At 41.0% G+C, this 502,253-nt stretch overlaps 5 protein-coding genes and 1 long non-coding RNA gene across 34 annotated transcripts; 5 read left to right on the forward strand and 1 right to left on the reverse strand.

Annotated features, from left to right (window-relative positions):
- Window positions 1–6,346: 6,346 nt before the first annotated feature.
- Window positions 6,347–29,595, forward strand: MEIKIN (meiotic kinetochore factor). Of its 6 annotated transcripts, none has more exons than XM_065554993.1 (15): window positions 6,347–6,383; window positions 6,741–6,925; window positions 9,660–9,747; window positions 10,039–10,117; window positions 11,851–11,911; window positions 14,100–14,228; window positions 15,451–15,570; window positions 15,827–15,866; window positions 16,451–16,515; window positions 18,698–18,792; window positions 19,952–20,134; window positions 22,701–22,784; window positions 24,293–24,421; window positions 24,801–24,957; window positions 29,161–29,595. In XM_065554993.1, exons 2-15 carry the CDS (start codon window positions 6,769–6,771, stop codon window positions 29,205–29,207), a joined length of 1,434 nt encoding a protein of 477 aa, XP_065411065.1. In that variant the 5' UTR covers window positions 6,347–6,383; window positions 6,741–6,768; the 3' UTR covers window positions 29,208–29,595. The 6 variants fall into 6 exon arrangements, with proteins under 6 accessions (XP_065411065.1, XP_065411069.1, XP_065411070.1 ...); XM_065554994.1 differs by having other exon boundaries at window positions 6,367–6,389; XM_065554995.1 differs by having other exon boundaries at window positions 6,372–6,548.
- Window positions 29,596–36,314: 6,719 nt separating this feature from the next.
- On the forward strand, window positions 36,315–133,231 carry FNIP1 (folliculin interacting protein 1). Of its 9 annotated transcripts, none has more exons than XM_005297887.4 (18): window positions 36,317–36,550; window positions 80,605–80,731; window positions 91,785–91,928; window positions 101,531–101,631; window positions 101,930–102,004; window positions 102,561–102,652; window positions 105,051–105,134; window positions 106,358–106,429; window positions 107,315–107,450; window positions 108,325–108,526; window positions 109,325–109,410; window positions 116,947–117,093; window positions 120,899–121,068; window positions 123,895–125,326; window positions 125,738–125,906; window positions 127,910–128,107; window positions 128,619–128,734; window positions 129,806–133,231. In XM_005297887.4, the coding sequence occupies exons 1-18, from the start codon at window positions 36,462–36,464 to the stop codon at window positions 129,882–129,884; spliced, it is 3,519 nt and encodes a 1,172-aa protein (XP_005297944.1). In that variant the 5' UTR covers window positions 36,317–36,461; the 3' UTR covers window positions 129,885–133,231. The 9 variants fall into 9 exon arrangements, 6 of the variants coding, with proteins under 6 accessions (XP_005297944.1, XP_042705952.1, XP_005297946.1 ...); XM_005297888.5 differs by lacking the exon at window positions 36,317–36,550 and adding an exon at window positions 66,608–67,300; XM_065555932.1 differs by lacking the exon at window positions 36,317–36,550 and adding an exon at window positions 92,815–92,837.
- On the forward strand, window positions 73,510–80,133 carry LOC135973267 (uncharacterized). The gene is made up of 2 exons (XR_010590083.1): window positions 73,510–74,029; window positions 78,887–80,133. It is a non-coding gene; the product is annotated as an uncharacterized LOC135973267 (long non-coding RNA).
- Window positions 76,346–78,624, reverse strand: LOC135973266 (uncharacterized). Its single transcript, XM_065555935.1, has 2 exons — window positions 77,910–78,624; window positions 76,346–76,915 (listed from the first exon to the last, which is right to left on the reverse strand). The coding sequence occupies exons 1-2, from the start codon at window positions 78,484–78,486 to the stop codon at window positions 76,440–76,442; spliced, it is 1,053 nt and encodes a 350-aa protein (XP_065412007.1). The 5' UTR covers window positions 78,487–78,624; the 3' UTR covers window positions 76,346–76,439.
- Window positions 133,232–153,675: 20,444 nt separating the features above from the next.
- RAPGEF6 (Rap guanine nucleotide exchange factor 6) lies at window positions 153,676–392,509 on the forward strand. 16 transcript variants are annotated; one of them, XM_005297885.5, is made up of 32 exons: window positions 153,776–154,122; window positions 154,775–155,415; window positions 206,802–206,872; window positions 207,287–207,343; window positions 211,657–211,740; window positions 240,482–240,551; window positions 254,860–255,003; window positions 311,150–311,281; window positions 324,737–324,917; window positions 325,770–325,906; window positions 326,613–326,771; window positions 327,848–328,000; window positions 328,569–328,733; window positions 331,685–331,792; window positions 332,159–332,362; window positions 333,322–333,430; window positions 335,590–335,833; window positions 343,296–343,453; window positions 344,803–344,817; window positions 346,465–346,705; window positions 348,511–348,894; window positions 354,317–354,528; window positions 355,384–355,507; window positions 357,356–357,379; window positions 361,183–361,403; window positions 367,207–367,398; window positions 370,525–370,659; window positions 372,407–372,520; window positions 378,180–378,408; window positions 382,104–382,615; window positions 385,876–386,187; window positions 388,197–392,509. In XM_005297885.5, exons 2-32 carry the CDS (start codon window positions 155,347–155,349, stop codon window positions 388,220–388,222), a joined length of 4,986 nt encoding a protein of 1,661 aa, XP_005297942.1. In that variant the 5' UTR covers window positions 153,776–154,122; window positions 154,775–155,346; the 3' UTR covers window positions 388,223–392,509. The 16 variants fall into 16 exon arrangements, with proteins under 16 accessions (XP_065411999.1, XP_023955947.1, XP_023955945.1 ...); XM_042850016.2 differs by having other exon boundaries at window positions 153,871–154,122; window positions 155,052–155,415; XM_065555927.1 differs by having other exon boundaries at window positions 153,676–155,415.
- Window positions 216,987–219,270, forward strand: LOC135973265 (uncharacterized). The gene is made up of 2 exons (XM_065555934.1): window positions 216,987–217,706; window positions 218,701–219,270. The coding sequence occupies exons 1-2, from the start codon at window positions 217,130–217,132 to the stop codon at window positions 219,174–219,176; spliced, it is 1,053 nt and encodes a 350-aa protein (XP_065412006.1). The 5' UTR covers window positions 216,987–217,129; the 3' UTR covers window positions 219,177–219,270.
- Window positions 392,510–502,253: the final 109,744 nt, after the last annotated feature.

Here is a 502,253-nt window from a genome sequence, read left to right on the forward strand (position 1 = left end):
AGGGTGAGATCAGAATAGGGCCCTTGTGGTGTGCCAACTGTCCGGTCCCCCAAAGATGGCATCACCTTGAGCAGACTAGTATGTTGAGGTAGTTCTACAATTCATTTTCCTTCATAATATGATGTGCTCTTCCCCTTTATATAGTCGAAAAAGAGTTTCCTTGGGCCTGATCCTATGTCCACTGAAAAGATTGCCTCCTGTGCTCATATGAGAAAACCAGATTCAAACATACCTTCAAGCCCAATCCCCTTGAGAGAATGATGCATATATATATATGATGTTCTTCACTCAGTATATTGCATAGCCAACATACCTCCCCTGCCCCAGAAACCATCAAAGAAACAAAGAAGATACACGATAGAACTCGCACAGCATTGAGTCCTAACCTTACAGGACTGGCAATATGTGTAATTAAGTAATGTGGTACTGAAAGGCAAATGTTCAGGGTAAAATATTCGATTCTATAGTGTACATTATAGAGAAGAAGTGGTAATTCCTTTGCTGCTAAAGTATGCTTTTACAGTACATTATGCAATTGCTACTATCTCAGCAATAGTAAGGTCCAGTGTCATTACTGCCTTGGGTATGATTTTGCTGCATATAACAAAGTAAGTTGTCTTTAATAATTCTTCTAGAATGAAACAAATTGCGTTAATTTCTTTTCCATGTGTGAAAAGCACAATCTTGTGATCTATATGTAAATAAACTACTATAAGATGAATGTAAACTCAGAAAGAATATACTATTTTTGCATGACAACAGACCACTTAAAGATGTGTTGATGTCTCACAGAAAACTTTAAAAAACATTTTGAGGAGCAATTCTATCTAAATCCTGCATTTCTCTTGTTCTCTTGTTCTGTTATTATAAGGGAACAGATATATGAAAACAGGATCTTTGTTGCTTTTTGGAGTTCTCCTGTTCCTCTTTTCCTAGGGTTCCATTCCTGCAAGAAGCAGAGTATCTACTGTCAGTTGCTAAGCCGTCTTTGCTCCTGTTTGGAAATTGAGGGCACTCAGCATTCATTTTGGAGAAGGTACTAAAGAACTAAAGCACTATCAGGCCCATGCGGCTTAATTAAAAAATTATTACTGGTGTAAATGGGCACAACTCCACTGACTCCAGTGAAATTATGCATTACACCAGCAGTAATTTGGGCCAAGGGAATGTCTGTGAATCTCAATTAGTTGCTATAATTATGATGTCACACAGATCATTGTATCTTAAAATGAGGAATTAACAAGAGGAGATTAATTTTTAAGGAATAAGATCCCAGATGAAATTCTGGCCCCACTGAAACCAACAGGAGTTTTAACACCGACTTCAGTGAAGCCAGGATTTCATTCCTGTCTTTAAGCAAAAGCCTTTAACATTCAACAGTGAGGGGAGAACACCAGAAAATTGTACCTAAGTGGAACTGTTCCTAAATAGAATGTTTTCCATGAGACATCAGAGCCTCTTTAACCCCTTCACTTTAGTATACTATTTTGTTACGCATTTAAAAAACGTAACTGCAACAAACACACAAATAAATCAGACATTTTCCTAAGTGTTGCTTATTCGATTTTCAACTGAAGTGAAGGGATTAAAATCTGTGACTTATAAATATGTGTAAAAAGGCATCTTAACTGTAATGAAAGATTTTTCAGTTTTGGTATATTAGCATGTATATCAAAAATATAAAAGGCATCTATGTAAACTTTTGTAAAGAACTAAACTGTCACATTTCTCAAAATTGCTCATAAAACATTCTTGTGCATTGACTTACAATAAAATCTTTTATAAAATCTTATTCCAACACTCTGTCCACATGATCAGAAACTAGTCATTCAGAATGTGTGCCTATACTAAACATACAGAAAACAAAACAGTGAACAAAGGAATATTGGCACCTGAGATAAATGTTCGCAATCTTCAATGAACTTGTTGTTTCAAATTTCTCTGAAGATGGCCATACAGTATCCTTTCTGTAATGGTTTCAGCTCACTGTTGTTTTAAAACAAACAATAATAAAATAACCAAATGTGTAAGCTTGTTTAATAGAATTAACTATTGGGAATGCATAGTATTTTTTCAGAACTTGTGCTTAAAACAATAAAGTTTAAAATTATTCAGTCTCATTCCAATTTTTGTGTGCATGTACACTCTCTTAATATTACAGTGTCAAAGAATTCAAAAAAATTGTTGCAAAAGTTAGTAAAATTAAATTTACCTAGCTAAATATAATCAGGGTGCTCTGTTACATTACTTTTCTGATCAAAATGTAATAATCTAACATAAAAACTTGGATTCAAGTAGCACTCAACTGGCTCATAAGAATTCCAAGCAGTGAAATTATAAGGCTAAGCCTATATGCATATGAATTTATGACCCAAGAACAGTGAAGTGGAACAGAGATGCTGTCCAGACTGTTCTCTCACCCTGCTGGACAAGGCAGGATTCCTCAGTGCAGGCTAAGGGGATGTACGTGCTTTGTCGTTCCTCTGGGCAACAGCACACTGCGGGCCTGGCTAGCACTTGCATGCATTGCTGGTCCTTGAGAACAGGGCAGGGTATAGCAGTAAGGCTGAATTGAAATGTGATACAAAAATCTATTTAAGAACCCCAAACATTACAGAGACGTGTTAATTTAAATTAAATATGTTTTTAAGCAAATTACAGTATTTGAAAATTAGTGTCTTTCATCTGTGTGACCCAAGAATTTTGTGCTTGCTGTGCTACAGCAGCTGACATCACATACACCTCAAACTCTACTTTGTTATTAGTGATCCAGAAGAGATGCAGAAACCGAGGGCCTACATTCAGGCCATGGCAAACAAAGAGCCTTTCAATTCACCTTTAAAATAATTCTGTGCATGCAGTCATACAGTGCAGGATGTGCAGCTATGGTCTCTTACAGTAAATACACTCTTGGGTGGCCTAATTAAAAGCAATACTCTGTATAGTTAGCCACCACCTCAGCAGCTCTGGTGCAACTGATCTAGATAAGGGTGTTAATTTCTCCAAATTGCCTGACAGATACTGACAGATTGGAGGAAGTTCAGAGGAGAGCAACAAAAATGATGAAGGGAGCAGAAGGAACAACTTAAGATAGAAGCTTGCCCTGACTAGGTCTATCTCAGGAGAAGAGGCCTTGGAGCCTCTTAAACAAGTGTATGTGTGGCTGTGGGGAGATGAGGGCTCTCAAGCAGACTTGAGGTGACACCCCATCAGCTGTACTTCACATAGGGCCCCAAACAGATGAAGCCAGTCCAGTGAAGCCTAGGTCCAGCCCTGCTGGATGTCAATGATCCTGTTGTAGAGAAAAAAACAAGCTAGTTCAATTTTTCCTGAGTCAGAACAATAGTGCCTTGTTTTCAATGAACAAATCAAGAACATACAGGTCTCTATGAAAAAAACAAATTTGCCAGAATGTGTCATCCAATCCATATGTTCTCTCTCATCTTAAATTACACATCTGAATCAACTACAGATTCCTCAGTGTTACGTTTTACACTCACAGAAAACCAACATGTACTTTCAGTCTATATTACATTTATTTTAATTAAGGAACATAGCCAAGAAGTTTGGCATTAATTATGCTACCATCCTTTCATTCTTTACTGATTACATCCCCTATTAACCTTTCCAAGATTTTGCTCAGGATTGATGTCAGGATAATCAGCCTATATGTATCTGAGTCATCCTGTTTGCCCTCTTTTAGATACAGGCACAACATTTGGCAAGACATTTAAACATAGGCACAATGTGGCACTGGATTTCAGAAGACAACTAGGGTACTCTTTATCTACCCCATTGCACCAGGTTTACAACAAACCAGTAGAGTTTACACGAGTTTTACACTTCTATGTATGGGGAAGTGTGGCCCAGCAGATAAAGCACTGGACTGGCTTCTATTCCTGGCTCTGCTACTGGCCTGCTGGGTGACCTTGGGCAAGTCACTTCATCTTTCTGTGCCTCAGTTTCCTAATCTGTAAAATAGGGATAATTATACTGACCTCCTCTGTAAAGTGCTTTGAGATTGCTAATGAAAACAGCTTTCTAAGACCTAGGTATTATTATTATAACTTCATTAGTTAAAACTCAAGTAACAATTGAGCCCCTAACAATCAAACTGCTCATATTCAGTGATGCAGTATGCAGAAAACAGAAACATACCATCACCCCGTCGTTAGAGCTATTAAACACACCTCAGCATCTATCATTACATTAAAAAGTAAATATACTGAACATCAAAATACAATGGCAGTAAAAAGTCCTATCAGATTCTGTTGTCATTCACAAACAGTGCAAAACTCTAACATGAATGGATGTCTAATGATTGTTGCTCCACATGGTGAATTGGATACAAAGGCCTCCTCTCTGGGTTGGGCCATTTAGGAAGGGGCAGAGTGGGGAATTAGGGCTAGCAGGCCCTCTCTCAAGCCACTGTTGCTGCACATATATAATTCCATTTTTATTACTATTGTCCAATTAAACTCAAAAAAGGAGAATTCGAGACAACGATGACCACAAAAGAGAGCATCCTGAGTGACCAGAAAGCACCGTTTCAGAGAAGAATTGTTGATGTTCTTGGGGACAAGAAAAAACAATTATGATCTTTTGGGGGCATAACAGACCCTTGGGTCACACAGCATAGCCTTTTTTTTTCTCAGACTATCGTTGGACAAAGGAGGGAATGGGGGCAGGTTGGCGGGGAGAAGTCTGAACTGAGTGGGACAGGGAATAGTCTTTCACTGCAGATATGAATCCAATCTGTGATTTGGAATTACAGTCTGTACCCCGAGAAGGGATTGGGTGACTTTGAAGATATCATAATACATAAATTCAGTTTATTGGCACAGCTCAATTGCCAAATATGCAACTGCACTAAAGTGCTCAAAAGACACTGAACACAGAGTTAACAGTGCCACCTTCTGCCCAAAACCAAAACAACAAAAACAATACCACGTTGCCAAAGTATTGTAGGTTTTTTACCATGAAAGCTTATGCCCAAATAAATCTGTTAGTCTTTAAGGTGCTACCGGACTCTTGTTGTTTTTGTGGCTTCAGACTAACACGGCTACCCCTCTGATACTTAAAGTATTGTAGAGTACCTCCAGCTAAATATTACGATCCATTATTTGGCTACAGTGGTTTTCATAGCCCAGTCACACTACAACAGGTACTTAATTAATGCAGTAACAGAATTACTCACCGCTACTGAAAATCAATAGGAGGCAGGTGGGTTGATGGTGGAAGTGGGGCTGTTGGGAAGAGTGAGGGGCTGGCTGGGTCTAGGTGAGAGGGGTTGTTAGGAGGCTGGATTTGGGAGAGGGTTCTTAGGGGGCTGCGTGGGAGTAGGATTTAAGGGGAGTTCTTAGTGGGTCGGGTGAGGGCTGGATCTAGGTGAGGTGAGTTGTTAGAGCATTAAGTTAGGGCTCTCGGAGGAGGTGGGTTGTTAGGGGGCTGGATCTAGGCGAGGTGGGTTGTTAGGGCATTGGGTGGGGGCTCTTGGAGGAGGTGGGTTGTTAGGGGGCTGGATCTAGGAGAGGTGGGTTGTTAGGGCATTGGGTGGGGGGCTCTCACAGGAGATGGATTGTTAGGGGGCTGGATCTAGGAGAGGTGGGTTGTTAGGGCATTGGGTGGGGGGCTCTCGGAGGAGGTGGTTGTTAGTGGGCTGGATCTAGGAGAGGTGGGTTGTTAGGGCATTGGGTGGGGGGCTCTCGGAGGAGGTGGGTTGTTAGGGGGCTGGATCTAAGAGAGGTGGGTTGTTAGGGCATTGGGTGGGGGGCTCTCGGAGGAGGTGGGTTATTAGGGGGCTGGATCTAGGCGAGGTGGGTTGTTAGGGCATTGGGTGGGGGCTCTCGGAGGAGGTGGGTTGTTAGGGGGCTGGATCTAGGAGAGGTGGGTTGTTAGGGCATTGGGTGGGGGGCTCTCAGAGGAGATGGATTGTTAGGGGGCTGGATCTAGGAGAGGTGGGTTGTTAGGGCATTGGGTGGGGGGCTCTCGGAGGAGGTGGGTTGTTAGGGGGCTGGATCTAGGAGAGGTGTGTTGTTGGAGGTGGGGGTCTGGATTTAAGGGTATGTTAGGGGTAGGAGGGTGGCTCTAGGAGAGGTGGGCTGGATCGAGGACAGACAGGTTGCTGGGGCGGGACCTAGAAGGAGATTGCTAGAGCGCTCGGCTTGGCAGCGGGGGTGCGCGAGTCCGCAAGTGGGCGGAGCACGGCCCGCCGGCAGGGGGTGGGACGTGGCGGGAGGCGGATTGGTAGCTGGGTGAGGGGGCGGGCATTGTGGGCGGGACTGAGGGGGGTCGCGTTGGCCTATTGGGCAGCGACCGTTGCTTATAAAGGAGCTTCCCGGCTCCACTTTCTTCAACTACCGCCAGAGGGCGGTTAGCCCTGTGTATGGGTGGGGCGGGGGAGCGCTCTCCAGCGGGAGGGTGATTGCTGGGGTGGGGGTGTGCGTGTGCCCCGGCTCCTGCCCCTGGGAAGGGAAGCCTGAGTGGAATCTGGGTGGGCGGGGGGCTGTCCCCCCTGTGGGGAGTCGGGGGATGCCCCTGTCCCTGAAGTAGGTTAGGGGGGTGGCCTGGGGGGGAGGGAAGAAGAGGGGGTGTCTCTGGGGTGGGTAAGGGGATGGCTTGGGAGGAGGAGGGGGGTTCCCTTTCCCCTGGGGCAGGTTTTGGGGATGACATAAAGCTCCTCCTGATTGTTCTGATTCTCTCTCTCTTTCCTCCCCCCCCCCCCCCCCACTCGCTTGCAGGCACTGCTAGGTGGAGAAAGAAAAAAAGATGGAGTGGTTCAAACTGCGCACCTATGCCCGACAGAGACAGAAGAACGTGCACTGCTCCTCCCCCGTACCAGGGGTGGCTGTATCCGTTCCCCAAGGCAGCAGAAAAGGCAGTACCCTCCAGCCCTGCCGACGCCTCTTCCAGTCCCATGCCCAAAGTAGTAACTGTTACTCCGTCTCGTCCCCTCCTCTGAGTTTCCTTTAACATTCATGGACACACACGTTAGAGGTTTAACTACCACTAAAATGTGTGATGGGCAAAAATATAGTTTGAGGTTGGGTGGGCTTATCAAGATTCTGAGGGATAACGCTATTAAGAGATGTTTATATGCCAGATCCTGGTATTGGGGAAGGGAGGGGGTTGTCTGTGTCCTCACTAGAGCCACAGTGAGGCCCCTTTGTGGTGTTCTTACAATGTAACTTGTGCAGGAGGTATTACTTGCTACCTTTCACCCTTCCCACATTAATTAGGGGACCGTGCCCCTCTCTAGACCCAATTTGATTTTATGTGCATTTTGGAGTTTTTTGTTTAAATATAAACAATTTACTTCCAGAATAAAGGATGGCTAAACCAAGACAGTGAATTCTCTGAGTCCTGGAACCTTAACATCCCCCTTTATCCTATAATGGATTTCTTGTTCTTCAGGGTGCATTCCATGAGATAACATTAAGTGCCTATAGCCAATTTTCCCTCCTGCTTGACAGGTGGGATATCAAGGCATATTTCTCATCTCTCCATTCTGGGTCTTGGTTCTACATTGGGTCCAACAGTTTGGGGCTCTGATAGTTTGAGAGGTGCAAGGAGTGACCTAGATATCGGCTGTGTACATTCCCTGGCCACCACTGCTCTGTTTGTCATGTAACTTTCATGTTATGACTCTACTGCTAATAAGAAAAGGGAAAATGTAGGCCTGAGTCCTGTCAAAATATAGATGCACATTGAAGTACTGTGCTCACCAAAAAAAAAAAAAAAAAATCAGTAAGTTATATGTTGAATAAAAATGTCTCATCTTCATCTTCCCCTAAGACAGTCCAAATGTTGTTAAACTGCTATTGTAAATTTGTTGTAAATTTAAATTGGGATTTAAAAAGGAAAACCCGCTTGCTGGTCATGTGCTGCTGATGTATGTAACATCAAGAGTCAGTAGGCTGTAGAGAGGAAAGGGTGTCTTTGTGAGTCTGAGTATTCCAAGCAGCAAGAGGCAGTGCATTCAAGTGTGTGTTTGTGGGAAATTTATCTGACAGGTAAGAAAGCATAGTTAATAAAACTTTGCAGATGGGGAAACTGGGGATTCAGTGACTTGGTCACAAAGTGGAGGTGGACCTGGGAATAGAACTCAGCAGTCTTGATTTGCTCTCTACTTTAATCAATAGCTCTTCTCGACTGATTAAAATAGTTGTTTGTTATTCATAGATGTTTCCCATGGAGGGACATAATTTGTTTTCCTATGCCACCCAAGATGTGACCCTTCTTGAAACACATGACAAAACCCTTAATCACCGAGGAGAGGCACTTCAAAAACTGAATTTGTACTAATCCTCAGAAGAGAGTCTCTTTTGAGAATTGGCAGGTCCGGGAGTTACAGCTGGAAGGGTCTAGGGACTTTAAAAATCTGTGTATATAAACATTGACAACAGAGAGAACTTAAACTGGTCTTTGTGTGAGTTGCTTAGATGGGGTGAGATCATGATTTATCAAGATCAGCTGTTTCATTTCCCACAAAAGAACTATCAAGTTTCATTCATTTGAAAAGGAGACACTCTCTTTAAAAGGCAGCTTTTAAAATAACCCTGTGATTGGTTCCTGCCTTGACCCTGTTCTGCTGGTTCCCACTCTTATTTGCAGGAGCTGTTTCCATTGGCTGAGCCACCTTGTACACTGGAGTAGGTGCTGATAGCAGTCATGGAGAAGACGTATAGAGTTAATATGCTTATAAACTGTAAACATCTACAAAAATCCAGAGGAAAGGGGCTTGGTAGGGGATGATTCTTGGCTCTTAATCCTGTCCAATCCCAAAATCCAGTGAGTCCCAGCCAGGGGCTGCTGCAGAGTGCTATGTAGTGGTTGGTCTCCGTTCTCCTTCCCCCTTGTGAATAGGAAGAAATGGGCATGGAGGTGAAGCTTTAGACCCCTCTTTAAAATGATTAATTCATTAAGGAATATCCTTACATGTGTCTGAAAATAACATCTTACCTTGATAATTCTGAAATTATCATGTCTAATTTTTCAGGATTTATGTTGTGTTAGCTTTCTGTAATATTGTCATTCCCTCCCCCCCCCCAAAAATCCCCATATCCCCAAAATCCATAATGTAAAGCTAACTTGGTGATAAAATTGACTTATGTCAAATTGTACTGCAATGTTTGGGATGCAAGCAATGAAGAGTGGTGTTGATTTTTCTAAGTTTTCAGGATCAGGGTTGTACATAACATTATCATTAGTAACCAATCTGTGTTAAAAGACTTCTGACTTATAAATTCAGAGTTTGTAATGGGTTAGTTATTAAAATCTAGTTGGGCTCAAAACTTTTGCAAACCCCACAGAAAATGTCATTCCCAAAAATTCTTACTCTGTTTTCCTGTGAAAAGGTCACACACAGTGAGACTTATCATACTCTGAACAGCCTGCTGTATTTCTTTAAGCCAGATGGTGTGATTTGTCTCATTACATTAGTATGTGAGCAAACAAATCACCTGGGAAGAAATAGCAAGGTAGGATCCTCGTTCAGACTTTTACCCCAATATTGCAAACATATTAAAGATTGATGACTGTCTCTAAATAAGATTTTTAACTTGTCATTTGTCTTCTATGACCCTGCCCATTATAGATTAATTTGATAGTTTTGCTAATGGTAGTCTTAGTTCTAAATTTAAATATTCACTTTTCTGTAGGTGCAAAGGGAAATCCCAATGTGAAAGCCTTACCAAAAATCAACGAAAAATCTGAAGTGACCAAAACAAACAGTTCATCTGATCAGAGGTCTGCGGTAACACACATTCAAAATATACCACTATCCGTTACAATACTTCAGAACTGCTTGTGCTAAATTCATAACTGTCTGATAAATGTTGGAGATATGCTGACCAAATTCTGATAGCAGTTATCTATTGAACTATTTGACCACCATCTAAAAGGCTGGTTTTTTTTAAGGACTTCCCTAGAATGAGCTCTAATTTAACTTTTAACTTTAAAAATTGTAGAATAAGCTAAATTTTAGTGTGTAATGCAAGTGCAAGCTTAGTTTTGCTGTGTTTTTTTTCCCAAACTTAGTGATCAATTAAATGATGAGAAAATTACAGGTATGGAAGAAAATGAAGATATCGGGGAAAAAAGCACTATGCTGTTGAGGGTATGAACCTTTTCCACTCCACCACCCTTTACTAAATCTTAATTTTTATTGGCTGGTGCTATTTGGTGGAGGGTAAGTTGTGGGGGGGCAGAGGGAGGGGAGTACTTGTCTGCTGTGGGCTTACACAAGCATTACTCACAGAAAAGTCATTGTAAGTCACATGCATTTGTTTAGGGCTGAACTTGGCTTTATGGCTTTTTTTGAACTGTGGGTTTAGGGTGACCAGACAGCAAGTGTAAAAAATTGGGACAGGGAGTGGGGGGTAATAGGAACCTATATTTAAAAAAAAAAAAATCGGGACATCTGGTCAACCTATGTGGGTTGCCAGAACAAAAACTGGTGTATAACTGGTAAACATGCAGAAATACTAACTAGCTGCTATCTGATCTCGGGCAAGTCATGTCATGATTCTGCCTCAGTTTCTCCATCTGCAAAACTGGGATAATACTTATCTCAAAGCACTTCACAAAGGTGTTAACAAATCAGAAGTACTACATAATAGCTAGATAATGCCATTCCAGCAAAAAAAAGCCACTTTTTCTACAAAATTCTTTTTAGCTCAAACACATCCTATAAACTAAGTCCCATCACTTCTGACTGTAAAACGATTATCCTCAAATGTTACTGTAAAATTTACATGTGGGTGTTCCTTATTTACTCTCCATCAATTACTTCAATACCTAGGCCCTGATCATGCAAACATTCAGCTTTATGGATGTGAGTAGTCCCCCTGAGTTCTATAAGACTACACCTCTACCCCGATATAACGCTGTCCTTGGGAGCCAAAAAATCTTACCGCGTTTTAGGTGAAACCGCGTTATATTGAACTTGCTTTGATCCGCCGGAGTGTGCAGCCCTGCCCCCCCTCCTCCCGGAGCACTGCTTTACCGCGTTATATCTGAATTCGTGTTATATCGGGTCGCGTTATATCGGGGTAGAGGTGTACTTACGTGCATAAAGTTACTTGTGTGTGTTTTACAGCATCAACATCATGTTTGTGCAAATCAGTTTTACTTGTAAGCAAAAGTCAACTAGAAGGTGTGTAAAAAGTAACAGAGTCCTGTGGCATCTTCTAGACTAACAGATGTATTGGAGCATAAGCTTTCGTGGGGTGAATACCCACTTTGTCAGACGCGAGTCCTGTGGCACCTTCTAGACTAACGTGTATTGGAGCATAAGCTTTCGTGGGTGAATACCCACTTCGTCAGACACATGCGTCTGACAAAGTGGGTATTCACCCCACGAAAGCTTATGCTCCAATACATCTGTTAGTCTAGAAAGTGCCACAGGACTCTTAGTCTGGATCTGTAAAAAGCAACAAACACGGCTACCCCTCTGATACTAGAAGGTGTGTGTTTTGTTTGTTCTCTTGCTTCATATATTTGCACTTCTTGCTTACGTAGAAATTTCCTTGATTGCAGAAGGCCTTCAATGGAAATTATATCCACGCAAAAAATTAGGATAAAACCAACTTTTACGAACAGTAGATTCAGAACAATAAGTCGGATAGCAATTTTCCTAATGATGCATGAAAAACAGTAGGATACAACTATATTGGCTATTTGGCACTGGCAGGTTTAATTGTCAGTAAACCTAAGTGACAAATGTATTACAAGAAAATCATTCTCAAAGCTTTTCTTTTGAATCCTTGATAACGTAAGAACAAATCTGATTACATCTCTTGATCTAGATTTGTGACTATTTTCATCTGTGTCTTCCCTTGTTAATTTTAGGAATCTCTGCATATCAGCTCTGAAAGTAAAGAAAGTTTGAGAAACAGTGAGACTACTTCAGGTGAGTACATTTTAGGCTATCAATATATAGAATACATACAACTTTAAAAATTGGAATTAAAGGACAGTTCTATAAATATTGCTATTACAGTACAACTTAGATTTCATTTGTGCATTATTCCTGTACTAGTTCAGACTGCCCTACATTCAGAAAGTAGGGATGCCGATGAATCAGTTAACTCACACGATTAATTAAAAAAAATTAATCGCAGCTTTAATTGCACTGTTAAACAATAGAATACCAATTGAAATTTAAATATTTTTGGCTGTTTTTCTAGAGTTTCAAATATATTGATTTCAGTTATAACACAGAATACAAGTGTTGTATTATATTTTATTACAAATATTTGCACTGTAAAAATGATAAAAGAAAGTATTTTTCAATTCACCTCATACAAGTATCATAATGCAATCTCTTTATCGTGAAAGTGCAACTTACAAATGTAGATTTTTGTTGTTGTTCTATAACTGCACTCAAAACAAAACTATGTAAAACTTCAGAGCCTACAAGTCCAGTCAGTCCTGCTTCTTATTCAACCAATTGCTAAGACCAACAAGTTTGTTTACATTTACAGGAGATAATGCTGCCCGCTTCTTGTTTACAACGTCACCTGAAAGTAAGAACAGGCACTGGACAAGTTTAGCACAAGTAGTTAACACATTTCTATCTGTTTGCTCTTGTATTTAGCTGTGAGGGGTTTGAGAACCTTTTCCAGACCTGACGAAGAGCTCTGTATGACCTTGAAAGATTGTCTTTCATCAACAGAAGGTGGCCCAATAAGATATTTTCCTCACCCACCTTGTCTCTTGAATATCCAGAGTCTGACATAGCTACAGCACTGCATATTACATTCAGAAAGTACATGCTGTTTGAATCCAGGTTGGGTTTCTACTTCTGTTGATTCCAACACGTGTTTAGTCAACTTTTGTTACAAAGTACTTCTGAGTGACTAATGTATTTTACCTTCATTTATGAACAGGACTCTCCTTACAAAATCTTCAACACTTCTCAGAAAAGCCCTCTTTCTCTGTATTCTTAACTTTCCAGGAGCATATAGGAATGTAGTCCTAATGGTTATGGTTTGGCATTTTAATGATAGTTATTACTTGGCCTCTTAAGATTGGCTGTAGTTATCTGAGGTTTAGGTGGAAGAGAGGTCTACCCTCATCTATTTTGTCTAATTTTTCCCTAATCTTTCCAGTTGCAATCTTCAGTTCAGTTATACCTCTGGTGTAGTCAAGTGTCCCAGACAACAGTACGATGAGAGACAAACCTAAAGTGATAGAATTCTAACCCTTGAACTTGAATAATGCCTTTCGGTGAGTCTCTAAGTGTACTGAGGAAGGCCAACTGAATATAACAGGATGTTCTAAGCAGGTAGCCATTATGCTGTACTCAGAGGCCATGCTAGCCCATTGGGGACCCTGCGCAGGAATATTTTTTATCCCCCCCCATACATAATAGGGGGCTTCCTTGAGCTGCCTGGGGCCCTAAAAGCAATTGCTTAGTCTGCTTATGCCTAGCGCCAGCTCTGGCTATACCCAAGGGAATGGAGTCTCTTGTGTAACTAGCTTACGTCTGGGAGTTAATTTATATAGAGGGGTTTTTAGGTGGATAATTGATAACATATTTAAGCTCTGTGCCAGTCTCCAAAATATGTCACTGGGAGGATTACCTAGCTACTCTAATAGATCGGTGTCCTTTGTCTAGAAGAACAGTTTTGAGTGATGGCCTGTTAATCAGGGCTATCCCAACTCTATTGAAAAGTACCATGGGATATTCAGATTCTACCTAGACTTCCATTAGACCCCTGCCAGAAGGGATCTACTATAGATTTAGTATCTCATTTAAAGAACAGTATATATGACTACACCGGGAGCACTGCTGCGGTGTGAGCTTGTATAAGAGTTCCCTTTAAGTTGACCCTAACCTACAGGCTCTTTCTCTGGATGAATGTTGCATGAAAAGAGTTTGAGACACCTACTTCCCTTAAAGAATAAAGATTGTTTCTAGGCTTACAACATAAGCCAGGTTTCAGTTTGCACTTTTTTGTGTTAAAATGTTGTTTTTTTTTTTAAAACTACCCATAATAATTGAAGATATTTAGCTCATTGCAGGATCAGAACTTATACCCTTACCTGATAGTCCATTGGCAATATTTCAACCATTTTTTCCTCTTAAATTACAGGAATGACTCTGCCTACAGGCGTCTCTACCTTTCTACTGCACTGTTTGGACATGGATTCCAGTACAGAGTCTACTGATAGCATGAACAGTTGCCCATCACCTGAAATATTCAGGGATGAAGACAGTTTAGGTAAAACTTAATTTTCAAATTGTATTTTCAGCCTGATGTAGAAAGATATGATGGGTGTAGAAAGACACATAGATATAATTAATTATACTATTGTATATGAATATTTTGCTCATTGGGTCAGAGCTCAGGATTGAGCCAGGCGGTGCTCATTGCAGGATCTACAGGGGCTTGATCCTCCAATCTAGGGGCTGACTGGCCGTATGCATAATTTGAAGTAGTTTTAAAGGCTGTCAGAAATGGTTCCTTGGGGGCTTTAGTACTAGCTGGAGATAGCTGAGCACAGCATGCTATGGCCACATCCCCATCCTCTCCCAAAATGTGTCTGGATAGGGTGGCCTGAGCAATGCACAGTAATTAGAATAGGGTCAGGATCTAGCCCAGTGACTTAATCAGATTTCTTTTAAAGTTCATAAAGCTTAATTAGGGACTAAAACAGGTAAAGTTAGCATTTTAAAAAAAATCAAAGGGAAAGATATTTTGAACTTGTATACAATAGAAAAACATATGCAACAAAACTTTACTTTTCTATGTATATGTACTCATTTAAAGATGTCCACTCTGACAGGTGACAGCATAGGATAGCAAAATAAAGACACTGAACATTTACACATGGAGCACAATGTAAATGCTGAAAGATCCCCCTAGTTCTGGTGCATCCCATTCCCTATATCATAGACACTGCGTGTTGCCTTGATGCGCAAAAAAATCTGTTAGACTATTAATCACACTTGGTATTCACTATCTAGTTAAAGACTCATTCTGCCTTCCCAAAGACCATAGCTTTAAATGGTCAAAAGTCTGATCTTTGTTTTGTGAGCACAAATCCATGTTGTTCAAGTGCTATTGGCCAGAATAAGCCTACAGATTATGCCTTTTGACAGTGTAGGCCTAATGTTTTAAATGCTTTGAGATCCTGGGTTAAAATTTGCATTTGCAGTGTACACTGACCTACTATATTGCATCAGAGAGATTTCAGCTGTTCTTATATAAAAAAAACCAAAAAGGAAATTATGGGTTTTTGCTTCTGCAAGGTATGTAGGGAAGCGATTGGCTGCAACAGCTGGCAGAGGACCTCACAATGCTCCCTATCTACTTGAGTGTATGCCATCCTAAATGAGGGACTTAGTTTACAAACATCACAGGTCTACATTATAGACTAAATTTGGTAACAGAATTAACTACAGAGTGAAAGGCAACTTCCAACTGTATCTTCTGTGTTCAGACAGAAATAATTCCAATCCTGAGGAGTTTCTCAAATATAAGAATTCTACTCTCCTGGACACCAGCAAAGCAGTGACCATAGATAAGATGCCACAGCTTTCAAATCTTTCAGAGATATTGGGTAACTGCTTTTTGTATTAAATTATTTCAAATGCTTATTTCACTTAATTTAAAACTAGATAGAGTTCACTCTAGAAAGATCCTGTAAGTCTCTTTGCTTTAGTTAATTCATTGGAAAGGCCCTTCTGCATTGTAGTGAATAGCACCTCAAGTTTAATGTTAATGTTTATAATACACTTTATATAAATATTAATATGCAGTAGGATATCCTCTACCTTTCATAGCTATTTTTAAATTTAAACTTTCTTGTCTTTTAGAGCCCATATCAGAGGGTCATCAAGACCAAAACATTGGGAGGTAATCTGTAAAGCAGAGAATTTGACTTAATTTTTAATAATAAACCTACAAAACACACATGTATCCTTATTTTGTCCCGTACATGCAAATTAATGTCCTGATGTGCAAATATTTGTGCCCCTGCTTGATTTCACTCTGAGCAGCCCCAATGGCTTAAGCGGGACTGATCAATTAAGATAAGTGGGTAAGTAAGTGTTTGCAGGGTTGAGACAAATGTCTACTAAAACAAGCTACCTTCTTGGATTTTAATTGACTCCACTACACACTACTTGTATTTTTCTATGGTCTTCTGGATATATTTCACTACATAGTATTTGATTTCAGTGACTTTTTTGCTTTCTGTGGTCTTTAAAACTATGAAGGGATTTTATAATTTAATCTACTTGATTTGATAAACTAAGTATTTGACTCATTTGATCAGCTGTTTTGTCTGAAAAATTACATTAGAAAAATGTAATTGAACTCCTAAGCTTTTTTGATGAAAATGAAGAGGAAAGTTTAGTTATCTGTATGATTAGTTTTCTGTAAATATTTTGCTGTCTACATTTTAAGATACTTATAACAGAATTTCAATTTGTTATCAGAGAGTCACCATCAAAATGCATTAAAGATTCTTCTGACTTGATGAGTGTTTCAACAGTTGTAGCAGGTAAAATATGGCCTAAAATAGTTGTACTACTTGCAAATTAGTTGTCTATTAGATTTTTCTTTTATTCCACTTTAAACTTATTTGGATTCTGCTACCAGTTACGCTGATTCCCAAAAAGCAACAGAGGGTTCTGTGGCAAAGGTGCCACAGGAACCTCTGTTGCTTTTTACAGATTCAGACTAACACGACTACCCCTCTGAAACTTGACTGATTCCCAAAGAATTCTGTCTTACTAGATCCTCTCTAACCTAGTGACAGCCTAGCCCTCTACCGTGCAGAAAACCAATAAGGAACGTTGCTATTCAAGACAGCAAGTCTTGTTAGCACAGTTAATTGGATAACTGCTTACTTTAATTTGCCACCTAATCTTCTCTGCCGGTGACTTCAGTGTGGTTTGAGAGATCTCAGCACGCAGGAAGGATTATTTTAGGGAATATAGAGACTCTGAATGAATGTACTGGAAGGAAAGGGCTCACAAGAGCTAATATTGGTGGGGAAAGGGGTTTGACTTATTGGTCTTATTGGCAGGGGGGTAGGTGAGAAGCAGTTCCTTGCTTTTATTTTTGATTGTATTTAACTTCTGGCAGAGACAAGTAACACTGAGGTTAAATGCTTTTAAAAAAAATCTAAAATAATTACACCTCTACCCCGATATAACGCTTACCTCGGGAGACAAAAAAATCTTACCGCATTATAGGTGAAACCGCGTTATATCGAACTTCCTTTGATCCACCGGAGTGCACAGTCCCGTTTCTCTCTTCTCCTCCCCCCACCCCGCCCCCGGAGCGCTGCTTTTCCGCATTGTATCCGAATTGTGTTATATAGGCTTGTGTTATATCGGGGTAGAGGTGTATATAGTTCTTAAATTTCAGAAAAGAAGCTATGAAGGGCTATTAACAGTAAAATTTTGTTTTTAATAGACCCAATAGACTTTAAGATTAGAAGGGACCATCATGATCACCTAGTCTGACAGTCTGCACATTGCAGACCACAGAATCTCACCCATCTGCCCCTGTAATAGACCCATAACCTCTGGTTGAGTTACTGACGTCCTCAATCCTGATTTAAAGACTTTGAATTATAGAAAATCCACCATTTACACTACTTTAAATTTGCAAGTGACCAGTGCCCCATGCTGCAGAGGAAGGTGACCCCACACCTGGGTCTCTGCCAATCTGACCCAGGAGAAAATTCTTCCTGACCCCAAATATGGCAGTCAGTTAGACCCTGAGCATGTGGGCAAGATGCCCAGCCAGACACCTGGGAAATAATTCTCTGTAGTAACTCAGAGCCCTTCCCATCTGGTGTCCCATCACTGGCCATTGACAATTATTTGCTGCTAGCAAATCTCTTGCTATCTATAAGCAAAACCATAGAAACTTCCATTATCTTTCATATGAAACTTACAGCCCAGGTCTCCCTATTAGAGCCAGGCTTGTGCCTGACCCATTATCTCTCTCAAAGCCTGAGCTTTGCTATGAGCAGGAGGGGGAAGGGAACCTGTTTGTTAAAACCCCTTCCGTAAAGAGAACTCTATTTCATCCAGAACACCCAGGCAACTGTTATGGGAAACCAAACCCCCTCTGAATACCAGTTAATCACATACAGTGTCCAATGAAAAAGGCAATTTCTTACCTTTCCCCTATGGATAAAAAATTTAAAAAAGTTTAATTTAGCCAGGTACAGGACTCCTAAGTCTTTTATATTTTGAGAGTCCTGTTTTTTTATTTTGTTTGTGGTATTTGAAGGTGAAGGCTCCTATTAATATAATGAGTGGCTCCTGATAGCTCAAATTCTGAATGAATTCCAACTAATTTTGCAGTTTTGACCATGGTCCAAAAAACTGCTTAATTTGGGCTGAAAATAGCAGCACAGGCAGACCCCATCAGAGGCTGCTTCCTGACTTATACAGTGTTTGCTCCCTGCTCTGTGGTTTGTGTGCAGAGCTGGACAGCAGCAGAGGGAGCAGTAGGGAGACAGGCGAGGAGGAAAAGCATTCTAAACTTCTCCCACCAAGCACTGAACCAGGAATAGAGCAAAATCAGGGAGCAAGAGAAGCAAACTCTGCATATGGATTTTGTGGCATGATCTCTGATTCTCTCTTTCAAGGGATAATTTACAATGTAGGGATGGAGAGCATCTATGCTCCTTTTCTCCAATAAAAACATTGTTTTCATCATAGGAAAACAAGTGTGTAGATTTGTGTCTTCTATGGAAAAAACTCCGGATATAAAAATCAGTACATTCTCTTCATTACCTGCAAGACCAAAGAGACAGGTGAGGGTTTTAATGATTAATGTACCTTGTTGTAATTTGAGCACCCAGATATCACTAGGAGAACTAAAAAAGGTGTAATATCTTGACAGAGGCCATGTTTCCTAAATGTTTTTGAAGGCAATTATTTTAGCAGGTCTTTGGAAATGGTAAGTGTAAAGAACCTGGGAGATAGTTGTATCTTTTAGGTGTTCTAGCTTGCTGACTGTTACATGGGTGCAAAGAGTTAATTCAATCCTGGGTGATTTTTGCACAACTGCAAGAATTCAAAGACAATGACTTTAGACAACCCTGATTACTAGTGCTTAACTGACAATACAGGTGTAAAAACCTTTTGTTGTTCGTTGTCCCTATCCAAAGGAGGCATCTCTATCTTGGGACAGAGTGAGGGCTTTTCAGGCAAGAAACCGTAAAGAAAGTGGACACTGTTAAAAGCCTCAGCCCTGAAGCTGAGAGGCAGAGACAGTCTGCAGAGAGACTGTAAACTGGCTTCCAGAAGAAGGGGGAGCAGGTAGGGATAAGTAGGCCTACCCAAATTTGAGGGAAATTTTAAGCTTAGATAAGGCAATAAGGCATGTAGATATCTTGTTTTAACCCCTTTCACTGTGATTGCTATGTTCCTATGGATAAATAATGCTTGGCTTTGAAGAAACTGTTCCATGTCACTGCATGTACCTACTACTCACAGCTCCCAAAGGGAAGTCTATAGCAGAGTCCAAGCCCAGTTGGACCTGCTGAGGAAACATGGTTGGTAAACGGGAGTTGTAAGCAGATGACTCAACCTAAAGATCATGGGATTCCACTCTGAGAGTAGTGTAGGCACTGGGCCTGTCACTTAAAAAGGATGCCCATGGAGGGGTCACTCTGGAACCGTGGCAGTAAGTAATACTAGATTTGTGTGCATTATGAGGCAGGGAGTGTGCATGTGCAGTATCTAGTGCAACAGAACCCGGAGCCCTGATTGGATGGCTAGGTGCTACTGTGTATGTTGATCAGTTTAACTGTGCCTAATAACTTACTAGACCTAGGAGTGTGGTGTAAGGCAATGATCTGACTCTCAAGAATCGATGTATTATTGTGCTATCCTTTTGTCTGGCACTTCAGAGGCTGACAATGGGGGTTCATTTTATAATATGAAGTATAATTGTTCATCTCATTATAGCTTGATAACCAAACTGCTAATCCTAAAAACATGAAGTGCCGAAAAAAAGTAAAATTCAGCAGCCTGTTAAAGAGTGACACATCTTCATGCCATCAGCATGTATCTCCTGCAGAATGTATTTCAACTAAATCATATGAGTTGACAGCAGAAGTGCTGCCATCCAAACAACGAGACATTGAGATGGTAAGCATTTCTACTGTGCTGTTTACCCATGGAGGCTTAAAATGAGAAGAGCTCCCACAGATAAGTGAGAATTCCACTGGGCAACGATGGAAGCTGTGAAGATTGATACAAAGCTACAATCTCAAAATGACAAGTACTGTATTATCGGGCAAATGGAGTATATATTCACTTTGAAGCAGTGAAAGTTAGGCTTACGTTTACAGAGACAATAATAGTCTGTTTTCAGCCTTCCTTGTGCACCCAGAACTCTCACTGAAACATAAGTGTCCTGAGTGCACAAGGCATTCAGGATCAGGCTCTATATTGCTGAAAATGAATCTGGTTAGTGCAGGTTATACTCATTGGTCTTGTGTATACTAAGCTTCTGGTTGGTTAACGTCTCCATTCTTACATTACCAGTGGACTGAGTGCTAGTGTAGAACATCAAGTGGCATCTTCACCACCCGCTCTGAGTAGTGTTAGAGTATGTAGTAAAGATGCCAGCAGCTGGTCTATACTAGTGCTTTGATCATTGGTAGTGCAACAGTTAGGAATTCTAACAAAAAGCTTGGTCTAGACCAGTGGTGGGCAACCTTCGGCCTACGGGCCGCATGCGGCCCATCAGGATAATCCGCTGGCAGGCCGCGAGACCATTTCTTTACATTGACCATCCGCAGGCACAGCCGTCTGCAACTCCCAGTGGCCGCAGTTTGCTGTTCCCAGCCAATGGGAGCTGTGGGAAGACCTGTTGTATGGCCTTGAGGATTGTATGTCTGGTACAGCAGCAGAAATTAGGGTGGAATTCAATGGGAGCAGAGTTAGGCCAGTGCTGTGATGCTTTGGAACAAATCAGATCTGCTGCATGCAACATGTCTGTCTCAGACACTATAAGGCTAAGATTATGTCATGAAATCTGTGACTTCCAGCGACCTCTGTGACTTTGGGGGCCCCGCAACTAACCAGCCTCTGCAAGCAGCAGGGGACCCTCCTGCAACTGGCCAGCTGCCACCACTGCCAGCGACCCCTGAGCTGCCAAGCTACCGCTCCTGGCAGGGGTCACCACTGCTGGCAACCAGGGCCCCACCGCAGCTCCCTGTTACCAGCAGTGGCAGCAGACAGACCCCAGAGCTGCTCAGCGGCCATGGACTCCCTGCAGCTCCCAGACATTTTTTCATGGCTTTTGAAAAGAAATAGGCAAAAAAGTGCATAAAATCATTTAAGTGTAGGACTGGAAGGTACCTCAGTATGTCCTCTAATACAGTTCTCTGCACTCAAGGCAGGACTAAGTAATAATTAGACCATTCCTGACAGCTGTTTGTCTAACCTATTCTTAAACATCTCCAATGATGGAGATTCCATAACCTCTCCAGGCAATTTGTTCCAGTGCTTAACTATCCTGACTTTTACGAAGTTTTTCCTAAAGTCTAACCTAAACTTAAACTTAAACTTCCCTTGCTGCAGTTTAAGCCTATTGCTTCTTGTCCTGTCCTATCAGAGGTTATGGAGAACAATTTTTCACCCTCCTCCTTGTTACAATCTTTCACGTACTTAAAACTGTTATGTCCCCCTCCCCGAGTCTTCTCTTCTCCATGTTAAACAAACCCATTTTTTTCAAACTTTCCTCAGTTCCTACTTTCACTGTTAGATGTCTGATCACTACTAACCTTTTTGGTGAAAACTGAAACAAAAAAAGTTGTTAGCACTTCCACCATTTCTACATTTTTCTGTTATCTTTCCCCCTTTTCTTCATACTGAGTTTGATTCACAAAACAAAGTATGTGGAGGGGGGGAGGGAGACCCTAAAAATGACTTAACATCAGCCTCGGGCCTCCAAATGCTGGTTTTTGGATCACTTTGTATGTTGTACGCTTCCTCTTTCTTGTTCAGTATGTTTAGGCTTTTCCAACTATTAAATTCCAAAACAAACCAGAATCAGGCTTTCTGAATTATGCCTCACTCAAAACTGAAAGCCTGAATAATACATGTTCAGAGGACTTTTCACCCTCCGCAGTAAGTGGTTGCAGAATTCATATGAAGTGGAATTCATGTGGCTGCAGAAAATCAAAATAAGTCACAAGTCTGGATTTTTAAAAATGATTAGATTCTCTCAAGGGCAAATACATGAAACTAAATTAATTCTGAAAGTTGTGGGTGGATATGAAGTGGAGTGCTTTGGCGACAAAACTAGTTGGTGTCACTGACAACTAGTACCTTCTGTCTTGTTTCCTAATTCAGAATGATTTGGAGAATCCAGGGAAGAGAGAGAACTCTTATCAGACCACTAGCCAGGGAAGAAGTGTCTAATCTATCCATTGACCCGTGGGGTTGAGGAGTAAACTCTCGTCCCTTTATGCTGCAGTAAACTGATTCCATGCCTTCATTTAAAGAATACAAGAACAAAAGTAACATGAATGTAGGATGAACTGTAACTTGTCTTTACCTTTTAGATCAGTTTCTTAGAATTTTAATAGAATCCCAGAATGTGCCATTTTGTACAAAGGGAATAGAATAGGACCCCAAATTACTAATGAAGGAAATTGCCAAGAGTATTTTTGATGTTTACATGCTCTATTGTATTTCTAAACAGGAAATGAATTCTAAAGTGTTGATCACAGAAAAAAATAGACAATTGCTAACAAGCACAGCATACTTTCAGCCAGAAGAATTAGAGGTGAGATGAATATACAAAACACTACTGGGTACTATCTTTTTTTTTTTTTTTTTTTTTTTTTTTTTAAATATGGTAAAACAGTTGAAAGTGTTAAAGTTGATGGTTAATCTTTTTTTATAAATCAGGACTGTTTAGGAATAAAGCAGATGTACAATTTGTATGCCTCACTTATGCATGCAATTACCTGATTTGTGACACATTTTTAAGTTACAAACAATTGTGCAGCAAATCCAGTCAACTGTATGTTTCTTAGCATACCTACTTGTTAAAATTGAATGTTTGATTTTTAAAATTATTTTATATAGTTAAATGAACACCTTACAGCAGGAGTCGGCAACCTTTCAGAAGTGGTGTGCCGAGTCTTCATTTATTCACTCTAATTTAAGGTTTTGCATGCCAGTAATACATTTTAACGTTTTTAGAAGGTCTCTTTCTATAAGTCTATAATATATAACTAAACTATTGTTGCATGTAAAGTAAATAAGGTTTTTAAAATGTTTAAGAAGCGTTATTTAAAATTAAATTAAAATGCAGAGCCCCCCGGACCAGTGGCCAGGACCAGGGCAGTGTGAGTGCCACTGAAAATCAGCTCACATGCTGCCTTTGGTACATGTGCTATAGGATGCCTACCCCTGCCTTACAGCTTTATTTGCACCAATATATTATTTCAAAAATGTTTGTTGAAAACAAATGCCACCCATATTTAAATTGCATTTTTAAAACCTTTAATTCCTTAGATTAATGCATTAGTTTTTATCTTTGTGCAGGACACATGAGAAGAATTGAGACCTAAACTGCACAGTTTTAGAGAGATGCTCCTTCAATAGGAAGACTCCATAATATGGAACCAAATTATTCAGAAGGAAGATGTACTGGCTCTCTCCAGTATTGTGTTGCTATAATAATGCAGCAAGCTTTTTCTGCTGAACCTGCTTTAGAAACTCAAATGTATTAACCCTAACAAGCCGTGTGAGAGACGTATTAACGTTATTCCCATTTTACACACAAGGATACTAAATCAGAGCATAGAGATAGGTCTACACTGCAGCTGGGAGGGAGATTCCCAGCCCTGATACAGACTCATGCTAGCACAAGAGGATGTTGTGGCACTGGCTGAGGCTTGGGCTAGCCGCCTGCACTCAGACCCAAGGGATTGGGTGGGTTTGAGCTCAGGAGGCTAGCCAGAGCTTCTGCCAATGCCCCAACATCCACACTGTTTTTAGTGCACTACCATGAGCCCCTCTATTGCAAGTCTGTCTGCCTGCCAGGACTGGGAGACTCCTTTCCCAGCTGCAGTGTAGACATATCGCAAATGATTTGCCCAAGGCCACAATGACTCTTCGGTGATTTGGGAGTTTGAGATTCCTAATCCTATACTCTCAGCACAGGCCATCTCTCACTTAGGCGCTAGCCCATTTGAATTCAGTTTTGTTTATTACCTTACCAGTAAATCAGCCGAATTTTAAGTACATATTACTGATCTTGCTTATATTTTGGTTGAGGTGTAGTTTAACTTGTCACCAGTGCACAAGGCCTCTTTTGGTGAAGACTTATTCCTAAATTCAACGGGTCCATATGTAAACTCAGAAGAAATTGCTCCTGCATCTTTGAGTTCAGAAGAAAAAACTATTTATCAGGTTGTAATCTTGATGTGTATATATATTTTTAATTTTTAGCCCTGGCCTAATAGTTTCATGATAGAATGTGTTCGAGTATTACAATATTACACAGTTGAACTAGAACTTAATGATAGAAATATTTAAATGCTTGACTTTAAGTGTCTCGAATTTTTTGAGAACTGTTGCTATAGTATTTCATTAAATGTACAAGAGTAATCTTAGTTTAATATTCTGTAGTAATATCCCTTGATATCTGTAATCTCTAATGGCTCAATTCCTCCCTCTTTGTACAAACTCCTACTGATATCAAGAATTTCCCTTAAAGAAGGTATATGAGAAGATCACTTACATGTCAATAGCTGTTATATAATTGGAGTTGCTTCACTCTTCTTTTCAGTCTCTGCATAACAAAGAAACACAAAACAAGAAATCAGATACAAAAAACAAAGAAATCTGCTCGATTATTAAAACTTCACCAGGGCTTAGGGTCTCCATGGTTCACCGAACTCCAGTAAACAGAAACACATTGCATCCCCCTGAAGGAATACCTGAAGGTAACGGAATATAGAAAATTTTCATATGTAAATGATAAATACTTGCTTGAGTGTGGGAGGGGTTTTTTTTCTTTCTTTTTTTTAAAGAAAACTACACCTCCCCCCACATCTGAGAGATGGAAAAATTATAATAAAGTGGTGCAACAGTGAAGCATTGACATTCTCCATAAGATTCATTTGGGAAGCTCAATAAAATGACACAGCTTTCCTCTTCGAAACACCTTTCACACCTGTGTAGTGAAATCACTGTGCATTATAGGTGCACAAGGACAGGAGAGGGTTCAAGAAATCTCCCCATACTCTAACTGGACCCAACCCTCCATGCAAGAGCCACAGAAAGTTGCAGTTTCTGCATTTGTTTGTCCACAGAGATTACGTGTCCTCATGGATACTTTACACCCCAAAACGGACAGGAAGGAGGCATTAAAATTAGACTTACACAACTTATCAAGGTATTGGTCCTCTACCACAGCTTTGCTCTTCCAATGATAAGCCTCACTTACCCACCTTTCTGATGCTTCAAGTACCTCTGTACTTTGGGCCCATGCTGCCCTATGGTTGGGAATAAAACTCCATGTCAATATTTATGAAGCCGCCACCATATCTTTTCTAAATCCTTCCTTAAAACCCATGTTTGCCATGATGTTTACAAATCATACTCTGGCATTGGTTAGGCTAGTGGCCAGCTGTGGCTTTTAGTTTTCTGCTAAACTCTGCCCACTTTGTTGCATCTTCCTCCTCCATCCCATTTGTCATCTTGTATCTTGTCGAACACATAGACCATAAACTCTCTAGTGTAGGAACAGTTGTCTGTACTCTGTATGGTTCTTAGGCCCTGATCCAAGATTGGGGTTCCTAGGTGCTACCTTTAATTCAAATAGTAATATCTCTTACAGGCATATTGTTCTGAAGATTTAAATCTGGTACTTCAGCTGCTTAATTTAATAATCTATTCAACACCCTATCTCACAAAATATGTTTTGACACAAAAATACCATAAGCATGAACTTTAGAGAATTGTGAAGATATTTATGTCGCGCAATGAGTATTTGGAAGCACTCGGTTTTGTCTGGTCTATCTTCTAAGGTGTGATAAGATCATTGGGACCCCACACATGTTCCTTTTACCTTCTTTAGAAATTACAATGAAAGTTCTTTTTAAAAATATATTTGAGTTTAAGTAACTTAAGTCGTAGCTTATTTGTACCTAATTATTATATTTCAGTGTTTGCATTTTATCTTACAGCCAGAAGGAACCATTAGACTATCTAATCTGATTTCCTGTATATCACAAGAAGTTGTATTTCACTCAGTGTATTGAGCACTATAACTTGTTTGAATAAATCAGATCTTCCAGAAAGGCATCCAGTCTTGATTTTGAAGACTTTTAAGAGATGGAGCATTCACCACTTTCCTTGATAGTTTATTCCAACGGTTAATTGCCCTCCCTGTTAAAAATTTGTGCTTTATCTCTCATTCGAATTTGTCTGGCTTCAGCTTTCAGACACTGGTTCTTGTTTTGCCTTTTCCCTGCTAGATTAGTGCTCTTAAATAACTTATTTTCTCACCATGAAGGTACTTATACACTGTAATCAAGTCACCTCTCAGTATTTTTTCTGATAGGATGAATAATTTCCCCCTCTATGGCATTTTCTCCAGCCCGCAAACAATTTTTGTGGCTCCCTTCCCTATTTTTCAACATCCTGTTTAAAACATGAACACCAGAACTGGATGTAGTATTCTAGTATTGGTCTCACTAATACTGTAAACTTTTCATTTGCAGATTTCTTGGCATGCCCCTGGATGGCATGTCTCTACTTAGTAGTTAAGTTTAAACTCATTCTTCTAGTTTTAAGAATGTTATTTCTTTCAAGCACTTTTTCAGAAAAACTAATTACAGCTAGTTGGCCATTTGGACTATGGCATTATTTAGCTTCAACCCAGAGACGAGACACTAGCACAAAATGGCTCATGGAAGTTTTTAAATGCAAAAGATTATATTGTTTATATTTTACCACGTTACAAGAATACATAGATCATCTCTAGAACATAGGCTAAGTGCTTTTAAAAATGTGTCAAAATTATCAATAGCTACTCCTCTGTATAGATATAGGAGTATAGAGACAAGGGAGTGTTCTCTTTTCATCTTGTACACAATGGCATTAGGAAAATGCAGAACCTATTCCAAAATAACTGGTAGTAAGTAACTAAAATAAACATTGGTTCAGAAATAATGGGACACTTGTAAAACATAATGTGATCCAATTCTAAATCAAGATGTACAAGTATTTATAAAGCATTACGAACTGTTTAGTCATATGAGCAGTAGGGGAATTCTGAGCTTCTTTGCTGTTCTAGTTTTTTGAGCTTTTTCTCATAGTAGAAACATTAGCAAGATAGTAGGCTGGGTTTGCATGTAGCCTTTAGCTTGAAATCTGAAATCAAATTCTGATCAGGTCACAAGTAGACTCGTGAAATCTTTTAAAAAATATCCACCGTCCATTATAAACTGACAGACACTTCCTTGGGGGGAGGTGGTAGAAATTAGTAGTTCTTAGCTATCTTCCAGTGGGCTTGATCCTGCAATGGACTGAGCACTCTGGCCCTAGCCCAGCAAAGACATGCTTCCCGTCAAGCATAAGAATATTCCCACTGAAGTTAAGGCATTAAGCATATGCTTTAAATTAACCATATGTGACTAATTGCACTGATTTCAATGGAAATATGCTTGTTTAAAATTAAGCATGTGCCTAAATTTTCCTGGATTGGGGTCAGTGTGTTCAGTATCTTGTAGAATTGAGCCTCATATGTACATTTCCCATAATACCCTACTTTCCGTGAACAGATTATTACGTTTTTTCATATTGTAGCTCTGGCATGTTATAGCTCTGTTGAAATGTTTCAAATTATAAACACTACATTAGAAAACTCGTCTTTTTTTTTTTTTGCGACTCTGTATATAATACTTGGAGAACTGAATGTTTAAACCTAGGTTCTCAAAAGTACTGAGCACTTAACAGCTCCTATTAACTTAAAAGTTTTAGAGACTGATATTTAACTTTATGTAATTGTTACATTTAATGCATTAAGTGAAACTAATATTTACTAAAAACTTACACTATTGGTATTTAATCTGTCAAATTTCTAATAGCTGTACAAAAATGTTTAAATCCTATTTGTTTTTGTTCCTCTTTCTGCATACATTTTCCACTTCCCCTCTCTATATACTGTCTACTTCCACTTCATCTATTTCTGTGACCCTCCTTCACCCCCCTTTAAATTTCACTTGTGGAGGATCTGATCATAGTTCTGTAGAGTAGATGTCAATTCATTTGGGGTATTCTGTGTACAAATGGCTCCAGGTTCAGGCCTCTGGTAAGTATGTAAAAGGCAAACTTAAGGTATTAAACTCAAAATAATGTTAGCTTGCTGTAAGCATGTCTTTTCAAGCTTTTGTCTTGTTAAGCTATCAGAAACATGGATACGCCTAAAGAATTCCTAGAACCATATCCTGAAATTCATTTCCATGTAACTGTCATGCACATACGTTTCTGCATGTACTTGCAATCACTGAGAAATACTTATTGTATGTAGGCTGTAGCCACTTACTAATAAGAGCAGGATCAGGACAGTATTTTTGATCTGTAACTTTTAGGGAAAATATGTCTGCAGAACAAATAGCTGCACAAATTTTAAATACTGTTATCCTGAGGGTCACCAGATGGCGCAGTTGCACATAGTCTTACAAGGTCTCATTATTAGTGAGAGTACCGTTCTTTCTCTGAAGAAATACTTTTTGACATTTCTTTTTAGAGGAGTCGTGGCAAGAGGTAAGAGTTTGCTCTGTTCCTTAATCTTTCTAACTAATCAGCTCTTGAAACAGTAGCTTCCTGGGAAGCTGCTTTGGCTGAGATTTTTAAAAGGGGGATTGCCTGCATGCTGTTTGTGACCACCTCTGTCAAGGGCTGGGGTATATAATGCAAAATAAACAAGTTGTATTAAGGATATACCCAAACTTTGCATTGCCGATTTCTCCTCTAACAGGAAGCTGATCTGTAAGGTACCTGCTACCACTCAGCAGGGGGCTCACTATACATGCCAGTTATGCCACAGACTAACTAAAGAATTTGTTGGACTGATATATTTTAGAGAGGGATAATTTACACACACGATAACTTATTTTTACCCTTACATTATTTTTCAGATGTTATTACAAGTACCAAAAACTGGGTCTACAGTGACCAGGGATGAGCTCTTTGGTTTTCTTCAGGAGTCAAATGAAAGAATTAAAAGTCCCACTGTAAGGGGCAGAAGTATATGATCACGATATAGAAGAGGAGGCTCACAGAAGTGTAACTTGCATTGTATAATGTAGTCCATTATCTATAGATGTCAGTTGTTGAGGCATCATTTGAAATGGCCTGTTCATACATGCCTTGCAGGAAGTTCTTAATGATTTGTTTAAAAAAATTGTACAAATAAGTAATATTTTGACTCAGGCAGTGTTCTCTAGGATATATTCAATTAATTGAAAAAATATGCATGGAGGGCTGGGTGATTAAATTGTATTAAATAGAAACATTTGGATTGATATGCGAACTTGCTAATATTTATAAAGAAAATTATGAAAACTTTAAAACTGGTGCTGAAGTCCTGATTATTTTTTGTAGTTAAGAATAATGTTCATGAAAGTGAGAAACTTAGTGTTGATGTGATCCAAGTAGACAGCTTGCACATGTACCTCAGTCCTGTTCTACGGCATCTGATATGATCATTCTGAACAGACACTAGTTAGTTTATCGTGGTACTCTTGCCATATGGGAAAAGATCTTCTGAAGGTCTAGATGAAATACTGTATTAGAGCCTGACCTTGGAAACCCCTGCTCATGCAAGTAATCCCACTGAAGTCTCTCAATAGGACAAAGTAAAGGCTACTCACGTAAGAGTTTGCAGGTTGAAGCTTTAGAGCTGCAAGCAGTATGCATGTACAGAAAATTCAGCACACGAGTAATTGTATTGACTAGGCAGGGTAGTAATAATAATACCATACTCTGACTTTTGTGAAACTACTCACATGCTTACATTTTAATACATGCATACAGGGCCGGCTCCAGGGTTTTTGCTGCCCCAAGCGGGGCGGGGGGAAGCCTCGATCTCGATCTCTGCCGCTTCAGTCTTCGGCAATTCGGCGGCGGGTCCTTCGCTCCAAGAGGGAGCGAGGGACCCGCCGCCGAAAAGCCGGACGTGCCGCCCCTCTCCGTTGGCCACCCCAAGCACCTGCTTGCTGGGCTGGTGCCTGGAGCTGGCCCTGCATGCATAAAATGTACATGTTTGCAAGATGGGGGGCCTAGTTGTTTTACCTTTTGATCTAAGACATTTTCTAATTCTGCAATAAGTTTCCAGATACTATTGCTCAGTTTTGACAGTGAAGGAGGGAGTGGTATTTGTCTAAAACAAAAGCAAGGTGATTAATTCGGAAGGAGTCAAAGGTAAATAGGTACCCGCATTCCATTGACTTTCAATCTGATTTGAGTACCGGCTACCTTAGACTCCTTTAGAAATTCCTAGCCTACAGGAGCACATCCTAGGTTTCTTAAAGAACCACAGCCAAAGTTGCAACCACTTACAAACCTGGAAAGAATAACCTGAAAGAAAAGGGATGGAAGTGCTCAGCCTAAATCAGTGGGTCATAAGTCTTGGTCTTCCTATGGCCACTCTTCTATACCACAAAGCAGCTACACAACTTAGCATAATTCATTTTAATTTCCTTAGACAAATATTACAGCTACCTTTTTTGCTGTGCTAGCCAGCTGTCCTATATGGACTAATTCAGGGGTCAGCAACCTTTCAGAAGTGGTGTGCCAAGTCTTCATTTATTCACTCTAATTTAAGGTTTCACGTGCCAGTAATACATTTGAACGTTTTTAGAGGGTCTCTTTCTATAAGTCTATAATACATAACTAAACTATTGTTGTACATATAGTAAATAAGTTTTTTAAAATGTTTAAGAAGCTTCATTTAAAATTAAATTAAAATGCAGAGCCCCCGGACCAGTGGCCAGGACCTGGGCAGTGCGAGTGCCACTAAAAATCAGCTCGCGTGCCGCTACCCCTGGCCTAATTCTTTAACATTAGACTGATTCTTAATATCACTAGCTTCCCCTTATGAATCCATCAACCGAGGATGGGTTTTTAGCCTTATGTATTTAAACACAGGTGCGGTGCATTTAACCCATTGTGCATTCACTTCAGTCCTATTTAATGAGATGATTAGCTAGATTGCATTCTTTAGTACACACAATGAGTTTAAAAACCCTAATGTAAAGCATTCACATATTCAATAACTCATTGTTGTTGCAGTGAGTGCTGCTGTCGGTTTCTTTTATAATACTGTAAAAATTTGCTCTGGGATTAATTATCTTGACCATATTCCATCCTGAATCAATTTTTATGTTCCCAGCAGAACTTCCTTAAAGGTAGGTTTTATAAACAAAATAGAGGGTTTTTTCCCCACTAACACTCTAAAGGCCACCCAGTCTCCCTGATACTTTCTAAAACATAAACCCCAACAAGGTCACTGTTTTATGAGATTCCCCTCTGCTGCCTCCTGGAATGGTTCTCCACTGTTGACACAAACACAGTGACATACTTTGAATGACATGCTTGTGATTTCATCCAGGAATCTGCACCATGCAGCTTCTCAGTTTAAATTAAAACTTTATATTGCATACGATATAGTAAAGGCTTACATTTGTTCTTGACAAAAGTCCTTATTTTAAGTTACGAAATAGAGTATTTTGTGCCTTGGATGTAACTGGGCTCAGGGAGTGGGGTATGTAGAGCAGTTCTAAGCCATTAGGCTATGTGAATGACCCCCTTTTTGTCCCCCTCCTATGCACTTTGGGCATCCACCAACTTTTCAGCAGAGGCTGGCCCCATCAAGATTATTTGATGTGCACTGTATGTAGAGGAAAGAGAGGAGTCTAATAGTATTTCCTGATGGCTTCAGAAGAAGGCTCCTTATTTCCCATCTCCTTTGCACAGTCCTTGAGGTGAGCATGCACCTGATTTGCAGGTTAGATTATCAGTCCCATTGATTTAGTCCATAGGTTACTAAAGATGCTGAATGCTTCAAATACCATGGGTAAGAGGTTTTTAGAATACCATTTCCCCCATGCGCCTTTCTTTTATTATTAGAAAGGTTGACTTGGATGCCCACAGATTTTTCTGATCTTGATGACCACCACTGGCTGTCCCTTCAGATGTCTGTATGCATACAGATTCTGCTTTTTTAATAATTTAAACATTGTGTGACTTTCTAAACCTCTTAGTTTATATCCCTTGTCATTAATTTCTTGGAAATCAGAATTTCTTGAGATTCTCAAAGCCAAGCATAACTTTTTTTTTTTTTTTTTACTAATGTCCAACTTTAATCAGTAATGTTTAGGGCCTGATCCTACTCTCATTGAAGTCATTTCAGTTGCAACTCTTTGACTTCAAAGGATGTATAAGTAGGCCCCAAGTCTATATTATAAAGGTTATAGTATCACACTGAAAATCTTTGTCCATTATATGCAGTATTACAGAGTGTGTTCATATTTGGTAAACCAATTGGTGTGCATTTGGTAAATCACTGTAACAAGAAATTGTTCCTAATACCATTATTGCCAGATATCATAAGCTTTTGCTTTGGTCATTGTTACACTTAAATTTTAGAGCCCCTGGAAGGTTTGGGGTTTTTTCAAGCTGTATATCTGACTTACAAGTTTCTTTTGTTAAGATCTGCATCATCTTAAATTTAATTTTCATGCCATATGATCACCTCTATGCCTATCACATTAAAAGTGAAGCAAATAAGAGTGAGACACAATGTTGGGATGACTAAGTCTAGAAATAGCATAGCATAAAACTTGAGAGAATTACCGAGTGCCTGAATTCTTATGCATATGAGTAAAATTACTCACATGGGTAGATGTTTGTAGGATTGGGTGCTAACATCTTCTTGTCCCCCACACAGCTACGCTTTTTAAATCATTTTCATCTCTGACCCTGACAAATGCTACTAAATGTTTTATTTAGTATAATTAATTACCAGTCTAGCTCCTCTTTTGCCCCACGAAGGAAATTCTATTCATGTTGAGGCCACAACAGCATCCAGTCTTGTTCTGTTTTTTATACCAGTTAGGCATTTTCCCATGTTTTGAGTCTAGACAGAAAAATGACTGCATAAAATTTCACTGGAAATGGAAAATGGCTTCTCAGTATTAGTGGGGAAAGGTTACAGGTCACAGTCAGTCCCATGTATAATGCTTAAGGGCCCAATTGTGCAGGCAGCTCTCATAGGAGCAGTCCTTGTTCATTGAAGTCAAGGGGACTTCTCCATGAAAAATTTAGGCCAAAATATATCTTTGAAGGATTTTAACTGTCATTTCAGACGAATCATAGCCTATGTAAGAACTACACTAGAATGATTTTAATCACTGAAATATGTAACATAGATACATGTTTAGTAGAGAGATTTGACTTAGCAATTAGATTTTAAATAGAATTTGTAAGCAAGACAATTATTTTATTAAGTTTCAAAGTAATTTACAGATGGGTGCTTTTGATTTTAAGTGCTTCCAATTTAAGGGGAAAAATACTTGATGCCTCCTGTGTATATGTATGTGTAGATATGTGTGTGTGTGTGTGTGTGTGTATGTATTTGGTATAATAGGATTATACAGTCTTTGTGAGTCACTGATATGTGCAATAAACTTTAGAGCGCGTGCAAATGAATTTTTGTCATTTCATAGTCTCTGAAGGCTGGGTCTGTTGTAGACCCCAAATCTGTAAAGAGTCAGCTCCCATTGACTTCAATGGGCTTTGGATCAGATCCCAGGTAGAGGAGGGAATATCCATTTTAAAGGGACTCCATCAATTGAAAGTCTATTCAATCTCAAAAAATGAATTAAAAGTTGTCCCAGATACAACTGTGAAACCATTACAGAATTAAGGAATGGTATTTTCATATTAAATAATTCTCTCCCTTTTTTGCTGTGTGAAAAAATCATATAAACAGGGAAAACTAAGGCTCCTTTTCTTAGAAAGGCTTTGGGGCAGAGAACCTCTCTTTCCACATATAGCCCTCTTGAAGTTAATAGGGGCAAAGTTGTATGTGGGGCAAGGTGCAGTCTGCAAAGAGGTCCTCCTGCTGGACTTGGATATCTGACTATACACAAACAACAAAAAAGAAACCAAGGTTTCTCTCATTGCTTTTCATTGCAGTTACCTTAAGAGGTTATAAAAGTGCATATTGAAGGGTAATTAAGGCCCCTGTCTCAATAATAGAATATAATTTAAAAACTCATTCTTTAAGTGTTACTAAAAGAAATTGCTTAGATTAATTCAGATAAACACACTCTCAATAATCTTACATGTCGTTTTACTTCACTTGCTTTGGAGAATGAAATGAGGTTAGTGAGTTTCACTTTAATTAGGTTTTAACTTCATTTTCTAGTTTTGCCTTTGTACAATGCTGCAATGTTTTACATTGTAGACACTGATGAGGAATCCTAAGATGCACCCAAAAATTGTTGTCCTTTATTTAAATGGTTAAAAATTGTTGTTCTACATTATTTAAAGATGTTTTCATGAGGTATTTACTAATCGATTGTGCAGAAACCTCTAGCTCCTTTTGATTTTTGTAAAACCTAGTTTTTAGGCTAAACAGGGGTACTTGCTCTAACTGTATTTTCTTCCTGTTTACAGTGTTGTTATAGCTGTGTTGGTCCCACAATATTAGAGAGACAAGATGAATGAAATAATCTCTCTTCTGGGACCAACTTTTCAATTTCATCAACAAAAGTTGGTTCAATAAAAGTTACTACCTCATCCACCCAGTCTGTTTTTTTCCTGATACATTAATCTGTTGTTACCACTTTAATACTAGTTGGTAGTATTTTGTGATGTTTGTTTACAAGGTGAAGCTTCCTCTTCATGCAAATCTTTCACCTTCCTTCCCCTGGTATTGCATAGTCTAAACCGCCCACATGCGTCAATACCACTTTTGCTTTCATTCAGCTCCCTGCACTGTGGGAGGATCTCTTAAATCTCTAGGAGCAACTTGCTATGAACAAAAGGAAGAAAAGATAAAAAGCTGGATCAACCTGGAGCCTCCTGTTTTTTGTACCCAAGTCCACAATTCCCATTGCCTAAATAAAGAATAAGTCTAGTTACTGTTCTAAACCTGGCCAATTTCTGGCCCTAACCACTGTAATTCTACCACATAAGAGCATATATACCTTTTCTCTCTTTTACACACACACACACACACACACACACACACACACACACACACACACACACACACACACACACCCCCCCCCCCCCCCCCCCCATGTAGCAAGGTCTAGCAATGCTGGAAATATGTCAATTTGGCATCTGGATCCTGCCAGGTTCTGGCCCTCCATAAATTCTACTGCCTAAATAGAAATCCTAGTTAGCCACTCTTGGCTAACTGAGTACTCAGGAATTTAACTATCAAAATAGAGAACAAGTGGCACTTCTAGTAGTGGAAGAAGAAATTTTGCCCCCCCCCCCCCCCTCCCGTAAATCCTGGTAGAAGAAAGCTGCACAGACTCTGTTTCACCTGCATCCTGCTGGATTTGGTGTATTGATAGCTGCAGCCCCTCCTCCCCAGTTTTACCAATACACGCAGTCCAGATGCAGTTTCTCTGGGTCCACCAGAATAATCCAGATCCTACTGGAAAATGGGAATGTTTCCTAATGTGCTGATACGATTGGGTGGGCAATTCAGAGGCTAGAGCCCCGTGTTTTGCGTCGTTGGGGTATATGAGGCTCGATTGTTGCACCTGGAGCCTATTCTCTATGGAGGCAGGGGATTTATTTTTATTTTATTTTTTGGGGGGACAGCAAAAATTGGGATCCGGCTGCCGGTCCAAGACGTTTGAAGCACCGTTGCTCCGAGACGCACAGGGCCTAGGGGTCTTTGCTGGGAGAGGGATGTCTACACACTCGTTCTGGATTTATGTGGGTGAATCGGGGGGATCCTGGCTGGATCCAACAGGGGCTACGTGCAGGATGGAGGTTTTTGCAACGCTGTAGCAATGGGATCCGGGCGGCCCCGGCGTTATATTCGGTGCTCTAGGCGAGGTTAGATTTATTCTCCATTTAGCCAGTGGGAGCTGGGGCCAAACACTAGCGGGATCCATCCAGCTCCCCCCCTGCCCTACCAAACCCCAGCCGGGCTGCCGGAGCACGTGGTGCTGGGGCCTCAGCCACTCAGCTGTGCACGGCGCCGGAGAAACCCCTCCCGGGCCCGCCTCCCTGCGATCCTCCTCTTCTGGCAGCTCCAAGTGACTAATTTTTGTCATATGACTGTGACACCAAATGGAGTCGGGTTCGCGGAACTAGCTGCCTGCCGGAGGAGTTTGCTGCTCCAGCCCCAGCGCCTCTGCTGGGTGGAGGGAGAGAGAAGGAGGCTGGGGGAGCAGCGCGCCCCAAAATGCCACCCACCCTGTTTCAGAAACTCTTCAACAAGAAGTACGGGCTGATTTCCCCTGCCCGGGACTCCAGGGAGGAGTGCGTCTTCAGGTAAGGCGGGGGGAGCCCTTTCCTCTGTCTCGCCCCTGCTCACCAACTTGGCCCAGTTTGTTACCTTTTAGCCTGTCTGTAGCCCCCCACCAAGGAAGGGGCCAGAGAGGAGGGGGTCTGGGGGGTCTCATTCCCTTTCTGATTGTGCGCGCTCTGAGCACTCTCGTGTGCACCATTCGATACGCTGCTGACTTGGCTCCTGGGCCCCTTGCAACCCCCCTCCCCCGTTTGACACACATGTAGTTTGCATGTCTTCTTCCTCGTCCTCCCCACCCCCTTTCCCAGGAGAGCCCCGGGGGTGGAGAGGTTTCTTGGCCTGGGTTCCTCCGGCCACACAATAAGCTAGACGGAAACCCCTGATGTGCTTTTAGCAATGCACTAGGAGGACGCGTGCAACATTGTTTCTCCAGAGAGCTTTCCTCGTAAAGGTGCCCTCGGTGTGTTCTCCTCCTGCGGCGCCCCTTGGGGCTGCCAGCCCTCCGAGCCCGTCGCTCTGCAGTGAATCTCATTTTCATCGCCGTCCTCTTTGTAAAAAGTTGCAGAGCAGAAGTAGCCCCTTGGTTAGCACCCCCCAAGATGAGCTGCTTTCTCTGATCAGGTTGTGACTCTTCCTTTCGGCGTGGGTTGGGGTCTCCTCTCCCTTCCCTTTCCCTGGCCCCAAATCCCCCCCATCCTTTTTTTTTCGCCTTTGATGCGTCTAAAGCCCCTTTTAAAAAAACCACGCCATTCTTTTGGCTTTCTTGAAGTTGGGCGGCGGTTGCTATCTGGCAAGAGCGACCTTAAAAAAATAGTCAAAGGGAAGAGCAAATGCGAAATGTGTGGCTGCCAACAGAAGTGTAGGGTTACTCCTGAAATCTGTCATGATCTAACCACAACAAAACTGAATCCATCAAAGAGTGCCAAACACAACACTTCAAGAAAAAAACGCTTGCCCCCCAAGAATGTTCCTCCCTCTTCACCTCTTACAATGAAATGTTTCAGTTTGACCTGGCTGTATGTGTAATCCCCTCTGTATTTTTGAAAACCTAACGGTCTATGGGTTTTTGTTGTTGTCTGGAGAAAATAGATCCCTAGAGGTCCATGGACTCTTGTCTCGTATAAGGACTTGAGTTTGCAGTTCTTTATGACGACTCCAGTGAAAAGTTAAAAATCAGGGACCAGAACTACTCTTTCTGCAGTTTTCCCATATTATGACCTATACAAATTTAAAAAATAAGTTAAAAGGTTGACCTAGAAAAAGGTATTTTAGGTGTCTATAAAATAATAATAGTAATAGATACACAGAATATTATCTACCCAGTAGATTTCTGTAGTACTAATCAGCTTCCAGTCACAGTTGGAGTAACAAAAATCTGGTCTAGTTGCAAACTATTAATTTAAAACACAATCATGATTTTGTAACTAAAATGTAAATGATACTTTCTTTGCATTTATTGGCATGAATAACATAATTGGCTACTTGGAACCTCTCTTCATTTAATATTTTGAATATCTTTTTGAGTTTCATTGCGTGATGTAACACCAAATGTGTAGCCCTAAGGCTGCCCTCTGGAATGGTATATCTGTTGATCAACGTTTCTTTGGTTGTTGAGACTTTACCAATTACCACCCCAGATGCTTGCAGTGACAAACACACTCACTATTTTCTCAACATAGCCATTTTCACAGCATACTGATTAATCTTCCATGTTCTTAGGAAGTCAGTGAGAACTTTTGGAAATAACCTAGAATCCAATGTTGTAAATGTTGGAATATACCTTTAACAAAGTTTGTTTATAGCTGCTAAAACACCTTTATTTCATTTTCCTGTTGAGTGGTTCCTTTTTTTACCGACATATTGGATGGTCCAAAATTCCTTTTTAACAAATGTGCGTGTGTGTGTGTGTTTTCTAGATCACTTTAATATCTTGCACCTAGTTCTCATGACTGGGAGAGGGCTCAAGGGCTGTTCTAGCCAATTACTGTATATCTTACCTGTTTCTCATGCTGCTAAGACACTTCTTAATGATAAACTTCTACTGAGGATTTGGTGTATAACTCAACAGCTGCGTTCCACACACTTGGGGATAATCTGAGGATTGTTTGTTGTAAGGAAGAAAAAATTAGTATATCATCCTCCAACATCTTTTTTTCTCCTTTTAATACAGAATATTGTGTGCCAGAACTGGACATGTCTTTCAGATTACCATTTTTTCCCTGTAGTACAATTAAGATATTTTTACATGCTGAATCTATTAGTGGTCATATTCAGGTTTTTAAGTTTTATTTCTAAAATATAGTTAAATGGAGACACATACTATATGGAATGTTAATAAAAAGATGTCTTCCTAACCTTCTGTTAATATTATATTTTGCTAAACTGAATTTTCCAATGATAAAACTCTGAATAACAGGCCTATGTAAAGTACCATGCTAAAGCCAATAATCAGCATAATAGTTGTATTCTTATAAAGGAAAGTGAAAGTACATTCAACCCTTGGACTGTGCACAGAATTCCTTTAAACCCATAAAGGTAGGAAACAGGTATTTTACTTTAAATAAGGCCTTGCCTGTGTTCCAAATACTGCATGAGTGCAGAATCAGACTCATATTTCATGAAAGGAAACCAAACTTCTCATATGATCTGGGCCAGCCTACTAGTAGCTGGTAAGCACTTCAAACTCCAGTGCACCCTCCAAAATGTTTGTTGTGTGTTGATATGAAATTCAAAGGAGAGGGTGGATGGTCTTGTGGTTAAAACACTGGCTTCTCTTTATAAGACCTGAATATTATTATTATTTTGCCACAGACTTCCTTTATGCAAGGCGCTTAATTTCTCTCTGCCTCAGTTTCCCTATCTGTAAAATAGGGATAATTCTTAGCTAAGAAGGGCATGTGATGATGAACTTATCTGTGAAACTTTGAAAGAATGTGCTATAGAAGGACAAAGTATTTATTAAAATATTAGGGATGAGATTTTAAAGAATTGATGCTTAATTAGGCACATAGGGCATTATCTTGCATCACTGATCTCACTGGAAACAGGATCAGAGCCCTAAATCCTTACTGTGGTTCCTAAGAAAGAGGCCCAGTTATTTAAAGCACCCATCAGTTTCATTTTTGAAAAATTGGGTCACGTATTTAAAGGGGGAAAAAAAGTCTTGGTCTGTGTGTCTGGACTTATTGGCTTCTTTGAGGCAACAGTTATTGCTCTGGGGGCATTTAAAAACAAATCTGCAACCAACTGTTAAATAGAACATTTAAGAGCAATTGTCATGCAAGGGTATGGAACTGAGTAACTGACATGTGAGTGATATCAAGGTAACTTGGTGCAAGTTACTCATTCTTCCCGAACTATGAATACATTTTGCATTTGAGTCATGCTTGCAAAATTATGAAAATTTACCAGAAGAGGCACAAATTCTACTGAACTTACAATATTTTAATGAAAGCAATATTTTCCCCCCAAAATTTATTTACCATGGGTGTGTGGAGTCTTGCAAGGCAGAATCAAGTCAGACTATGGGAAATGCTTCAGGAATGAGTGTTAATTAAATTAGAAGTTCCAGAGTTTTGTGATTGATAATGTGGCACTCCCTAAATTAGTAGATTAGGGCCCAATCCTTCAAACATTCCCACATATGTTCAACTTTATTTACACAAGTAGTCTTATTGAAATCAGAGTAGTGATGTGGAATGCAGCTCATGTTGGTACGCTGATTACTTGTGTGAGTACTATTTGCAGTATTTGTACAATATGGTTTCAATCTGAGGACCCAGTTCTGCACGAAATGGAGGAGTAAAATCTTTAGCAGAAGCCATGAAGAAGATTCTGATGTCTTCCTCTTTAACTGTGATATAGCAAGATTTCTCCTTAGAGAAGTAGTTGCTTCGCCTGCTAGTTCATAACTACACTTAATTGAGTTGTGTTAAGAGCACTTAAGTTGTATGAAGTATGTACACTATCACATTTTGATCTAATATGTATTAAACACCCATATTTTACTCAAGCTTTATACCAAAGATTTTTTTGATAATTCAGGAAGTAATTTCATCTAGTGAGATACCTAAGTGCATTCTGTATTAACAGGAAAAAAAGCAGAACATTACTGCAGCCAGCTCAGGGAAGACCTCGCTGTGCAGCCACATGGTTTAAAAAGCAAGCAAAATGTTAGGTTACATATGGAATGGAGACTAAATGGAGAGTAAAGTAATGCCAATGCATAAATCAATGGTATTGCCCTCATCTGGAATACAAAGTGCAGATCAGATTGCCTCATCTCAAAAAGGATAAAGCAGAAATAGAGGGAGTCCAGGCATGGGTGCTGAGATTGATCCGAGGCATGGATAAGCTCTCATATGTAAAGATATTGAAAAGACTGGCATGTTTACCAAAGAGATGTGCTAGGGTTTTCAGAGTTAGGTGCCCAACTCCCATTGAACTTAAATGGGATTTCAGTGTCTAACTTCCGCAGGCTCCTTTGAAAACGCTAGCTGAGATGAATGAGAGGGGACCTGATAAATGTGTAAACAATGAATGGTACAGAGAAGGTAGATTGGGAACTTCTGTTCACCCTGTCTCATACTGTGGAAACTGGGGGATATTAAATGAAATCAAAAGGCAAATTCAAATCTTCTAAAAGGAATTATATTTTCACACAATGCAAAACTAGCGTGTGGAACTCACTGTGATCTCACTGAGGCCAGAAGCTGAGGAGGAGTCCAAAAAGGATTAGACATTTATGGATAGCAAGAATATCCAAGCTGTAATAGTAATTATACGTTAAAAGAAATACCCCTAGGAATTTTGGAAGGGGTATTAACCCTTAACATGCTGTAGGGCATAAGCTAACCTCTGCTATTGGGGAATAGGAGTAAACTTTCCCTACGGTACCTTACACCATAACTAACTACTGCAGGGTTTCTTGAACCTTATTCTGAAGCATCTGATACTGGTCACCGTTGATGACAGAATACTGGACTAGGTTGACCACTGGTCTGATCCAGTCTGGTAATTTGGCAATTCCTATATTTCTGTGTTCCTGTTATTAAAAACAAGTCCATCCAGATTTAAAATCGAGGGTGTTTGTTTGTTTATTTATTTATTTAAAATAGCCATTAGATTAACCCTATGCAATATGAATTCTCTAACCAACCTATGTATGAAAAATAAAGCAAAACAAAAAAAAGATAAAAAAAAATCTTATTAAATTAAGCAGAATCTGTTATTCATCTTGCTAAACTGTCACCTTCACAATACATCCTAGTTGTGCTGTTTATATTACTGAATGCTGGAGGCAGGGTCAGAAGGTGGGTAAATATGGAATTTTTTTTTTGGATTTCTAATAGTGCACTACAATGCTGCATTTAATTGTATGTTACCAGCTGCCTCATCATTCAGTTTATTTTTACTTTTTCTGCATGAAATATTCCTTTTATTACAAGACAAAAACTCAGGAGTTAATGGGATATTCATGGTTAACAGCAGGCTACATCTTTCTATATAGTTCAAGTATGTTGCTCACTTTGAGCCTTTTAAGGTATGGGTCCTCAACCTCATTATAGACTCACCCCACTAGCGTAAAGAAATATAGGCCTATAATGTTTAACTGTGGTTTGATGCACTCTTGTGTTCTGTGTATGACAGAGCTATTGAGCTTCCTTATGCTACACAGAACAGTTCTGTGCACTCGAGTTCTCTTGTGCATCTAGCTATCCCTTAGTTCCTTCAGGCCTGAGCTCAATAGAACCTCTCAGTATCTTGTTTTGATCTCAGGAGCTCTAAAGAATAATTTTCCAGTCCTTGGTGGTGTTCCATGAATGCCTGTCAGCTTTATTTTGCTCTTGTCAAAGCATCTGTTATAGGGGTACAAATATGTGGGAATTGTTCCAACTTAAAAATATACCATACAAATTCCTCCTCCTACTAACAGCAGGGAGTATCTCTGCAGACATTTCCCCACCTGAGGCTCTTTTTAGGTGTTTCTATATCTGAGGGAGAACACAATTTGCCAAATAGGGAGAGACGGGGAATAAATTACTTTTGTGTCCCCTGCTTGTTTATGGACCAGACCACTTGCAGCGATTCTGGAAACATACTTTTTCTTGGGGTCTTTCTGGAGCACAAACTGCTTGATTGATAATGATTTGTCAAGTTTCCAATATATATGAAAGATCTAAGGTTGGCTGTAGAGTAATATTTCCTGAAAGCAGATGAGGCAAGTATCCGCTATCAACCCTCCATCTTCTGTTGCAGTAGCTTTAAAATGTATCCTGAGATTTATTTTATTTTATTTATTTACTTTATACATAATATTGCAGTTGAAATTTATGAAGGGAATTGGAATAAACCTAGGAATGAGAATGGGTAGCATGATACAAAGATGCTCTAGAAGCCAGAGGAAGCAATTCATCTGCATAGCCATCCCTCTCCCATCATAACTTGGAAGTTAATGGAAATGAATAAGTCTGAAACAAATTTCTAGTCATGAGGGGTACCTCTCAGGACTGGACGCAGGTGACCTTTTTTTTTTTTTTAAAGGGAATGATGGAGTAAGGTTAATGAAGAGTGTGAAAGACCTTTTTTAATCTCCTCTTATAGCCAAATAGTTCCCCCAAAACCTTTCAATAGATTTTCACAGTATTTGTAATCAATAACAACACAAACGACGGGGTGTTGTTGTGGAAAGCCACTTTATGTTGTTTCCCCCTCCTTTTCTTAGAATAGAGATGGTGATAGGAAATATTCTTCTGCATGCCCTTCCTTAAGGGAAAGATTTATGAGGTGCCTAAGAAAGCTTAGAGCCTGTGGGAGTCAGACAGTTTGGAGGTTTTGTGTTATCAGGCTTTGGGCTTGAGCATCCAGAGTGATTTAACTCAATTGATATAGTTATTGCCAAAAATCCCTTTATGGTTACCATCTGCTGCAAACAAAAAGCCCCACTCCACCCAGTCAAAGGCCTTTTCTGCATCCATCAACAATAGGTGGCTTTGTGTCTGCCCAGCCTGGGCCCAGAGAATCAAACCTATTATTCCATTACTTTAGAAAGCCACTCCAGTTCTAGTGGATAATATGGTTAACAAAAGTCTTTAGTAAGAATTTAAAATAACTCCTCAGCTGAGCTATCAGCCAGTCAAATTGATGTGTCCTCTTTTGGAATTAAAGCTTGTGCAGCCAAGGATATTGTATCAGAAAACTTGTCCGCTTACAAAATTTTTCAAGTCCCTTCAATAAAGTCTTATTAAAGCCAATTCTAAAACTCATCTTGATCAGGAGCCTTATCTGATTTTAATTTGGCAATACCTCCAACAATGCGAGAGAAACTTTAGTTTATATACAGATTAGCCTTCCTGAGTTTAGAAGGCTTTAGCTCTGCCAAAAAGCAATTTATAACTTCTTGTCCCACCAGATTCTGATGAAGCTTTTTAAAAAAAAAATAAACTTAATAAAAAAAAAAAAGAAATGTATCTAGGATTTTTTATTAAACCTTGCTTTTTCTTCTCTTTTTCTCTCTGGCTTTTCCCCATCCTTCTTTGTTATAATACGAGTGGGAAAGTCTCTGACCTCTTGGCTTACTAATTAGCTTGAGTTTTGCAAGATTTATTATGTATTCAGCTCTCACTAGAAATCGTGCTGAAGTTGCCCTCCAGCTATGATCACTTTGGCTAGCTTTATGAAAGATATTTTTAATGTGCCCTAACTACATTTCTGTTTCTTGAACACTTATTTCAGATAGTCTTTCTTTATTTTGCTGAGGCATTTTCTATCATCTGATCCGTTATGTATCCTTTGGTTGTTTAAGTCAGGATTCATCCTTGAGCGCAGAAACAAACAGCATAATACGTTCAGATTAGCATCCCTGCAGGGTTTCAAAAGTGTTTACACTTTTTATTAAGATTGCCACCATCCAAGTCCTATTTTACACCTGGCCTGTGACAGTCAGTCTGGAATTCCCTGCGGGTCTAGGAGTCCTGCATTTCTCTCCAGGTGGGCAAAAATAAGGATCTTGGCTAAAGGCACAATGTCAATTTGAAAAATCACATTTCTGTCTGAAAATGTACCTACTATAGTGTCAAGCTAATAAGTAAGATTATGAAAACAGAAAGAGATGAGGGGAGAGGGGAAAGAGTCTCATCTACTTTTTTTCAGTTTGTTTATTTTATGTATTGATGGCACATTGTTTATAGTCAGTTTCACAGTGTCCCTGTAAGGTCTGTTAGGGCTAAATTTGGCCTGTGCTGCAAGCACCATGTATGGGGCAATGCATGATTGTGCTGCTCCAGAAAGCAGATTGTGATACAGCAAGTCACAGGGGAAGAAGATTTTCAAAGGCATAGAGGGTAGTTAGGCACTTAACTTCCATTGCAAGTCAGGAGGACTTAGGTGCCTAGCTGCCCTTTGTGCCTTTGAAAACTGCCCCATGCTCCAGGGAGAATGTTCCCTGCACCGGTCTGATACCCTGTGTATGCTCTACTCCCACTTCCCCTGCATGTATGGGAGAGGTTGTAGTGGTTCTGGGGCAGCTGTCCTCCACCCTCCAGTGATATACAAGTAGCACCTTACACTCTCCTTTGTGGGTGTGCAGGATGGTCACAATCTGGCCCTTTTCAAGGGAGAAACTGAGTAGGTGAAAAGATCCTTCTGCTCCCCTGCTGCTGATTAGAAAATGCCTTTAAACTTTAAAAAAAAAAGGAATTAAAAGATGTGAAATCAACCAACTTCAAAACGCTGAAGTCACCCTTTGTTCCCCTTAGTAATGTTACCTCCATCTTGGTCGGGCTCTTTCAGTGGCCAAGCACTTCTTTTGTGTTCTGTGAGATCAGGTGCTGTAGGCTGTTGTAAAGATCACGAGTTTGTTGTGATACGTGCATGTATCAGCCTCCTGTATTCTCTGCATTATCACTTCCTCATGCTGGGAGAGCATGAGTTTTATGAAGAAGGGTTGTGATCTAATCTCTGACCTGCTCCAGGCTGCCTCTGGGGCAGTGTCTCGCTGTGTTCCACTCCCAGTGTCTTGTCTCTTCGTTAGGATAATGTTACTTGAAACGAAGCTATAGCAAATGAATTATGTTAAGGGGTTTAGGATTGCCAACCCTCCAGAATTGTCCTGGAGTCTCCAGGAATTAAACATTAATCTCTAATTAAAGATTATGTCATGTGATGAAACCTCCAGGAATTGGTGACGTCCAACCAGAATTGGTGACCCTAGGTTAGACCTATGCGGTCTGATCTAACCAATGTACTAAAATGGCTTCCACAGTATCTGCTTAGATGGCCTAGGTTTTCTAATCCTCTTGTCAGCTGATCAGAGATTCTTCCTATGGTTGATTGCCATCTTTTCATGCATCACTCTGATTACGCTTGGCAGCCTTTTTGTTTTGTGTAGCACATTCTGTGAAGAAAGTGGTACATGGATTTCTGGCTGCCCTTTCCTCCATTGGGTTGTCATGGTGGCAAGTAAGCCAGATGTTGTGACGTGGGGAAGGCTGGGGTTCGGTGAGCTTGGGAGAGGAGGCATGGGGTGGGTACTGTTTCCATGGTGATAGAGAGAGAGATCCTCAGAGCCTGCAGATATGCTGTCAGTGTTACCTCATGTGAAAATTACCTCCATGTAATGGAATGCAAACACCTCTCCCCATAGTCAAGGGAGTGTGGGTTTGATGACTGAGGTAGGAAGAAGAACAGGAGTACTTGTGGCACCTTAGAGACTAACAAATTTATTAGAGCATAAGCTTTCGTGGACTACAGCCCACTTCTTTGGATGCATACTCTGAAACCTGAGGTAGGAAGGGCTCTTAGAGGAGTTTGAGGTGCTCTGCACAGCATCCTTCTGTTCCTCCTCCATGTCAGGTCTTAGGTGGAGGGGCTCGAGGGGCTGGGAGCATGAAGTATACAATAGCCCCTGAAATTCTCTCTCCGATTTGTTCTGTGATGTGTGCCAGGGGGAGGAAGATCCCTTCCCAACCCCAACCACCGTTGGAGTGATGAGTCAGGAACTACTTGCGTTGACACTTACGGGGTTTTCCATCCCCTCAATGCTTTTCTTTAGGGGATTTGGCTCTTGGTGTTTGGATAGCTCAGTGGTTTGAGCATTGGCTTGCTAAACCCAGGGTTGTGAGTTCAATCCTTGAGGGGGCCATTTAGGGAACTGGGGTAAAAATCTGTCTGGGGATTGGTCCTGCTTTGAGCAGGGGGTTGGACTAGCTGACCTCCTGAGGTCCCTTCCAACCCTGATATTCTATGATTCTATTCTGCTGAGCACACACTCAGAGCGCATACTGCCTTCAGTTTTTTTCTTTCTGTCACAGTGAATTGTTGGATAAACTGGCCCAAATGAGTTAGAGGCTGAAACTTGATTTTATTTTGCTGTAATTCTGTCTTAGTTCTAAAAATGACTACTTTATAGCATATTTTACAAGCGGAAAATAACATACATGGCAGTTTCGTGCTTGCAGGGTGCATTCTCTCCTGTTGCTACATCTGTAACAGAGTGTCTACAAAATCACGTGTTTGTGTAACTCCCAGAAAATCACGTTTGTGTCACTTCCAGTGCTCGGTTACACCAGGGTAAATCCACCATCCAGTTACGGTGGACTTACACTCGTGTAACTGAGAGCAGAATTTGGCCTTTAGTAAAGCTCAGAATGGTTGGGGTACGGTGGGAATGACCATTTTCTGGAACTGTTGCTGGAAGAAAAAGAAATTACATCAGCTAAATTCCGTCAATTAAAAACAGAAAATAATCCCAGTCATTTGTAAATCCCTTGCTAATGCATCAGTTACACCACTTTACGCTGAGTAGTAACATCACTTGTATTTAAGAAATATTCCTTTGAAAAACTCATTTGCACAATACAAATGTGAGACTAACTGCTTAAGGGATTCAACCATAAAGATTCCATTCAGAAGGGGCAGTCCCTCAGAAGGATTAATCATTTATTTCTAAAAATAAATGTAGACGTGGGTTCTGTTCTGTAGTCATTATGTAGCCTTTACTGTATCAGCTTCAAAGAGAATTTTTTTTAAATGATGCATTTTGCTTTTACTTCATGTTCAACTGAGACTTTTATGTGGGATAATTTGCACCTATGGAGTAGAATGATTACCTGGCAACCTCCTCCCCCTCTCCCCCCCACATTGCGAAACCAGTAGCTTGTGTAGATAATATATTCAGAATACAATGATGTACTTTTCAGAGGTTTAATAATAATTCCCATTGTAATCAAAAGCAAAATACATTCATTGTTGGAACGTGTGAATTACAACAGGAAGTAGTATTCAAAGTACCGCATAAGCCTGTAGTATGTGTATTATCTTATAATGTACACACATACAAGCTCAGAATAGTTCACATTTCAGGAAGTCAGTGCCTCCTTCCCTGGCTCTAGTTCTCTATAAACACATGAGTTAGTAGATGCACAAGTGCCACCAAAATGACTTTTCTTTCTCTTCACTGTATTGTGAACATGTAATAGCCTTTAATTTTTAGATGCCTGTGCTTGGTGACCTCTGGGTGCCCAAATAAAACCTAAACCCTAAAATCATAATTTAGGCTGTCACTCCAAGTGGCTTTTGTATATAGGTTGAAACCGTGTTGATAAACCAGACCACATATTTGCCTCAGATTAGAGGGCTCTCTGGATTGATGTCCCCATGCCACTTAGTAATGAACAGAACTGCTATAGAGAGAACCCATACACCCCAGATAGTTCCTGCACATGAATCAGCAACACCTTGTGATCAATGGCATTACCAGCTGATAGTGTTAGATACATCAATATAGAATGCTGTCTCCTATCCATTACCTCCAGAAGGAATCCTCATCAGAATTAACCATCTTGGAGCATGAACATCATACATTAGTGCCATCTCCATATGGCCTCCAATATACTTCTCCATGATGTTTCCATTATGTCTCCAGCACTAATTGTGGCCTGAAACCAGACTAGAACATGTAAGAGAAATAATCCTGTTCTGTCCAGTTGACCCTAGTATTCTTCAAAAACAATGAGGAGTCCTTGTGGCACCTTAGAGACTAACAAATTTATTTGAGCATAAGCTTTCGTGGGCTAAAACCCACTTCAGCAGATGCATGGAGTGAAAAATACAGCAAGCAGAATATATATTCCAGCACATTAAAAGATGGGAGTTGTCTTACCAAGTGGGGGGTCAGTGCTAACGAGCCAATTCGGTTAAGGTGGAAGTGGCCTATTCTCAATAGTTGACAAGAAGGGGTGAATACCAAGGGAGGGAAAATTACCTTTGTAGTGCTAACGAGGCCAATGCAATCGAGATGGCCCCTTTCCAACAGTTGACAAGAAGGTATGAGTATCAGCAGAGGGAAAATTACTTTTTGTAGTGACCCATCTACTCCCAGGCTTTATTCAGGCCTAATTTGATGGTGTCCAGTTTGCAAATTAATTCCAGTTCTGCAGTTTCTTGTTGAAGTCTGTTTTTGAAGTTTTTGTTGTTGAAGAATAGCCACTTTTAAATCTGTTATTGAGTGTCTAGGGAGATTGAAGTGTTCTCCTACTGGTTTTTGAATGTTACAATTCTTGATGTCTGATTTGTGTCCATTTATTCTTTTGCGTAAAGACTGTCCGGTTTGGCCAATGTACATGGCAGAGGGGCATTGCTGGCACATGATGGCATATATCACATTGGTAGATGTGCAGGTGAATGAGCCCCTGATGCTGTGGCTAATGTGATTAGGTCCTATGATGGTGTCCCTTGAATAGATATGTGGACAGAGTTGGCAACGGGGTTTGTTGCAAGGACAGGTTCCTGGGTTAGTGTTTTTGTTATGTAGTGTGTAGTTTCTGGTATTTGCTTCAGGTTGGGGGGCTGTCTGTAAGCAAGTCACCAGTCTCTCAATCACCCTTGAAAGGAAGCATACAAGATTTGTTCAAAACCATGTATATTTAATTCAGCATGTCTCTGAATGTCTTTCTACTCCTCCTGCCAAAGTGTCAATAAAATATAAACCTTTAATGGTGTTGCAAGCACCATTACCTTTCAGTGTGTACGTGTGCGCACGCGTGTGTAATACACAGTGGGTGAGGAACAGGAACCAAATCTCAGGGTTCTGCTGCCTGTCTGAGCTAATTTATAAAGAAACTGAGGAGGGTAAAACAAATCCAGATAAATACAGCCCCAGTTTAAGATCCTGACATTCCGCCCACTTAAGCCAGGGCTAAATTGGCCTGTTTTCGCTAAATCTCCTATGTCACTTTTCCCTTAAGAAATGAAGTGGATTGTTTGATGAAACACCTGATCCAGGGAGTGATCCAGCACAAAGCTTTAGTGGTAGCTGCTGCTGTTACTTTTGTTTGTTTTAACCTCGGCATTGCAACTCTTTTTTTTCTGGGTTTAGTGGGAATTCTTTCCTATAGCAAGGAACATCAGAATCTTAGTCTGTTGCTTTATCACTGTGCTTTCTAGCTAGCGCAAATGTGTGCACCATCTATCGTATACCTCTGTTTGTCCCTTCTGACACAGTCCATGGCTAGCTATTCCTGAAGTCTAAAATAGAGATGGGGGTCCATGCATTGAAAGTTTGAGGGTTGGGGGTTCAGGCCTACTTTTAAGCACAACATTTACTATGAGGGTGAAAGTCAGGCCCGGAAGAAAGCAAGTTTCCATGGCTAGCAAGTGAATGAACGTCTGGCATCACTTAATTTTTTTTGTCAATTATTTTATATCACTTCTCAGAAGACGTAATCTCAGAATGATGTGCATGCATTTGGATGTGCTGCTGAGGGGGTTGTTTGCTTCTTTCCAAGGTGAATAGCGCGATGCTTGATACCAGGTTAGATGTTAATGAAGTTCAGCGGCAGATAGGAAAATGCATTTGCTTGGGGGGGGGAGCTGGTGTGCAAATACAGAGTGAGGGTGCTTTGTCCTCTTTTTCAGAACGTTATATTGGTGAAATGACATTGTGTGAACATAAAAATATATGTGCCAGAGTTCTCCTGCTATTAGGTACATGCTGTTGTTTTGTTCTAAACCTATGTATCTATTAGGCAGAGTTAAATGAAATGTCTCCAATTTAGGCCAGTGATTTGGCTTACAGCGCGGACTGTTTCTATTTAAAGGTAGACTGATCTGATAGATGACTAAAATAGTCAGAAAAACGTTTTTCATTATTTAAACATATTTCAGTTGACTCGAGTTACTGGAAATTACTCTACTTTCTTAGTAGAAAAGGAAGTCCTCCTACCGACAATTTGGATGGTTACGAAGAAGCTGAAAAGACTAGAATAAACTCGGTTTCTTAACTACCCACATTTTTGAATCCAGATCACACACAAAGCACTGATCTTTAATAGGCAAGATCCACATTTTTGAAACACACATACGTAGAAAACCTAGTATTAAGAGGCAAAGATCAGAGTAGGCTGAAGCAGATTCTTCCGGGGTGATGGATAACATAATTAAGTGTTACAGTTTTTAAAAAAACTTCTTTTCTAGATGAGCCAAAATAACATTGGTTATAAAGTTAACTTGCTTTATATGTTAAGGTTTTCTCCTCCCACCTGAACAAAATTAAGTGAACAAAAGCACTACAGCATTATAAAATGAAGATAAATTAGATGGACTGGTTAATCTAAATGTGTTTATGTAAAATGTAAAGATCGGTGTATTGAACTATATCCTGATTAATGAAGTGCCATATGAAGTGAAGTGTGCGTGTGTGTGTGCGCGTGTGTGTGTGCGCGTGCCTGTGTGTGTGTGTTTTCTCAGATGAATAAGACTGATTCTTTCAAACTTCGGGGACAGAAGCTGGGATTTCTGTTTCTGAGAATTAATGTAAAATGCCATTCGCCATTAGCATAAGGAGATGTTTTTCCACCTTCCTTTAGCACGTTTCATTTTACGGCTGCCCTTCATTTTTGTTTTCCTTTAGTAGCCTGCAGAACAAGTCAGATAAATTGTGCTCATGAGAGGACACTAGTCGGCAACCAAATGGGAGAGGGAGCCATATAACCAAAGTAAAACTCGAGAAGTGTATTCGTTATTGAATGGACAGGTGACTAGCACAGAAAACAGGGAATGTAACTGCAGCACAGAAGAAAATTAGAAATAAAGGTAAACCTGAAGGGCTCAATCTAGCAAAGTGCTAAGCAGCCTCAACTCCAACTGAAGTCTATAAGAGTCTAAGCCCCTCAGTGCCATGAAAGCTGGGGCCCAGTATGGAGAACCCATCAGGGGGAAGGGGTGAGAGAGAGAGATCATAACAGAATGAAACAGGAAGAAAAAGAGACCAGCCAAGCAAGTCAAACGTCATTGCACCGTGACCCCCACCTGACAACTAAAATTACTATATGACCCCAAAAGGGGGGACTGACGGTTGAGCCCGCCCAAGGCCCACTGCCCCGGGTGGGGGAGGAGGGGTTAAAGCTGAAGCCCAAGGGCTTCAGCCCCAGGCAGGGGGCCTGTGACTTGAGCTCCAGCTGGAGTTTGAAGCAAGTCAAAGCCAGCCCCGGCCACCCCAGACCCACCGTTTGAGAACCACTGAGCTAGTGCAAGAAACAAGACCCTATTTCCGCAGATCCCCTCCTCCCTGAGTTTTAATTGGGTATATTTGCTTTAATTGGGTATGTTTGCTTTCTTAGACCTTGATGTATGTGGGCACATGCTTAAGTCCATCCCTAATCAGCAAAACACTAAGCACATACTTAGGCACATCACTGAATCAGGGGCATACACTGTTGTCTGCGTTGAGTTGTGTATTATTTTTGTTTCACCCTAGAAGTGAGCAATGTGCAATCTGTATGTATATACATACACAGGGCCTGCTCCTGTAAATGGATCCCTGTGGGGATAAAAGTCCACCTGTTTCCCTGATCAGGGCCATAGTTTGTAAGGGCTCCTTTGGAATAACAGGTGCTACATAAATATATGGTGCTACTAGGATATTTAAAATATCAACAAATAAGAGAGGAAAAGGGTACGGGGGAGAAAAGAGGCAAAGGTATTTTAAAATTATCTCATTTTTGTTCCTTTCCTGCATTTACTAACAGTGCACTGGCCAGCGACTGCTCCCTATGGGCATGTCGACACTGCAGTTGGGAGCGATTCCCCCAGCCAGGGTAGATCAGACTTGAGCTATGTCACCCGACCCCGTAGGCAGGAGAGCCCAAACTCCGTCTGGAGCTCCAGCATCCGCACAACTGTTTTTAGGAAGCTGCCTCAAGCCCTGCTAGCAGGAATCTGTCTGCCTGAGCTGGGAGGTTCGCTCCCAGCTACAATGTGGAGGTACCCCATGTGTCCTCACTTGTGCCCCTTTGTTCTTTATCAGCAGATGCATGTGCTGTCTCCACATTCAGCATGTCTGCAGGAAAACGGCAGTAGATTGGATTTGGAATCTGTTTGTTTGAAAGAAGTAACATTAAAAATGGCACGTAGTTAAAAACTAAAGTTGCTGTGAACGTTGGATGTAGGGTGGCCAGATATCCTGATTTTTAGGGGCTTTGTCTTATATACACCACTATATCTCTCCCCCCGCTGCCCCCAAAGTGTCCTGATTTTTCACATTTGCTATCTGGTCAGCCTAGTTGGATGTGAAGTGGTAACATTCTGCAACTTCTCTTTCAACCCTAAAAACAAACACACACACACTCACTCACTCACTCTCTCAGCCTTCAAGGGAACTACACTGAAATGTAGTGCAACAATAAAGGGGAGGTAGGAGAGACACACATGAAAGAATTAATTCACCTGAATGCTCCACGCGCCTCTTTCTTCTGTATTTCCCTTGAATTCTATCTGTTGTTCTCTCTGCTAGTGACATCAATTTTCCTCTGCTTTGGAAAAGAAATTCATGTTCTCTCTCTCTCTCTCTCTCTCTCTCTCTCTCTCTCTCTCTCTCTCTCTCTCTCTTTTAAAGAAACAAGTGAAGCCAGGTCACTTCCCCCCCTGTTCTTTTGTCCTTTTCCAAATTACCCCCTTTCTTGGAGTCCTGCTGTCTCAGCCTCTCCCTCTTTCATGTTCCTTCTGGCTGCCCCACCATCCTGTTTTTGCACCACAGGCTGCAGAGCAAAGCTGCTGGGATCTTTACTCGGATAATTTTAAGTGACATACACAATACCAAGGAGGGGAGCAGGGGACGGGGCAGAGCAAGCAATTATATTGCCAACAGCGCCTTTAGAAAAGCCAGCCTGAACCCAGCCTGGTGGTATGGACAGCTCAAGCCATCCAACTTGTGAGCCATTCTTTCTAATTGATACAGCAGAATAAATGGCTTCTTGTCATGCTGTTAATGGTTCACAACAGGATATCCGTGGCACCAGCTTTTGTAGGGTCCCCCCATCCTCCAAATGCTCACGTGAACTGATTTAATAGAGGAAAAAAGCTAGACAAAAAATGCTAGTGTTCCTTTTTGCGCTGTAGCGAGAGTAAAGCCAAATCTGCCCCTCCCCGAGGAATAGGGGGAACACTAGGTTTTTGTTCACGCTTTTTTTTTTTGAACGGTTTTACATGAACGAAACAAAATGTGCTTGCTGACACTGTGGGTATCCTGCAGTGGATCAGATCAGCGCTACACCAGAAACGGTTTGTTCTGCTACAGCATGATTGTGTCACCAAGAGGCAGACAGGAGTCACTCTAGCCATGCCAGACAAGCCGCTGCGTTGGCCTAGGTTGACTTACACAGCACTCTGAACTAGTTCATTAGTGTTGGCAACAAAACGGCTGGATTTTATCGTATATTTTTAGTCTATCTCTGTAGAATACAACCTATCCAACTGCACAGTGTAGCTTTTATCAGCTATTTCTGTTGACTGCATACATTGTGAAGGCAAAATTTGATTTGTTTTGTATGTGCCGCTGAACGCAGTGATAAAGATAGTGCTTTGCTCTAATGTGTACAGTTTGGGTGTATTTCATTACCTACACGCAGTAAAGGTGAGACAAGGTGGCTGCTCCTTCCTTAATTTTAAATTTCTCTGTTTTGAACTTTTGTACTAAGTTTGACCAAAGTGACATAGGCACTTAAGGCCAGATTTCCAAAGGTATTTAGGCACCTGGAGATTCACATAGGGGCCTCGTGGGATTTTCAAAGAAGCCTAAGATTAGGTGCCTCGTTCCCATTGAAAATCCCACTAGGTGCCCATCTGCATCTTTAAGCACCTATATACCTAAGTGTGGTACTTAGGAGCTGAAGTCCCATTTTCAAAAGTGACTTATACTCTTAGGAGCCTAAGTCTCATTGAAACAGTGGGACGTAGGCTCCTAAATCACTAAGGCATTTCTGAAAATTTTACCCATAATCTCCATACATTGAATGTTCATGGCTACAGTTTTAAAAAATGACTAATGATTCTGGACGTCCTACTTGAGACACCTTAAAAAAAGGTTGATTTTCAGAAATTGGGTGCTTGGCTTTTTCTGAAAATCCCATCCCCATTTAGATGGTTCAAGTTGGGCACCCAAAAGCACCTGTCACTTTTGAAAATCTTGGCTATAAATATCTGAATATCATTTTTTTTTTTTCAAGCACTGTGTATTATTATTTTCAACCTTGTACTCTCATTATTGTACTGCTGGGTGTAGCATAATTTATAAACCCAAGGAGAAAACCACCAATCTAATAATACTTCATTTTCCAGCCTATATACTCTCCTTTTGCAACAGCTTATAAACTCTCCTTTTCTCCGTGTTGCTGTTCACAGTTGGCTGAGTTCAATGAAAAGAGCATATGAGAGAGACAAAAGATGATACGTTCAATGCCACTCAAAAGTAGATTGGAGAAATAATGTGATTCTGTAAAACCTCATTCATAAAACCTTTCTGTGCATACCCCCTCCCCTTCCTCAGCATGTATTTGACATTCAAGTCAACTCTATATAAAGCAGACCTCAGAAGACCCAATCCAGATTCTGTCTGGGTTCAGTAATTCTGAAAACATCTTGTAATTTTTTCCATTGAGATGCTGGCCCAAAATGATGTATTGGAACAGAGATTTCAGCTGTACCTGCACTATAAAACAGATCCCTTTCCAGTCTGGGATCTAACTTCATTGACCATGATGGTAGAGATGGGTTTCAAATGCAGTCCACCTTCCCTTCTAACTGCAGTGTGAAGGGATCCAGGTTTCAGGGTCTAGATTTGGCCTGTCTTTACTTTGGTATTTGTTTATTTTTTCAATAGTCTGAATTTGACTAGGCAGTTCCATGCAGCGAAGCACTGATGATGTGACAATGCTCCTTCACCTCCTCCCTGGTAATGGTACAAGGCCTCATCCAGGAAGTGTCTGGGCATTCACCTGTACCCTCATGCTAGGCTGCTGTTTTTATCCTTGTGCTTTAGTTTTAAGCCTGTGAATAATTCTGATAACCTCTGGGTCATCCCACTGATATTAATAGCTAAGCACATGCATAAGCGCTGTGGTGGATTGGGGGACCAGAGCGCTCTGCATTTTATAGGATCAAGTTTGTGGTTCACTTTTTTTCTTAACTACCAGGCTATTCCATTTTTCTCAGAGGTTAAATACTTTTGCAAACCTCCGATGGAGGTTCAGTGTGTTCAGATGTCCATTCTTTATTTGTCCTGATCTCCTTGCAGTTACAGAATAGTAAAGTCAAGTTATGTAGTTTCTTTCAGGGTCTGCTCTATATAGGACTACCTGAAATAGTTTCAGTGAGCAGCATCACTCTTGTTATGGAGAACTGAGCAGTCTAGACTTTTTCTTCACAGTACCCACATGACTCTTGTAATATTCAAACAGACAGAAATGGACTCTCTTGTCTCTTTTGCAAGTTAATTATGAAGGGGCCCATCCAGCTTCTAGACCCAGTGGGAACTAAGAAACTGAGTGGGAATGTTCAGTACTTGAGTTTGAACTAAGTTGCAGAGAAATGCCCTCATAAGAATGGCCATACTGGGTCAGACCAAAGGTCCATCTAGCCCAGTATTCTGTCTTCTGATAGTGGCCAATGCCAGGTGCCCAAGAGGGAATGAACAGAACAGGTAATCATCAACTGATCCATCCCCTGTCACCCATTGCCAGCTTCTGGCAAACAGAGGCTAGGGACACCATCCCTGCCCATCCTGGTTAATAGCCATTGATGGACCTATCTTCCATGAACTTATCTAGTTCTTTTTTGAGCCCAGTTATAGTCTTGGCCTTTGCAACATCCTCTGGCAAGAGTTCCACAGGTTGACTGTGTGTTGTGTGAAAAAATACTTCCTTTTGTTTGTTTTAAACCTGCTGTCTATTAATTTCATTTGGTGACCCCTAGTTCTTGCATTATGAGAAGGAGTAAATAACACTTCCTTATTTTTTTTTCTCCACACCAGTCATGATTTTTATAAACCTTTTTAATATCATATCCCCCCCTTAGTCGTCTCTTTTCCAGCTGTTCCATATGCCTCCTTGAAGGCAAACTACAGTATAGTCCCACTTTATTCGTTGCTATCCTTAGGAGGCATCGGTATCCTTCAGTACATCTGTTAAAGGATGCACAACTGCCCACCCGCTTCAGAGGTAGGCTGTTGTTCTGAACTAAGGAGCTGGTCTGCACACCCTCCGGTCACAGAACTGAAACAAACAGGAGTTCTGTGCACACAGGGGCTTGCAGAATTGGGCCACAAATCAGCAAAAGCAACGAAAAGGAGACAGTACCGTTGGAAGACATCTGAAGCCACTTAAGTGAAATTGTCCAGGATTCTCAGTTGTCCACTGCCGTTGTCTATCTCTCCATCTCCATTAAGGCCAGGTTATAGAATGCTTCAACATTCTCCAAAGGTTTCTATTGCTGTTAGTAGCACAGTTGATGCTAGAACTGCAGTTACTCTAATTTTGTTTTTTCGCACCTGCTATCCTGACTCTGATCTCTGTGTCCCTGTCACTGAAGCATAGACTCAGCAAGACTGTCTTGATAGTTTTAGGGCAGCAATAGTACTTGTTAGACGACTGTGTAAAGGTTGAGGTACGAGAGGCTAGTTGTGTGAGACATGTTCATCTTGGTTTGTGTTAAGGGTGCTCTGATACACCATCTTGGATTGGTCATATCCCCGTTTGTCAGTGAGTGCTGACTTTATCACTATAATGAAAATCCAATATATAATTTAAATTAATCTCATGTTCAGAGCTATTCTTTTATGCTTTTGATTTTTAGTAGCATGTATCAGAACTACTTTTTTAATCAATCTGAACAATTTGGTTTTCATAAGGATCATTATATACTTTTTAATCAGATGACACAGCTGTCTGTTATATCAACTAAGGCATAAGGAAGATGTATTCCCAGAGACTGGTGGCTTAGTGCCCCTTTGCTGAAGTTAATTACAATTAGATAGTGATGACTGGGCTCAAAAGTTGTAAGTAAATTGAAATGTATCTTCTGCAACGCTGACAAGAAAAAGTTGACTACAGAAGATAGTTTAGAACTTGGGAAAACTTGCTTGGCCACAGACTTCCTGGGTGACCTTGGACAAGTTACTTAGTGTCTCTGTGCCTCAGTTTCCTATTTGTAATATGGGGAAAAAGCATCTCCCAGCCTCATGGGAGCGTGGTGAGGAGAACTATCTTACAGACTGGGAGGTGTTCAGGCACTATGGTTGTGGGGGCCACCTAAGTAGAAAAGAGAGAGAACAGTGCCCACAAACATTAACCTCTCATGTCTTCTCCATCCCAGTGTTGTATGTGTTCAATTCACACCTTCCTGTCTGTTTCCCAGAGCGTCTTATGATAGATGAATCTTTGTTTTATGTCCTGACCCTTCAAACAGCTGCTGCTGAATGTTGCTCCTATTGCCATGAATATTGTCCTTGACTACTTGTAGTTAAACACCGGTATTGACTGCTGTACTCCGTAATATGTTTGCAGGATCAAGCCCTCAAATTTTAAGTTGTTCAGGGACTTCAGTAATTAAACATCCACAGCTGGCCCAGGTCAGCTGACTCAGGCTTGCAGGGCTTGGGCTGTGGGGCCGTAAAATTGTGGTGTAGATGTTTGGGGTTGGGCTGGAGCACAAGTTCTGGGACCCTGCAAGAGAGGAGGGTCCCAGAGCCCAGGCTCGGGCCTGAGCCTGAATGTCTACCCTGTAGTGTTACAGCCCTGCAGCCCAAACCAGGTGACACAGGCCAACTGCGGGTGTTCATTTGCTGTGTAGACATACCCTGTTTGTCTTGTGCAAAGCCAAGAGCCTGGCTCTTAACAAATGACAAAGAATCACTGGAAGTGATGAGATGACAAGTGTTGGCCATAATTTATTTTCAATAGTGTTAGAAGTTCATTGGCTAATATGCAATATGAGTGTATAGGAACATCACCATAAATAGTTTATAAGTGTACTGTATTTCATTCTTTATATCTTAATTTGTTACACTTGTTTAGATAATCAACACCTGTGTTTAGCTTGCAGTTGTTCCTGTGTAACTGAGACTGAATTTTTGGTGCATTCCAAAGACCTTGATTTGGCAAAGTGTTTAAATGTGTGCCTTACTTTCAGCCCCAAATACCGTATTTCCATTGATTTCAGTAAGACTACTCACATGCTTAGAGTTAGGCACATGTTTAAATAGCTTGCTGAATTAGGGCCTAATATTTGTAAAGGAACCTTTATGATTAGAGGAAGGATAAGGCCACAAGTGTCTAAAAATGTTACTATTGAAATAAATTATCTAGTAAAGATTCAAGGTTGTATATAAAGATCCCATGCAGTATTTTTCCCATGGAAATAAGCTGTAGGTATCTAACACATCCAAATGAAATAAAATATAGTCTGTGGAAAAATCACTCGTTCACCTTACTTAATGTTAGTTTTATATGAATATTTTTATAAATGATCCAATAACATAATGAGTTAACATACACTGAGTAACAATGAAATGCTGTGTCAAATAACTGTGAAATCAGATTTTACATTGAAAGTGTTAAAGTATTTTAAGTGTCAATATGTCAGGTTTTAGTTCAAGTAAATACATGTAGATTAATTTCCTCAACTTTTCCTACTGTAAATATCCACACCGTTTGTAAATTGGTTTACATTATAATGAAAATTGATTTTTTTTTTAAAAAAGAATTCGTTGCTATAGGAGCTAGACCCAGTACAAAAAAGCTGTTTGGCAAAAGGAAACCTGAGAAATACTGCTGTGGCCAGGATCGTATCCTAGGAAAGTTGCTCATACGCTTAAAATAAAATAAATGCTTCATATCCTGAAACAACTCAGACCTGAATCACCAGAGGAAAGGGCCTGCTCTCAGAGAGTTCTACCTACATTCCTTGCAAGGTTCAGTCTAAAAAATTTAAGAATAAGAATATCTCAGCTGGTCTTAACTTCAGTGATGGGGATAAAATGAATAGGGGTCTCTGGAGCATCCAATTCCCAGGCCATTCAAATGTTTGCTTCTTAGCAAAAGGTTGAAGTGATTTGGAGATTGGCTTATATGTAAAGAAATGTCCATTTTGCCTGTCAGAACTGGATGTCCCCTCTGTACTTTGCTAATATAGAAACTGGCAGAACAGGCATGACCATTTCTTTGGTGTTAGGGCTTGCATCCTTATTTGCTTGCGTCTCATTCGTATCTCATGACTGAATGAATCAACACATAATTAAGTGGTCACATGAGGGATGGAGTAAAATGTTACTCATACCCTGATCATTGTGAATCTTTGGAGGATCACTGCTGACGTCTGTCTTCTTCCTTGTCCGAGAAATCCTGAATCACAACCAAATACTTTTTTTCTCCAGGATAATAGATTGAATAAACTGCAGGAGAATCTACACTCTAAGAATGATACATGGGGTGGGGTGACAGAGGGGAATGGACAGAGCTGTTGGAGTGGTTGAGTTTACACATGTGTTTTCAAGACATCGGAGGACTTTTAAAAGATATCGGTCCTTTTGCCCCCACAAACTCCCTTTGATTCCAGCTGTGGATGCAATTGGTGGCCAAGGTATGCAGGATGAGACATTCAGGCTGGTTTGGCATTTGTGGGTGAAAAATAACTAATAGCCTATTTTAACTTTGATTTTTTTTTTTAATTGCATCAAGTTACAGAGGCTCTGTCGCAATCGCTTTCCAAGTCCGGCTGGCACATACTTGTCTGGAGATTTATTGGGTTCTCAATTATCGCCTAGTCACAAGTGCGGCCACCTTAATCAATTATATGGACGTGGACTATGGCCAAAGAATGCTCAAATCCCCACACTACATGTTCAAGCCATATCGGTTTCACAAGCAAGGCAGTATTTTTCCCTTATAAGATTTGGGAAACAAACCCTGCAGTACGTTTTTAAAATATATAAACAGGTTGCTTCATTGATGCTGGCAACCTCTGTCATATACTGGGCTCCAGAGCAGCATGTGTGGATCTTCTGGGGTGGTCATTGGGAACTAGGGTTGTCAGGTGTCCAGTTTTCGGTTTTGTGCCATTAGATAGTTGGCAACCCTATTGGGAACTTCAGTCTGCATGAGACTGGCTTGCCCGCCCTCATCCCCTAGAGCTGGAGTCTTTTCTCACACAGTAGTTGCAGGATGCAGATGTCCACCAGGGGTCATCTGTGTATCCCCTGAGCTGGACAGCAGTCCTGTTGAACAGGAGTTTGTTGGTTATGGTCTGTTTGGGTTACAAAGCAGTGCCTGGCTGCTGGCTTTGGGGAAATCTGTTCTGCTGGCCAACAAGTTACAGACCAGAGTGGCCTGGCATGCAGTTTGCTAGAATCAGCACAGCAAATCAGTGATGTTCCAAATACTGTATCATAGCAGCTGCAGTATTGTAAACTCCATGCATTCAACAATCATGAGATTTTAAAAATACAACATTTATTTTTTGAGCCTTTGTCAAGCTTTTCTCTGCAACAATGAGGGCTGGGTACTTTTTTTCTTTTTAAATGAAAGCTGAGATTGTCCTGTGATCACCTGACTACCGGAGCTGGGGCTTTAAGAAAAACACCAAATATTGTGAGATTCACAATAAAATTATGAGAGTTGGCGGTACTGATTTGAGGTGGGTAGTTGTCAGGTAGAGCAATGGCAGAGAACGTCCCCTTGTGAGGAGGGAGTTCCTATCCATCTCTCTTTCCGTATTGCTGAGATGAGTTCTTGCATTCCAGGGTGGACTGGCTGAGCTGTAGCTGGAGACAAAGGGGAATGGAAAAAAATACAGTCAGCTTGGTTTGCTGCAAAGGGGGAATTCTTCAGGCAGACGTGACAGTTTCCCAGTCATTCTGTCATTTCCAGAGCCCTTGAGTTCTGGGAATAGACACATGCACCCTTACAGGAGAAAAGAGATGTTTTCATTTAATGCTCTTCTATCAATTGACCAGAAGGGAAGGAGGAAAACATGGTGCAACTGGTGACCTTTGTTTGGATCCCAATGATATCACCTTCATGTCTTGTGTAAAAAGCAGGGATCCCATATTGCGCCTGGTCTGCTGCCACCAGGCCAGCCCAGCAAGGTGTTTTGATATTAAGAGTGTGGATATATGCTGTATAGGTACTTTAGTGTTTATAGGTTATGGATAGTTCTATCCATAATCTTTTATAATTGGTCCTTTTGTTAGAAAGGTGCATGACCGTTTAATAAAATATTTACTTTTTTCTTGATATAGAAGCAGATGATAGGCAGGATCCTAAGCTGGTGTAAATCAACATCGCTCCGTGGAAGTAATAGCAGCGTTGCCAGCTCTCACAAGTTTTATCAAGAGTCTTACAATACTTTTTTCTTAAAGCTCTGGCTCCTGGAGGCGCATTTTTATATGAGTGCCAGATTTAATTGATTTAAAAAAACCCTTTTCTAGCCTTCTTGCAGAGAAAAGCGAGAACATGACTCCCAAAGGCTCAAAAACCAGAAGGGAAATAAAAAGAACCCAAAGTGTATTATTGTTTTTAAAATCTCATGATTCTGAAGGTAATTTTGTTATTTTGGGGGCCTGATTCATGATTATTGAATGCTGGATATTGACAATTCTGTGATGGAATTTGGCTGATTTATAGCCGATGAGAAGCTGGCCCACACACCTTCCGATTCAGTGGCAGCAGAGAGCTTGTATTCAGACTCTCTTCTATTGATAGTAAATGTTTTCATATCTTCACAGTGAGCCCTTTTTGAGTTCTTTGATGTATTGGACATATATATGACCTCCAAAATTTAAAATGCTAATTCACCATTTATTCATGTAAGAAATGGACTTAGCAAGTCATAAACTTAAGCTAGTAACCTTGTTTTTGTTCAAGTACCTTGAGTTGCATTGAGACTGCTTCGTGTCCTGCACTGTGAAACAGCCAAAATTAGGTTTTCATATTAATAATTCACGGTGTTGGGAACTTGCAGGAAAGGTTGATGCTAGTTTTAGTGGGGGAAATCCGACGTATTGTGTGCAAGGTAATTTTATGTAGAAGGTAAATGCAGATGCTTCACCACTGAATGTTAGGTTGTCTTTAAGACTGTGAAGAAGGGATGGAAGACAGAAGCAGAAGTTTTGAACATGGGTTTAAGGATCAAAGAAAACATTGCCAGAATTGCACAGAAAAAAATCAACACATTAAAAAAGCCTTCCTTTCCAGACAAGAGAATTTCATTTGCTTTTTAAATATATGACCTAAGTGAAGACCAGTTCATGTTCCCCACTCTATTACAATAACTATTTGTATCTATCGGGAGTGATTTGTATTGGGATTTTTTCCCAAAACTTTCCATTAAATACACACAACACTAAACTATTTACTCTTTATTTTTTCATAGCTACAGGGAGAGATTATTCAGCTCTCTGATTACCCGGGAGTGCACAATAAAATAACTGTTCGGCAGGGGAAAAAATGCCCTGTTGTCTTGCAGTACCAGTTGGTATTATGTAGGTTTGTTTGGTGTCTCATGTCTTATTTATAGGAGATGGCAGTTGGAAACTGGATACAAAACAAACACCAGTGTTCCAGTGTAGCTTAACTATGCATCAGATTCTTCCTCTGATCGTTTATTTTTACTTTAGGCATCTTTGCTTTCTTAATTTTTCATGTAGTTTTTAAAGGGGGACAGCCGTCCTGCTCAAGCTCAAACATTTACCATGTGAAAAGGAAGGTTAATCTCATGTGGCATTGCCCAAGGACTCTTTGTGTCAGATTTTTATTTAGGGTCAAGCCCCTTTACACTGTCAAAAAAGTAATTACTCCAACTTGAAGTCGTCTTGACTTGGTGTCAGCACCATGTGTAAAGGGTTTGCAGGATTCGGTCCTACGTTAAAACTTTGTTATTATATACACCTCTACCCCAATATAACACTGTCCTCGGGAGCCAAAAAATCTTACCGCGTTATAGGTGAAACCGCGTTATATCCAACTTGCTTTGATGCGCCGGAGTGTGCAGCCCCGCCCTCCCGGAGCACTGCTTTACTGTGTTATATCCGAATTTGTGTTATATCAGGTCGCGTTATATCGGGGTAGAGGTGTATATAAAAGCATTTCTCATTGGAAACCATAGGGTCTAGTTTTCTTTAAGGAAGATAAATCTGGGGGGCCTAAGCAGGTTGACAGGATCTATGATTCTATGATCTTCTTAAAAATTTCTCTAGATTGGTAGAAAATGCAGCTCTTTCAGTTATCTTGCTGAAGAAATATAGGTTGCTTTCCTTCTTCCTCATTCTTTAAATTTTCACACTTTAAGCTGCTGGGAAGGCCTGGATTCATATACATATTGATATTTAAGCCCCTAAAAAACCAGCCTGATTTTTCAGAGGTGCTGAGCATCTGTATCCACCGTTGAAGTCAATGAGAAAACATTGGCTTAAATGGGAAATGAAGCAACTTTCTCTGAACTACAATATTTTTAGAAGTCCTTTTTCATGGAGGCACCCGTCAGTAATAGAAGCTGCAACTCTATCACAAAATTAATTACATGCTAATAGCACAGGGAAGACGACACAACTGTATGTGGGAAATAACCAATAGTGTAATTAGATCTACTTTACTAACTCAGGGCCCGATCTTGTGCTCCTTATGGGACCAGAAACTCGCATGGTCCTAAGGTGAAGTGGGGCCCTGTTGCTACCCATATATCTCTGTGGAACAGGATGTGTCTCGGGGAGCCATACAGGAGGAGGTGGACTGTTTTTTTGTATGCATGCATCATGGTGGTCATGTTTCTAACTTATCCCATGGCCTTCCTGAAACGTACAGAGTATTGTCGGTAGAGGATGCGGCAGTTGTTGCTGTCTGTCTACAATTATGAGGTTTGACTTCACGTAGCACATCTTGAGTGATATCCATTCAGATTTTTTCCTGCTCACTTGTTAGTCTGTGGCTGTGTCCTCTTTCAAAGCTCATCTTTTTAATGTGCATCAAGTTACTGTGAGATAATATGGAAACTTCAGGCGTTACTCCTGTAAATAAATGTTTACATAATACATTGGGCTCAGCTCCTCACTGCTGCATCCCTAGGAAAAAGGTCACTTTTGACATCATTGACTTTTATAGAGAGCAGCGCATACAGAGCGCGTCACGTAGATGGTTTTCGAGCAATTTTATTCTAGCAAGAGCTAGTTACTGTATTATTGGCTGTGCCTCTTGGTAAGCAAGAAGATAACTCAGGGTCAAATGTTATCATTTATAATTCCCATGGAAAGGGAGTTGAGAGTATGAAAGGCAGAATCTGGGTTTAAGGCACCAATCCCGCCAACAATTTCTCACATGATTAGCTTTACTCATTTGAGTAGTTCTGCTGATTCCATTGGGATTACTCACTAGTTAAGTGTTAAGTCAAACATATGCCTAACCATTTGCAGGATCAGAGTTTTGGTCCTTAATTTTGTCACTGTAATGAGTACAAGAGATTGTAGTTCTGGATGTTATATTGAGTTTCTACTTCTAGTATATATTTCCTGCTCCCATTACAAGGGATCAAAAAGACACCACTCAGGTAGAGTTTTGAGGTGAAATCCTGGCTCCACTGAAGCCAGTGGAATTTTTGCAATTGACTTTAGTGGAGCCAGGAATTCACCCCTATGTCCTAACATTCTGCGTGTTCCACAGGGGTATCTGTTTGTACAGGAACTCTGTGTTCTTCAATGGAATTCACCCTGGAAGGTAGGAAATCCTCTGCAGGACAGGCTCCAGGAATGAAGTTTATGAAGCTATGTATTAGCTCATTCTGCTTCTCTGAAATGAAGGGATTAGCATTAGCAGTGAATTTTGCGATGGGGGAGATGCTGCAGAAAATCCTAATGTTGGAAAACTAATTCTGATAACTCCCTGGGTATCCTAGGTGCTAGCTAAACCCTTAAGTCTCCAGATAGAGAGTAAAATTTAAAGTGGGGCTCCTCCCAAATTTTTAAGGGTGGTCCCCACTGTGTGTTAATTTTCTACCTCTGCATATTTCCTTATTTCTACACACACACACACACACACACACACACACACACACACACACACACACACACAATTTTACACCTTTTGTTGCATGCTGAACCTTTCTGGATGTTTCACTGTCCACCCAATTCCAAAGATTTTGGCACAAATCCTGTAAACACTGAGCTTTTTGCTCTTGTGATGGTATTACCAAACAGCTTCCTTCTATGGCCAGGGGTTACCCCAAGAACAGTTATGAAACCTTGTTTACAGCTCTGAAGCTGGTCAGGATTTCTTAGCAGGTCTTATTACACATCTCCTGTTTCTAAACGGTATATTGCCATCCAATTGTCTTGACTGTTCCTGATTACTTGTAATCTTAATGAGCCTCTATAGAGCATACAGTGCCTTCTTTGTTCCTGTTGGAGATTGATGGTGGGGAAGGATGGAGGTTGCTGGAAAACATAAAATGTTTCTGTTTTCACTTAGCATGAAATATACTTAAGTTCTGCACTATAACTATGTATCAACAATCCAAACCTGTGCAATAAATGTGAGTAATTGTAGGCATCATTTTTGGATTTCCAGTATAAAGCAGGCACCCTACACTGTTTAAACCTTTAAAGGCCTTATTTTAATAGTGAATCGAAGGCAGAGCTGGGATGAATCTAAGGCAGAGCTGGGATTGGCTGGCAGGCTCATTGCAGATCCAGGTGGCATATACTGACAGCTCTGGGTCACATGATGGCTATTAGTGCTTGCTTTTCCACTCGCCTGGCTCAGCCTGTCAGCCAGGGTTGGACTGGAGCATCCTGCAGCTTCCAAGAATGTCAAGGGGGAGGTGTCTGAGAGCAAGCTGCTTTGTTTTTCTCCCCTCTTCTTCGATCAGTCTGAATTCCTGACAAATGTGGATCGTGGGGGCTTAGAACTGCAGCCACAGTTGCCAGGGGATTCTGGTCATGAGGCTCAACCTATATTGGATTCGCTAAAGAAGAAGGATAGATTTAAACTGGCATGTACAGCCTACGTTGACTGCCAAAGCAGCACTTAGCTATCAAATGAATTAGACTGATCTTCTCTCCTCCGCAGTAATACACTCGAGGAACTGGAAAAACAGACCATGTTTACTTTAGTAAAGATCCTGGACTGGGCAGCAGAATGGAAGGACAGGAGATTGGTTATGAAACTATAGGACAGTGTAGATGGATCCTTGTGCAAAAGCCCATATTTTGCTTCAGGGATCTGCTTTCTTTAAGGCTGGTTTTATGATCCGGTTGCCAGGATTAAGCTTTTTGCATTGCAGCATGGAGAGTCTTTTGTTTGAGTTAAATTCAGACCTCTCAATATGTCACCTGACAGTCTTGTGGTTTTGGATGAATATGGCTCATTGCTATTATTAACCTGGGTTGGCAGCTGGGCATAACAGGAGTTTATAGGGATTTTGAAAAGTGGAACTGCTTGGGGGACAAAGATGCTTCCCAGGTAGGATAAATACTCACATTATTGAAATTATTTTAACAATTTGGTTACTAAATATCTTAACGATAGATTTGCTGCCGTAACACTTTTTTTTGTAGAAATGTCATGCTTTCTAAAATACATATAGTTAATAATGCCTATAACTGTATATAGAGTGGCACTATTCTGCATTTTAAAAATACCTTAAATTAATGCCATCTGCTATAATTTTGCAAAGGCTAATGCTGATGTGCTAAAATAATGAAGTGTTGTGTTCAGTGCTAATGAATTTACTCTATAGGGACTATTCTTGCTTTTTGTGTGTTTTTTCTATATTACAGAGTGGTTTTCCAAAAGAACACATTAGGGAAAGTCTGTGTGTGTTTGTAAATCCCCTAGAAACTAAACAGGTGTTTTCTGGAATGGCATGCATTAAATATGCCCAAAAATCTGTTTTGAGGAATTGCTAGTGTTGACTTTAAATTTTTGATCGCTGGAAGTCAAGTTGTAAAGATGGTCAACGTATTTAATCCTTTTCACAAACCCTCTAGGGTATTTGTTTTCACAGACTCAAGATGATTTCAGGTTAACATGTTAATTATAATATGGTTAACCAGTCTATACTGTGTCTTTATATTCTGTGTACTTTTGCTCGGGGGCCCACAAAGAAGAACTAAGTCCGCATTTTAAAAAGGCATTTGGAGTGTATTGGCGTTTAGAGTGTGAATTAGGCATCCCAGTGAGAGCTGAATGGATAAACAGAGGCAAGTGACTAACAGGTGGGAGTTAAAAATGAAAACAAACTGAAGTTAGTGTAGGTTGCAGTTAGGGAATCAGACAGCAAGTTAGAATTTAGGAGCCAGTAAAGGTGGAAACCAGCTGAAGTTTAGGTCCCGATATACTGTACAGAGTGCAGAACGTCTGACTGCTTTCTGTGTGACCAGTGGTACAGTATGTGCACAGTGCAAGCAACTCAAGGATCCCAGAGACTGGCTATTACAGTTACTCAAAGTGAGGATTGCTAAACTGGTAGATCAATGAGACAGATTTATAGATGTGACACAAAGCTGGCATTTGCAGCCTGCAGCTGTGCCCTCCCTCCCTCCAGGGTTGGAGCACCAAGAAATGTAAAAGAGCAGACTCAGCTTTCATTTACAAGAAAAGTAAGTTTCTAGCCCTCTTCCTCCTTGCAAGCCTTGAAAATGTAACCTTTTCAAACCAATGAATGGCTAGGGTTAAAAGCTTGTCAGTGATCCTGCGTTAGAGATTATTAATGCGTCTGACGAAGTGGGTATTCACCCACGAAAGCTTATGCTCCAATACATCTGTTAGCCTTAAAGGTGTCACACGACTCTCTGTTGCTTTTTAGAGATTATTGGTTATTCCCTGACAACCATCCATAGCCACAGACCCTTGATTGCTGGAAGATTCCAGACTAAGTTCACAGCTGTAGGAGACTGTGTCGACCAGGGCATTAGGGTAAGCTCCCTCCCAATCAGCTGACACTGACTGTGACCTTTGTCAAATCTCAGAATGGTCTCTGCGGGATTGGGCCGTACATCCTAAAATCCACCAAAATGAACACACAACGCTGCAGTGGCCTGAGACCTTTTAAGGACAACTGTACCTTGCAAAACTTTTCTAAGTATTGATCCTGTAATTGCACTAGCAGTGGAATCTGTTTATCTCCTTTCTCCATCTGCAACCATAAGGCCATATTATGTCACAGAAATTTAAGTAGACCTCCCTGCTAAAAACACCATGCATGCAAAGCAGTGGTATGAACTGGATTCCTCATTCTTGGATAATTCTTTTCATTTGCATTTCTGGTGTCTCTAGCAAAAATGGCTACATTAAAACTGGAAACACTGTCAACATACCACCCATTACATACCTGATGGATTCCAAATTAGTTGTACTCTTTCAGGAAGAAGATCTATGCGTCCTGGATAGTTCAACATACATCTGTATAAGTATAGTAGCAGTCAAAACAGTGAGTGAGTTACTCAATTGTGGTGAGAAAATGCTAACGAACATGGTATGTCCTCACTGCAAGTCCTGCATTCCATTTTTTTTTCCGGTCACATCTTCTCAAAGGCATAGGAAAGGTAAAGATCCAGGAGCACACAGCAAAAATGTCTGGAGGATTGTGGAGTGGGAAGTGGTAAAGGGAAGGAAGTACTTAAGTTGACAAGGGATAAAACAAACTCAGAAGTAATAGAGATAATGTAATGAATGGTACATAGAAGGCCAATAAGGTGCTCCTGTTCACTTTCCCCCATAATAAAATAACTGAAGGGCTCTCAAAATCAATAGGCAGCACATGTACACCTAATCGAAAGAATATATATTTATGCAACTTGTAGATAAACTGTGTAACTCTTTGCTGCAGGATACTTTAAAGGCATACAGCTTAGAAAGATTTCAGAAATGGATTACACCTTTAGTCTTAGAATCTAAGCTCTTCAGGACAGGGACAAACTTTTTGTTATATGTTTGTTCAAGACTTAACATAATGGGGTCCCAGTCCTGGACTGGGGACTCTAATCACAACTGCCATACACATAATAATACTCCTCCTCTAAGAATAGCATCTGCAGGTAAATTAGTTAAAACCACAAGGGCTGTGAATCCCCATGCTTCAGAATGTAACTGATCACCAGCTGGGCCAAGAAAAAATATTTCCCCCCCAAGTACATAGCATTGTACTGCTAGCTGTGTTATGAAGCATCCGGCATTGGTCATCATCAGAGCGAGGGCACCAGTCGAGATGGACCAGAGTTCTATTCCAGTATGGCTGTTTCTATCAACATTCTAAAAAGGTGCTAACACGAAAAACATGCAGAACAGATAAGCTGCTGTAAACTATAAATATCATTTGCGTAGATGCTTTTAAAAATAGATCGAAGTGATTCATCACTGGGCAGTTTTCATACCTATGGGTAACATGATGTTGAGAACAATAATTTGACTGATAGTTTTAGCTTTCTGTTTGGAGAACTGGCCATATCTTTGTTTAAAGAGGTTTGGCTTTTTGGTAATTTAAGTTACGGGTTTCTGTTTGATTTGGTGTCTTGATTAGTTTACTCTGAATTCATTTGTACTTCCAAAAATGTTGTGTTAGTTATTAAAAAGTAACCTAGTAGTGCCCCAAGTCATTTAAACATGAAATCTTATTCAAGGTAAAATCTTTGCTAAGAGAGAAAAAACATCATTCAGGTAATTTCTTACTGTGGTGAAAAAGGTTCTGTTGATATTATAAAGAAGAACAAGGGGGCTTTGTGTGTTTCTAGTTACAAAAAAAAAAATTGAACTTTTAATGGACTGAGGGAGGATTTGTGTGTGTTGTCTCATCTATTAAATCCATAGTGCTGCAGTATAACATCATCTTAAGATCACCCTATCACCTCCAAGAGAAATATTTGTGGTAGCAACAAATGCTGTGTGTTAGAGGTGTGTGAGAAAATCCTTTATCAGAGGGAATTCAGAATGGTGACTAGTATACTGCTGAACAAATCTCAGCATTGGTGTTTTAAATAGTTTTGCAAACAAATTACATTCAATGGGATTCAAAGAGGGGAAAGGAAGAGCAAAGAGGATGTCTGACCGTTGAATTTCCATGAGTGGATGTTTTAGGAATATTACTTCTAACAAGATTTGCAAACATTTGTGACTTTTTGAAAATTACTTTATTAGTTTGGTGATTCAGCCAGGTAGTATTCTGAGACTTGCTTATGCCCCCACTTCTTACACCTTCAGTGCAGAAGCAGAAATGACCATGACATTTAAGGTGATGAAGTTAAAAATGATGCACCCAGTTGGTTGTGTTGTGTAGTATTACCCTTTGGAGAGAAGTCCATCTTTACAATCTAATTGCAGCAGGTTCGACTAATTTACTATGTGATATCTGGAAGTCTACCTGTAGAATCAAGTCATTCTTCACCATTTGGGGGCCAGGCTCCAGCACCTCATTGCTAAGGTCTAAAGAAAATGACTTAAATTTTTGAGTTGCGTTTTAAAGAATCTGTTTATTTATATAACCTTTTAAAGAGACTATTTTTCTCATATTTCCCATCTTTAAACAGCCATATTCTTTACATGATTTGCTGATTATGGATGGGATTTTCAAAAGCTCCTAAATTATTTAGGTGTGTGTGAAAATCTCACCCTATATGAATTATTATTTATTTGAGGCCTATGGAAACTACAATAATACAATCAGGACGGGTGCTCTGTGGTGCTAAATGAAATGGTCCACCCCATCTTCCTCTGTTGGTCCTTCAGTGAGGTCAGAATATGAAATCTGTGACATCACAGTCCTCTATCATGACTACAGACTGAGATTTCTTAAAATCAGCTCCACAGGAAGATCAAGTAGTAGCCGCTGGCTTATTCAGGAGAAGCGTCTCGTTAGCAAAACCAGTTGATTTTCACAGCAGTACTGGAAGGTTTTGACATGGCTTTCATTAACATGAGTAGAACATCTGAGTCTAAATCCCCTAGAATGCTGTGAAAAACCTCAACCAAATATCAATTACACTTCATAGTAAGGTACCATTTAAGAAAAGAATATATACATATAGCTATAGGAGTAGCTAAGGGAATGTATTTTCCATGAATCTTTCCTCTCACTCTCCTTCTCCCCAAAGAAAAAGTTTTCTCTGTGTATTACCATAATTTCCCCAAAGGTTGTTATGCCACACAAATGAAATTGCCAGCAATAGAGGGGCATTATACAAGGCAGTCCTTTTGCATCCTTTGAGTCTCAGGTTAAGAGCTAAATGGTTTTGACAGCCTTGCTTGGGCCCTCTATCTTACGTAGCCCCAATTATGGTAGTATCTGAGTGCCTCACCGTCTTTAATATATTGATCCTCTCAACACCCCTAATGAGGTAGAGAAGTACCATTATACCCATTTTACAAATGGGGAACAGAGGCAAAGAGCAACTAAGTGACTTGCCCAAGGTTACACAGGAAGTCTGTGGCACTGCAGGGACTTGAACCTCAAGTCTCAGACTAGTGCTCCAACCACTGAACCATCATCTTCCTGTGCAATGAAGAGAATCCCCCACACTTTGGGAATACAGATGGGCAGATCTGTAGCTGTGTAAGTTTTTCTTTTACACCAGTGACTGACTGTCCCAGAGTATTGCCCTGCAGTATTTATTTTGGGAGGGCGCACTGCATATAGCAGACAGTAGTTTGTATATTTTCTCCAGATGCTCTTTTTAGATGTCAGCCTAACAATACTTTACATCTGCTAAACAGGAGAGCAAAACTACTGTGTATCCTGTTTCCTGCTAAAATGTGTGTCTAAGCGTATGTCTACACTGCTATTAGGCACCCACTGCTGGCCTGTGCCGGCTGGTTCGGGTTTGCGGAGTTCAGGCTCTGATATCCTCCCACCTCACAGGGTCTTAGAGCCCGGGCTCCAGCCTTTGCCCGGACGTCCACACTGCAATTAAACAGCCCTGTGAGCCTGAGCCCTTTAAGCCCGAGTGAGCTGGCACAGGTCGCCCATGGGTGTCCAACTGCAGTATAGACATACCCTAACTGCTGAATGGACAGGTGTGAGTTTGAGGGGCCAGCCTCCCTCTATTTACTGTCTGTCCTATTGAACCGTCTGCTAGTACTCTTCAGTTTCTTCTGATACAGGGAACACTCCAGTACTGCCAGAGACTATTTTGCGAGGCTAAAGCTGTGTGTTAGAGCTATATTATGTAACACAGATAACACTTAACTGGGACTATCACGAATATGATTTACAGTACACGTTGAATACTTGTATCAAGAAAGTTAAAATGACATGTGCAGAAACGGAGAAGCAAACAGTTATCTTGTTATCTTGATCAAATATGTTGCAGAATGCAGCAAGGGTTTTATATTTAGCTTACTTTCCTCTTAGTGTGTAATCTGCTCTTGGAGCTTGTTATGAGCAGACTTTCCTGAACATCTGGAACGGTTCCTGCCCTTCTTTGCCAGGATAGTGAAGCGATTTCAAAGTCGAATGTCAGAAGTACTGACTAATAAAAGTCCTGCTCTTATTTAAGAGAGAAGCAAATTCGAATGCATTGAAGGAGTGGGGCAAGTGAAAATAATGTTTTTGCAAGCAATGGATTATTATTATTACCTGTTTATAATAGTGTCAATGGCATAGCTCATGAGAATGGTTTCTAAACTTTCCACCCACTTTACTTATGGGTAGGAGATGCCCCAGCCATATGTTCCTACTGGGGCTGTGAATGTGAGATTATCTACTGGCCTTGCCTCAGTAACTAGAGATTGGGTGTAGGGGTTTGGCTTGGGGCCAAACAACCCCAAATGTAGTGGTTTGGTGTCTGTCTCAGTTAAATAACTCTCTTCTGGTGCAATCCCAACCAATAGTTGTGTGTTTGTGTGTCACAGTAAGTGACACTTCTCCTCTCCCATGAAGCAGAGCATCACCAGATCTTGAATGGATTCTCACACTAGCTATCAGTCAGAACCTGTTTAGTGCTGCAGAACCTACAGAGTTAATGGACCAGAATCTGCTGCTACTGAAGTAATGGCAAAATTCCTATTGATTTCAGTAAGCTGCAGGATTGGGCCTGCTGGTAGGAGAAGGGCAGAGGACCAGCGTTGCTTGCAAGCACTGTACTCCGACTCTGTTGTGCCATTTTAATAGCTGTCCTAGCAAAGAGCAGTACTTTTTTTGTATAGATTTCAGTTATTTAGCGGTCTGGTCTCCTTTTGAGGTATGCAGCTTTCATTGAGGCCTTGTCTACACTACGAGAGTAGTTCGATTTTACTTGCATCGAATTTTTGTAATCGATATTGCAAAGTCGAACGTGTGTGTCCACACTAAGGACAGTAATTCGACTTTGTGCGTCCACACTAACGGTGATAGCGTCGACATTCGAAGCGGTGCACTGTGGTCAGCTATCCCACAGTTCCCGCAGTCCCCTCTGCCCATTGGAATTCTGGGTGTAGCCGGCAATGCCTTCTGGGTAACAAAATGAGTCGAGGGTGCTTTTGGGAAACTGTCGTCATCCGTCCATCACTCCCGCCCTCCCTCCCTGAAAGCGCCGGCGGGAAAACAGTTCGCGCGCTTTTCCAGTCATTGACAGCGCGGACGCCACTGTACTCCGAGCATGGAGCCCGCTGCGACCATCGCTGCAGTTGTGGCCGCTCTCAACGTCTCGCAGCTTATCATAAAGGTTTCCCTGAGGCAGATGCAGAAAAGTCAGGCAAGGAGGCTACGGCACCGCGGTGATGTCCTGAAGTCTGAGAGTAGCACAGACCTGTCAGAAAGCAGGCGACCCAGCGCCGAGGACATCACAGTGGCAATGGGTCATGTTGATGCCGTGGAACGGCGATTCTGGGCACGGGAAACAAGCACTGAGTGGTGGGACCGCATAGTACTGCAGGTCTGGGATGAATCCCAGTGGCTGCGAAACTTTCGCATGCGGAAGGGAACTTTCCTGGAACTTTGTGAGTTGCTGTCCCCTGCCCTGAAGCGCAGTGACACCCGGTTGCGAGCTGCACTGAGTGTACAGAAGCGAGTGGCCATAGCCCTGTGGAAGCTTGCAACGCCAGACAGCTACCGGTCAGTCGCGAACCAGTTTGGGGTGGGCAAATCTACCGTGGGGGTTGTTGTGATGCAAGTAGCGAAGGCAATCGTTGATGTACTGCTGCCAAAGGTAGTGACCCTGGGAAACGTGGAGGCGATCATAGATGGCTTCGCAGCGATGGGATTCCCAAACTGCGGTGGGGCCATAGATGGAACTCACATCCCTATCCTGGCACCGGACCACCAGGCCACCCAGTACATTAACCGAAAGGGATACTTTTCCATGGTGCTGCAAGCACTGGTGGACCACAGGGGACGTTTTACCAACATCTACGTGGGATGGCCGGGCAAGGTTCATGACGCTCGTGTTTTCAGGAACTCTGGTCTGTTTAGACGGCTGCAACAAGGTATTTACTTCCCGGACCACAAAATAACTGTTGGGGATGTGGAGATGCCTATAGTCATCCTCGGGGACCCAGCCTACCCGCTAATGCCCTGGCTCATGAAGCCCTATACTGGCGCCCTGGACACTGAAAAAGAACTCTTCAACTACCGGCTGAGCAAGTGCAGAATGGTGGTGGAGTGTGCTTTTGGCCGTCTCAAGGGGAGATGGAGAAGCTTACTGACTCGCTGTGATCTCAGCGAAACCAATATCCCCATTGTTATAGCAGCTTGCTGTGTGCTCCACAATCTCTGTGAGAGCAAGGGGGAGACCTTTATGGCGGGGTGGGAGGTTGAGGAAAATAGCCTGGCTGGTGATTACTCACAGCCAGACAGCCGGGCGATTAGAAGAGACCAGCGGGAAGCGCTGTGCATCCGGGAGGCTTTGAAAGCAAAGTTCCTGAGTGAGCAGGGTAACCTGTGATTTTATAGTTTGTGTACTGAGAAGCTAAACCTGCCCCCGTTTCTTTACCCAGGTAATGTTGACTATCCTATCCAGTTACATACCCCCTTCACCCCCCCTCCAACACACGTGTCGAAATAAAAATAGTTCTACTTTGTTAAAGCACACCGTTTTCTTTAATACTGTTTTAGCGGGAATTTTTTAAAACTGGGACGCAGACTGTGGTGCGGGGCGGGTCTAGTGTTGTGATGCGAATGCAGCTTCTAAACTCAAGGATTGACAGGCTCCGCTGCGGTGGGATGCTTGTTTCAACGGAGCCTGTCACCCCTCCTGATCGGGACTGTGTGTATGGGAGGTCTATTTGACTTTGTGGCAGGGGGAGGACGGTTACAGATCCCATGCTGTGTGGCTCTGTGATCCTGTCTAAGGACCGGCGCTTAAGATCTGTAACTGCCCTCCCCCGCCACAAAGTCACAGAGCAACCCACCCCCCCCAACATTACATCAAAACAACCTCCCAGACTAACCGGGGCAACTAGTCACTGCATCACTGCACTGTGTATGTGCCCTGCTGCTGTGCCTGCCCCCGACTATGTACCCTGCCAAAGGAGACTGTCCTGTCCAATTTCCAACCCCCTTTCCCCTCCTCCTCCAAAAGAACATGATTGAAACAGTAGTTAACAGAAACGAATTTTTTATTATCAACTACACATGGCATTGGGAGGTGAAACTTGGACGTGGGCTTGTGTCAGGCGGGAAGGAAAGAACTTTTCAAATTTTGGGAAATGAGAGCCTTCTGCTACTAGAGCTCTCTGCAGGGGTGGAGTGAGAGTTAGCAGGGACTCTGCCGCCTCTCCTTCTTTGCACTTTGGGTGAGGTGGGTATGGGACTTGGTGGCGGGGGAGGGCGGTTAGAGATGGACTGCAGCGGGGCTCTGTCCTCCTGCCTCCGTTCCTGCAGAACATCCACAAGGCGCCGGAGTGTGTCCGTTTGCTCCCTCAGTAGTCCAAGCAGCGTTAGAGTCGCCTGCTGGTCTTCCTGCCGCCACCTCTCCTCCCGATCCATGTTGGCTTGGTGCATTCGGGTCAAGTTCTCCCGCCACTGGGTCTGCTGTGCTGCCTGGGCTTGGGAAGAGGCCATAAGCTCAGAGAACATGTCCTCCCGTGTCCTCTTCTTCCTACGCCTAATCCGCGCTAGCCTCTGGGAGTGTGATTCCAGGCTAGGTTGTGAGACAGTCGCAGACGGGGCTGTGGAAATGGGAAAAAGGGAGTGAATTCCTCTGAAAGATAAATGTAGTTGTGAACAAAGAACATAGTCTTTCTCTGTGAACAAGACCATGCACAGCACCTTTCACATGCGCACTCAGCACAAGGTCGAATTCTCGGCCTTCGCATTCTGTGCCTGGGGTCTTGAACAGCACATTTGAGAAGCGAGGCAGCACAACGGAATTTCTGTTGCAGGCAGACATGGTAAGCCGTACACTTGTGGCAGTTTAAAACTTTTATATTACCACTGGCCTCATTTCACATTTAAATCAATGTCAGTCCCTGCTGCCAGCAATCCGGCAAGCGGGAACTCTGCCCCTGTCCCACCCCCTCGCGGCTGTCCCCGGGAACGATCCCTTTCGGCTGCCCCTCTCCCGCCTCCACCGCGTGGCTGCAAACCAGCGGTGACAGTTCTGTAAAGGAACGGGAAAGCAGTCCCAACACTAACATTCCCCTACCTAATTAAAAGCAGGTCACCATGGCCGACATCACCCTGATGAGGATCTCCGAGAGCGACAAAGAGAGAATGCTCCGGGAAAGCCTCCAAAGACCAGGGCCGTATGCCGCCCTGCTGTGCAGAGCAATGATCCCCGAGTACCTGATAATCTCGTGGCGCGGCAACGTGTCGTACTTCGGAGGACCCAATAAGGCCGCTCTCCCCAAGAACCTCATGCAACGGCTTTCAAGTTACCTCCAGGAGAGCTTCATCGAGATGTCCCAGGAGGATTACTGCTCTATCCCCGCACATATAGACCGCATTTTACTGTAGCTGCAGTAGCAGGGAATACACAGTAGAGCGGCTTGTGCAGGACAATCACTGAAAACCGGACATTGCTAGATTTCTTTTCAAAACTTGCACTGCCCCTTACTAAACCGTTAAGCGCCTAGGGCACACTAATCATGAACAACCCATTCTTTTAATTGTTAATATTCCTGTTTTGTTAAAAATAAATGTTTAGATGTTTACAACACTTACTGGCTGATCCTTCACCAGATTCTGTGTCCGGGGTAATGGCTGGGGACGCTTCGTAGGGGATCTCTGTAAGGGTGATGAAGAGATCCTGGCTGTCGGGGAAATCAGCGTTGTGAGAGCTGCCAACTGCCTCGCCCTCCTCATCTCCTTCCTCATCTTCCCCGTCCCCTAACATGTCTGAGGAACCGGCCGTGGACAGTATCCCATCCTCAGAGTCCACGGTCACTGGTGGGGTAGTGGTGGCGGCAGCACCGAGGATGGAATGCAGTGCCTCGTAGAAACGGGATGTCTGGGGATGGGATCCGGAGCGTCCGTTTGCCTCTTTGGTCTTCTGGTAGCCTTGTCTCAGCTCCTTGATTTTCACGCGGCACTGCGTTGCATCCCGGCTGTATCCTCTCTCTGCCATGTCTTTAGAGATCTTCTCGTAGATCTTTGCATTCCTTCTTTTGGATCGCAGCTCGGAAAGCACGGACTCATCGCCCCACACAGCGATGAGATCCAAGACTTCACGATCAGTCCATGCTGGGGCTCTCTTTCTATTCACAGACTGCATGGCCATCACTGCTGGAGAGCTCTGCATCGTTGCCAGTGCTGCTGTGCTCGCCACGATGTCCAGACAGGAAATGAGATTCAAACTGGCCAGACAGGAAAAGGAATTCAAATTCAAATTTTCCCGGGGCTTTTCCTGTGTGGCTGGTCAGAGCATCCGAGCTCGCACTGCTGTCCAGAGCGTCAACAGAGTGGTGCACTGTGGGATAGCTCCCGGAGCTATTAGCGTCGATTTCCATCCACACCTAGCCTAATTCGACATGGCCATGTCGAATTTAGCGCTACTCCCCTCGTCGGGGAGGAGTACAGAAGTCGAATTAAAGAGACCTCTATGTCGAACTAAATAGCATCGCAGTGTGGACGGGTGCAGGGTTAATTCGATTTAACGGCGCTAACTTCGACATAAACGCCTAGTGTAGACCAGGCCTGAGAGTAACTAGCTTGATGAGCGTACACCAAGACAAGACCAGGCTCTTACACTCAAACCTCTGGACATCAACTTATTTCAGTTGTAAATTGCTCAAGTTTTCTCTTGTATTGTTTCCCTCTTACTGTTTGTTGCATAGTATCCTGTCTGCAGCTTCTCTTTTTCTCCTCTGTTGCTAAATTGTGGGGCTAAGCTGTTAGGAAATGGACTTCCTCTCCCAAGAGGCCTAGAGAACTGTATTTATTGCTGCTGCTTAAATTTCCCCCAGGCTGACACTAATCTAGCAGTAACACTTATGAATTTCTTTTACAGATTCCTAATATTTTAGTTACTCTGTAATATAGGGTTGCCACCCATCCAGTTTTCACCTGGACAGTCTGGATTTTGGCTGGTGTGTCTTGGGTGACATTTGTGTCTGTGTTTTTTTAAATCTGTGAGGAAGAGGCGGAGCAGGAGCGGAGCTTTGGAGGGAAGAGGTGGAGCAGGGGTGGGGCTTGGGCGAAGAGGCAGAGAAGGGGGTGGGAGCTTGGGGGTCCAGTTACCAGGCCTCAGAAAGGTGGCAACCCTACCATAATAGTTTGGGTTTTTTTATTTGGATTGTGGAATTACAGTTCATGGCCTTTCGCTCTCGTTAGGCTGCCAAGCAAACTTTACTCCACATGCTAAAAATATAAATAACATTAAGTTTATGATGCAGCCGTAAAAGCAATACCATCTGTAGTAAGGTAAAAAGTACCCTGTGGACCTGACCCCTTGCAAGCTATCAATTTGCAGAGCTCGCACTAATTTAAGTCACGGGAGTCCTGAATGCAGAAGGCTTGTAGAGGCTCACCAGGCTACGGGAGGAATTGCTGGGGATAAATGTGTCTTCAGGGGACCCAGAAAGCACAATCTCAATAAAGGCCCTGTCTAGTAACACAAGTTCTTATAATGCCTATGATGGTGGCCCGAATTGTCTTTCTCTCTGCATCGGAATGCAGCAGTTATAATAATTGGAGATAGGCCCAAGCCAGATCCAGCTGTAGACTGTTCAGTATTTGGGGTGATTCTAATCTAGGGTTTTGGGTTTGGACCTATCTGTAATAACAACACCAGCGTAATCATGTTTTAACATAAACATAAACATTCTGTCATTTCACAGTGTTTTGGGCCCTTATAAAAGGGGAGGGTGGGTGGCTTCTCTGGGTATTTCTTTTCAGTTGTGCAGTTGATGGATACTCACTCAGTTTTGCCAACCCCAAGCATTAAAAATCATGAGATTGGAAAAAAATGTTGGTCCCTTTTTATTTGCCTTTAGGGTGCACTCACTTTACGTTTTCAAACTTTTCTCTGAAACCATGAGGGATAAAAAATTACTACCACTGTTTTTTTTAATGAAAGCCAAGGTTCTCATGCAATCTCTTGATTCCAGCAGCTGGGGCTTTAAGAAAAAACACTAAAAATCACCAGATTCACAGTAAAACTGAGAGAATTGGGAACCCCTTGATACTATGATGAATACTGATATCAGCTGAGTTAAACCAGTTTACACCAGTGTGTGATTTGGCCCTCTATGTACATAGGCATGATGCTTGTCATATGTTCAACGTATTTAATAAATTGCCATTGAATGTACTGGATTTTATTTTTTAACAAAATCAGGCATACAACAGTTGTTAAAGAAATGATATAATAACTCGTTGTGGTAATAGACACTTCTGTCCTTTTTGTTTTCCATTCAAGCTGGCCTTTGCCGGAGTTTGACCCAAGTCAGATCCGACTGATTGTGTATGAGGACTGTGAAAGAAGAGGGCGAACTGTCTTATTTGACTCCAGCTCTAAAAGAAAAACCGAGGACGTATCTGTGTCGGTGAGCATTGCTAATCATTTAATTGAACTTGATTACAGTATATTGTATATCTTTTAAAAGTAACACAAGATTAATACGTAAAATGCTTTGTATATATGTTCACATTTCAAACATAAAGATCCATGTTATGCTATTTTAAAATAAATATTGTGTTGCAAAGTATTTGAGCTTCAGTGATTCCCTGCAACAGTGGTCTTTTTATTCTTGGACTTTTTTAACCTTTTCTTTCAAAGAGATGTCTTGCTTTCTTTGGCCTGAGCAATGCTATGTATGGTGACGGAGAGGCAGTGGAAAATTTCTTCTTCTAACTATTGTACCAGCTCTTTAGTGGAAAGTCACTTGAAAACTTCATCTTTTTGGTTTTTCCTTTCATCAGCGGAATGAACTGCTGTTTATTGATCTGTGAATTTGCAATGTAATTGCTATAGCAGGATGAAGGAGGATGTTCCTGGGGGTAGGCACAGGAAAGCTGAGTTCTAGGCCAGCATTACCATAGACTATCTGTGTGAATTCTCTCTGAACCTCATTTTCTCTGTTTTGTAAAATGTAAAACGCCTGCAAAGCCATTAAGATCTTCAAATAGAAGTCATTATCTGAGTGCAAATTGGTGGTCATGGTTAGTTTTGCATTAGGATCTCACATACAGCTAAATTCTATGAGTGGGACAATACAATACATTACCACAAAACCCCTGTCTTCGCTTCAGGTTTGAAGATGGTCCCGCCTATTGAAACCCTGCTGCTTCTCATTCCAGTTCTGATTGCAGGCTTCCTCCAAATACCTCACTCTAACTCTGGGAAGTAATTTGTGTGGCTTTGGGCATGAACTTTCATAGCTGAATATATCAATTTTATATCCACAGATCAAGTCCTGGATTTCCTTGTTCTTCCTGGGAATTTAGATGTTAGGTACTTAACACAAGCTTAATTGCAGTAACAGTAGCAAGTGCCACTGCGAAACAGACCAATTTAAATGTCCAGAAGTACGTAACCAACAAAATATATATTGGATCTGCCTGTGCTATTGCTGTGCTAATTAAGCAAAGCTTTGTGGCAGTCTGTAATAGGGACCCCCTTGTCCTATTCCTGTTGATTTACTGGAGTCCTCAAAGCAGATCTAAAAAGTGTCTATACTTACACAGCCAATTTTCAATCATTATTGGTTTCATTACTAATACATAGTTCAGCATGACAGCTTGGTAGCGACAGAGTTCCATTAAAAATAGACTTGTTTCACTAGGGTGACAAGCATCTGAAATCACATCACCACAATCTCTACTTTTTATGCCATTTCTTAACAGGGAAGAAATAGGAGGTAAGGATGCAGGGGAAAAATTGTTCCCAGACTGCACATCTGGAATGCCCAGTGCTACCCACTTGTGACTTCATTTATTTTATTGTTGGTCACATTCTTAGTATTTGAAAGGGAATTTATGATGATGCATTTCTTGCCACTTTCCCCAACTTTCATTTCATTGAAGTGAGACTGATTCCGATACTGGCCATCTCATGCAATCTTCCTTCTTTCAGCAAATCTTTGCAAGAGTTATCACGTTTTGCAGGTAAAAATGTGCACAACAATCCTTAACTCAGCATTTGCTAGTGCAGTACAGACTTGTATAGTTACTAGTACATATTGGAAATTTTCAAGGAATTGTGTTGGTTTGATTTTTCTCTCCCATTTATTATGATTTTAAGAAGGACACTCCCTGCATATATAAAGTTAGATCTTGGCTCTAAGCACATTCCAAGGCACTCTTGCCCTTTTGCAGTAAGACATTTGTGTGGGATGGGCACTCTCCGCTGTGAAAGAGTACCTGTTAACTGCCTCTCCAAAGGCAATGTCCTCTGCTTTTTCCCTGGATTTCCTAATATGATTAATACCTCTGTGCATTTGCAAATACACTAAGGGGGAAGATTTGCAAAAGCACTCAGCACTGGCCCAACTGCTCCTATTCAAGTAAACCAGTTAAGCCGTTGTTGAGTGATTTTTTTTAAAAATCCCACCTTAAAGCAGCATGTTATCATAGAATGCCTCTTTTTAATATGTAGCTAGCGGTGTAAAAATTGTATATCCCTGATTTTCTGCTGTGTGTGAAAAGTGTAATGCAACTAAACACAACGATGATTTAGTAGTAGTGTGCTTGCAGCAGTCCAAGATATACTCAGCTGTCTTTTGTCTGTGCATAATCCCCTGCGTATATCAGAATTGCATCTGCATAGGGTCAGCTTAAACCCTATAAAGGGATGATATGGTTATGAAATGTAAAGCACACCTTGGCTTCTTTTCCAGAGAGGCGTGTATTCCAGGCAGGAAAATTTGGTCAGTTGGATGGATGCTTGGCTTTAAATTTTGGATAGATGAAGAATTTAAAAGCTGACCCTGATGGTCTTAAATTGTCCAGCAAACCAGCAGTATCCTCTTTTAGTGGGGTCTAATCTAACATTACTGGACATCCTAATAATATTTTTTGTGTGTGGGAAATGTTTATATATCAGAAAGAATGTCTGATGAAATCCTTAAATAATTCTCTTTTGCCTCTTTGCCCTCTGATAATCCAAAAAGCCAAATAAATGAGATTTTGGAATGCTCACAACAGAATTACAGTGAAGGCTAATGGGTGATAACCTTCTATCTGAGGTACCATATGATTGCTGCTATGCTAGATGACTTGAGGGGAAGAAATATATAAACGTTGTATGTTAAAATTTGCACTTGAATGAGGAATTAACTAATTGCAGACATTATGATTTTGCAATCTGAGGTCTGCATAACTGTCTGCTTTCACCGCACAATGCAAAAATCCATCGTTCTTCCTTGGCTTTACAGGATTGAGAAAATTAAGACTGTTGAAAGAAACAAATGGAATACAAAGAAAGGGACAAATAGACACTCTCCCTAAGGAGTGACTCTGTGTGTTTTATTACTTTGGGATCATAGTACAGTTGATGGCCCTGGTGAAAACTGCCTATTGTTCAGTTTGAAGGAGAGTTGTTACTTTTCCTGGGTCTTATTGGGTACGTCTTCACAACAACAACAACAACAAAAAGGCCTGTGGCCATGGGTCTCAGCGCCCAGATCAATTGGCTAGAACTGGTGGGGCTCACGCTACAGGGCTAAAAATAGCCGTGTAGACTTTCAGGCTCTGGCTGGAGCCTGGGCTCTGAAACCTGGGAAAGGTGTAGAGTCTTGGCGCCTGGGCTCCAGCCTGTGGAAAGATCCAATCCCAGTGACCCTGTTGATCTCGGTACCAACAGGCATTTGACAGCCATTAAGAGGGAGACTCCAGCTTGTCTGAGACAATCAAGTCTCTTGAATATTTAAGCTTCTACGGTACCAGATGGATTTGAACAGGCCCAATGTCTACCCTGTCATTTTTATTCCTGCAGCACAAACCCGAGTCTGTTGATCTGGGCTCTGAGACTTGCGGCTGCAGGGTTTTTTTGCTGTGTAGACATACCCTTAGAGGGTTAAACTTCTGTGGTAAGGCTGAGAAGGGGCCGCGTGGCAAGGACTGTGCAGGCCGCAGGAACTGAGAATGTTGGCCGAGCAGCGTGCCAGGCATTGTCACTTAGATGTGAGATCCACGTTAGACAGCTGTGATGCCTGGGCACTTGGCATGTAGGACAGGGCAAAGTGACTTCCTTTTGTGTATCCTGTGCCTTTTTTGGTACTAGGCACAACAGGTTCTTTCCCAACTTTGTCCCCACTGATTAGTCAGCCTTCTGTATCCAGGGGCCTTACACAATTCTTAGATACTGTGCTGGAATTAATTGATGACTATTCTCTTTCCCTACGAGCAGCAGAAAATTAGACAAGGCTTCTTCCACTTTGGTTTTGCCAGTATCTCAGGAGAAAGAGCCTGCACTTTTCAGCATTGTGACATCAGATCATGAGAAGATGAATCAGAACAGGAATCATTTGCATACAGAGTACATGAGGGCAGAGTGTGATGAAAAGGGCAGACATTACCAATGCCTTCACTAAATAGCCACACATAACACCTACATCATTCACATGTTATCAGTAGGACCCTACTAAATTCACGGCCATGAAAAACAGACCGTGAAATCGGATCTTGTGTGCTTTTACCCTATACCATACAGATAACAGATTTCATGGAGGAGACCAACATTTCTCAAATTGGGGGCCATGACCCAAAAGGAAGTTGCAGGGGGGTTGCAAGGTTATTTTAAGAGGGTGACAATACTGTGACCCCTACTTCTGCGCTGCCTTCAGAGCTGGGCGGCCAGAGAGCGATGGCTGTTGGTGAGGCTGCCAGCTCTGAAGGCAGCACCCTGCCAGCAGCAGCACAGAAGTAAGGGTGGCAATACCATGTTATGCCATCCTTATTTCTGTGCTGCTGCTAGCAGTGGCTCTGCCTTCAGAGCTGGGCTCCCGGCCAGCAGCCACCGCTCTCCAGTTTCCCAGCTCTGAAGGAAGTGCCACTACCAGCAGCAGCGCAGAAGTGAGGGTTGCAGTACCACAAACCCGCTACAATAACCTTGTGACCCTCCCCCCACAACTCCTTTTTGAGTCAGGATCCCTACAATTACACCACCGTGAAATTTCACATTTAAATAGCTGAAATCATGACATTTACAATTTTTTAAAAATCCTATGACCGTGAAATTGACCCAAGTGGCCCGTGAATTTTGTAGGGCCCTAGTTATCAGTCAGTCAGGTGTTGGAAACAGTCACAATACTCCTCCCTGGCAGCTTTGTAAATCTGATCTACTTGCCTTCATAGAGATTTCAGTGTTTGCACTTCATACAACTATGAGGCTTGTTCATAATGACACCTTCTTCATTTATTTTTAGGGGATAATGTCTGTCTATCACTTTAATGCCTCCTGGTAGCATCACATCTGAACCTGCTCCTTCTCCCCTAGCGTCCTTTCCCTTATTGCTGTTTCCTTTTATCTGCAAAACCCAAACCCAGAGATTAGTTAGAAATGTGCTTCCTCACTGGGTCCCAATGAAAATGTATGTGCACACGAGCAGGAAGAATGTTCCTTAGAAATCCTTGAAAAACTAATATCCGACCTGGTTTGAATTTGGATGCAAATATGCAATGGAAAGACAGATTTTTCACCCTTATTTTAAGGTATAGGCCCCAGAGGACAGAGTCAGTGCTGAGCTTTCAGCCTTCACTCTGTATTTTCTGATGTTTGAGCTGAGTGCTTGACTTCCCAACCTTGACACTGCATTTACATTGGCCATTTGCAGGGACCACACAGTTCTGTACTCAGCTGTTACTGTTCATTATTTATATAGAATCATGAATGTGTATGGTATGTAAAAACAACCAGCAATGCAAGGTGCCTGCCCCAAGAAGCTTACAGTCAAATTTGACAAGGACACCACAGAAGTGATGCCACAAAATGGAGGCGAGGGAGGAGGTCAAAGTAAACGCTAGGAGGGGAATCCTGCATGAGTGCTTTCCCCAGAGAACAGAGTGCATGTGTTTTGTTTGTGCCATTATGTCTTGTTAGTTACGTTTTTGCTTTGTGTTGTCCTTTGGTGGTTTATGGCTCAAAGATTAGTGGGTGAAGGGCATTCTCAAAAAGGGATTTGACTGAAAATGGTTGCTGACTGGCACAGGAGAAGTGGAAGAATTTTCTAAGCATAAGGGGAAACCTGCAAGGAGGTGTGTAGTGAAGAAGGTTAAAGAATGATAATAGAGGGAATGGGAGAAGGAGGAAGAGTCCGAAGGAATGAAGGCAGAGGCTGAGAAAAGGAGTTTGCAGTAGACAAGGCAAAAGGGAACCAAGTTGTTGAGCAGATGTGTTGGAGAGGAAAGTGTGGAGCTTGGAAATGCTGCAAAGGAACAAGATGTGACGACAGCTGGATTGGACTTGGGAAGGAGTAAACGAGAGTCTAGCATTAGGAGTTTGGATGATGGAGGACAATGGAGTTTGTCACAGTTTCAGGGTAACTACACCTGTATCCACCCCCCTTCCCCAACACACACACTCTGTGGTCCGCTCCAGGAAGGCCCAGTCAGGTACCAGACTTCCAGCCATGCCCCGTTTCTGGGTAGGGATACAAGCCACTCTCTTCTGACTGGTGCCATATACTGTGATATTCCCAGGAAGCTAGTCTACCTAAAGGCCAGTGTCTGTGCTTTGCTTTCTTTCCGAGGGCTTTGACCAGTGTATTGCCAGGAGTTACTCGTAATCACATTGTTCTTTCTAAGCAGCATACATTTATTCCTGGGGTAAAAGCATTACAGAAGAAACATTTAAAAACAATAAAGGTTCCTACACGCTTACTAATGTACCAGAAACAGCCCATCAATGTTATGGGGTCCTGGTAGACCAATGCCCTTCCAACCCCTCCCTCTAGGGTTGGGGTCCCCCTAGGATCAATGGTCCTGTCTGTTTGCTGAATCTAAAGAAAGATCCTAAGTCTGTTTATACTTAGCCTTTATATAGCCCACGTTTTCTCTTTGTCCCTTGGTCTCTGAGAAACCCAGTTGGAAGAAATATATGCAAACTACCACAGGGGTGGAACCTCTCTGGGGTTGTTTACAGTTTCAGTGATGTGCCTTAATCAGCCTGCCACTGTCTTTAGTTCCTGGAGGAGCTGTGGTAACCCTCCCACATAGAGCAGAACACATTCATACCTAAAGCATTCATACATTTAAATTCAGTGGTCCCCAAAGATACTACATGGAGTTGCATTATGTGTCAGAGAGTTACTCACAAGGCTGGGAAGAGCAAGAGGGTTTGGGGAGCCGCTGAGTTTCATTTTCACCGCGCTGCATAGGCCACTGTTTCTGGTGCAGTGACACTTAACCAAATGCTAGTGCAGTCCGTGACCTCCTCATTTGGAATCTTTGACTCCAACTGCCACACTGGTTAAAAAGCATAAAAAGGCACATAATTTTCAACAGGCCAGGGTTACCCACACATTTGATTATGCTTAAGCATAGGGTAAGTGTTGGGCATTACATTGCTTAAGGGATTAGTAACAGAATATGGAGCCATTTGCCTGGAGGTGACCTGTGAAATTGAGATGATGGTCTCAAACTGTTTCCTCGTGGACAAGTTTTCGGGGAGCAAGAGACTACTGTTACAGTTGGCATCTCTGCAGCACAGAGACTGAATCCTGCCGTCTCAGCCCTCAGTATTCCCTTCAGTCAGAACTGGAGGCATATTGATGGGCCAGCAGAGGGATGTTTTTCCCGGTCACTGCTCCTGTTTGTCTTGTAGATACTTGCAGGAGTTAGACGACACTGGGAACAAAGCTGACAACTTTCAGGAGTGCTACCTTCACTTTAAAAAACACCTGGCAGTTGAAAAAATGTGCAACAATCTAATATTCTAGGCGGATGCACTCATATTTTTATAGCCGCTGTTCAGGACATCAGCAGCAATTCAGGCTGATGTTCATAAACTGTGAGAGTTAATTTCTCTAGATTCATTTTTCATCAGCGTGATGGTCCCTTTGTTTCTGAGGATTCAAGTAGCTTGGCTGTTGGATGGACAGTTCTCAAGCGATGGCAGCTTAGTGTTCTTTTTGGATAGTTGGTTTCTTATATTGTCCCCATCGCAGTGAAATCTGAGCACCTACTATGGCAGACAAAAGAATAAAACGCATGATGAATGTTCTCTCTCTCTCTCTCTCTCTCTCTCTCTCTCATGCGCACCCCCCCCCCATCACACTGTGTGGCTTTGGTCCAATACCCTAGGTCCCCCTCAAATGGGATTTTTCTACCCTACTCTCATTTTTGGTGCTTCCAGCACCTGCCTCAGGAAACTCGTCCTTCCTGCAGTTGCTGAGAGTCTGACTTTTGGAGTCCTACAGCCTTCCAGAGCCTTCTCCCTGTTTTCTTTCACAGACTTTCTCTCTGTTTTATTTCAGGCCTCTCTACTCAGTCAGGATGCAGCTTGCTCCAGGGCCAGCCTGAGTTTGGTTACGCTCCCCTCTCCCAGCAGCTCTGTTACTTCTGAGGTGTTGGAAATGCTAGCTCTTCTGTGTAGTCCAGTCTGAGCTCCGTTAATGGAGACCTCACTTCTACGGCAATTCTCCTTTGGGGCATGGTGAGGCATTTTATCCACGTGGGGATCAATAGCTCCGAAACCAGAGTGCCTTACCTATACAGGCAGGAGAAGAAACCTTCCCCCACACTCATTTACCCTGACTTTCCCATGAGTGTTTGCAAAGGGTTCATCCCATTGATTCTGGCTTCCCATAACTTCAAAGATTCAATTATTTTCATTTTAATCTTGTTCTGTTTAATTCGTGGTGGAAGAAGCAAAAGCTTGTGCCCTGTCCATACGATGAAGAGTTTATGGAGCCAGGGACAGTCCCTGCTAAACCCCTTGATGGTTTTACAATGATCAGGCATTGCGGAGGCAGGTTGGGGAAGACGATTTAGGAAAGAGCCTGCTGCAGATGTACGTGGTAGAAGTCCAGAAGCAAGGCCACTGGGGTGAGAGCTGCTTCATAGTGGGTCTTTAGTGCATATCTATCTGCAGCTGAGTCTTGTCAGCAATTTGTGCATAAGAACTCTGGCCGGGGGATGCAAAGTCCCCCTTTTCCAGCTCCCCTTTCTGGCAACTTTGTGCATGGCAGAGATTTGCTAGCAGTATTTTATCTAGAGACTTGATTTGCTGCACTATGTACATTTGGGAAGAAAGAGAATAGGTTTGAAACTTTTGTTTGTGCAGCTTATTGAATTCTGTAGTTACCTCTTTATTTTGGGAAATCTGACTTGAAAATGCTTGGAATATTATACTGGAACACAAGTGGGCCTATTCCCTTGTTGCATAATATCTAGCAATTTGTAGCATCTAATATTTCATTGACATTCAAATTCCGTAACTACAGAGAGGAGGCGCATTACCGATACTTGATCTCATAGTCCAATGGGTTACACTTAAGCACATGCTGGATTCTAAAATTGCATGTTCCAAAATTTGTCAGTGTTCTGCGTTTTACAGATGATTTGCTACTTGTAAGCTGCTGACAGATGGTATCTAAAAGATCTTGAACATTTGACCTCTTTTACTTCACAGGTTCCTTAGTTCATTTTGCGTTCCACTGCAAAGATCAAATGTCTGTTCTCCTCTAGTATTTAAATTAGGAAACTATAATTTCAAGACGGATCTCATCAGCGGATCTGGGAAAAGCTACTATGCTGAAAATAGTCAAGTGCTAGTGAAGAGAAATGATTAGGTTTTGCAAAATGTTCACTTTTTAAACTGTCATTTAATGCACAGAAGTTTTTCCCTTTACATAAATGCATTTAATATATTTCTAGCCTGAAGTAAGCCAAGTTATTATCACATCTTCTTATGGGAACTTGCAACATCTGATGGAAAATGTAAAGCTGAAATGCGGTTTGCCTGCACAGGCTGCTGTAACCCTGTGGATTCAATGTGGTTTTTTATCACATGATGCCTAGCCTAGCCCAGGACATTGTTATTTGTCAGAGATAAAATGCAATTCTAGTTCACGAGTTCCTACTAAAGTCAGATGATTATCGTTCACATGTTCCAGGCATTGTGTACTAGGCGTAAGCCAAAAATATGAGCCACTAGCAAATCTACACACTGCATGACTTCAGCGTGCTTCCCATAAGGATTAGTGTTATAAGGGGAGGGGTTCCTCTGAGAGGGAACTTGTGCCGGTGGCTAAAGCACAAGCCTAGGGGTCAGGAGAATGGGTTTCCATTCCCATCTCTGCCACAGACTCACTAGTTTGTCTATATGTTTTTCCTTAACCTTTCCCACTGGAGTAGCTTCACGCGTGGTAGCAACAGTGCAAACACTAGTGTGGGCAACTTGATGGAAAAACGTTAGTGAGCGCATGAGCCCTGTCTACACTTGGGGCCAGATTATAGCAAGCCGGTGGCCTACATACACCATGACACATGGAGCCCCACACTCCACTTGCACTGGCCTCTACCCCGCCCAGGGAGGGAGGGGCAGAGACATGTGCTCCTTTCTCCCTCTGCTTCACCTCACCTCCCCCAGGAGCAGCAGGGGACCATCTTCTCCCTGCACAGGGCCAATGGTGGGAGTAGGAGTGGCAGGGACCTAGCAGGGCCGCCCAGAGGATTCAGGGGGCCTAGGGCAAAGTGGGGGAGCTGTGACGCTTGTACTCACCCTGCGGCGGTCCAGGTCTTCGGCAGCATTTTGGCGGTGCGGGGCCCTTCAGTCGCTCCGCGTCTTCGGAAGCACTGAAGGACCCGCCGCTGCTTAAATGCCACCGAAGTCCCGGACCGCCACCGGGCCAGGGCCCCTGCGGGGCCCGGGGCCTCAGGCAAATTGCCCCACTTGCCCCCCCCCCCCGCCCCCGGGCAGCCCTGGGACCTAGTACTTATCCTGGCAGCTGGCATGTATCTGCTTGGATGAATGGGCTGGGCCTCCCTGCACTTTTTTCCTTCTGCCAGCTGACACATGCACAGAGCCCCCTGTTGAGATGGTGTTGGCAGGACGCCCATCCCATTGAGATGCCTGGGGCAATTCACACCTCTCAGAGCTATTGTTTCTGGCCCTGTGCAGACTCTGCTTACACTTGGGTTGCATTTTCAGGCTTTTCTTCACAACTGTTAGGGCTCAAAAGCCGAATTTTTTAAATTGTCATCTGCATCTATGAAGTGCTATGCCAACCACAAGACTATATAAACACTTACTAGTATGTACGTAAGGTGGGGAGAAGGCAGTTGGAATATATTGTTCCTCTCCCTGTATTCACCCCTTTCTCTGCCACCCAATCTCCTGCTCCTGTGCCCAGTAATTATTCTCTGTAAAACTTCAAAGCAGCTTCACTGCCTGCAGTTTCTTAAGAAAATGAACAAGGAGTGTTGTATTAGCTCCCAGTTCAGTTTTCTAAGTAGAGCAGCCCAGCCTCCTTCCCTGTAGCAAGTCTGGAGAAGAAATAAATCCTCATTCTGCTTAGTATTTGCCTTGGCATATAACCTTTTTGCCACTAAATATGCTTCCTAAACGGGGAATACAAGACCAGATCGTTCCAGTGCCATTAAACAATGGTTGTAGGGATGTGAAATCTAATAACAGGCATGTGGTCTGTGTTTCAGAAACTCTGTAGTGATGCTCAGGTGAGAGTCTTTGGGAAATGTTGCCAACTGAAGCCTGGAGGAGACAGTTCCTCTTCATTGGACAGTTCCATCAATTCATCCTCCTCGTCTTCCGATACGAAAGAACAATGCCCAAAATACCAGGTGAGAATTCTTTTATATTATTTCAATCTTGTCAAATTTTGCAACAGATGTATCGAATGTTTTAAAATGCTTAAAATTAGAGACTGCCTGAGGCAGGAGTTTTTCTTCAAGGTTTAGACTAAGGTCGTAGTTCGATCGTGAATCGAGACTATGGTTTTGGGTTCCGGGGCACTAAAACATAGTAAACTGTTCTCTCAAGAGCGCTGCCTTGAATGGCAGAAGTATCTCCAGAGTATGAGAGGTCTGCCCTTTTGGGCCATATCTGAACAGGACCTGGACAATAAGCCCCATCTGTGAAATGAGACTTGGGACTGGACCCATAATGGTAGGCTGGGACATTTTGTTCCTTTGAGTATTTGGACCTGTATGGGCCCTTCTCTAGTGACAGACCCTAGGCTTCATGATATTTTTAAATATTCTGAATTACAAATATATTTAAAGTCAAATGTTCTATGTCAGGGGAAACTTTAAAAAAAAAGGTAATGTGGCAACAGACAGCTGTAAATCTGTAGATGAAGGCTATGTAATAGTGCTATATAACTTGAGTTAAATTTTACAAAAGTGTGGAGGTTTTGGTTACAAGAGTAGCCCGAGTCATCTGACACGGATATATTTCTGTCATCTCAGCTTCCATGGATCACAAGCATTTTATACTAAGCCATCCTAAAATAGAACTGAGCCGTTATACTCTTTGTAATGAATTTATTGCATGTTTGAGGGAACTTCCCCCTTACACAACTGATTTTGAGGTACAGTACTACTGATGTCTCAGCCCACCAGTGATATAGATGAACAAACTTTCTGCATTGATTTTATCCATCATCACATTAGCTGTTGCTATATTTGACCAGAAATGTATTCCCTTTGTCTTTTCTTTCCCATACAGCTCTTCTCCATAGCTTCAATAAGGTGACTGAAGTCCTATTTGCCCTTTCGCCCTTCTTGGAAGGGTATTTTGTGTGGTTTTGAGAAGAAAAGCTGTTCCATTCCTCTGGCACAACATAACCCCCACAGTGTCCTATGTAACCAAGAGACCATTATGCTCCCCAATGTCTAGACCAGGGGTCAGCAACCTTTCAGAAGTGGTGTGCCGAGTCTTCATTTATTCACTCTAATTTAAGGTTTCGCGTGCCAGTCATACATTTTAACATTTTTAGAAGGTCTCTTTCTATAAGTCTATAATTTGTATGTAAAGTAAATAAGGTTTTTAAAATGTCTAAGAAGCTTCATTTAAAATTAAATTAAAATGCAGAGCCCCCCCGACCGGTGGCCAGGACCCGGGCAGTGTGAGTGCCACTGAAAATCAGCTTGTGTGTCGCCTTTGGCACGCATGCAGAGGCTGCCTACCCCTGGTCTAGACCTACAGCTACTTATTTCTCTTCTCAATTGGGCAGGCTCTGTACAAACACTGATTAGCATTGGAGAATAAAGGTGTGATATATATGTGTATATATAATGTAGTATGTGCAACCTTTGCAGTTGCAAAGTGGAAGTCCCAATAACATAATGCTAATAGCACGTTTTATAATAGTTTTATTTAAATATATGTGACTATGATGTAGGTGATTTAGAAGATGAAATATGGTGCTTTGTCCCAGGCTGCTGTGTGGTATTCTGATTGTGTCCCATCTAAAGCACTCACAAATGTCACTAGAATACATTCAGATGCTTCTAAATAAGGTCTGATATTGCTAATACTTGTAGATGACTTCCCACAGTAGAATGTACTGTACCTGGTAGTGTTTGCAGGATCTTGCCCTAGTATTTTTTTTTTCTCATCCAGGCTGAAGGTTTGTTTGATCATGAGACCCGGGTTTTACAACTGTGTTGCAATTCTGTTTATATGTGTAGAAGGTTATTTTGTGCAATATGTGCAGTAAGTAGAAATTTAAAATGCTACAAATTTACCAGTCAGAAATGTGATTTCCAAATCATGCAAATATTACTGACTCTAATATGCTAGTGTGTAATAACAAACACTTGCAATTTATTTATGATCTGTTTTTATGTGAGCTCAGAAATTTGAGCAAGGGAATTGGTTTGTTTCCAAGTCGTCATTCCCTAGAGTCGTGCCCTTTTGCCATACGCTCTTCAGTTATTACTCATACGAGTTTTTAATTTTTAACCCCTTTTCTTGGCTGATCGCACTTCACTTTGGTCTTTGATGACCTCTATTTTCTAGAACTTGGAGGCCCAGGTGGTTGAACAGCAGCAAGGTTCTCACAATAAATGTAGGCATCTGTGGTAATGCAAGGTAGAGTCATCCTCATTAGGCACATATGAAGGCCAAACCAAAGCAGGGCATCTAATCAGGATCTTTGTCTTTGGCACTGCCTCTTCCCGATCTTGCAGGGGAAAGACAAACCCCCCTGTAATTACGTTTGAAATGAGTAGATTTTCACTTTTCATGATTTTTGATAATGAATTTGTGTCTGGGTATTTCCTCCTCTCCCTTCCCCTCCCCCTTCCCCCCCCTCCAGTTTGTATTGACTTAAATTTTCGCACTGGCAGAAAATTAAAAACAAACCATCCTCAAATGCTTTATATTCAAAACATAAGCACTCCTGCAATTTATATCCATAGATAAAAATCATCATAATTGTGCCTAATAGTTTGTAATGATCATTATTCAGTGTTCCATGTACAAAAGTACTTTTCTAGAGCCACGCTCACTTTTTTTAGGCTCTTGGGTGATATTTACTGATTAAAATCTAATCTTTCCTAGACTACCTGCAATGCACCTGGCCAATTAGGCAATATGATATCATGGGAGATGAGGATGGGAATTTAGCCATGATCCTGGTAGTGATCAGTTTTTGCTGTGACACATGAAGATTAATAGTCCTTGTAATTATATCCCCATTTTGATAGTGGTAGTTGCTATTTTTATTCATGCCCCATCTTTTTTGGGCTCCTGGAGTGATAGCGAGTTGCAGAAGTTAGGTATTCTGTTAAAATATTATGACCTTAGTAATGGATCCTTTTTGCAAACCGCTTTGAAGATTCAAAGAGCTAAGTAGCGGAAAGTGTTATGTTTTAAATGAGTTGTCTTTGAGTTTCATAGTATCTCCTTGTTCTTATTTTGATGGGTAGGGTAAGTAGAAGAATTCAGTGGCCTTCTTTACATATTCATTATTTCTGGTGAGGATCTGGAGGCCTGGATTCTATTTCTGATTCTGCCATTCGCTCACTCTGTGACATTGGGAAAGTCGTTTAGATTTAGGCCAAACTTGGTTGTTACCTAAACCCATATTTAGTCACCTAAATAATTAGTCTAACTTTTCCCAGAAGGTGCGCAAACCCAGCTCCCATAGATTTCTATAGGAGCTGTGCATGCTTAGTACCCTGTGAATATCAGCGCACTTAAGTATCTAATTTTAGGTACCCATATTTGCAAATGTTGTTCTAAATTCTTTGCTCTGCCATCTGGAGTTAACAAAGTCAAAGGATGTGGCTTGTTGTTGTTTTGCCTAGTGCCCAAGTGCAGCAGCTCTGAAGTGTCTGAGCTTCGGGAGTCCTTGGGGCATTTAATTTAGTCAGGGTCAGGCACAGCAAGCGGGGAGCCAGAGAAACTGCCGTCAAAAAAGAACATGAGTACAAAAAGTGACCCTGCTTACTTATGAATATGATTGGAAAGACAGCACATAGATGAGCAGAAAGAGTGACATGAGTTTCTGTCTGCTGCAAGAACATCTTCAGTTGATTGGCCTGGGTAACTTTTTAATTTTAGTCTGAAGATTTTTGCTTGTTGTGTGCAATACTTTATCTAGCATATGATGTTACGTGTCATTCCTCCTTTGTGCTCAATCAGTATCGCTTATGGCAAACTCTCACCAGTCAAGTAACAGGAAATGCATGATTACTCATGACGTCATATGCTCTTTCCTTGTACTGAAGGAGGCAATCAGCACAATAACAATAGACAGAAGTGTGTCAAATGCAAAATATTATGCACAGGTGATTGAGTCAGCCCTTAACTTGTCAAGAAGCCATTGGTCCAGCCTGTCCAAAATCCATGATCTCCATAGAACTATCAGCAGTAAACATATAGCTCTTCAACTCTGATGATCACGTAAAAGAAAAGTTTAGGCTCTAAGGCCCTCATTCAGGAAAACACTGAAGCTCATTCTTAACTCCAGGCATTTGTTTAAGTCTCGTTGACTTCTGTAGGGATGCTTTTTGGTTTGGGACCCATGACCTGATGTCTGTGTCTTTATACACATGGTATTACGCCCGCAGAGATGGATTATGGTCAGGATTCTGTTTGGATCAATGGATTAAAAAGAATGTGTTTTGAAAACCGCAATTAATTATTATTTTCAGATACTCACAATTAATTGGACTTTTAAACACCCAGATACTTCTTATTTTGGAATATTTACCAATATTTTAACTTATAGAAAAACCCTTTCAGTTCCCCTTTTAGAATTCCTACTTCATTTTAAAATCTTATTTCCTCAATATGTGCCATTCAGGGGGCACCATATTTGTCCTCTGAACTGCCCTCTGCTGGAATCTAGAAAAAAACAATTGCTCAAACTCCTAAACATTACATATACAGTAGAACCTCAGAGTTAACGAACACCTCGGGAATGGAGGTTGTTCATAACTCTGAAATGTTCGTAACTCTGAACTTCCGGTTCCAAATGAGGTGTGTGGTTGACTGGTCAGTTTGTAACTCTGGTTTTTATAACTCGGAGGTTCTACTGTATATTGTGAACCTGATCCAAAGACTCTTGAAGTCAATGGAAAGACCTCATATGAACTTCAGTGAACCCTGGATCAGGCCCTAAGGAAGCAATCGAACAAACTCTGTGAGTCTTCGCTTTTGTACTTGGATTATTTGGGAAACAAGAATTAACATCCCCTGATTTGTCTAATATGCAAAGAAGGTAAGTGAGCATCCCTACTCATACCACACTGCAAGAACTTCTTTGCATGTTCAGTCTTAATCTTTGGCTAAAAAAGATTTTCCAAACCCACATGTCTTTCAATAAGCACTTGTATACTGTGTTGCTATTGCACTTTCTCCATATGATAGTCCATGGTTTCTTTATTATATTCTATAATTCAGTCTAAGTTTTTCCCCATGCATTGACAGACATTATATCTGGTATTACTATGGTGTCGGCCTGTCTGATATTAGTGAAGTGTTGAGATTTGTATGTGATGTGAAATTATATTTACTAAAAGTAATTTGAGGAAATAATTTCTGTAAAAGACACACACACATACTAATTTAGAACAGTACACAACCCCCTCCTCTCATCTTCCTTCCTGATGGGGCTGATGAACACTCTACTGTTTAGATTAATGTTACTGAATGCCATTGCCTGCTGCTTAATCATGAAAGTGTACATTATCCTTTATAGCGACACATTCAGCTGGTGCCAAGTGATTTAAATCTTTCTTAACCAGGTGGTAAATATGTGTGAAATTCTGAACTGTGGTATTTTAAGGCAGAAGTTGCCAAATAAAGATTAAAAGGAGATGGAATGCAGCAAATCAGAGCTAGTCAAATTATTTGTTACAAATTTAGCCCTATTTTCATAAGTGCTCTTACTGTTGTAAATAATAAAAATAATGTATATTGCAGTAGAGTCAAATAGTCCCAATTAAGCCTCATTGTGCCTGGCACTGTACATGATTATTGTTATTCTTTATTATTCGTGTATAAGATCTTTGGGACCAGGAAGATGATGAAGGGAAGTCTAGTACTATGTGTCTGTACAGTGCACAGTACAATAGGACTCCATTCTTGGTTGGCTCTTTGGTATAACATAATAAACAGGATTAATAATAACTAACTGAACAGTTTGTGTTGCAGTAAGGTTTTACCTGAGTGGGACGCAAATTTAGCTGAAGAATCCAACTTTTTTATCCGAGCGTGGGACTGGCACTGTTGCTAAGAGTGGCAGAGTTAACCTTACTGCAACAGAAGCCGCTCCGTTAAGCCATTATTTGAGGACGGTAGGTGCACATAGAGCTCAAAACCCCAGTATGACAGATCTCGGTGAAGGCCAAAAGGAAGCTGAAAACTGGAGACACTGAATCCTGACAACCAAATCTGTAACAAGAGTAGGCACATTCAATGTATTTACTATGTGTAGTACGGAAATGTTGGCACAAGTGACCCGAGAAATGAAAAAATACCACCTGAACATACTTGGTGTCAGTGAGATGAGGTAGGCGGGGAGTGGCAAGGTGGTGCTACAATCTTACACTGAGGAGGAGGAACCCATGAAAGAGGTGTAGGAATTATGCTGGATAATATCACAGCGAAAACCCTGCTGGCTTGGGACCCAGTGAATGACGGAATAATAACAGCCAGACTGCAAACAAAACATGTGTACAATAATCCAAGACTTTGTCTACACTAGAATTTATGTCAGTATAATTTATGTCGTTCAGGGGTGTGAATAAGCCACCTCCCTGAGTGATATAAGTTACACTGACCTAAGTGTTGTGTAGACAGCACTACTTTCAGCAGGAGAGCTATTGCCGCTCGTTGGGGGTGGATTAATTAAGTCAACGGAAGAGCTCTCTCCCATCACCATCGAGCATCTGCACTGCAGTGCTACAGCTGTAAGCTCTGTAGTGTAAATGTAGCCCAAGTATATGACCAACAAATGCATTAGGCAACAGTGAAAAGAATACATTCTACAAGCAGGTGCAGCAAGTATTGGATGACATCCCTAATCAAGACATCAATTTGATGATAGGTGACTTCAGTGCACAAACTGGCAACAACTCGATTGGCTGGGAAGGTGTCCTGGGCACAGCAGCAGAAGGCATCCAAACTTATAATGATGAATGGCTCTTGAAACTCTGTGGCTCAAACACCGTAAAGAGAGGCCATGTGTGTATATCTAAGAGGTGAACGTCGTCTTTGAGGGATGTCAGAGTCAGCAGAGGAGCAGATGTTGGCTCGGATCATTATCTCTGAGAGGCTACATTACAACTTACACTCAAAAAGACCACAAAGATGGACAAAAAGAATGTTACAGTAATAGAGAAGTTCCAGGACAAAGAAATGCAGATCAGGTTGCATTTAGCAACTGTTCCAGTATTTTACAGAACCAGACTGATGGAAGTCTGGAAGACAGATGGTCAACCTGGAAGAAGATGGTAGTCGAGACAGCAGAGGAAGTAGTGGGCCTCCAAAGAGGGCAAAAGTAAGGTGGAAAGATTATTACATCTGGAACATGGGCAGCAACGGACAAACAGAAAACCCTGAAGGCAAAAAAGGAATAGTGCAAGACACAGGCAGAACTCTTAGAGGCAGATGCAAGATGCAGAGTTAAGGACAAAGAAATAAAGAAGAAATTCAGGCAAGATAGAAATGTCTGGTTCAGAAGAAGGCTGCAGAGGCAGAAGCAGCACCACAAGAGAGGAGATTTCAAGCAGCTCTATAGACTAGTGAAAGACCTCTCAGAAAGACTAGGGGCTGGTACACACTAACCCCCCCGTATCGAACTAAGATACGTGAATAACGTAGCTGAAGTCAAAGTACCTTAGTTAGAGCTACAAAGTACTTACCGCGGGTCCACACGCGGCAGGCAGGCTCCCCCGTCGACTCCGCGTACTCTTCTCACGGAGCAGGAGTACTGGTGTCGACGGCAAGCACTTCCGGGATCGATTTATCGCGTCTAGACAAGACGCGATAAATCGATCCCAGAAGAGCGATTGCTTACCACCGAACCCGGAGGTAAGTATAGACATACTGTAGGTCATCACAGGTGATGCCCATCAATGACTGTCATGGACAGATGTTGAAAATGTATGAAGAACAAGCCTGGAAAGAATATTTCCATTCCAGATTAAACTGTCTAGAGCCAACAATCATGCGCAGATTTGAGTGAAATGCCAGTGCTAAATTAGAAATAGAAGAGGGACCAATAACACCCAATGAAATTAAAGAAGCCATCAAAGGCCTCAAACAAGGGAAACGCCTGATGCTCACAGAATTCAAGCAGATGTACTGAAGTCAGGAGGGAAAATTCTGCCTGAGCAGCTAATAAAACTCTGACGAAATATGGGTGAAAGAACAAGTGCTACAAGACTGGAAAGATGGTATTATTGTGGCATTATGAAAAAGGGTGATCTTATTCAGTGCATGTTATCACCTGGGAAAAAGTACCACAACTAGTGAGTGACAGTAATCAGTGGAGGAACTGAGAGCTTACAACCTAAATATAAGACAAGAGACAACAGGTGGATACAACAGATGTGGGAGGAACACAAGATAACAGTGACACAATTATTGTTAGTGTAATAAGCAGCAGACACGGCATACCCACTGCCTAGCCTTTGTCAAATATCTGGTAAATGGCAGAGCGAGATTTAAGGAGAGCCTTTGAAGCAGGACAAAATAGTGTCTGTTTGGATTTTTACAGGGAGCTCCTCCCAATGCATAAGGGGTGGCCTGGGCAAAAGCACTAAGGTGTTTGGGGGACGATTGGCTTGATGGATGATGAAGGCTGGCTGGCATCATTGGCAAGGCAAGGGTGGAGGGTTGAAGGCTTGATTGTACATAAAAGATTATGGATAGGGTGGAGCTAATCCATGAATGGCCTTAAAAGTGAAGACCTAGTTTTTGTTTGCAGTGGAAAAGGGAGAACCAGGGGAGGGGGAATAGTTTGTGACCACATTTCAGCTGACTGTGAACTGTTTTTGTTCAGCAATTTACTATTCGTTATTCAGTGGTCACTTTAAGTCACCTGATATTTTTTTTCTGTTTCTTGTCTGGATAATTGAAACTTTTTAAAGAGGAAAATGATGAATTACAAATAACTTACTGCTAGTAAAAAGATTCAGATGGAAAATGATTGTTATGAAAGTTTGTGAGACTTTTGGTATTTGTGAACTGTTTCACAAATACCAGAGTGACTTTCTGAATACTCATGAACAACAACTCATAAGATTGTACAAATAACTGTGAATCAAACTCATCAATAATTTATTTGAGCATAATTACAAATCCCTTTTTGCCTCACTAGGTCACCTCTAGAAATGCTTTCTGTACTATTATGTGTAATATTGCCCAGATTACTTAGGCCTTCTAATTTTCTTTATAATTACCTATGTTGCAAACAGGAGAAATCTTAATTGGGAAGATAGGTTGCATAGCAGTCTGTTGGAATTGTACATTTTTATAAACAAGTTGCATTTCATACAAACCTGCCTGTGGCTGTAGAATTCTGCCCCTTAATCTAGGCCTTGAAATTGGGGACTGATCCCTTATCAATTCCTGAGAATATATCATACTCCACTCCACCCTTTGTGACTCAGCTGTGTCTTCAGTAACAACTGCCAGCAGCCAGTACTGAAATGCACTGCACCTCCCATAGAGATAGGTTTGTTGTGTTAATTGTACTGATTGGTTCAGTCCACAAACCCACCTTAAGATTGCTTCTTGGAGTAGAACTTATCTCAGCCAATCATAGGCTTTTAAATGGCCTACACCATGATGTGTTGCAACTGTACCTGATATTTGCATCCATCAGAGCAAAGCATTTTTTAAATATTTTTCCTTGTTTCTGTGTTGCCTTAATTGAAATGCTCAAGTGTATAACAAAATAATTAACTGATTTGTTCTGCAGGGTTCTCGATGCTCCTCTGATGCCAATATGCTCGGGGAGATGATGTTTGGCTCTGTGGCCATGAGCTACAAGGGTTCTACATTGAAAATTCACCAGATCCGGTGAGACTCATTCTGGGTTTTTTTTGTTTGTTCGTTTGTTTTTAACTGATGTCCTTTTCACAAGATTCTGTATTGGGGTAAAATTGTTATTCAACTGAATGTTCCCAATGCAGAGCAGAGGCAGTTTCTAGGTACAAATAATATTTATCCCGATAATGTTTTAGACATATAATAATGCTAGGCTAATTGTTGTGCTATACATTTAAGCCTTTAAAATCTGAAGGGATGTGAATGGAGGAAAAAAAGGAAGTCTTGGGACAATAGTTCTGTACTGATCTCTTCCTTTTTTGTCTCATAGCTCCCCTCCTCAGCTCATGCTTAGCAAGGTTTTTACAGCTCGAACTGGAAGTAGCATCTATGGAAGTCTAAACACGTGAGTACATTAGAAATAGATTCATTAGTCTGAGTAGCTGAACCTAAGCATTACTTGGAAGAGAATTCTGATCATGTCAGGAGCCTCAAAATTCTTTTTTCTACATCACAAGGAACTTTGTATTGTTTCCTGTGGCTTGCCTCTCCACTGTTTGCTTGTGGTCATCTCCACCTCACCTTGCCTTAAGCAAAGGGATGGACTGTTCCTTCAGAGCAGGTGCTGGCACTTTGGCAGTTGGAGACTGATCCTGCAAGGGGCTGAGCACTTTTGATTCCTACTGAAATCAATGAGAGTTGAAGGCACTCAATAATACCTGTTGGGAGTGAGGTGTTACGGAGTGGGTCTTTCTTTGAGCTACTTGCTGCTCAGTTTGCATGTGCTAACCGTACAACTGGCCTGGCTTTGTGAACACTATCAGGTGGTAGGGGTTTTTCCACAACTTTAATGAAAGCCTGCACTAGTTGTTAGTCTGTTCCATTCCAACTATAAATTAAATCAGACAGCACTGTACCAAAATGTGAATTACTGATTTTGTTGGGTTTTTGGTTTTTTTTAGGTTGCAGGACAGTCTTGAGTTCATTAATCAGGACAGTAATACATTAAAGCCAGACCATAGTACAATTATGAATGGACTCCTTGAAAACATAGGTAATTAAAAGCTTATTTTCTTTCTTGGTATCTTTGTTAATTGAATAATCACTAGATTTTCAGACTGTTATGAAAAATTCCATATATGAACATTTATTATGCAGCTAATAAAACCCACTGAAACAGTAGCAGGGGATTTTATAGAAAGAAACCTTGGCATGGATTTGGGGAGTGTAGACCATACAGCTTAGGTCTTGGTAATGGGACACAGCTTTTTTTCCATTTTGGTTAGAGTTTAAATACAGCCTATATCAGGAAACCCAATATAGCCCTGCTTAGTAAGCAGAACTTTCCCTTAATTAGTTAGTTTAATTTTCAAGCCAAGGTTCTGTTGTAGTTAGAATAAAATTGGCTGGAAAAAGTTAATTTTAAAACTTTAAGTGATCAGCTTCCAAGATTATCAGTGGACATGCATACTCTTCTGCTCTAGCATTCAGACCTCTGAGGCTAAGTGAATGTCGTGTTAGCACAAAATGGGGTTTTGGCTACCAAATAATGGCATCAGTTCTTGGGAACAAGGGTCCATCCATGTCCTCATGAATCTCAATGGGACGACATTTGTGCTTAAATTTAAACATGTGCTTAAGTGCCTTGCTAGATCAGAAATGAAGTAATTCTTTTAAAAACAATTTTTATAGCTGAAACTGCAGAAATGAACCTGCTTTAAAAAGCTTCAGAAACATCAACAGATGTTTTTTACTCCTTGTTGTGGCACATGTTTCTTTAAAACTTGCATTATCATTTGCAAGCTAATTGAGGTATAATAATGATAATAGGCTTGTGCTACTTTTCTTGCCAGTAATTCATTTAGAAGGGAAGCCTTGTAAAGGCGTTTGAGACTTGTCCATTAAATGCATCCACGTTTACAAACTGTGGAAAGTCAAAGTTGTACGTCCTCCTCATTACTCAGTATTTCCTTTGGGCTTTATGTGAGATTTTTAAAATTGCCTAAGTGAGTTAGGAGCCAAAGTAAAGACATTCCTAACTCAGGCACGTTTGAAAATCTCACCTTTCCTCTGCAATTTGTAAGACAGTGGCTTTTGTCTGGCAAAGTTGTTAATATGCCAACCTCCACCTTCCTGGTCCCCACAAAAAAAATCCACAGGGAAAATTAAAACTTGGGCATTGTCACTGTTGTGATTCAGTGATTTAGGTGTAACAAAGCATAACAATGATGGCCTTCTACAGCAGCAAAAAAGAAGGAAAATAGCTCTCCTAGTGTGCTACTGTAGGAGGTGTCAGTACATCAGTTGGGAGTCACGGAGGTACGGGGCTAACAAATGACAGAGCATTTCAGAAGAAGAAACAAAAATACAGAGACCGCAGTGAAACTGCACGAACTTTCAATCCTTTCATCAGTGTTTGTTTACAGTTCCCACTTCAAGGCAGAGGGAACAATGGGCAAGACAGGGCCAAGAAGTTAATCTATAACTGGAGCATTTGTAATAACTAAATTAAATAAAAAAAATGCTGCTAACGCACTAACTCTTGCCAGCTCGTGATATAAAAAAGTTTCTGTGTGTTTTGGTTGGGGACTGTTTACACACTGGTCTTTTCATACATGCCTGCTTTTTTTTTTTTTTTTTTTTTTTTTTTTTTAAACTAGTCTCTAAGTCATTTAAAGAGATGGGAAGGGAGCTGTAGTTAAAGTGCAGCCTTCTGAATTTTTTAATCAGTTTACATAGAAAACCTTGGGTGCACAATAGCTTCCCAAATTCAGCTTTTTGGTGCAGCTGGCAATTAACTAATTAAAAATGTCAGTGTTATGTTTTTATGTACATAAAACAAGCATAAGGTATTTCCCTGATGTAACTTACCTGTCAATAATGAATTTTTCTATGGTTTTAAAGTTGTTAATGTTTATTTTCTGTCCACCATTCTTATGCCTAACGTCATGTATTGACTCTTAATTTTCATGAGCAGTGATTCTGACCTGTAATTTTTCTTGCCACTCTATTACACTTAATTTATTCATGCTTTTTTTTTTTCATCTTCTTCGAAGGTGGAGTACCGTAGCCACCTTGTCAATGGAGATATTAAAACAAATGTTTTACATCAGGCTAAATTTAGAATATGTGAATCGAGCTATAGTTTTGAGATCGTAGGTGTTCTTAACTTCCTGCATAAATTAATTATTTGCATTTTAAAAGTCTCTTTTCTGGGAGATAATGTAAAATTGGATCCTGTTTTTAAAAAAAATGAATATTGGAAATACAGTGTTTTAACCATAGGTACTTCAGCTTGGATTGTAACTTTTGCTGAGCGTAAGAGCTGTATTCTTCTGTATCTGTTGGTCTGCATTTATGTTGGCTTATATCTTTTTTTTCCTCCCCTACAGACTCTGCTCTGCTTTACTAACCTCATTCTTTCATATGTATTTTACGTTCTTGCCATGTAGGTCTTTCACAGCTTTGCAGCCCTAGGCGAGCGTTCTCTGAACAAGGTCCGCTCCGCCTGATCCGGAGCGCCTCTTTCTTTGCAGGTTTGCAGTGTGCTGTGTGCATAGTCTAGTTTATGTAACAGAGATGTGTGGATTTGTAGTGTAGCCATGGAAATAAGATATGTTTTAAAAATACAGTTGTGAAATTGGAGGGCATGGGGAAAATGCAGAGTGAGCAGAGATGCCTGCTTTTTATCATTTGTGGGAATTTTATCCTAGAAAGCAGTAGATGCTTTAAAAGTTCTTAATGAGTTTTGTTTTATAGACACTTGGCCATTTGCATGGTGCATATCTATTTTTGGAGGCAATGTTTCACACTAGTTGCTTTCCAAACTAATTTGGAACTTGTTTTAACCAAATTTATAAGAATATGTAGTCACTTTTGGTTCATATAAAATGAACAATTCTTGTTTTCAGTGGTTGGGTCTTACTTCCATGGCTGAAGTAGCTTTTGTTTCACAGATCTGTAAAATAAATCACATTTAAGGTTATGATTGAGACACTTTTGATCTTCTGTACACATAAGGACTGGCTGTGAATACAGATGCTGCTCAAGGCTTAGTTGAACAAGCAATTCACTATATAAAGTTTTAATAGTAATCCTTTTCCTTCCTGACTACGTTGTAAAATATTTTGGAAGAAACATTAATTACATGGTCCAAACTTGTATGTAAAGCTTTTATTCAACGTTACTGGTTTATACGCATCTAAAATCGAAGTTACTCTTTTTGTCTTTTACAGAGGGCTTTAGCTGCTTGGCTAATACCCTTAGAACATAAGAACGGCCGTACTGGGTCAGACCAAAGGTCCATCTAGCCCAGTATCCTGTCTACCGACAGTGGCCAATGCCAGGTGCCCCAGAGGGAGTGGACCTAACAGGCAATGATCAAGTGATCTCTCTCCTGCCATCCATCTCCATCCTCTGACAAACAGAGGCTAGGGACACCATTCCTTACCCTTTTGGTACATTAGAATTTTACTCCAAAATCTTTTTGTAGGAGAGAGAATGAATGTAAGTCTGGTTCTTTTTGTGCTTAAAATAAAGAGGCAGACTTCAGAAAAATATGTAAGAGCTTTTCAAATAAATGTTTTGGCTTGTTCAGCTTAGCAGCATTTCTTGGTGATGGGCTTGCACAGTGTGTTGAAAAATATCTAAATTAATGCAATGAGGTGAGCATGATTTAGTTTTGTTAATTAAATGGAACACTAAAAACAGGGACAGAAAATGTATATTCTCTTGCTAATTAATATGCCTTATTTTACAGTTCACAGCAACCCTATGGACATGCCTGGGAGGGAGCAGAATGAGGATAGAGACAGCGGCATAGCAAGATCTGGTAAAACCCAGCACACTAGAGAGCACTAATGAATGATTGCTATTAGATATCCATCTATCCTGTTACCTAAGCCACCTTCTCTGTTGCTTGGTGATGTCCCTAAAACCAGAATCCCAGAAATCTGACTTTCCCTACTATAATGATCTGTTTTGAAATGTATGTATTCATTTATTTATATTTATGCAAATGCTAGAGAAGGGCACCTATCCATATACTTTAGGCACCCTTGATATACTTAAAAATACCTCACAGAAATACTCTGAGCACAGTAGTACAATTGAATATATAACCACTCCCAATGAGCCAGGCAATTTAAAGACTCAAATCAAACTCATAATGTGTTCAAAAATATTGTGCCCCATTATTATTGAGGGCAATAATAATCTCCAGCTTTTAGAATGGGTAATTTCCCCCCAGTAAACTCAAGACGCTGGGCTTGTTACTACTGGAGACTTGCATCTAATAGGCCATCCTTCCCGTCTGTTTCCACCTCTGCCTTTGGAGAGCAGTTAAGGGATTGAAACTCCCAAGTTTCTTGCCTTTTGAAGGAGAATTTTCTCTCTCACCCTTGTGGGGTTGGAGACACAGTGCGAGGTATCTGCATATGTACAGTGCCTGTGGTGTTTATTACCTCGACACTGGAGGGTTTAAAGTCTGTTCCAGCTCTGATGTGCTAGAACACTTTGCTGGTTTTACTGTCAACTGGACATTTTTAAAATAAGAAATGTATATAGCTAGGAAGGACGAGTCAGATGTTTGAGTTATGTCCGATGCATTTAGTGGTGTCCCTCTTAACTGCTACCATAATTTCCCAAATATTCTTTTCTTTTGTGTGCCTTAGCTCTGTAGAAAGTGTTTTTCACTTGGTTTTTCTAATTTTTACAGCATCTCTTAGCAGCCTGCTCATCACTCCATTTCCCTCCCCGGGCTCTTCACTTACCAGAAGCTGTGCCAGCAGTTACCAAAGACGCTGGCGTCGCAGTCAGACCACAAGCTTGGAGAATGGGGTCTTCCCTAGATGGTGAGCTGGAGATGATAAAGCTGGTTTTACCTCAGACTCTTGCAAATTCCTGTAGTCTGAGGCCTGGTCTACACTGGTGTGTGTGTGTGTGTGTGTGTGTGTGGGATCGATCTAAGGTACGCAACTTCAGCTACGAGAATAGCGTAGCTGAAGTCAACGTATCTTAGATCGACTTAGAATTACTTACTTTGCGTCCTCGCAGCGCGGGATCGACGGCCGCGGCTCCCCCGTCAACTTGCTTCCGCCTCTCGCCGAGCTGGAGTTCAGCAGTCGACAGGAGAGCGATCAGAGATCGATTTATCGCGTCTACACTACATGCGATAAATCGATTCCCGATAGATCGATCGCTACCTGCCGATCTGGCGGGTAGTGCAGATGTACCCTGATTCTGTTCTGGCATACACCAGTGTAACACCAGTACTTGCTGTGGCGTATTTATATTGGTGTATGTGAAATTAGAATTGGATCTCTGGTGCTTTTTATGGTTTATTTCTTCATAGTGTTTATTGTTTTTTCACATAATAGAAACCGCCAACAAATTGCAGGTAAAAATATGGGTTGACGTTCTGAAGAGAAGGAGCCCTGAGAACCTAATAAAAAAGCCAACCATTGGCAAAGATAAGTGTGGAGTTCGGATCTGGTATTTCAATTCACAAACTTCAGATCTGGACTTTGAGATTTAAGGCCCATCTTTCAATAATGTGTCATGCTTTTATAGAGTGACAACACCGATGTTACCAAGGAAGATGATTTAACAGCAAATGCAAACAAAAGGAGTTAGCTTAAGTTAAATGTTCTGATATTTAATTACATAGAACTCAAGCTGCCATTTAAAGCAATGAATTCCTCAAGCTTTTTCTTTTTCCCTTTCAAGGTCCATAGAGGAAAGTTTTAATTTGTCAGATGACAGCTCTGGTCCCAGCCCGGGAATTGTTAGGAAAAAGAAGATCGCAATTGGTGTGATATTTTCACTCTCCAAGGATGAAGATGAAAATAATAAATTTCATGAGTTCTTTTTCTCACATTTCCCTCTTTTCGAGAGTCACATGAACAAACTGAAGAGTGCAATAGAACAGGTAAACACAGTCTCTTGGGATTCTTAAACTTTCTCTATTCGTTTTTTCTTTTTTTTTTTTTTCTTGCATCTTACTAATGTATCTGTAATACAGTGGGCCAAATTCCTCTCTGCTAATGGAGTTATACCAGAGATTTATGCTCAGTGGACCAGACCTTTGACCCTGCTTCCTACTGACAGCATAGGGAGTGTGTTGTGGTGGGGACAAAGCATGCTGCATTATGCCGCAAGGATCACTGGAAGCTAGAACAGTCCTTAGGCTGCTCTAACTTGCACTGGAGTTTCAGCTGCCAGCCAGCTCTGATATCAACCAAGGTTGAAAGGTGGCTTAGGACCTCCTTTGCCTCTTTCCCTCAGCTACACAAGAGTCCACTTTAGTGGATTGCATTGCAGGTTCAGGATCCTTCAATGGGCTTGTGTGGGCTCTAAATAACTCTAGTATTTTTGGTTTTTGCTGATTCCTAATCTTGTCAGTTTTTCTAAGAATGAGTGAATAGTTTTACATATAAATTCGTCTCAAACCCCATTTCTAGGAAATGCTTTAGCAGTGAATGTATGAAAACTTTGAACCCTTTTCTAGCTTTAATGACTGAAAGTGCGGAAGAGAGAGACTATATACATATAACTCTCCCTACATATGAAAGTTGGCAATGTACCATCATTTATCATGTTTAAAAAAATGTTATTTGCCTGACTGGTTGCATAAAAGATAAAGCCAAACACATGACTTTGTTTTCCATTTTCTTTACTTCTGTTGCCATGTCTGGTGTTCGTTATCTGTTTAATGATTGTTTTCAAGGCTATGAAAATGAGCCGTAGATCAGCTGATGCCAGTCAGCGGAGCTTGGCATATAACAGAATTGTAGACGCCCTAAATGAATTCAGGTGAGTATTTAGTCTTGTTTCTTTTAATGTGCTTGAGTTCTTCCAGATCCTTTGTAGTGCAGTGTTTCTCAACTCTTTCAGATTGGCAACCTCTTATTCAAAGTAAAAAAATGATTGCTGACCCATTTACATTTACTGTAAAAGTCAGGGTGGAAACTGTATTAATGCTACCATTGCAAAGCCTGTATAATTTACCTGGGTGTGTGTTTTGAGAGGATGTCAGAGAGTACTTGACCACGAAAGGGCAGGGCTGTGTGGGGAGCAGGTGAGCGAGATTTTCTTTGCTTTTTACATTGTAATAAAGTTTTCAATGTCTCACATCCCCTCTGATTGCCTTTCATGGTCTACCCTGCAGGTCACGACCCACTGGTTGAGAAATTGTTCTAGTTCATCTTTTCCTAATCTGTGACTAGAACGTAACCTTTCCCCCTCTCAAATCTCTGAGGGGAACCATAGTTATTGCTCTACAGGAATGTCCGACAGGTAGTTGGAGGGGAGGAGCATCTTTCAAAAAATGTTTAAGCCTTTCTTCTGACACCTGCACATTGGAGAGGGGCAGTATCAAAACCTAGCATCTATTCTCATCTGTTGAGAAATAACACAGATGAGTACATCACTGGCATTTTCCTTCAGTAATTCAGGTAGCGTGGGGGATGGAGGGCGGAAGAAAAATGAAATCAGTCTGTTTCTAGTGATTTGTCATCACTTAGGTAGGAGTGGCAGGATGCCCCTAAAAAGAGAGACTAGAACTACATTTAACAAGCCCTGTCGAAGGCTTATATTGTAAAAAAGTAGTTAACCTTTTGCTTTCCACTCACAGGGTGCTTTTCTTAGCAGTGAAAGATCCTGCGGGACCATTCAGCTGAAAAAAATTACTTTTCAGTTTAGTTTCAGTCAGCAGAATTATCGTAGTGTTACAGAATAGCCATGGATTATGTGATATTTAAGGGCAAACGTAGCACAGTTATATTTTCCAAACATCTCTCATCTCATAATGAGCCAAATCCTCAATTCTGCTTTATGCTGTCGGCTGTCTGTCCAGGATGGAGGGACAGGCCTGTAATGCACAGCACTGTGAGCCTTTTCAGCACCCCCTGGGCTGCATATGCTATCCTGGGGGCTATTTCTAGGAGCAGCCTGGCATCGGGAGCCTTGGCAGGCTCAAAGGTGGCTTAAAGCGCCCTTAGGCTCTTTTCCTTAGGATGCAAGTTCTGTGCTGTGCTTCTGCAAGGCACAGTACAGAAGAAACTCACCCATGGGTTCTTCCCCTCTAAATAAATTCTGTTTGGTTGTGCTCCAGCTGAAGTGCAGATGACGTGCATAGTTTGAATAGAGAAGTTGAAGGTTCTCGTCTGCATACTTGTAGGGTGAAAGTGCACGTGGAAAAGTAAAATAAAACACCCCACTTTATAGGGCAAGATTGACAGGCTCGTTTTCTGAGGCTCTAAAGCAGGGGTCGGCAACGTTTGGGACGCGGCTCGCCAGGATAAGCACCCTGGCGGGCCGGGCCAGTTTATTTACCTGCTGATGCGGCAGGTTCGGCAGATCGCGGCCCCCACCGCGGTTCGCCGTCCCGGGCCAATGGGGGCGGCGAGAAGCCGCGGCCACCACATCCCTCGCCTGCGCCGCTTCCTGCCGCCCCCATTGGGCCGGGATGGCGAACCGCCGTGAGTGGGGGCCGCGATCGGCCGAACCTGCTGCGTCAGCAGGTAAATAAAACTGGCCCGGCCCGCCAAGGTGCTTACCCTGGCGAGCCGCGTGCCAAACGTTGCCGACCCCTACTCTAAAATATTGTCAAACGTGATTATTCCCGACACTTTGATTAAATAACCCTCAATGGATGCGCTACAAGTTTTATGCAGCGTTTCCATGATGCTTTAAATATTGTTCCTTTGCAGCATAACTGGGTGAATAAATCCAGTATGGATTTCCTGGGGCTGCAGCCTTATATTTTAACTAAGTGTGTTAATAGGTATGTACGCTACAAATGCCCCTTTGCAGCTTTTGGCAGCCTTCTAGAACCTTCTTTCTCTGCGCTGTACAGGATAGTAGTGCTGTATTGTAACTTGCGAACTATAAAAAGTGTTGTTATGGAACAGAAAAATACTTGCTTTTGGTTTGTTTTGTTTTTTATCAATAAAGTGTTTGTAACAAAAGAGATGCATCTTAATGTCAACATCTGGATTATTGAGTTCAAAAATCCATTTGGGGGTAAATGGACTATCTTCTGGATAGGCACTTTGATTTCTGCATTATTCGGCAATTTCTTTTGTGTGTGTGTTTGTCGGGGTTGTGTGTGAAATGTTAACCCCACCATTAGCCCCATAGTGATGGCATTGCTAGTATATCCCCTTGCTAACAACGAGAATACGACATCCTTGGCTCGATCTTCAGCTGGTATAAATCAGCATAGCTTCACTGAAGTCAGTGGCACAAGGTTAATTTATATCTGCTCCCTGCTTTACCACCAAGGACTAATTGATGTACTTCTCTGAGGTAAAGTGAACATGAGGATGGTCCACCCGTGGCCCTCTCCTTGCCAACCACAAAAATCTGTTCTGGGCAGCTGGTAGGAAGGGGAATCCTGAGGGGATCATTCTTCTCACTATGTACACAGGCAGCATCCATTGTTATATTCTGGGACCTGCCTTGTTTTTTCTGAATTCCCCTTCCCCACTTCCCCCTGCCCTCCAGCCTTTCTGCATGAGCTTAATTCTGCAGTAAGTAGCATAATGCTGCATCTCGCAGCCTGTCTTTCCTCGTTTCCCACGGGACATCTAGTCAATCACTAGATTTCCTTGCAACATCCTTGGCCACGCAAATGGGGATTCCCAAGAGACATTTTGAACCGAGGCCTTGCCTTGTGACTTTCCGAGATACAGAGATTTACCATGAAGTTAGTCTGGTTCTGGGTTTCTTTGTTTTTTAAAGTAATGGTCAGTTTTTTATATGTTGTATGTTAAAGATGCAGACCAAGCTAGACTTTAAATCTAATGGGCACCAACTGCCTCTGGCCCCGTGTGGCTCTGACAACAGCCCATGAATCACTAGGACGTATTACTTTCCCGGGCTATACACTTCTGCACTGGCTGCTGGGGATGGTAGGAGTGCAAGAGCTGCTACCGTCCAAAGACTCACCTATGCAGGGAAGATCCTCTTGTGGCTGGAAAAGATGGCTTTAGGTCAGCTTTGTGCTGGAATGGCAGTGTCAAGCTGCTCTAACGCAGGAGAGGATCTGGCCCTCTAGATTTTCTACATTTACCTGCCTGCACATGTTCTTACTTATGATTTGTTCTATCATAGCACCTGGGGTCCTGTCTACAACTAGGGCTCCTACCTATTGTGCTTGGTGCTGTACAAATACAGAACAAAAAGACAGTCCTTGCCCCAGAGACCTTACAATCTAAGTAAAGAAGAAATTGTGCCCTGGTTTGCTCCTCTTATCTCATACTCGGAGAGGGGAAGCTTTTTCCATGAATGGCCCAGACTGAAATGTTTTTCCTGCTGCAAATTGTTGATAGTAATAAATGTGTTGCAAGTTCAGCATCAAACTCTAGATCTACCTTGCATTGTTATTCAGTTTAAAATATTTTTAAATTGTTTAATCTACTAATGGATTTAGCTGTTAACACTGGACTCAGAGGTTGAAGGCTGTCTTCAGATCTCAGATACGCAGAAACGTGCTTTGTAAAATAAGCTACTGTGCTTGCATACACGTTCAGATGCTCTCAAAACCCTAAGGGCCAAGACAACAGAGTGCATTAATAGCGTTGATTATGCATTTGAATAATATCCATGTGGCATCTTCGGGTGTGGTAAATATGCAGATAGATGAGGAAACATTAAAAACATAATAAGGGAAACACCTCTTCTAACATGCTTGCACCAGACTTAGGCCTATTTCATACCAGTGATATTTAAGCAGATTACATTACTGTAATCAGTGGAGAGTACTGCTTAAAAATTGATGGTGCAGTATGGCCCCTTACATTATGCATAACTCAGCAAGGTGCATGAGTCTTGCATATTGCATGGGCTCTCCCAGAGCAGCAGAAGGTATGGTGACAAAAAAGAACACACATGCTCCTAATCCAAAATCCTGCATTCTGAGTGTAATATTTTCATGTCTAAAGAAAATGCCAATTTTATAGAGGAAAATAAAATGGAGTGGGGAAGGGAAAATGTAAGTGTTAGTGAATTTTGCAAGCCAGCAAAATTATTTTAACATAAAAGAAAAATACTTTGAGCATCTTTTAAGATGTTCTCATCATAAAATAGTATTTTAGTAACACTTTGCCTTCAAGAACCTCAAAGAGCTTTACATACAGCAATGAAGTAAACCTCTCTGAGGTATTATTACCCCCCCCCATATCACAGACTGAGAATCTGAGGCATGGAGAGAAGTCCTTTGGGGGCATGGACCATCTTTTTGATCTGACTTTGTGCAGTGCCTCTCCCAGTGGGCGCCTATATTGCTATAAGACTGAAATAATTTTCCCAGGGTGTCACAGTGAGTGTAGAGTAGGGAAAAGATTCATAGTCTTGTGCACTAACCAGTAGTCACACTGCTGCTGCATTCTTAATAAGCATTATGGTTATTTGTCTTCTGGTAGCAGCCAGTGTGTGCTAGGTGATCTCTTTACCGACAGGCACACGCAGCACAACTCTCCGAAGGCTTTGTGTGTGTGTTTGTGTATGTTTTCAAAGCTGAGAAATCTATTATGACAGATGATATTTTCTTTAGTGTTTCCTGTGCTGCCAGGGACATGCCTGCTCGCCCACCACACCATGCGTGTCTGCGAGTTCTAGGCTAAAGTTCAGACTCCCCTACGCGTTTCTATATGTGAACCATTTTTAACGTACTGGAACCTTCACAAGAAAAGAGTCTCTTACGAAGTGAACTTTCCCTGACTTGTCACTTTAAGGTGCTGATGTGCGTACAGAATTGGGGAAGTTCGGGTCTGAATAGCGAAGGGGAGGGGGCTGGTCTGATAAATGCGGTGTTTGCTGCAGATCGCGGCTGATGATCGATGAAAGCAGGAATATTTGTTCGTTTTGTTTGGAAAAATATTTCCGAGAAGTTAAAGGAGGGATTTCCCCCCGGTCTGCAGAGCTGCAAAGCAGTTAATCCTTGCCCTTGGTTTCTGTGCCATTACTTACATGTCTGGTATTGAAGGTTCCCTTTACTGCAGTCACATGCCTGCTGGCAGGTGGCCAGTGGAATCTGATCTGTCTCTGAGGAAACACTATCAGTTGCAGATGCAGCCTCGGTTACCAGAATAGTAAATAACAAGTCACAAGACTCAAGCTCTCCTTTCAACAAAAACAAATATTTTAATATCTTGGTTTTAGTGTAGAAATAATTTCTTTTTCCTTTGAAAACAGCTGAACAGCTGCATAGGGCTTGATTTGGTGTTAGTCTGCACGAACGGAAGCACAGAGGGGTTATTACATGTTGAGCTCTTCGGTTTACTTCTAGCTTTTTAAGGTCAGCTCTGTCTCACAATGTAGAGTCTGACGACACCAGTTTTAAGTTCTGTCATATGCATTCTGATACTCAGAATCTCTCCCACTCGACTAGCCAGAGGTAAAGACCACTGAAGAGAAGGGGCAGTGAATCAGGGCTGGTGGGAGGCTTTCTTCTGATAATTCCGTTTCTAGCCATAACTCGTATGTGTGGCAATTTACCCTGAAGGCATCAACTCCCCAATGCACTGAAGCAGCAGCACTGTGTCTGAGACCTTCAAGGTCTGATGCCTCAGCACAAACACACTCCACTCCCTACCACCCCAGGCCATGCAGACAGCCGTGGCCACAGCACACTGTCCTGCCACTGTTCATTGCTTCCCAGAGCCCACACGGAGCCATGAGAAGCCTCAGGGCACTAACTTAACTCTGAGGGCCACGTAGGCTGCCCGAGAATACGGTGAGCACAAAGGTGGCTTTAAAGCCACAGGTGTTTCTCCCCTCTACCTCCCATCCCACTTCTCTCCTGCCACAAGTGCAGGAACGGAGTAACTGAGACTCGAGCTCTTACTGTAGAGATTTTGCCGAGGAAGAGAGGGACAGTTCTGAATGTTACTAACACCCGGGTGGAATTTGTTTTTAAAAATGAAAATCAATAGAGCAAATCATTTTTAAAAAGAGAGGAAAAAGCCCCCTCTCCCCTTTTCTCAGACTGCTTTGCCAAACTCTGTACAATAAGTTTTGACAGGCCCTTTGTGTTCAGTCTGGGCAGAGATTTTCCATCTGCTAGAGGTTCCTAGCATTGTGTTTTTTTTTTTTCTTTTTTTTTTTTCTTTTCTTTTCGTGGAGCCCAATTGCCTGGGAGCAATTTCTGCCTTTGAATTCTGCTGTCATACTAGAATATTTCCATGGGTTTGCATCGCAGCTGCTCTCATCCAGAGCTGCTTCACTTCTGAGAGATCTTCAACTAAATCTTCATTGGTTCAGCTTTTTTGGCAGCTGCTTCTTGAGTGCATCCATCTTCCTGGCATGCATAACCGTCAGTTTGCTGGGCTAGAAGTGTCCGTTCTGAGCAGAGGATAAGTTTGGGGCCAATAAACTGAGCTTTTGGAGAACACCATTATAAGCAAGAGATTTGAGCAGGCATGATTTACCAGGAACTGAGACACGCATGTCTTGTTAGATGAAAGATACTTGTTACTCTATTCTTCCTTTTTTTTTTTTTTTTTTTTTTTTTAAAGTAGTAGTTTAGTTGGGGAAAATCCAGTTGAAGTGGTCAGGCATTTCCTTTGACTTCTTCAAAGTTGCTGACAGCGTTGGAATGTTGCTGGTTTAATAATTTTGTTTAATGGTGCTGTACTTAAAACAAAACTCATTAGGATGGGGATGAAAGCTGGGTAGTGATCTGAGAGGTTTTAATCTGGTGCTTTAGCAAACAGCCAAAGTTCTAATAATATATTTACTGTCCTCTGTAAGACTAAAAAGGCATGGACTGGTGCAGTAACCCTTCAGTCCAGTAGGTACCTGCAGTAAATTTACATGTAAAGAATTAACTGGTATGTCTCTCTGCAAATCCATACACTTATGGATTTGGTGGAGATATTTGTCGATTCTAAACGAAGCAGCAAATGAAAATACTTCATAAATTATGCACACACAAAAACTGCCATATTCATCAAATAAGTCAGACTTGGGAAGGATTTATGTGGCTTGAATGCCATATATAAAAAGCAGGAAATTTATTAAAACAAACCAAAAAAGGAATGCTGAACCAATTATTTGTCTGGAATCCTTCATTTCCTTTGCATTCTAAATAGGGAACCTGTTGCATCTTGACAATGAGCAAATTTATGTTTGAGATCAGTTCAGTTTGAGAAGGAGTTTCTAGCGTTTTAACTCGCCAAGGCGGAAAGGTGAATTTGGTGTATTTAGTGAAAGGTTCTTTGTTTCCGTGGAGTTTGGCTAATAGTTGATGATACAAATTTTACGTTTGACATAAATAGCCACTGGAACTAAATATTGTCATAAATTCTTTACCCATATGACCTTCCCTTCTTAAATTTATTTTAGAACAACTATTTGCAATCTCTATACCATGCCACGTATTGGCGAACCTGTTTGGCTTACCATGATGTCGGGGATCCCAGAAAAGAACCAGCTGTGCCATCGCTTCATGAAGGAGTTCACTTTCTTAATGGAAAATGCCTCCAAAAATCAGTAAGTTATTTAGTTTAGTTGTTTTGCTTTTAGCGCTGTCGGTGTTTAACATAAACAAAGGCTGATGAAATAGCTAGTGGGAGCTAAAGGTACGTCTAAGCTGCAAAAGAAGACTTGCAAGGTTTGTGCTATGGGGCTAAAAATAGCAGTATAGATGCTAGGGCTCCAACCCGAGCCTGAATGTCTACACTGCTATTTTTAGCCCAGGAGTCCCTCAAGCCCGAGTCAGTTGACCTGGGCTCTGAGACTCGCAGTTGCAGGGTTTTGTTTTTACGTTGTCGATGTACCTGAAAGTCCACAGACATTCTAGTTTGCAAGACAAGAGGAAGAAACAAAAAGTCTCTTCTTAAAGACGCCTTTCCCACAATCTCATCAAATCCCAACTCAAGAATAAGCCTTCAAAAGATGGCTATAGAAAACCAGGGATGGGCGCATGTGTGTAGGAGGGGAGGAGGGAAAACATCCTCTATGAATGCATTAATCTACCTTTCAAAACCAGTGACTAGGAAATTCAGTAAGAGCCACGTGGGTGGCAGAATCTGATCACAAATTGTTAGCCTGGCTTCCACAAAAAGCCAGGGCCTCATGAAGAATGAATGAGGACTTGTGCTACATTAGATCCCACCCTGGGGCCCGAAGGAGTAAAGCGTTAAGCAGGTGCTAAGAATTCAGAATAAAAAAGTACTTGGTTAACTCAACTGTGGAATCTTACAGATTCACTCTTTCGTCTTCTCTTCATCCTCTTCCTCCAAGGCATAAATATGGGAGATTAAAAAGTGTTTGGCTTGGCTGAAATCCTAAACCAAGCACAAATATGTGAAGTCTGAGTGAGAATAGAACTGCAAAGCAGCTCTTAACTCAAAGAAATGGACAGGAGAAGATCCAGCAGCTGGTCAGTGTTGCTCGGGCATCCTCAAAGGAAAATGTGACTCTGCTGTTCCTCAGAGTCTTTTACTTTTGCCTCCGAGTGGTAATTTTGCAATCCTTATCCCCCTGACAGGAAGGTCACAATTATCATGCAGCATGGTCCACCTCCTGTAAGGAAGGGATCTCTTGCAGCAGTATGAGTGCCAGCAGACGTCAGTGGAATGTGAAAAGCCCTGATGATTTGTAGAGGGAATTTAAAATGTTTTCCCCAAAATAAGTTCCAACAGGGATGGAAGCATTTGGCCAAGATTAAACTCTTCAGCCCACAGTCATTCTGAACTGTACACACTAAGATATATTTTCTAGTGTGGTTTTGTTTGGTTTTTGTTTTAAATGGGGCAGGATGGTGTTGTCCTTTAAATGCTCCAGTGAGGGTATTAGCAGCATTGAAGTCTGTGGGCCTGATTCTCCACTCTGTCACCCCAGTTTTACACTGATGTAACTCCATTATTTTCAATAGAAATGCTTCTAATACACATTGGTGTGGAAGGAGAATCAAACCCAACACCTGTAGGTTTCTAGTTTAGTTCCAAATCTCCATTTATTTATTCCACCTTACTCTGTCCAGCCAGCAATCAAGAGGGAGAGGACTAAAGCCTTTAGGTTTTTAAGATCTTCAAAACTGTATTTAAGTAGACTTTGTTCTACTCAGGCCCAGAGGGATCTGGGGCTGTTTTTGATTTTTTTTTTTTTTTTTTTTTTTTGGCATGGGCACCTGAAATTGTAGTCAGGCCAACCATCACCTCCTGTTGGTTTGAAGAGGAATCTTGGGATGTCAGGTCCTTGGTCACCTCTCTGCAAATATCTGTAGGAGAAGTGGAGTTATTAACCCTTTCTTCAGCTCACTGGCCTCCTGCAGCTCCTTTGGTTAGCATTGCTGGGGGGAAGAATGTGTGGAAAAATGTCCACACAAAAATGCTACTAAAACTCAGAAGCCCTATGAGGTGCTGCTTCTCCTTTAAGATTTGCCAATAGTTGACTGCCTTACAGGTGACTGCAGGAAAATGATGACCTTTTGTAGGTCAGAACCTCCCTGGATCCGTCATATTTGTCTTTCCCCACATACACTTTCTCTCTCCCCAACTAATGGGACTTTTTAAATGTTAAATGTCCACTCAGTGTACAGTTCTCAACATAAGAAATTACTTTCAGTTCAGTTCAGCAGTGGGAATCTGTGCAGAATACTGCCTGCAGAAAATAATTCAAACAAAAGTAGTTTACCTTTTCATAATGCTTTAATAGATCAAGGGGTTCAGCTCCATTGAACTCAGTTTAACCCTACTGAGCCACCAGGAATATGGGATACGGATAGAGTCTGTAACCCACTAACACTTTAAATTTCCCATCCGATAGGATTAGCTATAGATGCATCAGTGTTGTTTATTTGGAGTGCCATAAGCATGCAAAGTACTTCAAACACTTGCAAGATACAAGGTCTCTCTCTGTCCTGAATGACTCAGTTTACCTTTAATATCTCTGCAAAACAAAGGCCTCTGGAAAACGCAATTTGGTTGAAATACAAATGGACAACAAAACCAAAGAAAAGAAGGGAAGCACGTAATTTTGTCTCCCCATATTTAGACAGAACAAGGTGTCACCTTGATGACTTTTAAAATACTTTAATGTAGTGTTTAGGCATAAATGAAAATTTAAAATTTGGTTATCGTATGAAGTATCTTGCTTTGTAGGTTTTTCTGTCATGCCTTGATAGAGTGAAAGTAGCATATGACTGATGTTAAATTCAAATCTGCTGTAGTAAAAGTCCTATTTCAGATGAAGAATTGTTTGAACTCATGTTTCAAAAGGATTATCTAAAGTCTTCCCAGTGATGGTTATCCAGTTTATATTTGAATGTGAAGTTGGTATCCGTTCAGTGTCAATAACCATGTGATATCATTACATTAAATCTAGTAGTTCTGTTTTTCAAAAAGCTTTTTCACCCAACTTTTTAACTTGGCAATTGAAAACTGTTTTGCCTGTTAGAGATGCACCTTTCCTGGCTGATAGTCACAGAGATATGTGTTGATGCCACAGAACTTGGAGCGTTTTTTTAAAGCAAGTGACTGTATCAGTTTGAAATTGCATAACTGTTATGCACAAAGCACAATGACTCTCTGTTTTCAGAGTCTGATAGTAACTATAAAGGATCCTTCTTTCTGGAGATGTTCTTTTTCATAGATTCACAGATTTTAAGACCAAAAAGGATCATTTCTTTAGATCATATTCTCATCTGACTTCCTGTATAACACAGGCCATAGAATTTCATCCAATTTATTCCTGTAATAAAGCCCAATAACTTGTGTTTTGAGAAGATTTTTTTTCTTCTAAGAACTACTGGACAGTGAAAGATTTACTAAAGTGGAATGTCAAAGTAATTAAAACCTACCCTTTACCTTTAGATGCAAATTCTATAATATGTTTAGTGTTTTCTAATAATAAACTGGACTTACAATTAGTTCTATTGGCAGTATGGCACTCTGTGTACTATTAGGAAATATATTCACCAGATCTTTTGGTTTCACAAGAGATTTTTAGCACAATCTATGGCTACAATAAACAGCTTGCTATGCATGGAATCATTGGTGAATAGAATTCTCATAATATTGCTAAACTGAGGAATTAAGATGCCCATAATATGGAAATGTTTTACAGTTTTAATTTTATATCCCTTCCAAGAAATGCCTCTCACCTTGGGGCAGTACATTTTCTTTTCCAGCCTGATGCATAAAGAAATCCAAGCAGGCCAAGTGGTCTTTACGGTCTCTGTGTTCTTATTAGGAAGCTAGCATTCCTGCGTTTTGTAGATTCTAGAATTGCTGTTGCTTTAATGCTATGAATGCTTGACTGGAAAAAGTGACACTGAGTGTTTCATTTTCAGATTTTTACCAGCCCTTCTGACTGCAATTCTGACTAACCACCTGGCCTGGGTCCCGACAGTCATGCCAAATGGACAGCCACCTATAAAAATCTTCCTGGAAAAGCATTCCTCCCAGAGTGTGGACATGTTGGCCAAGACTCATCCATACAACCCACTGTGGGCACAACTAGGTATGTCTTAAACCTCACCAAACTATCCGTTAGAGCACCACATAAATGTGGATGAATGCAGTGACTTCTGCTAACCAATCCCATTGATCATTTACAAGTTAAAAACCTGTGTCCTCAGACCAAGATACAGTTCTATAGATCAAGCTTACAGAGACACACTGCATTTACTATGTAATTACTTTAAGCACAACCATTAATAAAGCCGCAGCAGAAAAGTACAAAGTCTCTTTTAAGTTATGCAGGCAGGTCTTAAAGTGCCTTGATGGTGATGAGGGATTTTGGTCCCCTTGTGGATCTCTTTAGGGAAACTGCATTTTCTAGCTGCTGGGATGCTATCCTTGACAAGTCAAGTTGGGGGGGATGGCAGGAAACAGGAAAATTACCTACTTAAAAACTTAATAAAAAGATTAATTTTAATAAGAAACAGCTGTGTTGTCAATTAAAGAGACCATGAATGGTAAGGCGCAGTGAATGATTAATGCACAAACCCCACAGGTAATGCTCTGGCAAAGGCCCCGTTCCAAAGCCCATTCAAACCAATGGAAAGCCTTCAATGGATCAGACCCTGTGTGTGGTTATTCATGTCACCATCTCATGGCTGGCCAACAGAGAGGAAGATTTAAGACTCCTACAGTTCGGTCCTATTGCCCCCTCCGGCAGAAGGTCCCATGGAAGTGGGTTGGTCGGGGAAAGGAAGACTTGGGTTCCCCTCATAGAATTTCTCCCACTTTGGTATAGGCAGGGGTGGCCTGCAAGAGGATCATGTATCAGAACTCAAGGAATCTGCTGGAAGCCAGAGCCGTTATTCGGGAGGTGCTGTGCCTTTGCAATGCCCTCTGGCTCCCTGTAAGTCGTCTCCACCTCCTAGCACCTCTAAAACAGCCAAGCCCCCACTCGCCTGCACAACAAAACAACCAGAACAGCTCTGATAGCCCAGTAGAACTCCTCCTCCATTCAAAATATTGCAGAGAGCTGGGTGGGAGGGAAGAGCTGCTGCTGGGTAGTGTTTCTCACAGTCACCTTGTGCACCGATTGATGGCACAGGTTTATTTTTCCCTCAGCTCGCTCTCCTGTAGGTGGGAGTGGGGTTTCCTCCAGCCTCCTGGGGATGTGGCTCTTTACGGTAGTATCAGGAGCAATCTCATCCCCTCCGGCAGGTGCTGCTGACCCAGCTTCTGTATCTGTCTCCACCCACTGCCTTGGGTGTACTGCCTGAGCAGGGGTGGGGCTACCGGTGAAAAGAAAGAGAGGATCAGTCTGGGGCCCCTTTTGCCTCCAGAATGACCATCCCTGGCCATTTACTCTCCTTGATCCTCACTTTCATAACAGGCAACAACCGTGAGCAGAGCTGCACTGTAAACACGCTTGAATGAATTTAGTGCTCATTAAAGGTGCTTGATAGAGAGCCCTGGAGAGCAAAGTCCTCTGTAGCCACAGAACAGGTACAGCACAGGCTGTGGCAGCACAAGTTTTCTGCTACTGCCCTGCCAGTGACCCCAAACCCTGATCTGGAGGAGTCTCCTGTAGAAGTAAAAGTTTAGCTCCGTTTCCGTGATCGTTGAATTCTCGGCTTCTCTGCTGAGCTTGCCCGTTGGCTTTTGTGTTGTAAACCCCTGCTCAGTAAGAACTGAAGTGAGAGCGTGAGACCCATCTAATCATCATCCACAGATCACTGAAGTGATAGCAGAGGATAAATTTCAGTGGCTGTGAATCTGGGCCAGACTTGAACTGGTGACATAGAGGTGAAAGCTTCCCTTGCCTATGGACTGTAATGGTGAGACTGACGTAGTAACCCCTTTCCGGTGCATAGTTTCACGGTTGCTGTTAAGGCTGTTGCCCGTGGAAGGGTCCCTCTAAAAATAATTACCCCTTGAAAAGAAAACACACGTCCTTCCCCCGGAACTCAATAGGGCAGCTTATATGTTCCTCTGATCAGTGCATCATCTTCTGTATGAGTCAAACAGCACTATTGCAATTTTCTGTATTCAACACAGACACACCTGGCAGAATTGGTAATTCTTTGTAATTTTGGCAACTAATATCAATTTTTATTTTAAGCACGTTTTTAACCATTTTAATTTTCATAGTTGTGGGAGATTAAGGGGGGTAATATTGGGGTTTGGATTAGGGCAGCACTGACAGTGCGGTGGCAGAGGGTTCCCAGAACTGATCTCTGGGCTGCAGAGGACTCCCTGTGCAACAGAGGTCAAAAAGTGCAAGGAAGGCGGTCCTAGTCCAGGGGAGCAGAGATCCTTGACCAGGGCCCCAAGGAGGAGCTCCTGGTCGCGCTATGGCTGAACGGCTCCTGCCTAGGGGTGGCCTCTGTGCTCCTCAAAGTGAAAGTGTGGGGCCATGACAACAGGGCCAGTGACACTAGATCCTTGTGGATACTAGGTGTGGGGGAGGTTGTGCTTGCCAGTTCTTAGTGATTTTTTCTGTCAATTTCTGCCATATGAAATCCATGTCTACCAACAACTAACAATTTAAAGTCAATCCTGTCAAGCCTAAATACAGAGACGCCCAAGCTGATTGAGGGAACATTGACACTAGAAACTTTTGCTAGTGTAAAAATATTGGTTAGGAGTGTGTGTTTTGTTGGGGAACATTTCTATACCAGCTAAAGCACTAGTGTAGACACAATTGTACCAGCAAAAACACTTTTTTGCCAGTATAAGCTGTGTCTGCACTAGGGAGGTTCCCTGGTCTAGCTCTACCCACAAATCTCATCTACTGTTGAGCTGGCTTAGAAAACTAGCATCTGTATAATAACAGCATGATTATTTTAAAGCTGCAAAATATTTATGCTTGCTTTGTTTTCTGTTGTAGGAGACTTGTATGGGGCTATTGGATCACCTGTGAGATTAGCAAAAACAGTGGTGATTGGTAAAAGACAAGATCTAGTCCAGAGATTGCTTTATTTCCTCACTTACTTCATAAGATGCTCTGAACTACAAGAGACGCATCTTCTAGAAAATGGGGAAGATGAAGCCATAGTAATGCCGGGAACAGTTATTACTACTACGCTGGAAAAAGGAGAGGTAGAGGAATCTGAATATGTGCTCATAACCATCCACAGGAACAGAAGCAATTTGCTAGCTAGAGAATCTGAAGAAATGAGAACTCCTAACTGTAGCTGTAAATATTGCAAGTGTCCACTTCTTCTTGGGCAAAATACAGAGGGTGTTTCACATCAAGAGAGAGAATATGCCCAAAATGCCTCTAAGGTAGAGCTGGAGACTTCTTCAGATGAGAGCAGGACAACTTCTGCTGCTGACTGCCAAGAAAATGCAGATGACATTAAGCAGTGCAAGGATAAATTGACCTCTTGTCTGGACACCAAATTGGAGACCGTAATTTGCACAGGGTCAGCGTCAGTGGAAAAATGTGCAATGGCAGAGTCGGGATTAGAGCCAACAGCAGGAACGTGGAGGACTGAGGAGTCATTGGAGTCTGGTAACCAGGTCATCAGAGTAACAAGATCAACAGGTATAGCAGTGGAAAAGAAGCCTCCGGATAAGCTCTTGTCTGATGCATTTCCTTGTAGTACTGCCGAGGCTCAGACAAAGGTGACTTTCCTGATTGGAGATTCCATGTCTCCTGATTCAGATATTGAACTCCGAAGTCAAGCAGTCGTGGAACAAATTGCTAGGCGTCACAACCAAGCAGCAATGGAGGAAGGAGTGAGTGCTGCTCAGAACTGTGAAGCAAAACAAACTGTTGAGGACCAAAATAGAGACTGTGGGACAGCTGAACCGTTCCCTCGAGTTGCCAGCGAGCATCGGAATCCGAATCCTTACAATGCAGAGAGCATGAGTCTGTTTGATGAGTATTTTACGGATGATGGTTCGATTGAAACCAGGACTATTGATGATATTCCAGTGCAAGCAACTATAGAGGTTCTAGATCACGGCAGTAGTTTAGAACTTTCTAAAAAATTCGGTACAACGAACAGCAAACTACCCAGTGAATTTTGTAAGTTTATGGAATCTGTTCGCCAGGAGACATGCAAAAACTGTTTTGCTGAGCAGGACCAAAGAGACAAAATCTCTATTTGTGTCCCCCATGGGGATAAAGAGAATTCAGAGAAAAAAGTTGCCCCAGCATCTGATTGGGACATTCCAAGAAATGAGAGCTCAGATAGTGCTCTCGGTGACAGTGAAAGTGAAGATACAGGTCATGATCTAACCAGACAAAACAGTAACTACTACGTAGGAGAGCACGAAGATTGGACAGAAGAAGATGAGATCCCTTTTCCTGGGTAAGTATTTTCAACAATAACAGACACCATGGCAAATATAATCTCTTCTCCTCATTCCTCCACACACATGACTTGAGGTAGTGTAGCCTATTTTTGCATCAGTGGTTGGAAAGATTCTCTTGGGCTTGGTGGTTGTAAAATGAATTTAAAGAGAGTGGTGATCTGGATATTAACAGTATTAATTATGCATTGCAACCCTGGCTCGTATCTTGTTCCACTACAGTATTTTATGCACAGGGCTGACTACTTTAAACTGTCTTTGAACTGAAGTTGCTTTTTAAAATGTGGTTGAACAGCTGATCACATTTAGAGGAGCGATGATTGGAACTAAAATGTCACACTTGCTCAAGCTGAAATGAGTAGAAATCAGTGCTAGTTATAGTACATGTCCATGATATACCTTTCTTGCAGGTCAAAATTAGTTGAAGTGAACTCTATCCAGCCCAGTATTGCCAATTTTGGAAGGTCCTTGCTAGGTGGCTACTGTTCATCTTACGTACCTGACTTTGTTTTGCAAGGAGTAGGAAATGATGAAAAACTGAGACACTGTTTGGTGTCGGATTTGTCGCATGCGGTGCAGGTAATTAAACTATATCCAATGAAATGTATCTTTCACAATAAAGAGAGGCAAATATTTCTGAACTGGCAAACCTGCTGGAACTGGAAATATTTATTGTCACAGCTCCATTCTAGTTTCCATAGTCCCATTTCACTGGTTTGTTCTCAGTGCTCTCATCTATCAATTAGTACTCCTGAGTAACATGGTTATATTTATCTGCTCCAGATTTGCACTGTAAGGCCCTGTTGAAGCCAGTGAAGAAGGATCATGCCCTAGGAGAAAAGAGACATCCATGTTAAATCTTAGAGAAATCATGAAGTCTCTCTTCTTTTAGGGGCAGCAACCCAGTTGATAGATAGTGATTATGAGGTATGGAGTCCAAACTGCCATACAGTCTTCCCTATTCATGTCTCCCCAACAAACTGCTGGTGTCCCGAATGTCTGCAGAGCAGAACTTACAGTGGTGAAATTAACATTCAGTCCTCAGAAACACTGGGATCTCCCAATACTGTTATTTCTTTTTCATAGAAGCTAATGACCCAACAGTGCTGGTTTTGTGGGGAAAAGAGAGACAAACACCCCACCCCCACCCCGAGTCACATGGGGAGCAGAACTCTCTGCACTCTGATTTCCCTTTCTCTTCCTACTATATCCTATAGAATGGGGACTCTGTGGAACTGTTTCTTCTCCCAACAGAGTCCTAGCTGCATAATCCAGGATCTGTACTGGGGAAGAGGCTGGAAACTGGGCAGGTTGGAGGGAGGAGTGTATGGGGTGGAAGTGCATCATTTCCTACATTTGTCATTGAAGGGCATGATCTTGCTTCCCTATAAGCCAATAGCTTAATTCAGTGGGAGCAGGATCAGTCCCTAGCAAAGATAAAAGAACACTTTTTCTGTGAGCAGTAAACAGGCCCTCTGGCACGATCCCTTCTGTCACAAAGCCCCAGTAATAGCACCATTTTACGTGCAGCAGGTTTGGCTACCCGTATCTGTGGCCATTTCCATAGTTTTCTTCCCCTTCCCTGCACATAGCCCTATCAGGTGCATATCAGCCACTGAGTTGCCCTGCACACCTGGATGGATTTCACCCATTTATAAATAAAGTCCAGTTGAACTTTGAGACACCAGTTCAGTATCTCAGAATGACTACTGGAATGAAGCAAATGCTTCATTCTTACATCCCACAAAATAAAGAGAGATTTTTTTCCCCCTAACAAACTTCAACTGAATCGATAACATCAAGCACTGGCAGGATATATAAAATATTAGACAAGATTTTACACACTGGCTTTCAAATAAAATCATACTGTACCATAGCACCACATAGGGTGGTGCTCTGGGTAAAGGGATGTTTTCTCAAGCAGTTAAGTCAAAAATCTAATGGGAAAAGGGCCAACAGAGTTCTAAACATTTCTTTAAAAAAAATCCATTGCAGAGAAATATTTTGTAAAGGCGCTGTTTGAAAGCACTAGAAGAGTGAGTGTGGATGTCGTTGTTTGCTCCCTCTGCTGGTTCTGCAGCAACAGTTTACAAACCTTATTGCCAGAGTTGTTGCTGACATTAAGGAAAACTTGACTAGTAACAGGAGTGAAACTGACCAGACTATTTAAAGTGTCCAAACTGAGTGAAATACAAAAAATAAATAACAGCATAAATGGTGATTTTTTTAAAATATGATTTTAACCTACGTCCATTTAACTTCAGCTCCATTCAAACAGGACACATCAATATTTATTGAATGTCCAAGGGGAAAATTTGTAGGCACTGAAACATATTCATTCTTGGAAGAAGATATTCAATATAATAGAGGATAATAAAAAGAAAACTGCTTTGGAAAATGTAGGATTTTATCCTTTTAAAACTGTGGTAGCTTTTCTGTTATAAAGATCAATTTTTAAGGGATTGCAATGTATGTAAAAATGCCGTCACTATTCAGGAAGAAATTATTTTTGGAAAAATTGAGTGGTCTTTTGTTACTCTCAGACTTAAACTATTGTTTTTCTGTCTTTTTTTTTTTTTAAGCATCCTGTTTTGGATGAACCAATTGCAGAAGCTGTTTGCATTATCGCAGACACGGATAAATGGACAGTGCAAGTGGCCAGTAGCCAAAGGCGAATGATTGATAATAAACTAGGAAAAGAGGTGTTAGTCTCTAGCCTTGTCTCCAACCTGCTTCATTCCACTCTTCAGCTTTACAAGCATAATTTATCTCCAAATTTTGTAAGTATGGGTGAGATCTAAAAGGCTGAATATGTTTTGAGAATATCATTTAAATTAGTGTGTTAACGAAGATGCTGTAAGTTGATATTTCTCATACTTCCACATAGCCACAGTTGATCATATTGTGCATTATCTAACTTCCAGTTGTGCCCATTTGGGATATTCAGTTAAACTTTGTTCTATAATGAAGATAGCTGTCTTCGGTCCTGATTTGATATGCAACCAAAATTTCCACTGAAATAGGTGAGAGTCTTGCTAGAGTAGGACAGTAAGATCCATCCTTTACGTAAAAAATACTTTTCAGAACAGAAATCTAAACAAAAGTTTGCATCATTCTAGCTGTGTCTCTTCCCCTGCTATTGACAGGTGCTTTCAAATAATTATTTACCTTGACATGGCCCACTATGGAAAATAGAATTATGGGGACTGTGCTGTTCCCCTTTGGAATTTGGCTGGTATGGGGGCTGCAAGGTGTTTTGTTTCTAATGTGATTGTTTTCATGTGCTCCTAGTGTGTTATGCACCTGGAAGATCGGCTGCAAGAGCTGTATTTCAAAAGCAAGATGCTGTCTGAATACCTCAAGGGCCAGATGCGAGTTCATGTCAAGGAGCTGGGCGTGGTACTGGGGTATGATCACAACATCGTTCAATACAGTTTCCACATGTTTCCCCCACCATAAATCCTCTCCACACCTACTAGTAGGGTTGTCACAGCCACAGGGTCTGCGTTAGTGGATCCCTGTGCAGGATCAGGACCGTTAGTTTGACATGAATTTCTCATTCTGGGTCTGTCTCCATATCTTCTAAGATCCCTCTCCATTTCCCCTGCTCTGGACTCACCACTCCAGAGTTCATCAGAACCATTCTTTAAGTGGCCAGTCCCTGTTGAATAACACAAGGCACTTGATACCTTCAGGGTGACATTCCCCACATGGCAGAAGGCACAGACAACACTCTCTGTATCATGTACGCCACATAGCACCCCTCCGTGGGAATGGGGCACAAGCAGAGAGGCCATTTAACGGATCCTAGGAAGGCGGTCTCCTCACCAGCTCTAAATACTCCCTTATGCAGATGGGTATTGGTTGAAGGCTGGGGTGTGTGGGTGTGTGTGTGTGCGCGCGTGTGTGTGTGTGTGGGGGGGGGCACAGGCTGAAGTAGTATCTGCAAAGGGACGAGCTGCAGCACAGTGCCATGGCTTGCTGTGAGTGGGGAATGAATGAATTCCACTCCCTCCTTTGCTCCTAACTTGTGCTGAGTTCCCCACATAAAGCTCCTTTACTCAGGCCGTGTGCGCGCAGTGGGTAGGATGAATTCCCCGCAGTGTATTCCCTTGCCAGCACGGTTAGCTCAGTGACCAAGAGAACAGGCAGGAATGGAACCCAAGTCTCCTGCATGACGACAAAGATCTGTCAGTGAGTCACCAGGCAGATCAGGAATTAATTTTGATGTCCGTTTAAAAACGAACTGATTGTTCCTGTTTTTAATAACAAATGGTGATGTTGCCTTGAGTTCAGAAATGCAAATGTTTTAATTTTACATTAAGAATGACTTGCAGTTTAAAGCTTTATAAATAAAATATAGAGCTTCTCGCCTTGAATAGTCCAACTGCAAATACCTTAGCTTGGCATGGATAATCTAGCAGTTAATGCACATGTACATTTTGGGTTAGATTTAGTGTTTCTCTTCTTCCTTTTAGGATTGAATCCAGCGACCTCCCTTTACTGGCAGCCGTAGCCAGCACTCACTCTCCATATGTTGCCCAGATACTACTTTAAAATGCTGAAGGGCATAGAGATTAACTTTTTTTTTTTCCTGGAAATGAAATGGAAGACAAGGAGACAGACATGAAACACACTTGTCCTGGTTCCTTTTCGCTGGAGGCAACTGAACTGAACAGCTTTGCTGAGCTGTCTGGGTCTCCGTCACTGACTGCATATTATACAAACAATTGGAGAGTTCTTTTTTTCCCCTCTCCCATTTGGCCATTCATAAAAAAGAATGTAAACTCTAATAGTAATTGAAAAGCCCGAGTTTGAGGTTACTGAAGAAAACTCAAGATTTTAGAAAAAGCTGAAGAACTGCAAATGGTTTGGGCAATTTCTGCAAGGAGGCTAATTCTGTACGATGAAAAACAGGGAATGCAAGGAAGAACTGCTTTGTAATAATGTGCAGTGCTTTTGCTGATTGTAAACTTTAACAGGAGAAGAAAGCAGCTGTCTTGAGAGTGGCTGATACCTATTAGGACTGTGTTAAGATCTTTAACTCTCAAACTGCAGTGATTTGTAACAACTTCTACTTTTTCACTAAACAGTCAAATTGTGGATATTTCTCAAAGGAAAAATGATTTTTGTAAGCAGCTTACTAATGACACTCAGCTAAAAATGTATTTGTACTCTTTTTTTCAAGGGGGTAGGGGGAGCCAACAAACAAACTGGCAAACGAGACTCCATTTCTCCTTTCTTGGCTTGGTGTTGTAACAGGTATTCAAAGGCTATAATGTTTAAATGTTGCTTTATGGTGATACTTTTGTTTCATGACTTACAAAAAATAGAAGAAATGCAATTTTGAAACAAAACGAAACAAACAAATGCTAAAGAGAGAATGTTGATTGAAATTTCCCTGTGGTATCCCAAAAATGTCATGACTATTACCTCTAATATTTTTACAGTCTATAATATTCTGGCAACAGATTGTTTTTACAGCAGTCAGTGAGTGAAATAATGAGCTAGAAATAATCGTACCAAAGCACCGGGGGAGGAAAAAATAGACTATTAACCTTAATTGCTCAGGTAACTAATTGCTATATTTTTTTAAAAAAAGTTCTACAAACGTGGATGGGTGATTATGCCATTGCATAGAAATATCAAAATTATTTTTAGACAAAATATCCCAATGATGCAAGTTGTTGTAATCCCTTTTCTACCAATTTGAGTAGCTACCAGCAGAAAATGCTGTTTATTCCATTCTCAGCATTTCTCCTTTATTCACTCATCATTGTTTTGCCGTCATATACACAGTAGTTGTAAAAATAGCTGATGTGGAACCGATCTGCTGTAAGTAATGTAAATGTACAGTAGGTGGGTGATTATGTTTCAAAAGGCTCTACTACCTCAGTTTAACTGGATACTGCGTTATATGCTTCTCTTTGCTTTCTTGTCCTAGCAGCCAATTCATGTAGCTAATTACAGTTATTGTTTTCATTGATCATTTTCAGTATACTGGAGTTCACAGACTATCCATAATAAAAGTGAAAGGTACTGTCCCTCGTTCACTAAACTATATTTACCATTCTATAATATCTCACTCTTTCTATAAGCTTCTTTTCAATCATGTAACATGCTCTCTGTTGTGGTTTGCAGATATTGTTTTAAAAACAAAACAATTTCCTCCCCCCCCCCCCCCCACCCCATTCAAACTTGAAAACAATGGGTGAAATCCCAGCCCGGCTGACATCAATATCAAAACTCTGCTGATTTCAACAGGGCAAAGATTTCACCCAGTGTGTTTTGGTGGTATTATAAAAAATCATAACTTTAATCTTAGGACTCCATTCCTACAAGGATCCGTATGGACAGACTTGCACCTGCACCATTTTCCTTGTAGGATTGGGATCTAACTTGGTAAGTAAGCCAAACTTTAATATGGGCAGTGTGTCCCGAAACTCTTCTGCATACAAAATCTAATGCTGACTGCTGCAGGGAAGACTTTCATATTTAATATGTAGTCTTAATTAATTAATTAGTCACTTTGCTTATTGTTTAAATGTCCTCTTTTAAGCCCACGATTATGTTACATCTGGTTTTTGGAACGAACACAACAAATGTTTAAGGGCCTGATTCTACAGACACACATCAGTAATGTAGGATTGCGTTCTAAAATACGAATTTTAAACTATTTTTGCTAGAATACAGTATGTAGCCAATAATTACAATTCTGAACATTGTACATATTTTGCAGTTAATATAACCTGATCACAGTAGTGCTACAAGACTCAGTACTACAATGTATTGAGCACTCTGGCCCTGATCCAGCAAAGCACTTAAGCATGTGCTTAACTTAAAGCATGTGCTAGTCCCATTAAGCACAAGTAATCTCACTGGAGTCAATGGTACTAGCACATGCTTAAAATTAAGCACGTGATTAAATGCTTTGATGGATCAGCACCACGCTTAGCACCTTGTAGGATTGAGCCCCTAATGAATTATTACAAGAAAATACTGTGTTCTCTTCTGTTTACTCATCACTAAGAAAACTCTGGACATTATTTTGAAATTGGGGTTGACTCTAAGAAACACATGGCCTCTGCCAACATGAAATTAATTACTTGAGAGAGAAAAAATTGTCATTAAGATGAATCATTTTCAGCTTTCTTCTGCCCAACACAACTCCCTTAGACCGTTTTAATGCAATCATTTGTTCAGTCAGTCCTAGACAAAGTGGCCACTCTGCCACCACTGTGGTTATCAGGTCACCGATGCTAGAGACAAATATCTGAGCTTTAGGTCTAAAATGTATGGACACTTTTCCTAACCATATTGCCATTGTGGTAAATATGCAAATTCAACTTTAGCATGATGGGCAGTGTTCCTGTAACTTATCTTTTATGGTACATGAGAAATGTGGTACATGCTCTTTTTTGGTGAATAATTTTAAAAAAGGGATCTTTAACAACACTATAGTGTTGACTTTTTAAAATGTATCACACCCTTTTTTGTGTATAGAAAACTAATCTGTTTGATTTTTTTTCTTCAATATTCCCAACCTCTATTAACATGTCTTAATTTTTAGGCTGAAAACATTAAGTATACTAAACATATATACTAGCACATTTATTTTGTTGCAATTGGCAAACACTGGTCTGCTAAAAATAATTAATAATAATAATAACAGGATTTTACACCTTGCATACATTTTCCTTGTTCGTTATGACAGATTTTTATGACAATTTTTTTGCTTTCTCTAAATTATTTAGATGGTGGTATGTGTAAAACGCTGGGTAAAATGTACATATTTGTTATCTCTATTGTTTTTTGTATATATTTCCCAAGATGTGGACTTGTATTATAATAACCATTCCCAATTTTAGGGGAAAATTGTGCAATAAATACAGTATGTCAGTTTACTTGCTGGTGGGACTCTTTTGTTTGTCTTTTTTTACTTGTGGGGGGTGAAAATACAAACCATGATGACCACATGTTTGAAACTTGGGTGCCTAATATCAGACACCTGAAATCCCTACTTGGGCACCTAATTAAATGTTATGATTATCAGAGGACGGAGATCACTTAATTCCATGCCTGATTAGGATTTAGGTGTCTAATGTTATGTATGGAAGTCTGAAAATGTTGGCCTCAATATCAGTCCAAAGAGTTGTATTAAGATTATCCCAGAAGAAAGCCAATTATTCTTGTTGCAGTGTTCTTGGAGCCATGTTGGTCCCAGGATATCAGAGAGACAAGCTGGGTCAGGTAATATCTTTTATAGGACCAACTTCTCTATTCAGTTTCCAGAGACTTTCAACCCCCTTGATTAAGGGGTTCCACTTTTCTCAGATGTACAGGAGATACATTTACTGAGTCCGAGCTCTTGTACATCTGAGAAAAGTGGAACCCCACAGCCAAGGAGGTTGAAAGTTTCTGGAAACTGAATAGAGAAGATGATCCAATAAAAGATATTCCCTCACCCACCTTGTCTTTTGGATTATTCTTAGCAATCTTATTTAAAAAAAAATAAGAGAAATGAAAGACAAGTGCATAGACATGAGGTTTTCAAACATTGGTCCACACTTCATTTCCAAATTATCTGCAGAGCTGCTTCTTTCACAAGGGTGATGCATGAGTGGTTGAATCAAGAGATGGTTCTGCCATCACAGAAAGTGTCAACTGTGCATGCACAGTGTCCTTCGATTCCTAGAGCTCACTTCTATGCCTGTGCCTCTTTGGGTTGTTGTGCAGAAGCAAGATCTGTTAAGTTTTTCCTTTTTCAGGTTTTGCCTGGGTGTAAATTCAACCATGATCGAATGTGCTGCAAAAACAAAAACTTAAGGGTAGTAAACACACACTAGGACAGCACAGAACTAACCAGGAGAGATTGTACCAGTGAGGGTGCCGGGGGCATTCAGTACTAATCAATGCAAAGTCCTACATCCTCCAAGAGGAAATAAACCAGCACAGATAAAAAACGGGGAGAGGGCTGTAGCCACAGAGCCACATTTTAAAGTGAATTTGCTTCTCCCTCTGGTCTCAACATTCTCCTCATATCTCTTTCATGTAACTAAGTCTATTGCTCATGCTAGCTATGGATTTGAGATTGGAAAGGGAGGTTGTTCAAGAGAGGATTTCCCTTTAGCAGACCCCAGTCAGAATGGAATTTAAGAACAGCTAACATACACAGTGGAAACACTGTTAAGCAAACCAGTCTATTTTAGAGCAAAAATCATTAGAATAATTTTTGCTAGGATTTTGAATTGTACATGCCACAGCCTATACTGTAAGATGGTATCTATTAGTGTGGGGGGGTTGTACATCTCTGGGAGGAATGAAAACAGCAACAAAACACTCCAGTGTTTTTCAAGCATCACAATAACATTATGAAAGCTTTCATGACCGCAAGAAAATAAACTGATTAACTGTTCATACTCCATTCTGAAATTCCATTTCTCCATTTCCTTCTCCTGAGCAGCATAGCAAGTATCAGATGACTTAGTGTTTCATTTTGGTTAGGGCAATGTAAAAGCAATTGAGCAAAGAATCAATGGGCTTTTAATAATCACAAGTCTTGAGTTTACTGCTTGGCACACAGCTTGTACAGTGTGAGCTAGTCTTGATTCAAGATGCAGGGGCCAATCTCTGGCACAATTGTTAATGGGAGTTGTGATGGGTTCAGTCACAGAGATCCCCTTGGGACTGCCACCTGATGTGCCGAAATTACCTTTGAGCCCATTTTCCCTGCCAGCTTGGGACTCCAGAACCCTGCCTTGTTGAGCCAGACACACTAGCCTGCTGCAATACAGACCCAGAGTCTGGGCCACGCTCCCCAAAGGTACAGACTTCAGCTAAAAACAGCTCAGCAGGTTATTTGTCTCCAGCACCCAGACACTCAGCTCCCAATGGGATCCAAACCCCAAATAAATCTGTTTTATTCTGTATAAAGTTTATACAGGGTAAATTCATAAATTGTTCACCCTCTATATCACTGATAGAAAGGTATGCACAGCAGTTTGCTCCCACGGGTATTAATCACTTACTCTGAGTTTATTAATAAACAAAAGTGATTTTATTAAGAATAAAACGTAGGATTTAAGTGGTTTCAAGTAACAGAACAAAGTAAGTCACCAAGCAAAATAAAGCAAAAACACGCAAGTCTAAGTCTAATACATTAAGAAACTTATTAGAGGTAATATCTCAACCTCAGAGATGTTCCAATAAGCTTCTTTCACAGACTATACTCCTTCCTAGTCTGGGCCCAATCCTTTCCCTGGTACAGTCCTTGTTAGTTCCAGTGGACATCTCAGGTGGTAAGCAGGGGTTTTCTCATGACTGGCAGCCTCTTTTGTCCTGCTCCACCCCTTTTTTATAGCTTGGCACAAGGTGGGAATCTTTTGTCTGTGCTTGTCCCCACCCCTGCCTTCTAAATGGAAAAGTACCAGCTTTAAGATGGATTTCATTATCAGGTGACATGGTCACATGTCACTGTAAGACCCCTAGTCTCTATTCCCCATGGACTGGCCCACACCTAGAGGAAAGTTTGCAGGTAAATAAACTATTTACAACCAATTGTCCCAGTCAATGGGAGCCATCAAGATTCTAAACCATTATTAATGACCCACATTTTGCATAATTACAATAGGACCTCAGAGTTATACTTCATATTTCTAGCTTCAGCTACAAGAATGATACATGTGTACAAATAGGAGGAATATATTCAGTAGGTTATAACTTTTGTTATGATACCGTACAAGAGACCTTTTGCATAAAGCATATTCCAGTTGCATCATATTCACATTCATACATATTTCCATAAAACATATGGCGTGCAGCATCACAGGTGTTTTCCTGAATAAGGACTGCAGTATTAGGTCTGAAGTCAGAGAGCATAACGAGGTGCTCAGATTTTAGCTAGAGCAGTATAAGTGGTGGTAGAGCTCTACTACAGTGTATTGGTGCATATGCTTGTGTATTATTGCCTTATATTCTATGGATTGTCAGACCTGCTCAAATGTTTCAGGTCCCTGAACTTGTTTGGCCAGTAAAACTGCTCCTCTAGATAAATGACTAGAAAGAAGCCTGTGTTACCACAGCAGATAATCATGAGTTTTTCTCCTGCTACTGCATGTATGAGGTTAGCCAACTGGCCTGGAGTCTGTGTGGCGCTTTGGCAAGAGATTGTTATGCTAGGAGTAAATTCAGTAAATTCAGTAATGTTCTTAGTGCAGAATTTAGAAAGCACTTATGTTAACAATACCTAACATTTATTTCATTCTTAGTTCTGCATTTATACGATCTTTGGTTGCAACACTTGCTGTCCAGTATTTTTAAATCTATTTTTACTTCCTTTTTAATAAATTCCTACATTTTCCTGAACCCAGGAGAGTCATTAGTTAACCCCTTTTCCTAGTCAGTGGCAGGGCAGCAGTGGAAGTGCAACAACTATGGATCCATACAGTCTTTTCACCCCTGAAAGATTGTCAGTATTCCCATGCTCAAGTGGGCCCAGCAAAAGTCTTTGTGATTGTAGTCTGTGTGGCTTAGCACAAGCTGATCATAAGACTATCTTTAAAAACTATGGGATGGGAGTAGCCAGCTAAGTCTGTACTCTCTGTACATAAGGAAATTGCTAACAAGTTTGTTGCTGACGTACAGCTGGTATTTTCTCTCCTTTATGCAAGAGCCTAGTATGTTCCAAAAGGAAAAATCAGCATGTACCCATGAGACAGGTAGGCCTTTTTGTTTAGATTTGTTTTGAAGGTAACACCCTCTACTTATATGTGGGTGTGTGCACTCTTTGTTTAAACCATCAACTGGTTTTTCAGATTCAATGGGAACATTGAAGGAGTTCAGAGCACAAATATATTGTTTTCCTTATGAGAAAGCAAAGTAGGGTGACCAGATGTCCCCATTTTATAGGGACAGTCCTACTATTCAGGGCTTTGTTTTATATAGGCACCTATTAGCTCCCACCCCTGTACTGATTTTTCACACTTGCTATCTAGTTACTGTATTAGAGCAAAGGGAGTGAGGGAGCTGCCTGCAGGAGACTTGAAGCCTGGATCAGGCTTGCTAAATGAGGGAATCTTAAGCCGCTGCGTTCTTATAAGATAGCTGAAGCAGTTCTTGAGGGGAGCTGACTCTGGAAAGTTTATAAGGGAGTCAGCTCTGAATAGGGTAGTGGCAAGCTGACCCACAGAGTGGGTCACAGCCTAAGAACTGAAGCAAGGACCCTGTGAAGCAACTGTTTTGGTCACCCAGGCTCTGAGGTAAGAGCCATGCCCTCAGATAGACTTTTGAGTTCATTTTGCCTGAATCAGTCCCACTCAGTAATGATGGTGATTGGAGCCACAAGCAAGTGGAGTCTGTGTAAAAGGACCTGGAAGAGGGAGGATAAAGAAGGCATCAGGGCAAAGGCACCCTGGCCACAAGGGGCTGGCTGATTTATTTAAATTCCTTGTCTACAGAACTAAGCTTCAGGTTGGAAATTCATGGAACCAAATTCTGTACAAATTCTGGCTAAATCAACCCAGGCCTTTATCCTTCTGAGAGAAATCTGATTTCCAGGCAGTGTATTGTGTGTGGGGTTTTCTTAAAAGAACAAATTAAAGAACTCTATTTACAGAAAAGCTACAATATGGTCCAGTGTCTGTTACCTCATTGACCTGCTTCTACCTTTCCCTGGAGAGGGTGGCTGATTCGCAATGTCCACCAGTCATTGGGGGATTAGTGGTAAATAAAGCAAAGCATTCTCATCTCCCCGAAAATGCAAACTGCATGTGCAGATCTCTGAGTCATCGCTGCTTTGAGCAACAAGAGAATAGGACCATACTATAGAATTTGAGTCTCTGGCCTGACAGTGCCAGAGATAATTCATGACCTTTAGGCTACCTAGCAGGAGTTAAAAGCTGCTCTCTGGTCAGTAATTTTATGGTATTTGTAACAGAAAAACATTTGTTGTATGTGCATGTGATGCATTTCACCAAGTTTTTTACCTGCACAATTCCATTTGACAGATGCATTGTGGGAAAGTTCTAAACTTGCTCTCTTTAGAAGCAATTGTATATTAAAGGGTCAAACCCTGCCTTGGCTGGCATAGGAAAGAGAAGAGATGCTTCCTGATGTGTGAGCTATAGGAGAAGTCGAATTCCCCTTACATTTCCAGCCTACTCCAAAGGGTCAGCCAGAATGAGTTGTGTTCTCAACAATAGGTATGCTATCAGCCAGAGTCTCCAGAGATGCAGGGTCAGGAAATGGTGTAGGGGTCAGTACTTCTGGATAGTACTAGCAACCGAATGCAACATGTACTAGGGTACGTCTATACCCAGCCGCTAGTTCGGCGGCTGGCAATCGAACTTCTGGGTTCGACTTATCGCGTCTTGTCTGGACACGATAAGTCGAACCCGGAAGTGCTCGCCGTCGACTGCGGTACTCCAGCTTGGCGAGAGGAGTACCGCGGAATCGACGGGGGAGCCTGCCTGCCGCGTGTGGACCGAGGTAAGTTCGAACTAAGGTACTTCGAACTTCAGCTACGTTTTTCACGTAGCTGAAGTTGCGTACCTTAGTTCAATTTGGGGGTTTAGTGTAGACCAAGCCCTAGACACACCCTACAGCTCAAACCAGACTCCTTTGGGGACATGTTGCCTGGGCCAGCATGTTTGCTGCTAACCTTCCTGTCACCATTTTGAGTACGATGGAAAGATCTTGCCCTGTTGCTCTTGGTGGAGAAGAGATTCCTTATGTCCTGTACGCCCACACCCTCACTTGTGCATCAGAATAGCTCAAGGCAGCACTCCCTTCTGTGCCCCACGTACACACACGGCCCTTGTTCCTGAATTTTTATTACCAAAGATAGTTGTACAGAAGTGGGATATATTTTGTTTCCAAACCTCCGGCTGCTTATTCCTCATTTGAAGCTGTGAACGTCTCCTGGGTGAAGCTGCAGAGAGGGGATGCTATCTTCAGCTGGCCTCACAAGTAGCAGCAGCAGCCGTAAGACTCAAGCATATTTTTAATGCACCTCTTTAGTAATAATTACAGAGAAGAAAAGGTTCTATGATAATAGTAAATATAAATTCCAAGGTGAATTTATCAGTTAGTTGTGAGACATGAGCAGCTATTTGAGGGTTGTATGAGAAGGGCTCTACGTTTTGCAGAAAGGAAGCACTGTCGAGTGGTTAAGGCTGGGCTCCAGGGATCCAGTTCTCCTGAGTGCCAATGTGACTTTGGGCAAGTTACTCTGGGCCACGTTTTCACAAAACCTCAGGACCCAAAGCCCTCTTGACAACCTGGCCACCTACACTGTCACCTAAAGAGCTGAGCACTTCTAAAAACATGATCTAGGTGCCTTAACTCTCCATCTGGAAAGAGGGTTACTACCCTACCTCACGGGCATTGCCAGGAGAACTGTATTAATGTTCACAGCATGTTGCAATATTACACTGATTGGGGTCATATAAGTACCTACCGTAGACTGATTTATAGAAGTCTGTAGAAGTTTCTAGAAACTTCAATTTGGAGAAAACTCTTGAGATTTTCTAATGAGATCCTCTCAGTAATGCACTTATGTTCTGAGATCACTGCATTCTTGCGTTTACATACCCCTTCCTCCTCCTCACCCAAGGTGGGGCTGGAACAACAAGCAGGCAGCAGTGGAGGAAGTTCCCTGTACATACTATCCTTTCCCTATCCCAAAACAATTACTTTATATGAACCAAGAGAACCATGTTGCCTCTGAAACCTGACACTGCCCACATCCAGTTCAATGGAACTACACATAGTAAAAAAAAAAAAAAAAAGTCATATCTTCTTATCACTTTCTTCCTCTTCTTAAGAATTTAAATTCTTTCTCCATTGATCTTTGTCCCAAGTTATATTTTAGTGTGGGTTTAGTTGCAACCACTAGGGGTCAGACTTTACACCCGTATTTAACAATTACAATATAGTCAGAGGGTAGCTCCAACTCCTATGCTTATGCTGTTAAATGACTACTTCTGATTATGGAGAGAATCTGCTTTTTCCATCAGATGCTGAATTGTTATGGACACAGTGTTTGACTTTGGCATTTGAGTTAAGTTTTGTAGGGAGGCGAGGGTTGTTCTGTGCAACAGAAAATAAGGAACTTTCTGTGACCAGCATGTATATTTGGCTGTTCTTTTTGTGTTCTGTTTCTAACCATGTACCCACAATGTTTGTTTAATTTGGAACTTACTTTTCTCTTTTGTTAACTCCTTAGCACTAGTTTTGATATTACCAGGAATGTCTGTGGAACAAACTCACTCCCCCTCCCCCCCCCATGAGAAATGCTTAGATTACCAATAATGAATTTCACAGCGCTCTGCTTGGACCAGGGCTTAAATTAAGCTGGAGCTGTCTGGAGCAGAGCTCTGGTAAATATTTTCAAACCCGCAGGGCTGAAGCCCCAAACCAGGGTGCCTCCCATGGGCTGAAGTCCCGATCCCCAAGAAATAATCTGAGAATTTAAGCCCTGGCTTGGACCATCACAAGCTAGTGCACTGATCTGAGGCCTCTGTGATAGTTTGACTCAACTGGCTTGAGATAGAATATACCAAATTCTTAATTTTTTACCTTGTACTAGTCAGAGAACTCAAAGAAGTTGATTGATTAATACAAGATAAAGTTGAACAACTATGTTAAGTGAAATTTATGATGTTTTTACTGTTAATTGTCTCTCAGATATAATGGATTACATTCACAGCGCTCAGTTACACCTATGTAACCATATTGACATCCTTAGGGTTGCACTGTAGATCTGAAAGTGGAAATTGGCCTAGGGTGTTAATAGAAAACAAACGTATTCCCTTACACATCACAGAAAATGAAACAAATATTTCTTAAGGAAGTGCATGTGGTATGGCTAAGAGAGGTGGAGATTGTTATAGTATTTTACATTAAGGAGGTTTTTCGTGTTTTTGAAAGAAAAAATAATTGTAGTGTTTCTAGTTTTAGTTAATAAGCTGACTATATAGAATGCTTTGGCATTGCTAACGCTAGAAAATGGTTCTATAAACTGTGCAAACTGAGCCTGAGAAGATGGTGCAAGAATCTAATCCATACATAAAGGTGATCACTGCAAAGCTCTGCATTGTTTTTGTAACTGGGACTCTGGTAGGGACCACTAGAATTTGAGGGAAAGATTCAGAATGTGTGGATAGTGTTTTTTTTTTTTTAATGATATTCTCCATATTTAAAGTGTACGGGGGTGAGAAATATCGTTATTTTGAACATTTTAAATAAAAGTGTTTATAAACAGTGATTTTTGTGTAGGGTACCAAAAGGCTTGAGGATTTTATTTGCTTACTTAAGACACTATTTACTTGAGAGGGTTTAGATTCCTTTTAAAAGCACTCTTTCAGCAATTCTTGTGTAATCACCTCAAAATTACAATAATGGAGGGACAGTTATATTTTTGAATAGATTACTAAGTGCACTGAATCCTGAGAAATTAACTACTACATCTTCAAGGAGTAGATTTATTAATAGCAGCTGTAACTGGAAATACTGTATAATGTTGATCACTTGCAAAAGGGAAGGAAGAAGTGTTCCTTTTTGCATATATTAATATGACTGATAAAATTTCAGGAATATATTCTAGGAGAACAAGATAATTACAGCTGGGCTGCTTATTCTGTGATAATTAATGATCGTGTTCGCTTTGTTCTAAAGCCTCCATTTTCTTAAATGGCTCAAATGGTTTAAATAAAGGTCTTAATCTTTGTCATTTCAAATTTCATTGTTCTGAAACTTGGTACATTGTAAAAGGCATCAGCCTAGAGGCAAATTATATTTTCAAAATATAGTTTAGGTATGTTAACCATTTCTTAAATTATGGGGTAGTGAAAAACAGAACCTTCCCATGGTAACAGATGTTTTTGAGAGTTGTAGGCCAAAGCTATTTCAGCATTAAAGTTGAGGGCCTGATCTTCTGATTATAACTCAATGTAGCTTTAGTGTGGCTACATCAATTTAAACCAGGATCTCGCTCTTCAGTTTTAGAGGGAAATAGTCTTGAATGTAAACAAATCCTTTTTAATGTATTCTATTGTTTAATTTCCACATCCTCACCCTTAGGGACTTGCCCAGCACTACCTGTGCTTGCTCACACTTTATGCTCAGTTAACCGTGTTGCTCCCCCTGGTCTCTTTCTCCTGCAAATGACTCTGTGACTTTTCTCAAGCCACCCCCTATGTTCTAAACATCTTCTCTGATCCTGTGTACCATGAACTTCACTCTCCTTGTTCAAATCCACCCTCAGACTCATGTCTTCCAGTTACCCTTCCACTGCTGACATTCGCCCCATTCCTCTTTGCATATTTTCCCCTCAAGTTTTTTGATAGATTAATTTTTTGGGTGAGTTTAATGAGATAAACTTATCTCGCTGTCTTTCACTGTTGGAATCCTCATCCTTTTGTACCTTTCTCCCCAAGCTCTCTCTCATCATCCTTAATTGTGTTATGACAAATTTAGAGTGCGGGTGCCTGAGGCAGGGTCTTCTTTAGTAATTGGTCTGTAAAGTATGAAACACATCAGTGGCACTGTATGAATAATAAGGTGAATTTTTAGTCCTAGTGGAAAAATGCCAGACTGAGGTATGTCTACACAGTGGCTGAGAGGTGTAATTCCCATCTTGGGTAGATGTACATGCACTACCTCTGCTTGATCTAGCATGCTAAAATTAGCAGTGTAGACAGGCTCTGGCTTGGGTTAGCTGCAATCTTGCCTGACCTTCTGGGTATGTACTCTGGAGGTTAGCCCCAGCGGCCACCCATGCCACCATGTCCTCACCATTTTTAGGTACCAGCTCAAGCACAGCTACCATGTGTATTTCTACCTTTAGGTGGGAATCCCTCTCCCAGCTGCTGTGTAGATGTATCCTGAAAGAACTGTAGACAAAGTCCTGTATTTACAGAATAAGTACAACACAGGCAGTATCAGTGTCAGCTTCCCCCTCCACCCCTAAAAATGTACCTCACCCTAGCCACTGACCACTTGCAATCAAGGTGTCAAATTAGTTACATCATTATGGTTCACTTGCTCTGTGGCCACTTCCTGCTCCAATGGCCAACAAGACTGACAGCTGGGTTTAGTACTTAGTTTAGTACTTGGAAAAGCTAAGTATGTAACTCCTCCCCTGACTCTACCTGCCTACCGCACTTTCCAGTTCCTGGGCTTCCACTGCTCTGTATTTTCTTAGTATCTTATTATCTTATTCTTCTTATATCTTAGTATCTTATTATTATTTTCTGTAGTTTCTGATTATCCTCTTCTATTACAGGACTCTTATCTTCTTGATCTTTACCCGTTTTATGCCCCACCTGCCTTTAGACCATGCCTGGAAAAGTCTTACGGGTGGTCACTGTTGACTTAATGTCTCCTTAACTGGCATTTGAGCAATGGTTTCCACTTCCTTTGTTACCTTCTTGCAAAATGCAGCATAGTTATAATGCTCTCTTGGAGTCAGACTCAATTAGTAGTCCACAAAATAGCACCGTACTGGTCAGATTCAAACTTACTATATAAAAAAAGTTTTTTTTTATTGCAAAGGCAATTTTATAGTGGAGGACCAAAGAAATGAAAGGCAATTGCTTAAATGCAATGCAGATTTCCTTGAAAAGAATCTGCCCGCTAGCCAAATCTTAGAGAAAATTACTCTGAGTTTGGAAAAACTCCAATTTTCAGGTATGTGTTAGTAACATCACTGCCTGTTTCTCTGTCCAGTATACTCTCTGACTGCTCAGAGTATTAGTAATGGTTTCAGAGGGGGTAAGATAATTATAGGCCAATTCATGCATGATATCTGAATACAAAATTGCAGTGGTCTTGATGCTGCCCCCAGTGCAGTCAAAGGAAACTTTCTGGTATAAAATTTAAACTGACATTTATAAAAGTTGTCTTCCCTTGTTAATACTGTTATTGGCTTTAGAGTATTTGTGGAATTAAGTTTATTTCCTTCAGACCAGACAGGGTCCTTACATAACTTTCAGTGGACTCCCTCTTTTTAATTAAACTAGTGAATACCTACCTAGACATGCTTCCATTAATGTGTAAATACAAAGTTCACACTGGATTCTTGAGTTTTGGGAATTCCAAACTCTGCAGCTCTTGAAACACCTCTCAAACTGAAATGAAATGAAGAGTCCTTTGACTCAATATAAGAACTGTTGTTCAGATTGACTGATCTATTTGTGCTTAGTTTTTCTGATGTTTTCTATTATGATGCTGTGAAATCTCATGCTTCTGAATTTAAAAATTAAGAGCTGCTAATTCTGCCTTAAGCAGGAGCAATTTTTTACATCTAGGGATATAATTGGATACTCTAAGTGCCAGCTGGTTTTGCTCAGTGGTGCACTGAACAGAGTCTTTGATAGTTTGCAACAGATTATGATTCATAGAGTCATATGACCTCCTTCTAGCTTCTGTTTTGCTGGTATTTCCACTGCTCTTTACTTTTGCTGATAAATTACACTAATAGAAATTGTTACTGTGCTCTGTATACACTGCTTCCTTTCATTCAAGAGAGAAAGCCATATAGCACAGTGCTCCTTTTCACAGCAGAAATGGGCTGGATTATTAAAAAGCAAAATATAACCATATGATCACCTCCCTGAAAAGTAAAGTACAGAGTAACACCCCTCATGCCCCCAACTCCACTACTTAATGTTAGTCATAGCATCTCCTCCTGTGCAAAAATCCACTAGCGGAGTGTTTCTCCTACCACGTGGATCATAAGGGTAAGGGCAGGGTTTGCCACCCTCCAGGAAAAGGCCATGGGACCCACCCCAAATCTGGTGGATCCACAGGAGGCCAGGGTCATCTGTCTGGAGGTTCTAAGTCTATGCACTGGCTTTGGGATCCATTGTTCCCCTAATTCCAGCTCTCTAGCAGCATGACTCCATGAGAACAATTCTGTCAAGGTCTCCTCCTGGCCCAACTGCCTCCAGCACCCTCAGAAGTGCAAGGGAGCCCTAGGCTATATTGTTGTTTCTGACTAATGTCTGTGGGGCAGAGAAGAGAAGATGCCCATCTCCTAGCCTGGACAATCTCAACTCTATATCCTCCTACCCCAGCACTGAAGAGGCCTTCATGGGCTCAGAAATGGGGCTGAAATTCTCAGGGACATGATCCGGCCCATTGCTTTTACACCTACTGTGATGTGGAATTACTGTATGGCTTTAACAAGGCCACGAGATATAATAGTGGGAAGGGAAAAAATGCAAAATGGAAGAAAAGTCAGTTGCAGATTTTTTTTAGTTAAAAATAAACATGATTTTGCATGCTGAAAGGCGACTTGCTCTGTTCTACTGGCATCATGTGAGCGGTATGTTTCTGCATATGAAGACTAGAACCTTTGGATTGAGATTTTAATAGTTTAATTGTGCTGCCTATTTTCATATTATGTGCTCATGCCTGGGTGGGGTAACTAAGTATCTCATTACTTCTTGAATACCAGTAAAAGCTGGAGTACAGATAATAGAGAATAACAAAGATGCATGTCAAGAGAAGATGGACAAAATCAGTGGATTCTATTTAAGACCCCCAAGGTGGCTTCAATTTTCAGATATCCAACTTGAGACAGCTAGGGCTTGAGTTTTTGAAGAAGCTGAGTGCTGACAATCCAATTAAAGTTAATGGGACCTGTGTGTACTCAGCACCTCTAAGAATCAAATCCAGAGTCAGTGTCCAAGTCTCACACTCCAAATCAAAGTCTGCTTTTGAAAATTTTGGCCTACATGACTTTTCCAAGACCATACAGCAAGTTGGGAGTTCCTGGCTCCCAGCTCTGTACTCAGTCTATGAAATCATTTTACTTGTTTGTCTAATTAAGCAATGCATATATATCTATATCTATGTAACAGAAGCAGGAGCATTGCAGCAGCTCCACTAGCTTCTAGAACTGACCCCCTTGGCTTCTGCATAGACAAGTTCACTTTTGCTTTCTCTCCCATTCTGCCAGCTGGTTATCTGAGTTCTAATTTCTCTTTGGTGTGTGGGTGAGGGTGCTGAGGAAAGGAGTGAGCAAAGGGGCTACTATAGCTTCCCAAAAGTGGCAAGAAATATCCTGCAGCAGCACTGAGGGTCCCTTGGTTATTCCCTCCAGTCTGGCCTATACTGGCGTATATTTCCATTACTAAAGAGAAAAGAAGATGGGAATATTTTTAAATTGCAAAATGTATGTACTCTTATCAGATACCAAAAGAGTTACCACTGGTACAAGATATCATTTAACACCACTCCCTGCTCCAAACTATCATTTAAAAGCATATTGCAGCTTTGCTCCTTGTTCAAATGTTTTGCTGGTACTTTGAATTATTTCACAAATTAAAAGTAGAAAAGGTAATCCATTGCACCACAGAAACGTTATGTCAGTGGTTGGTTATTCATTCTCAGGAAGGTGGTTTATTATGGTTATTCTGACTGGTTTTTCTTCTTCTTGTCATGCGTAGAGGGGTTATTCAAATTACATCACTTTGGTTCTGTTGGAGCTACTGGAAAAGAGCTCTTAATTTTTTTTTTTGGACAGAATTCTGTTTTGATGGACTCTTCGGTGAGGAAGTTCACCACATGGTGTACTCAGTTCTTTTGACAGATTAACAGTATCAGCTGAAGTGCTATCTATGTATAAATGTCCTGGATAACCACAATGGTGGCAATAGGTAGAACATGTGTTTGGCTTCCTGCCTTTCTAAATAATTATTCAATTAACACTGCATCCTCTCTCCTGAGCAGCTATATGATAACAGCTACTATTCACAAAAGTTGGGATACTTATAAAATCATTTCATAATTTGGCAGCACTGGGAATTGCTCTTCTTAAGGGAGGCCCATGAGGGACTAGAAGGGATGCTGCAGCTTAGAGTACGGGATGTGTTGGTTTTTGGCTACTGAATTATAAGTGATGAGCAATGTTACCTGTGGAAAGGGAATGCTATTTTTTAATATTCACATTTATCCATGCCAAATCCTCTCTCTCTTTCCTGATGGTTATAAGAACAAAAGCAAAGGGTATCCAGTGAACAATTCAAGAAAATATTCTTGCTAGAGATAACCTTGATCTTAATGGCAAAGGCAAGGCAAACAATGTAGTCAATAGAACACAGAATGTTTCTTATCAATCCTCCCCCAACCCCCAGAAAGTGGACATCTGTATTCTGTTGATGGGTACCTCAAATATCTAAACAGACCCATATGCTTTTTTTGTCAAAGTACTGAGGGAGCAATAAAATATCATAGGCTTTGTATAATAAACAAGGAAAATGGCACAAGAATTTTAAAGTAGCGAGATTTATTATGAACACATTTCAAACAAAAGAAATGGAACTGCTTAATTATTGTATGCATACCTCTGCTTAGGATAGCAGTTCTTTCATTGTCTTTCAGCTTTGAGGATGGCAGCTGATTATATTTTAGATAGTGTTTTATAGCTAAACTGTCAAAGCACTTGTCAGTCCCTGCTATCTCCTAAACTAGTTAGAATTCTGTACACTGAAATGTGCTTGGAGGCAAACGAGGTGATTCAGGGAATTAGTAATGGACCTTTAACTAGTAAATTCACCTTTTCAAATTTGATACAGTTTGGTAGTTGGATGGCAGGTTGGTGACCTTAGTCTAGTACCTAATGGGCAGATGCTTAGATCTCCAATATAATTACAGTTGGCATGCCAGTTGAGTGATTCATCAGAATACAATACACCTCTACCTTGATATAACGCTGTCCTCGGGAGCCAAAAAATCTTATCGCGAAAAAGGTGAAACCGCGTTATATCGAATTTGCTTTGATCCGCCGGAGTGCGCAGCCCCCCACCCCAGAGCACTGCTTTACCGCGTTATATCAGAATTCTTGTTCTATTGGGTCGCATTATATCGGGGTAGAGGTGTACTTTACAGAGTTGGTCTCTTCAGGTTGAGTTGGAAGGAAAACGGTTTGTGTGGGGGGAAGAGCAGGAGGGTTGGTGGGGGAGAAAGGCACTACCACTGTACATAAATAAAGGACTGCAATTTCCACAGCTTTCACACTGGCACCTTTCAGATGTGCTGTGTACTTGGATAGTCACTGTTTTGTTAGGAATGTCAGTAAGTGAATCTAGTTATCTAATGTTTGCTTTAGTAAATCATTTCTAACTTTTTTTGGATTGTAAGTGAAAATTCTCCTTCTTATTCTACAAGCAATCAACCAAATGATTTAATAGTTGGATAGCAGATTAAAAATAGGAATTATTAACCATAACCATGTTTTTCATAAATTCCATCTATTCCTACAGACATGTCATAAACTGCTTGCACTGTAAAGAGCTATGTTTCTTTCTGTCAAACTGTAAGACATATATGATTTGCTTAATCATTCCATGCCAGAGATATTTCGTTTGCTCTTTTTCAGTGAGCAGCTGCAACTTGTCATCCTTGTCTCCTTGCATGTTAATGTGGTCTCAAGGCCCTTCAGTCTTAGTACTTACTGTATTCACAGTACATTCACACTAGCAGTCACCACATTAGAGAAAGTTAAGGATGTGTGACAGGGAACATAAAAAGCAAGGAACCTCACAATTTAAGATAAAGCATGAATTCTCCTTATATACCCCATATGTAAAACATTGCTACGCCTTATTTTTTTTCAGTTTGGTGTTGTAGCTGATTACAACCAAATCGTTGTTCTTCAGCTTTAATGCTTATCTCTATAATTATTGAGATGTAAATGGCTTTCTAGTCTTATACTTCTGGCAAAATCTGTGTGTGGAAAGCAATGTCATTTTTAAACTGTTTAAAAAAGGGAAAGCTTTTTTTAGTTTTAAATGTTTTATGTTACAATAATCTCATTCATTTTAATTCTTGAAATCTATATTTGATACTGTACTTTGCATTGAAACTCAAGTAAAAGATGTATGTAAACAAAATGGTTAGGTGACCCCCAAATCTACCTATACAAGGATAGATACTACTGCATGAATTTTTCTTATATCACTTTTTGTTATAATCTATTTCCTTAGTGGAACTTGGTTTGATCTTATTTCAATGTTTTTATTTTGAAATTATCTCATCACTTAGGCCCTAATCCTGCAGTGAGCTGCATGTAGGTGGACTCCCACATTCAGACACAACCTCATTGACAATAATGATGCTGAATGTGGATACCGAGATCTGTCTGCACAAAGCTCATTGCAAGATCAGGGGCTTTTTATGGTCTGCAGACTAAAGATAAATCAATTATAAAGTTCAAGTTGAATATATGACACTAGCATTTAGGTGACATAGGTTTGATTTCCAGACTCTGGCTTCTCTGACTAAAAGAGCTGGGAGCACAACTGAGGTGGTAAATTTAGCCCCAGAGGGGATAAACATTAGGGCAGTGTGGAAATATTATTGGTGGAATTTGCAAGTCTCAAAATCGATCGGAGCTTTTCACAGAGTTTTTATTTTACGGAAAGAATGGTGAAATTTTACAGTTTCTGGAACAACTTTAGTTTGAAATTTTGAATTTCAAATTTTTATTCATACAAAGATTAACTTTCACATCCAAATATGACAAAAAAGTGAATTTGATACAAAAAGCAACTGATGTCACATTTCATAAAAAGGCTAAACTTTGCAGGGGCAAAAATTGCATGAAAATGTAAAAGCTATTGTGATTGCCTTACACCTACAGTTTAGACATTCACACTAAACAATGCATCCAACACAAGAATGCATGTTAAAACTGTATTTAAAGCAACTCCTCCCTTTGGGTCTCCCAAAACACTTTGTCTGTTATTTAAGCCAGGTCTACACTACACACTTTGGTATAACTACGTCGCTCGGGGGGGTGAAAATTCACACCCCCGAGCGACATAGTTATATCTACCTTAACATCCTCTGTAGACAGCACTACACGGGCAGAAGAGCTTATCCCGCTGACATAGCTACCGCCTCTTGCAGAGCTGGAGTTATTAAGCCGACGGAAGAGTGTTTTCTCACATCAGCTTAGAGTATCTTCACCAGAAGCGCTACATGGCGGAGCTGTGCAAGTTTGTAGTGCAGACCTGGCCTTTGATTGTAAATTGTTGGGGGCAGAGAACACGTAGATACTTGGGTTTTGAAGAGTGAGCACACTGTTCAGGCTTAACCAAAAACGATCACTTGAATTAACTTCTCAAGGGAATTTTCAAAGTTAAACCATCATAAAAACAATGTTCTCAGCTTACTGAGCCATAATATACTTGTGCATTTGGGAAATAGAGGAACCAAATTGCCAGGCTGTAGTAAACATTTACAGGCAACAAGAAATGTACACAGAAATGTACAGAATTAATTGCAATTTGTATGCAATTGATATATATATTCTAGTTGGGAGCGGTGAGGAACCTGTCTTCCACACTGAAAGAATTTGCAGTGTGTGCATGGTGTTGAAAGGCATGAGATTAGAAAATGGCTTTGCGAGAGTCTGTGGAAACTGAATAACTGAAAGAACATATCCTTTTCTGTCAGAAGCTGTTTTAGCAGGACAAAGGGGAACAGTAGGCATCTCTTCATGCATTAACTTATCTTTGTAGACTCAGAGGTTAAAGACTGAAAATCTTACCTTAAAGCAGAACCCATTCTAGAAAAACACCTGTGATGGTCTTGATCCTTCTCCCTAATATGTTTTTCAGCATAAAAAGATGACATATTATGCTTTGTTCTTTTTCCTTTGGAATGAATGCAAATTATAATGACGTTCAGTAAACACTTATGCTTTAAAATGAAGTAAAGTTTTCCTTTTTCATTATGAATAAACTTTCTACTTGACCACATACTTTAAAACCAGCCCCAGCATTACTCATGTGAAAGCTTCTTTGACCTGTGTAGCTTTTACTGTGTAGAGACACGTATCTTATACCAGTAACTAGAAGAGATCATGCCACTCACTTCTTCTGTGCCGAAAATTCTCAAGATTTTTTTGGAAAGTAAACTTGACGGCTAAAATAGCCACTGAAATAACTGCAGCAGTTATTAGCTGTGTGGTAACCAAAATCAGGTTTTTGTGAGTTAGAAAAAACTTGTTTAACAGGTGTAATGAGATACACAAATTAAAATACAGACTTTCATTCCTACTGAATATGCCAACTGATCCTAGTTACTCTAGGATGTCTCTTCTGGTTTTAATAAATTACAATACCATAAGACTGCATGAGAAAGCAAGTAGCACTTATTCTACTCATTTTAATTCCTATATGGATTATATATTCCTGGGATATTTTGATTACTGCTAAGCCACACAGCTAGAATAGGAGGTAACAATAATCAGGATTTTAATTTCAAATACTAGATGCAAATGAAAGATTTTATGGGTACAGGGCTCAATTCCACTTTACTCTATTCTAACACTTAAACATTTCTAGTCACCCGTAGGGAAGATTAGAGAACGGGGCCAAACATGGTTTATATGGCTGCAATGCTGTGTTCTCAAATTTAGTAAATTGGGCCTGGTCAGTATGTGGACAGAAGTCCTCCAAGTGACACCTGATGCATGAAAGTATTAGTGAGTTGGAGATCCTGCTTTTTTCTCTCTTAGTGGTAGGCGCAATAAGGAATAACCCTTTCCAATTTCTCCACATCTTTCTTGAAATGCAGTGCCCAGAACTGGACACAATACTCCAGCTGAGGCCTAACCAGAGCAGAGTAGAGCGGAAGAATGACTTCTCATGTCTTGCTCACAACACACCTGTTAATACATCCCAGAATCATGTTTGCTTTTTTTGCAACAGCATCACACTGTTGACTCATATTTAGCTTGTGGTCCACTATAACCCCTAGATCCCTTTCTGCTGTACTCCTTCCTAGACAGTCTCTTCCCATTCTGTATGTGTGAAACTGATTTTTTTCCTCTAAGTGGAGCACTTTGCATTTGTCTTTGTTAAACTTCATCCTGTTTAACTCAGACCATTTCTCCAATTTGTCCAGATCATTTTGAATTATGACCCTGTCCTCCAAAGCAGTTGCAATCCCTCCCAGTTTGGTATCATCCGCAAACTTAATAAGCGTACTTTCTATGCCAATATCTAAGTCGTTAATGAAGATATTGAACAGAGCCGGTCCCAAAACAGACCCCTGCAGAACCCCACTCATTATGCCTTTCCAGCAGGATTGGGAACCATTAATAACAACTCTGAGTATGGTTATCCAGCCAGTTATGCACCCACCTTATAGTAGCCCCATCTAAATTGTATTTGCCTAGTTTATCGTTAAGAATATCATGCGAGACCATATCAAATGCCTTACTAAAGTCTAGGTATACCACATCCACAGCTTCTCCCTTAGCCACAAGACTCGTTATCCTATCAAAGAAAGCTATCAGATTGGTTTGACACGATTTGCTCTTTACAAATCCATGCTGCCTGTTCCCTATCACCTTACCACCTTCCAAGGGTTTGCGGATGATTTCCTTAATTATCTTCCCTGGCACAGAAGTTAAACTAACTAGTCTGTAGTTTCCTGGGTTGTTTTTATTTCCCTTTTTATAGATGGGCACTATACTTGCCCCTTTTCCAGTCTTCTGGAATCTCTCCTGTCTCCCATGATTTTCCAAAGATAATATAGTATATGGAGATAGATATATCTCCTAGAACTGGAAGGGACCTTGAAAGGTCATCAAGTCCAGCCCCCTGCCTTCACTAGCAGGACCAAGTACTGATTTTTGCCCCAGATCCCTAAGTGGCCCCCTCAAGGATTGAACTCACAACCCTGGGTTTAGCAAGCCAACGCTAATAGCTAGAGGCTCAGATACCTTCTCTATTAGCTCCTTGAGTGTTAATTGATAAAGGGGGGGGGGGGTCGCACTCAGAGGCTTGTTGTGTGAAAGGGGTCACTGGTCCAAAAGTCTGAGAACCTGCAGTGGGGGCGGAGCGGCGGCGGGCAGCACCCACAGCGCTGCTGCCAGCGCAGACAAGCCCCTCACTCTCACCCAGTCTCACAGCGTGCGGCGCCTTTCTCACCGCCTGGAGCCAGGGGACTAACAGGCAGCCCAACTCCTCACTCCCCGGGGCGGAGGCGCTGCGGGGCCCCTCATGCCCCCCGACAACCCGCCTCCTGGGAGCCCCCCCAGGAACCCCACGTTCCTCTTCGGCTACAGAGTCAGCGAAAGACCCAGCCCGGCCCTCCACCCCTTTCAGGCTGACGCTTAGGCTTTCCAACTGCGCATGCGCACACCCCTCCCTCCTTGGGCATCCACCCTCGCGATGCTTCCAGTTGGGGCTTTGAATCTCAGCTCCTCCTTCAATCTCCGGGATAGGGCGGAACGTGCTGTCACCACGCCCAATCACCGCCCCTTCCCCACGCCGGGGTCCACCTCCTTTCCACCGCCCTTCTCGCTAATACACAGTGTTACGCGCCCGCTTTCGCTGGTTTTTCTCGGGGCCAAATTTCCAATCGAGGTAGACGGCAGGGGAAACTGCGTCCGGGGCGTGTTAGGTTGAATCCTCGGTGGGCCGCTTGTATGCCCCAGAGGATAGTCTGGGTTCTTCCCCGCGCGCGACACTAATCGCCCGCCCGCTCACCTTCTTCATTGGACCGAAGGGGATTCACAGTTAGTCAGCCAGGGCTCCTGCAAGCAGGCGGGCTGAGGGAGACCAACTCCGACCGGTAACTTCCATCTAGCCCGCCCGCGTCCCGAGACTTCGCCTCACGTTCGCCGGCGCCGGAGGGGCTGGGACGCTGCCAGGGGTCCCCGGGCATGGGGAGCCGGGTCGCCTGCGGGGAGAATGTGGCGGCTGCCTCCGTCTCCCGCATGTGCTGCCGTTGAGCTGGGAGCCCGGAGCCCCGAGCAGGAGCCAGCCGCCTGGTGAGCAGCTTGGGGGAAGCGGGAACCCCCTGCACCTCCCTTACACAGGCCTCCTCCCCTGCCACGGATCCCGCTTCTCTGAGCCCCAGACCTCCCCGGCGCCTCCGCATGGCCCTCCCCGAGCGACCCTGGCCCCTCGTCCCTGACACCCTCCCGGCCCCTCGTCAGTGACCCTGGCCCCCACGCACGGCCGTCTCCGGCCTTTCATCGCGGGCCGCCGCCACCCGTGACTGGCCCATAATCACTGGCACCTTACTTCTCCCGACTGACCTCAGGCCCCTATTCATTAACCCTCCCCCCACTCACACGGGATTGATCCTTTCCTGAACCCCCCCTCCCAGACTCACCTATCCCTGATCACTGACCCCCCAATTCCTGGATCCTTCCAGTCCACTTCTCTTTGAACCTCCCCCAGGAAGCCCTTTGCCCCCAATTCACCCCACTTCTCCAAGCCTTGCCCTTCAAATCCACCCCAGACTGGCCCAGCCAGTCCCCCATGCTTTTCCTTTGGCCTGACTCCACTCACCACTTCCTCTAATCCTGACTTCCTTCCCTTCCCCCTTCCCTCCCTAAATACCAAATATTCCTGAAACCCATGTTACCCCCAAATTTGACCTTATCTCCTCCAAAACCTGGACCCTGTCTCTAACAGCCCCAACCCCAAGAACATATGCAGCAAGCCACTCAACTGGTTCTCCTTCCAAAAATCAATAACCACCACTCAGAATCTCCCTGAAAATCAACCCTCCCGTTGAGTTTGATGTAGTGATGAGATTCCCCCATTTCCTGGATTATCCTCCTGGGTGACTGAAGAAACTTTTACTGCTATTGCTTCGTCATTTTACTTTTTTTGCCCAAAGATTTTTCTGAATGTTATGTGATATGAAAAGAAATTTTGGATGTTTGTTTCCACCCTTTGGGAACTGCAGAAGCAAAGGGGAAATGCACCAGAGGAACTGAGCTCCATCTAATCGAGGAAATCTGTTATTTGCCAGATTAGTGATTTCATTGGACTGCCAGAAAGAACAACATAAGCCTGGCACAAAGTTTACATCCAAATTCAGGGAGGAATGAAGGGGGTTGAAAAAGAAGCTTACAACAAAATCTAAACTTGAAGTTTCCATTGCTTTCCTTTTGACCTGGAAGGGATCACTTCATCTCCCCCACCTCCCAAGTAATAAGCTATTTTTGTGGAATTCATAACTGGAGAATTAAAGTAGTAGAATGACCTCTCCTGTGGATCCCAAGATTAAACAGGCTTTGCGAAAAAAACCATCAGAAAGGACTCAAGAGGTAATGCATTTTTAATTTGCTTTTCACTTGTTTCTTTGCTTGAGTTTTCTTCTATGTTACCAGATAGATCAGCAGTTCAGTGGTATATTTTTTTCATTTGTGAAAATTGCAGTGCTGACATCATGGATTGACGCCTTTTTTTTTATGAGCAGGAAATATTCCTCCGATTGTGAGTATCCTTTTTTTTTTTTTTTTTTAAATAGGGCCTTTCAAACTCAGCAGCATGGAATGCATTTAGGAAACACAAGGCACTTGTGAAATCATGATTTTCAAAATGGATAGTGGAATAATTCATTGGGATAGATAGAGCTTGGGGCAGATGTGCATCATTTAAAAATTATACCTATTTCAGTGTTGCAAAACTGTCATGACAAATTACCAGTCCAGACATAATCTACTCACTAACACCATAATGCAAATTTAAAAAAAAAAAGTTTTTATATGCGTATTGAAAAGAGACACTTCCCCAGGGAGTGGGAGAGTAGAAATTTGCAGGACTGTCTATTTACATTAAAACAATGAGTTCCACTAAAGTGATTAGCTTCTAATCAACCATATTTTGGGGATCAACAGACTGTAGAAGAGCAGCGTTATGGGATGTTAATTTCAACCATGGAATGTATTTTTGACACTTTTTGCTTATTAGTGAGAGGTTTGGTTTGTTTGCTTACATTTGCCTTTTTGCCTTACTGCAATTTCCATGTGATCAAGAGTTGAAGAGCAGTATGAAAAGATTCACTCCAGTTCCATGTTTGAATCCTTCTGAGATGGGGAAACATCTGTTCTCCCTTGATACTTCATGGAAAGTGAAATGTCCTGCTTGATCTCTGTGAGCTAATTATCAAAAGGCTACATAAAGAGTACTGCTACAGAGATCATTTTAGAAATGTGTTGAGCTGTGACAGTGATTAAAAAACAGGTTTAATGCATTTTAAGCAATTCGTGCATCCTTCCAATTTTTATATTTACCTTCCATTGAGAGATTTATTCTCCTCTTACTGCTCTCCCTCCCCCTCCCCCCACTCCACTTCCTGGTGCTGGAATTAATGATGAGGCACTGTCTGTAAGGGATAGGATGTTGTTATGGGTTTTGGTTTTTTGGTTAGTTTGGTAGGTCGGTCACTTTTTTTCTTGCTCTAACCCTTTGTTGTTCTTCTGCCTTCTTCCATTCACGATTTGTAGCATTAGATGACCCCCACGGATCTGTACTGGCACAATACTGTTCAATATATTCATATATGATCTGGAAAATGGGTGACCAGTGAGGTGACAGAGTTTGCAGATTGTACAAAATTACTCAAGATAGTTAAGTCCAAAGCAGACTGTGAAGAGTTACAAAGGGATCTCACAAAACAGGGTGACTGAGCAACAAAATGGCATATGAAATTCAATGTTAATAAATGCAAAATAATACATATTGGGAAACATCATCCCAACTATATGTACAAAATGATGGGGATAACTCCCCATGTGGTCGCTCAAGAAAGAGATCTTGGAGACTTTGTAGAGAGTTCTCTGAAAACATCTGCTTGATGTGCTCAATGTGCAGTGGCAATCAAAAAAACTAACAATGTTAGGAACCATTATGAAGGGATAGATAATAAGACAGTAAATATCATAATGCCACTATCTAAATCCATGATACACTTACACCTTGAATACTGTGTGCAGTTCTGGTTACCCCATCTTAAAAAAGACATAATTGGAAAAGGTACAGAGAAGGGCAACAAAAATTATTAAGGCTATGGAACAGCTTCTATATAAGGAGAAATTAAGAATAATGAAACTGTTCAGATTGGAAAAGAGACAGCTAAAGGAGGATATGATGGAGGTCTTAATTGTGTGAAGAAAATGAATAAGGAAGTATTATTTACCCTTTCATTTAACACACGAACCAGGGGTCATACAATGAAATTAATAGGCAGCAAGTTTCAAACAAACAACAGGAAGTACACACTATCAACCTGTGGAACTCGTTTCCAGGGGATATTGTGAAGGCCAAAATTATAACTGGGTTAAAAAAAGAATTTGATAAGGTCACAGAATATAGGTCCATACCTGGTTATTGGCCAGGTTATTGGTCTGGATGCTGGGACTAGTCAACAGGGGATGGATCACTTGATAATCACCCTGTTCTTTTCATTCCCCTTGAAGCATCCTGCATTGCCCACTGTCAGAAGACAGGGCACTGGGCTAGATTGACTATTGTTCTGACCCAGTATGACCATTCTTATGTTTTAGACCTAGTTCTAGTATCCAGGGGCAGGCATCTACATTGAAGGGTCCTGTTTACAATAAATCCTGTGTTGCTTCATGGGTTTGTTTTTGGGAGCATATAATGCTTAAGACTTTTGCTGCAAGGTGTAAATACTATTTTTCTTGCAGTACTAGAGTAAAATATTTGAAATATTCTTTTATATTCAGCCCAAGATTCTTTTTTGTACCACTGATTATTACAGAACTCCCTAAAAACATAAATTTAAACTAATCCGATAAACATGACATTAATCTTGTTGAATTAAAAATCATATTCTGCAAGTATGCAAGGCCCTGATCCTGCTTTTGGGCTGCCCTCTGTGGATCCCCATTGATTACAGTAGAGCTATGTGCAGGTGAAGAGTTTGGTGGTGTGATTTAAAAAGTAAAAGAAACAAATACCCAACTAGTTAATTTGTCACTGACCTTGATCTTGTAAAGATTTATACACTTGTTTCATAATGGGACTACTCATTCTTAAAGTGTGCTTAAATCTTTGCAAGACTGGGGTCTATGTTCTTTATATTTTTCATGTCTCTCAGCATGGACAATGAAAATCAATGAAATCTATTTCACTTTCTTAGTGGGATAATGCTGGCATTTTGAACAGTACACATATTTAAATAAGAGATTTCATAGAATTTTTTAAAATTGTTGAAGCACTTCTGTTAGGCTTGGTTTTATAAGAACTTGTTTTTCAAAAAAAAAAAATGTTGCTGCCAAATTTAAACTTGATAGTGTTATTAATCAATATTTAAAAAAAAATCAAAGTTACAATGTAACTTTTTCTCTCTGAGGCCCAGAATTTGAAATTAAATGCATTGTCTGCTTGCCCACATTGCAAGATCAAAGCCTCATTTGTTAGCACATAATCTCCTGTGTCATAAGTGGTATTACTGATACAGAAAAGTCTCTTTGGAAAACTCATATCTAACATACAACTAATCTGCTTGTTAATTTTCATGCATGAGTGGCTCAACTATCCAAATTAAGATAGTTATTAGCAATTTTGCCAGAAAGTTACTGTTCTTATATTTTGTAAATAGAAATAGAAAAACATTTATATTGTTTTTAGTAAAGTGTATATAACTTGCTCTACTTCAAGAACCTATTGTTGTTATGATGATGATGTCGCATAGTAGAGACACATTGTGTTCAACTCATGATCAAGGTTTTCATTCCTGATAGTGCAGTTTCTTGTGACGGTAAATCTATGTGCTGGAACAAGATTTCATTCTTGTGGTAACATTCCAATTCTTGTTAATTGTCTATATACGTAACTTGTGTACTAACATGTAGACACTTGATTCCTGTTTGAGTAGGTACTTCATGCATTCATATTTTTAATTTCCTTGTGAAAAACATTATAACCTGCTTTTGAGATATCAAATTAGTAATTATTTTGATGATCTGTTGGAGATACTTTGTATTGGTGGTCCTGTTATACTAAGGTATTCTTTTCTCTCCTCTCTCTCTCATGCTTGTATTGCCAACCTAAAGATAGTATGGACCCCTTATCCCATATTTATGGCAATATTTGCATGTATGAAGCAAAGCAGGCTGCTGCTTTGTCTGTCTTGTGGAAAAACTTTTAAAATGTCTATTCCTAAATTTACTTTACTAAACATGATATATTACTTGGAACCTTGTTTTATCCTGTGTTTTGACTAAGATGGGAAAGTCATGTGATCAGTCACTGAGTTGTCATGGAATGATTAAGCACAGAAACTTATTTGCATTGTGACACACAGTTTATTGTCATGGGGACAGATCCTCAACTAGTGTGATTCGTTATTGAAACCATCTTGCCCCGATACCTGATAGTTCATTGACGAAACCTTGTCTGTAAATGTTTGTCTATTACTTTACAGTATTTTAAATGTGTATAAAAATTTTAATATTTTGAAATATGAGTATATAAAAGAACTTGAGGGAAGGATTTGCTGTTCTTCTAATACTCCAGGCATGGTGATCCTACTGATAGCTTGGTGTTAAATAGGGGGAATGTTTATACATGCAGAACCCTTAACTTTTACAACCAGAGGAGATTGTATTTGATGTACTTTCCTGTAGTGCCTTAGCTCTTCAATGTAATATATCACTGTATATATTTTACATGTGTTACTAATGTATATATTGAACAGTGTAGTTTGAGGATATTTTAAATGAAGGAATTGTCATTTGTTCAAACAAATTGAGGGTGTGTGAGTGTTTACATCAGTGTAAGCAGCATCTTTAAAGGTCTCTTACTTGTTTGAGTCCCTGAGTACCTTGTCTGATCCATACAAAAGCTGTGATGTTAGTGTTATGTAGATGGAGAGTTGCTTAATGGCTAAAGATCGTGTCTGAGCTGGCAGGATAAAATATTAATTTAAATATGAGGTGACTTATGCTCTCACTGTCTTCTCTTTCCAATGGACCCTGTTCCCTCTTTTTGCACAGATTTTTGGATGACTTTGTTCTTGTTATGGATTCCCTCCATAATGGCAGATTAATCTTAATTTGCCTTTGGAGATTTAGACTAGTTTGTAATTTAAAAGCACGTAATATGGCTCCTTTTGTACTATGTTCTGTTTCAGTATTTTTTGGGAGGAAGAAGGGGGCTAATGTTAGTACTCCTATTATTTGGAGTACCTGTTTTTCTTCTTCTCCCTCCTCCCTCCCCCTTTTTTTTAAGACAATGGAAGGAAAAATATCACACTGTAATCTGCTCAAGAGTTGTATTAATAAAGGTATCTGATGGAAGTGTCAGGATATTGGCTTTTCAACACATAAGAAATATTTTTGCATTAATCTGAATCATGTACAGCATACCGATATACTTTAGTGTACCCAGACACTACAGTGATGGGCACTATAAAATGGCTGTAATAAATAAATAAATATAAATTACTGCTGGCAGCATAACAGAGACTCTGTTGTACTGCAGCACAGCTGAGACAAATAGAAGAGAACATCTGCTTCTTGTTTCTAGAAATAACTGGTATTTTAAAGTAGTTTTTTCATGCCTCTATTAATTTTTGGTAAGCTTAGGAGGTGAAATATGGGAGTAGTATTTGTTAAAATCCATTTTATCAGTACTTTATTTGAAAGCTATATGGCTATACTGCGCTGAACAGGGTCTATGTTAAAAAGCTATTTAATAATATCTGAATCTCTGCAAATAGTATTGGACATTCACAAATGTCTTATAAAACTAAAAAGAAACCTTTTGTGTTAACTTAAATTACAGATTCTGGTTTGTATTTAATAAAAATTCTAATGTTAGTATCTGGGCCTCAAGAGGGAAATGTGATTCCCGACATCATTTTTTTTTACTCCTATGTCTTGCTTTGCCCTCCTTTTGTTAGAGCGCAATGTGCCAATTCTATTCTGTCTTTTTAAAACCTTTTTTATGGAAATGAGAATTTTGGTCTCAAACTGAAAGAAGGGCAGTAATAATTTAGTGCAAAAATATCTCACTTCCGGATGCACCATGTTGTAGCTGTGCTATTTTGGTAGTCTTAATCATAGAAACTGGCATTTAAAATATATGTTGGGAACCTACTACAAAGGTAACCTCGTCCTATCAGGAGGTAGCTAGTCCCCACACAACAAGTAGTAATATAACCAGTTCTGAATCCTGATCCTGCAAATGCTCAGGTACATGCTTATCAATGGGACTACTCACAGTACCCAAAGTTAAGCACATGCCTAAGGGTTTGTCTACATGGGAAATTGACTAGCACAAGTATAGTAAGAATAGCTATTACACGATAACTCCCCATGTGGTCACTATAACTGGAATCATTACACTGCTTTGAAAGTTTATTCCCTTATAACTACGCTACTCAATTTCCTGGTATAGACAAGCTGAATCTCTTCACATAGCTGCCCTACTCATCCAGTCTGTTTCTTGAGGCCGAGAGCTGAGTCCATGCTTTGGCCCACTAGAAGTTATTAAGCACAAAATTCTGACACAACGTGTGTGTGTGTGTGTGTGTGTGTATATATATATATATATATTTTAATGCTTCTTTAACATCTTTCAGGCTGGTACACTTTATAATCAATATTAACCCAAATTTAGCACTGAAATTGATAATATGCAAGATGCATCCTTCTTTTCATTACAGTCTCTATTAAAAAAACCTTTAAAATGCCAAACTATATATATATATATATATATATATATATATATATATATATATACACACACACACACACACACACTTCATTATGTTGGGAGTGTTTAAATTCAAAATGATTTTATATTTAATTGGCTTTTAACTTGAAAGTATGTGAGCCTGCAACCAAAAGGTTTCATAACTAATACAAATTTAACAGCACAGACTGCAGTTTTCCAGGGATTAAATCTGTTCAGATGGATATCCATTTGGTAACTTCCAAGGCTGCATACTTGGACCTTTTGAAAACAAATTTTGTAATCAATGTATAGCTTATCAGTAAGTCAAGGAAGAAATTGCTAACAGGGAGTGATATGTTGACAGTTTGCTATTAATAAATACCTGGCAGCATAGTTTTATACCATGAACAGATTGTTATCAGAGCAGAGAGTGGCAATAATTGATCTTTGGAGTCACACGGACGTAAGCACTACTGCTCATATCTAGTTTTGCAATAATAAATACTTTTTATCTTTTTCTGAGGGATGTTAGTAAAGCATTAGGAGGGTAGCCCTGAGAAAAGCCTAGAAAGCAGAGCTTTTAGGGCTGAATGCTGTCTGAAAGGGGCTTACATCAGTGAGAAAAGAAGCTCTTATTATTTGTTTCCTGCTGTGTTCAGGGAAACAGAACTATGATGGGGCTTTCCCCCATCCCAATCAGGAGAAGGCTAATGAGCATCTTTGGTACTAAATAGGTGCACCTGCAGAGCCTGCTCTGCATGGAAGAAGCAAGCTTAAAAGGGAGAACTTGTTACAGGAAGGGGTGGCAACCAGTCGGAATACTGCTGTGCCTCAGAGTTAGCTGACTCTTGCAACAGAGTTGCTGAGAGGAAGACAGCTTGTAAACCTCCACCGCCCACAAGGACTCACCAGACCAGATTCAAGCTGATCTCCGCAGGGAAGAATTGAGGATAAACTCTGACCCATTGTTTAGCTGTATTAACCATATGTAACCACCATAAATAAGCCAGACCCCTATCGATTCTCTTAAATGAAAACTCAGACTGAACATTCCCTTAATTGGAAAACCCCTATGCCTGTGAATCCAGAAAGACTAGAGCAAGTTTGCCAAAGGGAAAAAGGATTTTGGAAGAGAACCTGAAGGGCTTTGCACATTCTTCTTAAATAAACAGGATTGCATCAAAGGAACACCTGAGCTCATCACCAATTTCTCTTCATTGGAATAACTTACAAGATCCTGAATCTTTGGTGAAATGCATGAGTCAAAAGGGGTAACAGTATTATCTCCATTCTATGTCATGGGAGAAATAAAAGCAGAAAATTCAAATGTTTTGTTCAAGGTGACGTGGTGAACTAGTAGCTGAATTTTGGGAAAAAAGCTTGGGAGTTCCTGTGCTTTGTCCACTATGCAGTTGCTCTGTACTCTGAATGTAAGTAGAAAAACTAACGTGTAATGCCAACTCTGAAAAAGAACAAATTCCTTAGCACCCTTAAATTCTTGGATTTATTATATCAGATTACCATTGGTACAATATACAACCATAGCTGTCAGGCTTAGGAGCAGTCTTATAAATGAGTTCAGGATGATCGTATGAAGAGAGAACTGAGACTGTCTTGGCACATCTTGAAATTAGTGACCGACACAGCTTTTAAGACTTGCCATGGAGAGACTTAGGTATATGGGGAAAATGTTGTTGCCTACGAATGGGTCAGCTCTGGGAATTTAATGATACAGATTGGCTTTAACCAATAAAATCAAAGAGATTCTTCCTTAGCTTCATTTTCTCTTGCTCCTAACTAAATACAGTAAGGGAATTTAATGACCATAAGTAGTGCTGCATTGGCAACCCTAGGGGCTGAAGTATAGTCTAGTCAATAGGACATTAGACTGGGGTTCAGGAAACCAGATTCTGTTCCTGCCTTTGCCACTAACCTGATATATTACAACTTCACTTGTCTGTGTCTCTGTTTTTCCTCCTATCCTAATCCTAGTTCATTTGTAAGATCTTTGGGTAAGCAATTCTCTCTTGCCATGTGTTTGTACCCTTGCCTAGTACAAAGAGGCCCCAATCTCAGCCTGGGCCTCTAGATGCTATTGTAGTATAAATATAATTAAGTGATACATCATGGACAGTGCAATTGCCTCGCTAATATTCCTCATGGGAGCTCAGTTTCCATGGCCCATTCATTCCGTGACTTCTCTGAGATGGCCAGCAAAGGTGCTCATTATGGTGGATTATGTGACTGTTGTCCTTTAGAATTTCTAGGATAAAATATTGAGACCACTGTGTGAATATTGGTTAGCAGTGACTTTTGTTTAGTGTCCAGAATTAGACACTAAACAACATTGTTTAGAATTCAAAACTGGCTCCATACTGCATTACCAGTTGCTTGATCCATCCAATACCCTGATTTCTCCTCCTCTCCCACCTTCAGCTGATCTCTGGGTTTGAAAATTATCTCTATACTTGACATGCATTAAAATGTTCTTCCTTTTGCATTCTTACTTTGGAAAGACTGATGAAATAAGACGTTCTGAAAGACACATTAGAATAGTCTGCAAAGCTGAACATGACTATTCAAGTACTGTATATGCTCAATTGCCTTTTACTCAGTTTAAAGTATGAAAATGTCCTACTTCATGTTCCAGTCCAAAACCTCTAAAGAATCATTGTTAAATGGGACTTTTTTTTCTATTTAACTGTAACAAAGTATCTGAAATTATTAATATCACCACTAATTACACTTAAAGTCATCTATTATTTATAAGTGAAACTATTTTAAAATCAACTCTGAAGTATAATTGAGCATAGAACATACCATATGTTATGTTTTATCCCACAGTTAAAAAGTTTGTCTTCAAATACAAGATTTGTAATGGCTTGATGATGGAACTTTAAGTAGAATAGTGATTGCTATATTTTGCGACATTGACTGTTCACTGAGCACTATTTTTGAATGAATAGATTGGAAGACTTCCTAACATTCACCGTTGGATTAATTTAGCTTAGAGACATATGTCTGTATTATTTTTGTGAGTCTTGAACAAGTACAATATTCATAAATGAAAGTGTGTATTTTGGCTGTTCTGCTGCTGTTGCCTGCATGGAAATATCTACAGGTTTTCTGCTTGTGGTTCACAGAAGTAGGGAATACTCCAGTTCTCTTTTTTGCTATTTAGGCTCCTGTACCATGAGCTGTTCAGAACATGGGATCTCTGTGTCCATGCAGTCCCACTGACTTTAGTCGGGCTTTATTCAGGTATACAGTTCCGCCTTCATAGAGCAGCTTGCAGGGTTGGGGCTTTAGTTGTTAAAGTAAACTTAGTGGTTTAGGGAACTGTCATGGACAAGCACATGTTAGTTAATTTTCAGTTGGTCTGCAAAGTTATTGTCTACATTAGCACCTTGAACAAGTATGAGTAAGCAGTATTGACAATTTTGAAGCTGCTACATGAAGCATGCCCCAGGGTTGTTTTTAAAATACGTATAGCACCAGTCTCCATGTGAACTTCTTCCACTTAGAAGCTGTTCTTAAACAAAATTCAGAGATTGGAGAAGAGAAGAGGCAACTTAAATATAAATAGTGTGTCTTTTAAAAACAATGTTTTTTAATTAAAAAAAAAATCTCCTATAGTGGTGTGAACCCAAACTATAAAATGTGTGTGAAAACCAGAGGAAAAACTGCCCACTTCACTTACACTTTCAAGCTGGGTGAAATGCCAAAAGTAAACTAGTACCATAAACTCTTAAAAAGTAAATTAGACTCTCAGCAGTCTTTATCTATAACCTAAGTTGGTACTGGTAGCACAGGAACACTGCTTAGGGAATTCTCTCATAGTCACAGTTCTGGGACTTTTCCCATCCCCATTGCAACAGAGTCCTGAACAAGACTTGTTTATTGGCTAGAGACTTAGCTTTTCTTTCCAGGAAAATTGAATTCCTTCAAAAATAACTTTTCATGATTGTTGAGATGTTGTGATGTATTAACATGCAGTTCTTACAGAATCACAAAAGCATCTCAAACTTCTCTTCAGTTGCATTTCCATGATGCCTCCTCTCATGGATTCCTGCTTTTTTGCCTGCTAGGATTCAGAGGCAATTCTACAGCTGTCAATCACGGCCCCACAGAAGGTACAAGAATTTGTGTAAACTAAGCAAGTGTGAACACAGGGTCAGAATTGATGGGGTTTTAACTTTTTTCTTTTGATGTTGCAGCATAGAATTTCTTTACCTTTTGGCCCACAAACCAGCAGAAAAATAGAGATAATACTTCCACCACTGTGATAAATACTCTTTGATTTTGTACATAGGTTCTGAAAGTGCTATTTTCTTTTCTAGAAGAATAGAGACTTGTCAGACTCTGTAGATGACCTATAGGAGAAGTCGAATTCCCCTTACATTTCCAGCCTACTCCAAAGGGTCAGCCAGAATGAGCTGGTGAGCATGCCTCTCAGCATCCTACTCGCACTGCTCCTCTCACATCACCATTACACTGATTCCTTCATGCACTGGAAAGCCTGCAGCTATACAGGATTGTGTTTGTGTGAGAAGGCCTCAAATTACTGTGCCTTACTAACTCTAACAACAACAGTATGTGTGTGGGCATTATTTGTAGCATTTTCAGGGTGGCTACTTAGTGAGTCACTAAGCTACAGAAGACGAGGTAAAAAGCATTGTACTCTTCCATGCTTGCTTGTCTGCTGAACATAATTTCCAAGTCTGATTCATTAAAATTAGATGCTGAGTAATCATGTGGTTTGGTCACAGGAAATAAGTGGACAGATTGCTGCATGCATCGTCTTGTAGCTTTTAACGCCCAAAAAGTTTCTGCCTCAGTGTTCTTTAAGGTATATATTCTGTTGTGCCAACAAAATAATGTGTAGATAATTTAATTTTTTTAAATAAGCAACCGTGAGAAGATACAATATTAATAAAAATGACTAGTATGAGAAGTGTTGCAAGTTAGCCACTCTCACAGCTTCCAGCAATTCTACATCCAATCTGTAATGGAATTCAAGAGTCTGTATTTTAAACTATAGTGTATTGTGGTTTTTTACATATGAAAGAAATATCTAATTCATTGCATTGCCTGATTCCATTTTTGCACAATGAGGAAATTTGCTTAAAGCAAACGTTAGTTTATTTTTTACAGACAAAACTCTGTAAATTTTAAGCTTCAATTTCAATAGGCAATCAGTGAGGCACTAAAAAAATTACTCTGACCCCAGGTAACACCACTGCAAGTAGGTTTGCATGACTTACTGTTATTTTTTAGATTCTATCTGGAAGGTGCCCATAAATACATCAGAGATTTGTGTGGAAATCTCCTCTCTTTGTTCTAGATTGAGAGTCTCACATGCCATAAGATTGATTAAAAACTATGTATCAATGGAATGCATTTGCTTTCTTTAAAATTAATATTAGTATTGTTGAACCTGGTGGAAAATGCTTGTGTAGCTATGCAAAAAACTTGAAAGCATAAGTGATTTCCTGCTGAAATTTTGCACCAGTGTGCTTAATTTTTTTGAAGGTATTATTATGTTTTTCTGTGTAAATAGTCTTACATTTAAGTTGTGCTTTGATAACTTCTAAAAGCCTTTTTAAACAGCAGAAATGCAATGCAGCATTTACTTTTCAAAGTATTGGAGCATGTGTGCGCTTAGTATAGAGTTTGAATGCTTGGGGCTGCATTGGAATGATTTTTTTCCCCCATTGTAAATAAGGATTTGCCTTGATATTGTTCTCTGATTTATTTATTTATTTATTTTTATGATCTTTTATTTTCTAATGAGCAGTTGGAGTAATGTATTTAAAGGCAATTTCCCTTTGTTTCTAAACATAAACAGTATGATAAAAAAATTCTGAATCTATTCAAGAGTAGTTGCCAAGATTACTGTGCATAGTATGAGATAATTAAGACACACTCCAGAGTTCTTGAAATATGTTTTACAGTTTTTAAATCTGACACTTCTTTGCAGATGAACCTTTCATTTGACAGAAGTTGTCCCTTCTGCTAGAAGGTGTTTTATTTTTTTGAACTCTATTTTTATCTTTTTTGTATTAGCACATTAGATTATGTCTCTTATATTTCTAAGTTAATGGGTATGGTTTCTTTTAGAAACGGGGAAGTTTGATATATTTGATATACATAGGTGTTCCAAAAAACAAATATTAAACTAAATACATTGGTTTAATGAAAATCTTCACAACCTCACTGGGATTCTTAATAATTTTGTCATAAACTACTCGTGAATGTCAGAGTTCCAAATAATTCTATAGTCTTTTTCCCCCTTCAGCTCCCAACCCTCTTTTCCGAGCTAGCTTCTGAACATACAACAATGAGATATTGCATTACAGCCCTGGTTTCTGGCTGAAAGGTTTACTGGTGAGGCACCGCCTTTTTGGCTTTTGGGAGGCAGAACCCTTTCTCCTGTATGGCAGCATGTAAAGTCTATTGCTATAAGAAAGCTAGTCCTACCCTGGCTTCTAGTTACTCTTCCTGAAGAGTAAAAATCCAGGATAACTTCTGACTTAAATTGGTTATGGTACTTTATTTTATCATATTTATAGTACTCCATGGCATCATGCACTTATGGAAATTATCAGGTCACAAATGCAACAACCAGGCTTTCAAGGTAGATAAAAAGAAATCATTTATTACGTTTTTTAAAATTGCTTTTTAAAATTAATTCAGACTTTATTTACATTTTGCTATTTCTTTATTTCCCATTTTATAGTCTTAAATTGCTGGATGCTTGGTGCTTTTTGGTTAGTTTACTAATTGTGAGTAGAATTTCAAATATTACATAATGTTTTTTAGTCAGAAATTTCTTTTCAGAAATTTTAACCTATACTGCAAAAGATAAGTCAAAGGTTTCATGAACAATCGCACTAAGAGCAGGGGCAGCTCCAGGGACCAGCGCACCAAGCGCGTGCCTGGAGTGGCAAGCAGCGGGGGGGGGGCATGACGGTCGCCATGAGGGTGGCAGTCAGCGGCATGCCTGCAGGAGGTCCGCCAGTCCTGCAGTTTCGGCAGCAATTCGGTGGCGGATACGCCGAAGGCGTGGGACTGGCGGACCTCCCGCAGGCATGTCGCCGAAAGCCGCCTGACTGCCGTGCTTGGGGCAGTAAAATACATAGAGCCGCCCCTGAGTAAGAGAACATTCTAGAGACATGGGAGTTGTAGAAGAAGGGTAGGGGAAGATGTGATAGAGGTGGGAGTGAATGTCAAATACCCATGGCATTTGGATCTGTTGCCAAATGAAAGGAACTGTCTTTTTTGTCCCATCCTTGGCTCTGAAGTCTGAACAGAGATTTGGCATTGGGGAGGGGGTTAAAAAAGTGGAATCACAGTCCCTTTATGTATTCTGAATAAAAATGTATTATAAATTTATCACTGTTTTTATAAAGGAAACATTTCCTTATTTATGTAGTACAGGGATGGGCAAACTTTTTGGCCTGAGGGCCACATCTGGGTGGGGAAATTGCATGCAGGACCATGAATGTAGGGCTGGAGCAGGGGGTTGGGGTGTGGTGTGCAGGAAGGGGCTGGGGCGCAGGAGGGGTGCGGCAGGGGGCTCAGGGCAGGGGGCTAAGGTGCAGCAGGGGTCTCGGCAGGGAGTTGGGCTGTGGAAGGGGGCTCAGGGCAGGGGGTTGGGGTGTGGGGTACAGGAAAGGTTTGGGGTGTGGGCTCTGGCCCGGCACTGCTTACCTGGAGCGGCTCTGGGGTGGCAGCGGGGCTAAGGCGGGCTCCCTGCTTCGTGGTGGCAGCGGGGCTAAGGCGGGCTCCCTGCCTGCCCTGGCCCCACGCCACTCCTGGAAACGGACGGCACCATGTCCCTGTGGCCCCTGGGGGAGGGGGACAGAGGGCTCCGCGCACTGCCCTCGCCTGCGGGTACCTCCCCCGAAGCTCCCATTGGCTGCGGTTCCCAGGGGCCGCAGGGATGTGATGCCTGCTGCTTCCAGCAACAGCGTGGGGCCTGCGGCGCCATAGGAGTAGCAATCCCATGGGCCGGATCCAAAGCCCTGACAGGCTGGATCCGGCCCGCAGCCGTAGTTTGCCCACCTCTGATGTAGTAGATCAAAATATCTTTTTAAATAGGCTGTGTGTATAGGACAGAAACAATTTTTCCATATCATCTATTTTTAACAAATCTGTTTCATGGACTCCTAGTAATCGGTGTAAGGATGGGCTCAGTGTCAACTTTTACTACAACTAAAGAGAGACAACAGGATGTGCTGTCATTAGAAATGTTATGTTTCTGTTACAGTGCTCCCCAAGAAGCAGAGTTCTGCCAGGCATAGTCTCATAAAAAATAAATTGGCGGTTAACCCAAAGCTTTTCTTAGAGTATTTGTCTGCATAGGTTCTAGTGTGGATATGTGCACCCCATGTGCATGAGCACAGAATCTTTTAGCCAGTGCCATCCATTGGGGCTGTGCATATGCCCTGTATGTTCTCATGCCTCCCTCCAGAGGGTATAAAGAACAGAACAGCCCCAGCTGCCACCTGTTTCATTCTTGCCTCCCTTGGTAGTGCGATAGAACTACACAGCATCCATTTGCTTCCCTGTACAATGTTAGATTAGGTTTAGGCTTTAGTTAAGTAGTTTTATAGTTAATAAGTTTCATGTAGTGCTTGTTGGCAAAAGCTTTAATTTTGTTTGTTTCCTTTGGTACCGAGCTGCATGTCTGATATTGCCTCCTCCTGAACAGTCTGCTGCTGCTTCAGAAGTGATTATGTCTGCAGAAGTTGTAAAAGTAGCTTGTATTGGAATAGGAACTGGTACAGAGGAAAACAACACTGTGCCATGTGGAAACAACAGTTGGTTGTTTTGGGGACATACTTCCAATAGATCACCAGAGATGTTGATAGGATCTTTCAAGCATGTTCCTGACTAGGCATTGAGATCAATCAGGACAAATCTGTTTTCACTCCTACTCCATTGATTGAATTTATAGGTGCAAAATTGGACTCTGTGTCAGCCAAAGTTGACCTTCATCAAGAGATTTTGCATTGGGAATAATCTCATTTCAAAAATTTGCACTTGGCCAAAACTTTGGTGAGTCTGTCTCACTTTAGTGGGGATCACGTGGCAGCTTGTAATTATGAGACTCCACATGCCAGGTTGCTATTCCTAGAGACCTGCACAGATTCAAAATTTGTATCCGTATCTGATCCGTGATCTGCAAACACGGATGCAGATATCCGTTGATATAAAGCGGATATCTGCAGATTTGCAGAGCTCTACCTATTCCTACTTGATATTCTCCTGTTTATACAGCCAAGAACTGCATTAACCCTTTTGGCCACAGTGTTGTGCTGGGAACTCATGTTCATCTTATCCCATGACATCCAAGTGTTTCTCCTACAATTTCAGTCTAGTAATGGATCAATACCATTGTTAGCATTCTTTCTTGATTGTGGCTTGTTTGGCATCAAGTAAAATGCTCTTAAATAGTTCCCAATTATCAGTCACATTTTTCTGTTTAAAATCTTTCTTCTAGTTGATTTGGGTCAAATCATGATCACTTGCACCTCAGCAACCACTAACTTTTTTCTGTGATCAGTTGCACTTTATCAGTCAGGTTGAGGTCATTCCCCCATGTTGGATACAACACTTCTTGAGTTAGAAAATTATCATCTGTAATTGTTAGCAATTCCAAGAATGTTTTAGTACTAGTGGCACATTCTGGAAGTTTCATATCTCATATTGAAGGTCCCCAATGATTATTATCTTTTACTTACAAGTTAAGTAAGTGCTTAAGGAGACTATCAACCTGTTCTTTGGCATAGTTTGGTGGTGTGCAACGGGTATGAACTAGTATGCCATCTTGTGCTTTCAACATTGGCCCATAAGCATTCAAGAGCACTTACTTCTAAGCTCTGTGACTTGGAAACTGATGATGCTGTTTTTGACAGAGTACCACTCCCCTTCCCCTTTTGCCCACTCAGTCCTTCCCAAATAGGTTATAACCAGTGATTTTAGCATTTCAGTCATGCAGATCTTCCCATCAGGTTTCAGTAATACCAGCGAGGTTGAATTTATGCTTATGAAGGAGCAACTCCAATTCTTCTCATTACAGACTCCTAGCATTGGTGTTTAAGAAAGTAAAGAATGTAGTCTTTCCATGTCCCTTGACCTTGGTTAATTTTATTCTCAACATCTTAATCTTGTCCGGAGTGCTCATTTGTTCCTCCTTTACACCGCCCATTTTGCTGTTAAACTCTTGCTAGTTTAATACCCTCCTGACTAATTTGGCAGGGGATAAGCTGGCTAGAAGATTGGTTCTACTTCTCCTGAGATGGAAGCCATCCAGATTGTACAGCCCTCCCTACCTGTAGAAGGTAGACCAGTATTCCACAACCAAAACCTTATACCACTTGTATAGCCAGCGGTTCAATTAAGAAATCCTGGTAAGGTGTTTTTAATAAAACTGTTATTTAAAAAACAAAACTTCTTGAAAACTTAAAATTGAACTGTCGTCTTCCTAGTTCACGGTCAGCAGTTGAACATTCGGCTTGTTTTTGTAGCTGTATCACAGCCAGCTCTTGCATTTCTGGAGTCTGAATAAAAAACAATCTTTTTATTACTCTACCTTCCACCACCAAAACATACAATATCACTAGGCATAGAGATAAGAATTTGGGAGAGAGTTTGAAATTACACACTGAATTGATTGATTCAGTGGGGGGAGGGATAGCTCAGTGGTTTGAGCATTGGCCTGCTAAACCTAGCGTTGTGAGTTCAATCCTTGAGGGGGCCACTTAGGGATCTGGGGCAAAATCAGAACTTGGTCCTGCTAGTGAAGGCAGGGGGCTGGACTCGATGGCCTTTCAAGGTCCCTTCCAGTTCTAAGAGATAGGATATCTCCATTAATTTTTTTTAATTATTCTACATGTAATGAATATGGTAGGAGTGGAGGAGGCAGCTTTAGTTCTACACATATGCTTCCTGCTGTAAAAGAAGAGCCCAGGTGCACAAAAGCCGACACAAACATAATTGTCAGCATTTAAAGTGTATAGGAATAGGGTATTTGATATCTCTTCAAATAGGGAGTCCTTGAGAGGTGCTTAATGTGTTCTGTGTTGCAGAACCTGCTAGAAACCCATCAGAACAGCAGCCAGTACGTACATATGTATGGATGTTAAGCCTGGCATTTTTGTGCATATTTAGTAAAGTTATTTGGGACCTAATTGTGCCTGTGTGGTGTCTTCATATCATATTGTTTTGTTATGTAAGATCAAAACCCACAAGTTGGTCAGGAAATGTTGTCTGCAAGAAGTGGCGGGGGGTCAGGGAGGGAGAGCTCAGAGTGAATTTTAGCAGAGCAGGTCTAGCTCTTTACAAACACCAGCTGCCTGTTTGTCTTGGATTCATGCACATCTGAGATGAGTGAATAATACTCCATTTTAACAGAGGAACAAACTTTCACAGAAAGTTTAGTGACCTCACCACAGCCACAGAAGAATCTGGCACTGTTTTGATTGGGAGGCATTTCCTAGTTCTCAGTTCTGTGCCTAACCCACAGCTCAGACTCTGTGTAGTGTTACTGAGTTGTCTTTCCTTATGGCCAAAGGTGACCGTGGCTGCTCAACACAGGAGCTGGCTCCTCTGCAAATTCCAGCTAGGAGAGTGGTTGTGGCCTTAGACCCATAAGGAAGATCTTGGACAACATGGCTCCACATAGCTATGATCAGATTTGTTGCCCTCTCAGAAATAAGAACGAGGAGTACTTGTGGCACCTTAGAGACTAACACATTTATTTGGGTATAAGCTTTCGTTAGTCTCTAAGGTGCCACAAGTACTCCTCGTTCTTTTTGCTGATACAGACTAACACTCTGCAACCTCTCAGAAATGGATGTTCTGGTGCCCATGTTTTGACAAACACTGAAGACCTAGTTGTATGAACCTTTAAATTTTAAGTCTCCCAAATCAGAGGCCTGCATTCTTCATGGCATCTCTGATCAGCACTATGTTGCTAATGCTGGTTTTTCTTTTGGTTTTCTAAGCTTCATTAAAGCACTCAAAGATAAATACCTGAATAATTATGTAGACTCTACAGTCAAGTACACTTGTGCTAAGGGGAAAAACTTTTGATATTGGATCTTCTGGTTTTGTCAGCATTCCTAGTAAGAATACGCCTGGAAAGTACTTAACTAGTTCATTAAAGTCTGCTCATTTCAATGAGACTCTAATCCATTACAAATGTGCTACTTTCTTGAAACAAAAGCAATTTTCTTCATTAAAGTGTGCAGTATAGCCATGCTTGATCTTAACAGAATGCTCAAGAGCACTGTGTATGAGCGCAGACACACTTCTCTTGACAAAAAAGGTGGATCCTTGTATTTATTATTATCATAGTCTCCTGAATAGGAATCCTCCATCTCTTCAGATGCAAGCATCACCATCCTAGGATCATTATGTTGTGACCATCATTGAACCATTCTGTTCCCTGTCGCAGATCTTATTTTTCAGCACCTGTGTATGTGTCCGTTGTTTTTAATTTGAATTGATAAGTTGAAAGCCGCTTTGCTAGATGAATTCATTGCCTTGTTTCTAAGAAGCATATACTTGTGCTGTTTGTTAAAATCCAATATTAGACATGTTCATTTTCAGCAAATAACTGTTAAATGTCTTTGTTCAAAAGCAGAAATGTGCCTTTTAATTCTGTCTGGGACTACTGAAAAAACACTTGAATATAAGAACAGCCATAATGGGTAAGACCAAAGGTTAATCTAGCCCAGTATCTTGTCTTCTGATAGTGGCCAATGCCAGGTGCTTCAGAGGGAATGAACAGAACAGGTAATCATCAAGTGATCCATCCCCAGCTTTTAACAAACAGATGCTATGCAGGGACACCATCGTTGCCCATCCTGGCTAATAGCCATGAATGGACCTATCCTCCATGAATTTATCTAGTTCTCTTTTGAAACCTGTTAGTCTTGGCCTTTACAACACCCTCTGGCAGAGTTCCACACATTGACTATGAATTGTGTGAAGAAATACTTCCTTGTGTTTGTTTTAAATCTGCTGCTTATTAATTTCATTTGGTGACCTCCTAGTTCTTGTGTTATGAGAAGGCGTAAATAACACTTCCTTATTTACTTTCTCTATACCAGTCCTGGTTTTATAGACCTATCATCATATCCCCTCTTAGTCGCCTCTTTTCCAAGCTGAAAAGTCCCAGTTTTATTAATCTCTCCTCATAATAAGGAGGTCTGATGTGACCTCTTATGGATAAAATTGAATAGCACAGAAAAAGCTTTGCATTAGTTGTTGGACCAATCTCTGGGGTACCATGCTTCAGATTAGTGTTGATTTTCGGAGAATTGAGAAGTTGAGCATGTTGCATAGTGTCCATATCTCTTGACTCCCCCTCACCTTCCCCCCACTTCCCAGTTTGATCCTTAAAAACCTCTGCATTTTTTGGTATTTGGTGGTGCGCTGTGTGAAAAGTAGATAGGTGGAGCATTGGTAGCTGCATTACCTGGTGGACAGAGCACAGAATCAGGAACTAGAAATTCCTGAGTACTGATGCAGTCTGTGGCCTTGGTCGCATTGGTGGTTGTTTATCTGTTTTCTCCATCTGTGAATTGGTGATGCATACTTAACTTTCTTTGGTTAGGATTACTTTTCTGACTCTGTTTTATTAATAGGCAGCAGGTTAAAAAAAACTGTATTTTTCATATACATATACTCAAATAATTAAAAAGACCCTCAACTTGAAATCTGATGAGTTGAAAAAGTGAGTTCAGAATAAACTGAGGTACTATACCTGCATCCACTCCCTTGCCAGTCACATTTATAAAAATACTTGATGGCAAGGGAGCGGGTGCAGGTGTAGTACCTCAGTTTATTCTGAACTCACTTTTTCAACTCCATTAGATTTCAAGTTGAGGGTCTTTTTAATTATTTGAGTATATGTATATGAAGAATACAGTTCTCAGTTTGCATCCTGAAACTTGTGTGTGTGTGTAACATCGGGTCATGGTAAGTGTGATGCTGACAGACTAGGTGCCAGCTCATGCCAAGACCCCATGCCTCAACTAAACACTGACCAATACATACTTGGAAATCAGTCTGGCTCACCTGTGTGTTAGCATTGTTAAAATAGATCTTAAGTTTATAAGAGTGTGTTTAGACTTTATGAAATGCTTATAGGATGCTGCAAGTATTAATATCACTTATAACATCTGTACCCCATATTATTAGGTTACATTAAGTGTTTACAATGTAAACCTCTGTAACTGTGTAACTCACCAAATAGGAGGTAATGTAAATTAATGTAAAATGCTGGCTTCCTACAGGATGTGTTAGGTTCTGCCCACAAGAAGACCCATTGAAATCAAATGAGCCATTGTGAAACATCAAAGAACAAAGACTTCAATTGGATTCTCTTCCCCTGCCCCCCTCCTCCAATGAAAAGGAGACGTGCAGTGAACACACCCCATCATCTTGAAATCTGGGAGGAAGGGAATAAAAATTCCTGAGAAGAAGAAACCAGATCTTTATGCTGCTTGGACTCCAAGGGACAAGGATTACCAAGCATAAGTGAAAGATCCCCAGTGCTAGGCTTACATTAGCCCTAAAGGACATATAGAATTTGCTTATTACAGAAGCTTCTATCACCTTTTGGACCCTAAGACTGTAACTCATTTGTGTGTGTATGTTTACCTGCTTTAACCTTGTAAATAACTCTTATTTCTTTTCCTTAAATTAACTAAAGATTTATTAACTATTATACGATTGGCTACAAGTGTTGTCTTTGGTGCAAGATCTAAGGTGCAATTGACCTGGAGTTAGTGACTGACTCTTTTTTTGGGGACTGTGAGTAACCTGAATATTGTTTTGACTTTTGCTGTAAGGGACCGTCTGTTACAAAGGCAAGCTTGTCTAGGTGGCAAGAGAGACTGCAGTACCCAAATGACTGCGACTGCATGGTTAGGCAGCTATAGTTCTGAGGGCTTACACTTGATACTTGGTGAAATCTAAGTGTAGCATTCACAACCAGTTTGGGATTTGTGCTCTGCTTCTTAACAGTCAACCTGAGGTTGGTACTCATGCTCTTGAGCCAATCCAGACAGCTTGACAGTATGGAAGAGTTGAGACCCACTGAAGCAGAGCATGCCGTACTTAAGAACAGCAACATTTTAATTTTCAAACTTCTGGTGATGTGGTTTGTATTTATCTGTTTATAATGGTAGGGTAGATATTGTTTGGTGTGTTTTTTGGTGCAGGTAAAGCTAGTGACTCTTCCTGTTAATGAACTTTATCCTATTTTTGACTGGGCACGCATGCGCGCGTGTGTGAGTGTGAAGAGATTTTAGCTGGAGTGGCTGCAACAGAATTTTGATTATACCAAATCTGGACTGCGTTTCTGTTGCACCTCTTAGGAGGGATAGGGGCTGACTAATGTGGCTTTAAGCCACTTCTGTGCTCAGCTGCTACTACATGAGCTAGAGAGGCTCCCAGCATAATTTAAGACAGCCCCGGAGGCCTAAGTTATGATAGCTTCGCTGGACTGCCCTCTATGCTGCAATGCTGTGTGCTGTGTCCATGCCTCCCTATGCCAGGGGCGGGGGTCCTTGGAAGTCCGCTTTACATCTGTCTTTGCAGCGCTTGCAGAATCCTTCCCAGCTGAATGTGGGCTCTTTAAGGCCCTTTGAACTGACATAAAGGGTCTGGAATGCAGGTGAGGAAGATCTTGCCTCTGGGGCGTCTGTTGTTTTTATGCTGTTAATGAAAAAGCTGGTAGAATGTTTCCATTTTTACAAAATGCTTCCTTCAATTTCAATCTTGGCACTAGAACTGTGTAAAATAACTGATTTTTCAGTTAACTGTCAGATCTGGAAAAAAAAATGTTTCAGGTTGAACCAAAACGGATTTTTTTTTTTTTTTTTTTTTTTTTTGCAATTTTTAACAATTGAAAAAGTTGGAAAAGCTTAATTTGGGTCCAGCCCAACCTGAAATGAAATGTTTTTATTTTGGGTACTTACAATAAAAGAAAAGGAAATGGAGGGCTAGACCACAAAGCCACAAGAGGAGGTAGTGGTTCTGCTCCTCCTTTATAGGGCACTTAGCTTGCATATGGGAGACCCAGGTTTGAATCCTTGCTCTGGAGCAAGAACTGGAACCCGTGTGTTCCCCTCTGAGAAGAGTGCCCCAACTATCAGGCTATTGGCTTCTCTGGGGTGGACTCTATCTTTCCTCTTGAAGATGTTCCACTTCAGCCCAATGACTATTCAAGAATTTTATACAGAAAGTGAGAGAATGACTCTAGTCCAATAGTTAGGGCACTCACCTGGGAGGGGGGAACACCTGGGATTCCAAACCTGAGTCTCCTGGATTCCAGGTAAGTGCCCTAATCACTGGGTTATTGGGCATAAAGGGGCGAGGGACCATCACAACCACCTCTTCTGGTGGTTTTGTGAATAGCTCCCAAATCTAGCCCCAAAAAATCAAAATGTTTGATAATATAGAAAGAGTTTGTGTTGACACTTCTGACTTTTTTTGTTATGAAAAACAATGAGCAAAAAATCTACATGAATTTACAAAACATTTTAGTTGACCTGAATCTGCATTTTTCAGAGAGAAGAAAGTTTTCAGCTGAAAAATTTTACTCAGCTCCACTTGGCACCTTAAGCAACAAGAGACAGACCTGTTGAAAAACCTAATTAGTTATGTTAATTAAAAATATACCTTAACTGGATGCAACATGGTGACTTTTTTGGGGGGGAGGGTCTATAAAAGGCTTTTCATACAGATGATAGAGTTTAATACACCTGCATACAGTGGTTATAAGAGTTCCATCATCCTGATATCAGATCTTGTGTTGACTGTTCTAATATTTATTACACAAAATTTAATTTCCTTCCAGACTCAATATTTTTTATTTGCTCACCTTTATGTAGAAGTCTTTAGTGATGCATAACAAAATCTTAATTGTGTGTGATGGTTATATAAATTATGCAGGATTCCTAAACCATTGAAATAAATGGTTAATATTATGCACTAATATTATGGTGAAAAAATTGCAGCAAAGAGACTTTTTTCTCTGTATTCATAGAATCATAGAAGATTATGGTTGGAAGAGACCTCAGGAAGTCATCTAGTCCAACCCCTTGCTCAAAGCAGGACAAACCCCAACTAAATCATCCCAGCCAGGGCTTTGTCAAGCCGGGCCTTAAAAACCTCTAAGGATGGAGATTCCACCATCTCCCTAGGTAACCCATTCCAGTGCTTCACCACCCTCCTAGTGAAATTGTTTTTCCTAATATCCAAGCTAGACCTCCCCCACTGCAACTTGAGACCATTGCTCCTTGTTCTGTCATCTGTCACCACTGATAACAGTCGAGCTCCATTCTCTTTGGAACCCCCCCTACAGGTAGTTGAAGGCTGCTATCACTCTTCTCTTCTGCAGACTAAACAAGTCCAGTTCCCTCAGCCTCTCCTTATAAGTCATGTGCCCCAGCTCCCTAATTGTTTTTGTGCCCTCTGCTGGACTCTCTCCAATTTGTCCACATCCTTTCTGTAGTGGGGGGCCCAAAACTGGACTCAGTACTCTAGATGTGGCCTCACCAGTGCCGAAAAGTGGGGAATAATCACTTCCCTCAATGTGCTGGCAGTGCTCCTACTAATGCAGCCCAATTTGTTGTTAGTCTTCTTGGCAACAAGGGCACACTGTTGACTCATATCCAGATTCTTATCCACTGTAATCCCCAGGTCCTTTTCTGCAGAACTGATTCTTAGCCAGTCGGTCCCCCGTCTGTAGCAGTGCATGAGATTCTTCCGTCCTAAGTGCAGGAATCTGCACTTGTCCTTGTTGAACCTCATCAGATTTCTTTTGGTCCAATCCTCCAATTTGTTTAGGTCACTCTGAACCCTACCTCTACCCTCCAGCGTATTTACCTCTCCCCACAGCTTATTGTATCTGCGAACTTGCTGAGGGTGCAATCCATCCCATCATCAATGAAGGTGTAGAACAAAACCAGCCCCAGGACCGACCACTGGGGCACTATGCTTGATACCTGCTGCCAACTAGACATAGAGCCGTTGATCACTACCAGTTGAGCCCGATGAACTAGCCAGTTTTCTATCCACCTTATAGTCCATTCATCCAATCCCTACTTTGTTTAACTTGCTGGGAAGAATACTGTGGGAGACTGTATCAAAAACTTTGCTAAAGTCAAGATATATCACGTCCATCGCTTTCCCTATATCCACAGAACCAGTTATCTCATCATAGAAGGCAATCAGGTTTGTCAGGTATGATTTGCCCTTGGTGAATCCATGTTGACTGTTCCTGATCACCTTCCTCTCCTCCAAGTGATTCAAAATGGATTCCGTGACAACCTGCTCCATGATTTTTTCCAGGGACTGAGGTGAGACTGACTGGTCTGTAATTCCCCGGATTCTCTTTCTTCCCTTTTTTAAAGATGGGCACTATATTTGCTTTTTTCCAATCATCTGGGACCTCCCCTGATCACCACGAGTTTTCAAAGATAATGGCTAATGGCTCTGCAATCACATCAGCCATCTCCCTCAGCACCCTCGGATGCATTAGATCTGGCCCCATGGACTTGTGCATGTCCATCTTTTCTAAATAGTCTTTAACCTGTTCTTTCACCACTGAGGGCTGCTCACCTCCTCCCTATATTGTGCTGCCCAGTGCAGCAGTCTGGGAGCTGACCTGTATTAGTCTTGGTTCCATTGTGCTTGAGATACCTGTGGCAAAACAGCAGCTGTTCTGTTACCTTGATAATGGTGTATAGTGCATACATAGGGGAGCAAATATAGATTAGACAAAAGGATCACTTAGAGTGAGAATTGTACATATTGTGTGGAGGCTACTTGTGTTATATATGGGAAAATCAATTGCTCTGATAATGGGACATAATAGTTGCACAAAATTGGATTAATATTTCTACAGCAAGTAGTGGTGACTGGATGGTAAACCGCTTTCAACAACCTATTTTTATCTGGAATATGCTTATCATCTAGTTTAAGGTTGCAAGTGTGTATTGCAATCTCTTCCTCATAAAGAAGCAGGGGTCTTCTAAAGACCTCCTATTTTTTTACCAAAGTGCTTCAATTGTTATAAAAACTTGATGCACTTATCTTAGTTTAATCTCACAATTTTGGAATTGACGTCTCTAACTTCAGAGTGTAAATAAAGTATATTTGGCCAAAAAAGCTGCTACAAGTTCAAGTGCTTGTGCTGTATAAAAGAAATTGGTGATCTTGGTCAAGTTCCCATTCCTCAAGTGCCTATATTGCAATTGGTGATGGCCCATGTGCTTGGAGACTGAAGTGCCCATTTCACTCCCTTTCTTTTCAGGTAAGTGCTAAAGCGTGTTAATGGGATGGTGTCTGGAAATATAGAGTGCTCTACTTTTCTAAACTTTATCTGATAGATCCATCATGTGCTTCACATCTAAAATACTTTGCTCTTCCTATATGTGCAGAACTCTCATTAGGAATTCTACACTTGGAGGGCAATTTTGCTTTTTAATTAGTTTAGAGCTTAAATGCTGACACCAAATAACTTTGAAATTAAAACAACAAAGAACCCGTCTCTGGAATCTGGGTGGTGGTGTTTAATTTAAATGCCCATCCCCCCCATTTTTTATAAAAGTAGTTTGTCCTGAGGTATGATCAAGGTTGGGACTGGACTTCAGATACTCAAAACTCTGTATAAGATGCCCACTTTAAATCTCATTTCTCTGATTCTGAATGTTAGCTTTCCAACTGAAGGGCCTCAGTTCTTGCTATTTTACTTTACTGCATTGAGAGAGACCTCATCCTTTTGATGACAGCCTGGCAGCAGAGCTATAAAATAACTAAACATTTTGATACCATATTACCAGTTCCTGTATCATCATCCTCTTAGCAGCTCCAGTTGCATCCTCCAGAACCAGTTTATTTAATTTCATGACTCTGTTGTGGGATGCTAGAAGAGAATTGTGAAGTAAATCCAGAAGTGACACGTTATGTGGAACTTGAGAAAATACTATTTTATTTTTCCAGTTTTAGTTCTGCTGCTGCCTAATCTTTGGTTCTCTGCTCTTATGGCATGAAGTTCAACTGCATGAACACCTGAGGTTCAAACCACCAATGACACTTCACATCACTACCAAGGGCAGCCTGTTGCCCTTTTGTGAGTGGGGAACAGGGAATGATTAAGAAACAAGTATTATGGAGTGGGGAAGATAGAAAAAGAGCAAGGGGAGACAAAAAGAAAGGAAAAGAAAAGATGGTTACCAGGGCATGGTATGAGAGATGAGGATAGGAACTTTATTTTTTTATATAAATAATGTGGCAGTGCCTAAAGCCATTAGCTCTATTATGCTAGCCACTGTTTTATCGCACAACAAAGAAACTCCCTGCCCTGAAAAGCTTACTCTGTAAGTATATCAGTCGTGTGTGTGTGTGCGCGCGAGCAGAGAGGTGGCTGGGAGGGTCAATTACATTATTCCTTTTTGAATTAATATATATTAAATAGAAGGGATGAGTTAATTTTATGTGTTAGAATAATGGGGAAAAACTTTCACAGTGGGCAGTGTCTTAGTATATTATATTAGTCTGTTATAGCTCTAATTTGTGATTCTATAATATTCCATTGGCAAGTACCACTGTTCCTTTTGTTTAAAAGTAACAGAGTATTTATTTTAGAATATGTTTTTTGGCTACTTTTTACTCTGATCTTCCCACCTTCTGTTCTGTTCTGGTAGTGTTCTCCCCTTCAAATGTTGTCCATCAATCTGGTCCTCCTCTTCTCTCCTGCACCCCTGAGCATCCTCTCATGCTGGTAGAACCAGACCCCTGGATGGCTAGAAAGCCTGGAAATCTCTAGAAATAACTGGAAACAAGGAGAGAGCTAGCACCATGTGACAAGCCAGCTTTCCTTGGTTCACCAACCTATTGTATGGACCACAGTTTGGGATCCATTTGTACCACTTTGGAGCGTGGTGCTTGATTTGCACCATTGGGGAGTGTGGTGCTTTACAGGTACATCAGGCTTTACCCTGATGAGCTTACAATTCATGTTAGACAAACTTAGGTTGGTAGAAAAGTGGGAGGTAGTAGTAAAAATGGAAAGGGAATACTGTCTTTGGGAGTTTTATGTTCAAGGAAAGCAGATTAAATATACATTTTTGTGTATAGGTTTTCTTCGTAAATTATCATCCTCTGTTAGAGAGGTTAATGCCAGGATATTGTCTGAAGAACATAATACTAGCTCTGAAGTTGTTGAACCAGTTTATTTCATACAAACACTTCAGGGTGGAGTCTGCTCAGGCAGTGACCTCTAGCAGCAAATCTCTGCAGACTCTTGTCTCAGTTTTATAAGATGTACCTCAAGTCATTTTGAGCCTACTCATGTATGTGTTACCTACTGTACCTCCATCCTAAGACAGGACGTTATTGCACTCCTTGCTATTATTACTTTGGCTATTTCATTCTGCAGATGACTCTGTAAGACATCTTCGTATGGCCCCCCTATTCTGCAAATTCCAGTCCCTAGCTGATTGAGTCTCGGTGTTTAATTCAGTACACTTTCAAGCTTTTTTGGGTCACCACTGGGTCATTTTGTGAGTTGCTGCTTGTGTTTGGGGCTTGAAAAACTGTTCACCAATGTTGAGCAAGTGGGCTTCAATTGTTGGTATTTTTTGTGTGTGTTATAAGCTTTCATTAAATTAAAAAGTTGACAGCCCTGACTACGGAAGGGTGTGGGGCAGTTCAGCAAGGAAGTGTTGATTTAGTACATCTCATGCTATCCCTCTTGGCCAGGGCGAATCCTGAGGAGTATAGTGTTTAATTATAGAATTATAGAATATAGGGTTGGAAGGGACCTCAGGAGGTCATCTAGTCCAACCCCCTGCTCAAAGCAGGACCAGTCCCCAGACAGATTTTTGCCCCAGATCCCTAAATGGCCCCCTCAAGGACTGAACTCACAACCCTGGGTTTAGCAGGCCAATGCTCAATCCACTGAGCTATCCCTCCCCCCACTGAGCTATCCCTTTGAACATAGTTCTTTCCTGGTGTAAACTTCAAAGGAGGCATGGCCTGCCTTCCATCTGGCAGAAAATGTGTAGATTTCAATTCTTGCACCAACCTCAATGAACATGTCCCTAAATAGTTAAACTTGTGGAGAGAGAATAGCACCTAAAAAGTGTCCTAAAGAATTTAAATTTATTATTTTCTTGTCTTTATCACTTACACTATACGGAAAGAATTTGGGAGTAACTATTTTTATAATTGGCCTTAAGCAGAGAATAAAGGAAATCAGGCAGATTCCAGTCTTCTATGAATTAAGAGAAGGGGACGCAAGGAAAAACATGAACCACACTGAGTAACATTTCCTCTTTCCTGTTCCACCCCTGAATGGATGACAGTAAAGTCTTTATTGAGAGTGACAGGATTCCTAAATACAAGATGCATTCCATCTGTACAGAGGTGCATGCTGAGACAGCATAAGGCAGGCAATCACAGAAGACTGGAAGGAAGCCTGCCATTTGTTTCTTATGTAACCTTCTGTCTGTGCTCCAAGAAATGCTTTTTTTGCTTTTCTGAAAGCTGTGTATCTAAATTTGAGGAATCTACTACATGAGCCAGAGGAATTCAGCTTTTGCCTAACATCAAGTTAAACCCCCTGCAATTCTGTTCCATTTTATGTTTTTAGTCCTATCTTACTATATCCCCTCCTGGTTCTCTTCTCCCATTTTTTTGGGCAGCGCTAGCCCATTGTGGTCTACAGCAGAGGGAGATTGTGGCAGCTTTCAGCTGTGCTACCTCCTCCCTGACAGACTTTCTTCCTTATGTATACAGCCAAGGTCTGCACTAGTACTTGAGTGACAGATATTTGGTAAGACTATTACTACCATGTTGGCTTAATTGCTGTCTTAAAAGCAGAATGTAGTATAATAAAGTGGCTTCATTTTTGTTAAAGATAAACTGAAAAGGATTTTTAAAAACACTGTTTTTTTTAAATCGCATATAAAGAGAGCATCAAAAGTATCTCTTTAAATGTTTCTTGTTTTTATCCTAAATATCATGAATGCCAAACCTGGTTTTTGGTTCTCCTGGAGAATCCTTTGAGGGATTTTTTCAACGTTGTGAGCTCTGACACTGTAACCAAAGGGGGTATTGATAAAGTTACAACCCAATGCCTGTATCCTTATTCTGAAGTTTCATGCCCCCTCACATTTTCTGTCCTAAACTTATCCATTTGCTTTCTGTTGAGCTGTGGAAATGATGCATGATGCAGTGTAGCATTGTTAAGATTTTTTCATCTGGAAAAGTAAGTGTGTGTGTATTCAGAATTTACCATGATCATATTATCTATTACCAGCAAATTCTGACTCCCTACCCCTAGAAGGTTGTTCACTAAAATGAGAGGTGGAGGAAGTTAGAGATGGGGGAGATAATAGGAGGCAATGGTGCAAAACTTTTGAAAGTTGATTAGCCTTATCTGTTTGAGTGATGACTAGACAGGGATAAACTCTTCCTCTTTAAGGGGCAAGCTAGGAGTCTCACTACAGAGGTAAGAAATTTAACTTATTAAAAGCTAACTTGAATAAACTTCAAAGAAGGCTGTCTAAATCACTTTTAGCCCTAGGACAGTAATAATTTGTGCTTCAACAAGTTTCCTGGATTAATAAACAAACTTTGACTGTTCTGCATTGTTTGGCACATTGCTGAAGAGAAATAATACGTAACAGTAATCCTTTCTTGGCAGTAGCTCTTGGTACATCAGTTACAGCACTACATTCCACACTTGGAAAAACCCAATTCCTGGTCATAACATTTTTAAGGAAATGCTATTGACAAACCCAGAGATGCCTCTAAAACGGTCACTTCCACAATTACTGTATTTGTTTTCCTTACTAGTAATTTGGAGGTTCTCTTGACTGTTTACATAAAAATAGCTTGGAGTAAGAGCTTCTTATTTACTATAGTGAAAATGAAAAAAACACCAACCAGAACTGCACTGTCAGGTGTCCTGCCCACTTTTCAGATGTTTCTGGATTCTAGTAAACCTAACCCCATGACAGTTCACAACTCCACCCACTTCCCCCTGTTTACCATCCAGTGAAAATAGATTCTACCCACCAACTTCCCTTTCTTCAGTGACTGAAGACTCCATCCACTCTGCTCCACCTCTAGATTTTTTTTTTACCTCCACGGATCTGTAACTTCTGTTTCCTGATGAGCCTAACTGGTATAATAAAAGCCCTCAAGTTCCAGTAACATCTCCATTAATTTTTTTAGACTAGTTTTCATAGACTGAAGCATGTACATGGATGTAACATTTGAAATAAAGTAATAGAAATATCAGGTTTTTAATTTTAGAGTGAGGAAAGTACAGAACGTAGGGAAGGGTTAAAAAAAATCTGATAAAACTCACATAGATGTATGTGGCTTTCCTCCCCCCCTCCCCAGCCCTAGGTAGATTTCAGTTGTTTTGGGAAGGGAGGAGTATCCAAAGAGGGTGTTGTAAAGGAATGGAGTAGAGATGGGAGGATAGGGTAATAGGGTGGGGTTGTGGAGAAATTGTTTAAAACTGACTAGCTATTCAGTGTGTTTCCAATAATGTTGTTGTTGCGTTTTGATATACTCCCTTTTGTAGTGATAGAGCTTTACTTTCTTTTATGCTATTTTTTTCTTCATTTTGGTGTTCTTGGTACCCTTTCTACTATGATTAGGGCTGCATGTTTTCCATAGGAGGTGAGGGGGAAGTCAGTTACTGTAATTTTTTTTCTATTTGTCCCTGACTTTTTTTTCCTGTCTGTTTTTTTTTTTTTCCCCAAATGGTGTCTGATGAATTGCCAGCCCAGTGTGGCGGGGAGGCCAGGTGAGGAAAAAGACGCAGGACAATAAGCCTTTCCTGCCCTGCTACGCAGCACTCACCTTGGGCAATGATGGCTCCTGTTTTGTGCGTGAAAGAGACAGAGAAACCTGAGTTGTACTGTGACTCCATGGGCTAGGTTGTAATGCCTGGAGTGGGGTGTCAGGCAGGCCGAGCCTCGCGGGTAACAGCAGCTGCTGCCCACAGTGAGTGCAGTGCACCAAGATGGGCTCATCTTCCAACCCCTAATCCTGGTCTCCCCTTCTCACTGGACAGGATTAGGGTTGCAGTGCTGGGATGGAGGATGCTGCTGCTGCAGATGGGTAGTATCCCCTGGGTGGATCACGGAGGGCTCCATTTTTAAATTGGAAATCAGTAAGCAGTCATGTTAAATTTAGTAAATTTATTGTGGTTCCTCTTTTTTTTTTTTTTTTTTAGTGGGGAAAAAAATGCCATGACACATCAGCAGCCCTAACTAGGACTCTTAAGATTATCAGCCTGGTTTGTTTAACTAGCATTATTTTTTGAAATTGAATTGTACATATAAAAATTCCCAATCTTGTTTTCAGTTTTATAAAAACTGTATAAATGAAACTGATGTCCATTAATGTGATTAAAAATTTTCTGTAGAACAGCTTGTTAGTATGAAACTACATTGAATTTCCGAAAACATACTATCTGTTTCCACTAGGTGGCCACCTAACCTGTGATTAATCTATAGATGGATCAATTGAGTAGAAATGTGATTAAATCCATCCTCCTATGGTTTCTCAGCTTTCTAGAAAAAATTTTTATACAGAAAGCTAACTTTTATAGAAGTGATGGCGTCTGCGCAATTAGGAATAAAAGAAATTATAATCAATTTCACATAAATCTTTTTGCAGAAAACTTTCCTAACCAAAAAATAAGTCCATATTTGACATGATGGGAAAAGAATCTGGATAGACAAATTACGCTAGATGGAAGGGGTTTGATGTAGAAAAGTAGACCAGCCATCTGTCCGTAGTATGATGAAAGAAAATTTCTTTAAGATACTGTTTCAATGGTACCTCACACCTGTCAGGTTAAAAATTATATATAGATTGAATGGGGATAAATGTTGGAGAAGTTGTGGTGAAAGGAGACTTTATGCAAATATGATGGACATATCCTGTTGTTGGAGAGTATTGGGATGGAATTCATAAACAAATATCGCAAATTTGTTGAATATTTGTTACCAAGTGATCCTTTGGTTAGCCTCCTAGGGCTTCCAGCAGAAATGGTCACACAAAAGGAAATGAAGAACTAATCTCTCATCTTCCAGTAGTAGCTACTAGGGTACTGAGAGCATCTCATTGAAAAAAAGGAAAATAGTCCAACTATAGAGGAATGGTTTAAAAAAAACCTGGGAGGTTGTTACAGAAAAATTTAAATACCAATTACATACCCAGAAACATAGATGGAGGAGAAATACATACTTAGATATTTGGTTACTGTTTATTTAATATTCAGAAAAAGTACATTCATCTGGAAAAGAAAAAAAGCACACCTGTCCAGTTTTAATATTAACATTCGCTAGACATGCCTCTTCTGTTAGATATGTGTTAGAGATTTCACTCAACTTAATAACATGTCATAGGTGGTGTAATGATGCTTACTTTGTAATATGGTAACACCTGATGTATAGATTGATGTCTATTACTATATAATGTCTCTTTAAACAAAAGCTCACTGTTGTAACAATTGTTTTATTTCTGATACTTATAAGGCAAGGATTTGTAAACCTGTTAATACTTCCTAAATACATAGTAAAAAAACCAAGAGCCACCTGTATTAGTAACTTGTATTAACATGTAACCTCCTGACAAATGTATTGTTTGAGTTCTGTTATAAGAGGCTATTTTAAAAAAAGTGTTATACATGATGTTACTGGTGGAAACTCATCAAAATAACGTACGTAACATTTAATTTCATCAGCAGAAATGATTCAACATTGTCAGCAATGTTTGCATACACCCAACGCGTTGGGGTGTGTGTAGGTGTGGGGTGGGGGGAATGTTTAACTGACTATAAACCATTGCCTTTTATGAACTTATTGCTTTAATTAAGGCAGAAGTTGGAGCCTGTAGATCCAATATATTCAAAATACTGTAGCAAAAGCAAGAAAATAAATTCACAATCCCAATGGACACATTCTGTAGATTAACCTTCCTACTCCATGGCATGCCAATAATTTCTCATGTTCCCCACATCAAAGAAACAGTTGATTCTTTAAAATGAAAGAATTTTTAGGGAAAGAGTAGTGACTGATCTCTGTAAACACTTCTAGCTTGTAGTAGTCTATGAGTAAGTAGGCTATAAATACAACTAAGTGGAAGGCCTATGGAATGTGCGGTGAACAGCATTGACTTTTAACTAGTAGCCTAGTCAACATAGGTCAGACTCATTACACTGTTGATGTGTAATGATACTGAGAAGATATGAAGGGCTAACTTAGCTTCCTCTCATCTTCCTGCTCTACCCTAGTATAGGTGGTGGTCTCATCTCTGCAGGCACACTTCTCTCAACAGTCTAAAGATGAAATGTGTGAGATGCCTCTGAAATGAGGGATATTGTCCTACAGTTGAACCACCTTGAAAAAAAGTTTTGCCTCATTCATCCATTAACCTTTTATTTGTCAGGTACCTAAATAAGGTAGTGGTAGGATTCCAGGCAGTTCTTGGTCCTGTTTCCCAGCTGCAACCATTTCTGAACTGGTGCTGGCATGTGTGAGCTTCAGCAGATTGTTTGGCTTGGCCCTCACTGGCAGGGTAGGAGGGTGGGATGAAAGGACAGATGGCTCAGCTTCACAGTTGCATGTGGTGCCTGGCAAATCAGAGCAGCAGTAAGAGAGACAGCCAGTGGGGTGACGTTTCCCACGTGGGTTCAATCACCCCTCCAAGGAGCAGGGAGGTGCTGAACTAGCTCTCTAAGGGCTGGTCCACACTAACCCCCCACTTCGAGCTAAGATACTCAACTTCAGCTACCGTTATTCACGTAGCTGAAGTCGAAGTATCTTAGTTCGAACCTACCGCGGGTCCACACGCGGCAGGCAGGCTCCCCCGTCGACTCCGCTTACTCGTCTCGCGGAGCAGGAGTACCAGCGTCGATGGCGAACACTTCCGGGATCGATTTATCGCGTCTAGACAAAACGCAATAAATCGATCCCAAAAGATCGATTGCTTACCGCTGGACCTGGAGGTAAGTATAGACGTACCCTAAGTGGTTGGCCTATTACTTGTACATATGGCTATCTGGTCTTTGCAGCTGTTGACCTGTACAGACAGCAGGACAAGAATGTGTGATGTTTTGCGGGCATGACGTGACACCTCAAACCTGCAGAAATAAGTGCAATGCAAAGCATAGCTCTTGAGAGAGATTTTTTGAGAAGATGGGATGCTTGGATCTCTTTATTCAAACAATGAGGAAAAAGTCTAGGGTGGATCTGGTAGCCTCATCTGAAGTTGCCTGTGAGAAGTGATATCTGCAGGAACTTGAATACTGGAATGAACTATCTTTTCCACTGTTACTCTAAGACCACCTTTACCAATCAAATCATCTCATATGGAGTTGTAATGAAGGGACAATTTGTAGTTTTGCAGGGTCATTCCTGATTGTTAAAACTGTTTCTGTCAAATATTATCTTATCTTCACTCCTGGGCAAGTCTCCCTTTGAGCTGATGTAGTTGTCTGTACAACAGTAGGAATGATGTAATGTTCCTGTTGCAGTGGTATTTAAGCATTGGTGTAATTAGCTTCACCTCCCCTCTTCCCCCCACCCCCCATTTGGACCTGGCACTACTCTTTCTCCTAGTACAGGAGGATTGGGAGAATGGGAAGAATTTAGTTACCCTCTAAGGCAAACTTTTTTTTTTCTAGCTGTGAGCTGGATCTGAGGTCTGTGGAAGCAAGTCTGCTTTGCCTTCCTAGACTCATGTCATGTTAGAGTGTGTGTGTGTGTGTGTTGTGAATGGAAACAATTAAGACAGATGCCTGGCTCATAACCAAGCCCATCAGCAGGAGATCCCTCAGGCAAGAACTTATTAATTCCTAAAGTATAAAAGCCTTTTTATAACACACAACTTACATTTAAAAATGAGTTTATCAGGTTGTTTTTCCATAACTTATGCCAAATTAACTGTTCAATGAAAAACATTTACTTTAAAGGTATATTCCTTTATAACCTTAATCATAAGTAGAACTATTAGAAGATTGCCTTCAATCTGACATAAAAACTTTATTACCTTTGTGTTTATAAAGAGTAGAAACCTAATTTTAAACTTCTTGAGGTTTTTTTGTTTTTTATTTCTATTTTGCCAGGTGGAATATTTATTCAGTGGTGGTGGAGGATGTTTAAAGCTTAATTTAAGTACAAACTGGAAAAAGAGTGGTTTACAATCAGTGCAGAACTTGGCTGGTTTTAGTCTTAGCAAATTAACTTAAGGAACTTAAAAAAAAATATATTGAACAATACAGAATTATATGTAGGTAGCCAAAAGCTTCAGAACATAGTTAAAGATGAACAATACAAATACTCAGGAATTGCACAAAACTCTTATCTCTTCAGGTTAGTCTGTTATAGTTCAGCTTTGTCACATGATGATTTGATGTTTTCAGTATACAACATGTATGACTTTCTAAGGAAGTCTTATGTACTTTTTTATTTCCCAGTACAGCTTGTCAGCTGGGCACCGAGAAAATTACTCTGTTCAAGATACAAGATGACAATTTTGGGTCTGCTTGGTGGATTTTTTGTTGTGTTTCACTAGATGAAATACACAAGTCTGTCACTTCTGGAGACCCTTGTTTCAGATTTAAGACCCAAGTAAATGCATCAGAATGCTATCCTTTAGGTGCTTGATAGCGTACGTTTAAACAAAACAAGCCTTTTGGCACAGTTGGTATATTATACTCTGCTGAGAAATTTCCAAGACAGAATGAGGAGTTGGGAATTAATAGTATTTTCCATTCTATTCCAAACTAGGATTAAAGGCATTGGCAAATGGAGTGGAAGTTCACACAATAGTAATCCTTGTTAATAACCAGTGTTTATAGAAGATGTATACTATGAATGCCCTATATCAAAGTACTGTGAAATGATACTATTTGACAGTAAACTTAGAATCCCTTTCCTGTAAGCTGTCTTTCTGTCTGTATGTGTAATGCTTTACTTTTCCATTAATTTTTTTGTGTGGGGAGGCCTAGTGGTGGAATGGAAAAATCCTCACATGAACATCCTAGATTGTTGTTTAAAATTATATATACTTGCCTGAGACGATGCATGTGCAGGTGCAGGATGGCCCACAGAAGCATTCCAGATCTGAGCTTTTCTGAGAGGACAAACTGTGGAAGGATATTTTTGACCTAAAGCGTACATCCACTGTGGGGGTCAGGGAAAAGAAAAGAGAGCCAATTATACCAGGATCAAAGATGTGCTTTCCTCTTCCCTGGCCTTGAATCTGTGTGGTGATCCTGTCCATTTTGCAATGCCCCACTTTTTTTGCTTAGCCCACTAGAATCACTGTACTTTCTCCTGTGTCTCCTCTGCAGCCCCTCATACAGAACACCTTCCTGAGCTAGGCTGTTAAATTTTCCACACTCATATGTCTTCTAATGACCCACTTTTACCATGATGCTTACAAGAACCTAACAGGCTGGCTGTGACAGAATTGTGGAGTACTTACCAGGAAAAATAGTAAAAACGTATTATTGAGACATGGAAGTTTGTCATCAGATACCTGTTTTCTCTATCCTCTCTCTGCTTTGCCTTTTTAGACCAAAGTTATTGGGGCAGGGACTATGCTGCATTTTGTTTTAAAGCATATGTTGTAGGTCATTGTAGAAAGAGAAACAATAAAACTCCATAATAAGCATTAAATTCTCCAAAATGCTGTGGTGTGTGGGACTGTTGTCTAGGGGTTGAATTGGAAGAGCGGGAAACGATCCTAAAGTTCTGTCTGTCGGATCTTTTGTAGGAGGATTTGCGTGGATTGGATGAATGGAGAACTCTATTGGGGATTTTTTGGGTGTGGGTGAAGCTGTTTTAGTTTAAAGAAAGGTGATTGGTGGCTGGTGGTGGGATTAGGATTAGGCTGTAGTGCAACTAGGAATACATAAATACAGGAGGCACTTAATGTTCTAATATCAATATGATTAAATAACAATGTATTTACTCATATTCCCTTTAACAAACGAAGTTGAACAGCTGCTCTTCTCACATCCTCTTTCTTAATGTGAATGAAAGGGGGTGAGTGTGGCTTCCCGAGCAGTGTATGAGTATGCTACTGTTGTCATGCTGATGCACATGAACAGCAAATATTTAGGATGTCGTCAGTTTCCATAGCTGCAAAGGAATAGGTATCAGAAAATGAGTGTGTCAAAAGAAAAACAGTCCAGAACTAGAGGATTGGCTCCATAAATAAGGGAGGCTTTTGTTACAGAAAAATTAATGCATCAATTTCCTACCCAGCAAAAGACAGAGGATAAATAGATACTTAAAAATGTTGGTACCATTTGTTCAATACTCGTACAATGTACATATACTGGAATTTTTATGCACATAAATCTGTACAGGTTTTTTTTTGAGTATTAACATTTAATAGACATACTGGGTTTGATTAATATGTGTAGAATCAGTAGTTTCACTCAATTTAATAAAATCACCAGAATAAACACATCCTGGATGGTGTAAGCAGGCTCATTCTGTAATATAACACTCTGTTAAATAGAGATTTTGTGATTATATTAGTGAATGTTTCTGTAAACAAAAAATAGCTTACTTCTTCTAATTATTAGCATTTTGTTTCTGATATTTACATGGCAATGATTTGTAAATCTGTTAAAACTTCCTAAATAGTTTAACATTTTTTTTTTTTTTTGGTTAAATCTGATCTGAAAACAAACATGCTTGGAGACTAAAGCCCTTTAGTCTCAAAGCATAACAACTAAAAATACTGTTTTAAAAAATGAGTTGACAGTATTCCATTAAAATGTTCAATTCACTTGACATACTATGCACTTTTTATCTTTAGTCACCTGAAACACTAATTTATGATACTGCTAATAGTGAATATGTACAGAAACAGATGATACATTTCTGGACATGCTCAAAAGTCATCTTGGCCAAATTCAGCCCTGCTATAACTGGACACAGGTATGGTCACATCAGTGTAAACCAAGGCTGAATTTGGCACAGGCTTTTTCTATTTTTTAAGTGGGGGAGAGGTAGAAAGCTGATCAATTTATTTCATATTGTACAAGGCCAGAAGAGATGACAGGTTGGATTTGATTTAAATCCTGATTTAAATCACTAGTCAGGAAGACTCGATTTAGTCATGGATTTCTACATAAAAGTGCATTCTTGTTGGTTGTTATAACCTTAATACATATTCTTCACAACTCCGAAATAGATGTAGGTTTCATTTTTAGAAGGTACACACTATAAATTTTTAAAGTGATTTATTTTGAAAACTTTTCAGATTAGTTTTACAGCTACACCTCTACCTCGATATAACGCTCTCCTCGGGAGCCAAAAAATCTTATCGCATTATGGTGAAACCGCGTTATATCGAACTTGCTTTTATCCACCGGAGTGCGCTCTCCTCTCTTCCCCCCCCCCCCCCATGCTTTACCATGTTATATCAGAATTTGTGTTATATCGGGTCGCGTTATATCTGGGTAGAGGTGTATATTAGAAAATGAATGATTGTTTGGTTATTTCATTTACCAAAGGTAATTGAAGCAGATAGTTCACCTCCTAATGACTTCATAAATATCTCCAATTCAACAGGTTAATCATTAATATTTGGAGGATTTTCTTGCTATGCTGTATTAGGAGAACATCACCAGACACATTTAAATTGTTTTATTTAACTAAAACAACAACGTTATGTATTCTGGATTTTTTTCTTCAACAGCAAACATACAATATTTGAATAAAACAAGCATATGAATTTTTGAATTAAGTTAAACATTCAAGTTTTTTAAAATCAGGTTTGTTTTTGTTAAAATTGTTAACTAAAATAGTTTAAATGAAATATTAAAAACACAAAAATTAAATCGACTATGTCAGCCTGGTCAACATGAGAAACTTAAAATATTGGCTTCTTCAGCTAACTCAGTCATCTTCACCTTCATTTTCCTGTTTGTTCATAATCTGGAAAAGAAAAACAAGCTTTCCTACTTTTTCAGGTCGCAAACGATTTCTCAATTTGGAATGAATTAGTCCAAAGGAAGAAAATATTATTTCTGCACGAGCAGAAGAAGCTACTTCTGTTAAAAGTGAAATTATCACTTCAACAGTCTCTGAATCCAAGTGCTTAAGTGACTTCCACCAGTTCACTGGTGTGACTTTCTCTAAAACAACATCAGCAAACATATATTTCTTGAATGGTTCACCCTTAGCTCTGAAGTTTATTACAGTTGGCATTATGGAGGGATAATTGCTGGATGTCCATGTCATAGCCAACTCCTCTGCTTCAGCCATTAAGATTTGGTCCTGGTACCAAGTATTGAGAATATTTGCAAGAAAATGAGCTGGAGACAGTGCTTGTCCCATTCATTTTTTTTAATGCTTGTAATTTAACTCTGTCATTGCATATTTCTCTTTTTAAGATCTCACTCGGTTCCTTCCAAATTTCAACAGCGTCCACAATAAAACAGCTATTTCCCTGCGTTTTGTTCAAGGCTACAGAAATAGGCTTCAGAGTACTCCGTATGTGTTCAACATTTCTCTTAAGCCCAATGTTGAGAACTTCGGCTGTGACAGTTGCATCTGTTTTTTTCATGATTTTGTTCACAAACTGTCATCAGATTAGGCCAGTTCTTGATATAGTGCTCAAAACAGTCCACTACTGAGTTCCATCGCACGTCTTGTGGGAGAGTTAGCTTGGTTCCTCCCACTTCTATCAGAGCAGCTGCTGCAAAGTGGTTGTTATAGAAGTATTTTGCAATTTCAACATTATTAGCCTTTATTTCTGGAACACTGAAGTCTTTGGCTAGGAGGTGCATCAAATGAGCACTGCAATCGTATGTTATTAGCTTGGGACTCTCTCCTAAATTTCTTCTCATCTTGGATACATTTGCAGCATTGTCTGTGACCAAGCTGCGTACTAGACATTTTGAATTTTCCCCCCCAGTTTGTTGTAGCTTTTACTGCTACTTCTTGTAAGAAGTCTGCTGTGTGCATTTCCTGATGTATCAATTGTTTCTGTAAGGAAGACATTCCCCTCTTCTGTTATCACACAAGCACATACAACAGGATCATTGTGGACATTGCTCCACCCATCAAGACTCAGGTTAACAATTTCACTCTCTAGACCTTTTGCACACTGCTCATTTTCTCTTTCATACACTTTATCCAGCAATTTGCCTGCAACATCTGCTCTGTTGGGTGGACTGTATCTTGGTCTTAATGACTGAACCATGTTAATGAAGTGTGGGTTCTCAATCATATGGAAAGGAGAGTTTGTTGCATAAACAAACAGGGCAATTTTTTCATCAATTACCTCTTTTTTTTTAATCTGGTGGTTCTTATCACAAATTTATCTATGGTTGTTCCTGGATGATGGAGATTTTTTTTTTTTTTTGCAACAGGTGATATACTGTGGCTATCTGACATACGTGATGTGACTGAAACACTATCATTGGCAGATAACTCTGAAACTATAGAAAATGATGGTGATCTTGAAGGTGGATAGTCTTCAGAATCCTGTATGTTGAGGATGGATTCGCCTTAACAAAACAAGTCAATGCAGTTATTTAATTATTATTACCATACTGCTCATTTAGTATTACTCATTATATTCTGTGACACTCAGTACTACTTTAAGGTGAAATTGTAAAAAGATCTGTCTATTTCAGCTATTTATTTTTTATCACAACTGCATCTAAAGTGATAGTACCACAGAGTAACAACTATATTTTTTGCTCAACCATGAGAATTCAAGAATAGTCCAGAAGGAAGGCAGGCAGTCCTTAAGAAAGAAGAATGAAATAAAAATGTTTATCAACCTAAAGATCCTGCATGTTCAGACAATGTTTCTTTCATCATCTTTAACTTAGCTTCCTCCTGAGAAGGAACACTTCTCATGATGTTTCATTCGGGCAACCAGGCCTTGCATTTCTTTATTGCACTGTTTGCATTTTGCACGCATGCCTGTCTTACCCACAGGTAGAGAAACTTTATTAACATATTCCCAAATGGGTCTCTTTTACCGCCTGCTGCCATTATAGGTTTTCCCTTTTAGTGAGAGAATGGTATGGTAGATCTCAAATCAATGAAAGCTACACTCAGAAAGACCACAAGACTTCTGGAATATGCTGCTCAAACAGTTTGACTTTTGTTTCTACTGCCTGTCCCTCCCTTCTCACATTTATCTCCAGACTTCTCCTTGTCCAGATCTATTCCGTCCCCAACAATCTTCTATTCATTGAACTTTTTGAAACTTTGCACTTTTAGAGAGAAGGGATTGACTCTGTGTACACAAATTTGCAGAGGGGCTGTGACGGGTTGGATCACAAAACCCCCCTTGGGCGCTGCCAACTGATCTGCCAAGACTACTTCTGCCCCTGCTTTCCAGACCCGTCAGCTTAGGACTTCAGTGCCCTGCTTGGTTTCAGCCAGACTCGCTAGCCTGCTGCAAACCCAGACCTAGGTCTGAATCACGTCCCCTAACAGCTGTAGGCCTACCTGAAAGCAGCTAACTGAGGTGTTCTGGTCTTTAACACTCAGATGCCCAACTCCCAATGGGGTCTAAACCCAAATAAATCCATTTTACCCTGTATAAAGCTTATGCAGGGTAAACTCATAAATTTTTCGCCCTCTATAACACTGATAGAGAGAGATGCACAGCTGTTTGCCCACCCAGGTATTAACACATACTCTGAGTTAATTAATAAGTAAAAAGAGATTTTTATTAAATACAGAAAGTAGGATTTCGGTGGTTCCAAGTAGTAACAGACAGAACAAAGTAAGTCACCAAGCAAGATAAAATAAAACACGCAAATCTATTTCTAGTCAAACTGAATACAGATAATCTCAACCTTAGAGATGCTTCAGTAAGTTTTTTTTTCCTCAGACTGGACACCTTCCAGGCCTGGGCACAATTCTTTCCACTGGTACAGCTCTTGTTCCAGCTCAGATGGTAGCTAGGGGATCCTTCATGATGGCTCTCCCCTTTGTTTTTTCCACCCATTTATATATCTTTTGGCAGGAATCCTTTGTTCCTCTGGGTCTCTCCCCCCCCCCCCCCCTTTTCAGTGAAAAAGCACTAGGTTAAAGATTGATTTCAGTTCAGGTGACATGATCACATGTCACTGTAAGACTTCATTACCCCTTGCCAGCACACACATATACAGGAAGACTTGCAGGTAAAACAGAGCCATTTGCAGTCAATTGTCCTGGTTAATGGGAGTCATCAAGATTCTAAACCACCATTAATGGCCCCCACTTTGCATAATTACAATAACCCCTCAGTTATATTTCATATTTCTAGGTTCAGATACAAGAGTGGTACATTTATACAAATCGGATGATCACACTCCGTAGATTATCAGCTTTGTAATGATACCTTACAAGATACCTTTTGCATGAAGCATATTCCAGTTACATTATATTCACTCATTAGCATATTTTTATAAAATCATATAGACTGCAACGTCACAGGGACAATAGGATTGAGGTCTGTTATTTCTCACCTCTGTAATTTATTTATTTATTTAAAAACATTTTTGCTGTTAACAAGCATGTTATCTCTGGAGATACACAGCCACAGTTTGAGAACTGCAAAATTAAGCATCTCTGATGGTATCTTCTAGACTGAGCATTGAGTCCCATTGGGTAAATAGAAAGATTAAACTAAATAATCTATACAGAAGCACCTGGAACCCCATAAGATTGGGTCCCTAACCCATGAACTATTGAAACTCATTTACAAAACTTTTCTTAAACATTACATGAATATATTGTCTCATACTATAAAATTAGAATTTATAATCCCTATTCCATGATGAGATATCTTTGAGCTATAATGTATCTTGATTAAAACTATATTTAGATAGGTTTTTCCCCTCAAAAAGCATTTTATAAAAAAAATCTGATTTTTTTTTAGAAATCATTTTTTGTCCACCCTGAGAAGAGATCATTATGATAATCTTGTCTGACCTCCTGTGTAGTTTGAACGTACTTGCTGTGCAAGAGTTAAACCAGGTTTAGTGAGGAAGGTGTAATAAAATCCCTGACTGACTTCTTGAACAGAAGGATTGTAAAATATTCTTATTAAGTAACTTTGCCATCTTAAATTTTAAAATACAGCCATTTTGCTCTTGGCATTGTATAATTGCTTGGGTAACTTTCCTATCGGACAATCTTTCACTAGGACTTCCCTGAAAACCGGCCTCTCTCATGCATTCTTTTACCCACAAAAGTTGTAAACTGCAGAAAACATAGACCCTTTTTAATATTGGCATAAACCATATTCTCACTATCTTAAAAATTGCCAACAGGGAAATAAGTATCCTTTTAACATTCATATATCTTGATGTAAATAGGTTTTGAATTAAACTGGAGGTTTCTTTTTAGGAGTTATCTATTGTTAGTTAATACTTTGTTTTCCCAGTGCTTGTCACTTTTAAAATGAAGGAGCACAATAGATTTTATTCCTTCAAGCATATAAACAAAATGGCTATTTAAAGGTCTGGCTGGAGTGGACCAGATCAGTAGAAGTGTCCATGCATATGAGCAGTCTGAGTGGTCATTTGTATGTGCAGTCACTGTGACTTTGCACTTTTTTATATATATAGTATAAAAAATAACTAGCCTCCTAGCTCCCACCTAGCCAATACGACTTTTTAAGCATCTGTTTTCAACAGCTGTCTACAGATTATATAGGCAGAGCTAGTAGTAGTAAGGTTGCCAGACATGTCTCGTAAGACCCTGCTTTTAGTTTCTTATAACTTTGTGAAACTTTAGTCTGAAATTTTCCATGCCAGGTGTCTGCCTCAGGCTGCCTCTTTTTCCCGCCAGAAAACTTCAACCAAAATGGCCTACTTGTTTCTGAGAACAAGGCTAGAGGAGGAGACATTGTTTTGCCCATGTTAAAAATAATACTGGCAACCTTTTCTTTGAACAGTTTTAGCTTTGGAGCAGGGACTTAAAATTTGGTAAGGAAATACGGTGTCTTTATGTCTGAATTGTACCTTTTGCCATCCTCATAACAACCTGCGAAACTTGATCAGGTTATAAGCCTCCAAAAAGTTGTATTTCGCACATGCTCAGTAGAGACTTTCAGTTTTAATCTCTCAAATCTCCAAAGATTGCATCCTCACTGAGCATGCCCAAGCCCATCATAGCTCCTAGTGTTGACCAGACTCTGCATGCACTATCCCCACAGAGCTGCTGAGAGTGTTTTCTTGCCTTCCTTGCAGCAGCATGGAGGCACAGTTATGTTATAATATTAACACTTAAAAAGATGTAATATTAGGAAAAATAAGATTGAGAGATTGTCTTCACGGACAGTTGGCACATAGCCAGAGTGTGAATCTAGAGCTTACTCGCTTGCTGCACAGTAACTGGTCATATGGACCCTGATACCGAGCACTAAAAGTTCTGCAGTGCACTTTGACCCTGCCAGCAGGTAGGGGATCTTGGGGGACAACTACTCCACTGGTGGGGTGCAAAATAAACTTTATTAAGAAAATGCAAAAACAGGAAAAATTCAATAGTGAGGAGTACGGAGTTTAAGATAGACAATTGGGGAGAGGTTTCTTTTAGTAAATAGGATAGGGGGTTTCAATAGTGGGGTACAATACAGTGGGGTCCAATACAGTTGGTAACACATTTATACTTCAGTGTTAATTGAACAGGTAGCTAACAGTTCCTATGTAAAGGGTGTGTTACAGCAGCATATAACCAACTAACAGTTATGGATAAAATGTGTTAAATAACAAACAACTCTAGGTAAAAATATGTCACAGTGGTGTAAATGTAAAATGTGAGGAGTGTTAGAGAAAAAAAGAGTAACCAATGGGGTTTTATGCTAGACTTCAGTAATACAATTGAGGTTTGGCAGCAGCAGGAGCGGGGTGAGCACGTGGGGGAAGGGATTAAAAGAGAGAGAGAGAGAGAAAGGCAGTGGTAGAGGAGTGAGGATGGGGGAAGAGGAGCACGTGGTGGAGCAGAGACCAAAGGCAGAGGCGCTGCGGAGGAAGATTTAAACTCAGGGAGACACAGAGAGCAGACAGGCTGCAAGTTTAAACAGCAGAGAGACTGCAACGAGTGACTGGGGAGCTCGGGGGGGAGACACGGGCAAGCTCGGGGCGGGGGGGTTAGGGCAGCGGGAAGACAGACTTAACCACAATTATACAGAACACAGTAAAATCTTATCTATGATCTAACTTAACCAAGACTACACAAATTAGCAAATAACAGAACACAATACAACAATTTTTTAAAACCTAACTTACAGAGCACAATACAAACAATTCTTTAAACCTAACTTAACCACAGCTATGCAAAATGAAATTACAACTTATCTAGACTAAGAACCTGATTCTAATAGGTGCACCTTACACTATGCTGCTTCTTTGATCGGGACGGGGAGCAGTCCCAGAGGGCAGAGTGGTGTGTGCCCAGGGTACAGCCCCGGGGGTGGTGGTGGTGGGGAATTAACTAGTGGTGGCTGCAGCAGTGGGGTGGCTACAAGCCGGCAGCCCAGGATACAGTCCAGGAAGGCACAGCCTAGCAGCAGCACAGGCTTATTTCCAGCAGCAAAGGCGCTGCGGAGCAAGAAACAGATTACAGATACAGACCAAGGAATTAACTTGGGTCTGTCTACTGGGGAAACCAGGCCAGCAGCTAGGACAGGGGAAGTTTGCAAGAGGGAGTTCTTACCAATCCCCAGGACAGCAGCAAGCACAGAGACAGGAATGGCAGTAGTATCGGAGGATGGAGAGAGGACTCGATTTGCTTACAATAATCAGGAGATCTCCAGACACAAATTTGTTCGTGGGAGGGGAGTTTAAAAACGGGGGTACGCTCAAAAACAAACGAGAGCGGGGAGAGGGTCCCCCAAAGACCCCTAGCTGATCAGACCAGGTGGCAAAGCAAGGACCTTCTCTGAGGTCTGATCAGAAAATGTCTGGCTTTAAAGGCAAACTCAGGCAGTTTCCCACCAGTACTTTTGATTGGCTCCTCTTGATACAGGGGAGGAGAGAAGGCAGGGAAAAGCTGCAGGTAAGCATAGGCATGCCTGGGCATGTTCTGAGCCACAGGTATGACTCGTATGCTTAATTAGTTGGCCACTTCAGGTCTTGCATTTCTGGGCAGCGCCCCCCACACCGAGCCAGGGTCTGAACAAAGGAACCAAACAAAGAAGCAAGAAACCCCTCCCTAGGCAGAGCAATGGCTCCAGTTAGTCTGTAGAAGCCATTCCTATGAATAGGGCTGTGACTTTAGTTAGCACAATGGCCGGGAGGGGCGGCCACACAGAACAAACAGAAAGGAGAGGGGAAAAAGGAATGCAGCAGGGGGAGAGCTGTAACAGACACACTTTAACATACTCCTATTCAACATTTAACTATGGAACTGTTACAGAGTAACAGCCGTGTTAGTCTGTATCCGCAAAAAGAAGAACAGGAGTACTTGTGGCACCTTAGAGACTAACAAATTTATTAGAGCATAAGCTTTCGTGGACTACAGCCCACTTCTTCGGATGCATATAGAATGGAACATATATTGAGGAGATATATATATACACACATACAGAGAGCATAAACAGGTGGGAGTTGTCTTACCAACTCTGAGAGGCCAATTAATTAAGAGAAAAAAAACTTTTGAAGTGATAATCAAGCTAGCCCAGTACAGACAGTTTGATAATAAGTGTGAGAGTACTTACAAGGGGAGATAGAGTCAATGTTTGTAATGGCTCAGCCATTCCCAGTCCTTATTCAAACCGGAGTTGATTGTGTCTAGTTTGCATATCAATTCTAGCTCAGCAGTCTCTCTTTGGAGTCTGTTTTTGAAGTTTTTCTGTTGTAATATAGCCACCCGCAGGTCTGTCACTGAATGACCAGACAGATTAAAGTGTTCTCCCACTGGTTTTTGAGTATTTTGATTCCTGATGTCAGATTTGTGCCCATTAATTCTTTTGCGTAGAGACTGTCCGGTTTGGCCAATGTACATGGCAGAGGGGCATTGCTGGCACATGATGGCATATATCACATTGGTAGATGTGCAGGTGAACGAGCCCCTGATGGTATGGCTGATGTGATTAGGTCCTATGATGATGTCACTGGAATAGATATGTGGACAGAGTTGACATCGGGGTTTGTTACAAGGATAGGTTCCTGGGTTAGTGGTTTTGTTCAGTGATGTGTGGTTGCTGGTGAGTATTTGCTTTAGGTTGGGGGGTTGTCTGTAAGCGAGGACAGGTCTGTCTCCCAATCTGACATCAGGAATCAAAATACTCAAAAACCAGTGGGAGAACACTTTAATCTGTCTGGTCATTCAGTGACAGACCTGCGGGTGGCTATATTACAACAGAAAAACTTCAAAAACAGACTCCAAAGAGAGACTGCTGAGCTAGAATTGATATGCAAACTAGACACAATCAACTCCGGTTTGAATAAGGACTGGGAATGGCTGAGCCATTACAAACATTGACTCTATCTCCCCTTGTAAGTACTCTCACACTTATTATCAAACTGTCTGTACTGGGCTAGCTTGATTATCACTTCAAAAGTTTTTTTTTTTTTCTCTTAATTAATTGGCCTCTCAGAGTTGGTAAGACAACTCCCACCTGTTTATGCTCTCTGTATGTGTGTATATATATCTCCTCAATATATGTTCCATTCTATATGCATCCGAAGAAGTGGGCTGTAGTCCACGAAAGCTTATGCTCTAATAAATTTGTTGGTCTCTAAGGTGCCACAAGTACTCCTGTTCTTCTTTTTATGGAACTGTTAGTGCACCGTAGCAGGGTCCTCATGGCTAGTTAGTATGTGATAGGTTAGTGCACTATAGATTCATACCATGGCTTGCCATGCACTAACTAGGGTTGCCAACTTGGTAATATTTAAAAACTGGACATTCCAGCTGGAGTGTTGGAACCTCCCCTGCACCACCTCTTCTCCCCCATCCCCGAAGGCACCACCTCTGCCTCTTCCCCCAAGGCTCCACTCCCATCCATTCCTCTTCTCCCCCCTGCCCCCCATCGCTTGCTGCTTTCCCCCCCTGCCCAAGTCAAGAGGGACTTCCTGCCATGCCGGGGCTGGGAGCTGTAGCTGCCCAACACAGGTATGGGGTGGCCCTGGCTGACTAGGGGCTGGCATGGGTTATGACTCAGTGCTTCCCCACCTCTGCCGCCTGCAATAATCTGACTTTGGGTGTCCGGTCAGTAGATCTGACCGGACACAGCAAGGTCCCCTTTTTGACTGGACTTTCCAGTCGAAAACCTGGCACCTGGCCACCCTAGCACTAACTTTCCATGTAAACAAGCCCTTTGTCAGCTTGTTGAAACTTGTGGCTGGTATCGTCTAAGGATAAAAGGGACCAGCTCCCAGAAGTAAATGAGACCTGGGATTGTGCTGGTGGTCTTTCTGTTTATGGGAAGAGATGAGAAATGAAGTCTTTGCGCACTGAAGTCCTCAATTGGGAAACTCTCTCTACCCCTTGTCTCCATGCAGGGAAAGTGGAAAGGATTTAGAAGCAAGTGGACTCCTGAGGGTGGGCTCAAGCAGGTCTACAAAATTATTAGTTGTATGGTGGGAATCCTGAACACTGCACTAGATCTAGTTAAATGTCTGGTACGAGACCGTGACAGGTGGGGCATGTAATGTGCCTCCCAGCTATCAATAAATAAAGTTGCAGCCTGCATCTTAAAATCCATCTGTGTGTGTGATGTTCATTTGCCTGCATGTCCTGATCAAAACTACTTTGTCAATAGAGAGTGAATGTGTTTTTACAAATTGTTAAAAAGCAGTGGAAGCTCCGAGTTTCAAAGATTACTTACAAAACTTTATTTTGGGGATTTAAAAAAAACGACATTAAGTAGTGAAATATGAGGAGAAAAAATCAGTTATAAGGTAATAGTGTTTGACACATTCTTGTACAAAAGCTGTGACTACAGTATTTCAAGTAATGATGCTAAAATAAACTGTGGCCCTACAAAAAGAACAGGAGTACTTGTGGCACCTTAGAGACTAACAAATTTATTAGAGCATAAGCTTTTGTGGACTACAGCCCACTTCTTCGGATGCATACCGAAGAAGTGGGCTGTAGTCCACGAAAGCTTATGCTCTAATAAATTTGTTAGTCTCTAAGGTGCCACAAGTACTCATGTTCTTTTTGCGGATACAGACTAACACGGCTGCTACTCTGAAATCTGTGGCCCTATAGTATATCGTGAAGATTTTTTAAATTTTAGTTGAAGGCCTGTTTTTTTTCAGTAGTTACACTTGATTTTCTTCAAAGATTACTTTCTGTAACTAGTACATTGATGTAATGTTTCATCATACTTTGAACTGAAAAATACATGCATCACTTATTGTGATCACAAAAATGTCTATCATTGTAATATTTCTGTGTGGAAAGAACATATTTACAATAGAACCTGTAATAAAAGGGCTTTGCTTAAGATTTGATATGCAGCAATTCACCATTGGAACTTTAAATCAAGCGAATAAGCCCTTTGATAGATGCTTTAGTTTTAGATAGCTTATTAAGCAAGCAGTAACTTTTGCAACTTTCATAGCATTAGGAATCTGAAACTGTAATAAAGCTCACATACAATCCATCCATGACCTTTCTTTTTTATGGAATAGAATCCATATCCACCATGTTTCTGAAGCTGAGTACTAAGCCAAGAAATTTCTCAAAAAAGCTACTGTAAATTCCAAAGCCTACACTCATACTTCATTTGCATATGTTGCAGAAATAGCATCCCCTGTCACTGGAAACTTAGGAACACATGTTTTCAAATGTTCAAGCTGGTGAGAGTTTTACACTTCTGTGTGTATTGTCTGATGCATGGGTTCAATGCTAACTAATCGCACACCTGTTTTGGATAGTAAATTAAATGCTGAATAGCTCTAGTGTTTTTTGCCTTAGCATGTGGTCTACTCTATCAGCACAAATATTTTTGTGACTAAAGAGAGTTTTTGCAGTGAGAGGTTTAAACAACTGTATCTCATGATTAGTATTTTCATGTGAGGTCCAATCTTTAAAGTACATTTTTTTTAATGTTTTAGGGGTAGTATGTTTTAATTTGGTGGCTGAAAAATATATTAGCTGCTGCAAACCGCACATTGTTCTTCTAGCTTCACAGATGCATACATATGTATGTTTAATGAAGATAATTGAAGAAATGCTTACTACCTCGAGTTACTACTAGAAATAGAGTTTAATTCTTTAGTAAAAATAACTCATGGTGATAATCTGCTGCCTTTCTGGTGGTGGTCTGTGCTGACAAGCATTTGACTAAAGGCGCAGTCCCAGTAAGCAGGTCTCTTGCTTTCAGTGCTGGCAAGGATTGGGAGTGTCTTTGAGCCAGTGCCCTAGAAATGGGAGGAGAAGGCAATGCCTCAAAATGCAACACTTCCAGTTTGATGAAGGAGAATCATTCAGATGTTTCAAAGGGAGTACATTATTTGGATTCTGTCCTGACTCTTTGTTACTAGCATGCTATGTGATTTGTGAGCATCTTCCTCAACTTCTCTGTGCCTCTTCTGTAAAATAAGTATACCCAACTTTACAGTGGTGATGTAAGACCTTGGATGCAAGGCACTGTTATTTGGTGTCTTCTACTTACTGTACAGAGCTATATGCGTTTATGCTTCTATATAAATGCTGAACATGCAGAGGTTATGACTAACAAACCACATCGGGATCTTGCCCATGGAAGTACTTAAGTGTTAGTTGCAAACCAGTTTTATTGTGTCCACTGCTCAGAGTAGGTTGGCTCTGCAGACCTACTTTTTCCCTGAACTGTTTCCTATTCTATTTTTTTTGTTCAAAAATATGTTTAGCATTGTTAAATATGTTAAAATTATTATGCAATAATAATGTTGGCAAATATTGGGAAAATTAGATACGCCTAACATCCGAATTGCATATAAGTGATATTTTCTTTTTGTTTGCAGGACTTAAATACTATCTATTCTTATCTTCATGGAATGGACATATTGTCACATCTCAGGGAACATCAGCTAAGGTAAAGGATTGGGGGGATAGCATAGTCCAGTACAAATTATATCCTATTTAACTTTCTGTTGCAAATGCTCTAATAATATGTGTATTCCAATTATCTTCGCACATATGAAATAAGAGGCAAACAAGACAAAGCACAAAATATGCATCCAGAAGTACCTCTGTTCTTATACTGTTGCTATGGTTAATTCCAGTGTGTAGGAGTGATTTAAACACTCAGAGAATATGTTGTGTGTTATCTATTTAGATAATGAAAATTTCATTTAAGTTTGAAGTTATGGTTCAAGAAGCAAAGCCAAATTTCTAGTCTTTCATATGACTTTCCCTGATTCTTAAAGAAAGTGATATTGCTGAAAGATTAATAGATTAAAAACATTTTTAGAGTTTAAAATCTAAATTAAAATGTCATTTTTCTCAGAATTATGTCTTCAAGTGCTCGCTATGAAAGATACAAGGGCAACCAAGTTCTTTTTTGGTAAGTACATTTAAGCCACAATCATCACCCTCATAGTGGAGAAATCTAGTGCTTGCTTGCATGTCAAATTATATGTGTCATCACAGATCCTAACGAGTGCCCCCTCCTGATCACCAACTAGGATTGTTGTGAGGGAAATCCAAGCCTCTGTGCTCTGGATTTCCAGGGTGTTACGAGTTCCTGGAGCTTGAACAGAGTCTAGCCATTGCCCAATCTCAGGGTCCCTAGGTGAACTCTCTCAGGGTGCAGAATTTATATCTGCACCTTGAGTGTTGGAACCCCTCTGGGTGCAGCACTGACCTTCAGATACCATGTTAATTAAATACACCCTTCTCCCAGAACTTCACCCCAAAATGTGTGAAGCTTTTTTAGATTTACAGTGTTAACTCACTCAGGGGCATGCAGTAGTTGTGAAGCAGTCAACACAATACATGCACACGTTGCCAAGGCTAACATCTTTGTTTTTTTATCCTTAATCACATAAAGCACAGGAGAATACAGATCATACAAAACTCTAAATGTCTCTCACTTCCTAGCTTGTCCTTCCCTTGTGAGACCTTGGAGGTTCAGGAAGGTAGGCAGGCAGAGTCCTCTATCCCCTTGCCTACCCTGCCCTGCAGCAACCAATCTCATCTTACTCTGGTGCAAAATGGCTCACTCTCCCTCCCTTTATAGACTCCTGCTGGGGTCACCTGCTTCTTTTGTTCTGCCTCCTGGTAACTTTCCTTTACTTCCAATCCCCACCTCCATCAGACAAGAGGAGGAAATATCTTTTACCAAGTAGAGCTATCCCATAGACTCAAGGTGTGTTTCACTTTGAAAAGACCATTGTTGAGTGCTTATCATTCACCATTGTCTCTAGCCTAGCAGATATCTGGCACAGCCCTGCTAACTCATGGATGATCCAGCTACATACATGCTTTCCATGATAGTAACTTCATGTTACAATTTCATAAAATCATCCATAATTCAGAAGTGGTACAGAATAAACCAACAAATTGTCATATGTACACTTTGTCTTACTGTTATTGTAAATACAAAATACTGCAACATTTAAGGTTGACAAAAGTAATTAAAAGTCTATTTGAGAGAGAAGGTGGGTGAGGTAATATCTTTTATTGGACCAACTTCTTTTGGTGAGAGACAAGCTTTCGAGCTTACACAGAGCTCTTCTTCAGGTGACCTTGGAAAAAAAGTTCAAAAACTGCAAACTCGTAAAAGAGAAGGGGTTTGAAGTGAAGGACATTGGGGAACTGAGGGACAACATCTAAGAGAGGTACTGTCTGCAAAAGATTGGATCCTCTCTCTAGGACAGGGCATGCTAGGAATCTGTTCAGAGACAATAGGAAATCTGTATTAGAAAAGAGAAACTAACTAATATAGAAATGTAAAGCCTGAGATTCATAGATTCATAGATTCTAGGACTGGAAGGGACCTCGAGAGGTCATCGAGTTCAGTCCCCTGCCCGCATGGCAGGACCAAATACCGTCTAGACCATCCCTGATAGACATTTATCTAACCTACTCTTAAATATCTCCAGAGATGGAGATTCCACAACCTCCCTAGGCAATTTATTCCAGTGTTTAACCACCCTGACAGTTAGGAACTTTTTCCTAATGTCCAACCTAGACCTCCCTTGCTGCAGTTTAAACCCATTGCTTCTGGTTCTATCCTTAGAGGCTAAAGTGAACAAGTTTTCTCCCTCCTCCTTATGACACCCTTTTAAATACCTGAAAACTGCTATCATGTCCCCTCTCAGTCTTCTCTTTTCCAAACTAAACAAACCCAATTCTTTCAGCCTTCCTTCATAGGTCATGTTCTCAAGACCTTTAATCATTCTTGTTGCTCTTCTCTGGACCCTTTCCAATTTCTCCACATCTTTTTTAAAATGCGGTGCCCAGAACTGGACACAATACTCCAGCTGAGGCCTAACCAGAGCAGAGTAGAGCGGAAGAATGACTTCTCGTGTCTTGCTCACAACACATCTTTGTTTATTTTCTATATAACTTGTATGTATTTCTTTTCCGTACCATTTCATCTTCGAATCTTATGATTTTTCTATTAAATAAACTTTGTGTTTATTTTTACCACAAGCAGGTCTCTGGTGTGCAAACTTTGTGGAGTGTGTCCCTCCAAAGTGAACTGATAATAGGGGACAGGTTTCATTCGTTTGGGGGAAATGAAAGGAAAAAGTCTGAATGTGTGGTGGTGAAGAACTCGGGGCGATGGATTTGGAGGGTACATGGGACAGGTTGAAGTCACCCTGCAAGGAGTAACTAGGCTGGTGGAAGGTTGAGACCTTTACCATAGAATATCAGGGTTGGAAGGGACCTCAGGAGGTCATCTAGTCCAACCCCCTGCTCAAAGCAGGACCAATCCTCAACTAAATCATCCCAGCCAGGGCTTTGTCAAGCCTGTCCTTAAAAACCTCTCAGGAAGGAGATTCTACCACCTCCCTAGGTAACCCATTGCAGGGCTTCATCACTCTCCTAGTGAAAAAGTTTTTCCTAATATCCAACCTAGACCTCACCCACTGCAACTTGAGACCATTGCTCCTTGTTGTCATCTGCCACCACTGAGAAGAAGCCGAGCTCCATCCTCTTTGGAACCCCCTTTCAGGTAGTTGAAAGAAGCTATCAAATTCCCCCTCATTCTTCTCTTCTGCAGACTAAATAATCCCAGTTCCCTCAGCCTCTCCTCATAAGTCATGTGCTCTGGCCCCATAATCATTTTTGTTGCCCTCCATTGGATTCTTCCACATCGTTCTTGTAGTGTGGGGCCCAAAACTGGACATACTACTCCAGATGAGGCCTCACCAGTGCCGAATAGAGGGGAATGATCACGTCCCTCGATTTGCTGGCAATGCTCCTACTTATACAGCCCAAAATGCCGTTAGCCTTCTTGGCAGCAGGGGCACACTGTTGACTCATATCCAGCTTCTCGTCCACTGTAACACCTAGGTCCTTTTCTGCAGAACTGCTGCCTAGCCACTCGGTCCCTAGTCTGTAGCAGTGCATGGGATTCTTCGTTCCTAAGTGCAGGACTCTGCACTTGTCCTTGTTGAACCTCATCAGATTTCTTTTGGCTCAATCCTCCAATTTGTTTGTCACTCTGAACCCTATCCCGACCTTACAGCGTATCTACCACTCCTCCCAGTTTAGTGTCACCTAGCAAACTTGCTGAGGGTGCAGTCCACGGCAGTAGGCTGGCTACTGGTGGCAGAGCTCCGAGCCACCATAGCAATATAGTATTAAGACACCCAAAGTTACAAGCAAGTTGGTGATAGAATGCCTTTCTGGTCTCAGTGATTCCCAAAGCATCACAGTTTGAAAGCTTGTCTTATTGGACCAATTTCTGCTGGTGAAAGAAAGATATTACCTAACCCACCTTGTCTCTCTAATATCCTGGGATCAATACAGCTACAACAACACTGTAAATAAGTATATTAGTAACTCTGAAAATTAAGTGATTGTACAAATATATTGGTTGAGATTTTCAGAAGTGCCTACAGAATTGGACCACATAGCTCACATTAAAAGTGTGTGCATGCACATGTGCCTCAAATATATTTTTCAAATGTATATAGATAACACATGAAGAAAAACTGACATGCTCATGGACATGGTATTGGTGATGCAGTAGATGGCATCCTTCCCTTGGAGTTGGTACTGACCAGTTCCTCTTCATGTTGTGAGGGGTCTTGATCCTGGGGGAAGCACTCTAGCACTGGGAACTTAAACATTAGATCTGACTGCTATTGGTATTTAAAAATCCTGTGGCACTTTAGAAATAGCTAGGTATGTTAGTTTTAGTGTATTTGCTAAACTCCTGTTTGGACCGTTAAATAGTTTATCTAATTTCATCCCATAGTTTGTTGTGGGATATATATTTTTTTCTCACATCCTGTCCTAAACTTATTGTGCACTATTAAAATGCTAAAAAATTTTAGTACAGGGTGAAATCATTCTTGTATATGTAGTTTGTAACATGCTTTGGGATGAAAATGTTTTAAATACAAGTTAATATTTTATTTTTGAATATTCTTTTTTAAATTGGCTCAAAATATTCTAAGATTTAAGGTAAAAGTTAATTTCAGTTTAAAATTCTGTACAGGCCATTCCATTTCAATATAAATGAATACTCATAAAATGTTAATTTGTGGCAGTGTATCAGCAATGCCCTTGGACTGCAGTCTAAATCTTCAGTATGGTAAAATGTGGAGCTTCAGTACCAGAGTGATAACTTATATAACATATTTTATATTGCTTTCAAATAGATGACAATATCAGTTATTTTGATTTTCTTTCCTACAGTTCAGACACTATTGCCAGATGCTGGTATATTCTTCTTTCTGGATCTGTCCTTATGAAGGACTCCATGTTTTTACCACCATGCAGGTATGTACAAGTTAATTTAACTGCTTAAAGGGACATAATCAACATATACTTCCTTGCATATGTTAAAAAGACTGCCTTAATTTTTTCACTTTCAGTAACTTAAAAATAGAATTTAGTTTTCATTATTTTCAAATTTCTCTCAGATTAAACATTGAAGATCAATTGTAGCTTTCAATTTACCAGGCTCCCGTTTTAGTTCTCAGTGTGTTAGAGTTCACATAGCAAACACTGCATCAGAGGTACTCTTAATTAAAAATGGCTCCTGTTGACTATATTTGAAATTTAGGGAAAAGTTTGTTTTTGTTTTGGGCTCTTTAATAAAATCTCATTTTTACAAAATCTAAATTTTGGACTATACGAGTTGACATTGTCCTTTTTCTCTTCACAAATGTGACTGCGTAATAGTCTATTCCATGTGATTTGGGATAATAGTCAATAGCAATATGTGATTTTTTTTTTTTTATATGAAGTAAAAGAGGATTGGTGTCAGTCACAGTGAAAACATGACAAAAGTCTTACTACATTTCAAATTTGGAGCACAATGAACATTAGGTGACCTGTTTAAACTGGAGCATAACAGCTGATTTAGGGTTAGGGTTAAACTGGCTGCCCTGTGATATTCTGCTTGACCTTGTATATCATTCTGAATTAGGGTGAACAGATGTCCCGTTTTTAAAGAGACAATCCCGTTTTTTGGGACTTTTTCTTATATAGGTGCCTATTACCCCCCACCTCTGTCCCTTTTTTTCCACAGTTGCTATCTGGTAACCCTATTCTGAATTTTTACTTCACTGTGTTATGAAGCCATACCTGGCATATTTGGGTTCATGATACATCTTCAGGAATTGTAGTTGAAAAGCATCAGATTTCCAGTCTGGAGGAGGAGGTAGAATTTAAGATTAATGGCTTCTGTATGAAGAAGCAACTTGACTGTGTCTGATGCTCTGTATGGAAGTTGTTAATTTCCTTGTATGTTTGGAATCTGTGTGTCGGGTGTGGAGAAAAGGGTGAAAACTTGTCCTACTAATATAGTGAAACAATAGCAGTGTAAATCTATAGCAATATAGCCTATGTCAGCATGAAGGCCATGCTGGTACAAATTTGTGTATAATTTCATAAAGAGGTCTTATTGAAGCAAATGAGAAATCCTTGAGATTTTGCTCCCCTTCAGAGATAGTACTGTTTATTTTGTGACTGCCGATGCCCACAAACAGGAAAGACATTAGATCCTGATGCCTCAAACTGTTAAGCATTGAAGTCAAACCTAAAGTTTTGCGTTGTTTTGTTTTTGAGTGCAGTTATGTAACAAAAAAAAAAAATCTACATTTGTAAGTTGAACTTTCATGACAGAGAGTGCTCTACAGTACTTGTATGAGGTGAATTGAAAAATACTGTTTCTTTTGTTTAGCATTTTACAGTGCAATTATTTGTAATAAAAATAATAATATAAAGTGAGCAGTGTACACTATTTAATACATTTCAATTGGTATTCTATTGTTTAACAATGCGATTAAAACTGCGATTAATCTTGATTAATTGTTAATCACATGCATTAACTGCGATTAATCGACAGCCCTAATTATTTTTCTTATTCTATTACTCAGATGTTTGCTTTTCTTTATGTAAATTCTCTATCAAAATAGTGTTTTGACACTATCGAGTTTATCAGTAATGCAAATTAGTTTTGGGATGGGACTCTCAGGAGTTTGAAATTGATTGAAAACTTCATCAGTCATTCAAGGATAAAATTGACAAAATAGATATATAGAAAAAGTTACAGGACACATAATTTCTTCAGAATGAGGTGCCTGGGAGAACCAGTTTAAATAGATTGTTGTTCATCATCCTCATTGTAGGACAGAGCTGATTAACTACAGTGCCTCCTGATGCTATATCTTGCCAGTTTTTTCCATTATGTCAACAGTTAATTTTTTTTTTTACACCAGAGAGAGCATATTAAGTGACTGCTCTTTAGCTTTTTAGAAACCAAATCTTAGCACTTGCCCTCAGACTGTGGAAACAAGTTTTTAACAAGGAGAAGGTGAACTTGGTGCATTTTAATTGGATTATCTTAATATATATAGCTAAACATTAGCAAAGCCTCTGTGTACTACTATATATATTTTTCCTGTCTATGTAATTTATGTGTATACAAGTGAACCATTAATTAACACATATACTGCTGCCCTTCTCGTGGAGCCATTGAAAAGGAATTTATCCCCCAGAGGATTCTACTTGCTATGTCTCCTGCCTCCTATGACAGCTTGGTGGTGAAGGTGGCCTTTGCTAGCATTAATTGCTGAGCTTTGGTGCTGGGTATTTTTGGTGAAATGGTTTGCCAGCTCACAACTGCAACCAGTCAACTTGTGGTTTGCTACCATTTGATTTCTCTTTTATAAGAGAAATGCCAGGAGTTTAAAAGTTATTCCACAAAGGTGTAGACCTGGCTTGACAACCAGTCTGGGCAGCCTTTGATGTCAGCGAGATGATGGGAAGTGATGTTGCCTCAAGAATGAATCTGCTGCAGGCTCAAGGCCTTAGGTTGCAAGCTGTTTGGGGAAGGGAGCGGGAGCTTCGGTTACAGGGTACAGTATTTATTACAGTGGAACCCGGATTTGATATGGGCTTCTGGAGAATAGGTTATTGTGCTGTGACCTCTGCTTTTTGTGTTGAGTAGTATTGTTTGTCACCTCATGTTCCCATCTGTTTGTATCTGCCTGTTGTCTCTTGTCTTCTATTTAGATAAGTTTTTTGTGGGGCCTGGGCCATGATCCATGACAGGAGCACCTGGGTGCTACTGCAAGAAAAATAATAAATAATGGGTGCCACTTTAATGCTAATAAGTTATTCTCTTTTCTCACCAATGCAGACTAGTAAGTTATTAAACTGAGATCCAGACAAGCAGCAGCAATGAATGAGAGTACTGGAAATTTTGGTACCATTGTGCATGCGTGCACGCACATACTGTATTTACATCTGTGCACTCAAATTTTATGGTAAAATTACAGGACTGAAATGTTTTTGAGCTTAGTATCTAACTAAAGGCAGGAAATTAAACTCTCAACCATTCTGGAGTGAAGTTCAGCAATGCCTGAAGTTTGTCACAAGTGGATATGTGCATAAAGCCTAGATAAAGACTGCATTGAAATGGTGTGTTTACCTGAATTTAAGGAGTGAATGATTTAAGTGACTTATGTAAAAAAAAATAAATTGCAAGTCTTCCATAAATTGTTAATGAGATTACAACTGCTTATGTGGTGGATAATGAGGGAAAGCGGCTGCCAGACTATAATAAGGGTAAGAATGTTCTGTTGTATGAAACTGTTTACAGTCTAAAACATGTGCTTCTTGGTGTTTTTTGGGTCTACTTAGTTAGTGAGATCATCTGGGAAGAAAATGAACATTTTTTCCTTTTGGCTAATGAGACAACGTGTATGATGTACAAAAGGCTTGAAGGAAAAAAAATACTTGGAGCTCAACCACCACAATTAAATTAACAACAGTATTTTTATTATTTAAGTATGAGAATGAAAAGCTTCCGAGAATTTGGGCTCTTCTATAATCACATAAAACATTACAATTACGTCTCGCTCTTCTAAGGAGAATGTAAAACTTTTGTATGAAAAGAAAAAAATGGGTGCAAAAGAATTGAAGTATTTCTACACGCATTCAGGTGGCACTAAAAGAAATGAAATTGCTATTAGAAACACTGTGTGCTTGGCCTGGCCTGCAAAAGATATTTGCTAAGAAAGGAAAAGTTTAATGTACAAACTTTAGTCAGGCACAGCACTCTGATCTTAATTTAGCATTTTAGAGCAAATTTTCTCATTAACTATGTACTCTAGATCAGTGGTTCTCAACGAGGTGTGCGCGCATCCATAGGGGTACTCAGAGGTCTTCCAGGGGACGCATTAACTCATCTAGATACACCTCTACCTCGATATAACGCTGTCCTCGGGAGCCAAAAAATCTTACCGCGTTATAGGTGAAACCGCGTTATATTGAACTTGCTTTGATCCACTGGAGTGCGCAGCCCCCCCCCCTCCCGGAGCACTGCTTTACCGCGTTATATCCAAATTTGTGTTCTATCACGTCGCGTTATATCGAGTTAGCGGTGTATTTGCCTAGTTTTACAACAGGCTACATGAAAAGCACTTGTGAAGTTAGTAGAGACTAAAATTTCATACAGTGACTTATTTATACTGCTCTATATACTATACACTGCAATGTAAGTACAGTGTTTATAATCCAATTGATTTATTTTATAATTATATGGTAAAAATGGGAAAGTAAGCAATTTTTCAGTAATAGTGTGCTGTGACACGTTTCTATTTTTATGTCTGATTTTGTAAGCAAGTAGTTATTAAGTAAGGTGAAAGTTGGGGTAGGCAAGACAAATCACACTCCTGAAAGGGGTACAGTAGTTTGGAATGGTTGAGACACACTGCTCTAGATACATTTAAAGAGTCACATTACACTCATATTTGTGATTAAGAGATCATGTGTGATTATGATGGAATACTTAGGCACTGAGATTTTCAAATCCTCTTTACTGAGTAAGTGTGTGTTTGGGATATACAGAATATAAGTATATTAATATATTGCTATGTGTACTGTTTATACTGTCATACCTGTTAGATAATAAAAAATGCATTGTTTTACGCACTAGATTTTGAGACCTGTATGAGTCTAGAGAAAACTGTATTGTGACAGAAGGTAAAGATTTCATGCTAACTTACATATTTTAGTATGGGTATTTATTTAAAGAAGCTCTGTTTCTTTGTACTTTTTTAGTGTTCTAAATCTTGATTGTTTATAAACACCTCAGCTCTTCACTTCAGATGATATGTCTTTTTTTTTTAATTTTTTTTTAAAAAAGGCTTGGCTAAGATAGAATGCCAATAATATTTGAACAAAGAAAGAATGAAAGATATAAACCATCAGAAATGACAAGAAGACTACAGAAGTATGAGTAACAATGGACCATGTCTAAGGCCTGGTCTACACTAGGCGTTTATGTCGAAGTTAGCGCCGTTAAATCGAATTAACCCTGCACCCGTCCACACTGCGATGCTATTTAGTTCGACATAGAGGTCTCTTTAATTCGACTTCTGTACTCCTCCCCGACGAGGGGAGTAGCGCTAAATTCGACATGGCCATGTCGAATTAGGCTAGGTGTGGATGGAAATCGACGCTAATAGCTCCGGGAGCTATCCCACAGTGCACCACTCTGTTGACGCTCTGGACAGCAGTGCGAGCTCGGATGCTCTGACCAGCCACACAGGAAAAGCCCCGGGAAAATTTGAATTTGAATTCCTTTTCCTGTCTGGCCAGTTTGAATCTCATTTCCTGTCTGGACATCGTGGCGAGCACAGCAGCACTGGCAACGATGCAGAGCTCTCCAGCAGTGATGGCCGTGCAGTCTGGGAATAGAAAGAGAGCCCCAGCATGGACTGATCGTGAAGTCTTGGATCTCATCGCTGTGTGGGGCGATGAGTCCGTGCTTTCCGAGCTGCGATCCAAAAGAAGGAATGCAAAGATCTACGAGAAGATCTCTAAAGACATGGCAGAGAGAGGATACAGCCGGGATGCAACGCAGTGCCGCGTGAAAATCAAGGAGCTGAGACAAGGCTACCAGAAGACCAAAGAGGCAAACGGACGCTCCGGATCCCATCCCCAGACATCCCGTTTCTACGAGGCACTGCATTCCATCCTCGGTGCTGCCGCCACCACTACCCCACCAGTGACCGTGGACTCTGAGGATGGGATACTGTCCACGGCCGGTTCCTCAGACATGTTAGGGGACGGGGAAGATGAGGAAGGAGATGAGGAGGGCGAGGCAGTTGGCAGCTCTCACAACGCTGATTTCCCCGACAGCCAGGATCTCTTCATCACCCTTACAGAGATCCCCTACGAAGCGTCCCCAGCCATTACCCCGGACACAGAATCTGGTGAAGGATCAGCCAGTAAGTGTTGTAAACATCTAAACATTTATTTTTAACAAAACAGGAATATTAACAATTAAAAGAATGGGTTGTTCATGATTAGTGTGCCCTAGGCGCTTAACGGTTTAGTAAGGGGCAGTGCAAGTTTTGAAAAGAAATCTAGCAATGTCCGGTTTTCAGTGATTGTCCTGCACAAGCCGCTCTACTGTGTATTCCCTGCTACTGCAGCTACAGTAAAATGCGGTCTATATGTGCGGGGATAGAGCAGTAATCCTCCTGGGACATCTCGATGAAGCTCTCCTGGAGGTAACTTGAAAGCCGTTGCATGAGGTTCTTGGGGAGAGCGGCCTTATTGGGTCCTCCGAAGTACGACACGTTGCCGCGCCACGAGATTATCAGGTACTCGGGGATCATTGCTCTGCACAGCAGGGCGGCATACGGCCCTGGTCTTTGGAGGCTTTCCCGGAGCATTCTCTCTTTGTCGCTCTCGGAGATCCTCATCAGGGTGATGTCGGCCATGGTGACCTGCTTTTAATTAGGTAGGGGAATGTTAGTGTTGGGACTGCTTTCCCGTTCCTTTACAGAACTGTCACCGCTGGTTTGCAGCCACGCGGTGGAGGCGGGAGAGGGGCAGCCGAAAGGGATCATTCCCGGGGACAGCCGCGAGGGGGTGGGACAGGGGCAGAGTTCCCGCTTGCCGGATTGCTGGCAGCAGGGACTGACATTGATTTAAATGTGAAATGAGGCCAGTGGTAATATAAAAGTTTTAAACTGCCACAAGTGTACGGCTTACCATGTCTGCCTGCAACAGAAATTCCGTTGTGCTGCCTCGCTTCTCAAATGTGCTGTTCAAGACCCCAGGCACAGAATGCGAAGGCCGAGAATTCGACCTTGTGCTGAGTGCGCATGTGAAAGGTGCTGTGCATGGTCTTGTTCACAGAGAAAGACTATGTTCTTTGTTCACAACTACATTTATCTTTCAGAGGAATTCACTCCCTTTTTCCCATTTCCACAGCCCCGTCTGCGACTGTCTCACAACCTAGCCTGGAATCACACTCCCAGAGGCTAGCGCGGATTAGGCGTAGGAAGAAGAGGACACGGGAGGACATGTTCTCTGAGCTTATGGCCTCTTCCCAAGCCCAGGCAGCACAGCAGACCCAGTGGCGGGAGAACTTGACCCGAATGCACCAAGCCAACATGGATCGGGAGGAGAGGTGGCGGCAGGAAGACCAGCAGGCGACTCAAACGCTGCTTGGACTACTGAGGGAGCAAACGGACACGCTCCGGCGCCTTGTGGATGTTCTGCAGGAACGGAGGCAGGAGGACAGAGCCCCGCTGCAGTCCATCTCTAACCGCCCTCCCCCGCCACCAAGTCCCATACCCACCTCACCCAAAGTGCAAAGAAGGAGAGGCGGCAGAGTCCCTGCTAACTCTCACTCCACCCCTGCAGAGAGCTCTAGTAGCAGAAGGCTCTCATTTCCCAAAATTTGAAAAGTTCTTTCCTTCCCGCCTGACACAAGCCCACGTCCAAGTTTCACCTCCCAATGCCATGTGTAGTTGATAATAAAAAATTCGTTTCTGTTAACTACTGTTTCAATCATGTTCTTTTGGAGGAGGAGGGGAAAGGGGGTTGGAAATTGGACAGGACAGTCTCCTTTGGCAGGGTACATAGTCGGGGGCAGGCACAGCAGCAGGGCACATACACAGTGCAGTGATGCAGTGACTAGTTGCCCCGGTTAGTCTGGGAGGTTGTTTTGATGTAATGTTGGGGGGGGTGGGTTGCTCTGTGACTTTGTGGCGGGGGAGGGCAGTTACAGATCTTAAGCGCCGGTCCTTAGACAGGATCACAGAGCCACACAGCATGGGATCTGTAACCGTCCTCCCCCTGCCACAAAGTCAAATAGACCTCCCATACACACAGTCCCGATCAGGAGGGGTGACAGGCTCCGTTGAAACAAGCATCCCACCGCAGCGGAGCCTGTCAATCCTTGAGTTTAGAAGCTGCATTCGCATCACAACACTAGACCCGCCCCGCACCACAGTCTGCGTCCCAGTTTTAAAAAATTCCCGCTAAAACAGTATTAAAGAAAACGGTGTGCTTTAACAAAGTAGAACTATTTTTATTTCGACACGTGTGTTGGAGGGGGGGTGAAGGGGGTATGTAACTGGATAGGATAGTCAACATTACCTGGGTAAAGAAACGGGGGCAGGTTTAGCTTCTCAGTACACAAACTATAAAATCACAGGTTACCCTGCTCACTCAGGAACTTTGCTTTCAAAGCCTCCCGGATGCACAGCGCTTCCCGCTGGTCTCTTCTAATCGCCCGGCTGTCTGGCTGTGAGTAATCACCAGCCAGGCTATTTTCGTCAACCTCCCACCCCGCCATAAAGGTCTCCCCCTTGCTCTCACAGAGATTGTGGAGCACACAGCAAGCTGCTATAACAATGGGGATATTGGTTTCGCTGAGATCACAGCGAGTCAGTAAGCTTCTCCATCTCCCCTTGAGACGGCCAAAAGCACACTCCACCACCATTCTGCACTTGCTCAGCCGGTAGTTGAAGAGTTCTTTTTCAGTGTCCAGGGCGCCAGTATAGGGCTTCATGAGCCAGGGCATTAGCGGGTAGGCTGGGTCCCCGAGGATGACTATAGGCATCTCCACATCCCCAACAGTTATTTTGTGGTCCGGGAAGTAAATACCTTGTTGCAGCCGTCTAAACAGACCAGAGTTCCTGAAAACACGAGCGTCATGAACCTTGCCCGGCCATCCCACGTAGATGTTGGTAAAACGTCCCCTGTGGTCCACCAGTGCTTGCAGCACCATGGAAAAGTATCCCTTTCGGTTAATGTACTGGGTGGCCTGGTGGTCCGGTGCCAGGATAGGGATGTGAGTTCCATCTATGGCCCCACCGCAGTTTGGGAATCCCATCGCTGCGAAGCCATCTATGATCGCCTCCACGTTTCCCAGGGTCACTACCTTTGGCAGCAGTACATCAACGATTGCCTTCGCTACTTGCATCACAACAACCCCCACGGTAGATTTGCCCACCCCAAACTGGTTCGCGACTGACCGGTAGCTGTCTGGCGTTGCAAGCTTCCACAGGGCTATGGCCACTCGCTTCTGTACACTCAGTGCAGCTCGCAACCGGGTGTCACTGCGCTTCAGGGCAGGGGACAGCAACTCACAAAGTTCCAGGAAAGTTCCCTTCCGCATGCGAAAGTTTCGCAGCCACTGGGATTCATCCCAGACCTGCAGCACTATGCGGTCCCACCACTCAGTGCTTGTCTCCCGTGCCCAGAATCGCCGTTCCACGGCATCAACATGACCCATTGCCACTGTGATGTCCTCGGCGCTGGGTCGCCTGCTTTCTGACAGGTCTGTGCTACTCTCAGACTTCAGGACATCACCGCGGTGCCGTAGCCTCCTTGCCTGACTTTTCTGCATCTGCCTCAGGGAAACCTTTATGATAAGCTGCGAGACGTTGAGAGCGGCCACAACTGCAGCGATGGTCGCAGCGGGCTCCATGCTCGGAGTACAGTGGCGTCCGCGCTGTCAATGACTGGAAAAGCGCGCGAACTGTTTTCCCGCCGGCGCTTTCAGGGAGGGAGGGCGGGAGTGATGGACGGATGACGACAGTTTCCCAAAAGCACCCTCGACTCATTTTGTTACCCAGAAGGCATTGCCGGCTACACCCAGAATTCCAATGGGCAGAGGGGACTGCGGGAACTGTGGGATAGCTGACCACAGTGCACCGCTTCGAATGTCGACGCTATCACCGTTAGTGTGGACGCACAAAGTCGAATTACTGTCCTTAGTGTGGACACACACGTTCGACTTTGCAATATCGATTACAAAAATTCGATGCAAGTAAAATCGAACTACTCTCGTAGTGTAGACAAGGCCTAAGCCAAAAGATTTCAGATTTTATAATGAAATAGTCAACTTGGTGCTCCCTTTCCTTTGACAATACAAGTGCGTATCCCCAACTCCAAACCAACAGACTAAAATCCTTATGCTCAGATTGCACACTGTGAGAGCTTCAATGTGAATGAAAGATTAACCATTTATGAATATTGTGCCCTATAGTAGTGATGGTACATTTCAGGTTTCTTTTTGTCATTTGAGGACATGTTTTCTCTCTCTATATGCCATACAGTGAAGTTGCACATTTTAGAACTGTTACTATTTAACTTTTCTTGTGAAGCAGTGCCTTGGATAATTTTATTTTCTTGATCTTTATAGAATCTACACAGTCTACTCAGGTCTCTGCCATCCCTTACTTTGCCTTGTAGGTTAATACTTGGTGTACCCCAGTCCCTGAGTTCCTTTGAAGCGTACCTCTGTAGTGTCCAGCTCCTGTCACTGGACACTAACAGTAATTACAGGGAAACCCCGCGATAACGCGAATTCAGATGTAACGCGGTCCTAAGGTGGCTCCGGCTGCCCCAAGCAAAAAAAAAAAAGGGGGGGGGGGGCGGAGCACCGCCGAAGCGCGAAAAAGAAAAAAACCGCCAGAGCGCCGCCGAAGCACTCCAGGGGCAGTGGTCAACTGGGGGCCCCCCCGTGCCTGCCTGACGGTGTCCCCAGCAGAAGGTGAAGAGGGGGCAGGGGAAGCCCCCAGCGCTCCAACCCATCCCCGGCAGAAGCGCAGGGTGTGGCAGGGTAAGCCCGAGCACTGGGACCCCCCCCCACTGCGGCCCCGGGAGGCAGCCTCACAGCTTGCAGGGATTGTGAGGGGCACTCACTCCCCACTGCGGCCTCAGGCTGTGACGGGGGACAGGGCATCTCCAGTCTTGGGGCCGCAGTGGGGGGTGGGGAGGACATAAAGTAGCAAACGGGTTGAGGAGCTGCAGTGGGGGAGTGGAATGGGGGGGACCCTCAGTGGCACCCCATTGAAGGAGCAGAAAGGGGTGGGTGGGGAGAAGCCTGGAGCTCTCTGTCCCCGGCAGGCACGGGGCCGCGGTTTCTCTCCAAGCCGGAGAGAAGCTGCTGTGGCCCCGCGCCTGCCGGGGACAAGGAACAACAGGGCTGCGGGCGCCGGTGCTCACTGTCCCCGGCAGGCGTGGGGTCGCAGCTTCTCTCCCCTGCTGGGCACTAGGGGCACTAGGCGGTGCACATCAATGCACTGCCTTGGGGACCACTGACGGGCTTGAAACCCCGCTATACCGCGACCCCGTATTTAGCACGATGTAATTTTTTGGACACCAAACATCGCAGTATAGCGGGGTTTCACTGTAACAGGTTTGCTATTCCAAAAGGAATAGTATACACACTGCTTAATTGGTACAACTCAGGATCAGGTCCTTTATAACATTACAGCACTGAAATATATTTACAGTGAATCAATCATAAGTTTATTATCAAAGGTTACATTTTAAATGAATGTATAAATTTGAATACAAATTTAAATAAATGTATAAATTTGAATAAAAATAAGTGGAAACATGGTTACACATCTAAAACAAAATATAAAACACAACCCCAGGTCTATACTTAATGTTTACTTTTCCTATTTATTAAAGTAGATTTTCTCCCAAGGATACAGTCTCTGACAGATCACAGGTTTTCCCATGCCCTTCAAGGGGTTTCCTCAGTAAATAGATGATCAAATGTCTGTCTTGTTTCCAGTTATAGTCCAGTAAACGTTTGATATGCCCTTTGTTTTTTTTCCAGTGTCCTACCCCCCCATATTGACTTCATATCCTCATGTTGACTTGGAATGCAAATGTAGCTCCCGTTGTTTTGATTTACAATGCTTAATTTACATCAGAGATCGGTATAGACACATAGCCATGCTTTGTCTGGCAGAAAACCTATTATAATCAATACGTATATTTTACAATGATATTTATGACCAGCCTGACACCAACTTTCATTAGATACCTTACAGTACTCTATTTATAGATAAATACCATGAAAGAGATGTGTTATGTGTCAGGCCTGATGGGAGTTGCTGACACAGAGTAGTGAACTTTTTGTCTGTTGGCAACGGTGGGCCTCTTTCACACTAATGGTGACTGGAAGTTAAATAAACAAATATTTTACATGCAGACATTTTAGTTTCAAATTTCATATAATCAAGTTGCTAATGGAATTAAGTATTCTAATATTTAAAATAATTTAATCATTCAATACTTACAAAGCACATTGCATCTTCAAAGCACTGTGCCAATGTTTGCCAATTTTAAAAAGTAATATGAGGAAAGAAAAGTACTTGAAATCCTGCCTATTGACCCTGGCTCATTTGTTGAATTGTCTGTTTAAAATAAAATATTCAGAACTCACAGGAGGAGGTTGAGCCCACACAATATAACTCCCCTCTCCTTCTGACCCTGTGAAAACACACCTGTGCAAAGGCCACGTGTTTTGTGCTCTGTAGTTCTTAGGTGATAGGCAAGGAGCAAGTGGACCTTGAGAAGAGCTATTTTATTCATTACATCAGGCCTCAGCAAAGATTTTTGGTATAACAGAAGACTCTCTCTTTCGTATGCACACTCCCACTGTATACTCCCAACCCATACATGAGAGGTTTTGGCCTGAGAATGGCCATGGATTGCATGGTAGCACAATTTTTCAGAGAGCCATGCTGTCATGGGTGTTGAGCAGGGGTGGACAAACTTTTTGGCCCGAGGGCCACATTGGGGTTGCGCAACTGTATGGAGGGCCGGGTAGGGAAGGCTGTGCCTCCCCAAACAGCCTGGCCTCTGCCCCCTCTCACTTCCTGCCCCCTGACTGCCCCCTCAGAACCCCCAACTCATCCACCCCCCCGTCCCCTAATTCCCCCTGGGATCCCACCCCCTTATCCAACCCCCCACTCTCTGTCCCCTGACTGCCCTCCCAACCCTATCCACATCCCCACACCTGACAGACCGCCCCAGGACTCCCTCTCCCAACCCTCCCTGTTCCCCAACCCCTCACCGCCCCCCCAGAACCTCTGCCCCATCCAACCGCCCCCTCCTCCCTGACTGCCCCCGAGGACCTCCCGCTCTGTTACCCAATCCCCCCACTCCCTGCCCCCTTAACAGCAGCAGGAGCTCGCAGCTGCGACACCCGGCCAGAGCTAGCTGTGCTCCCCACGCTGCCCAGTGGGAGCGGCGGGCCAGAGTGTGGCCCGCGTGGCTGTGGGGGGGAGGGGCCAGGGATTAGGTTCCCCGGCCGGGAGCTCAGAGGCTCAGTAGGACGGGTCCGCGGGCCGTAGTTTGCCCACGTCTGGTGTTGAGAGCCTGAGCAATAGTTTGGAGCCACTTAAGCCTGTGTGTGAATGACCTGAAGGCCGTGGGCTTTCTCTATAGATTTTGAGAATTGATTAAGTTGAGGTACCTTGGCCCCTGCATGGGAAAGCAAACCTTCCTTCCTCCCTCCCTTTATTCCCCTCTGCTTCATTCAGTGTCAACTACACAAACGTATTATTGCATATTGCTAGGGTATAGAGCTTTGTTTAATTTGCCTCTTCCCCAGCTTTTCAAGTGGAGAGTAAGCTCTAAGCTATCTTGTATTGGGGAGTAATATTGGAGAAAGGTAATACTTCATAAAAGGCTGGGAAAGGATGTTTGTATTTGCAATTATCATTGACGATAACACCAAACAGGGCTATATTTTGGGGGAGGGGTTGCGAGGGAGGCAGCATGGGCTTGTACTGCATCCAGAGAGGTATCAAAAATAATACTGATCAGACATCAGTTATTTTCATAGTACATCATTGTACAGCTAGAATAGCTGAGTCTAGTTGAAGAGAACACGGTTTATTAAATTCAGAAAAGCTGCTTGGTCTTATTGTACAATATGAACATCTCCTAGATTTAAAAAAATCCATCAAATTATTAATCCATTGGGTCCTGTATTTCTGACCCAAATAGCTTTGTTTGGGATTGTAAAATATAAAAGCAGTAGCTGCTCTGTATTAAAATATTCTGGTGGGAGGAGTTGCAGGGGTGGTATGGGGAAGGAGTAAGAGGAGAGAAAGCTATTGTTAGCTGTGAGTAATGAAAATTTTTCCAATTCTTGCTTAGAGAATTACTGTAGACTGAAAACAAATGTTGTACAACGTATAAAACTGCTTTTTAACTATCTTTCAAGACAGCTCTTTTCCTAATACTCTACTCAAAAGAAATTGTAAATGTAGGAATAAACCTCTTCAGGGGTAAACTTCTGTCTCCTTTATAGACTAAGACACAGTAAAGAGAGAGAAACAAGGCATCAGCACTAAATTGGACAGACACTAGGTGTAGCAGTTAACTGTCATCTAACTTTTATTTTCAATTATTAGGCATGTGTCACGGGGTGCAGCCCTCATTGCCAGACTGGTGCCACTCCTGGTTATTCTGGGGATTAGCTCAATGCAAACACCCATCTCTGTGGTCTGCACCCCATTACTCTGTCTCTGCTCCTGCCTCTGGCTCCTTTCTCAGCTCCCAGAACCTCAGCGCCCTCTTTGCGACTTAATCCTCTGAATATCCCCTTCCTGGGGGGGTGCATGTCACCATCCTATTGTCCAGCCACTTCCCCAAGGGACAGTGGGGGCACCCAGCCCTGCCCTCTACTCCGGGCCCCAGCCGAGGGACTCTGTAAATAGAAGTTTCCTGCTGCTCCCCTGTAATGTCCCTCAGTGATGCTGTATTTCCCTGGGCCACATCTTTCATCCTACCACCTTCTTTGCCCTCACCTCAGGGCGCTCATCTGCTCAGTTTCAGGAGTCAGCCATTGCTTTGTGCAGCGTACTTGCAGTTCTCTCAGTCCTCCACGGACACAGTCCTTACTTCCTGGGCTCCCAGCAGCAACTGACTCTACTCTGCCAGTGCCCTGCAGCTCTCTTTTATGTGAGCCTACTGGGACTGGATTGGTTGCTCCCTGCAACTCCTCCCTGATTGGCTGTGCTTCCCACAGCTTCTCTGGGCTGCTTGGAGGTTTCTTCTCCATTGATCCTTTTTGGGTAAGGCATGGTTAACCCCTTTTATGCCTGTGTGGGGGAGCCATATCTAAATATTTGTTTTTATTTGCAGCTACTATGGAAGGAAATCTAATTTGCCTCTGGAAATCTGAATCTATTATTTATTTTCTCTAATGAATTATGTGGAAAAGAGGGTTTGGAGCACATAATGGAAAATATGGTCATTATGAATGACATCTCTTGAAAAATAAAATGTTTTATACATGTGAGAATCTTTGAAATGGAAGTTGTTGATCCTCCTGAGTTTAAAAAAAAATCCAAATGTTCCTATTCTTTAAAAAAGGCATTACTTGTAGATTTGTTTATAAGATGCACTTACCTATTAAACATTCACTGCTATTCTAAGTTTTTGGGGATATCAGGGAGATTCTGTTAAATCATAGTTGAGAAAAGTGATTGTCTTTGCAAACTAAGTCTGAAAGGGCAAATGCATTGCTGTAGATATGCTGAATGTTTGCTGGAATGTGTGTTATGCATTAGACACATTCTTGATCTCTCAAGGTATGCACAATGCGCCCAGCCGTTTGATGGTGTCATCGTCAGCCAGGTGGAGAGCCGGTAGGCCACTGTCAAAATAAATCAGTGGGCACTCGTTAAGGATACGCTGAAGTTGAATGCCGCTATATGATAGGGTCATTAGAAAAACCCCATTTAAAGAGATTGGCTGCACAATTGCCCGGTCCTGTTCGAAACTGGTTCAGAGATGACGACAGGTGCCTTGGCATATCAAAACCTGGTGGACAGACGGTGGGTCAGTGATGAGAGAATGATTAACTACTGTCGTCACTGACCACTCATTGCACCAATTAGATTCCACTGTCGTATCCTGTGGTAGCATAAATTACTATAAAAGGCATCTAAAAGACAGGTGAGCTGGCGAGTGATTGAAGAGGTCTGTGTATAAAGGTAGGTTGCTGTTTTCATCGATCATAGCCAGTTTTTTCACTGATACTGTTCAACGTGTACATCAACGACCTGCCAACTACACTCTTGTGCAAGTTTATCTATGCCAATGACATCTGCTGCAGCTACTAAGCTTAGTCCTTCTCAGAAATTGACGAGGTCTTGATAATGTAGCTCCTGGCAGACTATTGTAGATGATGGCGCTTGCAGCCGAGCTTTTCTAAGACAGTTTTTAGTGTATTTCGTCTGTATAATTCAAGCGTAAGCCATGAGTTTTCTCCAGTGACCAGCGTCTGCAGCATGATCCAAAGCCCAGTTTACCTCGGTGTCACATTGAATAGGTCATTAATGTACCATAATCACTTGAAAATGGCAGCCAACATCAGCACTTGGAACAACCTGCTCAGAAAACTGGCTGGTTCAACCTGGGGTGCGAGCACATGGATGCTTAGAACATCAGCCCTTGCCCTCTGCTATTCATTCTTGATGAGGAGGATGGGAAATAAGTGTTTCCCAAGCAAAAACAAAGACAAGCTATGACTTCTGAAAACAATATTTTAAAAACTAATTTCCATTCCTCTGTCCTGGGACAAGGTAATCAGTGGTTTGAGAAATGTGATGTGCTGTATTCAGCTTTCTGATAAACATTGCTGATGGGGAAGGAGTGATGAAAATTTTGCATGTTGGGGAAATTTTTACCAAAAAAAAAAAAGGATCTGTTGCAGTAAGCCTACGTTTTTCTCTTTTTGGCTGTAAACTGGCTTCTTTATGTCTCGCTGTTCTTTCTAAATCATACTGCACATGAGATTGGTAATGCTTTTACATAGATTAAGGAAAGTAATCAAGATAGTTATTAAATGTCTTTTTTAAAAATGACTATTTTAATAAAACACACTAAAATTTCTTAGGTTACAGATGGGCCAGAAAAAAATATTACTTCTGCTGGTGTCTGTGAGATTTAACTTCCTAATACTATGCTTGCTTCTTTAAAAAACTTGTTTTTTTCAGATTACACAAATTTAAATGATAATAAACTGTCTTTAAAATGGGGTTTAATTACGTTCAAAGCTTATATTGAGAAGGCGTTTTGAAGGCTGCTGCTATTTACGAGATACTTCTATAGTAAAGATTCTCTATATCTTTATAAAAGCTGTAAGCCACTTTAAAAAATGGGTGGGTTATATTAGGGTCCCATACTACTTGAGCGTGCTTTTTGGACATTGGGGTTGAAAACCAAGAGTTTAAAATGTCTAAGGTCCTGTTCCTGCAAACACTTAAGTACATGCTTAACTTTACTGCCACGTGTTGTACTGTTGAAATCAACTGGGCTACTCATGCTAGTAAAATTAATCATATGATTAAGTGTTGTGGCTCTATCAAATTTATATTAAAACTTACTTGAAATGTGATGCTATTTTTGAGAAAATATGGCTGACAAATTCAGGCCCCATGCTGGATATCAGCAGGATTTGATCAGTCCAGTAACTTTTTTTAGCCATTTCAGAGTGTAACTATATGCAATCCATACAATTATAAAGCAGTATTTAGTGTTCTGTAGACTTCAAATTAATCTTCTTGTGAGTCCTTGTAAAGTTAGGGAACATTTGCATATCCACATTATTTAGCATCTATTTAGCATGTAGGCCTAATTTATAAAGGCCAGGGTATCCATATACTAATGTACCTTTCCAGTGTTAAAGAACAACACAAGAATTCCTGGAGTAAAGCATAATGTGTTTTTATTATTTCACTTCTGAATTAAATAAAGCTGAAATAAGCAGTTAAAAATCCTATTTTTGTACGGACAGATGGAGTGGAAAACTTACATTGCTTCTCCTTACATTTGGATCCTCACTAATGTTTTAATCCGAAACCAGTTTCAGGTACTTGGACCAAAAAGACACACAATTTTATTCTTGATGATGTTTTTATTTTGGTTGTGGTAAGGTAAATGAACTGATTTTGTTTTGTTTGTTTTTAAAGGGTGTTTCTGGACCTCGTATAATTAGTGAAGCACTGATAACTCACATTTTCTTTTCATGGTGTATGTTAGCTTACAAACTGTTAATTAAAAACAGCAGTGAATCAGGAAGGAAAAAAAAGTCTACTGCAAATGAGGTGCTTTACAAACAAAAGCCAATGAAAAGAAAAGACTTCTTTTAATATGTGGAAGGCATTTATCTTGCAACAGTGTTGCAGACCAGTGACTTGATCTCAGTTAATAATATAGATGTTATGTCTCGATATCAAGCAACAGGTGCACATACTACAATAATTGAAAAGCTGCAGTCTAGCTTAGAGAACTGACTTTTCTGGGCTTCAGCCATCAAGAAACCAGTAGCTTCCTAATATCTAGTTTACGACTTTGTACTCCAATGAATAAGCTTTTTTAGTTATCTAAATATTTAATCAAAGCACACTGTGTTTTTTTCAGGAAAACTGTTCAAATCCTCCTTTGGGCAAACATTAGCCATAAAGGTCTTGATAAACCAATACATTATTATGGTTGAATTGTCTGACCACAAATACTAACCAATAATTGGATAATAATGTTGTAATTCTTACCTAAGCCTTTCGTAGTTCTGTAAATAAAATAAAGAACGCAAACAATGAAATTTCCAATAGATATTTATAGCTATGAAATCTGTTTCTCATACACTCCATTTTTTAACATTTATCTTGACATTTCTTTTTAGTGAGGTTAAAATTGGCAACTGGATTATTTTCATTCTTGTTTCTCTCTGTAAGCCTTAAAGAAGATGTAACATACTGTACCAAAATGAGAGTTTCCTGTTTAAATTATCAGCTGATGCTTTCTTTGCTTTCATTAGATTGTCTAGTCTTTAGTTTTGTTTCCCTAGAGGTGTTGCTTTATTAGACTTGCGCTTTGTCTGAATAATATATTTTTCCAGTTCTTCCATATTTCTATCCCTGTGTAATACTAAGAAGACTTAAAGAAACATGCTTTAATTTCATAGGGAAGTGTTTAGTGTGTAAGATGGCTATAATATGTTGTAAACCCCATTTCTGTTGCTGAAAAATACACTGATGTTCATCTGACATCTACATGAGGGTTCAAGGCTTTGTACTGATCTAGCTACCTGGCATCTCCTCATTGCCTGTGACTTCATATGAGCACTGTATTACACTGAAACAATGGTCTTGTCAACCAACAGCAGGATACTAATGAGTGCGGGAGATACAATTTATAGGAGCTGGAACTATGGTACGGACTCCTAAAAGAGAGAAGAATCGCTGTTTTCCTTTGCAATCTCAGAACTAAATGCACAACTTCTTTTTTCAGTTTAGTGCTCCCTCAGTTTCTTCATATGCATGGATACAATACATACCCATCACACAAGTAAGCAAAAAATCCTCAGGCATAATTTCTAGGTATTTCAGTGGGAGACGTTCTTGGTAGGGAGAGATTATCTCCATTTCCTGAGCAGCACTCGGATACTAAGATAAATGAGGGCATATAAGTATTTACATTGTAGTGATCTGTTTTTAATAAGAAAAACATGTTCTGAGTTTGGGGTAAGATTTTACTATTGGCCTTGTATGTACAGGCTCAATATGAAAAGGCTTTTATCTTGTCACAAAAATTGTCTTGCTCATTTGGAGTTTTTTATTTAATAGCTTAAATTTTTATTTTATTGTTTGTTCTTTCCACTGCCATTAAATTTTGTCTGTCTTTTCCATTCTCCAATCATTGTTCCTTTTGCCCTTTCTCATGCCCAACTCTCTCTTAATTTGATTGAAGCTGAACTTAGTTTATCCTTGTTTTAAATATTACATACAAAGCTGTAACTATCTTATTTAGTTTGCAGAGTCAGGTATTCGTAAATTAGGAAATGCCAGTTTAAGGTTGCTTGTGCAATCTTAATTTTGCTCTGTTGAACATATGTAGTATAATAATTTTAATTATCTGATCATATACTGCACTTTTCCCTTCAATTCCTGCCTCATTCAGTGCACAGGATGGGTGGTGCTCAGAACTAAAGAGCTGTTCATTTAAATTTTCCTCATTGACTTTGTGGCCCCCTGCCTTATTTACTGCACGCTTATCCAGAGCCTGCTATTAATGCGCAAATATTCATAACCTTGTCGTCTTTTGTAGGGTGCCCATTGTTGTAGTTTTTCTATGCGTCATAAACATTAGTGAAATTATTTTCACAATGAGATAAGTGTGTCATCTCCATTTTACAATTGGGAAAGACAGACTTGTTAAAGGGTCATATAATAAGACTAGATCTTGGATCCTCCTGACTCCCAACCCTGTGCTTATTCCTTCAGCCCATACCAGCGGTGTTGAGCATTCATAGTTCCCATTGACTGACTGCAAATGCAGTTGTCAGTGCTCAGCACATCTGCATATCAGGTTCCAGGATTCTTGAGCTGAGCACCCAGAAAACAAGGAACACCTAATTAGTGGCTACCTGTCAAAATTTTACTTTTGTGACTGCTCAGCATTACATAGGTAGGGACGGAATGGAGTTCTGTGACATTCAGCTGCTTTAAGCATGTGAATCCTTTTGATTCCTACAATCCTGGACTATATTAGCTGACCACAGGAGAAAGTTGTTAGTGTGCTTGTGGGGAAAATGTGTAGCTTTGGCTACATGCTGGGTTGAGGAAGTGATTGGGGGAGCCTACCATAATAGTGCCCCCAAACTAGAGGGCCATGTACTGAGTCTCGTGAAGGGGGATTGCAAGGTGGGTCTTCCCATTCCACAGAGGCTGCCTGCTTCTGGGATTCTTGGTGTAGTGTTACTGTTTGTAAATCTTCTCACAGGGTTGGGATGGAAAACAAGATCTCTCACTAAGAGTAATTTCATCGCTTTATTTGGTGCCTACTCTAACTATTGTTTCCTCATGTTAATGCTGTACTATAAGCCAAAGAGGAATTATTATAGCTCTTAAGCATTTGTTGAAATTTGTAGGAGGTTCACTACATGTGCGCAAGTCAGCAGAACGCTAATTGATATAGCACTGAAGCTAGCCATTTGTATTTCATTGAAATGTGTGCAGTAACTTATTAAAAAGAATGTTAAAATGATTATTTAAAAATATGATCTGGCAAAAAAGAAGTTTCTGTTAAAGCTGTTCTTTCATAATTCAATCAATAAAACAGTACATGTCATGGTCAGTCAACTAAACTTGACTTTATTGACTTGCAAAAGTGAGTCATTTGTTCTTCAGGGTTAGCAATGAGTTTTGTTGTCACTGGCGCATAGCCCATTCAGATTGAGTGGTCAATAATGGTAAAAATATTTTGATAGTGTAAAACCGACTGTGTAAGGAGCTTGATCTTTCTTACAGTCAGTATATACTTTGCGTTTATTAACGTTTATTCTCACTTACGCAATTGCCAAATGTTGCGACATCAGTAAGGAGATGAATTTGTGAATGGTTGTGTATATTTATGTAAACAAAGTAGTATTTTGACAACATTGAAATTATATTGATCATGTTCCCCTTGAACAATATTCTGGGTAAAATATAATTTACTCAGAACTTGTATATATATATTGTGTGTGTGTGTGTGTGTGTGTGTGTGTGTGTGTGTAAGAAAAGTATTTACCAGTCTTAAAAGAAAAGTGAAAAATGCTAAAACTGTTTGTTCAATAATGCACTGTACTGTATTGTACACCATACATAGCTTTACAGTGATGTTTTAAAAATATTGTCAACTTTTAATTTCAAATTGCATGGGATTGAAACTAGTTGACTGAACTGTTTAACTTAAAGAAAGGTTTAACCTAAAGGAGTTTTATTTTAAATATTTTTGATAAGTAATCATTTTGAATGGTAACATTTTTAACTTTCATCTGTAACACTTCTTTGTATTCAGATTTCATCCGAAAGTTAGAAAAGATATTACACTATTGTGTATATGTGATAAATAGGTGCAGTGTCATAAAGGACAAAGTAGTCACATACAGTGCAGCACCACTAAACCTCGCTGTATACTGAAGTGAAATAGGCAATCACTCTTGAAGGTGAATTAATTTAGTACCCTATAGCTAATGAAAGAACTTTCCCAATGTTTTAATTCTAGAAGAATTATATTGCAGGACCACAGGACACCTTGGATAGATACGTTAGACTTTGGTGCAGAAATAATAAAATGGAATTCCAACCAGTCCTGACCTAGAGATGAACTGCTTGAATTTCCTTATATTTTATAATCGCATGCATCATGCAAAGAGTGGGCAAACTAGTTATAAATATAAGAATCAACAGAATCATAAGAACGGCTGTACTGGGTCAGACCAAAGGGTCCACTTAAACCAATATCCTGTCTTCTGACAGTGACCAATGCCAGGTGCCCCAGAGGGAATGAACAGAACAGGTAATCATCATGTGATCCATTCCCTGTTGCTCATTCCCAACTTCTCGCAAACAGAGGCTAGGAACAAATGGGAGATTGTTTGAGACTATGATGTCTGGGTCATGCACTGTATGGAAGAAGCATGACAGAAGACACAAAATTTAGCCAGCAGCTGCTAGTGTGGATGTCCCACTCTGAAACTGACATATTTCAATATGGAAATCCTGCTCTAAAAGCTTCTTTGCTGTTACAATACAAGCAGGGAACATTTTAGTCATTATCGTGATTACTGTGTGGCAGTTGTTCTATTTAAAGGCTATAGTTTCTAGAATACATTATCAAAATCCAGAATTTGACAGTTCAAATTGCAAAGCTCCTACTGGTCATAATGCTTTATCATAATAACTGTTAGGATAGTTAACTTTGTTGCTTGGAAGGATCTGAGGTTTCGCTAAAATAGCTGCATGAAAGTGTCTTTATAGTTACACTGGTCTACAATTTTTGAGAAGTCGTCTGCTTGAGATAAAATGTGCTATTTATTATGTATTTTGATGTGCTGAATTCAAATATGACAATTAAAACAACTGATTGGCTACTGTTTCTAAGATATTTAAGTTTTTACATTTTATGTCTACGTATATTGTGTAGATAGTAGAGTTTTCATAAATTGTAAACCTAGGTCTTTTCATGTGTTTATGGTTGCTTTACATGATAATATTTCACCTGTCCTGTTTATGTAACACTTTAAAAATCAGCAAAAGGGTTATATAAATAAAATTTATTATGAAACAAAAGGCAAAAAACTATTATGTACATAGTTTAGTCCTATTCAGTGTCTACTTGGCGCTTCTTGGCTTATCTCTTCTATTCATTAAATGGAGCATCTCTTGTCACTGTCCAGCAATAGTCTGCAAGATTGATGGGCTCCATTTGCCCTGATAGCGTTTCTCCGTTGTTGCAATGTCCGGGTGAAATCGCTCGCCGTGCTCATCGCTCACTGCTCCGCAGTTCGGTGGAAAAAAATCTAGATGAGGAGAGTGCAAAAAATGTATCTTTAGTGACATGTTGCAACCAAGGCTTTTGTATGCCTTGAGGAGGTTTTCCACCAACAACCTGTAGTTGTCTGCCTTGTTGTTTCTGAGAAAATTTATTGCCACTAACTGGAAGGCTTTCCATGCCGTCTTTTCCTTGCCATGCAGTGCATGGTCAAATGCATCATCTCGAAGAAGTTCACGAATCTGAGGACCAACAAAGACACTTTCCTTTATCTTAACTTCACTTAACCTTGGAAATTTTCCACGAAGGTACTTGAAAGCTGCTTGTGTTTTGTCAATGGCCTTGACAAAGTTCTTCATCAGACCAGCTTGATGTGTAAGGGTGGTAACAAAATCTTCCTTGAGTCAACAAATGGTGGATGCTGAACACTTTTCCTCCCAGGCTTCAATGACTGTCGGAGTGGCCATTCTTTCTTGATGTAGTGGGAATCTCTTGCACGACTATCCCATTCGCAGAGAAAACAGCAGTACTTTGTGTATCCAGTCTGCAGACCAAGCAAGAGAGCAACAACCTTCAAATCGCCACAAAGCTGCCACTGATGTTGGTCATAGTTTATGCACCTCAAAAGTTGTTTCATGTTGTCATAGGTTTCCATCATATGGACTGCATGATCAACTGGAATTGATGGCAAAACATTGCTATTATGCAGTAAAACAGCTTTAAGACTCGTCTTCGATGAATCAATGAACAGTCTCCACTCATCTGGATCGTGAACAATGTTGAGGGCTGCCATCACAGCATCGATGTTGTTGCAGGCTACAAGATGACCTTCCATGAAGAAGAATGGGACAAGATCCTTTTGACGGTAACGGAACATGGAAACCCTAACATCACCTGCCAGGAGATTCCACTGCTGTAGTCTGGAGCCCAACAGCTCTGCCTTACTCTTGGGTAGTTCCAAATCCCTGACAAGGTCATTCAGTTCACCTTGTGTTATGAGGTGTGGTTCCGAGGAGGAGGATGGGAGAAAATGTGGGTCCTGTGACATTGATGATTCAGGACCAGAAGTTTCATCCTCTTCCTCTTCCTCGTCTGACTCAAGTGAGAATGATTCTGGTGCATCAGGAACCGGCAGTCCTTCTCCGTGGGGTACTGGGCGTATAGCTGATGGAATGTTTGGATAACGCTCAGTCCACTTTTTCTTCTTTGACACACCTTTCCCAACTGGAGGCACCATGCAGAAGTAACAATTGCTGGTATGATCTGTTGGCTCTCTCCAAATCATTGGCACTGCAAAAGGCATAGATTTCCTTTTCCTGTTCAACCACTGGCGAAGATTTGTTGCACAAGTGTTGCAGCATCTGTGTGGGGCCCACCTCTTGTCCTGATCTCCAATTTTGCAGCCAAAATAAAGGTGATAGGCTTTAGTGGTTATACTATGCTTTTGTGATGCAAAAGTCACTTCACCACAAACATAGCAAAAGTTATCTGCACTATTCACACAAGTACGAGGCATCTCTGCTCACTTTGGCTAAACAGAAATGTGTCCCTTTGCAAAATCAAACACTGACAAATAAGAGAGCACGGCACTGTATGATTTCTAGAGCTGATATAGGGCAATTTGTTCAGCAGAGTGATGTAAGCTTTGTTATGATTGCATCATCCATGACTTCTAGGAATAACATGATGCAATTCATATCATGTATGATGCAATACCAGCTTCAGATTGCATCATTCATTGTTTTGCCTAAAAAGCAAGTACTGTCCAAACCCAGTCATAGATTTATTCATAGATCCAGTCAAAGATGTATTTTAGTCATTTCTGGTTTAAATTGAGATTCCTTCCCTTTATAACTCACTTATCTTGAAAACTAGAGCCAATCAATAATTTTAAGCATCATTTTCGTTCTCAGTGACCCAGAATTAGTAAAGTTTGACTACCTTTCTTTCAGAAGCATTTTGGCTGTAGAGCAGTGTTATCTGTGTTTCTGGGACATAAAATTTTAAAATATCCACTGAAGTTAGTTCATCCTTTTCCATGCATGGATAGTTGTTTTACCCTTTCACTATATGTGTTCCAGTATAAGCTTTCTGTAGTTTGCCCATGCATAAGAATGTAGTGTCTGTGGCATCTAAAGGTACAAATGTACCTGATAGGTTGATTATTTGTTCTCCCTTCCCTCTGTGCTGCAAAGCAATTGGTACTTTTCATATTTGTTCTTTCCTGTTCTTTTCACGCTGTTGCTTTTTATTCTTATCTTTTTCTTCCTCCTTTTTAGTTCACAACCTTATTCGCTCCCTCCCCTTTCCTATTCAGTCATTCACCAGAAGGTTACATGATTCTTCATGTCTTATATATGCCAGAGATAGCTATTGGGAATGAGCTGGTGGTTCAGTGAAGCTGAGCTGCATATACTCTCATGGCCAGAATTGGCTGCAGAATCAGTCCTTTGCTGCAGAATTCTGCTTCTTAAACTTTAATTTAAAAAAACAAACAAACCTAGCGCTTGTTTGTAAAGGTAACCTTCCAAATGAGATCTGAGTATAAACTAATGCAAATCTGTGTACATTGTTTTCCTGAGTTTTTAGACAGCCTGTGAAACAATATTTTTGAGAAATGTGAACCACCTTCATTTATCTCAGCAGGTTAATTCTGAATCCTAATAATAATTTCAAAGTCATTAAGCATTTTAATATTGGTAGTTTTAGCAGAGAGAACTAGCTAATGTACTCTTTAGTTATATTTTTGCAGGTGTCCAAAAGCTGCAGCAGCCCTGTGGCCAGCTATTAAGACTTCTTGCTTCCCCGTGATGAATTATAAAATGCAGTTGTGTTTTCACTTCAAAAATCTGTGCCACTTCAAAGCGTTCCTCTATCTTAGAAAAAGAGGGCAAGATTAGATACTTAACATATAGTGATCACAGAATTAACAAAACATCGTTTTCTCTAGTGTAACACGTGTGTACTTAAATTTAACTTGTTGAGGTGCTTTTCAGATAACTGCCAGCCCAATACTACTTGTACTTTCAAAGCACATTTGCAATGAGGGACAATGGATCTGAAGTATTTTCTTCCTTAACTTCTAAGCCACTGACAAAATAGTCAGGGGCCCTGCTGTCAAAATTGGGAAACACTGAGTAAATGCTTTGTGTGTGCAAGCTGTTTTGCTTTATTACTTTGATAGGATGTGTCCTTGAATCGGAATGCTGCTACACGATCGGTGATCATGTGGGCACCGAGAGCTTCAGTGGTGTTGCAGGATAGCCCTACATAGACTGTCCATCCATCCAGACCATCTTAAGGACTTTCCTAAAGAATGATCCAGGTGGTGCTCAATCTGCAGGAAGGCTACTTCCTTTTGGGATTTGCCTTGGTTATTATGAAGATAACATACTTCAAGCATATATCAATGATTTTACTAAGTGCTGATTTAGAGACATAACTGAATTCATTTGGTTATGAATTGATATAAACTGGTTGCAAATTGATTTAAAGGTGTTCATGCAGGAGTTTGAACCAGTTTAAATAAATTAATTTTAAACTGATTTTAATTAAATTGGTAAAAAAGTATAGACAAGCCTAAATCTGTTTTGTGGGATTAATTTACATATTTAAAATTTGTTTGTTAAATGTAAATAATAAAATATATAGGATGTGCCACATGGCTGGCTAAATGAAGCTAACTCTTCTGTTTCCTGATGTTTGAGTGTTTAAATGCAAACTTTAACATAAGAATTTGTGTTCTTTAATATGTGAAGCGTGCTGTATTCTGCATTGACTTCTGCAAGAGATGATACAAGTGTAGATCCAATTGTCTGACTATCTTACTACTGGGATTTATCTCTAAATACTGTTATCTTCAACCACTGTGGGTTGATCTTCTCCTACACACTGAAATGGCTTCAAAACAAATGCTGTTTTATGGTTTCAGAAAATAGCAGATATTGGTAAACACCTATAAAAATCATTGTGACATGTCCCCGTATGCAGGGGACAAAGAGTGGGGATCTCTGATAAAATCGGGACTACTGACAATCCTAAAATAATAGACCTTCAGAATGACTCAAGGAATGTACTACAATGAGGAGGAGGAGTAATAAAAAACCCTCGTTTGTCCTAGGCCTAGCCCCTCTAATTTGAGATCATATGTTTATAATATTAATTTCTCCCTTTTTTGCTAAATACACAAAAATGGCTTAGGCTATTGCACAAAATGTACAGTGCTGAACTCTGTAAATCATACAGTTCTAAGCTCTCTTTCTTGGCGGTATATCTGACTTTAACGTTGTTGATCTCTTCTCTGCCATCTCATCCCCATAGCATCCAAGGATTTTTTTTATCCTTCTGCCTTCTAACAAAACCTGAGGCGCATCAGGGAATAGAATACATATAAGTCGGAGTCTGCATCAAGTTATTACGTGCGCTAGAATCAACAGCTTGTTCAGTGTTTTAATAAAAACAGTTTTGGTTAACCCCCACCACAACAACTGCCACTGTCTCCGGAGAAGAAAATAACTACATGTCAAAATGGGGGGAAACAGACATAGGAGAGAACTCATTATCGTCTCATTGTAAGTCTGTAGTCTCAGCTGAGACTTCAGCTCTGACAGCAGAGAGCACAAAGAGCAGCACACTAAACCAGGACGCATTAATTCACTGAGTTATTGTGTTGATCCTCTTTCTAACCTTTTTTCTCTTTTAAATATTTGGCCAACTTAGATTTTTTAAAATTTTTTAAATAATCACATGCAAGCTCCTGTAATTTTGTCCCTTTCCTAATATAGGAAGTTTTGAAAGTTTTGGTAACACTTTCTGAAGACACTCATCTCTATTAGAGTTCTTAGAAAACAGCACTTTCCATTTATCGCTAATGGTTATCGGTGCTATTTTTATGAAATGGCCAGATTTTGCATGCTCTGAGGCTTTTTTGTATTACTTCGCCACTGTTGCATTTTGTGACCATATGCATGTCACTTAACCTGTATGTGCCTCAGTTTATGCACTTGTAAAATAGATACACTGTTTTACCTAATAAAATGCCAAATGATAATGAATAGGAAAGTGGCCTATATTGTTCACTTATTGAAAAACAAGTTGTGAAGCCTCTAATTTGTACATTTACTTAATAAAAATTATGAATATATGGAACCTTTGAATTCCTGTAAATGTCACACATCTTTCCCCTCTGTTTTGTTCTACACCTACATTTTATACTTTCTCCCTATTTATATTGTCAGATTTTTATGGCAAAGGCTGTTCTTTTCTTTTGTCTTTTGTCTTTTCTCTTCCTTTTTTTCTTTTCCTAAGCAGCTTCAACCCAATGGAGTTCTGTTCATGACTGGATTCTCTTGACTCTAGTATAATATAAATAATAATTTCACAAAAGTATCCTGCTTATATAAAGTACTTGGAGATGCTCTGATGAGAGGTGCTGTACAAATTCAAAGGATTATTAATGACAGTGTGAGAAAATTAAATTGTAGTCTCAAGTATAGTAGTTTCCATGAACTTTTTCTCCCCCACACTCCCTTAAGTTATTGAATTATTCACCTTCTGTTAACTATTTTTACCCCCAAAATAGGTAAAATGTAATGTTTTTTTCCACTTTTTTTTCCAGTTTTGGCAAGCAGTCTGGAGGAAAAAGAGGATGCGAGTGTATTATATTGGAACCTTCTGAAATGATCGTGGTAAGAACAGACTTTTAAAAATGTGCTTAATGCTTCTGTATATTTTAGCAACTGTTTTGTACCTGGTAACAGAAGGCTTTTTGTAAAGCTTCTTATAAAATTACATTAAAATTGGCCTGATTTCAATTATACTCAGTGCTACCTTTTCATGACAGCAACAGTTATGTAAATTTAACTAGATGGGTAATGATGATGATTAGGATTGTAATGTCAACCTTTCTAAAATGACTCATTTTTTTCTGTTTCACAGACCCACCAGTGCTAACTAATTGGGTACTCCTCAGTCAGCATTAGTCAGTCCTACTGTATATGTTCATATATTTTATCTCCCATTTTATTCCTTTTTCACTAGCTCTCCCAGACATGCTATCTCTGTTAGCTAAGGTACTCTTGTCCTTTGCGGTTCCACTTAATATGAAGACCTGTGGTGAAGTAGGGAGGCATGTCGGGAGCAGTGGTGGAGCCAGGTTTTGCAACTGGCGGGGGGGCAATTGGTTATTGGTTGACTGCAGAGTGAGCCCAACCTGCATTCATGCGACAGCAACAGCTCCTATCCTGCGGGGCTAGGCCTGGCTCCCCTCTCCAATTGTTGTGACATGACGGAGTCACTGGTGGGCCAAATTTGTGTGAATGGTGTTGCGACATGGCGCACAGAATTGCAGAACCACGTAACTCTGTGCGCCATGTTGCAATGCCCAGAGTGGGTAGCTGGGCCCAGCCCTGTAGTACAGTAGCTGCCACAGCCAGGTGAGTGTGGGGAGGGCTCTCTTTCCACCCGTGTGAAAATGAATGCAGTAAATCTCCTTTATTCGAATGAATAATATGCTTGAAAAGGCGCACACATACCCTTAAAGGACAATGGGTGGGGAGGGGGCAGTTTCACCCTTTAAACCCTCTCCCCGCATTAGCTCCGCCACTGGTACTGAAGATTAGCCAGTTCTTGAAATTTGACTCTCTGATCTCAGATTTATTCTGCCTTTGCTGTTCCCGGCATACCTGCATGCTTTGGAAAAGCTAGGGAAAAGGCTTTGGTTTCTTTAGGATTATTAATACTGCCAAGTTCAGTTTGTGGATTGTAATTGGGTCTTACCCACACTGACACACAAGTCCTATCAACAGCTGGAACATTGGAGCTGCTTTCCGAGAGTACATTCCCAACGTTATTGTCCTACTACACAGGGCCCTTCCAGAATGCTCTTGCATTGTACTGAGACCAGGCAGATCATCTTCAGGTTTGTCTTTCTATTATGCCGCTGTCAGGTGTGAAACAAAACTATTGTGGGACTATAACGTCTCTGCAGTGGCTGAAAGGCTCCTAATCGTTACCTCAGTCTAAGGCTTTGGCTACACTTGGCAATTCACAGCGCTGCCGCGGCAGCGCTGTGAAGTGCAAGTGTAGTCGCGCCGCCAGCGCTGCGAGAGCTGTCTCGCTGCACTGTAAGTACTCCACCTCTCCGAGGGGAGTAGCTTGCAGCGCTGTGAGCGAGCGTGCAGCGCTGCTTGTGCTGCACTCGCTGCGCTTGGGGGGGGGGGGGGGCCGTTTTCACACCCCTGAGCGCAGCAAGTTGCAGCGCTGTACAGCGCCAGTGTAGCCAAGGCCTAGCTTTCCAAACCAGCTTCCCTTGTTGGTAAACATGTTTAAGTTAAACTCATAGTGACAGTTTAGAAGCCCTGTTTGAAATGACTATACTGACAAAGGACAGTATCTGAGCAGTAAAGAACAACGTGTCAGTTGCCCAGTAATATTTGGCTTCTGTCTGTTGCTTATCTGATTTTAACATTCTCTATTTGATAGTCTGTTCTCCCTAAGAGCAGATGGAGGCAGTTCATGAAGTCTTTTGATGACATTACACCTCAAATTTAAGGGTCTAGCTAGTCTATCTTCAGTAGTTGCATCCTTCACCAGCTGGAGAAAGAATCTTCGTGGTAGCTGGGCTGAAGCAAGCTTTAAAGGCCTAGGAAGCCTGGTGGCATGTTATTGAATGAAGCAGCGTTGATAGCCCATATGAGGTATGAACAGCGTATATGCCCACAACCCCATGCACCAAACTTCCCTAGCTGGCATCCATCATGACTGACTGTGACAAAGGTGCCAGGCCCCTGTCAAGGGCTCAGAAGGTGTCTGACTTTTTTGAGGACCCTTCTGCTTCAGTGTCGGGACTGAACTCTGACACTGAAAAACAGGCTGGCAGGGAGAGGGTTTTAACACCAGTTTGTCAAAGAGGAAGGCCCTTGGGAAAGCACAGATTGGACCCAGCCCTTCTCCATGCGCAGAAGTCCTCAACCCAAGAACATTTCTTCTCCCTTTTCCCCCTCCCCAGCCTCCTAAAAAGATAGCCCCTTCCTCTAAGTAGAACAGAGAGAGAGAGAGTGAGCAGTAGGCCGAGTGGAAGGTGTTGACTCTCAGATCTCCTGTGAGTTTGCTATAATGACAGGATAATCATCATTTTATTTTTGAACTGAGAAAATTTGATCTGGAATCCTTGAGACACAAACATAGAGCCTGATGTGTCATTTGGAGCAGAAACTCACTTCAGGGCTAGTGTCACCCTTGTCCCCAGCTCCTGCTGCTGGGTGTGTCTGTGACATTATTAGAAGGCTAAGATCCTATCTCCATATGATGAGGGGGATCAACTATAATCCAAACACTGAAGAAAGGAAATTACTAAAGAGGGAACATTTCCCCTTAATACCTTGAGGCAGAATTTAAAATTTTCATTGAAATATAGCTTGTTAGTGGTGGCTGCTTGTTTTACAGTGCCCAAATGTGTACTACGTGCCTGAGAGTACAAGTAAGATTACAGAGTTATTGCCCCAAGAGCTCACAGTCTAATTCAGTGAAGGGGTTAGTAATAGTAGTAGGGAGAAAACTGGTGTGTTAGTTTTTTAACATACAGATGAATTTAAGTCATAACAATGACAAAAATCACAATTACGTTTTTAAAGCAGCCTTCAGTTTTTCAGGTATCTAAAAGGGTGTCATAAGGAGGAGGGAGAAAACTTGTTCACCTTAGCCTCTAAGGATAGAACAAGAAGCAATGGGCTTAAACTGCAGCAAGGGAGGTCTAGGTTGGACATTAGGAAAAAGTTCCTAACTGTCAGGGTGGTTAAACACTGGAATAAATTGCCTGGGGAGATTGTGGAATCTCCATCTCTGAAGATATTTAAGAGTAGGTTAGATAAATGTCTATCAGGGATGGTCTAGACAGTATTTGGTCCTGCCATGTGGGCAGGGGACTGGACTCGATGACCTCTCGAGGTCCCTTCCAGTCCTAGAATCTATGAATCTATGAATCAAGCACTAGATAAAATTAGTCTTTCTCTTTCATTTATAGTGAATGTTAGATGTTAAAAGTAAAAATAGTAGGTAGAAAGTTTTCGGACAGAAGCATGACTTTTAAGATTACTGTCACTTTAAGCAGCAATATAACAGGCATTTAACGGGTGACTGGCATTAGTAGTATAACAAGAAAAAAGGAAGCCGGGGCTGAGAAGTAGAACAGTTTGGGCCGCTTCCACAACATTTCTGAGGTAAGAAAATGCCATGTAAGTTCATGATTGTCCTTTATGTTCTCAAGAACAAGTGTTAGCTGTGGTGGTGGTGTTCATGATTTCTTGGACTCTTTCGGGCTGTTTTGATGGTGATGTGTACAGAAATACTATGTGAAATGCCTCCGGCATTATTTTGCTCGTTACCACTTCAAATTTTTGCCTGTTAACTGCTGCTACTGCTGCTGGTGGGCAGAGCCAGATTTTTATACCGTTCTAATGTAAAAACTGATCTGAAGTTCCCTGGAACCTCAATATCCCAGTCATAGACTATCCTACTTCCAAATTTAATTTCTCTGATAATTTTTAGGTTTTATATATTTACAATAATTGTGATCCTTTACATGAAGCAGACATTTTGAGGAGAGTTCTTGGGCCAAATCCTGCTTTGTGTAAATGTCCATGGTAAAGTCCATTTAGGTCAGTGGATTTAGACTCATTTAACTGAGAGAAGAATTTGGATCAGTCTTTATAAGTAATTTAGGAACAATTTTTTTCTTACAATGTATTAATGCATAGTTTCATTGGTAAACCTGGTACATTGTTGTCTGGACAAATTGCATGCATTTTGTGTTGCAACTCCTTTTTGATATAGGAACTCTCTGAAGTGGGAAATGACTCATTTCTGTGACATGAAAAAAAATTCTATGATATTTGAGTTTTCCTAAAATGCTAATTGCTGACTCACTAGCTACCAATGTGATTTGCAAAATGACACAGAACATAATCTCTGGTCAAAATACTTGTAGGTGTACAAGCCTTAGGAAATACTGATGCCCTTATTTGTAATTGAACCAATGATACCATAAATATATTTTAATTTAATATCTAGAAATATAATTGATCAGTCTAGTTATTTGGTAACCATGAAGCACATTGTAGACGTTACTGGAGAGAAATACATAACTTTTATACTCCTGTACTGTATTTTAAACTATTTGTGTTTAATAGTATGTATACAACTAAAAGTATTCTTAAATTCCAGTTAGGCAGTGCAGTGAAATATCTGGGTTTTTTAAATTCCTTTCTGGAACTTCAGTGTATTTTCCACCTAGGACAAGCAAATTACTAAAACACATTGTTTCTTCTCCATGATGTTAGCTTTCACCTTTTATAGCTAAACATAACTGACTAAATCGACAAAGCCTGTCACATTTCTACATGGAACTTAAAATGGAAAAAAAAGGACAAGCTTGTGGTGTACACATGAGTAATTATCTTCACAGCCTCACAGGAGCCTTGAGTTCAGTTCCCTGACTTTCTCTCATGTTTAATTTGTTTTTCAGTTTTGTTTTTTTTGTTTTCAGTTACAAATTTAGCAGTTCACCCATTTTATATGAGGACCAGATAAAAACAAGAAGTATTTGCCACTTCTCCACATACAAGTGCAGCATAGTTTATTAATAGGTTTGCTGACAGATTTTCTCATCTCTTGTTATCTCCTCCTTCTTCCTAGAATATAAATCAATTTCTTAAGGGGATTCCTCTGAGAACTGACCCGTTTTAAAGGCCGTAAATGTGGTCAGCCTAAGCTAAGTTAATGAGGATAACAGATCGTACACGAATGGGCATGGCAAATCATATTTAGGAAACTAGGTGATTTACTGGATTAACAAATAGACCTGTTTATTGTTAAACTGATGGTGTTAATCATATCCTAATTGACGTAGCCAAAAGTTGCAGCAGATCTAAATGTATTGCAGTCTCTTCCCCCCTTTCATTCGTGGCGCTTCCTTTTTTCTTCTTTAGGTTCAAGCAGATGATTTCACAAGAGCAGCATGGTGTTTGTGAATAGAAGGATGTTACCTACTAGCACTGGCTGTTGAGTAAAATTGAGTAAGATCATGTGATCCTAGTCAGTTTCTCTTTGCATCATGCTTTATGGGAAAAGCTGCTCCTTACAGAAATGCTCTGGTACTTCTAACTCTGCAGCTGTCAGTACTAAGTCAATAAAATTACATCTTTGACTAGAGACTACCCTATTAAATCAGTAATTCTAGTCTTTTCTGTTACACGCTGAAAATAAGGACTAATACTGTGACTGTGTACTTTAGAAGCATCTAAAAATTGCTTCTTGCTTCTCAGGCTAATGGACTGCTGCAGAGGCAGACGTATATCCTGGTAGTGAGAGAGAGGCTGCCTAATGTTGTTTTAACAGTGGCTTATCTGGTCAAATAAGTTAAGACTATGAAATAAGATCCACCATGTCCCTCCCCCTGTGTTCATGATAGAGGACCTCAATAAGGGAAGGGTGAAAAATTAGGAGCATCTCAGAGGTCCATTAATGTATATCCAAAACCCTGTCTTCATAAGGACCGGGGAAGCTCCTTCAACAGCATATTCTACATCACAACCTTCCAGGGATGGAAAACAATAGCAGATTATTTTTTTCAAGATGACAATTTTTTATTCTCAAAATCTAGATTGCCTGGTTAATTTCTGGTATCTATAAATATCCACACACTCTTGTTAGTGTTTGTAAACTAAAGAAATTAGCAACGTTTATCTGTGGCTTTCTTTACTTTACTTAGTAAAAAATGTAAAGGTTCTGCTCTAATCTCAGATACTTAGATGAACACTGTCCTATCTTCCAAATTCTGTTGCTGTGCTTAGAGATGCAAGCCCATCTGTCTGAATTGAGCCCTAAATATAGAATGAAGATAGAGGTACACTTGCTTAACAGTTGCAACTGATGTTTCCTATTTACCTGGGATATAAGCATCTGTCAAAATGTGTCCCAATTCTGGGAGGTAAGAGGGTATGGGGTGAAGAGCCCCTGAAGCTGCTGGGATGCAACGGGCAGATGTGGGGCCAGACGCTGAAGAATTGATGCGGGTATGAGAGTATAAAATTAATTGATGTGCAGATACCGGGGCACATAATTAATTAGTGTGAAGCACAGGACAACTTCATTAGCTTTTTGGAAGAAGCTAGAAAGCCCTTTGTACCCTCAGGCAGTGCTTTATACAAATTTGCATAATTTGATTTCAGTTGTATCTATTAGGGCGAACTCCTGCAATCACGGCCAAATTGGTGCCAATTTGGGAGTGGGGAGGAAGAGATCAAAAATCAGAAGATAGACCAAAAAACTTAATCTTTTCTTAAAAGCTCATGAATGTGGGGGTGGACGAGTCCTGACTCATGATTTTTGGGGGCAGGCAATATTGAAATAGACCACCCCCCTAGAAAGAGGTTTATTGAACTCAGAACTCAATTTAATTGTCCAGTAAGGCATGCTGCATTATCTCAGCTTACAGTGTGTTTGGTTTCAATGGTAAAATTATTGTTCCATTTTCTAAAAACAACAGTATCATTTGAAACTTATTGAGGAAAATAACCTCTTTTCAGAAAAGTATTGTCTAAGATTTAAATGGTCAAATCGTTGTAGGTTCTCTCTACCTGGTTCAAAGAATTTTCCTCAGTTCAAATGAGCGTCTCTTTAATTAATTAAAAATGTATTATTTTAAATTCTCTTGCAGTTTAAGGGAGCAGGCGCACACATGGGTGTGGGTGTGTAAAGATAACAAATTTATTGTTTCTTGTCAGATTTGTATATTGACAAGTTTTCTCAATTTCCAGCTGATTACTCTAAGGTTCTTGAGAAATAAGCATATGAACATTGTTTTATATTGTGCCTAAGAACCAATGTGACTGATGCCACTGCATAATACAAAATTATATTACCAGTCCTCTTAAAATTTAGCATTTCAGTATAAAAACAACAAGGAGTCTGGTGACACCTTAAAGACTAACAGATCTGTTAGTCTTTAAGGTGCCACCAGACTCCTTGTTGCTTTTGTAGATACAGACTAACACGGCTACCCCCTGATACATTTCAGTATAGCTATTCTTTTAATAGCTATTTTAATATATTTGTAAGTGTTTAAATTAGGTATATATTCCCTTTCTTTTAAATGCTGAGAGATTTCCTCTGTACTATTTAATTGCTTTAATTTTGTGTGATTATGGTGGAATAAAAAGTTAGGTTAATTGTACAAAGAGGTCTTGATATTCTACAATAGGAAGATACCTGTACTGTACAGAAGATTCCATGTTCTTCATACTGATAGCAATATTGCTCTTTGTGCGGGAAAATATCTGACCAGTGACATAATTAGTTTTCTAGTCTACTGTTTCTGTACTTTCAACTGGTAGTTAGGAAATGTAATTTTCAATTGTAATACATCTAGTAGCAGTGTATTTATAAAAGCATTATTCTTGCATCATCTAGTTCATGCTACTGCTTTCTTATTCCACATAAGGCATGGATGTTGATATGTATTTTGTAGAGAAGAAGGCATGATTCATTAAAAGAACGATATGGCTACAAGATAGTGTAATTTAAAAAACAAAGATGTGTTTTAAAAATATGAGCCTTTCATTTATATTTTTAATAGTTTGCTGTCGCATACATTTCCTGCTTTGATGTATGCCTGTGACCTACTCTTTTTCATCATCTTTTGTGTGCGCTCAGCATGTTTAGGTTAAAGTTGGATCACATGATATCTACTGAGAATAATGGTGATCTAACTCCCTTTGGTTTATCATCCTCATCTTACTTGGAAAACTGGCTCATTGTGAGAGTCGGTCTACTTTTCAAAAACACATCTAATATATCACAAGACTCAAAGCTTTTTATAGAAGTTACCACATGCTAACCGCAGACCCATATTATTTCTGTTCTGTCTGACCTATACATCAGTGTGACAATATTCTTTGATTTATTTCTACCTAATTATGTCAAAAAGGCATTTTCTCCTAAATTTTGATGTCCTAATCCTAGAAATTTATAGCCACCTCTGGGCCAAAAAGTCATCCTCTAGAATAGGCATGTTAGAGGCTCTGTGCTGTGATCCTCTGTATTTTCAGCTGTTTTCAAAATATATTTTACTTAGTGCTGGGTTCAACTTTCCATTTTAGTGAACCTATATTGTTACCCAGGAGCACTGTATCAAGTCTGCAGTATCTGTATTTTAATCCTTTGACAGTTGGCAATTCATCTGTGGAGCCACACGTTTTGGAAATCAAAAGACAACTGATTCTCTGTTCTTGAGAATAGAGAATGTTCAAGGCTCCCCAACACTACATTCTTTTCACAGGAACATAAGAATTGCCATGTAGGATCACATTAGTGTTCCAAATACCAGGCAAGTACCAGATGCTTCAGAGGAAGGTGCATGAAACCCTGTAATGAATAATTTTGAATAACCAGCCCACATGGGAAGTTTTTCCCTAATGTCTCTCAATTAGAGGTTGCTAATGGCATGAAGCATGAGGGCTTATATCTCTCCTCCATTTCCCCCCCTCCACCTCTCCTCACAATACCCATCATCAGGTTTGACAAGTGAGCGCATTGCAATATCTACAACAGTGGCAGATTGACATCTCTATGGAGTGATGAAGCTCATACTCTTTAAGAAACAGCACACAAAAGGAATGGTTATTTAATGTTTAGAAAAGGTGGAAGCATTGCTACTAATAGCTATCAGAGTGTGGTCCCATCTGGAGTTCCCTCTTAAGGTGGGTCATAGCAGGATACGTGTGCTTGCCTCTATTTCCCCTCTCAGGTAACCCAAGGATTCCACTTCAGACTGTCTTGCTTCAGTAATATCCTTCCTTGAGGTTGGTTTATTAATAAAATCATAGTGCAACTCAGTCCATAACAAAAAGTCCCAAATATAATCCACTTCCCACACTGAGTGGATATAGTTCTTAAGTCCTTACTCTTCCTAACAGGACCTTCCATCAGCCTCTGCTGGGAGTCTCTCCATACCGTACTCTGGCGTCTTCTGCCATACCGATGCTCCTTCTCAGTCCTCTTCAGTCCCTCTGCCAGCACAGCCACTCTAGTCCTTCTTGACAGTGTGAAGCCCCACTCTTCTCAGTGGGAACCCCCAGAGCCTGTCTGTTGGGAGATCAACTTTGCTAGGGAAGTATCCCTCAAACCCTCCCCACTCTTGGCACTCTTACTGTTCTCTTGTGTGCAACTTTCCTGTCCTGGAGATGTTTGAGTAAGCCACTCTGCTGCTCCCCTGCCTTCAAATAAGTCAAGTTGGAGTGAGCTGATGAGGGACTGGCTGTGCTCACCCTGTAGCACTGGCATACATAGTAATTTTATGGAGAAAAATGGCAAATTTTACAAAACCACTTCAAGTGTATTTTAATGGACAATATTTGCCAAACAGTGCTTTATATGATGTGAAAAGTGTGTCAGCGCAAACAAGAAAAATAGAGGAAGAGCTTCCATTCACTTTGTAGAGTTATTTTATTTTATTAGCACCCCTTTGACTAGAGAAATGGTATGGGAAAGGCTAGGTCTCCTTTCTGCTAAAATACTTGCTTCTCCTTCTGCTCCTATATATAGTATAATTCCTCTCAGGCAGCTGTGAGCCTGGCCTGAAGAATGAATTGTTGAGAGCACCACAGAGAGGAGGGAAAAAAGAGAGAAATTTATAGTGAGTTAGGTTGGCTTGAATTTCAGTCCCTGCTAGAAATATTCTTGGATTTTGTATAATTTTTTTTCTACTTTAATCTCTACCAGGATTTTTTTTCCAGCAATTTAATTTTCTTAAAGACATGCATCTCAAATTTTTGAGACGTGTAGATCAGTTTTGGTCCTCAGGAGCTAGTGGAGGGTATAAAATGTCTATGTAATGCTTTGTATTAAGGTTTTATTTATAAATGGTTGATAATGATTAACAGATGTTACAAGCATTTTACAGACATGAGGAGTGTGTATTGTATAAATGGTTGTTATATCCCCAAAAATGACATTAAAACATTAAAGTTGCAAAGTCAAGCACTCAAAAGTTTGGAAATTTGAGAGTTAAATTTGCCTGTGCAACTTTAATCAGCTTCTTTGTAGGTATAATGTTAGTCTTTAATTACATGATCACATCCTATATTTTCCACTGGAGCTTGGCTCCTGCCCATTCCCTTCCTCCCTATCCTGCTGCTGCTTCTTCCTTCGCTCTCCCCAGCTCTTGCCCAGTGCCCATCTCTTTCTATGCACCCCACTCCTGTCCCTTACCCCATTCCTCTGCTTCTGTCCGTGTCTGTCTCCCCAACCTTCCATGGTCCTAGCCTTTCCTCTTCAATCCTCCCTACCCACCCCAATACACACTGCCTGGGATCAGCAGGAGGAACTCTGAGAGCACAGGAGAGACAATCTCTCTGCCCCGAGTTACAGTGCGTGGTGCCACAGTGGCCCTAGACAGGTGGAAGAAGCAGTTGCAAGGGAAAGTCCTGCTAAACCTCTGCAGCCCCAGGATGGAGCATGCTCAGTCACTCTGTGGAGATGATGCATATGCGGTCTGGTCTTCCCATAGGAGCTATCAGGAAATGGAGCATGTTCAGCATAGATGGAATCTTTGGAGAATTGAGCTGCCAAACTTCTAACAAGTCTTTACTGGGCATGTGCGATATGAGATTTTTAGAGGTTTATAGCGTGGCCAGATTTGGGGATATTTTATGGCAAAAGTCGTATTATTGACACCACAGTGATCCCACTGCCAGATTTCAAGTCCCTGCTAGAGCTACTCTTGGAAGACCTTTTTAACATGGGCAAAACAATGGTGGTTTTTGTTTTTTTGGTTTTTTTTTTGCTAACCTTTTTCTCAGAAATGGCTGAATCATTTTTGCAGAAATTTTTAAAACAAAGTCTGTCTGAGGCGGACATCCAGTACGGAAAACTTCAGCCTGTTTAAGTTTAGCAAAGTTATAAGCCCCCAAAACACAGCCTTTATATATTAGGACAGGGGTAGGCAACCTATGGCACGTGTGCCGAAGGCGGCACGCTAGCTGATTTTCAGTGGCACTCACACTGCCCGGGTTCTGGCCACTGGTCTGGGGGGCTCTGCATTTTAATTTAATTTTAAATGAAGCTTCTTAAACATTTTAAAAAACTTTACATACAACAATAGTTTAATTATATATTATAGACTTATAGAAAGAGACCTTCTAAAAACATTCAAATGTATTACTGGCACCCGAAACCTTAAATTAGAGTGAATAAATGAAGACTCGCACACCACTTCTGAAAGGTTGCCGACCCCTGTACTAGGAAGTGTCAGGCAATGTTAACTATAGGCATCACTACTTGCACTGCCTATAATAAACACATTGGTGGAAGCTGTTGTAGATGGTTATAAGTCATGGTTATAACAATCTATTGACTTGCTGGATTCTACAACAATTGATTGATCATTTATTAACTCTAGCTACCTATAAAGGTTGCTTTAATATTGCCTACTATTATAGGTTTTGAGACCTCTACTGCTTTGGATGGGATGGGAATCAGAATTCTGTAGAAAATAGGATGCTTACATATGCTGTAGTACAAAGGGCTTCCCAGCTTTTTTGGTATTTCTTTTCAGTTGAAGGAAGCAGGTGCCTCAGTTACTTAGTTTCCACTAACAGTTGATTGATTAGTTCTTAACAGAAAGCAAAAACATTTTCATGCCTAATTTGCTTAGTTTTCAGTTAGAATGAGGGAAGAAAAATAGCTTCCTCTCACAGTATAGTACAGTATTATTTTGCCACAGTCTTCAGGCTCTCTGAAAATGGAACAGTCAGTCATGTTGTGAACTTCCGTGTCAAAATTATATATTGTTGTGTCTGCTCCTGCAAGGTGCTGAACACCCTCAGTTCCGATTGTCGTCTGTGCAACGAAGCTAAGCACCTTGTCCTAACTATTTAACAGCTCATTGGACTCTAGACAGGGCCATCAGAACAGGGAAGGCCCCGGGGATCATGGTCGCACCACTTTTTACTGGTGGTAAGGGTGAGTGATGGGACGTAAGGGAAAGGGTGGAGAGGAGTGAGCAGGGGGCATGGCCTCAGGGGAAAGAGGCAGTGCTGGGCCTCGGGGGAAAGAGGCGGCATGGGGGCGGGGCCTTGAGAAGGGTCGTGGCCTCGGGAAGGGGTGGTGTGGGGAGGCGAGGCCATGGTTTCGGGCGCCGGTGGCCCCCCCACTTTTAGGAAGCTTCTGCCACTCCTGACTCTAGAAGCATATAATACATTTAGTAAAGCACTGCATATATTGTGTGTTTGTGTGTGCGCATGTAAGATGAAATGAAATTTAGTTCATTATTTTAGCTACTTTAATAAGACAACTTTATAAGAAGCTAAACTTCAGGATTTTGGCCATGGCCACTTTCATGGGTCTGACAGTGGTGTTATCACTAAGTAAAAACCCAATTTTTGCTTTAGTCTTTTACCTCTGCCTTTGCAAACCTATAATAAAATCCCTGTGAAATATTGTTAAATGCTAATGGGACACCTGCTTGGTGGCCTCCTTTTTGGTACCAGTGTGGTGTGAGGTTGAAATTTTTGTATTGTTCCCAGCTGTGATGTCAGATTTGCGTCCGCCTGGTCAGTTCACCAGTCATGAGCATAATGTCTCGTATATTGCCTTGCTAGAAAGGAAATTATACTGTCTGTTTTCAAGTGATGTTATTTTTTTCTCCGTATTTAAAAAAAAAAGTTTAAAATGTAAAGGATTATTTATATTCTCCCCCTGACATAGAGACCTGCTGCCTCAGTTAATGTAGAATGTGAGTTGTGTTTTAACATATTCATGAATAACTTCTATGTTCTTAGTTACTTGCTTATTTACTGTCTTCCAACTCTGTCTCTTTTTTGTTTCCATTCCTCCTTGTACACTTCTGAACCTGAGTAAATTTACGAAGGTATACTGAGATGACTGCTAAGATTCAATAAAGCTGCCAGTCTCTGTTTCAGTAGGAATTTTTTATAGCTGTGTTTTTGAATTTCCAAATTTAAATCTTTTAAATATGTGAAATAAGAAAGTAGAAACTGCTATGTATTAAAGATCGGTTAGAAGAATTCTTTGCTTGGATGTAGCCTTATTTGTATATACATGTCTGTTCTGTTTCCTGCTGTGATATGTTTTTCCAAGACATCAGAAGGAAATGTGGAAGGATGGGCCTGCTTCTTATAGGGGGGGTGGGGGAAGGAATTGGAACAAGCTAGATACAAGTACAGTACTTAATATTGTTTACCTGTGTTCATATGTTTAAATACACTGCTTTTTAAAAAATTTTATACACAAATAAAGTTGACTGTGAAACGCTCACGGCAGTTTCTATTTAGTTCTTTTTAAAGTTGTTTTATATTTGTTCAGTGAAGTGGTCATTAATAAAGGGTGAGATCTGATAGTTGTTGGATGGATGGGCTAGGACCTAGCTGGTCATGGACAATCCTAACACATTTTTAAGCATGATGTGCCCTGTCTACACTGCAAAGACTTTGTAAAATCATATTATATTATTTAAAACAAACAAGCTAACATGTTTTAATGAGCAACCTTGTAACCATAGGGAGTTAAAAATTTTCAAATGTATTTTTTTGAGTTGATGATGCCCCTTGAACTGAGCAATATATAATTATTTTAATTGTTATGGTGTAGTATGTGTAAGTGCAACGAGAAGTCTACTACTTGTAAGTGATTTTGTCTAAAGGATATGTATGCGTGTGTGTGTGTGGTGGGGGGAGACGGACTTTTTTTTTTTAAACACTGTTTCCTGGAAGGAAACTGTGGCCTCCAGCTCATTGTAATAACATAATTTCAAGACACGTAGCATTTGCTTAAGAAATTTGTGTAGTCTGTTTCCTAAGAAAGACTTAACTGTTCTTAGCTAATGTTAATGCCTTCCTCATGAGCTTAATAAGACTCCACCGACTTTCAATAATATGGAAGAATTGGATGTTTAACCAAGATCCTGAACATGTGTTTCAGGTGGAGAATTCCAAAGACAATGAAGAGAATATCCTGCAAAGAGAAGTTCCCCTCAGGCAGTCTCGACGAAGGTTTAGGAAGATTAACCAGCGGGGAGAACGTCAGACCATCACAGACAACGTGGATGCTAGCAGTTATCTTTCGGTGAGCATGTTTTCCACTAACAAAAACGCATCAGCCTAGTTGGTTTCTCATTGTCTGAGCATTTGGGTCTTTTAGGGTCAGGGACAGAAGGAGATAAAGTGTTAGTTTGTTTTTGTTTTATCTGTAAACATTTTTCTCCTTGGAGAACACTGAGAACACTTTGGATTTTATAGCTATAGGCGGCAGTTCAGGTTCAGCAGTTGAGAGCAAAAATGCTTTGGTTTATGGATCTGCTGCTGTGTTTAATAGTGAAAATGCTTAGAAGGTCATTGGTCGGTGAAGGGATTCTCCTCCTCAAAGACCTCCATGGGTACGTGGTTGTTTTTGTAATATCTTTAAATCAAGTACTCATCCTAAAATGTTGAGATTTGTTTTTTTCTATTCAGTTTAGATCACGTTGAAAAGTATTTTATGAAATCCCAGCTACTGTACAATATGAATGCATATCTTGATGTTTCACCTGTTTTTCAATTCGGTATAAAGATCTGAGAGTTTACTTGAAAACAGCAGAATTTGGTGAGATGAAATTATCCATCCAAGAGGGTATTTGCCACACTAAATATTGCTAAATATATAAATCTGTATTGTGCCAAGGTAAATGCAGCTGTGATTCTCAGGCCACAATATTTTTTCTACAGGGTTCTGTTTACCACTAGTTTTGTGTAATTGCATGCTAAAATCCTGTTAGTGGTGGGTTGTATGTGTGTGGTCCACACAAAAGGTTTCATTTGAAAGTAACTGTTCTAGATGTTTTGTTGGTTTGACATTAAATCAGATTACCATCACATCAAACAAATTATCATGAAAAATGTTCACATTACCAGAAATTATACTTTCTGCTATTTTATAATGTTGGGGTTTAAGTGGAGCCAAATTTTAATGAGTCTTCAGGCCAGGAAAAGGAAAACAAATTAAGTAACTCTTTCAAACAAAAAAATACAAAACCAAAACAAAACCCCCACAACCTTCTAGTTGGGAGGCTTGCAAAGCATTTGTAACACAATCATAAACCTGAAATTAAACTACTTTCTGACTATATTTGAGTAAGTTAGTTTTTTGGCTTGTGATTAATATTAATGTTTTTAGAAGATAATTTTAAAAACTCCAAAACATTGGCACTTCAGGGAGTATAGGTTATGTTGGCATTTGTCTTCTAAGCAGAAAGGCTATTGTTGCTGTAACAGCAAGTGTATACTTTAAGTTCAGTTTCCTGTATCTCCTCATTTCAGGATGTGTGATGTATTCTGTTCTGTGTCAAGAATTAATAAACAAACTGAGCTAGTCACCAAAGTGAGAATTTATGTTCCCTAGCTCTGGGAAATGCCTAAGGGTTTGATCATGGATGAAAGTCTAGCCTTTGTGATTGTGACAAAATATACATCTTTCTTCCTCCATTGCATTTCTATTTAAGGCTGAATAAGCACAGAAAACAGTAGTTCTCAAAGTTTTCATTCTTTGAGCACTTTGTAAGGAAGAGAGAATCTCATGAATAACAGATCCTGTGATTCTGTCTGTATGATTTTGAAGGGAACAAGGATTCACAGAGTCAACTATTTTAGGCACCAAGTTTAATTCCATGGAGTTTGGTTGCACAAACTACATTTCTGGAAGGAAATCTGTCAGTTGGTTGTCTCAGCTGGTTAACAGCTGATTGAAGTGAAAAACCAATATCATTTATATATCATGAGCTTTTGCTACCTGTATGACACTTTCAGATAATTTCTGTAGCAAAAAAGCTTTTCAGTGGACAAATCGACTGATGATTAAGAAATCAAAACATAATAGAATACATCTACCTGTTCCACATTCAGCAAGTAACAAAATTATTAGAAGAAAGAAAAGGGTGTGCAGATTTCACTAAATTTAGTCAAAGTTTAGTAAAATAATTAGGTAAAACATCTTGCATTAAGTAATATGGTTTCTTCTTCATATACAGATATAAATCCCATTAGCATTGGTGTGAGTTACTTGTGCACACTGAGTAGCGAATATACTGCTAATATAAGATCATTGGTTCCCTAAGGTTTTGAAAATCTCAGATAAACCATTGACTCTCTCATAATTACCTTTTCACATTTCAGCATATCAATACATACATTTTACCATCTGACAGTAGTTCATAATTACTGTCCTTATATCTGTCTATAACACTATGCACTGGGGATATCTCTCTATATAATTGTGATTGCAGTTGCAACTTGATCAATGTCAGCTTTTCAGGAACAAATGATGAAAAAAGTACAAGCAGTAGACAATGTGTGAAAAGATTTTCAGGAATCAAACTCTTAAAAATCTTATATATTTAACTATGTTTGTGATTAAAGGTGGTGTAGAGAAACTTTGACTGTAGTTTGCAATAGGCAAGACATTGCAATAGCATCCCCCCAAGAGCTGGGAAGTTGTTTACAAACGTTCCAACAAATTTGCCTCACTGACAGGATTATAATTAATAATTGCAGTATGTTATTTCACTTTTCTGCCTGAGGCTAACTGCTCTTTGATAGAGGCTGAGTGTGGTTTGATAGGTCTTGTATTTAAGCCATATTTAATGAGCACGTTATTCCATATTGCACTCATCGCATTACATTCAGGGTATAAATCAGTTCATTTTAGGTATTTGTATTTAAAATCCTGTAGTCCATGAGTTTTGGGGAGGCAATCTAGACCAAGGAGGGGTGGTCACGACTTGCCCTGCAACCTGCCTTACAATGCTCACACCCAGCCTACAAGCATGCAGCTCACACCCTGAAGGGTCTGTGTGCTAGATCAGTGGTCTCCAAACTTTTTTGACCGCGCACCCCTATCGGTAAAAAATTTGAGCACGCACCCCCTGCCGCGCCGGCTCTACCATTTTTGCCAAAGCAAAAAAAAAAAGAAGCAGCTGCTGCTCGGACTCCCGCCCGAACTACCGAAGCGCAAAAAAAAAAAAGCGCCACTCAGACAAAGAAAAACAAAAAACCCTCCTCCTGCCGCGCACCCCTAAGGATCCTCTTGCGCGCGCACCCCACTTTGGAGACCACTGTGCTAGACAGCACTAGTTCAGCAACTCTGACCCCAGCAAACAATCTACAGCCCTACTCTGGTCTTGGTTACAACCAGCAAGGTGACCCCAACACACTCCCTGTCCTGAAATAATATGGCTCATTTGTTCTTGTAAAGAGACAAAAAGCACATCACAGCTTATTAACTGGGGTTAATACACCCTTCCCTTTAAACACAGCACTGAATTGGTTTATAGTAAAAAATAAAACAAATTCATTAACAATAGAACATAGATAAGGGATGCCAAGTAAAAGGAATAAAGATAGGATTACAAGCAAATAAATGTGAAAACACACATCTAAAAATCTAAAACTTAATCTAGCATGGTACAGGCTTTGTTCAAGATGGTTTCTCTGACCAGTCTTCATTCTTCCTAGCCATGGCTAGCTTCTCCTCAGTCAGGACCTTCCACAGAGGGTGCAAGATCTTTGCCAAAGCATGCTTCTCACCTATGTTCAGATTCCAGAGACTTCAAACCCCATTCGTTTGATTGAAGGACCCATCTTTCTCAGATTGCAAGAGCTCTGTTCCCTTGTGTCTGTCTTGAGATGGATGCCAAAGATGACTTCTGTCTTTGCTTATATCTTCCAAAGTTCAGTAACTTTGTTTCAAGAGGCAGGATGACCTCCTGCTGTTTTTTCTTCCCATGTCTTCTCATCCCCTCGTTGATTTCTATGTAAATGAGACTTCCATTGTTTTTGGTCACACCTTGCTTAATTTACATAGGTAAATAGCTGCCATCTCTCCTGTCTGGGAGGGAACCTGTTTCTCCCTGTTTGGCCACAGACTTTAAAGCGTAATATCATTAAGTATTCATATTTCTCATATAGTATTAATACGTACTTTTCACAATGATATTGATCACCATTGTGCCATTAGCTTCCAGAAAAAAACCCTCATTTTATACGCTTGTATAATGTATACAATCAGTTGATTCAATTGTTTATCACTGGAGATTCAGCCCACCTGCCTTTATAGATCAGTAAGCCTTTGAAATGGAATCTTCTGAGGTTACCCCTCAAAGTAAAGTTTATTCAAACTGTGAAGAAGGTGACATGGCGTCTGATAGTAAAGGAAACTCTACATTCTTTCTTCCCCCACTTGTTGGTAGTTTAATAGTTTTGTTTACCTAATCTGTAAAAATGGACCTTTGTTGTCTTTGCCTGAAGACTGGGCTGGTCAGAGAATCAAATACATATTCCTTTATCTAGGCAGACCTGTTTACCAACTCCCCTGACATGCCTTCCATAATTTCAGCATATATTCATAACTTTTTATGTACACTCTGTGTATCCATTATGCATGAATATTAATGATCTGTGAGTTAGTAGTTTTCCAAGGATATCTTACATGGCATCTTTTCAGATACAGATTATAACCAGAGTGAGTTGGGGTACACTGAATTGGTCAGTCCAACTGAAACTCATTACCTGATACCATTGAGTTCTTTGCCCTCTGACACTGGGATGCTCCGAAGGTCATAAGTATACAACATAGTATTATTTGTTTGAGTTTTTGACTCTGAGGGTATGTCTACACAGAGATTAAATAAAACCTGCAGCTGGCCTTGGTCAGCTGACTCAAACTCACGGGGCTCGGGCTGCTGGGCTGAAAAATTGTTGTATAGACATTCGGGCTTGGGCTGGAACCCAAGCTGTGGGACCCTGCGAGGGTGGAGGGTCCCAGAGCTCGAGCTCCAGCCCAAGCCTGAAACTATACAACAATTTTTCAGCCCTGCAGCCCGAGCCTCTCAAGCCCAAGTCAACTGATGCAGGCCAGCTGCAGTAGTGCTGCGGGTCTTTTATCCTTGTGTAGACATAGCCTGGATGCTCTCTGGCACATGTAACCTTTTAATTTCTAAGGGTATGTCTCTACTGTGCATGCGCGTGTACACACACACACACACACACACACACACACATTGTTAACTTGGGCTAACATTGTAGTGAAGACACAACTTCAACTAATAACTCAAGTTGGCAGCTTGAATTCAACCCCAGGTATTGTACAGGCTGTAACTCAAGCTGCTAACCCTAGTTAAATGCCATTTGCATTGTCTGCACTGCTAATGTAATCTGAGTTAGCTACCCCAAATTAATAAAACACCTCTTCTTCTCCCCCTCCCCCGTGAAGACTTAACCTAGAACTAAACTTTTATTTGTTCATGATTCAGAGTTTCTGTTGGTTTACCCCAGTCTAAAACTCTTTCCCATAGGCTCCCTTGTGTTATTCCTATGCGTAGGGACTCTCCATGTTGCCCCCTTAACCTCTTAAATATGCAAATTTCTGCACATTAAATGCAGTGTGACTCATGATTAAGAATAAGGTTAATCTTTGTTTTTATAAAAACATAACTTAAGTGCCGCTGTTCAGACACTTGAGTTTGCAGCTGCTGCATGTATGGAACTCCTATTCATGTCAGAGGAAGTTTTATACACAGAGCAGCTGCAGATCTAGTCCCATATTAGTCATTTGTTTGCCAAATAGTTTAATTTAACTTTAATAAAGTATTCTAAACTCTTAATTTCCTGATGACTGTTACTTGGTATTATGGGGAAAAGCACTAGAAGCTAAGAGGGTTATTTCAGTAAACTACATGAATTTACAATAATTAAAATGCAAATTGCAATACAAGTACAGAGTTCCTTTTGCATTTTGCTTATATTGCCTTCTCTGTGCATTCATATTTTTCCTCTTAATGTAGGTAATTTAAACAGTGGATAAAGGAAAAAAAATGGACCAACATTAGCCTAGTTAATTTAGTTTTGTGAAAGTGGAAGTTTGCATGTTTGTTTGTATAGTTTACAGATTATTTTATAAGTATATCCTTGCAGGTTCTTAGAGTTGTGTCACAGCAGTATTTCTACGCTCTGGAAATAGCAGTGGTTTTTTCCCCCCGAAACAGGATGAAAAACTGATAATATAATGGCAAGGTTTATACCTCCCTTTCCCTCACTCACGTGGAAGACATTTTACCATTTACATAGCTTTGTACTCTCTTTATAAACAGACATGAATTCATCTTCACAGTACTTCTGCTAGGTAGGTACACTTATCCCCATTTGGCAGGTGGGCAGACTGAGACAGAGACCAAGGAGACACGGCAGATCAGTAGCAGCAGTAGTTCCCAGTCCAACACTCAGTGTGATGGACAATGTTACCAGCGTTCTTAATTTACAAAAATAATCATCCCAATGGGCATAGATGGAATATGCACTAAATAATTTACAGTTTATTTTTTATAATCTGTTTCATAAGGGTAGTCATTTATTTAGTAAGCATTTCTGACAGATGTGGAAAAACTACAACCAGGTCACAACAATTTACATGTTTCAGGGGGACGGGTCACTATGTCAAAAGTACATCTTATGTAAAATTTAGCTTTAATAATACATAATTTATAATCTAATGGCATATGGTTGTTAAATTTTTTTTTGTCATTATGTGGAAGCAGCTAGGATGTTTTTTAAATGTAACATTTTAAATATGTTGTTGTAGTCAAGTTGGTCCCAGGATACTAGAGACACAAAGTGGGTGAGGTAATATCTTTTGTTGGACTGATGTCTGCTGATGAGAGAGACCAGCTTTTGAGCTTACACAGAGCTCTTCTTCAGGTCTAGTAAATGAAGGCTTGGTCTACACTACAATTACATTGACCTAACTCTGTAAGCATCTACACTGCAGTGTTGCTCCCACCGATGAAAGTCTCCAACTACACTGAATTAATAACTCCACCTCCATGAGAAGCATAGTACTTGGGTTGATGTAGTGAGGTCACTAACAGTGTAGTGTAGACACTGCATTGCTTACATCAGACTGTTCTAGCTGTCAGTCCCTGGTGCCAGACAGCCAGAGCCCCACCACACCAGAGCTCGGGCTGTCAGTGCCCCACAAATGCCCCACACTGACAGTCAAATTGGTGCAAGTGCTCCTAGTGAGGACGCGCACCACTGACAGAAGGAGCTAGTGTGGACGTGCAAAATCAATTTAATTACTGCAGGCGCTGTACATCGATGTAACTTAAGTTGACTTAATTTTGTAGTGTAGACTTGCCCATACTCAGAGCATCACAGCAAAATACAAGGTAGAACAGATTGTTTAGCAGAAGTAGTTCACCTTGAATGGCCCTTTGAAATGTCTGTTAAGTGGCCTGTTAACACCTCTCCAGTCATTTGGGGGTAGAGCGACGCTGTGGGATGGGTTTAGTGGGCTGTAGACTGTTGTAATAAGCCATAAATCCAGTCTCTCTATTCAGTCCATGTTTGTTAGTGTCTAGCAAAGTTATGAATTAAGCTCCTAAGCCAGTGGTTCTCAAACTGGGGGTCGGGACTCCTCAGGGGGTCGCGAGGTTATTACATGGGGGGTCACGAGCTGTCAGCCTCCACCCCACTTTGCCTCCAGCATTTATAATGGTGTTTTATATAAAAAAGTGTTTGTTTTTAATTTATTGGGGGTGGGGGGTCTCACTCAGAGGCTTGCTATGTGAAAGGGGTCACCGGTACAAAAGTTTGAGAACTACTGTCCTAGGCTTGTCTTTTGAAGATGTTTTGAAGGTTTTCTTTGAGGATTTCAAAGGAAACCTGTACAACACTTTCAAAAGATTATCCTGGGAGGTAAATTTTATTTAGCTGTGACACTGAGTATGTTTCCCAGACCTGAAGAAGAGCTCTGGGTAAGCTCGAAAAATTGTCTCTCTCACCAACTGAAGTTGGTCCTATAAAATATATTACCTCACCCATCTTGTCTCACATTTTAAATATAAAAATTTAATGGAAATAATACATACTGCAATGATACAATAAATTATCAAATACACAAGTATCTACCAAGAAGTTGTGATCACTTACATCTCAACCTTTTCCTTATTAATAGCTCAGTACTGTATATTTTAAACTAACATTGCCCTTTCTCTGAAAGACAGCAGTTTTTTAACTCTTTTATAGTAAGTGGATGAGAAGGTGTAAGAGATGCAGCACAATCTTGGCATTTCTTTGGGATGTTTTCTTAATCATAGAAAGCATAGAAATATATGACTAGAAGGGATTTCAGTCTAGTCCCCTGCACTGAGGCAGAACTAAGTCCAGGGAAAGCAGCAATTCCTGTGTTTGGGCAGCATAGGCAGTGCTCCCTCTCTGTGGCAATTTATACCCCCGGGGCATAAAGTGAAAAGGGGGGGGGGAAACAGGGCACAGAATCTTAGAATCATAGATGTGAGAGGGTCATGTGAGACAGTATGAAAAGCATTACTAAAGTCGAGATACTGTACGTGACATCTACTGCTTCAACCCCCCTCCCCCCCATCCACAAGCCTTGTTAATCTGTCAAAGAAGGATATTAGGTTGGTTTGACATAATTTGTTCTTGACAAATCCATGTTAACTGTTACTTTGCCTTTATTTTCTTCTAGGTGCTTACAAATTGATTGATTATTTGCTCCATTATCTTTCTGGGTACCAAAGTTAAGCTGACTGGTCTAGAATTCCCTGGGTTGTACTTATTCCTCTTTTTATAGATAGGTACTATATTTGGCTTTTCCAGTCATCAGGTATCTCTCCAGTCCTCCATGAGCTCTCAAAGATAATTGCTAATGGGTCAGAGATCTCTTCAGCCAGCTCCTTAAGTATTCTAGGATGTATTTCACATGTATTTCGTGTACTTTAATATTCACATCTCTTTTAAATAATATTCTTGGCGACATGTAGAGGTATCCATTTTTACAGCAATCTGCTAATGAAGAGTACTTGAGTGGCAATTTTCTTTTACTTGAAAATGTTCTTTTACTTAATGTACAATATATTTAATATAATTCTATTCAGAGGATCTTGTTGTTAATCTAGAATATCTTGTAATTGGAAGAGGACATATCACTTGTTTGGGCAGTAGGGGGAATAAGAACTAGCATACCGGATCAGAACTAATCCAGTACATTCTCTCTACCCATGCAAGATGCTTAATCTAGGTGTTTTGTAATCTAACTATAATTTCAGACAATTTTACCTGGTCTTGAAACACGGCTCACTGATCTGTAGTTCCCAGGATCACCCCAACCACCGTTTTGGGGGGGAGGGGTTGTTTTTTGTTTTTAAAAAGATTATGCAGCATTTGCTACCCTCTAGATATATGGAATAGCAATCTGTTCTCCATTCTTAAATTCCTTCAGAACTCTCAAGCAAATATCATCCAGTCCTTATAATGTATTGCTCTTCTGTACTTCAGTTTGTTCCAGCGGCTTGTCTTTTGGCACTTCAAACTTCGACAGTGTCTCATCTTTATTACTTGAAGAGTAGGGGTGAAATCCTGACCCCAAGGAAGTCAATGGGAGTTTTGCCATTGACTTCAATAGGGGCCAAGATTTTACCTTAGGTATCTCATCAGCATCCTTTGAAGTGAAGACTAATGCAAAGAGGTAATTTAGCTTCTCTGTTTTTGATATTTGTTTTTTTGTGATAGGAACTTTGAAGAGCCCATCTAACATAGTGAATGCCAGTGAAAATGAGGTAGGATCAGAGGCTAAAATAGGGAAAGAACGAGTTAAAAATTACATAGACAAGCTGTCTTCAAATCACCTCAGTGCCTGATGAAATACATCCTAGAATACTCAGGGTGCTTGCTGAGGAGATATATGAGCCATTAGTGATTATCTTCAAAAAGTCATGGAAGATGGTAGAGATTCAGAGGACTAGAAAATGGCAAATATAATGGCAATCTATAAAAAGGGAAATAAGGACAACTTGGGGAATTACAGACCAATCAGCTTAAAAACCTGGAAAGTTAATGGAGCAAATAATTAAGCAATCGATTTGCAAACACCTAGAAGATAATAAGGAAGGTGATAAGTAATAACATAGATTTGTCAAGACAAATTGTGTCAGACCAACCTAATAGCTTTCTTTGACAGGGTAACAAGCCTTGAGGATGTGGTGGAAGCGGTAGATGTGGTATATCTTGACTTTAGTAAGACTTTTGATACCGTCTCGCATGACCTTCTCATAAACAATCTAGGGAAATACAACATAGATGGAGCTACTACAAGGTGAGTGCATAACTGGTTGGAAAACCGTTCCCAGAATGTACTTATTAGTGGTTCACAGTCAGGCTGGAAGAGCATATCAAGTGAAGTCCCACAGGGATCAGTTCTGTTCAATATCTTCATCAATGATTTAGACAACGGCATAGAGAGCACACATATAAAGTTTGTGGACGATACCACGCTGGGAGGGGTCACAAGTGCTTTGGAAGGTAGGGTTAAAATTCAAAATGATCTGAACGAACTGAAGAAATGGTGTGAAGTGAATAGGATGAAATTCAATAAGGACAAATGCAAAGTACTCCACTTAGGAAAGAACAATCAGTTGCACACATACAAAATGGGAAATGACCTGCCTAGGAAGGAGTACTGTGGAAAGGGCTCTGGGGGTCACAGTGGATCACAAACTAAATATGAGTCAACAGTGTAACACTGTTCAGGGGGAAAAGGGGGTGGGGGAGAGCAAACATCCCAGAATGATGTTTGCATCAGCAGGAGTGTTATTAGTAAGCCACAAGAAGTAATTCTTCTGCTTTACTCTGTGGTGATTATGCCTCAGCTGGAACATTGGGTCCAGTTCTGGGTGCCAGATTTCAGGAAAGATGTGGACAAACTGTAGAGAGTCCAGAGAAGAGCAACAAAAATAATTAAAGATTTAGAAAACATGACCTATGCGGGCGCACTGAAAAAATTGGGTTTGTTTAATCTGGAGAAAAGAAGAGGGGGCATGATAACAGTTTTCAAGTACATAAAAGGTTGTTACGAGGAAGAGGGAGGTAAGTTGTTCTCATTAACCTCTGAGGATAGGAAAAGAAGCAATTGGCTTCTAAACCTTCCTTGCTGCAATTGGTTTAGGCTGACCAGACGTCCCTATATTTAGGTGTTTGTCCCACGTCCTGACCGATCTTTGGTCGGGATGCAGTTTGTCCCAATATTTCGCTCCGCCAGCAGCACTGGTGTGTGGTTTTTTTTTTTTTTTTTTTGCTCTGCCGGCGGACCCCCCCTCCATGTGTCCCGATATTTTCTTCCTCTCATCTGTTCACCCTAAATTGGTTGCACATAAGGAAGAACTTCCTGACTGTCAGGGTGGTTAAGCACAGGAATAATTGCCTTGGGAGGTTGTGGAATCTCCGTTATTGGAGATTTTTAAGAGCAGGTTAGACAAACACCTGTCACAGATGGTCTAGATAATACTTAGTCTGCCATGAGTGCAGAGGACTGGACCAGATGACCCCTTGAGATCCCTTCCAGTCCTATAATTCTACAATAGTCACTTATGTCTTCTAACTTAGATGTGAAACATTTTGTCTGCTGTAACGGCTCATGCTCCTTTCCATGGATTACATGTATTAGTAGATAGGTCTTCAGCGTTCGTAGATTTGTTGAGCACATATATTGGGGAAGAACCCAAGCAAAAACTCATGGCAATTGTTAGGTGTTTGCATTTGTGGCCTATTCATGTCATTTTAAATTATTAATTTTTATTTGTGCGGACAGAAAGAAGTTGCATCTGTGGTGTCTTCATTTCCTGAACTGTCTAGAAGGAACAGACTACTTTATCTTTTTTTTATGCACTAGATCTAAATTAAGTCTGCAGTTTGCATGCCATGTTAATGCTTACAGGGAAGAGAATGTGTGTTTGGTTTATAGGCACGGCCACCGTACATTTCACAAAAATGCAACAACATTTGTCTGAAGACAAGAGACTGCTGAATCTGTGAGCTAGAAACCAGAATTATTGCAGGGCTGACATACTTGTCTTGGAGAACGGGGGGGGAGGGAGAGAAGAAGGACTGATAGTTGTATCACTTAGAGTCCTGTTAACTGATGGTGTCAACTGTTAGAGGAAACTGCTTGTCTGGCTAAATGCCAATTCATTGGCTAAGAGAGGCAGAATAGAACAGGTTTAAAATGGCATCCAAGATTACTGCCCGAGGAAGAAGATAAACTGTCTAATACTCAGTGATGATTTTGCCATGATGGCTTCTTTATTGTACCTTTTCCTTTATTTTTAAGGGAGGGAAGGACCACCAAATAAATGTTTGTATTAATCAAGTTTTCACTTATTTTATTGTCTGTATTTATTAATTTTTCAGTGCTGATTCTGTTAGTTGTATCAGCTGCTCCACCATCAAATACTTGTCGATGGCATAGTATGTCACTGGTTATGATTATCATCAGCAGGAACTTGAATGCTCAAAGGTGCAATGCATTACATTTTTTGGGGTAATTTGCATAAACCACAGGTGCTTTCCAGACGGCCAGCCAAATCAATTAATGTGTGTGTCTGCAGTCTGCAAAACATTGACGGTTATGAAATATTACTACATAGAGTAGAAAAACTATATTTAAAATCCTATTTTGTATCCTTAAAGGTTTGCTGTCAAGTAATGAGACAGAATATGTAGCTTTCAAAATAGCTCATTTTGATATTTTGAAAACGATATACTGTTATTAAATGTCCTTCTGGTAATCTCTGTATGTATTGTCTTTAAAATTGATCTTCCCAAAATGAAAATTGTTTAAAAAAGTGACACATAATTAGTGCAACCCCAATACATTCATAATATAGTATTCATACCCTTAGTGCTTTAGATTTTACAGATTATCTATCTATCTATCTATCTATCTATCTATCTATCTATCTATCTATCTATCTAGATTGTATATAAAATCACTGTGTCTGCTGCAGAAATCCAACCAGCTCTGGGGTGAAACGTGCACCTACTTAATGGCATACAAGAATACTATGTAGCAAGTGAAGAAAACTATATCCAATTGAAACTGCAGGGAATTTATTTTAGGCGGGCACCTGTATTTACTCAAATTGGAATTTGGCCAGGTTCCTAGAATTAACAGTCCTCCCTTCTTTCAAAAATATGTCAGGATATATTTTAATGATCATGTATGTCAGCAGCTGTTTCTTATATCACCTCTGAAAGATTGCACAGTTCCTAAATGTTGGGTAGGACATTTTTATCACAGACTCAGAGGTGAAGCTCGTTATTGACTGAATCACCAGCATTAGGCCTTTAAAAATGTTGAGTTGCTGTGGGGAAGGGAGTGGTTTGGGGATTTCTGCTAGGGTGACGAACCTCGACTTTACGTCAGTCTTTATCTTTCATGTCTCTTTTGATTTATATCTCTTGTCACAGGCTAGTTCCTTATTCTTGTAGGCATCAACATATTTGAAGTTCTACCCCTCTGATTGCTGTAAGGGAGGAGGAGCTTTCTCTCTTCTCCCTCCTGTGAGGGTAAGCACAGGTCTCTACTATTCTGTTTTTCTCTGGCCTCATTCCTAAATAATTCCAGCATTTATCTTTGCTGCTGCTTATGCTTCTTCAAGTGTCAGCCTGAAATTAACGTAATTCTGGAGGACGGGGTTCTGAATATGGAACAATCTTGTTCATTTCACTAAGTTAATATTTGCCATAGTAATGCACAATAGCAGATGCCCCGGTATTGTCTGCATGCTAACTCCAGAAGACAATGCTCATTAGTTTACATTTATTTCACATTTGTATTGGAAAGACTGCCATATAGTTTCACAATCATAAAGCATTCAAAATTTATTTTAAAGTGAAATCTTAAATTCTGTGGAAATTGATGACTTAGGACCCCAAACTTTCCAGGGAAACCTTCCTATTTCCCAGTGGTAAGTGGACTAGGGAATTCTCCAACCCTTGACCATACTTGCAGCACTTTGTGTCTTCCTTGTGGGAGGGAGGTACTAGTCCAGCCTGCTCTGATTTACTTAGTTCACATATTGGCATGAATATCTTTCCAACATTTACCTTTTGCTAAATTAAAAATACACAATAAATACAAATTCATAGCATACCTAATAAACTGTCCATACAATAAAATGTTTACCTACAATAATAATAGGAACCTCTGAACCATCTGTTTCTTCCAAATCTATTTCTTCCCTCCCCACCAGCCACAACTCTTTACTCACTCCCTCTCCAAATACCTGAGGAAAAAAGAGGGTCTGTATAGCAGGCCTAGAAGGTTGACAAATCTATGCTCTGAACCGCTGAAGGGACTGTTTCGGAGTCATATTCCTCATAGAAAACGCCTTGCCAGCAGCTCTTTCATATGTAAAACAGACTGGGACTCTAGCTCAAGCACCTCCACTTATCACAATTGTAGTACATCACATATAGTGTTGGTGGGGAGAGGCAATCCTATAGGCCTATAAAATGGATTGTCAGACTTTTTGGAAGCGTTAAATCCTTTTCTTTGTGACTTTGTCAGATCCTTGACTTCTCTGAAACCTTACTTCACTGTAGTTGTATTTTTAATTGGTGTATGAGCTGCTTTTCGTAGAAAAGTCTTGACCACATTTCCTTTAGAGATGTTACATACTTTATACGGATACTGCACTTTGTTTTGGTTTTCTTTTTATTTCCTCCCCATGGTTGTTTCTGTTCAATATGATGTATTGGACTAAACCAACCCAATTATGCTCTCATCTGTAACTAGCACAGCCTTTTCTTTTATGCATAGGCTTATCATAATGTGGTTAGAAATGTTTTTGTATTCTTAGGCTGAAAAAGAATGTAAAGTTGAGTGCTGCTTCTGACGTTGCACCCCATAATGCTTTATGGAAATATCCTTATGAAAGTAAATATGACATAACTGGAATATGTTTTATGCTAGATAGGCCATGTAACATATCTCTGCAAAGGTTATGATCTACTGGATATATTCATCCTATTTATATGCATGTATCATTTTTGTATTCTAAGTTATGAATATTGGCTGTGTACTTGTTTGATTTTAAGTAGCCTTAGTAAGGCATTTGGTCAGCTTCTTAAGAAAGGAATTTGCAAGTTAAGTGCCCAATCAAGAAACACTTAACAGACAATAGACCTTGGAAGATTCCAATCCACATAAGAAGTCTACCTGGGGACTTTCAAGGTAGCATATAAGCAATGGCTGCCACCTATAAAGTTCTGAGTCATGCATGGACATGTGACTTGCCCATGTGACTCCAAAACTCCATCTTGCAGCTGGGTTCTGCATAGGAGAGAGGAAGGGGTCTCCACCCACAAGAGAGAGTTTATTTAAGCCCCTGGGAGACTCCTCCATTTGGTCTTCAGCTGGCTCAAGAGAGAGCCTCTCCACCCCCAAAGGATACCTTAAAGAAACTGGAACAAAAGACAGTAACCACAGGGGTGTGAATGATTGCTGGGCCCAGACTAGAAGGAGGCTAGTCTGTAAAAGAAGCTTACTGGAGCATCTCCGAGGGTGAGATTTCATCTGTTACCACTTTCCTACGGTACTAGGCTTAGACTTGTTTTGTTTTATTTTGCTTGGTACAGTAATTCACTTTGTTCTGTCTGTTACTACTTGGGACCACTTAAATCCTACTTTTGTATTTAATAAAATCACTTTTTACTTAATTAATTAACCCAGAGTATGTATTAATACCTGGGGGATGGGGCAAACAGCTGTGCATATCTCTCTATCAATGCTATAGAGGGCAAACAATTTATGAGTTTACCCTGTATAAGCTTTATACAGGGTAAAATAGATTTATTGGGGATTTGGACCCCACTGGGAGCTGGGCATCTGAGAGTTGGAGACAGGAATACGTCTTAAACAAGTTTTCAGTTAAGCCTGCAGCTTTTGGGCGATGTTTTGGGTCTGGGTTTGTAGCAGGCTAGCGTGTCTGGCTCAAACAGGCAAGGTTCTGGAGTCCCAAGCTAGCAGGGAAAATGGAGATATCCTGTCTCCTAGAACTGGAAGGGACCTTGAAAGGTCATCGAGTCCAGCCCCCTGCTTTCACTAGCAGGACCAAGTACTGATTTTGCCCCATATCCCTAAGTGGCCCCCTCAAGGATTGAACTCACAACCCTGGGTTTAGCAGACCAATGCTCAAACCACTGAGCTATCCTCTCAGCACATCAGTTGGCAGTCCCAAAGGAGTTTCTGTGATCCAACCCGTCACACTGCTGACTTTGCCTATATCAACCAATTGGAAGCCATACGTGATGTTCACTAAAGGGCTAAGCTAATTTTAATTGTTTGAAGACTTTGCTTTCATGCAAATTGAAGAGAGGAAAAAAAACAATATAACTAAACTGTTGGTATGTATGGCAAACATATTTTTATTGGTATTATTAAATCTAAATATTAATTTTAGGAAGCCTTCTTTAATGTCTCTAAAATCAAGTTTTGGGGCAAGATTGTGGCAAGTCCTGTGCAATTTTCACTGCATATCACAATTCAGAAAATAATTTAGTGCAGGCACAGGCATTTGGTTTGGTTGGCTTGCAGAGTTTGGCACTAGAACCACTGTGTAACATAATAGCTGTGAGCTAGAAGAGTATCCTAGTATGGCCATAGAACTGGTTTGGAGCCAGATTTTTCTTACCAAGCTTAACTGTGTCCTGGGTTTTACACTTGGCCTGTGTAAACCTTGCTATTTCAGATGTGTTTGACAGTCCTTGATATGAGGGAATTGGACTGTTAGTATGCTTGTTTCCTGGCCAATACCTACTTCTCTTTTCCATATCACACTTGTTTCACATTAATAATCTCACCCAAGGTTTTGGGATACTTGAGTTGTACATGTATGGTTATATGTTAGGGTTGATTTGAGGTATTAGAGCCACTTCAAACATTGAAAAAGAAGCCTTCATGCTCTCCAAAAGATTGATTTATATCTACTTTAAACTCTGTTTCTGTGAAGTAGCTGCTAGGAATTGCGGGAGGGTTCTGAAGATTCAGGGTCCCTAGGAGCCTAGGGTTATCTTCAATATACACAAATTGTTGTTTTTTTATTTTTTTAAAGTACCAAATTTCTAAAATCTGTTGGGTTTGAGAAGTTCTTAGTGTTTCTATGCACATGGAAAAAGTAGAATAGCTGTTCAAAGTAAAATGCTTTCTGAAAGTAGTCAATATATAAGTTCAGTCTGGGGCATTGAGCTAGGGGGCTACTTGGTTGCTGTTCGGAAGCAACAGGAATGAGAAATTCACAAGTTTGAAACCACAGATATGATGGACTATCAACAAAGGCTCATTAGATTGGAGGGGTCCATTACCTAGCAATTACCTTGGATTGTGGGTGCTAGGTGTGAATTTGGGACTTAATCCATGTTGTTCCCTTTCATTTTATCAGAGCCCCTCCTACTTTTTCGTTTGCCACTCCAGACAAATGCTATATTCTTCTAAAGCTTGCCCACCTAGCCACAGTGTCTGCATTGGTTGCAGCCATATCCTTCTTGTCAGTTGTTTTCTGGGATGTGGCAAACCTCCACTCATGTAATCGCCTCAGGTGCAGGATACCGGCAAGTGCCTAGAGTAGGCTAATGTGTTTCCTTACATTTTGGGGGGGTTCTCATTTGCGCAGCAGAGTTAGGGAGCAGCCAGAAGGGGAAGAGTGAGCAACAAAATCTTGTGGGTTAGCTCGCTGGCTTGGCTGACAGGAAAAGGAGAAAAACCAAGTGTCTGTAGTGTCTGAAACCACATCCCTGGAAAACAGTGAAATTCGTCTTTAATATAAATATACATTGTAACTTTTAGAAGTCTACAAAGTCAAATGGGTAAATAACCACAGACTAATTATGATTCTTTTATGCTCAGGGATAATAAACGTGGCTGGCGGACCTCTTGCAAAAATAGTAATTGTAAACTAGAGAATATGCACATAATTGGATGCTGTTTGAGCTTCATCAAAATCTTTCATTGACTTCTAATCATTATATCACTATTTTGCAAACTTATTTATAATGTTCCAGAAACTCAGGTTGCTTTCTCCTAATTGGAGTTCTTTATTACTTTCAAATCAATGATTTCTGAATAACGTATCAAATAGTGCACTTGTTGAAACATCTTTTACGGAGTATGAGAAAAAAATATGAAACTCTAATGTGAAGGAACATTTGCAAGGTTGATAGACCCGGAATGTGACCTAGGCTACCACAATACAAATGATCAATAATTTCTGTATATGTAGAGATGTGCATGCATTTTCAGAATAAATGTTTTATAGTCCCTTATAAAATAAGTTGCAGCAGGCTAATACTTGTAAACAACCCGACCATAATAAAGCAGTGTTTGCTGATAGTGGGGGTTAGGGGAAGTAATCCATACAGGGAAAAAAAAATCAGTTTCAGGTTTCCAAAGCAGTGGTAATCAGTGAGGAAAATGATATAGAAAATATTTGAAGTGGCCTTTTAATGATTTTAACCTTATCTAGGAAGTTTCTGTCATCAGAGTAGTTCAGTTGTAAATTCTTTTCTTGGAACAGAACATTGTTGGTACCCCAAATTGTTCAAGAGACAAATTGTGATAATTGGTTCATCAGAACCTGAGAGCTGTCTACAATAAAATGTTGTGTTATGTACTTTTTGCTTTTGTTTAAGCTATTTAAAATATATGTGACTTTTAAGAGATGGACAAAAAGAAGAACAGGAATACTTGTGGCACCTTAGAGACTAACAAATTTATTAGAGCATAAGCTTTCGTGGACTACAGCCCACTTCTTCGGATGCATATAGAATGGAACATATATTGAAGAGATCTTACTTAATTGGCCTCTCAGAGTTGGTAAGACAACTCCCACCTGTTTATGCTCTCTGTATGTGTGTATATATATCTCCTCAATATATGTTCCATTCTATATGCATCCGAAGAAGTGGGCTGTAGTCCACGAAAGCTTATGCTCTAATAAATTTGTTAGTCTCTAAGGTGCCACAAGTACTCCTGTTCTTCTTTTTGCGGATACAGACTAACACGGCTGTTATTCTGAAACCTGTCATTAAGAGATGGACAGTGCTTTTGTTGGTGAAGGTAGGGTGGCTGGGTGTTTTTTTTTTTTTACTGCAGTCTCAAATTTAGAAATGCTAACTAATGTCACAATTAGTTGAGAACTAGCCGAGGAGACTGTTCAGATGCATATTGTGTTGTTCAAGGGTTCCATTTTGAGACTGAACAAGAGTAATATTCTGTGATGGCAAAAGCTTAAATGCTGTTCTTGTGAGCATTCTAATGCGTTCTAAGATTTTCAATATATTGGGCTGTATTCAAACCAGGTCCAGAAAACAAGTTTTGGATCCAACCTGCAATCCAATATGTAGTGGTAGGCTCAGCTCACGCAACCTTCATAGTCCCTCCCTCTCTGATTCCTGATTTCAGCAGGGAAGCGGTGTAGGGACAGAAGGTTTCAGTTGTAGCCCATCTCTGTTCAAATAGTTGAAATGATTTTTTTTTTAATTGAAATCCATGGTAGAGGTGCTTCCCCCACCCCAATTGTTCTTGTTTGTTATGCTGATCATAATGCTACATGAATATGTGGATAGAATATATGTATATAACAGACATACAAGTCTGTAGAAGAGAGCAGCAATTTATAAAAATTCGAATTAGTTTTATAAAATATATAAATGTCAAGTGCTCTGAATGGGAGGTGACCTTTTCATGTTTAACGCAACAGCTGAAAAAAGATGAGTAGTATAGCTACCAAGGCTGCAGGGAAATTGAATTCATGGTGCCTTTTTATTGTTCCTTCTGTACCGTTGATTCTAATTTTAGAAGCTTACATCACTTTAGTTATGATGACAGCCGCCCTCCCTCACTTAGCATAGATCATATTTTCATACTGCTTATGAATCCTCCCTATCCTTTCAATAAGATTTTTCTACAGCATGTTAGTAAGCATTTAGCTGCTGTGGAAACTGATGCACATAAGTAACCAATAGCAGAACGCAATGTTGCCCTAAAGACCTGAGGGAAGCTAAGTCCTATTTCCCTTGTTCAGAAGGGTGAGGAATAGGGTGGAGAGTTGTTTTAAAAACAGGAATTCCTGAAGTTCTAATGGGAGGCTAACCTTGCCACAAAATACAATGATTCATTTAAAATGCTTAAGTTAAATGTGGGGGAGGGGGAAAGGGAATCAGACACGCATGCCAGCGGTACTAAATCAGGGCAGTGTGGGGATGCTTCCAGCTTGTGCTGCAGCATCTGCCACTGTGTATAGCACTCTACCATCATCACTCCCTTCATTTTCCAAAAGATGTGAAGTCCTCAAATATATGATGCTAGTCCCTTGATACTGGTACTGTTAACATTAGAATATTTGTATATTAGGCTGTTGTACTTGGAAATTAATACCTGCAAAGCCAGAGAGCAAAATAAACTAATTTAGGTTCAAACCCCTTTGCTTCAGTTTGTGAAATGGCAGATTGCTTTGCAACCGGCTGGTTTTAACCCTCAAACCCCTCCCCCCGTCCTACTTGGTGGTAGGGTATAGTAGTTACTGTACGCAAAGAAAATGGCAGAGAGAGAACGCCTTTATAGCTGACTACTTCTGCCATGCCTCTTTGCTTAAAGTGGGTGCTCAGTTATACTAGAAGTCACTCTGTGACTTGTTCTGGTCTTTGGTCCTAAAAGTCCAGCAGTCATAGCCAGCACCCTTCCTTTTGCTGGGCATGCAAGCAACTATCTTGCCTTTTCAGCTAGTGCATGCAGGTTTTAATATCACTGCTTGCCTTCACTGCACAACTGCAATATTCAAACAACTGGCATTTCTTGGATTGATCTGGGAATAGTAGTAACTATTGGGGGAGGTATCTTCTGGTGTCAGCTGTGAAATATACATGATTTTTGCATAATTTCAATTGGTGGGATCTCTTTAAGCAAAGAGGAGAAACCTCTAATCCAATTTAAATTAAATATAAATTTAAAAGATCCAAATAAGTGTCTTAGTGCCATTTTTTTGTTTAAAAATCCTATTCTTCAATGATTTAGTCTTGTTAGACAATCAGAACATGGAGATTTATTTAACAGGCGGAGTGGGAAAATTCTGATACATTTATGGGTGGGTAAGAAGAATGCTATGCATAGAAATAATCCTATGGAGTGATATTCCAAATATGAAAATAAAAGCATCATTGAGAAACAAGGAAGGATTTTCAGGAAGCACAGATCAAGATTTTTTTTTTTTTTTTTTAAATAAGGCTTTCATATGCAATGAAAAATTGGGATTCATCTTAAAATGAGAAACAAAATACTGTTTCTGGATTTACCACATGTTTCTTAAAATTCTATTTTGGTTGAGATCACTATTAAACAATCTTCGCAAAAGATTTTTCCTCAAGTCACTGTTGTATTGTGATCTGACGTTTATCTTCAACAAATCATTGTAAAAGAACTTGTGGCACTGTACCATAAGGCGCTGAGGCTAAAAAAAAAAAAATTCTCCAGTATAGAATTAGGTCAATTTTTTCACCCTGTTCATAGCTGTTAGGCTGGCAGGTTTGCATGCAGGGTCTCGGATTCATTCCCTAGAGAACTGCAGTAGCTTCAGTCTGATTGGTAGGAATAGGAAAAGGATGATGTCATCTTCACTTAAAGACAAAACTAGAAGGAAATAGAATTTTGTTCCCATTATTGAGCTTGTGTTTACAGTAGTTGTAAAATATGGCATTCACTCCAAAATCTTTAGTGGATTGAATTTCATGCACAATGCAGCAATTTAAAATGCAGTTGTGAGATGAATATCTCTTGTTTAGACAAGAGAATTTGTGTGCTATCAGTGCACATGTAGACAAGGGGAGAGGCTTCCTTTATTTTTTTTTTTTTTTTTTAATTGTAATTATAGTAATTGTAGTAAAACAAGTAATACAACCCAGAAGAGTTTGGACAGTCCCTAATTATTACTGAAACTGAAAGGTTCTTATTAGTGTGACTGTAAACCTGATGTTTATATTCAAAATGTTGTAGAGCAGCATGGCATGAATCATTTCAAAAGGTATAACACACTGTATAGCAATGAGGCTGATGTTGTCCTGTAGCCTGCTCTGCTGCAATACTGTGGAAAGAATAGTGAATTGAATTTTCTCTGTCTGGTGGTGCTTAACACTTCAAGGGTGGAATATTTATCTAAAATTCCTTCATCGTGTAAAACAGGAAAAGATTTTGGCTCTGTGTGAGAACCTTATAAATAAATACATGCTAGATGTCAAATAAGTTGCAGTTTCCCTCTTGATGTTACAAAATCAAAAATATTAATTGCATCTTTAAAATATTTTTAGCCATTTTTTCATTGTTTGACAAAATTGGTGGTTTTAAGAATGTGATACAAATTATTTGTCTTTCAAGATAGTTTTAAAAGTGAGCTCATCTCATAGTTGAGTTGAAAATATAGAAGAGTCAGATATTCAATTCTAACCTTCTTTGATACGGCCTTGTTCTGGAAAGCAAAGTGGAAGTAGAGTCATAGTACCCATAAGTAAGGTTGCTAGGTGTCTGGTTTTCGACTGGAATGCTCTAGCTCCACGCAGCTCCCGGAAGTGGCCGCCAGGTCCTTGCGGCCCCATAGGCACATGGACGTCCAGGGAGGCTCTGCGTGCTGTCTCCGCCCCTCGTGCCGGCTCTGCAGCTCCCACTGACCAGGAACCGTGACCAATGGGAGCTGTGGGGGCAGCACCTGTGGGCGCGAGGGCAGCGTGCAGAGCCTCCCTGGCCACCCATGCGCCTAGGGGTGGCAGGGACCTGGCTGCTGCTTCCTGGGAGCTGCAGTAAGCACCGCCAGGACCCCGTACCCCCTCCTGCATGCCAATACCCTGCCCCAGCCCGGAGTCCCTCCCACACCCAAACTCCTTCCCGGAGCTGCCCCCTCCTCCCCCCAAAACCTGCCCCAGCCCAGAGCCCCCTCCTTCACCCCAAACCCCTCAGTCCCACCGCAGAGCCTGCACCCCCAGCCGGAGTCCTCATCCCTCACCTCCCGGCACCCCAACCCCTGCCCCAGCCCGGTGAAAATGAGTGAGGGTGGGGGAGAGCGAGCGACAGAGGGAGGGAGATGGAGCGAGTCGGGGCAAGGCCTCAGAAAAGGGGCGGGGCAGGGATGTTCGGTTTTGTGTGATTAGAAAGTTGGCAAGCCTACCCATAAGCAGTTTTTAGTCTGAGATGAGGCGTGTATCTTCCCTGTGAAACAGACTTAGCTCAATTTCTTGAAAGTGAGAATCCCCTGGATGGGCACAGTGGGTGAAGCAAAGATTCTCACTGGGAAGCCTCAAAAGGCCTGATTCAGAATTGAAGTAAAAAAGAACTTAGCTGCTAGTAGCCTACTTATCGCTATTGCCACCACTTAGCAGCTAGCTGAAGCAGTTTGGTCGATGAGGAGAAGGTATGGCTTTTAATTTCCAAATCAGCTTAGAGGCAGTATATAGTGTTGGGTGTGGATGGTGAGCTTGTGACAGAAACTTGTGGAGGGAGGAAACTATGAAAAAGGGAACAGAGGGAAAAGATGGAGAACTGGGTGGACAGCTAGTGGCCCCTTTTGTACTTGAAGTAAAAAGACATTGATTTAAAAATTTTATTAAGATGATGTTAAAAAAAAAAGTGAATAGAGTTTGAGCATAGAAGTTTCTGGCTATCAGGGAATAACGTACAGATTATTGAGGGTGCAAAGTCTGGTTTAAGATCAGGTGGCATAAGGAATACATAATCTGCAATATCCCTGATTGAGGATAAAAGGTTGATGGGTCAAAGTACAGGCATTGAGATATGAGGGTATGAAGTTCATAGAGTGACTATGTTCGGGTGTGGAGTATAATGAGTGGATATGATGATGAGGATGGATTGACCCTCATTTGGTGAGATTTAATGTTCAGGGAGTTTATGGTTCCAGTTCATATGATCCGACGGAGAAGGTCACTTGGTCCCTTTTTCGTAGTGGGAGAATGATGCTTTGAATTTGGGCTGCTATAGTTTCTTTTCCCCTCCTTAGAGGGTGGTAATGGCCAACTAACTTCTAGGAATTGAGTGCATCATAACATTCCCTGCCCAAAGGTGCAGGAAATCCTAGGTGACATACCTAGAGTAGATCTCCTGTGTGCTAGACTGCCATCCAAACCACCGAGCTGCTGAAAAATGTTTGTTTTTAGCTGCAAAAAGAAAATATCTTGCAATTCTTGCCATCTAATTAGAAACTAGAATTGTTGCTCTTTCAGGGTTATTGCAGTAGTTTGATTTAAAAAAAAACAGATTTTTTAAGAACAACTTTTAACATGTTTGTTTTTTTCATTCAAATGATTTCTCATTTGGTTTACGGGAGCATCTCCTTCCAATAAGAAGTTTATATAATTCTTGGACAAAATTCCTTAAAGAATGAACAGAAGGCTGTAAAAATGACAGCCGGAGCAAGGTCATTATATGGCATACACTTGAAAAACAGGAATTATTTTACTTTGAAAAGATTTTTTTTTTTTACCTTGAAGTGTTAAACTTGAATACAAAGATAAGAAATGTGACTTGCCCAGAATACTGTTGAAAATGAAGTATAAATATAGACACATATTTGAGAAGCTGATTTTTAAAAAATTCATAGTGATTGTGTGTGCTCTGGTAGATCATAAAAATCATACAAACATAATGTAGAACAAGAATGTTATGCTAAATTGTTGTACAGAGATGTGTATTTATATTAGGTCAATAAAGATGCTCTGCTGGCTGCATCTGCAGATACAGTAGCCAGTTGATCTAATGCAGTTTCTAAAGGCTTTCTATACAGGTGATGTCATCCTTTTAGCTCAGTTCCCCTCCCACTCTCTTTCCTCCTTATTAGATATTTCATCTTGCTGCGGAGCATCCAATCGATGAAAGCTTTTCCTGAGGGAGCTGCTGAGAAGCAAGCAAAAATAGTAGGAATTAGGACTCCAGCGTTCAGTCTTGCCGTAGCCGTGGATGTATATTTTGTAGTGCATTATATAATTGTTTTAATTGGAAAAGCTAGGCTTGGATTAACCATGGTATCTGGCTGATGCATTAGAATACTAAGCAACACTGCAGAGTTGTAAACTCTGCATGATAAAATAGAGAGAAAGAAAAAGGGTTTGGATTGCAGAGGTTCCGAGACATTCCATAGTGCAAACCTGTTAGAGTATATATCCTGAAGCTACAATCTGGACATGAATTGAATTTTGCAGTTATGGTGGGCAAGCGTATAAAGAAGAAACTTTAATATCAAGGGTGTGGGATTCCTGAGTTGCCTAAGATGCAGAAGAACCTTTGCCAATTTGATCTACAACATTAAAATGTGAAGTTTTGGAACCGGAAGATAAACCAGCCTTACCTGCATTTTAGTAGGAAAAGAAAGACTCAGAAGAATTCAAGTCTCACCTTTTAGTATAATGTTACATTAATATATAATTTTAATCCAGTTCAGAATTAATTCCATTCTACACCACCTTTCACTTGCATGCCTATTGCTTGGGGGAGCCTATGGATATTTGTATTTGAAGAGCCGGGAGTACTGAAACATTTTGATTTGCATTTATGTGCTTGTTAAAACTGGAACATTTTTATAGGAATTGCTGCTGCTAACTCACTGCAACACTGAAAACTACTGAGATACAGTAGAAGCTGTAATCAAATTCATCAGTGTGAAAAATCAAACCTGAGCAGTTATGTGCATATACATCCACTGCTTTGGTTTATGATTTACAAGGAGAATCTAATAAGGATTTTACTAAATAATTTTCCTCTGGCTTTTATCTGAGAGAGGAAACTTTCCTTCTCAGCCCAAGAAATGGCTTTTCTTGTTCGTTGTTACGCCAATTGTCTGCAGCCATGGGCCTCCAAAGTAAGTAAGGTTTTTTTGTCACTAATAAATTCTCTCTGAATCTTACTGACAAACATGGTACTTTTAAAATGTTTCTGAGCTAAGAACTTTTCAAAACATCCTTCATACTATTCTGCATGTGATGTTGGACTCAACTATCCCAAAAGAATAATCCATGCATAATGCCCAAAAGGGCAGAGGAATCTTGAAATCTGACAATCAATATATTAATAGTATTCAGATTAAAATGTTGTGTAAAAACACTTGTGTTTTAACCCACAGAACTTGAATTTTAGGTCTATAGTATTACTCCAAATATTACTAGAGTATGACGCTTATAGGATTGGTTATAACTGCTTGTGCATATTGTTAACTTGATAAATATTGATATTCCAACCCACTGCATGGTTTAATTTTCAAGATATACTATACTATGCTATTGTTTTCCAAGCTTTAATATTGGAAAATTATTAATTCAGTAGCTGGGCTTTGTATTTCAAATTAACTTCTTCAAATAATATGAATATATTTGATGTGCATTTTAAAATGCAGATTTTGTGTAACTGTTTATTTCTTTTAATGGAGATAATGTAAACCAAGAATACCTAAGCAGGCAAACCTGTCTTGAGGTGACTTCTTTAAAGACATTAACTAATATAGTACTTGTGTGGGTCTTTCTCTCAAAAAAATTGCTTGTGTTTCATTAGCTTTGCTGGCTGCCACGGCTGAAGTAAGGCAGTGCCTATATCTGAGTTGATTACAAACAGCCAGAGGCTAGAGGTCTATATATTATTATTTTTCCTATTTCATATTTCTGTAGAACTTAGAGGTCCATGTCAGGATGGGGGCTGGGTTGTGCTAGGTGTTGTAATGTATGAAGATTGGGTGAAATCCTGGTCTTATTGAAGTCAAAGGGAGCTTTGCCATTGACCTCAGAGGAGCATGACACCTGCCATGAAGAGTTTAGAATCTAAGTTACATATAAAATGTGGGAGTGGACAGGAGAGGTATACAATCAAGTACATACAATTCTTATATACATTGCATTTTTGTCTGATCATTTTTCTCTGTCAATTAAAAGGCAAATGGAAATTCACTCTGTTTTAGCATCTGGGAGCTGCAGGGGTGAAGTACCTTAGAAAATCAGCTCACCTTTATTTATGTTCCCAAGTATGGATCGAGGTTCCTAACTTTAATGCTTAAGGGCTTGTCTTCACATATAGCGCTAAAGAAGGATTTTCTTTTAGGATTTTGGCCTAACCAAGACAACATGGATAATGCTTGTGCTTAAACAGTCTTTTTAGGAAAAGTTGGGGTCCTAAAAGGACTGTTGGACTGCTGCATAAGTACTATTGATGTTACCAAAAAGGCCATAATAATGTTAATCTGGGTACTGGTCAATCGCTAGCCTGTGTGACTGAAACAGTGTAAAAGTATGACTAATAAAAAATTAATTTAATATGTAAATACACAAGCTGCCCATCACCACTGTGAGGAGTACACTGTGAGAAATTGAATAGCATAGGCAAATGTAAAATAGTTCAGGCCAGCTAATGTATTGTCTAAGTAGTCACCAGAAAAAAGATGTATTGTGAATTTGTGCAAATTGGATTCTACAAGCCACTCCTTTCTTTTATATAAGTTCCTATAGAAGCCAGGAAAGTATTGCTTAAAGCCCTTTGCAAAGTGACTGCCCAAAAGGGATCACTGCCTCTGTGCAGGAAGGTGGTGGTGGTTGTTTGTATTGCACGATCACCTAGCAGTTAGGGATCATGACCCCATTGCGCTGTATAGACACATAACAAAAAGATGGTCCCTAAGACTTTACAATCTAAGTATAAGATGAGACAACAAATAGATATAGGCAACATTAAGAAACAATGATTATGAAGATCATGATAAGCAGTGGTCATGGCACACCAGTTGCCTAAGCAGGAGTGCCCCCTAGCTGTTTTCCTGCTAAGGGTGGAAAACATTTTCAGTGCCTTTGCCAGGCAAGAAAAAACAAAACAAAACAACCCAACAATGAGCTGTGCCCTGTTCACCCATCCTGGAACTGGCCCTGTGCTATCTAAATAATATCGAGTTTTTTGTAGGCATCTTGGCAGAGGAGAGTTTTAAGGAAAGAGGTGAAGGAGGACAATGAGATGGTTTTGCATATGTTTACAAGGAACTACTCCTATAGATAATGGGTGGCAGGAAAGAAAGCTCTGAGGTTCTGTCTCTGTTCTGTCGTATTATACACCTCTACCCCGATATAACACTGTCCTCGGGAGCCAAAAAATCTTGATACGTTATAGGTGAAACCGTGCTATATTTAACTTGTGTTGATCCGCCGGAGCACGCAGCCCCGCCCCCCGGAGCACTGCTTTACCGCGTTATATCCGAACGGGTTATATCGGGGTAGAGGTGTATTAATAGTAAATACTTGTAATATAAAAAATGAGACAACTTCAAAAAATGGTTTAGTAGTTCTTTGAAGCTGTTTTTGGAATTCTGTCAACTCTCTGTGTCTAGAATGTGTATGTGCTTTTTGGTATTAGACTCTTAAACACTGACACATCATGAAGTCGTCATTAGAGAATTCTAAAATTTATAATTTGAAGTGTTTTATGGCAGGAAAAATGATATGCATGCCCTAACAATTTTACAGATATTAAAATACATACACACATGTTATGCATATATACTGCGTGCAATGTATTTCTTTTACAGATAAAATGCTTTTGGAAGATGTGCATTTCTGGTCCTGTTTTGTATAGATCTAACAAATATTTAAATCCTGAAGGAGGCCCGTTACATTTACAATTCCAGATGTTAGTTGTCGGATTAGATTTTAAATTAAATCTAATAACATTCCTTGCACTTTACTGTAGGCTTAGCAAAATCAAATTCTGTTGTGTGAAACAGTGAGTCTAATGGTTATAGCATAGGATTGGGAGCCAGAAGTCCTGGGTTCTATTCCTGTTTCTGCCACCATGGGACCTAAGACAAGGCACCTAACTTCTAAGTCTTAGTGTAGTCTAAATGAGCACTTGCTGCCTGACAAGCTGGGGTGTAACTATACAGCACTCCAAGATGCACACATTAACGGTCCATGTGGACAGTTTACTAAAAGTTTCCTCGAGCACACTGACATATTGTGGGTTTGAAGCAGCAGTAGGTCAAAGCGCACTAGGGAACTTTTAGTGCACATCAGTAGGATCTACACCTGCTGGAGCGCTATACATTTACATCTGAGCTTGCTGTATAGTAAGTACTTGTGCGGACATGCCCTTAGTTTACCCGTCAGTAAAATTAATTAAAGCAAATGTATTATCTCACAGGCCTGTCTCAGTCCACTGGATTAATCTTTGAGACCCTCAGCAGAAAAGCTTTTTATAATTACCAGTTATTTTCTGCATAACAAGAGGAATGCAAGCACTTACCAGTCTTGATTCCATGTCCTCCTTGTGTCAGCTACTATATTTGATTATGTGAAAAAGCAATCTTAATATTATTTATGAATTTGTAAATGTCTTTAATGAAGAAGATATAATTGACCCATTGGCTCTCCTTTTTCCCCTACTTCATTCCTGTTCTTACTTCTCTCAGTTTTGCCCTTTCCAGTCTCTCGCATATCGCATGATAATTGCAGATCCTGTTCTTTCCTGCTACAGCACTCTACTCAAGACTCTGGAGCCATCTTTCCCACTCCATGATGCTTCTCACTAGTGCTTTCCCTCTCGTCAGTGCCCTTTCCATATATTTTGGCATTACCTCCAGCATCTCATAAGTTTGACCCCCTGGTCTTCTTTTCCTTCATGGATTTTTTTACCTTCTCATCCTCTTCAATGGAAGGATTGGCACTTGGTAGAGGCAGCTATGTTCCTTCCATGTACTTGGTTTATGCAGGGACCACTACTGGAAGCACCACCTCTTCATGGAATCAGCAGATGCTTTTACTGTCTGCTGAGCATACTTCATTGTGCAGTGCCCCGCCCACTTGCTCTTTACACCAGTTGACCCTTGAGCCGTCTGAGGATGACCTTCGTGTCCCATGGGTCAGCATAGGAGGACTCCTTCACTGGAAATTAACTCCCTTTTCTAAAATAAATGTACAAGTGTGACCCACAAACCTTCTGTAAAGCTCTTTGGTTTATTCCTTTTTGTTCAGTGGTTTAAAACAATTCAAGTTAAAATGGCACAGTAGATGGTTGCTGCCCATTTACTGAAGAAAATTGTAACTGTCCTCATGCGCATGCTTACAATACTATGACAATCAGCAAAGGCAGAGGCTAAATCATGGCAAATATGCAGAGAACATGTCTTCTTTTCTCAGCAGAAATACCTGACTCCAACAAATTTCTGGGATAGTATTTTGCATTTGTAGGCTGAGTGGGTTGACAATCATAAACATAAACATCTCGATCACCTTGTTTCCTTCATCTTTCATAGATAAGAAACATGTTTTCTTGTTCTAAATGTATATTTGTGTAATTTTGTTTAAATTTAAATGGCATGCAAAGTTTTATCACCATCTGCATTTATATGCTAGTCTCAGACCCAACATATGATTCCTATGTCACTTACATGCATGGATTTCTTCATGAATCAAAAAGAAAATGTAGATGGGTTTGTATGTCAACTCTGTTTACATAACTAGGGTCTTCGAGGGCTTCATTATGCAAAGGGACAAGACCTTGCCTGTGAAATAAAATGTTGAAGACAATCTATCACTTGAGGAATGACTGTATTTGCATTATGATTTGTGCATGGTTATAGATGTATATATACATTACTGTAGCTGATTGTCACTTGCGGGTTTTTATGGTGAAGGGAGCCATGCAGTGAAGATAACCTATGTCAGCCTAAGGATGTGTAAAGAGAGATGATTATCTCCATAATATTGTGCCAAACAGTGCATATAATAAGAGTATCATAAATTATTTAACTAATGTAAAACTTTTGAAAAGGTAAGTTTAGATTTTCACATACTGTTATCAAAATAAGAGATGCTCAAACACAGAAAATTGCTGTATGCTACCTGGCTAACTGAGCTTTAATGATTTGAGACACAGATTCCCTGTAAAACTCATAAATAGTTTTAATATTATTTGCCAATAAGCTTGTATTTTACTATAATGTGTTTAGACAAATGCATCTTTTTCATCATGTGATATTTATTTTTTAGTGGCAAATGAGGCCAGTAAAGTTGGACCTCTGGAGAATCCATTGCATTTCCTTGCATGCTCCACTTGCCATAGTATGACAAATTTAGGATTTTGTTCTGCATATCATTGTAAGTGTATCAGAGGACTGTTAACTCATATTATGGAGCTTTCATTGATACTTACTGGCAGTTTTCTCACATTGAAGTAAAAGATTTAGTCATTAAAATTATTTTGATGTGGTGTGTGTGTGTGTGTGTGTGTGTGTGTGTGTGTGTGTGTGTGTGAGAGAGAACATGCTTAGCATTGTCATGATTTAAAGCACCGCAGTGAAGTAATCTATAATTTAGACATACAAAAACTAAGTTAAAATTACATTACATGTCTGGTTTAAGCCAACATCAGAATCCAGTTTGAAACAATGTCCTTAACTCACCCTATTGTACCTAAGCAACTGTAATGCATTTTTGAAGCTTCCTTAAAAGTATTATTTTACTACTATATAAGCCACAAAGGGCAGATTTAAGACTCAAGATCTTTGGGTTTCTTGGGTTTAGAACAATCTTTTAATGTTATTTTGATGTCTTGTGTCAGTTTCCCTATATTTTTACACTGAAAATAGTCAAATTAATTTTTGTAACTCAAGAGTCATTCCAGTGCAGATTCCATGGATAAATTTGAAATCTCTGAAAATGAAAATTTGGTAATGAAAAATATTGTTATGGCCCTTAACTATATTGCATACATGTGTCTAATAGTAATAACAGTTTGATGAATAGGCATGGAGTACAGTCAGTGAGACTAAACAAACAGAAGTTTCTGAACACAGAGATATGTTTGCTAATAGCATTTATTGAAGTTTTTAAATTTAAAAACGATGTAAAATTTGTATGCAATTTCATAGACATTGTTTTTCTGTGTGTCAAACTATTGGCTTTTATAAAATTTTATATTATTTCTGGGGCTGCTCAAGATGACATATATTTGACTCTTTAGTAAGCTAATATGTGTACTGACTTGAGTTTAGCCATCAGCTGATGGGTGTTAGATTTCTTCCAAGGATTTAATTTGGAATGGTCTGACTTTCAGAAAATAGAAAATAAGAGAGTATACGTGCTATTACTTAACCTCAAAAAGTCTACTTTTATTTAAGGTGTTTGAGGACCTGTGTTCCTTGAGTAGAAATCCAGTGTAATTTCTGATAGCTTGTGTATATATAGCTAGCTGATGACTGATGTGTGTAGGAAATATGGCTAGGTTTATGATTCAAGTTTCATGCTGTATATGGACAAACATAAGTACCAAATCTCCTCCTGGTATGTCAAAGTAGCCATCTCTCTTTCTCCTTTCCCACTAACCTAACTCCAATCACATTTTTAAGAGTTGCTGTTTCAATGATGAAAGATTAATCAGCTATCTCAAGGATTTTCCTGGAGAGTGATCAGGAAGCAGTGTTGTGGTTCTACGCTTAAGAAACATGAACCAGAATTAATTTATGTGAAGCCCTGGCATAGAGGCAGCAAAGAAATACAGGCACCTTTCTGAGAACTGTAAAGTTATGTTTTATGGATTCTTATGAGTAGCTGGTAGAAATGATACATTCATCAGCAGGATAAAGGAGAAGAAAGACAGCTTAGCTTACTAGTGCCAGCAAAAATCTTTTGGATATTTAGAAAAAGGGGACTCAGTGTATTGGAAACAATGTGGCTAGGGCATGAGGGAATGCAGGAGAGAAGAGGTTAAGGAGAGGTTATTTGCCTGAAAAATGAATAACTGCATCTATATCATATGAAAACAAACCTAATGCTGTTTGTGTTTTAAAGTGGTGATTGGGAAGGATAAAATTTTAGAGTGATGGTTTAGGTCTTAAGCTATGGAAGCATAGGCTAGGATGAGCCATGTAGGAGATGGTGAGGTAAAAAAATAGAATTAAAGTAAAACTAAATATCTTGTTACATATTACATGTGAAAATGGATAAATTGAAGTTGCAATTGGAATAATAGGGATGTAATTGGATCATGAAAATAACTAGCAACTAAATCACCAATATACAGAGTTCGCTGAAGGTACAGGCAAAAAGGAGCAAGGAGTATGGAAATATTGGTGAGGAAAGAGAGGCTGCACAGAGAAGTTACATAAACACTTAGTCTGAAATATCAGTCCAACTACTGAAACATCAGTAATTCTGCTGTGTCAGCCATAATTAGTCAGGTGGTTCTTGAATGTTACAGATCAAGGCTGTTGGATAACATATATTGGAAAATTCTTTTGTATATAAGAGGGCCTTTAAGAAGGCTGAGCCTTTGATCATGCGGCATTTAAATTCTACAGTTATTGATTGTAATAGCAATTCTGCTGTGCTTGTAGATGCATACTAACTTATGCAGTTTATTGTCCACGTTGCATTGGAATCTCTTCTGGACATAATCCAAGAAACATAACCAAGGGTGATAAATAAGGTTGATGTTTGGAAGTATGTAGAATTTAGTGCTAATATTGGAAATGAAATTATTGTGTGGTCAAATACTAAAAGAAACAATTTTTTGACTGAAGACTTGTTCTAGGGAAATGCTGATTTTTAATAGGAATTAACTAAGGTATTGGAAATCTATGCTGAAATTTGTTATAAGAGAGCAAAGTTGCACAGCAAGGCTTTTTGAATGGCCCTGAGTTTGAGACCATGGGATACCAGTTTCAAAATAAGAAATTCAGACAGAACTATTTAATTCAAAGTAGTAAATATACAATAAAGGTTTCTAAATAAGGGTCTCAAAGAAAATAACTTACAAGTTAAAAATAAGGAGATTGAAAGGATACAGTGACCATATCTGACATATGGGAACCAGTAGTTAAACTTAAAAGCGATTTGATTGTTTTGATTTAGTTGTTTATTCCAGTGATCTTTCCTGTTTAGCAGTCCGATATTCCTTCATGTCCTAATCTAAAATTAAGCAAAAGTTATCTCCAACTGACTAGTTATAACTTTCTAAATTTCTGCTCTGAACATTAACTATGAAGTAAAATTGTTATCCTTAAAATAAATAAATAAATAAATAGAGTGTAATGGAAGTTGAGAGGCAGCATTTCCTGAAGCTCAAAGGTTAGCAAATGTGATCACCCTTGGTGCTACAACTGCATGTCTTAACAGTAGGCTACTTTAATATATCTTTACCATGTTTGTCCACACTGGGTTTTGCGGAAAATTTTGCACTGGTGTAGCTAATCCAAATAATGTTGTATGCTGGTGTAGTAAATATACATTAGAGATTTGTACTGGTGTGGGAGAAAAAGAGTGTATACAAGCCCTAAATTGACAGTGTATTCGATCTTCTGATAAGCTTTGCCATTCTTTCCCCTCTGTGGCATAATTTTTAACCCTAATATTGTATTTTAATATTACCCTATTTGGCAATAGTTCAGGGATCTTCACTGAGGCAAATAAAGTGTCATGTAAACTCCCATCCTTAAGCCAAGTCTGAAAAATGTGGCCACAGGGCTAAAAGGAAAGATACCAAGGAATAATAGCATTAGGTGAGTACTGCTTCACCTTAGGACACAAGAATAGAATGTAACATTTCTGTCTCTGAGGTTGACACTAGCAATATATCCTGTCTAAACAAACTAGCAATATACATCTCTGTAGGGGTCCGGCAACATTGGTTAAGAAATGTTTTCAAAGAATCTCAGGTGCAAAAAGTGAAACCAAGGGCGTGGTACATGAACAATTAATTTACAGAAAGCTGTGATGTCAATCTGCCCCACATTAGCCTGCCATGGACCCTGCTGACATGCATTAACAGTTTGTTAATGTGCTTTAATCCAGTCCTGTTCAGAATCTTTTTCCCGTTCAGAATCAGTCACTCGAAGTTCATTCTCCCATTTAGATTTAACTTTAGACAAGTAATGTGCAGTGGCTAAAACCCACTGAGTTTATTTTCCTTACTGTGACGAAGTGGGGGTCTTATTCGTCTTGCTATGTTGCATGTGAGTCTTACTGTTCTATACTAATACTGCATGTTCCTTAGTTTCCCAGTGTACTGCACCAATAATTAGGTAGTGGGAATTGGGTGTGTGATTTTGCTGAGGCTTCGGGGCAGGTGAGACCGCCCAGCTATTTGCAGCTATGTAACCTGAGACCCAGGAGGGGGGTGCGACCAGGTGACACCTTTGGCCCAGGAAGCCAGACAAAGAGAAGGAGGAGGGGCATGAAGGGGGGGTGTCGGAGGTCAGGTGGCTGGAGGCTGGGAGTCTGCTTGGGGGAACTGGGAGAGGGGGGAATCCAGGGCGTCTGGCCCAGTATTCCCAAGATGGACTTGGCTAAAAGTCACTGATGTCCGTAATAACGAGCTCTGTTCTACACTGTCGTCCTGTCTACGAATAAACCTTCTGTTTTACTGGCTGGCTGAGAGTCACGTCTGACTGCGGAGTTGGGGTGCAGGGTCCTCTGGCTTCTCCAGGAGCCCCGCCTGTGCGGACTCGCTGTGGGAAGCACAGGGTGTGCAAAGGGGACGTTGAATGCTCCGAGGTCAGACCCAGGAAGGTTGAAGCTGTGTAAGCTTCTTGCCCTGGAGCCAGTATGCTCACAGAGAGAAGGCATGCTCCCCCAGAATCCTGACTGGCTTCGTATGGAATAGTTCCAGAGCATCGCCCGGTGACTCGGTGACACTTACCAAGAATATTCCTTCAGTGATCTCATTAAAGTATGTGTTCTAATGTGGTTAATAAGGTGTGCTGCTGACCATATAACATAAAATATTGGGTAATGCTATTTTTGTACAGATAACATGACATTTCTTAAAACACATCAAACAGTGTAATATATTTTAATATTCTGTAACAAAGATAGCAGTGAGCTTTGAAGTAATTCAAAGGGGGAATGTTTTATCCCTTTATGTTGTGACACAAGAAGAGGACAGATCCTTTCTCCAAAGCAAATGTTTCTATTTTCTATCCCTGAAAAGGAAAAGACATAGAAACATAAATCTGAAAAAACTAGACCTCCTAGATGGCAACTTCTGTCCATTACCTTTTGTGATTTATGTGGATGCTCTGTATCTCTTATGAAATACATGATAACTTGCCTAAGCTGGGCCTCACCATCCACACTGCTATTTATATCGTGCTAGCTGGGAGTGTAATGTAGGGGTAGATGTACCTACAAGTGACTTCACTACTGACAGTAAATGCTGTCTGCATTGATGCCAACCAGCAAGGTTGATTCACCCCACTTTTGTACCTAGCAATTATTCCTTTGTGTGTTAATTTGGGAGGGTTCTGGTACTATATTGTAAAGTCTCCGATTTAATTAATCTCAGAATCAAGGGCATCAGGCTTACTGGCAAATGGCTTCTTCTGGCTTATGTGGTTTATGGCCCAAAATAGCATTTATTGAATATAGGCACAACATTATTAGTAGTTTGAATATTAGATTAATTAGATTAGAAAGTGAAGATGATGGTGGAAAACTTTTTTTCAAAGAGCTATGTAAATGTTAGCTGTGTGACTATTTGCATTGACTTTGATGACATGTCAGCACCTTTGAAAGTCAAGTGTCTCAATCTGGGTATTCAAAACCTGAAAATTAAACATATGGAAATGTTGGACCTTAACCTCCATTCACTTGAATTGAGGTGTTGTAAGGCTTACTAGTTGTAAAGAGCTTTGAAATTGTTGGATGAAAGGCATTATGTCAATGTTAAGTGCTGGTGGTGATAGTAAGTATTTAGTAGAGTAACAAGAGGAAAAATTACTCTGGATAAATGTGCATTCAGCTAGATTTTGTTTATCTCTGCCGTGTGTTATTCACACAAACAATTGAATAACCTTAGTGTTTTGATAATCTTGCACGGTAACATCAGTACATCTTGTCAACCTTCAGTCACAGTACCACCACTGTGATCACCTGCACATCTACCAATGTGATATATGCCATCATGTGCCAGCAATGCCCCTCTGCCATGTACATTGGCCAAACTGGACAGTCTCTACGTAAAAGAATAAATGGACACAAATCAGATGTCAAGAATTATAACATTCAAAAACCAGTTGGAGAACACTTCAACCTCCCTGGCCACTTGATTACAGTCCTAAAAGTCGCAATATTACAACAACAAAATTTCAGAAACAGACTCCAACGAGAGACTGTTGAATTGGAATTAATTTGTAAATTGGACACCATTAAATTAGGCTTGAATAAAGGCTGGGAGTGGATGGGCCATTACACAAAGAAAAACTATTTCCCCATGCTTATTTCCCCCCCCCCCCCCCCCCCCCAGTTCCTCACATCTCCTTGTCAGTTGCTGGAAATGGGCCATTTTCATTACCACTACAAACAGTTCTTTTTCTCTCCTACTGATAATAGCTCACCTTAACTGATCACGCTCCTTATAGTGTGTATGGTAACACCCATTGTTTCATGTTCTCTCTGTGTGTGTGTAATATATATATATATATTCCTACTGTATTTTCCACTACATGCATCCGATGAAGTGGGCTGTGCTCACTTATGCTCAAATAAATTTTAGTGTCTCTAAGGTGCCACAAGTGCTCCTGTTCTTTTTTTTAGTACCACTGTTGTACTTTGTACAATGAAGAATATTATCTCATTTTAATGTTTTAATGCCTGGGGTTTTAGTAGCATAATTTTTGTTAGCATTAATTAATCCCATCTTTTCACAAAATGGGGCTAAGAGTCCTGTAGGTTTGCTAAATCTGAAATTAGATTTGAGCATGGATTTCAATTGAACTTCTATGGCTTTGTTTTTCAAAGAAATGCATCCGTTCCCCTAAAACCCTCATACAGATTCATCTTTCCATGTCATAGATAAGAGGTACTTCTAATACTTAATTTTAAGAGCATGTGCTTCCTTTTCAACTTGTGCAGGATGCTAAAGCTTGTTGATTGCAAACAGAACTGGACATTTCATGTAATTTGTCAGCTGGTGTGTTATAGACCCCCCCCCATGTTAAGAATTTCCTGGTTGAAAATAACTTCCACTAATGCTTTTGTTATGATTTCTGTACTACAGTAGTACCTTGTGTGCTATATTAGTATTCTACCTTTCTCAAGTATGTTAATTAAATTTGTCTTTTGTGTAGTTGGGTAAATTATTATATTTGAATTATACCAATCTTTAAGATGAACAATTTTAATGGACCTTTCCTTGCTTCTAAGCATTATACTTTTTTAAACTTCCAATTGCCTTGATTTGAAATTAGTGTTTTAAGGATGCAGCTTAAACTTTTGTATTAACTTTAGTGAGTTCAACCATTTTATAGCTAATTTTATTTGGAGTTTTTTAACTCCATGTATGTTGGGGAAACTGGAATGGACATAGTTTGGAGCCTCCTAAAGAAACAGTGATTAAAACACATTTTTGTACAATGATCTCTATGTCAAAGTTAACAATTTTCTTCCTCATTCGAGACAGTTTCATTTTGTCAGGAGAAAGTTTTAATAAACATTTCAGGAAGAGACACAAAGTAGCTGCTGCTTCAGATATGAAAGGTGGTTAATTACTTGGCAATGGTCTTAATCTTTTAATGAAAAGGACTTAATACAGCTGACTGTCTTCATCTCTTGGTATCAAGTATCAGAGGGGTAGCCGTGTTAGTCTGAATCTGTAAAAAGCAACAGAGGGTCCTGTGGCACCTTTAAGACTAACAGAAGTATTGGGAGCATAAGCTTTTGTGGGTAAGAACCTCACTTCTTCAGATGCAAGAAGTGAGGTTCTTACCCACGAAAGCTTATGCTCCCAATATTTCTTTTACTCTTAAAGGTGCCACAGGACCCTCCATGTCTTGGTAAAATCTTCAAGTGGAAAAATTCCTGATTGCTTTTAGACTAAAAAGAAAATGTGTGCTTGCGTCTCTCTCTCACACATGGGTCAAAGTAATGGGAGTGCTATTTCCTCAGATTTCTCCCTTCCTTTTTGGCTCCTTTGATGAAGACTTGCCAGACGAAGGAATCTGATTTGAGAATAGTAGGAAGATCTGATGTCAGATAGGGGAGTTTGTTGGCCTTCCTGCCAGTAAATGGAGCAATAAGTGCACATCTTGAGGGGAGAAAAAGATGGCCTAGTTTTGAGTATCCTATCTATCACTGCATCTCTAGTTTAATGTCCATGTCTTTTAAGCTTTGTCATTTGGAATGTACCTTCATCAGTCATAAGTATTGTGACCATCCCAAGCTTACGTGGCTAAAACTTTTATGCCATGTTATGCAGCCAAATATTTACTTTGAGTGTATATGTACTCACAAACATATGCCTTTTACGCACATTCATATAAACTTGTATAGAGGTTACAGGAAATTGTGATGTCTGATATTTTATTGCTTCAGCTTGGAATGGATAAATTACTCACAACTTGTGAGGACACAAATGAGCTATGCACATCAAGCAAATGAATTTAAATAAAACATTTCTTCTCCACCACATCATCACTGGTTTGAGCACCAGACTGGGACTCAGGAGATGTGGGTTCTATTCCAAGTTCCACCACTAGCCTGCTGGGTAACTTCAGGAAAGTCACTTCACCTGTTTTTCAGTTTTCCCATTTGTAAAATTGGAACAATGATGCTCCTTTGTCAGGCACTTTGAGATCTACTTATGAAAAGCCCTATGTAAGACCTTAGTATTATGATGGTGGTGATGACTTTTATTTTATTAGGTTTGACTTTTTGTAATAAAGCTTTATACTTGCCAGCTTGAATGCCCACTCTTTTTCCCCTACTATAACCACAAAGTAAATCATGACTGGGAAAGTAGATTTTTAAAAACTATTTACTTTTTTAAAAAAAGACATTAAAATAGGCTTACACAAGAAGACTGTCTCCAAGAGCTAGGAATTATTATTACCCACATATTTTACAAAGGAAAATTAACAATATTTTAATGTTCTTAATCATAGTATGAGGGCTATTTTTCATATTCTCTCCCTCTCATTAGAATGATTCCAATTGTACAGAACTCGGGGAAAAGAAAATTATGACTAGTCTTAGAAAACTCTTGTTTAAAAAAAAACACACCTATAATACTTTCTCCAGTGCAATATGGTAATTTTTAATGTCCAGTGTCTCAGGACCTTTTATGAAAATGTACATTATTCTTCAGTGGAAAGCTTTAGAATCACCCTTTTTTAACACAAGAATGAAAACATTTGTAGCCCTAATGGATCATAAGATGTTCCACTGTAAATATTTCAGTGGTCCAGGATTAATTAGTGCCCATCTTGTATCTTAGATCATTGTGATTTTGAAGATAAAGAGATAACATCCACATTGGGAGTGTAGGGTAGGAACTTTTTTTTACAGGTTGGATCAAGAAAAGTAAAAAGGTGGTCTATTCAGAGTTCTAGTGACTAGTCCAGGGGAGGAGTATTGGTGGTCAAAGCACTGATCTTTGCAATTTGAGATGCATGGTAAATGCCATTTATAATATGGATGTGAAATTTATTCAAGGATTTCCCACCATGTAGGAGATATAGCACACATGTCTACAACAGAACTCAACTAATTCACATTACTGAAAGGAAAACTTAAGGAATAAACAAAATAATACAGCAAGGATACCGCATCTCAAAATAGTTTGTTCATTTGCCATGTCAATTGTGGTTTAGTCTCAATTATTTAATGGTTCTTAGTATACCAAAAACACACTGTAATACATGTTATAAAAATAGTGAAATAATAATAAAATGAGACTTCACTATAGCATTTACTTATAAATATTTGCTGAGAAGTGTAAAGAGACACTAATGTTTTATTCAGAGTATTTATCAAAATGAGCATTAGTTAAGTTTAGTTAAATTTTAAAACGTTATCTACATCCCTCACTTCCCATACATTCTAATGATACAAAACTGAAGAGTATTGTTTTGGTTTAGAACTAGAGATAAGTACTTTTATTTAAGGAACTAATCACTTTAACTGATGACCATTATTTGAACTTTGATGTATAGGAAAGGTAGAAGACTTGACTAATGCTTTTGTCATTGATTGCTCTTCCTTATTTCCTGTCCATATGGTATTGTACATTTCCCAAGAGGATGTATTTGCTGCTATAACTATGATTGTTATCCATTCATATTAAAATGTGGCAGCATTTACATTTTTAAACTATAGATGCTGAAACTAGTTTTGTGATATCATTAGTGCTGTAAGGATAGCAATAGCATACCATCATATTTGTGGTTGTACTATCTTGACTGTGTTCCATAAGCTAAAAAAAGAGAGAAAAAGAAAGTGACAGTACTCAGTAAAGATTTGATTGTATCAAATTCTTTATTGCTGGTGCAGGAATGATAACTGAAACTGAAATAGAACTGTTCAGGTACCAGGACCTGAGAAATCATGCTGCTAGCAGTATGAGCAATTGGAAGTTTTGTTCAGTCATTAGGATGTTTGTACTAAAGAGAATGTTTTATAACTGATTGAGTTTGCTAATCCTGATAATGAAGATATTTCAGTATAATTTATGCGAAATTAAGTATTTAAGTAAATTGTAAGAAAAAGTCAGTGGGTGAAATGACTGGGCAGTTTATCATTTGAAACTCTATTCAGTAGGGAGGAACAAATATTTTATTTTAAAAAAAATCTGTACATTTTGAGTAAGTTTTGTGGTAGATTCTGAAAAGTATCTCTGGTTTCTTTAGACTCATAAATGTTTATACACACACTCTCTCTCTCTCTCTCTCTCTCTCTGTCTGTCTCTGTCAGGAAGAGGAGTGAAATATGTTCAGTAGTAATATAGAGAACAGTAGATCTAATCAGTTTATAAAATATTCTCTTATAAAGATAGGTAGTGAATGTATATAGCTAGATCTATCTTTACAAATTAGTTATTTTAAAATCCAAAACACAGTTTTGAAAAATGAATAAAGTTTAAACTTTTTAATACAGTACCTAAATTTTAAGCAGTCTTTCAGTATGCTTAATCTTGAAAAGTATTGTATATATCTTCTAAAGATCTCTCACCTTGGATTAATAGATGATGTGAAGGACAAAGAATTTTCTTCCAGAGCCTCAGTCTGCGGTACATTGCCTTTTATTAATGCATGGAAAAAGTGTATGCATTTAAAGCACACAAACCTAGCATCACTCTTTTCTGTCTCTCCTAGCTTGTGTCCTCAGTGTGCAGCTGGCTTGCTTAAAAAGGGAAAGTCCTTATGACTTCATTATTTATTTGTCTTTAAATAGCACTGAAGAAAACAAGAAATCATTTAGCTTTCAACAGCATGATTGAGCTCCAAACAGAATCTCATCCAGTCGTCCTTGCCTGGTAGCCTAAAGCTATGATATGGAGCCCTGAGGATGCCAGGAGTATAAAAAGAAGTTAGAACATTGTAGGGGCATCTCCGGTATTAAACATAAAAGGATAAACCAAAATAAAATATAGAAACCTAATGGTAAAACAAAATAACGCCCCCAAGCAGAGAAATCCCTGTTGGGTGATGGGAAGGCACTCTCTTCCTCCAGCAGCTGCCTAGTGCTTCTGCAGCACTGTAGCCCCTGAGATTTAAGTCAGGTGTTTCCTTACAATTGCAAACGATAAGGCTATGTCTGTGCTAGGAAACTTCCTAGAATCACTATAGCAGAATAACTATTCCATGTTGTAATTATTCCAGAATAAAATCACTTTTATTCCAGCATAGAACGCACATACAGGAGGGTTATCCCAGAATACCTATTCTGGGAAATTTCCCTGTGTAAACAAGCCCTAATACTTCCTCACTGGTGAGGACAAGATAGCTCGCTATTAGTTTTACCCTATTTATTTAAAATATGGCCCAAGTTAGTAGTGACTGTTAGCTATTATATAGTCCGAGTACAGGTGCATTTCACAAAAACAGATCCCAAAACATAATAATTGGGACCTTTGTCACTGGTCTCAGCAGGGAGGCCAGAGATTTAAGGGAAATTTTCAGAGGCACAAAGGGGAATTAAGAGGCCACAGAGGGTTGGCAATGTGTCAGTCGTAAAAATGTTGAGGTCCATGGTATGGGGGGCGCTCACCTCGGGCGGCTTGGCTCTCCCTGCAAGCAGCTCCCCGTCCCTGCTGTTGCTCATTTGTGGACCCCTAAACATTTTTGAATAGAGGTGCAGATCCCTTTGGAAATCTTAGTCATAGTCTGCGGACCCCAGGTTGAAAACCACTGTTCTATGATAACCATCTTTCGTGGACCCCTTAGACATAGTCTGTGGACCCCAGGGGCCCGCAGACCACAGGTTGAAAACACTGGGCCAAAGGATCAAGTTGTTAATGATCAATGACAGTTTTGTTTATAATAGACTTAGCACAGATTCACCATTGCTTTGTTAAATTGTTAACTGGAAATTTCTAAAGAGATTGTTATTGTAAACAGAAGCATATAATGCACACAAAACAGATTTATGTGCATCCAACTTTACAGACAATAATAACGCTATAATACCATTGAGGGTTTCTGGGAACGTAAACTACATGACGGAAGCCACACTGATTCACTAATTTTACTATGAGCCTTCAACAGAATTAATTTTCTGTATTATTCTTGTCATTTGTAACACTTAAAAAGGCTATAGTCGCTGTCTATTTCCATGTCTCTGCTACACTGTGCTTCTTTTGTAACACAAGGAAAAGTACATTAGTGTATCCCTAACACCTTCAGTGTCTACAAGCTTCAGAGGGAGTGATACTTTGAAGTTTCTTTCACTAAGAGTTGAAGTTTTTCCTACTTTATGCCTGAAGTTAATTGCCTGAATTTTCAGAGGTACCAAGTACCTTCTATCATTGACCTTAATGGGAGCTATGGATACTCAGCCATAGAGTTCCTCTCCCTTGAACATCCCATTCCCTTGTCTCTCTTCAGGGACCCCCCTCGAGAGACACTGCTTCTCAAACAGGCCATTGGGCTCTAGAGATGGTCCTACTGCAGCATCAGGGACAGGGATTCTACTCCCAGTATTTCCTGGTTTCCAAGCCCAAGAGAGGGATGAGACCTATCCTCAACCTCTGCAATCTCAAAAAATACATCAGATGGAGGAGCCTTCCTACATACAATTTTCTAAAGTTCTGCTGCACTCTAAGTTTTTATCTAGGATCGTTTCCCAGCTTCATTGGAACCAAGTTATATATCTATTGGTGTTCTTCCTAAGCCACATTCAAGCCCAGTGGAGCAGCGTCTCCACATTTTGGATGTCAGGTGATGTCTAACGTTTTATCTGGACAGAACTAAACCTTTCCTTTCCTTACTGTGTCTGTTTCATTTGCAGACCAAATGAAGGGTCGAGCAATCTCTTCACAGACAATCTCCTGGTGGATAACATCTTGTATCATGAAAGCATACGAAATAGCCCAGGGTATGCCTCCTTATGGGAGGACAAGCTCATTCCCTGAGAGCTCAGGTGACGTCAACAGTATTTCTAAATGACATTTCTGTATTTGACACTTGTAGGGCAGCCACATGGTCCTCTGTGCATATTTTCAAACTGCTACGCCACTATGTAGCATCCAGATCAGATGCAAACTTTGGGAAGGCGGTCCTGCAGTCCTCTTTTAAATAGACTCGGAGCCCCATCTTGTGCAAGTACTGCTTCTGAATCAGGCACATAGAAGACACAGCGTCATCTATCTGAAGAAGAAAAAAGAGTTACCTACCTGTAACTGTTATTCTCCGAGATGTGATGCAGACGTATTCCATGATCTGCCCTCCATCCCCTCGGCATTGAGTCTGCACTTCTGACATTTGGTGCGAAGGAACTTAGGGGGTCAGAGTTGTGCCACCCTTATACAGCCAGGGGAGGGACTACGGCTGCAGGGTGACGACTAGGCAAAGTTCTCCAGCTGTGGTGTGCAAGGTGCGCACACTCATAAAAAATACACGTGACTGCATCACATCTCAAAGAACAACAGTTACAGGTAGATAACTTTTTTTAAATGTTGACCTTTTTATTAACGAGTTCTCTAAAAATACTTTAGAGAAATCAAGGCCCATTGAAAAATATTCTTTAATAATTTCTATTATATAAATCTCACTGCGTGATTTTTTAAAAAATTCTTGGAATAAATAACTTGCATTTTATTTCTTTAAAAGCATCTGATGTCCAATTCAGAAACCAAAATAGTATTTCATCTTTGAAAAGCTCACATTAGAGAAATATTGTTAGTCTTTAATGGTTTCTCTCCTTTCATTAATGACAAATGTTTGCTTTTATATTAGTGGTGGTAGTTGAGTAGCACATATGGTTAAATGAATAATTTAGATGGAAGCCTCGCTTCATATACTGAGCAAATGACCACAATGCCATAAAATATCTGAGCCTTGAGATAAGATAGAAGTAAGTTGTTTTCGTGGAGGAGCCATGAATGTCCACTTTCCTATAATGTGGAAAGCATATTGCATCTGATTTATCATGTAAAAAGCTGTCTAAAGACTGAACAAAATCAAGTCTGTTCAATAAATTCTTTTCTGCTGCACATCACTATGCTGTATGGCGTTCTTATGGAATAGAGTAGTAGTTTGTTTGTTTGAGGTTATGGTTAAGTCTGTCAGCACTTTTACAATAAACTATCTTTTTTCCCCCAAGGCCTTTGTTTAGTGCTGAATATTTTAGGAAGCTAATTTTTGCACTTATGTCTTCACAACTGCATAAATATTTATGTAAAAACTTAGCAGACCATAAATATTTGTCATCTAGAGTCTGTGATACTATAAGAAATATTTAATTTCCTAGGGACTTTTAGGGTCTGGATTTGGTGTGCATGACTCCCATAAAATGTTGGATCTGTAATGGCCTAAACAATTCCCTAAAAAAGCTTTGACACAACAGAAAGTTAGGTTTTTGGGTCAGTAATTTCCCCCAAAAAAGTCTCTAATAGGTACCTACATAAGAACCGATAACATCAAGAACTTTGCCCTAGCTATCAGGCAGGGGGATACCAGTTTTAAAAAGTTGGTAGTCATTTGTTGGACTAAGATGTCCTAATTTGCTGTAACAAATGTCCCTGTTTGAGAAAATAGCTTGGAGGGAATTTTCCTCCTTCTTTTGGAATTATACCTTGTTGAAAAACTAAAGGGAAAGTAAACTTATGTGAGTATTATTGACCACAGTTCTGACCTGAAAAACTATCTAAACTCTGGACTTACCTCATTCTGTTCCTAGATACTTTGGTTTTTCAGACCCTTCGTATTACAGGGGCATACTTTTGTATAGTTGATCGTGATTTAAGTCATGTAGTTAACAATAACTAAAATCTTTAATTGAAACACAATAATTTTGTATGGATAATTACAAAATCTATCATAGTAGGATTGAATATTGAATTTTATAGAGTGTATAGCAGTTGTACCCCAAATCTATCTTGATTACAGTACACACTTTATAGATTTTACAGTGTTTTATTCAGTACTTTGCCCATGCTTTTTTTCCTCTCCCAATGATAGGTAAGCATTTTCCTTGTAGCTCATGAGTGAAGATAAGTTTACACCACAGTACACAAGATTTCATTTTCATTTTGTGGGGGTAGTGTCTTAAAAGATCCAAATGCATCGTCACATGTTGCCACATCTTTGTGTGTGTTTGTGTGTGTGTGTGTGTGTGTGTGTGTGTGTGTGTGTGTGTGTGTGTGTGTGTGTGTGTGAAAACATAGGCTCTATATATGCAAGAATCATTTTGGGATTTTTCTTTCTATAAGCTTAATTTTTTTTATTGTATTTATCTTCACCTGCTATGCTCAGGTGCTGTAGCCATGTCTATGGAGAAAAATACAGTCTGAGCAATGATTTTCTGTATGTAATATACATGCCTAGCTGCACCTCTGTTATACACTATATAAGATAAAGCCTGAAGAATCAATGTTGATTCTAAGGTCAAAAGGGACCACTTGTGATCATCTAATCTAACCTCCTGCATAACTCTACCCATAGAACTTCCCCAAAACAATTCCTGTTTGAACGAGAGCATATTTTTGAGAAAAACATCCAATCTTAATTTAAAATTGGCAGTGATGGAGAATCCATCACAACCCTTAGGTTTTAATTACTACTTGGCACAATTAGCAGATTATCATTGTGGAAGCCTGTATACCACCTGCTTGTATCCTGCATATCTATAGCTGGTGCTGTTAGTCACTTTCACTAGCATTAAATTCACTCACCTTTAAAATATAGAGAACTTTTAAAGGAAATGCTTTGCCTACATTACTTATGTAAATAAATGAACCCTTCATCTGTAGCAGTGTTTCCATCAGTAATGGCATGTTTTTCAGAATTTTCTGACTTCACCAATTAAGCTGCTGAAAGAATGGCTCATTACACACATAGTAATAGCTGACTTTACTTGCTGGAAAATATATAAAACATTCCTATATTGAACATGCCTTCACGGGGAATCCAAGTCTTGCTGCGTAAGTGTAGAGATGGAGAATACATTTAAAATGTGAAATTGCTCTGCATCTTGTACACAAAATATTTAGCTTCATAGATCTCTTACCTTGTACCTCTTTAGGAGATTTTGAAGCCAGTTGTGATCTTAGTTGGAGAAATAAGACTAAAATGTTTGCATTCAATAAGAGAGGCACAAGTTAACTGAAGAGCAGGGAAATTCCTTATGTAAAAGGGAAGAGTTCTTCTTTTGTTCTAAACGGTGTGATTTACTACCTCCTAAACAAGAGTGGTGTGATCCTCCTCATAAAAGCTCAATGTCTGGCTGCAGAAGGATCCTCTGGCTCAGGCACTACTCAAAACAGCTGTAGGGCTGCACTCTGAGGACTCTGTTCCAAGCCTTGGCGTAGGGGGCATGTGCAGGCAGGGCTGGTAGGTGGAAGGGACATGTCGGGGGCAGAAGTGCAGCTCACAATGCTGTGATGATTCCAGGAAGCCAGTGGGGCTGATGTAACTTACAGACCTGCAGGACAGTTTGTTCTGATGGAAGCCTCTGCAGATCCTGGAGCAGCCCAGGATTGAGAGGTCACAAAGGTGGCTTAATGCCACCTTAGCTCCCCACCAGCCACCATCTGAGATGAGAGTTTTGAATTTTGCCTGCTACAGGTGTAGGACAGAATTGTACTCTAGTTCCCCATATATTGATCCAGTTAAGTTCTCAAATGCTTTCCTTGACTCTTCTTAATTGACAAATCTCTCATTTGATGGGGCCTTCTCCCCTCTCCCACTTTCTGTTGGATTTTCACAGGGCTCCATTCCTGCATCTCTTCTTTTCTTCCACAGAATTCTTTTCTCATGTTAGCTTGTCTACTCCTATGGCTTTAACTGTCTTGTTTATGCTGACTACTCTCAAATCTCTCTCTCCATTCAGCCCCACATATCAGCCTGTTTTTGACACCTCCTCCACAATATCTCTAGCTTTTCTCCCTCCCTCCAGTTCTTGTGTGAGATTCTGTTCTGTGCATCTTAGGGTATGTCTACACTACGAAATTAGGTTGATTTTATAGAAGTAAATTTTTTAGCAATTGATTTTATACAGTCCATTGTGTGTGTCCCCACTAAGTGCATTAAGTCGGCGGAGTGCATCCACAGTACCAAGGCTAGCGTCGACTTTTGGAGCGTTGCACTGTGGGTAGCTAGCCCACAGTTCCCGCAGTCTCCGCCATCCATTGGAATTCTGGGTTGAGCTCCCAATACCTGATGGGGCAAAAACATAGTTGCCGGTGGTTTTGGGTACATGTTGTCAGGCCTCCCTCCCTCCATGAAAGCAACGGCAAACAATCGTTTCTCGCCTTTTTTCCTGGGTTACCCTTGCAGGCGACATACCACGGCAAGCATGGAGCCCGCTCAGCTCACCGTCTCCTGGGTGCTGCTGGCAGATGCAGTACTGCATTGCTACAGAGCAGCAGCTCCTTGCCTTCGCGGCAGCAGACGATGAAGTATGACTGCTAGCCGTTGTCGTCGTCTCCTCGGTGCTCCTGGCTGACCTCAGTGAGGTCAGTCAGGGGCGCCTGGACATAAATGGGAGTGACTCCAGGTCATTCTCTTCTTTAAGTTTTGTCTCATGGAGATTTAGTTCTGCCTGGAATATCATGCGAGCTGGAGGCTTCTGCCTCAGGCTGCTCTCCCAGCCAGCAGCACCGTGTGGTTGCACCTACACCAGCCTACCCCTTGCTCCTATGGCTCATGAAGCCTGGACAGTAGTAAGGAGCAGTTCAACTATAGGCTGAGCAAGTGCAGAATGATGGCAGAATGTGTATTTGGACGTTTAAAAGCACGTTGGCGCAGTTTACTGACTCAGTTAGACCTCAGTGAAACCAGTATTCCCATCATTATTACTGCTTGCTGTGTGCTCCACACTATCTGTGAGAGTAAGGGGGAGACGTTTATGGCAGGGTGGGAGGTTGAGGCAAATCGCCTGGCCGCTGATTACGCGCAGCCAGACACCAGGGCGATTAGAAGAGCAAAGCAGGGCGTGGTGCGCATCTGAAGTTTTGAAAACCAGTTTCATGACTGGCCAGACTACGGTGTGAAAGTTCTGTTTGTTTCTCTTTGATGAAAACCCACCCCCTTGGTTCACTCTACTTTCCTGTAAGCCAACCGCCCTCCCCTCCCCCCTTTGATCACCGCTTGCAGAGGCAATAAAGTCATTGTTGTTTCAAATTCATGCATTCTTTATTAATTCATCACACAAATAGGGGGATAATTGCCAAGGTAGCCCGGGAGGGGGGGAGGAGGAGGGAAGCACCGGGTGGGGTGGGGGAGGAGGAGGAGAGGAGGGAGGGACAAGGCCACACTGCACTTCAAAACTTATTGAATGCCAGCTTTCTGTTGCTTGGGCAGTCCTCTGGGGTGGAGTGGAGTTTTGATAGCACAGATTCCTCTACCCATACAGCGATCAGATCCACTACCTCTGGTTCGGTCCATGCTGGAGCTCTTTTGTGATTCTGGGACTCCATGGTTACCTCTGCTGATGAGATCTGCACGGTCACCTCTGAGCTTGCCAGGCTGGCCAAACAGGAAATGAAATCCAAAAGTTCGCGGGGCTTTTCCTGTCTACCTGGCCAGTGCATCTGAATTGAGAGTGCTGTCCAGAGCGGTCACAATGGAGCACTCCGGGATAGCTCCCGGAGGCCAATACCATAGAATCGTGTCGACATTACCCCAAATTCGACCTAGCAAGGTTGATTTCAGCGCTAATCCTCTCGTTGGGGAGGAGTACAGAAATCGATTTTAAGAGCCCTTTAAGTCGACAAAAATGGCTTCGTCGTGTGGACGGGTGCAGGGTTAAATCGATCTAATGCTGCTAAATTCGACCTAAACTCGTAGTGTAGACCAGGGCTTAGAGGAGTGAGGATGGCTGAGGGCTAGAGTGGCTGTAGGCCACCTTTGCACCCTCCCAGTTATGGGCCGCTCCAGGGAGCGGCTGCTGATATAATTTAGGCAGCCCTCACCAGCTGCCTGTGGGCTCCACACCTTCCTACTTATGATACCACCTCTATGCCAGAGTTTGTATATAGGTCCTCAGAAGACAGCCTGTGGCAGTCTTTCTCAACTCCTGCACATAGGGAATGCTCCCCCAACCAGATCTTGAGCTTTTAGAGCCCCTTTAGGCTGTTCTGGCTCCTTTTACCCAGCGTACAGGGGCAGGAGAGTCTCAACCCTTATCTCTCTCCTTCCTTATTGCAACATCCTCATCGTCGTATCTAACTCCAAACACTCATGTTGCTGCTCTCCATTGCTGTACAAAACATAGCCACTGAGATAACTTTCTTAACTTAGTTCATCAGTTTGATTCCCTCTTTGAATTCTTCCACTGCTCCAGCATATCATGTGGATGATTCTTACCCTCTATCTTCTGTCTTAGGTTTTTATAATCTGATCACCTTCCATGTAATATTGACAGTAAAAGCCAAGTCCTTAGGGGATTTTCTGGAGTCCTCACCTTCAGTGGGTATTTCTGGAGTGGCAATGGGTAGCATTTGGTACATGTTATTTTCACTAACCCTGCCACATTCTGAACTGCTTTGTACTCCAGTTCCCCTCCTCCATCATTGCTTCATTAGCAGGCTTCAGCTGTTGGTCCAGAGAATTTCACATGATGCCAGTTTTTCATTCTTCAAGAGCATGTGTGCCACCTTCAGAACATTTCAATAACATATGCTCAGTGAGAAGACTTGCAGACTGCTTTCATTTCTAGGTTTGTGTGCCAAAACATTTCTTTGTTTAGCTAGTTTAGATGGGAAATTGCTTAATAACACTGCACATTGAATGTACTTCAGTTGTTAATGCATTATTTCACTGTATAATCACTCACTGTACGTATTCCTAACAGTTAGAGGACAGAAGTAGATGTCTGTGAGAACCATTTTTTGAATTTTTTTACTTTTTTGCCTGCAAACTCTGTCACACAATATAACATTGTCATGGTTTCTTGCATTTTCATTTCCTTTTAAGTCAAGAAAGTTGATACAGGCTTTAGACATTTAAAAATTTGATATTTCAGGAAATCAGACATATGATAGCACACTATTTTATATCTGAGATTGTACTAGTCTGTGAAAAATCAAGTCATCATTGACTAAAATGAGATATATTGTCAACTTTTACATGAACATTTATCACACAAGTACACAAATCTGGGATTTTGCATATGTAGATAGGTACTTATCTAGCCAGGATGTGGGGGGGGGGGGAATATTTATATACATTCTGCTAATGAAATGTGTGCAAATGTAGAAATGGAAATGAGCACTATTATTTAAAACTCCCTAGAATTTATTTTTTTCTTATTGTGCGCAAGTGTGGGAACCATTCAAGGTAAAGTGGCCTATTAACACCCCTCCAGTCACGGGGGGGAGAGAGGGCAAGCCAGTTGGAGGGAGGATGTTAGAGGATTGTTGTAATAAGCCATAAATCCAGTGTCTCTATTCAGTCCATGATTTTTAGTGTCTAGCAAAGTTATGAATTTAAGCTCCCAGCCTCGTCTTTTGAAAGTGTTGTGCAGGTTTCCTTTGAGGATGAGGACTTTTTTGCTTTTGTGAAAAATCATTTATCTATAACTTTGCCAGACACTAAATATTGTGGACTGTATAGAGACACTATTTATGGCTTATTGCAACAATCTACAACCCACTAACACTCCCTCCTACCCCAACTGCTTTACTCTTTACCCCCTTATGACTGGAGGGGCATAAACGGGGCATTTCACCTTGAATGATCCCTTGAAATATGGGTTAACTACTTATGCTAAACAATCTGTTCCACCTTGTATTTATATGTAACACTCTTAGTGCCTTTCCCAGACCTGAAGCAGAGCTCTACGTAAGTTTGAAAGTTTGTCTCTCTTACCAACAGAAGTTGATCCAGTAAAAGATATGATCTCACCCACCTTGTGTCTCTAAAAAAAAATCTGTCAATCTGTGAAGTTAGTGGTGTTTTCACTGAAACACCTAAACTGCTTGTGCTTGTGCAAAATACACACAGACTCTCTCTCTCTCTCTCTCTCCATATTTTTTCCATTTTGAAATTATTCTCTGGCAATAATCTCCATCTTAAGTATAAAGAATACCTCTCCTTCTACCAAACCCTTTGAAAACAGATGAAACATTGAGTGCAAGATAACTTTTTAAAAAAACTATACACTGTATATGAGATAAACAGCTTTAGTGGCACAGATGGATGCTCTCCTGTTGTCAATGGATGGAGAACAGATGTTCATTCTTATTATCCTGTGCTGCATTGTGATATTTTATATTGTCAACCATAAGATATTGCTGTCCTGCCTAAGAGAGGTGACCGTCCCAGAGGAATGCACTAGAATAGAAATTTAAGTTCTTCCTGAAAGGATATAGTCAAAACGTAGTGCCGAGAAAATGGCACCTTCACCAACAGGCCTTTTAATTGTACCACAAGGATTAATTTTTTCTCTGGTCCTGTTCAGCATCTACATGCAACTACTTGAGTGAACTGGTAAGATGACATGGACTCAAGTGCCAGACAGCTCCACTTATCCTCCACCACATACAGCTGTAGCACTGCCACCAGAATGGCTCAGTGCTAGGATGAGATCAGCTCATGGCTGAAGAATAGCTGGTTGAAACTAAAACAGAGCTAGGGTTATGTGCAGAGGAAAACCCTTCTAGAAAGTAGTAGCTACAGTGCAATTTCATTGCTTGAAGGCATGCACCCACAACTGGTCCATTCAGTCCATAGTTTAGGAATGTCCTGGTTTCCTCACTGATGCTGATTTCTCATGCAATATCTGGAAGTAATGCTTTCTACCATCTTATGTTGGCAAGGAGACTCCAACTTATACTTGTAGATGATAACCTGGCTATATATTACTTAATCTCCTCCTGTCTGAGCTACAGCAATGCAGTATTCTTGCACAGTGAACTTAATCTAGGGGTAACCGTCAGGAAGATGAATTTCAAAGGGTAACTGAACTATAAAAATGAAGGCAAAAACACTCCAAGTTCTCTCTCCCTATCTGTGTGTCTCTTTCACCCAAGAAGACAACAGCCTTGGATTTTGGAAACAGATTCTGGCCTGAGAATTTGGTCAGCAGTGTTACTGGGAACATGTGGTAAGGAAATTCACCTTGAACAAAGTCTAGTTTAAGTTTTAGTACTAGGAAGAGTTTTATCTTTATTTTTCTTTCTTACTTTAATGCGTTATACTTGTACTCACTTAAAATCTTTGTTGTTAAAAAAACTTGTTTTATTCTCTGGTCTAATCAAAACTAATCCAGTGTTGTGTTTAAACTGAATTATGTGGGTAACTCCATTTAAAATAGCAAACTGTTGGATATTGATCCCCTTAGAGGGGCAGTGGGCCTAAAATATTTGAACTGCCCAAGAAAGGACTGGACAGTACAGAGCACAGGTTTTGGGGGGAAATTCAGGACTGGGAGTGTAGTGGGGTCACCCTGCAAGTGGTAACCAAGGCTTGGGGGGAACCAGCGTGTGATTGGAGCCTGCTGGCAGGGTGCAGCTATACAGAAGAGACACTCAGGGTGGGACCTGCATGCTGTGAGGGGCCCAGGTTGGGATACAGCAGCAAAGCATTGTGAGGCACCCCAGGTTGCAGAGCAAGGGTGACACAGCCCCTCAATGGTATGGATCACACCCTGGAATATCATAATTGGATTCTTTGAAAATATTTTTTCAGTTTTTCTGAAACTGAGAAAAATGTTCCTGTTTCCAGTTGACTGTGAAAAGAAAGGTATAGATTTACAGAAGCAAGTACCAAATATACTCATTCATTAGCCCATTCATTTATAAGCTGACCCCCTCCAAAATGGATAGGTAAAAATAGTAAAAACTGTATGACCCTTTCATAAGCCGACCCTATATTTCAGGGGTTGGAAAACTTTGGCTCCCGGCCCATCAGGGTAAGCCGCTGGCGGGTCAGGACATTTTGTTTACTTAGAGCGTCTGCAGGCATGGAGCCCCTCAGCTCCCTATGGCCATGTTCACCCTTCCCAGCCAAAATGACAATGTTTTAGATATTCAATTCAATGATTCCATAGAGTTTCAAATCATAAAATTTTGGTGTAGACCTGCTCTTTGATGCGTCACATTTTTACCAAAAATATTCGGCTTATGAACGTGTATATATGGTAAGTTATTTTATTCCAATATCTCTTTTTCAATGATAATATGATGAAACCAGAGCAATGCAGATATTTTGAAATAAAAAGGTAGTATTATGGCACTGCAGGTTTTGGCTGTTTCAGAACCTACAAGATGAATCCAGTTAACTAAAAGCATGTGGTATTAAAGACAGACAGGTGGAAATACAGGTTTCACAAATCCTGCAGCTTCCCGTAGCAATTTGGAAAACTGAAAAATATGCTGACTTGCATGAGTGTTCTCCTCATCTCATTTGAATCATAGACTATCAGGGTTGGAAGGGACCTCAGGAGGTCAGCTAGTCCAACCCCCTGCTCAAAGCAGGACCAATCCCCAGACAGATTTTTGCCCCAGATCTCTGACTGGCCCCCTCAAGGATTGAACTCACAACCCTGGGTTTAGCAGGCCAATGCTCAAATCACTGAGCTATCCAACTCCCCCCGCTTTGTAGGATAACTTGCTAGCACTACTTTATCATAATTCTGATTTTAAAAAAGTAAATGACAGACACATTGTAAATATATTACATGATCTTTTTAAATCAAATTATTTTAAATCCATCCAACAGCTGAAGATCCAGTTTCTCTTTATGCTACAAATTTTTTATCAATATTTATAAATATAACTCTGAATCAGTAACATTTGTATCGTACCACCCTTTAATTAATTAGATGTATAAAATATTTTATCCTATGTAAATAAATGTGTTGCTCATTCTTACTTAGACTGTAATCTCTTTGTGTCAGGGATTGTTTTTCATCATATGTGCCTACAGTCCCCAACAGAATGGGGCCCTGATCCTAGGAGGAGTTCTGTACAGACTGCTTCAGTCCAAATTATAATGCACTTCTTTACTCAATAGATTTTTTTTTTTTTAAATTGGAACCACAGAACCAATATGGGGGACATATCTAAGGACTCCCGTTACATTGGGAAAATTCTTATGAATTAGCAAAGAATATAGAAAGTGTGTGTGTGTGTGTGTGTGTGTGTGTGTGTGTATATGTATGTATGTATGTATGTCTAGACTTGGAATCTTGGATCTTAAAAAACCCAATCCTGTCACAAGTTTCATAGTGGCCCTCTAATGAGCTGAGAAATAATTACATGAGTTTTTAAAACAAATCTGATATCCGTGGCTATTACAGTGGCATAAAATAGATTACAGTAGTTATTTCATTGAACTCAAGGAGGCCCAGATCCTGCAAATGCTTACTGCTGAGAGTAATTTCACTGATTTCAGTCGGAGGTGTTTGCAAGATTGAACCCTACATTAAAAAACAGTTACATTTGAAGAGCTTCTTCTGTTTTAATGATCAGGACTGTGTATGGCACGCCTTGTATATTTAGTTCAATTAAAATAGTAAAAAAAAATATTTAACAGCCAAAAACTTAGCAAAGATGTTTTGTATAAAATTATTCTTTATTAAAATGGATGTATTTGTAAACAGGAGTCCTTAAGTCCTCACTTTGCAACTTGGAAAGTAATAGTTTTTCTCTGCATTTACTGGTTAGCTGGCTAGCATAACCCCTTTGTCATTTTATGCCTCTTCTGTGGTGGTGGGGTGTACATCTTGTGTGTTTGTTTTTGACCTTGTGATTGACCTTGAGTTTATAGGATCCTTCCTATTCTGTCATGTCAAATCTTAAATCTGTTAGGGTTTGGGTGAGCTTGATCCAAATCTGCCTTACAAAATGAAGGCTGAATCAAATGTTTAGCAAAAGCTTTATTCAGTAACTTGTGTTCAAATCAGATTTTTATACTTGTTACATTATTTTTTCCTTCTGTTCACAGCTTCCAGCAGACCTTACCAAGATGCATCTTACAGACAATCCACATCCACAGGTGACTCATGTCCCTTCCAGCCAGTCTGGATGTAGCATTGCCAGTGACTCTGGAAGCAGCAGCTTATCAGATATCTACCAGGTAAAATTGCAGAAGTTTCTTGTTTTTTGCAGGGAGGGAACATTTGTATTGTAACATTCTGCATTTTGCCTTTTTAACATTTAAAAGGGTAAAATAGTACTTTATTAGTGCCACTTTCACTTCCATGTAATAAATTTAAGCAAGTACTGTAGGTTTGGTGTTGGGTGCATGTCTGATTTTTCAGGTCAGTGCAGAATTTTATCTAAAGCTATTACATTTTGGCAGTTTTGTTTAAAAAAAATCTTTACTAATAGGCATACACTGGCATTTTTTTCTTTATTTTACACTCCTATTCTTTGTGCATCTCACCTGCTTTTCTTCCCTCACTGCCACCTCCTTTGGCAATGAGCTAGGTGAAACTGATCATTGGAAGTGGTATGCAGTGTAGTTGTAGCTGTGTCAGTCCCAGGATATTAGAGAGACGAATTAGGGGAAGGAATATCTATTATTAGACCAACTTCTGATGGTGAGAGAGACCAGCTTTTGAGCCACCCAGAGCTCTTCTTCGGGTCTGGGAAAGGTACTCCCACGTCACAGCAAAATACTACTTATGCTAAACAATCTGTTCTACCTTGCATTTGCTGTGACACTAGGAGTACCTTTCCTAGACCAGAAGAAGAGCTCTGTGTGACTTGAAAGCTTGCCTCTTTCACCATCAGAAGTTGATCCAATAAAAGATACTACTTCCCCCACCTTGTCTCCATAAGAAGTGGTGACAGAGAGAGAGCAGCATAAGATTAGCAATCGTGTTTTCACTTATTTTTATAGGACTAAAATAAAGTCCAGGTTTGTATTAGTTAAAAAATGTGGTGTTGTGAAAAACAAGAGTGGAATTATGATGCAGGGTGAAATATAGTTAGGAGTCAATGCACAGCCCTGAACACCACTTAACACGTGATTTGTATGCGACCTGCAAAAAAAAAAGGAATTGTATGTATGCATTTTTTCCATCTTTATTATCCATAAAAAGCTTGATGGTTTTTTTTTCTGCTGCTAGGTTTTTTTTCTAACCTTAGAAATATTAGGAATGTCAAATCTTGTCTTTCCTGTTTTTTCCTTGAATTATTTTTGGAGGACATAATATTTTCATGGTGTAGCATTTCGTTGTATTGTGTAATGCATCAGTCAGTGCACAATGCTCATACAGTATGGGATAGTGTGTTGAAATTACAAAGAATCTGTTGCTTTCATTATTTAAAATGTTGGCAGAACATAAGAATGGCCATACTGGGTCATACCAAAGATCCATTCAGCCCAGTATCCTGTCTACTGACAGTGACCAATGCTAGGTGCCCCAGAGGGAATGAACCTAAGAGGTAATGATCAAGTGATCTCTCTCCTGCCATCCATCTCCATCCTCTGACAAACAGAGGCTAGGGACACCATTCCTTACCTGTCCTGGCTAATAGCCATTAATGGACTTAACCTCCATGAATTTATCTAGTTCTCTTTTAAACCCTGTTATAGTCCTAGCCTTCACAACCTCCTCAGGCAAGGAGTTCCACAGGTTGACTGTGCGCTGTGTGAAGAACTTCCTTTTATTTGTTTTAAATCTGCTGCCCATTAATTTCATTTAGTAGCCCCTAGTTCTTATATTATGGGATCAAGTAAATAACTTTTCCTTATTCACTTTCTCCACACCACTCATGATTTTGTATACCTCTACCATATCCCCCCTTAGTCTCCTCTTTTCCAAGCTGAAAAGTCCTAGCCTCTTTAATTTCTCCTCATATGGGACCCTGAGGAGAACCTTCTCTAAACCTTTTCTAATACCAGTATATCTATTTTGAGATGCAGAGACCACATCTGTATGCAGTGTTCTGTCTTATTCGGGGGGAGGGATAGCTCAGTGGTTTGAGCATTGGCCTGCTAAACCCAGGGTTGTGAGTTCAATCCTTGATGGGCCACTTAGGGGTCTGGGGCAAAATCCTAGGCAGGGGACTGGACTCGGTGACCTTTCGGGGTCCCTTCCAGTTCTTGAGATAGGAATATCTCTATTTATTTATTTATTTATTTATTTATTTATTTATTTATATTTATTCTCTATCCCTTTTTTGAATGATTCCTAACATCCTGTTTGCTTTTTTGACTGCCGCTGCACACTGTGTGGACGTCTTCAGAGAACTATCCACGATGACTCCAAGATCTCTTTCCTGATTAGTTGTAGCTAAATTAGCCCCCATCATATTGTATGTATAGTTGGGGTTATGTTTTCTAATGTGCATTATTTTAGTTTTATCCACATTAAATTTCATTTGCCATTTTGTTGCCAAATCACTTAGTTTTGTGAGATCTTTTTGAAGTTCTTCTCAGTCTGCTTTGGTCTTAATGGTCTTGAGCAGTTTAGTATCATCTGCAAACTTTGCCACCTCACTGTTTACCCCTTTCTCCAGATCATTTATTTATAAGTTTTTAATAGGATTGGTCCTAGGACTGACCCTTGGGAAACACCACTAGTTACCCCTCTCCATCCTGAAAATTTACCATTTATTCCTACCCTTTGTTTACCTGTCTTTTAACCAGTTCTCAACCCATGAAAGGATCTTCCTTCTTATCCCATGACAACTTAATTTACATAAGAGCCTTTGGTGAGGGACCTTGTCAAAGGGTTTCTGAAAATCTAAGTACACTATGTCCACTGGATCCCCCTTGTCCACGTTTGTTGACCCCTTCAGAGAACTCTAATAGATTAGTAAGACATGATTTCCCTTTACAGAAACCATGTTGACTTTTTTGCCCAACAATTTATGTTCTTCTATGTGTCTGACAATTTTATTCTTTGCTATTGTTTCAATTAATTTGCCCGGTACCAATGTTAGACTTACTGGTCTGTAATTGCCGGGATCACCTCTAGAGCCCTTTTTAAATATTGACGTTACGTTAGCTATCTTCCAGAAAATATTAGGTAAAATAATATTGGGCTTTGGCAATCAGTTTAGTTTCTTGTGAATACTAAATGTTTTCCATGTGTAGTAGAGGTAACATTTTAAGTTCAGCAACAAAACTAACATCAGCGAAAGAAGAGTTGTGTTTTGAACACACAAAATTTGATTAAGGTGAACTAAGCTTGAAATTTATGGCACCTTAAACTTGTTTATAGAATCTTTTTCATTTCTTTCTGGTGTGATGCTAATGACAGAAGTAGAGGTCAGGAGAGGATAGGAAGGTGAGATTGAGAACAGTGGAAAGTTTTGTTACCTCTTCTGCAAGTTTTGTTAACATGGTTTAGATTTCTCCATGCTATAGCGTTGAAAAGGAGTTTCGCTCATCCCGGCTATTTCTGTCTTCAGGATGTAAAACAGGAAAAGAACACTCCCCTGTTGAATTCTAGATGAGCAGAAAATTATTGCTGTCTATGAGAATTTCTCTGACTATATAGCATTAAGCCCTTAATTGATTTCACAAACAATTGAAAATAAGTAATTTAAGACTTTTTCCCCATCATTGCTAGAACAACGGATGTAGACAGAGCTTTCAAACTGACTGTTCATGGTGTTGTGCCTGTGTCTATAACATCAAATGAATGACCACAGCTGACTGTTCTCATTTTATATGTATACATTGTTTTATAGTAGCAATAAGACCCACCAGATGGTGAACTTCCAGCCAGATATTTTCTTTCTCTTGTGGATAAAGCTCAGTGCTTCATTTCTTGTAATGCTTCCCTAGCAAAAAGATAAGCAGAGCTGTGTGAAATAATCACATTTAATCTAAAACCTAACCCATTTGATCCTCCAAGCGAACAGATATGGCTCAACTAATTTCCAATACCCGTGGAAAAAACTGCAGGGTACAGTTCACAAGCAGCTTTCCATTTGTGTGGGGAAGAGTTCACACAGCCACAGGGTAGTTCACTCAAACACCTTGACTTCATTTAAAAAGTTTGGGTTTATTAATTACTTTTGCTGTATTTTCAGACTTCACTATTGTAGTTTTGTTTAATCAGTGCAGTGAACATTTTATTCTAACAGAACATGAACAAAATCAGTGACATTATATGAATGCCTCCTAGAGTATTAGAATATCTCTCTCTCTCTAGATAAAGAGATAGGGTTAGATCTGGAGCAGAACTCTGCACTTGAAGAGGTAGGCATTGTTTATGGTACTTCCCCCTTCCCCAGTCTGCCCCAAATTCTGGGACCTGCTAGATGTTGAACTGGCCCAAGTTTCTGTCATCTCAGGGCTGCACTTGCACACACTGGCAGATAATAGCCCTCAAGGAGCTGATCTGCCAGCAAGGATTACTGGAGCACGTTGTGCTCCAACTCTGCCTGTTCCTATCCCTGACACACACCCTGCCTGTCCCCAGCCCACCCTGGAACAACCCCTACACTACAGGAGTCATCAGCTACCCTCTTTGGGTAACTTTAAAGGCTTGTCTTCACTACCGGGGAGATCGATGCTGCTGCAATCAATGCAGTGGGTGTCGATTTAGCGGATCTAGTGAAGACTCTCTAAAGCGATGGCAGAGCGCTCTCTCGTCAACTCGGTACTCCATCTCTCCAAGAAGAGTAATGTAAGTTGACGGGAGAGTGTCTCCTGTGGACACAACACAGTGAAGACATCGTGGTAAATCGACCTAAGCTACATCGATTCCAGCTAAGTTATTCACATAGCTGGAATAGAATAGCGTAACTTAGGTCAACTTACCCTGGTAGTGAAGACAAGCCTTAAGTCTGTTTAGAGCTGCTGAAGAAGCACAAAGGGAGCTTAAGAAGAGTCACGGAGCTGGCCCTTTGCATCTATAGCTATTCTTGAATCTATAAGTTCTGACTTTCTTCGAGTGCTACAGAAACTGTGTTGGTCAACAGATTGCAGCATGCTGTTTTTAAGATCAAGAAAATACGTAGATTAATTTAATTCAAAACTATTAATTGAAATGTATTTATTTTGCATGAAGTGGCAGTTTTTAAATTTTCTTAAAACTTACCTTGCACCCATTACTGTAAGTGCACTGGAGTACTTTTTTGCAAAATTTTGCAGTTTAGATAGAAACGGGAAGTTAAATAGTCATGAATATAATGACTTCCTCAACGACACCCAACTGATCCCTATCACCTTTGAGGAAAAGGGTCTTGTTCCTAGTTTAATAAGGGTTTTATATATCAATTTTTAGATCTTGCAGTGCCTTTGTAGGCTGCCACACTATTATTGATTGTCAAATCTTGATTTACCTTCTTGCTATCCGTTTAGTTTTGCCATTCTCCTTCTTGTTTTTCTTTGCTTCTTCATCTCTTTCATTCAGCACTTTTGGTGCAGGCTGTCAGAGCTGTTGTGCAGCAGTGCTCCCAATCAGCATTGTGATTCTAACATTACAGTGAGTGGGACCATAAGAGCTTTGACCATACCTTGAAAGTTAATTCCTAAGAAAAGGACCCAGTCTACTCCTGAGGGAATTCTGCACTACTGCGCACATGCAGAACTCATGTTCCCCGCAGATTTCTTTGCTTCCCTGCAGAAAAATGACTTCTGATGGGGAAGCAAAGGGAAGCTGCAAGAGCTGTCATGCACCCATCCCCAGCAGCCTGGTCCCATCGTTTTGGGCACCCAGTGCAGCCGTCTAAGAGATAAATCACCATGGTGGGGCTGGGGATTGCCCAGCTGGTGGCTCGTACCCTGCACCAGGCTCAGCTGATAGTCCTGGCTGGGCTGGGGGTAGGGGAGGACAGGACTACTTCTTCCTCTACAAGGAGCATCTGGGGTTGGGTCATATTGACCCCCAGAAACCTCCCCTGGCTTCAGGAAGCTCTGCACCACTTCCATTGCCCCCCACTTCCTGCCCCCATCGCTCCTCAGCTGGGAAGGAGAGGTCACTATACAGGAGTTGATCCCCTGTCCGCCCAACCCCTGTGCATCCAGAACCCCCACCCCACCGAGCTCTCCACACTTGAACCATCACCCCGCCGAACTTCACCCCTCTGCACCCAAACCCCGCTGCTGAACCCCACTCCCAGCACTTAGATCCCTCCTGCCAAGCCCCACCACTCCTGCATCTAGATCCCTACCTCTGCACCCAGATCATCCTCCACTGTGCCGCACACAGTCAAACCCCCACCCCAACGAGCCCTCCCTCCCCGGAGCTGGACCACCCCGAGAAGTCAACTGCACCCACCCCCTCATTCCACTGAGTCCCAACCAGCCACACCCAGACCCCTGCCTCTCCAAGCCCCACTCCCCCAATACCTGATCCCCGACCCCGGCTCCCCGGAGCTGCCCGCACCCAGATTGCCCCACACAGAATCCTTGCACCCCACACCTGGATCCCCACACACGAAGCCCCTCCACACTTGGATCCTGCTGGGCTGAGTCTGCCTGTCCCACACCTGGATTGGGGGCTAGTGCTGAGCATGTGTGTGAGACTGTCCCTCTCACTTGCTATGTTGGTGCACCTGACACGGAGGGACAGGGCCCTGGGGTGTTTCAGGCTTAGTCCTGGACCTTGCCCTGTGTCAGGGTTGGGTGCAGACTTGCCGCCAAGTTCATCCTGCAGCCCTCCCCCTGGACACGATCTCCCACCTCTGTGCAGCCAATGGCTTCTGCTCCTCACTGCCATGCTGGAGCCTCCACATTTATTTACTGACAAAATATGCAGAATTTTATAATATTGTACTCAGAATTTTAAAATTTTTGGCACAGAATTCCTTCAGGAGTACCAGTCAGTGTGTGTGAAGTGCCTTTCACTGAGAACTTCTGTGTGGCATTCCAGTGTGAAAGAGAATGTGTAGTGTGAATTTCTTCCTATAGTGACACCACAAGGTGGGAAAATATGAGAGAAAAACTGTTTTTTAGAAGTCCAGTTTAATCTACTCTGAAGCTACAAATGCTAAAATGCATTATTCATAATCAAATAGTTATTTCATAATGCTACTACAGAACAGAGTGAAGGTTGCTTAGGTGCCTCAGCTATACATTTCTATATCTTACGAGCCTTTTTCTGGATTTCAGTTATGTGTAACGTTACTCTGAATTTCTTCGATTTGTAAGGCTTGGTTCTAGAATAATTAAAACATTAATGTAATGTTTTTTACCCTTTAAGCTACTGATCTTAATTTAGCCTCCCTTTAAAAAAAAAATCAGGTACTTATAGTGTTACATTGCTGTGATTTTACTATCCATAGTTTATAATTTCTTAATAGTTAAAATATTATTGCGTTTTACCTTGGTTCTTGAGGACCACAAGATCACAGCTTTGGTGTAATACTTCCCTTCTTGCCATGAATACTGTCAGCATTTCAGAGAATATTGCTGGTTGTTAACTTGTTCTACCTATGTTGCTTTCTTATTGCCTGCTGAGTTGACATACCTCTTGTTTTCATTTAAACTTCAAATATCTCTGCTGTGTAATGATAATGACTGAAGCTGTGTTCTTTCCCCTTTGGTGAATTGGGAGACTGAAACGCAGCAATCATGATGTGCTAACGATTTTCAGACAGGTGAAACTTTGGTCCTAAATAGCTCTACGTGCCTCTGAAATATATTTTGTTTTAATAATATTAGGTTTCCTTTGTAACTTAAATGCTTTATAAGAGTTAAGTTTCAAAAGTTTATTGGAACATACTGGTGTCTGTGGCCTGGTCCCCACTTCGCCCCCACTTCGGACTAAGGTACGCAAATTCAGCTACGTTAATAACGTAGCTGAATTCGAAGTACCTTAGTCCGAACTTACCGCGGGTCCAGACGCGGCAGGGAGGCTCCCCCGTCGATGCCGCGTACTCCTCTCGGCGAGCTGGAGTACCGCCGTCGACGGCGAGCACTTCCGGGATCGATCCCAGAACATCGATTTCCTGCCGCCGGACCCTCCGGTAAGTGAAGACGTACCCTGTATGTTTTTAAGAAGATTTGAGTCTGCATTTTTAAAAGAAGTCAGGCTAAAAGGAGGGCACGCTATTCTATAGTACTATTGTGAATTAAGGAGATTGTCTGAAAGGCCATTTCTTCATTCCTCTTAGACTATTTCCCTGGAATAAGCTAGCTTCTGTAAAAAAACAAAAACAAAATAAATACATCTCTAACTAATTTATGTGCAGTTTGGACTTGGAGGCTGTTCTTATCATTGATCTAGTGTTGGTTAATAATTAATGTTCATCCACAATGGTAAACAAGGTGACAACTGCTGACCTTTTCGTAATTGACATGTGCTTAGAATTGTTGCTCTTACAGTAGTTCTACTTAATATGAAATGAAATGTTAAATCATTAATAGAGTCGATTAAGTTGCTATTTTTATTTTGGTGCTGGTTTGTGAGACTGATGCATTTTATTCTCTTAAGGAGTAAATATTAGTCTGTTTAAAGTACTAAACAGTTTAGCTCTTAAGAGTCTTTCAGATCTACAACATAGGTCAAGCCGAAGGGCATAGCTTTTTGAAAATACAGTTTTGTCACCTTGTTGTTTGTACATTGTGTAATTACAGAGTTGTGCTTGTATTATGTAAAATTGAAAACTGAAAATTAAAGTTTGACCTTCCAAACATGGTGTGTAATGCCCATTGTTTTACTTGGGCTTTTTTGCCTTAGGTAAACGCTAGTTTGTTAATAGGGTTCCCTGCACCTCCTCATCCTGCAAATCCTTATTTGTGTAATGGTTTTGTGGAGATGAGTCAGTGATTGCATTCTGCTGGTTATTAAGGGATGGTGGCATTTTGACTGGTTATTATTGCCACTCCATGTATCAGAAATTAAATAATTGCATATTTATCATGTAAATGTGCTCACAGGCTATGCGACCGGCACACATTCTGTTCATTGAAAAATAAATAAATTAGTGGATTTAACAGTTCATCAAGGAATTTTGAAGTTGACAGTGTTTGTAATAATGGATAGTAGAAGCAGCTGTGGTATCATTCTTGGCAGCAGGAACAGCTGTTACTACAGATAGCTCAATGTGTGCTGTCCAAAGCCCCCAGGTTTTCTCCCATCACTATTAGGGTTACCATATTTAAAAAATACAAAAAGAGGACACTCCACGGGGCCCTGGCCCCGCCCCTTTCCCAACCCCGGCCCCAACCCCGCCCATTCCCCAAAGTCCCCGCCCTAACTCCCCCTCCTCCCTCCCAGCCATGCGAAAAGGACTGCCCAAGCGCTACCAGCTTCACAGTTTGCTGGGCAGCCTCCAGACCCTGTGCCCCCGGCCGGCGCTTCCCCAGCACAGCTGGAGCCCGGGAGGGGAAGCGCCCAGCTGGGGGCGCAGGGTCTGGAGGCTGCCCGGCAAACCATGAAGCCGGTAGCGCTCGGGCTTCGGGCAGCCCCTATGCCTCCGGACCCTGCGCCCCCAGCCGGGTACTTCCCCTCCCAGGCTCCAGCTGCTGTGCTCCTCCCCTGACTCTTCGGCTCTGTTTAAGAGCCAAGCTGCCCGAGCGCTCTGGCTTCAGGCAGCCCCCTTGCCTCCGGACCCCAGCCGCCGGCCGGGCACTTCTCCTCCCCGGCTCCAGCTGCTCTGCTCCTCCCCTGACTCAGACTTCGGCTCTGTTTAAGAGCCAAGCTGCCTGAGCCAGCGCTACCAGCTTCGGGCAGCCCCCGTGCCTCCGGACCTTGCGCCGCCGGAGCAGAGCAGCTGGAGCCCAGGAAGGGAAGTGCCCGGCCGGCGGCTTGGGGTCCGGAGGCACGGGGGCTGCCCGAAGCCGGTAGCGCTGGCTCGGGCAGCTTGGCTCTTAAACAGAGCCGAAGTCTGAGAGGGGAGGAGCACAGCAGCCGCGGGAGGGGAAGTGCCCATCCGGTATTTTTCTGGACATGTTCGGCTTTTTGGCAATTCCCCCCGGATGAGGGTTTGATTGCCGAAAAGCCGGACGTGTCCGGGAAAAAATGGACATATGGTAACCCTACGTGACTGGTGCCCGGGGCCGTGGGCGCAGCTCCAGCCCCAGGGGGATGCAAATCCGGACAGTGCCGGCTGCCCGCAACGCTCTGGCGTCCACAAGCCCCCCGGGGGCGCCCCCCAGCCCGGCGCTGGCTGCCGAGCGGCGCCCAGAGACACCCCCCACCCAAAGGACAGGGGCCCGTGCCCCCCCTCCCCCGACGGCTTGCTGCCTCACAGGGGCAGGTTGGTCGCGTCGCAGGGGCCGCTGGGAGTTGTAGTTCTCGTCCGCTCCCCTCTCCCGGCTCTCCCTGGAGCGTGAGGCCCGGCCGGACTACAGCCCCCAGCATGCCCTGGGCAGGAGCCGAGTGTCGCACCGAGATGATGTCACAGCGGGCGACCCACACACACAAATTCGGAGAGCCTAGCCTCCCTATTTCCCCGGACATGTCTGGCTTTTTGGCAATTCCCCCCAGACGGGGATTTGGGGACCAAAAAGCCGGACATGTCCGGGGAAATCCGGACGTATGGTAACCCTAATCACTATGTAACCTATGAACACCTTGGGGGCCATCTGCAAGTGGTCCTTGGGACACAGTTTAAGAACCATCTGTTATTTCATAGGTAATTATTTGTTCACGGGCATAGTAGACTAGGGCATAATAAAAGAAAGTTCACTTTTACCCTTGGGGAATGACCTCACCGCACATTAAGTGGTGGGGGCCGTTGTCTGCTTGTAGGAAAACATGTCACCCTAGAGAGCCAGAGTGACTTGCTGTGGCAGTTTCAGACTGGGTCTGCATGGACTGTCATCATAGCTGGATTGCTTAGAGGTCTGGGAGGTGGTGATTGCTTCTTGTCCCTTCCCCTTATGCATTCCTGAAGCGGCTGGATGCATTCTAGCACTTCTTTCTTTTGCCTGTAGAAAGAAGGGTAGCATGTCTTTTATTGGCTGATTGTCACCTAAATCAGAAAAAAACAGAACCAAACAAACAACCCTCTTCCCCTTATTCTGCATATATGCTTAAACTTTAGTATTTTAGCTTGAGCTTGTCAAACTGGGAAGTGAGGTCCACAATCTGTGTTGCTCTGATTGAAAAACACAATAAAAATTCAGGCTAATTAGCTATAGAAAGGCTAGAAATTATTGAATAAAGGTACTGTGCTGCTGAGAGACTCTCCAAACACAGTTTGCACTTGGGCTTAATTCCAAAGCAGTTAATGCAGGGGTGGGAAAACTATGACCTGGGGGCCGCGTCCAGCCCTTCAAGCGTTTTAATCTGGCCCTTGAGCTCCCACCGGGGAGCAGGGTTCTGGACTTGCCGTGCTCCGGCACTTCAGCCAGGGAGCGGAGTCAGGGGCTTGCCCCGCTCTGCACATGCTGTGGTGCCGTGCGGCTCTCGGAAGCAGCGGCATCTCCCCCCTTTGACTCCTATGTGTTGGGGCAGCGAGGGGGCTCTGCACACTGCCTCTGCCCCAAGCGCCGCCCCCGCAGCTCCCATTGGCCTGGAATCACGGCCAGTGGGAGCTGCAGGGACAGAGCCTGTGAGCGGGGCGGTGTTTAGAGCCTCCTGGCTGCCCCTCTGTGTATAGGAGCTGGAGGGGGGGCATGCCGCGGTTTCTGGGAGCTGCTTGAGTTAAGCGCCGCCCAGAGCCTGCACTCCTGAACCTCTCCTGCCCTCCGAACCCCTCGGTCCCAGCCCGGAGCATCCTTCTGCACCCCCAGCCCCTCATCTCGAGCCCCACCCCAGAGCCCGCACCCCCAGCCAGAACCCTCACCCTCCCCCCTGCACCCTAACCCGCTGCCCCAGCCCGAGCCCCCTCTCACAACATAAACTCCTTATTTTTGGCCCTACCCCAGAGACTACACCCCCATCTGGAGCCCTCACCCCCTTCTGCACCCCAACCCCCAATTTTTGAGCATTTATGGCCCGCCATCCAATTTTCCTATCCAGATGTGGCCCTCAGGCCAAAAAATTTGCCCACCTCTGAGTTAATGTGAGCAACATAAGCCAGTAAAGTGATGTAATATGAAGTGGATTTAACCCTTTATGATTGCCTGACCCAGACAGGATTAAGTGGATGATTCGAGCATTATTTCTTAGTTTTGATGGATAAATACTTGAACAATTTAATTTTCTTTTAAAATGACGTATGAAAGTCTTAATATTTATTAGGGCTGTCAATCGCAGTTAACTCACGTAATTAACTAAAAAAAGTAATTGTGATTTTAAAAATTAATTTTGATTAATCGCACTGTTAAACAACAGAATACCGATTGAAATTTATTAAATATTTTGTATGTTTTTCTACATTTTCATATATATTGTATTCTGTGTTGTAATTGAAATCATAGTTTATATTATTTTTGGTTACAAATATTTGCACTGTAAAAATGATAAACAAAAGAAATAGTATTTTTCAGTTCACCTCATACAAGTACTGTAGTGCAATCTGTTTGTTGTGAAAGTACAACTTACGAATGTAGATTGTTTTTGACAAAAAAAATCTAAACAATGTAAAACTTCAGAGCCTACACTCAGTCCTACTTCTTGCTCAGCCAACTGCTAAGACAAACAAGTTTATTTACGTTTACAGAAGATAAGGCTGCCCGCTTCTTGTCACCAGAAAGTGAGAACAGGCATTTGCATGGCACTTTTGTAGCCTGCATTGCAAGGTATTTACATGTCAGATATGCTAAACATTCATATGCCGCCTCATGCGTTGGCCACCATTCCAAAGGACATGCTTCCATGCTGATGACGCTCGTTAAAAGAATAATCCATTACTTAAATTTGTGACCGAACTCCTTGAGGGAGAATTGTATGTCTCCTGCTCTGTTTTACTCGCATTCTGCCATATATTTCATATTATAGCACTCTCGGATGATGCCCCAGCATATGTTCATTTTAAGAACACTTTCACTGCAGATTTGACAAAACACAAAGAAGGTACCAATGTGAGATTTCTAAAGATAGCTACAGCACTCAACCCAAGGTTTAAGAATCTGAAGTGCCTTCCAAAATCTGAGAGGTTCAAGTGTGGAGCATGCTGTGCCCCATTGAAAGACTTGCCAGAAACAGACAGCTTCGTTACTGCCCTAAACGCCAGAGGCGTAATGTGTACATACTAACTAACTAACTAAACTGTATGAATTGTGGTATAGATCATTTAGATAATTTGAGTTCAACCAGCAACATATAAAATTGCAACGGTTCTTTATTCCACTTTAACCGTTTTCTCTCATTTATAAGTATATGTACAAAGAGTATGGTGCAACATACTATTTTTGTTTTCATAAGTCAGGGATGACTACAATTTATGAGTGACAACACATATAGTCATCCCCGAATTGTGAAAATAATACGTCTCTGTCCTCTTATGTATGCTTTTTATGTAAAATATAAAAACAGATGCATGTACATGCACGAGATAGATATTTATACCAGTCTTTCTGTAATAGTAAATTGCATTGTAATATCTTTCCTTAAGTATTCAAGTGGTAAAACATGTTGAGTTATCATAACTTGTCGCTCATAATTATTAGTCAAAGGAGACTTTTTCATTTTTGTGGTATAAACTAACTGGAACTATAAGCTTAGGCCATAAACTGTTAAACCTGCGTAGAAATTGAATGTACTGCCTGATCATTTCTTTTCTACAGGCTACAGAAAGTGATATGGGAGATGTAGATTTAACAGGTCTCCCAGAAGCACCTGTGGACTCTGAAGATGAAGAAGAAGAAGATGAAGATATTGACAGAACTTCAGATCCATTACTGGGGCGAGATGTTGTACGAGAGTGCCTTGAAAAAGAACCTGCAGACAAAACGGATGATGACATTGGTGAGAAAGATCTTGATATGATCTATTATATAACTCAAATAATAAAGACTTCTTTGAAATTTGTGTAAGTGCATAATTATTACTAAATATATAGCCTCATAACTATGGATGATGCTTTTCTGAGATTTTTTCCAACTCTTGTTATTCCCAAAGAATTTATAAACAAACTAGACTATTATTCTCTTATATATATTATGAGAAACTAGGTGTTTGAAAATATTAGCACTGAGTTGCTAAATACTTTGGTGATTACAGTTTGCTAATGCGGGGTATGGGGCGGGGGGAATAAATTTAACTACCGGAAGCTGGCAAATTTGTTTTGGAATTTTAGGCAGGGTTGGTATTATTATCGCAGTATAAAGAGGCTGAATTTAAGTTCCAAGGAATCTGAGTCAAAAAGAGATTTCTGCAAGCACCAAGCTAAAGTTGGCATTAGTTTAACACTAAAATAAAAATTGAAATAGTTTATACTTTTCCTCTGATTATTTCTCTGAACACTGAAAAATGATTTCATGTTATTGATATTATCTAGCTTACAATCATCATTCAGCAAAAATACTTTATAACTTTTCTAAAGGCTTGAAGTTCAAGTGCTTTTACACTTAGCTAGATTGATGCCGTAATAGTCAATCAGAGCACAATCAAGATTGAAAAGCCAGGTTCTTTTTATTAATGTTGATTGTAAAATGCATGCGGTGCTCATTTAGCCACAGGCACTAATAGTGATAGAAATACCACTGAGTAATTCCTTCAGTACGTTTAACTCTGAGGTTTAATATACCTGCAGGGGGTATGGTACCTTAGAGGCACAGGCCTTGCAGTCTTCATATCAATGTTTCCTTTATCTAATAGAGCAATTACTGGAATTTATGCATCAACTCCCAGCCTTTGCAAACATGACCATGTCTGTAAGAAGAGAGCTTTGTTCAGTTATGATATTTGAAGTGGTAGAACAAGCAGGAGCCATCATACTTGAAGATGGACAAGAAGTAAGTTACAGCACATAACATAATTTAAGCACTGTATGATACTGAAACTCAGGATTTTAATATGTTCAAATCTAAACATACAATAGCATTAAACAATTTGTATGTATAGTACTTGAACAGTAATCTGGTATATTGCAATTTATTTTTGTACTGCTACCTAGTAGTTAGGGGTTATTTTATAAAAATTGTATTTATAATGTCATAAAAGAATGGATTGTTTCTATCAGTAAAAAAATAAAATGTTCTGCCCAGGAAATAATATTCCTTTTCTGAAGTAATCTTTAAAAAAATGTTTTTGATCTTGTGCAATTGTTACCCACTGGCTTAATTCAAGTCTCCTCTTGTGCAAATTTGAGCGTCCAGTGGTCATGTTTTAATGCCTATGTAAAAAATATAGTATCACACCATAGGCTTCGTTGTCAAAAGGGTAGCAACAGGACATGCAAATATTTGGAAATTATTAGTACTTGGTAGATTGCGAAGCTAGAAATAAACTTTTTTATTTTGGCTCATCCTTCACCTACTGCTTACAAGTCAGTGGACAGTAAACAGCAGTTCTTGACATGTTGTATTGAATGAAATGTTACAAAATTGTAATGAAAGCATATTTAGTATCACATGGGCAAATACTTCTGGAAGATAAGCATTCATCTTACTTATTAGAACTTGCTGAGAGATCCACACTTTTTTTTTTAATTCATTCTAGCTTGATTCTTGGTATGTTATTTTAAACGGCACCGTGGAAATCAGCCATCCAGATGGGAAAACTGAAAGTCTCTGTATGGGAAATAGTTTTGGGATTACCCCTTCTTTGGATAAACAGTACATGAATGGAGTGGTTAGGACCAAAGTAGATGACTGTCAGGTAAGATTATACCTGTGTATAATTTTCTTGCATTTTTAAGTGGTTAATAAAAAAGATAATATGGTTTCATCTAACATAATGATATTTATTCTGGAAATAGAATAAAGGAAGTTGGCACTTGATGGTGGGGGTGAGACATTTGGAAGGGTGGGCACTCTGTTAAATTAGGGCTTGTTTACAGAATGCTTTAGTCTGCAATAGACGGGTGTAAATTCCAGTGCACACTAGCATGTTGTGCACTAAATGGCCCACGTGGGCCCTGGTGGCATGCATTAAAAAGTAGGATTGCCAACAGTCCCTTATTAGAAGGGGTGTTTTCCAAGATCAGGAGTTGCTGATTGCTGCAAAAAGCGACAAGAAATACCACTGGTGAATGTAGGTGAGTACTGATTATTATTATTATTGATGATGATGATGATATCAGGAGAAGGGGGAGGATGTGGATGCTAAAAAAACAGTTCCTTAATTTTGAAATGCAATGTTGGCAACCCTAATTAAAAGTTCCCTAGTGCAAGTTACAGGGCTACATTAACACACACTAGGGAACTTTTGGTGTGGGCCAGCAGGGTCCACATAGGCTAGTTAGTGCACAACAAGCTAGTATGGACTAGAATTTACACCCTTCTAGTGCAAACTGAAACACCATATAGACAAGCCCTTAGTTGTCGGTTCTCCCTTCTTATTTTGTAACAATTTTCTTGTACATTGCTGTCATCTGCGAAACAGGAACTTTTGTGTTGTGCTGAAGTAGCTATTTACCACTTAAGGTCATGGTATTTGTGTGTGTTTGAAATGCTATAAGAACAGTTAAACAGAAAATATCCATTTCCACTTTTTACAAGCTAAGTTCTCTTTTAAGATTGGTCTTTGCACAGTAACATCGTAGTGCTGTATGAGGGATTATCAATTTAACTTGGACTCTGTTTACAATTTAATATCTAGTGGAACTGGACAGGACTGGACTGATGTCAAATGATATGCTATCACTATTGCATTACATTTGCCCAGGTTTAGTGTGTGGCGATGTGTTTATGTACTACAGGTTTATTAATTGTCCCCATATTGTTCTGGGTCAGTTTGTTTGTATAGCTCAGCAGGATTACTGGCGGATTCTGAACCATGTGGAAAAAAACACTCATAAAGTCGAGGAAGAAGGAGAAATTGTTATGGTAAAGGAGCACAGAGAGCTAGATCGCAGTGGAACCAGGAAAGGACATATAGTTATTAAGGTGATTTTCTTTATTTACTTAATATTCTACCTGTCAATCTCTAAAAATGTTAATTTGTCAGAAAATACAGTGGGAACTGGAACATATATTCACATTTGTCTCTCCTAATACAGCTCAATAGAGAGTTGATTAGAAAGGATTTATATTTTTATATAAATACAAAATCTGCTTCTTATTAATAAAATGGGATCTATTCAGTACAGATTTTCTGATTTTATGTTAGAAACCACCAGTTAGTGTCTTTACATTCGTTAATCTGTGTTGTGTTAGATTAGAAGAGGGATTTTAAAACAAACGAAAGAATTGATGGAATGTTATTGTGCAAACCAAATGCTATTATAAATGACAAGATCGTGCATAGTCCTACAAAATGTTTAGGAAGGTTGAAATATGTGAACTGAACTTAAACACACAGATACTTTTTCTTTCTAAGCGTTTATCAGTCACTTGGTATAATTTGAAGAGAAAAAAAAAGTGTACTATGCATGGTTCAAAGCCTGGATATCATCACTGGGGTGACCATACTGTGTGATACTTCCTGAAAGCCCTTTGAACTTCTATTTTTAAGGCAACACCTGAGCGACTCATCATGCATTTAATAGAAGAACATTCTATTGTGGACCCAACTTATATAGAAGATTTCCTTTTAACATACAGGACATTTCTATCAAGCCCATTGGAAGTTGGGGATAAACTCCTGGATTGGTTTAAAGTTGACAGCCTCCGAGATAAGGTTGGTGTCAAATGAACAGACCAGCTTTTGTGGTGAAAATATTATCAATCTTTAACCCTTTTTTATGGTGCTGATAAAGTCTGGCTGTTCCATGATAATCTAAAAATACATATTTTTATAGCAATGTATTTCAGTAGCATAAACAGGTATTCTTCCACATAGTTGCACACATGTAAGTTTTGATTCTAAATTCAGATATGCCTGATCATAGCCTCTAAAATGTGTAATTGCTGATCTAAATATGTAAATGGCAATGTATCTGAAATCTAAGTCAAGACCTATTGTTGACAAATTTCACATAGAGCAGATATTTTCAACTGTACTCTCTCATATTCTGGGTACAATCGGCCCTCTCAGAAGACCCATTTTTCCAGTAATTCAGGGCAATTAAGTGTCCATGATTTCCTGGGCATATCACTGTTGCTTTCATGACAGCATTGGACCTATCTTCCATTATTTTCAAGGCAGCAAGAGCATTTGATTTAAGCAGCTTTCTACAAACCATGCACCTGAACTTTACTTCCACCACAGAAAAGGGTTGTAGATGGTGCAGTTGATGAAATTTACAATACTTCTGTATATGGAAGTAAGTGAAGTTCTGTATGAATATTCACGTGTACACAAAATAAAACTTATATGGTCTGATGGTTTTTGTTCATAGCCTATTTGAAAAAGATGGCAATCATGTTCTTAGCTGACTTTTTTCATATATACGAGTTTACCTGCAACAAAACCTGTTGACCAGCAAAAGAGCTGGTATTTAAAATTAGAGTCTTTTCTGTGCTTTTCAACTGTTTCATGTTGTTGTTCTTTCTCCCTTTTTTGTGCCATGCATTTTGACAATTAATCTTACTTTTTTTTTTAATTAAAAATGTGAAAATTGTCCACAGAGAACATTTGAAATAACTACCACATGATCTTAGTAGTCTGTCTGACAGGACTATTCCATATTGTGACAGAATATACTCCCGTGTCCACATCCTATACTCTATTGTAATAAACTTTGTATAAAGTATGGCTTGTGAGATACCATTTAAAAACTCAACATTTGCTGATCAATAATGTCATGGCAAAATGCACATAGCAGTATTTTATTATATGTGAAGTTATAAACCCCTAAGTTGAGGTCATGACTAAAAGTATGTTTTCCAGGGAAGTCTGCGGAGTGGCCAAACCAGTCCCTCAAAGACAAAGGGCAAGCTGACACGTCAGCCAGGTGTAAACAAGGTTGATGGGCCATTACTTGATAAGTGGCCTTTTTTTTTTTTTTTTTTTTTTTTTTTGGCAGGAAAAGGGATGGGGGAAAAAATATACATCTTAGCACAGAAACAGCATTAAGTTTCCTTCCACACAGAGTGCCTGTCATCCTGAATCTCATCTGGAAATGTTTTCCAAGTGGGAGGGGACTGACACTATAAAAGGGAGGACGAACACCCCAGGGCACCTTTCCTCTCTTGCTCTCGCTCTTTGTCGATTGATTCACTGCACTAGAAGGAACAAAGAAAGCAGCCATTAAACAGAAGAAGGGATCCTGGCCTAAGAAGTTTGGCCACTAAGACTGTTGAGTGCAGGTGTTGAGAAGAACTTCGCTTTCAATTTAAGATAGTTTAAGTTAGGCATTAGTTGTGTTTATTCTTTATTTTTCTTGTAACCATTTCTGACTCTTATACCTTGTTACTTGTATTCATTTAAAATCTATCTCTTTGTAGTGAATAAATTTGTTTTATTGTTTTATTTAATCCAGTGTGTTTAAATTTAAGTGTTTGGGAAACTCCATTTGGGATGATAAAATATGTGAATAATATTCCCATTAATGAAATAACAGACCTATGTAAATTTGTATTGTCCAGGAGAGAGCTGGGCAGTACAGGGCAAACATTTCAGGGGAAAAATCTGGGACTCTGGGAGTGTGTTGGGGTCACCCTGTAGTATAATTCAAGCTAGTAAGAGCCTATGTACTGGCTGCAGTATACACACAGACATAACTGAAGGTGACTTCAATGCCGGAGGCTGTTTGTGAGCAATCCAGACTGGAAGCTACAGCAGCAAAGCATTGTAAAGGACACCCCAGGCTAGAAGGCAGGGGTGACACAGCTACTCATTAATCTGGATTGTGCCCTGGGTATGTCACACACACGTCAAGCACTTTCAAGATTTGTCTTTTCTGTGCATAAGGAAAAGAGTGACTTCAAAATGGGCTGAGTATATAGATATAGATACTAAAAATGACTTGGGCCGAGGGTCTGGGTTGGATAACATTTTTGCCAATGTGAAATTACAAGCACTTTTGCATACAGCAACTTTTTTGTGGACTTGCAAAGAAAGAAAACTGTCTCAGCAAATAAAATAGGAAGTAATTTATTTTTAGACAAAAGAAACTGCTGTAATTGTTGAGCACTTTTGTTTAATAGAGATTGAGTAATTGACAGGCTGACTATGAGAGTTGTATAGTAATTCTGTAGCACAGTCAACTGCATTGTCAAAAAATGGAGATGAAGGTTCTTGGGATGTAATGTTTTATCATTTCTATACATTTCCTAGAAATTATGCTTAAAGAATTGACCATTCACAGTGGCAATTTGAAAAGTGGAAGGTTTCTGAATTAAGCAAAACTAAAAGTACTAGAAGGGAAATTAATTGGCGTTGACTTTGTGTGACTGTAGATAGTAGTCCAGACCCTCAGATCCAATTTGATTTTTCCTTTTCTGATCAGTTTAATTGTGCAGTGGAGGAAAATGACTCAGGGATGGTTTAAAAGCACTAAGAGTGACCTCTGCTTTTGGTTTACTTCTATGAAAAACCTGTGTAACATCAATGTAGAAAATAATGGCAATCAGATTAAATCCACATAAACAAATGTGTTTACATTGTACATCATCTCTTTTTCCTTACTATCAACTCTAAAAGCAACCCATCCAAAATACACCCTCATGTTTATCTTGTTTCTGAAGGTCACCAGAGTGGTCTTATTGTGGGTGAACAATCATTTTAATGATTTTGAAGGAGATCCCGCTATGACACGGTTTCTGGAAGAATTTGAAAAAAAGTTGGAAGATACGGTAGGACTAAAAACTATCAGTGTCATGCTTTCCAGTGAGGTGTTTTTTTTTCCATCTGTGATTTAAGAATCTTTTTAAAAGTCCTTGGGCTAGAAGAAGACCATCTACATTTAGCTTTTAACAGAGTCCTATTTGTCTAAATTGTACATATGGTTGTACAGAATCAAACAGTAAAATGGTATAGACTACTAATTTCTATCCCTTGATGGTATTTCAAGAAAGAACAGGGTTTGGGGGGGTTTTTTAAGTAAGAATTGGTTCCTTAAGTTCATAGATTCTTTTTTCTGTGGCATTGTTCTTTTCAGTCGTTCTTCCAATTCGAGATGAAGAAACATTGCATTCCTTTGTGTGTCTTTTGATTTACAGAAAATGAAGGGTCACCTCAGATTGTTGAATATTGCCTGTGCCGCCAAAGCAAAGTGGAGGCAAATTACTTTGCAGAAACCTTCCAGAGACTCGCCACTCTTTTTCTGTCTAGTTGGAGGAAGCGACAAGGGTTTTGGCATTTTTGTAGAGACTGTAGAAACAGGCAGCAAAGCAGCAGAAGCTGGACTGAAGCGTGGTGATCAGGTAAGAAAGTGCATAAAATTATTGATGTTTCAGATGTAATTTTAATAAAAATCCCTCCTGGTTTAACCAAGTACAGTAAATGCCAGATAACATTTGTCTGAAATATAAGACTTAAAATATTACTAACTTGCTCACTATGTTTACCAAACTATGTAGTATTTTAAGGATTTACGGTTTGCATCTGCAGTTCTCTTCTACAGTTAAAATATATATGAAAAAAACCCCAAAATATCCTAATCATGGTTTGTTTTAGGAAAATTGTTAAAAAGGGTTGTAATGAAGTACACTCACTCTCGAGTGCCCCCTGGCCAAGTGCGTGTGCCTGCACACACTCTGTTTGTGGTGGGTCTTTGCTGACTCAGTCCTACGACCAAGTCAGACACAGTCTGTTTGGGTGATAAAAGCAAAGCAAACTCCTTCCGGGATATAAGTCCAATAGGGGGCCTATTTCATTACCCTCTGTAAGGTCCTTCAAACTGTGGCCCCATCCTGGGGCTTACTCTTCAATCAGTCCAGCAGGGCTTATCACAGTACCCTGGCCAAACTGTCTCTCAGCCCCTTCTGGGCTCCCTCAAATTATTCCTGCTCTTTAAGCAGTCCTGGCCCTGGTGTGGGATCACATCCACCAGAGCTCCCTCCCTGAAGACTCTCTGCTTCTCTGGGCCTTTCTGGGCCCTACCTCTTCAGCTGGGCCACTAAAAGACTTCAGTTCCCATTCTGGGTGCAACAAAGTCTGACATGTTTATAGGTCATACTTATATTTAAATTGTAGCAGCTAATTTATTAGGATATTTAGTAATGCATGTTTTCATAATACCACTCTGATATGTAGCAGTATTGTAACTTCTGAAGCATTTATTGTATCTTTTTTATAATATTAAATAGTAAATTTAGAGAATGAAAAACGTTTTGTGACATTTAATCTAAAAATTCAGTTTTTGTCCTCTTTCTCCTAAAAGATAATGGAAGTAAATGGACAGAACTTTGAGAACATTACATTTGTAAAAGCTGTTGAAATCTTGAGGAACAATACTCATCTTTCCATTACTGTAAAAACAAACATTTTTGGTGAGTAGACTTGCATAGCCAATATACCTTACATGTGAGAAAGAAGACAAAGTTCCCTGTCCTGAAGGCCTCAGGGCTGCTCTAAGTTCCACCCATTTGCCTATGACCCCAAGGAGCCATTCCTAGGGGTTGATGATCACCAGAGCACAGAGGCCAAGTCCCTTTTTTGCCTGGGTACTCCCCCTATACCAGGGTCTGCATGGGGATGGAGGCAGGGGTAGAGGCAGCATAACCAGCTCTGTGCTCCCTGGGAAATCCTTTAAGCAGCTTTTTTGGGCCCCTCTGTCACCTGTTTTGACAAGAAATAGCAAAAGATGTAAAATCAGGTTTTTAAAAATAAACTTTTAATAATGGGTGTGAGCGCCATAACATCTGTTACATCTGAAAGAGAAAATAGGGAATGTATCAAGTATATGTGCAATATCGATTTTAGCTTTAAATTGTCATTTTTCTAAACAAATAACTTTTTTAAATCTCGGTCAAAATATCTGTTAGTTTTCCATAACCCAGGGCATACATGGTCTGCATCCAACAACACAAATACCACTGCAGTAAGAACAAGATGCTCCCTAAACATACATGGTTTCTTTTCTTTGACTCATGTTATATCTGAGGTTGCTGGTGGTCTTTTCCTCTCCTGGGTCTCATCTGCTCATCTGCTGCTTCTAATTACTTGTCTCCTATTCACTATTGATTTTCTGTTTTTAATTTTTTTTCTTTACATCACTATAGAGGTCAAAAAGTGGCATGAACTTAACTATAGCTTATTGTTACAAACAAAATGAGGACAAAAATAATTTTAAAAAACCCCTTTCATCAAATAACGTATGCTAATACAAGGTGACATGCAGCAGTACACCAACTTGTACAACCTTCTGCTGAAAGTTAACATATTCATATGAACATGAAACGTAGCTGCAACCAAGTCAGTGGAAAAAAAACTCAGGCTGGTCTAGCTCTCTCTGATTATCTGTTCAGAATTACAGCACTGTCCATATAAATGTATATGCGTGGATTATGAGCCCTTTTTATTGTTGCTAGATATTCAAGGTGCTTACTCTGTCCGCTGCTTGACGTATTTTAACAAATCCATCAGCTAAAGCCCTTTGCAAAGACTGTATTTGCTATTCTAATTTTTGAATAGAGTGCTAAATGCCTAATATGGTGCTAGTGAGTTATCAGAGAGTATATCAGTGAATCCCCACGCTCACACCTGAATTTCTTCTACAAAGGTGCACAGTCCTAAATTTTGCTATGTAATAAAAGCATGCAATTTGATTTGGTATTTGTGCATAGTATGTGCTGCCTGCCTGGTTTGGGTGGAAAACACAAGTAATCAGCACTGTGCAGCTGTAAGTTCTGTTTCAGTGAGCACAGCCATATGTGTTCAACTGAAAACACTACATTTCTCTGATGTCAGCAACCTCAAAGATCTAAAAAAATAAACTGCTTGGCAGGAATTCATGTACAGCTTTGAAGGGCAGGGTTTTATGTTATATAACAGAAACACAAATAAAATAGGTATAACTTTTTCCCCCATGGAATGGTGTTTTCTGGAAATATCATTGTTACCAATTGACCAGTTAAATCTGATAAGTGTAAAAGAATATTGGATGTGGAATATATTTGATAATATCAATGAAGATCAAAGAAGTGCCAGTCAGTCTTGTGGTTGTTCTTAAGAAAACCATCTACATCCCATTACCTAACAGATATAGACAAAAACGTTGATTAATGTAAATGTAATGTTTCCCCTTTTATCTAGCTAATTGTCTGTAGTGGATGTTAGCAAAGTTTTATGAAATGTGTTTTAATGTTTATTAATAAGAAAAGTGAAAATGATGACATTTCTTCTACTTCATTTCTTAATTTGTGGTTGGAAATTCCCTCCAATGCAGTATTTTTCTCTTTGCAGTCTGTTTTCCATTAGTTATTTAGGGCCTACTCTCTCTCCCATTGAATTCAGTAGCGAAACTCCACTTGATTTCAGTGGGAAGAGGAAAGGAATATTAAATTGACCATATTGTCAGAGTGCATGTTAACAACTATACTATTCAGTATTTCTTTTATGGTGGTAGGTGAGGATGGGAAGAAGGATTAAAAGAACCAGCTTTCCAGGAGGTAAAAAGAAATTATAATAGGTTTATCTTCTTTTACAGTGTTTAAAGAGCTGCTTAGCAGGATAGGACAGGAGAAAAATGGAGTCCCCCATATTCCAAAAATTGCAGAAAAGAAAAGTAATCGCTACTCCATCCCAGATATGCCCGGAGATATGGAACAGATGTTTCCATGCGAGAAAGGAAACAAGAAAATCAAAGCAAACACAGTATCTGGCGGAAGAAACAGAATCAGGAAAATTTTAGACAAGACACGATTCAGCATCTTGCCTCCCAAACTATTTAGGTAGGTTAGACTGTTCTGGTAGAAGAGTAACCGTTGTCTAATAAGCTGTTGTTTTCTAAGTGGCTTAGAATGTTCAAGTTTATGTGACTATTGTTTACATAAGTATAAGAAAACTACAGCAAATGTGACTAGCAACTGTAGAATTAGACCAAAATAGGTTTGAAAATGCCCTTTCCTTTAATGTGCCTAATTTCAAACCTGCTTTGCTCTTACATCATTTTGAATGCCTATCCACAATATGTAATTCAAATATCTGATTGATTGTCATTATTCTCTTTAGCACCAATTGTTATAGTATGAATATGAGGAACTACCTGTGCAATCTGGGCACTGGAAAGCATTAATTAAGTAGCTTTCAGTTTAAAATGAGTGGATATGTTAAATCTGTTCAGGTGCTTTTGTCTATAACAACCCATTTGGATTAACACCTTTTGTAACTGTATTTGGAAAAGTGTTTTACATAAGGAGTTTTTTTCCTTATGCACGTGGATCAGTACCTGCAGTTGAATGTGCAATATTTCTTTAATATTTGTTCTGTGATTTACAGTTCAGAAAACTCAACTCAAATCATACATTAATGACTACTAGCCTTCCAGCTACCAACACCCTGTTATACTGTGAATATATTTACAACATATTCAAAGACTAATTGTTTTAAGTTCTAAGAATTATTCTGGATAAGACAAAATATTGAGTTTGGATTTGCATTTTAATAAATTAGGTGTTAATAAAAGTAGAACAACATTATTTCATAAAAGTTAAACATGGAAAAGACCTAATTGGTCAACTCATTTACTCCTTTTCCACCTTTGTTGTTATTCTTTAGTGCTTTGTGTCCTATGTTACTGACTCAAGCACTGGCACATTAACAATTTGCCTTGGGAAACTATTTCAGTAGACTAATAGGTCTTATTGTTATGACACTTGTCTTGATAGTCAGCTACATTTTTCTAGTTCTCACTTTCATCCTATTCCTCCTTATTATAAACAAGTTGGACCATTTCCACACAGACACCCCCAAATCAGTATGCTCTTCTTTTAGTCCTTAAGTACATAGAATAGATATAAAAATGGCAGAAGTCTTTTAATATAACATGAGATCAAAGTGTGATGCCATTTTAAAGACTAAGAAACGTCCCTGTCATAGTTCATTTTTCCCCAATGTTAATTCATATTCAGACATCAGTTGTCAAAGTGGAATCTTCATGTGTTGTTTGTATTAGGTCTTTGCATCTGCTTGATTTTTTTTTGTTTTTTTTTGTTTGTTTGTTTTTGTCATCTGGTTTTCTCTCTGCACTTCTCTTTCTCTCTCTTCTGTATAAACCTTGTTATTTATGTTCCTCAGTAGAATCATAGAATTGTTGAAATGTTTACAGTATTTTCCTTGTGTTTTCAACATTGTCTTCTTTCTGTTACTGCATCACCTTCTCAGGGGATTGTTTTGGTAAGAAATTGCCTAATTATATGTTGTTGTGGGGTGTACCAATACAGCTTCCTCACAAGCATGGATGCTTTTTCACTTCTGTGCAGTTTCTTTGGTACTGTTGAATAGTATATATAATTCCAGTACTTTTCCTGCTATAAACTCAAAAGTCTTACCATTAAGTTTACGTCATCTCATGGGATTTATAGTACCATATGCTGAAAAGTATTGGATCACCCCATTCCTGCCCCTGGGCAACGTGTGGGATGCTTCAAGAATTTGTAGAATTTTGTCAGGTTACTGCACAATTACATTGACCCCATTTTGGTGATCCAATAATGTGATTATAAGCAAGTCTACCATGCCTCTCAGCTGGTGGCCCTATATAGTAAAGAAAAACTGGCACCAGAATTTTGAGTACTCCACTTGGACTAAAAAATTAGGTATCTTGAAAATGCTCACAGTTTGTGGTATGTTTTTATACTTACCTTTGTAAAACTGATGCCCAAGTTGATATTCCCTTTGGTGTTTCATTTCTTTTCTCACATCTTCTCCCTTTAACCTTTTCAGTTCCAGTCTTTGGCATAAATTCTTTCAGCTCAATAAATCAAAACTGTTATTGATAAGAACACCACCTCCCAAATCATAGTATCTGCTTCTCCCTCTTCACCTTCATCCTCTAATTCACCCCACACTTTGAGTTGATTTTGGCCACCCACATTTCACGAATCTATCATTTGTTTACATTTCCATCAGATCCTACACTCACTACTTCTCTGCAGAAAAGCTTAGTCTTATGTTCATTTCCTCTCACCTAAACTGTTGTAATTTGTGCTTCCTTTTCCCTTGTGTCGTAAAGTTGCAACCCTTCAGACCTCAATTTGTCCAAAAAGTGACTCATCTCATTCACTCTGTCTACCCAAAAGCAGAAACACAGCACGATTGCTTGCATTCTCAGAAATCTTCACTGGCTTCTCCATTTCTAAATCAGCACAAAATTCTTTGTCTTTGTTTGCAAAACCCTTTCCAGTCTCTAATCCATTTTTTTCTGATCCTTAGCCTGTTTCTGAAGCTTCCTTGGTTCTCCTCTTCCTCCCCCCCACCCCCCCACAACAGTCACTGTAACCTCACCATCTGGAGCAGAACCTGATTTAATCTGTCTCTATGCAAATCGTATCTTAAGATCCATCTTTCTTCCTTGTTCTGAGACTCTTAACCTTCTTTGTATAATATATTATCCCACTCTTCTTTTGCTCAATCATTCTCCCTGAAACTTGGCCATTTTCCCTCCTCACCTCTGTCCTATTACATCTATAGATGTTGCCTCTGCCATATTTTAATTTACCTTTATGAATTGACTAGAATAATATGTGCTGTCATTAATGATGCTTTTGTATGAGCAATGCTGCATAAAATTGTAGTTATGTATTTTATACAGTACTATAAATAGAAGTGAGATGTATGGAAATACCATAATTACATTAAAAAGGCTCCAGTGGATGCATTAAAATGAGAGATGAGGTAGTTTTGGTTTCGTATGGATAGAAACTTTGAGAAATTAAAGTAACCAAATGTGTTCTGCTAAATAAACCAAAGGGATTTCTTCTTCCTATATCTTAATGCAGAACTCCTCCCTGACTTCCCCGAAATCGTACTTAAGAAAAAGTATTTTGCAAATAAATATACACAAAACCATCAACTTAGTTGATTGTTTTGGCAGAGGTGCTGCTAAAATTCCATTTAATAATGGGTAAGACTTTTAAACTTCTTTTAACTCTCTGCCACAAGTGAATTATGTTCTTGCTTCCTATATAGAAGCATGACCTGGTGGCTAGATTTTTTTTTTCTTGTTTTTGTTTTTTGATGAGTGGCCAAATGCTTACAGTTTGTGCTTTGGGCTGCAATTTTCTCAGAGCTGCACCTCTTTCTTGCTTGATGCACCACTTTGCCTAATGCTAGTCACCCTTCATAGTTCTTCTTGTGCTTGGGCCTCTCCTTTACCTTTTTCCCCAGTTGATTTGTGTTGCTGCAATACGAATCAAGAGAAGCAGGGTGTGCAAACCAGGTAAAAATATCAGCAATTGCTCTTCTTGGAAATGAGAACTTTCCCTTTTTATGATCCTGTAACAGGCCCCAGGTTCCCTGTGGATCTTCCACTTACCTATTGAGAGCCCAATGCAGGATTAAACAGGTCTAGCAGTTTCTCTGCTAAACCTCAGGTGCTGCTTCATTCAGCTCTTGTGTACTTCGTCATGTAATACTCTGGAGCATTTCTGACTGGGGAAGAACCAGAGAACAGGAAATGTGAAAGCAGTAGCATCCAGGTCCCTTAGAAAAGCTGCTGGATTCAGAGTGCCCCTGTATGGGAGGAAGACAAAGGCAGTTTGCTTCATGTTGCAGAGAGAGCGGAGGTCCTTTGGAGATCACAGCATAATCTTAGTTAGGCAACCATATTTTTAACTCACACGATTAACTCAAAAAAACTTAATCACAGTTTTAATCACACTGTTAAAAATAGAATGCCAATTTAAATTTATTAAATATTTTGTATGTTTTTCTACATTTTCATATATATTGTATTCTGTGTTGTAATTGAAATCAGTGTCTATTTTATTACAAATATTTGCACTGTAAAAATGATAAAACAAAAGAAATAGTATTTTTCAATTCACCTCATACAAGTACTGTAGTGCAATCTGTTGTGAAAGTGCAACTTACAAATGTAGATTTTGTATGCTATATAACTGCACTCAAAAACATCAGCATGGACGCATGTCCCCTTGAATGATGGTTGAAGCACGACGGGACATATGAATCTTTAGCGCATCTGGCACATAAATATTTTGTGATGCTGGCTACAACAGTGCCATACAAACGCCTAGTCTCGCTTTCAGGTGACACTGTAACAAGAAGCGGGCAGCATTATCTCCTAAAAATGTAAACAAACTTGTTTGTCTGAGTGATTGGCTGAACAAGAAGTAGAGCCTAGAAAGTCCACTCAGTCCTAAAGTTTTACATTAAGGTGATAAGTAACAGTCAGCATGGATTTGTCAAAAACAAATCGTGTCAAACCAACCTGATAGCTTTCTTTGACAGGGTAACAAGCCTTGTGGATGGGGAGGAAGATGTAGACGTGGTATATCTTTACTTTAGTAAAGCTTTTGATACTATCTCGTGTGACCTTCTTATAAACAAACTAGGGAAATGCAACCTAGATGTAGGGTTTTTCCCGGACATGTCCGGTTTTTCCCGGACATGTCCGGCTTTTCGGCAATCAAACCCCCGGGGGGAATTGCCAAAAAGCCGAACATGTCCGGAAAAATACCGGCCGGGCACTTCCTTTCCCGCGGCTGCTCTGCTCCTCCCCTGACTCAGTCTTCGGCTCTGTTTAAGAGCCAAGCTGCCCGAGCCAGCGCTACCGGCTTAGGGCAGCCCCCGTGCCTCCGGACCCCAAGCCGCCGGCCGGGCACTTCCCTTCCCGGGCTCCAGCTGCTCTGCTCCGGCGGCGCAGGGTTTGGAGGCAAGGGGGCTGCCCGAAGCTGGTAGCGCTGGCTCGGGCAGCTCAGCTCTTAAACAGAGCCAAAGAGTCAGGGGAGGAGCACAGCAGCTGGAGCCTGGGGGGGAAAGTGCCCGGCTGAGGGCGCAGGGTCCGGAGATATAGGGGCTGCCCGAAGCCCGAGCACTACCGGCTTCACGGGTTTGCCAGGCAGCCTCCAGACCCTGCACCCCCGGCTGGGCGCTTCCCCTCCTGGGCTCTAGCTGTGCTGGGGAAGCGCCGGCCGGGGGCACAGGGTCTGGAGGCTGCCTGGCAAACCGTGAAGCTGGTAGCGCTTGGGCAGCCCTTTTCGCGTGGCTGGGAGGGAGGAGGGGGAGTTAGGGCGGGGACTTTGGGGAATGAGCGGAGTTGGGGCGGGGAAAGGGCACAGTTGGGGCGGGGCCGGGGTGGAAAGGGGCGGGGCCAGGGCCCGTGGAGTGTCCTCTTTTTTTTATTTTTTAAATATGGTAACCCTACCTAGATGGAGCTACTATAAGGTGGGTGCAAAACTGGTTGGAAAACCATTCCCAGCGAGTAATTATCAGTGGTTCACCAGTCATGCTGGAAGGGCATAACGAGTGGGGTTCCGCAGGGATCAGTTCTGGGTCCAGATCTGTTTAATATCTTCATCAGTGATTTAGATAATGGCATACAGATTATACTTACAAAGTTTGCGGATGTTACCAAGCTGGGACGGGTTGTAAGTGCTTTGGAGGATAGGATTAAAATTGAAAATGATCATGACAAACTGGAGAAATGGTCTGAAATAAATAAGATGAAATTCAATAAGGACAAATGCAAAGTACTCCATTTGGGAAGGAACAACAAGTTGCACACATACAAAATAGGAAATGACTGCCTAGGAAGGAGTGCTGTGGAAAGGGATCTGGTGATCATAGTGGACCATGAGCTAAATGAGTCAACAGTGTAACGCTGTTGCAAAAAAAAGCGAACATCATTCAGGGATGTAAGCAAGACACAAGAAGTAATTCTTCCGCTCTACTCTGCTCTGATTAGGCCTCAACTGGAGTATTGTGTCCTGTTCTGGGCGCCACATTTCAGGAAAGATGTTGACAAATTGTAGAGAGTCCAGAGAAGAGCAACAAAAATTATTAAAGGTCTAGAAAACATTACCTATGAGGGAAGATTGAAAAAATTAGGTTTGTTTAGTCTGGAAAAGAGAAGACTGAGAGGGGACATAACAGTTTTCAAGTATGTAAAAGATTGTTACAAGGAGGAGGAAGAAAAATTGTTTTTCTTAACCTCTGAGGATAGGACAAGAAGCAATGGGCTTAAATTGCAGCAAGGGAAGTTTAGGTTGGATATTAGGAAAAACCTCCTAACTATTAGGGTGATTAAGCACGGGAATAAATTGCGGAGGGAGGCTGTGGAAACTCCATCATTGGAGTTTTTTAAGAGCAGGTTAGAAAAACACCTGTCAGGAATGGTCTAGATAATTAGTTCTGCTATGAGTGCAGGGGACTGGACTAGATGACCTCTCGAGGTCCCCTACAGTTCTATGATTCTATGATTATTTTATTTTTAAATGTAATTTTTTTTTGTACATCACTCTACATTTGTAAGTTCAACTTTCATGCTAAGAGGTTGCACTATGGTACTTGTATTAGATTAATTGAAAAATACTATTTTGTTTGTTTTTATACAGTGCAAATACTTGTAATCAAAAATAAACATGAAGTGAGCACTGTACACTTTGTATTCTGTGTTGTAATTGAAATCAATATATTTGAAAATGTAGAAAACACCCAAAAATATTTAAATAAATAGTATTCTATTATTGTTTAACAGTGCGATTAATCACAATTAATATTTTTAATTAATTGACAGCCCTAATTTATATAATAAAAAAGATTAAAACGTTTAGCCATGACTAATAAAGGCATAGGCAGCTGCATTGTTCAGATGAAGTGCATAGGGCCACCCATATGGATATTTCTACTCCAATGTTTTATGCTGTGCTGAGCAACACTTTCACCATCCCACTGGTTATGCTGTAAATGGGCATGAATGTCTTAGCCTACAATGTGTATTCACCTGGTCTCTCTTTATATATCACCAAGCTAGTACGTCAGATACAATATGTAAGTACTTCTGTATTGGGTAATTTTATAAGGTGTTTTACATTGTAGCTTGTTTGGAGCTATAGTGCTTTTACCTCCAAACATTTCTTTGCACTAAGTCACACCCTAATATTTTTACTCTTATGCAGAATATTTTGGTAATGTTCAAAAGTAATCAATTAAGAAATGGAGTTAAATTAAACTAAAAGGACAGATTTATTCTGTGTTGCGATCACAAGGATTTTTTTTTTCTGGAATGTACTGTGTTTTAATCTGTTTGATCTTGTGTTGTGCATCGGATTGTTGTTAAGGAAGCCGTGACTTAGAGAAGGTTCTTGTTTTGCATCATTGCACCTACAAAGGAGAAATGATTTTTACTTTTGCCTGGGCTAAATGTAGGTAATTTTTAAAACTATTTTACAGTGATGGCAGTGTAAGCCAGTCACAGGATGACAGTATTGTTGGAACAAGGCAGTGCAGACACAGTTTGGCCATAATGCCTATCCCTGGAACACTCTCATCAAGTAGTCCTGATCTGTTGCAGCCTACAACCAGCATGCTGGATTTTACTAATCCTTCAGGTAAAATAATATGTCTCTCTATGTTGTGTATGTGTAATGAACTCTGCAACCCACTGGAGCACTCAGTCTGAGAATATATTAGTTGATGTAGCAAGGTCTATTTACAAATCAATACATAGAGATTCTGAATGTTTACATATTTTAGTAAAACCTAATATAAAGCTAATTTACAAAACTACATTTTTATTTATTGGTTCCTAACATTTAGATAGTGTTTACAATGACATTGCCACAGTGAATAAAGGCTCCACAGTGTTAGTTTACTTTTAAGCTTTATTTGCAACTTTTACTAAAAGTACCAATTTGAGGGGAAACAATATCTTTTACTGGCACTAAACATGTCAGCTGTACTCACCTGTTCATGCCATGGCCCTATCCGGTCCCAAACTGGAGAGAAACAACAAAACCCCCAAAAGAGCCTCACCTCTTAAGCCTTCGTGCCAGGTCTCCTTTGCCGTAACTTGAGAGCTCGCTCTTCTCTCTAAGCAAAAGCAGAACCTGCCATCTCAAGTGCCCTCCATTTAGAAGCTCTACCACTATTTTAGTGAGAGTGGCTTGGCCTTGTCTGCTCCCTCATCACTTCTTTACCATCTCCTCCCAACGCCTGTGCCCCTCCTATTGTAGCTTCTGTTCATGTGCAGTCCATGAAAAAACACTCTGAAAGCATATCGGGTAAGGGTAGGACCTGTATGGTACCAAGCTAGTGCTATTGGTCCCACACCTTGATGAGCATTTCATTCATTCAAATATATTTTTGAAAAACAAAAATAAAACTTTTCAGTTTTATTACCTATGCCTCTCTGTTGCTGCTGCTATAGGAATGGAGTGGCTGCAGGAGGCAAATGCTGGTCATATGCAGCTGCCAGTAAACATGTCAAGCCAGAATCATGTGTTTCCTTATTCTATATGTAAATTCTAAGCGTAATTATACATTCATTAAACTACCTTTTGGCTAAGATTTTATAAATGTAACTTAACGTTATCTTCGTAACTTCTCTTGTAAAATAGATGTACATATATATCTTATACATAAATATCCATGACAAATCACTTCCCTTCTTGCTGCAAATTCATTGTTTTTCTATATGTAAAAAACACACTTTTCTAAAAATCTTGATTTAATGTTGGTGTAGGATTTTCCATAGATTAACTGGCCACAGCTAATGACTTTCTTAACCAGTGTTCAGTTTAATAGTATGCGTGTGCAAAGTCATTTTTGAATGTAAGGAAGTATAAAATAGCTTTTTGGCAGATCAGCATATTACATTCATTTGACTATTGATTATTCTTGTAATCTGTAGATCTTATGTTTACATAAATGGATTTATTTTTGTTTTTGCTGCCTGCAGCTGTTGGTTTTTACTGTAAGTATCCTGAGTTCTGGCAGCCTAATCTTCTTTGTATTGCATGTCTTGTATGTTGAAATGAACAAATATTTGTTTACAATTTTTTATTTGCCTCATAAACTTTATTATTAGAATTATTGTTGTTGCTTATTGGACATATTTGCATGCCCTATAACCCATTTTTAACTAAACCAACTATTTATTTTGTGGGGCAGGTGGTGTGGCTTAGTGTGTAAAGCACTGAACTGAGACTAAGGAGACATGGATTCTATTTTACTAGCCTACTGGGTGACCTTGGGCAAGTCACTTACCCACGCTGTGCCTCAGTTTCCTCATCTATAAAATGGGGATAATGCTACTGACCACCTGTAAAGCACTTGAAGATCTACTGATAAAAAGTGCTATATAAGGGCTATCTGGTGGTGGTATGTTTGATTTTTTTTGTAATAAAACTTTTTGTTTGCCAACTTGAATGCCCACTGTTTTTTTCCTACAAATTGAATCATGAATGGGAAAATAGATTTTTAAAAATACTATTTACGTTTAAACAAAAACAAACAGAAAAACCAGCAAAGTGGTTGGTATCAGTATGTCTCTCTTTGTGACTCGTAAAATAAAGTAATACATTTTTTTAAAATATGCATTCCTATTTATAGGTTCTAACCCATGTATTTTGTAGATTTTTAACCGGTATATCAAGATAAGATTCTTGGTAAATTTTCAAAATTTCATCAAAATTGTTTGCTTTAAACATTGAATTTGTAGGTATTTTTACATCAAATACTGTTCATAAGAATCAGACAATATAATGCTTGTTTATTCAGCACGGACAGATTGTTTTGTAAGGTTTCATTACTCCTTTGAGGGTTATCGATAGATGGCCTTTTGTTGGTTTCTGATTCTTCTTATCAATGTACACACTTTTTCATAATAAAATATTTACCCTGTTCGTTCTCAGCTTTTCCACTTCAAATTAATACTTACATAAAAATTATTTTTACTTTTATTGAACAGTTCTTTGAGTACCCTCCCCACACCCATATGGGAGATCTAAACTTTAGTGGTCCACCATTCATCAATATGACCGAGGTGGCTTTTACTATACAAATAGTGAAAAAGTTGGTAGAATCACAGTTTTCATTCACCACGTTATTTAGGCCCGTCCCCTCTTCAACTCAGTTACAGCTGCTGCGGGGATGCTTTTTCTTCCAACTGGGAAAGGCTGCTGGTAGCAAATCATAAATTAATATTCTTTTCCCCTGGAAAAAGGGACTTCATCTTGAACGGGCCCTTAGAATATGTGCTATCTATTCATGCTAAACTATTTATTCGACCTTGTATTTACCAGTGACATTCTGCATAACTTTCTCAGACCTGAGGAAGAGCTCTATGTTGCTCAAAAGCGTGTCTGTCTCACCCATCTTGTTTCGCTAGTATCCTGGTACTAACACAGCTACAACAACACTGCATCCTGTGAAAGTAATTAACTGTTCTTAATTATGGCAAAAACAGGATGGATTTTTAGAAAAAAGAGAACAAATATTGAGAATTTACTTTTTATCTAGACCTAGGTGTTTCCCACCCCATCCGACAGATGAATACTTTTTTATCCTTTCAAGGGAAGTAGCAGTTTTGCATTTTAAAGGTGTTTTTTTTTAAATTTAGATATTCCAGATCAAGTTATAAGAGTTTTCAAAGCAGATCAACAAAGCTGTTACATTATAATAAGCAAAGATACTACCGCAAAAGAAGTTGTGAGTCATGCAGTGCACGAATTCAACTTGATCGGAGCCCCAGAAACCTACTCTCTCTGTGAGGTGTCTGTTAGTCCTGAGGGAGTCATCAAACAGAGAAGGCTTCCAGATCAGTTCTCCAAATTAGCAGACAGAATCCAGCTCAATGGAAGGTAAAATTGTACTTGTTTTGTTTTGTTTGACTTTGTCTTTAAAAGTGAAGCATTTTGAAAGAAATATCAGAGAATAGTGTCCCTATTAAAACTGGAGAAGAAAGTCTAGAATTGTCTCTTATATTACTGAGAATTGCTAAAGATGTAAGCATTTATTTCAGTGTACACAAATATTCTAACAGAATTGCTGCCCTAGGCTATGTGCAAATAAGCTGAATTATTTTAAACTGTAATTATAGTGTTTCTGCTTGCTGTGCTTATTTGACCTGTCTGCTCTTTTCCTGCTTTTATGGCAGAAAAAAATATTTTATGCATCCACTCAGCATGTAATTATAATCTCAGGCTTTCTTGGAGTGGGGAAGGGAGATCATTTCCACCTGAAGTTGATGAGAACTTATTCCTCGCATTCTGGTACTTATGATCTCTGATGCTGTCCATCTGGTAAATTGTACTGAATTCCAGTGCCATTAATCAGCACTAGAAGGAAGGCTTCCTACAGCTGCTAAGTATGTTTTGCTGGGAGGTGAGGGCTAAGGCTTTTCCTCCATAAATGCCAATAGCTCTCAGAACTCTCTTGTCTAGTGTCTCAGCAGTTTGCAAGAAAGCTTTCCTGGCCACTGCAACTTTTTCAGAGCTCTCAAACTGAGTTTAAGTGATGGTCATAAAAAACACTTTCACCGTGGATGTAGGAATGTGAGTTCCCCTACAGATATTTTTAGTCACTGGTATGGTGTTATCCATCACTCTAAAGGAGGAGAGGTTCATGACAAGTGGTAGTTGGATATCTGAATATTAGAAAAGTGTAATATCTGAGTAATACATGGTGGATAAACTTTAGTGTTTAAAAAAGTTTGAAATAAGTTCAGTCACTAGATAACTTAATTCAGAAGGTCAGTGCAAGATATACAATGGTTTACATTAAAAAGGAATAATATATATACTCTTGTGATGTTTACCATATTTACCTTCTAATCAAAATATAAGCTAACTTTCCTTTTCTAAAATGTAATATTACAGCTAGCCGATATTAACTTAAGATACGTGATTTTATGCAAATCATTGTGAGTTGTCTCACAAACATTAAGGGCTTTAACACATTGCCTGATGATCTGGTCCAGGCCAGAAGATATGTTAGAAAGTAGAAAATTCTGTTCAATTCTCCTTACAAGGCAATAGAGAATTTATGAAGGAGAGTCATTTCTATATCTGTAAGTGATCTCCTTTGGACCATGAAAGTGATTTTCTTACATGCCTTTTCATTTCCTGAGTGCTGTGTGCTTCATGTACATGCTAATATATTATGCTAATTTTTCCATCAAAAATAGGAAAATACATTTACATCAAGATTTCAAATATTTCTCAGGATCCAGGGCCATTCAAAATGTTAATTTACTGCTGCATTTGCAAATAGACAAGCTACTGACCTTTTACTGAAGGGCAAGGCTATTATCTACACTATTGCAGGCTAGTATATAGAAACTAATGATTAATGAAGAGGAAGAAAATATTATAATGGCCTCATAGCATATTAAACTTTTTCACTTTAGTAATGACAGCATTGCACAGTGGGTAGAGAAAGAAGCTGAGAGTTGGAACTCACCTGAGTTCCATTCCCAAATTGCCTCTCACTATTAGGTGCTAGGCATGTCCATTATAGATAACCTCGCCAGTTGGTACATCTGTCAAGTGAGGATAATGCTGAGGCATCAAGGGGTGATGTTAAATTTAATTGTATGTAAAGTACTTTCAGAATGTCAGAGGAAAGCTGCTCTAAAGTTTATTATTATAATACAATTTACCTTTAGGTATTATCTGAAAAACAATATGGAAACAGAGACATTATGCTCAGATGAGGATGCCCAGGAGCTGCTTAGAGAGAGTCAGATTTCTCTTCTTCAACTGAGCACTATTGAGGTCGCTACTCAGCTATCAATGAGGGACTTTGAATTATTTCGCAATATTGAGCCTACTGAATACATCGATGACCTCTATAAGATGGACTCCAAAACAGGAAATGCTCACCTGAAACAGTTTGAGGATGTCATTAACCAAGAGACATTCTGGGTTGCCACAGAAATTTTAACAGAGCCCAACCAGCTCAAAAGAATGAAGATTGTTAAGCATTTCATTAAAATTGCCCTACACTGTCGAGAATGCAAGAACTTCAATTCCATGTTTGCCGTTATAAGGTAAAGTACTATTATTTGGCAGATATTGATCATCTGAATTTTATATTTTTTACCCATTTTAAATTAGAGCTGAATATGATTTTGGCATCAAATGCAATTTTAATAACTTCCATTGTAGGGAAGAAAAGAATATTTAGTCTGACAACAACTTGTATACTGTATATTTTAGAACAAATTTTCAGGTTGCAGAGCATACCAGTCTATACAAAAAGGTATAAATTCACTACATTTCCCCCCCTCCCTTGCCCTCAGTTTTTTTTAAGTGTTTGTACTGTGGTATTTGTCATTGCTCCTTAACTGTTACCTGTGTATTCTTAACTGTCCATGAGGACAAGTTAAAGGAGAGAGAGTGTTTGGACGAGCTGTGTTCTTGGTTTAGAAACCTGCTGAATATTGCTGCTGTTTTCATTGGTTGCTTTGCTTCTCTGATTCCTGAGCACTTTGGGCTTTTGAGCATACTTCCTTTTCCCCCTTTTCTCACTCATCACTACTTTCTCCCTGTGTATTTGAAAGAAACCAGAGATAAGGCAGTTACATAATTCCCCCCGCCCCCCACTTGTAGACTCTTCCCCCACCCGTTCTCCAATCTGTCTCATCTTGGTCTGCTAGTTTAAATTTTCCTCCGTGTTCTAACCAGTCACTCAGCACCTTTTCTGTTCTCTCTACTTAATATATTTGGGTTCTTTCTTTGCATTTTGGGTCTAATTCTGATTTATACCATATGCAACTTCATTGACTTGAATAGTCTGAACCAAACAAATGTCCTGTTCTCAATTGCTTAGACCCCATCATTTGTCAAAAAGACAGTTCTTCACAATACGTCTATCTGGACTAACTTTTCAGCCAATCAACACTAATACTATTTCTGAGAATTATGATATTTGAAGTTTTTTCCACCCTTTAATTCCCTTAGCCTGATTTACAGAACATGTGTGATTCTGTTTTATTTGGGGCTATCCATTTGTGAAGCTAATCCTGAAGAGATCTGTACTGTGCATGTAGAGATGCAGAAATAGATACCCTCATCACCATTTCCTAATGCCTAGTTTCTCATGGGTAGGAGCTATTCTCCCTGACTATATTTTGTCTTCATCAGGCCCTCTAGAACTGAAGTCTTGTTCGAGAAATAAGCCTTTGTTTTTACCCTTATTTCTAAGGAAACATGCCTTTTTTTGGCTGTGCCACAAGTAACCCATTTGCAGTTTGGCATGCTGTGTCTGGATGATGCCTTCCTTCTCTTAGCATAGTTATTTCTGCATGGGTCTGTTTGGAGGGCACATTGTTATGACTGGTAGCTTTTGTTTATAAGAAGACCATGATTTATCTGATATGCAAATGATTTGGCAATAGTATTAGGGGAAAATTGTGCCGATTTTGTATTTAGATTAAAATTAACCAGTTTTGATGCTTTTTGAATCTGATATTTATACAACTGTGTAGTTGGGTTAAACAAAATTTCTAAAACATTTTTTATTCCACTAATCACGGCAATGGTGAATTACATAACCGCATGATATTAAAATGCACTTCCTTTTATCTTTGATATTTAGAGCAGTAATCTTAGACTTGAGTTTCCAAATCATTTTATTCTGGAAAGTTTAAAAAAAAAAAAATCTTATTGTGGATGATTTTATAAAGTAGTTACTTTTTTCCAATAAAATGTTAATTCATCCTTTCATACAGAGATGTATGAGCTGTTTAAGGTTGCCGATACGGTAATTGCAGAAATTGTTTGCATGGCATCCCTATATGTTGTGCTGATGGACTTTATTGAAACTAAAATTGTCATGCATTTCCTAAGGTCCATATAATCAAATATATGTCTTGCTACTTCAAACCGTCCCAATAGTGGCTCACAACGTTGCCCTTAGTAGTTCTCTATAATAAGTACTCCTATAAAAACTAAATCCTCTCAAAAATTGCTTTAGCACAGGACACCATCCCTGCTCAAGCTTTTCTTCCCTTATCTTGTGTATGTTATAAATCCTAAGAGGCAGCATGAAACCGTTCTGGTGCCTTCAGGAGTTTGTAGGACTCAGTGAGGGTCCTCCCTTATCTGTTTTTTTTTGGTGTGTGTTCAATATATTAATCATTTTAAGCTGCTTTTTTCTAAAGGATATAGATTGAGTTTCTGTAACCTTGTAAACTAAGACCCGTAAATCCCTGTATCGTGTGGTATTCTTGCTTGTATATTTTCTGTAATCTCCTTATAGTATGACCAGAATGATACAAATGTTTTAAAGTAACTTCATTTGTGCCTTATTTTCCTGCTTAAATCATTTCCTATATTATATTTTTGAATGTATTGCAAAATAACAAGTGTTTTCTACTCCTCTCTGTACTGATCTGCATAGAATAGTTTCATTGTGGGAGTTTAACCTTTTTGGGTCAGGAATGTCTTTCCGTGTTTAATATTTTTGGGTACTACGAAAAACTAATAATAATGTCCATGTTACATTAAAAATACCTTCTCTACAAGTGAGTGGCATTAAATCAGCAGATTAGACTAGTCTGAGGGTTGATGCAAGATTAGGCTTCATGACCGTGACACTTTAATCTGACTGTAAATTTAAATTCATATATTTTGTTAGATTTGTTTTTACTCTTTCAATCTGTATCTATATAGATACCGATTCTGTTTTAAGAAAATTAATAATACAGTAAAATGCCACTAGAAATATGTACTTTGTCTTAGGGCCAATTATTTTTTAATAAGAGTCGTCAAGCACCAGTACAACCCTGCTTTAAATAAAGTATACTAAAATATATTGGCTATTAATCAGCTTATTTGTGCACTATTATTATTACATTATTACTGAAGATACCTCAATGTATATTGATTGAAAGGAATTCTGATTTCACCTGTATATAACATCAAATGCTGAAGTATTACTTCGAAGCCTTTTCGTTGTTAATCTGTGAATCCAAATGCCTTCTACAAGAAGGGAGCACATTAAATGATATTCTTTTCCCTTCTTATCCAGCACTGGAAGCATATGAGTGTCATGAAAATCCTCTAGGGATTGAGCTAATACAAAATTTCAAGTATGCTTCAAAATTAGTAGGCCAGAGATGAAATACTATTACCTGCTAATCACACTCTGTGCTGCCAAGTTAGGGTTAACGGCAAAAGAAACACCTTACTAGTTTTCCTAAATGTAAATTCCTGGGGAAAAATACAGCATTTAGAGGATTAAATTGCTTCATTGACTTTATTATTTGACTGTTGTATTATAATGGAAGGTTTAAAAAAGTTTTATCATGGAAGACCTTATTGCAGTTGGAAAATTATTATCTGTGATGTTTAACCTCTCAAATTGAAAATATTATATTCACATTCGAAGTATTTAATGTAGTAATCATGCTAAGAAATAGGCATTTTGTGGATGTTATCTTTTCTGCCGGGCTGCCAAATTATCTAACAAACAAAAAAAATCAGTTGAACTGATTTTGACATGTCATGGTCATTAGTTTTTTGTGGGGCTGGAAAATGTCCTGATAACATATTAAAGGCCAGGTTGTAGCTGGGATTGAATGAGCACACACAAGGAAAGGAGTCAGAATGCAAGGAGCCTTTCTCTCAGTTTGTCCCTAGAGTAAGGCCAGTTGTGATTGCTATCCTTGGTCTCTTTGAGGCACAACTCCCCCTAAAAAGGCAACAGGAGGAAAGGACCATGACCAACCCTGCACACCAACAGCCACTGCATCTGGCTGGTTACACCAGGGAGCTCATGATGCACCCTCCTAAGGGAGCATAGCAGGTGCATTTCCTCTTTGCATTCCCCTCAAGAAGAAATTGTCTCTTTCAGTCCCAAAGCTTCCTTGTGGCTACCCTGTAAGCAACTCTATCCCCCTCCCCCAGTGTAGGGCAGTACTTAAATGCCCTAAGCTGCTCCTAAGGATAGTGGATAATCACAGTGATGATTTTAGAGGGGAAAAAAACTCTTCCACATTTCAGTTGTTATATTTCAAAAGAAATTGAGACATTAATTTTCTGCTAACGAGTAAGTTTATCTTCATTTCTTACTTTCTGTGGTAGCATAGACAAAATGTAATAAAACAAAATGATATCTAATCCCTATCATGTCATATTAAAAAGAGGCTTATTTATTTGCTGGCTTTCAGAAAGGACAATTGTTTTGGTTTCATAGAGCAGTGTCCTGATCAATAACAGCAAATCTTAGTTTAGTGATTTAAGTGCAACATAATCTAATATTGACTGTTCTGTATTGCTAATCTATGCAGTGTAAATGTTAAAATCATAGGTCTTGTTTTGGGTTGCAAACATGAGCAAGCCAGTTGTGACTGAGTAGAAAAATAAGGGGTGCAGCTGGATTTAACTGACCTACCTACCCAGCTAATAATATGGACAGAATGCACAATTGGAACCCAAATCTAATATCTACTGAAAGAAACTTCCCATAGAAAGCAGGTGTGTGAGAGAGGATGATGGACAAGCTATCTTTTTTTAGTAGCTATAATTTTTTTAAAGTCCTTTTACTTAGTCTAACTGACCTATTTTTCCTTTCTTCTTTTGTTCGGTGTACATATCAAAGCAAGATTTTTCTAACAGCTGGTTGCATTTGCACTACTGGCAATCTGACTATCAAGCTGTGTGTGTTCTGCTTCTTAACCCATCTATAATAAAGATTCTGGAGAATCAGAATTCACGGAATAATTTTGCTGATGCATGATGCAGAATAGAATGGATCTTGCTGTTCTGAAACTCTGTAAGGGTCCATAGTACTGATGAACAAAAGTCATTAATCTAATGACTGTAGGATTCTTATGCAACTTTAACTTAGTGGATGGAGATTTTTAATTTGATTTATAAAATGTGCACCTGTCTGTAATGTTTGGTGCATTTTACAATGCTTAAAAAGAGTCAGATGTAACAATTTTTTTGAAATGTCTGCCTCTTTCACTAATTTGCAGATCAACACTGTCCATTGTAAAGGTTCCCAATCTGTTCCTCCTAAGATTCTCCCTGCTTGTGTTTGTAATGAACGTTCTGTTCACTCCTCTTTCCTTCTTACTGTAACTGTACCTCCTAATCACTTCATTAACTTTTCACCCTTGATATCTTTTCTTTGGTATAGAATCTCACCGTCAAAAAAATGGTTGTTAACTTAGCTGAACACAGGTAATAGATTTGTCTTGGAACTATATTTTTTAATTGGTGTACTATGACTATGAAAGTATTGTCCTACTCTTCATGTCCCATTCAGTGTTCAGGAGAGTGCCCAGCAGTGGCTTATTGGTAACTTATTTGGCTGCAGTGTGGCAAATACCCAGATTTAAAGTTAGCCTTTAAAAATCCATTTTCCCTTTAAAAAAAAAAAGAAGAACCACCCTTCACCACCTTATTAAATGCAATAGTCTCCATTTAACAGCTGATAATGGAAAAAATTATCTTTTACAGTGGGCTAAATCTGGCACCAGTAGCACGACTCAGAGGTACCTGGGAAAAGCTACCAAGCAAATATGAAAAGCATCTTAGAGACCTTCAAGATCTTTTTGATCCATCTAGAAACATGGCAAAGTACCGCAACATTCTTAGCAGTCAGAGCATGCAGCCTCCAATTATTCCACTGTTTCCTGTTGTCAAGAAGGATATTACATTTCTACATGAAGGTAACTCCCTATATAGAGAAGTAATAAATCAAAACATAGAATAACATTTTAATACTTTCTTCTTTTGTGTCCAGTGTTCCAAATTAGTCAACTAAAAATAATAAGTAATATAATGCAAGATGTAGTCTCCTCTTGATTAAAATGAAATATAATGCAGAATGCATAATAGCGGAGGCAGATCCTAGACAAAAATTAAAAATTCTGTGGAGATAGTAAATATTTTAAAAACTGTACTTGATCTTCATTAAGTACCTCCAAGGTTATGATAGAAGAGCTTTTGACTGTAGTAAACAATGTTTGGAACACTTCAGATATGTTTCTGTCATAAAAACTCATCATTACAGTAGTTTCAGAGTTAGTTTCATGTAGTGGCTTGCAGAGGGTTACTTTTGCTTTAAAATATTTCTCTTTATTTAAAATATTTCCCTTTTTAACAGTTTTCCATTCTTCATTAGTAAAGGTTAAAGGATTCTAAATATGCCAAGTTTTCAGATCTGTTGTCTCAGAATTGTTTGAACTAATTTAAAAGGGAAAATGTTGTCAGTTTCATATTTGCACCATTTTAACATATGAAAATAAATCTGTGCATAGTCAAATTATTCCATTTTCCCCCTACTGACAGCTGCCACTTTAGAGTTAGATTAACAAGGGCAGAGCAAGCATTCCTATCTACTTTGAGTGGGCCTGACTGGCATCTGTATTCTGCCACTATACTACTTCCTGGTTTTGACTGATACTTGAATTAAAGGCTTTTGACATCTGCTGAAGGGTGATATTATGGGAGACAAATAACACGTCAGCCTTAGAAAAGTACTGCATATTGCTTATATTTGTTCTACATATTTCATTGCACAGGAAATGATTCAAAAGTGGATGGCCTGGTAAATTTTGAGAAACTTAGAATGATTGCCAAAGAAATTCGACAAGTCGTCAGAATGACCTCTGCTAACATGGATCCAGCTGTAATGTTCAGACAAAGGTGTGCAATTAAACAAGGAAGTAGGATTAAAGATAACTCTTATACAGTGGGTAGAGTGTGGGTTTGTGTGCATGACCACGTGTTTATGTTCCATTATGATTTCATTATCATTAACATTTATCATTAGAATGAAATCCGTAACAAAGGGTGTTTGTAAGATTAAGGAATATATTTTACCATAGTTTTAAAATGGAAATATTCCTGTTTATTTTTCATAATCTGGCTAGCACTTTAGGGTATGTTAGTACAAACGTTATTTATTTTATTATGCATCACAGAAAAAAATCACTACACCTGCGTACAGCCTGAGTATAATCAGGCTGTATGCAGATGGAGTGCAGAGTAGAACCACCACCATCTCCAATCTGGGACAAGACATGAGGCTACTTGTAGTCCATTGGCTGGAAAAGAAGCAGCAGCTATTCCATGTCAGGTGTGCAGGATGTTAGAGCCTCGAGATCCATGTAAATATACGTTCTGTGGGCCCGCCATATTGCAGCTGGTCGAATTGACTTATGCTGGAACAGTAGAGAGGTCCCCTACCCCCCACCCTCTTCACCCATGGTCCCCTTGCGTAGCCCAAGTGTAGGACTTTACTGTGGTGGCCTTGGCAGCAGCTGAGGCAGGGTGATGCCCTATACTGAATCAGTATGTTAGTTAAGGGTATGTCTTCACTAGCAACGTTAAAGCACTGCTGCGGCAGCGCTTTAACGTAGCTGTGTAGTTGCAGCACCAACGCTGGGAGAGAGCTCTCCTAGCGCTGTAAACCACCATCCTCCACCAGGGGAGTAGCTGCCAGCGGTGGGAGCCTGGCTGCCAGCGGTGTCTACACTGCCGCTTTACAGCACTGAAACTTGCAGTGTTCCGGGGGGGTGTTTTTTCAGACCCCTGAGCAAGAAAGCTGTAGCGCTGTAAAGTGACAGTGTAGACCAGGCCTTAGCCAGAAGGAACCTAACTTGGTATTCAGTTCACATGGTGATTTTTCAGGGTTGGCAGTTAGAAAAAGCATCATTTTACTTGTAATGTGAGCAAATTTAGTATGTAATTATTGAGCTACAAATGTGGCATAGCACAATGTTGTTTTGTCTACTATTGTTCTAAGTAGCACCTGTGATTAGAAGGGGAAAAGTCTTTTTTTCATTTCATTTATAGTCAGTTTCCTCGTTTCTCCTGTATAGTCAATCAGTTTCCTCTGTTATAAAAACTCCAATAAAAAGTTTTTGATTAAAAAGACAAATGAACAAAAAAATTTTAGTGCTCATGCAAATACTTTGACAAGTTCATTACTAATTAGAACAAAGCTTCTAATTCTTTAGACTATATTTGTCAAATAACATATTTTTCCACAAGTAATCAAAATGTTCCCGTTTCTTAGTATGTTTCTTATAATTACAATCCTAATGCATTAAATGCCATTAATCTCATAATACTTCCCACAATGTGAATTTTAGAATTTTTCTAAAAGATATAAAGGTTTCATTCTGTCTCTCAAAAGTAAATAATAACAGGTGAGCTGTTTGAATTTGATGATGCAACATCTAAAATTGATTTTTCATGTTAAATATTTCCCACAAGTTAACTGGAGTTTGGCTTTAAATTTGTAGGTTAAACATAAAAACATGCAATATGTTCTTCTATATTCATTAAAATATTGTATGGGTCTCCCCCCCCCCCCGCATTCCGTTAAAACCATATGTTATTCTTTGAGAAGAATGTTTGCCTGATAGCATTTTTTCTTTTCTATACTTTCCTGTCTACATCTTTTTCTTCCTGACTGTCAACTGTGATATTTTTCCTGTGCTTTTCTGTTCAAATATATGCTTCAATGTATATGGCTCTTGCTTGCAGGAAGAAGAGGTGGAGGAGTTTGGGGTAAGTGTAGAGATGAATGCAACTAAGATAAACAAAGGTTATGCAACTTTTAACATACTGCATCCTCCTCATTAGTGCATGCATTTGAAATACAGCATGCATTTTATTAACCCTGCATTACATATATTTGGTAAACAGATTGAGAGAAAATCAGGAACAAACGCTAATGTACAGTCAGCTTTTGTACCCCTGAGTGGATTTTATGTTCTAGATAAGCTGTTTCAACTTTAGTTTAATACAGAAAGATAAACTGTTATCTAATTACAGTGTAATGCAGAGTATTTTTGAAAACAAAATAACTTTTAAAACCTATCTCAAAAGTTCAAACTAGTACTTAGTTTTATACTGCAACCATGTATTGGGTTATTGTAATTATAATCCTCTCTAAACTTTGAGTCCAAGTGTACTGAGTTGCACAATATCTCACATTTTTTAACTGTACGTAAAAGGATCAAATCCTGCATTTGGGCACATTCCAAAATCCTCATTGACTTCACTTGGAGTTTTGGTTGTGCAAGGAATAGCGACCAAAATGATGAGGATTGAGAGTGCAATATGATTGGTTAATAAATATTCTAACCAATGCCTGCATATTACAATGACTTAATATATTGGAGCTGATTATTGGCATTACTTGGCTTCCTAGCTCCAAATAATTCTTGATCCTAGAGTTTCCATTAAAGAAAAAACAACTAAATAGCAAAAATAAATAAAACAAATAAAATAAAAACTAAAAATAAATAAATTTAAATAGGAATTATGATCAACATACCTCTTCTATTATTTCTTTCTCCTGAGTAGTATGAAGGACAATGACATGTTCCAACATCTTTCCAATTATTGTGAAAACAATTAAAATGAGAATGAGAAAATGTGTATGATTTTTAAAGGGAATTGACTTTTTAAAAACTCTGTACATAAGAAATAAAACCCATAGGTCATTAACGATTAAGTGTAAAGTTGTCTAGTCATCCACCTACACTTCTCCAGGTGGGATTTCCTTATGTAAATCAGCACAGTAAATTCTGCCAATAACGTCTCCCACTCCTCGCAGAGATCTCGGTACCTGTTCATTGCCTGTCCCTCTTTCCATCTCTCTGTATGTGATACTATAGAGAGGAGATATAGCAGGTGGTGCTGTGACATGAAAGTCTAGAATACTTCAGTGAGGACCTACAGCTGTGAGTTCAGTTCATGCTGAAGCCAGTTTCTTTTCTTTTTGTTTCTTTTATATTTATTTAAAACCCCATATACAGTCACCCTCACATACAGTCACCCTCACTCCTATGCTAGAAAGCCATTAAGGAGGGGATGGGTGTAAGCATAGGCCTTTAAAGGTGAACTGCAAATAATTTTTTTAATTGTTTGTGCCCAGTTCTACTATTTTATGATGCAAAAAGGCAGACTGAAAGCTTATGTGTCTCAGCATTTTTTCCTCCTTTTTTAAGTCGAAGGATGCGAAATCAGATTCAATATTTTTGCTAGATTGTTGGGGTCCAAGATGTGAATTGTGAATGCTCATCCTTTAGTTGCAGGGATGTTGAGTTGCGAACACAAACATCTTTTCTTTTTTATGTGTATTAAGGTTTGAATTTAAATAGATTTTAAAAATTCTGCTTTTGCTAACAAGTCTGACTCCAAATAGCTTCCCTTCTTAATTGCTTGGCTTTTGGTCTTCTATGATGATGACAAATCCGCTAGTTCACTAGTCATCCATTGCATTCCAGGGTGGACTTGAATCTCTAATGTAAAAAACAGGAGAGGGCAAATAAATATTTTTGGCTGCCATCGCTCACATTCAAGCAAAAAGGGGCACTAGCTCAATTTTTTCTCTATTTTAGGTCATGTTTAAAACCGTACATGAGATTCTGGAAGCTAGTTCCCATCCATGTATGCTTTGCCTGTGGGCAAAGGAATAGATTCTAATGGGGAAATCTGTTCCCTCACCCCCACTATCAGAGCAGAGTGAAGTTTTCAGGGCTTCACGGTAGCTACCACCAATATAAAGCTTGCTAGAGAGCTTTCATTTGGTACTGTACTGTTAAAATATCAGTGAGCATCATGGTTTATAGCATAATATGTGTAGTCTTTCATTGTTCCTGACCATAATTGATAGATAAGTATCTACTTTAGCATTGAATGTATCCAAATGCTGAAGATTCCACAACCTCTCTTGCCATCTTTTGCCATCCGCATGGCTGTAATAATGATACGTTTTTCATAATTAACCTATATCATCTTGATGTATTTGAGATTGTTATTATTTTGAATTTGACATGTGTGAGTGATTGATCCAAAAATTGATTAAACTCCTTTTTTTATATAGTGGACAGCTGTCTTCCCCCCTTCATTCTTTCCTTAAGTTCAACATGTCCAGTTCTATTAACTTTTCCTAAAACATTAGGCTTATTTTCCACCTCTTTTACTATTATGGTTACTCTCTTCTGAACACTTCCTGTGGATTTTGTGAAGCATTGTTACTTGGGATCCTGGCTCATTTGGCCTTTTGGCCTTATGCCTTCTTGTATACCTGTGAAATATGTATATTTCCAAATAATGGTTGCATATCCTGCCACCTGTGATTTCTTTAACAAGTCAATTACCTTTATAAATATGTTTACACAGCATTCACTTTTAAAAGAAAAGTTATACCTGTGAATGCTTTATAAGAATATTCAGGCATCGTTTATATGAGTTCGATTTAAAGCTTACTTTAGAACTTACCATGTAATGCAGCTATCATGATGAACATTTATAAAATATTTTCTTGATTTTAATATTGACCAAGATAGAGTTCTCGGCCATACCTTGACAATTGAACAAGAGGTGGATGGCAGTTTGAATCTACGAGAGATTTAGTAAGGGATTAATAGAGCTTTTAACCTTTAGATCAATAGTTCAAAGCTAGCAAAGTTGGATAATGACCAACAGATATAACAATGGATGCTTAAGTTAAACTATTTGATGATCTAGCTCTAATTCCTCAAGGAGCAAGTGAATCTAAATAGGCAGCCCTTTTGGCAATTTCAGAGACCAAAGATTAAAGGGACATGGAAGGCTTACGTACTCCTCCATAGACAGGGTATCTCCAAATCAGGGTTTAAGCATATTGATAGGCCAGTAAGAGCAAAGGATGGACTGTCACTGTCCTTCTATGCTTGCCATTTTGAGAAATAGAAGACTGCAGTTTCCTGTGCTGTCAGTCCAACAAAAAAAAAAAAATGCTTTGTTGTGGGCATAATTTCTAGCTGGCAAAGCAGAATGAGGATTGAGCAACATAATGCACTTTGTATATATGACATTGCTTTTCTTTTTATCACGACTTTACCAGTTCTTCAGACATTTTGGGGTAGGATAATTCAGTAATAGTTCACCTCTGCAAGAAATTAGGTTTTCAGTCTCAGATAAACATATGCTAAGGACCAAATTACTTAAACCAACTTCAACACTGTCGGTACTTTTGTCTGCCAGCGTAACCCAGAATTGAAATGGTAGGGGTTTTGCAGAACAGAACTAAATTAGCAAAGCTGTATAGGCAGCTTACACAGCATTTTGCCTGGTTCTTGCCAGTTCCACACTTTCACGAGTAATCCTTTCTAGACTCAATACACTCTTGTCATTTTACCAAATTACTTTAAGACAAATGTTGTTTTAATGCTATTCATCTCTTTAACTCATTTGCATCAGCATGCACGAGCCCTAACTGAAGTGTGCTGGTATTAATCTGCTTCAGCATATGCTACTGTAGCACTTCATTCTTGAAGTGAACCTGAAGTTTACTGATTTGCCTTTTCATTTTGTAGGTCTCTGAGCCAGGGCAGCACAAACTCAAACATGCTTGATGTTCAAGGAGGTGCTCACAAAAAACGTGCTCGACGCAGCTCACTCCTTAATGCCAAGAAGCTGTATGAGGATGCCCAGATGGCCAGGAAGGTGAAGCAGTACCTTTCCAATCTGAATGTGGAAACCGATGAGGAAAAATTCCAGATCATGTCACTTCAATGCGAGCCTGCATATAGCACTTGTAAGTAAAGCAAACTCAGTTAGACAAGGTTGCTGGTGGAGAGGATTACCCTCCTTGCCATACGAACCTGGTTACGTATGCTGTTGTGCTAGAAACATAACAATATGTTTGCATCGAAGGTGACCCCTTTAAAGGACTGTCACTTCTTGATTATGTACAGTATTTTTAAATGATGACCCTACTACTTCAAATATAAATTTAGGAATGTTTTTAACAAAAAAAAATGTCACGGTACTAAGAAATGTATGTGTCATTGCAGACACTAAAAAAACCCTGGCTGATACAGTTTCAGCAACCCAGCATTTGTCTTGGATTGCACTTGCACAAGTCTGGAGTGACAGCTCTTCTTTTTGACCTTCAGTTGTTAAGTTGTGCGTCATTTAATAAGTCTGCCAAAGAATCCAATTGTACATTTGATCCATTCTTGCTGCACTGTCACTTTACAGAATTAAGGAAGGATAAAAGTAACATTTACCATATGAGCTGCAAGGAAATGAAAAGACACAAAACCAATATAGAAACTAGCCATGGATAAGGAGTAAATAAGCAATTCTTGCATTATGGCTTACAATAAGAGTTGAACAGCAGGGAGAAAGTTATGCCAATATTGCCAGCGTTGACTGATGAGACTGACATGGTTTGACAGTTAAAAATGAAGGGCAGCAGCAGGAAAAATCTTGAAACTAAATTCCTTTGAGACTACCTTACTAAATAAGCTTTAGTCTCATCTATATTTTACCCTTATATACTACACCAGGGGACGTTCGGCACGCGGCTCTCCAGAGTAAGCACCCTGGCGGGCCGGGCCAGTTTATTTACCTGCTGACGCGGCAGGTTCGGCCGATCGCGGCCCTCACTCGCCGCGGTTCGCCGTCCCGGGCCAATGGGGGCGGCGGGAAGTGGCGCGGGCTGAGGGATGTGCTGGGTGCTTACCCTGGCGAGCCGCGTGCCGAATGTTGCCGACCCCTGTACTACACAGTTCAATAAATTCCTATCTTTTAAAATTAACAATTATAATTGTATGTGGTTTTGATACTTAGTTATTTTTGTAAATAAGTTATTGACACCTTAACTAAGGTGAGCTAGTGGGGAAGGAATTAAGATTGTTTGGTAGAAAGAAGAAAAGGTATATAGACTTCTACCTCGATATAACGCTGTCCTCGGGAGCCAAAAAATCTTACCACGTTATAGGTGAAACCGCGTTATATTGAACTTGCTTTGATCCACCAGAGTGCGCAGCCCCGCCCCCCCGGAGCCCTGCTTTACCGCGTTATATCCGAATGCGTGTTATATCAGGTCGCATTATAATGGTCTACAAATGAAAAAGAGGTTGAAAAGCACCGTACTAGAGTGCAGTCTTGTTTTATAGGAAAGTCTGTTAAGTAGTCGAGTGTCTGATCTACCTGTTGTTACTGTCTTCACTCCTTTTTTTTTTTTTTTTTTTTTAAATGTCAGAATCCAAGTTGAAGTGAGACCTGTTCCTCAAGAAATATGAGCCAGGTTTTACATGTCTCAAAGTATCTATGGGTAGGCTTGGCAGAATTCAATTTTTATTTTTTTTTATAATTTTGATGGCTAATACCAATGTTTCTTTATAAGCATTTTAATGTTTTTATCAATTTAAATGTTCATAGCTGTGGAAAATTAAGGGGGGGAGATTAGACAATAGGAGAATCAGACGATAATTAGTTAATGACAGTAGACACGGTTTGAGAAAGTTTAAAGCTTTATAACCATTAAAATACAAATAGTCAAAATTATACTAAGTATATATCCTTCAGTCAAACTCTAAGTTCTCATCAGCATTTTTTCTTTCTTTGGCTATCTGCTAATTTCTATTATCAATGGAAATATTTTTTCATTGGTATTTGTGCATACAGTGAAATCAATGTTTACTGATAAAAATCGAATCCTTCCAAGCCTATGGGTGTGTTTTTAAGGAATATGCAGGGACACCATTACCAGTGAGTGTCCAGTGCTGTTCCATTTTAGTATTGAGAACAATCTCAGAAATACTCATTAATTTTAGAAAGTCAGTTTGTGATTAGTTTCTTATAGAGGCCCTTTTATCACCCTATAATTTTCTGTTAAATGACACCTGCCTAACAGGTCATATTTCCAATTTTTTGACAGTATCTCATCTGTGAATTGTAGAGGGCTTTCTTTTTAAGATTTCTTGTAGTGTTGTTGCTTATACAAAACATTTATTAAAAGTTTTCTGTAATGGAAGTGATTTGGGGCTCATGTAAATGGCCATGCTTGAATCCAATTAGTGATTTTGAATTTCATGTTGGCACTGTCAGAGAATATGCCAAGTAATTAAAAAAAAAAAAAAAAAGAGTAGCTTGCATGAACAAAGAAAGCACAGCATGAACACAGCCTTTTTTCCTGCTTCTTGTGCTGTATGTTTGGCAAAGCATGGTAATAACACAGTTTGCTCACACTTGGAGGCAGAACCATGCACTACATTTTATATTCAGTTTTCTTCTTTAGTAGCAATAAAAGAACATATAATGTGGAAGTCTCAGTATATGATTTATGTGCAAACTTAAACGATGACCCTATAATGCTCAAGTGTCAGAAACATGAGTGTTACAAGGTTATCTTTCAATTCTTTTAAATAAATCATGGCATCCAGACTTCAAATACTGTTTATCCTGTTTGTGCAACACTTTGTTTAGATATGGAGTCTATACTGACTATTGTAATTCCGTGTGCTACAGCAATACAAGTCAGATTTTTGTGATGCTTTTACAAGATGGTATTAAATGAACCCATGAATAAATATAGTAGAGAGAGAGCTGTACTGATATAGCTGACTAGCTCATTAGCTCATTCCATAACAGAGGAAAGCAAACTTTATAATTCAAGTAAAAAATTAACAGCTAGTGGGAGTTGCTTAGGAATCTTGTACCCTTTCCATAAACCTTAAAAAACACTTTCACAATTGGAAGACTGCAAAAATGAAGACAAGGGTTGCTCTCTTCTCAGCTATCAGGTTTAGGCCGCAGCCAAAGTTTGACCACAGGAACTAGTGTTTTGACTTTTCTGTTATGGCTAATCCTATTTTCTTACTTTAAAACCATGGCGGAAGTGGAAAGAATTGTGACTGAAAAGTACACAGTGGCATAACCTACTATGGCCCTAATTTAGCAAGGTACATAAACATGCACCTAATTCATTTAGTCCCACTCCAGTCAATGGGATTAGTTCTGTGCTTAAATTTACACTCATGTTAAAGTGTCTTCCTGAGTTGGGTGGTGTGTGTGTGTGTGTGTATGTGTATATATATATATATATATATATATATATATATATATATATACGGATTCACAAGTGGATAATCTTTCTGAAGAGAGAAATGCACAAACACACTGCTTCTCAGCAAGGTGGATTGAATTAAATCAAGGTGATTTAAATCACCGATTTTAATCATGATTTAAATTAGTGTATTAAACATTGATTTAAATAATAGATTTAAATCTGTTTTCACCTTTGTACTTTGCTGTTATTTTCCTAAAGAGAGGTTGATTATCATTGATTGGTAACCACTAAAATATGTTTATTTGCAACTCACTATAGCCTTTGCATAAAACTTGGTACTTTTTTCCTAACCAAGAGAAAACACTATACACATTTCTTTAAGCAATTAACTATTTAGATTTGTAATTTTTACATTTTTAAATTTGTTAGAAAATGGTGAATGATGCATTTTTTATTTACTAGAGGGTTAATTTTTTTACTTATGATTTGTGAAGCTCTAGATGAATGGAATTTGGAATTCAATTAAATTCATAAAACAGCATTTTAAAGTATTTTATTAAAACTACCTTTAATGTGCAGTGCAGGCTTCATAAGAAAAATAAATTTGTAAAATGTGTTTTGCATTTAAAACTGATTTATTAAACAAAGGAAGTATTATCAGTAGTTAGTGAATTGAACTGATTGTTTCTGGTCAACTTGTCCTTCACGTTTTTAGAACTAGTAGAGGTCATCTTCTCACAATTACAGTAGTTTTAATTTCATGGACTGGAAGAGGAGAACATGCTTTCCTGCCTTTTCAGTTCCCAGTTAGTTTAACTGTGAATGAACTAGTCATTAAACCAGGTCCGTTGAGAGAAATTTGGAGCCCCAGTACATCATGTGAACTGGGGACCCAGCCCCTCCCAAATCCCTTTATTTATGCAAATGTTGCAGACGTTATGGGGGGGACTGGTATTATTTTCCCTGTTCCCTTTGCTCTCAGCATCCCTACATTGAACTGAACTAGTTGAATAAACTGAAATGAAGAAAATATTCTCTCTGCACCTGCAAAAGAGGCTGTTTCTGTCAAAAGCTGATTTAGCACTTCAACAATCTTGTTCCAGTGACTTCCACCAGTTCAGTGGTTTGACTTTCTTTAAAAGTTTGGCAGCAAACATGTACTGCTGGAGTAGTATTATTTTTATTTAATTTAAATTACATTAACAGATAATAGTTTAGACATTAACGTAAGTTATTATAACAAAATTAATTGTATATGTTTGTTTAAAAATACATTAAATTTAAAATAAAAAATCTGATTTAATTTTTTTTAATCAGTTTTTATTTACCTGGCTCCTGAAGCTGTTGTCTAAATACTAAAAATTCTCCTAGTTTTGCTTGCAGCAAGACTTGATACTACCTGGACTCTACCATGTAATTCGGTAATCCTAATGTTGCAAAATTAATTTAAAGAGAATAAGTCAGACACATAAATGTCATTAATATCAAAAACATGCTAGTTGATATCTGCTACAAGTCAAGGCAGTCTGATCACAGTGAAAGAGGGCTTCTCTGTCGGATGACCACACATCCCATTTTGGCTGGGACAGTTCTTTTTTTAAGCTCTGTCCCAGCTGTCCTGACTCTTTTCTCCCCTCACCTCCCCCTCTCCCCCAAACTGGGCATTTGTCCTGTTTGCTCTTGCCAACTGCTGATCAGTTGGCAAGAGCAAACGGGACAAATGCACAGTTTTGTCAAACAAGTAGAATGCAATCCCTAGTGGGGTGCAAAGGAACGTGGGGGCGGGGTGGGAATTGGCAACACCAGCCCCACATGGGAGGGAAAGCAGCCCACCACGCAGAGGAGAGAGTTCAGGACTATGCTGGCCCTGCATGTGGGAGGACAGGGATCGGGCCGGCCCCATGTGGTATCCCATTTTCCTTTTGGGAAAATACAGTCACCTTACTTCTTTGGAACTGCCCAGGATATAAATACCTGGTCACCTGGAAGGACAGTGACCTCTCACATGCACCTCATCCAGCCACTTCCTGTTTCTCCCTGCTCTGTCCAGGTAAACTTTCTCATTCCTTCCCTCTGCCACCAATTTCAGAGGGAGCCTCCTATAAGGGAAGCTACCTCTTTTCTTCCAGCTAGCTGGACAAAGGACCCACTGCGTACAGTTGCTGTGAGGACACTTTCTGTATAGTTGCGATGTTCATGCTTTTCAATGTTGTAATTTTGCACTGAAATCTAAAATATGCTATTAGTGAAGTTCAGTTATAATGGGAGTAAATCAAATAATTTCTCATTGCATTGTGTACCTACATAACTATTTGAAAAAATATTGAAATATTAGGAATATTTTTAACTTGTTTTTATGTATTTGCCTCTGAAATCTAACAAGACTGGAGCGCCTTGAATACATATTATCTATGTTATAGTATAGACTGCTGTTTAAAAGGTGGCTGTTGTCTGGTCAGTCATTTTCTTCAATATCGCTAAAATAAATCGTGTAAATTAGAGTGCAAAATTACTAATATTCCATTTTTTCCCATAACAGTGACCAAGAATTTAAATGAGAGAAGAGGCGCAAAATCTTCAGAAATGTCACCAATACCCATGAGGTCAGTTGGTCAAACCACAAAAGCCCATCTGCATCAACAAAACAGAATGAGCCAAGTTCTCCAAGTTCCAGCTGTTAATTTGTACCCTATTAGAAAAAAAGGACCAGCTAAGGACCATGTCACCTTCAGTGAGTATCTGCAATTTGTATTTCCAGTATTCAAAGTAAATTGTGGGGTTAGTAAGTTTGAGAAGGGGAGAGGGATTGGATTCCAAATCAACCAAATATTTGAAATATTTATTATGGAAGCATTGCAATAGTTCAACCTCAATAGTTCAAGGTTTCATTTACCCTTTTCATTTACAACATGTCTCAAACTCATTTCCATTTAGTTATGTATAAGAAAGCATAATGTTTATCCCACAAGAGAGAACAAAACATACCTTAAATTATTTGCACAACTAAGTTTCTAATACCTTTTTTAGTTTTAATGTTTCTAATTACAAATCCCATTGTATGTAAAGATACTTTCTTGCTTTAGTTTCATAGGCCTCTTCTATAACATATATGTTGGCAAGAAAACAACCATTACCTCAGACAGTGCTATTTGAAAAAGTAGAACTAGTTCAGTTTCTGAACCAGACTAATTAAAGTAACAAGCCTACCATCATAACAGGGCAGATAGCAGGTGATTCACCATTGTGCCTAACAGTATATATTTCTATTCTTCTGAATGGAAATCTTACAACTGAGTAGAATTACATTCCTTTTTGCTTTCATGACCTAATGAATATAATACATTTTACTGAGTGTAATCACAGAAGTAAATCACCGGAAATTTAATATTTCAAACTGTGGAGTACCATTGTAATGGCATTATGGTCAAACAGAACAACATATGTTTTAGTGTTATTAGTAACTCTTAGTAAGCATCAAAAATTTTTATTTGTTTCCCATTATCTAAATTTACCAATGTCTGAGGCTCTCAGGGTTCTATATTAAAATGCTGCTAAATAATATCCCTTTGACCTATTTCCATCTCTGAAATGTATGTTGCTTGCTTTTTTTTTTGCCTTCATGACTTTGAATGATACATAATATTTTAAAGCTAAAACAATTTTAAATGACATTAAATTATTCAATAAAACATTGAATAAAGTTAGTGAATAGCGTAAAAAAATTCTGCATCAATTTCCACTTCAAAACTTAAAGAAGACATCAAGAAAGTTAGTTCAACTTCACAAAAGTTGTTTTCCCCTTATTCTTACTGTTATTTCAAACATGGACATAGATTTGCTTTCTAACTTCCTATCTTTAAATTGGCCAACAGAAATTGATTCCTCTCATAAATTGTTTTATCCCTGATTATTTGAAGATGCAGGTTCTGTCAGTCACAGATTTTAGCACTGCAATGTGAGTGAAAAAAACAAAATACTAAGCTCTTTATCGCACATCCTGACTCACTGCCTCTCAGCTTCTTAACCAACACTATGGCACATCAAATGTTTTTGCCACATCTTACATATCTTTCTTTAAAATCTAAATCCAAAGGAATAAAGTAAAGAGTGTTAAAGTGATGTCTTTCAGGGAATATACCTTTTTATAGTAAGCTTATTTTCCATCTTCTTCTTCCCTCTCCTAGTTGTAGGAAGTAGAGTAAATGGCGGACTTAAATAGCTGTTAAATTTTATTCATCCACCATATCATTTGAAGTACTCCAGCTGAACAGACTCAACATGGTATTGGAGCTTGACTGCCAGAACTATGTGGGTCTGTTTTCACTTACTCTTACTTCCTTTATGAAAAGTGTTTAGGACACCTGTTGAACTAGTGGAGCTCAGGCACCAACAAACCCTCATTAGTCAGATCCTTCTTTAACCAGTTTTTTAAACCTGACATTTCACCTCTGCATATTTGGATGCTTACCACCCGATATGATTACTAATAACTGACAAAATACATTGGTGAGATAGAAGTACAATACTTGACTTAGTCTGTAATACCCCTTAAGCTTCAGGAAAAATAATCTTTCTGAGGAAGAAGTTGCTTGGGGAATAAATCTCTCCTCAGAGCACTCATGGAATTTAGTAAGAATGATTTCCAGGCCCAGCCCAATTTCTTCTGAACTCTGTGGGGTGTGAAGGCCAAATATTTGTCCTTCCTCAGGCTTATGTGGTGCAAAAGGCGGTACTAGTCTTTTACTGAAAACAAATTTTAATTTATCTATTCTTTTATCGGTTTATATTGATAATAAAGAGCAGCCTCATTTTCTTAGGTCATGAGCAATAAAAATACTACAGCAATTGAAACATGAAGTCACTTGCACAAATACTGAATTTTAATTTTCAAATAAATACGAGGCTAAAATTTTAATGGTTGGCATGTAATCACCTCTTTTGTGCACATAGATGACTGTTTTAGCACCTAAATATCTATTTTCATACACAATAATCTGATTTATATGTGGAATAATGGTAATTTCCCAGGCACGTAGACATGCAATTGCAGTGCATTTTTCTGTGCAAACCTCAGGCCTCCTCCTTTAAAAATTTGGCCTCAGTGTGTTCTCTATTAAAAATGGCATATGCTTCTGCTTTAATCTACTTAAGTGTCTGTGCAATTTGAGTTGTGCTTAATTCATGGTGTAACTGCGAAGGTGTCTTATTTCTCTCCTGGATGTTTGAAAAGTTCTGTGTTTCACTAACAATGTATCAGGAGTTTAACTGTAATATACTACAGTACATAGGACTTACTAGTGGAGAATGAGAAAAGCCAATTTCTATGTTTTGCTTCAACTAAGTTCTCTATATGCTTTTTGGGGGCGGGGTGGGGGGAGGTTAGTATGAATGTAGAAATTCAGAACAAGTGCTGGAATGACAGCCCTGGATACAAAGTTCTTTATCTCCTGAAGTGGTGCGGCATGGACAGTGACCGTATACACTTCCCCATGCTGTCATAACAGTGTATTGGGAGGAGATTTCAGGCTTCATAGCGTATTCAATCCTTAATCTTTCTGCTAAGGCTCTCTAACAGGGTGTCAATTGTGATGGTTCCTATTGCCACCTGAAAGCTACTAAACTCATTTGAGATGGAACACTGAGCAATCATCAGATAGCAAATCTTTTGACCACTTCTGACCGGAATGTCAGCCCACTACTGCATTACTAATCTCCTTAAACAATCCAACGCCTCTTTCTGTTCATGCTTTTACACTAGTCATTATGCAACTTCACCCTTGGTTGTAATTAAAACAGATATCAAACATATTGCCTTGAAAGTAGAACAGTACAAAGTAAATTTCTGTCATCGTCATAGGTACGGGTTCTCCTCAGAAGTCACTCAGTTTGTCTGAGGAAGTAAGTAGTAAGAAACAAGCAGAAGATAGTATATCTATGGCATCCTCTTTGCACTCCAGTCCTCCTGCTTCTCCTCAGGGTTCTCCACACAAAGGTAGGAGTATATGCTTCTATACTATACTTAAGCTTCCATCTCAGGAACTCAGTATTTTGTTATACTATAAAGATTGTTATGGATTTATCATTTATTTACATGATTCTGTGAGTATAGCAACTTTGTCAAGAAATAAGTGCTTTTTTATAGTAAGAGTGGATGAATGTATTTCTGTAAAAATTAATATACAATACACAATTTTCCAATTTCAGTATGTACATTTTTGAGATTTAAGTCTGAAATTACCTTGTTAAAATTTTGAAAAGCACTTAAGTCCAGTTTTCAAATTGAGTTAAGCACTTAGGAGCCAAAGTCTCATTGACAATCTATGTGATATAAGCTCCTGAGTACCTAAATTACTTTCACAGATGGGATTTAGGTGCCTAAGTAATTTAGGATAACATTTCCAAAAGTTTCTCTGTCTGAGCACTGCTTTTGGTGAATTAATGTATGTATGTCTTGAGCACTACACTGTTAAATTAATCTTATACCTGGGACATTCTACCTCTCTTGAATCTTTTCCCAATCATACTGTAAGTCTTTGTTTTACTAGCTTTAATGTATTTTTATTATTAAAATTGACTTTGCAAAAAACATTGCTTTTTTTCCTCCCTCCATCAAAAATAAATCTAGCCAAACCCTGGATTTTTGCTGAACTACTGTGCAGACATGCTGTGACAGGAGATGCAGGTGCAATGCCAGATAGAATTCAGGATCTTGGTGAAAACTTTGTTACTTACAAAGGTGTATTGGAAAATAAGTAATGCATCCTGCCGAATCCTGGGTCTCACCATTTACATTTTTGTGTTTGTATGCTGAGTTTTCCTTGCTATCATGATGTTCTGTGGGTCCACTTGTTTTTAAACCCTTTGCCTTGAAGGACCTACATCACAATATTCACTAGTCACATTTGGATGGGATTCCCTTGGAAGCCGGTTAACATCACACTTACTAGTCGGCCAGAGTGGTCACTACTGAATAGTGTAAGGCATTTGTCCCACCTTCCTTCACTCTGAACTGTTGTCTCTGAATTATTGACATCCCTGAGAATGAGGGATTGGATTGGGAACCGTGCATGGGAATTTATTGATCATCTTACACTTCTCAGCAGGAGATCGTGCTTGGCAAGATCTCATGAGAATTTGCTTCTGGCACCACAAGACACTGTTTCTTTTAGGAGGGTGTCATTAGTTTTTGTTTTATCATCATAATACATATATAAAAGAAGTGTCTGTGTGGCCTTCTTATTGAATCCTGCTGCCGATGCTTATTCTGATGAGGTTTTCAAGCGTTACTTTTGCTTGTATGTTTCTGTAAACATGTGATTTACATTAACTTTCATATGGTTCCATGAGAATCATATTTCTTTTCTTCTGGATGATTTCATTAGTTTGACTTGCTTTTATCATGTAGGGTTTTTTGTTTGTTTTGAGGGTTTTTTTTTTTAGCACCAGCTTGTTTTGATCAAGGTAGTCTATATCCCATCTTGTATGTTGTAGTAACATTCATTACTGAATTAAAATTCAAAATATACTTCACGAATGACTGAAATATCCTATCTCAGTCCTGAACTTCAGTTAGCTCTCCTATTGCAGGTTTTATTCTTTTTTATTCTCTGAGCTCTACCCCAAGGAGGCCTTATGCAAGATTTAAGAAAAAGTCTTTATTAGGTTAAAATAAAATGTTAATTTTGCTGTCAGATATTTTGTCATTTACAAAGATTTGTATGTTGTGTGTTTCTTTGTAGTTGGTAACATCCAGAGGTCTGATAACTGTGGTCAAATGAATCTCTCTGGTTCCTCCTCATCGCTTGCCAGTGAAACCAGCAACAAGAACAGTGGGCAACGCAGCTATGGAATAGGTGGGATTTATTTGCAAAAGAAAATTCAGGAGATCACTGGCAGAGCAACACATAGTTCTGGCAGTAGTGAAAAGAAAGAAAGTGAGGATGATAGAGACAAGGCAGAAGTTGAGAATAAGCACAGGAAAAGAATGAGATCCCCATTTGGAAGACATAGGGAAAGAAGTTTCTCCAGGGAGAGACCAGCTTTTACAAGTAAAAAGGAGGCAGATCACATTCAAGCTACAGAAGGAAATGAAAAACTAAAGGACATAGACAGTGATGCCCTAAGTACAAGTAGCCATGGCAACAGTAATACACTTGTCTGGTTCTGTCCACAATTGAGGCCCAAGAGGAGGAAGACTATATGATGCACTTTCTCCATTTTATATCAGGCATTTAAATGGTATCAATATTGTACATATGCATTTATTCATGTTCAAGTGTGTGTATATATATATATATATATATATATATATTTTAGTTACTAACAAATACCCCTTCACCTAATCTTTTTAAGGGCAGTTCTTCACCTGAGACTGGCTTTAGAAATCATTTAAAATATTTGAATTAGTGTGCTTTAGTGCTAAGGTTAGAAATTCTATGTAAACATACAATCCTCATTTATTTACATTACCCAGTAAATTTTTGTTTCTTGAAATCCACAGAAATATTAAAATCTGTAACCTATTATTTAGACTTAAAAATACTCAATATTTCTGCAAACTCCTGCAAATATTGCTTAATAAAAGCAGCCACTGTATCATGCTGCCTTATGTTTCTGTCAGACATACTTTAATGTTCCTTATTGGTGACAGGGTAGTAATCTTGATTGCCCAAGAATGTACATTATGATATAAATCAATCCCTTCCTGCTTTTCAGATAGCGCAAGTCTGTTTCACAACAACTACAAGAACTCATTTGTAAAGCTCTTTGAGATTCTTAGATGAAGAGTGTTCTTTAAAAAAAAAAAAATCCACTATAGTGGTGGTGTTTGTTATGATGGTCTAATTGTTTAATTTCAGGAGTCAGCATCTGGATAAAAGGTCTCTTAAAAGTTATACATGTGTGTAGGTTGGCTTTTCATTAAGAGGAAAAAGTAATAACGATACTTAAATATTTAAATTCATGAAAGACATAAACAGATGAAATTTAGAAATATGTGGTGTTGCATATTAATATACTGAAAAGTAAAGAAATTGAGTTTATTCTAAAATGCCAATCTTAAATACATTTATTTACTCTTAAAGTTACAGTTACTCTAGTTTGATAAACATGAGCGTATCTGTCTCAAAGTTTAATTTGTGTGCTCAAGCTTCAAAAAACTGTAAAAAGAATCTGTAAATATATTTGAGTTATACAGCATGGCTATTGCCTCTAAAGTCAGGTTATTTGATCATTGTTATCTTGGTATGCAGGGCATCAGTCATCATGCTGAGTCATATATGTCACTTAAATTGCTTTCGTATAGATGGGTCTGTTCAGATTTTTCTCTGATTCTGAAGTAAATGTTTCACTGTCCAGTACAAAAGTAGATTTTTACCTAAAGATGAAGTGAGAAACTGTTGATTCATGCTAGTACAACTGGGAAAGAATCTTGATCTGAGAACAGCTCATCAGCTGCAAGCTTTGTATCATCTCCTGTGAAGAAATTAGATAGTGCTTTGATTAATTTACCAGGAAATCTTAACAGAGGCTAAGTGAAGTCTCTGTTCTCAAATGTCCCACTGTCCTCATCAAATGAAGGGTCAATTCTTATGTGTATGTATGTGTTTGTACTCACAATAGAACGTATTAAAAGAAGGTAGAAGCCTTAGTCTAAGGCATGCTTCCCTCAATCAAAGAATGACCCACACATGGTAGAGGAGACTGTTATCTTAAACAAAATGTTAAAGAAAGCAGATTTGAGAGAGACCTGCTCATTAGTTAATTTTATTTCTGATTTACCTCTATTTTTATTCCAAAAAAAGACTATCATAGTTGGACAGAAAAACAAGACCTGACCTGACTCACTACAAGACGCCACTATTTTCTGCAAATCAACTCTTAGACCACATCAACCCAATTATTAATATAAACAAAAAACTTCAGCGATCCAGCCAAATTTCCATTGACAGCTTATAATTTATTATGAAAAAGAGCTTAGAGGGATCAGAAAACCAATTGCCATAATTTTCTTTTAACAGAGTTTCAGTTCAGAACGAGAGAGCAGTTTAACTGTGACAGACATTGCAAATGATATGCTATTGAAAATGCATTCTGTTCTGTACTCAGAGGGAAAGCACAGAAAAGCTGCAGGAGGCCAACCAGTAAAACTGCTATCATTAGTACCAAGATATCAGCTGCTAGCAAAACCATAATAAGCTTGCAAAATATGTTACTTCATTTTAAATAGATTTCAGAGTATGTTGGTTACGATGTAAGGTAACTGAGCTGATGTATTAGAAATAGTTCCACTCAGAACCAGGGTTTGTTTTGACATCCTGTACTTTCAGTACCTTTTTTTATTTTTGCTCATGCATATCTGAAAGAACATGTGTCAGTCATGAAATGCCAGGCAAGTACCCATAGCACGTATATAACTAAAGTCTAGGCATGCAGGGTCCTTGTTTGGTAGGTAATGGACTTTTCTGTCACTTGTTTTCAAAAACAAAACACCAGCTCGAGGGAGAGTATTCAGTTTGTTTGAATTTTACAGTGTACCTAACACAGCAAAATTGGTCGGAGTGAAAAAGAAACCTCTGTGTATTTCATAGTAGTGTTCAAACTTTCTGTTTGAGATGTACCTACAATAAAGGAAGCAAACAGGAGCCTAATGAAAGCTGGTGTAATTGACTTCAGGTCTGAATCTGATTCAATGAGTCTAGCGCTATAGCGCAATCCCAGACAAATTTACTAGAAATGACAATTTTGTAACATGACAATGGACACCTTTTGGTAGTCCATCTCTTAATTTTGATAGCCCACATAAACCTCAGTGCAAAAATTATGCATGTTACCAAAGCTAGGGAGGAATGATGTGGACCACTCTATTGTCTTTCCTCTTCCTCCTCCTAATTTGTCTCAATCCATCCCTCTTCTCCCCCCCCCTCCCCCTTTGAATCTTTCTCTGTATTTTCCCTTTCTACTCTAGTTCAGGCTGGCAGATAACGATACAGAATTACTAGCAGTCCTTCACTATGCTAGTTCAGCTGTAGTGCCTGCTGTGATTGAAACACTCACCATCCCAGTCATTTTACTCTCAGCACGTTTGGTAAGCACTTCCATGGAGAAGCGTTAGGCTACACTCCAGCTTCCAGCATTGATTGTCAAAAATGTTAAGGGGCTCCCATGACACACCGATGAGGTTCAACTTGCACTTGAGGACCACTAACTTAAACTGAAAATTAGCTTTAGAGTAAACATTTAAGTATTTATATGTCCATTTACCCCTGTTTTCACCAGAGTTGGGAAGCTAAAAAGTTAGAGCCTGTTCACCTAAAATTGATATATTCCCTGAGCTGTTTTTGAAAGGGTGATGTGTGTGTTAAATTTAAAAACAAAAAAAGGAGCTCTAATTTGAAATCTAGCTGTTACAGGTGATTTGTGCAACTCTTACCATATCTTGGACTATGCTATTTAGGGATGAATATTGTTATGTATCCCATAAACTAGCCTCAGCATATTTAAGCACTTAAAAAATATCTGCCATGGAGGAGACCACAGACATAAATGTGCAATCATTCTGATGGCTGCGCTTTTTAAGCTCTTATACCGGTACCCTCTGTCTGTGGTTGACAGTGTCATTAACATGAACATCCTCTCACCTAAAACTATCAGGAAACTCTTTTATGAGACTAGTTGATTCAATAGGGACCCACAAATACAGGTCTTCAGGAACAAAGTGCCTTGTCTCTGTGCTCCAAGATCAGGATAATTTTTTAACCCATATTTCACACATGGCATAACAGTACTCTGGCACTGAACTGGTAGAGCTGACTTTCAGTTACTGTATAAAATCACATGAAAAAACATTTGTAACTGTAGCAACCCTTGTATTAAAATACAAGGCAGAATCTTAGCTGCTTGACACAGGTTTTTGTATTTATATTTTTCACATAGCATCCAGAGTCAGGATTGCCAGTGATAAGAGGTGAAAGATTAGGTTTAAACTTGTTTGAAGTCCAATCACATTTGACAGGAAAGGAGTGTTCTGTTGCCTCTTGAAAAGAACAATTTGGTGCTCCTTAAGTCATATGGGATTTTTCTAACTTGACAGCCTTCCATGCTGCCGCTTGGTTTCTGCAGCAGTGCAGAGTGGGTAGTGAATTAGATTCCTGCACTGAATGCAGCTGTGAATATTCCTCCTAACTTGTCAAGGCCTGAGGTAGAATTAATATCTACAAACAACAAACATAAGAAAATTAGCTGGAAAAGAAATATAACGATTTCTGATTACATTTACTTTAGTTACTATTCTTTAAATTTGTTTGTATTAGAGTAGCATCTAGAAACCCAAATCAAGGATCAGGGCATCATTGTTCTAGGTGCTGCACAGACAAATAACAGAGGACAGTCCCTGCTGCAGAGAGCTGGCAGTTTAGGTGTCCAACAGGATACAAGAAGTTGACAGAATAGACATACGGGGTGGGTGTGGGGGAGGTGAAACCCTCAACAAAATCTCCCCCAGAGCTATTAATCTCTTCTTTTCCCTCCCAGGCTGTAGAAGAAAAGACTTGGTTGGTTTATAGGGGTTGTATTGTTTATGTATGTGTGAGAGAGAGAGAGAGAAAAGAACATGTTGAGAGTGGTCCAAGTAGAAAAAAATAAGTTGTACATTTTGTTCTGTAAGTGGTGAGCTTACTGTGGGAGTGCGTTACACAGTGCAGGTCCAGCTGCTTTAAAATTTCTACCTCCCATTCTTGTGAGCTGCCCACTTGTTTCCTGATTCATAATGGGGTAAATAAGAAAAGTGAGATGGCGCATATGTCTTATCCTTCAGTGTTTGTAAATTTTGGCAATGATCAGCATACCCTCATTACACCACGTGTCTACACTTGCAAGTGGGGGCATGATTTCTAATGAGTAGGCATACCTGTGCTAGCTTTAATTTAACATGTACTCTGATTGCTAGCCCGTTCTGAAGCCTGCCACCACATCTGGTGTTTTGCGAACCGTGATCTTCTATCTAAACTACTATTATTGCCCAGATTAAAGCTGTGCTACAGACATGCCTTTGCTTGCAGTGGAGACACCCCCCATTTTCTGTTGAATTTCACGCATAATAGGTGGTACAGGAAGATTGGGGGAAATGCATTGTTTCACTAGCTAAGGTTGTTTTATACTTGTGGCTGAGTGGTTGTAGCATTGAACTAACCTGGCACATCAACCTGGTATTCATGGGGCAATTTGCTGTCATTGCTAATTATATATAATGTTAAGTTAACCTCTTGGTTTAAGTGCGTCTTGGCTGTAAGTACCAGCTGATTTTGGTATTAGCACGTTGTACTGATAAATCCTGATTCCTGTTACGAAGGGTAGTGGCATAAAATCTACAGTGAAATAGGCATGCAGGAGAAGGATCTTTCTGAATAGCCTCATTGAAATATTTTTAGTGCTTTAATGTGGTGGTGAATAAATAGACTTCATCTTCTCTTTTTGATGTTTTTTCCTATTTCCTGCATGTCTTATCTCATTTAGGCTATGCCCTCATACCATCCACTAAATCTGATAACTTCTCAGACTCCAGCCACAGTGAGATCTCATCGCGGTCCAGCATCGTGAGTAACTGCTCTGCCGACTCAATGTCTGCAGCCCTGCAGGATGAGAGATGTTTGCCTCAGTCTCTTATTGTGATGGATTCAGCAGGAGCAGCAGAAAGAAAAGAAGTTCCTCAACCATCGGCTGAGTATAGTCAGCCTAGCACTGGGTGAGAAGTGTTTGTGCTGTGGTACTTGGCTGACTGACGTAAGGAAAAGGAGCAAAACACTTTAGTCAAGACGCAGTTAAGGGTCATGCTGTAATTATTATTATTAACTTGTTGACAGCAATCCGTGTGCTAGCTGCTTTAAAACGTAGGGGAAGACATTTTTTTTCGCACAAGGAGTTTGCAGTATAATTTAGACAGACAAGAGCTTCTCTGCATCAGCAGGTTTTGGATAAATGTCTCTTGCAGGAAAATGCAAATACACTGCAAGCTTGAAGGATATTTAACAAATTCCCTCCTGTACAGTGCTGAGGAAGGCAGCTGAATGAAAAGAGCATTTCTAGCAGTTATCGCTGGCAATCAGTAATACCAGTCACATCAGTACTTTAATGTTTAATATGTAACCCAAACATGTTGTAAGTTGTTTTTATGATTGTTGAGGCTGATTAGAAACTAGTTGCTCATCTTTTGCCTCCTAAGGTTCCCATACCAGACATTTTGTTGCCTTCTTGGTAAGATGGCTGCCACCAGTAGCTCATTCAAAGATGCCAAATATATCTAAAAATGTTGGGCTTGATCCTGTGACAACGTCTATTGAAATCAAGGGGCTCAGTATCTCTTGAGATCAAATGCTGTCTTTTCAACCACAATGTATTTTATTCAGGGAGAGAGATTCTCTTTACATTTGAAATATCAAATACCTGGGCTGAGCTAGTGGTCAGTTTTTAAGGAGTCATATTAATGCTTGATATGCCACACTGGCAAAGATCTGCCCGTGGAGAGAAGTGAATGAATTTTTCTTATGAAAAAACACACACTTTTCATTGTTGAATACTGTGAGGAGCTGTGTCTACTTGTGTAGCCGTGAAACCCAACAATAATGCGAGAAAGAATAATCAGTATTTTGTAGTGCTTTCTCCTTATCAATGAGACTATTGGGGCGGGGGAGAGAGAGAGAGAGAGCATTGCTAAGATAATATAACTTCTGAATATTTACCAATCCCAGTTTTTCCAGTGTGATAAAATTGGAAATAGTAGACCTATTTAAAGGCGCATTTTATAAACTAAAATAATTCTTTTCCCAAAAGTACAGCACCTTCCAGTTTCGTCAGAGATGCTGACATTTATTTACCACAGACAGAATAGTTAATTAAATACCCCAATGTGGCAGGGTACTGCACCACATAAAATCACAGTTTTTCAGAACACATACTGTTGCATTAAGGATAGTATTGCAGCCTGAACTTGGTATTTTCTTGTGTTTTATAGTTTAAAATCAAATCCTTCCAACTCTGTATTATTGCTGTGTTTTAGTTTCCATAATTTTTTTGTGAAAGAAATATTTTTTGATAGAAGAGTTCAAAAGATAGAAAGGCAAGGGAATAAAAAATGCTTCTAACGTGATTCTGACGTGTTCCTAGATTCCACAACGTGTCAATATACTGTACATGTTAATGATGAATTTTATATATTATCCTTGATACTCATTTATAGCACAATCCAGAGCTGCTCAGAGAAGTTTTGAATGGTGATTAGCAATCATCCTTTCTGTATTCTGGATCCATATAAAACCAAGCTTAATTGTGCACTGACAGCATTAATACAATTTCTCATTGAAATAAATAGGTGCTAAGTAGCTTCCTTTTGAATCTTAGTATTTCTGCCATTTAAAATCCTCTCTACAAATGCCTAAGCCACTTTGTCACAGTCCCTGAGTAGGCTGCCCCTGAGGCCCTTTGGCAGCCTGGAGTGCTCTCCTTTCAAGTAGAAGGCTTATGCCTCCACTTCTTTTTAGGGTGAAATCCAACCACGCTCCAACTGGGTCTCCAAGGTACACTCCTGCTTTCCAGCCATGTTATGTCACAGGCCCAGTAGTTTGGGAGCACATAACATATGTTTGCAGTGATACAGAAACAGCTTCTTCAAAACAAAGCATGATTTATTTTGTTAAAATAACACATAGAATAAGTGAAATTTTATAAAATATTTTGGATTTTTTTTACATTTTCATATATATTGCTTTCAGTTACAACACAGAATACAAAATGTATATTATTTTATGACAAATATTTGCACTAAAAATGAGAAGAAATTTTATTTTTCAATTCACGTCATACAAGTACAGTAGTGCAATCTTTGTCATGAAAGTGTAACTTACAAATGTAGATTTTTTTTTGTTATATAACTGCACTCAAAAACACAACACTCTAAAACTTTAAAGCCTACAAGCCCACTCAGTCCTACTTCTTATTCAGCCAATCGCTAAGACAAACAAGTTTGTTTACATATACAGGAGATAATGCGGCCCTCTTCATATTTACAATGTCACCAGAAAGTGAAACCATACATTTGCATGGCACTTTTGTAGCCTACATTACGAGTCATGTACATGTCAGATATGCTAAACATTCGTATGCCCCCTCATGCTTCAGCCACCATTCCAGAGGAATGCTGATGACGCTCGTTACAAAAATAATCCATTAATTAAATTTGTGACTGAACTGCTTAGGGGAGAATTGTATATCCCCTGCTCTGTTTTACCTGCATTCTACCATATATTTCATGTTATAGCAGTCTCGGATGATGACCCAGCACATGTTCATTTTAAGAACACTTTCACTGCAGATTTGACAAAACGCAAAGAAGGTACCAATATGAGACTTCTAAAGATAGCTACAGCACTCAACCCAAGGTTTAAGAATCTGAAGTGCCTTCCAAAATCTGAGAGAGACAAGGTGTGGACATGCTTTCGGAAGTCTTAAAAGAGTAACACTCCAGTGTGGAAACTCCAGACTCTGAACCACCAAAAAAGAAAACAATCTTCTATTTGAATCATAGAGTAGAATAATAGAATATTAGGTTTGGAAGAGACCTCAGGAGGTCATCTAGTCCAATCCCCTGCTCAAAGCAGGACCAACACCAACTAAATCATCCCAGCCAACGCTTTGTCATGCCAGGCCTTAAAAACCTCTAAGGATGGAGATTCCACCAGATGGTGGCATGTGACTCAGATAATGAAAATGAACATGCGTCAGTCCGCACTGCTTTGGGTTGTTATTGAGCAGAACCCGTCATCAGCATGGATGCATGTCCCTGGAATGGTGGTTGAAGCATGAAGAGACATATGAATCTTTAGCGCATCTGGCACGTAAATATCTTGAGACGCTGGCTACAAGAGTGCCATGCGAACGCTTGTTCTCATTTTCAGGTGACATTGTAAACAAGAAGCAGGCAGCATTATCTCCTGCAAATGTAAACAAACTTGTTTGTCTGGGCGATTGGCTGAACAAGAAGTAGGACTGAGTGGACTTGCAGGCTCTAAAATTTTACCTTGTTTTATTTTTGAATGCATTTTTTGTACATAATTCTACATTTGCAAGTTCAACCTTCATGATAAAGAGATTGCACTACTATAGTACTTGTATTAGGTGAATTGAAAAATACTGTTTCTTTTGTTTTTTACAGTGCAAATACTTATAAAATAAATATAAATTGAGCACGGTACACTTTTATTCTGTGTTGTAATTGAAATCAATATATTTGAAAATGTAGAATACATCCAAAAATATTTAAATACATGGTATTTTTTGTTTAACAGTGCGTTTAATCGCACAATTTTTTTAATTGCTTGACAGTCCTAGTTATTTCTCTACAAACCTGTGTTTTATATTTCTAATTTATTTTGTCTTCAAATTTAGTTGGTCACTAACTAGACCTGCTATAATCAGAGGGATGGCTGTCGCATCTTCCATGAGCAATGAGGAGATCTCCCACGAGCATATCACAATAGAAGCTGCAGACAGTGGCCGTGGAAGCTGGACTTCATGTTCAAGTAGTTCTCATGATAACTTTCAGAATATCCAAAACCAGAAAAGTTGGGATTTCTTGAATTCTTACCGCCACACTCATCTAGATGGACCCATTGCTGAAGTAGAACCCACAAACTGTTGCTCTGAAGAGACTCATTTGTATTCTGAAGCCTTTTCCAAAAATAACCGACAGTCAAAAGCCAGCACGGAACATGATCAATCTCGACAAAGCTGGGCCTCCTCAAGCTCCCTGTCAGACACGTATGAAACAAACTATGGGACAATTAAGCGGAGAGGGCTTGAGCACTCCACAGCGGAGCAGACTGAGGTTTTGGACTCTAAGCCAGCCACTGATGCAAATTATAAAACTGTTACTTCAAGTACAGAAAAAGGCCTGATAGGTAAGCCAAGCCAAAAACCTATGGAAGCTTCCACATCTGTTTTGCATTTTAATATTAAGTTGTTAAGAAATTACATCAGCAGATCTGGGGGCTGGGTTGCATATTAAATCCAGTTTTACATGTGGTTTTAATCATAGTAGTACCCAGACAATGTGTTTTCAAACCAACTTTTTTTTTTTTTTTTTTTGAACTACGAAAATTAAAGGAATAAAGCAACATGCTTCCTTACAGCCTTATGGAAATGCAGGAGGCCCATGTTCAGGGAAGTGTCAGGCATTTCTGCATATGCTCTCTGTGTTCCTTTATTTCTTGAAACTCCTTTGGGATCACCTTTTTTTAACCCCCCTCTTTTGCTTCTATCCCACACAACGCTTATTGCTGCACATTTTCCTCTGGCAAGGAGGTCTGGACATGCCTCCCGTGGGCATGTCCTTCCAGCAACCAGTAAGGGAGGAGGTTGACTAGTGATGCAAAGAGACTGAGCACACTGTGTCCATAACACTCCTGTCACAGGGAGCCCAGAAGTGATGCAGATTCCCTTCATAGCATCACGTTGCACTGCCTGCTGTTAGATTGCTTAGCCAACTGACGTTTGCATACTACTGGAGAAAAGCACACTTTCTCTTCACATAAAATATGCCTTCCAAAGGCATATTTTATTAATGTGCACATGCCCTTTCAGTGACTTAGTGAGTAGGGTTGCCAAACAACCAAGACTAAAGGAGTTGGGTAGCAAACAAGATTAAACATCAAGTAAAACTTTCTAAAAAATTGCTGAAGTTAGGGGGTGAAACTGAAACCCAATTTAATTCCTGAGCAGTTTGCTGGAGGGATGTACTTTATCATCATAGGGTAATTGCCTGAGCAGACTTATCCTTAGGTCACATGTAGGGTGGAGGCCTTCTCTTTTTCTGGCTCTATGGAAAAAGTGAGCTTGTCTAAGAGAGTTTTCGCAACCCCCTCCAATTTACTTTGTATGCATTTCCTTCCAGCACATGCATACACACCCTGTCCTAGCCTAGTAACATATCCTAACTACTAGTTCACTCTTGATCAGCTCTGACATTCTGGCATGTGAGTCACTCAATGCAGTCTTGTTTATCTCTTACTAGGGTGACCAGACAGCAAATGTAAAAAATCGGGACAGGGGTGGGGGATAATAGGAACCTATATAAGAAAAAGACCCAAAAATTGGGACTGTCCCTATAAAATCGGGACATCTGGTCACCCTATCTTACTCCTTTCTCTCTTGTTTCCAATTCTGTTTATGTCCCGCATCGCACACTTTTCTTTGCATGCAGCGATGTTGCTGAACTGTATGTATTCATTGTTAAGAAGCATTCAGCAACATAGCTCAACAGAACACGCACTGCATCCTATTCAGTGAAGAGGAAAAATAGGTGGATGTGGATCTTGGGTCACAAGTAGATGTTGAATTTTGCAAACCCTTCATCCACACTTCATTATATACATCACATCCAAGATATTCTAGTTTTAGTTCACCATTTGTTTAGTCTGTTCTGGGGTGGGAAGATGGTTTCAGAGATGACACTTTTGAAAGAAGAGAAGATCTCAGTGGGAACAAGACAGAATAAGGGAGTCTCTTAAGGCAAAGGATCGATTCAGTAGAACTCGCACTTAATTTCTCATGAAAAGCTATTAAACAATCAGTCTGTAAACACTTTTCACACAAGGAACTCATGCGCTTTTAAAATGCTCATTAATCGGATTGTTTTATATGCAGAATGGGAGTGGGGATATTGAACCTTTTCTTACGTGGGATCTTAGTGTCCCAGTTTCTAAGTGATTTATATTGTGAGAAGTTACAAGAATAATGGAGATGTAATGGTATGGATGCTAGTATTGGTGCTACATCCAACTCTACCAGTGGATGGCACTCTCTCGCAGTCAATATTCGTAGATAGAGGCACCTTTGGGAATATAATAAGAAAATTAAAGTAACAGTAATAATATTTTGCATTCAAATGTTTCTTCTTCAGAGCGCTTTACAAATACCTGAGTAAAACATGCCAGATTATCCGATAGTTTGTACTTTTTTCCCCCCTTAAATGAGGGGGATGTTAACACCTTTCACTTGCTGTAGGGATATTCACTTTCCTTTTTATCTGTTTAATAGCCACCATTCACGTAAGTGAGGATGGCTGGTTGGGACTTCCTGTTGGTGGCATTTCTCTTGAGGTGCTTGAAGACCATTTGCTGCAGGAGATGTTTGCTGCATCTAAGACATCCTCTTTCCTCTTGAAATTCATGAATTGGTCCCTGATTCCCACACATGGCTGTGCGAATAGCACTTTCACTGATCTTTTTCAAGTAAAATTTTAAGACATGTTTGATACTGTTTTCTTGAAAGATAAGAGCCATTTTATTTATAACTCTGGAGTTAGTCGACATACTTCACAAAAACTAGGGGTCACCCAATGAAATTAATAGGCAGCAGGTTTAAAACAAACAAAAAGAATTACTGTACTTCTTCACAGAATGCACAGTCAGCCTGTGGAACTTGTTTCCATGGGATGTTTGTGAAGCCAAAAATATTATGTACAATCTGTCTCTTAATGAGAGCTTCATACAGAGCTTTTGATTTCTTCCTGCAGCATAGATAAGCGTAGAATATGTACTAGTATCATACTGCATATCAGCAAGTGTAGTAGAATCTTGTTACAATAAAGTCAGTTGTTTAAAGAACTTCTCTTTTGGTTCATGAACAGGGCTGGAAGTCAAAGGGTCTGGTTCCTATGCCTGACTCCACCACAAACTAATTGTGACCCTGGGCAAGTCAGTTAACCTCTCTTGTATTTCAGTTTCCCAACCTGAAGAATGGAGGTGAAGAATATTTACCTCCCAGGATTACTGCAAGGATAATTACTTTAATATTTGTAGAGCGCTGTGAAATCCTGTGATGGATGTTACTATAGAAGTGCAGAGTATTATAACTACTGTAATTGTAATTGGAGTATTTCAATGCATTTGAATAACGTGAGACCATAGTTCAATTGAACTTCAATTGACTTTTCACCATATGAGTTCAGTCATTTTGCTATTACACTGACTTTTCAAAATAAGTATAAAGTGTAAGTTAAAAGCATAAAAATCTGCTGCTGCTGTTATAACCAGTGTTTCTGCATTTGCCTTTTGTTATCAGTTTCTGTTTTGTCATTGTAACACTTCAGGTTTTTTTTTAATGTTTTGTTTCCTTTGTTTTCTTCATTAACATTTCCATTGCTTATTTCTTGTACCAGTGTACTGTGTCACCTCACCTAAGAAGGACGATAGGTATAGGGAGCCTCCGCCCACCCCTCCAGGATATATGGGGATTTCTTTAGCGGACATAAAGGAAGGATCACCCCATCACCCACACTTAAAGCCTCCAGACTATAGTGTGGCAGTGCTGAGGTCAAAGATGCAACATAGTGACCTCTCTAGACTTTCATCAGCTTCTCTCAGTAGTGAACCAGTGGCCTGTATTTCATCGAAGATGCCTCAATGGCATAAACGGCAACCGTCCCATCCTAAACTAGCAGATATGACTGACGCAGATAGTGAAGAGGATGGTATGTTAACTAACTTGATAGATGTTAAATGAACTGCTATGTAAATCAAGTCTCAGTAATGTGCTAAGTGTTACCTCAGAATGATGTTCTTGAGTTGTTCTCAGTAATTCTTTGAGATTGAAACTGTTTTTAAAGAAAATGTATATGTTCAAATTAAGTGTGCCTTTGTGTTTTAAAAAGCACATGTCGCTAAATGGGTTCTTTATCAAAATGTGTGAGATTTACAAAAGTGTAATTAAGATACTCATGATCAGCGGTTCTCAAACTGTGGGTCGAGACCCCAAAGTTGGTCATGACCCTGTTCTAATGGAGTTGCCAGGGCTGGTGTTAGACTTGTGGGGCCGGAGCTGAAGCCAAAGCCCAAGGACTTCAGCCCTGGGCAATGGGGCTCAGGTTACAGGCCCTCCACTTGGGGCTGAAGCCCTTGGGCTTCAGCTTTGGCCTCCCCACTCAGGGTGGTGGGGCTCAGGTGGGTTCAGGCTTTGGTTCCCCCTCCTGGGGTCACGTAGTAATTTTTGTTGTCAGAAGGAGGTCGCGGAGCAATGAAGTTTGAGAACCCCTGGGCTAGATTCTATACAGTGCTATCTTCCCCTTCAATTCTATATCTTTTATTTGATCAATTCTGATGCCTTAAAAGGACACTGTCAGGTTAAAAATTATATTTAAAAAAATACTATCTTGGGTTATTAATTCTTGCAGAATATTTGAAATCCTAATTATGATTCACTTCTTTGCATTTCTCTCAATCTGGACAGTGGAAACAAGGTTGTTCCATTTTTGGTTTTTCTTCCATTTCTGGTTGGTTTACATTGCAGTTGTCGTGTGAAAATGTTGCAAGAGAATGTTTTAAAGCATTTTTGGAACAAAATAAATTAATGGAAACTTTTTTGTTGCTCTTAGGTTTTGTAAAAGTTTGTTTGGGCCAAACTTGAGTTGACAGTGCCTTCTTAAACTAAATTCTTCGACATCCTTGTTTGAAGTGACTGTCAATACTGCCATAAACAATCCTTGCTGCTTTCAACAATATACACTGCTACCTCAATATAATGCGACCTGATATAACACAAATTCGGATATAACGCGGTAAAGCAGTGCTCCGGAGGGGGGAGGGGTGGGGCTGCACACTCCGGTGGATCAAAGCAAGTTCAATATAACGCAGTTTCACCTATAACGCGGTAAGATTCTTTGGCTCCCAAGGACAGCGTTATATCGAGGTAGAGGTATATATGTAAAGTATTATGCTTCAGAAAGCTGTTCCTGTATTTGTAAAAGATCACTCCATACTAATGAATCGGTGCTATTCTTTCAATCTCCCAATGTGTTATGCATTAGTATTATCAATCCTTTCCCCCACTGTCAATGAACTGAAGCTTTTGAATTAGAATATAGTACTGACTTGCTTGAATTTCCATCTGGCTTAAAAACAACATGCATTTAGAGTCAAAGCCTTTGTGATATAAGGCAATCCTATTTTTGCATTGCATGATATTAGATCATTCTGTGGTGTATATTACTCTTGTATACCATGATGCCAACTCATGAGCTATGAGATAAAAAGATAATGATTTTTTTATCCAAGCAACATTTTCTTCCAAATTTTTGCAATGAAACTTATTGTACAGTTCTAGATATTTTTCCTTTTTAGTTTTAAAATGCTTGGATAACTTTTCTCATTTTAGAAAATTGCATGCTCCTCCCCCGTCCCATTCTGTATGGTTTGGAGTCACTGGAATGCATTTTCCAGTGCATTCAAAGTAATATTTTGAGAATACGCAATTTCATCTTTTTTCATGTATCTTCATCAAATGGCTAAGAAACGTGTAGGATGGTAGAGGAATTTTTTGAATAAGGATATTTATTTCATTCTGGTCATTAGATTCTGAAAGCATTACATGGCAGTACAATCTCCAGTAAATGGTGGGGCTTGGTCAACATATTGAATAATGTACTGTATGTTCATGGCAGATGTCTGATGTAACAATTTACAATGTGTTTTTCTTGTTTTACAGAAGATGAACAAGTATCAGCAGTCTAACCATTGGGCTATCTATGAAAACCACTTCAAATCACAGGGGACATGGGAATATGAACCATATGATTGTTAGCTAATGCTGACAACTTGCTGCTACTAACCTCAAAAGTTGTATTTGCCTCAGTCGTGGACAATGTGAACCTGGCTGGATCATAAATCTCTCTAACTTACTTCACTTTACCACAGTCAGCTACCACAGCCTAAGAAAACTATTTATGCCTGTGATATAAATACCAGTTTCCAAGGAGTACAGACTACCTGAGAACTGAAATCAGTCTGATGGGAAGGACCAATCTTAGTACATTGGGACCACCAATTGTCAAGAACCACTTGAAACTTGGAAGCATTCTTCTGTATAATACCTTATAATCCTTTGGTAGATTTCTGTGATGTATATTTTCCACATGACCATTATAATTCTAAAATTAAGAATGTTATTTTACATACTTAAGCAAAATTGGGGACACTGCGGCAGTATCTGAAAAAGTAATTTATTTATTTGGAGTTTATGGAGGGTTTTCTTTTATTCGTAGTGGGAGTGCTCTGGTTGGCTAGTGTGAACACTGACAAAGAAAATGGGTACTAACTTAGATACATGTCAATATTCTTTGTGCTATTGAAACAGACACAGGTAATGGGCCTACTAACTCATTTAGAAATACCCGGATTTTGGGTATGTACTTAATGTAAATGGAATCAAGGATTTGGAAGTTAATGTGCATACAGCAATGAAACACTGCCATCTCTTGGTCCTGCTCTAGAAAACCCTAAAAAATATCTGTGGAAGTCTTTAACTATCAGCCTGCTGGGAAAATAACTGGAGTTCTTCTCATGCATTCCCCCAAATTAAAGGTTTGAAACGTGGAGGCTGTAGTTCCTGTGAAATTATTTGGTATGTTCAAAACTTTCCAAGTAGGACGGTAAACAAATGTTGCACTGCATAGTGCAGCATGTAAATCCACTGTTAGCAATAGAAAGGAAAATTAGTGCTCTGTGGGTTCTATGATCATCCTATATTTTTTTTCTACTTGTACCAAAATTCAAATATTTTAGGTACTGGAATTATTTAAAAGGAAAATTGTTACCACTGCCATTATGGAATAAGTAGAAAGTTTATTAATATAGCATTTTAACCATAGACCATTGCACATAATACAATAAATAAATACAAATTTAATATCAACACAAGCCATTATGGAATAATATTTGTGAAAGTGAACATTTGAGATATAGTACAATATAGTGTATAACTGATTCTGAAAACCTACCACATTCATCCAATGAATTAGATTAGAATGTTTCAAGTTTTAGAGTGAAATGCTGGCCCAGTTGTAATCAGTGGGGTTTTTACTTGGATGGAGCCAGGATTCATGTTCTTTTTGTACAATTAGGGTAAGCTAAGTTGCTTGCTTTAACTTTACTTAGCCAACCAGAGCACATGGGGTAAAACTGGAAATACCTGCAGTTTCTTTCTTGTTCTAGCACAGGATAACCCAATCAAATAATATAATTGGAGATGAATGTATGGATCTGTGTTTTAACATTTTACTTGTAAATCTTAATGAGGATGTTTACAGATTAGATAGATGTTTGTCATTTTACAGGTGCCTCAAAGAACGTATCTATTACGTTATGAAGAGTTTTAAAAAATTTTTTGTTTTGTTTTTCCTGGTGTAGGGCAAATGCAGCATTTTCTAAAAATGACACAAGTACCAAAAACAACCCAAAGCATTTGATGTGCATCACCCATATCTACTTGGGGCTGATGTTGACAAACATGAGAATGTGTTCAATCAAACTTTGGCTTGTGTTCATGTGTGTGCCAGATTTAATATTATTCTGTGGCTGGAATGTACCCTGTATTGGTCCTTGTATCCTGAAGTCCTAAATCAGTCGAGAGCAGTAATGTGGAGAGAGGCTGCCCAATTCATAATTAGTTGATTGACTATATGTTAGATTTTTTGGTATGAACATCTGAGTAAATAGCTGAAAAATCATATTGAAAAGCAGATTAGCTATTTCTTAAAGGATACTTTCTTCTTCGTCAAGGCCTTAATGTTTACAATGAACTTGTGTAGGCCTTAATGAATCAAGATTAATATAAGTGTCAAAATGGGCTACGGCAAAATGCTTACTTTCAGCATATATAATGTTAACTTCTTAATCCTTAAAATGACGTCTTGCAGGATATAAATTGCAAATTCTAGTAATCCCACAGTAAACTGTAATTGTTTGTTAGCTTTTAAGCGGCATGCACAATAGGCTTACCGTTTAATCAGAAAATCATGTGTTTTGTGCCAGATAAATTAAGTCCTAAGGTTTCAGTGACCTCAGATATTGATTTGTAGTTTATTTCAGCCTGTTGAACAAACGTAAAGGATTAAGTCTTTGTTCTTGAGGTGACCTCCTTCCTATCTAAGGGCCTAATACTGCTTCCACTGATGTCAGTGGGAAAACTCCCAATGACTCCCAGGGGAGCTAGATTGGGGCCCTCATCTGGTCCATTAAGCTAGCCATCTGATATTGATTACCCATTTAAACTTGGTGTTTGCACATCAACAGCATCAATCTGTTCAGCAGTACTTTTCAGGACATTGTTTTTAAAGTGAGTAAAAGTCTTGCTAATCATATTTTCCTAATAGACAGTACAACTAGTGTAAATAAATCATGCATAAACTATTGATAAATGAGCTACTTTTTCTGCTTCTTCTGACTTGGACAGTGTGGCTTGGCTCTGCTTGTCCTTGCTGTGACTTTGTTTGTTTTTTAATTCAACTGATCACATTGATCGGGGACAATAGCCAAATGTAGTGTGTCTTGTATGGATTTGAAGAGACATTATCCCTTTTTTCAGCTTTGAAAATTGTGAATTAAGACTGCTTAATTCGGGTTTTACGTTGTTTCATGTAAGTGGTTTCTCATGGAACCAAAAAATGTGAGCTGACTTACCTGTACAGCACTCTGTCCCTTTTGATTTCTTTCTCTTACACAGACCTAACTTCTGCTGAGCAATTCATGTCCTGACTAATATTCTTCCTCCATTTACATTTTGTTTCTTGCTCTTTCGCTAATTGTTTGTTTGCTCATAAGTGATGAGTGAAGGATTTGATTTGATTAAAACCAATTTGATTTTTTTGCCTGCATTGTGATATTTCATTGTGCTATTAAAAGCTCAACCTTCCAAATCATTCGGAAAGAACCTTCAAACCAATCGTAGAACCTTTCACTTAACTGGCCTCCACATAATGAAATTAGACAACTGAGCTTCTGTTATGAGTTTGCCTATCCCATAAATACAATTCAGTAAACTAAAGGGGAATTCCTTCAAATATTTGCGATATGCTTCCTTTAAGTGTCAACAATAAGAGTTGAATGATCAGCAGTCATTACCAGAATGGGAATATGAGGCCTTTTCTTACTCGTGCTTAATCCAAACTCACTGAGTAGTCATTGGGGCCAGTGAGGCTTCTTATGTGGGAGATGATTGCAGGGTGAGATTCATAGCTTCCTTCTAATTCTTACAGGTCGTGATTGTGCAATGTGCCTAGTGTCATCCTTGCCCATTGAAGTCAATGGGAGATGGAGGTTGGCCAGCACTTCCAAGGATTGAGCCTATAGGAAACAACCTTTGCAGAAAGACTCTGCTTTCTATCAATAATTCTCTTGCAAAAGATAAATCTGAAAAGTCTTTCTTCATTCTTTCTCTCTCAGATCACGTGGTTGCAGACAACAATGCAAATCTATGTCATGTTAAGCTTTTATATAAATATTAGAATTAGTTTTTTAAAAAAGATATACAGTACTTACGACTGCCTTCAGAAAAACAGATTAGAAAAAAGGGATACTCTCTCTTTAGAAAAGCTTTATACATTATATTTTAAAAAGGGGAGAAAAACCCATCTTGAATTCCCAATTCAGCTTTAGCTTATGTTGTGCTTTTTTGTTTTATCTTTATTTTTATATACCTGGAATGCAGTTTAGCTTGGTATTAATAAAATTCTAAATATATGAGCATATTGGCAAAAACTGCACAGATGTAATGATATTCCAATAGCAATTGTACTGCACAAGTCAGTGATTGTAAAGTATTCCGTAACAAGCAATGTGTCTCCTATTTTTTGATACCTCTTACACTTATGTCTTTTAGAAAGACAGTGCCTCTGTATGCTTTTTGTATTTTTACTGAGTGATTGTAAATATTTGTTATATTTTTGGTTAAGAGAATGTTTAAAAGTACTGTTTATTATCCAATCTACTAATATGTTGGAATCAATAAACAATCTACATACATTCATTGTTTTTAACCTGACCTTCTTTGATCATAAAAGTGTGTAACCGAGCAGAGGATTCCACTGAGACAGAGTTCAGTCCTAGGGATATGCAAAGTGTGCAGTCAGACGTGGCATTTTGTTGTCTGTGGCACCACCTTCAGCCCTGGTGAGGAACAGCAATTAAGTGAGTGTTTCTGTTTTAAATAGGAATAAAAATAGGACAGAGCAATGGGAGCCTGGTCGGGGAGGGAGGGATTGAGGAATTTGGCACCTTCAGTGTTGGTCAGATTTTCTTGACAAAATGCTTAACCTTAGGTATGCAGGCAGAGAGACTGAGACTGAAACACAGAGCTCTTTGCTGTTCTGCTGCATGACTTCTCCCCTCTTCCACAAATGGGCAGGCATCTTCCCTGTGGCATTGGGAGGTGGTAAAATGTTGCTGCTGGGGGCTGTAGGACAAGGGCCTGCAGCTCACATCAGGCCACTGGAAGTTTTGCCTCCAGCTATGACACAAGTTAACTTAGGTTCAGTTTTTCCCACTAAGGGCTTGTCTATACTTACGGCTAAATGGGCACTGCTGCAACTGATGCAGCCGTGTCGATTTAGCGGGTCTGGTGAAGACCCGCTAAGTCGATGGGAGAGTGCTCTCCCGTCGATGTCTGTACTCTAGCTCCCCGAGAGGCGGAAAATAAGTTGGCAGGAGAGCGTCTCGCGTCAACACAGTGCGGTTGTGTAACTGAGGTAATATAATTTAGGTCGACTTACAGCTTTAGTGTAAACCAGCCCTAAGTTTGTTTTCCCCTTTGAATTTGCATTTTTTTTTCCACAGTAGTGACCTCCTTCCAGCCTCCCGTCTCCCTCTCCTCAGTGGAGCTCCCGTCTCCCCCTACTCAGTGGAAGCCCTGAGGCACTAATCCTCTGGATTCTCTGGTACAGCACCTCACTACCAGGTGCCCCACCCTCACAACCACGGAGGTGGTTCAGGAAGTGCTATGCTTGTACAGCAACTTTCAGGAGCAGCTATGGGCGAGCTGTGGCCTGTCTGCTTCCAACCAATCCTCATTCGCCTAGGGCATATGGTTTTGTGGTCAGACAAGCATGTTGGGGCCTATTCCCCCTATAAAGCTGCTATGGGAAAGTGTAACCAGGAGCACCAGTTTTGCAAATTAGGGACCCCACACAGTCTGCTCAGGGGTAAGTCTTACCTGTTCCCGAGGCACCATGTCCCAAAAGAAGCAAGTGCCTGCTTAAGGAACTAATTTACAACTTCGATGAGTAAGTCACATAAAACGGGGTCTCAGCCTTTCTCCTGTGTGGTAACTTCTAGCTTTGCTCTGCTTCAGACTCCTTTCCCTTCGGCCTGCAGATAAATGCTCCTGGCTTTGGCTTACTGCTTCTGTGAAGCCTTGTCTCAGTATCAGAGCAGGGACTGCCCCCAGACTCTCACTCTGCCAGGGAAAGGACTCTGTCTCTCCCAAGCAGGAAGGGATCTCCCCACCTCCCACGCCACAGACTAATCTCCACACTCAAGGGAGCACTCCAGGCAGGCTGTGCCCACAACAGAAGTCCATAAGGACTCCATTTCCCATGTACCTGCTCTAGCATGGGATTACAGCAGGGCAAGTGAGAAATGCCCTCCCATGTACAAAACACCCTCTGTTTTACTTAATCAAGGCCAAGTGGAAGTACTGAAATGGGCACCAGACAGGTTGGAAAAGCAATCAGGCTTCCTTCCAGACTCCCAAGGCCTCCTACTGTACACTTCCCAGTTATTTGCCCCTCTTCAGTTGAATAGCCCCAGACTAGGACAAATCGTGTTTTACCTGCCTTCTGTAATAAACCACTGGTGGCAGCACTGCATTTAAAGAATAGTGGTACAAGTCTCCCCGCACCCACCTGCCACTCCCCATGTGTACTTCCCTTTGGAACAGGACGGCAGTGGCTCATAAGCTCAATATCTCAGGAGGGCAAGAGGTTCCTTCACTGCATGTTGTAATAATATAACCAATAAGACCAAACCCTTAACCAGTCAAAACAGAGGTCTCAAAAGTACAGGAAAATATCTTCCCTCCTAGATCCTAATTCCTACAGCCACAGTCTCCTGTTCAAGATTCTGGTCAGCCAGGCTCTTTCCTCAAGATGGACGCTTTATTTGCTCTTCCTATTCTTCTCGTTGAGCTTGAAACACCCAGCGGCCCTTTCCTTGTTTTGAGATTGCACAGAAGGGCAAGTGGATTATGTGGGTGGTTTTGCGCTCCCGGAGTGAGAGTAAGTTGTGTCAGACTAGCTTCCAGTGCTGCAGAGCCACATCTTTTTACACAAGCTGATGCAGTGTTGGATATTATTTATCATCTAATTATTACAGCAGATAACACCTAAAAGTCCAAGTCATGGACCAGAATTCCATTGAGCAAGGTACAGGACAAAAAGACAGACCCTGCCCCAAGGGTAGATGTACCCAATCAGTGTCTGCACCATGGCTGAACATTCCCTGGGCCCTCTCTTTCCATACAAGGGAAGCACTCACACTGACTCACCATCCACCTGTGAGGTCTCTCCTTGGGTTGAGAAGGAGCAGGGAGAGTCTAAACTTTTCTGTGTCGATTCTTGCTCTGCACTCATCACCATAATATCTGAGCGCCTTCCAGTAGCGCATTAAGCGAAGCGACTAGCATCTGTCACGTGTTTTCTCAGTCCAATGCAGGGAAAGAAGTGGAGCTCTTTCCCTTCCCTACTGTGAATTTGTTCTGTCATGAACCCTTTTTGCTTTTCAGACAGGAAGGAGATCCCGCTCCCCTTCTTCCTGTACTATTCAAGGTGACTCAGGAGAGGGCAGGAAAATCCTCAACAACCCAGGAGGGTCCCCACAAACAGGATTTTTTGAGAAGTCCCCCTCCCACCTCAGGAATTGTCAAGACCACGTAAAACACAAAAGGCCCAGACTCTGTTAGGTACAAGTGCCCATCCCTTGCCTTGTTCCTGGAGAAGAATAGTTTTAAATATAATAAATTAATGCATCCACCACTTTCCTTGGGAAACTATTGTACAGGTCAATAGGACTCATTATAAAGGACTCCTTTTCTCTTGATATTCAAGGTAAATTTCCCTTAATTGCATCCAGTTGTTTCTAATTATACCCCCTTTGTATGCTAAATAAATCCCTCCTGTTTCAGGTTGCTTATCCTGCTACAACCCTTTCTTTTGTCCCCTTGATGTGTAAGTGACACCGATTTACACTCATTTAAGCAACATATAACATACAAAACAGTTATGTCGCCTCTTCATTTTCCCCCTTTCATTTAGTTATTTATGGATCATCTGAAGGGTAAATTCACACTGAACCTTAAGAAGAAGTAAATAATTTTCTAGACTTGAGGTTGTAACCATAGGAACATAGGAATTGCCAGACAGGATCAGACCCAAGGTCTATCTGGTCCAGCATCCCAACTCTGACAGTGACCAGCACCTTCTGTCAGACAGGATACTTCAGGGGAAGGTGTGAGAACCCCCACAATCAGCAAATCTGGATAATCTTCCCCTCCCCCCAACTCCACAGGTCTCATTCTGGTCTCTGATAGAGATTGCTTTAAACCCGGAAGCATGAGAGTTGAAGCTCTGAAGCATGAGGTCCATGAGACGAGACCAGCAGGCATTCGCTATCATATGCAGAAAACATTTCCATTGGCAGAAGTTTTCACTCAGCCTGTAGAGCACAGGAAAAGACTGAGCCAGCCAGTTAAACACAGGAAAATTATGCAACAAGTGGCTACAGCTCTTCTGAACTCTTTCTGTTAATTATAGAAGACTAAGAATGCTTTAAAATTGGAAAGTAAAATGCGTCTGTTTTCTATTTCCCAAGGGTAGCTGTTTTCTTCTTTGACAGATTACTTCATAGCATGTGCTTCCCCTTTGATCTCTGGCATCCCAGCATGGCAGACTTCCTGTATCTTGATCATATTGGGTGTGTGGCTGATCTCAGAGACACCCTACTATTTCAAATGGCGGAATAAAACCTGTTACAGCCACGTCTAGGGAACAAATGCAAACCTCTTAACCCTAAAAGAAAAGAAAAATGTCAGGGACCGGTCTAGCAGTAAATGGGGATTCATGCCCATCACTCATATCTAGTCGTAGGATTTAGAAGCCAGAGGGTGGGGGTCTCAAAAGGGCTCAATGTTGGCTTTAGGTCTATTCCCATTTAAGTCAATGGTGAAAAACTCCCACTGGTGTCACTTGGAGCAGAGTTAAGCCACTGTTAGCTTAACTGCTTTCACCATTGAAAATCCCATGTAAAAGGGCTCATAACTCTATTGGGAATATTGTCGCTGTAGAGGATCACTGAGGGGCATTTGTTTGAAATTTGGCACAGGATACATTGGTATTTAAAGAACTGCTGAGCAATCAGACACAAGCTTTTAATCGGTTTGTCAAGCGCTGGCATCTCTTATTTCGGTGTCAGAGAAACAAAGCAAAGGAAATGGAGACAGACACTCGCCCCCCACACACACATTTAAAGTATTATATTTACGACTTATTTTTTAAGCCCTTTGGTTCTTTTGCCTGCACTTCTGAGCTCCTTCAGAAGAGAGCTCAGATCTGCATTCAGATCTATATCCTTTGTAAATCCAGAAAGAGACAATATCTGTTGGTCTATTTGTAATGTGTCAGACAACATCGTCCTGCTGTGCAGTAGTTTGATCATTGAGCATTAAAAAGGAACCACAACGCAAAAGCTGAGGAGTGTGAATTAAATGCAAGGGTGGTGGGTGGAAAAATTGCCACCAGAGGGTAGCATTGCATATCATTTTAGCTGGTTGCTTTTGAAACTCATCCTTTTGGGAATCCAGGCTTGAGTGCAATTAAGTAGGGCAGCCGCTGTCAGGCAGGTTTAGATGTGCAAATATTCAGCGCACCAGTAAGGAAAAGGCTGCGTTAAAGTCCTTTTAAAATGTTTATGCCTGAACAATGAACATCCCATTGTGCTTGCAGCCTGAGTCACTGGGCTATGTGCAGGGAACTAGCAAAGGTCTGAGGGATGGATTTTTACTCTCTCAATCCATAGGCAGGTTGCAAGGCTTCACTGCAGCCCCTCTTCCATGCTATAGGCTGAAGTACCAGCTCCTGCCTTTCTGCCTCCCCTTTTCAGGGAACCCCCAGGCGCCCTAGGCAACTGCCTAGTTTGCCTAAGTGGTAGCACCAGCCCTGTGTATGTTCACATGTTCACAGCCCCAAGTTACTAAACGACTAATCTCCTTATAGTGTTTCCTTATCACTGAATAGCCATTTAGAAGTAGAAAAAAAAGGCACGTAATAAAAATAAGTGTTACTGCTATAGAAATCAATACAAGAGTCTTCTCTTATGGACTAAATGGCTGAGATACTCCAAGCTGCCTAAGGGATTTGGCTGGCTGATTCCCATTGAAATGACTGGGAAATGGTTGTTCTAATCATCTAGACACCTTTGAAAATGACAGGTAAAACATTGTAAAACTTTTTTAAAAGTCATGGAGTCCTAGAAATGTAGGGCTGGAAGGGACCTCGAGAGGTCATCTAGTCCTGTGCTGAAGCAAGATCAAATAGACCTAGCCTAGACCATTCCTGACTGGTGTTTGTCCAACCTGTTCTTAAAACCTCCAGTGACGGGGATTCCACACCCTACCTTGGAAGCCTACTCTAGAGCTTAACTAGACTTGTGGTTAGAAAATTTTTCCTAATATCTAACCTAAATCTCCCTTGCTGCAGGTTAAGACCTTTTACTACTTGTCCTACCTTCTGTGGACATGGAAAGCAACTGATCACTGTCCTTTTTATAACAGCCCTTAACATATTTGAAAATGTATCAGGTCCTCCCTCAGTTGTCTTTTCTCAAAACTAAACATGCCCTGGTTTTTAACCTTTCCTCATAGGTCAGGTTTTTTAAACTCTCTCTTCTAAACGTATTTCTGGTATGTCTCCAATTTGTCCACCTCTTCCCTAAAGAGTGGTGCCCAGAACTGAGCACAGTTCTCCAGCTGTGGCTTCACCAGTGCTGAATAGAGCAGGAGAGTTACTTCCCAGGTCTTATATATGACACTCCTTATATATACACTGTAGAATGATATATATTTTTAACAGCTGCATCAGCTTGTTGACTCGTATTCATTTTGCGATCCACTGTAACCCTCAGATCCTTTTCAGCAGTATTATTGCCTAGCAGTTATTCCCCATTTTGTAGTTGTGCATTTGTTTTTCCTTGCTAAGGGTAGTACTTTTCACTTGTCTTTATTGAATTGCACCTTGTTGAATTCAGACCAATTCTCCAATATGTCAAGGTCTTTTTGAATTCTAATCCTGTCCTCCAAAGTGCTAGCAGCAGTCAGTTCAATACTAATAAACTCAGCAAACCCGTAACAACAACATAAAATAAAATAGATTTCATAACATAGGTGTCAGCCAAAACTACAGCAGAAAATCCTGTCCAAACAGCTATTCAGAATTCTGATGATGTAGTTGTTGTTGACTTGTCCTGCAACAATTGTATCAGGCCACAAAGTTCGAACATAACTTCAGCAACTTATACGTGGTCCTTTGTAATGGCTTGATCCAAGATGTCCCATCAGAAAAGCTTCACTTTCCTTACAATATTACATTCAAAAACATGGGAGGTGGTAAGCCGGCTCCTGACGCATCTTACAGAGTACGGACATATCTTCGTCCCATTGCTGTTGATTTTCATTCATGCAGTGTGCCCGGCCAGCAATCCACAGCAGTGGATATTATTTTCTGAGATTCTTTTATATCAATCACAGAATCTGCCATCTTTTGACCTTGTACTTCAGCTAATATTTTCCTTGTTAGGGCATCAATATTCTCAACCATTGTCATTCCGACCTGTGTTTCTGATCTTCCAGTTTTGGCCAGGCCATTAGGTATCTCACTCCTGTACACACCAATTTGTGATGGAATCCATTGACCAAGTCACTTTCTTGTCTCACTGTTTGATCCTTTGAGCCTCCTTATGAATTATATTTTGTTGATAGCGTTCTGGTTTCTTCTAAAGGAACCAAGGATCATTGCCCGGCAGTCAACAAACATCACACCATCCACCTCTTTGTGCTCTGTGTATTTCTTGCAGTGTAGTGAGAATAGCTTTCAGTTTGGCCACCTAGCTCAAGCCTGAACTGGGGCTCTTTCTTGTTCTCGCTCTATAGGCCATGGGATGAAGACCCCACAATCACCGTTCTTGAAGGATTTGTTTGATGAACCATCTGCGGACACAAGAATCTGTTACGCATACTGGTGTACTGATCCCATGTTAGGTCTGTAATGCTGGTAGACCAGGTGCCAGCTCATGTCAAAGTCCCCAATCTCAACTGAACACTGGCAAATACATAGCTGGAATCAGTCTGGCTCACTTGTGGGTTAGTGTTGTTAAAATAAGTAGTAGAATTATAAGAATACGTTTAGTGTTTAGACTTTATTGAATGCTTGTGAGTTGCTTCATGCATTATTCTCCCTTGTAATCTCACTGTATCCCAAATGGTAATGTAACATTTGAGAAGTTGTATTTTGAGCTTGCAACTAACTGTAAGACAGGAGAGAGACATTAACTAGTGTGATGTGCTCATTGCCAACAAAAGCTGTTACATTTGTTGTCTTGCCCTCCCACTGTGAAGATGAGTCATGCAAGTGGATTCTTCCCACCAGCTGAGTTTACAGCCCAGATCGCATGGTTGGTGGGGGATAAAAGCCCCAAACAAAAGGAACTGATTACCTCTATGCTGCTTGGACTTTGGGCGTGGGTAGGGTTTCTAGGCATAAGCCAGAGATCCCAGCTGCTTCGCCTGCATTAGTCCTAAGAGACAGATAGAGCTTGTTTATTATAGAAGCTTCTATTTCCTTTTGAAACTTAAGATAGTAACTCATGTGTGTGTGTATGTTTACCTGCTTTAACCTTGTAAATAACTCTTATTTCCTTTTCCTATTAATAAATCTATACATAGTTTATTATAGGATTAGCTACAAGCATTGTCTTTGGTGTGAGATCTAAGATGCAACTGACCTGGCATAAGTGAGTGGTCCTTTCGGGCTGGGAGTAACCTGAATATTGCTGTGATTCTTGGTGTAAGAGACCATCTATTACAAAGGTACTCCCATGTGGGTGGCCAGATAGGTCGGAATACCCAAGAGGATGGTCTGTGACGCCATGTTAAGGCTGTTATAATGCCTCAGGCATTTACACTTGATAGCTGGTTGGTGAAATCAAAGCATAGAACTCACAACCAAGTTGGGGTTTCTGCCCTGCTTCTTAACAGTCTCCCTGGAGGCTGGTATTTATGCTCTTGAGCCACTGCAGGCAGCATTACATGGCCATAACCTTCCAGCCAGCCATGCCAAGAACTAGGTGTCTTGTATTTAACTGCAGAAGGTCAAAATAGGTGTTCATCCCAGTATCTATGCACGGAGCAGATTTAAGCTTCCAATTGCTCAGGATTAGCCTTTGGGCCTTCCTGGCTCATCCCTTTTCCAAATGGCCAGGTATGGGCAATGATCGAGTATTTCTAAAATAAGTGCCATTGAGTCCCAAGAGTCATGATGGTTCTTCTCCATAAAGCTCGTTGGGACTTCCAGCTTGTTGGTTTTGGTTTATATTTTATAGCAGTGCCTACAGGCCCCCATTGAGATTGTGGAAAAATACTTCTCTGAGCACTTCAGAACCTTCCAGCAAAGGTTGTCGTCATGATTATTTGTATTAGAGTAGTAACCTACAAGATCATTCTCCGTCATGCTGTCCCAAAGACTTTACAATCTAAATAGACAAGTCAGACAAACGGTGGGAGGGAAGTACAACAGGTACTGAGAGGGGAAGTGACTTGCCCAGCATCCATCACACAGCAGGTCGGTGGCAGATAGAGGAATAGAACTTGGGTCTCCTGATGCCTAGGTCAGTGCGCTATCCACCCTGCTTTCCATGACAATAATGCTGCCACACTTACTCAACCTGGGACCCCCTTCGAGGGTGACTAGATGTCCTGATATTATTGACTTTGTCTTAGGCAACTATTACCCCTCTCTCCGTCCCGATTTTTCACACTTGCTATCTGTGAGACTAACAGAAGTATTGGGAGCATAAGCTTTCGTGGGTAAGAACCTCACTTCTTCAGATGCAAGTAATGGAAATCTCCAGAGGCAGGTATAAATCAGTGTGGAGATAACGAGGTTAGTTCAATCAGGGAGGGTGAGGTGCTCTGCTAGCAGTTGAGGTGTGAACACCAAGGGAGGAGAAACTGCTTCTGTAGTTGGATAGCCATTCACAGTCTTTGTTTAATCCTGATCTGATGGTGTCAAATTTGCAAATGAACTGGAGCTCAGCAGTTTCTCTTTGGAGTCTGGTCCTGAAGTTTTTTTGCTGTAAGATGGCTACCTTTACATCTGCTATTGTGTGGCCAGGGAGGTTGAAGTGTTCTCCTACAGGTTTTTGTATATTGCCATTCCTGATATCTGACTTGTGTCCATTTATCCTCTTGTGTAGTGACTGTCCAGTTTGGCCAATGTACATAGCAGAGGGGCATTGCTGGCATATGATGGCATATATAACATTGGTGGACGTGCAGGTGAATGAGACGGTGATGTTGTAGCTGATCTGGTTAGGTCCTGTGATGGTGTTGCTGGTGTAGATATGTGGGCAGAGTTGGCATCGAGGTTTGTTGCATGGGTTGGTTCCTGAGTTAGAGTTGTTATGGTGCGGTGCGTGGTTGCTGGTTGCTGGTGAGAATATGCTTAAGGTTGGCAGGTTGTCTGTGGGCGAGGACTGGCCTGCCTCCCAAGGTCTGTGAAAGTGAGGGATCATTGTCCAGGATGGGTTGTAGATCACTGATGATGCGTTGGAGAGGTTTAAGCTGAGGACTGTAGGTGATGGCCAGTGGAGTTCTGTTGGTTTCTCTTCTGGGCCTGTCTTGTAGCAGGAGGCTTCTGGGTACACGTCTGGCTCTGTTGATTTGTTTCTTTATTTCCTTGTGTGGGTATCGTAGTTTTGAGAATGCTTGGTGACACCATCAGATCAGGATTAAACAAAAACTGTGAATGGCTATCCAACTACAGAAGCAGTTTCTCCTCCCTTGGTGTTCACACCTCAACTGCTAGCAGAGCACCTCACCCTCCCTGATTGAACTAACCTCGTTATCTCCACACTGATTTATACCTGCCTCTGGAGATTTCCATTACTTGCATCTGAAGAAGTGAGGTTCTTACCCACGAAAGCTTATGCTCCCAATACTTCTGTTAGTCTCAAAGGTGCCACAGGACCCTCTGTTGCTTTTACAGATTCAGACTAACACGGCTACCCCTCTGATACTTGCTATCTGGTCACCCTAACCCCATCCCACCTCTCTTGAAGCATTACATTTCCATCCAGCTGTTTATGATAAGGACGCCTGTGGCATGTCAGTGATTTTTACTAAAAATATCCATGAGAAAATATCCATGAGGCTCTGGGGTACCCACACTGCCTGCAGAGGCTGGGCAACTGTGAGGACCCACTCTGATCTCTGGAGCTCCAGGGTCCCCCAGAGCCAGCGGCACCCGGGAGCTCCAGAGGTGGCCAGTAGCTGCGGCCCTGTAACCTGCGGTGGCTCGGAGCTCAGGGGCCCATATTCTTCCAAGTTTTCTTCTCAAGCATCTTTTATACTCTGTCTTTCATTTGTAATACTTGTCCTACCTTTTAATAGTTAGGGAGGCAGATTAAACATTTTGGGCCTTGTCTTGACTGCTTTTTCACACTCTTGTCTGGCTCTGTATCTGATTTCCATGGTAGAAAGTTATAGTAGCTCATTCCCTAACTGATGAATGGCTGTAGAGTTTTCCTGTCCTACAGCTCTGTTTATTAGAGACACAAACAAACTATTAAGAAAATTGGTAAGTGCTTTTCCAGCGCAGGTTTTATTGAAAGGTGAAGTGCCGTTATTGTCATATTGCAGTGAGGAATTTGTTTTCTAAAATCAAATTAACAAGAAGCAGTTTCATTAGTGAGTATTGCCGCTTAATGAGTTATTTTGATTTCAGGCTTTTTTTTTTTTTAAAGTGTCCTTAAAAGCTATTTGGAACAGCCTGAAGAGTCGTCGTTTATTTAACTAAAATTGCTTTAATTAGATAACTGAGACCAGAATGTCTGATAACACCATAAATATAGTTAAAATGCCACAGAGGCATCATGAGTTGGGGTTACGGTTCTCTGTCAGACCTGAGTTGGAGTCTACTTAGCCCAGAGTGCGTGATTTGAACAGTGCAGTGAGGGTGAATATAGGACAAACACCTTTTCATCTGCCCCTCATTACAAGAAAGAGCCCTCATGTTAGATGCATTTTCAGCTTCACACAAACCTGAGGTTATCCCACTCCTATTGTAGATTTTCATCAGAAATACTGACGCATGAAACTGAGGGTGCAGGCAAGATTAGTTACATGAAATAAAATGACTGCCTAGCATGTGACGCTTCCTGTACTATTCTTTTTATTATCCTGTCCCTCTCCTACGGCCTTTGTCACACACTGGGCTTGTTTACTAAAACTTGACCTCCCTATTTCTGCAAATACAATTTGGTGTGGAGCAAATGAGGACCCAGAGACCTTTAGTTCCCAGATTGTGGTCACTGCTAGGGCTACATTTCCTTATTTGAGCTTGTAGATAACTAAGCCCTTAACATTGTTCCCATTATTGTTTGCAGGGTTAAAAAAGAGCTGGCCGAGTGTTAAAGATCAGCCCCTGGGGATCCCATTGAGAAGGTTATGCTTACTCTAGATGATAAGGATGGCTTTGTGGTGAAAGCACAGGCCTACGTGCAGGAGACATGACATCTATTCTCACTTCTGCTACTCACCTCCTTTGTGACCTTGGGGAAATTATTTAACATCTCTGTTGATTTGCTAATCTGTAAAATGGGGATATTTCACCATCATCGTAGGGGTCCTGTCAGGCTAGTCATTAATGTTTCCAAAATGTCTGTGGATAGAAAGTCTATTAGAAGTATTAAGGCATGATTGACAAATGCAAGCTGTATTATCCTTGCAAGCCAAATTGTCCTTGTTGCATGATCACAGTCTTTATTATGTTGAAATACCCAAACTGCATGTGTGTGCTTTAGAGGCCGAGTGTAGATTAGATGCTGTGGCAGGGAAAGCTGTAGGAACCAGGAGTCCAATATTCCCCAACCAGTACGATATCTTTCTTCATGCATTTAAAGCCAGAGTTTTGTTTTGTAAAAGGATAAATGAATCTCCTGAAAAGCCAGTGCTAGCAAAGAATTATCAGCCAGATTCCTGGGAAGAACACAAGTGATCTTTGTAAATATCCTTCCCTATCTGTTGGGGCTGCTATAAAGGAAATAGAAATGATAGTTCTATTGTGGATGTTTCATACATTAGTTGTCACATTAATGATAATGTTGCCCCTTTGGTCTAAGTGGTTAGCCAAAATACAGGTCTTAGCTTCTGTTTGGATGAGAAATCAGTATACACGTTGGGTATATGCCTGGTGTAATCTTGGGTCCTGTGGCACCTTTGAGACTAACAGAAGTATTGGGAGCATAAGCTTTCGTGGGTAAGAACCTCAGTTCTTCAGATGCAAGTCTGAAGAAGTGAGGTTCTTACCCACGAAAGCTTATGCTCCCAATACTTCTGTTAGTCTCAAAGGTGCCACAGGACCCTCTGTTGCTTTTTACAGATTCAGACTAACACGGCTACCCCTCTGATACTGGTGTAATCTTGTTCACTTACCCAAAAAAATACAGTTCTGTTTCTCAGACCACACTAGAAACAGAGAACAGGATGGGGTTTTCTTGGTCAGAAATCCCCAAATGTACCACTGCAGAAATGTACCACTTCTCTGTGCCTGAGAAGTTGTGTCTCTTTACTTCCTTTCAGGTTCATGCTGACCACTCCTTCTGCTTCGACATGCTCCCTCCAACACACACATAGCCTGCAACCAGTATCCCGTGTTTGCAGCTAGGAAAAAATCCTGTTAATGCACAAGTTTTAGCTCTGGCTTGGCCATGTGATTTAGTCCTTTGGGTGGTAGCCCCTATCATCTGCGGCTGGTTTACTTCATGAAAGGGCTAGGTTGCACATTCTGTTGAGCCAGAGAGTGTTTAGTACATCTGTTGGGTCTAATGAGGTCTGTGATTGTCTGTAGATCCTCACGGCACCCATTTGTACCTTTCAGCATAACAATACTTTGGATCTATGTAGCAATTGTTCATCTGTAGATCTCTACATGTTTTACGAAGGTGGGAAAGCATCATTATCTCTGTGCTATAGATGAGGTAGCTGAGGCTAAGACTTGCCAAGAATTGGGATTAGAACCCAAGTTTCCTGTTTCCAAGCCCCATGCTTAGTCTACTAGATGTCACTTGCCCTTGTCCAGTTTGGAGAATGTGGGCAATAACCCCACTATCTCTCGCTTGTAAGAAAGCTCTCTAAGTACTCCGCACAGCACTGGGATGCAGAGTCCTGCAAAGGCCTGATTGATCTAGGCCTCAGTCCAGAAAAGCATTAAAGCACACAGTTAACTTTAAGCTCACGAGTAGTCCCAGATCAAGGGGCTATAGACAGGAGATGCACTGTACCAGGAAAATAGTTGAGACTTGAGCCTGTAGCACCAGCCCAACAGAGTGATTGCTTCATGACGAAAGAAACATTTGGGGGAGAGTAGTGTCTTTAGCAGATACAGGCATTCTGTGCCCTGCCACAGGCTTAACTGTACAATGCTCGGTCTCCTTTGAAATGGAAATCAACAGTTTTTGAAGCATATGAGGACCGATAAGGCCTTTCAAGATAAGAGTGAGGATGCTGATGGCTGAACCATGGTTTGCTGGTAAAGCCTGTACTTGTGATATGATTCTGTGTCACTGACATTATCTCCATATGGATATTGGCGTCCTGAACTTGCCACTCTCCCTTTTCATTGGGATTTCTGGTTTATTTTTCCTGAAACCAGTATTGCCCTTGGGAAATATTCATCTCATATATAGGAGAACCCAGGGGAAGGAAGGTCTTATGCACACACATGCAGAATCACGCATTCAGACAGAATAGGAAGTCTACATGGTCCATTAGACAACTCGTATAAGGCATTTTTCTTAAATTATCTTGTCTATTTTTCCTAGCTCCTTAGGGACCTGATTCAACCTGCTGTCAGCCAATAATTTATTTGTTGTGATGTCCATGCTCTAGGTAAGCCCCCGACAGCTGAGAGGAGAGGGAGAAGCAGAGGTGGGTTGCTGGTTGCAGTGAGGTTGTGGCTTTTAATATCAACTATTCATCCAAGTTTTCCCCCCTTCCCTTCCTTAGGGAGTCAGAGTTTTATTAATGATTGTGATCTCCTGCAGCTGTTAAAAGGAATTGAGATGTTCTGTGTTGGGATAATGTTTGAAATTTATTCACTCTCCCCTCTGAACTCTTTTCCTAGCAGATGTCAGACAATAGGTTTGCTTGATATGTTTCCTGTTTTACATACAACTTCCTAGTGAGTAATTGTTTTTCTTATTGCCCAGCTGCAGCAAAGTACCTAATGTGCCCTCCTGGTGTTTAATGTGGAGTATATGCTACATCAAGGCAAAGCATTATTGGCTGCACTGATTTTTTTTTTAATTAGATGTACTGCATACACATTTTAAGGAAGGTGTAGGACTAAGGCTAGCTAACCTAGGGATACGTTCTAAACGCTTATACAGGAGCATGAGAATAGATGCCAACTACCCAAAAGTGTGAGTGGAAGGTGAGGGAAAGAAAGGTTTGTTAATGAATGGAAAAAGAAGGGAATGCATTTTTATATTAATAAATCATACTTTGAACTTACGATGCATCAGTGCATTTGTCAAGGGATCTCAGAGCATTTAACATCCATGCATACTTCTCAATGCTCCTGTGAGGTAGATGAACGTTCTTGTACCCCTTTTGCACATTGGTACACTAACGCGGTTGCCCAAGGTCACAGAGTGAGTCAGCAACAAAGCAGAGAGAATACTGACCATGAGTTTTCATTCCCAGTGGCCTGTTTAGCCACTAGACAGACTCCGTGCCCTATAGTAGCATGAGTAACATGAAAGTTAGGATCATGTATAATAATTAAAAACAAACCAGAATCAGTCATGGAATTTACAAAATCAGCTCCTACTCCTGGCACTATCTTGTTTTCCATTTCCCAGGTTGTCCGTTATTGACTATTTTGGGAGTGGTGTCTTGCTAACTGCATTGGTGCTTCTTTATTCAATATGCTTATTTCCTCCAGATCTGCTGAAAAACTTTCACTCTACAAAAGAGCTGTCGGCCGAAGTTTGAGTTTCATTCGCCGAGAACATTCAACCAAAATATTTTCTGATTTTCTGCTGGAAAGCAAGTCTCAAACAGATTTTACTGGGAAGAATTAGTAATTGCTTATTACACTGGAAGAATATCACAGCTTTATGTGTTTGAGGAAAAGTCAAGAATTGCCTCTCCAAAGTAAATCTGAAAAGGGAGATTAATCCTCCTTAAACCACAAAGGGGGAATAGTGCTAATTTAGCAGATGTTGTTGGCTAGAAAAGTCTGTTTTCTGCTTGCTATAAAAATAAACTTTGAGATGTGAACAAAACTATTCCCGACAGTTGAGAATTCATCTAACACCCGCTTTTCTGCTTTCCCTTTCTTCCTCCTCCTCCCCAAAATTACTGCTCTACTCAGTGGGGTTCTTGTAAAGGTTTGCAAGAAATATCGGTTAGGGGTCATTCATTATTTTATCAAAAGTATAAAGTCCTCCGGGAAGGGAGGAGGGGGAAACAGCTTTAGAGCTCAGTGTACCCTGCTACGATACACAGTGCTGAAAATCCCTCCTTGCCTTTGCTCTGTGTGTTTGATTCATGGACCATTGGAGGGGAAAAAGAATACTTCCTCCTCCTCTTCTAAACCCTGTGGCAGAAGTGGGTGGGTGGCCCCTCTAAGGGGAAGAGGGGCTCAACTAACCTGATGTGACTGTTCAACCCAGGCATCAATCTGGGGGAGAGGCCCCATAAGGGAGTTGGATCTAGGAGGGGGTTAATGGGAGTCGCTGTTACACCTGTGGGGGGGGGGGTGTCAGGTGGAGTGGAAGTGAGACCAGGGGGGGAAGGGAGCACATACAGGTTTCTCCTCCTTGTTGAAGCAAGAGATGAGAGGGAGTGCTGAGGAAGGCTGTGGGAAGCAGGACAACTAGCGTCAATAGCAGCCTTTAGGGAAGGGAAAGGAACTGACAAGGACTGCAGGAGATGGGGCTCTCTCGGCAGTGGGCCCTAGGGAGGGGCAGAGGACAAAACAAGAATGCAGAGCAGACTTAGGCTTTAAGCCTGCTAGCGCAGAACATGCTGGAGCTGATTTACTTGATTACTTACATTTTTGAGGGGCCGCAGGGGTCCCAGGCCTAGAAAAGAGGGGCTGAATATCCATTTGTGGTATGTTGTGTTTTCAAATCTGGATGTTGAGACATTGTTACCTTGGAAGGAGTGAGGCTATATGTGACCTGCTGGAGGGCAGAGTTACTATAAGAACTGGACCACCAGAGTCTGAATGGCTATCGAAGGAGGTGACCTGGGGAAGGTCCTGCTATGCCACACCCCGGCCACAAGGAGGGGTGCCAGCTAGTGAGTCACACTTCTATACCCTGATTCAGGAAAGTACATATGGCACCTGCTTTACTTTTCGAAAGCACATGCCTTAAGACTGTTTTGCCAGCTCTTGTGATTTTATCTCGGCTGTCATATGTTGAGTGTTTCTTAACGCCTCAGCTCCTGGAAGCAGGTGATGATGAGACTCTCAGCTTTCATTTAAAAAACGAAGTGCGTTTCTAACCCTCACAATTGTGGAGTAAAGATTGGCAATCAAAAGAACCCAACACTTTTGAAAGGGATTTAGGCACTCAGGACCCTAAATCCTATTGACAGCAATGCCTAACTGGCTTTAAAAATCTGGGCCTTTGTCGCAAATATATTTTACAACCTCGGATGAAAAGTGCTGTATAAGTGCTAAGTATTATTATTATGAATTATTTCTGTGTCCAAGGAGGATTCTGGTTTACTCCAAGTTCAGGATCCTTGAGCTTTTTGAAGTGGAAGGTCCTGAGTTCTGTTCACACTGGGAGTTTAACAGCCAGGGTATCACCATTAAAGGAAGAACAGGAGTACTTGTGGCACCTTAGAGACTAACAAATTTATTAGAGCATAAGCTTTCGTGGACTACAGCCCACTTCTTTAAAGGAGAGCATGAACTGTATTTTTGGAAAATGACCTGATGTTTTCTGTAAAGGGGCAATGTCTTTCCTCTTCAGTTCTTGCCACAGCTCATCCTTTGATGGTCCACAGAGCTTGGCAGATGGTGTCGGGGAATAAGAGACCAACTTTCTCTACCTGCTATTGAATGCTTCTCCTGGGGATAAATAAGACTTTTTTGCTGAACTGCCAGTTCCATTGCTTCCGGAAGCCTAGAAAGATTTTATTTGTTTGAGATGCATGCTAATCAGGTTCCACAAACATTTCAATTCATTTCTGTATATTCATTAGAGGACTAGAGTAATTACCAGTATGACAACTCTGTAAGTCGATCTTGGCTTTGGAGATATGAGGAAAAATGATAACTACATTTCAAATGTAGATCTAGTTGCATTTAACATTTATGAGTAGCAATAAAAGTGAAGGTTGCACTTGTATCTGCAGCATCATACCACACAACATAATTTTACACACTCAAACATCTGTTTCAGGATCATAGCTGAGAGTGTCAGATAATTGCCTTTTTTTTTTTTAGACCTATCAGTTAGGCACCATCGAGTTTATTATGAATTCAAACTAATTTATTAGTAAACAACACTTGTGTTGAACAATGTTACAATACAATAGTCATGGGAATTGTAAGTATTCAAGACATTTGGAGCAAGAAATTTACATGCTGCCAGTTCAGGATGATGTTGATACATGATGGAATTAACCATTCTGCGAATAGGGGTCCATTGGCAATGCTAATGCTGTGTAAGGATGCTCCAAGGAAGATGCCAATGATTTACCAGCTCTCCATTAATTCCCGCTAATTAGTATCTGGGAAGGATGGCAGTGAATAACAGTGAAAAGATGTTTCAGCTTTCTTGAAAATAAAAGGTAGATTGAGCCCTCCTGCCCCCTTGTAGGGATACTGTGTGCACCATATCTGTATCTCAGTCTTATATTTTTGAGATCGTAGAGTAACACTGACAGTATTCCTGTGCTAGGTAAATAGCTGATCCCCCTCTGAAGGACTAAGAACCGAAGATCACAGGCTGGGATGGCACAAAACAGTCAAATATGATACCAAAACAGGTACAAAAAAAGAGTGGCAGGTAAGGTGTGTCATAGAACAGGGGAGTTTTGATTATGCATTTCACCTTGTGCACAAATATTGCTACTAACCTAGCAGAGTCCAAAGAACAGTTAAATGAAAGATTAGAAATCTTTACATCCCCTTTCCCACTGATTACCAGTTCACCTTTCTCAATAAGAAAAAGTGTTGCATGAGCCTGGAATTTCTAGCATTGTTTCCATCACAATGAATTGTTAACACAGTAAGAAACTAGAGTCAACCTACTTCTGTAAAATAAACATCAAATATGGCAGCCACCACATTCAAGCACTATTTTGCCTCTTCCTCCACTTAACTTCATCTGTGCTATTACTTCTTTCCTTCCCACCTGTTCTCCACATTGGGGCAATATGCTTGGGTCATGAAATACAGACCAAGCAGGAGGGTTTAGGATGGGAGTTGTTGATGAAGACCTTGTTTTTCTTCTCAGTAACGTCTGTGACATTCTGGGATGCAATCCATACCCAATCAGGGGCTGTCACAACCTGCCCTGCAATCTTGGGTGTCTCACAATACTTTGCTGCTGTATCTCCCACCTCGGCCGCTCACAAACAGCCTGCCAGCATGCACATCACATGTTGAGTATCTGTGTACAGCTGCAGCCTGCCAGCCACACAGCAGTCACACTGGTTTCCACCAGTCTCGGTTACTAGTCGCAGGGCAACCCCAACGCACTCCCAGTCTCGTATTTCCCCCCCCCCCCAAATGTGTGTTCTTCACTGTCTAACCCTTTCCCGGATAGCCCAGATATTGTAGGTCTGTTGCCACTGACAGGGGTCAAGGTACAACAGTTTGCTACTTTAAATGGCATTACCCACACAGTTCAGTTTAAAGACAACACTGGATTAGTTTTGATTAAAGAATAAAATGAGTTAGTTTAACTACTGTGACAGACCCAGACCAATGGGGTACAGGAGTCTGGTAGAGGGAAAATATACTGGTCACTGGATGAGTAGTTTTCTGTTCCCTGAGTGACCAGAGCAGGGGCTACACTAGAGTAATCAGGAACCTGCTAGAACCAGTTAAGGCAAGCAGGCTAATTAGGACACCTGGAGCCAATTAAGAAGAAGCTTCTAGTATCAATTAAGGCAGGCTTAATCAGGGCACCTGGCTTTTAAAAAGGAGCTCACTTCAGTTTGTGGTGCGAGTGTGAGGAGCTGGGAGCAAGAGGCACAAGGAGCTGAGAGGGTGTGCTGCTGGAGGACTGAGGCACACAAGCATCAGACACCAGGAGGAAAGTCCTGTGGTGATAATAAAGAAGGTGTTTGGAGGAGGCCATGGGGAAGTAGCCCAGGGAGTTGTAGCTGTCATGCAGCTGTTACAGGAGGCACTATAGACAGCTGCAATCCACAGGGCCCTGGGCTGGAACCCGAAGTAGAGGGCGGGCCTGGGTTCCACCCAAACCTCCCAATTGACCTGGATTGTGGGTTCTTCCAGAGGGGAAGGTCTCTGGGCTGTTCCCCAACCCACATGGTGAATCTCTGAGGCAAAAAAATCTGCCAATAAGTGTAGGACCCACCAAGATAGAGGAGGAACTTTGTCATACTACCAAGAGAGAGATGTTAAGTGAGTACAAGTATAAGAGATTAAAGGCAGCAATGGTCACTAGAGAACTAAAGATAAAACGCTTTCTAGTAACTAAAACTTAACAAACTTGACTTGGTTCAAAGTGAAATTCTTACCACAGGTTCCCAGCAACATTGCTGACCAAATTCTTAAGTCAGGATCTGCCCCAAAGTCCAAGGGGCCGGTTTCTGTTGTCTTCTTCAATGAAATAGAGATGGATAGGGAGAGAGACCATGGGTAGAGTTGCCAACTGTCTCATCATACAAACCCAAATGCCCTTACCCTGCCCCCTTCCCTGAGGCCCCGCCCCTTCTCTGAGGCCCCACCCCACTCACTCCATCCCCCTCCCTCCATCGCTCGCTTTCACTGGGATGGGGTAGGGGGTGGGGGCATGGGCTCTGGGCTGGGACCAAGTGGTTCGGAGTGTGGGAGGGAGCTCTGGGCTGAGCCTGGGGCTATGGGTTGGGGTGCAGGAGGGGGTGTGGAGTGCAAGTTCTGGTAGGGAGCTTAGGTGATGGAGAGGGCTGGGGGATGGGGTGTAGGAGGGGGTGCGAGATACAGGCTCTGAGAGGGGGTCAGGGCTGGGGCAGGGATTGGGGTGCAGGAGGGTGTGAGGGATGCAGGCTCTGGGAGGGAGTTTGGGTGCAGGAGGGGACTCAGAGCTGGGGCAGGGGATTGAGGTGTGGGAGGGGGTGAGGTGTGCAGGCGCGGGCCAGGTGGCACTTACCTTGGGCAGCTCCTGGTCAGCGGTGCAGTGGGGCTAAGACAGGCTCCCTGCTTGCCCTGGCCCTGTGCTGCTCCTGGAAGTGGATGGCACATCCTTGCAGCCCCAGCAAGGTCAGGGGTCTCCAGACATTGCCTGAGCACTAACTCTGCAGCTCCCATTGGCTGAGAACTGTGGCCAATGAGAGCTGTGGGGGGCGGAGCCTGCCTTAGCCCCACTGCACCGCCGACCAGGAGCTGAGGTAAGCAGGGCCCCGTGCATTGTCCCCTCCATGCGCTTCTCCTGGAAGTGTCCAGCACATCCCTGTGACCTCAGGGGCTGTGGAGTCGGCGCTCGGGGCTGGTGCAGTGAGCAGAGACCCCCTGCCCTTCTCCTCCCGCCCCCAGGGGGCACAGGTCATGCTGGCGGCTTCTGGGAGTGGGGCCAGGGCAGGTAGGAAGCCTGCCTTAGCCCTGCTGCGCCACCAGACTTTTAGCGGCTTAAAATCTCCTGGTTTGTCTTCAGTAACCTCCAGGAGATAGAGCCTGATTCTGGGAGACTCCTGACGAAACTGGGAGGGTTGGCAACCCTAACAATGGGGCGTTTTTGTCCCTCACTTTTATGAAATCACCCTTTGAAATGCTTTTTCCTGAGGATTATCCCTAGATAAAGTTCATTCTCGCAATGAGGACAGAGGCAAGGAGTCTCATGGTGAAAGCGGTTCTCTGCTGTTGGTTGCTAAAATTCAGATTGGTCTGCTCCTGCCCGCTTGCTGTCTCAAGGACGTTGTTTACTACTCATATGTAAACTGAGGTAAACACACACTCCTTTGCTTAAAATAGACCTGCTTAACTCCTACTGCCTAATCAGGGCTACGTGGGTTTGAATATGTACTAGCAACATCATTTATATAATGTTGCTATACATTTTGCCATAATATTATTGATCTGGGAGTTATTATTTTTCAAATGATACCTCACTAGGCATATTTTGTACAGATTCTTCCAAGAGGGTATAAGGAGTGAATACAGGGGTGCATTCAGTTACAACCTCACCATCTCTTTGTCCACCAGGACTGATTGAACTGCAGTACAGTAGAGTTACGAACCTCGGGAATGGAGGTTGTTTGTAACTTTGAAATGTTCTTAACTCTGAACAAAACATTATGGTTCTTTCCAAAGTTTACAACTGAACATTGACTTAATACAGCTTTGAAACTTTACTATGCAGAAGAAAAATGCTACTTTCCCTTTATTTTTAGAAGTTTGTTTAACACAGCACTGTACTGTATTTGCCTTTTGTGTGTGTGTGTCTCTGCTGCTGCCCCATTGCGTACTTCTGGTTCCAAATGACGTATGTGGTCTGAATTCAACAAGCTGAAATTCAATAGAAATACGAAGGAAAAATCAAATGCCCAACTACAAAAAGGGGAATAACTTTCTAGCTGGTAGTACTGCTGAAAAGGATCTGGAGGTTATAGTGGATCACAAATTGAATAGGGGTCAACAATGTGATGCAGTTGCAAAAAAGGCTGATATTCTGGGGTGTATTAAGAGGAGGGTCATATGTAAGACATGGAGGTAATTGTCCCACTCGACTTGGCACTGGTGAGGCCTCACCAGGAGTCCTGTGTCCAGCTTTGGGCTCCACATTTTAAGAAAGATGTGGACAAATTGGAGAGAGTCCAGAGGAGAGCAAGAAAATGGATAAAAGGTTTAGAAAACCTGACCTGTCAGGAAAGGTTAAAAAAACAACAACTGGGCATGTTTAGGCTTGAGTAAAGACGACTGAGGCAGGGGGGGAGGGGGCGGGAATGACCTGATAGTCTTCAAATATTGTAACGGCTGTGATAAGGACTGTGATCAATTGTCCTCCACATCCACTGAAGGTAGGATTAGAAGTAATGGGCTTAATTTACAGCAAGGGAGATTTAGGTTAGGTATGAGGGAAAACTTTCTTACTATAAGGAGAGTTAAGCACTGGGAGAGGCTTCCAAGGGAGGTTGAGGAATCCCTATAATTAGAGGTTTTTCAGAGCAGGTTGGACAAACACCTTCCCAGGTATGGTCAGGGCCATCCTTAGGCATACGCAGAATATGAGGTTGCATAGGGCACCTGAAAATTTGGGGCACCACTGGTTCTTAGGCCTGGTCTACACAATGACTTTAATTCGGATTTAGCAGCGTTAGATCGAATTAACCCTGCACCCGTCCACACAACGAAGCCATTTATTTCGAAATAAAGGGCTCTTAAAATTGATTTCTGTACTCCACCCCGACGAACAGAGTAGCGCCAAAATCAATATTGTCATTTTGAATTAGGGTTAGTGTGGCCGCAATTCGATTATATTGGCCTCCGGGAGCTATCCCACAGTGCACCATTGTGACCGCTCTGGACAGCAATCTGAACTCGGATGCACTGGCCAGGTAGACAAGAAAAGCCCCGCGAACATTTGAATTTTATTTCCTGTTTGCCCAGCGTGGAGAGCACAGGTGACCACAGATAGCTCATCAGCACAGGTAACCATGCAGGCCAATAATCGAAAAAGAGCACCTGCATGGACTGTACGGGAGGTACTGGATCTGATCGCTATATGGGGAGAGGATTCAGTGCTAGCAGAACTTCGTTCGACAAGACGAAATGCCAAAACTTTTGAAAAAATCTCCAAGGGCATGATGGAGAGAGGCCACAATAGGGACTCAGATCGGTGCCGCGTGAAAGTCAAGGAGCTCAGACAAGCCTATCAAAAAACAAAGGAGGCAAACGGTCGCTCCGGGTCAGAGCCGCGGACATGCCGCTTCTATGCCGAGCTGCATGCAGTTCTAGGGGGGGCCGCCACCACTACCCCACCTCTGACCGTGGATTCCGAGGCGGGGATAATCTCATCAGCTACACCTGAGGATTCTGCGGACAGGGACGAGGAGGAGGAGGAGGAGGAGCTTGCGGAGAGCACCCAGCACTCCGTTCTCCCCAACAGCCAGGATCTTTTTCTCAGCCTGACTGAAGTACCCTCCCAAGCCAGTATCCAAGACCATGACCCCATGGAAGAGACCTCAGGTGAGTTTACCTTTTAAAATATAAAACTTGTTTTAAAAGCAAGCGTTTTTTAATAATTACTTTGCCCTGAGGACTGGGGAAATCCTCCAGGGACATCTCCATGAAGCTCTCCTGGAGGTACTCCAAAAGCCTTGCCACAAGGTTTCTGGGCAGTGCAGCCTTATTCCGTCCTCCATGGTAGGATACTTGACCACGCCATGCTTGCAGCAAGTAATCTGGTATCATTGCATGACAAAGCCTGGCAGTGTGTGGTCCCGGTGTTTGCTGGCATTCAAGCAACATCCGTTCCTTATCTTGCTGTGTAATCCTCATGAGAGTGATATCACTCATGGTAACCTGGTTGAAATATGGGAATTTAATTAAGGGGACAGAGGTGGCTGTTCCTACTGGGCTGTTTGCCTGTGGCTGAAAAGAAATCCTTCCCTGCAGTTAGCCAAGCGCAGGGGGGGAATTGGCCCTGAGCTTTTCGCGTTAGGCTAGCAGGGATCTTCCCTGATACCAGCCACGCGGTAGGGGGAGGGATAAAGCGATCATCCCAGAGAATTGGATGGTGGGGGTTTACTTTGTTTTCTGCTGCTGAAGGTTAACAGGAAAACCGCAGCAGTCAACGGGCTTTGCTTAGTATGTGGGAAAGGAGGGCGCAGAAGCCGAAAGACAATGGCTTACCATGGCCGATGCAAGCTGAATTCTGTTGCCTGGACCTGCGTTTGTGATCTCTAACACCAAAGCCACAGGCACTCAATATTAAGATGGAAAATGCGACCTTGTACTGAAATCACATGTGCTATGTAATGTGAATAGTGTTGTTCACCATGAAAGGGTATAAGCATTGTTCTGTAAAATGTATCATTTTAAAAATTTCTCTCCTTTTTTTTCAAACCTCCCTCCAGCAGCTGCAAATTTTTCAAGCCTTCCTCCTCCGTCCCGAAGGCTATCTCAGATAAGGCGGCGGAGAAAGAGGACGCGAGACGAGATGTTCTCGGAAATAATGGAATGCACCCTCAATGAAAGAGCTCATTTGAATGAGTGGAAGGACACGGTATCTAAATACAGGAAAGATGCCAGTGAACGTGAGGTCATGAGGGACGCTCAAGATGAGAGGTGGCAGGCTGCAACGCTGGGGCTGCTGCGTGATCAAACGGACATGCTCCGGCGTCTGGTGGAGCTTCAGGAACGGCAGCAGGATAACAGACTGCTGCTGTAGCCGCTGTATAACCTCCCTCCCCCCTCACCATGTTCCATATCCTCCTCACCCAGGCGTGTAAGAACGCGGGGGGGGGGGAGGAGGGGAGGCTCCGTGCACCCTCCCACTCCACCCCAGTGGACAGCCCAACCAAAAGGCTGTCATTATATTGAATTTTTTCAGTGGCCTTTTACTTTCCTTCTCCCAAACCTCACCCAGATCTCCCTATGTTTATAATCAATTAATAAAGAATACATGATTTTTAAACAATAGTGACTTTATTTCCTTGAAAGCAAGCTGGGGAAGGGGGAGGGTGGGTTCCTTACAGAGAATGAGTCAATAAAGGGGGCAGGTTTTCATGAAGGAGAAACAAACAGAAATTTCACACTGTAGCCTGGCCAGTCATGAAACTGATTTTCAAAGCTTCTCTGATGCACAGCGCTTCCTGGTGTGCTCTTCTAATTGCCCTGGTGTCTGGCTGTGCGTAATCAGCAGCCAGGTGATTTGTCTCATAAAGGTCTCCCCCTTACTTTCACAGAGATTGTGGAGCACACAGCAAGCAGAAATAACAATGAGGATATTGGTTTGGCTGAGGTCTGAGCGAGTCAATAGTGATCACCAGCGACCTTTTAAACGGCCAAATGCACATTCTACCACCATTCTGCACTTGCTCAGCCTGTAGTTGAACAGCTCCTGACTCCTGTCCAGGCTGCCTGTGTATGGCTTCATGAGCCATGGCATTAAGGGGTAGGCTGGGTCCCCAAGAACAACTGTTGGCATTTCAACATCCCCAATGGTTATTTTCTGGTCCGGGAAGTAAGTCCCTTGCTGCAGCCGTTTAAACAGATTAGTGTTCCTGAAGACGCGAGCGTCATGAACCCTTCCCGGCCAGCCCACGTTGATGTTGGTGAAACGTCCCTTGTGATCCACAAGTGCTTGCAGCACTACTGAAAAGTACCCTTTGCGGTTTATGTACTGGGTATCCTGGTGCTCCAGTGCCAAGATACGGATATGGGTTCCATCTATCTCCCCACCACAGTTAGGGAATCCCATTGCAGCAAAGCCATCCACTATGACCTGCACATTTCCCAGAGTCACTACCTTTCGTAGCAGCAGCTCAGTGATTGCTTTGGCTACTTGTATCACAGCATCCTCCACAGTAGATTTGCCCACTCCAAATTGATTCCCGACTGACCGGTAGCTGTCTGGCGTTGCAAGCTTCCACAGGGCTATCGCCACTCGCTTCTCAACTGTGAGGGCTGCTCTTATCTTGGTATTCTGATACCAAGCCACACTAAGCACATTAATTCGGTGGTGTGCGTCCATGTACCGGGGCTAGTGTTCATTTCCAGAGCATTGCACTGTGGGTACCTATCCCATAGTTCCTGCAGTCTCCTCCGCCCATTGGAATTCTGGGTTGAGATCCCAATGCCTGATGGGGCCAAAAACATTGTCGCGGGTGGTTCTGGGTATATCCTCCCCCCTCTCCAGGGAAGCAACGGCAGACAACCGTTTCGCGCCTTTTTCCCGGGTGAACAGTGCAGACGCCATACCACAGCAAGCATGGAGCCCGCTCAGCTCAAGACAGCAGTCATGAACATTGTAAACACCTCACGCGTTATCGTGCAGTTTATGCTGAACCAGAACCTGCAAAACCAGGCGGCAAGGAGTAGGCCACGGCAGCGCGGCGGCGAGAGTGATGAGGATATGGACATGGAATTCTATCAAACCGCGGGACCCAGTGCTTTGGAGATCATGCTGTGAATGGGGCAGGTTATAGCCGTGGAACGCCGATTCTGGGCCCGGGAAACAAGCACTGGTGGGACCGCATAGTGTTGCGGGTGTGGGATGATTCTCAGTGGCTGCGAAACTTTCGCATGCGTAAGGGCACTTTCTTGGAACTTTGTGACTTGCTTTCCCCTGCCCTGAAGCATCATACCAAAAAGAAGAACAGGAGTACTTGTGGCACCTTAGAGACTAACAAATTTATTAGAGCATAAGCTTTCGTGGACTACAGCCCACTTCTTCGGATGCATATAGAATGGAACATATATTGAGGACATATATATACACACATATAGAGAGCATAAACAGGTGGGAGTTGTCTTACCAACTCTGAGAGACCAATTAATTAAGAGAGATTGTAATGGATTTTTTGCCTTTAGTCCTTTTGGTATGATGTCCATCTTCTTTTTGCGGACATTATGCAAGGCACTGCATTTAGCCGTATGGAGTGAAAATCCATCAACCTCATGAAAAAACTCGTACAGATACAGACAGACATCATCTTCCTTTCCAAATGCAAGCAGATGGACATCATACCAAAAGGACTAAAGGTAAAAAATCCATTACAATCTCTCTTAATTAATTGGCCTCTCAGAGTTGGTAAGACAACTCCCACCTGTTTATGCTCTCTGTATGTGTGTATATATATCTCCTCAATATATGTTCCATTCTATATGCATCCGAAAAAGTGGGCTGTAGTCCACGAAAGCTTATGCTCTAATAAATTTGTTAGTCTCTAAGGTGCCACAAGTACTCCTGTTCTTATTTTAATTACTATAGTAAAAAAAACTTGCTTCCAAAGTCTTCCTGTCCTTTCTGTCCATCCCTTTCTCCTTTCACACCCCCCACCCCTTGAAGAAAGCCCTTAAAGGGACAATACCCCTTTCCTTCCAGATAGCTGGACAAAGAGTTTCCCTTTCTTTACTTCTGACTATCTGATGAACTAGTTTTAAGAGAACCCTCCAGCGAAATCAGTACCTTTTAGTAAGATATAAAATCCTTTGTTATGCCTAAAATCTTTGGAAACATATTTTTTAAAGCTGGTGAAATTTCATAAACATGTCTATTGTTATGGAGATCACACAAAGTAAATTAATGTTCCCTTTTTCTAAATGCAATGAACATTGTTATGAACACACTAAACCTCTGTGACTGATTAATTTAAAATAATGTCTTTGTTTCAGTGAGTTAAATATGCAGTAATCTGGAATGATTACTTTATGAAGGCTTAAGAGTACATTTAAAATATAAAATCAGTTTAGAAATACTGATTAAGAAAATGTAAAACAGAGAAGAGCTGCATCATGTATTCCATAATATTTAATGTTGTATTCAGCAAGACAGCTGATTCGCCCTTACTATAAAGTTTTTGCAAATAAATCTCTGACAAACTTCAGGGCATATCAAAAAACCTGTGACTGACTTTTTTTATTCCCAAGTTTAGTGCTTTTAATTAGGTACCTTCTGCATGTCCATTCTGCATGAGGGAGAGGGTACGCGGGTCTCTGCGGAGAACTGTGACTCTCCGCCATTGTGAGGCAGCTTGGGCATCTCGCTGTCCTTTGCTGCCTCGTCCCTCTTCCTGGGCTGCCGTCAGGCATAGGGGCACCAGTTTAATAATACTGCGTAGGGCCTCATAAATCCTAAGGACGGCCCTGGGTATGGTCTAGGCTTACTTGGTCTTGCCATAGTGCAGGGGGCTGGACTTGATGACTTCTTGAGGTCTCTTCCAAATCTTACATTTCTATGATTCTATGTTCTCTCAAATCGATTTTCACCGTATGTCGTTATTACATCTGTCCGACCGATTGTATTTATTACGTATGCATATCCCCATCAAGTGCCAGTGTCTCTGAACTATGCTCAACTACAAGAGATATTAGTTTTATGCTGTTTCGTTAGTGTATCTCTGTTTGGAAGTCACCCTCATTTAGTAATCACTGAGTTTAGTAGTCACACCTTTGCCATCTGCAGAAGAAATTAATTACATTTAATAGAAGTCGCCCTCAGTTTTACAGTAGTGGGGGAAGTAATTAAATGTAATTGAAGATGGGACTTCTAAACAAGGACATATGGTTTCCAACCATAGAGTTGACATCAGAAGGAACAAACAATTAATCAAGGACGGACAAAAACAATGTTGTGGGCTAAAGGCATTATTTCTTGCTTGCTCTTTTCATTGCAGTGATAGTGCAATAGCCTCTTTGCTTAATCGAAAGATACTACAAGCCAAAAGGGGGAAAATCCATTGGGATTAGAATAGTTTGTATAGTTGTAGGTAAGTGTCATGCACATTGGCCAGTACCCAGGCAGTGACTTTATTTAAGTATTTATTTATGTCATAGCAGCACGACAGGCTTGGGAGATTCTTGAATTTCTGCTCTCCTTGTTTCCTGAAATAGAATATTTCACTGCAGTTCTCTGTGCAAAAAAGATTTGAGGAGGAAGGTGATTACTGTTGCTAGAGACAGATGTTTTGCCGTAGCAGCATTACTAGTCTGAAAAGCCCTTAATGACTGAATCATATATTAAAAAAAAATCATTGTCATCCAATTATAAAGTGTAAAACTTAAAAGCTGACCTTTGTGAAGCCATAGGCTTACAGAACTCGAGAGCCTGGTCAATGAGAAATTAGCCAATTAAATGATTAAATACAGCATTGACTGTTGTTTTGTTAAAACGTTCCTCTTCAAATCCAGTAAAATTACTCAGCAACTGCCACTGGGCTTAATAATATGCTCTCTCACCGTGTAGAAGTGACATCTTACACTGAAGAGAAGTTGACATCTCCCATCAAGAATACCAAAGTGGGCTAGGGAAAGGAAAAAGAAAACTCCTGCCAAGTCCACTAGGACATAAAATAGTTGTCAGGCAACGTGCGATGTGCTTTATTATTAACAACAATTATTATTAATACAATAGAATCCAGAGACTCCTTACTAGAATCTGGGCCTTATTGTGCTAGGCATTGTGAAAAACAAACACAGACACATTAAGAAATGGTCCTGCCCTGAGCAGTTACAGACAAAGTATGGGGAAAAAGGAAGTATGGGGACTCCCATGCTACAGGTGGTGAACAGAGACACTGAAGATTCTGTTACTTGCTTAAGCCCACCTAGTGGTAGAAACAAGAATTGAACCCGCATTTCAGGAATCCCAGGCCTTAATCACAAAACCATCTTGCCTCTGCAGCAGTTGAGCCGTGAGTGGTCCAAAGACAGTAGCTTTACCAAGTGGGCTAAATTTGTAGGATTTTGTGAAGCTTGTCTACCTTCCATTTTAATGAGATACACGTGAGAGCCCATCTCATTTTTGTCACCAGTTCTCGTCTAGTGGCCAGAAATAAGAGGTCTGATTTTCTGTGCGCCACTACTTAGAACATGCAAATCCCTCAGTTTGCCCGTGCCTATGTGTGGGCACTTGTGCAATTGCTTGTGTGTGCAGAGGAAGCACACGTTTGTGTGCACTAAAGTACAAACACACACCTATTGGGGCAGTGAGAAGTATTCTGGCTGCATTATCTTTTGAAGAGAGAAATACTTCACAGTTGAGAGTAATTCAGCTGTGTGGCCTATGTTCATATACTTGAGTCCCTCCTTTTACATACAGTGTGTAGACTAGATAAGTGGTGCAAAGAATTAGCTGCAAAAATATTCCAAACAGTAAATACATTTGTCCAAATACCTGTTTATTGGCTCTTGTCAAGCAGAAACACAGCTTTCGGGAGTTTGTGTTGAGAGGCAGCGTTGTTCAGTGGATACTGCACTGGATTCATCTTCAGGAGACCTGGGTTCTATTCCTAGTGCCGTCACTGCCACTTTAGGCATCCCACATCTTCACCTTGTGCTTCAGTATCCTGCTCTGAAAAGTGGGGATGACAATTCCTTCATAAAGCACCTTTGCGCTGGATGGATGACAAGAGTTGTCTATTAAAGAAAGGGAGTTGGAGTGAGGAGGCATGGGTTCTATACCTGATTCTGCCTCTTATGTAATCTGGAACAGATCATTTAACCTCTCTGTGCTTCCCTTTTTCTGTGTATTACAGAGGGGGACTCCTTCTGTGAAACTCTTTGATATCTAAACAAATACTTTGCCTCAGTTTTTAATGAGGCTAATGAGGAGTTTCGGGATAATAGTAGGATGACAAATAGGAATGAGGATATGGAGGTAGATATTACCACATCCGAGGAAGAAGCCAAACTCGAACAGCTTAATGGGACTAAATCAGGGGGGGCCTTCATCCAAGAATATTAAAGGAACTGGCACATGAAATTGCAAGCCCATTAGCAAGAATTTTTAATGAATCTGTAAACTCAGGGGTTGTACTGTATGACTGGAGAATTGCTAACATAGTTCCTATTTTTAAGAAAGGAAAAAAAAGTGATCCGGGTAACTACAGGCCTGTTTGTTTGACATCTGTAGGATGCAAACAAATTTTGAAAGAGAAAGTAGTTAAGAACATTGAGGTCAATAGTAATTGGGACAAAATATAACATGGTTTTACAAAAGGTAGATCGTGCCAAACCAACCTGATCTCCTTCTTTGAGAAGGTAACAGATTTCTTAGACAAAGGAAATGCAGATTTCAGTAAGGCATTTGATATGGTTCCACATGGGGAATTATTAGCTAAATTGGAAAAGATGAGGATCAATATGAAAATTGAAAGGTGGATAAGGAACTGGTTAAAGGGGAGACTACAATGGGTCGTACTGAAAGGTGAACTATCAGGCTGGAGGGAGGTTACTAGTGGAGTTCCTCAGGGATTGGTTTTGGGACCAATCTTATTTAATCTTTTTATTACTGACCTTGGCACAAAAAGTGGGAGTGTGCTAATAAAGTTTGCGGATGACACAAAGCTGGGAGGTATTGCCAATACAGAGAAGCACCGGGATATCATACAGGAAGATCTGGATGACCTTGAAAACTGGAGTAATAGTAATAGGATGAAATTTAATAGTGAAAAGTGCAAGATGATGCATTCAGGGATTAATAACAAGAATTTTTGTTATAAGCTGGGGACGCATCAGTTGGAAGTAACAGAGGAGGAGAAGAACCTCGGAGTATTGGTTGATCACAGGATGACTATGAGCCGCCAATGTGATATGGCCATTAAAAAAGCTAATACGGTCTTGGGATGCATCAGGTGAGGTATTTCCAGTAGAGACAGTAGCGTAGCTAGGGGAGGAGCAGGGGGCGCAGCCACTGCCCCCGAGCACAGTTTCCTAAAGTTGCACCTTTCCAGGCAGCCAGCACTGGGCTCCAGACTCGAAGTCCGGAGCTGGGTTTTGCATGCGGCCGCCGGCTGGCTCTGAGCTCCGCACCGCCCTCCCCCATCCCCAGCCCTGCTCTCTCGCTCTGGGGCTGCAGCGTCGGCTGGTTGCCTGGCTCCCTGGGGATGAGGAGGAGGCGGCTCCCTAAGCCGGGGTGGGCTCTGCGGGGAAGGGAAGAGGTGGCAGCGCAACCCCCCAGCGCAGTGGGGAGGCTGAGGAGCAGCAGCCCCATTGGTCCCTGGTTTAGAGGAGGATACTGCTCTGGTAGAAATGTGCTACTTACAGCGTACTGAGCATGCTCAGTATAGCTGCTGAAGCCACTGCCCTTCACCCTGCCCTTATACCCGTAGGATTTTGCTGACTGCTTTTGACAGGGCTTAAAAAGTGGCAAAGGGGGCGAATTGGAGGAGGGGGGGCATGGTCTGAGCAGGGGTGGAAATTGACTGGTCAGGGGGATCAGGAAGCTGGAGGCAGGGATAGGAGAGGGGCTAAAGGGCAAAATCAGGGCTGGGGGGAAGGAGCAGGAGTTAAGTTTGAGGTGAGGCGCTGGCAGAGGGTGATCAGGGGCAAAACCCAGCACAGTCAGGGGCAGAGGGGGTAGCAATTACCCAGGGCCGGCTCCAGGCACCAGCCCTCCAAGCATGTGCTTGAGGCGGCACCTGGAGGGGGGTGGTGCTCACCTGAAGAGAGCGGGGCCGCGGTCGGGCACGCCGCCCTCCCCCCGGTGCTCCGGCCGGCTGGGGAGAGCGGGGCTGCCCTCCCCCGGCGCTCCGGCTGGTCAGGGAGAGCGGGGCCCCGGCCGGGCTCTCCGCCCTCCTCCCGGCGTCCGGCCGCTGGGGAGAGCGAACCCGCGGCTGGGCTCGCCGCCCTCCTCCCGGCGCTCCGGCCGGTCGGGGAGAGCGGGGCCGCAGCCAGGCTCAGCGCCCTCCCCTGCTGCGCTCCTCTCCAGGGGGCCGGGGGTGGCATGAGACTTTTTTGCCTGGGGCGGCAAAAAAACCAGAGCCGGCCCTGCAATTACCCCAGTGTGACTGAAACACCAGTGTTTGCAAAAATGGTGGGGGGGCTGGGGGGCAGAGGGGTTTTTTTATTTTCCCTCTCACAGACAGCACCTCTCAGCATCGGCTTCCCAGGGCTGGGTTCTTAAAGGCACAGGCACATCAATACAGCTCCTCTTTGTCTGATCTAACCTACTGAGGCTATGTCTACACTACAAATTTCAAAGCGCTGTGCTCCTGGTAATCTACCTCGACGAGGGGATTAGCTCTGAGCACTGGAAGACGAGCCTGTCCACACTAGCGCTTTAAAGCGCTCCAACTTGCTGGGGGGTGGGGGATGGGGGGTGGGGAGGGGGTGATTTTTCACACCCCTGATGCAGCAAGTTATAGCGCTTTCACTTGCCAGTGTAGATAATCCCTGAGACTTAATTCGGTGAAACATTTTACATATAGCCCCTCAGAAACAAAAGAATCCCTTATCAATAACATTAGCAATAACATTAACAGACCAGTATATCCAGGACATTACTAGCACACTTTTCCCCCACCGATACCAGTAGTTGTACTGTAGTCTCCCATAGCTACTTACGTCACAGCTTTTTTTGTTAAAACTAAATTGGGAAGAAAGACTACTGATTCAGAACTTGTTTAATGGTTATGTTATTGCTAAAGGGTGTAGTGGGGTGTAGGCTTGGAGGGAGGAAGGTTTCTATGACGTAGGCAAGATCAGGTGATTTATCCAAAACCAGAATATGAATGGTGCTGGTCTTCTTGGTTGGCTGGCTGACCTTGAATTATTGTCAAAAGTTAGAGGGTGTACTCTTCTCCTTTCTCATATTTTGGTTGAGGATTCCATTGATAAAGGGATTGCCCTCAAATACCTGGCTGTAGGACTCTTCCATGGTGTAGTTTTCATCTTGGGTGGCCCGGTCCTAATTATATTAAACATGCACTTTAGTCTCTGTAATTATCTGTTCTAACGCTGTAGCTTTTTATGAAGGCAGGAGTAAAATACAAGTAGCTGCAATAGTTACACAGTTAACTAAAACTGAAAATTTACATAATTTAAATCAGACTCCTAATCTTAATTTTTGCTTAATAAATAAGTCCATTAGAAAACTCTGTTGGGAAACTGCTACAGTTTAGTTAAAAAGTGCCCTTCTCCTATATAGGTCATAAGAATCCTATCTGTCTGAATACTAGCTGCTCTTTCTTTCTCTGATCTGCAGAGTGACTGATGCTTTTCAGATATCAGTTGTGGGTACAGGAGGATTTAATTGCATCTTCTCTTGGCCCCAGCTACTGTTCTCCCTTCTTGTTGCATTGATAGTGGGTGGGTGTGTCTCGCCTTTTTTTAAAAAAATCATATATGCTAGGGACAGTCTTGTCCTCTTCTCCTCTCCTGATGGCAGTGTAGATGCAGGCAGTGCAAAATGTACTACAGTAATATAATATCTCAAATGCAAAGCTGCATTTCACTGATCTGAGGTTTGAAGAACAATGTGGAACTAGCTATTTTACGGGATGTCTGGATTTCATTCCTGTAGTAACAGAACTGGTGATAGGAAAGCAGGAAGAAGTTTGTTTTTTGTTGGTTGGTTGGTTGGTTGGTTGGTTGGGGGTGTGTGTGTGTGTGTGTGTGTGTGTGTGTGTGTGTGTGTGTGTGTGTGTGTGTGTGTGTGTGTGTGTGTGTGTGTGTGTGTGTGTGTGTACACAGCTTAAATTGGTTAAAAACCCTAACTTTCAGTACTTAGTTTTTCAAAAATGTTAGACTGCCAACCTGTGTCGTAGAGATGTCTTTTGTTTTTTAAAAAAAACCCCATGAATAAAGCTACTTTAAGGGAAATTACTGCTTTGTCCAACCCCGAAGAGCTATGAGATCTTTGCTCGCCAATTCTCATAAAGCTTGTATTTGTCATGCCTTTTTGGTGACTTTAGTATTGCGGTCTATTATAAATAAAGTGCACTTCATTGATTGATTTTAAAATGAAATTAGTAACTGGAAAAAATGGCCAGTACTTTTTTAAAACCTGTGACAATTATAAACTACTGTAATCTGTCATTTACTTTTTAGAATCTAAAGTGTATCTAAGTATAATCTAAAGTTCTCCTGCAACAGGCCAGCTGTGCAAACCCTTCCGTGGCTGGATCATTCTTGTGTTTTTATTTTAAGTACAAATAAATATGTATAATGAATTTAAAAGTATGTAATTAGTAATTTGATATGTCGGGTGGCGCCTTTTTTTGTGTTCGCTCCCCCTGATGTTAGAACCTGGCTACGCCACTGAGTAGAGATAAGGAGGTGTTAGTACCGTTATATAAGGCACTGGTGAGACCTCATCTGGAATACTGTGTGCAGTTCTGATCTCCCATGTTTAAGAAGGATGAATTCAAACTGGAACAGATACAGAGAAGGGCTACTAGGATGATCCGAGGAATGCAAAACCTGTCTTATGAAAGGAGACTCAAAGAGCTTGGCTTGTTTAGCTTAACCAAAAGAAGGCTGAGGGGAGATATGATTGCCCTCTATAAATATATCAGAGGGATAAATACCAGAGAGGAAGAGGAATTATTTAAGCTCAGTACCAATGTGGACACAAGAACAAATGGATATAAACTGTCCATCAAGAAGTTTAGACTTGAAATTAGACAAAGGTTTCTAACCATCAGGGGAGTGAAGTTCTGGAACAGCATTCCAAGGGGAGCAATGGGGGCAAAAGACATATCTGGCTTCAAGACTAAGCTTGATGAGTTTATGGAGGGGATGGTATAATGATAGCCTAATTTTGGCAATTAATTGATCTTTGACTATTAGCAGTAAATATGCCTGTGGTGGGACACTAGATAGGGTGGGATCTGAGTTACTACAGAGAATTCTTTCCTGGGTGTCTGGCTGGTGAGTCTTGCTCACATGCTCAGGGTTTAGCTGATCGCCATATTTGGGGTTGGGAAGGAATTTTCCTCCAGGGCAAATTGGCAGAGGCCCTGGGGGTTTTTCGCCTTCCTCTGCAGCGTGGGGCACAGGTCACTTGCTGGAGGATTCTCTGCACCTTGAAGTCTTTAAACCATGATTTGAGGACTTCAATAGCTCAGACATGGGTTAGAGGTTTGATACAGGAGTGGGTGGGTGAAGTTCTGTGGCCTGCGTTGTGCAGGAGGTCAGACTAGACAATTATAATGGACCCTTCTGACCTTAAAGTCTATGATCTTCACATGGAAAGTGTGATGTGTGTGTGATTATTATTATTATTATATTCTCATAATTATAGTTAAGTGGGAAACATAAATATTAACAACCCAAAAACAAAGTGTGGAAACAGTAGAGTCAGTTACATTGCCTTTCTCTTTAATTTATTATATATATTCTCTTTTTCTTTCTCAATCCTCCTTAGGCTATAGGAAAAACCTATTTTAAACTTACTTCGCTTAAATAATTTGAGTCCATTGCTCATTTAAGTTTCAGATCAGTGTCCAAGCTTCCCCTCACCCCCGCCCCCCCGAGTTATTTTCTGTGCCTGTTAAGCCCCCTATGTGCTGCTCCCCAATGTTTGGGGCACCTGCCACCCCCACGCACACACCCCCCAGAGTGTCTCCTGACACCCACTTACTGCCTCCTCACTGCCCAGGAGCCTGGAGCCTGCAGCACATGTTGAATCCGCTCCGCTCTGCAGGCTGCCGGCTTTCGGCATGTCCTAGTGTCTCTCTTCACTAGGGCCAGGGCAGGCTGCCCTTCCCCTGCCCTTCTGCCCTAGTCCTGAGCCTCTCTCTTCAGTGAGGTGCTGCCACCCTGGAGTCGCTCTAGGTAAGCGGCGCCAGGCCGGAGCCCGCACCCCGCACCCGAACCCCCTGTTCGGAGCCTCCTGCCACACCCTGCACCCCAACCCCCTGCTGCACCTCTCACCTCTCCTGCACCCCAACTCCCTGTCCTGAGCCCCCTGCCACACCCTGCACCCCAATCCCCTGCCACACCCCGTACCCCTCCTGCACCCCACACCCCAATTCCCTGCCTTGAGCCCCCTGCTGCACACCTCCTGCACCTCAACTCCCTGCCCTGAGCTCCCATCACACCCCACACCCGTCCTGTACCCTAACCCCATCTGGAGCCCCTGCCACATCCCACACCCCAACTCCCTGCTGCACCCCTCACCCCTCCTGCACCCCACACCCCAATTCCCTTCCCTGAGCCCCTGCCGTACCATACACACTTCCTGCACCTCAACTCCCTGCCCTGAGCCCCCATCACACCCCGCACCCCTCCTGCACCGCCTGGGGGCAGAGAGGGGGCAGAGTTGGGGTGAGGACTTCGGGGAAGGGGTTGGAATGGGGGCAGGAAAGAGGTGGGGCAGGGGCGGGGCCTCATGGAAAGGGTGGAGTGCGGGCAGGGCCGGGGGCAGCAAGGGATGGGTGTCAGTGATGCGGCCCTCGGGCCAATGCACTAGTCCTCATGCGGCCCTCGTGGTCATTTGAGTTTGAGACCCCTGGTGTAGATGGTTCTCTGCTGTCTTCCATCCTTGGACTTCTTCTCATAGTTTGGGATGCAAACAAGATCTCTTTTAGCATCAGAGGACTTCAGTTCATAGCATAGAACAGAAGAATATCACAGTCCAGAAACTGTATGCATCCTCTGTTTGTTAACCAAAACCACACTACAAAGCCAGGAATTCTAGCTGATCGTCCTTGGATTTCCTTCTTCCTTGTACTACACGTTTTGAAATACCTAACAAAACCATGAACACATCTTGCTCTGCTCTGTGCTCTAAACAGCAGTGTCTCAGTTATCATGCAGATGTTTGTTCTGTGCCTACCTGTGGCTGTGACAGCAAGAAGTACTGCACTCTGTGAGTGTCAATAGTGTGCCAGGTTTTTTCAGTGGGCAAATGATGTGTGGCCAACTAGAATTCTTCAGATCAATAATTCAGTGACAGACAGCTAGAATGGAAAATAACAGTAAGCCTAGCATTGTTCTGTACAGCACAAAGAATGAAGAGACACATAGCTGAATTCTATCCACATGTCAGTTCTGTCAGCGTATATTAAGTACTATGAATAAATGTTGTATATTTCTCTTTATAGATTAACACGGGTTGGCTTGCATAGCTGTGTAGCCCAGTAATGTAAAAGAGTTCTGAGACATGTCTGCTGGAGAGGGAAAGTGGCACAAGTTAACCAGCTCCCAGAATGAACTAATTTTCATTATCAGGCAATGCCCGAGCTAGTTCGCCCTCAATAGAACTTTAGTGCTGTCAGTCGTTTCTCAAACAGCCCCGTTTCAGCCCTTACACCGGGGCTGAGCTTTTTTTAATGGACAAATAACAGCTCTAAAAACGTACAGTGTCACTTGCAAATGCACCTTTAAAGATAGATAACACTCCGTAGTATTTTAGGCCCCAACCCTGCAATTCGGTGCCCCTAGGAAGCCATGTTGAAGCCAGTGGATCTCCACGGGGGTTTGCCTGCAAGGATCCAGTGGAAGGATTGTTACACGTACAGTGGAAAATACATTTCTGGCCCGTTAAAATTCCTCCTGTCCTTCACTGGGTTTTCTATCCCACAGCGCAGGGTGTTGAGTTCCGGTTAATAAGACACTCCTTTCCTGAAGTACATGAGGCGTTTTAAAGCTCTAGGGCTGTGTTTTTTACATCCCTTCCAATACTCTTCATGCTTTATCAAACCTCCCCATTGTGTCCACCAGATAATCTTACTTAGGCAGTAGGCACTTTGTCAGTATTGCTGCAGGGCTGTCTAATGGCATGGCTACTACTACTTCCCTTCTAGAGACTGAGGTCACCATCTCCACAACGCAATTAACCTCTACTGGCCTAACAAAGGGTCTCTTTTTCTTCACTTGGTCTTTGGCCCGGGGAATTGTTCTGCATGGAATTTGCTAAGAGCGTTCACTGTGTTCGCTACTTTAACGTTAGCCTGACCTTACCATCCTAACTCTTTCTTTGTGTTTCAAGCCCAGAATTGTTTTATGGTGAATTTTGAGAATGATTAGAATCATAGAATATCAGGGTTGGTAGGGACCTCAGGAGGTCATCTAGTTCAACCCCCTGCTCAAAGGGAGACCAATCCCCAGACAGTTTTTTACCCCAGTTCCCTAAATGGCCCCCTCAAGGATTGAACTCACAACCCTGGGTTTAGCAGGCCAATGCTCAGACTACTGAACTATCCCTCCTGCTTATCTTTAATTGTGAGGTTTTTGGTGATTCAAAGCCATCGAGAAATTCATGCCCCATTCCACCACTCCTTCCATTTTATGTACCTAACCATTAAGAAAGTTAACCTTTTAAAAACATCCCCATTGTTTGAATCATTCAGCTGCTATTTTCTTGTAACTTCATCCTTCTGACTGCTTTGTATGGTTTCATGCTCCACTAACTTTGATCACAATGCTGTCAATGCCTTGCGAATCCATCACCAGAAGGGAGCACAGATACAGTGAATATAGAGTATTGCTTTGAAAGCATTCCCAGTATTTATCAATACGCTCGACTTTGTAAGGTGGAAGTCCACAGAGACAAATTCTGAAGTGGCCTTTTGGCCCATCACTTATTCTGCCTATGGGTTGACTAAACTGTCTTGCATCCCTGAGCCTCACTTTATTATGTGGGTCATCCTTCTGTCTCAGTAAAAGCCTGCTGTTGCAATATCAATTGAGCTGTCGTTTTTGGCTCTTGCAGAGAGTCCTATGATGGATTTATACCATTTCTAACAAAATTAGGAGAACTCTAATGCATGGCTTTTTTTTTTTGGCATCAATTTGCATCTTTTTGAAGAAATGTGACTTCCCCCAATGGACTGGCTTGTTGAGAGGATTTAGTCCTGCTGCATTGCAAGTTAAGCTGGTGTTCAACAGTGAACCACACAACATGGGGTGTGATTGTGACAGGATTTTCCTCATTTAGATATTCTATGAAGTGTGTGTGTGTGTGGGGGGGAGGGTAGGGAGTGACTTGAGTTGTACACTCCCGATCTCTGGTGAGGATTATAGTATGCTTCACTAAATTGCCAAGGAGAATTAGTTGGAGGTTGAACATCTACCGAGGAGTATCCTTAAATCCTGTTTTCGGTTCTCACAAAAATCTAGTATTTCCATGACAAAGTAAAATCCATTTTGACATGCTTCATGTTTTTTTTCCTCCTCATTTGGTTTTGTCGTCTCCATTTCAGATGTAAGTAAGGCAAGCTGACAAGACAATAAACCATGTAGCTTAATAGCTGCTTCTTGTTCATTACATTTTACGTCTTGATGGGATTTTTGAAATTGGTAGAGCTAATCCTGAACTGACATTGCTTTAGTGTAAAGATGGGCCAAGGCCATTTATTTGAACCTGCTGAGGCTCTGATTAGAAATGAAATGGGACTTAAATCTGGAAAACCTCCTATAGTTTTCCCAACTGTTTGCATTTTCTCTGTGTCCTTCGTTAGTGGTCTGTCCAAGATGGTGTTGTACAACTATTCCCATGTTGCCCGAATTAACTCCAGTGTAGAAGCAATGATTGCTCGTCAGTAAGCTAGTCAGTACCCAGTACTTGTATTGCTTTATTGCGGTGGGATTGAATGTTACCATTTTCACTACAAAAAGCCATCTCACTGGTGAAAATGGACAACATTCAAAATTGTTGTGAACACTGACTTTTTTTTGGTAAAAATATATATACCACTGGTCCAAGAAACAGCTCCATGCAGCTGATCAATTTGGAGTGGCACAGATACTGGGCAAAAATTTTAAAACCAGTCTGTGCCATTGGCTTTCAGTGTGATGTAAACTTCAAAGAGCCAAATTTTCATAGTTTTTTTTCATAGTTACTTCGGTGCCTAAAGATTGCAGATAGGCCCCTACTGGCATTTCAAAAACAGGCATCTAATGTCCACTGATTTCAGTGAGACTTAGGTGCCTGACTTAGGAACTTTTGAAAATCCTGCTTGGTGCCTATCTGCATCTTTAGGTGCTCCAACACCTTTGAATAATGAGCCATATGTTCAGGGCCATCGACTAACTGGTAACATTGGGCATAGTGCTGAAGGGGCAGAGGTTACAAAAAACCGAGGCAGCCACTTCCCAAAGAGCCGACCCCATTTGGGCAGGTAGGTAAGTGCTGAAACTGCGATCTGAAAGTGGTAGAAATCTCTGAAGCTATTAACAATCGCTTTTCTATTTCTAGGGCAGTAAGACTTGAATAGAGAAGGCAGTCCTTTTAGGATGCAATATCTGTTGTGCACTTCGGGCACTTTGCCTTGTGGACAAGATCCTCTGTAAGCTCCTTTCCCACTTAGAGGATAATATTTGCCATTCCTCAGAGCAGTTTTTTGACACTCATCTGTGGCTTTTCAAGGGTTACCACCACCACCAGTCACACCACTTAAGTTTACATAAGTGAAATTCAAATGAGCTATGAGCCAAGCACTACAAATATTGTGCTGTGAAGTTTGGGTGCGAGTTACAGGGGAATAATCTACTATTTTAGTTCCAGTTCTTTAAAAAGAAACAACTCTTCCAGCTGCTGCATTTAATCCAGTGTAGCTGGTACTGAAATGCCACTGTTCTGAAAGACCAGCTGAAAAGAGTTTTTAGATTTTTGACAGTTTGTAGCTTAAAAAAAACATGTAATGATTAAAATGGTATTCTGCCGGCAGCTTGCTGCCTGCTCCTTTTTTTGATATTTTAGATTAACTGATTTCCGATATTTTGTTACCAAGTAGCTTCTGAGAACCCTGAAACAGTTAACTTTTATTCCTTGTGCATTTTGATTTTCACTGTCATGGATTTTTTTAGTTGTCAGTGAACTGGAGTTGAGACCACGACGCAACAGATGTAATTGGCAACAGATCAGTCATTATGAAAGGGTAAATGTGATACCAGTGGAGATGGTTTCCCATGCACTTTATCATTGTTGCAACAGATGTGAAAACTGGAAGATTCGCCCATGAAGAACAATCTACGTGCCTGTTCCAAAGCCCATTGAACTCAATGGAAAGGCTCCTGTTGATTTCTAGGTCTTGGATGAGGCCCTAGATGGTTGCTAATCTCATTCATAATATCTTCAAGCTCAAAGGAAATTTCCCATACAAGTTCCGCTTCTGCAAGAAAAGCCAACCAAAACACAATGCACAAAAAGATAATATATACAAATCCATATGAAAAACCCCATTAAAAATCTGATGTTGAAACTGAGAAGAACAAAGAGAAGTGGAAGGAGAGGTTGACATTCCATCTTTAACTCATCCCTTTGTAGGGTGACTAGACAGCAAATGTGAAAAATCGGGATGGGGGTGGGGGGTAATAGGAGCCTATATAAGAAAAAGACCCCAAAATCGGGACTGTCCCTATAAAATCAGGACATCTGGTCACTCTATCCCTTTGGGCCTGGGCACTGCAGAACTTGGTCCATTGGACCAGGGAAACTTATTTTCAGAGTCAAACTGTTTTTGTAATTCTAAAATTCCAGTCCCGGAGAGGCCATAGAGAGGTAAAGTAAACCTGAATTAGAGCAACATCAAACTCACCCACAGTGCTTTTTGGGAAAGGCCATGTGAGGCTAATGTTCATTAGTGAACTGGCCCTATGTATTCATGAGTTGTACAAAAGAAAAGTGTAGTGGTTAGTGAAGGAACAAGAGCGCAAAGACTTCTGGGTTGAAATCCTGCCCCCACTGAAGTCAAAAAGTTCAGGTGCTGCCTACCGTCTTTTTCCTGGATAACTTTGTGGATGACTAAAGAAGTGGCAGTATTATAACATGCAAGGGAAAATTAAAGAGGTGAATGACTTTTTTATTCAAACTGGTTAAGAAACTTTTATTGTTGTAAAACCTCATTGATGAAAACCTCTGCATAACCCTTGAGAGGTGTGCGTTGTTAAAGTTTCAGCACACCTGCCCCTTCAATTAAGTACTGGGATCTCACATGATCCATATCACTAGGACTTCCAAGTCCTCTAGTAAACAGCAGGAAAGAGTACACTTGATATTTCTGACACTGCTAATCAGGCATGATAAGGAGAGTTAGGGACACAGTCCTGACGCTGTAGCCTAAATATCCTTTCATTTGTAGAATTAAATTAGACCCAGAAATTATTTGTGGGTTTTGGTAAAATTAAGGCTCTTCAGGCTTACATCTGGCTAGCGCTGCATCCATGTATAAGGCGACAAACTATTTACAGGTTTCAGAGTGGTAGCCGTGTTAGTCTGTATCAGCAAAAACAACAAGGAGTCCTTGTGGCAATGTAGAGGCTAACAAATTTATTTGGGCATAAGCTTTCGTGGGCTAGACCCCACTTCATCAAATGCATGAAGTGAAAAATATGTTTCACTTCATGCATCTGATAAAGTGGGTTTTAGCCCACGAAAGCTTATGCCCAAATACATTTGTTAAACTATTTACTGTGTATAGTCAACTAGTTACTTTTCTGAAATAGCTCTTTAGTCCAAAAGATGGCAGTGTTTTTCTATTTCCCTGTAAAGCAAATTCCCTTTCACAAACCAGCTTTGTTCACTATTGAACTTCTCTCCAATGCATTATTTTCCATTATTTGTGAAGGCCAAATTACTGCCTAAAAAAAAAGTGTCTGTCTGTCTATCTATCTATAAACTAATATCACAACATTCTGATGAAAAATAGCACAGGGAAGGCGCTTTCCTCAGTTATTAATGGCCAGTATTTGTAATATTGTGTTTCGTTCTGGAAGTCTTGGTGGAGAGATGCAGCTTCACGGAGTGAATGTCACTTCAGCTGGTGTTTTATACATTTTACAAAGAAAACTCAAGCATATTTTTAAAATTTAATATTAAAAAAGGAAAGACACGTTTCATTCAGTCCTGTTGGCCTTGTAACAAAGAGGCTAGGTCCCTGTCAGTACAGCCATCTGAACTAGCTTTCTGGGGATTTTCCCAGGCTAGGGAGAATCCCTGGGTGCCCCAGAGCTGCATCCATGGGCAGGGTGATGAAGTGAAGCCTGACTTCTGGCATGCCCCCCTGGAGCCATAGACAGCTAGGAGTAACTGGGAGTGGCACCAAGGCTGCTCTAAGTGGTGCTAGGGAGAAAGCCAGCCCATGGTTGGTCCCAGGACCTGGAAGCTACAAAAGGGGCATTAAGTAACTTTTCCTCCTCCTCTATCCATCCCCCAGCCCCCTGAACCTGCACTGAATGCAGCTTGGGTGGACCTGAGGATACAGCTGCATGATCAGTTATTCAGTGGTCACCCACATACCTGTTCTCTCAAGGCTAGATTACTATGGTACACTCCACCCGAGGATAACCTCAAAAGCCTGCAGCTAGTGCAGAATGTAGCTGCCAGCTGGCATCTACATAGGGAAGGGGGATGGGTGCAACTTTTTAGGAGCAGGCCCTCACTTCTCTCTCCATGGATCCTCGTGCTGAACCTGACCACTTTTAAAACGAGAGGTAAAACAGCACGTTGTGCAGGGATTCCCCTGCCTGTAGATCTTGGATTCATTGGAAACTTGGGTCCAGATCCTGAGCCCCACTGAGATCAGTTTGTGCTGCCAGAGTGGCGTAAAGCTGTCTGAAAGGGGTTGCTGAGGGATCCCAAAGCATGGCGGAAACCTGGGTTGGAGTAAAGCTGGGATTACTCCATTGCACTAGCTCTTCCTGCCCCCCGCTCCCACACTCCTCAACATGAAAGGACAAGATCTGGAGCCAGAGGATTGGGGAAATGACATTCTGAGAGGGGAAGGGGTACCTGAAATAGTAACAGGAAATGAAGAGTTCCGACCCCTTCTCTAGCCAGGTGAATATCAGCTGGTAATGACCGCAGAGCAGTCATGGCAAAATGAAGCAGACTATTACTGCAAGCAGGTCGCCACTGCATCATGCTTCCTTTACAAGCCAATAATATTGCTCCCTGACAATATGCTGCTTCTGTATGGGACTGACTGGCTGTGACCAGCTTAGTTGCACCATTTTCTCTACTCCTGAGACCTGTTGTAGTTAGTCCATTAGGTACACATCCCACATCTTAAACAAGGGGAGGCTGTGTTTTACTAATGCAATGCAAGCTCAGTGCTGCTAATACAAAACTCTGCAGTTTTAAAAGACATAAAAATAAGATGGAGTGGTAGAAGGTTGGATGAAAGTAGCTGCTTGTGTAGTGTAGTTATTTTCCAGCAAGAAGCTATGACATACTGTAGGCTACCTCCATAATAGCTAGTCTGGTCTTGCTGTGCTGTTACATTTTTTTCTCTCTCCTGGGAACTCTACAGGATAACTGATGGCAGTATTTCAGTCCCTGTATAATGTCCATATAACTGCCTGTGGCAACCCAAGAAATGAAAATATAAAAGTACAGGGAGTTTAAAAAACAGGTTGAGTGATCTAAATGCACCTCCATCCCCTGGTGAATTCACTTAGTCTGATTGCTTAATCGGAGGTGATAATGCAGGATTATTTGATCTGGCAACATCTATACTGCAGTTTATGAGACAGGAATAGTCAAGCAAAGATCCCAGCAAGGGAGATAAAGTGAGAACAAATTGTTTTACTTCTGTAAGAAAATGCAAATAGGAAAAGACAAGGGCATCTTCAAATAGAAACCTACACAAATCCGTGAAGTTGTGTTTTATTATGTATAATACTCCTAAGAACAAAAAATAACCTCCTATAATAGACATACAAAAACAAGACTGAATAAACAATGAGTGAAGCTGTTTTCTAAGTTCAAAGGTACTCCTTAAACACAAGTCAATGGGATCTCTGGATACTTACCCCTTTAAAAATTAGGCCATTTATTTAGCGGCTTAAATCTGCATTCAGATGGCTAACTTTAGGCACCCTTGTTTGAAAATTTTGGCCAAAATACTTGGGCAATTTTAATAACCTCAGAATAATGTGGACAGTAAGAAATATTTTCTATAATACATTGCTGCTGAGAGATTCACGCATGGGTGTTTTTTGAAAACTAACTTGCAATGGTGCTTCCTGAAACATGTACAAGTGCATTCATATTGATTCTATTAATGAAAATTAAGCGTGTACAAATTTGCTTCATTGGAGACTGCGGGGTATGGAAATGGAAAGTTAATCATACTTAGCATTTATATAGAGTTCATCGTCAACATTCTTTACACATATTCAGTCAGTGTCAGACCCTTGATTGGAATACTGGAGTTACCAGCTGCCAGGCCTTTACTTATATAGCCAGACCATGACACTCAGTAGGAGGGAGAGAAAATGAAAATATTAAGTGTCAGAAATAAAGATCTAAAATCCAGATGATCTTGACATAAGATCAAAGTGGTTTGGGCCCAACATTCAGATAAAGAAATATTGCGAAGATTTTTTTTTTTAAAGTGAAAACAGTTTTTAGCTTGGATTTAAACATTCCACTGTGGGGTTAGCAATCCAGACAATGCAGTGTTGTGCTAATGCATGAAGACCAAGAAACAAAACTGACCAGAAAATAAATGTGATGTTGGCTAGTCTATTTTCAATGCTTAAACTGGGCTAAACTGGTGATATGTAAATCAGGTGTTCTTTTAAACAAATTCTCTGCTTTAATAATCTAAAGCTTTATTGGTAATGCAGGCAAGGAATATTATTTTTAATATGCTTTTTAACTGAGTGTCTCATTAAATGCTTGGATACAATGGCAATGAATAACTTATGGACTGATGGGGCAAACATATGAATGGAGCTATGTCCTGCATCAGGGCCTACCGCCAGTAGTAGTGTTTGCAGGATTAGCACAGGATTAGTGTCACTTCCTGCAGACATTCAGGGCCAGGTTTTCAAAGGTATTTCGATGCATAAAGATACAGCTAGGCACCCAGTAGGATTTTCAAAAGCATCTATGCAAGTTCGGTGCCTAACTCCCATGGGTTGCTAATCCTACTAAGTGCCTAGCTGCATCTTTAGCCACCTAAATACCTTTAAACATCTGGCCCTTATTGCTTGTCTGAAATGAGGCAGCAAGGCATTTGATGCTTTAATCTTCAGATAAAACAGAGGGATGCTATAGGTTCCAGTGGTTGATAATTAAACAGTTTCTGAGAAGTCACCGAATGGTAGGACTTTTCAGACCTATGATGAGTTCAAAATTGCTCAAGCCAATGAGAAAATAATTGCTGCAGATGTGCTGGTTCTTTTATGCAGGAGGCCTGCTTCAAAGGCCTTTAGCTGTTGTTGTTTTTCATTTATGTTGGAGTCAGAAGCAGGAGAGATTGATATTGGCAGCAGCACATGAAGCATATTGAGACTTGCCTGGGTCAAATAATTCTGCACTCTCTTATCAAATGGTACTTTTAGGGATATTATTCCAGATATTGGTTATATTAGTGATCTGTTTCTTCCAGTAACTGAAAGGCAAGTGTAGCCTGTCTGTATTTCAAGAAGACAACCTCCCTTGACAGAGACAGAGTGGAGAGGGTTTATGCAATTCTGCATATAAATTACTTACTTATTTTGATAAGATTGTATTGAAATCCAGAAGAGAGATTTGAGCTATAACTGTAAAATGTCTATCACCATGAAATAATGCCAGCATTTTATGCTTTTTGTGCTGAATAGCTTATATCTCCCATCAAATAGATAGATACCATAGATGGGTAATATATATTACCCTTTGTGTCTACATATATACTGATAACCTTAAAGGATCAAGGCCTTTTCTTTCTAGTCAGACCGGACATAAACAGAGAAAGCTGCCTGGTGGATCAGCCAGCTAAGAGCGTGAACACTTTGCAAGTCATTGTTTTTCCTTTTGACATTGATACTGTTAGTTCATGTGATATCAGGGTGCTGGAACAATTTTTATCGTGGGGGTGCTGATGAGGGAAACTCTGTATTTGGTGTTTGTTATTACTACTTCAAACCAGGGGGTACAGCAGTATCCCTAGTTCCAGCACCACTGTGTGATATTGTTTATTTGTAAGAAAAGGCAACTCTCTTTTTTTGGGTCTGTATGTATAAGAGAAAATGAATCGTAGTCATTAGGTTTCCCCACAGCAGAAATGGATTTTCTCCTGTGGAGAGTTTATGGTCTGTACTTTTAAAAAAGCAAAAGAAAACGACCCTGTGGCTTTCAAACGACTAATTAGCAGGCTTCGGAAAAATATATTATTCAAATGTTTGGTAGTTCAAGCCTGAGAGAATGTTGCCGGTGGTTGCCCACTATAAGCTCTGCTCACTTAACGACTAGCTGGGAATCAGTCTCACTAAAGACAAGCAGACAAAGGCTTGAGTTTAAAGAAGGGATGCACTGGGTCTTCCAACTGGATTTGATTTGCACATGGGGCAATTTAGAATTTGGCATAATTGGAAAAAAATTCCCTATCCTCTCCCATCTGTTTACTACCCTAATGATATCCCCTCAGTGATTCATGCTTCCTCAGGCCATATCCTCTTGGGCCTTTTTTTAAAAAAAATGTGGTTTCGTTTGAGTAAATCAAATAGTTACATGATCCTCATGTATTTCCCAGCCAGGTCACCGGCTCTGATTGCTGTGTGTTCTAATTATTCAGTCCAGGTTTAAAATCAGCCAGCATCATCTGGTGTGAGCTTTCCAGTTTGAATCTTTGTGGGCAGGAAGAATCAGAAAAAGGGAAGACCTGCCTCAGAGTTTTCCCAAGTCAGTCAGGTAACTTCGTTAGAGTTGACTAAATTCAGTAAAGTCAACATTTTAGAGGCATTTCTATGACTGGCTACTCTGCATCCGTTGTAAGAAAGCAGATTGGAACCAAGTACCTAGAAACGTATGCGAGCATTAATTAGAGCTTTCAACAAAACCCACCTGTGAAGGACGTTTGTTTGTTTGTTATTGTGCAGAGAACCAACTCCTTTCAAGTCTATCCCAACCCCAGTAGTTCAAGAGATACAGGGAGACAAAGAGTTTTGGGATTGATAAATGGACAGCCCTGAAGTTCAGGTTAGAGAGGCAGAGGCTGTGGAGGTGCCAGCCATACTCACCTCCACAATCCTGGAACTGGAGTTGTCTGGATAAACTAGACCTGCCTAATCTTTGTATAAGTCAATCATGCATATACACTGTTGGGTTATCCCCTCCCCTCCTTTGCTCTTATTATGCTTTGTTCCTTCTCCTGAGATTAGACGATACTTTGTTTTGGAAAGACTGTTTTGTCATTGTGTTCACAGCTCCCGGAGGGCAGATTCACAAGGCTTGAGCCCAGTCAGGCCTGCTGAGGAATCACAGTTGGTACCCAGGATGCTGTACTCTGGGTAGGGTGACCAGACGTCCCGATATTTGCTTATTTGTCCCGCGTCCTGACCGAAAGTAGGTCGGGACGCGAATTGTCCCGATATTTTGCCTCCGCTCACAGGCGGAGCGGAGCCCGGAGGGGGTTCGTGCCCCCCCCGACTTTGCCCCCTCCTTCCCCCATTGGATCCCTCCCCAAATCCCTGCCCTGGCCCCGCCTCTTCCCCAAGCACGCTGCATTCCTCCTCCCCCCTCCCTCCCAGGCTTGCACTGATCAGCTGTATGGCGGCGCAAGCGCTGGAGGGAGAGGGGAGGTGGAGACAGAGCAAAGGCAAGATGGTGCAGGGGGGGGGGGGTGGAGCTCCGACGGCCATTTTTTTTCCCCTCCGCCGCCAGCTTTTTTTTTTTTTTTTTGCTCCACCCCCCCACCTGTGTGATCTGGTCACCCTAACTCTGGGGCCCTGTACGAGAGTGGGAGCAGTTGCAAGGTCAGTCACCTAAAGAAGATGCTCCTGGAGGAGGAGCCAAAGGTGAAGATAGCCCCGAACGGTCCCACCACAGGCAGCCGGGAGCGTCGTGGAGAGCTACAGAGGAGTGCACAGCCCAGGAGAGGCCATGAAAAGTGGTTTTCCCGCAGACATGTACCATAATAAAGCAACATTCTAATACAAATTTGCAGCACTGCAAGCTGCTTCTCTCAGCACAGATGCAGAATACTTGAGTTCTGATCCAATGAGGTATAGGAGGAGCTACCTTGGCGCCCAAGGTCTGCACCATTGAGCTGCCTCTGTGGGCCCAGATGGGCATGGTTAAACCAAAAGTCAGATTCCAGGCTGGTGGATTGACTGTGTATGAGAATACCCTGCATAGGGAGCAGTTGGCCCCTGAGTCTCACAGAAAGCTAGGACAGCACTTGCCTGCATGTCTTTCTGACACACTATAGATTTTTTAAAACATTCCATTTTAATACAATGAAAAGGATGATTTCTTCATAAATTGATGCTTTGCCGTGTTTTATTAAATTAATGCACTCTGCATTACGTATTATCTGAGTTTGTATTCAGTAGCCGCCCTTTTTTAGAGTCAAATAAGTGACTAACAACTAAAAACCAAAGTGGATCCATCCCAGCTCTTGTATACCACAGGCAAAACGTGCTTTTCTCTAGTATCCCAAGCCATGTTCTTTGACTTAGTTTGCGAGGGTGCTGTGCATGGTGTGCATTTACTCAGTAGTTGTTGGCATTCGCCATAAAGCCTGCTATAGAGAACTGGCATGAGAGAGTACAACAGGAAATCCAAATTATGTGCAATGTCATTACATTTGTGGGGCTTTTTACTGCTTAATATCATGTGGTGCCAGACCACCTGTTTGCTTCCAATTGCACATTTGGATTTTTTTTTCTTTGAAATTATTACACTGGCATAGTCAGTGCTGGGGATTTTTTGCCTTTCAGAAGGAAATTAGGGTAGCTATATAGAGCACAAATAGAAATATACTCAGCTGTTGGGCTCGTTTTTATGTATCTATGTTGCTCCCAGAAGTACCTCCTTGAAAGGACAGTACTTTTGGGATAGCATATGCCAGTTAATTGTTGGGTTCTTTTGGTAACATCATGTGTTGTGGTAACTGCTTCAAAGCAGGTGAGTTAGGGAAACTGACCTTCTCGCAGAACTCAACATGCTCTTTTTATCTCTTCAAGGTGGTAGCCCTGGTGCTGGAGACATTTTAAAATGTGGATTGAACAAAGCATTCAAGAATAAACTATGGGGAAAGAATCCTGCGCTGACAGGGGGTGGAATAACAAATCGTTTTTCATATCTAATTTTTGTGATTTATTTCTGCCCTTGGGAGTGGTTTAAAATAGTCTCTCCCCTCTTTGTATTTCCAGGGTGGGACCATTCAATCCTGAGCATTTTCCATGCTCTAACTATGTATGAAGAAACACTCATATACAGATGGCCTGATCTTGCAGAGGGATCATTCCCATCAGTAATGCCTGATGTCCTTTGATTTGCTTAACATGAATGAATTGGTGCTGTTCTGGTATGATTCTTCACCCTGTGTAAGTCTGGGGCTGTAAAGATGCTCAGGTGTGTCTTTGTATTTAAGTTATTCTATGGACACACCTTTCTGGCCATTGCTGGTGTGTGTGAATGGTTTAGTAAACGAAGGCACATTTTGAGTAGTTCTTGGTCCAAATTCTATTCCATGAGTATAGGTCCCTAGAATATCTAATGATTTCAATGGAGTTACTTTAGATTTATATTCATAACTGAAAGCAGAATTTGACAGCTGCGTGAATAATTTTTGGCTGCATTATTCAGCAGCATGAATGGCTTCAGTCACATCAGTATTGTGAGGAGATTCATTGGTATCTGTGTCTGTCTGTCACCTCTTTTTCGGTGTATTTAACAGTGACGCGGCTGGCCCATGTCAGCTGACTCGGGCTTGTGAAGCTATAAAAATGCGGAGGAGATGTCCAGGCTGGGGCTGGCACCTGAGTGCTGGCAGTAGCATGACTAGAAACAATCCCCACTCTTGGCAGGATGCTGTCACGTGGAATGTTCCCAGGGAAAAAACCTCAGCTCTCAAGTCAGTCAATGGAAGATGCTACAGATATTTTTTAAAGATCTGCGTTTACTTTAACTGTTGCAGAATACTCTGCATGTTCCTGGAAGCAATGGTTAACAATATCTTAGTTTTGACTTAGGAAAAACATTCTTCCAGAAAATGAAAAATTGCTTAAAATATACTTTCAAAATAGCAATGCCATAATGCCACCTCTGCAATAACACCCGTCATGCATGAGTGATGAGACTTCTGGATATGAGAGAGTGGCCCTTAGTTTAAAGTACAATTTTTTTCTTACTTTACAATTATCAAGATCAACTACGATGTATCATAAAAAGATCACAATTCGGAACTATAATATAGGTTGAACATTGATACAGAAGCAGCAGCATGAGTAATACTTCAGAATATTCAGAATTGACGGGTATTCTATTAGTCAGACGGTTATAATAGAGGCAGTAATTTAGGGAGCAGGCTTAGAATAAATGCCAAGGATCCCACTATGTTTTGATTATCATCTTGGAGGAGCTGAGCAGTTGAAAGATAAGTCGGAGTGGTACAGGGCAGGGATTTAAATGCATGCTTTTCAAGCACTCTCTGTTTTTTAATAAACTGGGAAGATGCTTTACTATAGTATACGGAGCTTCTGCGAGGCAAACTCGCAGCCAAGCCAGGGCTGCTCCTTCAGCTGGGTTGTGTCCACTGCTTCCCTGGATGCTTTCGAGGAGCAGTGGACGTTGTCCAGGGTTCTCTGCTTGGTGTCCCCCTCTGGATCCCTGGGCACATCACTCCTGGTCCAGTTTTTCATTTGTTGTCCCCTGAAATTATTTGATGTCTGGGTTCAATGGCTCCTCCCCTTAAGATGGGTGGGGCTTTAGATATGGGCAGGCTTTAGATAGGCCACGCATTACCACGCCAGCAGAGCCTGCAGTGACTCAGCCCTCTGGCATGCAGCAGCAACCTATCGCTAAGCAGAGTCTGGGTCAGTTGATCCCCAGACTCAGATACTTCCACAACCCCACCAGAACTGCAGATCAGTCTTAGCAACAGTGCTACCCGGCCAGGAACCCTCCTGCTGCCTTGCTGCGCACCAGACTCTTGAGACTCCCAGTCTGCTCCTGTTCCTGGTCCTACCCCAGCCTTGCCTGAGACCTGTCCCAGTATTGTCTTTGCCCCACACCAACCTCACTCCAGACCCATTCCAGATGTGCCTCCACCTCCTGCAGACCCTTGGACTCTGAATACCTGGCTTTGGCCTTCAGCCTGTATCTGGACACTGGCTCTGATATCAACTTGGCTTATCTTTGGACCCTGATTACCCAGCTTCGATCTCTGGCCTGCACCTGGACTCTGCTTATGGCTCCGATTCTGGTTTGTCTACGGACTCTGATCCCGGTTTTGACCCCAGCTGCAACCTATGCTCCAACCAATAGGCCTGATTATCAGAGGCTGCGCCTGACAGTTTCTGCCAACTTGCCAGCTTGCTGGATAGCTGCTCATGGAAGAAACTACATAAATATGTAGAAATCTACTAATACTACAATATGTGATACATAAAGGTATATCTTATTTTAAGCAGAAGTCTAGGCGCTTGAGTTGGCTTTAGCCAAGTTATTTGATCTCAGTTTGTGCCTCAGTTTACTCATCTGTAAAATGGGTATAAAATAACTTGGGTTTTTTTTGAGACTTCCTGTTTATAGAGAACTTTGAGAGTCTCATATGAAAGGCACTGTATAAAGTACACAGTATCATTATAAAACTTCTTTAACTACTGCTGTGTATGGGCCTTTTTGCATTAGCTTTTGTCTGGAGTGTATTTACAGTTCATGTCCCTCAGACTGTAATGTGAAATCTTAAAGATCAATGTCCATAAAAAATAACAATTAAATATAGAAAAGAACTGTTTAGGATAAACACCGATTTCTTCCATTGTGCCCACTGGCATGTGGACCTGACAGTCTTTCGCTTTTTGTTTTGTTATTCTAAAGAATGCCACTTAGAGATCTCAGATATTCTACATTCAGTGTTTGTGCACTTTAAATGGATTAATGTAGTCAATTCTATACTGTGCAATCAAGAAGCCACTACACAGCATTCAGAGTTGCAGTGCTGCAGTCATCATAAATCTCTGTTTTTGTTTTTGTGTAGAGCAGCTTGGTTGTTCAGAATGTTTGCCTCTCAACTCATTCAGCCTCTCACTGAAAGATGCTGATTTGTTTTTATTCCCCCTTTCCACAAACTGCTAAACCAAAATGTTCAGATTAATTGAAGAGCCATACACAGAAGAGGAACACAGCACTGACTTTTCAATTAACAGAGACGGCAGTATTTTGAGTAATACATATATATATATATATACTGGAAATTTTTACGGTCATAGGACAAAATTCAGCTGTTGTGACATGCTAAAGCACTGTAGAGATCTGTGTCTGTCTATTTTATCTAGTCTAATCTATACATCCATGGAAATAATAATCACACGATGATGGCAGAGCCATGATAAATTCATTTATCATGCACCTTTGACCTATCTCACATGCATTGTGGCCATTGTAGCTTGGTGGAGTTCATTGGAGCTTCCCACTCAATTATTAAACTCTGCAGTCTTCTCCTGGCAGACTCCTCAGCCCATCTGGAGCTAGGAGCTATCTGGGTGTAACTGCACTGCAGAGTTTCCTGGGTCTGGGCACCTGGGTAAGTCAAGCCTGCCTGCAAACATCCGCACTCAGGCCTAGGTGGCTGTGTCCTCACTGGACGTTGCAGTAGCAGTAGCCGAGGTTCAGCACTTGGATTTCTGGAGACGGGGATCCCAACGTTCTTAGCACCTGACTAAGACTGAGATGCTGTAGGAATTGTTTTGTGGTATATTGTGGGACAACTTCTTTGTCCTCCCCAAGCCCCTGCATGGAAGTGTCCTTAGCTCACCTACACAGTAGCATAAACCGTTTCTAGCTTAGCATGTTCCTCACCTCTGTCTATTCCAGCCTTTGTTAAGGCATGAATCCAGCCCGGGTGAATGAACTGTTCCGGCTTTTGGCTGTGGTGCAGACGGAGAGAATGGGACATGGTGGAAGGCATTTCAGCAGTGGCTTGTGACCCTCAGAAGATGGTGGCGGGTCTTGGCAAGGAGATCGTGCAGCCTGGATGCTGCCATGGTGGAGTTGAGACAGCTGTTGCATGCTACCATTGCTGCAGATCCCCCATATGCAGACTGGCACTTCTGATGCAGGAAAACTAGCCCAGAGTGGTGGGATGACCTCCTCATGCAGACCTGGGAGGGCTACAGAACTTCCTCATGAGGAAGGCCACCTTCATGGAGCTCTGTGAAGAACTTGGCCTGACCCTTCAGCACCAGGCCATGCAAATGAGGGACGCCATACCAGTGCAGAAACAGATAGTATTGCCATCTGGAAGTTGACTACCCAAGACTGCTACAGATCAGTGGACGACCAGTTTGGTATAGGGCAAACAGGCCAGAGTGCTGTTACCAATATTGGTTTTAATGCTGTTCCAGGTCAGAGAAGTCTTCAAGGATGTAAATCTGATGGATATCCCTGATTAAAAGAGGGATCAATTTTTCCACGCCTCTGGTAGAAGACCATTTATATGCAAAGAAAATATTTTTTATCTCCTGTTGACTGATCAATGAATGGAGAAGGCTAGTAAGCTTGGCCATTGGAAGTTTGCCCAGGCCAGGAATCTCACTCACCGTGTTGTGTTTCTCTTGCATGAAAAATTTTCAAGCATCCCCTGAAAAATTCAGATGGATATTAACAGGAGGCTGAACTAGGATGAAGAAGCTTGATAAGAACAGAACTGCCTTTTCCCTTGACCCTCACCCACCTGGACAGAGCACCAGGAGGTCAAGTACCACTGTCACCAAGGGACTTTTTCACTTAGTATAGCCACTGGGACTTACAATGCAGGCTGTCTGGGACAATGCTGTAACGCTGCTGTGTTATGACACAATAATGGTACACAGGTATGATGGACTGACCTTTTTATAACTCTGTGTGGAAATATGCACTCGTGAGTGCAATCCCAGCTTTGATTCTTTTTTTCTCCAGTAATCAGTTCAAATGTAGCTAGAATAAATCAATTGCCTTCAATTACATACAGATGGCCAAGCCTGCTCTGATGCCATCAGACTGGGACTATAAAACCAGGAAGGCATAAATAATGTGACGTACCACCAGTGTAGGTACCAAAAATCTTCATAGACACTTCAAATTCTCCTGTTGTTATATCTCTAAAAATGTGTGTGTGTTTGTGTTCATCATATATCCCTAACTCCAGGGTAAAGTATTATCTAACAAGATGATTGTAATGGTCAAACAGTCACCATTATAAACACGGGAAATTCAGAGTTATATTAATCTTAAAAGAACAACTCCATAAACATTTGAAAGTATTGAAATGGATAGGTAAGGCTGCCAAACACCCTTAACTCTGTCCCCATCACAGTGCTAGCCTCGTTTTCCTTTCTGATGTACTTTGTAAATGTGTTACTTTTTTGGTAAAGGGCATTTTATTTGGCTCTTAAAATTAGAAAAGTCGTTATTCTGATAAAGTGCCATATACCATCAACACCCTTTCATCTTCACCCATTTGGGGGTTTTTTAATGAGTGCATTCTGCAGGCAAGTTAAATGTGGAACATACATTGTTCATAGAATCATAGAATATCAGAGTTGGAAGGGACCTCAAGAGGTCATCTAGTCCAACCCCCTGCTCAAAGCAGGACCAATTCCCAGCTAAATCATCCCGGCCAGGGCTTTGTCAAGCCGGGCCTTAAAAACCTCCAAGGAAGGAGACTCCACCACCTCCCTAGGTAACGCATTCCAGTGTTTCACCACCCTCCTAGTGAAATAGTTTTTCCTGATATCCAACCTGGACCTCCCCCACCGCAACTTGAGACCATTGCTCCTTGTTCTGTCATCTGCCACCACTGAGAACAGCCGAGCTCCATCCTCTTTGGAACCCCCCTTCAGGTAGTTGAAGGCTGCTATCAAATCCCCCCTCATTCTTCTCTTCTGGAGACTAAACAATCCCAGTTCTCTCAGCCTTTCCTCATAAGTCATGTGCTCCAGACCCCTAATCATTTTTGTTGCCCTCCGCTGGACTCTTTCCAATTTTTCCACATCCTTCTTGTAGTGTGGGGCCCAAAACTGGACACAGTATTCCAGATGAGGCCTCACCAATGTCGAATAAAGGGGAACGATCACGTTCCTCGATCTGCTGGCAATGCCCCTACTTATACAGCCCAAAATGCCGTTAGCCTTCTTGGCAACAAGAGCACACTGTTGACTCATATCCAGCTTCTCGTCCACTGTGACCCCTAGGTCCTTTTCAGCAGAACTGCTACCTAGCCATTCGGTCCCTAGTCTGTAGCAGTGCATGGGATTCTTCCGTCCTAAGTGCAGGACTCTGCACTTGTCCTTGTTGAACCTCATCAGGTTTTTTTCTGCCCAATCCTCTAATTTGTCTAGGTCCCTCTGTATCCGATCCCTACCCTCTAGTGTATCTACCACGCCTCCTAGTTTAGTGTCATCTGCAAACTTGCTGAGAGTGCAGTCCACACCATCCTCCAGATCATTAATAAAGATATTAAACAAAACCGGCCCCAGGACCGACCCTTGGGGCACTCCACTTGAAACCGGCTGCCAACTAGACATGGAGCCATTGATCACTACCCGTTGAGCCCGACGATCTAGCCAGCTTTCTATCCACCTTACAGTCCATTCATCCAGCCCATACTTCTTTAACTTGGCGGCAAGAATACTGTGGGAGACCGTATCAAAAGCTTTGCTAAAGTCAAGAAATAACACATCCACTGCTTTCCCCTCATCCACAGAGCCAGTTATCTCATCATAGAAGGCAATTAGGTTAGTCAGGCACGACTTCCCCTTCGTGAATCCATGCTGACTGTTCCTGATCACTTTCCTTTCCTCTAAATGTTTCATAATTGATTCCTTGAGGACCTGCTCCATAATTTTTCCAGGGACTGAGGTGAGGCTGACTGGCCTGTAGTTCCCCGGATCCTCCTTCTTCCCTTTTTTAAAGATGGGCACTACATTAGCCTTTTTCCAGTCATCTGGGACCTCCCCCGATCGCCATGAGTTTTCAAAAATAATGGCTAATGGCTCTGCAATCTCACCCGCCAACTCCTTTAGCACCCTCGGATGCAGCGCATCCGGCCCCATGGACTTGTGCACGTCCAGTTTTTCTAAATAGTCCCGAACCACTTCTTTCTCCACAGAGGGCTGGTCACCTTCTCCCCATGCTGTACTGCCCAGTGCAGCAATCTGGGAGCTGACCTTGTGCGTGAAGACAGAGGCAAAAAAATCATTGAGTACATTAGCTTTTTCCACATCCTCGGTCACTAGGTTGCCTCCCTCATTCAGTAAGGGGCCCACACTTTCCTTGATTTTCTTCTTGTTGCTAACATACCTGAAGAAACCCTTCTTGTTACTCTTAACATCTCTTGCTAACTGCAACTCCAAGTGTGATTTGGCCTTCCTGATTTCACTCCTGCACGCCTGAGCAATATTTTTATACTCCTCCCTGGTCATTTGTCCAATCTTCCACTTCTTATAAGCCTCTCTTTTGCGTTTAAGATCAGCAAGGATTTCACTGTTTAGCCAAGCTGGTCGCCTGCCATATTTACTATTCTTTCTACACATCGGGATGGTTTGTTCCTGCAACCTCAATAAGGATTCTTTAAAATACAGCCAGCTCTCCTGGACCCCTTTGCCCTTCATGTTTTTCTCCCAGGGGATCCTGCCCATCTGTTCCCTGAGGGAGTCAAAGTCTGCTTTTCTGAAGTCCAGGGTCCATATTCTGCTGCTCTCCTTTCTTCCTTGTGTCAGGATCCTGAACTCGACCATCTCATGGTCACTGCCTCCCAGGTTCCCATCCACTTTTGCTTCCCCTACTAGTTCTTCCCTGTTTGTGAGCAGCAGGTCAAGAAAAGCTTTGCCCCTAGTTGGTTCCTCCAGCACTTGCACCAGGAAATTGTCCCCTACGCTTTCCAAAAATTTCCTGGATTGCCTGTGCACCGCTGTATTGCTCTCCCAGCAGATATCAGGGTGATTAAAGTCTCCCATGAGAACCAGGGCCTGCGATCTAGCAACTTCTGCTAGTTGCCAGAAGAAAGCCTCGTCCACCTCATCCCCCTGGTCTGGTGGTCTATAGCAGACTCCAACCACGACATCACCCTTGTTGCTCCCACTTCTCAACTTTATCCAGAGACTCTCAGGTTTTTCTGCAGTATCATACCGGAGCTCTGAGCAGTCATACTCCTCTCTTACATACAACGCAACTCCCCCACCTTTTCTGCCCTGCCTGTCCTTCCTGAACAGTTTATATCCATCCATGACAGTACTCCAGTCATGTGAGTTATCCCACCAAGTCTCTGTTATTCCAATCACATCATAGTTCCCTGACTGTGCCAGGACTTCCAGTTCTCCCTGCTTGTTTCCCAGGCTTCTTGCATTTGTGTATAGGCACTTAAGATAACTCAATGATCGTCCCTCTTTCTCAGCATGAGACAGGAGTCCTCCCCTCTTGCGCTCTCCTGCTTGCGCTTCCTCCCAGGATCCCATTTCCCCACTTACCTCAGGGCTTTGGTCTCCTTCCCCCGGTGAACCTAGTTTAAAGCCCTCCTCACTAGGTTAGCCAGCCTGCTGGCGAAGATGCTCTTCCCTCTCTTCGTTAGGTGGAGCCCGTCTCTGCCTAGCACTCCTTCTTGGAACACCATCCCATGGTCGAAGAATCCAAAGCCTTCTCTCCGACACCACAAGTTGTTCTTGTACAACTTATGAGTGGGGTGTCAAAACTGCAAACCAAAGAGCATCTCCAGGGGACTGATAGAAGAGGGGGATCACATAGATGGCTATCCAGTGTCAGGAGCGAATTACAAACCACAAGGGCCCCCTACCTCAAGCCAAAGGACATAACTGGCAAATCCAGCAACTACCCGTCTACCTGCCCTTTCTATGAGGAGTTTGGGTGCTCAGCTCCACCCGATGTACAGAGCCTAGCATCATGCATGACAGGCTGTCGAAGCAGAACAGTCTGAGTTTTAGACTGGGGTAAAAGGGACAGGGATGGCACCAAAGAAAACCCCCCTGGCAGAGGGAGCAGAAGAACAGGAGCAGACCACAGAACTAACCATGTGGCCACCTGAGTTGGGTGATGTCCTGGGGGCCATATTCCTAGGATCTGTCCAGGAATGGGCTGCAGAGGAAGTAGAAACAGAGCCAGAACCGCAGCCACATAAGTGGCTACTGCTATCTTTGTTGTTATTATGGGGGAAATTGCAACATAAATGGGAGGGTTTCCTCTCAATGCAAATATTGTTATGGAGGATGTTATGTGTTTTGGGGTGACCTTCAGTTGACTATTTCCCTGCCCCCTCCTTTCTCCCAACATGATTCCAAATGTGTGTGGGGGGAGAGATTTAAACACAAAGGTCCCCTGTAGCAAATTTGGGTCAGATGCTTGATCTTGTATAAAACTAGCAGACCTGTGCCAGAAACAGCAAAAATCTATACTCCCCTGCTACATAATCTCTAAACTGAGAGTTTATGCGCACTCAGGCCATTGCTTGGTATGTAGCTGCACCACCATAAGAGCAGGCCAAGGGATGAATTGTGACACGCAGTCACAGTTTGTTCCCTGGTTCACCCCTTACTCCAAGGTCTATGTAAACTGCTGCTGGTCTATGCCAGTAAGAGATTGTTTCACCCTCTCTGCCAGCCAGTGCATTAGGAGGGGATGGAGCTGTACACCCACTCCTTTATGTTTGCTTTCCCTGCTGCATTACATAAGGGAATAAGGGCACTCTATACCACTTTACTCCTCTGCATAGGCATTCAGGGCCTTAAATATGTTTTTACACAACACCTTGGAGTTTACCATAGGAACACAGTGTGTGGCTAGAATACACCTATTGGTAATTGGGCTAAATACAAGAGTAACTGGATGAAATTCAATGGACAGTGTTATACCAGAGTTCAGACTAGCTGATATCATGGTCCCTTCCCTTAAAATGTATGAATGCTATTGAAACACCTCTCCAGCGCATCATCAGAGATCTACAACCTATCCTGAAAGATGATCCTTTACTCTCACAGATCTTGGGAGACAGACCTGTCCTCGCTTACAGACAACCCCCCAACCTAAAGCAAATACTCACCAGCAACCACACATCACTGAACAAAACCACTAACCCAGGAACCTATCCTTGTAACAAACCCCGATGTCAACTCTGTCCACATATCTATTCCAGTGACATCATCATAGGACCTAATCACATCAGCCATACCATCAGGGGCTCGTTCACCTGCACATCTACCAATGTGATATATGCCATCATGTGCCAGCAATGCCCCTCTGCCATGTACATTGGCCAAACCGGACAGTCTCTACGCAAAAGAATTAATGGACACAAATCTGACATCAGGAATCAAAATACTCAAAAACCAGTGGGAGAACACTTTAACCTGTCTGGTCATTCAGTGACAGACCTGCGGGTGGCTATATTACAACAGAAAAACTTCAAAAACAGACTCCAACGAGAAACTGCTGAGCTAGAATTGATATGCAAACTAGACACAATCAACTCCGGTTTGAATAAGGACTGGGAATGGTTGAGCCATTACAAACATTGAATCTATCTCCCCTTGTAAGTATTCTCACACTTGTTATCTAACTGTCTGTACTGGGCTAGCTTGATTATCACTTCAAAAGTTTTTTTTTCTCTTAATTAATTGGCCTCTCAGAGGTGGTAAGACAACTCCCACCTGTTTATGCTCTCTGTATGTGTGTATATATATCTCCTCAATATATGTTCCATTCTATATGCATCCGAAGAAGTGGGCTGTAGTCCACGAAAGCTTATGCTCTAATAAATTTGTTAGTCTCTAAGGTGCCACAAGTCCTCCTGTTCTTCTTTTTGCGGATACAGACTAACACGGCTGCTACTCTGAAACCTTTCATTGAAACACCCGCTTCCCCACAGCTACTCTTTATTTCGCGACTGTAAAAATAATTAACCTTATTTTTTTTAGGCCTAGATTTTCAAAATAGTTCAGCTCCCAGTAGCTCCCATTGTTTTCATTAAAGGGGCTGTGTTTGTGTGTGTGAGAGAGAGAGAGAGGGAATGGTGGTGGGGGAAGAGATTCTCCGCTGTCCTCAGTGAGAGCTGTTTGATGCTGAGATCTTTTGAAAATCTGGCTCTGATTGTGGCTTTTGAAAATCCTACTTTTAATTCTCAGAGCACCCCTAACTAAGTACCTAGGCACTATTCAATAATGATTGCAAAATGTTCTTGCTAAGTTCTTCCTTGAATCTTGGTTGCAGTGCAGTGTGCGCTCTCGCTGATAGAACCCCGCTGACACAAACACGTAACGACAAGGACGTCTCAAAAGCACAAACTGCTCACTGACAGCGTCGGCTCACTTGGTAACCTTTTGCTTGCGGCAATTACCACTAATTATTTCACCGAATTAGAAAAGTAGAAAAATAATTTATAGGGAGTGCTGGGGACGCACTACTGCATGATAATGGGATTTTACAACATGCTTGGACAGAAAAGACATGACTTTAAACATATTTTGTTTGTGTATATATATAAAAAAGAAATATCCTCTTTTGATATTTGTGATATTTCATACCAAACCTAAATAATAAACCAAATCTTGTAAAACATAAAGCCATGCCATGGCTGTTATTTATGTATGGAATAAGCATTTCTCAGTAATTTAGAAATAGTATAGAATAATACAAGTGCCTCTTAACTTTATTTTCCTGGGTACATACATGAGTGTCTGTCTAAGCAAAAATTAGGTGCTTCTTTTGTCTATATCATCTGTGGTTGCAGTTCTGTACCACAGAATAAAGGCAGATTGCACTTGGAAAAATCAAACCCAATCATAGCACATAATGTCTTGAAAGTCTTTTCTCTCTTAGAAGGGAAGGAAGGAGAAATGCTCTAATCTCCTAGTAGTTGATCATATTTTTTTCTGCTGTACTGTCAGAGCTGGGGATGGTAGTTAAGGTTTCTGGATTCTATTCGACCCCTGCCAAGTAACCACTTGTGTCAGGCCTCTGGCGAATCACTTCACCATTTTGTGCCTCCACTTTTCAGTTGTAAAATGGATATAATGAAACCTACCTGCATCACATAGGTTTTGTGAGGTTTAGTTAATTAAGGGCACTTTGGAATCTGCAACTGAATGATACAATGTAAGTGTTGACTGGTTATGGGTTTAAATCAAGTACTTTCATTAAGATGATGAAACTATACTGAAAATATTAGTTGATCATATGAAGCTATAAACTAGTAACAGATTAAAAAGTGATGAGTTAACTATACTACAAATATTTTTGGGTGAAAACAATGGCCTAACACAAAGTAAAGTATATTTTCAAAGTGCTAACTAATGACTTGCCAGAATTCTATGGTAAATTAAACACACACAGAGTTCCTTTATTGTTTTGAAAGATTGGTTTTGAGTGCTAATAACAATCCACCCATGCTTTATTTTTTACGCTCCATCCACAGACATCCACAAATTCCTGTTTAGAATTCTGGCTGGTGTAATTCAAGAGGTGTTTCCTGTACTAAGAAATACTAAAATTACAACTACCACTAGACAGCATTTTAAACTATGTACCGATTAGTACATTGTGGAACTGATTCTTCTCTCAAACTAGTTTCCCCCCGTTCTATCTCCATTGACTTCAAGAGAGCAATCCTTCATTTATGTGAGCGCAACTCAGAGACTCAGGTGCTACAGGGTCAGTCATTGTGTGCACAGAATACATACACTCACTTAGTGACTATTGTCTAACACTGGTACCTTGAACCCTCCCTCTCTAAAAAGAAGGAATTGAAAAGCCAGTGCACTATTCTGAACTGAATAAATAACCCAATCTAACTTTTATTCATTGACTCCTGCCCCCCCATCCCCGCAAAGAAAAATACTGTTTCAATGTTGTAACCAAACAGAATATTTGCTGAACACTAGGTCTCAATACCCATGGACTTTCCCATGATCATCCAAGGAGATTTGGTCTGGATCAGTATTTGGATAGAGAACTGTAAGGAAAACCTTATGGATCTGCCGGGACTGGTATTGGTGATTCAGTAGAAAACACCCTCTCAGTCGGTACGTGGACAATTCCAAAACAAGGTGACAGGTAGAAGGTGGCAGCATTCTGGGGGTGGCACAGTTCATGTAAGACAAAGCATAGGAGTGAAATTCTGGTTCCATTGACGTCAACTTCTTAAAAATCCTGCAGAGCTTTTCACAAGAGAAGTGGCATTAACTTTAGCATCCTAACTAAATTCCAGTGTAGGTTAATTACACTCTACCTGCTTGCATTTTCTCCATAGTTCAGTTGGTTATAATAACCCTCACTTCCTAACTAAAGCTGTTGGGAAGACTTGCTTTGTATTTTTAAGTAGCTCTTTACTCCCAAGTTCACTGTGTTCCAGTGGTGGGCAAGTTGACATCATTATTGATAATGTTACACCAGTGGCGGATTTAGAGTTAGTGGGGCCCTGTGCACAGCTTCATTACCCAGCCAAGAAAAAGAACATTCTTTCTTATCCCCCTCTGCCCCGTTTTTCATTCTTTTTTTCTTCATCCTCCTCCTATATTATAATTAATGGGAAGTAAATGAAAATAAAGTGAGGTACCTTGTTTGGGGCAGGGGGTTGGGGTGTGGGAGGGGGTGCAGGGGCAGTCTCTGGGAGGAAATTTGGGTGCAGACTCTGGGCTGGGGCAGGGGGTTGGGGTGCAGGAGGGGGTGCAGGGGGCAGGCTCTGGGAGGAAGTTTGTGTGCGGGCTCTGGGATGGGGGCAGTGGGTTTGGGTATGGGAGGGGGGCAGAGAGCGGCAATTACCTTGGGTGGCGTGGCTCCCAAAACAACCGGCACGCACACCCCTCTGGCAGTGGCTCCTAGGTTGGGGGGAGGTGGTCTCTGTGTGCCAATGCCCGCAGGCGCCACCCCCCGCAGCTCCCATTGGCCACAGTTCCTGGCCAATGGGAGCTGTGGAGTTGGTGCTCAGGGCGGGGGCAGCACGTGGAGACCCCCCTGCCCCCCCCGCAAGGACATACTGGCTGCTTCTGGGAGCGAAGCGGCACGAAGGGAGGGAGGGAGGCCAGAGTGGTATGATCTCACCACTATTGCAACCCCTGAAAGAAGCAGTGAACAAACACCAAAGTAGCTCTGTACAAGATAATGGCAAGAAAGACTCGCTTTCTTACTATGTTGTCCCTACAAACAAACCAACCAACCAACAAAAAGGAAGTACCTTTGGAAAGCAGTTGTCTTGAGCAGTGATGACTAGTGACCTGCTGAAAACACCCATCACAGCTGACCTCCACCTCTTTAGAACTCTCTGAACAGACACACCAAACGCATAGCGTGGTGTGTGTGCGTGTTGACCTTGAAAGGTAAAGTAGGGTCAGGATTTGTGTAAAACGATTAGTGATTTTGGATGCCTAAATTTTTGGATGTCAAACCATAAAGGGGTTTTCATAGGAATTTGTCCCCTGAAATACCTGGAATCACAAATCACTTTTGGAAATAATTTGTCTTGCCGGACACAAATAAGTGTTCAATAGGAAACAATCCTGCATTGGCAGTAGGATGGATTTGATTGATTTAATAGGTTTTTTTTCTAGGTCTTCTCTCTATGATTTTGGGTCTGCAAACATTCCCTGCACCAAAGTCCCTGTGAGCTGGAAACATACTATGCCAAAAAAGCACTTTGAGATTGCATGAAGATTCGTAACAAATAAGCCAAGAGCCACTCTGCAAAGTAATGATTTAGGCACGAGGTGTGTCACATTTTCTATGGCCATTAGTTCAGCAATAGTATTGAACTGACCAGGAAGCGCTAGAATGGAGGGAAAAAGTTGATCCTGTCTAATGAGACAGATTTGATTTCTCAAGTAGAAATCATATTATTAAAGATTTGGCACCTTCAGTTGATCAGATTGGATATACATTTGGTAGCACAGGCAAATACACTGGACTGCTATTTATCCCATTGACACAGTGCTACAAGACAAACTTTGCCTCTCTACAAAGGAAAAAGGACACTAAACTATCTAAAATGCTCTAATAAATTTGTTAGTCTCTAAGGTGCCACAAGTACTCCTGTTCTTTTTACAGTGCTACTAATTTGCTTCAGGAGTTATGGAAAATAATTACACTATCAAAAAGAAAAACAAAAGGGGAAAAATAAGTTAGGGTTTGAGGAGACTCAAACTCTCTGGGCTTTTGCTGTACTTGGACATTTTATAACATCCTGCGATACTATCTCTATATTGATTCACATCATTATGCAAATACCATAAATTGCAATAAAATCAATTAATGTGCCATTAACGCTCATAAAAATGTGTAATCACCAGTTTACCGCTGAGACGGTATTTCTGGTTTGATTGCTGGCAGTCTAATGGCCCTGCTAGAAGAGGACTGTGAACAGCACAGTTGCTGAATTATCATTGAGAACGCTAGTTTCTATACTGCAAAAACGTGGGGCAAAAATTTCAACTTCAGTGTCTAAAGCCAGGCACCTAACTGCGTATTTAAGCGCTACTAAAGAAAGGCTGGGATGAGACTGTGTGTTGAGCTGCTAAGAGCTCCGGGGGAGGAAGGACAATGCTGGCTCTTAGCTATCTTTGCACTCCCGTGATTCTCAATTAAGACACCCTCCCCAGGTTGCCATTGTGGGCCACAGCACAGCCCTAAATTTCTGCAGAATGGCATGCTGTTGCCTCACCCCAACAGGCTCCTCTTGCCCCCAGATCTGCCTCAGTCTGTCCCCTATGCTAAAGGCTTGTGAGCAGCCCTCAGAAGTCAGCGGCATGATTGTCTCCACCAGTTCTGACACTGGGAGAAATCCCCCTCTGGCTAGATAATGGGACTTTTTGGGTCCCTTTACTACTTTGTTACCCAGTATAATGTGACTGGAGCAGGTGCGAGGCTCTGACCCCATTTTTCAGAAGTGCTGAGAGTGGCAAATAGCCTGGCTTTTTAAAATGATACCATTTTTGTTTAGGCCTCTAACTTTAGGTGCCAAATTGGAATATTTTGGCTTGGGTTTTTAGATGTCTAACGTTTCTGTGTGCTTGCCTGGTTTGTTCTCTTTAGCTGTAGCTATTCACAGGGATAACTCTTTAATTTGTCTTGCAGAAGAACCTGAAGCAAGCCTGCCAGCAAATTGACATGTGAAACAAGTGTGACCAGGTCTTCTGAGATCATTAGTGCTGATGTGGAACTTTACATCTTCAAAGCGCCTTATAAATAATAATTACATAGTACTTTGTCTAGGCTCAATCATTGAGAGGTAACAACTATTAGCAAATCCTGCTATGTCCAGATGTGGGAGCCAGTGGGCTCTGACCGCTGTGAAACCATTGTAGTCCCACTGTGCATGGCAGAATGGGGCAGGATTTAGGCAGTTTGTGTAGCATGGGATGTGCACCCTCTGTGAACTGCAGAGGAGAGCACCATGCCTTCTTGCCTCTCAGAAGGAGATTTTTGTTTGGAGGGGAAGATGGGGATTAGTGCTGCTTTGACTGATTATGCAGCTACACTGTTTGACTGATTATGCAGCTACATGCTTGCTTCCATGCACCAAAGCAGTAGGCATCTTCTGCTACTCAGCCTTGCCCTGCTAACCAGGGGCGGCTCTATGTTTTTTGCCACCCCAAGCACGGCAGTCAGGCGGCCTTCGGCGGCATGTCTGCGGCGGTCCGTGGTCATGCAGATTCGGCGGTGTTTCTGCGGGTGATCTGTCGGTCCCGCGCCTTTGGCGTACCCGCTGCCGAAACTGCGGGACTGGCAGACCTCCCACAGGCACGCCGCCGAAGGCCGCCTGATTGCCACCCTCACAGTGACCGGCAGGCCGCCCCCCACGGCTTGCCGTCCCAGGCACGCGCTTGGTGCGCTGGTGCCTGGAGCCACCCCGCTGCTAACAGCAGGAGTCAGAACCCTGCTTGAAGAGACTGAGTAAAATCTGCTGACTCGCCGTGGAAAGTCTAGTTTGTTAATTTCATCCGACTTTTAGGGTAGGTGTGACTTCTGGACAGAAGTGCAGTGGCAGATAGGTTTCAAAGGGTGACTGGCCCGTTTAAGGAGAGATGCACCCCCCCCCACCCCCCCATGATTAATCTGAAGGGCTCCTGATCCTTATAAAGACCAGGAAGAGCTTAAAGGAGCTATAGGACTGCAGGGAGCAGGAAGGCTCCCGCAGTAGCCACTGGCTTGGGAGGGGGGAGGAACAAACCTGTTAAGTGATTTCTGGGAAGATAGCTCAGGAAGCGAGAACTACACAGAGTATGAAGGCTCCTGCAGGAGTCCCTGGGTCAGGACATTGGCTGGGAGAGATGAGGGAAAAGCCTTTGGGAACGGTAGCCCATACGGGGCTAAGGAAGTTCTTAATTTTAGTATTTTGCCTAAGTTTCTGTTTAACCACTAATTTGTTCTCTGGCTCTGAAGTAGGGTTGCCAACTTTCTAATCGCACAAAACCAAACACCTTCGCCCCGCCCCTTCCCTGAGGCCCTGCCCCTTCCCCAAGGCCCCACCCCCACTCACTACATTCTCCCTCCCTCGTTGGCTCGCTCTCCTCCACCCTCACTCATTATCACTGGGCTGGGGCAGGGGATTGGGGTGTGGGAGGGGTTGAGGGCTCTAAATGGGGGTGTGGTTTCCTGGGTGTGGCCAGAAATGAGGGGTTCAGGGTGCGGGAGAGGGCTCTGGGCTTGGCAGGGAGTTGGGGTGCAGGTTCTGTCTGGGGGTTGCGGGCTCTGGGGTGGGACTGGGAATGAGGGGCTTGGGGTGCAGGATGGGGCTCCAGGCTGGGAGGTGGGGCTGAGGGATTCAGAATGTGGGAGGGGGCTGCGGGTTGAGGTGGGGGTTGGGGTGCAGAAGGAGGTGCGGTTTCTGGGGTGGGGTCAGGGATGAGGGGTTCAGAGTGTGGGAGGAGGTTCTGGGCTGGGGCAGAGGGTTGGGGTGCAGGGGGCATGAGGGCTCTGGGGTGCAGAACAGGAATCTGGGTTTGGGGGGCTTGGGGGCTGAGGTAGAGGAGGAGGGTATGGACCCTGGGCTGGGGGGAGTGGGCTCTGGGCTGGGGCCGGGATGAGGGGTTTGGGGTGGAGGAGGGGGCTCTGGGTTGGGGGGGGGGCTCAGAGCTGGGGCAGTGGGTTGAGGCTCGGGGTTGGAGCATGGGGCATGGGCTTACCTCAGGCAGCTCCTGGTCAGTGGTGCAGCAGTGCTAAGGCAGGCTCCCTGCCTATCCTGGCTCCGTGCTGTGCCCCGGAAACAGTCAGCCAGTCTGGCTCCTAAGCTGGGGGCAGGAGGCTCCGCAGCGCACGTTGCTCCCACCCGCAGGCACCACCCCTCCCTGCAGTTCCCATTGGCCGGGTGTGGAGCTCGTGCTCGGGCAGCGTGCAGAGCCCTGTGGCCCACCTGCCTAGGAGCCGGACCTGCTGGCTGCTTCCAGGGTGCAGCGCGGGGCCTCAGAACAGGTAGGGACTAGCCTGCCTTAGCCCCACAGCACCGCTGACTGGGCTTTTAATGGCCCAGTCGGCGGTGCTGACCAGAGCCACCAAGGCCCCTTTTCGACTGGGTGCTCCGGTCGAAAACTGGAACGTGGTCACTCTACTCTGAAGCAGACTTTGGCATCGCCTGGATCCTTGCTGGGCCAGTGAGCTAGCCAAGTGGCTTGCAAAGGTCCCGCAGGAAATCCTAGCACAAGTCATGGTTGAGTAGAAAGTGTAGGCTGAAGATTCCTTTTTTATTATTAAAGTTACCATTAAAGTTGAACCCTAAGAATTGACTTTGCCTATCAGGTTGTTCTGATGAATTCTCAGTAGTGATGTAGCATATGATTCTCCGTAGTATCTGAGTGGTTCCCAGTATACTTAATCTTCATGGTAAGATTCCTAATGGACTCCATAGAGTTTTCTGCTCTTCATCCTTGACTGATTAAAGGAGGCTCTTCTTGGGGAATGATTTCTCAAAGAGGAGGCCCTAAAGGTAATCAGTTTCTGCACTGGCTAAGGGAATTCCCTGTTAAGAGACCTTTCTCTCCTACTCTCACAGGCTTTGTTCTGGGCTTTGAGAGCTGCTTTATCCCAGAAAAGCACAGGATTTACTCTACAATAACTACAAAAAAAAATAATCCAGCATGTCGTTATAGCTTTCAGCACTGTGAAGCTGGTTCCACGTTCCCCGGGAATGAAGCCTATGGACAAGCAATGCCTGGCAGGTGCTATTGCTAAGAGAATGGTTCTTGATTCACTGTGCTTCTTGTTTGTGGTACTGCTGGTGAACAAATTGGGTGCTATGTCCTTCTCCGACCCGTCTTCAAAACTACTGACCCTGCCCTTAGACCTTTGCACTTAACGGGAGGAAATTCAGCATCCTGCCCTAAAAGGGGGAAGAAAAGTAACTTACATAGTTTTTATGGGAACTTATTTTATGTCCTAAGCTGGGGAACCTAATCACGTCAGTTTGAAAATGTTACTGTGAAGGATTTTTTACCCGAGTGCAGTTTCATGTAATACTGAAATATCTTCATTATCTTATCGAGCCTCAACTCTCTGTTTTGCCTTAACAAGATCTTAATGTGTGTGTCAAGGCCTGACCTGTCTGAAGGGTAGTTTAGGAGAAAGTGCAATTGGCCTATAAATAATTCACTCCAGTGCCTTGGCTACCATTCACGGTAGCCCTTTTAATACCCTATAAACTCAAATGTACCATGCTATTTCTCTGTTTCCAACAGCTCTCTGGGGGACAGAGATAGGAATAGCACCATCAGACCATATGCTGTGGAGAGCAGAGCAAATGAAATTGCAGTGGTACTGACTCACACATAAGTGCTTGATTTTCTAGGTCATAAAGTTCATGCAGTAAAACATAGCTTATTTCCCTGTCACGGTATTATATATATTATATATATACGTTGAGAAAGTTTTAATGCCACGGGTCTTATTCAGAGTGTGATACCTTCTTTAGCGTCAGACTCTGGCAGGGTGCTAAGAAAGTTGTGAGGTTAATTTAAGATTGCCAGGTGTTTTGGTGAGCAGGGAGCCCACTGGAGTCTGTGTGTCTCAGGGAGTTTTCTGATACAGCAGTAATGTCACGCAAAAAGGAGTGAAAGAGGAGCAAGCCTTGCCCCAAAGCAAGTAGTTTAATTTGAAACGTTAATGCATGGTGTCTCTGTAAGGCCCCTGCCTCTCCTGTTCAGAGAACTCTTCGGAACGCCTTTCTGTGCAGCCTGGATCTCGGGTAAGTAGCTGCTCAGAGTGTTTCCTCGGTTCCTCACATAGATCCATTCCTGGGTTGTTTGTTCATTTTAAACACAAGTGGTGGCTACATCAATTAAATCATGTTGCTTTCTCTGTCATTGGGCTGTCTTGGTCTCATCTCTCCTTTTAAAGTGTCATTGACCAGTGAAGGTTACAGCATTACAAGATGGAGAGTTTTTCCAAAGCAGTTTTCTGCGCAGCGTGTGCAGCTTTGCATATACATGTAAATAGGCAGTTAGATGAGCAGCTGCCTTTTCTGCGGTGAAGTACTTATTTGCATGAACAAATGCAATTTAGGTGACCACTTTTGAGAACTGGGCCTGGAATGTATTTATCAAACATGTGAGACTATAGGCAGGTCTACACTACCACTTAAGTCGATCTAACTTGCGTCGCTCGGGGCGGGTCTTTTTCACACCCCTGAGTGACGCAAGTTACAGTGATTTAAGTGCTGTCCACACTGGTGCTATGTCGGCAGGAGACATAGCTTCCATACTCTCCTGTTGGCATAGACCGTCTTCACCAGCTGTGCTACAGTGGTGCAGCTGCAACAATGCAGTGCTTCTAGTGTAGACCTGCCCTATGTCAAAGTCCTATGGGACTGGAAAGTAAAATCAAGAATTGTCTGTGCTCAGGTCGCCAAAGAATGTCTGAGCAATCGTCTGAGATCCAAATATGGGACTCCATGAGGGAGAGAGACCCAAAATGAAGCACACATCCAAAAGTAATTGCACATTTCTCTTTTTAAATGACCTGAGCTATATCATTTCCCACAAGCACCATACTGGCTTGCTTCCCACCAGGACACCAATAACTGTCATTCAGGTAATGGTCTAACACACAAGATGTATAATACAGTTCCCCTATTTAACACACACGGAGCTAATATTGGGTCAAGCAGCAAACTCTGCAATGTCCACATCCAGCCCATCTCTATATCTACACTCCTGGAAATAAACACGGAGAATCCAAAGCCAGTGCTTAGCTAAGTGTGAGTCTTTGTCCTGACCATGCCGTATTTGTTGCCTTGTAATTGATAATCACAGAATGGTGGTTACACTGGGCTTAAGAGATCGCACAGGGCATCAAGGTGCAAAGGAAATGTGTTGTCAGCTTGTATCATTGGAGTCTGACTCTCCACTCACTTATACCAATATTACATCTGTGTAACTCCACAGACTTGGGTGGAGATACTCCTGATGTACACCAAGAAGAGAATCTGGCCCTTGGGCACCTTGATTTTGTAGATAAGTCATCCCAAACTAATCCATCTCTTTCCTCGGTTCAAAAACATACATTACCTTTAAGGCAGCTGTCCCAGCTGGCATGAGACCTGGAATCCCCAGGTCTGTCTTGTACAAGGTCTTCCATTAAGCAGTACAAAATTGGTCCATTTATAATTCATTTTAAGGTCTAAATCTCAGGATGATGATGTTGAAATGACTATAGCTCCCTGGAAGGCAGCCAGGAATTGTCCTACCCTTCTCTTGTTCTTCAGAAAGAAATTTATTTTCGGCACAAAAACTCAATTAGAACAACAAAAGTGAGAGAGGCACTGCAGGGAACAAAAGCTCTCTCCGTGCCATGACCTCCTTTCAAGAGCTTTTCAGACAAGGGGTGGGCTTGGGCTCTGGCATACTGGAGCTTGCTCATAAATGTATACTGCAAAAGCTCTCCAAAGTCCTTCATACCCCTAGTTCAGTGGTTCCCAAACTTGTTCTGCTGCTTGTGCAGGGAAAGCTAGTAGGTCCCTCAGCCCGCGCCGCTTCCAGCAGCTCTCGTTGGGCTGGAGCAGCGAACCGCGGCCACTGGGAGCCATGATCGGCTGAACCTGCGGATGCGGCAGGTAAACAAACCAGCCTGACCTGCCAGGGGCTTTCCCTGAACAAGCAGTGGAACAAGTTTGGGAAACACTGCCCTAGTTCGTAGGGTAGACATAGCAAATGTTGAATTAGTTCTCCCTTTCCTGCCTTGACGAGTCATTTATTATGACTAAAACGGGGGTAGAGCTTTGATTTACTAATTCCCAGGCTGAGCAGAAGAGCCATTTCCATTCCACAAATTTCCAATGTCCAATAAGTCAGTGAATTCATAACATGATTGGGAGTAATTTGAGAGGTTTTAATCCTCCCTACAAGAATATTTTCCTTAGCTAGCCTTTCTAACTAGCCTAAGATCTGCAGGTTCTGTTTTCATGGTTCTTAGTAATTTTCACCCCACCTCTACAGTACGTCCCACCACCACCACCAATGTGGTACCATTTCCTGAATTCCCTCTGTAAGTATCCATTTGCCTCGCTGATTGCCAAATAGAAATGTCTCTTCTATAATCGTCTCCTTCTCCGGTTGCCTGATTCTTTCAATAGTGTCAGAACTCAGGGATTGTGATGTGAAATATGCTGGACTGTGGCCTTACTAAATGAATCTGACAGGAAGAATAGGCCGATTAGCAAGGGGAAAGCTTATGTTTACATGCAAATAACCAGGTCATTAGAATGATGGTAATGGAAACAACGTGCACTGGAAGTTTAATAGGGTTTGGGGAGAAATTTGGAAAAAATCATTCTCTGTTCTGCCCTAAAGATCTCTGCTGAATATTCAGCACTGGTTCCATATGTGGAATTTCAGTTGGTATCAGTAGGATTTCCATGCATGGATTAATATGGACTATAGACACTTACAGGGGAGAAAGGAATTTTATCCTTAGGTTTTATTTCCTTTGTGTCACTAAATGATAAGGGTTGGAAGGGACCTCAGCCAATCACCTAGTCCAACCCCTTGCTCAAAGAAAGACCAATCCCCAGACAGATTTTTGCCCCAAATCCCTAAATGGCCCCCTCAAGGATTGAGCTCACAATCCTAGGTTTAGCAGGCCAATGCTCAAACCACTGAGCTATCCCTCCGCCCAATGAGCAGTGAGAGAATACAGCCTCCTCTGAATCTCTGCAAAGTGAAGTGCTATGGTGTCTCCATCAACATCTTCCAGTCTGTCTGTGACACCTCTGCATTATACCATTTCAGAAACCCATGTACCAGCAAAGTGAATACCTGCATGCTCATTTTGAAGCAGGTGTTATCACAGACATAATTCCAGTGCTGATTGCCCTGGATTGGGAATCGAGAGGAAACAGACATTTGAGAAGAACTGATCTTTTTAAAAGCAAATCATGTCCTGGGGTGGCCTGCACCAAGGTCCCTCTTTATCAAAATCAACCTAGTTCAGTTGGGTGTGTAGACAGAAGGCTTTGGTTGCAATATACAAACAAGGGTGGTTTTTAATTTTGTAAAACTGACAAAACAATCTTGTCAAGCTTCTCAATAACTGTTTTCTAGTTTTCTTTTGAATGTAGGGTTTGAATGAACCCAATAGCTCAAGAGTAAATCTCAGTTGACCCAGCCACGGTTTGCCTACTTTTGCACTTGAAAAAACCAGGAATGTTGCATCATTTCAATGGAAAACAATAAATCATCTCCAGATTCTGGCTACTGGGATGTTAGGAAGACAAGATTAACTTCTTATCATTGTTTTCACCGGTTATTTTTTTGTAATTTGAAGGAAGGCAGTGTTTTGATGGTTCGGCCCCAATTCAGCAGTGAGCCTCCCAGGACATGGTCTGATTTTAAAAAGATCAGTCCTCCCCAATTAATGAACATTAAGCAGAGAACACATTCCTTTGTTTGAGACAGACCTGTTTGCCAACCTCGATTTAGAACATGTTAATAACATCACACCGTGGAATCTTATAACTTTACATACAGTGTTGAGACACATTTTATCAGGATGCTAATGAACAGCGAATTATGTTTTCAAGTGATACATTACAAGGCATACTTTGTATAAAGATGATTACGATAGTGTGTTAGGGTGCAGACACGGGTATATACTGTCACAGCAACCCTACATGCCTTTAAAATCCAGGCCTAATTCAGATTTCTTGGGTTCTATTCTACTACTGCTTCACTCCGTGACTTCAGGGAAATTTAACTGCTTCTGTGTGCTAGTTTATCCAACTATAAAATTGGGTATAATGACAGGACATATAGTCACAGTTTGGTGGAGGGTCCTTTAGTTTGTAAAAAGTATCTTGCCCCAAATGGAATAGAGAAGTCCAGTATTCAGGGCTGGCTCCAGGCACCAGCCCACCAAGCTTGTGCTTGGGGCGGCACCTGGAGGGGGGCGGCGCGGTGCGGTGCTCCGGCTCCGGCTGCCGGGGAGAGCGGAGCCGCAGTGGGCTCGCCGCCCTCCCCCGGCGCTCTGGCCGCTGGGGAGAGTGCCGGCGCTCCAGCCGGTCGGGGGGGGGGGGGGGCGCGACGGGAGGCTTTTTTGCCTGGGGCGGCAAAAAAGCCAGAGCCTGCCCTGCCAGTATTGCTAAGCAGAGCAAGATTACTACCTTGCTTGTAGAACAGGAGTGGGCAAAGTTTTTGGCCCGAGGGCCACATTGGGGTTGTAAAACTGGATGGAGGGTTCGGGTAGGGAAGGCTGTGCCTCCCCAAACAGCCTGGCCACTGCCCCTTCCCAGTTCCCACCCCCTGACCCATCCAACCCCCCCTTCTCCTTGTCCCCTAACTGCCCCCTCTTGGGACCCGTGCCCCTAACTGCCCCCTGGGACCCCACACCCTATACAACTCCCCTGCTCCCAGTCCCCTGACTGTCCCAACCCTATCCACACCCCCGCCCCCTGACAGGCCCCCTGGGACTCCATGCCTATCCAACCCCCCCTGTTCCCCATCCCCTGATCGCCCCCCCGAACCTCCACCCCATTCCACCGCCCCGTGTCCCCTGACTGCCCCCTGGGAACCCCTGCCCCTTATACAACCCCCCCGCCCACTTACCATGCTGAGCAGAGCATGCAGAGCAGCATGTCTGGCTGCCGCTCTGGCCAAAGCCAGACACGCTGCTGCTCTGCTCGGCAGGAACGCACAGCTCTGCCGCCCAGAGCGCTGCCTGCGCGGTGGTGTGGCTCTGCGGGAGAGGGGTGACAGCGGGGGAGGGGACGGGGGCCAGCCTCCCCGGCCGGGAGCTCAGGGGCCAGGCAGGACGGTCCTGCAGGCCGGATGTGGCCGCAAGCCGTAGTTTGCCCACCTCTGTTGTAGAATGACATTCCAGCCAATGAGTGAAGGTGTTAGCAGGAGAGGCCATGTAACAAAAGGACCATTATCTCCAAATGCCTGGAACAAACATTGTAATGTCTCTTTATATGGCAGTTACTCTAGTGGCCAGTCCATTGTGTGGAAACCAGGTGGTCTGTTGTTAGCCATGCGCATCTATTCAAGCAAACTTGGCAGGGACATCTTGCTGAGCAAAGCGGAACACAGAATATATGTGAGTGATGAGACTTTCTCTTCGTAGGGTTACACAAACACCTTCCCCCCTAAAAGTACAGTGCCCCTTGAGAGGCTTGTTTTAGTTGAGCTGTCCCAGGGCTACTTTGTTTGGTTGAACTGTCCACTTGAGTAAAAGCTGTGGGAGGGTTGCGGGTTTTTTGTTTGTTTGTTCAACCTTCACAGGATGATTTATAATATGAAGCAGTTTTAAAGAGCATGGGGTATTGTTTCTCTTACCATAATCTTTTCTATTGTGTGTTTCGTTTGCTGCTTATAAATGCAGGTGGCTGTGCACAGCTGTGAATGGCAGGGAGAGGTTTGGTCAAAGGTTTTTCAGTTATTATTAATGATTAAACACTTGTGTTGCATTTGTGCCTCGAGGCTAATCAGGGTAGACCCTGTTGTGCTGCGTGCTATACCAAAGAGCGTAGAATCTAAAAGACACAACATGGAGAATGAGATGAAAAAGCAGGCTGGAGGAGGCAGGGTAACAACAACCCCCTGCCAAAACCACCGAAAAAACTCTCAGCCAATGAGTACCTGTGATCACAACTTGCCACCTGCTTAGTCATTCTCAGGCTGCAGCTTTCTGTCTGTGTTAGAGCAGAGATGAATGTTGAGGAGGAACTAGAAGAAGGAAAAGGCAGTGTACGCTTTACAGTCTGGACTGTGAGCTTTTCCCACATGTGAGGAGTGGTGTGATGGGGTGTTCACCCCACACCTAAGTTCCCTCTAAGCTGCGTGGCTGGGCAGCCACTCAGCAGTCTATCAAGTGTCGTGCACTTCAGGTGTCCCTCCCCTCACTGCCACACTGCTCCTGCCCTCTGCCTTGGAGTCCCTGGCCAGCTGCTCCCGGGAGCCTCCTGCTTGCTGTGCTGAATGGGGAGGATTGGGGGTGCTGATGTCAGGGTGTCCCCTCCCCCCACTCATGTACCTCATCTCTGCAGAGCAGGGGGGATGACACAACAGGACTCAGGACTAGGATGTGGAATGAAGCTTGCTGGCGGCTGCTGCTGTGTCTGAACAAGCACTCTCTCTCTCGCTCTCTCTCTCTCTCTCTCTCTCACACACACACACACACACACACACACACACACACACACACACACACACAGTGTGTAAGGTGACCAGATGTCCCGATTTTATAGGGACAGTCCCAATATTTGGGGCTTTTTCTTATATAGGCGCTTATTACCCCCAACCCCCGTCCCGATTTTTCAGACTTGCTATCTGGTCACCCTAACGGTGTGTGTGTCTCACATAGGCACACACCTCCCAAATATATACTTGTACTGTATTATTGTTGTTGTTGTTGTTACTTCTTGATACTTCCTGTAATTCACATATATTCACTGTAATTTTATTCTTTCAAAGTTCTGTTTTTTGACTGGTCTATGCATTTCATAATTTTTATTTCTCTCTTAATGCTTACATTTAATTCTTTGAGTAGTGAGTTCTAAAATGCCTAACCTGTCCTGGCTGGAGTAATTATCCCCATGGTAACTTTAAAAAAAATATATTGTATCTAGGTTTTTGTGTCTATTGGTGGCACACATTACCTTGATATTGGTGCACATAACAAAATTCATTCCGCACACGGATGGAAAAAAGTAGAGGGAACATTGGCCCACACCACCCTTGAAGGGGTTAAAATGGCTCAGAAGGGGCTACTTGACAGGAGGGGCTGCACCTGTGTGAGTTGTAGGCTGGATATACAGCCCTAGTTGAATTTGGAGGGAACCCAGCTGGGTCGGAAGAGGCTGGGCTTGTACAAAGCCAGGGAGAGGAAAGAATAAGGGGGTTGTCGGGGGAAGAGAATTGGCAATCACTCTCTGGGTTGAGAAAAAGGAGTAAGAAAAAGCCTAGGGAAAACTGTAGCAAGGGTGAGGCTGCATGGACCTTAGCTGCTGATTGTAGGGTCCAGGCTGAAACCCAGTGTAGAGGGTGGGACTGAATTCTGTGGCCAGCCACTGGGGCAGTGGCACAGATAGGGCAATGGACTTGGCAGAGTGCCTGAGGTGATTTGCTTCGAGAGACTTTGATTCCCCAAAGGAGGGAAAACTATAGTGACCTGGCTGGAGGGCCACACCATGAAAAGGAAACACTGCAGCTTGTGATGGGAGAGAGAGGCCACAGAATGAGAGACTGGGATGAGGGGCTGAGAAACCATGAGAGCAAGCATCAAACCAGTGGTGAGTTGATCCTCAGATGAACCACAAGGAGGTGCCACAGTGGTGAGTGGAGCAAACTCTGTGGCAGGTGGCACAGGAGAAATTATTGAAGTGCCTGGCTCTCCAAACTAGAGCTGAATCAGACTTGGAAAATGGCACACAGGCCGTTCTGCAAGTTACAAGGCTGATTTTATTTAGGTAATGTTCGAAATAATTATTCTTGAACCTCTGAGTGAATTTAATGCTCTGAAAAGTTAACTAGTGCCACTGGGCCAAATTCTACCTTTATTTACACCTGTGTAAATCTAAATTTTTTTTTTTAAATTAATGGAGATATCCCATCTCCTAGAACTGGAAGGGACCTTGAAAGGTCATTGAGTCCAGCCCCCTGCCTTCACTAGCAGGACCAAGTACTTGATTTTGCCCCAGATCCCCAAGTGGCCCCCTTAAGGATTGAACTCACAACCCTGGGTTTAGCAGGTCAATGCTCAAACCACTGAGCTATCCCTCCCCCCCCCCTGAGTCTAGAGTGACTCTGCTGATAAAATAGGAGTAATTCTGGATTTAGAAGGGTGTCTCTGAGGGCAGCATATCGCAGTATGAAATCAAATCTTTCTTTAGACCACAAGTGAAAATGAGCTTTATAGTTTCATCTTATTCTCTCTCCCACCTCTGATTAGCTCATGGGGGCCGGGGGCTCACAAGGCCAGGTTTGAGGTGCTATGTGCGGGAAGCTTACACTGTCTGACTATTCTCCCTTCATTGTCATTCGTATTAAATTTTGTTAACTTTCAAGTGCTGGGAGAAAGATGACATTCACATTTAAAACCAGCTTGCCTTTACCAGCCCAAATATTTTTGAATTCTTTGCACATCACTTGGCATTTGGGTCACTTAGATGTGAGTGATAATAGTTTAAATAAAGTGTAGCTTTTTAGTCAATGATAAGCAGGAGATAAAGCAGGCAGGCTGGAGAGGACCACCCTTTTGCTTTCACTTGTACTAGGAAGCTGCCTCATATTTCATTTTTTGTGTTTTATATCCTCCCTGTTTCATAGGTTCTGTAACTAGGGGTGCTGCCTTGAAATGGTTTCCATCATACAGTTTGGTTCAACAGCTCTCAACGCCCCCACTATACAAATTGTTCCAGCACCCCAGCCCTGTTTGTACAATTAAATTGGTGCTTCCCCTGTATAACCCTTATTTTCAGGGTTTATTTTTAAAGTAGCCATAAAAACTCAGAGAGTGACAAGTGAAATACAAAGGAAAGAATTTAACAGTTAAATCAATTAAATCTGACTATGTGTTTAACTTGTAGAGGGCTTAAATCCTGTATCCTCATTCATTATTTACTTAGTCCTCACCCATGGAATCAATAAGAATTTGCTTATATAAGAAAAGGGCATCAACACTTTCGTTCTAAGAATTTAAAAAGCAACAGAGAAGATAGTTTAAGATGCTTTCTTCGGATGTTAATCGTGCACTTTGATGTGCGCCAGTTGCTAACTATCTGGAATTCAGAAAAAAACCTCCCCCCATAAGCATGTTTTCGCATGGCTATCGATTACAGGGACTTTACATCTTCTTTTGAAGGTCACTGGGGGAGTTGGTTTAAAGAGGAATAGCAATTCCTATGTTCCTACAGATGTAAATGACCTTCATTCAAGCCTCATTATAGCGTGTTAGCCTGGTCGAAAGAAAAGATGGAAAACAGATAACAAAAAGCTGGACTAAGTAAGCTGGGCAAAATAAGGGATTTAAATTTAGCTAGGGCTCAGATTCTAATCTGGACTCTGAGCAGAATGAATTTAATCAAATAAAGGGCACAGTAAAGAACTGGATCAGGCTTTCTTTTCTCAAGTATTCCACTCTGGGCATAAAAATTAGTAAGCCCTCAGAACATCAGAATGTGGCTTTGAGAGTTGAGCTAAGCAGCAACTTTAGGTTAAACTGAGCAAGGCTTTTATGTACCAGGCCATTAAAAATAGTCTTAATTATTTTATTGTTTCATGAAATTCTCTCAGCATTGGGGTGATTTGAGCTTCTGTCTTCACTAAGGAATTTTGGCAGCTGAGATCGGCAGGCAGGGAAACGTTTAAGAGATTAGCAAACAAGGAGTTACAATCATCCAAAACAGGACACGATAAAAGCTAATAAGAGTTTCTGAGCATTTTGGCAAGACAACATAGGTCACAGTCTGGAAAGATTCTCCGGAAATGTTACTATGACAATTTTAGTGCCTGATAAATATGATTCCCAAGAGAGAGCTTAGAATCAAGTGTAACTCCAAGGTTATGGTCCTTGGGTACAGGATAAATAAGATTACCATCAAGGGGAACAACTGGGGAAATCTGAAAAATGTTTTCTTATACCATTTCTTTCAATAAATTATACCTTCCATTGCCATCAGTTTAGATGCCCTACTGTTTTCCATGATTTCTTGTTCTTTATTTATTTGAAACATTGCTTATTATTTATCGTAATGTCTTGTGCAGGCTTCTTTATAGTCTCCATTTTTTCCTTTTCTGATCTTTTATTATACTCCCTGAACTTCACTTGTCCTTTGTGACTGATGTTTCATAGCTTACACCTATCTCTTTATAACCTGGATTACATTTTCCCCTTCCCTGTTCATCTGTATTGGCCTAGAGCTGTGTGGAACCTTCAGCTCAAACCACAAACTCACCTGAAGTCTAGCTTGCTTTGCGGTTCACCTGAATTCACACATGAGCAGTAGCTTGCACAGATTTTGTCCATGTCCATGAACTGTTTGTCAAGGGTGGAGGAAAAACCTTTTTTTCATTCTCTGGATTTTAATAAACGTTGTAAGACAACTGTTTGCTGAAGTATTTTAGCTTCTAGCTGTGCTCACTGGGGAATATAACCTGGGACAAATCACTTGGTATCATCCAATAGAACCATCAGTTCTGGTTCTAGTGAACCTGTGCAAATGCATAGAGTCCATTAAACCTAAACTTTGCCTTTTGAGTTCACGCTGAGGTACAACCATGGTGAAAAGTGGGCTTGTTCAAACCCTAATAGTTTCAAGGTCCATCAATCTATGCAAACCCAGTGGTGATGTCTGTTTTATAATTAAATCCAGACTGTCAATTAGGAACGTTAGGAGTCACTATAATTATTTTTAAATTACCATTTGCATGCCCTGGTGTAACACTGGCAGTGGCCTTATTTCCCTGTGGAACTTAAATGATTCTCTTACTCACTTATCCAGACCATCACCTAAAGATATTTTATCCCCTCCATTCTTGTAGATTGTTTTGTAGATTTAGGGTGCAGTTTTATTTGGCTAGAATTGGATTTTGGATAATGGCCATATATAGAAGCTTGGATAGGCTTTTCCAGAAATTCATATAACCTTTTTATCCCTTGATTTACCAGTAATTACACTCTTTCTTGACATAAAATCATCTGAAATAGAAGGCTTTTGATGCTGTAGTATAAAGAGATGCTGAACAGTACTACTGTGTTGTACTGAAGGGCTATGCTAGTGCCAATTTCAGAAAGTGATGCATTTATCTGTCAGCAAGGTAAAAGAAAGTGCTGAGGCAGAATGAAAACTGGATGGCGAGAAGAGAATAAGAGGGAAAAATTCCTTTCTTTTGAAGTCAATCTCTGAAAAATGTTAAGGCTAGTGACTTCTCTTAAAAAGACCAGTAGGAGAGCCAACCATTAGCTGCAAAAATGCTGGAAACAGCCCCAGTTTGCTATTAAATTTATTCACAATCTACATGTGACTTAAAAATGTGCATAGCAAGCCTAAACACTGTCTGAAATCAGCAGCCTTAGATGAGAATTCATTGCCTAATTTAAGATGATTGCCCTTATTTGGCATTGCACAATAAGAGGTAGGGTTATGATCCTACAAACTGCAACTAATTTCACCATTGAAACTAATAATTTTGCATGATTCAATGTGGTACTTAAGACCATACAAGCATTTTAATTCTCACAGGAAAAAAAGTTACAGCTTTACATAGTAAATTCTTCTGCACTGCAAAAGAGCTACAATTTTCTGTTTGTTCATTGTGATGAATTGCAGTTGTAGTCACTTTAATACGGAACATTGCTATAAAGATAGCAAATACAAAAATTCTTTAGGTGTGTGTTTGGTTTTAGCAAAGTCGTGATTTTAAGTTTCTGCATTCCGGATTATTTCTGCCTCTCAGTGGGATAATGCAATTTACAAGATGTACTCTGGCTTTTGTTTTCAAGGAATAATGGAAAAACTCCCAATATGTCTTGCAGCAAGTTACACTAAATGTGAATGTTCTTTTTTTTTTTGCTTCAATAACAAACTGATGCTATTTAGGATCGAGACCATAGACTAACATTCCCAAAGTTGGGCGTAATTTAAGGTTTAAAACCATCGTAAATCAATGGACTGTAAATTAATGGACAGCCCTCAAATTGAAGGCGGATTCCTAATTTCCCATTTTGCACATGACGTGCCTCTGAACCGTCTATGCTGCTAAAAAGGACATTTAAATTATTAAGTTTATGGAATATGCCTGACCTAGGGATCAGAGAATTTGCTTGACCACATTTTAAATACATTTGATGGCCATATGCTTGAAATCTGCTCATTAAACCAGGCAGCTGTCACTGGTGCCACTTTCTCATATCTCTGGCTGTGCTGAAATTTTCCAAGAAAGCATGGTGACAGAGCAGTGGTGTTGCCCCATATCTTCCAGATTGTGCCAAATGTATTGGAACCTCTTACTCCTGGGAGAACCTCACTAACATGAACGTGTATTGTAGGTAAGTGTTGGAAGGAGGCAGAAGCTTGGCAAGTGGCACTGGGAAGAGAAAGGAAGAATATTTCAGACTCTAGGAGGAAATGTCGTAGTATATTAAGAGAGGCGAGACTCCTGCTTTTATTCCCAGCCTTGTCACTGTATCACTGTATACTTTGAGCAAGCCATGTGATCTTTGTGTCTCAGTTCACTCTTAAATATGATTATACCAAGGACCTTACAAGAATGACACATCTTAACCTGGACATCGAAAGAGGAGTAGGAGGGAGTCTTAAAAGTAGAAGAAACATTTTCATTTGGAAAAGGGGCTAATTTAACATTGCCGACATGCAAGAAAAGGGAGGACCCTCTGCACCCCACACTAGTGCTTCCACACACTCATACCCATTGGGAAATGGTACATTTCTGCTACACCATGTCCTAACCATGGCCCCAGTTCAGCAAGCTACTTAATCACACCTCTCACTGTCAGCCTGTGAGTAATCCCATTGACTTCAGTGGAACTACTAAATTGCTTACAGCTAGGAATGTGCGTAAGTACCTTGCTGAAACAGAGCTATAAATGTAACCAAATTAGTTTGTTTGTTGCATGAAAGTTTCCTGAGTATGCTCTTCTAAATACAACTATGAGAGAAGTAACCAGACAGACTAGGAATTCTCTATCCTCAGTTACTGAAATTGCTGCAAACTCAGGTATTGTTTGGTGTAAATGAAGCCTAGTTCTGGCTCCCTAGGATAGCAAAATAATAATAATTAAAAAATTGTGTGTCAGCTGCCACACAGAAAGTGGTCTCTGATTTATTTTTGTGCAGAAAATGTAAGGGAAACAGAGTCCAATTATTACAGTGCTGTCTCCCAAAGTGACCTGATTATTTCGGTTGCATCTTTAGTGACAAGCCATATTTTTCTGAAGAAAAACGTTATTGATTCTAATGTTTCTTGGGGCCTTCTTACAGATAGAGTCCTCCAGCTTCATGCTGACTTTCGAACACAGCCCCATACACTGGTCCCAGACTTCTGGATGGCCCTGCTCTTTTTGAAGGAGCAACTCCCATTCCTCTCATTATATCACCTGTATAGCTATGAACATAAACACCAAGTACAAACCATACAAACACAACAATAAAATACTCAAACAAAATTACTATTAAATATGTGTAACCTGAGCCCATGTCTAAAACAACCTATCCCAAGGTCCTCATACTCACAAAAGTTTTCAGAGGAAAGCAAGAATATTATTAAGGGTTTAGTACATGTCAGTAAACAGTCTGGGCCTTGGCTGTCTAAGGGAGTGCCTGGTTTTCCAGGTGTTGTGATCATAGGTGAGATCAACTGAGGCACTCAAACTAGTACTCTCTTTTTAAAACAAACAAACCAGCACCAGTTTGGCTGGATGTTCTCCGTGAGGGTCACCCTTAGCTTTGTAACTTGCTCTTCCGCTCTTGCTGACAGAGTCCGAGTTTGTTGACCTATAGGGCATGCTGTAGAGCAGGGGTTCTTGAACTTCATTGCTCTGTGGCCCCCTTCTGACAACCAAAATTACTACAGGACCCCAGGAGTGGGGACTGAAGCCTGAGCCCGCCAAAACCCCGCCACCCCTGGGAGTGGGGGGCAAAGCCCCACTGCCCCAGGCTGGGGGGGCCAAAGCCGAAGCCCAAGGGCTTCAGTCCCACGCAGGGGGCCTGTAACTTTAGCCCCGCAGCCCAAGGCTGAAGCCCTTAGTCTTGGGCTTTGGCTTTGGGCCTGGGCCCCAGCAAGTCTAAGCCAACAGTGGCTACTCCATTGCGACCCACTTTGGGGTCCCAACCCACATTTTGAGAACCGCTGCTCTAGAACTTTCTTTTTTCTTCTGGACTTTTTATTTGGAGACATAAAAGCATGAATGGATCTGGGTAGCTGGGTCTGAACTGTCCAGTGGTCTAGATGAAGAAACTCGACGTGGAGGCAGAGTAATTGTTTTGATCTCTTCATTTGTAATGCTTGTTTACTTGATTGTAAATCTATTGAGAGTTGGTTGTATTTTTAAAAAAACCAAAAGCCAAGATTTACAAAAGCATCTTGGGTGCTCAACTTGAGACATCTTAAAGGGGCTGGATTTTCAGAAAATTCTGAACATCAAAACCTCTTTGAGAATGTCAGATTGGGCACTAAAGTACAGACACCTCCAAATCACTAGTCACTTTCACAAATCTTGGCCTAAAGAGATACATAACAGGTGAATGAGTTCAAAAGCACTTCCCAGTAGCTCAAGGGGCTGATCCTGCGAGGTGCTGTATGCCTTCGACTCCCAATTAGATCAACAAGAATGGAAGGCATTTAGTTTCTTAAAGGAGATGCCCAGTGATTCATGGGACCATCCCTAAAGATTGCTGTGCCCGAGAGGCATCTGAAACAAATCTCAGTAGCGTTCAGGAAATATTTGACCCTGAAACCAAATAGTTATAAAAAACTTTGATCCAAGACAAACTGCTGATTTATTTTAGCTTTCATTGAATTGCCAAAGGAATCACTGAAAGTATTGATCATTGATTAAACATTCTATAGTGAATAGAGGATGCACAATGCTTGCGTATTTCTTCAGATGTGATAATGGCTTGTACCAACTCTGAAACTCCCTGATCACATGTTACTCCATCTAATTCCCACAGATACATTTTCTTAGCAAAGAGACACTAGAGCAATCCTGGAGTCAGCCAGCCTCACATAAATCACAGCTGGGTGTTTAAAGAAATGAAATGGAGTGCAAGTCTCGTCTCCTCTTCAGTTTCCAGGTTAGTTGAATAGAGCAAATCCCACGCACACACCCCCTTTTTTTTTTACATGGAGGGTTTGAAATTGTTTTTTCTCTATTTGTTTTTCTCAAATTCTTTATTTTTCCAAGAACTCATCTTGGACATACATTAAAATTGGTTTACAGGAGATAATGCTGCCCTTTTCTTATTTACAATGTCACCAGAGAGTGAGAACAGGCATTTGCATGGTACTTTTGTAGCCAGCATTGCAAGGTATTTACGGGCCAAATATGCTAAACATTCGTATGCCCCTTCATGCTTCGGCTACCATTCCAGAGGACATGCTTCCATGCTGATGACGCTCGTTAAAAAAATAATGCATTAATTAAATTTGTGCCTGAACTCCTTGGGGGAGAATTGTATGTCCCCTGCTCTGTTTTACCCGCATTCTGCCATATATTTCATGTTAGAGCAGTCTTGGATGATGACCCAGCATGTTGTTCATTTTAAGAACACTTTCACTGGAGATTTGACAAGACGCAAAGAAGATACCAATGTGAGATTTCTAAAGATAGCTATAGCACTCGACCTAAGGTTTAAGAATCTGAAGTGCCGTCCAAAATCTGAGAGGGATGAGGTGTGGGGCATGCTTTCAGAAGTCTTAAAAGAGCAACACTCCAATGCAGAAACTACAGAACCCAAACCACCAAAAAAGAAAATCAACCTTCTATTGGTGGCATCTGACTCAGATAATGAAAATGAACATGTGTCAGTCCGCTTTGCTTTGGATGGTTATTGAGCAGAACGCATGTCCTCTGGTTATCAGCATGGACGCATGTCCTCTGGAATGGTGGTTGAAGTATGAAGGGACATATGAATCTTTAGTGCATCTAGCAGGTAAATATCTTGCGATGCCAGCTACAACACTGCCATGTGAATGTCTCTTTTCACTTTCAGGTGACATTATAAACAAGAAGCGGGCAGCATTATCTCCTGCAAATGTAAACAAACTGAGCGATTGGCTGAACAAGAAGTAGATCTAAGTGGACTTGCAGGCTCTAAAATTTTACATTGTTTTATTTTTGAATGCAGGTGGTTTTGTACATAATGCTACATTTGTAAGTTCGACTTTCATGATAAAGAGGTTGCACTACAGTACTTGTATTAGGTGAATTGAAAAAATACTATTTCTTTTGTTTTTTTTTACAGTGCAAATACTTGTAATCAAAAATAAATATAAAGTGAGCACTGTACACTTTGTATTCTGTGTTGTAACTGAAATCAATATATTTAAAAGTGTAGAAAACATCCAAAAATATTTAAATAAATGGTATTCTATTATTGTATAACAGTGAGATTAATCATGATTAATTTTTTTAATTGCTTGACAGCCCTAGTATTAAGCACAAGGCTCTGTTTTCGAGCCATCTGAGAAGACTTTTACAAATTATATTGAAACAAAGGATGACAATCGGGAGACGCCCTTCAGGACAAAACAAAAAGAGCTTATAATGCAGGAGGGCAGCTCATCCAATCAATACAGGTTGATCTTTCCTTACCTAGTACTAAAGGTGTGAGATTTCTCATTCAACAAGGCCTCCAGAAAAAAACATTGCCATTGATAATGGAATTATACTCTCACGTGACACATCATTATGCATTCAGCAGGACCCAATCTTCCTTCTCATGCACTTTGTAATTTTCTATTTTCCCCGTTGGCACTAATTCAAACCCCATCTTCAAAAACATGAATATGTTTTAGACATAGCTTCTATATGAAGAGGTATAATGGTATCCGGCTAGGGACCTTTCTTCAGGCTCTGTCCTTCCTACTGTGCAGGAGAGTGGCGGAGACCTCAAGCCCATGAATAATCAGAGGCAGAGAGCTGGTCATACTAAAATTCAAATTCATTGACAAAGCGTAACAGAAGTGCTATAATACTACAATTTAGTAGATAGGTAATAGGAAAAAATAGTGTACACAGTGAGTGATATTTAAAAGTGGAGCAGAGTGAATCATTCAATCATTGGGGGGAGGGATAACTCAGTGGTTTGAGCGTTGGCCTGCTAAACCCAGGGTTATGAGTTCAATCCTTGAGGGGGCCATCTGGGGATTTAGTTGGGGATTGATCCTGCTTTGAGCAGGGGGTTAGACTAGATGATCTCCTGAGGTCCCTTCCATCCCTAATAATCTATGATTCTATGAATAACATCTATGTCTTCCCCTTTTTTCAGTTTAGGGACTATCCACGAGCGTATCATGATTTCCCATTAGACCGAGAGGTTCTGTTCTCCCTGCCTCCTAACACAAGAACTAGTAGTAGCATTCAATGAAAATGAAAGCCAGAAAATGCAAAACTGCTAAATGAAAATACTTTTTCACATCATCCACAATTAGACTGTGGAACTGATTGCCCCAGGATGTCATTGAAGCCAATAACTTAGCAAGGTCATAGAGGGGTTGGATATTTATATGGATAACAAGAGCATCTAGCATTGTAACTGTTAATGCTAACAAAAAGAATATTGGATGGGAGATAAAACCTCTTATTGGAGAGTTTAAACCAATCTCTAACTATTAGGGATTGAGATGAGACTTTCCTGGGGGACAGATTATTCCACATCTGCCTATTGTGGGGCTTCTTGCACTTTCCTCTGAAGCATGTGGTACTGACCATTTTCAGTGACAGGATACTGGACTAGATGGACCATTTGGTCTGTTGCTTTGAAATGTAATCATTATGCGCTTTATCCAAATCCCACAGAAATCAATGGGAATCTTTCCAGTGGCTTCAATGGCCTTCAAATCAGATTCTAGTTGAATTTATTCAACACATACCTTTTTCATCCCAGAATAGATTAATTGCAAACACTGAAAATTTAAGCCGTGTTGCTTTGCTGTGATTGGTCAAGTAAATTGGATTTCCCCTATTGGAAGAGCACACTTGGGCTTCTGGTGCTGGTGCTCTTTTGTGAATTCAAAATTTGGTTTCCATGGATATTCACACATGCAACTTTGAAATTCCTTCTCTATGAACACTTCTGATGGTAAGAGATGATTGAACGTTCACAGCAAGTAAGCCACAAAAGGAGCATTAATAGAGCTGAAACAAATTCATTTAAAAATTAAAATCGCATTTTCTGCATTTACCCTAGCTCAATTATATTTAAGGCCACCTAAAAATAGGACATGGAATGTATTAGGAGTGCAGGCAACATATCAAGCATAGCTCTGATTGTTTGATAAGTATAGCTAGAGGGATGGCATCCAACAGATTAATAGCTGTGATGAGGTTGCCAAGGGGAATGATTAACTAAGGGGTTAATATCATGATCCTTTAATAGTTTAGAATATCCTGCTGTGTGGGTACATGCACCATGTGTCTCAGGGAAGCAGACGGTGTTTGCTATTGTTGTCTCTCTGTACAAATCAAACTTGGAGTAATTGTTCATAAATGATTTTAAGTTCGCACCACCTACTTATCATATTGGCTTGACATGTCAAGGCTTCCAACACATTACATATTTGGGGTACTCAGAATTGAAGTCCATGTCAAAACAGATTTTTCAGCTCTTAAGCATGTTCTGAATGACAATGCATTTTAAGAAAGTAAAAAATGATTGATAAAGCTCTCAAACCCCCCATTCCTCCCCCCAAAAACCTCCAAACAAACATTTCAGTTATCAGATTGCTATTTACTATATTAGTACCTGAACCATTGCAGGCTGTTCCTCATACTAACTTGTTCTATTCCGGTTTACACCCCATTCATCCCAACAAGCAGAGAAATAACTGATCACTCCATTCATGAAAAATGAAAAGAAATGTACTGCTTAACTTGAATTATTTTTTCTTAGTCCCTTTGTTTATTTTCCTTAAAAGAAATACCTTAGCATGCTTTTTTGGTCCAATTCTGAAATCCTTTAATGTATTTTGGGAATAAATACTCTAAATTTAAATCATTTGGTCTAGAGTACTTGTGTCAAATTCATCTTGTTTAATACCACTGAAGTCAATGGAGTCGCACCAGGGATAGACTTTAGCCCCTGTTTAGATTTTATGCCACAATGCTCCAATCCAGAAATCCTTAGGAAGGTAAAAAAACTTAGTGGAAGGTTTGCCTGCAAAAATCTTTTAATAAAGATTAAAACCTAATCTTAATTGAAGTTCTAGGGGTTCTTCTTGTAATTTTGTACAAGTTCTGACTAGAGACCGTCAAGTTTAGAGAAGTATTTATTTTCAAGAGTCTTCAGTTTCCTTTGGCCAATACTGGTGCCTCTCTCTTTATTAGGTGGCAGCGGATAATTTGTATTTTTTTGTTTTTATTGTCAGTGGTGCCAAACTAAGGTGACCAGATGTCCCAATTTTATAGGGACAGTCTTGATTTTGGGGGCTTTTTCTTATATAGGCACCTATTACTCCCCACCCCTGTCCCGATTTTTCACACTTGCTATCTGGGCACCCTAAACATCCCTGAGTGACTTGGATACAGTGCCCACTCAGTGGTTTGGCCATTTTACTGATTGCCCTTAGTTTCAATGGGATAAGCACACACATGATGTATGGCCGAAAAGGCAGTTTTTCTGGAAACCTATATAGTCACTGGGCCAGATCCTCAGCAGATGGAAACCAATGTAATTTCATTGAAGTCAAGACAGCCGCAGTCTACATCAGTCATTTCTTTGTATGAGAGCCTGTCTCCAGTCATCAGGACCGGCTCTAGGAACCAGCAAACCAAGCACGTGCTTTGGGCGTGGCACAATTTCAGGGGTGGCATTCTGGCCACCTTATTTTTTTTTTTGGCCTGGGGCGGCAAAAAACCTAGAGCCAGCCCTGCCAGTCATGAAGTTTGTATGTAAACTAAAAACTCCTCCAGAGTGAGAGGCAGTTTGGAGCTGGTGTTCCAGTTCAGGCTCTGCCATATTGCAAGACGCAGAAATAATAACAGTACGATTCTTCAGCTGGCAGCACAACACGTCAGAATCTCATCTTTTCTGGCACAACAGCAAAGGAAGTGAGCTCTCCAGTCCTCACAACACTGCTCCTCCTTTCTGTATATTGCTAGGCGTTAAAGTGTCAAAGCTCTTTTTGCTCCCTATCTGGAAGGAAGCAGCACTGCTCTATAACTCCCGCTTATTCTTGGTTGGTGTGGTGACCAGGGCCGGCTCTAGGCACCAGCCGACCAAGCATGTGCTTGGGGCGGCACCTCAGAAGGGGCGGCCAATGTTGGGGTGGTGGGAGGCGCTCGAGGGGTTTTTTTTGTTTTTGTTTTTGTTTCAGCCAGGCAGCGCGGGGGTGTTTCGGCGGCGTGGTGCTGGGGGGGGGGGGGGCTTCGGCGGTGTGGTGCTGGGGGGCTTCAGCGGCGCAGCGCTGGGTGGGGTGGGGGTTTTCACGGCTCGGCGCAGCGCTTGGGGGGTTTGGGCGGCCCAGCGCAGCAAGGCGCTGGGGCGGGGGGTGGTTTGGGCGGCCCGGCCCGGCGAGGCGCTGGTGGGGGGGCAGCCCGGCCTTACCTGGCACTCCGGGGGTTTGGGCCGCCCGGCCTGGCACTCTGGAGGGGTGGGGATTTGGGCGGCCCGGCGCGGCGCTGCGGGCGGGTTTGGGCGGCGCGACGCTGGGGGTGGCGGGGGGGTTGGGCGGCCCGGCGCGGCACTGGGGGGGGTGGGGGTTTCGGTGGCCCCGCCCGGCCCGGCGCTTGGGGGGGGGGAGAGGTTGGCGGCGCGGTGCTCGGGTGGGGGAGGGTGTTACGGCGGGACGGCACTCTTCTTTTTTGCCTGGGGGCGGCAAAAAAGTTAGAGCCAGCCCTGGTGGTGAGAGAGCTGCTTTGTTGATTCAACCTACTGTAACCATTATAAGTGGTAAATGGAGTCTTAAGCTCCACCTATCGTTCCAACATCAATCTTATTTATTCAACCCAAGCCTATATCTCATTTGCAATAAAAGGAGATGCAGTAGTCCTTGCTGCTGCCATAAATAGCATGCTGCACCTCCAATTATATGATCAGGGCCCCTTTTGTAGAAACTCTGGAGTCGTTCTTTGTGTGAACTGCTTCATCCTGCCCTGCAAGGTCAAACAACATTGCAGATGAATATGTAATGATTTCACTCCGGCTAAATAACATGCAGTTTCTCATCTTGCTTGAAATTGATTCTCTGCTGCGATTATGATGGCTGCCTTCTTGGCAGACACACTGGGGATAGAACTGGGGACCTCCAGAGCTAAAATCATGAGCTGCTAAAGCAAAAGAGCCAAAACTCTGTGGCTGAGGGGTTATAACGGACTCATAATTTCTGTGCACTGGTACGGAGACTTATAACACCTGCTCACAAGATTCTGCATGTGCATAAAAGGGTCTAGCTCAAATCTGGCCTTTTTCCAGTTTCATATTGGCCTGGCTTGCATGCAGTTCCCATGAAAGTAATTCAAGGGAATTACTTGTATGAGGGTGACTTGCTGAAGATGCCCCTCCATGGTTGCCTCAAAACCAAACTAGCATCCAGTCTGAATGACTTCTTGCATTTGATTTGATTTATTTTTTACCTAGCAACCTTTGCTGCTTGTATAAAGGAATTATTTGACCTCTGTAAGAATATCATTGAGTAGCTGGTGTATAGGGAGAATTCCTCTTCCTCTAGCTACTGAAAAGGAGCCTCTTTCTCTAAGTTCACCATTGAAAGCTTGAGCAGTGTCCAAAGGCCCATATGAACACAGAGCTCCACCACCAATCATATACTGGCATAAACAAGAGACTGACTGAAGCTATCTACCATTAGTGAAACACGGTGGTGTCTGCACCTTTCCCATGTTTCCCATCTCCTTTCCCAGATTTTGCTCAATATTTAGTTTCATACTCATCGCATGAATTTTAATGTGCAACCGTTTCTGTGTTCTGTCTATTCCCTGCTCTGATGCTGATTCATTGTTGGGGCCTTGAATAAATGGTTACCCTTTCTGACTCAGTTTACCAAGCTGTAAAATGTATTTAGTACCATATATCTCTGGCGGGGTTTTCAGAGGCTTAAGTTCCAGCACTGGTAGTAACTTTTGTAAAGCACTTTGATAGGCAGCCTGCCAAGTATTTTATAAGTTTTTAATAATAAAATGTGTTTCACACCAAGGAGAAAATTCATGAATACCTCCTTGTAATTGAGAGGATGCTCATTTTGGTATTGCGATTATTCGTTCCGTGAACTTACTGGAGAAATATTTAAATGAATACAATGCCTTCCAGAGACATCGGTGTATTTTGTGAGGGTGTTGCTCAGAAACACATGAGGTTTCTATTTCCATAGCATCTTTGACCATTTACAGTTATCTCTAATTCTATCATAATCTCTCATTAGTTTTTACCAACAATTCTCATTGCTATAGTAACGCCACTGAAATTTCTCTGCCTAAATAGCCATGCCAATTTCATCAGGTCAAAATCTGACCTCTACATCTAATTGTCTACCTTTGACTGTGGTTTTTCTTTTCTCCAAGTAGAGAATTTGCTGTGAGAGGGAGCCCGGAATTATTAATGAAGTATTTTTTCTTCCTCTTCAGCTTAAACTGTATTTTATCTTCAGTGTATTAAACTATGCATATAGAGGAAAAATAAAAACCCTCTTGAGATGTAATCATCTTGTTCCCAGGCATATTATTGGTGGCAGAGCTGTATATTACAAAATGAAATAAGTGAAAATTCATCAGCATCATAAAAAAGATACATAGTAGAGATTTTAAAAATAGAGTATAAAGCTATGCAGAAAACATGGAGCGTCATTGACTATAAACTATACAGCTATGAATCACTGTGTTTAAGATATGGAAGCAGTGAACTCCCTGATCAAAATGATGCATTCAATATTGAAAATCATGAACTGAATATGAAAGCAAATATTTAGGGGTATTTTTTTCTTTGTATCCCCAGAACATGTACTGCAGCAGTAGTGTCAGCGCAGGCTTCCCAACACTACCCCCAAAGATGTGTCTCAGCTTGATCCTGAAGAGGTGGTAATTTATCCTCCAAGTGAATTTTGTTGTTGTTTTGCCAGAAGCTGGCAATGGGCGACAGGGGATGGATCACTTGATGATTACCTCTTCTGTTCATTCTCTCTGGGGCACCTGGCATTGGTCACTGTCGGAAGACAGGATACTGGGCTAGATGGACCTTTGGTCTGACCCAGTATGGCTGTTCTTACGTTCTTATGAATTCACTCCTTCTGCTAAGACTAGCCAATACAGGCTGCCAGCTGTAATGGTGGGTGATTTTTTTTTTGTTTAAATTATTAGTATTAAGAACTGGACTGAGACCACCATTTCATTTCACAAAGCTGATGATGGTTTCAGAAACCATCATCCTTTTCAGATCTGGGCTGGGTGTGAGCCACTGACTTATACAAGTGAATCCATGTCATGTTACCAGTGCCCTGAAGCATTCAATCTCCCCTTCATTTTTACTCTGGAAATCTAATCGTGCGTATGACAGATGCTTATCTCTGTGTGCATAGCTGGATGGTGGATGGCCTCTGTTTTGCCACTTAGCTTCTGGAATAATATCTTTTGTGTAAACAGCAAATTTTCTCCCAGCTGCAGCTTATGAAAGAATTTTACAGGCTGGGTATTTTTAAAATGTGTTTAATTTTCTGGGACATGAGGCATATGACAAAAATAAGAGATCAGCAGTACAGTATAATCCTGAATTTTGATTGGCTGGCTGAATAAAAGTGTTATACATTCCAGAACTGTATACAGTTGAACTGCCCTGGAGACTAAATTATCCTCTTCTGCCTGACAAAGGTTTTCTTGCCAAATGAATGGCCCAAGTTGGGCCTGTGAATGACAGTGCTCTAATCATAAAACCATCATATTTCACAGGTTATGACCAATAGTGAAAGGAATTTTGAATTAATTCAGAAGCAGAAATGGTCTAGTTAATGTGTATTAAGATGCTTTGCAAAAGGTATTGTGAAACTTCCATTATATCCTTCTGAACTCGGGTCTTCCCAGCTGGAGAGCTTGTGTTCTGTTCATCCTGTGGAGAAATATACAATATTTCCCCCTAAGCTAAAGAGTCAAGATGGGTAAAAAAACTGCAATAGCTTATAGTTCTCCAAATCAGAGAGGTGCTTAATGAGCACAATACTGTGGAGTTTGGGTTAATTTAATGTTTCTACCCTTGTTTTCATTTGTGATGGCAGAACTTCAAAAGTTCTGGAGTCTGATTTTCATTAGGGTTGGGATTTTCAAAGGAGTGTAAGTAAATTAGATGCTCAAATTTCATTGAAATCCAGTGGTAGTTGGGTGTGTCTATTTTATTCTATACAGGTTCATGAACCATGCTCATCTCCATAGTATCTTAATGCCCTCCAATAATGCATTAAGCGACGTGACTAACATCCATCACACGTTTAGTCCTCCTTGGAGAGACAGGAATGTAGTGGGGTGTTTTGTGTTTGAATGTTTTTCATTACACACATTGCTCTTTGTAAATGAGAAGGCAAGATTAAAGAAATGTGCTCTCCACTTAGCCTGGAAGATGGTGAGGTTCTTAGTTCCTGGGAGAGTTCATTCCATAGTCTTGGGCCAGCTCCTGAGAACGCTCTATTTCCTGCATACATGAGCTTTACCCTTGTTGTAGAAAGTTCCATTGTGCCAGAGGAGTATAGCTGTCAACCATGGTTTTCATCCTGGAGCTATAGATCTTTTAGTTGCCTTGGGTCCAGGCCATGGAGCTCCTTGAAGATAAGGACTTGGTTATTCTATGGGAGACGAGGATGGCTTAATGTGTTTTGAAGATCCCAGCCTAAATGAATGTCCCAACCTGATGAGTGTGCAAAATGGGACTTGAAAAATCTTCAAAATCCTCTCTCATAGAATTTTCCAAGATGGTTGTTTCTGGTTGCAGCCAGAAAAGCCTCTCACACAAGACTTCTAGTTCAGGTCTGCGGGGGGACGGGGAGGAGGCAGTAATAGCACTTCTCTGCACATTTCATAATCCTCCAAAAAAAATAAAAAAGTACATTACAGTAGCACCTATAGGAATCAGGGCCTCATTGTGCTAGATACTATACAGGCACATGAGAGGCAATCACTGCCCCAAAGACCATGCAATCAAAGTAGACAAGACAAAAGGTTGGAGAGGAAATGGCATCACAGAGAGAAGAAGTGATTTGACCAAGGTTACACTGAGAGTCAGTAGCAGACCATGGAAGAGGATCCAACTTTTCTGTGCTCTATCCATTGGACAATGCAGTTGGACAATGTGTGATTTAACTTCTGAAAATGAATCAAGATTTCAGAGATTCCAAGCTGTTTTCCAGCCCTTAGTTTGCCCTGTTATGTATGAATTTATTTCTTTAGATGTTTAAGAATATAAGATATCTAAACATAGTCAGCATCTTTTCTATTTAAAGACTAAATGCCTGGCCTTGTACTCTATGAACCACCACATCAAAGCGCATTTTGGGTACACAAGGAATGTATTATCGGGCCACTAAAGGGTACCAGCCTTCATCAGTAATTGCAAACCAGAAGAAAAGCTTCTATACGGACCTGAACACTATGAGTACGTTCACATTTGATGAGTGAGATTCTATGAAGTAAGTTGGCAGAACTGTGGGGGTGTCTAGAATGGATACATAAAAAAACAAACTGATAAAATGATAAAGCTGTTCTTTTCAACATTAGCATTCATCCAACAGCTGTTTCCTATCATTTAGACTTTCAGATTAGATTTAAATAGCCAGCCCGTATGTTTCCCATTTATACAGTACACTGAAAATATTGTCATTGTCAGGCGTGCTCAAATGTACCACACTCACATTGAGTGAATCTTTCTTTGTTTGCAAACATGTTTAAAAAAGTAAATGAAAACTGAGTTTCTAGAACGATTGCTGCTTTTTCTTTTTTCCTATCTTTGCACATTTCCCCCTCCCTTACACCAGGAGGCCCCACTGGTTTTACAGTACTGTCACAGGTTCTTGGCTAATTGCACCTCTTACCCTCCTTTGTTTCTTTGAGTGCACCCTCTTGCAGGCAGGAGAGAGAGCTGTGGACAAAGCCGCCTTAATTGCAGGGCTTCAGCTATGGAACAAACTTACAAAGGAGATCAGACAAATTGCTGTCTTGTTTTAAAAATTCATTATTGGTTGTATAACTCCTAACACTGTGAGACCCTGATCCTTAATCAGAGCCTCTAAAAACTACTACAATACAAATAATTAATATCTCATTTCAATCAAACATCCCTGGAACTTTTTCTTGTGAAACACACTCTCCAATTCTTTTTTTTGTTACCCATGGTTACAAATTTTTAGGGAATGATAATTTTTATTCAGTTACATGTCCGCTTGCTAAATTCATTATAACAACCTTATATCTACTCTGTTTTATGGGCATATTCTGGTACTCTGTACACTTTTGCTTTATGTATCATAGAATTTTGTTTCCTTTTAAAGTTGCCTGAGCTCATTGCGCATTTAGTAGATGTTACTGTGACTAACCAAACTCCTTTAATTCTTTCCACATGTCAAATATACTTATGATGTGGCTTTTCTTCATCATGACAACCAAACCTTCTCAGGTTATCTAGTTCAGTAATCTCATGAAATAACTCAGTAATACTTTCCAAAGCAGATAAAGAAAAAGTAATTGCTCATTTATAATTCAATGCCATTCATATATAATCATTCCATTTGAAGTGTTAGCCAGGGGAAAGGAAAAAGCCAAACACACTAAATTCTTGTTATTTTAAAATTCGTTTTTAGCTACCAAGATGTCCCAAAATACTGTCTACTTCAATGAACTTTATAAATTTTTACTTCAGTGAAATTCTACTGTCTACTTCAGTGAAATTTATAAATTTCTAGTTCAATAACTCTGGGGTTCCTTAAATTAGTTCAAATTCTCCCCCACTCCAACTTCTGTTTTGAAACAAGTTTCTAGTCAGGAACATTATTGTTCAAAAGTTTGACCCCTGAACTAGAGAATAGCAACTTCCCCTTCCATATATTTTCAATGAAAGATAATACATGGGGAACTCAAGCATCTGTATCACTCAGGATTATGTTAAAAGAAATGACTCTCCAGCTAAGAAATTCCCCAAATAGCTTCCATTTGTCTAATGGGACTCTCATTTCAATCTCCAACTTCTTATTTTCCTTGAAGCTTCTCTCTCAGATTTGGGGAAATTGGAAATGAGGGGAAGTGTCCTAAAAATAGTCATTCCAGGAGACATGCACCACTCTCCCCAAAAGAAATGTATCGACTTGTTTGATAATTTCGCCTGTCTGGCTCTCTCTTTCTGAATGGCTGATTTGGAACATAGGAGCTGGGATTGAGTAACCTCAGGACAAGTTCTTCATCATTAACATTTCAGTGTTTATCTTCTCCTTTTTCTAAGGTGCTGAGCTTGGATGTCTGGATTGGCAGCAATTAACCCAGTTAATGAATGCATGGCCCTCTATGAAGTGATGGATTATTTTGTGCAGATTCCGTATAGCCACTCAACCCTATCAAATACCCTGATGGCACTGATCAGATGAGTTGAGGTAGGAAACACCAAGTGATTAGTTAATTAAGTATCTGTAAGAAGACTGCATAAAAAGAGAGCTAATCGGTCTAATCTACTCTGTCCATCATCCCATGTTTGTCACTGTGTTATCTGAGCACCTGGGATAATCTCACCCCAGTACCTTGACAATGATTTTGCCTGTGACTAATAATAATAATAAAATGAAAAATAAAGCATTCTCCTGGGTTAGAAACTGGAAAAGAGGGTAGGATATGGGCAAAAGCTTAACAGTGGGGTGCCCCAAAATTCCATACTGGGACTTGGGTTGGTTTGTGTATCTGGAGAAATAGGATTCTTGCAAAGCAGAGCCAATTAGGCCACAGCTCAGTCTCCAGCTGGCTCTTCAGCCCCTCCCCTATTTGCGTATCTTAGTGTCTGTTTCTAGTCCAGCCAGAAGCGGGTGAACCAGGGCAACTAGAGCTACAGCTGAGAAACTCTCAGCCTGCAGGCTGTTACGCATGCAACTTCTAAACTAACTTCATCCTCATTGCCCTTCTGTGACTAGAGATGACTTGGCCGCATCTGGCTAGTCACACTCCACCTCGGGCAGTGTCCATGCACTGGGTGTGTGATTGCTGCCTAATCAGAGGGTCAGACATCTTGTCTACCTAGAAGCTCTTCTGATCTTCCAGCTGTTCAACCAGCCCATTCATTCCACAAGCATTCCAGGAGGGAGGGGGAAAGCCACTTCACAGGTATTCAGAGAGGGAGAGGAGACAAAAGGGGGTGGGGGAGTGTAACAGACCTTTTGAGCATACAGGTTATACATAGCATACAGATCACTGCTGCTCCTACAACAATGGTTGGTTGTTAAAGCTCCAGCTTCTGGAATCAGGTGACTACCTGAATCTCAACTTTCATTTTAAAAGTAAAACAAGTTTCTAGCACTCATATTTGCAGAGAAAAGCTTGAAAATGGAAACCCTAAATGCTCCAGACCTAGAAGGCAAATATAAAGAATCCTCAGTTTATTATTTTTTAAATCTCATGACTATTTGGGGCCTGATTCATGATTTTTGAACAACAGGGGGGTTGGTGAGACTGAGTTTGTCCTAACTGTAGATGGAAGTTTTCAGACAAGTAAAGTGGAATGTCCTGAAGGGAGGAAAGCGGGCACAGGGGAGGATGCTGCTGGGAGCAGGAGGGGGGAGGGAGCAGATGCAAGCAGAGGCCCTGAGTTGTAGCTTTTGCAGCCATGCAGGCGTGGGATGATGTGTAACTCTTCTATGTATTGTACCTGTATTCCCTGGGGGAATTCTGCGCTACTGTGCAAGTGCAGAATTAATGTCCCCTGAAGATTTTACTTTTTCCTTCAGAATAATTGATTCACATACGTCTCCTGGGCAACAGTCCCAAGTGGGTGCGTATGGTTTAGGCATGGGAGCAGCCTTGGAGGGTATGGTCAGGGGCGGCAGGTTTGTAGAAATTTTGGTGCCCAGAATGCCCAGAGCTGCCCCCCCCAAGCTCCGCCCCCCACCTGTCTAAGGCTCTGGGAGGGAGTTTGGGTGGGGGGAGGAGGTTTGGGTGCAGGCTCCGGGCTGTGTTATTTTCACAAATAAAATATGCAGAATTTTGTAGAGTTTTAAAATATAGTGTGCAGAATTTTTAATTTTTTGGCAAGAATTCCCTCTGGAGTCTCCTTGGGGTCCTCTTTCTCTGTTGGGGGATGGAGGTAGCTGCTGTTGTACCATTAAAAAGTGTAAAAAGGCAGAAAAAATTATTATTATTTTTAGAATCTCATGATTTTTGCAACCAAGGCTTTGACCTTTTGGGGGAGGCAGGACTGATCTTTGTTGGGGTTGGCAACGTGGCTTTCTAGAAACTAACGATGAAATCCTGGCCCTATTGAAGTGTATGGCAAAACTCCCATTCTCTTCAATGAGTCCAGGAATTTGCTATAAAAATCTGTTCCGGGTGAGTCCAGCTGTAGGAAGCAGGAGGTGCTTTGGTGCAGGAGGATTGAGCCTCCTGTGATGCATCCATAGTGAGCTGTGTCTTTGAATATTCAGGGGTTATAATGCTTTTGTTAAGATCTCATAGTTATGCTAATCTGTGGGTTTTGTTAATTATGCAGCTTTAATATTAATTACAGAAGCAGAACTTGCCACCTATGAATGCTTTCTATACTCAGGAAAAATGCTGCAGCGTGTAATTAGGTAAAGCGGGAAATATTTTGATTGTTTCTGTTATGGTGTTTAGGTGACCCCGTTTCCCCATTGGTGTATTATCTGCTTCATAAAGGTTAATAATAGCTTTTATATTAGCACTTTTCATCAGTAGATCACAAAGTACATTATCCTCATGGGGAAACTGAGGCACAGAGTGGCCAAGCCACAACTAGAACCCAGGGCTCCTAAGTCCCAGTCCAGTGTGCTAGCCATTAGGCTACCTTGCCTTCCTTGAGTTCATCCATTTATCTGTGAGGCAGGGAAGTGTCATCGTCCTGATTTTACAGATGGCTATTCTGAACATTAGTGGTTCCCTGGTAAATAGTACACAACTCACCGTCCTGGAAGTTTAGAGATAGTCGTACAGAAAGAAATTGTGAAGCTGTTTCACTGAAAACTTTAAGGATAGCAGGATATAAAGCAATAGATAATATACTGTACTGTTACCCACTCACAGTAAATTGAATTTAATCTTTTCCTCTGTGGCTGCACCACTAAATAAATTTAAAATAAGAGATTTATTTCCCCTTGATATTCTCCTTTGCCCACTTGCTGTCCCTGCTGCTTTTAGGTTTCTGATTTTATCACAGAAAGGAAGTATTCTAGCTCAAAACTTTTACATTCTTTTGTGAGCTCTGATGACTTGCCAGAGTAATGTTTGCTTATTTCAAGGCGCTCTCTCTTTCCCGCTGGTATTCAGATTCAAGACTTCAGGGATTCATTTTGAAGACATGCCTTAAAGGTTACTCCCTTCAGTATCTTAATACCTATTATTTTAAGGTTAATCTGCCATTTTTTTCCTTAGAAGCCTTCAATTTTTGTTTTAAAGGACAAATGTCTTTTCCTGCTATTTTGATGGGAGCTCCTCATTTTGTACCAAGCCTCTAGCTCTTTGCCTTTGTGTTTCTCATTTTGATTCCAAGCAACTGTAATAATTCTGAAAAACTTTAGACCTCTCTCGTAGCATACAACTAGCAAACAGGTAGGTACTTATTAACACTGAGACAATGGAAACAAATATCCCCCCACGCATAGTCCTTTGAATTCGTAAACAAGTGTTGATTTGACCCTGTTCATGACATTTTTTTAGGTTGGCTTTTTATGATCAACTAAAAATTGAGTTTTACTGAGACAAATCCACATGAAATTTGAATTTTAAGCCAGAATATTAAAAAAAAAAAAATCAGATTGAGTTGATGTACCAGAGTGATTCTCAACCGTTTCATATTGGGGACCCCCCTGCTGTACCAGGACCTATCTCCCATATAGCTGAGACCCCACATCTATCATTATAGGAATGGTGGAAGGGATGAGGAAACCCCAGACAGAAGACCCATCATGTATCAAATTATAATACACCTCTACCCCGATATAATGCGACTGGATATAATGCAGTAAAGCAGAGCTCCGGGGGCGGGGCGGGGCTGCGCACGCCGGGAGATCAAAGCAAGTTCGATATACCACGGTTTCACCTATAACGTGGTAAGATTTTTTGGCTCCCGAGGACAGCGTTATATCGAGGTAGAGGTATATTCAACTTTTACACTCTGCTGTTTGTTAGGTAAGTCATCAAGGAACAGAAATAATATGACATCATTTATATTACTGGCCCACACAGTGCAGATTTCAAGGTTTGAATAATGAATATTCACAACCAACTGTTCGTGAGCTATTTATGTAGAGGGGGAAAATGTCGAGAATAAATTCGAGATCTCCTCTTGAACGCTTTATAAGACAAAGAGATGAAGCTTGATGAATAAATGATTAGTGTTCCATTATTCACTCAGTTTGAGAACCTCGCTAGTTTTTAAAATTATTTCTAAAATCAGCATCGTTGAGACCAACGTAACTCTTTGCTTATTGTGTAATTTATTTATTAGCACACCGAGGACCAATTCTGTATTCCTCTTGAAGCTTATACATGCATACGTGTATATATGCACAGAAAAGAATTTCCAGTGTAGAGAGGAATCGGTTATTAAAGGATAATATCATCAGGTTCTTCTCGAGGCATAGAAATGCAACTCCACTCTCCTACACCTCTAAACAAAAAATCCTTAAGGGAATCGCAAAAACAAACCTTTCTTTGCCCTGATAGTTTTGACAGCTCATCTTCCCTTTAGAGACTTCAGATACCTATGATTAGAGATAGCTTAGTAATAATAAATACATAACAGCTTCTTATAAAGGTAGACCACCATGACGCAGGGAGCTTTGCCAAGTAAAGACTGCAGGCCTTTCTAGTTTTCATCATTAGATTGCCCCTGATGAGAAGCTACAGAGATTTAGTTTCCAATTCAACTACGCTTTACTATAGATTTTTTTCTTTGAAACGTGTGTCTCACTATAATAAGCAAAATTCTCAGCTCATCTCTTAAATAGATGGTATACAATTTTTATATATACTTCATAATGTAAGTATTCTTGCACTAAACTAAGAGCTTAAACCAAAACCTGTTGAAGTTGGTGGGAATCTTTCTATGGACTTTGATAGTGTGTATACCTTCTCAATCCTTTATTAATTTTAAGTTCATTCTATAGTACATATTAGGAATGAGAGTTACAGTAATCGGACAAGTATTGACAGATCTGGTTTCAATTGCCAGCTGCTGATGTAGTTTCTGGAAGGAAGACAAGTCACATCACCCCTAGCGTATGTGAAGTTCGATCCTGGAAATTAAGCAAAAGCCTAACTCTTCTATTGTTTTCTCCAAGCATACAAAGAAATCCATCATATTGTGTATCTGCATGGATATAAGGGACAAGAAAATAAAAGAAAGGGGGATGGACTTCAATCTAAATGTCTCATCGAGAAGCTGGTAAAGTCAAGATACACGTATTCTTACTGAGTTTTGTCTTTCTCAGAGCCAATGCATCAATTGGAAGACATATTTCCTGAGAAACTTCATAAAAAATAAAAGAAGTAAACACTTCCAGGGACAAGAAGGTCAGTGTGTGGGAAGATAATCAGAGAATGATATGCAGAGAATGTTACAGAGCCATGAACAAACACAACCTTTTACCCCGATGGGAAGGGATTCCACGCACACATTTGAAGTTCACGTGAAGACGTTGAATGAAATAGCAGCGGCCTCTTTTAGGGATCAATAGGTGATTCTCTCTTTATCTCTAAAAAGCCATTCGACTGAAGTGATTGAACCTCACAGTGACCTTATGATGAAAAAAGCCATGTAATGTGGATGTAATCAAGCTGGCAGTCGATTTGGATGCATTCACTGCTCTATAGCAGTAGCAAAGGAGAGTTTAAAACTTAACTTCTAGAAACATAACTCAGCACATTTTATGAGCTAAAAGTTCAAGATAACTTCAACACAGTAGTTGGCAAAATTGTTCCCTAATTTAGCCTTTACTATATTTGCTCATGCCTTTTGACATACGTGTTTTAACAAAGACACTCTGTCCCAGAATCTGAACTCCTTTCTCTTGGCTATTGATCTAACTCATAATTTAACATCTAGGACCTACTGCATTATGTACTGCATACCGTCCTGTGTTCTGTTTTGTTTTTTTAGTTTAACAGATTTCAGTTGGGTAAGGCATCTTTAATAGTAGTCACTTCTATTTTCCAGCCATATTCATGTTTGCTTTGATTAATATGATCTGAAAAATGTAAGGAAGTGTTGGGCACATTTTGGATTCTATTATAGTGCTGAATATGCTGTGATAAGAAAGCCTATGACCGAGATTTTCCATTCATAGTTCAGAACCATTCTGTATGATTTAAAGCAGGGGTCGGCAACCTTTCAGAAGTGGTGTGCCGAGTCTTCATTTATTCACTTTAATTTAAAGTTTCGCGTGCCAGTAATATGTTTTAACGTTTTTTAGATGGTCTCTCTCTATATTATATAACTAAACTATTGTTGTATTGTAAAGTAAACAAGGTTTTCAAAATGTTTAAGAAGCTTCATTTAAAATTAAATTAAAATGCTGATCTTACGCCACCAGCCTGCTCAGCCTGCTGCCAGCCTGGGGTTCTGTTCACCTAGGCCGGCAGCGGTCTGAGCGGGGCATGCGGCCAGGATGCCAGCTGGCAAGGGGCTGACAGCCGGGACCCCAGACCTGGGGAAGGTTCAGGGGTCAGGGCAGAGGGCTGGGTGTGTGGGGGGGGTTCAGGGGCCAGGGCAAAGGGCTGGGGGTGTGTGAGGAGTGCAGGGCAGAAGGCTGGGTGTGTGGGGGGGTTCAGGGGTCAGGGCAGAGGGCTGGAGGTGTGGGGGGTGTAGGGCAGAAGGCTGGGTGTGGGTGGGGGTTCAGGGGTCAGGACAGAGGGCTGGGGGGCTGCGGGGATGCAGGGCAGAAGGCTGTGTGTGGGGCCGGGGGGTTCAGGGGTCAGGGCAGAGGTCTGGGGTGCTTGGATCATGATGGTGCTTCCAGCCCCCTGCCCTGAGTGGCTCAAGGCAGGGGGCTGGAAGGGATATGCCCTGTTCCACCCCCTTCCCCAAGACCCCATCCCTACCTCTTCTCTGCCTCTTCTATGGAGCAGCGAGCAGGCTGCCACTTCTCCCCCTCCCCCTTGCAAGGGCCATTAGCTGATCGGCGCAGGGAAGGAGAGGAGGAGGAGGGGCAGGAAAGCAGCACGCTGGGGGAAGAAGCGGGGGAGGGGGAAGCTTGTCTGCTGCAGGACCAAGCTTCTGTCTCCTGCCCCCCCAAGGGAGAGCGGTGGGCAGGGGGGCTGAGTGAGGTTGGGGGCCAGGACCGCGGCAGGCAGCAGCGTGCCACTCAAAGTCGGCTTGTGTGCCGTCTTTGGCATGCGTGCCCTAGGTTGCCAACCCCTGATTTAAATATAGGCTAAGCTGCAAATTTCTTTTTTGGAGCTAGATACTGGTTTGTTGATGTTTAGGGGTTATTGGGATATAGGGGCTTGGCTTAGGACCATCTCTCTTCTGAGTGCTGCCTATAAATACTGTTGAGGGATTGCATTCCTCTGGAATACTGGAGTTAGTAGGCAGGAAGAAATGTCTTCCATGACAATACAACTTTTCCACCTTATTCTGACATTGGACATCTTGCTCAGTAATTAGCCCGCTTTCATTGTTTCCCTGTTTTATTTGATCATCCCTCGCAATGCTTACTGTAGGAAACAAAGTCAATACATGCAGAATATAAGAACTGTGCTTGTCACCCCCCTCGGTCAGCTTATTGGTATCCACCTGTTGTCTCTTGTCTTGTATTTGGATTGTAGACTCCTTGGAGCAAGGACTGTCTATTGGTTATATTTTAGGTTACTTTGTGGCCTTGATTTCTGATTGGGACCTCTAAGTGCTACCACAATACAAATAATAATAATATAATAATGTGAAAGAGTGTATGGGGGTCAGGGGAAATGCATAATATCCCTTTAAGGTACAGGCTGGAGCCTGCACCCTGGGGATAATCAAGGAGGCCTTTTTCTGCCCAGAGGCTGAGCCATATAAACAGGAAGTGGAGCAAGAGATAGGGGAGTAGAAGCCAGGCAGGCAGCAGTAGATGATAGTTGTTCTCTCAGGCACCAGTAGACACCTTAACCCGATTCAGAGACTTCGGTGTGGACTGCAAGTGTGGGAGCCCTGAACCACTATCCTGATAAACTGGGTTTTTTTTGCAATTATTCCTGTCCTGAAACCTGATTAAAAAGGGGATATGGCATTGCTAATGTGTCAGTCTCTCCTTGCCCTGGCAGGTTAGAGTCAATCTGCTGCTTCATTGGGGAACTGAAGCGGGGGGACACATCTGCACCACCACAAGGAGGTGCTCGGGGGCTGCCTCCGCCTTTACACGCAGCGTCTGAATAGGGACTGAAAATCCCCCTCCCATCAAGAAGGCAGAGAGGTGCCTGTGCTATCTGGGGCTGAGAGATGTCTGACCTCCCAGACGGGGGGAGAAACTGCAATGACCCCACACGTTCTCATCCCAGGGCTTGGCAGGGGGCCTAGTGGCTGCAGTAGGGATGGGACAGGCCACCTCTGCATGAACACCAAAAAGGAGGGGACCTGGGGACATATGGTCCTGCCAATCAGGTGTGCGGACTGTTGCCATGAGGGACACACAGGTTGGGTCTGCCCCGGGCAACCAGAGATTATCTGCATTGCTGGCTGATATAGGGCTCTGAGATTCATGAGGAGGTCTGGACTATTAAGGATACTGGGACCCAGACAACTGCAGAAGCTGAACAAAGGACTGAGGGGACACAGTTTTGGGCCATGCAGAGTGGTATGCTGTGGGTAATTTGCTTTAAATATGGGGAAGAAAGGCATGTTATAAAGTGCTGACCTACAAGAACTTTGGACTGAGGGACTGTCATTATGGGAATATACGAGATTGCACTTCTGGGATAGCCCCAGATGGTTGGGCCAGGGGGCAAGCTTCAGGGGTAGGGTTGGCCATGGGTTTTAGACTTTTCCCCACTTGCCTGGGATGCCCTGACTCAGTCCTCGGCCACAGAGGATGAGTGTGTGAGGAGCTTAGGTAGCTTAATATAGGAGCCTGAAGAGCTCTGATAGGCAGCAGGGTACCCAGGTTGGGGGAACTGGGGCAAAGACTGAGAGGAAGTCAAAGGTTCCTGGGGGTGACAATGGCTCTGATAGTCTTACTGAACGGTTGGGTAATTTGCAGACCCAGAGGCAGGTTTTTCCACTGAAACTGGCTGAGCAACAGGAACAAATCCAGTGCCTAGAGGACAGGCAGAAAGTACTAGTCCTGAAGAAGAGAAGCCACTTGATTGTGGCTAAGATGAGCGAACGAGTCCACACACTGGCAAACAAGCACAGCATTCATCAGAGGAAACTCCAGGTTAGCCTCCAAGAAGCCCAGCAGTTGAAGAGGGGCATCCAGCACCTGCAAGAGCGCATGCAGGCTCAGCTGGAGGGGGAACCGAGTAACAATGATATTGTGACCAACCAGCTTAAGAAAACAAGTCTCTGTGTCAGCCAAGTAGAGACAGATTCGAAAGCCAAGATACGGGACTTGGAAAGAACGACGACGTCCAAATACCAGTCTTCCCTCGTAGCCTTGATAACAAGGATAGCATGACTGGAGAAAAGCCAATGGACTCTGAATCCAAGGAATGCCAGGCTGCCTGTCACTAGGACGCTAAGGTGGAAAAGAAGTTATTCAAAGGGAAACCTACCCAGGAATTGGAACTGGAGGGGCTTGAGGAAACCCTACAGCTTGAGAAGGAGCAACTCCAAAAAGGGCAGCGAGATATGATTATTGTGGTCAATGGACACCATCAACCAGCTGAAACAGAAGGCGAGAGACACTGTGGACAGGCAGCACATTCTGGAGGAGAAAGACAGCACCGTGTTGAAGGGTATAAAGCTGCTGCCAGGGGTGGCTTCAGGCACCAGCGCACCAAGCACGTGCCTGGAGCGGCAAGCCGGTTGCCGGGAGGGCAGCAGTTTGGTGGAATGTCTGCAGGAGGTCCACCAGTCCCGTGGCTTTGGCAGCAATTCGGCGGCGGCTAGCCACGGGACCGGTGAACTTCCCGCAGGCATGCCGCCGAATCCGCGTTACCAGCGGACCTCCCGCAGACCGAAAGCCACCTGCCTGCCATACTTGGGGCGGCAAAAAACATAGAGCCGCCCCTGGCTGCTGCCGCACCAAGAACGGAAGCGAGCAGACAAGGAGCTACTATAGGAGATCCTGACCAACAGCAAGACCCAGACATCAGCACCTCCCAAGCCCAGCAGCTGCTGTCAGAAGTGGAACTAAAATGGGAGGTAGAGAAAGAGGAGACGAGTCTGCTAAAGGAACAGTTGTGAAGAGGTCAAGACCTCTTGTCTCCAGGAAGAGCTGAACAATAGCTGAGAAACTGAGGAGGCAGCAAGAGTTTCCTGTGGCTACAGATGGAGAAAGAAGCTCTTTACAATGACAGCAGGACCAGAATTGAGGAGATTCAGCACAGGATGGATTAGGAGCTGAAATTTCTGCAGATCTGCAACCAGAATTGCAACAGGACATCCTACAGTCAGCTATGCAAAGTTTCTCCAAGATGCAGGACCAGCTGCAGAGATGGCAGAAGGAGCATAGGATGGCTCTGCAAGCCCTCCAGGATCGGAACATAGTGCTCAGTCTGGAGCTGCAGCAGCGGCAGAGCCAAAAGGAGATGCTTGGGGGGCAACAGGATGACCAAAATGTTCAGCTGCAAGAGTCCTTCTGAGACAAGAGCCACCTCTGGGAACAACTTAACAACTTATGTCTCAAGCCCTCTCAAGGTGGCTTGATTTCTCCATCATGATGCGTCAAGAAAATAACTTCTGTATTATTGAATATTAATTTTTAAAACTACAGGTTTAAAGAGGCTTAGTTGTCTGATGGATGAGCACAGAACTGTGAGCTGGGATTTCCGAATGGTAAATGAGTTACTTGTATAATGCTTTTAATTAGCGCATGTCATTTCTCTTATACACTCTTGCACTTCATCCACAGGCTTTTAGTTTTAGAAAGGAAGAGTAGAGATGTTCTGTGGCAGAAGCCACAGGAGCCATTTGCCTGTGGTCTCCCTGCATGGCTTCTATTGGCTTAGAAGTTTTGCTTTATTATTGTCTTCTACTGCAATTGCGGTGACCCAGTCAAGGATTGAAGCCCCATTGTGGGAGGCGCTGTGCGTATATGTCATAACTATAAAGGGAAGGGTAACAGCCCTCCTGTGTACAATACTATAAAATCCCTCCTGGCCAGAGACTCCAAAATCCTTTTACCTGTAAAGGGTTAAGAAGCTCAGGTAACCTGGCTGACACCTGACCCAAAGGACCAATAAGGGGACAAGATACTTTCAAATCTTGGGGAGTGGGGGAAGGCTTTTGTTTGTGCTATTTGTTTTGGTGGGAGTTCGCTCTTGGGACTAAGAGGGACCAGACATCAATCCAGGCTCTCCAAATCTTTCTGAACAAGTCTCTCATATTTCAAACTTGTAAGTAAACAGCCAGGCAAGGCGTGTTAGTTTTATCTTTGTTTTCTCAACTTGTAAATGTACCTTTTACAAGGGTGTTTCCCTCCGTTTGCTGTAACTTTGAACCTAAGGCTAGAGGGGGGTC

The sequence above is a fragment of the Chrysemys picta genome, chromosome 8 (genome assembly GCF_011386835.1).
Source record: "Chrysemys picta bellii isolate R12L10 chromosome 8, ASM1138683v2, whole genome shotgun sequence".
NCBI lineage: Eukaryota > Metazoa > Chordata > Testudines > Emydidae > Chrysemys > Chrysemys picta.

What these genes read in the sequence shown, in the direction of transcription:
- LOC135973265 (XM_065555934.1), top strand. Translation starts at nt 217,130, where the DNA reads ATGCAGAGCTCTCCAGCAGTGATGGCCGTGCAGTCTGGGAATAGAAAG. An exon ending in ATCTGGTGAAGGATCAGCCA is followed by an intron (nt 217,707 to 218,700) that starts GTAAGTGTTGTA and finishes CCATTTCCACAG; the next exon opens with CCCCGTCTGCGACTGTCTCA.
- LOC135973266 (XM_065555935.1), bottom strand. Translation starts at nt 78,486, where the DNA reads ATGCAGAGCTCTCCAGCAGTGATGGCCATGCAGTCTGTGAATAGAAAG. An exon ending in ATCTGGTGAAGGATCAGCCA is followed by an intron (nt 76,916 to 77,909) that starts GTAAGTGTTGTA and finishes CCATTTCCACAG; the next exon opens with CCCCGTCTGCGACTGTCTCA.
- MEIKIN (XM_065554993.1), top strand. Translation starts at nt 6,769, where the DNA reads ATGGAGTGGTTCAAACTGCGCACCTATGCCCGACAGAGACAGAAGAAC. An exon ending in CTTCCAGTCCCATGCCCAAA is followed by an intron (nt 6,926 to 9,659) that starts GTAGTAACTGTT and finishes ACTTTTCTGTAG; the next exon opens with GTGCAAAGGGAAATCCCAAT. An exon ending in CAAGACCAAAACATTGGGAG is followed by an intron (nt 15,867 to 16,450) that starts GTAATCTGTAAA and finishes ATTTGTTATCAG; the next exon opens with AGAGTCACCATCAAAATGCA.
- RAPGEF6 (XM_065555927.1), top strand. Translation starts at nt 155,347, where the DNA reads ATGACCTCTCCTGTGGATCCCAAGATTAAACAGGCTTTGCGAAAAAAA. An exon ending in TATTACATTTCTACATGAAG is followed by an intron (nt 354,529 to 355,383) that starts GTAACTCCCTAT and finishes TTCATTGCACAG; the next exon opens with GAAATGATTCAAAAGTGGAT. An exon ending in GCTGTAATGTTCAGACAAAG is followed by an intron (nt 355,508 to 357,355) that starts GTGTGCAATTAA and finishes TCTTGCTTGCAG; the next exon opens with GAAGAAGAGGTGGAGGAGTT.
- FNIP1 (XM_005297887.4), top strand. Translation starts at nt 36,462, where the DNA reads ATGCCACCCACCCTGTTTCAGAAACTCTTCAACAAGAAGTACGGGCTG. An exon ending in AACAATGCCCAAAATACCAG is followed by an intron (nt 91,929 to 101,530) that starts GTGAGAATTCTT and finishes TTTGTTCTGCAG; the next exon opens with GGTTCTCGATGCTCCTCTGA. An exon ending in ATTTGTCGCATGCGGTGCAG is followed by an intron (nt 125,907 to 127,909) that starts GTAATTAAACTA and finishes TTTTTTTTTAAG; the next exon opens with CATCCTGTTTTGGATGAACC.